General features: G+C 45.1%; 1 protein-coding gene across 8 annotated transcripts; it reads right to left on the bottom strand.

The window, feature by feature from the left end:
- Positions 1-169,650: 169,650 nt before the first annotated feature.
- Positions 169,651-509,213, bottom strand: CYRIA (CYFIP related Rac1 interactor A). Of its 8 annotated transcripts, none has more exons than XM_078647763.1 (15): positions 508,863-509,079; positions 437,733-437,800; positions 410,040-410,139; positions 324,742-324,806; positions 307,720-307,799; positions 307,448-307,527; positions 292,394-292,515; positions 275,241-275,346; positions 255,851-255,987; positions 255,677-255,754; positions 247,665-247,781; positions 247,490-247,569; positions 233,733-233,859; positions 206,942-207,012; positions 169,651-173,019 (listed from the first exon to the last, which is right to left on the bottom strand). In XM_078647763.1, the coding sequence occupies exons 6-15, from the start codon at positions 307,518-307,520 to the stop codon at positions 172,956-172,958; spliced, it is 975 nt and encodes a 324-aa protein (XP_078503889.1). In that variant the 5' UTR covers positions 307,521-307,527; positions 307,720-307,799; positions 324,742-324,806; positions 410,040-410,139; positions 437,733-437,800; positions 508,863-509,079; the 3' UTR covers positions 169,651-172,955. The 8 variants fall into 8 exon arrangements, with proteins under 8 accessions (XP_078503889.1, XP_078503895.1, XP_078503893.1 ...); XM_078647769.1 differs by lacking the exon at positions 307,448-307,527 and adding an exon at positions 455,193-455,257 and having other exon boundaries at positions 508,863-509,049; XM_078647767.1 differs by lacking the exon at positions 307,448-307,527 and having other exon boundaries at positions 508,863-509,196.
- Between the last annotated feature and the right edge of the window lie 67,503 nt (positions 509,214-576,716).

Here is a 576,716-nt window from a genome sequence, read left to right as displayed (position 1 = left end):
TGTACATTCACGAGGCTTGGTCGTAGGACTTGGGACCAGGTCAAAAAGGCCAAGTGCGGCTGGAGGGGGCTCGTCAGCTGAGGGGAAGGGTGTTCTTGGGAGGAAATGGGGGGTGAGTCAAGCAGGAGTGCTACTTCTAGAGTAGGGTCACGCAGAGGGAGAGGGTCTTGTGGCCGATGCATGAGCAGTGCGCGCGGGGAGGGGTGCCGGGAACAGATGGGCAGAGAGGCCATGGTGTCTAAAATGGCTGTTGTGTACGTGTGTGCATGGGTCTATGCTGGCGGGATAACACAGTCAGTGTTTAGTGATATCCATTCTGCTTACTACAAGGGGTACAGTGAACACAAATGAACGCCGCTTATGTACATATACATTGCCATTTTCAACAGTCGCCGCTTTTTTACATAAGCTAGTTCAGTTCTATACAGTCGATACGATAGGCGGAATGCGGTACATATGATTTTACATTTGTTGGGTTATTCATACAAGTCTAGAGATCGGCATAATACTTAGTCGGGGTCAATCAAGAAAAATGTTCCGAAACATTATAGAATCAAGTTCAGACTTTCTCTCTGGTGACATCAACATACAGAAAAAAATGCTCTGATACCTTCGGGTCTTGTCAGTGCTATGTGAGACTTCTGGAAAACTAAATACATGAGTGACCGATGAAACATTTTTGAAAGCAACACAAAATGGTTGAGGGAGGAATTCAGATCGATACAAGCAATTAGTGAAAGGGGTGGGCAGAAAGTTCAGGAAGGGGGGGGGGGTCTTTGTCACAGTGTCTTTTTAACAGAGTCCGTCTTCTTTCGTTGGCGCTGTTGAGCACCGGCGGTGGAGCTATAGGTCCAGCTCGGATTCATCCTTACGCGTTGCAGGGTGCGATCAGTCCTCTGCTGTTAGATCACAGTCCTGTTTCCTAACTGATCTTCTTAGGGGTGCCTCATGCTGGGCACCTGCGTGTCTTTCTTCTTCCGTGGCAAAACCTTATTCTATCTAAATGTTGCTCTTCTTTTCTGAGTCAAAAGTTATGCGAAAAGGGTGATGTTGTTGAATAATCGAGGGAAGAGAGGGCGGAGTGGGATCAGATCTTTGAGCACACCAAGGGACCAAAGGAGCAAAGGATGACGAGCAGGCAGGCCCATCAGTCGGGCTCAAAAGGGACGGGGACTTCAGGCACGAGTGGGTCAGCAAATCGAGGGCTTCAAGGCAGCCCTTTATTCCTTCATCTGCCGAGCTTGAGAGTGGTGCCTCGTCCTGCGTCTCGTTGCTCTGCGACTCCACCTTTGGTTGCGGTCACACGTGCTTCATGATCTGTGGCCAGGCTGTGCGTCACATCCAGCTCCTCTCCTCCGGTGATTGTATCTTTGAATGGGTACAAAACACGTTTTTTAGAAAAACTGGCAGGAGAAGACATTTATACATCTCAATTCCGTCCCCAATCCTAAGTAGGTGGGGGATATGTTCATCAGTCACAGTCAGAAGTCATCACTTATGGAGTATGTAGGAGGGTCATTTCTATTGAATTCGTAAGCCTATTTGGCGTTCATTCGTGACGTACGTGGACAGAAATCGGACTCCCATTGACAGTGTATTTTATCAAACTCGAAATCGAGTCCTTAGGTTGAGACTCGCCTTTTTTTCTCTTTAACCCAAGTACTGACAATCTTACATTTCCCTTTGGGGTCGGCTAACTCTTGCAAGCAGGGGTTATCATCATGAGAGGGGGGGCAGAGGTTACACATGCTTTCCTTGGGGAGCGACCGTTAATCAATGTCATCAATTACGCTTCGGGGGTAGCTGATATGGAGCTGGGGTTAATCGGGAGAAGCGAGGACGTTTTGGACAGGGAGCTGGGGTCAATCGGGAGAAGCGAGGACGCTTTGGGCAGGGAGTTGGGGTCAATCGGGAGAAGCGAGGACGCTTTGGACATCCGCACTTAAGTGCAGAGGGGTGAGGTAATCTGGGCATTGGGAATTGCATTTCTAATTAACTGGAAAACAGAAGACCATTGACGTTATAGTCCCCCTATAAACCGGCCAGATTAGGGGACATCAGTCGTCTTACCTGTCCTTTCCTTCATTACCAACTCGGGTTCAATCGTTTTGCAGGAAGGAGAGGTAGTAATATGGCAAGTTATAATCGTTTTAGTTTCTGTCAATTTTGCCGAACACCTTTGTGTTCGAAGAGACCCAATTAGGTTTGTGCCGGGGGGGGGGGCACAACGTTACCATCAAAGGAGGAAGGAACAGTGGGATCCTCAGAGAGAGAGGGAGAGAGAGAGAGAGAGAGAGAGAAAGTGAGAGAGAGAGAGAGAGAGAGAGTGAGAGAGTGTGAGTGAGAGTGAGAGTGAGAGAGAGAGAGAGAGAGAGAGAGAGAGAGAGAGAGAGAGAGAGAGAGAGAGAGAGAGAGTCCGCACTCTAAACGAACCATTCGGTACACGTATGACATGGAGAGAGAGAGAGAGAGAGAGAGAGAAACGTGTACAATAATGGGCCATTCAGTGTGCACACAACACAGAACAACAGGGGATAAGTAATACAGAAACACAGGCAGAGGGACGACGTAGATCCATACATTACGTACACACAAACTCAGGCGGGGGAGACAGTACACGTATTATTTACAAAAATTCAAGACAAAACATAGAACAGTGACTGGTATTATATACAAAAATTCAAGACAAAACATAGAACAGTTATTGGCCAAAATGATCTCTGCCTGTATGCTGCGCATCCTTAGCGTCCTAAGATCTTTTTACCTTTTTCTTCTCTTTTATCGTCGGCTGCCTCTACTGGTGGCTTTGGTTGTACACACTTACGCCTTTTGGCAATAGATCAAGAACTAACCTGGTCGGGCTAATGTGTTTCCAGGCTGAGGCAACAGTGGGTGTCAGTGGTGAGAACAATGGGGCAATTTTTAGTTTCATGTCTATGAGGGTGCGCAAAGGAGGTAGTAGATTTTAAACACTGGCAATACTCCCAGTCCTCCAAGCGGAGGGTACTTGGGTAAACCTCACCTCGGAATATTCCTTAAACTTTCCCTATTTAATTAAACGTAGGGATTTATTCATTGGTGCACGTCATTCTTGGTTGTATTATTCGGGGTGCCAAGCGAAGTCATATTTTATAGTTTCCGCTTCAGGCTGTCCTCCCAAGCGCTAAGTTCAGGGAGAGAAATAGCCACCGTTCGCTTGTCGTGTGTATGTATCATAATCGAACCCCTTTTCCCATTTTTGTCCGCTAGATCACCATTTTCTTTTTCGTACCTTAGTCGACGTTCCGATGTGACCTGCAGAAAGAGGGAAAAAGAAGGGGAGCAGGGGCAGCATTTTAAAAACACATCAGCGCGCATAAACTCGAAAAGGCTTTTATTTACTACATACTCGAGCTATCTTCACTGGACGCGGTCCCTGCCAACTTGGCGTTTGAGCCCAGGTGGACCGTTTAGTGTGGGAGAGATGATTATCGGAAACCTGTGGATAGCATAGGTCGCTCAAGCGTGGTATTACGGATCGTGTGCAGGGGGGGTCAGAACAAAAGGGCAGTCGGTGCAACTTGGGGGGGGGCTCGTGCTCTCCTTTGAGGAAAAGTGATAACCTACAGTGGTACGGGGTCGTTTGTCGTTCGTACCAGGGGGGGGTTAGGTGGCACTCCTTTGGGGCGACTTAGGGGCATTTTTAAAACAACTTTCCTGACACAGGTAGCATATAACGTATAGGCTAAATACCAGGATCTTTAGCGGTTGTTTTAGGCTGTGCTAAAATGCAAAACACATACAACAAAAACCTGGACCGTTCATATTTGCAATATTTCTGCGTACTATACTTTTTAACCGTTAACTAATCGAGCTGGGCCATTTCACCTGTAATTTAGTTATATCGGCATTTATTCGAAATTCACCAATTTACACGTGACAACTAAGTTTGCTTTTTCCAAAAATCTTTAATAAAAAATGTCGGTGCATAAATACGGGCCTACAACCCTGTGGGCAGGCCAGAACTGTACATGTGGGGATACTTATTAGTGGAAAACCTAATGGAGTCGGTGGTCGTTAATTTCATAATAAAAAGTGCGACAAGTACAATAAAATCATATCGAAACTTCAGTGTGAGCGAGTATCATAAGTGTTGAAATTCGAACTTTCAATAATCATGGTGCGCCACAACTCACCAACAATTCATTGTCCGAATGTTCAATCAGTACCCATCTCACTTCAATTCATTGTCCGAACACATAATCAGTACCCATCCCATATCAATTCATTGTGTTTTTAAAAATTGCATACATATTTCATGACACCAAGGCTGAGCAATCGGGGTACAACAAGGAGTTGAAAGTTTCATTTGTATCAGCGCCATTTTGGGGGCAGCCAGGCAGATCCAGGCACAGTCAAAATCTCCACCAACTCGTGGTTGGCCCAGAGCCTCTTTCGGCAGTCCAAAAGTTCCGTTAAAGGGTAACAGAAAGGATCGGCAGTATGAACCATCAGTCAAAAAGGGGGAGGGAGGCAACAATTGTTTCCTACCGGGTCATACTGGGTTTTCACCGGAACTGATCCGAACTGTAGTCTGCAGGATTTTAGTCATTCAAACTGAGGCTGGCGTCAGCATGGGAGCGTCGACGTCTCGCGGCTACATTTTCATCGTTCCGCGGGCAATCATGGCAGTCATTCCCCATCGGGGGTGTCTGCGGGGGTCGGGGGCCCCCGTGGCTCCTATAGAATCTTCATAGTCGAGGAGAACACTTATGATGTTGGGACTCGTTTCTTAATCAACAAGCAGTCGGGCCATCTCTTCACGCCGGGCCCGCTCCAGCAGGATCGACCGCCATTTTACGAGTAGGCAAACCCTCGTCGAGTGAGTGGAGCGTTGGGGGTGCCACTGGGGGCCTCCACCTGGGGAGGTGGGAGAGGCTCGTTCGTGCCACCTCTCCCTCCCAGCGCACCCCACGCCGTTTTTCTCGGCGCTATTATACATGATGGCCGGACCAGGCGATGAGAAAGGGGGGGGTCGGAGGCATAGGCAAGACATCCCCCCCCCCGGTGGCCTGCAAGGTGCCGCTTCAGGGCCGAACGGGGAGCGTCTACCAAGCCGTGGCTGGACCAGGAGATGCGAGGGGGGGGTCGGTGGCATGTGCAAGACATCCCCCCCGTGTTGTCGCAGCCATTATTGAAGAAAGAAGAGGGGACGCCCGGATCCCGTCGGCCTCGGCTCTTCTTCTGGCCCTACTTACTCGATGACCTCCGGCCGACGGCTGGCAGCAGGACCCACCCTACACCTGCCGAAGATCTCGTCTTCCGGATGGACGTAGCCGCGAACCTGTTGCACTTCGGGAGTTTCCAGAATGGGGGTAGGTATCTGTTGACTTGTATCTGTCTCATGTTACCGTTATTGGGGCGTGGCAGGCGGTGGGACAGACATGTTTGAAGCAGTGAGGGGTGGCGAAGCCTGGTTGCCTTGTGGCTGCCGTGATGTCAAGCTTGGCTTCTCTCACCATTTTCATGTTTCTTATTACGGACTTATTTCTTAACGTTTCTTATTTCTAGCGAAATCATGTGTCTCGTCGTGAGCTATTTCTAACGTTTTCTTATTTGTAGCGAAATCCAAAAACTCTTCAGTGGCCTACTGATTTTGCTTTCTTATTTCTTTCTTCCCTTTTTATTCCTAGCGTGTTTCATGCTAAAGTTTCTGTTAACAGGATACGGTGATTACTTCGTTATTGTTGCATATGTCCTTTTTATTAGGGGTGACCTCTGATCGAGCCAGATGACCTACCTCTAATAAATGGTCCGGGTGGAACTAGTTTACCAATCAGTGGGGAGTAGATAGGCCCGAGAGATTACAACGGGGGACAAAGGTTCGCATTACCTACCCTTCACTACTTGCAAAGATTTAGACAGAATATTTCTTTTCTACGTTATTTGCAAACAGAGGATACCTTAAAAGAACTATTCCTTGAACAATAAATGTCTAGACAATCAATCAATCAATGGGGAGAAAAACAGGCATGACGGATTACAACGGGGACAAAAGTCTGCATTACCTATCCTTCACTATCTGCAAAAGGGGGGCAGAATATTTCTATTCTTCCCTGTTTGTAGACAGAGAATATCTCAAAGAGCAATAATCGATAAGAATCGATAACAATCAATCAATGGGGAGAAAAATAGGCATGACGGATTACAATGGGGGACAAACGTCTGCATTACCTATCCTTAACTATTTGCAAAGAGAGGGGAACGTTCCTATTCATCGCTGTTTGCAAATAGAAAATGTCTCAAAGAGAACCAATACTTCAAGTACAATCAATCAATCAATCAGATGGATAAAGCCATCCTACCAATCGGACGTAAAGACGTCCTACTTAACCTTACCCGGACCGGACCGTGTGGGCAATTCTTCGCCTTCCCTTTTCCAGCGCCCAATCGTTCTCTTTCTCCATGTTTTTACCGCAGCATTCCTGTGGGATTCCAGTCAGGACAGTAGGTCACTTGAGAGAGGACCGTTCGGAATCGGTGAAGTTCATTCAATCGGCAGCCGGACGAGGGCCCTCTCAAGGCAGGTATACTCCAATCGTTTAGATGTTCACCCCATCGTCTGGACCTCTCTTACTGGACCTTATGTCGCTGATGGGCCCCGCGTTGGGCGCCAATTGTGGAAAAGTCAGCCCATAACACACCTGATGCCCAGGCTGCTGGCGCAGGACGCCTCTTAGTTCCCATCTTGAACAATTACCAAATAAAGAGACGGGCGCTGGAATCAGGGAAACAAGAATAGAGTTTTATTTCTCATGAGGAGAGCCTGTCATTTCGGACACTCGCATAGTGTCTTCAGGAGGTGCTCTAACAAGTTTCTCTGAGGCTTCGTCTTTTATACACATGTTTATGATGCACAAACATTCCTTATTACAATAAAGACACTATGAAGTAGGAAAAAAAACATGCTTGGAATCCCAGCTTCAGGCCTATTCCCATACCAGTCGGTCAGATGTCATCCTCCCCTCCTGAATGTAACAAGAGATTGTGATCTCTCAGCCGGACATTCCTACAGGACACGAGGGCAGGAGGGGATGATCAAATCAAAGGTTGGGCAGGCGATAGGATCGGACACTTCGGCTGGTGTATCACGGTTTTGTTATGCTGGGCAGGAAAAAAGGGGGGGTGTACATTCACGAGGCTTGGTCGTAGGACTTGGGCCCAGGTCAAAAAGGCCAAGTGCGGCTGGAGGGGGCTCGTCAGCTGAGGGGAAGGGTGTTCTTGGGAGGAAATGGGGGGTGAGTCAAGCAGGAGTGCTACTTCTAGAGTAGGGTCACGCAGAGGGAGAGGGTCTTGTGGCCGATGCATGAGCAGTGCGCGCGGGGAGGGGTGCCGGGAACAGATGGGCAGAGAGGCCATGGTGTCTAAAATGGCTGTCGTGTACGTGTGTGCATGGGTCTATGCTGGCGGGATAACACAGTCAGTGTTTAGTGATATCCATTCTGCTTACTACAAGGGGTACAGTGAACACAAATGAACGCTGCTTATGTACATATACATTGCCATTTTCAACACACCAGCATGGGTTCGTCCCCGGCAGAGACACTGCAGCTCATATCAACACAGCTATCGCAGCCCTCGACATATCTGGCAAATTAAATAAACACATAGGGATGATAATGCCGGATGCCAAGAAGGCTTTGGAGAGAGGAGCCTGGAAAGCACTTTGGCTTACCATGTCAACATTTGGTCTTGGCTCCTGGTTCATCTCTCTAGTAAAGAAGCTTTATAAAAACCCAGTAGCAACAGTCAAGCTGAACGGCATTTCATCAGCATAGTTTGCTGTCCAAAAAGGCCCGCGATAGGGCTGTCTGCTTTCTCCTTACTGTTTGACCTTTACATCTAGCACTTTATAAGACACCTGCTGCAGAACACGGAGATCCCCCAGTGTGTCTCAATGGTATAGAACTTAAGCTTATTGCATATGCAGATGACATTGCCATTTTCTCTGCTAACCCTGTCGTCGCTATAGTCTGTATTACACGAGGGGCTGAGCTTTTCAGCTCTTTCTCAGGCTACAAGCTACACCTAGACAAGACCCAGTCAATCCTAAATTTCCACCCTGATTCCCTGCCTACATCCTATGGGTCTACAAAAACAGCTACTTATCTAGGTGTCTGTCTTAGTAAATGTAAATGTAAATGTACAGGAATTTATATAGCGCAAATCACCGAGCGGTTTCTAAGCGCTTGCTTAGGGAACCCGTCCTGGTATTCCCCTGTGAGATAACCCCGGCAGGGTATCCACAAGGTGAAAGCCAGGCATCCCGCCGCGAGGGGCCGTTGTGGAGATTAAGCAAGCTATTGCCCAGAGTCGCAGAGTGTGAACCCGTGAATCGAGTAGGCACCGGAGCGAGAATTGTCGAGTCCATGGACATTTTAGGATTTAAGACCCCGCCGAGCCGGGAATTGAACCCTGGTCCCGGGCTGACCTCTGCTTCCAGGTCTGCCTCCTCTAACCAGTGAGCCACACTTCTCCACTAGTAGCCAAGTAGAGGATATTGTCACCTTGAATTATGAGCCGCTTCTTCTTAAAACAGTCTTGGCTAAATTGCGTACTTGGCATCGGCCCCCCTCAGTATATTTGGTAGGCGCAACATAATTAAAATGAATATACTGCCTAAATTCCTATATCTATACCGCTCAATTCCCTTATGAGTCCCATGGTCTTTCTTTCAGCATCTGGACAGTGTCATAGGTAGCTTCATCTGGGGGTATAGACATGCTAGGAGAGTCTTTAGGTTCATCAAATTATCTTATAAACAGGAGGGCTTTAAGCTCCCAGGTTTTAAGCTCTATTACTGGGCTGCATTTATTGGGGGGATCCAGAGCTTGCTCAATGGGCTCAAAGCTGGTCCGACTTCACTGACCTACCTGTTAGCTTGTGGACCGTCTATCGGGTACACACTATATAAGACCTCTGATCCTAATTACTGCAAGTGGGTTAGATTTAAGATAGTCAAGGATATTACTAGGATCTGGCAAGATATTTGTAAGGAATGTTCTGTGCCCCGCTGCATCAGGACACAGTGCTTTGGGGTAATAGAACACTTCCTGATATATTCCAGAATTATGTCGGAACAGTCTGGTAGCATAAGGGCATTAAGACTAGGACAACTGTATGATGGTCGGGGGGGTTCGTTCTTTCGCCAAATTAAATGATGAATTTGGGCTCCCACATAGCTCTTTCTTTAAAGACCTACAAGTAAGGGACTATTTCTTACGGGGACAGAAGCTATCAGATATGCCATGTCTGTCAGAAATACTGTCAGGAATATATGCGAGCTCCAGCAGAGGCGCTTTTAGCGCAGCCTATCAGAAATTTCCCGCAGAAGTTTACGATGATAGCCTGCAGATATCTGTTCAATTAAGTTGTCTTCTGAAAACTGACATAACAGCAGAGGAAATTCAGGAGGCAACAGGCACTTTAGATCGAATAGTAGCATCTTTCAATTTGAAATTACAGCAGCGTTTGACAATCTTCATGCTGTACCACACACCGGAGCTCATCTCTAAGTGGGCCATCCCTCAAGCTTATGCCAAATTGTACTGGCCAAAATGTCAACTTTTTGCTGCAGACTTAAGGCACATGTTTATAGCCTGCCCGAGGCTAAATCTATTTTGGAAATATGTTTCTTCAATGCTTACACTACACCTTGGCCATGACTTCCAGCCTACCGATAAGGAAATCTTTCTTGGGATGAAACTAGAGGTAGCTAGTCACGAGAGCTCATTAGCCACTATTATCATTGCATGTGCCCGTTTATGTATTGCGGGAGCCTGGATAAATACTATCAGACCACATTTTAATGAAGTAGGACTCTACTCAGACAGGTGTATGAGTCGAAATCAGCTTTAGCTAGGGCCAGAGGTCCTCGATCTTTGCTAAAATTCAGAAGATTTGGTCTAGCCTTCAATGGGACAAATTTTGTATCGTTATTGTATCCTGTGCACCTTGATGTTTTTCCTCGCAATTTAGCTGTTTTTCTCTTCTTTTCTGTTTCTTCCGCACATTTTCTCTTTTTTTGTTGTTGTTCTGTCAGTATTTTATGGTCTTGTACTTTTGTCATACTAATGTATAATAAAAGAAAAAAGAATGAAAATTAGCAAACGTAACACCGATGTGTCGCAGTACCAAGGCATATAAATATTTAATTCTTTTGGTCTTTCCAGAATAATACAAATCCAACAGTGCTTCTACACATTAAACCCGGCTTTACTGTGCTGCACACTTAGAAAGAAAAGCCACACATACCAAGAAAGACTAAGAAAAAGGTAAACGTTTAATTTTGAGATTGACTAAACTTGGCTTTTATTTTTTTTTAACATACGTCAGGAATTCAGCTGCTATTCAAGCAGTGAAACTTCAAACCCAGGCCCATGGGTGTCTGGGGGGGGCAAGGAGGGGCCCCCCTGAAGCGCCTCTCCTTGCCCCCACCCCTGCGGATGCTCATGGCGGTAATCACAGCTGATCTGACTCGCGGCACCAGAATGGGCCATTAGCCTTTTCGTGCCTCATTAACTGATGAGTTCACTTCGGGGCGCTGCGTTCACACATGACGTCACCAAAGTACAGAGTTCTCCCGAACGTGTCTGCAATGCATTCACCAACGCATCCATGGTACTTACAATGTGAAACGCTCAGATGTGCAGATCTGGACAGGACTGAAGCCCAGAAGCATGACTGAAGCACGCACCTCCACTAGCAGGGAAAAGACACGCTACAAGCCATGCAGGAACCATGAGTCTCGTCCCCCGCCACAAACGTCCTGCTCAGCCCCCATTCCAGAATAGGGATTTCTCAAGAAATCTTCTGCATGTGGTGGGCCCTTTTGTTGCCGATCTTCATTTCACATTGAAGTGACGCCTCAGCCAGGGCTTTAAATGGGCCGGGTCCCCCCACGTCACAGAGGACGTTGTAACTGGTCCTTATCGGGCTCTAACGTCATGCCCTTTAGTCTGACATAAACACTGATCAATTTCTAAATAATGAATGTAAAAAGGCAATCCAAGTCAGCGATTTAGTTCCTGTTTGTTTTTTGGCGTTTTACTTAATATTTAATTTCCTTAGAGTGTAAACGATTTCCCGGATGTTTTGTTTCTGTATTTGTTCCGTGTAGCATATTACACTTGTAAAGTGCCAACTTTGATCTGAGCCACCACCAGGTGCTAAGAACGAGCCATGGTTGAATGCTAAGCATCAGAGAAAGTGATTTTTATGACCCCTTCTGAGAGGCCGAGAACAAGCCCCAGCCAGCCCGCCTCTGAACGGTTTTAGTGACCCTACCTGCCCCCACCCTTTGTTTTCTTTTAGACTAGTGCCACCGAGGTAATATCCTTGCATGAAGGCAGCGATTTCACCTAAGCACTTGATGTGTTGTGAATGTGAGCATGGGGTGGGAGTATGTGCACAACAGGGGGAAAGGGTTTGGCCAGTACAGGTGACGCTTTTCTTTTGTATAGGAATTTCTGCTGGCATAATAGCCCAGGGTTTGCTGTCTGTGCACTTGTATAGATGTGTATTCCATACAAGTGCACAGACATCAAACCCTGGGCTATGACGCCAGCAGGAATTACTTTACAAAGGAAAAGCGTCACCTGCACTGCCATCCCTTTCCCCCTGCGTTCTGTGTACTTGTATGGAATTCACATCCACGGGGCTGCTCACCAGATGAATGGTGAACAGGGCTATGGATCTGTCGCTTTTTGCATTCAAGGGCACCAACAAAGAAGTAGATATGGCCCTGGCAAGGAGAAACCAGGAGACATTTACCCATATCTAACAATACAGTGAGACCTTCGGGAGGGGCTAGATGCCAGGACGGCAGTGCTGCTGATCAGCCTGACTCCACTGAATAGTATCAGAAGAGCAGGCAGCAGGTTTTAAGTAAGTTCCAATAACTTTAATGCATTCTACAGCACCAGCATTACCTACTAGCTGCATATCTAGGTTACTGTAAGTGAACGGTGTTCTAGACTTACATGCATGGAAACGTCAAGGAGGACAGTCCCCTCCGAATATGCAAATGTAGTGTAAGCTTGTAGTGTTCAGCTTTTGGGCTGCCAGGAGGTAACTTTAGGGTTCAGGTTGGGTGTGGGTGTTAGGGTGCCAGGGAGTAATTTTAGGGTTTTGGGTGGGTTAGGGATTGGGGTGCCAGGGGGTATTTTTAGGGGTCCGGATGGGTATGGGTTTTGGGGTGCCAGGGGGTAATTTTAGGGTTCCAGGTGGGTATGGGTTTTGTGGTGCCAGGGGGATAATTTTAGGGTTCAGAGTAGGTATGGGTTTTGGGGTACCAAGGGGGTAATTTTAGGGTTCAGGGTGTGTATGGGTTTTAAGGGGCCAGAGAGGTAATTTTAGGGTTCAGGACAGGTATGAGTTTTGGGGGGCAGAGGTAATTTTAGGGTTCAGTGTGGGTATTGGTTTTGGGGTGCCAGGGGGTACTTTTAGGGTTCATGGTGGATATGGGTTTTGGGGTACCAGAGGGTAATTTTAGGGTTGGGGTGGATATGGGTTTTGGGGTGCCATGGGGTAATTTTAGGATTACAGGGGGTAATGGGTGTTGTTGTGCCAGGGGGTAATTTTAGGGTTCAGTGTGGGTATGGGTTTTGGGGTACCAGAGGGTAATTTTAGGGTTGGGGTGTGTATGGGTTTTGGGGTGCCAGGGGGTAATTTTAGGGTTCCAGGGGGTAATGGGTGTTGTTGTGCCAGGGGGTAATTTTAGGGTTCGGTGTGGGTATGGGTTTAGGGGTGCCAGGGGGATAATTTTAGGGTTCAGGGTAGGTATGAGTTTTGGGGTACCAAGAGGGTAATTTTAGGGTTCAGGGCGGGTATGGGTTTTAAGGGGGACGGAGCCTTGAAACACCGGCAGGTCCCGGTAGCGGTGCCATAATTGTATGTGGTTAACCTGCGGACACGTAACCAATTGGCACATGGCGCATGACGAGTTGGTTGCAGGTACGAACGACACTGGCAACGACTCGAATAAGAGGTAATTCCAAGTAAAGTGAAGACTGGTGATCCCCGTAGTTTGCCCTGATGAAGTTACGCAAATTGGTAGCAATGAAACATGCTGGTGCTTTGGACATTAAACAATGGTCTGAGATGAACCATTTTTAACTGAGGATGCTCAGAGCATTGAATAAAGCTAAATCTAGCCAGTGATTAGTATCTCATTTTCAATGTTGGGAATTGTATTTCATTTCTTTTCTCACGTGGACCAGCAGGGCACTTGAGTGACATTAGCATTTACAGTCCATATTCTACTTTTCTTTCACTGTTTCTTTCCTTCACTTTTTAGAAAATTCACATTGGAACACATTTTTCTTTCATGGTGAGAAAGCAACCGATGATGATAAGTGGGTGTGCTAGCGAGTACCAACTAGCAAGCCCCCCTTGGTGTTACTACCGTGAGGTGCTTTCTCTCCATCCTCACATTTTTTCTAATCTTTTCTAATTAATTTCTTGTGGGAATTCTTTTTCTGCAGTGTAGTAACATTATGTTACAAATTGAAAATATAGACACTTGGATTAGCTGCAGTAAACCGTACCATTGGGGGAGTCGTTAGAAAATATTATTGACCCCTCTAGTGTCTGGAAGTTGAGGGTATCTGGTCATTTTGAGTCAGGTCCTTTTTGTTGATAATGTGTTGAGTGGAGGACAGACTGACTTTTTTTCTCCCCCTGTGCTCTCTTTTGTGTTGATGAGTTTTAAGGGGCCAGGGGGGTAATTTTAGGGTTCAGGATGGGTATGAGTTTTGGGGGGGCAGGGGTAATTTTAGGGTTCAGGGTGGGTATGGGTTTTGGGGTGCAAGGGGGGGACATTTTAGGGTTCAGGGCGGGTATGAGTTTTGGGGTACCAGGGGGACAATTTTAGAGGTCAGGGCAGGTATGGGTTATGGGGGGCCAGGGGGTTAATTTTAGGGATCAAGGAATGTATGAGTTTTAAAGGGCCAGGCGGGGTAATTTTAGGGTTAATGTGTGCTCTAATTGTTGTTCAGTTTCAAATCCAGAATTCTGCACTTTTTTTCTCAGCTTGGCCTGAGCATTACCCGATCCTGATCGTCTGCCATATTAGCCCTGCACATATTGATTAACATTAGCCACGCCCCTTCATTTGCCAGGTAGCACCACTGGAAAAATTTCTGCTAACGCCACATATTTGAAACAGTAGGCAATGCAAACAAGTGTTATTTTCCGATTAAACAAAACATTCAGTATATGTTGTGAAAAGGTCAAACCCATTCGTCTACGGGGAAAAGATGCAACTCTTACTTGTGACGGACTGAATCTCAGAATGAATCCAACTATAATGAAAACACCAACTGAAAGTATATTATAATAAATCCTGTGTTGTAATAATGCATGCCAACAGTCATGCCGATGTAAAAAAATGTGTAGTTAATGCTATGTGATGTAAAGACTGTTCATTGGCAGGTGCTTGTCGTGGGCAGGATGGCAAAGCAACTGGGGCTCAGCCGGCAGCCTGTCTGCAATGAGTGTAGTGTGGCAAATCCATCACAGTCCCGGGGTGTGCGGCTGCCATGTGAGGCATGTGGTCGCCAAGCGAGTTCTCAGCAGGGGCTGGGCTGGCAGGTCGGCAGGGCAGGACGTGCCTCAGCAACACCCAGGTAGCTTGTCGGGAGGATCGGTTTGGATGGCCACCAATGTCGGCAGTGCAGGGTAGCACAAGTGGGTAGGTACCCTTATTGCCAGTTTGAAAAAAAGTGTGCAAAGCCGAACTAATGTATGGCAGAGAGCTGGTATGTCTATATATACACACACAATCCAGTCCCAAAAGAAAGTGATCTGGGATGTACACATTTTTTAAGTGACAGAGAGCCAGTCGGGTGGTACTTGGCCATTGTGCACAGCCCTCATCAGTTCATGCTGGACCTATAGCTTGGCAATACAAAGTTGTGTGCCTATGTCAAAATGATTTTAATTATGTAGCACCCAGCACGGATATTGAAAATTGCCAGATCCTTTGGGACTGGATTGTGTGTGTGTGTGTGTGTGTGTGTATATGTACATATATATTCACTGAAAAAAACGTAGGTTTTACACACGTTATAGTTAGGAAGTAGCATTTACAAAACCTTTGAAATTCACTGAAAAAACCGTAGGTTTGACACATGTTATAGTTAGCTGGACATTTCAATCATATAAAACCATTGAACTTCCCCCGTTATAGTTAGTTCAGCTAACTATAACTCGCACGCCCGCAATGCACTGCTGATGACGTCACATATTACATCACTCTTGACATGGGCAGTGACATCACTCATGACATCACTGATGACATCTCAAATGACATCACTGATGACATCACTGATGAAATCATCCAGTGAATGGGTGTTTTTCTGAAAATTAAATATGTTTTATATATGTATATCTGAAGGTTGATGGAAGAAGAAATGGGTATATAAGTGTATAAAGGGCTGCTTTTTTGGTGAAAAATAGATTGTATAACTGACTGATTAAGTGTATCTTAATGAATACATGGGTTAGTGAGTAATGTTTAAATATATACATTTCTGTATCAGTCTCTCACTTTCTGTATAAGTGGCTGCATGTGTTGGTGAGTAGCTATATGAGTGATACATGAGTGTCTATATAGGTTATTGTTTGTTTGATTATCAGTAGGAGTGTCTGAGTGTTTGAGTGTCTGTATGCTTCGTTGGGAGGTCTTACGTAGTGCATAGATGCATGAATGAGTGACTTACTGCTTGTATGTGTTGAAGGCAGCATATGTGCAGGACGTTATGGGTGGATGAGTGTGTGTGGTGAGTAGCTATATAGGTAATTTTTTTTTTCTATATGGGTGGATGAGTGTATATATGGGTGTGTTAGTGAATGAGTGACTGTTTTAATAGTGTATTTGTGAGTAAGTACATATGTTTTAAACTAGTACATATGAGTTATGTGTGAGTAACTCTATGGATGAGTGTCCATGTGTAACAGGATGATCAGGATGTATCAGTGTATGAGTACATATGATGAGTGAGTACATGTATGAGTGACTCTATATGTCTGTTGATGAATGAGTGGATGTGTGTATAGATCTTGGAATTACTAAATAGGTGTGTTGTAAGTGGCATTGGTATGTCTATTGTATTGAAAATGTTATTTTCTATTTTTGAATGTGTGTAATAAAGGTTATATTAGGGTGAGAGAAGGTCTGCCACTCTTCCACAAGGATGATGTCATCAGTGATGTCATTTGAGATGTCATGAGTGATGTCACTGACCATGTCATGAGTGATGTAATTTGTGACGTCATCAGCAGTGCATTGCGGGCGCGCGAGTTATAGTTAGCTGGACTAACTATAACGGGGGAATTTCAATGGTTTTATATGAGTGAAATGTCCAGCTAACAATAACATGTGTCGAACCTACGTTTTTTTTCAGTAAATTTCAAAGGTTTTGTAAATGCTACTTCCTAACTATAACGTGTGTAAAACCTACGGTTTTTTCAGTGAATTTGCAAGGTTTTTTAAATGCTAATTCCTAACTATAACATGTGTTAAACCTATGGTTTTTTCAGTGAATTTCAAAGGTTTTTTAAATGCTAATTCCTAACTATACCGTGTGTTGTACAATTGTGGTCGAATGTGTGCATGGTTTCATCTCTCTTGATATACGATGGACGTCGGCTCTTTGATGTACAACAATCCTTTAACCCCTCCCACGCTTATAACGGAACCGTTCCGGCACGCCTGTGCGGTGCAGATTTCGCACCTGCGCTGACGTTCTGAAGAACGGGCGGGGCCATGACGGTACCGCTCCGTCACCAGCACAGCCCACCCGAGGGCCTTGATGGAGCGGTTCCATCACAAGTACAGGAGCGCCGTGCGGCTGCCCCACCCCCTTAGCGCTGCGGCAGAATTGCTGCCGCAGTAAAGGGCTTAATGAAAGTATGGTGAACTTTTTGTTAAAAATGATAATGAAAAATTAATTATTTTTAGGTGTTTCCTTACATAAATAATGGTAATATATATATTTTTGTTTTTACCACGTGCGCCCGGGTGCGCGCACCTCGCGATATCTTTTTTTTCACAATGTGTTTTTTTTATTGTCAGGGTTACTTAGGGACCTCATGAGAAGCTCTAGGGGGTCAGGGAGTGTCTACCATGCCTCCTTCTCACGTTTTGAAACTTTTATGTATATCGGGTTAAACGCCATTTTGAGACGGGGTGCGCGATCGGGTGCGCGCACACCCCGCAACTTTTTAGAAAAAAAATAAAGGTTTTTTTGGCCTTGGGGGTCCTTAATGGACCCCCTGAGAAAACCTAGGGGGTCAGGGAGTATCTACCAAGCCTCCTTCTCAGGTTTTGAAACTTTTATGTAAATCGAGTTAAACGCCATTTTGAAACGGGGTGCGCGATCGGGTGCACGCACCCCGCAACTTTTTAGAAAAAAAATAAAGGTTTTTTTGGGCCTTGGGGGTCCTTAATGGACCCCCTGAGAAAACCTAGGGGGTCAGGGAGTGTCTACCTTGCCTCCTTCTCACGTTTTGAAACTTTCATGTAAATCGGGTAAAACGCTATAAGCGACGTGCGCGCACCCGAGCGCGCACGTTAAGTCATGTGACACAAAAACAACACTTTTCATTGGTTCATAGTAGTTTCAGTTCTAGAATCTTCAGGAACCGCACCCATTTCCCTTACTATCTGTTTCAGTCTTGTAGAAGAAGGACCCTCTCCAGCTTCACTGCCAAGAACTTGAAATGGCTGCCAGACAGGATTCATCTTCATCAGAATCTGATGACCTCATCGTGTTTCTCATCGGCGAGTCAAAGAATCCTTCATTTGGCAATTTTTTCGCTATCCAGAGGACCAAAAAATGGTGAATGCGCCGAAGGTCACATGCAACCTTTGTGACAGAGTTCTTTCAAGGGGAAACCCTTCCAAAAAATATTCCTTCTCCATCCATACAATGATTAGGCATGTGAGGCAAGTTCATCCTCCACAGTTTGCGAAGGCATCCACCAGAGACCTGGCCACACAACTGCCACCAGCTGTGACCAGCACTTCTTCGGCAACACCTCCATCTCCCTCAACTGCCGAACTGGACCTGAGGCCATATTTAAAGAAGGTGCACATGAGGTGCAACAAGTGCTTCGAAATTCTCGTGTACTCAGAACAGAGCCTTGTGCTTGTTGAAAAGCGCATCATGGAGCATGTGTGCACGAAAAGGCGATAATTACAAAATAACAAAACAAAAAAAATGTTCTTTTCAGAACTAACTAATTTTTCCAAAAAGAGCTCTATTTCTTACGCACTGTGTCATCTTTCTTTTGAATGAATGTGTAGTGTATAAATGACTAACTGAAATGAATGACAAAAATGGAGTAAGGGACTGAGCAAATGAGTGAGGTAAAGGAAGTATAGTGACTGAAGAAAGTGAAGTAAAAGAGTGACTGAAACAAGGGGGCAGATGTACGTTACATGGTGCATCTCTGCAAATCAGCAGAGATGCGCCAAGTAACCTACGACAAGCAAAACCACCCGTGCGCCACCACTGATGTGCCACATTTACAATGTGGTGCACCATGGGGCAAAAACGGCACAGATGCGTGACACATCTGTGCCGTAAAGGTGTCGCATTGCTAGAGTTTCGTCGCATGCGCGATGCAGCTCCAGCAATGCTCCTTGGGGGCCCATTCAACTAAAGCTGCGTCAAGCCTTACGCCTGCTTCAAGCAAGCGCAGGGTTTTGACATAGCATTGGCCTAAAAGTGACTGAGTGAAATCTTGTAGATTTCACTCAGCCACTTTTAGCAGGCGCTCCTGTGCTGGAACGCCCCCACCGGAACGCCTCCTTAAGGCGCAGGGCTTTACAACGTGACGCATCTCCCAGATGCGCCACGTTGTAAATAGCCCGCACCATGGTGCATCTTTAGCACCCCCGCTGCGTCACAAAAAAAAAAAAAATACTTTTTGGGCCTTGGGGGTCCTTGTGGGACCCCATGAGCAGGCCTAGGGGGTCAGGGTGATTCTACCCTGCCCCCTTTTTGTGTTCTACACATTTGTTTTTCTGCTTTCTTGTGCCTCGGTCTACCGAGCACAAGATGGCTGCCAACACTTCCTGGTTTGAAGTGTTGAAAGCCAATGAGCATGCAGCTCGTGCTCGAGAAGTTTTAGAACTCAAAAAGGGGGCAGGGTAGAAGCACCCTGACCCCCTAGGCCTGCTCAGGGGTTCCCACAAGGACTCCCAAGGCAAACAAAAAAAGAAATTCGCCTTGGAGGTCCCTGTGGGACCCCCTGAGCAGGCCTAGGGGGTCAGGGTGCTTCTACCCTGCCCCCTTTTTGAGTTCTACACTTTTTTTCTGCTTTCTTGTGCCTCAGTCTACTGAGGCACAAGATGGCTGCCATCAATTTCTGTTTTGGAGTGTTGACAGACAGTGGCAGCCAATCAGCATGAAGCTGGTGCACGGCAAGGTGCGCGCACGGTGCGCGCTTATAGATATATAATTGATTTCAACTTTAATTTTCTCAGCAACTACTGGAGGGATTTACACCATTTAAACAAAAGCGTGATCTGCATACCAGACCCTGCCATTTTCCCAAATTTGGTGTAATTCCGTTCAGCGGTTCGGGCTGTAGCCGTGTCTAATCGTCCTATGGAAATGAACATGGGGAAAACACGTTTTGGGCCCCCCTTTTTTCTCGGCCCACGCTTGACGAATCTTCCCGAGACTTTCAGGGAAGGAGCGGAGCGGGCCATCTTCTTTGAGAAATTCATCAACCGGCGCCAAAGTTATTCCCAATAGAATGTTGTGGATTTCCTATGGAAACTAGGTCCTAACTGCAACTACCTACTGGCGACCGCCAGTAGGTAATATATATATATATATATATATATATATATATATTCACTGAAAAAACCATAGGTTATAGACCATATATAGTTAGGAATTAGCATTTACAAAACCTTGAAAATTCACTGAAAATACCATAGGTTATAGACCATATATAGTTAGGAATTAGCATTTAAAAAACCTTTTTTTACTCACACAAAACCATTGAAATTCCATATATAGTTAGTTGTACTAACTATATATCGCGCACCCGCAATCCACTGCTGATCATGTCACATATTACATCATTCATGACATGGTCAGTGACATCACTGATGACATCACTGATGACATCTCAAATGACATCACTGATGACATCACTGATGACATCTCAAATGACATCACTGATGACATCACTGATGACATCTCAAATGACATCACTGATAACATCTCAAATGACATCACTGATGACATCACTGATGACATCTCATTTGACATTACTGATCACATCACTGATGACATCTCATTTGACATTACTGATCACATCACTGATGACATCATTCATGTGATAATACGATGAACCTCTTCAGACTCTAATATAACCTTAGATACACTCAGTGTAAACAGACACTCACAGACTGTCACTCATCCATGGAGTTACTCACACACCTAGTCAGTCATGCAAAGAATCAATCACACCTCCATTTTCTCAACTATACAGTTATACACACCTTACTTATTCAAACATATACTAACACATATTTACTCTCTTTTACAATGCCTGATACAAGTTCACAATGGTCAATACAGCCACTCACACATTCACTGGCTCTTATGCACAGTTATTTATATATGTCAACTGTCACATGTACTGTGTTTTACATATGTACTTACTTTGACATGTAGCACTGAGATATCCATTCACTCACCAATGCACTCAGTCAACCGCCCATACAGGTGTTTCTACATGCACTTTTGAACCCATACATCTAGTGAATCAACTGCTCACACATCTATGCACAGAGTCATACACCTCCCAGCCACCCACACACACACACTCAGTCTCCCATACAAATACTTGGGCAACCAATCAATAACCCATATACTTACTCATATAGCTACTGATCAACACATGCAGCAGTTTACAGAACAACAGACATAATGATGCACAAATTAAGACAGTTTAGTCACTAACCCATGCACTCAGTGACACACATTTATTCACTCACTCATACAGTCAGTCATGCACCTACTAAATCCTTCATTCAGACACTTATACATCCACTCATTCTTCAATATGTAAGACATATTTTAACTTTACAGAAACATACAGTCACTGGATGTTGTCATCAGTGATGTCATTTGAGATGTCATCAGTGATGTCATCAGTGATGTCATTTGAGATGTCATCAGTGATGTCATCAGTGATGTCACTGACCATGTCATGAATGATGTAATATGTGACATGATCAGCAGTGGATTGCGGGTGCGCGATATATAGTTAGTACAACTAACTATATATGGAATTTCAATGGTTTTGTGTGAGTAAAAAAAGGTTTTTTAAATGCTAATTCCTAACTATATATGGTCTATAACCTATGGTTTTTTCAGTGAATTTTCAAGGTTTTGTAAATGCTAATTCCTAACTATATATGGTCTATAACCTATGGTTTTTTCAGTGAATTTCATTGGTTTTTTAAAAGCTAATATCTATAGCTGTAAAATGTATTCTTCTTTAAATCAAAAAATATATTTTATATGTTTATTAATACATTTTTTTATTATTATGTTTTGGTTCGCTCCCGGTTCGCGAACTGGGTAGCTTACCGTTAGCTCAATTTGGTGCCGCGACTCGGTACGCGAACCGGTAAACGTTCCGTTTGCGCAACTGCCGCGTTAGAAATCAACATCGTGACGCATCGCGGAAGCGCGACGTATCGCGTAATGCGTCTTATGACGCGCTGCATTAGCGCACCCGGAAGTGCTCCGGTACGCGAACCGCGGCGCGAAGCGCAGCTCCCCGGAAGCGATCCGGGGCGCGTCGCGAAAGCGCGACGTATCGCGTTGTCGCGTAATGCGTCTTATGACGCGCCGCGTTAGCGCACCTGGAAGTGCTCCGGGGCGCGTCCCGCAGCGCGTAACATAAGCGTAACAGGTCATGTGACTTGTTAATAAAACTTTTCATTGGTTCATTTCACTTTTGGTTTCCTAATGATGTAAGGCTAGGTCATGTGACCTAAAAATAACACTTTTCATTGGTTTAGAACTATTTTTTTTCAAAATGATGAAAGCCCCCACCTTTTTTCTCACTCTGACTTTCAACTTTGTGAAAGGAAGACCTATTTTGCTGAGTAGAAAATGGCTTCAGTAGTAGCTGCAGCTGGTGCACCCCCACCACCACCACCACCACCATCAAGGAAGAGAGGACCACCTCCACAGTTCCTTCCCAACACAGAGGAGGAAGAGGATGAAGAAGAGGAAGAGGAAATACAGCCAACACAGTTTTTACGTGAGGAGCCCTGGATATCTCACCACAAAAATAGTTTTATTTGGCAGTTTTTTTCTTTTCCTCAAGGACAAAAAAAAGTAAATGCTCGCTATGTGACATGCCTCATATGCAAAGAAGATTTATCTAGAGGCACAGATAAAAAGTATAGTTTCGGCAACTATACTATGCACCGTCACATGCAGAGGTGGCATCCACTGAATTACAGCAGGGCAGAGATGCGTGACCTGCAAGACAACCCACCAACTCCTGTGGCCAGGACATCGGCACAGGTAACTCTGTCGGGGCCAGAGGCACGGGAAACAGTGCCAAACATTCAAGAAAATTTTGTGCACATGAAGATAGTGTGTATATATTGCGGTAACCTACTCTCATGTGGCAATATGAGTATTAATTTGATAAACAGAGCCTATGAAAACCACAAGTGCTCTAAACGCCCCCAAAAAAAAAAATGTTTTTGCTCCTGTTAAGCCCTTTCTAATGCCTGTTTTTCGTTGTTTCCCCCCCAAAAAAACCAAAAAAACATAAAAATGTTCAAAAAATACAAAAAAAACAAAAAATGTTCAGAAACATAAAAAAAATTATAAAACAACAAAAACATTAAAAAAAAAGTTCTTTTCAGAACTACCTCCCCTTTATAAAAAAATTGCTAGAATGTTTAGCACTCTGGCAACCTCTATTTCTTTTGGTTCGCTTCCCGGTTCGCTCCCCGGTACGCGAACCGGGAGCGAACCAAAAAAATGTTTTTAAAAAAAAGAAGAGTAAGTATAAGGGAAGTGAACAGAGAGTAATGTTAAAAGAAAGACAGCTATAGGGACTAAACCAGAGATACTGTTTAATAGATTTATTTACCGAAGAAAAGATGGAAGAGGATATAATTGTGAAAAACAAAATAGATAAGGAAGTGAAAGAAAAAAAGGAGAGTAGAAGAATAACAAAGAAGAGTTTCTTAGAGAATATGAGTGAATGTTCAAAATAAGATTAAAACATGTGGAATAACAGAGAGAAAAAACAGAAAGCAGAAAAGAAGAAGTAACAGAAAAAGAATAATTGAAACAGCAAAGAAATCTAAATAACATAGGGGCATATAATCAACATAGGCAATAAAAGTTTTGCAGCTTTTATCGGCAGAAATGTGTCGCTAAAGCCGCTTTTGCGGCAGAAAACTGCTGCTAAAGCCGCTTTTGCAGCAGTTTTCTGCCGATAAAAACAGCAATAATTTTATTGGCTGTGTTCATAATATGCCCCTTATTGTTCTTCAACTACACAGAGAAAGCATAATGAACAAGTAGTGAAAGAGTGATCAGTCAGAGACACTAAGAGTAATAGAGACGGAGTGAGTGAACAAGAGTGAGGAACTATGAGAAGAGAGGGACTGAGAAAAGGAGTGGAAGTAGTAGAGTAAGTAAGTAATAGAGAAAGGAATGAGGGAAGTAGCAAAGGCAGGAAAGTGAGGGTTAAAGAAATGAAGCAGTGGAACTAATAGTAGTTAAATGTGATAGAAATGTAATGAAAAGAGTACAAAACATTTACCTTATAATTGTCGTTAACTTAGTCACTTGTTATTTTTATACTTTCAATCTGTGAAAGAGAGAACAAACATTTGAAAAATATTAAAACATGTATTTAAAAATTAGAAAAGACAAGGGAAAAGATTGAAGGACAAACAGTTTTTCTAAAACTTTGACACTTACAGAAGCTTCTGCTTCTCCAGGCCCCCTACACAGTCCTAAAGATATACATTTTAAACTAACAGTATCTTGATGCAGATGAAGTGAGGCCTATCTTGGAACATGGTGCATCTTTTGCACTGCTGTTGTCTCACAAAAGTGACGCAATGGCAGCGCAAAAGAGGTGCACAATCATCATAAAACTGTTGCTAACATTTTAAATGATTGTTTCAGGATGGCAATAAAGTGTGTCCTATCCAGACGTTTGTTTCAGGTGAGGCCTACTCAGGGTTGCAGATGAAATTTAGGCTTGTTGAAGAGTACAGAGGAGATAATACATGTGCAGGCCAACCAATAAAGTTCAGACCTCCTCTGTTTCCCTGGACAGGCCTAAACTTCATCTGCACAATGTGATTCGTAATGTTAGGAAACACAGGTAATGTATTTGAAAAACGTGCAATTTCATTTGCTCATTTCACAATCACATCACTTGTGTTTCCTTTGATTAGGTATCTCATTGTGTAGATGTAGTCCAGCATATGAAAGAGTACGCACTGCATGCAACAACTTTCACACTTACTGAAGCCTCAGCTTCTCCATGCCCCCTACACAGTCCTAATTATATACATTTTAAACTGACGGTATCTTGCTGGAAATGAACTGAGGCCTATCTTGCAACATGGTGCATCTTTTACACAAAAGTGATGGAACAGCGGCGTAAAAGAGGCACACAGCCTTCATAAAACTGCCCTTAACATTTTAAATGATTGTTTCTAGATGCTGATAAGGTGTAACCTATCCACAGATTTGTTTCAGGTAAGTCCTACTCAGGGTTGCAGATGAAATTTAGGCTTGTTGAAGAGTATAGAGGAGATAATACATGTGCAGGCCTAATAACGAAGTGAGTCATGTCCACTGCACTCTTGAACAAATGTCAGACCTCCTCTGTCTCCTGGAACAGGCCTAAACCTCATCTACACAATGTGATGTGTAATGTTAGGAAACACAGGTAATATAATTGAAAAACGTGCAATTTTTTTGCTCATTCCACAATCCCATCACCTGTGTTTCCTTTGCTTAGGTATCTCATTGTGGAAATGTAGTCTATCATATGAAAGACTATGTAGAATGTGAGCACTGTATGCAACAACTTTGACACTTACAGAAGCCTCAGCTTCTCCATGTCTACTACACATTTCTAAATGTAGATCATAAGTACAAAAAGTACAGAATTAATTATACATGTTAAATGGTTTATTTTTGCTGTTCTCAGAATTTATCAAATTTCACTAAAAATAGTGACTTGAAGGTATTCATCATATAACAGCGGGGAAAAAAAACCACAATCAAAATGATTGTGTTTAAAAAACCCATATAACATAACCAAACAGAAATCAGAACTCCTGAAAAGTAACTTACTTTCCATGACGTCGAAGGATATCCTATGAACAGCTTACACTCTGTTGTGCTGCTATTATTTTCAGCCCGCCACTTTCTGAAAGAAAAGCTCCATCGTTTTGAAAAATATGTTACATACATAAATGACTTCTCGCTCTCTACCGCACGTTTCCACAAGGCCAAATCGTGTAAGAGCCATTTATAACTCTTGGAATTCTTCTAAGCAAATCCCGTCATTTTGTATTTCTGCAACTTTCAGAAAAAAAACTTTCAAGATCACTTTCACAATCCTGGACTAGTAATATCTTACCCTTCTTGCTCACTCATGTTCTACATTTCCTATGACACTGATACTGCTTACTATGAAGCAGACTTACACTACCTCTATGACTACTACAATTATTTAATTCTCTACATCACTTTTAATCACAAAGCAATATAAAACAGTAGATAAAATTATATCAACCCCTAGAATCATTATACGCCAGTTACCTACCCTAAATTCTCTTTTCTGAAAACAGAAAGTAAGAATATTTTTAAATGAAAAGGCAACATTGTATCGTAGTCAAATGGGAATAATTTCCGAAACAGCAAATTGTTTTACATTTTCAATAAGCTGTGTAATAAGCGGATCTGTCAAATGACCATCATGCCATATAATAGCTGCAGTTACAAATGTTCTTCCTAAAATCAACGACTGTGTAGCCACAACATTTGTAATTAAAGTTGAAGACTTACTTTCATCAGGTTTAGATAGTTGGATTTTCAAAATGACATTATAATCAAATGTTTGGACCAATAATCTAGACAGCATTGCAGACTTACATTCCCTCTACTCCATGTTTTGGTTGGCTGCTTGAATTAGCTTATAAAAAGAAACAGTTTTTCTGAACTCATACAAAGTGCAGTTATTTTTCCATGACGTCAAGTGTTATGGTAAGAACACCGTTTGCTTTGGGAAATACTCTGTTGTCCTTCAACTAATCTCTGCCCACCACTTTCTGTAAGAAAATCTTCTTTTTTTCCAGGAACTATTTAAAACTCAAAAATAACTTTTGACTCTGTACTACACTTATCCTCAAGGCCAAATCGTGTAGGAGCCATTAGAACCTCTTGAAATTCCTCAGAGCAAATCCTGAGATTCCTTCCCTAAAATTTTGGTTTTAAAAACACCAGGTAAGAATTTTTAAGGTCAAAAGGCAATTTTTTAAAATAAGTTAAAACAGAATCATTGCAGAATGACCAGCCATTTCTAGACTTTAAATAAGCGGTGTAATGTCCTGATGTTATTGAAGGACCGTCATGATATATAATTGCTGCAGTTACAAAAGTCCTTCCTGATATTGACAACTGTGAAGCCACAACATTTTTAATTAAAGTTGTCAATTTTGTTCCATCAGGCCTACATCGTTGGAACATTAAAATGACATACTGGCCATATGTTCATATAAATAATGTTGACAACATTTCAGACTTACATTGGCTACACTCCATGTTGTGATCAGCTGCTTTTACTAGCTTATTAAAGGACACTGATTTACTGTCTGGCAAAGTTAAATATATAAATCTTTCTGAGTCTACACTAGTAGTACTTGATACCCTACAGTTCTCGCAGTCATGCTGCCATTGATAAGAAAGCCCAAACAGGTGATCTACATCTACACCTTCAGCATGCAATACATCAAGCATATACATTAAAAACTCCTGACAATCTTGCTGAATATTTTGAGAGAATTGTGTTTGACCTGAACATCTGTCTAACAGATTTCGAATTTCAGACACACTTTCTATTTTTGTTCTATCAGTGCTACATTTCTATAACACAGAATTTAACAAACTGCAAAATCTTTGATCAGAATTGACCACAATCTCTTCTTTTACATTTTCTAGAGAAAACAAAACATTAACCACTACATTAGCATAGCAGTTGACACCAGAACTGTTTTCAAATTGAAAACCAACAACATCTTCAACAGAATCCTTTTTCTTTCTGCTTATAATTTCAGGTTCATCGACTTTTCGTCTTTTTGCTACAACCTCCCTACTATTGGTCACATTTCTTTGTTTCCGGCCTACCACACGTTTCTCAAACAAAGGATATTGAGGCAAATGTGGCGCATACTCTCTTCTTAACCTATTGTATTCCTTAACACAATCTAGATCCGCACAAATGTTTGTGACATCACACTCAATCAAGTACAATCCCGATAAAGTTCTAACTCGTGACAATGCCACATATGCCATACCCTCCTTGAACACAGAACTGCCAATATTCACCAATGCACTGTCTACACTTAAACCTTGCGATTTATGGATTGTCACCGCATATGCCAAGCAAACAGGAAACTGCTTACGGCGAACATATAAGTCTTTTACAAGCAAAAATCTAGCAGAACAATGACCAATTAGCTGTACTTCCTCAATGCCATCAAATTTAATTTTTAAAAATTCAATTCCATCTCTATTTCTGTATTTCACAAAATCAACAACATTACCCATTGATCCATTTACCAGACCTCTTTCAACATGTAAATTCCTTCTTAAAATTATACGGCAGTTTAAGCACACATTCAGAGTCTTTTCAAAACCTGCAGTTTTAGATATAGTCTTCTCTAATGAATCCAATTTTGTTTTCAAATTCTCAGACAACATAATTGTTGATCCCATATGCTCTACTCTGTCAATAGCTTCCAGTTTCACAATCTCTTGGTTTTCTAAATGCAACATTTTGTTGTTGAAGATGGCACATTCTGCAAGAGTTGGCATCAAACATATTCCAGATTTCTTCTCAGTAATTTTCTGAAAAATATTCTCAGGCACAACGTCTTGTTCTGGATATAAATTTGACAGTAATCGTGCATGTAAAGCTTCTTTCCCATGCTCGGTCACTTTTCCAATTTTAACACCTTGTAGAATATTCTTGTAATCTTCATCCTTCGCCTGACGCATATTTTCATGCAGTTCAGCATAATTGAAGTTTAACCATATATTGACGTTGCCAATGCTCCGTAGGCACTTCCTGGTATCTTCATGCGTGAGCATTTTGAACACAGGTTGTCCTTTCACTGGTGTCAGCTGCAGAAGATCTCCGAAAACAATGATGTGTTTGCCACCAAATAACACATCATACTCTGTTTTAAGAACTTCTTGCATTCTCAAATGCACAAAGGCAAGCATGACATTAGAAACCATGCTTACTTCGTCAATGATAAGAAGTTTCATTTTCCTCAAGACTCTTGAAACTTCACAACAAGCATCTCCAGATAACTTGTGGTATTGTAATTTGTTATCATGCTTCACTGGCAGCATTAGTAGACGATGCAAAGTAATACCTTTAATGTTATGTGCTGCCAGTCCAGTTGGAGCGGGACAACACAAGACAGCGATGACTCAGTCCTTTCCTGCAAATAACATGAAATTGCTTTAATGAGGAAACTTTTTCCAGTTCCCGCTTCTCCACTCACGTACAGTCGGACAGGCTTCAACGACGTACATGAGCACTCTTTCTTCTCATGACTTAATCCATGATCAATTTGCTTGGTAACTTCGTCATATATTTTCCTCTGCTCAACGTTGAGTTGTCTTTCCAAGTCTGCTAAGTTAACCACATCCTCCTGAGCATGTGCCATGGCTCTTTCCACTTCATTCATGGCAGTGGCAGCTTCATTTTCGATAACAGGTCCTCCTAGTGGATCCTGACTCAAGGAAACAGAACTCTGACTGTCCTGAGAACTGTCTCTGGCAATCTCGGCTGCAATCGTTGCTTCCTGCTCGATTTCCGCATTCAACATTTCTAGATATTTGGGAAAATCAGGACATTCTATGGTCTCCTTGGCGGCAGTGAAAGAGTCTTCGTAACAGAGGAAATCTCCAAGCAGTTCCTCTTCTGCACGCCAAGGCTTGAAAAGTTGCAAAAGTGCTAAATAAAAAAACTCCTTTTTTTCAGGAGATTCGCCACTCAATTTTCGATGGTTTACCAAGTGGCATTTTCTTTGCTTGACCAGACATCCCTCACTTCCAATTACAGCATACACTCCTTTATCAATATCTTCTTTGATGTTCCTCTTGAATATGTAATTTTGTAGAACCTCATACAGACAAACATTCTCGAGGTGACTGCTTCGATTTGGATAATATGTATCCAACATGTTGGTCTTCAAAATATTGGTACTGTTTGGCTCCTTTTCCGCCAAATACTCAATTTCCCGCACAGGTTTCAGAACTCGATTACGCGTTGCAGCAAGACCAAGACTCGCCCAAACGATACTCCTAGATTTGGCATAGAGACTTGCTGAAGACAACCGGTCAGAACATTCGTAAGCTCCGATTTCTCGATGCGACAACATCTTCAGACTGAAACTGTACAACTTCTTACTGAGGCTCTTTTCATGGGAAATGTCCTCCCACATATCCTTCAATTCTGTCTTTTCTTTTTTGGTGATGTAAGATGTCACATACCGAGCCACAGCCATACAGTTATCAGCCACAAACTGTATATCCATGTTAGCATTCCACATGGACAAAATCACTGGGTTGTAGTCGTTGATGTACTTGGACTCTTCGTTCCTTTTCAAATTGTATGTGTTTTTAGGTGATTTCTTCATCACATTATGTCACAGCGAAGACATCAAACTGTTTACTCTTCCTTTAGAAATCACCGGTCGTGGAAAGCCGAAACGACATTTGGTGTAGAACTTGTCCTTGTTTCTGAATTTACGACGACAGTACTTTCCACAACGATGGCTTTGGAAACGTAGAACTTGTTCTCTTAGGCTTTTCTTCTCCTTTGCGTTTGGACCAGCACACGTAGAATACTGTTGTATGAAACTCATCACTAAGTCTTCTGGATCTGTTCCAAATTTAGGTGCATCCTTGATCCACAGCAGCATATGTATATGAGGAGCACCTCTTGCTTGGTACTCCTTTCTCCAGAAGAAATCCAACACCTCTCCAATAGGTGGATTCTTCTTATTCATGATGAAAGACATCATAGCTTCAAATCTATGATTGAAGTACCTGCATACATTCACTGGATCCAAAGAGCACAGTTCTCCGGGTGTCTTGAATTCGATATTTTCAATGTTTCCATTTGCCTCTCGTAGAAATTCAAGTAAGTCTTCCCAGCCATACTCGGCACAGCTCAGAGTGAGGAACCATGTGGGAGTTCCTAAGTTACTCAGCATACATTTTAAATCACCATGACGACGGTACCAGTACTCATTAGTACCACGCTGACACGCCATGAGATTAATCAGGTGACAATCCAAAATACTGTCTTGGACATTGACTTTATCCATAAAGTCACTTGCCGAGATGTTTTGCATCTGTATACCACTTTTCAAGATGTGGTTCACTGCATATGACAGTCCAGACAGATCGCTTTCAAACAGTAGATGAAACAAATAGGGAATGCATTGTCGAAACCTAGCATCTTCTGCATACAATCGTAAAGCCCGGTATTCAGAAGCAGGAATTTGATGAGGTCGCTCATCATATCTTCCTCCTTGACCTGTTGGAAATAGCTGTGGGAAACACCGAGCTTCCAAACTTTCCTCCCAAACACTAATGGGACTCCCTTTGGCTTGTTTCATTTGAAACAACTCAATAGAATTCCCCATGACTTCCTTGGAATGCAAAGGATGAACACTATAATGTTCATATATTTCTTCACTTTTAGAGGGTTCTACTTTCTCAATTTGACCAGCACACAAATCGCTATCCTCTTCCTCACTTACTTCCTCTTCTGCAACATATACATTCTTATAGTACTTATTATTTTTTTTCAAATACAATGTTGCCTTTTTGACTTTCCTAACATCCACTAAATCTTGCCATATTTTCTTATTCTTTGTCGGAACCCCATTAACTAAGATAACCAGAAGTTCCTCTTCCACTTTTTCTACTCCAATTGTGTTAATGTTTTTCTTCAAATCTAGAGGCAAATAAACAACTCTTCCCTTTAATCCTCTCTGTAAATCTCATGGAGCCAATTTCCCTGTCTTTGGCTCCATTCTTACAATAGCCTGAAAGGGATGGATACTTTGAATCAAAATAGATTCATAAGTATTTAAATCCTTCAATTCAGAAGGAATCTCAACCAATTCCAGATTATTATGAACCGCTCTAGCAGGCATCTGGTTTTGATTTAATTTGTTACAACAATAAGTACACACACGTTGATCCGATCCCAAATCAAAACAATTTTCTACCATCAAGTATGTTGCGAAATCCTTCCATTCACTATTATTTTCCCTTTTACTTTTTGCATATAAATCCACTAACTTAGTCTGATTCTTATAATAAGTGCGTCGACAACACACACAAGTGAAATTAGGCCTCTCACTTGATTTCACCTGAAACGTGGCAATTTCCTTCTGAAAATTATCTGTACTGGAAACCTGTACACTATCTTCCACATTACCCTCTTCTTCTGGGTCAATTTCAACATTCTCCTCTTTACTTCCAAAGTAACAAAACTCAATTTCTTCACAAATATTTTTCACATCTATTTCAGAACCATGCAAAAGAGCAGCGCATAATTGTTTAAGCATAATTGCTTGACTCTTAGCATAATACAACATTCTAACTAATTTCCTCACTTTATTATGATGCACTGCTAGCATCCTGAAATGATGAAAAGCACTCTGGCATACTCTCCTGGAAAGACAAGTCAGTGAATGACCATGCAAACCTGTCACTTCTCTCACTCTGCAAGGATCTAATTCTTGCAACAACATCATTTTCTGCTTCAAACTTTTCTTATTAAATGTCCGTACAAAATCACAAAGCAAATTGATGGAATCCTGTCGTACACTGCAAATACTACTATACTTCCAGGTGTACACAGGACCCTTAGGACGTCTTCCTAAAACCTCATTACCTAACACCTCTTCTGTCTCTGTTGTCACAAGTTTTTCTTTTTCAACTGGACAACCATCTTTCACCTCATAAGCTCGACCACTGGTGTCAACTGCATGCACCAAATCATTATCCTGGAAATACCTCTCCTCATTAAAAAATGCCTCACAACTTGAACTATGCATCCATTCTCCGGAAAAAACTTCACAAAAATTACTATGATTAACTATTCTCTTCCATCTACTATTTCTTTTGAAATCATAAATTGCCTTGTTTAGCTTCCTAATTCTATTGATTATCAAAATAAATAACTTTCGTTTAATTTCAAATGCCTGCTCAATAACTTTCTCAACTTTTTTTTTTCTCTTATAAAAAACCACTTTCTGTTGACCTTTCTTAATATTTTTTAAGAAATTGCCAATTATCCTGTTGCGGAACATTCGTTTACGAATGTCCCTAAACTGTTGTTTCCTTCTACTATCATGCACAGAGTTATCTCTTGCTCTAGCAGTAACATTTTTGATTGGCCTTTCCTTTCCGTTTAAATTGCTTCTCTTTTTCTGGACTAAAACATTTTCTGTAATACTACTTTTTTTTTTTACAAATGTTTCTTATGAATGATTTCGTGGTCCTACCCGGTGCTTTCTTGGTGACTTGACGATTTTTTATTGTAGAGGACTGCTGCAACAATTGATGAACCTGCTGTCTTTGACGTTTTGTAGCCTTTCTGATTCTATCCTTAGACGGCATTCTCAAAATTTGAAATGATCTGCAGTTGAATCTGTGGTAAAATATAATAAAAAATGTTATTTACCACTATTACCAAACAGTAAATCAATAATAGTCATCAAAAACTTAACACACTACTTGACATTTTTACATAGAATAATTTTTAGTGATTTGGCAAATTTAGAATACACAAATAGCAGAAAAGAAATGGAATGCTTCTACATTTTACCTGTGCTGTTTTATATGTGAATCTGATCTAATTTTATGAGCATATTTTAATATTTTATTGAAGACACTACAAATAACCTGTTTTTGAAGGTGTGTTTAATTTTAAATGAAACGGTTTACATTTTTACTTTTCATTTATTGTAAATTTTAAAAATAAATGTTTATAGTTCCATAGGCTCAAGCAGGTCAGCTTCCCACCCTATGTCATACAATTCTGACAAATCGGCATCCTCATCATGTTCTTCATCATCCTCAGGATTTAAATCATCCAAGGGATCTACTTCCACTGACGTTTCAATTACAAGTTCAATGATAAGGTCGAGATCAACTGATTGCTCATTATCACTCATGGTTGATGTTGTTGTTATCTTTAAAGAAAGAGAACAACAATGAGATGTTGCAGAGTAAGAGACAAATCTCAGAGATTATAATAGTAAAATTGTTTAACAAGAGTAACATTTTGCAGCTATTATTTAGCCATGTCCAGCGATGCTGAGGAGGTGAGGCCTATGTCCAAGTTTTCAGTGAACAGGACTCATCTCTTCTTAACCTTGGATAAGCCTCACCGGCTCTGTGTCCCCTGCTCATACTTAAATGTAAAGGGGCAGATTTATGTTAACTGGCGCATCCCCACGGATGCACCAGTTAATGTGCACCGCTGCTCTGCCACCCATGGTGTGCCGCATTTACAATGTGGAGCACCATTGAGCAAAAACAGCACAGATGCGTCACGCATCTGTGCCGCAAAAACAGCACATTGCAGGAATCACGTCGTAAGCGCGACATGTCTACTGCAATGCACAGGAGGAAGCCTCACATTGCATGGTGCATCACTTCTTATGCCTGTTTCAAACAGGCGTAAGGATTTGATTCAGCAATGCTATAAAGCTGACTCAGTGAAATCTTCTAAATTTCACTGTGTTAGTTTTACAGGGCTTTCATGCAAATAAATGCATACCCTGCAACAAAACACCTATATGAAAACTGACGCAGGTTTCATGTGGCACAGGACTTTACAGCATGACACATCTGCCTAGATGCATCAAGTTGTAAATATGTAGCCACATAGCAAATCTTTTGCACCGCCGCTGCGTCACAAAAGTGACGCACAGTGACGCAAAAGAGGCATACACCTATCATAAATCTGTCTCTAACATTTTAAATGATTGATTCAGGATGACGATAAGGTGTGGCCTATCCAGAGGTTTGTTTAAGGTGAGGCCTACTCAGGGTTGCAGATGAAATTTACGCTTGTTGAAGAGTACAGAGGAGATAATACATGTGAAAGCCTACCAATGAAGTAAGTCATGTCCACTTCACTCTTGAACAAAGGCCAGACCTCTTCTGTGTCCGTGGACAGACCTAAACCTCATCTGCACAATGTCATTCGTAAACTTAGGAAACACAGGTGATGTAATTGAAAAATGTGGAGTTTCTTTTCCTCATTTCGCAATCACATCACCTATGTTTCCTTTGCTTAGGTATCTCACAGTGCAGATGGACTCTAGCATATTAAAGAGTACACAGAAGTTGAGCAGTGTATACAACAATTTTGACATTTACCGAAGATTCAGCTTCTTATCTTGTTGGAGATGAAATGAGGCCTGTCTTGCAACATGGTGCATGTTTTGCATCACTGCTGCATCGGTTTCATGTGGCACGGGACTTTACAGCATGACACATCTGCCTAGATGCATCAAGTTGTAAATATGTCGCCACATAGCAAATCTTTTGCACCGCCGCTGCGTCACAAAAGTGACGCACAGTGACGCAAAAGAGGCATACACCTATCATAAATCTGTCCCTAACATTTTAAATGATTGATTCAGGATGACGATAAGGTGTGGCCTATCCAGAGGTTTGTTTAAGGTGAGGCCTACTCAGGGTTGCAGATGAAATTTACGCTTGTTGAAGAGTACAGAGGAGATAATACATGTGAAGGCCTACCAATGAAGTAAGTCATGTCCACTTCACTCTTGAACAAAGGCCAGACCTCTTCTGTGTCCGTGGACAGGCCTAAACCTCATCTGCACAATGTCATTCGTAAACTTAGGAAACACAGGTGATGTAATTGAAAAATGTGGAGTTTCTTTTCCTCATTTCACAATCACATCACCTGTGTTTCCTTTGCTTAGGTATCTCATAGTGCAGATGGACTCTAGCATATCAAAGAGTACACATAAGTTGAGCAGTGTATACAACAATTTTGACATTTACAGAAGATTCAGCTTCTTATCTTGTTGGAGATGAAATGAGGCCTGTCTTGCAACATGGTGCATCTTTTGCATCACTGCTGCATCGGTTTCATGTGGCATGGGACTTTACAGCATGACACATCTGCCTAGATGCATCAAGTTGTAAATATGTCGCCACATAGCAAATCTTTTGCACCGCCGCTGCGTCACAAAAGTGACGCACAGTGACGCAAAAGAGTCATACACCTATCATAAATCTGTCCCTAACATTTTAAATGATTGATTCAGGATGACGATAAGGTGTGGCCTATCCAGAGGTTTGTTTAAGGTGAGGCCTACTCAGGGTTGCAGATGAAATTTACGCTTGTTGAAGAGTACAGAGGAGATAATACATGTGAAAGCCTACCAATGAAGTAAGTCATGTCCACTTCACTCTTGAACAAAGGCCAGACCTCTTCTGTGTCCGTGGACAGACCTAAACCTCATCTGCACAATGTCATTCGTAAACTTAAAAAACACAGGTGATGTAATTGAAAAATGTGGAGTTTCTTTTCCTCATTTCACAATCACATCACCTGTGTTTCCTTTGCTTAGGTATCTCATAGTGCAGATGGAGTCTAGCATATAAAAGACTACGCAGAAGGTGAGAACTGTATGGAACATGGCTATGTAAGTCAAATAATCAAAATCTAAATTTGCCAAGCACACATGGGGGCGTATTTACAAGGACCTTGCACCACAGGGAAAGGTCTTAAATGAAAATGGGAAAAATAACATCAGAGAGACTCAAAGGCCTTATAAATATGCCCCAAGCAACCTATGAAGCTCTAGCATTACATATCAAGAAACCTAATTGATTTCAAAAATCGTTTTTAAACACATCATCTAAATCAATTATATACCTACATTCATCGGGAAGTGACTTAAAATGCCCTAAGACACATGAAAGCGTTTTTTTAAGCCCTTGCTCCATTTTTAGATCACTTTTAACATGGCTATGTAAGTAAAATAATCAAGATCTAAATTTGCCAAACACAGATGGGGGCGTATTTACAAGGACCTTGCACCACAGGGAAAGGTCTTAAATTAAAATGGGAAAAATAACATCAGAGAGACACAAAGGCCTTATAAATATGCCCCAAGCAACCTATGAAGCTCTAGCATTACATACCAAGAAACCTAATTGATTTCAAAAATCGTTTTTAAACACATCATCTAAATCAATTATATACCTACATTCATCGGGAAGTGACTTAAAATGCCCTAAGACACATGAAAGCGTTTTTTTTAAGCCCTTGCTCCATTTTTAGATCACTTTTAACATGGCTATGTAAGTCAAATAATCAAGATCTAAATTTGCCAAGCACAGATGGGGGCGTATTTACAAGGACCTTGCACCACAGGGAAAGGTCTTAAATTAAAATGGGAAAATTAACATCAGAGAGACACAAAGGCCTTATAAATATGCCCCAAGCAACCTATGAACCTCTAGCAGTACATATCAAGAAACCTAATTGTTTTCATAAATCGTTTTTAAACACATCATCTAAATCAATTATATACCTACATTCAAGGGGAAATGACTTAAAATGGCCTAAGACACATGAAAGCGTTTTTTTAAGGCCCTTGCAACATTTTTGGGTCACTTTTAACATGGCTATGTTAGTCAAAGAATTAAAATCAAAATTTGCCAAGCACAGATGGGGGCATATTTACAAGGACCTTGCACCACAGAGAAAGGTCTTAAATTAAAATGTGAAAAATAACATCAGAGAGACTCAAAGGCCTTATAAATATGCCCCAAGCAACCTATGAATCTCTAGCAGTACATATCCAGAAACCTAATTGTTTCTTAAATCGTTTTTAAACACAACATCTAAATCAATTATATACCTACATTCATGAGGAAGTGAGTTAAAATACCCTAAGACACATGAAAGCATTTTTGTAAGACCCTTGCACTATTTTTGCGTCACTTTTAACATGGCTATGTAACACAAAGAAACAAAATCTATTTGTAAAACACTTGACACAAAGCAACATTTTAAATACACAACTTTCTTCATAATGTTCTCCCTAAACCATACTATTCTCTATCTAAATTAAATGAATCTTTTCTCACCTTAGCAAATACTTTATGAGTTTCAAAACAGTCTCAGAAACACACCAAATTGTCTTTAGCAGAGCAAAAGGTATGCACTCCAGAGTCTGCAGCTATAAAAAGCACAGAAAAGCTGTAATTCATCACACATATCTCTCATGTCACCCAATCAAAACTCTTCCCTCACTTTTTTCAAATCAACACCCTTCCCCCCTCTGCCCTTTCTGCCTTTTTTGCATAGCAACCACCTCCTGAAAGACCTCTCATGTTTGCAAGTTCACACAACAATGTTTCAATTGAACTCTGAACTCTCAGTACACCTGCGTATCCAGTGCAATCTTTCATAAAATGATTTTTTCTTGACCATTCAAATTACATCTTTCAAAGAACTCATCCATGCACCCTAACTTTCTGTTTTCAGCTATCAAAATCCACCAATCACTGCTACTGCTACATTAACACAGAAACTCCACAGTTTTTTTCATTTTAAACTCTTATTTTTTCAACTGCCATTTCATTGCCACACTTCATCTGACTGCAGCAGAACCTTCTCTCACCATGTTTTCTGTCTGGATTGTTGGACATAGTTACATCTACTGGGCTCAGAGGTATGCTGATAACAGAAATTTACCTAACCTCAATTTACAAGATGTGGGAATTAAGTGGTTTGGCCACAGAGGATTAAAATGTCACCAATTGATACCATTGGTGAAAACCTTTATGCATTTGCCTAAACCTGACCTGTTAATTGTGCACTGTGGAGGAAATGACTTGAGCACTTTGACTGGGGTAGGTCTGGAAATGCTTTTAAAGGACACCTTTGAGCAATTGATGGCACTTTTTCCTCAAACTGCCTTGGTATATTCAAATATATGCCAAAGACAGAAATGGAGGTGGTCGAACCAATTTTGTCCACAAATTGAGAAATCGAGGAAGCATGTAAACAAATCTGTTTTCAGCTTACATGAGAGACCATGGAATGGGCTCCATCTACAACAATAACTTACGTTACTACATGCAAGATATCTACAGAGGAGATGGAGTTCACTTCTCAGATGAAGGGAACAGAATTTTCATTCTGAATTTAAAACTGTGCATTGGTACCTACTTATAAGTACCTAAATGTACCATAAACCCAAAAGCTCTTCTCAGAGCTACCCTACATCTGATCACTCACAATTATTATTTTACTCTAACTTTTTTCACTAATTTTCAACAAAGTACGCTCCCCGGAGCGCTACCCGGTACGCGAACCGGAAGCTAACCGCGCGAAATTAAAAAAAAAAAGATTTATTTTCACACATATGGGCCTCCTCAGCCACCCTCAGAAAACCTAGGGGGTCAAAATACGTCTACCGTGCCCCCTTCTACCCATTCTGAACATTATTTGCCCTCCATCTTGTATCTTAATTCGACCGAAACACAAAATGGTGGACTCCCGTAACGCTGCCGGTTCGCGTACCGGGGCGCTCCCCGGGAAGCGCTCCATTAAAAAAGGTGGGAAAGAAATTTACAGAAGAAACCCTGGAGACACTTTCACCAAATATAGATTAGCTCATACTACATACCAATCCCTACCATTTTCACACATTTGGTTGGAATTCCATTTAGCCATTTAGCCTGTAGACCTCTCTAAATACCCTGAGGTAAATTACTTCACAAAACACATCTGAAGTGTTGGAATTGACAACCAATTAAAATGTTACTTTCATTTTCTACTTTTTTTACCTGGCATTTGATTGGTTATGTACCTGAATATATATAAAAAAAAGAGAGAGAAACACAGCCATTTTGACTACTACTTCCTGAACTACATTGCAAGATCATTTTTACTCACAACTTAAACTTGTTTTTAAAAGGTAAGATATTATTTTATAAATTTGAAAACATTTTCAGATAGTTATATACTATCCCTCTGTAAGAGTTAGACATTGAGAAAGGCTTGTTTATTATAATTATGGATTGATTTAGGTTTCTGTGGTATTATTATGAATTTACATAGGCTTTCTCACAGGCACTTTTTAATAGTACTACTTCATGCCTCAAAAGTACCTGTCTGAACTTAAACCCAACAGTGCCCTATCTCTACTGATATATTTATTTTTTATTCAAATTTCAGCACAAAAATGCAAGGAGAACAGAACGTTTCCTTTGAAATTGTCCTAGACATGAATAATGAGGAAATAATTGAACCCATTGACTTGGAATGCATGGATGAATCACAAAACCATGAACTTCTACAATGTGTAGAATCTGTGGATTATTTACTTCATTATGATGACGGTCAAATGTGGGAAGTTATGTTCACTCAACAAGAGGACATATCGGACAGTCAAATGTTAGACGTTCTATTAAATTTTGAAAAAGAATCAGAAACATAAAATTATATTTAATATTAAAAAATTGTTTGAGTCTTTAATCATTTTTATATGTAATTCATAAACTAGTACCAAATTGATTCTAATGTAAAGTCAGACTTAAAGTATACTGTGCACAATTCCAAAAATACATTTATATTTAATAATCATTAATACTGCTACTTAAATAAAAAAATAAAAAAGAAAAAAAGAACAATCAATAAACATACAATATTTCAAAATATCATAGTCTATCATTCTTTTTTCCTTATAGTACGCTCCCCGGACCGCTTCCCGGTGCGCGTACCGGGCGCTACCCACGCAAAAAAAAACCCAAAAAAATTATTATTTTTTTGCCCCGCAGGGCCCTTTTAAAGCCTCCACATCAAACCTAGGGGGTCAGGAAGGATCTACTATGCCCCCTTATGGTCATTTCCCCCTTTGTTTTGGCCTCCTCTTGTCTCTCGATCCTACCGAGAGACAAGATGGCGGCCGCTCCGGACTGTTTAGAATGTTGACAGACACCGGAGAGCCAATCAGCTTCGCTTCGCGAAGTTCCGCTACGCGTCAGGTACGCGAACCGGGGCGCTGCCCGGAGCGCGCTTACAGATATATATATTTTTTTGAACGTTAATTTCTCAAAATCCACTGGAGCACATATATTGAGACCTAGCAAAGGCACATCGGGCTACCAGTCCCTACAATTTTGCCAAGTTTCGTGCAAATCCATTCAGCCGTTCGGGCTAAAAGTGAGGCCAACCGCCCTATGGAAATTAACATGGGAAAAACGCGTTTTGGGACCCCCCTTTTTTCTCGGCCCCCCCTTGACGAACCCCCCCCAAATTTTCAGGGGCTGCTCAGAAACAAAATGTTCAATTTTCCTGAAAATTTCAGCCAATTCCGTCCACAAACGCCAAAGTTATTAGACATAGAATTTTCAAAAATCCCATAGAGAAAAAGTCCTAACTATATATACCTACTGGCGACCGCCAGTAGGTAATATATGTATATATATATATACATACCGGCTCTCTGCTATATATTAGTTTGACTTGCCTCCAACTTTTGAAGGAGCAGGTTGGTCACTTATTTCATCCACTGAGTTTTCCAACTTTTGCATACTATTCTTCCTGGATAGACCACATTCTATTTTGGATCAAAACGCTTCTGAATCAACTATTCTGTGGACTCCATACGATTGTTATATTTTTGGTTGGATCTATTATGAATATAGATGTTTTATTGAATTGTTTTGGACACTCCTATAATCATTGTCCTGTCCTGATGATGACCATTTAATTACATTATGGTCAAAACGCCGTTGACGCATACATATGTGGCCCAAATTGAAGAGGACGCATTTTTTGCCTTGTGTTTGTTTTGTCTTCTCCTGAACGTCCTATTTTGTATAATTTCTTCCTCGGCCACTTTTTTGATTACACACTGAATTGTTTATGCTGTTGTTTGTGTACCGCGTTGAGCGCCAATGTTACTATATGTTTTGGGATTTAATTATTTATCCTTGGTTAATAAATTTTCTACAAATTAAATTCACTTATGCATGGGTACTTTATATTTGAATGTTTTTTCTTTATATTCATGATTCCTTTTTCCTTTTTCTCTGAATAGCATAATTTTTTTGATGTATGTTTTATATATTTAAGTGCTACACTTGATCCTTTGTTAGGATTCTAGTATTGATTGCCCCATGTTCCGGTTTCAGGGCTGCCCCTGTTGTTGATAACTAATAGCCGTATAGCCACCTTTATTCAACAAAATTCCATGTCACCATTACTGAAAATAGACCATTATGCTCCAGGGCCGCCATAACATCAAGCAGCACACCATATAACTAAGCACAATATCATGTCAGGTGTGGCCACAATATGCTTACTAGTGCCTAATTATGCCTACTGGCAACCACTATTATGCAAAATGAGGCCAATATGCCAGAGTCACCATGATGCTAATGGAGCAACAAATCATGCAAAATCTGTATTCATGTCAGGTGTGGCAACAATATGTCACCCAGAGCCCTAAATATTTTAGCGGTGGCCCCCTTAAATACAGAAATACTGCACCAATAGACATTCACATTCATACCGTCATTCAGGCAGGCATGCACACTGACACTGACATGCTCACTCACAGACACAGGCAAACATCCCACAGTTTGCACTGGTCCTATGCCACTCACTTAAACATACCTGGAAAATTGAGGCAGAAGCTGGTGACTAAACATATTTAAAACCAGGAATGGAAGTACCACCAGTCCACTGCACATCTCGTCCACTGGTCCCTGCGAGGGGTTTAGCAGCAAACCAGTGCCATGCCCCCCTAGGGCTTAGAAGACAAAGGTCACAACCCGGCATCGATCCTTCACTCCTTGCCCAGTGGAAAGGCGTGGGAGGCTTTTGAGGAGTCGGACATGGATAAAAAGAAACAGCAGTGAGGACAGGAGCATGGAGTTGTAGAAATGACTTACAGACACTCTCTGTTCCTCACAGCAACCTACAACCTCCACTCACTGGCTGAACCACCAGTGCAGAAAAGCCAATGAGAGGAGACAGTGGGACTTAGAGGTTGGCCCATGCTCCTGTGTGCAACCAATGTCAATCAATCAAAGTTCATAAAGCACAGCTACTCACCCGTTAGGGTCTCAAGGTGCTGGGACATGGGGGGGGTGGGAGGAGTGTAGCATGTGCAGGTGAGGTGGATCAAAAAAGCCAAGTCTTCAGTTCCTACGTGAAGCTAGGGAGGGAGGTGGTTTGTCTGATGTGGATGGGTAGGGTGTTCCAGGCGGTGGCTGCGAGGTAGGAGAAGGAGTGTCCTCCTGTTCTAGTTTTCCTGATGTGGGGTACTTCTGCGAGAGAAAGCTGGGCTGAGCCTAGGGTCCTGTGGGGTACATGGAGGTTTAGTCGCTGGTTCAGGTAGGCTGGTCCGATGTTGTGGAGGGCTTTGTGTGCTTGAGTGAGGATCTTGAAAGTGATTCTTTTTTCTATGGAGAGCCAGTGCAGTGTACGTAGGTATTGCGAAATGTGGCAGTGCAGGGGTAGGTCGAGGATCAGTCTGGCTGCGGCGTTCTGGATGTTTTGCAATTTGCGGGTGAGTTTTTTGTTGATTCCGGCATAGAGTGCGTTACCGTAGTCCAGTCTGCTGGTGATGAGGGCTTGTGTGACGGTCTTTCTATGTTCGAGGGGGATCCATTTGAAGGTCTTGCGTAGGAGGCGGAGGGTGCCGAAGCAGGTGGAGGTGACTGAGTTGATCTGATGGTTCATGCTGAGATCGGTCCAGAAGGATTCCGAAGTTGCGGGCTTGGTTGGCGGGGGTGGGCAGATTTCCGAGGGTGGGAGGCCACCAGGAGTTGCTCCATGTGATGGGTTGAGGGCCCATGATGAGTACTTCTATCTTTTCTGTGTTGATTTGAAGGTAGCTGTCTCTCATCCAGTGGGCGACTGCTTTCATGTCTTCGTGGAAGTTGTGTCTGGCCTTGTCGGATTCTTTGGAGAGGGAGAGGATGAGTTGGGTGTCGTCAGCGTAGGTGATGATGTTTATTCCGTAGCTTCTGATGGTGGCTAGCGAGGCCATGTATACGTTGAACAGCGTGAGGCTGAGGGAGGATCCACGCGGTACTCTGCAGGAGGTGGGTGTGGGATCTGCGAGGAAGGGGGCGAGTCTCACTCGTTGCGTTCTGCCCAAGAGGAAGGATTGGATCCAGTCGAGGGCCTTGTCTCTGATGCCGGCTTCATGGAGTCTTCTTATCAGGGTGTGATGTGAGACTGTGTCGAAAGCCGCCGAGAGGTCGAGTAGGGTGAGTGCCCCCGTCTCTCACTTGTCCAGTAGGGAGCGGATGTCGTCTTTTGTGGCCAGGAGGGATGGTTTGATGCTGTGGTTAGACCTGAATCTGGATTGGGAGATGTCGAGGATGTTGTGGTCTTTTAAAAACGTGGTGAGTTGTCTGTTGACTGCTTTTTCGATTACTTTCGTGGGAAATGGAAGCAGGGAGATGGGCCTAAAGTTTTTGAGGTCGGTGAGGTCTGCTTAGGGTTTTTTGAGGAGGGGGTGGATCTGGCCGTATTACCAGTCGTCTTGGAAGGTGGCGGCAGCAAGTGAGCAGTTGATGGTGAGGTGGAGCTTTGGGGCGATGGTGTCTGCAGCTCTGTTGAAGATGCAAAGGGGGCAAGGGTCCGTAGGGGCCCAGGAGTTTATGGACATCATAGTTTCCAGGGTATCTTCATGGAGACGGGTGCCCAGGAGGAGAATGTAGGTTTGTTGGTGTTGGGGTTTGGAAGGGGGGGGTTCTGCACGTGGGTTGTCCTTGTTGAAACTGTTGTAGTTATAGATGGTCTTGATTTTGTGGTGGAAGTTGGTGTTGAGTCTGTCGCATAGGTCTTGTGAGGGCAGGATGTCCGTAGTTTCACTGTTGGGTTGGGCAAACTCCTTGATAATACTGAAGAGTTTCTTGCTGTTGTGTGTTTGTGAGGAGATCCAGTCTTGGATAGACTTCTTTCTGGTGTTTTTGATGAGTTGATGGTGGCTCTTAAGTTGCTGTGGGCTACTGGGGATTTGGTGTTTCTCCAGATTTTCTTGAGGCGGCAACAGGTGCGTCTTGATTCCCGGAGTTCGGGGTGAACTAGCTGGCTTTCTTTGTGTGGGTGTTGTTGTTCTTTTTGAGGGGGGCTATGGTGTCAGTACAGTCAGTGATCCAGTTGTGGAAGGTGCGTGCTGCGGTATTTGGGTCATCGTTGCATGCAATGGTGGGGGCGGCGATGCCAAGGGGGGCGGTGAGCTGATCGTCAGTTATTCTTGTCAAGTTTCTATGCGATGGCTGGAGTTGGGGTCTGGTGATGGTGGGTGTGTTGAAGGTGAAGTAGATGCATTGCTGATCTGTCCATGGGAGTTCAGTGGTGTGGCTGAAGGTAGCGGAGGTTCCTGTAGTGAAGATGGGATCGAGGGTGTGTCCTGCGGAGTGTGTGTGGTCTCTGTCATGATCTGTCAGAGTCCTATGTTGTGGAGTTTGTCTAGGAGGGATGCGGTGTTGGGGTCTTTTAGATTCTCAAGGAGGAAGTGGATGTCTCCTAGCTGAGTGTAGTTGGTGGCTGCGATGGCTAGTGCGGAGATGCAGTCCGTGATGGAGACGGCGAATGGTGTGCGAGGTCCGGTGTGCGGACATGATTGTTCCCCTGATGGTGGATGTCGGTCTGGTGTGTAACTTGAAGTGGTGGTGTTCCACAGGTCAGAGGCTTCTTTGGAGTCTTTTGAGTGATGGTTCAGGCTCAGGTTGGACCTGTGGACTATTGCGATTCCCCCCCTCCCCAGGGCGGCTGAGGCGATTTTTCCGAGCGATCTTGTATCCCTGGGGGATGGCGATGGCGATGGCGATGTCTGGGCCTGAGGTGTTGTTGGTCCAGGTCTCGGTGAGGAATGCGACGACAGGTGTGGTGCTGTCGAGGAGGTCCCAGATTTCAGTGGCGTGTTTGTGGAGGGAGTGGACGTTGAGGAGGATGCATTTCAAGGCTTTTGGGTCCAAAGAGTTGTTGTGGGTGGGTTGTGCTGGGTCCCGGGTCTTAGTGGTGGTGTAGATTGCCAGCAGCCGAGGCAGCTGAAGGGATCGTGTGTTTTGCCTGGAGACGCTTCCTTGCAGTTGTTGCTGCGTCCTGGGTTGAGTGCGATGAGTTTTGCTGCTGTGTAGAGGCGGCAAGTGCAGGACCAGGGGCCCTGGTGTGGTCGCGGATGGGCACGCCAGCGTCACGCCCGCTGTACACAGCCGCCATTAAGTAGGATAAGGGGGAGGAGAGGACAGCTGGGAAGCGGGAGCGGAAAAACCGGAGCGAAAAAAGGGGTCGGGCCGTGGGGGCAGCAGGGGAGTGAGAGAGGGGCGAGAGCGAGAGTGAGAGAGAGAGAGAGCGGGTGGGGGTAGAAAAACAAGGAGGAGAGAGTAAAACGCAGAGAGCGAAAGACTCAAAAAGGACACAAAAGGAACACAACACGAAAGGAAAAGCACACAGAGAGTGACCAGAGGCAAGAGAGGAAAAAAGAGAAAAGAGGCATGGGACAGCCCAGTAGAAGAACAGAACTCTCCCACTAGGCACCAGGGATGAGGCGCTGGCAGAAGTCTGCAGATGGAGGAGGCCTCGAACTCTTGACAGAGGTCAGAGTTCAGGAGAACAGCAGGGCTTCACTTGCCGGTGTTAAGCCCTTCTGTTCCTCTGTGAGAAAAAAATCCCAGGTGTAGCAAGTTTTGAGAGGTTCAGCAGTGAGCCCCTGTCCTTACTTCCATACCAATTTCCCCCAAACACACAGAGGCATAAAGTAGAACTGTGAGATCCCAAGGCGAAATTGAAATCGCCACACATTTGCATACACTGCTTTGCTTCACTCCTATTTGCAGAAGTGGAAGTGAATCAGAGGACTCTGCTAATGATCTCTCCTTTCCTACTGAGTTACGTTAAGATCCCAGCAAATGAGGCCCTGTTAAAAGATGACATGATGCATATCAAAGGAGTTGAAGGTACCTTTTCGGCTTAGGAACGAACAGTGGCTTCTTTGTAATGTTTTTCTTCAGTCTTTCCACATACTAACTAGGAAGGCAATATATATCAAACTTTCCTTCCTGCCAATTTACAGACCCTCTCCCGTATTGGATAGATGTATGATTTATGACACAAATTGGTAGTAGAAGTTTGTTGTTAATTAAAACTTTCCATTCATCACTGTTGTGTATACTTTAGTTTGTTGCCCTACATGGGGTGGGTATGCCCAGGCGTGGGTCATATGCACAGGGTGCCACTATAACTAAGCTATTTCTGGTTAATGAGCCATAAAAATGGGACAAAACCGGTCCTAGGTCGCTTGTGTTTCAGTTCAAGGAGGACCGGCACTTGCACTTTAGTTAACCTCATCACTGCGGCACGAATTCCGCCGAAGTGCTGAACATTCTGATCGCAGGCGTGTTCATGACGGCTCCCGGCCATCATCAGCACATGCCCACCGTGACTCATGAAGGCCGGGAGACGTCATGAGCATGGAAGAGGTTAAATAACTAACGGGATTGCGTCAAGGTAATTTGGTTTTATATTGTGAATGTAATGATATACCTTTATCTTTTTTTTTGGGGGGAGTGGGGGGATTTGTTAAGATTTTAATTAATCATGCAATAAACTATGACTGACTGACTGACTGACAGGTCGTTATGGACTGTTCCCAGTGTAGCAGTGTCAAGACTGATTTGCATATGGCTGGATCCAAACTGTGGTGGCTTGGTGTGCAAAATAACAATGGACTGGGATGTAAGTGTTTATCAATGGCTGAGATTAATTCAAGCATTCCATCGATCACTGTTTTATATACGTCAATGCTTAACAGGTGAATCACATTACTACTGGGCTTTTCAAAACAAAGCGCGACAGGTATTAAGGTGTGAAACCCTAGTAGGAAAGTGGTTCTTTTATGAGTCTTTGAACATGCTTATGATTCAGATTATTGTGATAGGACTGAATCCAATAACCAGGGTGGTGGCAGAAATACAAATCTTGATTTCCTTGCATAAATTCCAATAACAGTCATGCAGAAGAATCTTCCAGTGCACCTTGCAACATCAATAAATGGGACAGAGATTAATGAGATCATAACAAATCTAACATGATATGCAAGTTTGGGTCCAGGCAGCTACCTTGCAGATTTCTGTTGAATATTCTGAGAGTGTTCAGGCCCTGTCTTCTTAAGCTCTAAACCGTCTTAAGGTTGACAGGACAGTCCACTTTGAAAGCCATTCTTTAGGGCCATGATCATATGCAATCCATTCCATCATCGAACTTACCACCGAATCTCTCTTATAATGTGTAACATTAAATGTAAGTAAAAGTCTTGGTCACACCATTGGATAAGATATTCCCTGACATAAACATCTAAACCAAGGCACTTACAGTAAACCTCACTTTGTGCTGGAAAACACCTGGCCACATCCCTCCTGAGTCAAGGGAAGCCTGATTCAGACCCCTTTATGCAGGGAAGACTTTTAATTCAATTCAATTCAATTCAATAATCTTTATTTCGATCGTTAAGATCATAAAAGATATACAAATAACAAGCATTGGATCGTTAAAAAGAGAAAGTGGTTCATCAATTTAAAATTTCGTAAAATCATTTTCAAGATTTCAAACTACATTTTTAGATTAGATTAAGGACTAATTGGTCGTGCCGCATCGGAGTCCCTTATAATTCTTGCGCGTAATCTCCACATTGCCGTCAAAAATTTCGCCATTACAAACACAGTTGGAGATGTAAGGTCAGTTTTAAGCACTCTATAGGCTGGGGCATAAGTTCGAAAGCCCAAGTTCCTTAAGTAGGGGACCAGCCAATAGCTCCTAATTTTACTGTATGCTTTGCAGAACAAGACCACGTGTAAGTCATTTTCCAACTTGTAATTGCACGCAGGGCAGTTGCCTGAGTCTAGGTTGCCATCCCAGGTTTTGGTGAATGACCTCAAGGGGAGAGAGCCGTATCTCCATTGGAGAAAAATCTTTCTTACGTACACTGGGGACATAGTATCTAGGACATATTCAGGACTGTAAGAGTCTTTTACTTTAGTGAATATATCTGTTAGAGAACCCTCCCGGGTTGAACTCATAGATCTTTGTAGCATAAAGCCATAAAACAATTTAGTAAGTTCTTTCCTCGGAAGCCTTGCAGACATTAGTTCAGGATTACACCACAGCTCTGGGACTCCGAGGGTCATACACATGTCCCTAATGTACTTGAGCCATGGAATTTTGGTCACTTGTATTGATCTAAGGAGCTCCTGTAATTCGCTTCTGTAGTGGCCCAAATCCTGGCTGCTCCACAACCGCCTCCAATAGGTCAAGGGTTTGAGGCTCAGTTCTTCGGTGATTGGGCACAGTGCCAAGTCCATTCTCAAAGGGAGTAGGGGAGTGCTCAAAGGAAGGGCCGTCAATTGTCTGATAAAATTGTTCTCTGCTACCTGTATAGATTGTAGCGATGTGTGTCCCCATAGTTCAGCCCCATAGGCAATGCCTCCTCATGCTTGGGCTTTATAAATGTGTATTGCAGGTGCCAGTGGACAAAGGGAGGATTTTTTAGCAATTCTTGTGATGGCACCGGCCCTCTGGATTAATTTTGTGGTTGCTTTTGTTTTGTGTGGCAACCAGGTTAAATTTTGATTGAGTGTTATGCCCAGATACTCGATCACTTGGACTCTCTCTAGGGGTGTGGTTCCCAAGCGGGGATTTGGGCAACTTTTGGCTTGTGGCTCAGGATCATGAATTTGGTCTTCGCGGGGTTTATTTCTAATCCCCTTTTATTACAAAAATCCAAGAATCCGTCCAGAACCCTCTGTAGCCCCATTGGTGTTTTTGACAACAGCAGGGTGTCATCCGCGAACATGATCATTGGCACCCTGTTGCTGTTCAATTGCGGCGCGTCAATGTTGGGGATTCTACGCAAGTGCTCTATCACCCCGTTCGTGAATAAACAAAACAGGGTCGGCGCCAACACACAGCCCTGTCTTACCCCGCGTTGGACAGGAAACCTATCTGTCAGCCTTCCGCCCTTTCCATATCTTACCCGGGCGTAGTTGTCTGTATGAAGCCTGATGAGAATTTGCAGAATATCACCAGGTACACCCATATCCCCCAGTACCGCCCACAACTTGGCCCGAGGGACCAAGTCGAAGGCGGCGCGGAGGTCCACAAAGACCGCATACAGTGACCCCCCTTCTAGATATGCTGTCTTCCAAAATAGGATATTTAATCTCAGTATTTGATCCACTGTTGACACTCCCTTCCTAAAACCCGCTTGAAGAGGGCTTAAGATTTCAGTCTCTTCCATCCAGCATTGCAGCCTATCTTGGATTAGCCTTCCAAACAACTTTTGGGTTACATCAATGAGGCTGATCGGGCGATAATTGGCGGGGAGCAGGGGCGAGCCTTTTTTGTATATCGGGACCACCTCCGCTCCCAGCCAAGTATCTGGTAACTTCATTCCCCCCAGCACTGCATTAAATAAAACCATCAAGTAGGGTGCCCAGATCCCAGGTTCCTGTCTAAAAAGGTCACCTGGCACCCCATCTAAGCCTGGGGCTTTTCCGGAAGCTAGCCCCGCTATGGCCACCTCAATATCTTTTAAAGTAAAAGGGGCAGATGTATATGTAGTGAAGCTGGTAGGTGCTGATGTTGCTAACTCATCGTTTTCAGGGGCATATAGTTTTAGGAAGTGATCCTGCCAAACATTGGCAGCAATGTTGGGTTCAATTGCAGATGGAAGATCCCCACTCCCATGATTGATTATTCTCCAGAATCTACGGGAGTCCCTTTTGGCTAGGGACTCCGATAGATTCTCCCAATGCTGTGTATCCCACTCTATTCTAGCGTTGACCATAAGTGATTTATAGACACTCCTTTTAGAGCGGATCTCCGACCTAGCGCCTCCTTCTTTTATGGTGGAAAGGAGGTCTCGTTTTGCCGAGCGGCAGGTGCTGTTGTACCAAGAGTTTGTGATTTGTCCCTGTGCTCTTGGGCGGCCTATACTGAAGAGGTCAGCTTCAAGCTTCTTAACTAGATGAGTGTGTACTTGAGCTAAATCCTCACTTCTATCTGTTGTGGAGTATGGATTCCACAGGTCAAAAGCCTCCTCAAGGATGGGAATAATCCCAGCGTAGAGAGAGACAAGCTTTTCTCCACTGGAGGCAAGCTTTTCCCATTTTATCCGCCTCCTATTATTCTCTAAAAGGTTTCCTCCTTTCGATTTTTCCTCGCCTATCACTCTCACCCAAGGGATGGTATACTCTAGTTCCAAGGCATTGTGGTCACTATCATGCCTGGGTGTTATTTTAAAATCAACCACCCTTTTCCATGCCTGCAACTGTACCAGGAAATAGTCTGTTCTGGATTGCCTCCCTGCTTTATTAAATGTACATTTGGACGGGATGTCAGACCTAGTGCGGCCGTTACAGGCTCTCAAACCATGGGTGAGATTTAGCGTGTTTATCTGTACGGCAAGGGATGTCCATGCTCTGGGAGGAGGTGCTTCAGTCCGAGGAACCTGCCAACTTGAATCCTCCTCTAGGGAGGGTCCATCAAGTAGACCAGGTAATGGCTCAAAATGTGAATTGAAGTCCCCCACTTTTAATAGGACTGGGTGGGACAACATGTTCTACACATGAGTAGTGGAGTCTGCGGAATTTTACCCGAGCACTCACTCACCAGAAATACATATGGGAAGATTTACTTCTCCCAGTGATCTTCTCGTTTTCAAGAGACAGCAGGCAAATTATGACTTGTCTGATTAATGCCCTGATTGCATTTAAAGCCCAGAATGCAGCTATTATGTATTCTCTGGGTGTTCAAAGTTCTGGGAATCTATTTTATGTACACGTATTTCTGTATTTTTGTTTATTCTTTTGAAGTTAAGATCGGGGTCCCTGGCTTCCACTGGTGAGTCATTGGGGTCCAAGGAAGTCAAAGGTTTAGGACCCATTGCTATAGCATGTAATGAACGTTTTTGCGACTGTATGCATGGCTGCAAAGCAGTGCCAGCCACTGACAGGGGCAGTCTGCCAACCTCCCTTAAAAGTAGGAAGGGTGCTTAGCTGTCGTGTGCAGCAAGCAAATCATGTGATTGACTTGACCACCACCCATGCAATACATCGTCCCCGATGCGTTAACTCGTGGCGGCCCCGCCTCTTCCTTTGCAAAGGCTTTCACTCATTGGACAGGGGTCTCTGTGGGCACACACCAATGAATGGACGACTGTTGGGGATGGTGTAAATTCCTGAATCTTCCCCACACACATAGGCCCTGAGGTAATATCCTAGCTTATAGTTGAACTTCATAAACGCTGTAAATACGTATAGATTATAAGTACTATAAAGCGGGCAGATAGATATCTCCGCGATTTGAACGCTCGCGGCTGAAACATGCAGTTATCTGTAGGTGACAAAATGGAATCCGGCAAGGTTGACTCAGACTTCCATCCTCCCAAAGACAGTGAACTGTATCGCCATGATATTGCGTAATAGCGCCACCTATTTTTTACAGTGCTTATAAATGGTGCTTTAATAAACGTTATATAAAACAGTACTCTTTTGTAGTTCAACACATTGTGTGAGGCCCTGAATTGGAGGCACGTGTGGGCTGGTGCTGGGAGATGTTCTGTTGTTTCACGCACATTCGTGCAGTTTGATCCCTGGACGTTCATGGCATGAAATGATTACAGAACCCGTTCGGAGTCTTCCGGGATGCCAGGGGTTAATGGCCATCGCAGCAGCGGCTTCAAAGCCTGCCTGCATTTTCATGCTTGAGGACAGCAGTGTGCAATAAAAAATGATGTCAAAGAAATTATATCAAGCAGCAAGGAGCGGCCAGGTCAGTCCTGGTGTGTGGCGCGAGCGAACAAGAGGCTTTTTACAGACGTGCACTTTCCCAAGCAGAAACAAAGGCCCTATTCACTGAGCAGGCAGAGCACATTAACGTTACTGTAAGTGCAGAAAGAATAGGCCCCTTCTTATAGAAAGATGTATCCGAGGTTAAATGTGCTCGGGGCTCAGGGAATGATGGATACGTCAAACTGCCAATCGAAGAAAAAGCTGCAGAAGTTGATTGGGGCCTGAGACAGGTATCACAGAAAGATGTGACATTCAGTGCTAAGAATCGTTTTATAGCGTCGTTTGAATACTCTACCGTTGAATAGATTGTTTTCTCTTCCCATCGCCTTACCACACAAACAGTCCAAGTGGCCCACATGGTGCTGTGACGTAATTTCTAGGTTTGGTGGAGGTGCTGCAAGTGAGTGAGTCAGTCACTCAGTGTGTGAGCGAGTGAGCAGGCACGCGAGTGACACAGGCAGGCAGGACGTTTGGGAGTCAGTCTGTGATCGAGTGAGCTAGCACATCTCTGGATGAGTGACTAACTGCGGAACTCACTCGCTCGTGTGATTTCTCAATTACCTGCTTAATGCCTGACTTACTAACTTAATCACTCACGGACTCATTCATTGATGTGTTAACTTGCTAAACCCAGTCTACCTGATTGACTGCCTTGGTCAGGGTGGACGTCAGGCACGAAGTGGGCGAGTTAGTGCGAGTGAGGTGATCAGTGAGGAAGTCTGCGATTAAATCAAGACAGGGATAGAGAACCAGAGGAAGGGGAAGAGGGAGTAACTAAGGGGCTGAAAATGATACCTGTCAGAATAGCTACCGTGGTCCTGTTGGAGGCGGATAGACCGTCAAAGGTGTTTTCGGGAGCAGTCCGTCCAACCGCAGGATTACCACGCATGCATTGTGGACTCCGACCAACGCTGAAAGACCGCCGACTCCGACAGCTTATCTTTGACTGCGGAGATAGCGGTCGGAGACAAACTGCATTTATAGAGGTGTTGAGGAATCTCCAACGCCATTGGGATTATGATGTGGATTTCCGATGACTAGACCCTGGCGGACTGCTCGGCTGCATTGAGTTGTCAAAAATGAAGGATTTGGGGGTGCATACTCACCCAAATCTGCTTCTCTCCAGCAGTCTCTGCCATAGATCTTTTCCTCCAGGTCCCCCCTACACCTCGGAAGCTGAACCCCGTTGATAACAATCCTGTGGGCGCCGGAGTCCAGGTAAATCCTTTTACAGTATGTATTCCCATTGACTGGACTGTGCACATTCTGCCACACTCCACCCAGTGGTCGAAGTGGGCGGGAACGGCAGGGCACGGCGTGCCCCTACTTCTTTAATTCTGTAGATGCCGTTCCCCAACTTTTTTATTATGAACATGCGTCCCTGGACGTCAGAAATATTCTGTTCGTGGACGGGCGGGGAGCAGAGAAGGAAGAGGTCTCTGTCTCTTAGTTCCTGCCCAGACAAGACAATGAAGGTGTCCGCTTCTGCTCTGCCACTGGCAGCTGCCCCCTCTTTCTTACTCCTATTCCCTCTCGTTCTATCTAACTCCTTCTCACTTTTCTGAAAATCATGAATCAAGAAATGGTTCTCACCGTCTCTTCCTGTCGTCCATTTGTACCCCTGTGAAATGGATGCAAAAAAGAAAACCACTTTTGCTGGAAATGCCGTTTTGACATTTTTCTATTCCAAAGTGCAGCCTCGGAAATAAAATGTTCAAACTCTGAAAAATAATTAAATAAAGCAAGATGGAGTGTTCTTAAAGTGGGCAGATAATTTTTTTCAAACCCCAACACATTAGCGCCACTTTACAGAGTTTGCCAGTAAAGCGCTACTTTTGTTTTCTTGTCTTTCTTTGAACAGCATTGTTCTCCTCCAGTACCACCTACCTTGAGGCAGGGCCGGCGCTAGGCTTGGGCAGTGTGGGCAGCTGCCCAGGGCCTGGCACTCTGCCTGCCAGGATGGGGCCCCCCACAATGGCAATTAACATCTCACTCGTCCTTGTGTATGTCTGCCGATCAGAGTGAAAGAAATGCTTCACAAACGGGCTCTTGGGAGGGCCCCCCCCTCCTGGGGCCTCTAAGGGATGGTGTGGGAAGGCCTAGGGGAGGATACACCCTCCCCTAGGCAGCCAGTTCAGAGACTCAGCAGGGCGCCCATTGTCAGCACTTTAGCCCACACAGGTTTAACTCAGCCCCAAAGCAATTCTCACACCTTCAGTTCGAAATGGGCTGTACAAGAGTTGCTTGGGGTGTCTGAGAAGAGGAGCTGCGGCCCAAGTGGAGTCTGCACAAAGCAGCTTTCCTGAGATCAGAAGGTGTCACTTATGTAGATTTCAGGGGCCTCCCACATTCCCTTTTGCCCAGGGCCCCGAAAATCCTAGGACCGGCCCTGACTGGAGGTACTGCAATACCTGGTTGATGGGTGGATTGGAAAACGAAATGTGTACGGCGGCTTTGTGTTCACAAATGTGGTCTTTTGAAACCATACTGCTTACGTTTTGTAAGCATATAAGCAGTGGACATTGAAATGGGTCCTCCTGGGCCCTGTAGTTATGTCCTTAACTTTTCAGGCAAAAATACTTGTTGATTTCTGAATAATGACTGTAAAAGCGTTAAGTTCACCATGTTCCTGCTTACATTTTACATGCTTTATTAAATCTTTCATTCCTTATGAGTGTTTGCTTTTTCCAGAATGGTGTTACCTTTTCTTTTAGGCAGCATATTGCTCTTGCCTAGTGTGTAATTTGAATTGAGTCGCATCCAGTTATTTATAGCAGGTCAAATTGGATTGTAGCTGAAGGCAGTATGAGTTTCTCTCAGTGGGGCAGTATGGTGTTCAGTGAGGGAGCAGATGTAGAACTGGGGGCAGAGCTGCTAAATTTAGAACTGGGGAACCAGGTTCAGCCTTCATGAACAGTCCCCCAGACCACTCTCCTGAGGGAGCACATTCCCATGCCAGACCTTTGAAGGCACCAGAAAAGCCCTGGTGTGTTAGCACCAGCAGGTGGACCCTAGCAGTGGCAAGTGTGGGTTCACCTTGAAGGCTTGCCCACCACAATCCATACTGAAGTTCACCTCCAGTCTTGTGGGCAGACCTACGAGGTAGCAGACCCTAGAGCAACAGTGACTCTGTTACTGAGGTCACAGGGCCCTTGAGAAGAGCTGACTCTAGGGCGGTGCGACTGGTGTGACCGCAACGGGCGCTGACTTTGAGCGGGGGCGTCGTATATTATGGTTTTAAAAGCACATGCTGCCTCCTTCCTGGCCGACGGCTATTTTCGGCAATAATAAAAATATCTTGATAACTCTGATGAATAAACTTCTTTCTAGAGCGAGATCGGAGATTTGTCTAGTGGAAGTTTTGACTCATGGAAAGATAGCGCAGAGGATTAATGTGCCTTCTGCAAAGAAAATTTACCAGGCCCATCACAAAGTGCACATATTGTAAATAGGTCAGTGGGTTACTGCTTTTGTCAATGAGATCCTTTTGCTACTTGCAGTTTATAAGTTAAAATCCTACCAACGAACAGTGAGCTATTAACTTTCATCTAAGGGCTGCATACAAACTGCAAGGTATGAACTATAGCGTTATGTTTTTTTCCCTAAGCCTTAGATTATCCTAATGTTGCAAAAAGTGTTATTTTTTTATACAAATCAATAATGATTTGTAAAGTGAACCCCCAATCATGGTATTAAGTTTTAAATTCTGAGTTTGTGTTTCTCCAGGCCAACCACTATTAAACTATACTGTCTACTAGTATGGTTATCATGTGACTCCTACACCTTGTAGTCCTTTTGTAACATTTCCTATACAGTCATTTACACACATAAAATTGATTGTCTCTGTGTATACTGCTGACGACAAAAACTCCATGGCTTGGAAACAAATGGCTCGTGCTACCGCTTTTAAGCATTTTTGGGACATTCTGTGATTAAAATAAATTCACAAAGTGGAATATGTTTCTAATGTCAATAGCTCATATTAATCGTTAAATAATCATGTGTATCCATTGGTTGAATTACATAACATAATAAGCTGTAACTGGTCAGTGAAATGCCACACAAATACTAAAGATTGGGATGTTTTGCGCATCCTGGCCACACCTCTAACTCCGCCCACTGATCCAATGCTCAGGTTATTCCCGCCCTCTCATTCTCCGCCCACAGTTCCCCAACTTTTTTTTCCCCACTTTGACCACTGACTCCACCAATGGGGTACAGGGCGCGCAAGGTATATCCCCACATATATTATGCACGTGTGTACATATCACATGTTTCGGTGAGTTTTGTACAACATTGCAGCCACATATTCAGGCATATGTGCTCTGCCGTAGCTGCAACAGCCGTAGAATAGTAGTAGCGGTTGCATTGTAATGCGGTGGGGGGAGCTTCCCAGACTCCGCAGTCGGAAAGGGCTCACGAAAACAGTGGTCGGACGGTTGGTCCGACCGGCATTTTAATGAGGACCTAAGTTAGTGTGGAAGTGCGCAACTGGGTGAGGAGCGTAGTGAGTTTAGCGCTCACATTATTAATAAAGTGTGCATTGATCTACTCGATGCTTCAATGAGACCAAACGAAAATAAGAGGATTAATGTGTCGCTTTATTATAGGAAACTATTTATTATGTTTTTTGCTGAGTGTTTTATATAGTTCGTACACAGCCCAAGAGCATCTTAGCGCTTTACAGATAACACAGTAAATACCGTAGAGAAGCACAGTCAATAACCTGACCAGCAAAGAAGTCTGTGCACAAATACAAAATCTACAATCTGCAATGCTTGTCCAAAATAATGTACACAAATGAAGTATGATCGACTAAAACATGGAGCATAAATGGTACATAATGGTGCATATGCCAATAAGCAAATTAGAGAAGAAAATACAGGCATGCTCAAATGTCAATGCGTGTTATGCTTCACCTTTCAAAGATGGCAAGGAGCTACAAGGTGGACTAAAGGAAGTCACAGTTTAGGAAGATTTTTTTTTTTAGCTCATTATTGATAGCAGGTAAAGAGGTAACAGTGCGAATAGCAGACAGAATGAAGTTGCAGTCTTTAGGTGCAGCAAGAGAACAACGGATTCAAGATATGTTTATATTGAAACAGGTGTTTGAAGTAAAAGGATGTCAGTGCTGCGAAGTTGGGGAGATGATGGGAGTGAGCAGATTTCAAGAGTTTGTTTATTAAACATGCTAATTTACTAATATGTCTGCCCTCAATGGGAACTCTGCTGACAGAGAGCAGGACTGGAGTCATGGAAACTTCAATTATTATGAACGTCGTGTCAATTATCCAGACAAATTCCTTCAATTTCTTTCCTGCTTCTGCTATGCACCTAGACAGGGGATTTGTGACTGATTTGGCAATATCAAGTAACATCTTAAGTCAGTTTTGGGCTGAATCAATATAAGATTTATTAGCTGCAGATCTGGCTTCTAAAATATGTTTTTTTGTATTATCATCTAGCAGCACAGTGGTATTCACGATTTGTTCTTGAAGGATGTCTGCACCTAGAACATTCAGTCATTCTGAAGAGGTTTCTTTTTTCAATACATTCTTGGTGTACAGAGGATGATACTTTTTGCTTTTAGTTCGTTTCTTCTCAAGTGGAGCAAAACTAGTGATAACCCCATTCATAATGTCATTAAAGTAGTTGGCAGCATCATCCGAATCAGCAGGGAGAAGTAAATGAAAAACATGAGGCAAGATCATTGGGGATTATATTCTTGGCATCCCTAACCCAAGTTCTCATTCCTTTAAGTCATCCACAATTGTGATTTTGGAGAAGGACTTGGGAAAGCAATTTAATAATATTCATACCACTTGACTTGGGTTAGGTTCATCACATCATAGGCAGTCCTTCGAGCAGGCCCACTGACCTGGTCAGTGTCACTGCTCTCCCACATCGCAGCATCATTTCTAACTAGGTGCCCCCTGAGTACGCTCTGACCCTTCTGGGGTGGGTGTTCAAGGCCCTTTTCCACCCTGAGGCTCCTCCCTGCGCCTCATCCCTGGTGGTCCAGTGGGAGAGCAATCATCTCTTCTGCTGCTCTGCCCTCTGTCCATCTGCCTCTTCTGTCTTTTTATTGCTCTTTCTTTTCCTTTCCTCCTACTCTTAGTGCCCTTTTTTCTCATCTTGCCTTTTTCTCTGTTCTTTTTCTTTTGCCTTTTTATTCTTGGTGCCTCTTTTTTTTGCCCTCCAGCGCTTTCCCATTTCCTGCCACTGCTGACCCCTGTGGCCCCTCGCCCTTCCAGTGTGCCATTTTTCCCGCTCATTGCTTCTCGCCTCCCAGATGACAAGCCCTCACAGCGGCTGCACCCCTTGCGTGCCTTTGTGACCAGACCGTGCCCAGTGCCATGGACCCTGGTCCACCGACTCACCACAGTTACAACACCAGCATCCTCCACGATCGCAGTCCTAGACGCAACAACAACTGCCAGATCTCGACATCGACCAACACCCACAACCTGCCCTCCTGCCTTCACTGTTACCTCGCCTTCACCCACCTCCGTACCCTGGCTCCCTCACCCAACCTACCGACCCTCACCACACCCAAGCCTCTCAAGTGCATCCTCCTCAAAATAGGATCCCTCCACAAATGTGCCACAGAGAACTGGGACCTCCTCGACGCGCCTCGCCCGAAATTGCCTTCCTGATGAAAACGTGGATGAATTCCAGTTCAGCGCCAGACATTGTCACCACCTTCCCCAACGGCTAAAAGATCATCCGCAAGGAATGTCCCATCCGGTCAGGAGGAGGCATCACCCTCATCCACAAACGTTCCCTCCGCCTGACCACCCACTCAGACAAACCAACAAGCCACATGGAACTCCTCCACTTCAACTTCCGGATCCTGACCAACCCGAAAACCATCCTCCGCGACACCCTCGTCTACAGACCACCCGGTCCCCGCACCTCTTTTCCCAATAATGCCATTGTCCACCTCATCGCAACCCAGGCCCTCGCATCCACGGACTACATCCTACTCAAGACCTCAACTTTCACCTGGACAACCAAAACAATCACAAAACCTCCTCTCTCCTTGAGAACATTGCCAACATCGGACTTAAATAGCTAGTCACCTCTCCCATGCAAACAGCAAGACATACACTTGATCCCACCTTCACTGCAGAAAAAAGCATCTCCTTCAGCCACACCACTGAACTCCTCTGGACTGACCACCAATAGATCCACTTCTCTTTCAATAAACCCACCGTACACCAGCAAGCCCACCGTTCACCCCGCAGAAGCTGGAACAGTGTCTCAAAAGATCAACTCACTACCTTCCTCAACGACACATCACGACCGACAACCTCAGACGTCAACACTACAGCAGGCAACTTCCACCAATGGATCGCAAACTGCGCTGACACCCTGGCCCCCCTCAAGAAAGCAAGCTGGTTCACCCACATGCTTCAAGTTTCCAGAAGCACCAGTAGACAGCTTGAGAAGACATAGAGGAACAACAAAAGCCTGGAAGCCCACACAGCCTTCAAAGCAGCCACCACTGCATCAAAAACACATGGAAGAAGGCCCTCCAAGACCGACTCTCCAATAACGTACACAATAGCAAAGAACTCTTCAGCATTATCAAGGAGTTTGCCAAACCCAACAGCGTGGCCACTGATGTCCCACCCTCCCAAGACCTCTGTAACAGACTCAGCACCTTCTTCTACCACAAGATCAAGACTATCTACCACAACTTCGACACCCAGGACCACGCCAGCAACCACCAGAACTGACCCCCCCGACTGACACTGTACAGCTGAACCCCAGTCACCATGGACGATGCCATAAATACCATGAAAAGCATCCACTCTGGCGCACCTTCGGACTCCTGCCCGCACCGTATTTTCCACAGGGCCGCCTCTGCCATCGCACCCGAGCTATGTCAAACCATCAACTGCTCTCTCGAGACTGCCACTATCCTCGACGACTGTAAACACGCTGAGATCAACCCCCTCCTGAAGAAATCCCCAGCGGACCTGATGGACCTCAAGAACTTCAGGTCCATCTCCCTTCTCCCATTCCCAGTCAAAGTCATCGAAAAAAGCTATCCATGCCCAGCTCGCCAACTTTATCGAAACCAACCACGTCCTGGACATCTCCCAATCTGGTTTCCGAAGCAATCATAGCACAGAGACCACCCTCCTTGCCGCCACTGATGACATCCACTCCCTCCTCGACCAGGGCAAAACTGCGGCCCTCGTCCTACTGGAACCTCTCAGCGGCCTTCAACACCGTCTCCCACCGCACCCTAGTCGCAAGACTACATGACGATGGTATCTGAGACAAGGCCCTCAACTGGATCCGCTCCTTCATCACTGGCAGAACACAATGGGTTAGACTCCCACCGAACCTCTCGAAACTGACAGAGCACCCCAGGGCTCGTCCGTCAGCCCCACCCTCTTCAACATCTACATGGCCCCCCTGGCAGCCATCGTCAAGAACCATGGGCTCAACATCGTCTCCTAAGCCGACACCCAGCTGATCCTCTACCTCACCAAAGAACCCACTGTCGCATGGATCATTCCAAGAAGGAATTAAAGCAGTTGCTGCCTGGATTAAGATCAGCTGCCTGAAGCTCAACTCGGACAAGGCAGAAGTTCTCATCCTGGGAGCCTCCCCCTCCGCTTACCCCTTAACCCCACAAACCACACACAAACCCTCTGCATCGTACTGGACTCCTCACTCACAATGGATCCCCATGATAAACATTGTTTCCTCTGCCTGTTTCAACACATTCCGCCTGCTTCGAAAAACCTTAAGATGGATCCCCACCGAATCCAGGAACACAGTCACCCATGCCCTCATCAGCAGCTGACTCGACTACGGCAATGCACTTTTTGCCAGCATCAACAATAAACTCCTCCAAATAATCCAGAATGTCCAGAATGCTGCAGCAACAATAATCCTCAATATCCACCGTCGCAGCCACATTACTCAAGACCTCCGCGATCTCCACTGGCTCCCAGACGACAGAAGAATAACCTTCAAACTCCTCACCCACGCATACAAGGCCCTTCACAACGTCAGATCCGCATACCTGAATCATCGCCTCACATTCCACGTACACAACAGACACCTCCTCTCCTCTCAGCTTTCCCTGACTACTGTCCCACGAATCCACAAAACCAGAACCATAGGAATGTCCATCTTCTACCTTGCCTCCAAGACATGGAACACTCTGCACATCCACCTGATGAAAATATAAGTTCAGTGGTGATATGATCCATGCAGTATTCAATAAAGAAGTTGTTGTCCTCTGGATAGATGATATTGATTCTGGTAGATTTGATAGCTGTTGTCAAGGGCACTAACCTTAGTACGCTGTCTTGATCTGGCAGGAGTAATACTTGTCCAGCCTTGCCCCCTAATGCATGCCAAATCCAGATAGAAACCATAAGATCTGCGATGTGCCTACAAAAAAGTGCAATGAGAAATGAGAAAACTAAAGACTTTACAGCAGGTCATCAATGTGCATGTGTCGATTTAGAACTCTCTACTATATGCAGACTAAGGTGCACAAGAAGAGCAATTATTAGAACATTTTTCCTAAATTTCCACCAAAAATTGATGTGAATAAATAATCTTCTTGTAGTTATGCCCTCCTTGGACCTGAAAAATTGATATTCTTGATCTGTTTGTAGGAGTTGGCTCAGTATCCATTTCCTTATTGGCTGCACCGAGACCTGTAACATTCCTGAAATTACATCACACTGTTACACTTTTGATTATTTTTCTTTTCTTTACAACATTTTAACTGTGAGGCATTTCACTCACCATGTCTCCTCTCTTAAAGAGGTGAAAACTCTTGCAGTTGTAGTCCTTGTAGGCCTCCCTTACCTAACAAATAAATCGTCTTGTCTTTTTACAAAAACATTTAAAAATAATAATGCATTCACTCTTTTGTGAGAGAAGGGCTGTGTTTTCTAACAGGTAGCTTTCTCAAAGGGAGACCTTGCTTCAATGTAATCAGACTGCCCAGAAATTGGCAAATGTCTGTGAATGACATCTTTGGGTTTTTTTTGGGTGCTGACTGATAATCAACTATTTCTATTTTAATTTTTTATTGAGTTGGTATACACATTAAAGAGGGCTTGGAAAAAATGTATATCACAATATTAAAATACATACACCATAGATCTGTCTTAAAAACCAAAATCAAAGAAAGTGCTTCGCAGTACAATGGATTAACAACTACAAAACAGTGCTAGTGCAAAAAATTGCATGTGCATATATATCCTAGCACCCTCATCCAAACACTCATATGACTGTGGTTTAGTAACTACCAGTACAATCTTTGAAAAAAAGAGCACGTCCCTTTTCCACTATGCTCTAATGTCATGAATATGGGGGAACAAATAGAGGTGGTAACTCACTTTTAATATATGATCCCGTATATCCTCACTCACCCAGCTAAAAATGGCTTGCAAAAGTACTCCCAAATAGCTGTATAATTCCTAAGATTGCCTACTCTTTTCGCGTATGTTTCTTCAAATTGTTGGGTCCTTAAAATTTTAATGCGCCAGTTCTGAAAGTGATGGAACCAGCTGTGTCTTTTAATTTTGTAATATTAAGCTATCGTGAATGAGATCTAGATAAAATACTGTTCATATTTGTTCAGCTCGCAAACCTTTTGGAAGTCCCAAAATAGCACTAAACTTGCCTTTGTTTCGATCCTAGACTTCAAACGTTTTCCAATCGTTCATCAAGCAGGTATTGCAGTACCTCCAAGAATGGCACACTTCCCCACTTGTGGAAAAATGCTGTTCAAAGATGAGAAAAGAAAAGTAGCGCTTCATTGGCAAACGCTGTGAAGTGCCTCTAATGTTTGGGGGGGTGAATACAATCAATCAGGCCAATTTGTGACCACTCTCTCTTGCTTTATTGAGTTATGTATTTATTGTTCAAATTATAAACAATTTGTTCTCTCCTCCAAGGCTGTATAGTAAAATACCAGAAACAGACATTTGCAGCAAAAGAGTTTCCTCTTTTTTTGGATCCATTTCGCAGGGGAACGAATGACGGAAAGCAGAGGAATGAAAAGTCACGGTTTTCAACAAGTGACATGGAGCACAACAAAAAGGTAAACAAAAAGAGAAAGAGAGGGGGTGGCTGCTAGCGGTGGAGCAGAAGAAGTGGACACTGCCCTTGACTTCTCTGGGCAAGAAGGAAAGAACAGTTCTTTTCATTCTGTGCCCGCCCGTCCTTGAACAGCCACGAACGGCCGGGCTATTTCGGCCGCCCTGGGACGCATATCTAAAATAATAAAGTAGGGGAACGGACTACATTAAATGAAAGAAGTAAGGGCACGCCGTGCCCTGCCGATCCCGCCCACTTCGACCACTGCGGCCCCGCCTCTTCCTTTGCAAAGGCTTTCACTCATTGGACAGGGGTCTCTGTGGGCACTCACCAATGGATGGACGACTGTTGGGGATGATTCTGTATTAGTTGAAGACTTCAAACTTCTATTTAGAACAGAAATTCACTCTCCCTAAAAATGTACCAGTTTTGTATACTCAAAGAATGTATGAAGTCAAGTCCCCCTCCCCCTCCGGAATGGAAGCGAAAATATTGATCTGGTAATGAGGGGAATATTGTATGCAGGGCTTGAGGTGTTTAATATGCCATCCATCGGGACTGGAATGACATCATATTAAAGTTTGCTGCTCTTAAGGATTTGTGCCCCTTTTCAACTAACAATCTCCTTTTGAAAAACGACATTGTGTTTTGTCAGCGCCTTGAGACCCTCACGGGTGAGTAGTGCGCTCTATAAATCCCTGATTGATTGATTCCTGAGCCGGGTAATAACAGAGAAGCCTAAACCAACTTATAGGAAGTTTACAACTAATTTAAGCCCGCCATGCTGGATGTTCTTCTAGGCTTGTTATTTGTACATAATTGTTGAAAAATGGATAATCTATCCAAAAATCAAGAGAAAAGCCTACTACACTGCCCCTCAAACCGTAATAAAATTTCTTCTCATGTAATATATTTACCCCTCACAAAAAAAAACGCAGCTCCCTGAAACCTTTGGTATTCTATAGTCCTATCACTCCCCTTGATCGGCTTAACCCAAATAAATTACACTCCTGCAACTTAAGGAAACCATAGCCCGCTGTCATCAAACGGTTTCTAAAAAGAAGGTGTCAGACACTATGAGGTAATGTCAATGTCCACACTCGGAGAAGCATTTGTTACAGAGGGGACCATGAGCACTTCACAGCGCACCCGCTGGAGGAGTAATTTTACAACGAGGACTCTCGATTTACTTGGAACACTCGCAGCCTTTTGCAATCTGACCAGATCACCAATATCCATGATTCAACTGCACTGTTCGCACATACGGTCCACACTCAATTTTACGATTGGAAGCCTCAGCCAGCTCGGTTGGAATTATCACCGGCAGAGCAATTACTTTCTGTCTACTTCGTATTCTGCCATGAGGAAGTCGCAGGAGTAATTCCATAGGTGACGAAACACGTGTTGGCTGGTAAGGTCCCGCCTACGCAGCACGCATGCGCTGCTTAGGAGGAGACCTTTAGGAATTGATTTGCTTTTTCGCCCAAAAACGTGCAAGCGTTGCATTGCTTTCAATGGCAACACGTGCACGTTTGGCGATTCCTTTGAGGGAGCGAGCTTTGGCGTCATCTGTTTGTAATTAACTTTCAAACAGATGGTGCCCCTGCTCGCTCCTGCAAGGGAAACGCTGTGTGTGCTCTCGGCCGCACTCCCCCTACCCCTCCCACTAGTTTAATTTGCCTCTTCCTTCTTCCCAAACACGCTTCCTTCTTCTTTTCCTTCCTCTTTGTTTTTGCTTCCATTGCATTTGCTCCTTCGGTCCCATATGTACGTCATCCCTTTCTTCCTTCATTCCTTCATCCCTTCCATTGCTTTTTGCTTCGTCTCTTTCTTCCGCCCATACTTGCTTCCTCCCAGCCTTTCTTTCATCCCTTCCCTCTAGCTATCTTCCTACCACCCCTCTTTCCTGTCCTGTCCCCTGCCATCTGTCACTAATTTTTTTAGTTTTTTTTCCTTTTCCTCCTCCGTGCCTCTTTTTCAGACTTTGTCTCTTTCCTTCTCTCTGGTGCGGGGCTTCTCGAGGCACACAGGGGGGCCTCAATGAGGGGGATGTATGCCACTTCAATCCCCAGATTACTTGTGAATGCAGAAGTGATGCTCTTTGCCCTTCACGCGCTCTTGTGACACAAACCCCCGCGAGCCCCGAAACTCATTCACACTAAGGCGTGATACAAGAGATACATCCAAGTGAGACTTGTTTCAGTAAAAAACATAAAGTGCACTAAATGGCCCAGTAATGACATGTTGGAAAGAGTCAAAAGTCCATAAACAGGTATATTTGTACCATAATTGAAATGTCCTCCATATAAAGCAGTAAACTGGCACATTTCCACCCATTTAGAAGGTGAGTGGAATAAGAAATGCCTCACAGGGGACGCTCGGAAGGGAACTGGGGGATACTTTAGGTGACATGGGGGCGGAGGGGGCGTGGGCAGAAGAATGACCGTGCAAAACTAAATGCCAGAACACTCAGGGTAATCAGTAAAATGGTGAAATACTGGATCTGTGCTCATGTTCTATCACTTGACTGAGGGCTTCAAGGTGCTTGTGGGGGATGTGCGGCAGGGTAGTGACCGGGGATGAGGGTCCATACTTGCCGGTCCCTTTGGACATACACTGCTGCGACTGAGCCCTAGAGTACCTTTGTAACTGGACACCCTAGGAGGTGGGAATATCAGTTCAAGGCCCTTGCCAACCAACACAGGCTGGGGTATGCTCGCTGGGGGGTTGGGTCCTGCAAGGCGCAAGGAGCCTGAAGGGCTATGAGGCTAATCAGCATAACCAGTCATTCAACATTTAAACATTCAAATGTTTAGGTGATTACAATTAGTCGCATACCAAAGTATTATTATTATTATTATTATTAATTGCGTTTTGTTAAGCGCAAACAACCCGGAGGCCTCGTAGCGCTATATTGTCTGACCGAAGAGGGCTAAGAGAGCCAAGTTAAATAAAGAGGAGAGTTTTCAGGTCCTTCCGAAATTTCAGCAAGTTAGATTCACTGCGAAGGGTACTAGGCAGGGAATTCCATGCCTTGGCAGCGTTCCAGGAGAAGGATCGCCCGCCCCATCTGGCACGTTTGATTTTGTTTATTGTGGCTAGGAAAGCTGTGCTAGATCTCAAGGATCTATGAGGTAGATAGGGGGTCGCCAAAGAACAAATCATAGATGGAGCGGTCTTCCACATGGCCTTGTGCATAATGCACATAGATATGAACAGTACTCTGGCCTTAATGGGAAGCCAGTGGAGTTTCTTCAAGGCTGCTGTGCCAGATTCTCGCCGGTTAAGGCCTAGCAAAAGGCGAGCTGCCGCATTTTGGGTAGTCTGGAGCTTCCTTATAGTAGAGACAGGAGCCCCCAGATATAAGGAGTTCCCGTAGTCTAGGCGAGATAGAATAATGGCTTGCACCATTATTCTGCGAGCATGGAAGGGAAGGAGTGGCAACACCTTCCTGAGCATACGCATCAGGCCGAAACAGGTGGCGGACGAGACGGTTGCTTGTTGTTTAAAGTTTAGATTTGTGTCCAGCCACATACCCAGGCTCTTTATTTGGGTTTTAGGTTGGGGCGGGTTTCCCATGCATGGGGGCCAGTCTAACAGAGGACTAGGAATAGTTGGATTGCCCAGGATCATAAGCTCCGTTTTCTCACCGTTGAGCTTCAGGTGTGAGGAGGTCATCCACTGATTGATTGCTACCAGACATTTAGTGAGGTTAGGGGGGGAGGTGTTGGACTGGTTCATTGATACAACCAGTTGCGTATCGTCGGCATAGGTTACTATGTCTAGACCAAACGAGTGCACAATGTCGGCAAGAGGTTGCAAATGAACATTAAAAAGGGTAGGGCTCAAAGAAGAGCCCTGGGGTACACCTCGATCAAGGGGCCAAATTTTTGAGTGGGTGTTGCTCTCTACTACCTCAAAGGAACGATTCTCCAGAAAGGACTGAAGCCAGTGTATGGCCTTCCCTGAGATTCCTATTTGGCGTAGGCGGTGGAGAAGAATGCTGGTGTTGACAGTGTCGAAGGCGGCACTGAGGTCAAGCAACATAATTGCTACAGTGCCGCCTCGGTCCATCTGTTTCCTGGCCACCTCAGTCACCGTCAGAAGAGCAGCTTCAGTTCCTAACTTGGGACAGAAACCTGCTTGGGAGTCATGAAGCAGAAGGTTGTTTTCCAAAAATTGTGTGATGGAGGCGTTGATATGTTTCTCCAACAATTTACTAACCCAGGGAAGAAGTGAAATCGGACGATAATTGGCCATGTTGTCTGGGTCCAAGGTAGGTTTTTTTAGTAATGCTCTAACTTGGGCGCATTTCCACGCCATAGGAACTATACCTGTAGTGATAGAGGAGTTTAAAATATTAAGGATGACAGGCCTAATAGTGTCTATGATCTTAGTTAGATAGCAGGGGGGGGGCGGGATCAGTAGGTGACCCAGATTTGATCTTCCGCATTAGGATGTCAAGTGAGTCCTCATTGAGCAGAGGGAACTCATCCAATGTGTGGGGCGTAGTATATGGTGGGATAGTTCCATTATCATGGGCCACCATAGGTGATTCAAACGTAGAAATAATGTTCTGTATTTTCTTATAAAAGTATTCCGCCTGGTTGTCACACCGTGTCTGAGCTTTGCTAGGATCAAGGGGAATGGACGGGGTATCAATAAGGAATTTTGCAATTTTAAAAATTTCATTGGGAGAATTAGAGGCAGTGGTAATTTTGTCTTCGAAGTAAGAAGCTTTTGTATTTCTAATTTCCGCTTTATATTTTTTGATTGCCTCCTGATGGTTGGATTTATCTAGATTGTTGCGGGAGACCCTCCATGTTCTTTCCAATTTCCTACAGACTCTTTTCAACTCTTTGAGTTGGGGGGAATACCATGGTGAGTCTCTTGATTTAGTCTTTTCTTTAATGTCTCTCAGGGGTGCGACAGAATCCAAGGCTGTGCACAGCCAATTGGTGTAGTTGTCGTAAAGGGACGTAGGGTCTGCTTCAACTTGGAGGGGAGCGGGGGACAAGGATTTTGTCCACCGATCAATGGAAAGTTTTGACCATTCTCTCCCCTGCAAAATAGTGCGAGGGAGGATTGGGGCCGAAATAACTGGTATCCACTGTATAGGGATCAGATAGTGGTCTGTCCAAGCAAGGGGCAGAGGCGTCCCTACCTCCAGTCTTTGGTCATTGCTGAATACCCAATCTAAAAGGTGACTTTTTTCATGAGTGGGTTGAAAACCTTTCTGTGTGATTTGGAGGGCCGCCAGATCATCTACCAGAGATCTGGCCACCGAATTGCTTGGGTCATCCAGATGGATGTTGATGTCTCCTAATAGGGAGAAATGAGGTCGTACGACCACTAGTTCTACTACTTTAGAGTGGAGTGAGTCGAGGAACTCTCCCATTTGGTTGGGGGGACGATAAATAAGGATACCAGAGAAGGTGGCGGTGGGTGCAAAATCCAAGGAAAAGTGCATGCTTTCACAATTGGATATTGTGGTCGGGCTAATCCTACAATGGTAATGGTTTTTAAAAAGAATACCTAAGCCCCCACCTCTACCCTGTGGTCTGTCCATCCTGTGAAGAACATATCCAAGTTGCATAAGGGCAGTAATGTCCGGGTCAGATGCGTCTTTAAGCCAAGTCTCTGTCAAGAATATCGCATCAGGACTGATTTCTTCTAAAAGAAGTGCCATTTGCACTGCATGTTTTATAAGAGAGCGACAATTTAGGAGAAACATTTTATAGGGTTTGGCAGTGTAAGAAATACCACTATAACTGGTGAGTATGAACTTACAGTGAGAGCAGGTGCCAGTGGTTGTATTCGGATGGATTGAGTGCCGACAAGGATCTTGTATAGTTGGCATTAGATTTTTCAGGGATAGAGAGTCATACCGTATAGGTGGTGCGCCGTCCGTTCTGAATTGACCAGGGAGGGTGGCCCGCTGCGCCCGCCCGCTGCACGGACGGGCAGTTCTGTTGTATTTATCCATAAATTAGGGTGAGGAGGGCGGGAGGGACGATAGTCTGAACCGTCTCCCTTCCCTACCCAAGATGGCGGCTCCTGTGGGTGGGGGGAGTGACCAGCGTCTATCATGAGCGGCGCTGTGTGGGCCGTTCGTGACGCTGCCTGGAGCGAAGCAGTCTCGCCCCAGGTAAGGAACAGGAGTAAAAACTGCAATTAAAATATTTACACGTTTTTAAAATAGTCCCTGATCCTACAGTACCAGAGGTACAGCGATTTCACGAACCCAGAATAGATTATGGCAATATTATTAGTAGTCAATAACACTGGTATTTAAAAAATGTAGAAGCGCAAGAGAGCGCTAAAGTCCCCGGCTTCCGCCTCAGGGAGAAATGCAAACAATACCGCTGTCAGGGTATTAGAGCCCTTAAGTAGCCTGGGAGGGCGGGAGGGACGATAGTCTGAACCATCTCCCTTCCCTACCCAAGATGGCGGCTACGGTGGGTGGGGGGAGTGACCAGCGTCTATCACGAGCGGCGCTGTGTGGGCCGTTCGTGACGCTGCCTGGAGCGAAGCAGTCTCGCCCCAGGTAAGGAACAGGAGTAAAAACTGCAATTAAAATATTTACACGTTTTTAAAATAGTCCCTGATCCTACAGTACCAGAGGTACAGCGATTTCACGAACCCAGAATAGATTATGGCAATATTATTAGTAGTCAATAACACTGGTATTTAGAAAATGTAGAAGCGCAAGAGAGTGCTAAAGTCCCCGGCTTCCGCCTCAGGGAGAAATGCAAACAATACCGCTGTCAGGGTATTAGAGCCCTTAAGTAGCCTGGGAGGGCGGGAGGGACGATAGTCTGAACCGTCTCCCTTCCCTACCCAAGATGGCGGCTCCGGTGGGTGGGGGGAGTGACCAGCGTCTATCACGAGCGGCGCTGTGTGGGCCGTTCGTGACGCTGCCTGGAGCGAAGCAGTCTCGCCCCAGGTAAGGAACAGGAGTAAAAACTGCAATTAAAATATTTACACGTTTTTAAAATAGTCCCTGATCCTACAGTACCAGAGGTACAGCGATTTCACGAACCCAGAATAGATTATGGCAATATTATTAGTAGTCAATAACACTGGTATTTAAAAAATGTAGAAGCGCAAGAGAGCGCTAAAGTCCCCGGCTTCCGCCTCAGGGAGAAATGCAAACAAGTATAAGGAACTATGACTCATGATAGTGTAGATAAGCATTTGACAGTTCCATTTTGATTGTAATCATTAGTCTTACATCACCACAGTATATCAGGAGTACCCATCTGCCTGGCGTGTTGGAATGACCTAACCCCATACCATGTGCTGTATGTCAGGAAGCCAGGCTCAGTGCATATACAAATTCACCACCAACTGAGGGTAAAGCATTCTTCCTTCTCAGGATGAAGGTTGGGGACAGCATTACTGCATCTTAAAGCAGCATTCCAAGATGAGGAAGTGCACCTCTCATCGACTTCAACACGGACACAGTTTAAATAATAATATGGCAAGCTAATCAAACTGTGTCAAAGGTATAGGACAGCATATTTAATTAGACTAAACCAGAAGAGTTGTCTCCTTACGAGCACAAAAAATAAAACAATGTCTCATGTTCTGAATTTGTGTGACCCTGGAACAAAATGTGCAGACTACATTGTGACAAAGCTTAACAAGAATAAATGCATGCAAGAGCCAATCTCTCAATAGAAACATTTATACAAACTATCATTGGAAAATGAAGCTAAGTTGAAACAACAACTAAAATGGAAGGTAAATGCAAACCGTATAACACCCTCCTTGGTCAAAAAAGGGACGACTCAAAGATAAATACCAACAATATATAAAATCTATAAAAAGATGTGCAATATTTATTTTAAAAGTCTTGCATTTCGTATAAAAACTTTAATTAAGCAAGCAGATAACAGCTTTAAAAAGGACCTATTAAAAACCACACACTAATAAAAATAAATCCTAAAACAAAAGCCTGTCAGAGAGTCTAGGAGACATCAAAATTGGAATGCAGCATCCTCAACAAGTCCAGGACACCCAGATCTGTAATGTCGTTGGGGCTCAGGACGGAACCCGCCTCGGGCAGACCCCATCAGTAGAAGTTGAACAAGATCCAAGTGGCAAAGGGAGTAATCTCCAGCCCAGTCATTAGAAGTTGAGAGTAACTGTGGTAGGAGTGCAGCCTCCGTAGAGGGACCAGAAGACAAAAGAGTATCCAACATAGGCTCATAATAAGCATCTTGCAACAAAGGGAGCAGAATCACAGGACAACACAACTGGTGCAACCGCAAAGGATGCACAAGCCGATTTATGTCCGGAAACTGGGACAATTGCATGGCAAGGCATAGGTGAATAGCACCCTTGAGATAGCACCATAAACGGTGAAATACAGGCTGCACTCTCTGAAACCAAATGGGCTGGAAGGAGGGGTGCTAGAGAGTGCGTGAGCAGCATGGCCGCACTTCTGTGAGGCTCCTGCTTCCTGGGAGCTTTATCCGGCATTTATCCTGTGCAGATGTACTTTGAATTGCAATGCGACCTCGGTAGTCGTGAGAGATAATGTCCCTACAGATCCGGTGAGAAGCCTGCAGCGATTGGAGGTCGGCTGACGCCACAGTAAACAGCAAAAGTAGTGACCGCGCCGGGCTCGGGAGCGGAAGAGCTCTGCAAGCCGGCTACCGTGGTCAGGAAACACCGCGGACTCGCATGCGGAGACTCGGCCGCACAGCTTGCGTGTACGGCCGGAGCGGAGACCATTATCAGGGAGCAACGCCCGTATACGCCTGGCCCAGTGAGTGCCGTGGGGCTGATAGCGGCGACGGGACCCCCCCCGGAGAAGTTCCGACATGCTGGCAGAGCGTGACTAAGACCAGCACGCAGAGGTGGTGGACACAGTGAGGCGCTGTCTGTAATAGCTCGGAAGATAAAGGGAGGCGGCGGAACGTCCTGCATGCTGCGGACTGTGCCCTGAGACTGGGGTATTGCTCGGGCCACACCAGGAAGCATAGGGGCGGGGGACTACTACTCAGTCGCTTTTTTGAGGCTAGAAATAGACCCGACGGGGGTGCCCCCCCCCACGCCACCAGAGGAGCATAAGGTGCGGACCCACCTGCGCATTGTAGGGGGTGAAGTACCCGGAGGAAGACACGGCATGCCACGCGGAGAGTTGATCGTAGGGCAGCATGGCGGACTTTTGATACTGCACTGGAAAGGAGGCAAGACGAGGGCCCACTCCCCCCCTGAGTCAGAGCCCCGAGCCGGTGGTGGCGGGATGGAGCACTATGTGAGAGTGAGGACGCTCCCCCCCCCTGAGACTGGTGTGGATAGGCCCCAACTACCTCACAGCACCGAAAGTGAGAGAGTCATCGCGGGGACCCCAGGACCAGAGGCGGACCAGGCCACACGTGCGGAACGGCATGAGTGGCGCGATATGACGTGATGCTGAAGATCACACTAGCGTACCAGCAATGGCTTGGTGGTGTGGGCGCCGGCTAGGCGGCAGCGACCTCCTAGTGTTTGGAGTGTGACGGAAGTGGCATCTGCAAGGAAGTTGAACATATCTTACAGCCGGTGGCGTCAAGTGGTAAAGGGGGAGCACTCCCTGATTCCCCATATCTGAGGTGTCCGAACGGAGCCCTACGCAGTAGCCGGAATAATGGGCAGGCCCGAAGCCAGACTGCCCAAATTGACTTTTGATGCGGCAAAAAAAGGAACGAAACCGGTGCAGGAAAATCCGGACCAAGAGATAGGGTTGCGAGCTAGTGGAAGTACTTCTCCGCAGACTTCAGACATCAACAACATTCTCCAAGAGATCCGGCAAGGCTTCGCCACAGTGGTGGATAAGGTAGATAGAATGTCGTCCAGGATGGACGCGATTGCGCAAAAATTAGATGTACAGGAAGATCGCATCACAGAGACGGAAAGCCGTATATCCGAGGCCGATGATGACACTGCCCAGCACACGACACAGCTTGCACGGATGGATAAGTTACTAAGCATAATCGCAGCAAAAAATTAGGACTTGGAAGTGCCTAGTCGACACAATAACATCCACGTGGTAGGAATACCGGAGTCGACAAACACTGGGCGCATGGAGGACTATACTGAGAAGCTACTGCTGGAGGCGATCGGGAAGGAAGCGTTCTCTTCGCAGTTTATCGTAGAAAGAGCGCACAGATCGCTTGGCCCGCGCCCTGCGCCCCATAATAGCAAGGTTATTAAACTATCGGGACAGGGATGTGGCTCTCAGAGCGGCAAGGCAGAAACAGACACTGTCCTATGGCAGAAACACCTTCTCTATCTACCCAGACTTTACGCCCATCGTACTGGAAGAGAGGCGTAAATTCATGGACGTAAAAAGGAAACTGAGAAATGCGCAAATCGACTATGCCCTCCTGTACCCAGCGAAGCTTAGGGTGACGCAACAAGGAAAGCAGAGTTTTTTCACAAACCCGCACCCAGTGGAGGAGTTCTTGAAATCGGTGAAACGTTCGAATAGGGGAGGTAATGCCCAGGAAGATCAGCAACGACGACAACGTGATGGAGATGATGACAGTCTGGAATAACTGCTTCGCCAGGACCAGGCTGTGGACTTACTTTTGGACTTATGAGGGCTGGTGCCCTGCAAAGACTGTATTGACTACCGTGAGGTGAGATCTTTCCAATTGCCTCATTTGCCAGTACATTATCTGCTCCCAGGCTCTGCTCCCTCCTAGCCGGGCCTGTTGTTCCATCGGAGCCGGGCTGGAGGAGAGTGGAGGAACTGCGTAGCTCTCTAGGAGGACACCCCTCAGGGTATACCCCCATTGTAGACCACACTGTATTGGGGCCAAATGTTGTTGTTGGGAAGTGGGGTGGGAGGTTGGGGATGGTATTCTGGCAAGTTTGGGTTGCTTCAGTGGGAGGAGGGAGGTAGGTTTTTGTAGATGAGTGACTTAGTTTGCATTTTGAGGGGGTGGGGGAGAGTGAGTGGAAGGTGCACCTGATCATCACACTGTTAAACTGTTTAGATTTCACAGATAAATATGGCATTGCTTTGTGGGGGAGGCAGGAGGAGCGGCGCGGGATGATAATTCTCTGTTGAAGTGCGAGGCTTGACATTTTGCAATACAGTGGTTCAGAGAGTGAAAGGGTTGTTGCCGCGTGTGACTGTGGATGCGCGGATATGAGAGTCTTTGCTATGACTGGCATCTGTTGGCCCCCCTTCACACGGCTGTACATAAAGAGTACTGGCACCCCGAATTTTCGGTTCTGCAATAGTTCTTCAGGGGTTTGCAGGAGGTGGACAACAGCTTCCAGACAAGAATGTTGTTCTATGGTATACAATAGGGATGTGGTCTGCCTGAATCATGTCATCCACTGACAACACTACACTGAATATCATGACGTGGAACATTAGGGGGCTGGGGGACCCGCGTACACATAGCAATGTTGCAAGAGACACATTTTGACCCAAGGCGCGACAATACCTTTGCCTGTGAGTGGGCAGCACATAGAATCTTCTCTTAATTTTCGTCCTATGCTAGGGGAGTGGCAATATTAGTTAAAAAGGGCACGCCATTCACGCTGGCTGGAACTACATGGGACACTCATGGGAGATACTGATTGGCCTGGGGAGGCTGGGATCGGATTCAGTCACCCTGGCCTGTTGTTATGGTCCAAATATAGATGACCCGCAGTTCTTTACGGAACTATGGGCGAAGATTGTAGATATTTGCTCCAACCATATTGTGTGGGGTGGGGATTTTAGTATTTGCGCGTAGCCCGGACATTGACAGATCACACCCTGCTACTCATCATTACACGAAAGCCCGCGCCATGCCGCAGTCCACTATCGAGGACTACAACCTGATAGATGCGTGGAGGCATACGCACCCTAGTTTCCTGGAAGTTACCCACTTTACTGCACAAGCTGCGTCATGAACGCGACTAGACTATATCTTCCTGAGCATTGAGTTGAGCCCAGCAATTCTGCAGGTACAACATTTAGCTAGGACGTCCTCGGATCATGCACCGGTCCGGCTTACACTGTCTTCCACAGACTATGGGCCTCCTAGGAATAGATGGAGACTACAACCAACAATCTTGCTGGACACTGTGTTCCAAGAGGAGCTTAGGGAGGAGATCACAGATTTCTTTTTACGTAACAAGGACTCAGTCAACAGTGTAGAGATTGTCTGGGAAGCGTTCAAAGTTACGAGGAGGGGCTTTTGTATAGCGAAAGGCGCAGGGGTACTTAAAGACATTATGACTACACTCCATAAGCTTGAAACCGAACTTAAGTCATTAGAGGGACGATTGGCCGCAGGACCGGATAGCAGCACACAATCGCAGTTTCGAGAAAAGCTCACAGCATACGTGGATGAGGCTGATAGGGAAGTTAGGTTTCGTGGGAAGTACTGGAAGGCCCACCAATACGGAGAGGGGGAGACGGTTAGGAGATCAAGGGGCTCTAATATAATCCTAGAATTGGTGGGGCTAGATACATCATGTACAGGGACACTGCGACCATACTTAAAAGGTTCACTGAACATTATGCAGCACTATATACTACCATGAGGACAGGACACTAGACCTGGATGACTTTTTGGGGGATGTATCGTTAGGTTGGCTGAGCGATGTGCCACAGACCTTTTTATGTGCGCCGTTCGAACTCAATGAGGTCCGGGAGGCCATTATGCATATGCAATCGGGTAAGGCCACAGGATCGGATGGTATTCCTGTTGAGTTTTATAAAACGTATATTGACGTAATGGCGCCCATATTGCGTGAAGTGTACGAGGATGCATTGGAAATAGGCCATCTCCCCCCTTCCATGAGGGAAGCAATCCTTATCTCCCTTTTAAAACCAGGGAAAGAGCCGCAGCATTGCAATTCATACAGACCTTTATCGCTGCTCAATTGCGATGTGAAGATACTAGCGAAGCTCATAGCAACCTATCTCGGTCTGCTTATGGAGCATCTAATACTGCCTGACCAGTCCGGTTTCGTGCCGGGGCGTGCAACGTCCCATAACTTGCAAACCCTATTTACAATCTTGAATAATGTGTCTTCAGAGTTGCCTTTGGCGGCAGTCTTCCTGGACGCCACAAAGGCCTTCGTTTCGATTGAGTGGGACTACGTGTTTGGTGTTTGGTGTGATGACCCGCATGGGATTCCCCCCCCTGTTCCTCTCCTGGATACGGTTGTTCTACTGTTCACCGGTGGCTAAAGTGGTGATTAATGGCAAAACTTCTGAGAGTTTCTCGATAACGAGGGGTACTAGGCAAGGCTGCCCGCTATCACCCCTGTTGTTCGCGATTGCTGTAGAGCCACTAGCAGCTAAACTACGAAAACACCCCCGTGAAAGGGCACTGCAATGTAATATGAGGCAGATACTAGTCTCCCTTTACGCGGATGACATTACGCTGTATATACGAGACCCCCAACAGAATCTGAATATTGTCCTCTGGGAATTTATTGTATTTGTGAGACTCTCTGGAGTCCAGATTAATTGGGGTAAATCCTGCATCTTCCCCCTAACTGACGCAACAAGTTGTTTCCCCCTGGATTTTCCAATGACCTGGTGTGACCATGAACTGAAGTATCTAGGCATCCGAGTGACGAGGGACAGAGGAGAATTGATGCGACTTAATTATGGCACCAGTATGGTGCGCATCACAGATAATATATCAAAGTGGATTACCCTCCCCCTCTCCATGGCGGGACGTGTTTCTTTGATCAAGATGATTATACTACCCCAGTTACTTTACCTTTTTCTCAATATACCCTTCCATCCGGGGGCCTTCTTCTTTAAGCAGTTGCGATCAGAGCTGACACGATTAGTGTGGGGAGGTAAAACTGCGAGATTACAATGGATTGTATTATTACGGCCGTACTCTCAGGGAGGGTTTGGAGTACCCAATTTCGAATTGTACTATTACAGCGCTCAGGCGCACTATGCCCACTTTTGGGTACATCAACCACGTTTTATGCCCCAGGTGGCGGCGGAGCACTGGCTCGCTCCTCCTATCCCCATTGAGGGGGCTCTGTACACTCCGCCCCCTACACGAGACACAACACCGACTACGGTGAGTTGCGCGGTGGCTGCCTGGGCAGCTCTGGGGAAGCTTTTGGACACGCCTGTGCTATACTCGCCACTGATGCCACTGGTGTATCACCCCACCATGCCTCTACTTCAAGAGACCCTCTTGCACAAATTTAGAAAGCGCACTGGGATGCGCACCTGGGGGGACATGTACAACGAGGGGACATTCCGCACAATAGCACATGTTTTCCAGAATGTAACGCAAACACCACTGGACACCTTTTTGGACATACGACTGAGGCAGGGGGTTCGCTATATTACTCCTGACTTTCCCTCGGAACCACCGACCTTTGCACCACTACACTCGGCACTGCAGAGTGAGAAAGCTAAACGACTGGTATCTATGATATACAAGACAGTGCACAAACACAAAATTGAGCAGGCTGCAGGGGCAAGGGAGAAATGGGACCGAGAACTGGGGACAATACTAACAGATAAGCAATGGGAATTCTGCTCAATGCAGACTGAAAGAATATCTGCTAGCAGCAGGCTCCGAATTATCCACTATAAATTTTTACACAGGCTGTACTATACTCCTGCCCGCATGTATAGATACAAATTGAGAGATAATGATGCGTGTGAGAGATGCCGAGCTAAAGACGCTGATTTTCTGCACTTAGCGTGGGACTGTCGGGCGGTGCATGAGTACTGGTTACAGATTTTTCAAGCACTGTCCACTATGATAAATGTCCAGATTGATGTGTCGCCGCTGATGGCTTTGTTGGGGTATGTGGAGAGGTTAAGAGTGGAACATCGTAGGTTTGTTGCCTTGGCACTGCTCCTAGCTAAAAGACGGGTGGCATGTCGCTGGGGGAGAGGTAGAGCGCCCAAGTTTAAGGTGTGGCTTACTGACCTAATATACTGTCAGGAGCAACTGGCGCCCTATGCGGAACTTCTGCCAGCTGCATCTAGACCCCGAGATATTTGGGCACCATTGCAATGTTATCTGTTGTCCCACCCTCAGCGCAGTCCAGTTGCGGAGAAGTGAGCCACCTGGGGAGCGAACTATGTAACACACAATAAATTTGACTGTCAACTATTGGACATACCTGCTGCTGCTATGTTGAACAGCTCTGACATGAACGAAGACCTGTGTATTTAGAACATGATTGGTTGCCGCCTCCCCCCCCCAGTAGGGGGATAGGGGATCCCCTGGTCCCTGCCCAACCTTTCTATTTCGTTGGACTATGCCTCTGCTTTCGGTTCCTACTCACTGCATATATGTCATGTCTAATGTATTGTATTGTTATAATATCATTGGCCTCTGTGAAAAGGACTATGCAACTATGTTGATGATAATTGAATGCACTATTCTGGACCAACTACAGCAATTGTGGATGTGTGACTGCATGTGTACCAAGACTGTGATGGTTTGTTTATGAAAATCAATAAAAATGGTTTAAAAAAAATAAAAAATGGGCTGGAAGGACAAAGGCCAGTTCTCATTCAGTTCCAACAAGTACTCTCCAAAATACTGTATCATGTGTTCACAACACAGAAGGATGTGTTGTAGCGATTACCATCAGGTCTTGAATGGGCAGCATGTCAACAAAAATAGAACCAAAAGAATGACCAGAAGAAACAGCACAATCTGAATGCCTCCAAACATGCTTGAAAACAATGAATGAATAAAAGATGGATTAACTCTCGGCACTCCAGCAGTGTTAGAAGCATCAAAAATATGATGTATTAGTTCAGTGAGATGCTGGGTTAATTGAGTGTAGAGCAGTGATTGTGCTTCAGCCGACGAATGGGCAACTTGGAGATCAAAGGTTTCTCGGGCAGATGTTATTGCCATTATTGTTCTCGGGCAGATGTTAATGCCACATCTTTTTGAAACTATATGGCTGTAAGTCTGTTCAATTTATCAAAGTTAATTTGTGAAAGAGGAACCGTTGACCACAAAGTAATTTCCCCTTGAGAAAGTGTAGGAGGAAATAAAACATTCATACAGCTAGTCGCAACCTTGAAAACAGTGACAACATAAGAGACACCTGGTTTCATCCGGCAACAACTCTAACCATTCAAAATGAAATAGCTGCCATTGGAAAGTAAAATAAAATTTGTATTTCTCACTGCCACGGGAACGCCCTTCAAATAACACCCACCCCCTGCAAATTTAGGACTGTCCTAAAGAAGTTCCACAGTTGTGTAGGCTAACAAAAACCTTTTTGTTCTTCTGCAGACATTTGTATTGAAAGGACAAAAACCATTACATGTAAAAAATGGGCCTACATGAAAGTGTTTTAGACATGATATGCAATGAAACGTTGAAAAAAGTAAAGAAATTAATCTGTTAATCGGTCATGTGACTGATTTAGTTTTAGCAACAGTAAAAGGCAATGTTTCTAACCTTTTTATATTAAATATCGTGTGAGTGGATTTTTTTTGCCATGATTTTCTGCATATGTGTCAAATTATAAGGCAAAACCAATTCAGTTGCATTTAAATATTTCCATGGCACTTGATTCAATTTCAGAACTTGCTATGTCCAACCTAACTGTAAAATCGATCTCAACTGACTTTGGCAATGTTGAAGTATAGCCATGACATTCTGTATAACATCAAATACAGATGAAACAATGTTATCCAATAAATAAATGCGTGTGGACAATGTGGTCATCACAATGCGCTTTCAAGATTTTCCTTATCAATTTATCTTAACCGATCAGCAGCTTCTCATTGAGAAATAGTCCAAAGTTCATCTTATGTGGTATATAACAAATGTTTAGAACGAGGAGCTCTGGGACCTGACAAAACATCTAGTATATCCATATCATCAGAGAGCAGTGTTAAGTGGCCTTTAACAGCGGACAAGGTGGAAGCTTCTAACCATTGCTGACATAACTTTCCTACGCTATAGGTAGTAATCACTCCCGAGTGTTGTGACTGAATATACCGGAGTTTGGCCCGCTTGCTGTAAACGCCCCAGAAGAGTTTAAATATTGGCATTGCAGCCATTGGTGTCAATAGGCCATGATAACCACCCACCTAAACCAGAAAGGGACAAATTACTACATTTTGCACCACCTAATTGAGCTTTGTATCTAAGGAATTAATAAACTGTTGCCGACAAAGAAAATTTTACAACAGACGGAATACTTGGCGTATTTGCATTTTCAATATTAGACAAACCATGACATGTAGTCTGTTGTACTGTTTTGTTTAGAAATATAATTTGGCATGGGATCCGACACGTCCAAAATAAGGCACCTGCCACAGTTGTGTTCCCCAAAGAGATTTATGCTCAAGATTGTCCTTCTAATATTCATAACCATATATAGCTAGTTATGAAATAAATGCATTGGAATCAATGTATTTTATTTGAGTTTGCATATTTTTCTTTGCAGGCAAAGGTGTAAACTTATAATAATAAAAAACAAGATCTGTAAGGACATGACCAGAAAAATAAGGGAACTTTTTAAAATAGTTGTTAGGACTATCCACAGGTGGTGTCAGGCAATGTTCCCACTGAATATAATTGCATGTGAAGTAGAAGTTCTTTGTAAATAGTGATGTGCATAATGATAGCAACAAAACATTTGATCATGATTTGCAGAATTCAAATGCACGTCCTCATTCTAAAATACAGTGCACAATTCTAATTTAAATAGCATTTTAGAAACAGTCATAAAATCCAATTCAACGGAAACAGAACCTGGGGAGAGAAAATCTCCCATAGCAACTTTAATATCATATGGAATGTGCAACATTTTAGTTGGACTAAAAATGTCATAGGGGACTTTATCCCAAACACTAGCCTCATGAACAGGAATTGCAGTAATGTTCCAAGTGACATGACTCTTTGGACTTTATAGGAAGATGAATGGAGATTAAGCACCTTAGCTACAAATTCTGGTGAAGCACAATCTGGAAGATAGTGTCCATTCAAAAGTAGAAAGAAAACTGTGGTAAATCCCATCCAAAGGAAAAGAAAAATGAATGAAAAAAAATCCAACTGTAGGACCACGGAGGAATCAGATAAGTCTGTTTCAGATAAAGGAAAAATGCATGTATACCACGAACATAGGTATGTGAAGAGTCAGAAGAAAAATCATCACTTTCAATAAAATAACCAAAGGTAGTTTGAGTGAAAATAGGAACCTCAGCGGTTAAAGGAGAGTAGGTAGGCTCCACCAAAGGTGGTTGATAGTATATAACTTCATTGCAAGGAGCAGCAGTGGAAAACAGCAAACATACATTAGAAACACATGCTGTGTTATCATCATTAACTGGTACGATAGAAAGTTCAGCATCTGTAGACCCAAGCTGGAGTGTAGAAAGATTTGGACTGCTTAGTGCATGTAAAGGGATTTCATGTAGGGTAGGGAGAGGTGTGATGGAACTACCCAGAAATCCCTGTGGCCTGATGTGTAGGACTGGCCACATGGTATAGCTTGATCAATTTAACTGAAACAATTCTGCTGTGTTTATACCCAGCGAGAGGTGGCAATTTCACTGTTTGAGTACCTTGACATCAAGGACAGACAACGGTGCACAGAAGGACGGGCCAAACCCTTTTTTATCTGCAATCTCCTCTCGGACCAGATCCTCAACTTTAGGAATCAAGCCAGGAACCACTGGTTACTCCTTCACTTCATCAGTGGCAGAAAGTTTAGAATTCAAATTAGAGTGCTCATCTTGAAGTCTTGTTATTCCTGGAAGACAGAAAAGCATCATTTATGTCAAAGGGCGCAGCTCCAGCTACTGTGCCAGAGTTATCAAGATCTGGAATATATATCGGAACCACAAAGAGAAGTTTGTAGGGATCCCAATCATCCAAAGACCTTCTAGGCAGATCTAATGCTCTCTGGACTCTAGAGAGGTGATGGATACAACTACGACCTGAACCAAATACTCTAGCTGTTAAGAACTGCTTTAAGTCATTGTTCTGCCGTTCCACTATCATAGGGTTCTCCAAAGTTGATTCTGGAGGGCCAGATTCATGCCAGATTTTTAGCATATCCCCATTTAGATGAATGTAGTTGTTTTAAAAAATCTGGCATGGATCCAGCCCTTCAGGACTGACTTTGGAGGAATCTGCACTATCAAATTTCCCTCAGGAGGAAAGGATGCAGAATAATGCACAGCAACACCCAAGGGTCAGACAAAGACTTACACATCTTTAATAACAGTTTGAGTATCAGATGATTGCTGTGGCCAAACCCATAGAAATCGAGTCCAAAAATCATCAGCCAAGATGTATTTTAAGGCATCATCCAAATTGAGGTGTCCGCAATTGTCTTAATAAACATATTGTAAGGGCTTGTTGGAAACTTAAAGGTGTCTGCAGTGGGTGTGCAGCAGTGGAGGTTTTAATTTGCTGACAAATGTCACAACTTAGGACATAATGTTTAGTCTGTTTGTAAAGACCCTGTCACCAGTAGCGTTTTTTGTAGTTAAGAAACTGTAGCTGCCACTCCAGCATCGGCAAATGCTAACCCCTCATGAGTAGCTATTATTAACTTTAACCTGTGGTGAGTGTTGGGTACCACTCGATCACCTTCACCAGGAATACAGCCTAAGGGGATATTTTGAGGACTAAATAGACTGGAGTATTTTACTGAACAGCCTTTAGGCAAGGGCTCACCACTAGCCGAAGCAGTGACCCCAGCATTATGTCAACATCAATCCTCAATTGTGAACGAGTAATCGCAGCTACTAAAACTGTCTGCACTGCCACCGTGGCAGCTTAATCAACTAATGGATTCTCTGCAATGTGTATGCTAACACGTTGATGACTCAATGTATGAATAATATGAGCCACTGGCAAAGCATCCTTAAATGCCACCACCTTGTCTCAAAGTAATTTATGCTTGATAGCCTTTTCTTTAGAATCAGTGAATCCATTGAAGCGGTAATAAGGTCAATTATCATAAAAGGCTTGGATGCAGTAATAGGAGCCACACACAATCACTGTGGGGAATTCAGGTTCTGTATTCTGCAATGCCAAAACCAAAACGTTCAATTCAGCCAGCTGAGTGGTACAGTCACCTAAAGTTTCTGTATATGTTTTTTGTGCTTGAAATACACCATCTTTCATGACACCCTTCACCGCAGCGCACGCTGCTGAATATTTATCATTAGTAAAAACCGCTGGCTTGGCTGAACCTTCAGTATGGATTATAAAATCATTTTGATCTAGAGGCAACATTTCACTAGACACTGGGCATTCTTGCTCATACTGGAGTTATTCCTGTTTGCATGATAGACTCAAAAACATAATCTACATCAGTAGCTATCAAGGAAGTTACTCACTGGTTTACTCTTGGATATAAGGTTTTGCATTAGGAACACTAGCCTTGGTGACAGCCTCTAGGGCTGGGACAGGAGATACCACAATTATGTGTTTCCCCTGAGCCAATGGACGTTCATTTAGGACAGGTGTTTGAAAAGCAGTCAACATTTTTTCTTTCAATGCAAAACACATTTCGGCATTGGAATCTAAATATGATTTATAGGCAATCGCCACTGTTTCACCTTCATTGAATAAGACATATGTGCATCCAGTGGAAACTGGATTTATGTGGACTACCAAGTTGGTGGTGTTTAACAAAAGTGTGTAAATATTTAGTATCAAGCATGTTAGTCTGTAAGTTTCTGAGAATAGTATTGTGTTCAGTTGTTCAATGTTTATTAGAAAACTTTGGGCAAATTCAATCATACAACAGTTTCACCCGTTGTGCATAATTTGGCATGTGTGTTCTACTAAAGCTTAGAAAGCCCAAAAGAGATTGAAATTCTGTACTTGGTGTTTGTAAGAGAGCCCATTTCTCTAAGAAATGTGGTGCTAGGCTTTTGCCTTTATTTGACAACTCATATCCAAAAATCAGGACACTGAGAAAGGCAATTTTAGACTTGGGAAAATTGAGTTTATAGCCACGTCCAGCAAATCCCAATATTATGAGATCCACCATGGCAAAATGTGTGTTTAGATGATCATCTGTGAGGTAAAAGTGAACAAAGTATGACAACACTTCTGTGTCAATTTCTTGTAAAATTGAAGTTACTCAGGCAGCACACATACCTGAACTGTTCTTATACCCTTGTGGGAGTCACATAATCTTATCTGGGTCTGAAAACCTGTGAAGGCAGTTAAATCACAGCTTTTAGGCACTATAATTTGACAGAAAAAACATTGGATATATCCAAAGTGGTTTTGTATTTTTTAGAAACAATATTGTTTATTATGTCTGTGCTATGTGCATTTTGAACCACAAAAGTGCATGTGTGACTGTTTAACTGTCTGTAGTTTAAGACTATACAATAGGAATGTACTGGTTTCAGCACTGGAAACTGTGGATTATTCCTGGGGAAGACACTAGGCTCAATCATATCTTGATATTCTAATTGTGATAGAATCTCCCTAACAGGGGGCCTTATAACGAAGAAAGTGACACAGCGCGGCATCGCAAGCCCTTTGGCTGCACTACCCTGCAGCACTTTCAAAGCACAGGGATGTGTCATATTTACAACAATATTACACATCCCTATGCGTTCCCTTGCGATGACGCACAGTTGGCTGCCATGCGCCACGAAGGCACCCTTGCGCCATGATGCAAGTGTCCCTGCATTGCGGGGAGATTCGTTTTGTGCAGGAAGGGATACCTTCCTGTACAAAAACAATCACAAGAGGTGATTTTCTCTTCCTATGTGTGCTGCAGAACGTAAACATTTCTCCTCGTTGCGCCTTGCTACCCCTCCCCAGGGGTTACATAGCATACTGACACATTTCCAGGTTTATGAATTCTCGTAAATCTGGAAATGCGGCAGAATACATGGGTGTTGTATGGGAACACCCACAGCAACACCCATGTAACGCCCCTTTCATGCAAAGTGTGGCGCGAGAAGGGGCCATATTTACAAGGACACGAAAAGCCACGCAGGGTAGCTTTACGTGTCCTTGTAAATATGGGGCAGTAGGTTGTGCCACCGGTTCATCACAAAAAGTGACGAAGCAGTGGCGCAAGGGGCTTGTAAATAAGCCCCAGGGTGTTTAGCCTCATATTTAATAGGGTATCACAATTGTACCTGCAGGCTGGACCGTATAGATATATTATGATATGTGAAATTCGTAATCCCATCTTGTCGTCCGTATGCGATATAATGCTGAGGCTTGAGCAAGAGCCCATTCTGTAGCATATGCTGTTTTACTGTTTTCAGGTTTAATCACAAAAAGGAGCACCAGGGCGTAAGTAATCAGGTCGCCCCCTACTCAACAACAATATATCTCAACAAGCCCTGACATACTAGGAACAGTATATTATAGTTCAAAGGACCAGGGGTACATATTCTTCAAAACGCTACCCTGACACGACAGTACAATAGTTACTTGCCTGTACGTCCCACTGTTCACAGTTTTCACTACACATCGTCATGTACCACAGTAAACAAGCATTTGCAATGCAATGGGTCTCGCATTTGCGAGAGTTTGAGCTATTGGAATTGTAAATGACAATGCCTTTTATTTATCTGTTTTGAAAACCAATACATAAATAAAAGGCATTGTCATTTACAAATCCAATAGCTCAAAATCTCTCTAATGCATGACCTATTGCATTGCAAATGCTTGTTTTAAAATAAGAACTTTGCTCTCCTTTGAGGTATGCTAAATGTCCTACTGGACAAGGTTGCTGCTTAGCTATTTACAAACACTGCCCTGTCCAGGTGAGTACTGCAGTGAGCCCAAATACAATGTCCCCACTCCAGTGGTTAATTTGTAAAAATAATAAGTGTCAGGGCTTGCGTCAGGAGGCCACTGCAGCTTGCACCACACATAAACCTGCCGTGCTGCCAATGATAGTAACAGCACAAGAACTAACCATCACATAAAAGTGTGACAATTCGGACCATTCCAGGTACCCAAAGAATGTTTTCGGTTGCAAGTATGAGCCACTTTAATGTATGTAAAATGAATAATTAACTTTTTGTGGCCATCTCCAAATTGGCCAGGCAGCATCACCTTGTGGCCGACTGTCACAAGCGCAGGTGTTTACGATTAAGTGCTGGTGCTGAGCACCGGAAACCACCGGCTCAAATTAAGCTTTGCCCTACTACGTTTACATACTTAGAACAGTGCTGTATTAAAGCATATAGTGACCACCATTGTTTATAAGGGTGACATCAGGCTGCTCTCTTTTCTCATGATGTCACCGAAGGACAGCTAGGATTGTCAAATCAACACAGCGTGCCCAGCTGTCACCTTCCAATCGACTTATGACATACCCCAAGGGAGAAAGTGGGAATCGTAAGGTGTATTCCAAATCTCGGGAAGCTGACACAATGCTTCATAAAATGGCAGGATTGGTAAGAGCGACTGTTATTATTTTTTCTGCCTACTGAAGGGTGACTGTGCCAGCATTCTCTGTGCCAATGCCACGACGTACATCGCAATGACACAGGTGTTACTTAGTTCAGCAGCTTGGAAGGTTACCTGTTATTACCCCTGCAACACCATCCAAAACCGGCCCTGCAGCGATTCCTCCCAGCCCTTCACGTTTCTAATTATCTGCAAGGAATTATTTTTTCGAACTGTACATTTGTTAGAAAAATTCCACATGCCAGTTGGAAAACGCCACCTGCAACTTCTTGAAGGGGTGTTCCCTTCAACATTCTGAATTAACTTTTTCATAATTTAACACTACAATAAAGGGTCGATCTAGCGATGTGCTCTGTAGCAGTAAGACACTGACTGACCTTTATATATATGGCAACACTAATACAGAGATCTCAAGCAACCCTGTGTCAGGTGTGAGGATTTTCAGTTAGTAACGGTAATAAATGTAGTCCTGTATTCCTAAAGGGAATATCAAGACAACATGTACCAGAATGCACAGCCAAAGCCAAAGCCAAAACATGATGCGTTATTAGATCTGACAAGGAGCCATGGGAGATCTCTTAGCATGGATACTAGAATTACAAACGACTCTCTCCTGTCAATCGGAAGGGTTGAGAAAGGGAGGCATGCAAATAATGCCTTCATAAACTATCTGTATGCAGAAGTATCTTTCCTCTGAGCCAGCCCAACGTGTCCCTCTCTCTCTTGGCTTCACAGCTGAATACAGGGGATATATACACAGATCAACAGTACCTCCCTTACTATGCAGTTAAGGCACGTTCGAGTGGAAGAAAAGGAATGACTGCAAGTGAGACTAAAAAAACAAGTATTTATTCACTCCTTTTACCATCTGGTTCAAAACGTGCTCTTTTTAGATGACAGTGAAGGAGATGCATCAACGTAGCCTTTTGCTATTCCTAAATAACGATTTTTAAGGAATCGCTATTTAGGAATAGCAAAAGCCTATGCATGTAGGAATCGCTATTAAAATAGCGGTTCCTAAATATTCCTTAATTGCTACTCGCAAATTGATAGTCGCAATTAAGGAATGCTGTCCCATTCATTCCTATGAGCCTACAGGCCCATAGGAATGAATTGGAGATTGCATGAGCAATTTGCGAGTACCAGTAGGTACTCGCAAATTGCTCATGCAATTTCAAGGGCGCAAGGGTGTCAAAATGACACCCTGTTGCACCCCTGAAATTGATCGTTGCACACACACATGCCCTAAGGGCATGTGTGTGCGCAACATGAAACTTTGAAAAATGCACAAAAGTGCTTTTTTCAAAGTTTTAGCAAATTACCATGAAGTTCAACTTCATGGTAATTTGCTACTCCTATTAGCGAATTTGCTATTTTTTTTTACTTTCATGCATTGCATTTAAGGAATATCAGTTTGTATATCTAAGTCATAGAGTCAAGAGGGCTAACCTGCTGATCTAGAATTTCTAGAACCAAAAACTCATGAAGAGTCTGGTGAACTCTGCTGCACTGTCGAGCAGGGTCCTCAACAACGCCTTGTTAAGAAGAAGAGTTCTGAGTTTTGTGGCATATACAGAGGAAATTACGGCCTCTTTCTTCTTTTTAAATTGTGATTTATGTTGTGGAACTTTCTCTTCCTTTTGTATCATGACATCAGAAGAGTGGTGTGAGTTAATTTTTGGTTTCACATACTGCTCCTGTCTGCGGTTGTCTCGTCACCCTCTCTCTGAACGCCTGTCTGCAGAGTCCTGAAAAAAACAAGAAGGATGGTTATTAGAATACTGATAGCTATCAGACTGTTTAAGTGTATCCCAGTTACGTAAATTGTAACTTTTTTTTGTAGACTCTGGGTGCGGAGATCCACTCTGGGCTTTTGCTTTATTTTTATCCCAGGATGTTTTTTTAAGACTCTGGTGTCTGGTTGGTAATTTTGCCATTAGATTTGCTTTTAAGTTGAGACGTATTAGGCCTAGTTCCCACACTGTCATGACCTAGAGAGGTATAGGTGGCAGAAATAATTTTCGGATGCTTGAGTTCCTAGTCTGCTACTGGAGCTGTAGTAAGCCGCTAACGCATCACCAAGGCAGCTGCCTCTCCCTTAATTTTACTTTAAACAATTAAGGACACTGTGGAAAAGTTGCCAATAATTTTCATCCCCAAGTTGAGGGCAGGGGCCGCTCCATGTTCAGCCTGAATCTGTTTAAGGACTTCAGGTAAAACAGCAATGGACGGAGTACCGTGGGTGGTGGTATATACAGCTACAAAAACAGTAGCCCACGGATTACACCCCTTCACAGGCAGACCCATACAAGTAGAAGACACATGTGAGAATTTGGAATTCATTATGAGGTCCCATATGGGGAAACAATGACTCAAGATGATTGGTTTTTGTGCAATCCAAAACCAAATGTTCTCCTATTTGGTAGAAATGTTACCCACAGTGGAATTATTAGGTATAGAAATAATTGCAGGCATAGTCAATTGTGCCTGTCCAGCTTGAAGAGCCCTTGCTGGAGCAATTGTGATTGTACGCTGAACATACTGCATTTCATGTCGATATAGTCTAACTAAACAGTTTAAAAGAGAAATCCTGTCAGCCTGTTGCAATTGTTGTGCATTAGGATACGGTGTATGGCCTGCTAAGGCTGGCCAGGTCGACCCATCCTTACTGAGAGGACCCAGTCTGACATTAAATACTGTGTGTGGGAGTGCACAATGGAACCAATTATGATGTTCTTGGTATGTTAAAGGAATTTCTAAATGTTCATAAGCTATATATGCAGATTCATTGTATATGTGAACTCTGTGTGTATTGGCATCGCTTGCAGGAAAATCAATTCAGAAATAAAAACCTTCACATTTGTATGCTTTGTGTGCCTCAACCACGAAGATAGCTTCCCGAACTGTGTTGGAGAGCCAATGTGTTGTTAAATTTGCCTTGATACTCTCACAGGTGACAAGTTTTGCTCTCTACAAATCAAGTTACATTACATTATGGCTTGACTGCAATTTACAGGAATAACTGGTTGTGCCATATTTAATGAATGGATATCAAAGAAAGGAAAAGCACTATAGGGGCAATCTTTTTAAAGAATTAATCTGGATTAATCTGCAGCCATAAATACGTGCATCCTAGTAAGCTGAACAAGGATAAAATCCTTATCACCACTGACATCTTCATATAGAGGTAGTAAAGGAGATTTGGGGACATAAAGTAAACTACTCAGGAGACCCATTAAATAGGTACCAGACCAGAATGTTGGTGGTGCCATGTAATATGGGTCCTACTAATCCAGTAGGACTGTGCATTTAGAACAACAAAACATCATAATACAGAGACTGAGTCATCTTATATAATCAGTAAATGTTGGTCGGAATGGCTAGCTCACAGTTTCGCATCTAAACTCCTAAACCTCTATTGTTATAGATGTTGCCAGTAACCTAGAACAATGCCAGAAACTGGTCCCCGGAAGCTTGTTTCCTTTCCAGTAAAGAATTGGCTTGGTAGTTTGGTCTGCCCTGTTCCCATGATGCACTGGGCCAGGGACAGACTAATTTGCATGTAGCCAGGTTCTGAACTGGGATGGTGCAGTGAGCTAAAAAACGGTGATGGATCAAGCCCTGATCGTTTGACTGGGTATGAGTGTTCTGCTTAATTCAGATGCTCTGTCCATCACCACCCCCTTTTCTGAATCGTTTTGGCCACTATAGGAGTGGAAGGGTATGCTCAGACATGAGCCCCTTGCTCACTGCACCATCAGGATTCAAGCAAGCCGGGCCGAAGACGGCTGCAATGCCAGAAACCGGTCCCCGGAAGCTTGTTTCCTTTCCAGTAAAGAATTGGCTTGGTAGTTTGGTCTGCCCTGTTCCCATGATGCACTGGGCCAGGGACAGACTAATTTGCATGTAGCCAGGTTCTGAACTGGGATGGTGCAGTGAGCTAAACAACGGTGATGGATCAAGCCCTGATCTTTTGACTAGGTATGAGTGTTCTGCTTAATTCAGATGCTCTGTCCATCACCACCCCCTTTTCTGAATCAGTGGACCGTAGCTGGCGGGTGGGCGTGTAGAAGGTCAGGCGGTCGTTGAGGTACTTGGGGCCCAGGTCGTGGAGAGACTTGTGTGCGTGGGTGAGGAGCCGGAACGTGATCCTCTTGTCGACGGGGAGCCAGTGCAGGTTCCTCAGGTGGCTGGAGATGTGGCTGTGTCGGGGGATATCCAGGATGAGTCGGGCGGAGGCGTTCTGGATGCGCTGGAGTTTTTTCTGTAGTTTGGCTGGGGTTCGGGCGTAGAGGGCGTTTCCGTAGTCCAGTCGGCTGGTGACGAGTGCCTGGGTGACAGTCTTCCTGGTCTCGGTCGGGATCCAGCGGAAGATCTTGTGAAGCATACGCAGGGTGTTGAAGCATGATGAGGAGACGGCGTTGACTTGTCTGGTCATCGAGAGGGAGGGGTCCAGGATGAAGCCCAGGTTGCGTGCGTGGTCGGTTGGCTTGGGTGCGGTGCCCAGGGCTGGGGGCCACCAGGAGTCGTCCCAGGCTGAGAGCGAAGATCCCAGGATGAGGACTTCCGTCTTGTCCGAGTTCAGTTTCAGGCGGCTGTCCTTCATCCACTCGGCGACGTCTTTCATCCCTTCGTGTAGGCAGGTTCTGGCGGTGTCGGGGTCTCTGGTGAGGGAGAGGATCAGCTGGGTGTCGTCGGCGTAAGAGATGATGTTGAGGTTGTGCTGGCGTGCGATGGCTGCGAGAGGTTTCATGTAGATGTTGAAGAGGGTGGGGCTGAGTGAAGATCCTTGCGGGACGCCGCAGATGACTTCGGTGGCCTCGGAGCGAAACGGGGGGAGGCGGACTCTTTGTGTTCTTCCGGCGAGGAACGAGATGATCCACTCCAGTGCCTTCTCTTGGATACCGATGTTGCTGAGGCGCTGGACTAGGGTGCGGTGGCAGACCGTGTCGAACGCAGCGGAGAGGTCCAGGAGGATGAGGGCCACTGTTTCCCCCTTGTCGAGCAGGGTCCGGATGTCGTCGGTGGCTGCGATGAGGGCGGTCTCGGTGCTGTGGTTGGCTCTGAAGCCGGACTGCGAGGGGTCGAGGGATCCGTTCGTCTCGAGGAAGGCGGTCAGCTGTCTGTTGACGATCTTCTCGATGACTTTAGCAGGAAAAGGGAGGAGCGAGATGGGGCGGAAGTTTTTGAGATCGGTGGGGTCCGCTGTTGGTTTCTTCAGGAGGGCGCTGATCTCGGCGTGCTTCCAGCTCTCCGGGAAGGTGGCGGTGTTGAAGGAGGCATTGATGATGTTCCGGAGTTGGGGTGCGATGGTGGAGTCGGCCTTGTTGAAGACGTGGTGTGGGCAGGGGTTGGTCGGTGATCCGGAGTGGATGGTGTTCATCGTGCGGGCTGTGTCTTCAGTGGTCACCGTGGTCCAGGTGCGAAGGGTGGTGGTGGGGGGCGTTGGTTCGACGGTTGGGAGCGTGGGTGGGGCGCCGAAGCTGTTGTGGATGTCGGCGATCTTGCGGTGGAAGAACGAGGCGAGGGAGTCGCAGAGGTCTTGTGACGGAGTGATGTCGTTGGTGCCGGTGCTGGGGTTGGAGAACTCTTTGACGATAGTGAAGAGCTCTTTGCTGTCGTGGGCGTTGTTGTCCAGTCGTTCCTTCAGGGATTTCTTCTTGGTGGTGCGGATGAGCTGGTGGTGCTTGCGGGTAGCGTGTTTGAGGGCGGTCATGTTGTCGGTGGTCCGGTCGAGGAGCCAGGCTTTCTCGAGGGTGCGGCAGATCTTCTTGGAATCCTTGAGGTCGTCGGTGAGCCAGGATGCCTTCTTGCTTCTGGGTCTGATGGGAGGGTTCTTTAGTGGCGCGAGGTCGTCGGCGCAGGCGGTCAGCCACTGTGTGAAGTTGCGGGCTGCTTCGTTGGGGTCCGTTGTGTTGGCGGGTGGGCTCTGGCTGAGAGAGGTGGTGAGCTGGTCTGCGGTGATCTTGCTCCAATTCCTGTGAGGTACCTGTTGCGGGTGGTGGTGGGTCGTGGATCTTTTGAAGCTGAAGTGGACGCAGCTGTGGTCGGTCCAGTGGAGTCCGGTGGCGTGGCTGAAGGTGATGTACTTGCTGGAAGAGAAGACGGGATCAAGCGTGTGGCCGGCGTAGTGGGTGGGGGTGTTGACCAGTTGCTTGAGTCCGAGGTTGGCGAGGTTTTCCAGCAGGGCGGTGGTGTTGCGGTCCTTGTTGTTCTCCAGGTGGAAGTTGAGGTCCCCGAGGAGGATGTAGTCAGTGGTGGGGAGGGCGTGCGGGCTGATGAAGTTTGTGAGGTCTTCGCTGAATTGTGTGCGTGGTCTGTAGACGAGGGTGCCTCTGAGGGTCGTCTTAGGGTCGGTGTGAATCTGGAAGTGGAGATGTTCGGCTGCGGCGAAGGAGTCGTTGGCATCGGTCGTGATGCGGATGGTGTTCCTGTGGACGATGGTGATGCCACCTCCGGTCTGGTTGATGCGGTCCCTCCTGATGATCTTGTACCCGTCCGGGATGGCGATGTCGGGTGCAGAGGAGGCGTTCATCCAGGTTTCCGTGAGGAAGGCGACGTCCGGTGATGTAGCGTCGAGGAGGTTCCAGAGTTCCACGGCGTGTCTGTGGACGGAGCGGGTGTTGATCAGGATGCACTTGAGGTGGTTGCTGCTGGTGTTTGTCTTGGCGGGTGCGGGGCAGGTTCGGAGGCAGGTGAACTTGCAGGTGCAGCAGGTGAAGGGTCCGTGGGTGCGTCTCGGGGTGGCTCGGCAGCAGGCGTGGGTCCGGCCGGCATTGAGTGCGTTGAGAGTGGCGGCGTCGTAGGTCAGTCGGGTCGTCTTGCCTCGGCGGGGAGGGCCAGGGGTCCTGGCGGTGGGCGCGGGCCAGGCGCGGACGGGCGCAGACGGGCTTACCTTTGGCGCACCATGCAAACAGTAAATCCCTTTGCCATGCCAGCCGGGCCTTCGTGAACTGGTACTCCCTAAGAGACATCGCGATTTTGTAAAGATTGGTCAGTAGTTTGCGAGGGGTCTCAGTCTTCACTATATATGAGAGTTCAGGGACCTCCGGTGGTTCCGCCAGGTCGTCCCAAAGCAGTCCTAGAAGGGCTCCCAGTACTCTATGGTACTGGAAGCGTAGAAGCAAGGTGTCTTCCTCCCCGCCCCCAGCCACCTGATCCCAGGATTTAACCTGCTCTTCCTGGAAGAGGTCTCCCGCGAGCTTGATGTTTAGCTTGTGCAAAGCATGTATCACCCCTTTATCTCTGATGTGAGAAAGCCATTGGGCCCATTCCACCGGCATGTTGGGCGAGTAAAGCAGAGCCCCTCCCTGTAGCTGCAGGAGGCTGTGCCATGCAAGATTTGTGGCTGTGATGGAATCCAAAATCCCATTCCTACGATCCGCCGGTTGGAAGATCGTAGCCGGGAGTGGAAGTGGGTCAGCGAATAATCTTTCCATACGAACATGGGGAATGCTCATGTCTCCATGTACCCAGGTGTGCAAGTGTGACGCCTGAGCTACCCTGTTGTAAAGCTCTAGGTCTGGAGCGCCTAGGCCTCCCATGCTGTATGGCAGCGAAAGAAGTTTCCACTGCGCTCTAGGCTGCTTACCTGCCCACGCTAGTTTAATCATATGCTGCGTCAGTCTCTGAAAAAAAACTTTGGCAACACCATCGGGATGGTAGCAAACAGAAACAATAATCTAGGGAGCACCACCATCTTCATGATCGTGATTCGACCCAGGAGCGAGAGCGGAAGCCTACACCAGGCCTCCACATCATCTTCCAATTTGCTGAAAGCTACCCCATAGTTCTCCCTGAACAAAATCTCAGAGTCGGTGTGCAGCCGCACGCCAAATATCTGATCGAGTCCGTGGTCCACTGCAACGGGTACTAAATATCAAATTCCAGAGTTACCGGGGTGAGGGGAAAGGCCAACGACTTCGTCCAGTTCACCTTCAGACCAGAGAGGGCCCCAAAGTGCACCACCTCTCTAAGCATCAATGATAAATTATTTTCTGGGTCACTGACATACAGCAAGGTGTCATCTGCATACATTGAGACCACGATCCTGTATGTTGGGAAACCTATGCCCTCGTTGCCATGGTATTCTCGCAAGGCACTCGCTAGCGGCTCTGCCACCAGGGCATACAGTAGAGGCGGATTGGGAAGGAGTCTGTGACCAGATCACCGAGCCGTATTCTGGCCCTTGGTTTGTTGTATAGGGAGCCTATCATTTGCAGGAATGGTAATCACAGTCCCATCCGAGTTAACACTCGTTGCATAAAAGGCCACTCCACCGAGTCGAAGGCCTTTTCCATGTCCAAGAACACGGCAATTGCCCTGGTGTCATGCTTTATGTGTTGCATAGTGCCAAGTACCGTACGAATATTATAAGTTAGATTTCTACACGGGATGAAGCCCGCCTGTTCAGGTGCGACCAGCAACGGAGCTAGGAGCGCCAGGTGATTCGCCAACACCTTGGCAAAAATGTTTGTGTCGACATTCAGCAGGGAGAGGGGCCTATATGAGCTGCACTCATCGAGTACTTTACCCGGCTAAAGAATAGTCACCATGAGCACCTCTCTCATTGATTGCGGCATGCAACCCTCCACGCAGATATCATCGAACAACGTCGACAGGTGCGGGAGCAGTAGGTTCTGGAATGCTTTGTAAAAGCCCACCGTGAGCCCATCCGCTCCGGGAGCACTGCCCGACCGCATGCCCTCAAGAGCCTCCACAATTTCATCTTTCTCTATTGGAAGCATCAGGAATTCCCTGTGCGTGTTGGTGAGCGTAGGCAGCTCTATATGTTCCATATAATCAATAATTTCATCATCAAGATCCCCGCTTTTGGAGGAGTACAGGTCTGTGTAGTAGCTTCTAAACATCTGGGGTATGTCCATCTCATCCATGAGGACAGCGCCCTCCTCAGTCCTTATTTCCGTTACCTGTGGTCTCCCCTTCTTCTGAATGCATGTGAAGGTAGCCGTTGCACACCTGTTTGTCATAATTATTTCACGTTTATTATTTTGTTCCTTATTTCGCGTGCAGTCTGGGACCGTGCCTCGCCTCATTGCACGGATAGTAATAGATTCAAAAGAATGCAACATAACTGTGTCGCAAACCCATTCGCACTGCATCAGAAAAATATAGTTACCAACTTTTCAACTGTAAATTCATTTTATTTGGAAATGTTCATAGTTTATCCATCTTGACTTGATTAATCACGAAAAAGCTGTCCAAATATCCATACGCTTCACACAAAATAATTGTGCCCATCCAGGTCTCTTATTACATTGCGTCAGGACATTTTAAATTCATGAATGGCAGCAAAAGACTTATTCCCAATGCATTTCGAGCACCTTTCTTGCTCTTCGTCAGGGGAAGCTGTTTAAATAAAGTAAAACCCATGTTAATCCTCCAGTTTTCTACTCCGACATATCTATCTAACCTTGCATACTATAAACATAACCTGCATTCTCTGCCCTGTTAAACAAATGGATAATTTACACACAAATTGACCCACAATACCTTTCTACCAAAGTGCAAAGTTTACTCAACGCAGTAACCTCCCCCTCTCCAACCTCGTTGTCAAACCTGCCAAACTTGCACCTGCGTTTACATAAACAGTACACATCCCCAGTGAATTAAACGTATCCTAAATATCTCAAAAACAACTCTCTACTCCTGGTTTTCCATGCCTGCATTCCCATCCAGTTTAAATGGACAGAAATACCCTCCCTGATGTCGTGCCTTCAAAGTTACCTGCTTCAGGACGTTGATCGTTTCTATTCAATACCATCTCTCTGCTCAAACTTCCCTGTAGTCATTGTGCGCTGTTTAAACTCTTACTTCTGCGCAGATCACACCTATGACGTAACCTTCACCTTCACCTGCACCCCATCCTAGATAAACAATCCTTTAACCCCTTCATGAATTTAAAATGTCCTGACGCAATGTAATAAGAGGCCTGGATGGGCACAATTATTTTGTGTGAAGCTTATGGATATTTGGAAAGCTTTTTCGTGATTAATCAAGTCAAGATGGATAAACTATGAACATTTCCAAATAAAATGAATTTACAGTTGAAAAGTTGGTAACTATATTTTTCTGATGCAGTGCGAATGGGTTTGCGACACAGTTATGTTGCATTGTCTCCCCTCCTTCCCCCTCAATACCCTCGCAAGAACTGAGCTAGGTCTCTCTCCCTCACCGTACGTGCGAGCGGCCGCATACTTTCCCATATATTTGACCTCTCTGTCTGCTTCCTCATGATATTCAGACAAAAGCGACTTAATCTCTTCGTCTACTGCTGTGTCTCGGGTTCTCTGCTGCCGCTCCTCTAACTGTGCTAACTGCCGCTCCAACTCTGTCAGTCTTTGCCTGATGAATCTGAGGATACCCGAATGCTTAGTCATAGCGATCCCCCTTATGTAGACTCCCACACTGATTGAAAGCTGTCCACTGAGCCTATTTTAGTCTCAAAGAATACATCTATCGCCTCCGCTAGCTCCCCTCTGAACACTGGATCAAGTAGCGAGTATGGCGGAAATCGCCATGTAAACGGCGGAATTGTTTAATTAGGGGTATCTAGCACTAAGAGTAGTGGTGAGTGGTCAGACAGGGTACGTGGGAGGACTGTACAGTCACGTTTCAGTCCCAGTACAGAGGAAGACGCCAGCCAATAATCTATTCTGGTGTGTATGTCATGGTAGGCTGAGTAGTGAGTGTATCCCCTCTGTGCTGTGTGCCGCATCCTCCACACATCCTCTAGGTCTAGACTAGTGATCACGCTATGTAGCATTTGTGCTGCTGCAGAGGGCCTATGGGATGGACCTGTGGATCTATCCAGCGTCGGGTCTAGTACTAAGTTGAAATCCCCACCCCACAGGAACTTGGCTGCCTTATAGTCACGGGCTATCGTTGCCAATGACATGTGGAAGTCCGGGGAATCATAGTTTGGGCCATAAACATTAAATACTACTAAGTCCAACCCCAGTCCTATACATCGCGATATAACAAAACGGCCCGGCGGGTCTGCCCTCAAGGGTGCCAATGTAAGTTTCGATTTGGGGTTTACCCAGGTCATCACTCCCCTGGCATGTGACGTGAAGCCCGCTGTGGTGATGTTCCCCTCAAAACCTCTACTGCGCAGCATCCTGCTCGTTTGTGGCAGGTGTGTCTCCTGTAGGAGTGCCACGTCCACATGGTGTCGCTGTAAGTAGCTCTACAAAAGATCTTTTTACTGGGTGTGAGTGTTTGATTGGTTCAGATGCTCCGTCCATCACCACCCCCTTTTGTACCGCTGTAAGTAGCTCATCACCTTCCGAAACTCCCGGTAATCATTAAGACCCCTAACGTTCCATGTGAGCGCCCTTATCGTGTCAGCAGGTCTAGGGTTCTCTGGTTCAGCCGTACTCGCCATTGCTCTCTATTCTGAACTTCGTGCGTGTGTGTTCACGGTGTGAGTTTGCATTCAGCTATATGTTAAAAAACCAAAACAATCCTCCCCCTCTCCTCAACAACCACCCCAAACACTCAAACATCTCCACCCCCCTCCCACAGCAGACCGCCCCCAACCTGGCCTTGCAGAATCTTCCACCTCCCACCCTCCCCCATCCCCACTTCCCATACTGTATGACCCTCTGGGAGTCATTAGAGTGCATTGCACGCGGTGGCCAAGGTTGCCACACAGCCCGCTTGCAGTGCTTCTGCACGACATACTAAACGTTCCCCTCCGAACTCTAGTTGTACCATATCTCATGCATCAGTAAGGTTTAAGTTATACATGCCCTTAATCAGAACTGAAATCCCTGTAAGCATTCCAGTGTTTGAAGATTCCCCCCTCCCATTCCTGGTATGCCACCCAGCAAGCATTAGTCATCTGTGCATGCCTCCAAAGTGATTGCCCACTATTAACCGGCAGTGTGTGTGCCAATAGTAACATCTCTGTACCACACTCTAGAGGTAACAATCTGGGCAACCAGGCCCTCTTACCCACTCCCCGCCCTCAACCGTCAATAGTCCAGGCCAACCTCCAGAGTGCTCCCAGGACCCAGTTCTCACCACATACCATGCCCCATACCCCTTCAGTCATTGTGAAGCTTGAAGGAGGGGAGGTCACTCCTGCTCGTCCAACTGGCTGCTCCTCTCCTCGCCATCAGATGGCCTGTGTGCGTCCTTGCGATGTTCCCTCGTCCATCCTTTCAACACCTGCTGCAGGGCTCTTGGATCTGTGAACAGGTGAGATTGCCCCTGCCGGTTGACGCGCAATTTTGCCGGGTACAACATTGCATAATCCAGGCCCATGTCTCTAAGCTGTCTTTTAAACGGGGCAAAGTGCTTGCGGGCCTCCTGTACTCTGGCCGTAAAGTCTGGATAAAGCAAAATCTCTGAGCACTCGAATTGTAGCGACTTTTTGTCTCTAGCCAGTCGTAACGCAGCATCTCTGTCCCTATAATTAAGCAACTTAGCGATGATGGGGCGCGGCGGCACTCCAGGGCGTGGGCGGGGGCCCAGCGAGTGATGCGCCCGCTCCACCACAAACATTGGAGAGAATACCCCCTCTCCAAGGAGGGTCACCAGGAGCTTTTCAACAAACAACTCCATGTTGCCCGTCTGAGTCGTTTCTGGAAGGCCCGTGATACGCAGATTGCAGCGACACGAGTGGGCCTCCAAATATTCCGTTTTATCTTGCAAGGACTGCATAAGCTTCTCGATCTTCTTATGATCTGTGTCCAGCTCCATTTGCGCCTCCTCCACCTCAGTTATCCTTCTTTCGGACATGTCGAGCCTTTCTGCGTGTTTGTCGATCCGCTCCGCCATTCTGTCCATTCTGTAGGTGAGGGCGCCTATCTTAGAACCTAGGGGCGTCATACTGCTTTGGAGGCCTTTTTCCAGAGCAAGAAGCATGTTTTAAATATCTGTGTCTACCGCGACATCCTTTCCTGCTGTGTGTTGATTCCGTCATTGCCCGTCACGTCCTGTGACTTTGAGCGCCGTTGGTCAAATGACAGTTTGCTCTGTGTCTTGTTACCTCTACCCATGCTGCCAAGTGTACTAGGTGCTATGGACACCGTGAGTTGCTTATTGCGATTTCCTCCAGCGAATTCGGACTGGTCTGGTCCCCTAACACACCAGCTAAGTTGCCAGGTTTTGCTCCAGCGTAGCCGGGCACCCACACCACCAAAGACTGCGATCGCTCGCCGGACTCTGCGTCGTCACAAAGCGCCTCCAGTCTCACAGGGTCGCACTTTGAGGTAGCCTTACCCTCGGTCTTCTTAGCGTCGCTCTCGTGCTCAACTCTGGATCTGCCTCGCGCCCTTCAATTCGCTGCCTTTGTGGCTGTGGCTCTCAGTTCCAACACAGCGCTCCAGCGGTATCTAGGCTCCCACTACAGGGGGGGGGAATCACAGAAACCCCTCCAGGTGAAAGTGGGGCTGTAGCGCACTTCAGATCAGACTCTCTCAGTGGCCCCAGACTGTCGAAATTCACCACAAAATGGTTTCCGATGTCAGCCCCCTGGCAGGTGCTGTGTAAACTCTGCCTCTGCTCTGTTTAGCACATTCCCAGCTTAGGCCTGGCGTCTGACTGTACCCAGCTCTGTCCGTGGCTCAGCCCCGCAACTCACGGGCCGCTCTTGGCCCCTTCCCGCAGTCGCCGCTACTTTCGCTCCCTAGGGGCCACAATCAGCTGTAGCGGCTCTTCCGCCGTCTCCCCCTCTGCAGGGCTCCACTGCGCTGTTTCGCCCGTCCTCTGGGTGCCGGCCGCCGCCTCAGTTCTCTACACTGGTGCCTTGACTGCAGTGGGCAGACCTCACCTCTGCCTCGTAGTGGTAGGCGAGGGGGGGGGAGAGCGCCGCGAAGCCTCTCACCTCCCCAGTCTGCTCGAGCCGTAAGGGCGCGTACTTCTCAAGGCCTCCTGGGTCCGCCTCTGAGACAGCTCCCAGTCCCCTTCCAGTCCGCACGCACTGTGACGCTGCACGGCCCCAGGCGGCACTTCAGGTCACGGCTGCGAGGCCCACCGCACCACAAAACGTCCGCAACCAAAATCGTCAGGCGCAGGGCTCCAAATCCTGATCACCAGACACCGCTGCTATCTCCGGCTGTCCTTTGTCTCGGGGGGTGATTCAGCAGCGGCTAATCTACGTGCTGATGCAGGATAATGTAGGATATTTCAGTCAACGAGACAGAGCTTAAGGCTCAAGCAGCCATCGCGGTCGCTGGCAAGCTCCGCCCCATTCTCTGGGTCTTGTAGTGGCAGAAACGAGACTTGATATATTTAGGGCCAGTTGATTTAAATGTTCTAAAGACTAACAGTAGTATCAAATAAAATTCTGTTGTAATCTTTCCCTCTTTCATTTTACCTTTATCCAAACAAACAAATTCCATTTTACCTTTCCTCACCTGCCACCTCCTCCTTTCACCTCTAGCATTTGTATTCCCCATTTAGAACCTTGAGTGGGAGATTGAGTTAGAATGTTGAAACGGCTTTGCCAGTGGGGAGCCTGGGAACACTGTGTGTACATTAATAAACTGGATCTCTTATACTTGTGATTTGTAAATTGTGATTTCTCTACATTTTGGCGACAAGCATGGGATCCTCTGCAGGGAACAGTGCAGTGTCTCCAACCATGTTATGCATTCTCACCTAATGCCGCTTCTGAAACAGTTGTCGTGGATCGTAGAGCTGAAGTACGATGAGAGCTGCGGTCCATTCAGTCTTCAATCCAGGGACAGGTTCTGATATTGCTGCTCTGTGGACATCTCTTCAAGAATTGTCTTTGGCGCCGCAGATTCCGCCAGGAACCAGGATAGCCTTCTTGGGTTCCCTACTAACCTACACCGTTCTTTGGAGGTTTCCTTTCTGCGTAAGGCGGTGCTGAGGATTTCCCGCCTCATTTCCCGTCTTCTGAGGGTGTGTCCCCACCTCACTCTGTTGATGTTGGAAGGAAGGGGTGATAGCCATTAGCTGGGATGGAAGAGATCCTTCTCTTTTCTCCGCCTAATCGGAGAGCTAAAGCAGGATATTCTCTGCTCATGAAGTAAAGAACAACCTGTATCCCTGCCTCCTCATCGCCGGACTGAAGAAGCCTTTTGCCTTTCTGTGGAAGTTCACCTGATGATTAAGTTATTCTTAACCGCACTTATCACCTGCAGCTGAGAAGATTTTGTCGGTCCTTCGCCTGCACACTCTCCGCGCTGTTGAGGGGGATTTTTTTGACTCTTCACCTGCAAGTTACTATGAACTGTTCTCAGAGTTTCAGCAATTGGAACCTCCACGTGAAGTATCTGATGTATTTTAGGACTGTGAGGAGGTTATTTCCTGCAGTAGTGAGTAAAAGAGTAAAAGTTAAGACTGGATTAAGTTTTAGGTTCCATTTGGTGCTGATGTAAGGTGACTTGGGGCAATACCTGTGTTCTGTGGGAGCCTTTTAGGGAGGGAAGTACATATATGTTACATGTTTTGGTATTTCTTGACCAATATTGGGGTTAACATTTACTAAATCACTCTGTATTGTAAGTGTATGTTTTGGGGAGAATTGTATTCTCTATTTTCAATGCTTATAAGAACTGACATTTGGTAGAACTATATTTGCCCTTCAATTTATTAATTTATATAACCCCAGCTTCAAACTTCTCAGTGCTACATACACTATGGCTGTAGCGAGCATGAATCAGCCTCCACCATTTCTAAATCATATCAGGGAATCAGAGCTGCATTGGCCCAGATGGCTCAACATTTGTAAATGTTATTTAATTTCCTAAGGGGTAGGAGAACATGCCCATAAGCAGCACATATTATTACATAATCTGGTAGTGTATGGAAGGAAAGTTTAGGAGGACATTCTAGAAAATATCTCTGAGGAAGCTAGTGGAGAAGATGAAAAAGAAGATGACGCAGATGTTTATCAAACCACATTAGAAAAGTTAGAAAGCCACTTCAAAGAAGCAACTAATGTGGTGCTAGAGAGGCACACATTATTTAATAGGTCTCAAGTAAAAAATGAAAAGGTTGCCATGTATATAGCAGTCCTGAAGAGGCTTTCTGCAACTTGCAAATGTGGCACCCTCACAGATTCTCTTAGAAGAGACCAAGTAGTTTGGTGTTCCAATGACCATAAGGTACTGGAAAACTGTTATTGTTAAATCCTAGTCTAACCAAAACCATCAATTTAGCAAAAGGTATTGAACATACTGCTTTATGTGTAAAAGAAATGAAATTAACCCTTGATCCACAGAAAACTAATTGAGATATGAACATCCTGAAGGAAGTTGAAGAAGTATGAAAGGCAAAAGATGAACAGTTGCAACACAACAAGAACAAAAACAGCGGAAGCTAAATTGTTTTAGGTGTGGGAGCAATAATCATTTAGCTAATAGCCCCATATTTCCTGCACAAGTGCCATATGTAGATAATGTAACAAAAGGGGTTGCATTGCCAAATCTTGGAGAGAAGGTGAAAAGATTGTTAATGTTATAAGACCAGATGAAAATGAATGTGGGGAAAGTAAGAGATTTATTTTTCAAGTGAATCCGCCTGAAATTGATGGGAAAACCATTTACTCCATATGTGACATACTGTTGGATGGTGTTAAGATGAATGTGTTGGCTGACTCTTGTTCCACATACACCCTAATTGACAGTAATACTTTCCACAAAAGAATGGAAGGAAAGGACTTTGTCTTAGCACCTTCAGACATCTATCCAGGGGGATATAATCGGGACCCTAAACCATTGGAGGGCATGGTGAAAATGAGGATATCCTTCACAGACAGACACACAGAGGGGAAGGTTTCCCTAACTAAACAAGGTTCAATACTTGCTAGGGTGGAAACACCAGAAAGACTTCGGCATGAAACTGGACCACAACAATGAGGAACAAGTTTTACTACTTGACAGAACAGTAGTAGGGAAAGAGATTTGTGATGAATTCCCGTCTTTTTTTTACAGAGAAGTTGGGTTTCCTTAAAAAAGTTGCTCACAAAATTAAGTTGAACCCAACAGCTAAACCAGTCGTGCATAAAACTAGGCCAGATCCATTAATGATAAAGCACCTTTAAAGAGGGAATGGGATAACTAATAGGGCAAGGAGTCATAGAAGAGATTGATTGCACTGAATGGCTTTCCCCTAAAGTTTTGACTTCCAAGAGTGGAGGTAAAGAAACACGCGTATGCATAGATCTGAGAGACTTAACTCTAATATATGCATAGACAGGTAACACCCTGCCAAGAATAAATGAAATGCTTACTCTCATACTGTGGAAATCTGAAATAATTTTCATTAGCATAAGGTGAAGCCATTTTGGTTGTGGCATCCATTTTGTTAGCTATGTAATTCTTCCATCTTCACTGTTGCTTGCCCTTCTATTCTGCTTGAGTCATCAGCTTTAGTTAATTCCTTCTGTACTGAGCCAAAGCAATGTATGTGCTGAACAAAGGCCTGTAGCTGCTGAAATGCACCTGGTTAAAGATGTAACTGTCAACTATTTTCTGCTGTTGTAAACAGTTCTGTTCCCCCTCCCACTTTGCTGACTAAGTGATCACCCATCTGCCCATGTTTGTCAGTAACTATTTCTGTGTAGGCCTGCACCTTATATTTGTATCTACATGCTTACTCTGCAACAAAGTGAGTGTATATAAGCACCATGGTCTGTGTATTCAATGTACTACCTCCTGCAACACTTCAGGGTGTTGTAATGACGTGGTCCCACTGATGAGTGATTAATAAACTTGTTATTTGAATTCCAGCTTCATTGCCAATCTCTATTTTGTTGGTCTACGGACCTGTAGATAAGATATGGGTGACCCCTGCACTTGTGTACTCATTAAAAGGCACATTTCCACAGTACATGATGCAAAATACTTTAGTGTGCTAGACTTGTCACAGGTATATAAACAGGTCGCATTCCCCCCTAGAACCCTAAACCTTAACCTCATTTACTACACCATTTGGTACGTACAAATTCTTTAGGATGCCCTTTGGGTCAGCCTCTGCGGCTGCTGCTTTTCAAAGAATTATGTAGCACAGAATGCGGGAGACCAATAAAGTTATGTGCAATCAGGATAATATTTTTACCTATGGGTCCACTGAGGAAGAACAAACCACAAACTTATGCAGTGTTTTAGCATGTCTTAACAAGGCAGGACTTTGTTGGGATTACTGCAGTAGAATACTTAGGACATACTATCTCCGGTGAGGGAATCAAGCCCAAACTAAATCTGGTAGAAGCAATACAGATTGCACCCATTCCCTCAAATAAGGATGAAATTAAATCATTTATAGGATTGCAGAAATATATGTCCAAGTATGTATACTATTTTGCAGATCAAGTAGAACCTGTGAGAGCTCTATTAAACAAAGGTACTAACTTTGAAGGGAAAGAGGAACACAGTGAATCTTTTGAAAGAATCAAACAAACCATTACCAATGATCCTAGTATAGGAATCTTTATTGTTTATAAGAAAACAGTGCTGACCACGAATGTCAGTAACAAAGGAATAGGTGCCACCTTATCCCAAGTAGATGAAAGCTCAGAAAGAATTATCACATTTGCCTCACGAACATTAAGAAATGCAGAACTCAACTACTCTACTGTGCAAAAAGAGGCTGTTGCCTGTTTTGGGGCTCACCATATTTCACAAGAGAACAGACCATAAATTTCTAATTTCAGTTTTTTCCTCAAAGGAAATGGAGAAAAGTACACCCAGTATTTCTAAATGGATTTTTGATCTGCAGGGTTTCCACTTTAAAATGGAGTATGTCCCTAGGGAGACAAATGTGGCAGCAGACTACTTAGCTAGCATGCCCATAAACCAGGAGAAAGGGTAATTTTTTAATCAAAGTAAAGCTATATTAGCCATTCATGTTCCAGCCATAATGAAAAATGAATGGAAGGATTACAAGCTAAAAGAAAAAAACATGGATGGTGTGAAATAGAAAATAGTGAATGGATGGCCACAGAATGCAATACCCTACCCACAGAATTGCAGCCTTTATGAATATAAGAAATGAGTTATCAATGGATGGTGATCTAGTTCTCAAGTCTAGAAAATTGATACCTCCATCAGGACTAAGAGAACATATTACTGACGTGGCCCATAAAGGCCACCTAGGGAGGAGTTGAACTAAGAATAGAGTCAGATCTAACTACTGGTTCCCTTGCATGGATTCGATGGTGGAGAGCAAAGTAAGGGCTTGCCATGCATGCAGCATAAGTGACAAGTTCAAATGTGTGCATAAACCTCCTCTTCATCCTGTCAGTGTGCTTCCCTGACTGTGGGACAAATTGGGACGGGTGTACATGACAAATACGTATTAGTTTTAGTTTAATATTATCACTGGATCTCATTAAGGTTTGTCAATAACATCAATATAAAAAGTCTTAGATCATTTTTGTCAGAGACCTTTACCATAGAAGGGATTTCTAATACCCTCATCATGGATAATGGGGTCCAGTTCTGCTCAGTTGAAATTATGAAACTCAATTGAATTCAATTTCTTTATTTGGATAAGTGCATATCCATGAAAGCACAAATCGTATTTCAGCCCATAAAGAAAGAATACATCATAATAACAAGTATATTAAATCAGGTAGATTAAAAACAGTATTCATAAAGTGCACATAGTTTTACGAGCTCGCACAGCACTTTCCAAAAAGACGCCTACTCGAAAGGCCAGTTTGTCATCTTTCAGGAAATGGATCTGTGTGCAGATTCCAGATGAATTGGAGTGCTGTTTTTAAAATAGGGTATTCAAAACCATTTAGCATATTTGTTATAAAACTTGCAGAAGAATAAAAGGTGTAATATGGATTGCCTGCTCTCGCCATCGCACAGGCATGGCAAGAAGTCAAGGTTAGTATGGAATCCGAGAGGGAAACAAAGTAAAAATTTCACGGTGCCTGCTCTTAGGCGAAAAAGGAGTCCCATCTCCCACCGGCCAATAGGATTTGTAAGATAACTAGCCAGCTGGTAAGAGGTATTCTCAATTGACAAAAAAGCAGTTACAGTTGGTTTCTTTTCCTCCCTGTTTTGCCTTGCTATAATGTGTGTAGTGTGGTGTGTACATCTCTTTTGTTCAGGGTATGTGCCTCATTTGGGTTTGTAAAAATATGCTCATAGTTAACCTTACTTAGGCGCACCTCTGCTAGCCATGAAATATCCATTTACTTTTCCCATTCAAGGCAATCTTCTATGATCTCCTGTGTAAGGGTTGCTGCTTGATCTTTCCAGATAGCTAGCTAAATCAAGGCAGGGCGAGCCTGTATATAATCTTCGATATAATGGAGATTCGATTCACTATGGCAGACATATTGTTGTGTAGAAATAGGGGCACCCAGAAGTTTCCAACATAACCTGTTTTGTTTGCACTGGATACTGCTGCCCTTAAAGGTTCCCCAGATGTCCGCGCCATAAGTGGCTGTGGGAATACACTAAAGTTTTAAAAAAATGGCTTTTGTGAACTTGCTCCTGCAGAAGGCCATGTGGTCAGTCCAGGATCCATTAGCAGCGAAGATAAGCCCTAAGTAGGGGAAAGTGCTAGTGCGTTGTAAGCACTGTTTGCCCACAGAGATGGCGTTTAAAAGGCACTTCCTTGGTCCACAGGCCATTATAAAAGATTTATTTTAATTGGTGCATAAGTCTAGGGTAGCCACAAAATTGACAAACCCCCATACTAAAATGCGGAGGGCATTAGGTGTACGAGCCATTAAAAACCGTGTTGTCAGTGTATAACAATGCAAGGAGTATGTTGCCATTGACGCTGGGGACGTCACTAGTTAACTCAATCAATATTTTATGTAAATTATTGATGTATATGATGAAAATCAAGAGAGCCAGGACGCACCCCTGTCTGACTCCTCTGCCTACCTTGATGTCATTAGAAACCTCGCCCACGATGTTAATCCTAACTCGTGCTCTCAGGTCCTCATGAAGATGTGCTAATAAATGGACCAAGGCCTTGTCTAACCCATAGTCTAACAGAGTTAACCACAGCCGTGACCGATTTACATAGTCAAAGGCTGAAGTCAAGTCCATAAAAGGCAGGTAAATGGGTGACTTCTGTGCGATGATTTATTTCCCTATTATTAAATTTAGGTGAGGCATTGCTCAATAGTGTCCATGCTGCTCCTGAAGCCCATTTGACAGGGTTGTAAGATGAAATTGTCTTCAGACCAGGTTTTGATCTTATTATATAAGACCCTCCCTAAGATTTTAAGAGCTTTTTCAATTAGGGAGATTGGTCTGTAACAGCAGGGCTGCGAGCGGTCACCTTCTTTAAAAATTGGGACAATTGTACTAATTGACCAAGTACCAGGCAATGGGGCACAAGATAAGTTGTTAAAATCATTTAAAAGCGGGGGAGCCCAGAATTCAGGTTTATATTTGATGAGATCAATTGGTAGCCTGTCAGGACCAGGTGCCTTATTAGTCAGACTCTGGTGTATGGCTTCCTCAACTTTAGATAAGGATATTGAGATCCCAATGGGGATTTGGGGCCTGCAGAGGACTTCCTCGTATAAGAGGGCAGCATAGATCTTCAAAAAATGAGTTGCCCAAGCCACACTCGTTATTTTGCAACTAATTGGTGTTGGTGATAGCCCTATTGATCTCATGTCCTCAACAGCAGCCCAAAGGGTTTTCCCATTCCTTAATGTGGCGGAAATTGGTGAGACCGGCCCATTGATCTAATAACACTTCCTCCATCCTGTGCGATAAGGCAAGCTTTTTTCCTATTATCTTGATTAAGAGAGGGCACCTCGGCTCAGTTAATAGGGACTTTCATAGTTGTCTATTGGTCGCTGAACACACGTCATTGAACTATCTAGGGGCTTGCTGCGAGGCGCAGAGTGGTTTTAAAAGTGCAAACTTAACAGACTCACAGAGTTTACTGAATGCGCTAATCACCTTGGGGTTGGATTCTTGTTCGGACAAGCCGGAGTTTATAAGTTCTGGGTTATCCCGGACTATTGTGTGGAACAGGTCCACGTTATTAACACCTCGCCATACAAGTATTAGGTTATCATTTGACACTACCAAATCCCTTGCACCACATTCTAATTTGGGTGTCGGCCTCGAAGACAGTTTAAACACAACTTGAATCGGGATGTGATCACCATGATGTGTAGGAATAACTACTGCTTTCACTAAAATATCTTCAAGGGCAGGAGAGATGAAAATATTATCTATAGTACTTGAACAACCCCTCCCTCTAAATGTTGGTTCTGGCGGGTTGTTGTCATTGGTTACGAGTGCTATATCCATGACATTACTTAGAGCGTGGTTCTGTAGATATTCTTTTAATTCCATACCCCTATGGCAAGTTTGTCCTCTATTCCCTGACCTTGGGGCTATAATGTTTTCACTGGGGAGTTTTGCGCTAAAATCACCACCCAGGCAGATGCCGGCTCTTGTGTCCAGACCGTTTCTGTTTTCTAAAGTGGTTACGAAATCAAATAGATTGGACAAGTTTATGTTGGGTGAGTTATAAAAACCATTATTATAAAAACTACGTTTGTATAAAGATGCCCTCCTTTTACATAACAATGCTTGGAATTTATTGCTATCAGTATGTATGACCTTAATGGTTCACCTGGCTTTGTTGTTCACCCAAATAGGCGGCCTAATTTGGGGATTGGGGCCAAAACATTGAAACAGACAAACCCATCAAGATAGATATCTTTGGTAGCCCGGGTTTCTTGAAACATCAGGATATCTTGCTTTCTAACCAGTTCCAGCCAATCTGCCAAGTTTATTTTTGATTCTAAGCAGGCAACGTTCCAGCTAAGTATGTGTAAATCAGTGTGTGGTGACCTTGGGAATTAGTGTGACAGCATGATCCCATGACACTGGTGATTCAAGTGGCATCAAAACGTGAGTAGATATAAGACCATCACCAGTTATTGCTGGAGATGATTTTGGTCATTCCTGAGAATCCATATCTGACAATGCCAAACATTTTTTTTGTATGGCTAAAAAAGCATTTTTGTATGAAGTACCACTAGGGATAGGTGTATAAAAAAAAGCCCAGTGGTAATGACCAGATGGATGAAGGATTGGGAGTTGTAATCTACTGACAGTTCAGCAGTGACTTTAATTTCTGATCTGTCCATTCAACATGCTAAAACTCCATTATATTGCCTCTAAGACAATGGCCTAGTGGAACGTTTCAAAAGAATATTGAAAGCCTTGGCTTTTCTGGCAGGAAAACCCCTGGTATAGACAGTCAAAGACATGCTGTGTTCCTATCACACCACTCCCAACAGTGTGATTGGGTTATATCCTTTCGAAATGCTGAGAGGGATGAAACCAGGCACTAAGCTGACCCCAAAATGGTTGTTTAGTGATAAAGGAGTGGAAGAGGACCAGGGGAGCATAAAAGGTGAACTTACTATTCACCAAGACATGTACAAGAGGTGGAATGATGGCAAAGGGGGTGTGAGAAGCAAGGAATGGAAGTAAGGGCAATCGGTACTTGTCATAAGACCAGTCAATAGTCAGACAAAATTCCTAAAGCATTACAAACCGGAAAGGCTCAAGCAAGTGAAAAGGAATGTGGTCGTTTTGGAGAGTGGACGTATGTGGAGTATGGATAGATTGGTCAACTGTCCCCCAATGCTCATACCGCAACGGTCTCTTGCCTCCCATAGAAAGGATGGCAGCTTGTTGCACAGTGTGGAGGAGAAAAGAAAAATATGTCCTTCCACTTGGCAGAAAGGCTATGTAATGCACTAAATAGTGTTTCTGGTTACCCCACAGTAGGACTGGTTATGGACTCTTAAGTAATAAACTTTAATGTTATACTTTTAATGTTTTAATCTTCTTGACTATTTAATGCACCAAATAGAGTTTTGGCACCCCACATTGGGACTAGGTATGGACTTCTATGTAAAGATCTTTAATTTTACACTTACCTTGCTTTACTGTTCATTAAGAAGGGAGATGTGTTATATTTCCCTCTTCAGTTTTACCTTTCCTCACCTGCCCCTTCCACCTCCAGACTTGGCATGTCCCATTTAGAACCCTGAGTGGGAGCCTGAGTTAGAACTTCGGATATGACTCTGTCAGTGGCGAGCCTACATTAATTAACTGGATTTCCTATACTTATGATTTGTACATTGCAATATCTCTACACATTATTTTGTGGATGGGTAACCAGTGGACATGTTTTAGGGTGGCCAATGCAGCACTCCACTTAGGAAGTTGCAGCACCAATCTAGCTGTGGCATGTTGCACCATCTGAAGCCTATGAGTTAGCTATTTGGAGCAACCTGCATAAAGACTATTGCAATAATCAAGTTTTGACTTGATTAGGGCAAAGGCTTTGTTTTTTCTGGTGGCAAGAGGGAGAAAGTGAAAGAATGGTTTTAGGAATTTAACCGGATTGAGACACATGCTTGCCGAGGCTTGTGGATGAAAGGAGAGATTGGTGTTAGATTTGGCCCCCAGATTCTTTACTACCTCTACAGTGGCAGGGGTAGATTTTGGCCACCACTGTGCATGGGAGAATGCATTCAATTTGCCAAAAAGTCAAATTGTGATTATTTCTGAGTTGCATTTGAGGTGGTTGAATAGCCTCTAAAGGATAATGTTGGAGATAGTTTTGAACATTGAGGCCAGATGTGAATGACCTTTTATCTAGAGAAAGGATCAGCTGTGTATCATCCGCATATGAAGTGGTGGCAATTCCGTAATAAGTATCAGGGAAATGAGGGGGCCATATAGATGTTATGTTATGTTATGTTAATAGCTTTTTATATAGCGCACGTACACCCAGAGGTTTCATGGCGCTGACTAGCAGGGACCCAGGTGGAAAGGGGGGTTGTGCCTAGGCCAAAGGAAACAGCCAGGTCTTGAGCTGTTTCCTAAACATTAAGAGGTCGGTACAGGAGCGAATCCCCAAAGGAAGAGAACTCCAGAGTCTGGAGGCAAGGATAGCAAACCTGCGTCCTCCCTGACGTTGTAGTTTAAAAGTGGGAATAACCAAAAGATGAAGATTAGCAGATCGGAGATTACGGGAAAGGATGTACCCGAGCAGGAGAGTGTTAATAAATTGGGGACTACGAGCATGGAGAGATTTGAAAACGATACATGCTGTTTTGAATTCTACTCGTTGAGAGATAGGGAGCCAATGAAGTTGTTTTAGCAGCGGCCTGGCGGACTGCCAACGGGGTTGACGGTGAATCTATCTGGCTGCCTGATTCTGCACCAGTTGAAGGCGTTTACTGAGAAAAAGAGGGAGGCCCAGATAGATGGAATTGGCATAATCCAGGTGTGACAGTACTAACACTATCAGCACCTGGATCAAAGCCGACTGGGTCAGCATCCGACTGATTTTCCTAATTCTGCGAAGCTGGTAAAAGCAGGAGGATACCACCGCGCCTACTTGGGTTTTCAGGGGGAGGGCCAATAGTGTGGGCCCCAAAATATTTGGCTTTTGCCATTAAGAATTAATTTGGTCTTGCCGGGATTCAATTTTAAATGATTAGAGTCCATCGAATGGCGAATATGCAGCATGGTGTCCTGGAACTCCCTGATAAAATCGGGAGAATTGTCAATGTAAAAATAAGTTGAAGGTCGTCTGCATAATTAAATGTGACGGCCTCGAACCTTTTCAGTGACTGAATCAGAGGGACAAGGTACAGGTTAAACAAAAGGGGGGACAACGAAGAACCCTGAGGAACCCCACAGGGGGTCCGGAGTTTGGGGGCAGTGAAGGGGGCAAGACGGACCGCTTGCGTGCGGTCGCTAAGGAAGGACCTAATCCAACTGTAGGCTGGGTTGAGGATGCCGGCCTGTTCGACACGATCCAATAAGATGGCATGGTCGACCATGTTGAACGCGGCCGAGAAATCCAATAGAACCAAAGCCTGAGGTATTCCCTCATCTGCATTGTCACGGAGAGAGTCCACGACAGCGGTGATAACAGTCTCGGTGGAATGAGCGGGGCGAAACCCCGCTTGATGAGAATCCAAGTGGTTAGAATATTCAATAAAATTAGAGAGATGGGTGGTTACATGGGCTTCAAGGACTTTAGCCAGGTAAGGGAGAAGAGAAATTGGCCTATAGTCAAGTCAAAAAGGTTTATTGCATAATTAATTAAAATTATTATAAAATTCACATGATAAAATAACAATGCAAAAGTTAATACATTTTCTGGACTCTAAAAAATAAAGGACAATACGGTTTATAAAAACTTCGTCAGGCACTGCTCCGTCCGACTCAGGGTCTCTGTTTATAATTTCCGTGTGAGTCCCTGGAATTAGGGTGGCCCTGATGGCCCACCACCTCAGTATTCCCCCTGCTCAAATTGTCCTAGGCATTTTCTCGCCTCTGCCAGGAATTTAACTCCACGGCAAGCCAAGATTATGGAGGAACCTCCCAGCCAGCCTGTGACTGCGTGTCTGCAGGAACGGATGTTTAGCTCATTACAAATGGATTTCAAATAGCGTTGCCTCTCTGCCGGGAGTGCCGGACATACACAGAGAAGATGGACTAGGGTTTCAGTGTTATACCCACAGAGTCGACATTGCTCCGTCTGATGGGAGTATTTCCAGGATGGTAGTAAGTCCTTCGAGACGTGCATACCCATCCGATAATCTATAAATGTTTTTTTTAGGTAACCGCTAAAGTGAGATGAAAGGTATGCAAGAGGTTTTGATGTTGTGAAGGAGTTAATGATGGTCCAACCGTGCCGACGTTTTGCAAGTGTGTGTTTATCCTCTAAAACGGATTTCCTTTTTGCTGCCGCGTTGGCTAATCTGCTTAGGCATGCTTTGTCTGTCCCGGATTTCCAGGCTGAATCCAGCTCCAACTCCAGCTCTTTCAAACAGATTTTCAGATACTTTCCCCAGGTGTTCGGGGTTTTGATGTCCGCCCGGTTTTTTATTTCTTCCGAGCTCAGACGGTCCATTGTATCTGGGTCTGCAGATCAAAGTTTATGACACAGTTTCACGAAGCCGCTCATGCTCCGGAATTTCTGATTTTGCAGTCCAAATTCAAGCCTGACTTGTGACACTGAGGCGGATTTTGGGAGATTGAAGACGGCTTTGTAGATTTTGATCTGTAGGTCATTTAATAGATCGGCCTCCTTGCCACACCAAGTAACTAGACCGTAAGATAAGGTGGGCATAACTTGGGCTGCCATAACTTTTAATAGGTGCTTATAATTAGGGCAATCCATTTTTGCTTTTAATGAACGGTACGCAAAGATTAAAGATTGGACTTTTGCTTGTGTTGCTGCTTTATGCTCCTTGTGTTTCGCTCCTTTTGATATTATTATTCCCAGGTACTTGTATGACCTTTGTTCTTCCACCGTTGCCCCATTCGCCGTCCATTTATACTTTAGCTTTTGTGGATCTATCTACTAGACGAACCACTTTTGTTTTTTCTTTATTTAGTTCCAGCCTTTCCCGTTCCAAGTAAGATGTTAATTTGTTTATTGCTCTTTGTAGGCCGATTGGTGTTTTGCTCAGCAATACTATGTCATCTGCATATTGTAAAAAGTATATTGGGTTGTTGGCCAGTGATGGTGGATGACTTTCAGCCAATTCCAGCACGCTTGTGAGGTCAGAGAGGAAAAGGTTAAAAAGAGTAGGGGCTAATACGCAACCTTGTTTTAGGCCTTGGTGCGTTGGGATACTCGTGGTTGTGCTGCCTCCGTTACCCGTTTCACTCTTGCCCAAGTATTCTGATGTAGGACTTTTATAGCTTTTAAAAGTTGGTATGGCAAGCCCCAGCTCTTTAATTTTCCCCACAAGCGCTCTCTGTTCACCCGGTCAAAAGCAGACTTTATATCGATAAAACAGGCATACAGCCGGGCCCCCTTGGCTACCGCTATATCCATTAGGAGTGACAGACAAGTTACGTTTTTTATCGTTCCCATTCCTTGCCTGAATCCTGTTTGAAACTTGGGAATTATCTTTGTAACTCCTACCCAAGCTAGTAGCTCAAGTAGAATACAAGAGGCTTAGAGCTTGGCCTCCATGTCTATTAAGGATATCAGCCTATAGTTTGCGGGATTGCGATGGTCTCCGTGCTTGAATATCGGGTGAATAATATTACCTTTCCAGGAGGCAGGGAGCTCTACTTGTTTATATATGTGGTTAAATAGAGGCGGTAGGGTCTCTGACCACAAGTCCGGATCGTACTTAAAAATCGCGTTTGGCAGCCCGTTCTGGCCTGCTGCTCCTTCTGACTTCAATCTTGATATAATCATTCTCAGTTTATTTTTGGTGGTTAAATCAACCAGTTCAGTGGGCCCCTTTAGATCTTCCTCACTCTCGGATACTTTATTTTCCTTACTCTTAACTCCATTTATTTCCTCCTCATTTACCTGTATCGCCCGTAAACCGTTAGCGGGGCCTGAGTCTGTATGTTATGTTATGTTACGATTTTGTTGAAGCGCGACAGCTGCCCCAGCAACGGGGCGTCCCGGCGCTGAGAAATCATAGCATAACCAGTTGAGAGGGTTTGCACATGGAGGGTCCAAGTTTCTGCTCCGACCCCTGCTTCCTGTTGGAGTTTTGCCCCTTTATTTAGGTCATTTATGATTCCCCAGAAGTCTCGACTATTAGGGTTTTTTCCCGCAATTAGAAGTCTGTTCCAGATCGTTTCTTTGTACGAGGACTTCGCGACCCTCAGTGATTTCCTATAGATGCTCCTGGCTTCCTTCAGGTTGGATTTGTTTATCACTGACCCCGATTTTCTTTGGCTAGCAAGTGCTCGGACCTCCTTGGCGACCTTTCTTTTTTTTTGATCTTAGGTCCATGTTGAACCAAGGCTCCTTCTTGATGTTAATGTTACTCTGATTCCCTGGCCTTGCTGGAAACTTTTGCAATAGGTCCAGAATCATTTGCTCCCAGTTGGGTACACGTTCCTCCTCTTTTTGGGTCCCTAGGTTGGCCATATGAGCTTTAACAGTCTCCTCAATTTTGCCCAACCCTTCTCCGCGCCATTTTAATTTTTTTAGATTAAACTTTGATGCGTGGTGTAGGAGAGAGGTCATTCTTGGCGCCGTGGTGGGCGCGATATTCAGACTTGTTATTTGGGGGAAGTGATCACTTTCTACACGATGTTCAATTTGAAATGATTCAATGCCGGGAATTTACTCATCACTTACAATAGTGTAGTCGATTGTTGAATGGGCCCTGCCGCTCAGGTATGTAACTCCTGCCGGCCTGTCCCCCTTTGTGTTGCCATTCAAAAATTGACAGTCCTAATTCTTTTAAGCTAGACGCTAACTTTTTTCCACCACTATTTGATGTCGTCTTCGCCTTCGCCGTGTTTTTTCCAATAAGATCGTAGTTGAAGTCCCCGGAGATGAACAGTGGGCATTGCGAGTAGGTTCTTTGCATTACTTTGATCAATGATAATAGGCTTGCATGTTTTTCTTTTTGTGACTTCCTGTCAGGATGAATATAGACATTGATTATTAAAAGTTGCCACTGATGAATCCCGGGTGGCGGGGTTTCGGTGATTCTGATCACTTGAGCCCAATTGAAACCCACGTCCAGATCTTCTGATACCCAATTATATTTTTGGGCTACATAGGTTGATAATCCACTGCGGGGATGCCCAAAAGTTGAAAAACTTTCGGCGAATATGTGGTGTTCATTGAATCCTGGGATTGAGGTGGGTTTTAATTTCCATGACTCCTGGATCAAGATTACGTCTTGTTGTTGGAAGAAAACTTGCGTTTCGTGGTCGTGCGCCATTTCTTGGAAGCCATGCACGTTCCATGAGCAAAATGAAACACTTGGAGGCTTTTTTAAATTCTGAGGGTGCTTCCTGTTATACATTGCCCTGAAGAAATTTGGGTCTGGGTTAGGTAGGTTTGGTACTCAGTACCATGGGTATCCAAGACCAATCCATTCTGTCCACGTCATGATGACCAATTGTTTGCGGGTTATCTGAGGGGGGGGGAGCCCTATTCCTTACGGTTAATGCTGCTGGCGAGGAAGCCCGAGCGCCTTGCAGATAGATGGTTTGACATCCTCTATTTCCATTTCCCTTTTTTTGGTAAAATGTACTGTTTTGTAAAGGATAGGGATACCTTGGACGCATGTGTCGTGTAATGGAAATGCCCCATATTTCAAACTGAGGTCTTGCGGAATATATCTTTTCTACCAGGTCCTTTGAGGCCCAAGTTGTAACGGTTTCCTCGATGTCCACATTGTTTCCGTTTGGTTGAAATTAGACGGAAAAAAGGTCCTGGGAAGTTATCTCTTTTAGAGCTGATGTTTCGTTAAACAATTTTAGCAGGTAACCTCGGTTGAGAATGTCCTGCGTCCCCTTTGTTGGATATTCGAGGATAAAAGTTAATTTTAGCTCGAAAGGCTCTGGATGATGGATGGACTCCTTTTGTGTTAAGTCTGCTTTGGAAGGTAACGAGTTGTGGAATTGAATGCTATCGCGCGTTGTATAGGTCACTTGTTGTACTTGCTCTTCCTGTACTGCCTCAATTGTATTTCTTATTTTCTGTGTTGGTCCTGTTTTGATTAACTTTGTTGGAACAGTGATTGTTTCACTTTGCATTAGCGAACATTTACGTTCTTTTTCAAAAACTGCGACTCGCATGGGGGTTGGTTCGGTTTTGATTTCTGGTACTGCTATTTCTCCATGGATTTTGTTTGGGTTTTTTCCAAATGTTGTGGATGTGGGCTGCGTGGTATTAGCTTTTGTGCCCTGGTTGGTTTCCTCTTTGGGTGTACTTTTTGTACCCATACTTTTTTTTGCCGGGGCTAGTGTAGGTTCGGTTTGCTCGCAGCCGCCGTAACCAGCCACTTGTGTGGGCTTCGTTTTTTCTTGTCGCAGCTCTTGCGCTTTTGTTTGCAGGTCCGATCTTGTTTCCCTTTGATAGTTGTGACCTGTGATTAGGGATGGACTCATGTTTCTGTGTAGTTGAGTGGGGATGTTTATAGCTCCTAAACTGGAGCCTCCTTCCCTAGAAGAGTTTGGTAGAGTTGTCTTGTCTGATGAATCAGTGAATTTCTCCTCTCCCTCTGGTGAGCTATTCGGTGATTTTGTTTTCTTGGGGAATATTCGTTTTAAATATGGGAAATATGTTGCCAAGATCTGTATTTGGTTATTTTTTGTACTTTAGCCTGGCCTTCCTGGCCCTTTTCCTTTGCCTCTTTGTAGGCTTGTCCTCAATAACTGATTTTTGGGTGAGCTGAGTTTCTCCCGTATCTAAGGCTGATCTTTCTAAACCAACTTCCTTTGAAATTTGTTCTTGATCCGTTATTGGTTTACTTCTTGTGGGACCATATGTGTGCTTTCTCTTGACTATTTGCGACGTATCCAGGGTAAGTTCGATTTCTTTCGCCTGAATGTGGCTGCGGGGTTGTTTTACCTCCCCTAAAATATCCATCAGGATAGCCGGGAGGCTTGCTAACTTTTCAATTATACTACCGCATCCACAATTACACTGTTGTTTACTGAAGCTAGTTTTGCATTTATACCCGAAATGTGGCCAGCCACTAAAGTAATGAGGTCAATCTGAACCTCCATTTTGTTTGATTGGTAATTCAGCACCCTTATTGCTTGATCTAGGATGCTTAACAAGGATTGAGTCCATGACGTAGATGGCTGATCTTTTTGGAGTTCGCTCGAATCCTTGAACACTGAGTCCAACGTGCACCCCGATGAGATTGTGATCGGCGCAGAATGGTTAGGATGAAGTTGGTTTATTGGCGTAATGATGCTATCATTTATGGATATTTTTTGTTGGTCTCATTTTGCCGCGGGGCAGCGAGGGGTTGAAACCACCATGCCAGGACTCGAATGGCGATCCTTAAAACCATGTTCTTTTCTCGGGGCTCTCCCTTGGGAATCTATATACTTAGTTATTCTCTCGGTAAGTTCCTCAAGTTGGGAATCGTTTGATAGAAAAAGGGGTTTTAACAATGGGTCCCCTTCTTGACAAGATGAGTTAGATAAGTTACTATGTCTTGAGATTCCCTCCTTTGAGCCGTTGATTGCCTTTGTGTAGTCATTTGCTTCAACTAACTCCGAGGTTGTAGCATTTTTGCTCGGGATCAAACAGTTATCCTTTGCAAGGGGATTGGCTATGATGTCCTTTACAACTCCACCTCCTATGTTTTCTTTTATGGCTGGGGGAGTGTTGGGGTGGTGCACTTGGGCGGTCACTAACGCCAATTTTCCCTGAGGTGAGGGACCCAGACGCGGTGGAGAGGGTAGAGACCCTAGTTGGACGCTGTTCATATTCCGCGGGCTTTTGGCCCGTGGGGAAAGTGCGTTCAGTGGCGCAATGGGACTTGGCAATTTGCAAGCCTCGGCTGTTGGTGCGTAAATCGCCGCAATTGGATCCTGTAGGTAGAAAAATTTTAAAAGACCGGTTTTCCGTCTGGTGTCCGATGTTGGTTCGGGGGTTGGTGCTGAAACCAACCTCTCCCTAGAATTTGACCGAATCCCTGTTTCCAATGGCGATTTAGCTTCCGCGGTTAGCTTCCTCGATTTTTTTTTAGTTTTTTTGCTTTCCACGGGTTGACGCATTTTCCCTGATCTCATTTCCTGAGTCGGGTCCTTGCGTTCCTTTTGGTCCTTCTTAAGAATCTGTCCGTAAAGGTTGAATGGGGGATTTTTTATTTTTTTTATTTCTTGTCTCTTGATTAATGAATACGGATCCTGCCACTTGCTGGTGGCCGTGGGCAGGCCTTTCAATTCTCTGGAGCTTATGTTGCTCCTTACTGCGAGTCTGGTTTGTAGATTAAGAAGCGGGAGCAGGAGGGATGCGGGGCCCGGTGCCTATGATTCGCACTACGACGCATCTGCTGCCTCTGCCCCCGCTACCGCTTCCGCCTCTGCTGCCTCTACTGTCGCTTCTCATGCGGCTTCTGCCGGCTCCCGGTTTCTCCCGGCTTCTCCTGCCCTGTTTGAAGTTATCTTGGGCAGAAACTGGCTTAGACTGGAGCCGAGATTTTGGCAGTAGCTCCGGTAGACAATGGCCGGACGGGCCGGCCGGCTAGGGGTGCAGGGGGTGCAGTCAGCAATGCAAGCCGGCCCCGGTGGTTATCTAGCGCTGGTTTCTCCCACACCTCCACTGACACTGGCTCCTGTCCACCTTACCGCTCTCAGTAGCAGCCGTCCGCCGTCAGCCTTGCTCAGCGCTCACTCTGCTCCGCTCTGCCGTGAGCCTCTCACTTTGCTGCTCTGCTGCGTGTAAGGTCCGGACTGGATCACGGCCTCACTTGCTCGCAAACTCGAAACATGAGAAGGTCCCAAAAGCGACGGCCGCTTTGATGTGTGGTGTCAGCGGCTCCTGCCGCTTTGGTGCTTTGATGTTTTTTTTTTTTATTAAGCGGCTCCTGCCGCGTTTGGTTTTACAGCAGTTTTACTGCGGCTCCTGCTGCGTTTGGTTTCAGCAGCTCCTGCCACATTTATTCCGCAAGCGTCCGCTAATGATGATTAGTGCGGGCAGCTCCTACCGCGTTTGATTTCACCGCGATCTTACAGCGGCTCCACAGGCGTTCCACGGCGGCAACTGCCGCATTGAAGGCCACTTTGATGATTAGGATAAGCAGCTCCTGCCGCGATCGCTGTGACAACGACCGCTACGGGGGTCCAGGCAACAGCGGAAATGGCGGCTCCTGCCGCGTTCTAGTTTCTCGGCGGCCCCAGCAGCTCCAGCGGCTTACTTGGCTGCCTTGACCGCCTGAAGTTTTCGATCGCTGGCGGCTCCAGCAAAGCAAAACTTAGCTAGGATCTGCATCTGACTCTCAGACTCATAGGGGTTGGTTTTACAGGTCAATAGGAATTACCATCTACACAACCACATTTTGCTCCCTGCAGGCTAATAATTGGCCTATAATTGGAGAGGATTGAGGGATCCGCACCCGGCTTTTTTAAGAGGGGTACGATTACTGCCTCTTTAGAGGCTTTAGGAACCATGCCCTATGACAAGGAGGCATTAGGAAAGGTCAAAATGGGGGCAGAGAGGGACGAAAAGATTTCCTTTAGGATATAAGGGGGGCAGCAGTCCCTGGGGGAACCGGATTTTAACCTTATTAAAAGGGCCTGTAGGGAATCTGCATTGAGAGGTGGAAACTGATCGAAAGAGTGGTTGCTGGAGATCTGTGGGGAGGGGTTCGGTTTAGGGGCGGTAGCTGAAATACTGGCTATGATAGTAATAATTTTATCAAGGAAATATTGGTTAAGGGAGTTGCACAGATTTTGAGTCACAGTCGGTTTTAGAAGAACTCTCTCCATGTTTGACAATTGCAAAAATGTCTTTGGATTTATTTTCGGAATGAGTAATAATGTATGAGAAATACGAGGCCTTGGCTTGGATAATAGCTTGCTTATAGGCTGTACGGGCAGCCAAATAAAGGGATTTTACGTGCAGATCATAGTTTCTCCTCCATTTTCGTTCCTTTTGACGGATATCTAGTTTTTGGGCCCTTAAGTCATGGGAGAACCACTTCTGGGCTTCCGGATAGCGGGCGGTTTTAAATTTTTTCAAAGGGGCATGTATATTGCTCGCTGCTAGCAACCAATGAGAGATATTCGTTTCGGCCTGCTCAAGGTCCACATTGTCAGCTGGAATGGAGCTAGCTAAGCTGTCAAAAAAGGCTTGTTTGTCGAGAGTGCTCCATTTTCTGATAAGGCCTCCTTCCATTGTCGGGGGCTTACTATCGATCGAAATAGAGATAGTAAATTTGATCCGAAAATGATTAGACCATATGCAAGGGCATATGGTGGGAGTGGAGATAGTAAGATTATTACTCCACACCTGGTCGAGAATATGTCCCTTAATGTGCGTGGCGGAAGTGATATGGTGGCAAAAATTGAGATCAGAAAGAAGTTCCATGAATTCACTGGCCTGGGGGCCGCCTGACTCATCATTACACCAGTAATTGAAATCTCCGAGTAAGAGAATTTTCGCATAGTCTGTAACCACAGCAGCAAGTTGTTCGCACAGGGAGAGAGGGAATAAGGGCATATGTTGGGGTGGTCTACAGATTAAAACGCAAATTAGTGGACCAACCTTAGATTCGAGTTTGATGATTAGGTTGTCTGCTGCAGGGAGATTCAAAGCGGACAAAGAGGTTAAAAAATGGTCTTTCTTAATAATGGCTGCTACTCCATCCCCATCTTTGCTGGAGCCCGATCGGCATGTAGGATATAATATGAATCCGGAAGGGCTGCCAAAATGTCCGGGGAGGAGTCAGCAGTAAACCATGTTTCAGTAATAAAAAAAGACATCCGGCTTGTCGGAAATAAAAAGATATCCAATTGGTGCTGGACCAAGGAACGGGTATTAAGATAGGAAATGTGAAGTTTTAAATTAGTAACTGGGGCTGAAATGAGCATCCAGCTCTGGCAGGGAATAGTGGGCAGGGATTCAGATGCATTTGTGTTTGGGGGTTCCCGGAAGATATCGAGATGTTTCAAATAATCAAGAGTGGTGGGACAGGGGGGCATGGCTTGCGCGTCGGCCAAGATGGCGGCGTGACTCGGGAGCTCCGCACTCGATCTCCGCACCTTTCCACATAACGGCGGACTCCAGGCTTCTTTGGACACAAGAATGCTTCCTTTGCTTTCTGGAACATGAGGTGAGCTCAGCGCCCTCATTGCATTTCAGTTCAGCGCCGTACTTCGGATGTTTGCTGCCGCGACTCGGCACTTTCAGCTCCGGCCGACATTTTGCGATTGCATCGCGCATTTGTCGTCGAGCTTCCTTTTAATACCTGCAGTTGTCAGCATCTTCTTCGGACCTATTGGCCTGCCTTTTCCTAATAAGGTGAGCCCTGTTTCTGCAATGGGTGACCAGTTTCTCAGTTTTGGAGCCGTTTTTTTGTTTCATCTCCTCAGCATAATGTAACTCTCCTCAGCCCCAGCTGCCATTTTGTACCTCTGGTGTGCTTGTGCCCCCGGATACTCTGTTTCCTCACTGCACACATAACTTTTCATTATATATGGCGCTGGCATACTTTTTGGTCATGGGGTGCTCCCACCACCCCCATTACTTTTCGGTGGCTGCAGTTTTTTCCATGAAATGCCGCAAGTATTATTTCTAAAGCTGGCTACTATCTTGTGTCCTACAAAAGATTCTCCGATAACTTTTGTAACATTACTCCTTGTTTCTACGACAGCCTTTTGACCTGCAGCTGATTCTACCTTGAATACGTTTTTCTTCAGTCTCATCTCTCTCTTCAAGCCTTCTCTATAGGTTTCTTGAGTGGTTTGTATAGCCATTAGTGACAGACGCTTATCCACAAATATTTTCACTGCATACTTCATGGGGAAGCTCCGCAACTTAAAACTGTCTACATCCTCTAAAGTAACTACGGGTTCGGACTCGGATTCTTCTCCTCAGGCTATCTGATACTACGCCTGGTGCCATTCCTAAATCACATAATGGTGGCAAGTTACCATCCACTCTAACCCCCATTAAACGCCTCAAAAAAACTCCCCCCTCTCCAGAGAGTCCTTCATCCTCTTCAAACACAGATCTCATCTTAGAGGAATTACGTGCTCTCAAGCCCTTTATGGAGGCCACTACCAAGACTTTGCAGACCATGTACGATAAATGGATGTCCTTGGACTCACGTGTTCTCATTTTGGAACAATCAGCTGACTCTCTTACATCCCATGCAGGCTGAAATACTTCTCCTCAAAAAACAGACGGAGGATTTGGAAAATAGAAATCGTAGGAACAACCTTCGCCTATATGGTCTTCCTGAACTTACAGAAGCGTCTAATCCTACTACATTCTTCCAATCTTTCCTCCCGAAGATCCTGGATGCTCCAGCATTAGCTTCTGTCAATATCCAGAGGGCACATCGTCTTGGGCCTAAAGTATCTACTAAACCTAGAGGTGTCATAATGCTGTTCCTACAGTATACGGATCTCCTGCAGGTTCTTTCAGCCGCCATACTCAAAAAACAAATTACGTGGGAAGGTCATCGACTTTACCTGTCACAAGATGTCTCCAAGGCTACCGCTGATCGTCGGAAACAATTCCTGGACATGCGTCCACAGCTGCGATCCCTCAATGCTAGATATGGACTTCTACATCCGTATCTTTTCAAGGTTACCTACAAGGACAAAACTACCACTTATGAAGATCCTGCGGCTCTACAAGCGTTCCTGCGTCTACCCAAAACAGATGTTATGGATGTTTCCAGTCATGTCTAAATGGTCCTGATAATATCTTGATTATGCTGAACCTGTCCTTTTCTCGTTACCCCAATTATTGTGGATGTCTTACCCTTTTATATTTACCCTCTGTTTAGTTTTTATTCGTCTTCATGATTTCTCCATTATCTCAATAACCTTCATTTAATCTCTCCCTATCTTACACCCTATACCCATCTTCCTGGTGTCTCATAATGTTTCTGTATAGTGCCTTTTGGACTTTTGGTGGCGGAGGTCTGGTGCCCGCTCTTGCTGTTGTCGCCGTCGTCTCTTGATGCCACCACCCTCGTTCTCGTGTTGCGTTTTGTAAGTATGTCTCTCAGTCGTCTGTTTCGGACATGTACTGTCTCTTTGTTCTTTATCTGTTTCTATCTTTATTCTTTCTTTTTCTTCTCGTGTATCCCTCTCTCCTGGTCTCCTTTTACTCTTCATCCTCTTTATATGGTTCTTTCTCTCTTCTCTTTTCATTCCTCTTCATCACTTTTTCTCCTTTTTCTTTCTTTACATTTAGTAAGCATAATGTTGCTAGTTGTTCTTTCTTGTTGTTCCATTCCGTGTTACAACTTGGAATGTTAAAGGATTAAATAATCCAATTAAAAGGCAACAGGTATTATCCCATCTTGCCAGACTCAAAACTGATGTTGCTCTACTTCAGGAATCTCACCTCTCAGAAGCAGAGGCTTTAAAACTTAAACGTTGTTGGGTTGGTCATGTTTTCTGCTCTCCCTCTGTCGAAAAGAAAAATGGGGTTTTGATTTTATTTCACAAAAAATTGAATGTTTCTTCATTTTCTCATGAATGTGATGTTAATGGTCGTTGGGTTATTGTTCGCTTGCTTATAGATAATATTCCTCTTGTTTTCTTTATTATTTATGCTCCCACCGGAATTGATAAATCCTTCTGGCCCTCCATATCTGACAAGTTAGCCTCCCTTTCTGATGATTACATTATTTTTGGAGGTGATTGCAATCAAATTGTGGACCCCTTTCTTGACCGTCATTCGAAAGTTACGTTTGTGCCCTCTAAAATGCAGTCCCAATTTACTAAATCACTTCAAAACAATGCTCTAGTTGACATCTGGAGATTATGTAATCCTGATCTCAGAGAATATAGTTTTTTCTCTCCTTGCCACCATTCCCAATCCTGCATTGACCACATTTTCCTCAGTAATCCTTTGTCCCAACATGCCATCCGTTCTGATATAGGCTCTATTTTAATTTCTGACCACGCCCCTGTCCTGGTTGACATTGATCTCCTCCCATTTTCCCCTCACTCTGGCAGATGGAGATTCAATAACACTCTCCTTCTTGACCCCACTTTCTGTTCTGAATTCACTACTTTTGCTAAAGAATTTTTCCTACTTAATCAGACTCCTGACTCACCTTTTGTTATGGTTTGGGACTCTTTCAAGGCAGCTTCTAGGGGCTTTATCATAAATTTCGTAGCGCGAGGGAAGAAACTTAGAGAGGCCAAATCAGCTCAATTACTTGCTGATATTAAGCTCCTGGAACTCGCTTATCATTCATCCAACTCAGAATCCTCCCATAAAGAACTTATTGAGGCCAAAATGTCTTTTAATAAATTTACAACTGATGCAGCCTCTAACCTCCTCTTAAAATGTAACTCTCGATATTATGGTGGTAGGAATAAAATGGGGAAGCTTCTTGCTAATTATTTGAAATTTAGGAAAGAATGTACCAAGATTGAATTCATTAAGACCGCCTCTGGGGAATCTCGCTTTAAAGATAAGGATATACTTAATGAATTCGTCTCTTTTTACGAAACCCTCTACACCACGGAAAATGTCCCTACTTCAAATGACCTTCTTTCTTATTTTCACTCTCTCCCTTCTCCTCCCTCATTCCATGTAAATTTTACTTATTTAGATTTAGACATATCACTCTCTGAAATTTCCCTTGCTGTCTCTAAATTGCGCGCGTAAAGCTCCGGGTCCAGATGGATTCACTATCGAATTTTTCAGTCATTTTGCCTCTCTTCTCTTGCCAAAACTCTTACTCTTATTTCAATCTTTTATAGACGCTGGTTCGTCAAGTGGCTCTTTTCAACAGGCTCTAATTTGCTTAATTCCTGTAGGAGATAAGGATAATTCTTTATGTAAGAATTATCATCCTATCTCTTTGGTTAACACGGATTATAAAATACTGGCCAAGATTTTAGCTTTACGGATGGACCCTCTTTAACTAGACTTAATTGGCTCTGAACAATCGGGTTTTGTCAAGGGTCGTCTTTCTTCGGATAACTCTTGAGTTCTTTTTAATATTCTCAGTAAGGCATCGTCTCTGGACCTTCCCTGTGCTGCTATTTCCCTTGATGCTGAGAAAGCATTCGATAGGGTTAATTGGGACTTTATGTTCCAGGCTCTTCTTTGGGCGGGTCTCCCCTATAAATTCATTTCTATCATCTCACTACTTTATTCGAGCCCCCAAGCATCCATTTTTGTTAACGGTATGACCTCGGATTATTTTACCCTTCAAAGAGGTGTTCGACAAGGATGCCCGCTATCCCCTTTATTGTTTGTTTTGGCTTTGGAACCCATTCTTACTAAAATCCGTCAAGGTGATAACATATCTGGTTTTCACTTTGGTTCTCGTCAGGTTAAGCTCTCAGTATATGCTGATGACATCCTCTTCTACTGCTCTGACCCTCTATCTTCTCTTCCTTCTTTCCTTCAACAAGTCTCCTCTTTTTCTGTGGTTTCTGGTTACTGTCTCAATGCCGATAAATGTGAAATCCTTCCCTTGAATCCTTTATGCCAAAAACATCTCTTCTCCCAATCTGGCTTTTCTTGGCAACCTACTAAAATTAAATACCTGGGCGTTTGGTTCGCTCCCCTCTTATCCGACACTCTTAAAATTAATTTTTATTATATTTCCAAGAAACTGGATACGTCCATCACCCGTTGGTACCCGCTCTTTTTGTCCTGGTGGGGCCGTTTGAGTTCTATTAAAATGATGCTTTCTCCTATCCTCCTTTATACTATCTCTATGTTTCCAATACGCATTCCATATTTTTATTTTAAAAGAATTGACTCTTTATTATTAAAAATTTTATGGAGTGGTAAACGTTCCCGTATAGCTATTGCCTCCTTACGGAAAGACAAATCTCAGGCTGCTGTCCGTTTTCCCGATTTTAGAGCTTATCACCGTGCTTTTTCTTTGAAACAATCAACCCGCTGGCTATCATCTGATCTCCCTTTACATCCTCCCATCTGGTTGCACATGGAATCTTCTTTCATCTTTCCTTTCAATTTTCGTGAAATTTTATTTTTCACGTGCAATCAGACTCGTTTTCATAATCCTATTATTTCTCATTCTCATAAACTCCTCTTTCCTTTCTTGTCTTCATCTTATCCTTCCCGTCTTTCGACACGTGACAACCTATCTGGTATTATACGCAACTTAAAATTCGTAATCGTACCTTTTACTGGAAAACCTGGCATTCTCGTGGATTATGATGGATCTCTCAACTTCTTTCTCATGACAATCTTCTTTCCTTCTCTGGTCTTCAATCCCAATTCTTTTTACCCTCCAGCGCCCACTCACAATATAATTTATTGTTTCCTGTTCTCACTCTTTATCTTCAATCGTTACCTCTTTCCCATGACGTCCCTCCGACTCACAGACCCACTTCCTCCATATTGGAGTCCTCTCCTTCTGCATCCTCCCTTTATAATTCTTTTCGTTTTATTGCTGACAGACCGAAAACTAAACTTGAACTTGCTTGGGAATCCGATCTATCTCAAGTTTGGCAGACTCTTCTCTGGGATAAAATCCGGGCTAAAATTCATAAGGCCTCTAGAGCTGCTCATACCACCCAAACTCTTTATTTTATTTATAACAGAATTTTATTTACCCCACTTGCTTTATCAAAATTCTCTCCTTACACCTCTCCTTCTTGCTGGTCATGTCCCTGCCCTTCTGCAGACTTAAAACACATGTTGTTTGAATGTCCTCCTGTCTTCCGGTTTTGGAACTCAGTTTGGAATCAAATCCAAAAGATCTTTCACCTTCAGATACCCTTTTCCCCTTCTCACATTTTCCTAGGTTCTCTCTCCCCTGAACTTCCCCAATCTCATCTTCACTACCTACTCATTGACCTCTTGCTAGCTGTTGCTTTTCACACTATTACCTCTAACTGGAAACTTGCCGCCAATGTTGCTCTTGGTGGAATGCAGTCTGTTTTCACCATCGATTAGACACTAATTATGTTTCTTCCATATCCCTGGCAATCAAACGAGACCTGCTTTGGCTCCTCTTGGTGGATTACCTTTCATCATCTGCTCCCTCAATCCTCTCCCCGGATCCTGACTCAGTTGAAGTACGTAAGCCATCTTGATTTTCCCAATGCCTTTTTCTCCAATGTTTATTCTTTAATGTTATTTTTAATATGTATTTGCTATTTTAGTTACTTACTGTGCTCTGAAATTTATTATGCTTGCTATATTTCCACTTTATGTGATTTTACTTGCATTGTTTAATCTTCTTCACTGTACATTTCGTACTTGCAATTGTTTTTCTACTTATGATGTATATTATTGCCATACCCAATTTCCTGTTTCTTCTTTTCTTCCTCTCTAAGCTTTTATTTCTTCAATAAGCCAAACTTAAAAAAAAAATAAAAACACCAGTTCAAACTGAAAAAAAGAGTGGTGGGACAGGGCAAAAATGTTGCCTGATATAGTGTTCCTAAATCTTCCGAGGAGTATGTGGTCATTTGGACACAAGGACTGACCCCTAGACCCGTCCTGGCGCGGACGGGCGCAGACGGGCTTGCCTTTGGCGTGCCATCGGCGCGCCCGCTGCGCGTCTGGGTGGGTGCGGCCATTTTATCGTCACGAGGGCGGGAGGGCCGAGTAACTGGTCCGACAACCCAAATCCTCCCCTAAGATGGCGGCTGAAGAGAACCCCCCGACAGCACCTAATCGGCTGAGGTGGGAATGTAACAATGCAGGTCAGAGGCAAAAAAGAATTTAATAAAAAGACAATTTTTAAAAGCATACCCCTAAGCTACATTCCCGGCTTCCGCCTCAGGAATGAACTCTGCTAATCTGCGCGTGTGAGCAGGGGCGCGTCTTTTATCCTCACGAGGTCGGGAGGGCCGAGCAACTGGTCAGACAACCCAAATCCTCCCCTAAGATGGCGGCTGAAGAGAACCCCCCGACAGCACTTAATCGGCTGAGGTGGGAAGGTAACAATGCAGGTCAGTGGCAAAAAAGAATTTAATAAAAAGACAATTTTTAAAAGCGTACTGCTAAGCTACATTCCCGGCTTCCGCCTCAGGAATGAACTCTGCTAATCTGCACGCGTGAGCAGGTGCACGTCTTTTATCCTCACGAGGGCGGGAGGGCCGAGCAACTGGTCTGACAACCCAAATCCTCCCCATAGATGGCGGCTGAAGAGAACCCCCCCGACAGCACCTAATCGGCTGAGGTGGGAAGGTCAATGCAGGTCAGTGGCAAAAAAATATTTAATAAAAAGACAACCCAAATCCTCCCCTAAGATGGCGCAGGTCTAAGGGATGCACCCTGAGGTACCCCCACAGTGACTGCTCTCTCTGTTGATGAGAAATTTAGTAGGACAACTACTTGTCTGCTATCTGTCAGGAATTATTTGATCCAAGATGGGGCCTTGTGAAAGAGCCCTGTGTCCTCGAACTGCTGGAGAAGGATAGCGTGTGAGATGGTATCGAATGCTGAGGAGAGATCCAACCATGTCAGCATTACATTGTTTTTGGCATTTAGGGGCATATTTTTATGGTTTAGGAGACCTCAAGTGGGGCAGATTTTGTGAAATGTTTGTGTATGAAACCTGATTGCAGGATGTGAAGTGAATTGGAGTTTTCTAGGAAGGTGATGAGTTGGTGGTTTACCATTTTTTTCCAGTATTTTGGTTAAGACAGGTTGAAGGGAAACTGGCCTGAGGTTGGACTGAGTGGTGGGATCTGCTAGTGGCTTTTTTGTAAAATGTTTACCACTGCCAGTTTCCAGTATGAGGGGACTTCTGCTGTGGTTAGGGAAGTATTAAGAAGCTGATTATTGAGCGGGTTGACAACATCTATGGCCTCATGCTATATGGCTGGCGGGTACATATCATGGGGGAACCGTACTTGCAGGAGAGAATTGTTTGGTGTGATTGGGTTAAAGAGAATTCCTCGAATGCAGTCAATACCTCATTTGTAGTGATGTGGGAATTGTGTGAGGGGGAGTGGTTATGAAGTCGATTGCAGGGGTGAACCCCTGTTGGATGGCCTGGATCTTGTCTTAAAAAAGGCTGAGACCTGGTGGCAGAGTGCCAGAGATGGATGACATTCTCTTTAAAGGGCTTCAGGCTGAAGCAAAGCTTTGGAGATGTTAAAAATGGTTTTTGGATCATGATGTGTCTCTTCGATTTTGGTGGTGAAATAATATTTTGTGGTGTCCTTGATCAATTTGTGACAAGATTTCTGGGCCTCTGTAAAGAGGCAGGTATTCTGGTTTGTAGGCCTGGCACTATTTGCGTTCAAGCTTTTTACAGTAGCCCTTTGGTTATGCTAGGACCAGGGTGAACTACTGTGCAGACTATATTGGCCGACAATTGTTGGGCTGATAATAGGTGCTAGTACATTGGCTGTGTCAGTAATCCAGGTGTTGATGAAATTCAGGTTTTCGACTAGCCTTACAATGAGAGTTAGGGCAGTGTTTTACAGTCGAGTGCTGAGGTTAAGGTTTGATTTCATTGTTTCCCATTGGTGCAGGGTGGTGGGAGTGAGGTCTTTATTGTGCTGAAGGGGATCCTGGGTCTTGATAAATAGATTAAAGGGCACTGGACAGTGATCATAGGACATTTATTACCATCAAGACAAAAGTGAATATCTGCCCAAGATAGGACTGAGGTGCAAACTCCTTAACTGCCAGGGGAGAACGTGAAGGGGTTTTTAATGGGATAAATATTCTCTACATAGAGAAGGAATAAAAATAAGCATTTTCAACTGTATGTGAGCATTACATTTATGCACGCACCTATTTGTACTTGCTACATTAATGCACTGGAAAATGCTTTCACATTAAGTAATTATAATTCACAAAAATTCCAGAGATACTGAAAAGAATCTGTAATTAACCAAGCTTCACATAAGTATTCCTGGAATGAATTCTCTGAACTCCAGAAGAAGTCAGACATTTACTCTAAATGATACATAACCAAACAAAGGTACAATTTACGTGAAGTCCGAAAGCTCCCATTATGCTTTCTTGCTTGCTTTTAAGAGTTAATTATAACAGTACTTATTAGTAATGAAAAATCTACAAGATGTCCAGGGGGGTGGTAAATAAGGGCACCGGAAAATGAGCAGTTTACAGTGATCTTACCTGGCAATATTAAACCTGCTTCGAGGGCTTCATCTATTTTGCTAATTCAAAATTCAAACCCTATGTGAAAAATCAAAGTGACTTCGCTGCCTTTATGACTTTGAAGGTCAACATGCATAATAGAACAGTCTACAGGGATCACTATCTCTATAATTGGCAATGATAGTCTTATATTGCCTTATGCTCACTTCCACAATTTTCTTGCACACTCCTACTCCTCTAACCACATCACAACCCCATTCTTCAGCTCCTCACTTACCTCCCCTTCTCAGATAACCTTTAGCACTTTCCCAAGCCCACGTCCTCTGGAATGTTTTCCTCACACATCTAACCCTACACATTCTAGCACCCTTAACCTTCTCTCAAATGTGTTTTCATTACTCTAATTACCTACCCATCTGACATCCCTCTCTCCATCACTCCAACTCATCTTTCATTACATGCAACGTGCTGAGCCCTTCCCGCCACTAACTCACCCTTAAGTGGAGCTTCAATTCACAAGAACCAACTAAACCACTTTGAAATGGTCTTAAACTAGAAACCACACCTACGCTATGACAATAAAACATAGATGGGAGGCAAAGACTCATCTACACTGCATGAGGCAATCCCTCCAGATATTGAATCTATACACAAAACTAGCAAGGAAAGGTCAGAGGAGTTCATATAAACCCAACTGGCACACACACACACTGGTTAATTTGCATATTCAGTTTGTAATCAGAATACATTCTTCAGTTGATGTGTTCTTTCAGGTCTTGGACTCCACAAGTCATTTATTTTGTTTGCTCAAAATTGATTCTTCACAGCAGCCAGTAGTCAACAAGTGTTTTGTTGAGAATATCGACTTCGGCAGGGCTCATTATCTAGTAGGAATCATGCTAACAGCACAGCCGTGCTATCATTGAAAAAAGCCACTGGTCCACCCTACAATGCTGAAGAAAAATTTGTTCACTGTGTGGTTGGTCCAAAGTTAGAAAACCTATAACTATTGTGATGATCACCCGTGACAGATACGCGACGGTTGTGATTCACAATTTGCGTATCTGCCACCTTTCCACATCCACGCAGGTGCACCTCAAGGCTTGGTCATCTTACCACTCCTCTTCAATGTCTACATGAGCCTAATATCATAGCTAGGCTATCTGGTTTTAGGTGTAAACCTATAATAACTGATAAAACCCCACCAAAAGGAAAATAGCCATCCCCAGTGTAAACATATAAACACTGAAAAATCACCTTCACAACCACAAACTTAGGCCCCCATTAGGATGGCGGGCGGATTGCCCCCCCAGGCCGGCGGTAGCCATCGCCGGCCTGGCGGGGGCAATCCGCCCGCCATCCGTGCCGGAATGACCCCCCGCCATATTAGCATGGCTGGGGGGGAACGCGGCGGACGGAAAGACCGTCCGACGCTTTTCCGCCCCGGTCGCCTTTCGACCGGGCGGAAAAGGGTTCTCCATGGTGGCAGTGTCTATCAGACATAGCCAGACATATTACAATGGGCATTTTCCAATGCCTTTCCGTGGCGGCATTGCCTCCACGGAAAGGCATGCGGAGTCTGCTTGGGGGCCCGTTGCGGGCCCCCAGGGACTCCAGGGGGGTGGGGGGTGCACATGGGGGGTACCTATGGTACTCCCCATCATTTCAAAGTACAACGTGTCAGGCACCGAGAGGTGCCTGTCACGTTGTGCTGTGAAATGCACAACAGGTATTTTTACCATTGCGGCGGGCGGTGCTTTCCGCACCGCCTGTCACAATGTTAAAAATACAGGATGCGCCCGCCTCTGTGGCAGGCGCATCCTAATTTCCCCCACGGGACCCCCGCCCCTATGCACTGGTTCGGTATGCCCATGAACTAAAATGCAAATATTTCTCATTTTGTGCTTTGTGGAGCATCAAAGAAAGAGTCATCCTAACTTTCTCATTTAGCCGGTGGTTCTCAGTCCTAGAGGCTGTGAATGCTATATTATCCATGTGGCACCCGTGTACAGAATTTTTGCTTAGTAATGATGCCAAAGGCAAGAAATGTGATGATCGTTGGTCACATATTGATAGTGATGTGAAAAAAGTACATTCTACTGTATGCTTAGGTTTTTACAGGAACACGTGACAGATATAGTGGACATAATCAAAATACTAGAGTCTAAAAACACCTTTGTCTACAAAATGTTCAGCATAATTGGTGTAGATCTGAAACATCTCCTTGAGAGTAGGCTGGGTGACACTTTTTTTTCCTTTGGCACTGCAACATGCTGCATGTTAGAAATCTTGCCACTTGTTAAGCAAAGAAATGTTGCGGAGCAATACAGGAAATGTTGTTTTGCAGTCTAAGGGAAATGGCTTGTAATGATGCATAGAAATGTCCCTTCACCAACCATGGCATTTGAAGTTAATGAAGCCTTACTGAGGTACTCTGCACAAGTTCTAGATCCCTTCTGAATTTTCTGCAGACTTTGAAAAGTACTGCTTCATTTTTGACTGCATCAACAACTTAGGGCATATGTGCCCAATTCAACACATATGTTGCAGAACATGTCCCGGAGAATCACAATCTTCAGGTGTACCAGTACTGGCATGGAAAGCTATGTCATTGGCCAGAGTTAGCAAACTGTGTACTGGCTGTTTTGGCACTGTCCGTATCTAGTGCCAATGTTGAGAGGGCCTTTTCACAGATAAACATTTACCTAGGAAGGAAAGAGCGAGCACGCATGACCACAGACTCACTACTGAAGTATTGTATGGTGTACTAAAATAAGTTTGATTTGTAAAAATGTATTTTGACCTCATATACCCTGTACACACGTTGTTTATACACATGCACGATTAGTGTAGAAAGCAAGCAATAGTTAAAAGGAAAACATTCCATAAACACCAGAAAAACACTGTTTCCATTGTTTTAAATGGTGTGAAAATGTGTAACCACTGATAACCACTGTTTTTAAGGTATTGACAACACTGGAAAAACCCCACCAGAATTGACCAAAAATAGAAACTGAAAACAGGAAAGCCTAACCATAGCTCATCAAATTATTCAACTTGATATGTCACAACTACGCCAAAGACATTCAGACCATCTTAACACTAGAAACCCTGGAGGAGCCCTATACCTTAGGACAAGACCACTGCCTCTGAGACATTGAACTTAACTCTAAAACTGAAATGTGTAAATTGAAAGAGCTACCAGCTTATCACTATCTGAAGAATCCTTGATACAATCATGGACTCTTGCCTCACCCTGGACCTCCAAGAGTACCAAGTCACAAATAGCACTTTCTACATACTATACATGACATTTCCCTACATTTGGACTTCCCACAGAAACCACAGTTCAACATAGCCTTCATCCTCCCACATCTGGACTATGCAAATGGTGGCTAGGTGGGAATCCCGCTCTGTTTGCTTCAAAAACTGCAAAGAATCTATAACACTGTAGCAAGACACTCCTACAAGTCCATCACATTCCCACTCCACATTGACCAGACAGAAGCATGAGCCATCACTGTACGGAAAAGTACAGGATGATGCTCATCCAAACCTCCTACAAATCACCAAATGGATGTTTGGCACAACCACAGGGTGCTGCTATCTCTCACTCTTATTTGCTTCAGTGACACCGGATGAGCAGCCTGCCAATCACCAAAGACTTCCCAAGTAGGCCTCATTCCATTCATGAATTTATCTCCATCCATAGACTACTGATGTATGGACCTGAGTGACCTATCCTTCACTCCTTTTGCTTCACTACACCCAATGGGAAAGAAACAAAACTAGGACAAGAACACAGATCTGGTGTTCACATAAGACATCCAAACAATAGCCTAGCCAGCTATAGAGGAGATCGCCTCTGGGTCACCCCTTGACCGTCACCTACCCAGCTGGACTTTGGACACAGTTATCCTCGTCTCTACCCCTACCATTGAATCTGTTAACTTGCCATCGACCGTTAAGACCTTACACTCAGGCCTATGTCCGGTGGAGCTACCTTGATATCTATAGAGGAGATGGGTTGTGGGCTTCCCCCTCGACCGTCACCTACCCAGCCAGACTTTGGGCAGACTCTCCTTCGTCTCTCCGCAGTATCTCCCTCTTACCCTTTTACTTTACTCCCCTACCCTTCTACGCTCCATTATCTTGTTTTCTATGCTTTTTAAATGTTTTCTTTCAACAGATGTAACTTTGTAACAATGTGGAACCTCATGTAAAGCGCTCTGATACCTCCGGGTCTAGCCAGAGCTATATAAAACTCAAATAAATAAATAAACATCCTCCATTTTCATGGAGTAGCGTGCTACCTGCTGTTATATGCACGGCGGAGTTTTGTCAGTGTTATGAAGGGAATGCATCTGCAATCTAATTCAATACATTGCAAGCAAGATAGGAGTCATTCACGCCAGACATTGATTGGCAAAACATACATGCAATCACACGAACACTAGTCAATACACCGGCTACATGCAACAACCAGCAGACTGGAAGCCCTTTGTAGTCACATTTGACGAATATAAAATGGATGAATGGACAAGTCAGAAAGCCATGTAACCGGAGGACGGTTATATAAGACAGGTTCAAAGTGCAGAAGGCCGACATTCGCTATTTCAAATGAATGAACAGATGCCACGAAAACTGACGAGCATGGGGATTAATGGCCTTTGACCTCGGAGGTCATTCTCGTTCTGCTGACCTCATAAGCTAAATGGTTGGCAAAGAGGATGATCACGAGGTCATGTTCTCTCGGGAAGAATAGAGAGGTCAGGTTGGTCAGATAAGGAAAGAAAGACTTCACTGGCTCACAACCCCTCACGTCAGAAAAATAGACTTTTTAATACTCTGCCAGAATGTGCTTGGCAATCCTGCAGGCAGAACTCGCGCGCTCCGCTTTGAACTTCGTGTAAATAAAAGCAACATTGAATGAATGCAGAACAAAGGCAACAGCAACATCAGTCTCACTCTACCACACACTATTGTGTGCTCGGGTATTGCCGTGGCGCAGCACAAGTTACCCCCGAAGGCGTTGTTACAGCTCAAATGTCACAGTGCGTTATTAGTGGGGTACCATTTCAGCATCGATCAGCGTAAAGTTATGCGCTGTTTGCCTGACTTTTTTTCTGTTAGGATGGTTGTCGTTTTTTGATCTTTTATTCCTCAGAATCTGTTTATTAAGTTTGGTTAGAATACACAAACGCCAGTCATATAACACACTATGCGAGGCTCACATGGAGCTGTACAGTGGTAAAGGCATACACAATGAGCATAGCAATAATTGTTTGTGAATCAATCATAAAGGGAAACAGAGTAAACAAACAGTAAGCACACAACAAAGCCATGTAGCAGCATTAGATCAGGAGTCACACAGTGCTGTCATCTTTTAGCAACACTACGACTGAAAACTAAAAAAATTTGAAAAGTGCGTCACAACAAACACCGTTTTCAGTCGGTGTGCACAAATCATTAGCCACGTTTCACACAGGGAGAACTAGGAGTAGTTTCGAAAAACATAATTTCCCACGGTTTAGGGTTTGTGAATCACGGAAGACATGAACATCTTTACTAATTTAAATTACCAAACAGGAAAAGTAGGCCCCACTCCTTTTCACGGTCCCACGACAACGGATCAAAAAAATACTGATTTGATCTTGAAAGAAAATTACAATCAAGCTTTTTTAAATTGTTTTCAAAAGATAGAAAATAATAAATCACCTCAAAAAAACGAAAACCTTACATTGAAGGCTCTATAGAGAAAATACTGCATTAATGTACCCATTCACAACTTTAAGTACATACACCAGAGGTATAAGTTTCATTGAACAGTTTGTCTCTTAAAAGCTCATCTTCTAGCAGCTGTGAGTTTGTAAAAAAAAATCTGGTGCAAACTATGTACATGTATTGCACAGTAGTGATGGTCATCTCCATGTAGCGGCCGAGGTGCACATTACTTAGTTCAATGTTATCCCACCAGAGAGCGCACACGAGAAACCTCCAGAAACAAAGCTTTCTGCAAGTTGCAAGTCAGTGTCAGGAGTCCGACTCCAGACCCTAGTAGAATATTCATGAGTGGAATCATTGTTAATGTTTTGTTTTGTGTAATAAAATCGTTATATTTAAATTGTTGGTTTGTAAAATAAAAAACGAATTATAAGATACTTTGCGAGGAGGGCCTGAAATTCCAACTGCCATGGGGCAACCACAGGGTTTAATCTGGCATTGATCTTTACCTATCACAGGCAGAAAGAAGCCTGCCATGTATAGATTCAGAAATGGGTAAATGTGCCTTCAAGGGATTTATTTAGTTAAATAGTTAGATTATTTTATGGTAGTATTTGTAAGCAAGATTAGTTATATGCTTGCTGGTTGATTTCTTTCAGGAAACGTAGGGGCACATGCATCATTCATAGGTTTTGTGCTTCTTAATTTGCGAAAATTACCGAATCGCAAATTAAGAATTGTAAAATGCTATGCATCATTTTTTTCGCTATTTATTTGTGAATCGGTAAAAATCACAATTTTTACCGAATCTCAAATAAATAGCGAATTCCTAAGTGCATTTTCGCAATTCCCATTGATTCCTATGGGCCAAAAGGCCCATAGGAGTCAATGGGAAGGCATTTACGAATTCGCAATTTGTTGATGCATTCCAAGGCAGCAGGGGGGGTCCAAAGGACCCCCCCCTGCACCCCTGAAATGTATTTGGAAGTGCATGTTTCAAACACACATGTCCTAAGGACATGTGTGTCTGTAACATGACAGTGTAAAATATGCATTTTTTTGCATTTTGAAAGATTTTCGCAAATTAACACGAGGGTCAACCTCGTGTTAATTTGCACTTCCAATTTCAAAATTCGCATTTTTTTAAAAATGGATGCATTGCATTTAAGGAATCGCACAAATGCGATTCCTTAAATGCATTTGCATTTTTAAGAAATGCAAAAAAATGCGAATTTTGAAAAGGTGTTTGATGCATCCCAAAAACGTATTTAGGAAGTGCAAACGGCCGAATTTACCGATTCGCACCGTTTGCACTTCCTAAATAGGTTGATGCATGTGCCCCTTAGTTCTTAACGCAATTTCTTCAAATGGGTAAAACACCATTTAAGACAAAACAATAATACATAATATATATGACAAAAGGTGTACAAAGCAAACAGAAACGGGTGTATATATGCAAATATTCTCTTTTTATATTGTAGAAATGTTTGCATTTTTAAAAGGGTACTTGTATACAATACATGCAATGAGACAAGAAGGTTATTATTCAGCACTTGTAAACCTTCACTGTGACAGATGCTAACACTTTTTCACGGAATAAACCACAAATAAATATCAAGGAAAAAAGGGCGTAGGTCGACGTTTCGGTCTCTAGTTTTGCATTAATGAGACCATCTTCAGAACTGTATAGTATTTAAAGTTGTAGGCCCCTGTTACAATGTAGAACAAAAGAAAATGACTATTTATTCTAGCATATACATATAAGAACAATATTTCAATAACACCTGTGTAAATGTAACACCATTATACTATTATTTCAAAGAGGAAAACAAATTTGTTTAAAAATTATACACAATTGAATGTACATTAGCTCTACTGATAGCAGGGACACCTACCGTGTGCAGCAGTGAGAGTCCGCAGGCGCCCTGTTCCACCCAGCCTCAGCCTTCCCGGACTGTTCTGCCACCAGCGACCACGCCACACCATTGCCGGACTACATCTCCCGGCAGTACTCGCGGCGTGCACGCCGCCACCGCGACCCTTAGCGCCGGGAGGTGCTAAAAGGGAGGAGTGAGCTCCGGTGGAGCGGGAGCTCTACTGATAGCGGGGACACCTACTGTGTGCAGCAGTGAAAGTCCGCAAGCGCCCTGTTCCACACAGCCTCAGCCTGCCCTGACTGTTCTGCCACCATCAACCACTCCACGCCGTTGCCGGACTACATCTCCCGGCAGTACTCGCAGCGCGCACGCCGCCACCGCGACCCTTAGCGCCGGGAGGCGCCAAAAGGGAGGAGTGAGCTCCCGCGTCACGGGACGCGGGCGGGCGGCGCCGGGCAAAGCGCAGGCCATGGGTGTGCCCGTCTGTGCCAGTCAGGGGCAGGAAGTGGCAGGGCAGGGCCACCCCCCTTGGGTGTATTCTTCGGGGGCTGTTCTTTGAGGCGTGGGTAAGAACATTACTGACTTAAACACTGTACTACCGTCTTACTGAGGAGTGCAGCTCCCTTAATCATTTGTAAAGTGTGTTTCCCAATTTGTAAGTTACCATATTTTTAACTTCCAAAGAAGATTTTTAGTCTGTTTAATATTTGTAACATTCTTTCTTGGGATCAATCACTGGAAAATGTTTAGTACAACCCTCTAGTCAAATACTTTCTATCTCCCATTGTACCCGGTCTATTTCCCCCTAACTAGAGGCATCTAAAGAAGAACAGCAGAAAGTTCTCATGCATGTACTTAGACCCCAGGGTTTCCTTTGATACACCCCTCTCCTGGACGAATGGTTCTTTACCTATTATACCTCAATTACCTTGGTCCACCTATTAACCTTTGATATTGGTGGAAATACTGTCAGCAAAATTAATAAAGATGAAGAAACGTAAGAGCACAGTAGGCACCTTAGATGCCTTCCTGATTAGAGCTGAATCGCTTCTTACTCATGAGATCCAGCTAACAGAAAGGTGGCTCTCACTCGACTCGACTCCACTCCACTCCACTCCACTCCACTCCACTCAGTTTCCATTGACCAGGGAAGAAGGTTCTAACATACCCCTATCAACAAAAATTATCATCCAATCCAATGATAGTAACACCTCCCTGGCTAAACAACCCTTACATCCACTGAACCAAGAAAGGGATATTGATAATAGCTTATCATTAGGGACAAGACCTCAAACCCGGAAACAAACTAAACTGTCCAAAGGGAATGTAGCGAGAACTAGACAGAAGGGTGCAAAGGGGGGTAAAGATTGTAGCAACATAGGAGCCCCTGGTTCTGGTCCTCAAGTACTTGCTCAAGTAGAAACACAAACAGATGCAACTTCAAAATCTTTTGGCACTCAGGTAGAAGCACCTATTTCCAACACCAATGAGCTTCCCTTAGGTATTCAGGTAGCCTTTGAAGATTTTGTTAGAGGGTTGTTAGAATCAAAGATCAGTTCGATGATGCTCCAGATAAGCACTCTCATCGAAGAAAGATTTGGACGTGTGGAGGAAAAAATTGAGCAGCTGACAGAGGTTGTAGGGAGAATTAGTAATTCATTGGATAAAACAGTACCCTGCTATGGCACAAAGGGAACCACCCCCCCTCATACGGAGGGACCTCGGCCCTCCAATCAGGAGAAAATGTGCGGCAGACCTAGAGAACTACAAACAGCCATTTTACCTTCACGTGTAGTGGAGGATGCTGAACTCAAGAATCCCATCAGGGAGGGAGATGAGAGTAGACCAGGGCTAGATAGACGAAATAATCTTCAAAAAACGTCTGAGCACCCTAGTCCAGGAATATTAGATTTACCACCCGCTTCCTGCCCATATGTAATAATTCTAACTGGGGCTCCGGCACTAAAACAGGGACAGAGCGAATCTTGGACTACTCTCTGTAACAAAGCAGCGGACTGGTTGATCAAATTTAAGAATTTTAGTCCCCAGCATCTTAACGAAATTCTGATGGTCTGAAGAGTCGGGTGGGTTGGCGCCTCAGCAAAAACCATCCCTGGTAACTGCATTGTTATAAATTTTCGAGGCCCCCGAATGGTTCGATCTCTTAATGCACAAGGAGGAATTCTCCTCTCAAATCCCAAGCATCACTGCTCTCTCCCTGGGTTTCTTCTATAAACCAACTCTTAGTCCCAAAGGAGCAGGGACCACCTCTATTTTAACACCAAATATGTTTCAGGCACTATCCCCTCTAGACGCAGTGCACTGACAATCAACCTACCTTGCTAGAAAGATGCATAGCTTGAAGAAAAGACCTAGTGAGATTCATTAAAAAAATTCCCCTAGTTTGTCTCAAATGGGGGAGGAGCGGGTATCAATATTATCAATTTCTACTTTGAATCCCATTATGGTCTCAGCAGAGATGGAACAAGTATCTACTTTAGTCACTCCCGGCAATAATTTTGTGCCAAAGAGTTTGGGCTCTATACATAATGTATGTTTAAGTCCTGGTATTAGTGCAGATGTTATCTCTCCAGTTCAAGCAGGAGGTTCTGTTATATCTATTCCCCACGAAGGAAACACCCTGAGAGGAATGCCACTCAGTATCCTTTTTTGTAACATTGCTGGCCTTCGCTCCAAGGTCAATTACGATGAATGGCTTACCTTCTTGCGGACCTATTGCATTCTCTGTTTTCAAGAAACGTGGGCTGTATCACCTATTCATTTAAATGGCTATAAAACCTACTTTTCGCCCGCGATTCCGTCTTTATCAGGGCGTGCAAAAGGAGGTCTGTCGGTTTACATTGCCAATTTATTTTCAGCACGGGAAATTACTGCCTTAAAACTGGAGGCTAACTTTCAAATAATCATCCTTGATATTAATAAATCTGACATTTTTTTTAGTTAACTTTTATAACAACTTACAGCGATCCCAGCTAATTGACACCCTTAAAGAGATTCGCTATATCCTTCTGGAACTTAAAAAAAAACAATCAAAGGAAAAGAGATTCTATTATTTGGGGTGGCGACTTTAACCTATCCCTGTGTGTCCATAATGATAATATAACTTGTGGCTTACAAGAAGAGAGAGATAACAACCTGACTCATTTCACACACACTCAGAGCGGGGCCTGTTTAAATGAGACTATATTTATCCTTCAACTGGTTTTTGCTAACGAATCAACGTCACCTTTAGTTCCTCTTATCCCAACCTTTAATGGTAGAAGAGCCTCTAGTTGCATAGATTTTATCTCTCTCTCCCGATGGGGCGAGGTAAGACCAATCAAATGAGATCACATGGTGAGGAAAATCTGGCCTGGATTAGATGAAATGGTTACTCGCTCAAGTGGGAATATGCTGATCCGGTCAAGATCACAGAGGAAGTTATTAAGAATTCTATGAAAGCCATCAATATCTGTTTGGATGACTCCTCTATTCCTCAGGAGATCTTAGATAACTTTATGGTTGTAACTAAATCTGTTAAGGAAGCCCTATGCGTTAAATCTAAAGGGAATAAGAGAAAGAAGGTCGGCTGGTTTAATAGTACTTGTGCTAAAGCACATTCGAACTTGAAAACCGCCCTTCATAACCCAGTAAGAAATAAGCAAGAAATAATTAATCTTAGAAAAATCTATCATTCTGCAATTCGATTAAGGAAAACTGAATTGAAACAGGAGCTAAGGGCTGAACTCCATAAGAGTTGCATAACAAAAGATAGAGCTGCTTTTTGGAAAGTAATTAAATCCCCATTTGTTCCAGACCTAGGGATACCAGTAAAATAGAAATAGCGATTGATGAATCATCCTGGGTGGAACATTTTTCCCAGAAGTTCGGACAAAGTACTAGTGCATCTATAGCCCAGAACCAACCAGGGATGTATAGTGTGTGCACTAAATCTCCATTCACTCCTCTCGTCTTAGATTTTACGGAGGCTGAAGTTGAAATTGCCTTAATGGCAAGCAAAGGGGGTAAGGCGCCAGGCCCTGACGGGGTTCCGGTTGACCTTTACAAATTTAATATGGACCTTTGGGCGCCAATCCTGCTTATAGTTTTGGAAGCAACTTGTAAAGTCGGACTGTTAGACTCATGGTCACTCTCCGTCCTGGTCCCTGTATTTAAAAGGGAGATCGTCAAAGCCCATCTTGCTATCGTCCAATTTCATTACTGGATTCTTTGCGAAAAGTTGTTGCGCACATTATATTAGAGCGCCTACAACATTGGGCCGATGACAAAAAAATCTAATCGGATCTCCAATACGGATTCAGGGATGGTATGTGTACCACTGAGCAAGTTTTAAATCTAACTTTACTCACGGGCACATATGTAAATGTGAAAGGTGGGAAATTGCATATGGCCTATGTAGATTTAACATCAGCCTTCGATTGCGTACGCCATTCGAAACTGTGGGGCATTTTAATAGAAATGGGTGTCGACCTCTCTTTAGTTAATTTCCTACGTGAAATGTACTCTAATGCAACGGCCAGAGTGAGATTTGGTATAGGAGGAGAGCGGACAGCCCCGTTTAGGGTTGAGCGGGGTGTCAGGCAGGGTTGTGTCCTGGCCCCCTACCTTTTTACTCTTTACACTAATGGCCTAGAAGAAGCCATGCTGGAGGGGTGCCAGGACCTACCTCTACTTCAAAAGCATCCGATACCCGCTCTCCTCTATGCGGACGACGCTGTGATTATCGCCCTCACTCCCCTGGAACTCCAACACTCACTCAACAGATATAACACCTTCATGTCTAATCTTGATTTAAAAATCAACATCAAAAAAACTTTTATAATGAACGTAGGGCCTAGGCATAAAAAAAGGAGACATTTTTATCAACAATTCCAGGGTGGAGAACACAACTACATACCCTTATCTTGGAATTTTAATAGATGATAAAGGCTTGTGGAGAAAAGCTATAGAGGCTAGAAAGTTGTTGTTTTTAAGGTCAACCATGGCGTTAGTAAGTTTTATTCAGAAGTTAGGAAAAAGACCTCCGATTGAGATGATCCGTATATACCAGGCAAAATGTATTAGCACTGCTATCTGCGGAGCAGGGGTGTGGGGCTACGTACAGGCGGAAGCCCTCCAAAAAGTGGAGATCAGTTTCTTGAGGTTTCTCCTCGCTGTTCCGCAAGGCACGTCAACCTTTGGCGGCCATTTAGAATTAGGCTTGCCCTATATTACTGACATCATTAAGATGCAGCCAAACCTGTTATGGCATCGCCATTGGTCATCTACCAAATTAGTTTTCACCCAAAGTCTCCTGAAGGACTGCCTTGCACTTGAAAACTCTGTCAAGATTGGTTGGCTCCGATATGTTAAGAAGTTCCTGCACGATTTGGGCCTAGAAAAATATTACCATAATCCCCCACTAATTGCAGAGCTGTCAAGAAAAAGAAGTTAAAAACCCTGTGCCTGTGTCATCTAGCGGCTCTGCGTCTGGCCTCTGAAGACAACAAAACCTCGGCTCAACACTCTTTGTTGATTCAATCTTCTGTGGCCATTCAGCCCTATTTAACCTGGAATTTGAACGGTTATGATAGGTTTTTGTTGACTCGTTTTAGGTTTAAGATTTTCCATCGATTGGTCACTTTTCCAAAAATTAATGACTGGTCGAAGCTGTTATCTCTTTGCCCCTGTGACGACGTCTCAACCCAATCCTTAATACATTTGACCCTTTTTTGTAAATTTTATGCAGAACCAAGAAAGCGTTGGCTAGTTCCAATTTTAAAAAGTCTAGGTTTACACCAATGTCGTCCTGCCCTCATGGTCCTTCAACTTATGGATTCTGATTGTTTGGCACTAAATATTGTTAAATTCACAAAATTTTGTATTCGTCATAAGAATAACTTATAACAGAAGATCGACGCACCTTCAACCCTGCTCTGTTGTATATATTTTCTGGTTTTTAGTATTCAGTATTTTAAGCTATTTGTACTGGAATTGATCTATCTTTTTAAAAATGTTGTATTAATTGTCATAAATGTAATTAGCTCATATGTATGCACTTTTATGGTTTTCACCTAACTGAAACCGAATAAAGTAAATTTTGATTTTTAAATGTACAGTATCCTAATTTATGTTCTGTACTGTTTGCTTTTCTTAAAGTATCTTCATCTAGCGTAGTTCAAGATATTGAAAAACATTCCTAAACAGAATCAGTGTCCACATAGAATTATGGTGACCAATCATCTCTTTATCAGTACGTGACATTCTAACTGGAAATATAGCTTTGTACCACGACTTAGCATATGAGATTTAGAAATTTCAGCGTGTGCGAAAGGGATTACATTTTAGTTCAAACACTTGTGCCCATAGCGTAAAAGGTCAAATCAAGAAAAAAATCTTTTAGTTGTGGCAGGCTAACCGAATCTCAAACATTGGATCCTGGAACTCCCATACAAAATGTTACCAATAACACAGACATGACATAAATTATATTGGCGTTTGTTTCGAAAACCTTGCGGATATTCTTGAGCATGTCTTGCCCTAACTAGATTGTTCATGGAAGATGTAATTACATTTCATTTATCATTCTGATGAATGCAGATTAAGAACATACCTCTCTGGCGCAGCAATAGAGAGAGCCACAGAGGCGGATGCGTTAGCAGCTTCAACGTGTTAAAAGGCGCTGCTTGAATTTAGCCGCGGGATCAAAGTCTGCCCGCAATATGCACTGCGCGCGACGGTATTAAAGATAGAGGCAGCGTAGGAAATTATTCTACAGTGCAAGATACGCATAGAAAGCAGTTGTTTACACCACGGCGCTTCACTGAATGAATGTTTTCAAAGCTTAGATCCCTGGAGAAATTTCGACTTTTGGCAAGAGCAAAAGTGCGTCTCTAGTCCTGATGAGAACCCCGGAAATATGTGGGTTCGAAACGTGGAGACCCTCGTTTTTTCACCAAACAATGGTTTGTTTAATTTAGGATGGTCGTGTTGTGCATTTGTAAATACTTTTTGTAAAGAATTGTGAATATTTAAAGAGGAGAAAGGTTGCACAAACAATTAGGATATCAACTATTACTTTTTTTTGGTTTCACCATCTGGGTCCACCAGTTTTTGATTAAATACAGGGACCCAAGGGGAGGACATAATTTTTTGTGTTCAGTTTGAGAGGTGTGGGTGAATGAGGACTGTGGTATTAATGAGTGAGTTTGACTGAGAGTGAATTGAATTGGTGATTGCGTTGGAAAATTATCATTTTCTCTTCTTTCTTTGTTTGGCATTTTTGTTGTGGTTATTTTGAGAAGAAACATATGTATATGAAGTACTATTGTGTCTTTTTATAAATGATAAATTAAAAAGAACATGTGCTATTGAAATAAAAGCTATTGATTAGCATACAGGTGCATTGATTCATTGATCTTGCACCAGGGAATTAAGATCTAGAAATGTTTATCAGTACTGGCAGTTGGTTTGTTTTAAGCATTCCAAAGCAGAGTCCGCCTTCCCACCAAATAGGTGGGACACATCAAAGCATGTGTTCATCAGTGAAGGCTGCGCATTACCAGAGAACTGACTGGGCCTAATTCAGGCATGCCATAAAGAATGATACTGGTACCATCTGTGCAGCCAAGGCAATCAGAGGTATTCAAGATTGCACCTATGGCATATATGGTTGTGTCTTGCCCATCATGTATCATTAAGGCCAAGGAGGTACAAAGATCTTTCGGGATTGCTGGCAAGATCTTCCTGACACTGTCCCAAATCACAAGGGTGTCGCGGACTCAACAGACAGAATGTATTTACAGATGACATTGCTAGACTGGCTGAAGACAACATACATTTACCAAAAGCGTCAGTCCTTTTAGATTCTCTATCTGTAGAAGTGGTGAGAAATGAATTATGATTTACTTCACTGGCCAAGGTCTGCACAATAAAACGCTCTGGAGTGGGGTACTTGATGAGAAAACCTGTGACACCGGGAGCCGGTCTAAGACATCTGGCCATCTGCTTGTTCACAGGTGGGCAAGAACATGGTTGTGACCAGGTAGTCATTAGAGAATCTCTAAGGGCATGGTTAAATAGAAGGGCTCAGATGTTGCTGGCCCGGCTGCAGAATTTCCGTCATAACATTTGTTTTAGTCTCAACAGAGGGTAGCTGTAACTCTAGCACCTCAGCTACCCTCTGAACAATCACTGTGAATGAGGTACTCCCTTCCATTTGATGCATATCTGGTGGGTCAAGCCCATTAGCATACTGTAAATCAAGGTATTAGGCATCATCATTATAATTAGGGGCAAGCAAGTCATCTCTCTCACCATCATCAACACCCAGGGGTGATCTGCTCTGGCACGGGGGTTGAGTTGGAAAAAAAAACAATGAAGCCTCTGCTAATAGCTGTGATGCAGTAGAGGCACAGGGTTAGTCAGGCTTCATGACAACTGGTTGTGCTTTTGTAATTTCGTAGTCTGATGTTGGTCGAACTCAGGCCAAAGTTGGTTCAGGTGACAATATGGGCATCGGCAACAGGTCATTCTCTGGTGCAGTCAATAATGTCAGAGCGGCAGGAACTGGCGCCTAAAGTGGGGCCTGAGTGAAAGTTTGTACTGGTGTTACTACAGCCAGGTAACAAGTCCCAAGGGGACAGACAGCACAGTGAGAGACTCGCAGGTGGTAACCCTACAGGAAGCCCCTGTGGGACACAAAGGCACACCACATGGAGTCATTAATTATTTATTATTTAAGTTAATAAAAACCATAAAAATATTCAAATAAAAACTGTAGGAATAAGAACAATAGTATTATAACAAAGAATTTCATCGTCCTTGGATATTAAGTTGGTAATATGACCAGTTGATTTTGAGCTTTGTTAATCAATTACGGCATCCTAAAATAGTACTGTACTTACATATGAAGGTTAATTATATAAATGATATCCAAAAATACGCTAAAAGTAAATAGTGCAATGACAAAGTGCTACAGTTATGTTTTTTTCTAAATGGCTCAGGGAGTCGGAAGCACACTGAATATTTGCATGGCTTGCTTGAAGCCCTCGATCGGCTGTGGTTCAGCGACAGTCAACGGACAAGTTAAGGAATCTTCGTAGTGATCGGTGACATTGACGGAATGTTACTTGCATTTTGATGCCCTTGAGCCTTCTCCTTGGAGTCAGAGTGGTGGGATGTGGTAGAGACCTGGTACACTTTTTAGGTCTTGCCTACGCAACGCGCGTGCGCTGCATAGGAAAAAGACCTCTTGTAATCGACTCCGTTTTGCAGTCAAAAACGTGCACGCGTTGCATTGCTTTGAATAGCAACGCATGCACGTTTGGCGATTCCCTTGTGGTAGCGAACTTACAGATGGTTCTTGCTTGCTCCCGCAATGGAAACAGGCGCAGGCCTCCTCTCCTCGTCAGCACGAGGCGTGCACTTGTTTTTTAAGCAAAATCTCCCAAACTACAAATAACACAAGCGTGCTCGCACGCTGTGGAGTAAATAAAGCACCAGAGCGCTCCTCTCCTGAGCTCCAGCCTCTTCAGGTGCAGACTGTGTGACCCTGTGGGGAGGGCACAAGGAGGCGGCAGATGTCAGGCCCTCTTGTGGCGTACTGTTGGAATACGAGCCTGTGCTGCAGTGCCGGTGCACAGCCAGCCCTCTGCGGCGTGCACAGGTCCGGTCTCTGGAGGAGCGCTATGCTATGCATGCTCACAGACCGCACAGTGTGAAGGACCACTTTCTGAGAAAGTTCTGTGCCCAGAGTCTGCAGTGTGCACGCGGTCGGCCTCTGAATCAGAGCTGTGCAGAAGTACTCGATCAGTCTGAGAGAATTCTGTCTCTGGAAAAGAGCTGCACGTCACTCTCAAGCTGCGGGTTGAACAGTACCTTTCCAGACTGCATGAGGGCGGAACTGCACTCACAGACTCCAGCTTGCACGGGGTGAGGACACTCAGCACAGGGTTGTACGCACAGTCTGTGAGCAAAGAACTTGTCTATGAAGAAAATCTCTACTTGACACAGAGGCTGCAGTGTGCGCAGGACTGCCCTGGTGGAGAGCTGCATTGTATCTCCGGCTGAAGCGTTCACCGGACCTCTCTCTCTCCAGACCTGTGCAGCACACAGCAGTGTGAATGAGACTTGTCCGGGGTAGAGCTAAGCAGCATGCAGCAGCAAGCACAGGAGCTGTACAGCAGGCTGTTGAGTGCACAGGATCTGTTTCAGGGGAGAGCTTTGCAGCAGGCGTGGCAGCGTGCACAGGAGTCATCCTGACAGAGAGCTATGCATCAGGCAGCAGCGTGCTCTGGACCCGTCCCGGGGAAGAGCTGTGCAGTAGACATCCTGGAAGCTGTCTCGGGGATAAGCTGTACAGCAGAGCACTGGCAGGTTCCACTCAGACTACTGCTGGCCATAGACAATGCTGCATCACCCAGCTTGGACTGACGGTAAGGGTACTGAGCCAGTGGCCGCTTTGAAAGTTGTCTCCAAGCCTATCCCACTTCTTGGTGTCTCTGTCCACTGGTCTTTTTGTTACTGTTCCTCCTCCCAGCAGTTAGTTAGTTAGTTTTGTTAGAGGTCTTTTTGCACCGAAAGCCCTGTCCACGTATGGACTTTTGAGCCTGAAACATGTTGACTACTATCATCCACCACACCAAAGCGGTTTAAATCGATACCGCTGGTGCACAGTTTTTTAATCCTGGCAGTGGGCATTTCTGAGTTAAAGATAGTTTCATGCTCATTAGTCAGTTTTATTTTTTTACTTCCTTCACTTTGTTTTTTCATTTGCGCTGCGCCCTCACTCACACTATTGCTCTACATATGTGGGTTTAGAACACCCTTCATACTCCTAAAACACCCCAGAGCTCCTCCCTCTCAGAGAGGGGGTTTTAGCCCTCAAAGGAACTATAGGTTTCCTTTGGGAGGAGATTCCTATATGATGAAGCATGTCACCTCTGGTGAGTCAGGGAATTCGTAAGGTAAAGGGATCTGCCCACAGTTAGTTCTGTGAGCATTAGTCAATGGTTCTGTGTTGATTTAATTAGTCACTACATTTGAGTGGTATGCACTACATATTCTTTACATTACTATCTTGAGTTCAGACCCTAGGATTTCCCACGATTTTGGATCTAGTTGATTGGGGATATAATCCTATGTGGTCTTTAATTTTTCCCTAAAACCCTCCGTTTTGAGCTTTCCTGTTTATTTCCTGTTTATTGGCCATTGGCATTCTTGCCATACCACTGTACGCGCTCATGTTCAGATAACTAATTTCCATTTCTATAGCTCACAATATACTGTGTTCTAACAACGCACGCACATCCTGGCTTCAGCTATGCATCAGAACTGCAATATGTACTGCTAACAGATTAAAGCTCTATTAAAAGTAAATTTAGTTAAAGGTGTTTCACTGTAGAATTGAACAGTATCCATGTTTATTGTAAGATTGCTGGATTGGCCAATGCACCTGCAGATGAGATCTATATAATGACATATCGTCAATATGAGTTGTTTAATAGACCCCCCTGTTCCACTCAGTGCTGAAATGAGAATTTTTGATTTAAGATATAATATCTTTTTTAACTCCTCAAGATAATCACATTTTCTATCCTATATGCGTACTTGTATTCTGTGTCATCTGTTTACATTTTCATGAGTTGAGCGCATATCTTGATCCTTCAGAATTGGAAGTCAACTCGAGTTCCCACCTATCAAGACTGGCTCAATAAAATGATCCGATCAAAACAGTTTGAAGAGGCATTTGCGAAAAGAGTGGGGGTATTAAAAGCTTTGCTGCCTCGTGACAGTTTATGGAGGCAATAGAAGATGCCAATAGATTAGGGGAGTTGTCAATGTTATGTTTTGTGGGCAAGGATTGATGTTACAATACATAACCAACTAAGGAATGCCCACAAAACATAACATTGACAACTCCCCTAATCTATTACTGTCCACAAAATACCACTCAATGCTACATACTTACACGCCACATATTTACACTATACTCAATGCAACATAAATACACTCCATATACCACTCAGTACCACATAGTTACACAACACATAATTACACTCTACTCAATACAATATAAATACACTTCACATAATTCCATTTAGTGCAACATAATTACATGCGTACAAAAAAAAACAGCAATACATTATATTGTATATAATGTCTTGGTTTGTATAAAGGTAACACAAATGATCAACACTTTTAATTAAAACTTTTCAGCATAATACACAGCAAACACAATACTCTACAACATAGCCAAAAGTTGTGGCTAAACATATACCGTCCCGAAGGCGAGACCTATTGGCTATGCCAATGCTGGTTTATGCTTGCATGTGAGCTAGACTTACTGAAAGACTTTAAGCGGTAGGTGGAATCGACACAGGACCCCTGACTTTGAGATACAGCAGGATCTTTGCAAAGGTTGAAACTTCTTTTTGTGCTGAGTCACATACACCTTTGGTACCTGGTCTTGAATCGCCTTCAGGTGCATGAAGATACACTTATCACAAACCTCAGAATTTTGCCCCGAGCCAAGGTACCAAAGACACATCTTGTGCGGATCAGTGACGGACATCTGCTTTCTGCAATCACAGTATGGCTTTAATCCTGTTATTTTATGTGGGGATAGCCTTCTTTTGCACACTGTGAAAAGTTTGGAAGTCGTCTGAAACCCAACAAATTCAGGAGCACGAGAAATGTGAATAACACAATAACAGGATGAAGTGGACTTGCTGAAAACCCTTATAAGTATATTATACACATAATTTTAGTAAGATCTAAAAAGGACTGCATGTAAAATAATTAGGCAGTATTTCAAGTTAATATATAAAAAGCTTGCAATCATTCAGATGTAAACACTATGCACAGGATCTGTACAGCCACTGAAAGCGAACATAGCCAATAGGTAAAGTGGGATCAGATGAGGAGAAACGGCCACTACAACGCGGCCGTGGTTACCACGAATAGCCTTTACCACGCATACCTTTACTACGAGATACATAGTAAAGGCATGTGTGCTAAAGGTAAAAAAAATTCAAAGCGTGGGTTTAAAAAAGGGGGCTCGGTGCCCCCCCTCCCCCCCAAAAAAACAACTGTTTCCGACGTTTTCAGTTAAAGAAGAAAAAAGATGTGGAGGCAATCGGCGTCGTTAGAGGAAACGGAAAGACACTTCCGCTTTACGACATGAAACGAAAATCGGAAGTGCTTGGAGTGGAGAGGTAAGGGGGAATTAGGGGGTGGTGTCGCGCAGGGGTAAATTTTAAGGGTACATTTTTAGGGTTAATTTGTAGGGTCGGAGATATCCTTTAACATGAAAATGCCATTAACATGCATAGTTTAACAACGAAAATCGTTGTAAAAGTATGCGTGTTAAAGGCATTTTCGTGGTAAAGGATATGCGTAGTGATGGCATTCGCGTTGTAACGCATGCGTTGCAACGGAATGCGTTGTAACGTCATACAACCCTATATGATCACTGCCCCATGATGTATGCTGTGGAGGGTGGAAGCAAATTGTGAACGGCAACTATGTGTGTAACTTATGTTTGATTTCTGGAGAAAAGCTATTAGTTAGATGAGACAATTAAAGCGGTCACTAAAGGAAGACTTAAAAATAAAGCAGTTGAAAGTTTGGAACCAATCATTAGATGTAAAAGGTCAGGCTTGCCAAGCTCCCACTTAATATTGATTATGCATACCGTAAAAAGAAGTGGTATAAAGACAAAGCAATAAAACTGGGTTCCCATCAAATTCCAACAAACCACACTCTTCTGCCTAGCATGATGCCAAAATCAGTTTTCTGCACACATCGTAATGATGCCCTTCTAATGGAAGTACTACCTTGTTGTGTAAAGACTTTCTCGGCAGTAGTCACTGAAAAACTAGTAAAAGTTACTTCTTTCTTAGCAATTCTACAAACCTAAAAAAATTAAAACCCCATGTGCCATTAAAATTTTAGGTAAATTTCATCTACACGATAATCACTTTGCATTATGCTCCTGTGCAATTTCACGTAGATCACTTTTCTTTTGCGTCAATGTCTGAGTCCCTTCTTCCATTTTAGATAATCCAACTCCAAAAAACAACAAATACATTGAAAATGAATAAAATTACACATGGTCTTTAACAGGCTTACTAACGCTATAGGTGTTACTGCATAAATGTCAGACCAGGTACAGAGAGAAGTGCAACTTAAGATGCCACATCCAAACCCACAAAACCCTGCATTTGCGTATCCTCGTCACCCAACATCAACTGAAGGCCCTACAAGTTCCTTGCTCATCGTGGTTAGCCAGCACAGACAAGAGTTATCTCTCGCGTTTTGCAGGCTTTTGCCTATGGTGCTGAATACCTAACGGGGTGAATTGGGTGCCAACTCCACGTAGTGTGGCAGGTCACCACCCAGTGCCCAGATGTAGAATAGGAGTATAGGGAGCTACCTGGAAGCGTGAATATATCCCTCTGCAATGGCTGCTCATAGTCAGGCGCTTACACGCCTCGCTATATTCATCCACATCGGCTACTCTACATTGCAGCGAGACCTCAGTCTGACTCTCGCACACCACATAAGCAAGGTTCCTATGTCAGGCTCACAGCACAGGCATCCTATCCTGCTTCTCTGCAGATACAAGTATGATCAAGCTCAGGTGACTCCCACAGTCAGTGAGTAAAATTACTTCCCATTTTGTGTTGGTCTTGGATGTTTGCAGCCTGTTTTTCTTCGAAGATGTCTTTCGAGTGACATGGTACGGTGACTCTTCCCTCAGCTGGCAATGTACATGTGCACCAACTCCATGTTAGATTGCTTTCCGCACAGCGGGTGAGAGTAGTATGGAATAGCAAGTAAACCCTGTATGATGCAAATGTGCTTTGCAAGGAGAAGATAATGAGTGAAAAAAGTATAGAGATCTGTGATCAAAGCCACACACGTCTTAGGAGGATGCTTAAAGGGTAAGTTACATTTTTTTTCAATGCATATGTTGCTGTAGCTACACATGCACTCCAAAGTCTGAAAAGCAGAGCACCCTATACGCAATTGCTAGCGCGTGGATGTCTGGAATAATGTTCTCAGGTCTCTCTGAGCAACCATTGCTTGTTGTCTAGCTAGAACATTCACACAATAGTGTTTAGTAAATGATTGGCCTGTCCATTAAGCGAATGCTCGCTTTCTAGGATCATCTCAAGGTTTTTGATCTTCTACTGGAGCAGGGAGCATGCCTAAAGTGTTGGGCCACCAGTTATCATTCCAAATCCAAGCTTGCATACCAAAGAGCAACACATCTGTCTTGTCCCTATTAAGTTTAAGGAAATTCCTTTACATCCAGCCTGCAACTGCAGGCATACATGAGAAAAATTATCTGAGGTAGCTGCCCAGTTCTTAGGTATCGACTCAATGATCTGTGTCGTCAGCGTAAGATATCGCATGCAGCCCATAAAAACGGATAATGGTTGCCAGTGGAGGTAAATAAAAATGTAATATAGAGCTCAAAGATGAGCCCCAAGGTACTCCACATGGAAAAAGAAGCATTTGTAATGTAATGGGTCTTGCATTAGTGAATGTTCGAGCTTTTGGCTTGGCAAATGTTAATGGCTGTTAGGTTTTTTTTGTCAAAAAATATACTACCAGTAGCATAAGTAATAAATGAAAAGGCTTGAAACAACAAAAGGGTGCAGTACCATAGGTTGTTACTAGGTGTCCCTGTGGAGATGTAAAGGCACCTCTATTGTAATTATAAAGAGAAAGATTGCATTAAGGCTGCAGTACCTTATGCGTCTAACAGAGGTCCCTTTACAACTCCACAGGGACACCTAGTAGCAGCCCCGTTGTGCACTACAACTTGGCGTGACCAAAAAAAAAAAAGCATTGGAAACCAGACATGCGGCGTTGGTGAAGCAAGAATAGTGCTGTTGTAAAAAAAAAAAAAGCTGTGTGGGATCCAGAAACCTGTAGCTCCATGGTGGGACCAAATAAATGGATATTGAACAAGCGCGGTGTGCCACGCTGCATACAAAATAAAATTTAAAAAAAGGATTTGGGCAAGCCTCGCTATAAGAAAGGCGCACAGCCGCCATTGTTCAATCATGCCAGTCTGCTTCCAAAAGTTTGTCAAGCTGTGCATTAGAAAAATAAAAACACGCGTCCGCCAGTGTAAAAGGTGAAGCACGACGTGAAACGCTGCTTTGCACTGAAAGTAATTACAAAAATAGTGCACACAAACTGTAAATAACTGATCCTGAGTAACAACACATGTAACGGGCTGTCGTTATGGGAAAGTCTCCAGGGGAAAAGGCGGTACTAAGGAGAGACTAGTAAATATATTAACCAAGGAAACAAAAGCATTTAGAGAAGACAGTCAAAGGAGCCAATAAAAAACATGGGCAGCTTGGGCGGAGCTTAATGCCCATATCCTGAACACAGTATGTCTTGAAGAGACAGCGCAAGCGCTGCCTAGGAAAGACCTAACCATCACAGTAGTACTGATTTAGCATCATCCTCAGAGAATGATCCTTAAGAAAGGAGGGCAGCAGAGCACTATCCGTAATGCTTATTTCTTGTAGGTGTTCACTCAGCAGAGAAGGGAAGATAGTATCGAAGACCGCGGACAAGTCGAACAGAATCAGAGCCGCGCCTTGCCCTTTATCCACTAACCGCTTAATGCAATCTGTCGGAAGCCAAACTGAGAAGTGTCCAGCCATCCTTGATCTTCCACAAACTTTATTCAGTAGCCATTTAGATGTCTCTCAAGGATCTTGGCATGAAGCAGGAGTAACTAGATCGGACGGCAATTTTCCGATCTTTATTATAAAGATTAGGCTTTTTAAGAAGAGGCCTGATCACACCTCCTTTCAAATTTGCAGAAAGCAGTCAGAGGAGATAGCGTTATTTATTAAGGATGCAAGAGCGCATGTAACAGTACCAGCCCCCAGATTAAATTTTGTTGGTACTGTATAAGGAGTTCTCCTTTATGAGATCTAGTTTATCATCTCTAATCCTGCTCCTACGAGAGGCTTTATCATGCTCCTCATAATTATTCCTTTATACTTGCTCTTGAGGGCGACAAGCCTGCCTAATAGCTCTCAGCCTCTTATTAAACCAGGGGGCCGAAGGTGAAGTCCTCTACAGCTTAACTTCCTGCACAGTGGCTACTATATTGGTGGCTGCCCCCAGCCAGGCAGCCACGTTTTCTGACCCATTGTCCACATGCTCCGGTATCTTGACAGGCGTGCTACCTAGCTGACTACATATGTCAGTTAGGGGAATGTTCCCTAAGGGGGCCATAAATGTGGCCTTCTTGTTCATAGTGAGCCCTGGGTGTAAAATGGAGGGCTGTTTTGTTTGTAGGATAGCAAGTTTGGATACACTGAACTATCCACTTTGCAATCCCAGCTTTGGAAATGGGTTGTTCTTTATGGGGTTTTGCAAAGGCAACAGACAGTTGATCTCACTTGCTGAACGGTTTGGCTCTGACAATGTAGTGCATGAGAGTATGTTTTAAATACAGCACCCACTCCGCTACCGAATGAGGTTGTGGGAAGAAGACTGGGAGCTCTATAGTCTGATTAAGGTGGAGTGGAGCAACAACCTTATGGAGGAACTTAGGCTTTGTCCTGAACTCTACCGTTTTCTCATGGGCTTGTATAAATGGTTCCTGCAGTGTGAAGACCTGTAACTCACTAATGAGGTGTATAGAGGTTACAGCAACAAGGAAGGCTACTTTTCAGGAAACGTACTGAAGCAGGCAAAAATGTAGGGCTTCAAAGGCAGGAACTGTGAGTCTGGTAAGTACAATATTAAGGCTTCATACAGGTGCCGGTAGAACCCAAGGGGTGATGACTCCTCCATGTACGCCTAACCTACAGGGATGCAAAAGACTCTCTAGCTTGCCTTTATGCAGTTATAGCTGCTAAGTGGAGGCGTATAGATGTATAATCTAGGCAAGACTTTGAGGTGGAGCAGGTAGATGAGGGCTTTGACAGGTCTCAGACTATTTATCTTATTAGCGATGCAGTAGTGGTCAAAGTTTTTCCACTCTACGGCATAGCACACTCATGTGGTAACCCTACAAGACACAGGATGTCCATGTATTACTAGGGGAGGCCAAGTAACCAAATTCTAAGACCAAAGATGCCAGATCACTATCGTGAGAAGGCCCAGCCTGTTGGAGAGTTTCTCGTGAAGACTGATGGACATCCCTATTAGGGACAAATACCAGGACTGGCTGACACAGGTGAGAGCTATCAGGATGAGTCTGCGATGTTTGCAGCATCTTACACCCCACCAGTGTAAGGAGTGGGTGAGGTGGAAGAGCATAGGCCAATATACTTGTTCAGCTGATTCAAACTGCAAAGCCCATTGACCGAAGCTAAGGTTACTTGAAGAGGAAGTTAAAACATTTTACTTTCTTGCGGGTGGCGAACAGGTGATTTTGGGAGTGCTCCAGTGCGGGGAGAACTGGTAGGACCTGCAGGTGGAGTTCCTATTTGTGGACTTGCTGATGCATCCTGCTTAACAGGTAAAGAAAGTTAGTCGTCCACACCCAGGAGGCACTTGGCTATTAGGTGTATGCAGTGGTGAAATCTGAGCGAACAGTTAAAAGGGAGTGCGAGTGGGGGCACTCCTGCTTATGAAGGTGGTAGTTATGTTGTCGGTCCAGACCAGGACTACCTTGCCTCGAATAAGTGGTAGGAAGGCTTTGAGGGCAAGGTAATTGCTGGTAGTTCCAGATAATTGATATAGTGCCTTGGCTGACCTAGAGTACACACACCTTGTAGTGTGTTGTGGTCGAGGTGCGCTCCCCACCCAGCATGGGAGGCATCCTTGGAAATGACGACTTGTGGAAAGAGGTCTAGAAAGGCCTACCTTGCAACAGGCTGTTGCTGTTCCACCACTGCAGTGAGAAATGGGCGCTAGCTATTGCCAACACTAGATCTTCCATCTGATCCCCAGTTATTGGCCAATGTGCGGAAAGGCACCGTTGCAACACGAGTGTGTAGCCCGGTCATGATGTGACTGAAAAAGAGGGAGAAGCTGGTCAAAGGCCACGACCCTTGCAGATGACTGAATTTGAAACCGCTCCAAGAAAAGGTTGGATTTGGAGGGGTTGGACAAAAAACTTGAGCACATTTATGGTAAACCCAAGACTGTGAAGTAGTGAAATGGCTGTTTTTAATTGAAGGGTTTTTATTCAAGGCATAACAAGAGGAACAAAAATACAAAGAAATAAAAAAAAACAGGCCGGGCACTACATAATCAAGTCATGCAGAGAGTTGATGTGCTACAGCACAAGCTTACCAGTAATCATTGGGTGCAATACAGCAGGTTTATGATTCATCAAATCGTGTGTGCAGGGGAGAACAGGGGCCAGTGCATGTATCTCTATGACCAGCAGGTAGTGTGACTGCTGGAGAAGAAGCCCCAGCTAGCAATCGGTTGATTGCACTCTTTATCAGCCAATCATTGATGTAGGGGAAAACATGGATACACGTGAACCTTAAGTGGGCGGCAACCACTGCCACGCACTTGGTGAAGACTATTGGGGCAATGATGACAACGAAAGAGAGTACCTTGTAATGAAAACCCCGGTACCTTAAAATAAACCAGAGGCAGCGTCAATGGGTGGGGTGGAGAGGGACGTGGAGGTAGGCGTCCTTAAGGTAGAACACCACCATATAGTCACCCTGCTGGATTAGAGATCTGATACCCTGCAGCGTCACTATGTGGAAATGTTCAGAGAGAACATATCAGTTGAGGGGATGAAGTCCACAAAGGGTCTGAGAGAGCTCCGCTTTTTGGTGATAAGGAAGTAAAGTGAGTAAACGCATTTGCCCCACTGACGGTCAGACACTTGCTCAATGGTGCCCTTTTGAAGGAGTGCTTGGACCTCTTCCTCTAACAGACGCAGATGCTCACTGCTGAGATGGTGTTTGATGCCGGGATGTTGGGTATGTTGAGAGAAGTTCTAGACAATAGCCATGCTGAAGTATGCCTAATATCTACTTGTCTTGTGCAATTTCCTGCCAGCGGAGAACACCCTGGAGCCTTCCCCCAACAGGTGTTTTGTGATTAGGGGGGGAAGGGAGGGAGAGTCATCGTTTGGCGGCAGAGGATCCTTTTCCAGATTCTCCTTTGCCCCTACCTCTGTTATTTCAGTACAGCCTCGAAAGAAACCCTTTGAAGACTGCTGTTGGTAGGCCTGTTGCTGTCTCTGATATGAGGAAGGGGTATATGAGGAAGGGGTGTCTGAGGAGGTGGTCTTACTGCCTGTTCTATACTGTTGCCTCCGAACCAACCCCCACAGAGGGGGTGTTTTGAAGGCACCTGTAGTCTTGGATGTGTCAATGTCTTTCTTCAGTTTTTCTGGCATTTTCTCAACCTGTGGAATGAAGAGTTGTTCGACATCAAAGGGCAAGTCGAGCAAATGCTCTTTAAAATCAGAAACACGTATACTGGTATTGATTCCATGAGCTGTGGTGTTGGCACCATCCAGGTCGCAAGGATGGTGGCATTGGAAATGGTTTTTCCCTTTACCACAAACTCTTCAACCACTGCTTATATTCCTCGTGGAGATGCTTAAACAAATCCTACATTTTGTCCCAGTGTGCCCAATCGTACAAGGAGAGCAAGCCAAATAGAGTTAGCAATGCTCCAGTCTGTAGTCGTCTGCACTGCTATTATCTTCCCTGCCCCATCTATCTTTTTGGTCTAGCTGGAGGAGGGGGGTTGGTGAGGAAGAGCGTGGAAATGAGGTGAAGGAGAAGGAGAAGGAAAAGGAGGAGGAGGTGGTCGTGGGGGTGAGGGGGACAATGGAGAAGGCTGGTGACATTATGCTTGTGCTTTTTTGAACTTAGGAAGTGGGGGAGGCTCCAAACCCAAATTCCTCCTCAAATGCGAGATTCCTCTTCCGAGATAAAGCCTCTGTCAGCATAAACAGAAGATTTGTAGATATTTTATGCTGGAGGATGGGTTGTGCTGAGTCCCCAAAGCCTGCTGTCAGCAGTGGTTTAGGTTCCGAGTGGGCTCTTGAAGTCAACTGCAGTTTCGACTGTCGAGGACGACTGCAGTACTGAATCAGGTTAAGGTGCCGGCACCAAAGGTAATTTCTGCTTTGATGGTCTGTTCAAGATCTTCAGGCTTGAAGGACGTGTTGGTTCGGTGTCTGAAGGAAAGAGGGTTGTCAACCATGGCCCAAACAGGGCAATGGTGGCCGAGCTGACTATATATAAAATGTACGGGCTTCAGCGCCCTATCCGTTCTGATGTTCAGCCTTGGCTTGGGGAACTGTGCAGGCTTGAGCTATGTTTCGGAGACCACGGTACTCACTGTTGGCGTCTTAATGTGTGCTTTGAAGCACCTGTGACCTGCTCCTCTTCCTCCCCGTCCCAGAGGAAAAGACTTCCTTTGGGCTCTGAGACAACTGGACCAGCTGTGCTCCTGTAGTTCCGGCTTCTCCCTCTTATGCCTTGATGATATGTTCCCAAAAAATAATGGTGGTGTCTTCGGACTCCTGCCGCGGTGTTCTCTGATTGGCCCACTTTCACTTGTGTTGGTACCAAAGTGTCTTTATGGACTGGAAGGTCAGGCAGGCCACAGACTTTGAATTGTCATGGCCAGGAGAGGCAGACATTGCAAACCGGATGATGATCATCGAACACAGAGCTCAGTCAGTACACATCATGACTTGAAAGATTTCTGTGAAGTAAAACAAGTTAACACAATGAGATGAAGGACGGAGCACTGAAACTTTTCAGACACTCACTCCCAGTCACAGATCTGGGTTGAATCCATCATCGTTCTTTATCTCACTTCGCCACCCCAGTTCAGACACAGCTATATGCAAATCAGTCTTGACCTTGTGCCTCATGGGAACAGTCCTTCCCGAACTACCAAGCCATGTCTTCCCTGGACCGGAAACAAGCATCTTGGGACCGGTTTCGGGGTAACAGCCCTCATTAACCAGGCTAACTTGAATCCAGTGGCAAAGTGCGCAAGGGACCCACATCTGGGCATACCCTGCCAACTTAGGGCAAACAAAGCAAACACAAGGAGATGAAGGACGGAGCACTGAAACCTTTCAGACACTCAGCCCAGTCGCAGATCTGGGTTGAATCCATCATCGTTCTTTAGCTCACTTCGCCATTCCAGTTCAGACACAGCTACAGGCAAATCAGTCTTGACCCTGTGTCTCATGGGAACAGTCCAGATCCATCTCCTTGTGTTTGCTAAGTAAAACAAGTTTCAAATATCTGAGCGCAATACTCGATGGCAGGAGTATGCTGAGCATGTTTATCTACAGCAACCTATGTTGCTACGAATAAACAGTTTCCCAAAAGTCTCTATAATCTTTAATTCACAATCATGGGGTGAGAAGGGAAAGGCATTTCAGTTGTATCGCTGGTAGATGCCTGTACCGCAAAGGCTCTCTGGAGTTGGTTGCATAGTAAGAAAAGCAGGTTGGCCTGGTGCAGGATGATGGTGATGAGTGACCTGCTTATCAACAGGTGGACATGAGCATTGTTTTGACCAAGTGTCTAAAAGGGTACCTGTCAAGGCATTATTAAACGGAATCAGGTGCTCCTGATTGCCTGCTGGTCAAAGCACGGCGCGATCACTGCAGAGATAGATTTTTCTCAGAGTTTCTACATCATCTTCTGGCCCCAGCGAGGGGGTCTATGCAAAAGGATCCGGTAGAGGAGATGGCGTCAGAAGCTAAATAAGCACCAGAGACGGTGCTATACTTAAGTCCTAGGGTCCGAAATCACACCAGAGGAAACCAGTAAAGTGGAAACTATGTGCATAACCTCCTATTTAAAAGCTTCTAATTGCTGCTACGTCACACATAGATCTGGGAATTCAGTGTGCGCCAGGACCAAACACTGTATAAGGTCTGATGGAGATTGGAAGAAAGATTGGTGGGCACATTGACAGCCTTGTGCCTTCTCTGGAGCCTGAAAGTGGCAGGAAGGAGCGGATTTCTGCTTCAACTTCCTCTGATTTTTCTTGGACATTCCCAAAGACTTTAATCACAATGATCTGCTGCGGCAATAACTTCGGAAGCAAGAACGGGACTGTCCTGATTTTGAATGATCGCAGTCTTCTCTGATTCAAACTTCATTGTCTTTCTAGAGTTTTGCAATATAACAGATGGCTCTGCCATCAAAAATGGATTGCAAGTACCTCATGCTATCACTGTAAAGTTTACTGACCCAGGTTATTTGGAAGGTATTGATTGGTCTCTTTTATGAGGACCGCTTAAAGCTCTGTGTTTAGAAACTTGCTAAGTGTTAAGCTACCACATTCTTATGTTAAGATGGGTGAATACGATGTCAATGCATGATATGTGCAAGCCCATCGGCAATACCAATAAATGCAACAAACTTATGCCTGTAGAAGAATGTCAATACCCATTAATGCAATGTCAGTGTATGCCATAATCTATGCCCGCACAAGTGTTGATACTGGTAGAAACAATGTTAATGTATGCCATAGTCCATGCATGCATAACAATGTCAATATCCGTAAAGGCAATGTCTATGTATGCTATGACAACTGTACTCACAATATTGAGAACGTCGGTCAAAATGATATCAATGATCACCACATTATTTGTACAAGTGCCAACAAACTGGCATCATTGCTGTCAGATTCACCCAAGGTGACCTCCCCATCAACCCCGAGTCAGGGATACGTGGTCAGGCAGGCCTTGCAACCCCAAATCACGCTCATTGAGAAACAGGTCAAAAATTGGGCCCCACTTAGCCCAGAGACATGCGCACACTGACCCCACAAATAGACAGTTGCACCACAAACAGGTCAGATGAAAAAATAGCACTAATCTAGAGGCCACATGTAGATAGAAACACACAGCCAATCAGGACACTACATGCACATCACACATAGTGATCATGAGCTCTCCACACCAGACATCTGGACACATACACACTGGCCTACACTAGCTCCCCTTGAGGTCAAGAGCCATTTGCGACCCTTATCTGATGCCCACATGTGTTTTTTACAACTAAGATGCCTTTTCAAGAATGCAGAAATGCTTTATTGTACCTCACAAGATCTATATATTGTCGGCCGAAACTTTGCACAAGAGACTTTCTTCAAACGCACTCTGTTGATACTCTCCCGGACGCTGCACTTAATTAAACCAATTTGTTCCTGTGTTTGCCAAATACCTCTTGTCTCATTTCCTTAAGGTAAATTTATATCCGAGCAACACCTAGATGTCAGATATAGTACTCCGTGATCATCAAGCTCACTCTAGGATGATCCGTGAGCACTCCTGTATACTCCCCCAAACTTCCACTATTTGAAACAACTTGTTTCCAAAGTAGTATCATCATCCCGCTCAAATCTGGAGAAACCTGCATGTATTACTTGCCCAAAACCATATTGCATCAAATAATAGCAATTCCCCTCCCTCAAGTGAGTTTCTTGACGTCAGGGGCGTATCTTTTCGTCACCTTCATCACTGCACCACCTGTTGACCTTCTTCGGATGCCTATTGTGGTGGAGCATGGCTATATCACCATTTTTCTAGATTCACCTCTATAGTTAAAGGTACTTCTTGCTGTAGTTAAAAAGGACAAGTTACTTACCTTTGGTAACACCCTATCTTTTAGTGATAGAATCTAGCCGCAGATTGCTTATCTTAAAATGCTGGCCAGGCGCCAGGCTGGATCCGGAAATGTTCTCAGCAGTACCTCAGCACATAGGTAGAGGGCGGCGAGTGACTCCACTGCGACGTAGTTTCAGGAATGTGATGTCAACAAATTCAATATAAACCTAACTCCGACTTGCTGAAGACTGTTTCTTAGTGATTATTTCCACGCCAATATGCAGAGCCACGTAGAGAAGCAGTCTCAGGATACAGTGTGCCAAAAAGGAAAACATATTGTATCAACAAATACCGATCAAAAGAACAGAAGTAGAATGCAAAGAGGAGATTTAGGAGACCTCACGCCCTTAGTTTGCAGAGCGGGTCGATAAGGAATCTGCAGCTAGATCCTGTCTCTATCAGGCAAGGCGTTACATAAGGTAAGTAACTTGTCCATCTGATGGAGGCATCTAGCCACATATTCCTGATCTTAAAATCAGATACCCAAGCAATACCATCCCTTGATGGGCTGCAATACGACCTCACCAAAGATGAGAAGCTGATCCAAAAGATAGAAGGGACCAGACTATCTGAAAAATGCTAAGTGAGGTAAGCTGTTCACCGAAGGACTGATCTCCAAGAAGAATAATGGAAAGCCATGTAGGAAGTAGAAAGCAACAAGGCCATGAGAAATATGGTATAGAACCAGCAAGAGAGGCAGCCACAAAAAGGAATGCAATCTACGATCAGGGGATAAAAAGGGGCTGAGGACAATAGTCCATAAAGTCCAGCCTCAAAAGCAATGGAAGGAGCATACACATTTAGCATTGCTGCAGCGAACACATACAACAATAAAGAGCACCCACCGATCGTCAAGGAAACTAGCCTCAGAAGCAGATTTCAGAAAAAGGGGGCCTTTAAGCAAAGATAATGGACAAAAAAAAAAAAAATAGAACAAAGAATGCTGAAGAGCATCGCTAGAAAAACAAAAATGGTGAAAATAAACATTTCCAACACTAAGAACCTTGATACATAGATCAGACACCCTCCGGAAAAAATGTAACAGAGGTTCTCATTGAAGAGAAGGAAGGAAACAGACAAGGACAACCAAGAAGGTTGAACCAGCACACCAAAAAGGTTTAGGTAAAACGCAGCGACATACACCATATGGAAGGCCAGACGACCATATGTGCAATCACACACATAGATATACCTAAAGTAAAAGACATCTACAAGAGATCCATTCAAGAGACAGGCATATAAATGTAGAGACATCCAAAAATAAATGTATACAAGGAAAAATTTGCATATAAAAACACAGATATTTCCGTAGACACAAGTCATTCAGGGTACAGCAAAAGCATATCCACTCTTCCAAAGGTAACCCACATACTCTGCCAGTGAGCAGGAGGCCGAGAAGTGGAGGAATGGGGAACACTCCAAGAACAGGAGTAACCAAGGTAGGACAGAAAGAATACATCTTACAGTCTTAATGAAGAGGTTACAATAGTAACTGAGGTGGAGACAGAAAAACAAGCTGGGAAACAGCAACCCAATGCCACATAGCAGTAGAAAGCACAAGGCATCGCCCACTACAGGAATACAAGGTCAACTATCCAAGAACCAATGCCACTGACTGAGGAAGGATGCCATCAGTCAGTAGCAGGAGAAGCAAATAATTATCAGCATGCTGAAAGTCCAACCTTTAAACAGACAAAGAAGGAGAAAAAGAAGAAGACCATCCATTTGGTGAAACAAAGGGCTGGTGGAAACAAGGGCCAACAGGTAGTCGATTATGGCAATCACACATGGTCCAACTTACGGAAGGAGAAACGGGTAAGAAACTTGACCAAAGCTTCATGGAAACGTGAGAATAGATGAGATATGCGCCCCCCCCCTCTCCCAAAGGGGAAGAAATACCCCCAACCAAAGAAGAGGGGTAAAAGGTAACCTCTCCCATAGAACAAGCATTAGCAATACAATCGGTCTTGCCTTTGGGTCCTTATATGTATTTAGCTATGCAGCACATTAGCCTGAGTGCTGAAACAACTACTGTTCTTTAACATGGAGGGAAAGTAAGCACCAAACTGCGTGACATGCCAGGTATGGGAACACATGGAGAGAAATACTGCCTTTCAGCGGGACATGGTATAGTCCAAAGCTCTGGTTTTAATATAAAATCAGGGGCTTCAGTGGACCATTTCTGTGGACTGGAATCTAGAGAATGCTAAAGTGATTCTGGAATTTTACTGACCTCTGCTGGTCTTTTTCTATCAAGAAAGTTAAATAGAGGCAGTTGCCAGAAAATTTTAAAAAAAAGTCCCTCAGCAGAAAGCAATTCTGGTATTTTACTGACCTCTACTGGTCGTTTTCTATTAAGACAGTTAAATGGAGGCAGGTGAACAGAAAAGAAAGTCACTAAGCGGAAGCAGACAAGTCCTAGGGCTGATCTCCAGAGACCACAAAGTACATACACATATAAGTATATACTAAAATATATACAAGAGGTCTCGAATGCTCGACCTAAAAAGGGATGCAACGAAGGCAGGAGTGGAGGAAAGATGCAGGAAAGAAAGGGGAACCCAGCCTCTTGTGAAATAAAGATACCAGGAATGGATCCAAACAATCAAGGTGTCCCAGGTGAAGAGGACTGAAAAAACAGCAGACAACAGCTACCCCACAGGTACGATGGCCGGTATGTATAAAACATGCACAAGAATGCCAGACTGCTGGAGACAAACGGTCACAGGTGCACAGCAAGACTGGAGTTGTGGAACCCAGGCCTGAACTAATAGAAACACAATAGGAGCAATCCATGCAGTTCAGAGAATAAAACAAAGCAAAGAGAATGGCCACACCGAAAAGGGTCAAAGATGGAAATGAAAACAAATGAGGACACAGAGAAAAGAAGAAGGCGAAGTCCCTACAAGGGGTACTAAGTGCATAAGTAGCTCAAAAAAATATCCCCAAGGCATCCAAAATACTGTCCCAGAAAACAGGGAACAAGGTTATAGTGCAACCACACAACACAAACAGAATACCTACCACAGAGTGAGTACGGGGGTAGGAAAATTCTAGCATTAAAAGAACTGACTCCCAGGAAATAGCAAAGTTCCAGATGGCTGGAAACTAAACCTGTCACCGACAATATAAATTAGACAAAAATTACCTGCAGAAAGCAGAAACACCACACTGGGTGTATCCCTGGAGGGTAGAGAAGAACTGTGTCCTATGAAGGTAGAAAAAAGTCAAAACAAGGGGAAACAACTGTCTCCGACGACCTAAGTACAGCAACAGAGGTAAGACTCCTTACCACATTGACTAAACCTGAACCGGCATAAAGCAGTCAGCGTGCGCACCAAAAAGGGAGGTGACATCAAAAGGCATGTCAATCAAAGCAATTTGCGCAGCCTCTTAAAACATGCAAGTACGCAATCATGTGCGCCGATGTAGAACAATGGAAGAGGCCATAGCTCGACCAACACAATCTGTAGTATCCATACCACAGCTTGCTGCCCATCTTGTACCAGGGAGGGCAAGAGACACTCCACAGAGTCCCACAAGGCATGGGAGTAGCGGGCGAGAACACAAGAAATGTTACAAAAGCGCAGAGCAGCGCAAGAAGAAGAGAAAATATGCCTACCACAAGTGCCAAGTTTCCTGGCCTCCCTATCCGGAGGGACAGGGGGAAGAATATCAATATTTTGAGAGGCTAAAGTAGTCTGAACCACTAAAATTATAGTAGAGGGAGGTTGGAGTAGACAGAAGGGATCCTCTGAGGCTGGGCAATCCCTGTGAGAAACCGAGCGATCCACAGGGAACCCTGTTTCAGATTTAGTCCAAGCACCCAACAGGATATCGAAAAGATAGTCACTATAAGGCATGTATATATACATTAGACTGGGCAGGGTGTATAACACCAATTGAGGGGTCTGTGGATAATTCCACTGAAAGAAGGTGCAAATCTAGGTCAACAAAACTCAATTGGGTATGTCGGCCAGGGCAGAACTCACCTCCGTAGCCAAACCAGGAGGAGGCAGGAGGCTGGCGAAGACTCTAAGCCACTGGCGTCATCAAAATAAAAAGCAGCTATAGTAAAGGGGGTGGTACCGTGTCAGAAACTGGAGGCGGGGGACAACCCCGTCTGCAGTAATCCATAGCCATGGTCCTCTGAGGGGGAAAACTAGATTAGAAAAATCTGGGACAGGCGGCTCCATCAGCACCGCATTGGACACCGTGACTAAAGCCGGTCGATGCAGAGAAAGAGAAGGCCTTAACGTCGGAAGGAACGCCGAGAGCACCACTATAGGACATTGGAGTTGGTAGACCAGAAGCAGGAGCCGCGATGGGCTGTGCACCGGCGCTGTTGAGGGGTCAGACACAGGAGGCCGTCCTGAAGCAGAGGAAGAATCTGTTGACGAAATCACCGGCACAACCTCATACATTTCCTTGGGGTCCAAGAAGAGATTGAGAATATTATCTGATCTGAGCCAAAGTTGCCCTGGCCCCAGGATAGGGGGGTAGACGCAGGGTGGCCTCATACCTCAGTACTTCAACAGAAGAGTGGGTATCAGCAGTAGGCGATGAAAGAGACTTCGGCAGCCGGTGCAAAGACTTACCTCTGGATCCGAGTAGTTACACCATCCCCCCAGTCTGAAGGCAACACAGAGGTGGGAAGTGGTGCGCCTCATTTAAATTAATGTTTTCTCTTCTACTTCTATTGCTATCACTTTCCATAAATGGCATGACCCTCCCTTAAGGGGGTGCCACTTGTGAACAGACAACACTTAAATTATTATCCCCAACCATATTCCTTCCAACCTCTTGGTGGAAACAGTGTTCTATCCTTCCCAGGGACTTGTGTCAGTCTTACTAGTTTTAGGTTACCACCTAAGAACACATATCTATTATGGTAAATTTTGTACAGTGTTCTCGTTTTTGTTGCAGTACATCTCAGTGGTCTGTCATTGCAGGTCAGGTGCTGTGACCTTCCATGTGGGAAGTGACCCAGTGTCAGTCCATGTCTAAGTGACTGTAGGAGTGTTATTGGACAGCAGCAGGGTCAGTGTTGATTATCTTGGATTGTTATCAAATGGACCTTTCCCTCTGCTCCTTAGGTCTCTTCCACTCCAGCCGTCACGAGTTCTGTTGTCAGGATTGGCTGTATGCCGTTTTTAAGGTCTTCTTTTTATCTTCCCAGTCCCAGGCTAGTTCGGAGTTTTCAATGAAAAAGCCTTCCTCTGGAGCATTATTACGTTCGTCAGGGCCAAACAGCTTTCGTTTGAGGCCCTTCGCCCAAAACATTTTATTAAACTGTTCGATGATTTGTGCTGTTTCTGCACTCCTTGATGGTCTGGAAATATCATGGTTCTTCTTACACTTGCAGAGGATGCTCTAGTAATTTCCTTCGGCCTATAGGAAGCATTCTTGGTCTCAGTAATTCAGAATGAGGGCTATAAGGGGCTGTGCTCCGGTGCCGGGCAGGGAGTTGGGGGGTCAGCACCAGGTGGGCCACATCAACTACGATTCAGGTGGAAAGCTTAACCTCAAGGAGTATCTGTTGGTGCAACTACAAGGTGGGTGCTTTCCACATTTTCTGGGAAGCCTAAATCTCTTAAGTGAAGAGCGTCCACCATTAGCCTCCGGGCCTACACCCCTCAGCATTCACATTGTAATACTATCTTTTTCACAAATGAAAACTGCATCCATTGAGAGGCGTTTTTCAATAACCAAATGATAGAGAATCTAGTTTAAAGAAAAAGTCTATGGCAATGTCTTAACTATCCTAAACGCATCTACTGACACAAATCTAGGTGTATTTTAAAAGTAAATAAAGTAAGTGAAATATGCTAACATTAAGCACACTTTCAACACACTCATCCGTTTAGCCCACATGTTTATCGACATTTATGAATCACACATCCTTTAAATAATTGTTTCAGGCTTGAATCTGGTTCATGATTCTATAAAGCTTTGTGAATCAAGCTTAAGGCAAGCAAACAGATAAAAGTTGTTTTACAAGTGAAAAGGAGTTCACAGAAGAAACATTGTCACTAAGAAATAAAGTGAGCACTTGAAAACAGTATAGATAATTTATTCATTTGATAACTGATATTAAATGTTAATGAAAACACAATTAAAGCAAACTTTATTTTGTTTACGGTCACAATATTTTAGTGTGAATAAATACAATTTGAATACAGTGGTTTTGTACCAAACTTCATTTATTTTCATCTCACACAAACTTCTGTACAAAGAAATGCAAACCAGCAAAACAAATGCACCAACCCCTCAAACTACACAATGACTTTTAAAACACCGTTCAACTTTACACAATATTTTCATTAAAGATAGTTAGCTTAAGTTCCCCAAATATTTGGTTCTCAAAAAGAGGATTCTTTTGAAAACACGCCTGGCATGCTAGGCCTCAAACTATTTGTTTATTGGCTTGGTTGGCCCATTGATAAGCTGCCTGCACATTTGGCATTAAAATGTGACGTTATGTGTTTACAGTGGATTGTAATGGCAGGTACTGTGGTGTAGAGCCCCAGGAACTGGTACAAGCTAAAGTATGCTTAAAGAGACTACACTCTGTTTTAACAAGAGAATACCGGTATTGCTAGGACCAGTACATTTATTGTAGTGTATAAAGTCTTGTTTCCAAATGATGAACGTTTGGGCAGCTGCTTGGTTTCAGTACACATTCATGGCTGTAAAAGTACAAGTATTGGCCCATACTCTTCCCGATTTGAATGCGTATCGGAGCATGAGCGCAACCCTCACAAGTCTAGTTTGTGTGTTTTCCTCTTGAAGCACTTCAAGAGGCCGGTGTGGCAGAATAGCGGCAATGTTAGGTTTTCTTAGAATGAGAGAATTGTGACGCCACAATGGCTGACACTAAAGAGGAAAAGTATTTGTACATGGATTCCCTTTGGGGGGATTTCTACCACCCCTTTATAAATACAAAAGGGCATAAAGCCTAGAATGGGAGATGGAAGCCTATTATCCTGACAGGACAAATGCCTCTGAATCTTTCCAATGTTTGCTATTAGCCCATCCACCTACTCTGGAATTTATACTCCCCTGGCACTGTAAAACGAAAGCTGGTTCTAAAATGCCTCTGAAATACTGATGCTGATCAGCTTGATGAGGATCCAATAACAAATACAGAACTAACCAAATTGGACAGAAACACGTTAAGACCAGGCACACCAGGTTAGCACAATGTTGGAGTTTTTGTATTTTTCTCATTTTTGAAACACTGAATGTAAAACACCCTCCTTCCGCAATAATTTTCACCCTGCTCTTTCAATGTTAAATAAACCTTATATTTTATAATTTTAATCTGCTTCCTCTGCCCTGCAGCAATATCACATCGTTTTTATAATAACCTCTGAATATGTGGCCATAGCCCATTGGGCAAGGATTAAAACACTCTGAGGTAACACGTCACTTTCTTAGGAGTTCACAACGCCTACAGATAACTATAGTGCAATTCTTCTCAGTCCCTAAATCTTGCACTTCTAGGGTTGCCTAAAAACAAAGCAAATGCTTTTATCCTAATGTGCACTTTAATGTGGACAAGGACATATAACTGGTGAGTAAGGCCGGTCACGGCACAATACAGTTTCCAGGCAGAGGGGGGGGGGGGGGGGGCTACAAACACTAAAGCATAGTTTGAGCTACACACTTTATTTGTAGGCTTCATTTTGTACAATGAGACATCTTGGACGCCATTAGATTTTTCTGCAATATAATATACTCTGTTATTGTGCTTTAAATGTGACGAACAATCATAATACTACGCAAGTGGTTTCAGGCGTTTAAATAGAATGTGCTGTAAACAGAAAATGACATTCAAACCCAATCAACTCCAAATTGGGTAGAAATTCAGTCCTTCTGTGCTTATATGCAGCATTTCTATGCTTTTGAAATAATCCACAAGCCTATAAGGGGGATGTGCTAATCCAACATCTAAACACAGAAGGGTAAATTCATAAACGTCTGCGACAGCGCAAATGCAGAATGTGTCGTTTTAACAGTGAGACACAGCGCAAATTCACGCATCACTGGCCCTGAGCAAACAGGTCATGGAGCAACGATATTCATCATCATTGTGCTTGCCAAACATGCCTCCTGAAGCAGGACTTTAGCTTACATTTACTTTGGATAGGCACACATTGAAAGGCCATTCACACAGAGATCATACATTTCTAAACCCTCATCTTTAGTGGTCCTACTCAGACTGAATGTGAAGGGTAGTGGTAATGTAGTTCTTTTATAAAGTTTTTCCACACTGTAGAATATGTACAAGAGGATTTGCCCTTGTAAGGACCAACTTACTATACAATGAAATTACTGGGCCAGGTGCAAAGTCCTGCTGTTCCTGTGGGCTTTGATACCAGACACACAGTATACACAGCTGGCCATTCGGACTAGGCATGGCCCCCATTTGTGCATGAGAGGGAAGGGTGAGCATTTTAGCAATCTAGCCAACCCCCAGGTGAACAGCCAGTCCAGTTTGCTTCGTTTACAAATATCTATATGCCACTAGTTGTGTTCCAAAAACTTGCAAAAATCTGAAACGAATCCAGTCCAGATTTTAGTTTGTTATATTCAGGCAGATATCTGGAACATTTTGTGCATCAAATTTACTTCATTATTTTCATGTGTGTGTTCATGTACTACAGGCACTGACATCCACAATCATTCAAGCTTGCCAAATATATACAGCTAACTACCAGAAGAGGTACAGGTAGCACTACAGATCGGGGACTACAGCTAATGACCAATGAAATAAATATTTGAATGAAGGATGTATATGCCCAGAAAAGGCATGATGCATAGTCTCTAAAACAGGGAAAGATGCCATCCCCTTCTACGCGTCACACACATATATTAGCAGCTGTCCAAGAAGTAGCACACAACTAGGCCGCTTTTCCAAATTGAGAGCTTTTTGGATAAACTGGCCATTATGAGAAAGACAAAACAAGACAACGAACCAGAGAAACACGGGAAACTATAACGTGTTAATTACTGATAAGCTTTGTAGAAAACACTGAACAGTAATGAAAGTTAATTTTGCACTCATTTACAGTTTAGCCACTTTGAGCTCGAGCCCAGAGTGACCTATGAAGCTCATCACCTTATATTTAACCTGAGACTAACAATTTTACAATAATGTTAAAAATTAGATCTCCTGGAAAAAGCACTTTAAAAAAAAGTGCCATAAAAAAATAAAACAAAACTCATAAAACAATCATTAGACAGTTATAAATATGTTTAAGTACTTCAACAAAAAAAACATTGCTTTGCATTTGACATAAGGCTATTGTAAAATGTGCTGTGCTATGGACCACGAATCAGGTTACGCCTACAGGACTATACATTTCAGTGACACCAAGGGGGTGGTTAGGTAAATACGCACAAGTATTAACATCAATCTGTATTACATTATGTAAACATATACATCTTCTGAGGTCAGTAAGCAGATCCTCTTCTCTCGCGGGTATTATTGAAGCATAGCTCTGATCTGTTTTGAAGTTGATTCATCGTTTAGGTGTTTTGTGGTGAACCTAAGTTGAAAAAAATACCAACATGAGCTAGTCATTTATTTTAAGTATCCTTTAGAACAAAAGCCGTGATGTTCGCTTTTTCTTCATACACTGACCACACTTTATGAAAATGCAAACATAAATTAAGAAACGTAAATAAAATATATGAAAGAAAGCTTTAAATGTCAGGTGAACCAGTATACTTTTATATGTAAAATTAGTCCCTCATGTACTCCAAAGCAAGGACTCCATAAGAGGTGGAATGAGGTACCAAACACCCAATAAGATAACGTAAGAGAATATGCGTTTGGGCCATGCTAAACCTCAATCCATGTTTAAATAAAACTTGCAACAATAGGCCTCAAAATAGCTGTGATGTGTCAAACAAGACGTAAAAACTACAGTGACTTAGGCTTACACATCAAAATGTAAGAGCAGGAAGATTTCCTTGCAATTTCCTTGAGACATCTGAATTACCGGAAAGTCTGTAAGCAGTGAGAGGTGTAGGAGGAAATCTCAGGCTCAAAGAGTGCAACTTTCTTTAACGACATGAGTAAAGCAGCATGGCCAGCGCTGCAGAGAAGCCAAACATATTTCATGAACACTAAACTGAACGGACTCAAAATGCTTTGTGACATATCTGATTGAAGATTACAAGAGAGGAGATTTTCATTCAACTACATTGCTAGGAGACCTTGTAAACAGCATGTGTTGCACTGTACAAAATAACATGAGACTCAAAGACACTTGCGGGCTATTCACAAAGGAAACTTACACTTGCAGTTTGGATTCCGGAGTAGTGTGCTACCCTCCAAAAAGCCCTTCAACACCTCATCAGGGATAGCAAGCGCTATAGAAATCAGACGCTTCCCTCTTCTATCCCTCCGCTATCTTTTTCAATCCAAATACCCGACTAAGTTGTCCACTGCTCAAATGAATTCATATTTCCCTATAGTTTATTTATTTATTATTAATTCAAGAGTTTTATATAGCGCTGGCTAGACACGGAGGTATCAGAGCGCTTTAAATGAGGTTCCACAAAAATTACATTACAAGATTACGTCAGTTCAATTTACAACAATTGCTAGACAAATAAATGCAAGAGCATAGAAGACGGGATGATTGAAGTGTAATGGGGAAGGGGGTAAGGGTAAAGGGATAGTAGGGAGATAACGGCAGAGAGACAAAAGGAAAGTCTGTCCGAAGTCCGGCTGGGTAGGTGACGGGTCGAGGGGAAGTTCCAAAACCGATCTCCTCTATAGCTATCAGGTAGCTCCACCGGGCGTTGGCCAAATAGCTCGGTCTCGATGTGAAAAACAATTTTTAAAAAAACATGGAGGGCAAGATAAATGGAGCATAGAGGGGAGGGGGCATGGAAGGAGAGAAAGGGGGGATAGGGGAAGAGACAACAGGGAGAGACGAAATGAAGTCTGTCTAACAGCCGACTGGGTAGGCGACGACCAAGGAGGGAGTCCATGGCCCATCTCCCCTATAGCTAAACCAGGTAGCTCCATCTGGCATTCGACAAAATAGTTCAGTCTCAATACATTGAGAGAGGAGAGAAGGAGAGACAAAGATAGAGGGAGTAAGCGGGAAGAGACGACAGGAGAGACGAAAGGAAGTCTGGCTGATGACCGAGGAGGGAATCACCGACCTGTCTCCCCTATAGCTAAACCAGGTAGCTCCATCGGGCATCAGACAAAATAGCTAGATCTCACATGACGAGGGAAAATTCACAGATAGACAGGGTGGGGACTAAGGGCCAGGACAGGTGAAGGCAGAGGTCAGCAGCAGGAAAGTGAAGAGGAGTAGAGCGAGGAGATAAACAGAGTGGGAACTAGGGCCAGGATAGGTGATGGCAGAGGTCAATATCAGGAAAGTGGAGAGGAGTAGAGCGAGGAGGGTAGGCGGAAGGTAGTTCGGCCAGAAGTTTCCATGGATCTGGTGGGCTATAGTTGCCAGCTTAGCCAATGTGCGGGTACTCGGCTGATTCTCTGGTGCAGTCTTGGGTACAGTCAGGTTCTGCATGATTTTTGGTATCCCCATTGTGTAGGCTGGAGTGGATCTTTGCGTGCGGGGTGTTGTCAGTGTCCGGGACATGTGTGGCAGAGCCTCCGTCTATATTTATTTGTGTATTTTATAAAGCGTGCAGCTACCCCAACGGGGTGTCCCGGCGCTAGGCTCAGACAGCTAGGTAATGCAAGGGGGCGGTGTCCTATCAGAAGAGGAAGGTTTTCAGGGATCTACGAAATGCACGCTCCGATTGGGACAAGCGAAGGGAGATAGGGAGTTTATTCCAGCGGTTGGAGGTGCACACTTGGAATGTTTTGCCTCCCATGCGAGCTTTTTTGAATCTCGGGACGACTAGTAGCAGTTTAGAGTTTGATCGGAGGGCTCGAAAGTTGCAGTAAGGGCGAAGGCTTGATATAAGATAGGCTGATCCAAGTCCTTTTGTGCTCCGGAAAGCCAGGGTCATGGCTTTAAATTCAATCCTTTTATGGACAGGAAGCCAATGTAATTTTCGCAAGTATGGGGAAATATGTTTTCTAAGTGAGATGCCACAGACTAGCCGAGCTGCGGCATTTTGCACTATCTGAAGTCTGTGGCACAATCCCGCTGTTAGGCCGAGGTACAGTCCATTAGCGTAGTCCAGGTGCGATGTTGTAAGAGCTTGGACTACTGTTTTTCTAGTATTGCTGGGCAAGTAATTGATGAATTTTTTTATCATCTTTATTTTACAAAAGCAGGCTGCCAAAACAGTTTGGATTTGATTATGAGAAGACAGACACTTATCCCAACTGACGCCCAGATTTCGGACTGAGTCTTGGGGGGGGGGGCGGGCTCAAGTCAACCGGCCACCAGAGGTTCGAGTCCAGAGGGGAAGGTTGATTAAAGAAAAGGACCTCGGTCTTACCCGCGTTGAGTCTCAAAAAGTTAAGATCCATCCACTTCGCAATATCCCTGAGACAATTTTTTAAAGGATCAAAGGTGGTCGGGGAAGGGTCATCATAAGAGAAGAGAAGCTGAATATCATCAGCATAGGATGTCATCTTAATTCCCGTCAGAGATATTAATTCGGCCAAAGGGGAGAAGTAGACATTGAAAAGAAGCGGGCTCAACGAGGAGCCCTGCGAGACACCCCACTTAAGTGGCCTGCTGAGAGAAGTGAAGGGAAGAGTATGAACTTGTCGTTTGCGGTCAGACAAGAAAGAAGCAATCCAATTGAGGACCGTGCCTTGAATGCCTATAGTTCTAAGACGATTCAGGAGGATCGGATGAGAGACGGTGTCGAATGCCACCGAAAGATCCAGCACCAACAACACCGCCCTCGATCCCCGGTCCTGTGTCCACCGCACGGAGTCGGCCATTTCAATCAAGGCCGACTCCGTGCTGTAGCCCGGACGAAATCCATGTTGAGAATTATGTAACAGGCCATTTGATTCAATAAAGTTGGCAAGCTGTTTATGAGCAAGCCTTTCGAGAATCTTGGCCGGAGCAGGGAGAACGGAGATGGGCCTATAATTGCCCGGATTCTCTGGGTCCGCATTGGCCTTTTTAAAAATTGGAACCAGAAGGGCATCTTTCCACGCTTCTGGAGAAATGCCTGAGCTCAGGGAAGCATTCCAAATGAGATTAAGATGGGGGTTTAGGAGAACTGCTAAGGTTTTATATTGTTTAGCCGGCCATGGATCTTTGGGAGATCCTGATTTACATTTAAGTAATTCCTGGAGGGAGCGGTCTTCCGGAATTTCCAAGGAATCTGCAAAGACAGGTGTCATGGCCGGGTTGGCTGGCAGATCTTCCTGAATATTAGGGCAATCGGTTGTGGGAAAGGAAGCGTAAATAAGAGCGATTTTCTCTTCGAAGAACTCGGAGAGAAATGTACAGAGGGACTGAGATACTGGCGGTCGATGATTGAGAGCCTGTGGGTCCGTAAAAGATTTAACCGTGTTAAATATTCCTCTTGAAGAATTGTGAGCTTTGTTAATTCTTTCAGATAGGTAGCTTCTTTTATGGGTTATGATCAATTTCCGATATTCTTTGAGGGTCGTCCGGTACTTCAAATTACTTTCTGCCGAAAAAGTCACTCTCCAGCAGCGTTATAAGGATTTACAGGCGGACTTTTTTTGCCTCAGGTCATCTGAATACCAGGGGGCCGCAGGGGTAGATCTGTACGTTTTAATGGCCCGAAGAGGGGCCACTAGATCAATGGCTGTAGTCACCCATTTGTTGAGAAAGGAAATACGCAGGTCCAGGTCGGGGGCCCAAGGGGGGGTTAGGAGTAGCAAGATGATCATGCAAAAGTTCTGGGGAGATCTTACTCCAATTTCTGCCATATTCCTTAGCCGGAACAATAGGTCTATCATGGTGGAGCATTTGGATGACAAAAGGAATAAGATAATGATCTGACCATATGACTGGTCTGAGTTCCTTGACCGAGATATCAGGAAGATTCGAACAGATAAGGTCTAACATATGGCCGGCTTTGTGGGTGGGATGGGTGACTAGTTGATTCAGACCACAGCTTGCCAAAGTAGATAAAAAGTTAGTGCTAAGAGGGCAGGTATCATCTTCCGCATGGAGATTCAAGTCTCCTAGTAATGTAAAATTGGCATACTGTGTACTCGCTTGCAGAATATAATTCGTGAGGGTAGGTAAATGCGATGGACTAGATTTAGGGGTACGATATACCAAAAGGCCAGAGCAAGAAGTGGATGCGGATAATTTGATGCAAAAAGGAAGGGCCTCAATATTGTCAATTAGCTCGTAATGGAATGAAATGATTGACCATTTATATTTATAAATAATGGCGATACCACCTCCGAGTTTGCCATTCTGACGGTCGGCACATAGAATGCTATAGCCAACAAGAATGGCCAGGGTCAGAGCGGGATTAGTTTGCTCGCCTAGCCAGGTTTCAGTCAAAAATAATAAGTCCCAGTCATTGTCGCTAAGAGACTGGGAGATTTCGAGTGAGTGTTTTACCAAGGACCGACAATTTATTAGGCCGACGGTGAGGGCTAGTAGCACTACGGGTGCAAGGGGCGGCAAGGGAACAGGCGGCAGAAATTGTGCCTGCCTAGCGCGGGAGTTGTCCCACGAGAAACCACAGGCCTTACATGAGTAGTTCTTAATTAAGGATTCAGGAGAATATAGCTGAGAATAGGAACATCTAGTTGGTCTGAGGGACAGCAGTTCTAGCCGGCTGTAGGTGATCATGCTAAGGATGTTAAAACGGGCAGCATCGTTAGCCCTGGCCGCGGGAAGGTCGCGGACGGGCGCAGACGGGCTCGCCTTTGGCGCAGCCGAGCTATGACGGCCATATTAAGCAGGTGAGGGTGGGAGGGGCCAGGCTACTGCGCTGCAACCCGAATGCTGCCCCCAAGATGGCGGCTGAGATGGAGTGTAACCCCGCGGGTCTATATGGTGCCCCGGTATTGTTCACGGCCGTCTAATGGGCACGCCCGGTTCCTTTTCAGGGCCATTCGGGCAGCTACAAGCAGCCATAGATCCAAATAGGTATGAAAGAGGAATCTGCGGGAGCCATGCAGGTGAACACAACCACTAACCTCATGTGCAAGTACTGTAATTCACCGCTAATCCTTTTTGGGTTCCAGAGTAGCGTACTACTGGCAGAAAAAGCGCTTTGCTGCCTCGTAAGGGGTAGTATGCGCTATATAAAAGTAATTACAATTACATGTAAGTTTACTCCTACACTTTTGGTTAACTTAACTACTTTTGGCTATTTCGCCATTTACAAGTGTAAAGTTACTCAAAAGCAAAGACTTTCATGTCTCTGCCCCCTAAAACAAGGGGCAGAGACAAATTTACTACTGCAAGTCACCACAGCCACCCACTGAGACTGCAACACCCTCAGAAAATAATGGAGACAGACTTAAAATGGAGCCTCGTAAGAAAATTAAAATAATTTATTTCGAGTTAGTAAACATTTATAAATTAAATGTCACAAAAATGTTTTTCAAATAACTACTTTAATTAAATGTTTTTAATTTAAAGATAAATGAAACTTTTTTTCATTTAAATTAATTCTATCCAGAACTTTTATAATAAACTAGCAGCCCGTCCCGACGTTGTCCGGGTATGAAATAGAATGTGTGTAATGTGTGTATTTGGCAAGGCAATTTATTTCAAAATCTCGCGGTAGACAACATTTTTTGTTTCATTAGAATAGGGACGGAGAAGGCCCAGCTGCAGCCCTGGTTGATGTTATCAGGCACGTGTAATTAGTGTACTGATCCGCCACTTGAGCCCGGCTAGAGCCCTGGTTGATGGTAGCAGGCACTTGTAATTTCGTTGAATGAGAGAGTTCAGTAACAGCGCGTAAGAGAGGCTGCAGTAACGTTACTTACCAGGCATCCAGGTGAACGCGTTTGTCACGCCCCCAGCACACGGCCACAGCAGACGATCTTCTGATTAATGTACGACCCACATGGCATGAAGGGCGGAACGTAGCACACGCCCCCCAGTGTGCCCCTTGATGCGGCGCAATTGCGTTCACATGGCATGAATGCCGGACACACGCCCCCAGCGTTTCTCACGCCCCCAGTGTGCCCTTTGATGCTGCGCAGCAACGTAATTGGCGCTTGTATGTACGACTCACATGGCATGAAGGGCGGACACACGCCCCCAGCGTTTGTTACGCCCCCAGCACACAGCCCACGATGTGATGGTCGTACCACACACCCCTAGCGTTAGTCACGCCCCCAGCCCACGCCCACAGCACAACGCAGACACGCCCACAAGGGACTACTTTGCTGGCACAGTTCTTTTACCTTTTAAATGTATAGAGGAGTTGGCCTAACGGCTAAGGCGCTCAACCTCGGACCTGGGGATCTGGGTTCGAGTCTTGGTAACGGCGCCAAAGATCCTGCGATTCTGGGCAAATCACTTAATCTCCCCGTGCCTAACAAAAATGAATGTGTCTCCTCATGTAACGTAACTGGTGCTATGTAAAGCGCTCTGATACCCGATTCAGTTGGGGTCAAGTTCGCGCTATATAAAACTCTGCAAAAAAAAAATATATATATGGTGGCCGTCTGCATAGCCTATGTCCTTCTGCGGCAACTGTCCTTTCCAACGCTGTATTGGGTGTTGTGATTGGTGCTGTGGTTACTGAGATTACCTACCTCAAAGGTTTGGGCTCTCTCTTTATAATATTAGTATGGATATGGATATAAACATATTACTTTATATGGGATTTTAGTATAAAATATCTTTCAAATTAGTTTTTAATTTAATATATTGAAATCAGTTAAATAGTTAATTCAAAAGGCAATAGTGCTGTAACATTTCATTAACTTTGCTCCTCATTAAACATCAACATATTACATTAATTTACATTAATATTCAACAATATTTTTTTACACATTTTTAGCTTAACCTAATAAACTGTTTATATTTCCCTCCACTTTACCACAGGAAGATCTCTGCCCTGGATAGCAGAGATCTCTCTGTGGTAAAGTATAGGGAAAAGTAAAAAAAAGTTAATTAAACTTGAAAAAAATAATATTTGGTTTTAAAATTTTACATAGCAATGCAAAGTAAGTTAATATATTTTCAATGCCAAAAATGCTACAGCACCATTACCTTCAAATTCAAATGTATTTATTGTTGCAGCTCACAAATGTAAATTCTACAATATAAATTCCATTATATTATTATCTATCAGATTTTATAGGAGTTCCATGTTGTTAAAGTATAAAAACGATCGCATACTGTAACTTAATAAATATACTTCAATTACTTCCTACCACTCCTGCAGAAACCAGGATTTAAAAAAACAGGGCGAATATACTTAAATTAATCAAGTTCCTACCAGGGTACGGCTTCATTTTGTTGAGTGACCTATTCCTTGGGCAATATCTGGATCCTAGTCCGAATGAAGACAGTTATTGAAGATGCTGTGGGCCAAACACAGCCTGCTAGATTCAAATTTGATGCATCACAACACACTAGTGAAATGGATTTGTTTTAATTAGATCTTTATTTGCATTTAAAGTTTTAGTTTTCAACCAGGAAGCAGAGTTTATGTGCCGGGTACAGTGAGATAGGAACTGTATCAATTTATTTATATCCCTCTCCCTGTATAGACACTAGTGAAATGGGGAACAACTTTTGAAGCAAGGGATGATCCAAAGATCTTACAAGACACGAAAGAGGGACACCTAAAACATTTAATGCACAGCCCTCAAATTTCCTTCAGATCAGCATGCAGCCAATATAAAATTATCTCAAACACAGATACCTACAACATTTTAAAATCAAGATCCACCAAATCGAGGTCAGGGGATAATCCATACATGTTGAACAAACACAATTCCATATCTAAGCACTAAGTCAAATGAACGGTGAAAATTGGTGTGGCTAACTGCAACATTTTCGGGACACTCAAATTGTAACCCTTACGATACATCTCCAATTAAATATTCTAATCCTTATACTATATCCAGCTGGAACACATACAGGCTTAAAGAAAAAAACAAAATGGACAAAGATCAGGCCACAATATATAATATATGCTGCTTCTAAAAAACCTAGGCTATGGAAACCGTTCATCTGCACGGATATACCATGCACAGCATTAAAGCTATAAACAAAGTACGGGAAGACCAAAAGGGGGCCTAACTATTTAGGTTTCAACATGCCTATCAGTAAAAACATAATCAAGCAAAAACATTAACAATATGCAACACCTAAGATTAATAAAAATGGATGGTTGCTTGACATTATTAATGTTTACCTTCTGCCAGGGAACATTAACATTAGACAGACCTTGCTAAAAGACCTAGAGTTATGTATTATAAACACAAGACAGGAACTGGCAACACAAGAGTTTGAAAAAAGAAGGAGAATTAGAACCAGAGCTATAATGGTCTACGGAGACCTCAACATTAAACTCCACCCCATGATGCAAGAACTAGTGCAACAATGTGTTTTTATAGAGTATCCCCACTCTTACAATAAAGGAGCAAGGGAAAATGAATCCTGGCCAAAAACGGACCCGTCTGCTGGCATCTAGAGCTCTACATTCACTCAATGGCTGATCTCCAATCAACAAGACTGAAAATAAAAAGCTTCAGGTGTGGTAATCAGGTGAGCCTGCATTTGCTTATCGCATTAGACCCACTAATGGTGAAAAGTTCCTTGCTTAATAGCAAAATCTGTAGGCCCAAAACAGAGTGCTATCTAGAGCCCAACAATGTGGCCCTCAAGCAAAATTTAAAAAATGGCATCCGGGGATGCAAGTTCCACAAACCATGCCATCATGAGGCAAGCAAATGCTGTAAAGGCGAATATGATGACCTAATAAAAATGAAAGCTACATTTAATAAAGGTACAATCCGGGGCTTGGAGACTTTATTAAATTTAACTTCAAATAATCATGCTGAAGAAGGCAAATGCCCCTCGTGGCCAAGACTTGGACAACTTACGCAGAGTGATATATGTAGCTTACGTGCACCGCACTTTGTGAGGTCACGACGCGTGAAATCTGTTCACCCCCCCGGAGCAAGACAGGAAACATTAAAGGATTAAAGAGAGGGTTAATGTCTCTCAGGAAAGCCCTTGACATCTGAGACTGACCCGGTTTTGAAAGACTGTGGATTGCTTCGGAGCTGGGCACAAATACGACCGCATACAGCCAAGTAGTGCAAATGGGGAGCCTGATTGTTTGTTTTTTAAAGACATTGAATCGAACTGTAAGCATTTTAAAGGGGTGCCGCATATGTACATTAGTGAACATTTGAGCACAAAGCACTTTGACATTTGCATGGTTCCCGCTCTTGAACATTTCTGACACTTGTCGTTATACCTTTAAATATTCAAACAGGGAACTGGGGCCTCAAAAACAAACACATGGTTTTAATTAGAGCTCCTGCATGCATACAAATTGAACCACAGTGCGCCCTTCAGTTGATAAAGGCTTGACATTGAAGCTGAAACGCGTCCTGAATGTTGTTGACTTGCCTAATAAAAACGGATTAATTTTTCCCCCCATTTGTCTTTATCTTAGAGGATATAGTGGTCTCTTGTTGCACAAAGAAGAAACTGCTTTGTGCTGGCTAAAGCCTCTAAAAGCCCTTCCTTTACCTCTTTACAGCCCCTGTTTCCCTCTCTGTATCCTCTGCACCATGCTTTTTAGGTCAAGCCTAGAGCAGCGCGCATGCGCTGCTCCGGGAAAACGACCTCATGGAATCACTCTGGACTTTCGTGTGTGTGTTTTTTTCTGTATTATTTCAATTGGTCTTTGCATGTGTCTTTCTAAAAAGACGGTACGCAATTGGGCAAAGGCGGCTGCATGTCCCACCTTTCCTAGTAAATGTATCCGCCCACGGCCTACGGCTTGCGGTTACGAGCAGGGGCGCCATCTGTTCGGGGTCATGTCACCATCTGTTTTTAATTAGGGGGTTCGCCACGCTGCCGTGCTCAGTCGCCCCCGCTTCTCTCTCACGCCATTCTTTTTAACCAACCCTCCCTTCACATGCCAGATACACAGCCCTGCCAATGCTCTGTTTGCTATGAAAAACTTGTGAATTCGCAGTCATGCTAGGCCCATTGATGTTGACTTGTAGAAGGAGGAAGGCAATCTTAACTTTGAGGCAAGCACCCTATTAATCCTTTGTTTGACCTCACAACCGCAGGTGTGAACCCCAGCGCGCCAGCTCAGCCTTTCATCCTACTAGAGGCTGAGAAACTAATTAACATTCATTTGGTTGGCAATAAAAATCTGTTACTCAGCGCCAAGATGCAGTATACTCTAGCCCCACCTTCACTTGCACACTGGGATAATTCACTTTCGCCTCCTTTCAATTCGGCTCCTGATTTTCTCTACTGTGCTTGCTTTCTGATTTGGTAGTGGCCTTATATAATAGGAGCCAGCAACAGCCGCATGCAGGCTGCCATCTGTTTTGGCCAGGTTTCATTTCCAGACCTTGCCGCTTTCATTAGAAGGTGCATTCCCTCCAGCCCACCTCCACAAGAGCACGCTTTTTATTTTCTCTAAAACACAAAGGAACAGAAACAAAATCAATTACGGTGACATCTTTCTTTTCAGTGGAATCGTCAGCACCGTCTAATGAGTGGGCCTTGGCCAACAAGCCTACCCTGGAAGGCAACAAGCAGCTGCTACAGTAGTTAAAGCTCCTTAAAGGCCACTCGTGTCTTGGGGAGGAAGGGAACGATCCTATAGGGTTTCAGTAAATAGCTACATTGTGGTGCTTAACCATTTGTTGACTGGATGATCATGCTTCTGGTTAAACAAAACAGAAGAACGTTAGCAATCAGCATTTTACCCTAACTGTTGTGGAGAAAACACAAACATCTACAGCAGGTAGGCACAGCATAACTCTACAGAGTGCATCTTTCTGCTCCCCCACCTCAGAAATCTGCAAGCACTTCTCCTTTCATTCCTTTTTATATTTTGCATTATGTAGCACGAATGAAGGTATCAAAGCACTTTACATAAGTACTAGTTCCATTACATAAATCTGTCTGGTGGGTGATAATGTGCTGCATGGCTAAACACTTATAAGGTCCCAAAGATGAGACCTATAGGCTATGCCGATACTAGTTTCTCTCCCTTTCTCTCTCCCTCTGTACTCTTCCCTGTGTGATCTTGAACTGGCCCCTTCACCCCCTAATATAAACTCCATATACTGGCTCTGTTGATCGTTTTTGTGTGCTTTCCCCCTTTACAGCCTGTCCCAACCCCCTCCTCCAGTTCTCTCGGTGCCATTTCTTTTTCCTCTTACAGGCACCTGCTGATGGCTTGAGTTGTGCTCCTCAGCCCAAGAGTTGTGTACTCTTTAGACTAAAATACAAGTGTCTTTTTAGAGCTATAGTGCAACATATGTGGTGATAAGCTGTGCTTGTGTAAATGGTAAAAGTTTGTGAATTTGTGCAATTCTGCCCGCCATTAACCAACATTTTACTGCTGCTAGACCCCGTTTTCCTCCTCCATTTCTCTCTCTACCTGCTCCAATTCCTCAAAGTGCACTCATTTGCTAGTTGCTTGGCAACCACTTGGCTGGGTCGGCAGCTGAGCCTAAGGGGTCGAAAAATGGTCAGGTGAGCTCCCCACCAGCATTTACAGGCTTCATGACCTCCATGCAAAAAATACGTCAATCGCTCAATCCACAAACCTACAAAAACACTTATGTCTATCATCCATTGCTGGATTCAGAGCCATAAAAACATGTACCTCATGCTCCACCACAAACCCTCACTCGTACACCTTCAACATACGTTAAAGAAAGCAACTCAACACTCTGCGTAACCTCGCTTCCCCATGTCTATCACAAAACAAGCCTACCTTTCACACACAACTACACAGCCCAACCTCTCAATTTCAACTAGACTCATCACCACATACACAACAGGACCCACAACATTTCTTCCAAGCCTTTTGGAAGAAGATAATGATAAATAAAATCATCACTTTCTCTGTCCAACAGTAAACCCTATCAACAATAGCAAAACACTCACAATGATAATACTGTCCTGCATTATAAATAAAACTCACATCACCCCTAAATTAGATTATTTAGACAGTCTACTGATAGATGATCATTCCATTTCAAACAATTAGTACTGCGTACTCGACCTACTGAAACAGAACACAACTTAATTTTCATGACAATCATGGAAGGGGGAAGATATAGCACGGGTATTGAATGAAGCTATTAAACTATGACACAAAATCACTTAAGCAAAAGAGGAAGCTAAACGTAATTTAAAAATAACGCAAATCTCCCAAACCTAAGGATGTTTATTTACAAGGTTGTGAGGCCCTCCTAGCCAGATGAAACCCTACCCCACCCTTTTCAGGTTACTTTCTCTACAGTTCACCATCTACCAATGAAACATTCCCCAGCACAATTCTAGACACCATCTCTACATTTCTTACAATATACTCACATGTATACATCCTTGGAGACCTCAACATATGATTTGAAAAACCAAATATATCACACTGTAAAACCAACCTCACTGGCCTATACACACATTCTACAACACATCATTTAAAATTCCACATAAATAGTTGGACACGTTAGATATCATCTTTGCCAACTCAGTCCTAGCCACATTCTAAAGTATTACTCAGGTCACGTGGTCTGACATTATCTTGTTGCCTTCCAACACAAGAAACCACAAATTTCCTCTATTCAAATCATCTCCAACTCCATATCGACCATGGAACAATTTGAATTTGGAGGAACTAGAAAACCTGCTTTCCACCACCACAGCTCTGTACACAATAAATACTGTACAAACATGCTACAGATGGCTCCAGAAAGCTTTTGATCTTTTAATTGCCAGAAAACATGCCCCTTGGATGAATGCATAATTTAATAAGATCAAAACACAAATTGCTAAGCAACTGGCTCAAAACAAAAGAACCTTAAGACAAGATATTCCGACAACGAAATATACAAGTCAACAATGAAATACAATTCCAGCCGAATCCACAATGCAAAATGCACCAATAATTTTTTTAAGAAAAAATACTTTCAGAATTCCGAAGGCTAAAATGCACAGAAACTACCAATCCCATTTCTCAAGAATGTTGTGACAAAGTGGCAGATCAGAACACAACTAAAGCAAACAAGTAGAATTCTATTTAACCAACAAAGAAAACTAACAGCCTCAACCCATTTGCAACAAAACCCTCCAGGGCAAGGCAAACACAGTTTCTATGCTCCATCAAAGCATTAAAATTGGCTACATTTCTGGATTTAACTGAATCGAATTTGGCATTTGTAAACGCCTGCTGTCACTCCCAAGGGAGCATCCTGGTGCTAGGCGGTGTAGCACAGTCAGAGGTTGTACTAGTGAATGAACAAATAATTTGAGACTATATGTCAATGAAATGGCATTCCAGGGTTCATCAAATTGAACAGTGACAAATTGGTCTGCAGTTGTTTCAGGAAGAGGGGTTCTGAGACAATGAGTCTCAACTTTGTGGGGAGCCGGTTCCAGGCCTTCGTCCCCAAAAAGCCTAAAAGATCTGCCTCCTTTAGTCTTGAGTCTGAAATTAGGAGGTTTAAGGAGATTCGCAGCTGAAGATCTCAGAGACCTGGGGCAGTGTAATGGCTGAATCTAGCCGTAACATACGTAGGACCTACTGCTATGTAGGCTCTAAAAGTAAGCAGGATGATTTTAAAGAAGACTCTCTTGTGAATTGTTAGTCAATGGAGAGCTTTCAAGGGTGCTGAGGCAGAAGAATGGCTCGACTGTTTTAGCACTAACCTGGTGGCTGCATATTCCTCTCCCTACAGTTCATGAAGGGCTTGTTATTTGGTCCCTGCATACAGGCTATTACAGTAGAGGAATCTGTACATAACCAATGCAACTGCCACTTATTTTCTAGCTGAAATAGGAAGGTAGTCAACATTTTTTGTGTGATTTATTACATTGAAGCACATTCCTGCCTCAGTCAGACCATGAGGGCAGAAGGGCAAAAATGTGTCAAATTTAATGGCCACATTTTTCACTACCTCTACAGTGTTTTGGGAGGGGGGGGGGCGGAATTGAGCCCCCATGTCTTAGTATCAAATGTGTTGTGCTTGCCTTAAAGCACGTTCTGTTGGTGTTGCACTTCAGGTAGTTAGTTTGCATCCAAAGAATGACCTTAGGTTAACATCTTTTGAAATTTGTTTCCGATCCAATAAATGTTTTATCCAGGGCAAGTATAAGCTGTGTATCGTCAGCATATGACATGGTTTCAATTCCAATAGAGGAGATCAATGATATTAGGAGGGTCATATATATGTTAAATAAAATGCAGAGCTGAGAGACGAGCCCTGCGGAACTCTGTTTGCCTATGGCCAGCCATGCTTGGGCCAAATGTGAAATGGCACACTGAAGATTTGATGGATCTGCTAGTTGTTTTTTTCTGAAGGGGTTTAATGGCAGCAAGTTTCCAATCTTTTGGGACTTTTGCAGTAGACAGTGAAAAATTTAAGATCTCAATCACTCGGTTTACAATATCTATCATTGTATGCAGGATGTATGGCGGGGCAAGGGTAAAAGGGGGATCCTGATTTACACGATATGATAGCTTTTTGGGACTAAAACTAGGCTAAAACTCTGAAATGCTTGAAGGGAGGCTCCTGTCGAACAGGGTTGTTCTTCTAAATCAGCATTTACCGGGGAGGGGGATTGGGAAATCTAAATTCACAGAGGATCTTGAATCTTGAGAATGTTTTATTCAAGTTTATGCTAGCTTAATCTGCCCAGGATAAATGTATAGAGCTTTTTTTTAAATGAATTAAATAGTCAGCCTTATACACTCTCCTCCAATTTTGCTTCAATGTTTGCAGCAGAGATGATAATCACCTAGGGGCTGGGTATCCTGTTTCTGCTTTACAAATCTTTCTGGGGCTAATTTATCACTGACATGGGAAATACAGGTCTTACATGCTAGGTCTTCCTCCGTTACCTGTGGGTTTCAAAGCTGATGCACAGCTAGATAGCTTCAGATCAGATAAGAGTTTGGCCTATTTATGGGCTTTAGTTGGTACTGAGTTCAAATGGGATGTTAGGTTATGTTATGTTAACTTTATTTTATATAGCGCGCGGCTACTCCAACGGAGTGTCCCGGCGCTTTGTCGTGGCAGCTCATGAAAAACAAACACAGATATTCAGAAAACAACAAGACCACACGACTAGAGAGTAAAAAGCCAGGTTTTTAGGCCTCTCCTAAAAGACAGCAGATTGGAGGTGCAACGTAAGGCCAATGGCAGAGTGTTCCAGAGCTGGGGCGCCCTCAAACCAAAGGAACGCCCACCCATCCGGGCCTTCCTGACTCGAGGCACCACCGCCAGAGACAAAGAGTTAGAGCGTAATGCTCTGGCAGGACAATAAAAAGCAAGCCTACGTTGGAGATATTTAGCTCCCAGACCGAAGAGCGCTTTATGGGCCAGGGTCAGTGCCTTAAAAATTATCCGCTTACGGATAGGCAGCCAATGGAGTGACTGTAAAAGACCGGACGCTCTGGCCCGCCTGTGAAGGCCAAAAATGGCACGCGCCGCGGAATTCTGCACGACCTGTAGTCGCTGAAATAGATAATCCGGGAGACCCAGATAAAGCACGTTGGCATAATCCAATCTGGAGCCAATCAGAGCTTGCACCGTTATCTTCCTATGCTCTTCAGAGAGCAGAGGAAGGAACTTCCGGAGCATCCTAAGGATGCCGAAACATGAGCCTGTGAGGCCGAGAATCTGAGATCGCATAGTCAGATTGTTGTCGATCTTAACTCCCAGGTTTTTAGCCACCTGGGATGCCTGAGCTGGGGGGAACATATCTGTCGACCACCATGCCTGCCAATCAGGATCCGCGGCACAACCAAAAAACAGCACCTCCGACTTGTCAGAGTTACATTTAAGGCTGCTCCGCTGGAACCAGTTGAACACCGCCCGAGACAATCCCGAATGCTCACTTCATCAAAATCATCCCCTTTCCTACATGTGAAGAGAAGCTGGGTGTCATCGGCGTAAGAAACGATCTGGGCCCCATAAGTCTCCGCCAGTGCCGCCAAGGGGGTCATAAAGATGTTAAAAAGAGTCGGGCTCAACACAGAACTCTGCGGAACTCCGACTCCCAGTGGCGGCATCTCAGCAGAACCCGGGGGGACCCAGACCGTTTGTCGACGGCCAGCTAGGAAAGATGTAAACCAGCTGAGCACTGTCCCCCTCAGACCGATGTTATAGAGTCTGGCGAGGAGCCCCTTGTGGGGGTCGGGAGCTGCTTAGATGACTGCAGATGTATACTAAAAGGGATCAACATATGATCAGACTAAGCCTGTTGGATAGGGGATTCCACAATGATATCTGGCAGGTTGGAACAGATTCCATCTAGGGTGTGGTCTCCAGAGTGCATTGATTGGGTCGCTAACTGATGGAGCCCAAGTGTATTTAACATATCCATGAAGTTGACAACATATGGGTCATTTTTACATTCCAAATGAAGATTGAAATATGCGACAATAGTGAAATTGGATTACTGTAGGACCAAGGGGCCTAGTGTTTCCCCTAGGGATTTTAAGAAGCTGCTGCTTGGCCCAGGGGTACGGTAGATGAGCCCTCCTGCTATTCACAGGGAGGAGCTAAGTTTCAAACAGAATCCAATACATTCTGCCCTTTCAAATGGTCTAAATCAAATGTCTAGCATTGGAGGGAGTTCTGGAAGTTAATTGTTAGCCCACCACCCGAAAGATCATCCTATCCTGTCTAAGAATGGAGTATCCAGACACTAAAACCTAAGGAATGTCTGGATTGCACCATTCCTTTAGCCATGTTTAGGTGCTAAAAGGAAAATCCAAACCATGATCAAGGAGTAGGTCATGGATTTCTTGAAAATGTTTGCATAAAGAGCGAGCATTAGCATTAACAAGGCCACCACAGAACGATTTCCTGCTTATGTTTTTTGCAAGAAGGGATGTGGAGTCAGGACTGGTTCCAATAGGCATTTTGCATTTAAGATATGCCAGTGGGCCATTTATTTTGCTGTTTGCTGGGGGACATCCTCGAGTCACAAAACACAGCAGTATCATTTAATGATCTTAAAAATACGGAGGACATTTTTGTACATGGCTGTAAACATGTAGCATAGCTGGTGCTGGTCGTGTGCTGGACAGGCGCAAGCGGGCTTAACTTTTGCACCCATGCAGTGTGAGTCCCATTAAGTACCCTTAGGCAAGAGCCACTCTAGCGCCAAAAACCAACACGATGGCCGCTCTATGAGGAGAACTGAAAGAATAGGAAGTGCAAATGTAATTAAGTGTAGGTAAGAAGAGGTATTCCATAGACGACTGAATTAAAAGAGCCCCTTGCGATTACTACACCGGATGTTACAATGGCAGAAACAATTCCTTTTTCAAGTCCCTTCCCCTTATATTCAGAAACAGTTTCATCCCGTCAAAGAGGGCAATCCACCTTCTTGCCCTGGACCCTTGTGGACCTCGAATCCTCAAGAACATTCCATCAACTTCAGTGGCCATCCCAGTCAGAACACTCATCAACAACTCCTTCAAAGGAGTTTTCCTAGCAGACTTGAAAAAGGCATGCATATCCTAGTTATTAAAAAACCTAACATTGACAATCAAAACTCAGACAACTACAGACCTAAAGCAAACCGACCCTTTCTGGTCAAAACTAAGAGAGGGCAGCCTTTACCCAGATGCCAAACTTCATTGTAGACAATTCTATACTTTCGGACTTGCAAACTGCATTCCGCCGAGGAAGAGGCACAGAATCAGCACTAATCTCTATCTGGGATGACCTTAAAACATTGTAGACCAGAACGGTGTTGCTGCCCTTCTTCTCTTAAACCTTTTAGTGGCCTTCGACACAGTGGATCAGCTTTGATTTAGTTTGCAAAGCGTAATGCAAGCCCTAGGGCGTCGTGACACAACCTGCAATGTGAAACCGGAGACCAGGATATAGGGTCCACAGAGGAAAAGTAAACAGCCAAGTTTAATTGACTTTCCGAAAGCTAGAAAGTTGGGGGTATTTGATTCCAAAGACGGGATGTCATGTGGGAAAAGCTTCTACCTCCCCAAGAGGCTTTGTGAATGCGGAAAACAGACAGCTTCCTGGATGCAGATGATCGCAGTAATCTGTTTGGGTGTACCACAAAACTTGTTTCTTAGAGATTCAGGACCTTGAAGGTACAATACTTTGTGGGCAATACCAAGAGCTTTAAATGCAATTCTTTTTTTGACGGTCAACCAGTGGAGTTCTTCCCTAGCTTTAGTCACAGGCTTAAACTTATTGATTTTCTTTAGGACCACACCTGCTGCATTTTGAAGTCTCTGAAGTCTACCCAGCAGCAGCTGCCCCTGGCCAGGGCGTTGACCCTCTGCCACTACTGTTGGCATATTTCAGCTTTTATGTAAAAACAAACAATCTCACAGAACGTTTGTTTGCATGTAAATGCTGTAATGTCAGGCTGGCAGCAGGAGAGGGCTCCAGTACCGGTTTTGCGCATATGTCAGATGGGAGCTGGTACAGCCCAGCCTAACACATACATATCTGACATGCAGCACTAGCGTCACGCAGCGCCGCATGTTTGCTAATGGAGTTTCGGGGCTTGACAATCACACGCCCCTTTTGCTTAATCAGAATATGGAATAGAGAAAAAGGTCTACCTCAGTAGACTCAGCCCTATTCCTGCTTCCGATTGGGTGGAAGCTTGTGGGTCTGCCTCTGGCTTCTGTAGAGAAATGGGAGTGTCGGAAAGCATGCCTCAGGTAAGTTTTTCAGAATTTAGTATGTTTGTTTGCCTGTGTGACGGGGATTACAGGTGTATGCATTTATGAATGTATTTGTGTGCTTGCCTAAAACTCTGTGTGTATGTATGCATGCCTGCTTGTGTGTGAAGTAAATGTCTGCCCCGGGGTTTGGCAAGGCCCGAGGCAGAGTGCTGGATCGTGCTTTTGGACACTATCACTTCCATAATGCACCAGCCGCCTCTGAGAATAAGCAAACACTGCTGGGCTTTAACATCGAGGGAATTGCAATAATCTAGCTTTGATAGAGCTAGCGAAGTGACCACTGTTTTCTTTAAGTCTGATGGCAGAAAAGGAAGAATTTTCCTCAGAATTTTTAGTGTTTGAAACCATGAGGACGTTAGGTGATTAGTTTGGTCAATTAAAAGAAAGATTTGTATTAAAGATTATTCCGAGATTCCTTATTTTACTAACTGGGAATGGAAGAGAGCCCAGGGCTGGCAGGCACCAAGACGTATTCCAGAAAGAGGTATCCCGCCTGAAGGAGAACCATTGTCTTTCCTGAGTTTAGTTTAAGGCAATGAGAGCTCATCCAGTTGAAAATGGCACTCATGCATTTGTTAAAATGAGAAGCCACCTCTTCATTGTTGTTGTTTATGGGGACAATAATTTGAGTGTCGTTCGCATCCGAAATTGTAGCGACACCGCACGACCTCATCAAGCACATAAGAGGGGCCACATAGATACTGAACAAGGTGGGACTTAATGAGGAGCCCTGCGGGAACACCACAAGGTAAGGAGAAAGACTTTGACCTAAAGTCTCCCATATTAACTGTTCGTTCCCTTTTATCCAGGAAGGAACAAAGTAACTTGAGAGCAGCGCCTTGGACACCAATCTTTAGCAAACGCGGTTTCAAAATCTCGTGGCTCACTGTGCACCTAAATTGGGATTTGTGCAGAGTACCGTTTTGATCCAGAAAAGTTGAGACAGATGTTGAGATGTCTTTCTAGCCTTTTAGTTAGGATGGGAAGTCTCAATATTAAGCGGTAGTTTTCTTCAGCAGGGTCAAGAAATTGTTTCTTTAGAAGTGACAAAATGGAGGACATTTTCCATTCTGTGGGGAAGGTCCCAGTTTTAAAAATATTATTAAACAGCGAAGAGAGTGGAAGTGCAATAAAGTCTGCTATGTTATATAGCACTCTAGTAGGACAAAGGTCAGAGGGAGCGTTCGTGAGAGATGGCTGCAAACTCACAAAAAGCCAGTTGGCTTTGATCTGATTGAGTGATAGCTTGTACTGAGTGGTTAGTTCCATTGTTGAGCATGAGGTACTTGAATACCTCCTAAGCTTTGTTCTTGAAGTAAGTCGGTAGGTTGTCAGAAAGCTGTTGTGGGTGTGTATTTTGGGTGAAACAGAAGGAGTAGAGAGGCTGGATACCGTTTGAAACAGCTTCCCAGAGATGAGTTAGCAGCAGATCTGATTTTTGAAAAAGCAAGTTTTTTTCAGAGATGATCAATCTCTTATGTTCTTGAATCTGTAGTTCATATCTCTGTTTTTCCTGTGGGGCGTAGTTACTTCTCCAGATCTTTTCCTGATGACGACAATTTATTTTTTTGCTTGAGTTTCTCAGAATATCAGGATGGCTGATGGGCATGCTCTATGGTTAATGACTTTCTTGTAAGGGGCCGATTTATTTGCTGCTTCATGTATCCAGTTAAAAGAACATTGTATTGTATTGTAATTGCATTTATAAAGGGCTTACTATCCCTGATGAAGCGTTGAAGCACAAGTTACTTACCTTCGGTAACAATATATCTGTAAGAAACATTAGTAGCGATAGATTGCTTACCTTAAAATTACCCCCAGGCGTTAGGCTGGATCCGGAAAGTTTTTGTCAGCAGTACCCCTGTGTGTCAGTAGGTGTCATTGTGCAGCTTCTCGTGCGTCATTGGCACTGGGATGATGTCGCGGGAGCTACTTAGACGCGCCCACACACGCTGACGTCCGTTCTGTACACGACTTTCCGCGCCAGGAACGCAGAGCCATGCAAGAAACTGACTACTGGTGCCATGAAACTAGGGCCCTGAAAGGGATGACCTTAACCCTAGAAATCAGTTCGCAGAACGGGGAGGATGGATGGGCGGTAAGGAATCTATCACTACTAACGTTTCTTACAGATATATCGTTACCGAAGAGAAGTAACTTGTGTGTCTGAAACAAACACGTAGTGATAGATTCCTTACCTTAGAATAGATACCCCAGCAATACAAACCACGGTGGTGGGTCTGCGAACCAAGAGGACACCAGAAAGTCCTGGAGAACAGAACGGCCAAAAAAGCAGTCTCTTCGGACTTGGCTGTCCAGGGAGTAATGCTTGGTAAATGTCTGCAGCGAAGCCCATGTAGCTGCCTGACAGATGTCATGCAAGGGAACTCCCCGTCCCAAAGCAGTAGTGGCTGCTGTCGTCCTGGTAGAATGGGCGCGTAGCCCCACCGGAGGCTCCTTTTTATCCAAAGAATAACAAGCGTTAATGCACAGAACGACCCATTGAGAGATGGTCCTCTTGTGCACGGCCGACCTTTCTTGGCACCCACATACCCAACAAAGAGTTGGTCATCCACCCGGAACTCTTTTGCGTGCGGTTGAGGTAGAACGAGAGAGCACGTCTTGGGTCCAGACGGTGGAGCATCTCTTCCTCTTGAGGGATGCAGAGGGGGGAAAGAAGGTGGGCAAAGAGATGGTCTGCCCGATGTGAAATGCTGTGACAACCTTTGGCAGAAAAGATGGACGAGTCCGCAGAACAACTTTATCCGGATGGACTGAGACAAAATGGAGGCTTAGAAGAAAGAGCCTGGAGCTCACTCACTCTTCTGGCAGAGGTGATGGCCACCAGGAAAGCAGTCTTTAAAGTGAGAAGACGAAGGGGACAGTTGTGAAGTGGCTCAAAGGGAGTACACATCAGATAAGTTAGAATGAGGTTCAAGTCCCACTGAGGCATTATGAAAGGAATAGGAGGGAAAAGATGAGTAATGCCTTTTAAGAATCTATTTACAACAGGGGACTTGAAAAGAAAAGGCTGATCTGGAAGCCGTAAAAAGAGATAGCCCTTAATAGTGCCCACTTCTGGGCCAAAGAAAGTAGAAAAAGGAGGACCTCTGAAAGAGGGGAAGAAAGGGGATCGACAGCCTTTGCTGTGCACCATGCCACAAAAGTATTCCACCTGCAGGCGTATACTGTTTTAGTGGAGGGACGCCTGGTTGCCAAGATAACATCACAAACTTCGAGAGGCAGGTCAAAAGACGTAAACTGCCACCGCTCAATCTCCACACAAGGAGGGGGAGGCTGGACAGGTTTGGGTGGAGAACATTCCCCTGCTGCTGCGACAGAAGATCCTCCCGAAGAGGCAGTTGGAGCGGGGGAATGATCGACTTGCTGAGTAGCTCGGGATACCATATTCTTCGAGCCAAGTCCGGAGCCACAAGAATGACTTGAGGTCGGTCGCGCTTGATTTTCTTCAGCACTCTGGGTAGAAGTGGTATAGGCGGAGAGACGTATAGTAGACCGCAACTCCAATCGCGACGAAAAGCGTTGCCTAGCGAGTGCCGCCTTGGAATTTCCAACGCGCAGAACTGATGACATTGCGCGTTCTCTTCGGTGTGAATAGATCTAACCAAGGCTCTCCCCACTGCTGAAAGAGACCTTGCGCCACGTCAGAGTTCAGACGCCATTCGTGATCCACCATGCACCGGTGGCTGAGTTTGGCCGCCCTGGCGTTCAGAGAACCTGCCAGGTGTTGAACCATCAAGGAAATGCCCTGATGTTCCAGCCATGTCCAGAGGCGCAGAGCCTCTAGACATAGGGACCACAAACCCACCCCCGCCCTGATTGTTGCAGTACCACATGGCGGTGGTGATGTCTGAACACCTGCACTACTCTACCCATGACAGAGGGAAGGAATGCCTTCTGTGCAAGTTGGATTGCCCGAAGCTTTAAGAAGGTTGATAAGGAGTTGGGACTCCGCCGGAGACCAGAGGCCTCTGATCTCTGCCTCTACCATGTGGCCACCCCATCCCAGGAGGGATGCATCCGTCACCACTGTGTGCTCGGTGAGTACGGTAAACTGAAAGTGCTTGTGGCCTACCGTGAACCGCAGGCAACGCTGGTGGGCCGGCAGGACAGGGATGTGGAAATAAGCATCCTGTAAGTCCAACGCTACCATCCAGTCTCGAGAGCAGACAAGACCTGAGCAAGCGTCAACATCTTGAACTTCTCCTTCCGGAGGAAGCCGTTGACGTCCCTGAGGCCCAAGATAGGACTCAGGCCCTTGTCCTTCTTGGGGGCCAGAAAGTAGTGGGAATAGCAACCAAGACCTACTTCGGGCCCAGGAACGTGCTCGATGGACCCCTTGGCCAAGAGGACCGTAACTTCCTGCTGGATGAGCGCAAGATGCAGTGGTACCGAGGTGGCATGGCTGGAGGAGTAGTCTTGAAGGGGAGGGAGTAGCCCTTTCGGACTATTTGCAGCACCCACTTTTCTGAAGTGATGTTGCGCCAGTGGGGGAGATGGTGGCGTATTCTCCCGCCCACTGGTGTTTGATGGGCCTGAAATCTCGGACTAGGAAGGCTTTGAAGCGGATGCTGCGGGGGTGGAAGCGGACTGACCCGCCCGCTGGCCGCCAGAACCGCCTTGGCAGTTCCCACGTCCGCGATGAGGTTGTTGCTGCACCAGCCTGTGGCCCTGGAATGAATGTGTTGGGGCACCCCTTCCGTGGCCACAAAAGGAGCGAAAAGCAGAAGGCGGAGGAGGTCGAGTGGCCGCTAGGCCCAAGGACTTGGCTGTAGCCCGTGAATCCTAACTGCTTTGTCGCCAAAAAGGCGAATGCCATCAAAGGGCATGTCCATCAAGATATTTTGGACATCCCCCAAAAAGCCAGTCGTCCTCAGCCAGGCGTGGCACCAAAGTGCCACCGTCGTGGAAATCGCCCTGCCCAGCGAGTCGGTGGTATCAAGCCCACAACGGATGGTGAACTTTGCTGCGTCTCTGCAATAGCCTGGGAGAGTACTGTCTGGGCATCCTCCGGACAGTTGGGCAGCAACTGCGCAACCGTGTCCCACACCGAGTGGGAGTAACGGCCCAAGAGGCATGCAGTGTTCACCAACTGCAACCCTAAGCTGGCAGATGAAAACAGCTTCTTGTATTCCCTATCCGGGGTAGCGGAAGGGAATGCGCTCTGGGGTGCAGAGGCTTGGACAACCAAGATCTCAAGGGTCAGGTGTTGTAAGTGAAAGAGGGGGTCGCCCGGGCGAGGGCATCGGGCCACGTTCCTGTCCACATGAGCCCCTGTGTTGGGCCTGGACCAAGTGTCAAAATGAAGGTCAGATAGTGCATCAATAAAAGGCAGGAAGGGCTCTGAAGAGGTTGCCGCCGGATGTTTTTGCGCCGTCTTATACTACTTGTTACCTGGATGTATATTGGTATGTTCTCTGTACACTACTGTTTTCCTATTATGTTTAGTGACTATTATACTGTTCCCATTAGTTCTGTTCAGTCCTGTTGCCCCTACCCCTGTCTCTGTGAAGCGCTCTGATATCTGTAAAGATCTTGTTCGCGCTATATAAAACTTTGAATAAATAAATAAAATGAAGCACTTCTGTCAGGAGGTTAGTCCTGAAGGCCACTGTATGGAGTTCGAGGTGGAGAGACTTGGCCGCACTACGTAACATCACTGTGTAACTTGCTCCCTCCTCCCTAGACACGGAAGGAGGAGACAGCATGTCATGGTCAGGCGAGGTGTCGAGACCACTGGCATCCCCCAAATCCTCTGTTCAGTACGGGTCATCACCGCACTGTTGTGCGAGAGGGTCCTCAGACCCCTCCCAGTCTTCCCCTTCCTTTAAAGTCTGTGAAACAGGCTGAAAATAAGGAGGAGGGCGGACGTAGGGGTAGAAAGGCACCATCGGCGTCAGAATCGGCGTCGATCGACACTGTTCCGGCGCCACGTCCGGTTTAGGGCTGAAACAAGGGACGACGACGCCGGTGGTACCGGACGACGTCGGTGGAGGTGTAATCAGGTCAGGCTGGAAAGAGGGTACAGCTCTCACTTGGAGCCTGGATCCAGGGAGGTCCTGAGGCGCCGAAGCCTGAGCCAACGGCGGCGCTGGGGTTGGAACCAACGGCGTCGGAAGGGCAGGACTCACAGTCGGGCCCACGGGGGCCGAAGGTGATCCAGCGGGCCAGACGGCCCAAAGAGTGGGGGCGTGGCAGCAAGAAATGTTTGCACCTGTGCAGGCGTCGCCTACGAACCCGGGAAGGACGGGTAGGCCGGGGGCGACGTCACAGGCTTCGCCGGAGCCGTGGGGGTGGCAGCATCCGCACCCTCAGCCACAACGGGCGAGGGGAAGTCGAAGAGCGACGATGCTTCTTAGACTTCTTTTTGGAATGCTTCGACTTACCTGACTCAGAGTGCGAAGACTTAGATCCAGAAGAATGATGGCTCTGCGACCGGTCCCTCGACCTCCCGTGGGACCGGGACCTTGAGCGGAGCGGGGCCGACTACTGGACTTCCAGCAACTTTCGGGACCGCTCCCGCAAAGTTTTCGGCGCCATGGCCCGGCAGTCGGGGCACAACTTGGAGTCGTGGTCACGCCCCAGGCAGTAGAGACACACGCGGTGTGGGTCAGTCACCGTCATCATGCAGTGACAGTCCGCACAGTTCCTGAAACTGGGCATCCCTGCGACACCAGGAGTCGATCGACTCAAAGAAATGAGGTAAAAGGCCTTGAAAAAAACACAGTCAAAAAGTGACTGGGGGTTCTTGCTCTTCCCGGATCTGCCCTTGCTGGCGCGGAAAAAGAAAGAACTGACGTCAGCGTGCATGGGCTCATCTAAGTAGCTCCAGCGACGTTATCCCTGCGCCATCGACGCCAGTGGAGCCGCACGACGCCGCCTACCGACGCACAGGGGTACTGCTGATAAAAACTTTACGGATCCAGTCTGACGCCTGGGGGTAACTCTAAGGTAAGGAATCTATCACTACGTGTTTCTTTCAGATGTGCTTTTTCGGCAAGTAGAACGCTACTCCAGAACCCATAAAGGATTAGTGGTGAATTATTATAGTGAAAAACAAAAGTAATTTGAGTGGTGGATATGTTAGTCAGTTATTTGGATTGAGAAGAATAGTGGAGAGATAGAAGAGGGAAAAGGTTTGCATTTATATAGCGCTTACTATCCCTTATGAGGCATTAAATCGCTTTTTCAGCGAGTAGCACGCTACTCCGGAACCTATAAAGGATTAGTGGTGAATTAATATAGTGAAATATGAAAGTAATTTGAGTGGTGGACATGTTAGTCTGTTATTTGGATTGAAAAGGATAGAGCAGGGATGTTTTGGAGCTCTTAGCAGCAGGAGGAGGCTTGAGATGAGTAAAAGGGATTTGGAGGGGGAAGAGTAAAAGGGATTTGGAGGGGGAAGAGTAAGAGGGAAGAGTTTAGAAAGACTTGTTTTGTGGGATCGGAATAGTAAAAGAGGTACAAGATGATGCAAGGAGGGGTAGAGCAGGAAAGTGTCTAGAAAGGGTTATTTTGGGGATCATAGTAGTGATAAGGGGTTTGGGATGAATGAGTGGAGGTAGAGGATATTTTGATAAGAGGTATAGGGTGCAAAATAGGATAGTGCATTGGAAAGAGGTTTGAGAAAAGTCAGATAATTGAGGTAGAGGATATATTGAGAGCTACAATGTCTGGGGCTTTGGGAGGGTTGGGAGGACTCCAAGTTCCTGATTAGGTCCAATTCCTTTCCTTTGTTCCATGGCCTGACCAGTTTTGATCACGACACACAAATCCAAAGAGTTGAGGAAGCTGGAAAGAGGGTACAGCTCTCACTTGGAGTACATCATATCTACAAGACAGAATTAATAAAACTTTGTTCTCTTATAAACCATACAACATTAGAGCAGTCCTCAAGGCTCAATGATCTTACCTATGCTTTTCAAACACTACATTAAATCATTACCAGATCTGATCAATGGTTTTAACTACAACAGCTAAACTAAGCAAATGTAACCAAGATACTTCTGAGATTGGAAAGCCCTAAGGATATAAGAACATTAAAAATCTTCAGTTGCTGCCTGACCAATAGATGCCATGGAGCTACTTCAAATTGAATGCCTCCAAAACAGAAATACTCACCGGTGATGGCTGGAAAAACTATAACCCTCTCTGCCCCAATGGTCTGATGATCTAGGACCATTGCCAAAAATATCTAAGGAGGTAAGAAGCCTCGGAATTACTAAGGGTGCCAAGCTATCAATGAATGGACAAGTGGATAAGGTAACCAAATCAAGCCTTCTCATAATGAAAACACTGCAACGCATTTACCAGCACCTAGGATTCCCCAAAAAGGTTCAAGCTGCCATCTTTCTTGTCCTATCAAAAGTGAATTACCCTAATGGTCTATATCATGGTTCACCTTTGTCAAGTATGAAAAGCAGAGAAGTCACAAGAAAACAAACCAATTGTAAGCAGTAGGCTGACCCGACGGACACTAAGTATTGGTATTGTCCACAAAAGGCCTAACATATCTTGAGACACAAGACAAGTGATTATTACTCTAGCATGATGGCAATGAGAAAATAAAACTATTCAACAAAAACACCCTATAAAGTATGAAAGAGCGTAATGTAAAGTAAGTAAAGTAACTCCCTTTGGAGTTAAGTTGTATTTTAGCCACCTCCCAGTTTCTGAAGACATGGCTTTTTAATCAGACTTAATGGTTTGACCTCTCTACCAGTCTACAAGTCAGGTGCATAGCGCCAGGACACTCCATAGAGTAACAGACCGCCTTACAAGGAAAATGCTACTTACCAGTATGCATCTGCTCTTGGCATGTAGAGCTGCAGAGTTGCACACTGTGCATAGGTCGCCAGCTAGTGTTGGGCCCAGATGTTTGCAGTTTGTTGTTGTCCTGAAAAGTTCTTTGGAAGTCACGAGATAGGAGACTCCTCCTTTGGACCACATTGCGCATGGGCATCGGTTCCATCCTCAGATTGTTTTTCGCCATTAGGGAAATAATGGAGCTTTGCAAGAAAAGGAAGGATGCCCATGTAAGATGTATCTAATTAAGATAGTACTGGAACAGACAAGGGTAGCCGGGGAGGCGGGTGGGCGTGTGTAACTCTGCAGCTCTACATGCCAAGAACAGATGCATACTGGTAAGTAGCATTTTCCGTTCGAGGCATATGAGCTGCAGATTACACACTGTGCATAGATTGTATAGCAGTACCCACTCTTAGCGGCGACCACCCCAATCCGTTGCAGTAGTTTGAAATAATGTTTTGAGAACAGCCTGGCCCACATTAGCTTGTTGTTTGGTTTGCACATCTACACAATAGTGTTTTGTGAATGTGTGCGGTGTAGACCATGTAGCTTCTCTGCAGATGTTATCTAGGGGAATGTTCCCTAAAAATGCCATTGAAGCCCCTATTTTCCTTGTAGAGTAGGCTTTAGAGGGAACAGATAACGTACGTTTAGCTTTATGTTAACAAATCTGTATGCATTTGACAAGCCATCTAGCTATCCCAGATTTTGAAATGGGATTACCCTTGTGTGGTGGTGAGAAAGACACAAAAAGTTGTTTGATCTTACGAAAGGGTTGTGTTCTCTCAATGCTCTTTTGACATCTAGGGTATGAAGAGCTCTTTCTGCTACTGTCTGTGGCTGCGAGAAGAAAACGGGCAGTTCCACAGATTGATTGAGGTGGAAGGGAGAAATGATTATGGGCAGGAATTTTGGATTAGTACGTAGAACGACCTTATTATGCTGCGTTTGCAAGAAGGTTTCTTGAATGGTTAGTGCTTGTAGTTCAAGTAATAGCTACTAGGAACGCAACATTCCATGTTAAAAATTGTAGTTCACATTTATGTAAGGGTTCGAAGGGTGGTCCCATTAGCCGTGTGAGAACAATGTTTAAATTCCACACAGGTGAAAGTGGTACTCTGGGAGGAATTATTCTCTTAAGGCCTTCCATAAAGGCTTTAATAGCAGGCACTCTGAACAGAGATAGATGCAGTCTGTTTTGCAGATATGCTGCCATTGCAGCAAGATGCAGTCTAATAGACGTGTATGCTAAGTTACATCTTTGGAGGTGCAGTAAGTATCCTATGATGTGTTGGATAGTTACGTCTAAGGGATTAATATTATTGTTGTGACAATATATTACAAAGCGTTTCCACTTAGCTGCATAACATGCTCTAGTAGTTGGTTGTCTAGCTTCTTTTATGACATTCATACAGTCTGGAGGAAGGTTAAGATATCCAAATTCTAAGACCTCTGGAGCCAAATCGCTATGTTGAGCTGAGCTGGGTCTGGGTGCCTGATCTCTCCATGGTTCTGTGTTAAAAGGCGTGGAGACAGGTATAATTTTTGGTGCGGTACTACAGACAGTTGTAGCAGTGTGGTGTACAACGGCTGTCTGGCCCACGTTGGAGAACCTAGGATGAGGGTCAGAGAATGCTGCTGTAGTTTGCGTACTACTAGTGGCATGAGTGGTAGAGGTGGAAAAGCGTATACAAATATGTTTGACCAGTTCCTCCATATCGCATTGCCTTTGGACAGTGGGTGTGGATATCTGGCGGCGAAGCTTGGGCATTTGGCGTTTTCGTGCGTGGCAAAGAGGTCTATCTGAGGTTGTCCCCACATCTGTAAGAATAGTTGAAGAACTTGCGTATGAAGTTCCCATTCGTGGGTCTATTGTGTCTGATGACTTAACAGATCTGCTATGGTATTTTGTACTCCTGGAACATGCTGGGCTAAAAGGAATAGGTGTTGAGGTATAGCCCACCGCCATATGTCCTGAGCTAGTTGAGAGAGTTTCAGGGAGTGTGTTCCGCCCTGTTTTTGTATGTAATACATGGCTGTCATGTTGTCCCTGCGGACTAACACAGCTTTGTTTGATACAAGCTTTAGGAAAGCTTTCAGTGCTAGGAATATAGCTAGTAACTCCAGGTGGTTGATATGGAGCAACTTTTGTTGTGGTGCCACCTGCCTTGCATGGCGTGTTGCAGTTGTTGGGCTCCCCAGCCAGAGAGCGATGCGTCCGCTATCAAGACTATTTGGGGAACTGGCTCTAGGAACAGTCGCACTTTGGAAATGTTTTTGGTGTTCTACCACTGCAGAGAGCAATGAGTCAGACCGTCTACCAACACTAGGTCTGTTAATTGACCTTGTGCCTGGTTCCATTGACGTGCTAAGCACTCTTGTAGAGGACGCATTTGAAGTCTTGCATGGGGTACTATGAAAATGCAAGAGGCCATCATCCCTATAAACTGCATGAACACTCGTGCTGGAAGGGAGTGTTGTGGCTGAAACTTTGTGAGAAGAGTTTGCATGCTGGCTATCCTTGCTGGAGTGGGATAAGCTAGCGCTGTTGAGGTGCTTATTGTGGCACCGAGGTATGGTTGTACCTTGGATGGTTGCAGATGAGACTTGGTGTGGTTTATTGTAAAGCCCAAGTTGTGGAGCAGTTGGATCGTGGTGTGAGTGTGTTCCACACACTGGTTGTATGAGCTGGCTTTTATGAGCCAGTCGTCTAGGTACGGGAAGGCGTGGTTGTGCTGTCTTCGTAAATATGCTGCCACTACTGCTAGGCACTTGGTGAATACTCTTGGTGCTGTTGTGACCCCGAATGGGAATACTTTGAATTGATAGTGCTGCCCGTCTATTACAAATCTGAGATACTTCCTGTGAACTTTGTGAATGGGAATGTGGAAGTATGCGTCCTTGAGGTCTAGAGTAGCAAGGAAGTCGTTTTGTAACAGAAGAGGAAGGACTTGTTGGAGTGTGACCATGTGAAAGTGGTCTGACTGTATGTATATGTTTAGCGGTCTGAGGTCTAGAATAGGCATTAGATAGCCGTCCTTCTTTGGGATAAGAAAGTATAGGGAGTAAACCCCCTTGTTTTGTTGGAATGTTGGAGGGGAAGGGGAGGAAAGTCATTGGGTAGGGGTGGAGGCAGAGCAGGAGTTGTTGGTTATGCCTCTGCCTTTGTTGTTGTTACCCCTGTAACCCCCTCTTTGGTAGTCCCTAGTGAATGTAGATTGGCTAGGGGTTTTGTAGGAAGTGGAGGGGCTGTCTGAGGAGTAGTCTCTTGTGTTGCCTCTATATGATGAGCGACGAAAGGAACGTCTGGGAGCTTGCTACTGCAAGGCTCCCATAGATTTAGCTGTGTCGGTGTCTTTTTTCATTTTTTCTAAAGACACATCGACATTAGGGCCAAATAAATGTGTCTCATCAAATGGCTGATTAAGGATGGAATTTTGTACCTCAGGTTTAAAAGCTGAAATACGTAGCCAGGCATGTCTACGCAAAAGGGTACTGGTATTGATTGCCCTTGAGGCAGTATCTGCAGCATCTAGGGCACAACGAATGGAAGTATTAGTAGTATTTTTACCTTCTTGTAGGAGTTCATTGGCCCCATTTTATACTTGTCTGGTAGATGCTGCATTATGGACTCCAGTTCATCATAATGTGCCCTGTCATATCTTGCCAACAGCGCTTGGGTATTGGCAATGCGCAAAATGTTAGCTGCCTGTGACGTTGTTCGTTTACCGGAGGCATCAAGGAGCTTAGATTCTTTATCTGGTGGTGAGGCCTCACCTGATGTTTGTGAATTAGCACGTTTACTGCATTAGATAATACTAAAGAATCTAGTGGTGCTGGACCTCTAATGTAAACTGGATCTGTAGGGGCAGCTTTGTATTTTTTCTCAATGCGAGGGTTGAGGACCCGAGCCCTGACAGGATCTTTAAAAACCTCTGTTGCGTGCTTGATGATACCTTTAAGCATTGGCAAAATGGCAGTAGACCTTTGTGTATTATCAAAAGTGTCTAATAGGAAATCTTCCTCCACAGTATCGGTGTGCAAGTCAACCCCATGGTACTGGGCAGCTCTTTGGACTAGTAGGTTAAAACCTATAGTGTCGTCTGGTGGAGAAAGTCTGGAAGGATATACATCGTCTTGTGGGACTTAAGGCACATCAGGGGTGTTATAATGATCCCATGGATTAGGTGACTGAGGGGGACTATTGGTCCCAGCTGGGTCATATGTACCCCCACCTGTGTCATCAGAGTCTGTATCCACATCATCATCTGGATTAGTGGATGGTGTAGGGGAATGATGTGGTGGAGGGGGTGTAGGAGGAGGAATAGAATGGGGGGTGGTGGTGAAGGGACCCTTAATGGAGAGGTTGCAATGTCTCTTCTTTGGAGGAGGAGGTGGTGCAGGCTCCTCTAGTGGTCTCTTCTTGGAGCCAAGAGCTAGTTGGCCAGTCTTAGGATCCTTTACAGGAGTTTTTTAGTAGAATCTGGTGTAAAAGGTTCTTCTGTGTAGGGCAGATCCTTTGACGTCGAAGTTTTCGGTTCCAGAGGTTTTTTCGGCACCGAGTCGGTAGCTGGTCTAGGGTCTTTTGGCTTAGAAGTGTGACCTTTTGAAATGTCTTTTACTGGAATGTGTTTTTTCGGTTCCGGGTGTTTTTTCGGCTCCGAAGCGTGTGAGTCGGGACCTTTAGGCAGTTTTTTACTCTGCTCAGAGTGCGGTTTTGGCATCGATGAGCCGCTGACAGTCTTCGGCGCCGAGTGCTTAGGTGTCGGAGCAGCAGTTGGCATGGTTGAGGAAGATGGCTTCTTCTTCGGTGTCGGTGTGGGATTGGCACCGGAAATCGTCTGACTTGAGCCCGAGCCATCTGAAGGCTTAGTGGGCTTCTTTGCCGGGCCCGAAGGTGGGGCGTGGGAAGCAGTCTCTCGGTGTGCACCCGGGCCCGAATGTGAGGGTGTGACCGAAGCCTTTTTTGAGGGTGTCGAGGAAGGGTTGGGGGTCGACGGTCTTACTTACGAGCTGGAGTGATGTCCTTGACGTCTGAGTCTTCGGCATCAGAGGAGCTGGCACTTTCTTCGGCATGCTGGTGTTCTGGCACGTCGACGCCCTCTTCAAAGATGTCGTTGGGAATCGAAGCGGACGAGCGAGCCATTGTTCTTCGAGCTCGTCGGTCCCGAATCGTCTCTTTGGAGCAAAAGAGGCACAAGCGGAACGGTCTTTGGACTCTTGCTCCGGTGAGAGGCAAAGGTTGCACACCTCATGTAGATCTGTGTGGGGAAACTTCGACCCACATCGAGGACCTTTCTTGAATGGCGTCCTTTCCATGAGCCAGAGAGTAAGGCCAAGGTAGGCCCGAAGGCCTTCGTCGACGACGGGAATCGAAGACTTCGAAGTGGTGAAGAATCGCGTCGATGTGGAGCGCGATCGAAACAATACCGTCGAACTGGGTGAGGATTGCGCACCGAAGGAAATTCGGTTCCACACCGGAGCGCAGGAAACACATCCGAGCCCGATGGCGGAAAAAAACTATCTGAGGATAGAGCCGATGCCCATGCGCAATGTGGTCCAAAGGAGGAGTCACCTATCTCGTGACTTCCAAAGAACTTTTCAGGACAACAACAAACTGCAAACATCCGGGCCCAACACTAGGTGGCGATCTATGCACAGTTTGCATAATATGCAGCTCATATGCCTCGAACATGCCCTTTTACTTTACTTGCGGACGTTGGATTAAGATTTTAAAAGGTTTTCTCCTTTCTGTAATAAAACTGTACAGGTACAAATATTCAAATTACTGAGATTAAATAAATACAAATTCATGCTTACTTCAGTGCATTTAAAAGGCCTTCCACCGAATCTGGAGGTTGCTCCTTTAAAACCTTTATGCAACCCTTCATCTTGGGAGAAAAGAACAAAATAAAAACGCATTACATCTCTATGTACAATCAACAAATATATTTGCAAATACATAAATCATTTAACATAAGCTACACATACAAATGTTAGTTCAATTTATTTGCAAGTTACGATGTTGATCATATAAGACCAGTGTATGTTTCCCATAGCCAGAAACGTTTTTGTAAACAGCACACACTTTTTACAGTTCTTAGATTGGTTTGCCAGTGCTTAAAAATACCACCACTTGCTTTGCCAGTGCTTAAAAATACCACCACTTGCATGAAAGGTTGATACACTGTCATACTGGCTGTATTTCTACATAGAATACCCTCAACACGACACTGTTTTGCTCACATCCTCTTCACCTTTCATGAAACAACTGAAGACTCTCCCCCCGGCAAGATCTCACCTCCTACTCCCCAGCCAAGAAAGTCACTCTTCTACTTCATACAGAGTGAAGAAAGGTAAAAGCTTTTGCAGCAAAGTGGTGCAGATTTGGAAACTTCATTTGTAAAGTTTTCATATTTTCACTGCCTTCCCAATATGAAGTTTCTTCATTCACAAGCCCAACGGGAAACCCCGCTGCAGTAAAGGGCTGCCAAAACTCATTTTTTAAATTAACTTTGCACATACCTGCTTCACACCTGCATCTTTCTTCCACCCAAATGCAAGTAATTTTGCAATGACTATAATTGTTCCAGCCTATTCTATAATTTATTTGCAACAAACACATCAAGAGAGGTCTCCCCGTAACAAAAAAAACATCCAAATGTAAAGATAAAAAGGTACACCATCCTTAAATAAACATGGTCAATGCCAAAATGTCTCGCCTATTTGAGTGGTTTTTTCTTTGCGAATATTTTATTGAGTCAGCAAATAAGAGTGACAATGAAGCTAAAGAATAGTAAGCAATGGGCGTGCTCCAAGCCCATGATTACACAGCATACTCCTTGCAGCAACAGGGTGAGACATTATCATAAGCCACTGCTATTTGACACTGGTTTTGAGGTCATTGCTGTAGGCACAATTATAGCATTAACGCATGATGACCAAGAAATTATAGTTCAGGATCTCCTTTGAAGCGCTTCCAAATATCTTAAATGTCCCCGAAATACAGGTAAACGTGAAGAAAGACATATGTATTCTGAAGAAGTACGCAAAATATTTTAATTTTATTTTTACAGTACTATATACAGTGTGAGTTCAGCCCAGGAGGCATTAGAGTGCTTTGAGCACTAGTTACATTATATAAGGACAGCCTCCTTTACATTTTTTTTAAAATAAAATAGTACATGGTGTTAAGTGTTGACTGCAGAATTCTGCTTTGAATCCAACCGTCACAAAGACCTGTGGATGAAAACTTACTTTACTGAAGCGTGGGAGAAAAGTGAGTGTTTCATTTTCTTTTCTTTTTTAGTCGAGCCTGTGCAGCGCATTCGCTGCTGCAAGTCATGCAGTATTGGAGTATGGCTTTGAAGCCCTGTCCACTATCCGCCATATTTTTAATTGGCTTGTGTCACTGTCCTTCCTAAACACTGGCGTCAGAGTTGTTATTAGGTTTGTTAGTCCCTCCTTGGTACCACCTTGTCTGCATTGGTCACCTCCCATAACGACTGGACCTTTTACTTGTCTTGTTACACTTTCTGCTTTATCTTGGCTGTGAGCACTATTTTGTTAAATGATTTGCCCCATACGACCCACTACATTGTAGCACGCCGCCTGCTTTTATTTTTATTATAATTACTAATGGCGGTCAGCTTTAACTATAGTGGCCGCTTTTCTTTCTTTCTTTATTTTAGCAGCACGGTTCGCTTTAAGTATAGTGGCCACGGGTACTTATTTTTTGCTTTGGTTTTCTTTACTAGCGCTGATGCGGCGCTTTCAAATTCATGGAGGCCGCGCCCCTTACTTTAAACACGGCTTGTCTAAAGAAAGGGGCGCAGCCTCCATGAATGTGAAAGCTACGAATGGGCGCTAGTAATTTGCAATGCAATAGGTCTCGCATTTGAGAGAGTTTAAGATATTGCATTGCCAATAGCTCAAACTCTCGTAAATGCGAGACCTATTTAATTGCAAATGCTTGTTTTTCAAAGGTGTGGCCCTTCAATAAGGACACGTGTGAGTCCATATTTAAGTTCAGAAGTGAAACTACATATTCCCCAATAGAAAGCAGTCCTCGTCTATTGGGCCACAGATAACATGGGGCTACGTAACAGCAAAGGTCAAGTGTTCAATCACAGCAGGGATGAGTCAGGCGTTCATCTTCCTTGCTTAAATTGAGTTATGTAATATCAACGTAACGCCACCAACAGACATTTCTGTGCATTACACAAGTTCAGTATCGTAACTCACCGAATCTCCACGGATCACCTGTCCCCTCCCTTCAACACTGCAGCCTGCAGCGGCCTGAAAGCCCTCAGGGATGGGTGGTGGACGCCCATTTATCACTGCATCCCACTTCAGAGCTCTCTTTAATAATGCCGCTGTCCTGGGTCTATCCAAACACTCAAAGGTCTTATAAGGGCTTTTCAGTTAGAAGAACCCCCTTTTAGCAACACAGTTGTGGTCTCAGAGTGAAAGAGAAAGTCGAAAAAGAGAGACAGAGAGAGAGAGAAGGAGATGGAAAGAATGAGTGAAGAGAGAGAAGAGGGACAGGGGCGAAGAGAGAAAGAGAAGAGGGACAGGGGAAAGGACAAACTTGAGTGACAGACTGTACATAAAGGTTCACCCCTCATGCACCAAGCAACAGTCTGGTGTGCTGCAAAGAAACTGTTATATCTTAGATTAGTTATGTGGCACTTGTCAGCATGGTTAGGCATGCATTAGAATCGTAGGATTCCAATTCAGTAATGTTAAGATGTTGTAGTTCAGAATGTTATCGTTTGAGTGGGTGACAGTTTACTTGTGCCAGAAGTGGAGGAGCTCCTGTGCATCCCCCTCTGCCGCCAAAGCAGCTCTATACCTACATAAATTACTCTTCAAGTGAAACCAAATTCTCAAGCACTTACTACAATATTATTGGCGACAAGTGAGCTACACGGCCGGGCATTTTTTGTGTGCTGTTGGATTCTTCCAGGTCATTACAGACATACTTTGACCTGTATTGCCTGATTCAGCCAGGTTTGAGCAACTTCCTGCATATGGATGTACACAATCCTCTCCCTTGATGAGTCGCGCTACTTGGTGTTTATAAAATCTCCCAGATTTCTCGTGCAGTGCACAGTCTGTTTCGTGCTTTATACATATTTCCAAAGCCGCCATCTTAAGCATAGACGCCCATGCTGCCAGATCTTCACTTGTTATTACGTTGGCTACCATTTTAAGGCGTCTCAATTCTGGTTAGTGTTTATGCGTTCCATGTACACTGGCAACCCTGGTGGCCATATTGTTGTCATTTTGCCAGCTTCGACTAAGACTGGAAGCAAACTTCATCGGAAGCCAGTTAAATGATTACTTAACAGCGTGTACACGACGGTCGTGACACGCACACCTGCATTTCTGATATCCTTGTGCGTTCACCATCAGTGATGCGCACACTATCAGTGATGCGCACACCATCCAAAGCTTCTGTCAGCTGATATCTTCGTATCGTGCACCACACAACGGTGGTGCGCACACTTGCCACTGCTGGTGAGGGAGAGTGATTATTATTTTTTTTTAACTGCGTTAACCACAAGTAAAGCTCGCACCAAGATAGGAAAAGAAAAAAATAACACTTGTGATAACATAGAGCTTGGCAAATGGCGAGTTTGATAAGAGAACGGCGATATGCACACCTGTGAAAGTATGCTTTTGACAAGACAATGGGGACAGGCATCCCTGTAAATGTTGGTTGCGTGTTTTCGGGTGCGCTCACCATTGGTGATGGACACACCATGTAAATGGTACGCATAGCAATCAGTCATTCAGTTATTTTATTTTGACTATGCTGGTCAATGAATAATTAGAGTTTAGCATCCGTAATTAGTATAGAGCTTCGCTGTGATGGTTAGTGTACAGGGCATCATTATATTCTATTTTTCCACACTGCTGATTTTACGATTATAGATCCACCACGCAAGCAGTTGCACACCCCACCATAATTTTTGGATGTATCTGGCGAACCACTTGTCAGGTGGGAGGTGTGGTTCGATGCTTTTGAAACATATTTGGGGCAATAGGAGCCTCCCGATTTAGAGTGGAAAGGAAACAAGCATTAAAAATGCAATAGGTCTCACTTTTCATTAAGTTAAAGCCATTTGCTTTGCTATACAATACCATTAGCAAAGCAAATAGCTTTAACTTAATCAAAGGCGAGACCTATTGAATTGTCAATGCTTGTTCTAGTTGTGTAACTCTCCCATGTCCTCTCCCCCTACAATCCATGCCAAACATCCCTTCTACCTGCACCTGCAACAATCCTTGGTGGGGGCCGAGCAGCCTTAAACTGCTCTGTAAAGCCTCGTCCACCCGGTAGCACCCCTTGTTGTCCATCTGCTCTACAGAGCTAGTTGTTTCTTTACATCAGAGCTCTTGCCTCCTCCTACTCCACTTCTTTTAGTTTCAACCACCTTCTTATGCCCTGCCCGCGTGACTCCGCTTTGGGATCAAATGGATTTCGTCCTTGTCTTTCATGTACCTGTCTAATGTTCCTCCTATCGTAGCTGTGCTGGCAGCTTCTTTCACCCACCTCCTTGCCCTGACTCCTTCAGATGACGTGGGTCTGTGCTGTGCATGCCCACCTTTTCCAAATTTGGCTGCACTGAATTCTGCCTTAATCACTCGGGCGCACAGCTGTGGTGTGTCAGCAGTGGTGTGTCAGCAGCGGCGTGTCAGCAGCGGTGTGTCAGCATTTATTTGAATTTACTCTGAACTGTGTTGTGCAATTGCCAAAGGATTTAGGACAGCTATTTTTTTTCACACAGTTGCATTTTCCTCCTGATCCATTCAGAAACTGAGAGCCACTGGTTTGATAGACACCGTTTCCTCCCCCTTTGACCAAGTGCCATAGGTTTTCTAGAAAGAACATACAATATTATAGCAGAACCTAGTGAAGAATTGAGAGTAACTAATCTCACATATCTGAAAGGAGAAAGAAAAACAACGAAAGCTAAATTGATCACAAGCTGGACAAGGTTGCTACTTTTAAACAAAAGATATCTTGCTACCATGGCAATGAGTTTTATCCCTATGTGCACTCTGGCCATGTTATCCTCCTGAGCAGTGAACAGCAGTCAGTCGATAGCGCTAATTAAATGAAGTGACGACACAAAGCGCTAGTGAGCCGATATTCTGTACTAAAAATCAGATCAGAGTCCCTTTATCAGCCGGTAGGTCCTAGATTTGTTGATGACGCTCTGTGGCTGTTCATGTTTTCAGTTGGCATCGAGTGCTATTGACAGGATAAATAGTGCAATTAAGTGCTACACATCACCCCTGTTAGAAGTGAATGACAGGGAAAAGCTGGCTGAAAATAGTTCCAGCCTTTAAAGTTAACATAGCATCTCTTGAAAACATTGTTATATTTAAGCCTGAGGGATAAAAATCCAATTCCTCCTATATTAGCAGTATTAGTCATATCTATATATTGTATTAGCATGATGTATCTATATACTATTTGCGTTCTATATGCATAATGCCTAACCTTTATTTGTTTTAGCTAGTTGACAGGGGTATATGCTGTTCGTGTGTTCTGTTTACATCGAGCAGGCCGAGAACCATACAGACGCCATCTTTTATCTGCCTGTGCCAGGTCCGAGCAGTGATCATGTGTTACTCTCCAATAGTTGTCAGGCCCCAGTTCAGCTAAGCTACTGAAAGCAGCTGAATGCACACCATCCTTCCTCTGTCCTGGGACTCAAGGTCGCATCTGGCTTTGGGTGCGATAAGCGCATTCCTGAAGGCGCCGTGCCTGCACTCCCGGGAACCGGGACGAAAGGGAGTCACCCCTCCTGACCTCCCCAATAATAACTAAGCAGAGCTTTGAACTAATCATGTGTGCCATATATGGTCCTTCCTCGAGGCCCAAGAGCCAAGTAGTGTTTTTCCATTTACGGTGACTTCATGTACTGTGCTGAAAGTATATATGTGCCAGCAGTCTTCTCCGCGCACCTGATGGGTGAGGGTTGGAGAGGCTCCTCTATAGAGTATTTTGCATAATAAACAATTGAACTTTCTTCACTGCCAACTGACTCGTTATTTGGTAAATGGTATTGGGGCTATTGGTAGGTATAGCTCCTTATGTTGATTTTTTATGGTACGTCAGTTGGCGACTTTGGTGGGACTCCGCGTTGGGGTCGTCCTCCCGTAACCAGGTAGAAAGGACAAAGAAAGGGGAGCCCTGGTCGAGTGGGTGGACTGACCAGAGATTCTGACTTACTCCGCTCTCGCGATCAGGGAGCCCCAGCTGCTAGTGACCCTTCGCCGGAGTCCTACGGGCGTAACCCAGGAGCTGACCGTGTTGGTCTTCAGGAGTTGGCAGTGGAGAATACGCATTTGTACCTGCGTGCACCAGGTGAGTGAATTGTTATTGGTGTTTTTGGGAACGCGCTGTTGAGCAGTGCTTTCAAGCAGTTAACTGTATTGGATTTGGTGGTCGGTGTACCACTGAGAACTTTGGGGGTCTGACGGGGCAGCATTGTGGCTGCACGGGCAGATGGTCCATGGACTTGTTTGGTGAATAATAGAGATACCGATCAGATGCCTTGGTGTGGTTTGTGTGGTTCACACCCTGCCGGACTGCTCTCGGAAAAGCCTGTGGTTGTACCTGTGTAGCCTTTGGGACACATCTGAAGCGAAGCTAAGGCAGCGGGCTTAGTCAGAATAGTCCTAAGGGTGAACCAGGAGGAATGCGGGATGGTCTGTAGGACGGTCTGTGGTTAACCTCTGTCCGACGGTCTCTTGGTAGTCTCTGGACTGCCTGATTTTGGTATCTGTTGGTCTGGAAAATCTGAATTGATTAGTTCTCCATGAACGGGAGTCGACGGGCTCCATTCTTCTGTTTTGGAAAGAGATATGTGGATTTGAAACTTTCTTTTTGAATATACTTATGTATGTATTGTCTTGTCTGTATTTTTGATTTCTAATGGTGAATGGAATGTTGAGAATGCATGAACATGGCCATGTTTGAAAGATCGTTTTTCTGAATGAGATTGAACTGTCAGTGAATAAGGATGCCGTGTTTTAGTAAATTATGTTTTGGATGTTGTTGCTGCCGAAAAGGCAGGCGATTGGATGAAAGTCAGAATTCCCCGCCAGAGGGTAGCCCAAGCTATGATATGTATGTTAAACATGGTATTTCACCTATTTTGTTTAATGCGCTGTGGCATAAATACACTAAAGACAATGTGGAACTGCAATGGCCCTGAACCGGGACTTTTGATGAGAAAAAGATGCATTACTTGCAGGATCGATTATTTTCCAAACTTAGTCGACAGGCAATGTTCTTTAAATATGTGGCAAAAAGAAGCAAAACGTAGACACATTAGGGAGGAGAAGTTATGTAAGATGAAAGGAGGTCAGACAATTACACAGAAAGCTAGAGCTTATGATAAAGATCAGACTGAGAAAAATATTGATTGCACGACTTGACAATTCAGGTTGCAGGTGGATAAAAGCTATGTAGCTAGGACTGACCCAGAGGATGAAATAGAGGATTTATTAGATGTGCGTCCGCCTCCCAATTATGCCCCCCAACGCATATATCCTGCGGTCCCTTTGACTCCAGCCTCGGCTCCAATGGCTTCGGCACCCGTTGTATCCTCTTCCCCCACCCCTTTGGGAACTTCTTCTGTTTTGTCTCCCCCAGCATTTGGATCGGCTACCATAATGCCCGATGCGTTGTCCTCTCCCACCATGCTACAGCAAGTTATATGGGACGAGGCAGAGACAGAGGCGGTAGAGGGTCCGTCTCGAGGGGGGCGGGAACAGGACGAGGCAGAGGTCCAGCTGTTGCTTTGGGAATAAACCAATGCGCTTACTGTAAACAGGAAGGGCATTGGCGAGCTCAGTGTCCATTGTTGCTGGCTCAGAATGGGGCAGCAAGAGGGAGAGGCCGAGGTGGTGTGGATCAAAATGATATGCGAAGAGAAGAAGCAACGCATGGTGAGTCAGAAAAGAATTACTTTGATAATCCGAGAGGAAGGCAGTATTACAATGAAGATTGTGTGATTGAGGGGGCCGATAGGTATGTTTACACATAGGACAGCCACGGACAGAGTGGGGGCCAGGTGTCAGTACCTGTTGATCAGCAAGGCCTTATGTGAGAGGGCAATTGATGGGGACTTCTGAAAACTTTCTAGTTGATACGGGTGCAATGAATAGCTCTATTGCTCGCTCTCTGGTCCCAGGGGCTGCTCTCTCCGGGCAGAATAATATTTTGTGGGATTTTCTGGAATCCCGGTGGTGAGCCCCATTTCTAAACCTATCCCGTTTACAATTGGTCCGGTCACAGTGGACTCTCCATTTTTGTTAACTTCGCATTGCGGAGAAACTACCAGGGTTGGATTTGCTAAAGAAACTGCATGCAAGGATTCATTGTTCCCCTGATGGTGTTTATTTGACCATACAATGTAAATGTAAATGTAAATGTACAGGAATTTATATAGCGCAAATCACCAAGCGGTTTCTAAGCGCTTGCTTAGGGAACCCGTCCTGGTATTCCCCTGTGAGATAACCCCGGCATGGTATCCGCAAGGTGAAAGCCAGGCATCCCGCCGCGAGGGGCCGTTGTGGAGATTAAGCAAGCTATTGCCCAGAGTCGCAGAGTGTGAACCCGTGAATCGAGTAGGCACCAGAGCGAGAATTGTCGAGTCCATGGACATTTTAGGACTCAGACCCCGCCGACTCCTGGTAACATACACTGCAATGCTTCGCTAAAAATTAACCCCTCCCTCCGGAGCTCGCTGCTATCCCATCGACCCTGTGGGCGACTGGGGATACGGATGTTGGTCTATTGAAAATTTCGCCTGTTTCTATTACTCTGAAACCAAAAGTTGGTTTACCACGTATACCTCAGTACAAAATTTCACGGGCTGGTGAAAGGGCTCTGCTCGCTATTATCCAGGAGCTGATTGATAAGGGTGTAGTGGAAGAAACGGCTGCCAATGTATGTAATAGTCCTATATTGCCGATTTTGAAAAAGGCCCCTGTTGGAAGTGATCCCGACCATGTTGATACTTACCGTTTTGTAATTGACCTGCGAGAAATTAATAAAATAGTGGTGCCGCAGTACCCTGTGGTTTCTGACATCACCACTATTCTCACTATGATTCCTTCCACTGCCAAGTATTTCTCAGTAATCGATCTAAAGAATGCTTTATTTAGCATTCCGATTCATCCTGATAGCCGTCATATTTTCGCCTTCTCCTTATCTGAGTGCAGCTTCCGGTTTTGTCGCGCTCCCCAGGGGTACACTGAGAGTTCTAGCATTCATAGGCAAGCTTTGAAAGCAGTATTGGATAATTTGACCCTGCCCCCTAGTAATGTGCTCCTCCAGTATGAAGACAATCTGTTGGTGGCTTCTGATACTGGGGAAAGTTGTAAGGAAGCCACTGTTAAATTGATGTCTCACTTGGCAGCCAGTGGTAATAAGGTATCCCTCTCCAAATTCCAATATTGTCGACAGGAGGGGACTTATATCTACTGTCGAAAGAGGGGAGGAGACTAACCCCTGAACGTGTGACTACCATCTCTAGCATGTCTGTACCTCGTACTCAGAGTGATGTTGCTGCATTTCTTGGTATAACCTCTTACTGTCACCAATGGATTCCTAATTTTTTTCTTCTGACTAAACCTTTCTTGTACTTAACCACTAAATATGTGCATGAACCTCTACCCTGGACTGATGAATGTCAGGAAGCTTTTGACTCTTTAAAATCTGCGCTTTGTTCTGCACCCGTCTTGGGTACTCCGGACTACCGAAAACCTTTTGTGCTTTATGTACACGAGGTGGACGGTTGTTCGCTTCCTGTGTTAACACAAGGATATGGTGTAAAGCAAAGACCTTGTGCTTATTTCTCGGCGGTGTTGGATAACGTCGCCAGAGCGCTTCCTAGCTGTTTAAGGGCTGTTGCTGCAGTCGCCGTGGCCATTCGACAGTCGGAAGGGCTCGTTCTGCATACTGACCTCACAGTGACGGTACCACTCGCTGTGGATACATTATTGAACAAAACGAAGACCCAGCACCTTACGAATGCGCGTCTTACTGGATACAAATTGACTTTGTTTGCTCCCCATATTACAATTAAGCGGTGTGCCACTCTGAATCCTGCCACGTTACTACCCCTCCCTTCGGTAGAGAAAAATAATGATGTACATGATTGTATATTTCGGACCGAAGAAGAGACGAAGGGACGGGTAGATCTCACAGACATTCATCTATCTGACCCCCAAGGGGAATTGTATGTGGATGGCTCTTGTTTCAAGTTACCAGATGGCATGACAACAGCTGCATATGCAATTACGACCCTCCGCACTGTAGTTGAGGCTTCCCGAGTACCCTATCAGTCAGCTGAGTTAGTAGCATTGCTGCGGGCCTGTGAGTTGAGTGAAGGATTGAGAGTAAACATTTACACAGATACCCAATACGCCTTTGGCGTGGCTCATAGTTTCGTCCGGCAGTGGGCGGAAAGGGGTTTTCTCCCTTTCCATGGTCAAAGAATACAACATGGCCCTTTGATTTTACGATTACTAACAGCATTGACATTACCAGAGAAGGTGGCTGTAGTTAAATGCAGTGCACATAAGGCAGTAGTAGATGCAGTAGGTGAGGGAAATGCTTTTGCCGATCAGGTAGCAAAGGAAACTGCCAAATCCAAAATGTCTTTGATGTTTGTAACTACCTCGGATAGGTGGGTTGCGGAAACAGAGATGTTTGACAACACTATGGAGAGTGTCCGAGAGATACAGAAAGAAGCTACTCCTGTTGAACTGGCTCACTGGGAAAAGGAAGTGGGGAGATTAGATGGAAACGATTGTTGGGTTGATCTGACGGAAAAACAGAGATGGTTGTTGCCCAATGCATTGGTTAATGCTGTAGTAAGTATGGCACACGGTTCAGCACACATCGGGGCAAAAGGCATTTGTGCACTTTTGGATCCTATGTGGAATAATCCTAATATCCCAAAGACGGCTGCCCATTTGGTTCAATATTGCATGGTTTGTTTACGACACAATCCTGGAGGCAGGGAACCTGTTCTCAGTGGGAACTTTGCACCACCATCTTTGCCTTTTGAGGTGCTCCAAATGGATTATATCCAACTGGAGCGTGTGAATAATCTGAAGTATGTCCTGGTCGTGGTGTGCGCCTTTAGTAAATGGGTTGAGGCCTAACCGACCAAAGAAAACACTGCTCTGGCAACAGCAAAAGCTTTGATAAAGGAGTTCTTCCCACGTTATGGATTACCTCGGGTGATCTGGACAGATAACGGGGACACTATAATGCAGATCTTATCAGTCATGTTTGTAATGGGTTGCAAATTAAGCAGAAGTTTCATGCTGCACGACACCCCCAGTCAGCTGGACTGGTTGAGAAGTATAATGGAATACTGAAATTGAAACTGGCCAAAATTCAAGAGGGTACTGGGCTGAAGTGGCCCGATGCCCTACCATTAGCATTGATGTCTTTACGAGTTACCCTACATTCCCGATCTGGCTTGTCACCGTATGAGGTCATCTTTGGACGACCAGCCAATGTTTGGGGTGTCCGAGACCCAGAACATTTCGTGATATTGATTATCCTATGATGACAGATTATCTGTGTGCTTTGACTAAAGATCTCCGTTCCATTCATCAACAGATATCAGCAGTGTTACAGCCTCTGCAGGAGGGTCCCGGACTACGTTGGGAGCCAGGACAGTGGATCCTGGTCCGCAACTATCCGTGAAAATCCAGCGAAAATCCAGCTTGGACCCTCGGTGGTCCAAGCCTCACCAGATTCTTTTGGCCACGCGGACGGCAGTGAAGATGGACGGCAAGAGACATTGGATCCATGTCTCCCACGTTAAAAAGTTGCCTCTCCCGCTTCCTTATGATCAACGGAACCAGGAAGGAATTTTGACCCAGGAGAGCGAACGAGCCCCTCGCTTTGTCCCTTTTTCTGATGCCCTAGAAGTCGGAGAAGGGAAAAAAGTCAGAAGGGCAAGGAGCAGGAGCAGTGGGCTCGGAAGGGGCTTCGTCATCTGCACCAGTAATTGCCCCGGATTCTGTTGCCCCTACAGTTGAACGAAAGGTTCATGATATTCCTGTTGCAACAGATGTATCCTCCTCTGTTTTGTTCTCTGAACAGGAAACGCCTGGCCTTGTTCGATTCAATCTGCGGCCCAGGAAACAACACGGTACCCCAGAAGAAGCTGGAAGGAGATAAGGAAAGACTTGAGTAATAGGGTTTATCAAACACCTTCCTGGGGTACTGAGCGAGACACTGGACTGAACACGCTGAGAGCCTGGAACATTTTGTTTGCTCTGTTCAGAAAGAAAGACTGAATTTCCTGAAAAAGGGGCCCAAGTTGTGCTTTCTTCAAAAGTTATGTGAAAACCTAAATCCAACGTGAGGATCTGTTTTGGTTTTCTTTGTGATGAACGATAGGAGACTGACTGTGAGGCTCTTGACGGACACAGGAAAGAAGAACTCTCTGGCAGGTTGGACTGCATTGCCCGAGTTTAGTTTTGGACTTTTAGCTAGCATGTACCCTTTTGCCCGTTTTGTTCCCGAAGAGGAATGCCCTCTTGCACCTACATATATGCCGATTTTTTCTAGTTGGACCATGCGTGCCAAAGAGACCTTTGTGGTCACAATAGCGATTTTGTTAATAATAATAATGTGTGTTTGTATATTTGGAATTTCGTCATCCTATGCATACTGTCTTGGGAACAACTACCCCGCCTCCAGAACATCTATTTTATACTTTAGCCCCGCATAAAGAAAGGCACCGTCAGATTTATACTAAAAATGTATTTGTTGAAATGTTTCATCAAACGCATAGTGCTACGAATACAACAAACTGTTGGGTTTGCGGCCTTCTGCCCTCTGTAATGCACAAACATGATTTATTTATCTCTCTGCCATTATCATATTTAGGAAGTTGTGAAGCTTGGTTTAAGTTGTTATCTATGGTGTGCATGCTTTATACTGTAGATACTAAACGATATTCAGAAAAAGACTAGGAGATGATCCTAGCATACATAGAAGTACATCAAGGTTTTGACCCGAAGGGAAATGAAGGGGAAGGGTCATTTGATCCAAATGCCTGTATGAATTTATTTACCAAACATGAAAATGTTACCTGGTTGAAAAATGAAATACTCGACTTTGAAGAGTTTAATTTTACCCAGTATTTTCAGCAATTTCAGGAAAGAAATGTTACAGATGACAAAGCAGTCCCAGTGACCATATTAAACAGTGCTTCAGCATTCTGTGTTCAGGGAGCAGGATACATTTCAGTAGGAGAAAGTCGATGTAAATATACCTATCGGCTGCGCACCTTCAGTAGTCCTCCATTGTTGACTCCCCCCTAATGTATATTTCGTCTGTGGAGAAAATGCATATACAGGGCTTACCAGTGGTTGGGTTGGCCGTTATTTGTCCTTTTTGTATCCTCCAGTATACATAGCCCCTTCTAATTATCATAAGGATCATCGATTAGATAAACGGAGTCTGCCACTTGTCAGAGATAAGAGAGAGATTGATACCACCAACATAGATCAGACAGATACTCCTGAGCAGCATTTTATTGACATTGAGAAGGGGGTGTTTCCTATTTGGGGTCCCATCATTATCAGTAAGGAAGTGAGGCGGCTGTCTAGAGTAGTCAAAAGGGTGATCAATACCACTGCAGGTATATTGACCAATCTAACCGTAGAGCTTCAAGCAACAAGACTCGTCTCGCTTCAGAATCGAATGGTTTTAGATGTCATCCTGGCCGACCGAGGATGAGCATGCCGTGTGATCGGCAGCTCCTGTTGTGTATATATCCTCGACTCCACCCCCTCTGCTCATCTAGCCATTCTAAAATTACACCGTTTGGCCTCTGAAGTACATGCAGATACTGGTACCTGGCCCTTATCTGGTTGTTTTTGGGGTCTGTTGTCCATCTGAGGATGGAAAATTGATGGTACTAGCGGGTATAGCTGGTATCATACTCACCTGCTGTCTCTGCAAACATTGTGGGCCTGCTTGTTGCTCTTAGTGTGCTGCTAAGCTCGCCTCTTCTGTGACTCGTCCTTCTCCAGCAGCAGTAAAAGCTCAATTAGTTCAGCAGGAAATAAAGGATATCATGCAGATTGATGAAGGGATTTTTGAAGACTGACTTCCCTTTTAATTAGCTACATCATGCTAAAAGGGCGGTTCTGAGGGATAAAAATCCAATTCCCCCTATATTAGCAGTATTAGTCATATCTATATATTGTGTTAGCATGATGTATCTATATACTATTTGCGTTCTATATGCATAATGCCTAACCTATATCTGTTTTAGCAAGTTGATAAGGGTATATGCTGTTCGTGTGTTCTGTTTACATCGAGTAGGCCAAGAACCATACAGACGCCATATTTTCTCTGCCTGTGACAGGCCCGAGCAGTGATCATGTGTTACTCTCCAATAGTTGTCAGGCCCCAGTTCAGTTCAGTTACTGAGAGCAGCTGAATGCACACAATTCTTCCTCTGTCCTGGGACTTAAGGTCGCATCTGACTTTGGGTGTGATAAGCGCATTCCTGAAGGCGCCGTGCCTGCACTCCCAGGCACCGGGACGAAATGGAGTCACCCCCCCTGATCTCCCCAATAATAACTAAGCAGAGCTTTGAACTAATCATGTGTGCATATATGGTCCTTCCTCGAGGCCCAAGAGCCAAGTAGTGTTTTTCCATTTACGGTGACTTCATGTACTGTGCTAAAAGTATACATGTGCTGTTTTGAAAGCAAGCCAGCGGTCTTCTCCGTGCACCTGATGGGTGAGGGTTGGAGAGGCTCCTCTATAGAGTATTTTGCATAATAAACGATTGAACTTTCTTCACTGCCAACTGACTGGTTATTTGGTAATTGGGGCTATTGGTAGGTATAGCTCCTTATGTTATTTTTTATGGTACGTCAATCCTAGAAAAATATTTAAAATTACACAAATTATTTAACCAGTAGAACTGAGCAAAACAAGGGGTGTAAGGAATAACAGGCTGTCGCCATTACACACACAGCAGCTTTTTATTTTAGCATTGCGCTTTCACTTTAAGTGAAAGTGAAAGCACGATGCAAAAATGAACATGCTGCTGCCTCGCTCCGTGCCTGTCCAGAGTAAACAATCCTCTATTACAGAACCACAGATGGCCCCTATAATGATAAGGAATTGCTACAAGACAGCCGTGAAGCAGGCGATCGAGTCTGGATGGGCCGGACAAAAAGGCGAAAGGGCTACAATCAAAAAGCCTCTATTTCAATCGGCGGCCACAGTTTTACATAAACAGTGACGCCGGCCAATGAAGTTGAGGGGCGGGGCTTTAAGGACCCTTCTGAAATCTACTTGCTCACCAGACGTCTCGCAGAGCGTTGCGACGCTACGAGAGACCTAAAAATAACTACTTCTCCATTTTCTAGGATTTGAGGGAAGGACAATCTTTAAGAACCTGCCAGAGTTAACGCTGGGGGGAGAAGAGCTTGATGAATACCAGGATGCAGTAAAAAAAAAAGCAAAGTGAGGTTTGACAAACCACTGAGCCAGATTGTGTTAAGTCATACATTCTTCAAGCAGAAACAGAGTACAGATGAAGATGTTGACACTTACGCTTCTGTTTTGCGCACATTGATCTCTGAATGTCTGTTTGACCTACTTATCAGGGATACATTTTTAGGCCACGGCAAAGACAAACGCTGTTAGCTATGGGTAATCTTTCACTTGAGTCCATAAGAGTAGTGAAAAGCATAGAAATCTCACAAATTTCAGTGAGAGAATTGAATGAGAAACCAGTTGAGGCGGTGAATGCTGTAACTTCTGGAAAATCATGTCAAGTGGCTAATATCAGTAAGAGGACAGGGAGTTTTAAATCTGTGAAAGGGGCAAATTCATCTACTACTATTGATACATTTTGTTTCAGCTGTGGTAATGCCCTTGCACTGTAGGAGTAGGTCCTGCAGCTAATGTCACTTCCAACCATTGCAAATAAAAATTGGCCCTTTGTGAAGGTTTGCCAGTGAAGGAAGTATTCTAAGAAGACTGTGGCACATGTTGCAGAATATGATAATGAATTCGATTCTGAAGTGGGAGGTCTACATGATTTGGTCTAGTGAAAGATGAGGATTAGGTTTAATGACACAAAACTGTTCATTGAAACTTGGGGAAACAGAGACCTAATTACATCGGACCTCCCCCTCCCTCTCTCGTATGAAGGTTGCAAGATAGAACATATAGGATATTTTTAAGGCGGTCTTGGAGTTCAAAGGGAGAAGGATCAAAGGAAAAATATATATAGCATTTAAAGGACTCAACATTCTGGGTTGGTTTCATCAGGGCCTGTTAGGCATGTTTTTAACCCTTACGGTGCTCATGACGGAATGGTTCCGTCATGAGCACCAGTGCTCCTGTGCTCATGACGGAACCATTCCGTCATGAGGACAGGGGCAGGAAATCCCTCTGCTGTAAACCTCCCCAACCTCCCGAGGCCAATCCCTGATTTTCAAAGTAATGAAGATCGCTCGCAGGGCGCACTTTGTCATTACATTGAAAACAAAACTGAAACTGAGTTTCAGTGCTCGTGGGGCTGCTCGTGGGGCTATCTCAGCCCCGAGCACCTAAACACTTGGGAGAGGTATCGTTGGAAAGGGGAGAATCTCCCCTTTCCAAAGGTACCCTTCATCCCCAAGCAGGGATCCACCCACTAGCGCCAGGGAGGGGGGGGGGGAGCGGCCCCTTGGGCCTTTGCTCTCCCCATTGTGTTTTGGGCATACCAGTCCTTCTGCCCCCCCTGGGGGGGCAGAACGCCCACTAGCGCCAGGGATTTTTTTCTCAAAAATGTACTTAGAGTGGGGGCTGCCCAAAACGGGCATGCCAATGCCCCCAACCCCCTCACCAAAAGTACAGCCTTTCTGCCCCCACCCCCCCAAAAAAAATTACAGCCTTTCTGCCCTCACCCCCCCAAAAAAATGACAGTCTTTCTGCCCCCCTGGGGGGCAAATGGGGGCAGTGGCCCCCAATTTGTCCGCCCGGAGGGGCAGAAAGCCCACTAGTGGCAAGGATTTTTTCCTCGCAAATTTACTTAGGGTGGGGCCTACCAAACCCCCACCCCTACCCCACCAAAATTACAGGCTTTTAGCCTCCAATCTGCCCCGCCCGGGGGGGGGGGGAAGCCCACTAGACACCAGGGATTTATTTTGGGCAAGTGAAATTAGGTTAGGGGCTGCCCAAAACGGCGTGTCAATGCCCCCACCACTCCAATAAAAAAATGCAGTCTTTCTGCCCCCCCCCTAGGGAGCAGATGGAGGCTGTAGCCCCCAATCTGCCCCTCGGGGCAGAAAGCCCACTAGATGGCAGGGATTATTTTTGGGCAATTGTACGTTGCGTGGGGGCTGCCCAAAACGGACATGCCAATGCCCCCACCCCACACCTAAACTACAGCCTTTCTGCCCCCCCTGGGAGGCAGATGAGGGCAGTAGCCCCCAATATGGCCCCCTGAGGGGAGGGTCAAAAAGTCCACTAGACACCAGGGATTTATTTTGGGCAATTGAAATTAGAGAGGGGGTTGCCCAAAACGGGCATGTCAATGGCCCCACAGCCCCCAAAAAAGAGTCTTTCTGTCCCCCCTGGGGCAGACAGACCACTAGAAACCAGGGATTTGTTTTATGTATTCATATAGGGGTGAGGGCTGCCCAAAATAGGCATGACAATACCCCCACAGCCCTAGAGAAATTCTAGTCTTTCTGCCCCCACGGTCTGGCGGGGGGTCAGAAAGCCCACTAGGCACCTGCGATTACGCTGGCTTTTTTTATGCGTGGGGGGTGGGCCCACTAGCACCAGGGATTTGTTTCTCAAAAATGTACTTAGGGTGGAGGCTGCCCAAAATGGGCATGCCAATGCCCCCATCCGCCTCAGCAAAAGTACAGCCTTTATGCCCCGAGGTGGAGGGGCAAAAAGCCTAGATTTTCTTTTAGACAAATGAATTTAGGGTGGGGGCTGCCCAAAATCGGAACACCAATGCCCCTACACCCCAATCGGGCAAAAACCCCAACCCCCGGTTCTCCCCAGGGTGGCAGAAAGCCCACAAGGCACAGACCTATTTTTAGCAATGTGCCTAGCTGTGGACTTTGGGCCCTAGCTCTGCCGGCACCTAGGGAAACCTAGCAAACCTTTACATTTTTGAAAACTAGACACCAAGGGGAATCCAAGATGGGGCGACTTGTCTGGCTCTCACCAGGTTTTAACCCAGAATCCCTTGCAAACCTCACAATTTGTCAAAAAAACACCTTTTTTCTCACATTTCTGTGGTGGAAAGTTCTGAAATCTGTGTGGATCCACAAAATTCCACCAGGCCGCATTCCCCAAAGTCTTCCGAGAAAAATGGTACCTCACTTAAGTGGGTGGGTCAAGTATCCACAACAGGCAAGGGCCCAAAACCTAGTGAGGCGACATCAAAATTACCTATCACAAACCAACCTGCTTTTCAAGGGTGGTCCCATGAGTTTTTGGCCCTGGGCTCGGCGGCCATCTAGGGAAACCTACCAAAGCCACACATTTCTGAAAACTAGACACCCAGGGGATTCCAGGGAGGTATGGCTTGCGTGGATCTCCCAACAGTTTCTTACCCAGAATCCCCTGCAAACCTCAAACGTAGCTGAAAAAAAAATCACCTTTTCCACACATTTTTGTGTGGGAAAGTTGTGGCATCACCGGGCAGACACAAATTTCCTACCACCCAGCGTTCCCCCAGGTCTCCTGATAAAAATGGTGCCTCACTCATTTGGGAAGCCCAAATACCCGCGACAGCCAAGGGCCCAAAACGTATTGAGGCAACATCAAGATTGCCAATCACAAAACGACCTGGTTTTGCAAGGGGGGTAACCTGGGTTTTTGGCCCCATGGTCGGCGGCCAGCTAGGGAAACCTACCAAACCCACATATTTCTGAAAACTAGACACCCAAGGGATTCCAGGAAGGTATGGCTTGAGTGGATCCCCCAACTTTTTCTTACCCAGCAAACCTCAAATGTAGCTGAAAAATCACTTTTCCCACACATTTTACTGTGGGAAAGTTGTGGCATCACCGGGCTGACACAAATTTCCTACCTCCCAGCTTTCCCAGGTCTCCCAATAAAAATGGTGCCTCACTCGTGTGGGAGGCCCAAGAACCCGCGATAGGCAAGGGCCCAAAACGTATTGAGGCGACATCAAAATGGTCTATCACAAAAGGATCTGGTTTTGCAAGGGGGGGGGGGGTCACCTGGGTTTTTGGCCCCCTGGTAGGAGGCCAGCTAGGGAAGCCTACCAAACCCACACATTTCTGAAAACTAGACACCTGGGGGATTCCAGGTAGGTATAGCTTGCGTGGATCCCCCAACGTTTTCTTACCTAGAATCCCCTGCAAACCTCAAATTTACCTGAAAAAAAAACACTTTTTCCACACATTTGTGAGTGGGAAAGTTGTGGCATCACCGGGCTGACACAAATTTCCTACTACCCAGCTTACCCCAGGTCTCCCTGGGAACATGTGTTGAAGTACTTTTGACCCACCTGAGCTTCCTTTGTCATCTGCATATCCACACAATAATGCTGGGTAAAGGTGTGTGGAGATGCCCATGTTGCAGCTGGACATGGCACTTTGGCCATAAATGATAGGGTTGCACTTTTTTCCTTGTCGAGTGAGCTCTTGGTCAAGTGGTTAATGTTTTCCCCGCTGAGGAATAGCATACCTGAATTGCTGCTACAATCCAACGTGCAATTGTCCCCTTTGTCACAGGTGCACCTTTACTAGACTTAGTGTAAGAGACAAACACTTTATTCCCTTTACGGAATGGTTTTGACTCATTTAGATAGTATGGTAAGGTTCTGCTTACATCCAGGGTATGAAGGCTTCTTACTAGTCGCGTTTGTGGGTTTTCTCAAGAAAACTGGAAGCTGAATGCTTTGATTCATGTGGAATTTGCTTACCTCCTTGGGAAGGAAGAGATGGTTGGTCCTTAGGATAATCCGGCCTTTATGGATTTGCATGTAGGGTTCCTCAATAGTTCATGCTTGTAGTTCACTTACTCTCCGTAGTGATGTTACTGCAATTAAAAAAGCAGTATTTTATTTTGATAGATTGGAGTTCTGCCTTGTGCATGGGTTTGAACGGTTCTGTCATCAGCTGTGTTAGAACTGTGTTTAAGGTCCACATAAGGGCTGGAGCCTTCCTTGGAGGTGCAATTCTTTTGGAACCTTCTAGGAACCTTTTGATGGCTGGTGATGTAAAAAAACACTTTTACATGATGCTCCCCTAGTGTAAGCTACAATTGCTGCCAAGTGCACCTTGAGGCCTGGGTAGTTGATTTTACTGTCTGGTAAGAGGGTAAGGTATATTATCATTGTTGCCTGGGTAGATATTGAATTTAGGGTATTGCTCTCCGTACGCCAAAAGATGTACCGTTTCCACTTGGCTGCATAGCAAGGTCTTGTGGTTGGTTTCCAAGCTTCCCTTAGTATCTCCATTATTCTTTGTGGTAAGTTAAATGTTAAATGTCCAAACTATAGGTACTCAGGCACCATGCCGCTAGGCTGACTGTTGCTGGTTCCAGGTTGAATATCTTACCCCTCTGCATTGTCAGAAGGCCCTTTTCTAACTTAAATGTGATCATCTGCCCCTTAGACAGTTTGAATAGGCTTGAGTACTAGGTTTGCTTTGCCCATTGAGGGGCTTTGGAAATTAGGTTTGTTACCGGGTGTCAGGCCTTCTCCAGTACCTTTTGTAGTAGGGCGATAGGAGAAATAGTGTATGCCAATGTCCCTGACCAGTTTAGCGACAGGGCACTCCCCTTGGATAGGTGTTATTGAAACCTGGAGGGAAAGAATTGGCATTTTCTTTTCACTGCTGTTGCAAATAGTTCTATCCTTGGTGTCCCCCAGAGGTTGAACAACTTTTGCAGACTCCTTTATTTCCCATTCATGTGAACTGCTGTCCTGTCTGATGAGCTGATCTGCTTTTGTGCGGTCCTTTCCTTGGCAGGTGAATTGTCTGTGAAAGCATGAGTTTTGCACTTAACTTCTCACCCACAATGACCTTCTCTGGTCTGCTACTCTATCGACCTCCTGGACAGATGGGCCAGTTTCTTGACTCCCTCCCCTCCTACGTCGCCGAGTTAGCTCTATCCCCGGCAAATTTCACAGTTCTTGGAGATCTAAACATTCATCTAGATGACCCCGCTGATCACCAAACTAAGGTTCTTCTGTCCAACTTAGCAGCTCTTCAAATTATACAGAAGGGCTACGAACCCACACATATCAAGGGCCATCTGTTAGACGCTGTGCTCAGTAACGATCAAAAGCTCCACATGGGCCTCCAAATTCCCCTCCCTTGTACCGATCACCTGCTTGTGCCATTAGACTGGGAAAATATGATTCCTCCCCCGGTTCAAACCCCAGCCCCGCTGATGGGGAGGAACTGGTCGAATCTCTACGCTAGCCAGTGGGCACGTTCCCTGACCGCCACTCCCCCGTGGACGGGTGAAGACCGTATATGTCTAATAGGAACTTCAACGCCTGGATACAGACCTCGCTGGACTCTGTAGCCCCCCTGAAAAGCCTACACACAAAACTAAGTCTAAAGAAGCACCATGCTTACTCCTAAACTGAGAGAGCTGAAACAAAAGTGCAGGAAGCTAGAGAGGGAATGGAGACAGGCATCAAGGGTGGAAAGTAAAATCAGCTATAGAGAAGCGATCAGGAAGTATAAGGCAGATATAATAACGGCGCAATCCTCATTCTATGAGCAAAAGATAAGGACTGAAGCCAACTCCCCGAGGGAAATTTTCCAGATCGCTAAAACACTCTTTAATATCCCTCAAAATCCCCCTGACCACCAAGAGGCCCAAAACTGATGCGACAAGCAGGCGGAATATTTTCATCAAAAAAACTCAGCTCATCTCCCTCTCTTTTACCTTAACAAGGAGCGAATCCAATTCCCCTGGGGTCGAGGACATCCCCGCAACTACACACTGCCCTTTAACAGAATTCCCCCTGCTTGACGAGGATTCACTGAACACTCTAATGCTAAAAGTATCATCTGGCTCTCCTACTGACTCAGCCCCTCCGCGCCATCTGTTGCTAGTCGCTGATATAATCAGACCAGTAATTCTGAACGTTTTAAATGCCTCTATCACCGCAGGAACATTGCCGCTGGCATGGAAATGCGCCCAAGTCGGAGCACTACTGAAAAAACCCAACCTCGATCCTGCAATCATTGTTAACTACCGCCTGATCTCCCTCCTGCCATGGTTGGGCAAGATGCTAGAGAAGCATATCAATTCCACTCTGGTCAACCATTCGGAGTTTAACAACCTACTCCACGACTCTCAAGCAGGCTTCCCCCCGAAGCTCGGGACGGTAGTTGCCCTTTTGGCAGTGACAGAATCAGCTCGGAGGTACCTGGACCAAGGCGGCACTACAGCAATTATTTTGCTGGATCTTAGTGCCGCCTTCGACACAGTGGATCATAACATCCTGCTCTCACGCATAAGACACCTCGGAGTCACGGGGCTAGCTCTCACCTGGCTGCAATCCTTCTTGAAAGAACGGGTGTTCCAGGTCTCGGAGGGTGCCACTCAATCCAAACCATGGCCCCTCAACTGCTGGGTCCCTCAGGGTTCTTCCCGAAGTCCCACCCTTTTTAAAATTTATATGGAGCTCTTAGCGGAGATAGTGCGCCCCTTCCGCATCGAAATTGTCACCTATGCAGACGACACCCAACTGGTGGTTGCTTTCAACCATCCAGAGGGCTCGTCTAGCACTCTGGGAAGCTGCCTGGAAGCAGTAGCCGATTGGATGGCACTCTCCCATCTAAAATTAAATGGGGACAAGACGGAACTGATGTTCCTTGGTAAGACCCCATCACCCAGAGCAGCCATTGACTGGCCGACCTGTATGGGCACTTTACCAGAACCCAAAGACCAGATCAAAAGTCTTGGAGTATGGCTAGACAGCACCTTAGGTTTCAACCACCAAGCCACCAAGCTCTCTGCCACTTGCTTCGGCCTGATGAGGATGCTGAGGAAAATTCTGCCTCTCCTCCCCTTTCAGGCTTGGAGGATCATGGTGCAGGCTATTATCCTATCCCGCCTCGACTACGGGAATGCCCTGTAATTGGGCGCTCCGGCGAGCTCCATCAAAAAACTTCAGGTCACTCAGAACTCTGCAGCACGCCTATTGCTGGGACTGCCTCGGAGACACTCAGGGTCAGCCACCTTGGAAAAACTCCATTGGCTGCCTATACAGGCCAGGATCCAATTCAAGGCGATGTGCATAGCCCATAAAGCTATGTGGCACGCAGGCCCTGCATTGATCTGCTCCCTAGTCACCCCCTACCACCCCCCCCCCACCCACCCCCCTCCCCCAAGAACTCTACGCTCCAGTACCACCTTCCTGGCAGTAACTCTGAAAATTAAATGAGCTAGATGGGGGGCCGTTCGTTCTCATGGAACGCCGCCTCCTGTTGGAACTCCATGCCCCTTACCAACGTAGCGAACCAGACCTACTCAAGTTTCGCAAACTTCTGAAAACCTTCCTCTTCCATTAACTGCGCAGTCTGATGGCTGCCTCCACCCACCCGTCCTAAGCGCTACGAGGCCTCAGGGTAGAAATGCACTCTATAAAACCCCATTTCATTACATTTCATTTCTGCAGACTGATTCCTATAGCCCATTGCCATATCTCCTGAGCTAGTTAGCTTAAGGACAATTATTTTGTTCCTCTCCATTTGTTGAGGTAAAGCGTTGTTGAATTGTTCGTCTGGAACAATACAGTCTTACCTGCAAATGTGGGCTTGGAATGCTGTCAGTGCCAGCAACACAGTCTTCATTTCTAGAAAGTTGATATGTTTTATTGAATTGATCTTGTTCCACTGACCCCGTATTTTTAGGTTTCCTGAGTGCACTTCCTAACTCCTGTGGGACACATCTGTTGTGATGGTGACTGATGGAGTTGGTGATTGGAATGGTCTGCCTAGTGTTATGCCGACCACTGTATCTCCTTCTGTACACTCTGTTACAACCACTAGATCCTTCCAACTCCCTATCAAACTGTTGCAAAGCCATTCCTGTAGAGGGTGCATGTGTAAACGAGAATCGGTAATGAGGAGGATGCATGATGCCATCATGCCCTTTAGTTTTGTAACTGTCCTCAATGTCAAGATACTGTCCCTTCTGGTAAAGGTGAGTTTGCTCTTTGATTGCCTGTATCCTCCTTTGGTTCAGGTATGCCGGTCTCATTCTGGAGTTCACGATCTTGTTCCTAGGAATACCCTTTCCTGTTCTGGTTTTGCGGAGGATTTTATGTAGTTTATGGAGAAACCTAATCTTTGTAGCATTGTAATCACCTGCTGAATGTGTGTGTGTGGCATCTTTGTTTTGAATCTGCCTTCACCAACCAGTCTTCTAGATAGGGATAGACGTGGATTCTCCTCCTCCTTAGGGATGTTGCTACTGCTGCTAAGCACTTTGGGAAAACCCTTGATGCATATTTTATTCCAAAAGGCAAAACCTTGAATTGGTAGTGCATCTCCTTGTGGATGAACCTGGGGTATCTCTTGTGCTCCTTGATTTCCAGGGACATGAAGAAAGGCATCCATTACTTCTATTGTTGCCATGTAGTCCCCTTCTCGCAGCTGCAGGATTACTTCTTGTAGGGTTGTCATTTTGAAGTGCTGCATTTAAATGCATTACGAGGAATCTACAAGACGATTTTCAAGCTACAAGAATGCAAAGGTGGGGTCCCAAGACCCTGGTAGGGACCACCTGAAATTCCATGCTGGGGCAGGGAAGACTATGGGAGAGATGACCACTTGAGGCCCTCCATGAAGGCTTTGTTTACTGGGATATGAAAGAGGGAGGAGTGCTCTGTGTTTTTTATCTATGCTGCCACTGCAGCTAGATTGCATACCATATAGTATAGGAGAGTTTGAACAGTTGTAGTCTGAGAAGATACAAATAGTGTGCTGGAAACTGGGTTTAAGTCCAGGTGATTGGAGATGCAATAGTTGGCAAAATGCTTCAATTTTTGCAGCATTTAAGGCCCGTGTCCTAGGCTTGCTGGGTTAGAGTAGAATATTTGTGCATTCCTGCGGGAGGAACAAGTAACTCAAGACCGAGGGTGCCAGATTGTGTGGCCTGGGTGGCTGATCTTGCTTTAGCTGTGTGTGAGAAAGTCTGGCCTCTTATGGCGCGTGGTCTGGTGGCTGATGGACAGCTCGAGGAGTGTTGAGTACAGCATCTATCTGGCCCATGTGGAGCCACCAGAATGAGTGTTGGAGATGGTTGCCTCATTTCCGTACTTCATATAAAGTGGGAGAGGCAGAAGAGCGTAGGCAAAGATCCCAGACCAGTTCATGCACAGTGCATTGCCCATGGACTTGGGGAATGAGTTTGGGAATTTTGTATTTTCAGAGTCTATCTGTTGGGTATCCCACCACTGGGAGTAGGACTTGTGGGTGGAATTCCAAATTAAGGATTTGTTGATGCACCCTGCTGAGTAGGTCTGCCAGGGAGTTTTCACTCCCGGAAGGTACTCCACCAGAAGGTACCAGTTCAAACTCACTAGCTCATACAGAGGGAGAGAGCACATGCCATTCAGTGCCAGTTCTCCTTCGCTAGCTCAGAGAGAGGGGGATAGCGCGTGACTCCCTGCATCTGAAGGACATACATGGTGGTCATGTCTGTCTTGATAAGGACTACGTTGCCCAAATTGACTTGAAGAAAGACCTTGAGAGCCAGGCGTATGGCCAGCAGCCTGAGGTGTACCACACCTGGGGAAGGGGTAAAAGGGGGAACCACACACCACCTGTATTGTCTCATGTCTGTAAATGAAACTAAACCCAAATTTAGATATAGTTGATCATATGGAATCTGATCCCTTTTTTTCAGGTTTCGTTCAGAGTGGCACAGCAAGAACAATTTAACATAAACATCTGAAATTAGGCCAGATTTCAAACGGATGAAGGATATTAAGCAAATATTTTAAACCAAAATAATATGCTATATACGGTAACAAGTTTCTACCAGCAAGATGGAACCTGTATACAAGGAACACAGTGGCAAGTGTGTAGAAGTACTTGATATATGTAATGCAAATCAATTGTGAGAATAGCAATGCTTCTGTTTAATTTGATGAAAATGTGCCTTCAACCCACTGAACCAGTCAATTAATAAATATAGGCTTTTTTAGATATACCGCTCTATACTACAGTTTTCTGCTTTTTTAAGTACTGCACACAACAAGTAATGCTACCGGTGTTTGGATTGTGTTGATGAAAGATAAAGATAGCAGGTTTTCCAAATCTAGCAGAACAGCAGACAGATCAACACAATACAGATTTATTTGCATAAATGACCATCAAGTCCACATTAAGTCGTTTGAACAGTTTTTTCCTCATTATAAAAGGCACTGATTGGGTCCACTGAGCACAAGTCAAACATGGCTAGTGAGAAGCCTGCTGGCAACAATTTCTAATGACGAACGCATGAAACAAAACCCCTTAAAACAGAAAAGAAGCAGAAAAGGTGTCAAGCATAATAGTATCTTACATCCATCTTGGAAGTCTTACAGAAGGCTCCAACAGGATGCACGTGGTCATAGAGAATAATGACCCCAACCATTACTCTCATACAGAACATAAGGGTCTCTTCACTGGTGAATCTACTCCTGTATTCCCTACAAAAAGAAGACGTATTCATTTGTTAACAAAAAATCTTTAAAGAGATATGCATACATACATTGCTAACATATTACGGTAACCAGCCCAAATGAAATATTCAGCATTAATTTATTGATTTACTTTGATGTTTCAAAGCATCAACGTAATGTTGTCTAACAACTTTGAGGACATACCTCAAAGTGTACGATGATAGGAATATGTGGGTTTCAATCTCCAGCATGTTCTAGCTAATGTAGTTCAGGTATTTACTTGGCTATTACAGGCATTTTGGGGAGTGTGTGCTGTTACGGGTTGGCGGATGTAAAATGTTTCTGGTGCAATACATGAAAACACTAAGATATATATTTAATCTTAAATGAGGTTGAGGTGACATAGTGGCATTAAAATAAATGCGATCAGTAAGTAATCACACAATTTACTGCCAACTACCGGAAGAATTAGTGAGCTAATTTGTATAAACAGGACAGAAGAAACTACATGTTGCAAACACTAGAGTAAGAAAACCTGAACATGAAACACAAAAAGTATGTGCGTTTCTTCAGCCCTGGAGTTTTAAGGATCTAATGTAATCTCCATGTAGACTAAAATGGTAGAATTATCTCAGATGTTTAGACTTGTAAAAGCATCATGTTTGCTATTGGTGGAGACATTTAACTTGACCACTTCATTTGCAACCTGGAAGATTCAAGAAACTAAAATCTATTTTTGCACTGGGCTCCAACAATGGTAACCCCTCTCATACTTATAAATGTTAAAATTCTGAGGAAGGTATGTTCTTACAAAAGAAAACATGGACAACACCAAAGAGAAAAATAGGGGGGTTTGAAGTCCAAATTTGAGTACCCAAAAGTAGTACTTAATGATACATACATACATACATACATACATATATATAGCGTATTCCGTAGGAGCTTTATAAAAGGTCTTAACAACTCATCTAGTCTCTGGAGTACACATCCTGCCTGCTCTGAAGTAATGGGGCCCCTTGTGATGTTAGAGATTGTTATAGGTTTATATTTTTGTGCATGTGGATTATTCATTTAAATATACATTTATATTTATTGCCTGATATAATATGACTGTTTTTTTAAACAAATTTCCTATGACATGTAGAAGGGTGTTTTTCTAATGTATAATAATTAGTTATGACACATTTATGTGTAAATCACCATCTTGTCTAGGATGGAAGCTGTTTCCGTCACTTCCCCCCTGTACATCTTCAACCAACAAGTTCTGCAGAACAAAGTCAAGCTAAAATGTGCTGATTCTATTACAGCTCTGATGGTCCCCACCCAGGCCCTCCATCCCTAAGTGGCTGGAAGACCACTTCTTCTGTGAGATGATTAGGGCTTAGATAACCCAGTATTTTACTGATAACACGGATACGGCATCCTCCCCCAGGTGGAATGGGACTACTTTAAGGCTTTGATGCGTGAATACTGAATAACGGAATCGAAAGGGGCTCAACACTCACTATTTGGAGACGTTGAAACTGCTGGGGAACTCCTCAGAGATGTGGCAACCCGGCGACTGGGCCGCCCGGAGCTCCAGCCCAACCTCTTGGCGGCCAGAGAAGCTGTGGCGGCACAGGTAGAACAATTACGATGCTTTGACTACAAGCAGTACACTGACAAATTACATGCAGAGTGGGATAAATCCTGTTCACTATTGGTGTGGATGGCTAACCCAGATAAACGTGGATTGGCGGCTCGACAAAAGGGAAATTAGAAGAAGAGGAAGGCATCGGAGAAGACATCACTTCGCAGGAGATCGTACCTGCCCTTAAGAATAAGGTGCGCAACAACACCCTAGGTATGGACGGACTTCCGATCGAGTTCTATGTGGCCTCCTCTGTGAAGCCGACGGCTCAGCTGGTAGCCCTGTATTCAGCGGCCAAGGAGGCCGGCCTTTTGCAGGACACTAGCAGAGAAGCCGCAATAGTCCCAATTTCAAACCAGGTAAACCCACACATGACAGGTTGGCCTACCGCCCGTTGTCGATGCTTAATATAGACTACAGAATCCGGAGTAAGATTTTGGCCACCCTTCTTTTGCCCGTCATGACTAAAATGATACACATACAGCAGGCAAGATTTATCCCGGGCCTGACACGGCGGGGAATATTCGGCAATTACTAGCCATCATAGAGGCAGGACAGACTGATCAGGGGAATGCAGCAATCTTCACGGTGGACATAGTAAAAGCATTTGATAGTCTGGAGTGGGGTTACTTATATGAAGTTATGGGACCGGGCGGTGGATTCATCGAGTGGACCCGGTCACTTTATGCTAGACCTACTGCTAGAGTGTGCACGCGGAGGACTATTTCTGGGAGATGGGTAGTGGAACGGGGAACCAGTGAGGGATGCCCTCTCTCCCACTGCTCTTCCCTATTGCTACGGAGCTATAGGCGACTGCAGCCAGGTCTGGACGGGAAACATCCTTTACGACGCAACTTTTACCACGCAGTGCCTTTACAACACAGGTTTTTCAACGCAGTCATTACAACGAATTGTGCTGGGGGGCGCTCTAGGATAGGTAATAGTTTAATTTACTATCCAACACCTTCCCTACTATCCACGGGGACTGGAGTTGGAATAGTAAATTAAACTATTCACTATCCAGCACCCCCCAACGCAAGTCGTTGTAACGACTTGCGTTGAAAAACCTGCGTTGTAAAAGCATGCGTGGTAAAAGCATGCGTTGTAACAACGTACATCCGGTCTGGACAATGTTACAGGGGGTTGAGCAAAAGTTCGTATTGAGCATCGAATTGTGCTATACGCTGTCAATTTGCTACTCTTCCTGAATGATGGGGAGGAAAACCTGAGGGAAGCCCGCTCCCTGCTAAAGGAGTTTGGTTCCGTCTCTGGACTGAAGGTGAGCTGGCTGCATTCAAGTGAGTTGAAAGTACAAGCTAGGTGCTGGGTGCTGACGCCGAGGGTTACAGAAAATGAGAGTTAGAACTCCTTATTCCCCTGAATTACCGCTAGACATGCTTACAGCGCTTCCTCAAGGGGGTAATTGGAAGGATCTGGATGTCTGGGTTGAGGCTGGGGCTACAACGATGGGTGATACTTACAGGAATACATAATTACTGCCCTTTGAGTAATTTTGTGAGGAGTTTGACCTACCTCGTGGGCACTTCTTACTACATAGAGCACTCATGACAGCAAAGCACAAGCACTGGCACACGGGGACTGTTGAGCCCCCATCGCAGCAGAGCTGCTATTACATGGCTCTCTCTGTGGACACTGTGAAAGCCGTCTCTTGCCTGTATTGAGCACTAAAGGCAGACCAGCAATGCCCATTGGAGAAGATACGTTCCTAATTGGGAGGCGGAGCTGGACACCCGATCACAATAAAGGACTGGGACAACATATCAGCTAGAGCTTCTAAAGTTTAAAGAAATGCCCGCTTCACACTCATTAACTATTATGTCCTGCGTAGCTCCTACCTGACCCCGGAGCACATAGGCAGATATTTTTTGATAGCTGATGCAGCCGTCCCTTGCTGTGGTGAGAGAAGGGCACACATGCTTCATATGTTTTGGGCCTGTCTGAGACTCAATGAGTTTTGGGAAGGTATTCTCCATGCAGTCGAGAGTACTATCGCGAGGGAGATTTCACGTACCTCTGGCCACTGTTTACTGGGATGGTTTCCACACACATGTAAGACTAAAGTAACAAGCTGATTTTAAGATCTGGCGTTTGTCCTTGCTAAACGCGAGACAGCGCGAAATTGGGAGTCACTGGGGGGGTCCCTCCCTACATGCCTGGAGAAGGGAAATGCTGAAGTGGGCAGGTTGTAAGGGGCGAATATTGCTGTGGGAGGCCAAGAGGGGTTGGGCACAGAGGTGGCCGAGCCTAGGAAGATGTGGTAAAGGGCCTGGCCAGCCCTAAACAAGACGTGCCTGAGAGATTGCAAAGAGGGTCCTTGCAAACACCCCCTAGAGAGCAAAGTCCCTTGTTATGTAGACCTGACATATACCGATTTTAAAGCCCCGCATGCAGATAGGTTTCAGTGTGCCTGCCCAACCCTTTCCAAGCATAAAGGAGATATGTGGATAACACCGGAAATGAGGTTTGCTCATACTATATGGTACTGGCTCATGGGGGAGGGAAGGAAAGAGCTATCAGTTCGAATTTAAGTTTGTACCGCTGTCATGCCTGTATCATCTTTCTGCATGACGTAGCATGATTTATTAGTAGTGCATCGCTATGCATTTTGAGAGGATTTCAATACAGCAATAGTCACCATGTAGTGTTTGGACAGTATGGTCTGTATATTGGATGAGTTGTTTCCTGGCCTTGGAACCCAACAACTGAGGATGCGCTCCTCCATCTGACACGGCGGGGCTCTTGATTGATGCAGAGCAGCGTAGATTTGCAATTCCAAGAGACTGCAAGTGTCAGCCTGATAGAAGGCAAAAGCAAGACCCGACTTGGATCCACACCTCTAAACAGGAGCCGTAAGAAATGAGTTGGTCCCTAGTGAGTCCCATGCTGACATGAGTCGTTGACCGGAGCGGCTGTTCCGGAAGTTTTTACAGTCCGCAGCTAGACGCTATCCTTATCCGCGTCCTGATGAGACCCAAATCAAGGGGTCAAAACGCGTAGACCACTGTAAAGGAGGAACCCAGTGGCATAGACTAATTAATTGTTGTGTACAGAACTAAAACTAATGTGTTTAGGTGGAACAGTTTCTTCATCTGTACATTACGGTTACCTCACAGTGGACCACAACAGATTTGTGATATATGGCCACTGGTTGTGTAAAGAATTGGGGTTTAGGAAACGAGTTGGATTATCAATTTGTGTATTTTGTATATTGTATTTTGTATATAGAAATTGTGTGTTGAATGTGTGTGAAAAGAGTAATAGTCCCAACCAGTTTCCGAAATAAGAAATACATTACGGTTGAGACATGGGATGAATTGAATGTGATTTTTTTGTAATAATCAATATTGGATGGGGATTAGGACCCATACTTTGGAGTAACTAAATGTACTCTGTCGTAATTAATTGGTAATATCTGTTCCTCCACCTCATGTTCGTTTGTCGAACTTGATCTGTCTGATCACGGTCCTTGCTCTGGAGGCTGTCCATCACATGATCTTTAGGTGTCCTTGCAGGTGGATAAGCATACATTGGGGGCAAGTCTTTGCTCCTAGAGATTGGATATGACATCACCTTAAGCTTCACACCAGTGAGACAAAATGTGTTCTGTTTACTTTCCAGTTTTGAATAGGTCCTCTGCAGCTGTGGCTCTAGGTTGTAGCTGTGTTTAGAATTGCACCAAATGTTGTCCTCCCCAGCGTACTATTAAAGCGTGCACTAACTAGACGTTTGCCAGTTTGTACAATTTCTGCTCTTTCCCATGAAGGTGGGAAGAGAGTTACATTTGAATCGATCAGTTTTTGGTGATTATCGCACATTTCTGTCCGAGATTGAAAGTTCCAGCATTCCATTTACAAATAACCCTGGTTACCCTGCTTATCCACAACTCATCCTCCTGTAAATTAGGTCATTTTAAAAGCTATAACTCTTCCGGGTTGAGCATATTTCTTGTGAATACTCTGCCATACTGTAATTGAGTTCCATACTCTTTGCCACCTCTTGGAGTAAGCCTCGACTGCTCCATATTTCCACTTTTGGGAGAGAAGTTTACAAAATGAGTTACTGTTCTACAAATGGATGAAATAGTCTTAAAACCCGAAAAAGTAATTGCACACGTCAGTATCCACTGTAGATACTGTCCAATAACCACCTACAGCCACCAACCAAAAGGAAAGTTCATAGTCTTATGTCTTTCTCCTATTATATGAAAATATTGGGGGAGTTTAGAAGCAGGCTCAGTGCAGGTAGCAATTTGCTTCAAATAAATCTCGACTATACCCCTAACAAGCCCTAACATGGCAATGTAAATGGCAATGCCATTTATTTATCTGTTTTCAAAACCAACACATAAATACAAATTTTGTCATTTATAATGCCAATAGCTCTAACTTTTCCAAAGGCGAAACCATTGCATTGTAAATGCTTGTTAACATAGGTTAACCACTTGATTTTGTGGGCGTTGTCAAGTAAAAGACAGTCTTTCAAAATGGCCTGGTTTAAAGATAGTTCATTATGAAGCCAAATTTTAAGCCACATAATTAAAGGGGCCACTCAAATTTTGTCTGCTATAAAATCGGCCCCCAGTTCAGAATGAACCGAATAAGATGGTGTAGACTGAGGTACAGACAAGACTGATCTAAAAAATTTGTTTTCAGAAGCCTGAAGACAGTCTATCGATCCATATCCCCATAATGAACAGCCATAGGTTGCAACAGACACGCACTTAGCGTTGTAGATAGTCATAAGGGCTGGGACTGGCCTGGTCCCCAGCCTTCTGCTGAAACTCAAAATGGCAGAAGATGTTCTTACTAGGGCACTATTTCTGTTTCTTATTTGGGGGCCCCAACTCCCCTTATCTTCAAACATGACTCCTAAATACGGGAATGTCGATACTCTTTGCATTTCTGCTTTACTACAATAGAAAGTTTTAGCTTTCTTGCAGCGTGAGCCTTTACCCACCATCATATTTTGTGACTTTTTGGCATTTATTTTAATATCTAATGAAGTCATAAAAAAGCCAAAGGCATCTAGTAACCGCTGAAGTCCCAGCCCTGTGCGGGACAAAAGCACCGCATCATCCGCGTACAGGAGGACAGGAACACAATTCTCCCCTATACGCGGTATGTCCGGTGTTGCTGTCTTTAACTCGGATTCAAGGGCATTGATATAAACTGTGAAGAGCAGGGGTGCCAAAATGCACCCCTGTCTCACCCCTCTTTTGGACTTAAAACGACTAGTACGTCGCCCCCCCGAATCAACCCTGACGGAAGCCTGGAGGTCTGAATGGAGATCGGCTAGAAGGTTTACAAGTGCCCGATCAAGACCCAAATCGGCAAGGATGTGCCACAATTTAGTACGGTTCACGAGGTCAAAGGCCGAAGATAAGTCCATGAACCCTAAATATAACGACCCATCTTTTGCCCTGGTGTATTTATCCACTAACATCTGCAGATTAAGGCACTGGTCCATGGTACCCCGTTTAGTTCTGAAACTGTACTGCAGGTTAGATAAGACCCCTCTATCATCAAGCCATGCCTGGAGTCTAAGTAGGATGACCCTGCCCATAATTTTTACTGATGAGTCGATAAGAGATATCGGGCGATAACATGCTGGGTCTACCCTACTTCCCTTCTTAAAGACGGGAATAATTACAGACTCCTTCCAGGATGCTGGAATACTGTGTCTAGTTATGGCATTAAAAACACCGCACAACACCCTCGACCAAAGCTTTGTATCCGTTTTAAAGAAGTCAGCAGGGACTCCATCCGGCCCGTGGGCCTTATTTTTTAAGGTCTGATCGATGGCCTTTTCCACTTCAGAGGCCTCAAAAACAACACCCTGCACCTCCTGAGAAAAAGAGAGACCGTCTGACAGATCATCAACTAAATTACTCGAATATATTGCCTCAAAATGATCGATCCAATCACCATCCGGGATATTTAATTCAAGGGAAGCTTGATCCTTATCTGAAAAGAAGGGCTGATTGACTACCCACCAAAAGTCAGCACTATTTTTAACAATCTCAGGGTCAGACAGTTGTGACCAGGCAGATTCCCTGATCTCCTTCTTCCTATTTTCTAAGGCTTTTTTATATAAAGATCTTAATGTGGTTATTAGTGGGCGGTCTTAGGGACAGCTTTAAGGGCCTTAAGCAGAACAGTGTGAGCTTTTGAACACGCATGATCAAACCATTTTTTCTCCCTAAGCTTAGACTTTTTTTTCTTATTTGTCAGGCTGATGTCAATGGTTTTACAGATATTACCAAAGGCAGACATTACTTGGGGATTTGATGCCCTTGTATCTAAACATGTTAACACATCATTTTCAGTGCTATCAAGGACGGCGTGAAGAACGTCCTCGGGGACAACGGAAGACCACTTCAATCTGCGACCCTGGTCCTTTAACACCACATCTTGACTTCTATTCCCACCTAACCCGCACTGATTCAAAAAGACAGTTGACAACACCTCCGCTACTACAGGGTTATGGTCGCTAAATACTGAGACCGTAGTACCATAGTGAACCACCCTCTCTAAAATCTGACAAGACATAAATATATAGTCAATTACAGTACCGTTGCCATTACCTATAAAAGGTAGTTCTACTATCAAAATCCCCACAACTAGATTCATACAGATTCCAAGCATTCAAATAAGATTCAAGGGTCTCCCCCCTAGTAGAATGCTCAAAGTGTATTAATGATGAGTGCGGAGGCCCCTCTTCTGAGGGACCTATGCATGACTGATTGCAGGGATGAATATTAAAATCACCTAAGAGAATAACTTCAAACTCTTTTACCTTGGTTCTATAGACTGACAAGAAAGATTCAATGATATCCAAATTCTGCCTAGTGTCATCATTAGGACTAGAATTATAGAAATTAATAAACAAAATGTTTGAAAAAGAGGAAGGGTTAAGTTCAACAATCAAACAGTTTTGGGAACCGGAATTGTGTTGTGTTAACACCCCTTTTAAAGACGATTTAAACAAAATTAACAAACCCCCCCTTGGTCTGCCTGCCCCACCTCTAGTAGCAGGTACGGAAAAATGTGTGTAACCATCCAAAGAGAAACTGTTCATTAAGTCCCAGGTTTCCTGGAATGCAAGAATGTCGAAGGTCTTCAGCAGTTTAATCCATTCATCAATCCCTACCTTGGCCCTAATACCGGCAATGTTCCAAGTCATTATTCGATAATGTTCATTTGAGGAACCCTCGTTGGTGGACAGTCAATCATTTTCACTTAAAGATGATAGAGGGGCGAACCGGTTAGACAAGGGCAAAATTGGAAGTGATTGTGGGTAAAGTCTACACAAATTATAGCAATATGAGTCCATATTCACAAGCGGTTGGTGTTCTTGGGGCATCCCAGGAAAAAAGGCCTGCCTGTTTGAGGGGTAGGTAGGAGTCTGATGACCAACATAAGAATTAGGAGTCGGAGTCATGCTCAGATGGTTATAAAAATACCCCAACGGGCGCACACTTATATTGTCCTCGGTGACCGGTAAGGAGGCCGCCCTTAACAATACAGTTGCGACGTGCTGCGGGTGTCTTAAATTCACAATGACACAGTCGCCTCTGCATGATTTTCTTGAGGTGCCAATCCAGTCAACCCTGCGCACTGACACTATGTCATTACAGAAAGCGGTGGGAAACCCACAGTATTTATTTAGCCAAGCAATGACTTTATTGCCTAGAGAACTGGTCAACTCTTCCCGTGCTTCAAAAGAGTTTGGGTCTACTGTCGGGACATTTGTTAAGACCACTGTGTATGGTGCACAATCAGGGGGTAAATTGACTACGGGTTTTTTCCTCCCCATTAACCCCCTCAGGTTATTATCGCCGGTCTTATTGGCAACTATTTTCTTCTGTAGGGGAGGAGCTATGGTATCAGGCTTTGACAGAGGTTGGGCAGAACTTACAGGGATAACAGGTGGCCCCGTGGATGTACCTTTGACCCCCTTGCTGCTATTTGAACCAGAGGCCGCTGCTGTAGCAGCTATACCTGGCCCAATGATCTGGGGCGGTTTAGTCCGTGACAAATGTGTGGACAAGAGGCACCCAAGTCTAGAAACCTCCTTTGAGACTTGATCTAATTTGTAATCAACCCCCTTCCCATTTGCTACAGCGCCCTCAGAGGTATCACTCTGATTTACATTTATGCTTTTTTTAGGGATTGCTTGAGCTGGAGGGGATAAGAGTGTGCTTAATCTGGCTACCTCTTTTGTCACCATATCTACTTTTACCATTAGGGGTTTAATCATTAACTCCAATTTAGTGGTCAACATATCTGCAAATAGCTGAAGATGGTCACTATTAACAGCTTCGTTACCCCCCTCAATACTATTATCATTCGTTACCTCCGCCCGAACAGGCTGAGAGGTTACAATTTTCTTGGTTTTACGTTGCCCCCCACGCTTATTAATCAGTCTTCTACAAGCCCTAACTGGGCGGCGGATCAAGGATGGAACAGCAATGGGAGAAGATGACAGTACATCATTGCTATCAGGAATATCCGCCGAAGTAGAAGCAGTGTCAAAATCGGACACTACAAGGGGAGGAACAAATAGAGCTCCCTCATTCACATTCTCAGTGTTATCTAAGACAAGAAGGTTGACTGTAGGCGAGGCGGGGGGGCTAATCCGGCTGAGCGACAGACGACGATCAGAATTTATCTTTGTGACCATCTTAACCATGTAATTGTCCAATGTCCCGACTAGGGCTGGAGTTTTAGCAGAGCGCAGGTTTGCCATTTACTCGATAGATAGAATCAATATAAAGATTGAATAAACAAGATGTTAGGCACTCACTACAAGATGATTGAGTCCAGAGGTCAAACTGCCAGGGGTCGTGGCCCTGCCCTGCCTCTGCCTGCCCCGGACGGCCACAGATGGCCCCGCCCTTGTCCCGGGCTTCTCCCTGGCGCCTCCCGCGCGCGACTCGCGGGGCGAGAGGGCACGTCTGCTTTTCAAGCGCCTCCGTGCGCTTGCCTTGCGTCACGGGCGCCCCTTAGGCTGCTGGGGGTTGTAGTCTTCGGGAGGGAATCTCCCGGCACTCCCTTTCTGCCACAATACTGCCGTTTCCCTCACGGCTCCGCCCAATGGCGTTCCCTGCTTCCACGCACAGGGACTGGGACCGGCACAGGCACAAGTGTCTCACACTCCCCCGGGGTTCTCGGCCGCGTCTGCTTTTCAAGCCCCTCCGTGCGCTTGCCTTGCGTCACGGGCGCCCCTTAGGCTGCTGGGGGTTGTAGTCTTCGGGAGGAAATCTCCCGGCGCTCCCTTTCTGCCACAATACTGCCGTTTCCCTCACGGCTCCGCCCGATGGCGTTCCCTGCTTCCACGCACAGGGACTGGGACCGGCACAGGCACAAGTGTCTCACACTGCCTGAGGATATTATAGCCTTCAGGTGTGGCTATCAGGAGATCAGGTTTGGACGAAGGATTAGTCCAGGTTTCTGTTAGAAACAATATGTCCAATTTTTGGGTACAGATAAAATCAGCGATTTCCTCTTTGTGTTTACTTAAAGATCTGGCATTTATTAATGTGGCTTTGATGAGTTTGGTACTCGTTTTTGGAGAAGAATGGGAGTATGATTGCGTTAGTTGAGGGGCCTCCAATTTGTATCCGCAGTGTGTACAGGAATTGAGATGATAAAGAGGCTTGTGAAGGTTGTGAATGGGATCAGGGCATTTCATCAGAGGACGCAAGTTGAGAAGGGCCTGTCGGTGAAAGGTGGGGCTGAGGCCGGTGAACCAGGGTTTGTGGCCCTGGGTGGGGTCCAGGCGCGGACGGGCACAGACGGGCTTGCCTTTGGCGTGACGCCGGCGCGCCCGCTGCGCGCGTCCGCTGCGCTTGCGCTTGCTCTCTGCCCTATGTAGTCTGGGGCCGTCGAGAGACTGGAGCGCAACTTTCGGCATCCGCCGGAAGTGAGGGTCTTTCTGTATCTCCCGGTGTAGCCCTCCAATCAAACGGCACAAGCCGTGTTGGAACGGGGCTTCGGGCCAGAGAACAAGGATTGCAGGTAATAGGCTGAATGTGCAACAAGTAATGCTTTTAGTGCAAGCGAGTGAAATTTTAAAAGTAATTAAAACAACAAAAGAGCGGCACCTCGTGAATTCAGGCTGCTCTTATCAATGTATAATGAAATGTCTGAGGAATTGGCCTACATGGCTTCACTGTATTGACGTGCTACAGAGTATATAAAAAGAATAAAATCTATTTACAAAAAATAAAAACCGGTAAAATGTGCGGAGTTATTCTTCAATGATTATATTATTGGTCTGTTCTTGATGAACCTTACCCAGTTCAGCTGTAACAGACCACACATATTTCTTTCCACTGGTTATTAAATGAAATTGTTTCATTCACATAACATTTTATTGTTGATGTAATATTTTTGTTCTAGCAACTCCAGATGACATTAGCATAGAGGGGACTAGATATTATTAATGACATGGGATAGATGTGCTTATGCGTTACAGCAGTATGATGATTATCTTTCATGTGCTCTGATTTACTGAAGAAATTTGACATTTGTTCACTCCACGATTAATCTGCAGAAACGTTACTTTAGTATTGAAGAATAATGTATAAAAATCCCTGGATTTTGGGGGGAGAGTCAGATTTTCAGGAGCTTTCCTGAATTCTGTTTTTCTATTGATTTTGCTGCCTATTTGGACGTGGAAGTTTTGTTCCTGATTTTTACCTACTTACATCTGAGAGCCTTAGAGGTATGAACTCTGTACCACAAATTTTTGAATTTTGTAAATAAACCCCTTTAACCTTTCATTAATCTAGAACTCAGTTATTGGATAGGCCTAATCAATTTCAAATTGAATGTATTTCTTATGTCTTGTATTTCTCTGGATTTTGGAATTATGGGAAGTTTCTTAATGCAGGGACACATTGACTCATGAAATTGAGGTTTAACACCATCTCCAATCCATTAAATATGGGAACATTATTCAAGGTAAAACCTTTCGGGTGTCTTGATTTTGTGTACAGTGATTTTGCTACCACTGTGACCTTTACAGTGATAGGTGTTTTAGAGTTTCGTTACTTTTACTCAGTTTGCGCTCAGCGGGTTTAACTTTGAATAAAGGTACATTTGCAAAACCCTTGTTCTAGGAACACATATATCCTTACTATAGAAGTATATAGCGCTCTGCAAGACTCAGCCTACCAACACAGCAGTAAAATCGGAACAAGGGTGAAATTCTTCTATTGGCTACAGGTGCATTTGAGTAAACTGTCAAGCTTGTGAATCCCTGCAAATACTTGGATCGAATGTACATACATTTGCCGCTTATAAACAATAATACGTTTACAGCAGTAACTTCAAAAAACATAAAAGACACACACGATTGTATGCACCATTTAAAGTACTTGAAATTAATTATCTCACAGGAGACTTGAAGCCAATACCCTAGGCCCCCATGTAGCCCTCAATCAAATGTCCCATCTAGCAGAAGGCAAGAGACTAGATCGGAGTGCTCTGGAGAGCGGATCCTGGGGATTTCACACTGGAATACCCATAACATTTGGCTGCATTGTTCGATTTTTTTAAACAAGATCCCTTTTTCGCATTGCTCCTATTTTACAAGCATCAATTCATTTTATGACCAAAGGACCTTGCACTAATCACAAGTATTTTGTCTCTTTACCACTCTGTTTAAGTGCACAGTATCTTCTCATTTCTGCCCCAAAAAATGATTAATCAAGTTGAGAGTTTAAGTTTGAGAGAACGGGTACTTTACAGTGCAGTTTCCCGGGACAAGTGGATATAAAAATGGCAGTTCAACTTATTTTTTAGTAACAATTTTATTTATTACAAAATATTGCTGAAAAAATACATGGCACTTTATTAAGAAATCATATAAAGCTAAACAACTCACTCCGTGAAAGAATATACAAACATTTTAAATAAAATCTTAAAGTTATGAACTAAACTTATTTCTGTTTTTATTAAAAAGCAACTATAACCAACTGCTTAAGGAATGTTTACTTACGGCGTCTCCAACATGACTTTACAGACGCTGGCCATGGTGCTAAGACAATCAGTTGTATTCTCAATAGGTAAAGTTTTGTTCTGAAACACACAAGAGGCATGGATGGGCATTACTAAATACAGCTGGTGTGAAAATGGGCAGCATTTGTCGGTTTATCCTTCTTGCGAATACTCACTTCAGACACAAAGCTTGTTGTGGCATTAGAAAGTGTCTTAAGCATTGGCGTAGCTTCTGCATAGAACAAGGACATTCGATTGGCCATTTCGTTATTTACTTCATTTTCTATGTCTAGCTGTATGACCAAGACAAAAGAAATGAAAATAAACTAAATACTCAAAATCAGAATAGATTACTTTAGCATTTTTTTTTAAAAACAAAGTTTTTTATTGTACTTTGCAACAATGCACTTTCCATACTCTATTCTTTGAACAGTGTGATATGCATACATGTGCAGTAATCAATAATTATTCAAAGAATATACGTTTATTCATAAAAGCAACATATAACCGCTATCACCTTTTAAAATAACATGTAACAGCATCAAACACGTTTAACGTCTTGCAGAGTAAAATAAATGGGGGGGCACCATGATTATGTCTACACCATAGAGCCCCTTCTCAGCGTTGGATCGAGTGATTTTAGCCTATAATTTCATCACAAAGGAAGAATTTGTAGACCTAAACAATTTACTTGCTTATTAATCTGCTCTGCTCTGCTCACAGCTCCAACATGTACTCTGCCACCTTTTGGCTGGACATAAAACACTTATTGTAATACTTAGAAATGGACTGTGGTAGTCAGACATCATGATGACACTCACAGGGGCTCTTTATATCAGATCCAAAGCAGAGCCAGCCATAGAGATTGGCAAAGCACTTCGAAAGCCACTCCTAAGCTCATAAAAAGGTTGAGTGGAATGTGTCTGTATTATTAGGTAATACTAATCTATAAAAGATACTACAGGTAAACTGGTATATGGAATATATGTTCAACAAATGCACATTTGTACAAATCAGCACATCATATACAACTAGCAGCGAGGCAAAGGAAAAGTGACGTGCTTGAGGCTATGTGTTGACATAACATCTGTAGAAATAGCTAGTCGAAGTGTAATATTCATATTGACAATTTTAGCGATCTAATGCAACAGATCAAGAATGCTGTAACATACCCATGTTTCAGAAAAATGGTGAACCCAATATACCCTTGTAGGCTTGGGCAATAAATAGAATCAAAGTGAAAATGTCTACAAGGGATTTCACTGGATATATAGCATCGTTTTGGTGAATTAACACAACTCAGGAGTCTGTTAGACCATTAGGATCAAACGTGTCCTACTGGACAAACAAGGGCAAATCAATTGCAAGAGTAAGAACAGAGAAGGAAGGGGGGAGGAGGAAGAGACAAAAATAATAGAAAAAAATACAATAAACACGGAGGGTTCTAGTTCTAGAAATTGAGTTTTATCTGGTTTTGACCAACACTTAAAAGATTGTAAAGGGTACAATTTAGACACAGTTGATATCAGCAACGATAGTTATGACAAAGATGTACATCTACATTAAAGCATACAGTGCATAACTCAAACATCAGCTCCAAAAATTCACTAAGCAAATATTATCTTCAGACTTAACAATTATTGCTTAAAAAAGTGACTTTTTCCATGGAGTTGACGAGACTGTCGAAGTTTCGGTCTCTCTCGTTTCAATCCATGAGACCATCTTCAGGACAATTGGTTTTATGCAGGATATAGAACCCTAAACAAATATAACAATATGTTTAACACATCACATACCATTATTATAAAATTTATTAAAACACTTAGTTAACACTAGACCAGACCAAGACAAAAGTGGGACAGAGAAACAGGGGGGAAAAAAAGGGAAGTAATGCTCTATTTAGGTACACAAATTGGTACATCGTTTTGGATGAATCCCTCACATTCCTTCAAGGTGACTTCAGATCTTCTAGATTTAATCAAGTTGAATGGGGAACAACAAATAGAATTGTGTGTGACTTACTTCTGTTTAGAACACAGAACGCAATGATTCGATCTTGAAACAATCGTCGTGTTATGGACAACCAGCAAAATAGTCACTGTCAACATAAATGAAAGGGAGACTACATTTATTACACTTTTCTACCATGTATTAGATGTAGAAAGACATCATAATACCAATGCCTACCTCATTGGATTGCGTGGACATAAGTAGAAGAGAGAAACCCACATCTGGTCTTCCTCTGTTCTCTGAAGGTATTAAAAATACTTCTGTGTCTAAAGAGACATGTAAAAAAATCATGTCAAGAACTAAACGGGCGACTACAACTCACTGTGGCATACACTGTTAAAATATTGTATTCAGTGACACAAAGCACTCGACTATGATTGTTAGCCAAACTTGGGGCTGGTCTTGAAGATCAAACGCCACACTGAGCAAACAGGGCAAATGTATGGTTTATCAAAGTATATCTAGAAGTGCATGGTATGCTCAATACCAGCATGCATTATATATTTAACTCCCAGATTGAGGGGGAGTTGTCAATAAATGTAGCAGAGCAGCAGATTGACTTGTAGCAGAGCAGCAGATTTACTTGTATACCCGGTACTGGAACGAACCATTCTGCCATGTCCACTAACGAACAGAGTTGTCAGCATTATGTACAGTTGCTCAAAATTAAGCACATATTCCGAATGACTCATACATGTTAAATTTTAACATACTTAAAATTATCTCTAGCTGTATGCAAAAAACAAAGGTGACCGGTACCGGCAATTACGATCACATCAGAGTTGTCTTGGGAATCATCGCCTATATTTACAAGTAAAAGACTTCGATGGGCGACTTAGAAATAAGATCTCATGCTGCAACTAGGCAAACCTTAAGGGTAGAGAAGCAATCATGCTACTATCTATTCAAAGAAACCACACTTGAAACAAGCAGGGCACATTGGGAACGGAGCATGGAGCGTCTAGATTAACAGTCTAAAGCAGTACTTACATTTGTCTGGACAGCAACACGTGCAGTAACTAATACGACCATGGCGCAGCAAGGCATGGAGCAACTGGTGTTGGCTCTGCCGCTTATAAAGGGCCTTCACCCGGAACTGTTTCAATGGGCAACACCTGTGTGCTATTACAACATAGACGGGCACGCCGAAAATGCCGCGGCCATCTTGAAGGGCCAAAAACGGTAGTTAAAGTTAACCTGTAGCCTGCTTCGGCCCGTGTGGTTAAGTTTTGAGTAACTGTACATAATGCTGACAACTCTGTTCATTAGTGGACATGGCAGAATGGTTCGTTCTAGTACCGGGTATACAAGTAAATCTGCTGCTCTGCTACAAGTAAATCTGCTGCTCTGCTACATTTATTGACAACTCCCCCTCAATCTGGGAGTTAAATATAAAATGCATGCTGGTATTGAGCATACCATGCACTTCTAGATATACTTTGATAAACCATACATTTGCCCTGTTTGCTCAGTGTGGCGTTTGATCTTCAAGACCAGCCCCAAGTTTGGCTAACAATCATAGTCGAGTGCTTTGTGTCACTGAATACAATATTTTAACAGTGTATGCCACAGTGAGTTGTAGTCGCCCGTTTAGTTCTTGACATGATTTTTTTACATGTCTCTTTAGACACAGAAGTGTTTTTAATACCTTCAGAGAACAGAGGAAGACCAGATGTGGGTTTCTCTCTTCTACTTATGTCCACGCAATCCAATGAGGTAGGCATTGATTTATTTATGTCTTTCTACAACTAATACATGGTAGAAAAGTGTAATAAATGTAGTCTCCCTTTCATTTATGTTGACAGTGACTATTTTGCTGGTTGTCCATAACACGACGATTGTTTCAAGATCGAATCATTGCGTTCTGTGTTCTAAACAGACGTAAGTCACACACAATTCTATTTGTTGTTCCCCATTCAACTTGATTAAATCTAGAAGATCCGAAGTCACCTTGAAGGAATGTGAGGGATTCATCCAAAACGATGTACCAATTTGTGTACCTAAATAGAGCATTACTTCCCTTTTTTTCCCCCCTGTTTCTCTGTCCCACTTTTGTCTTGGTCTGGTCTAGTGTTAACTAAGTGTTTTAATAAATTTTATAATAATGATATGTGATGTGTTAAACATATTGTTATATTTGTTTAGGTTTCTATATCCTGCATAAAACCAATTGTCCTCAAGATGGTCTCATGGATTGAAACGAGAGACCGAAACGTCAACAGTCTCGTCAACTCCATGAAAAAAATCACTTTTTTAAGCAATAATTGTTAAGTCTGAAGATAATATTTGCTTAGTGAATTTTTGGAGCTGATGTTCGAGTTATGCACTGTATGCTTTATTTTAGATGTACATCTTTGTCATAACTAGTGTTGCTGATATCAACTGTGTCTAAATTGTACCCTTTACAATCTTTTAAGTGCTGGTCAAAACCAGATAAAACTCAATTTCTAGAACTAGAACCCTCCGTGTTTATTGTATTTTTTCAATTATTTTTTTCTCTTCCTCCTCCCCCCCTTCCTTCTCTGTTCTTACTCTTGCAATTGATTTGCCCTTGTTTGTCCAGTAGGACACGTTTGAGCCTGATTGGTCTAACAGACTCCTGAGTTGTGCTAATTCACCAAAACGATGCTATATATCCAGTAACATACCCATGCCAGAGCATTCAGGAGACATGCTGCTCTTACTTTGGTCAATTAAATAACCAGCAACAACGATGACTGATTGAAGTGAACCTAAAAAATAACTTGGCTCTAAATGTGGGATCTGTCATACTTATAATGGATACTCTACTGTTGAAAGAAGCAACGCGTTAACCTTGTGATCACACGTAAAAGTTACCATGAATATCCCCATATTAATAATTATGTCACCTATGCACAGACTTAAATTCAACATGCATACCGTTTATAAAATAACTTAAATGAATGATGTAAACGTCACAAGAGAATTTCTGCAAAATGAATTCTCAAAGGAAAAACACTCATTAGCATGAGAGTGCAGCAAAGTGAAAAATATACAAAAAAGCCCTCTGTCAATCTATCAAAAGAACATGCTAAACTAGGCCTTCAAATAAAATGGATGGAGCATCTTTATATTTTGATTCTTCTTTAACAGACAAAATATAGGTGAACCAATCTTTTGGAAAATATTCTAGAATTTTTACACAACACCCGTTCATCAGGCTCTGAAAGAATCCTTTTTCATCTTTCACATTTTTTCACTTTCCAAGAAGTTCTAATAGTAGACAAACGTGCTTCCAAATGACCCATAAACCCAGACATGGCCACTTTTCATTTTATTTTAGTGATACACTAGTAATACAACTCTCCCGGATTCAGATTCTGTACATCACCCCAAAAATGTCAGTCTAAATGTGAATTGTTGTGCAGTTCTTCACAGCACCACTTGCACGGTACATTGAGGGATCACAATCACGGTGACCAAATTGCTAAAAGTTTTATAGTTAGCCTTAACATTGATAGGTGAAACAGTATCCCTTTATAAAGTTTCTCCTGATCCCACCAGTACAATAAGCTTGCTATCACTCGGAAACGTGATCCTGCTGGTTCCTTGAGCCTGTGGCCCTTAATATTCAGACCACTCTTGCAGTGTACCATTGTGGCCCATTAGGGTCACAAAACTGTTCCTTGTTGCAGATTTATACTGCTAAATTATTCATTTTACTTAATGAACTATTAATGCACATTTTCATTGGGCTCGATGTCTTGTTCTCGTTACGGAAAAGGTAAAAACGTTTGGTACTGACTTAACTCCTTAGGGGCCAGATGTATGAAGCCGTTTGCGATTCGCAAACACCGGAATTCGCAGAATTCCAGCATTTGCGAATCGCATACTGTGTTTTGGTATGTATGTGCACAATCGCAAAATAAGGAATCGCAATAATTGTGATTCCATATTTTGCTCAAGCATTTAAGGAATCGCAATTTTGCGATTCCTTAAATGCTATGCATCAAGCATTTTTTTTTGCGAATCCTCCTTAAGAAATCGCAAATTACCACCAACTTGAAGTTGGTGGCAATATGCGAATTCTTTCACAAATGCACTTTTTTTGTATTTGTGAAGGTGGCATGTGGCGCACATACATGCCCTTAGGGCATGTATGTACGCCATATGTGCACACATTTCAATTTCCGGGGGTGCAGCAGGGTGTCCAACAGACACCCTTGCACCCTTGAAATTATTCTCAATTTGCGATTAGCAAATTGTGAATCGCAAATTGAGAATAATTTCACAATCATTCCTATGGGCCTCCGGGCCCATAGAAATCAATGGGAAATTATTCCTTAATTGAGATTAGCAATTTGCTAATCGCAATTAAGGAATTTTAAGAAATCGCTAAAAAATAGCGAATTTCTACATACATACCATTTTGCAATTCTCAAATAGCGATTCCTTAAAAATCGCTATTTGAGAATCGCAAAAGGGTATCTTGATACATCTGGCCGTAGGTGAATAAGGTGTGACTTGTTGGCACGCCAAAGGGGAAGAATTAGAGATGGGTCACATTGTATACACCATTACTTGAATGTCCAAAGTAGCACATCACCCTCTGACAAGAGTGCGGTAGTTGGGACATAGTGAGGGCAATTCACTTAGATCTGACAGGAGTTCCTGCAAGTAGAATACTGAATTCGCCTTTTCAATTTTTGCTATTCTGTGCTGCTGCTATCAATAGGGCTATTCTGCTAGACAAAACATTGTATGCATTATGGCTAAGACAGCTGGCCGCACTGTTGTTTTGGATAAGAACATCATTGCTGCATATTCAACATGGATTTTCTGGATCCCATTGGAGCTTTTATTTTTCCACTGTTTCTTTTCCATGGCTTCGCCTCACAATATAAGTAGTAAACTGAAGTTTATTTAGAGCCTCACCTCATCAGCCCCAACGCCAAGAAATTCCTTTTTAGTATTTGCCGGAAGGATTCGGAATTCAAATAAAGCAAACTGACACAAAGACACTGATATTCTTTGTCCAGAAGGTCTGCACTGAATGGTCAAATTTCTACTAGTACCCTTTGACACAGGGTTTCTAAACCTCGGGGACCAACAGGCATTGCAGCAATCTGGTCCACAGCTAATTGAGGCAGGCGTGTTCTCTCGTAACAAGCATGTTATATTATACCGCTACATTAAACCGCTAATACCAAGCGTAAATCAGCAATCTCCCCACAACAGGAATACCTGACAGTTGACCACAAAGAGAAAGCCACACAAAGTCCATGATTTGAAACCTGCATTCTATCTACTGCCCAATAGGTCGGCTGGCAAGTAGGGCAGCAACGAAGGAAATCCACGTTACTTTGTCTTGAGCAAGTTTACAAGATTTAGAGGATTTTGCTACTGTTTCTGCAACAATTTAATTTTTTTTGTTTTACTGGGACAAGGTTATTAGCCTTGTACCTAACCATAAACCTGGAGGACCAGCAGATAGTGCTTCCTCTGGTCTCACCCATTTGATCTTTCCAGCTTGGGTGACCCTCACAGGAGACTAAGCGCTCACCAGCACAGCTCTCCAGGTCACCTAGACACACAAACTTCTCAATACCGCTTCAACGTGGCGACCCTCCAAGAGTCTAGATTGGCAGTAGATTATCCAAAATTCCTTTGGAGGAGAACCCCATATCTTCAACACCTACCAAATTTCTTGCATCCTATATTATGCCTTCAATATGTAGCTATAGCGACACACACTTATAGTATACTTGTAAATTAAGCACACAATCTGAAATTAAAGCACACAAAAAAGAACCATAAAGAGCAATCTAGCTAATACACTCACTAACATTTAAACTAGGATTTCAATGACATTACAAGGTCTAACATTTGGTTTGAGGTGCAAACTTTTGGCTCATGTTTGGCTCTTGTTCACTTCCGAGTTTACCTGCAATATACTTTGAAATCACTAAATACTAAGTTAGTTTTGTTTCACGTTTCCCATTCATTTATAAATCTTAGTCCAACACAGTTTAGCCGTCAGAGCAATTATTCATACTTTATTCATCACACAGGGCAATTGTGCTATCTGTATAGAAACCCAACATTTTTTGTATTTTCTTATTTTCACAAGTCTGTGCCAGTCACAAATATTTTTCATAGACGTTCCATTTATTAATATTTTACTTTGTTTTGCTTTTGAACAGCTCCATGTACTCACATGCATGTTGTTTATCCTGTTACGACTTATTGTCCGCCTGTAGTAACTAAAGTCATTTTGAATCGCTGGGTTCCTCATCTAAAGGGGTACAAGAAAATAATCGCAATTCTTAAGGTATCAAACACCATTTTGTCTTGTGATGTTATTGATTGCCATTTTAATTATCTCACAAACCTTCAGTTCATCGAATCGGAGGGTGAAATGTAGAATTTCTGCAAATTCCTTGGCTAGCGCTTGTTCGCGCTCTAGGTGCTGAGTTGGAGTATAAGGAGGGCAAGTCAAAGATTCCAGTAAACTCTGCAGCGCTTTCTCTACAAAAAGAAAGTAAAACAAATATTAAAATTGATTTCTTGGCTTGATTAAATAAAAATGTTTAAGATGAATATGTTATCGGTTCAATTAAAAAGTTACCTAAATTGCAATGTGAGATTTGGCTTCAAACACATCCCTGTAATCAGATCCCAGATTTAACTAAAAAAACAACATAACCATATCCGCCTTACAAGGAGGGGCTGAATTCACAAACAAAGGAAGTGCTATGCCCACAAATTTGTCCATATTTACTCCTTTGTGAATGTTAACAAAATTCAAAATAAGTTTTGGAAGCTTAGGCCTGTATGTTTATGTATACTCTTCCTCCTCCACACTTACTCCAGCAGTTTATCCACAGTATAGATAATCTGCAGACAAAACGAGCACTTGCAGATTACCCTTTTTTAGTCTGGCTTGATGGGATATTCGTCGTCAGACGTAACATGATTAACAGAAAAAGATCTATCAGAAGCATTACTGAGAGAAGGGCTTTGGCCACAATCAAATGTTGATTCCCTTCAGTACACCATTTGATTTAGCAAACATTGTGTCATTCCATTAAAGAACAGTTCTTGCATTGCACTTTTGGGCTTCTGGGAAACCTTATGCTGAATACAGCAGGATGGTGACAAGCCAAGGATCATAAATATAGGCCTGATTTGTGGATTGTAAAATGTTATGACAAAGTTAGGATATCTGATCTATTCAGTTTCAAAAGCATATTTTAAAGGCAAAAGGCCATTATGGATGGGTTATTAGACTGTGCTAAAAACTGTAGGTAGGTTCCTTGTAATATGGAATCTCCCTTGTAATATGGAATCTCAGATGACTAGTGGTCAATGGTTTTGGAGTTGGTTACCCACCCAACAAAACCTGGTACAAGATGATTTTAACTTAGTTAAGCCTTTGCTATAAGGGACTCCAAGACCAGATGTGATTGCACTTCAGTTTAATCCAAAATAAGACACCCATAACCAGGAGCGTCCGGCATCTGCGAGTTACAGCAAGCAGAGATACCATTTGACTCCAGAACCAACAATCCTCTTTGAGCATATACAATAAACTTGTGGATGAGCATGTACTCGATGCCCTAACCTTGTGCATGGACGCATGCTTAATACAAACACACTACACCCCCCCCCCCTTTTTTTTACATACGTACTTAAATACATTGCAGTCAGGAAAACTAAAGAATCCCCAATAAAATCCCTTAAACACTAAGCTGTGAATGAAAACAATGTTACATTGTAGCTCAAATATGAAATACCATGAACAAGAAGGAGAATGTTACTTACCCTGTAAGCATCTGTTCTTGGCATGTAGTTCTGTAGATTTACATGCTTTGCATAAGTCTGCCATCTAGTGTTGGGCTTGGATAATTACAAGTTGTTCTTTGTTCCAAGACGTTTTCTTGGAGTAATGAGGCTGAGTGACAACTCCTCTTGGTATTACTGCACATGGTCATCAACGCAGTCTTCAGATTGTTTTGCCATGGGCGTGAGAATGTAAGAATGCTGTGTATGTAAGCAATGAGATGCTCATGAGTTATTATGAAATAAAGTGTATGAACTGCAACCCTACACAAGATTTTTGGGGGAGGAGGGTTGGTGCATGTGACTCTACAGCACTACATGCCAAGAACAGATGCTTAAAGGGTAAGTAACATAATCCGTTCGAGGCATGTGTGCTGTAGATACACATGCTTTGCATAGACTGTAAAGCAGTCCCTCTCCTAAGCAGTGGATAACTTGTGGGGGTTGCAGTTGTTTGAAAAAAAGTTTTCAAGTACTGCTTGACTAACATTGGCTTGTTGGCGTGCACACAAACCCATACAATAATGTTTTGTGAAAAGTGTTTGAGGTAGACCATGTTGCTGCTTTACAAATACCAGCAATAGGAATGTTCCCTAAGAAAGCCATAGAAGCTCCAATCATTCTAGTGGAGTGAGCTTTTGGGGGAACAGGTAAAAGTTGTGTAGCTTTTGCATCGCATGTTTGGATACATTTAACTATCCGTCTTGTAATTGCAGTGGAACGCAGTTATGAATCCTCCCCTCCACTAATGCCGACGCGTCGGCCACACACAGCCCAGGCTAACACTGTAACAAGAGCAAAACTCTAAATGCCTGAAGCACCACGGTCCAGGGAGCTCCAACCCCGGAACAGGTGAAAGACGAACAGATCCAAGCACTGTCAACTGTGATCACGTTGTGGGTGGATCAAAGGTCTCTGCAGCCATAGACTCAGAATGAAGGCGCATCAGACAATGAGTCCAGCCATTACACAAACAGCACATCATTGATGATACTCCCAGATGTGTTGTTACAGACAGCGGATGCTTTAATGTGAAATGTCACGGGGAGCGCAGGTTTGAATTGTATCTGGAGTGCATGGCATATGGCGGGAGCCTGGGGCAGGCGATGCAGAGACGGCCTAAGAACAAATTTGTATTCGGACACTTTCTGAGAAGAAATGAGCCGCCCACCCCCCCAAATAAACATGTCACAAGCGAGACGTGCAGTCTGCCAAGATGTGGTGAGGACATCTGACAGTCTGGCTACTCCCTCGCCCTGCACTGCGGCATTCACAGTGTTCACTTGCACTCAGTTAGGAGCACCTCATCAACTATGGGAAAGTGTATTCAATGTTTGGGCAATGATGAGATCTGGGACTGTCCTTGGAAAGGGAATTGAGGGTTCTAGTTGTACAGTTTATTGAGCCATGTAGTGTGCTATTATCTTATTCTACGCAATATGTACCCTCTGAGGGTGGGCATGTGGGGACGGCTACGCAATTCACTGTTCTCTTTTGTGTCCACCCCATGGTAGCAACAACAAAATTGCAAGAGTTAGCATATTAATGTGGAACATTCGTGGTATTTGCGCGGCGCAGATAAGACATGCAGTGCAACAATATATTAGAAGGAGAGACACTCAGATTGCGCTGTTGCAGGAGACTCGCACTGAATGCAAGGGGTGCGAGGGGGGGGTAGATACCTGGTTGCAAAAGTGCTGGGAGGGTCAATATTACTTCACTACGTACTCAGGGTTCGGCCCGGAGTCCCTTTCCGTTATAAGACAGCAAAGATAGACCCAGAGGGCAGTTACGCTTTAACTGAAGGACAATTAGGTTGTAGACCGGTCCTGTTGGGGAGCTTATACTCTCCAAATGTACTACTGCACTGCTGGTGATCGCTCCACCCAGACTCTAGATGACTTGCCCTCCCATGATTTGCATGTGAAGCTAGACCGGATACTCTGTGACATGACCACATGACTACTGGCTGTGGGGATGGAGTACTTGGGAAAGACCTTCTATGATCATAACCCCTTACAGTTTCAGTTAGAGTTGGGGGGTGCCAAGGCCACCGGTCCCCACATGGTGATTACAGCCCACTATGCCAGAAGACCAGGTCTTCCGAGATGCAACCAGAAAGAAGTTATAACATTACTGAACAGAGAATTGGGGCACTGCCTCCTTCAAACAAAGACTGGGAGGCACTAAAGGTGGTCCTCAGGGATCATTGCACCCGTTCTGTGATAGGGGCCGCAGCAGATCTGCAGAAGAACTTACTGAGCATTGAAGCGTCATTGGCGCTTTAGAGATAGCAGCCCAAGTCAACCATACGAGGCACGGCGAACTGACTAAGGTAGTATGCACAGTTAATAGAACGGCAAAGTTGCTTAGACCGTGAGCGTACCAAGCAAAGGTGCATACAGAGGGGGACAAGTCAGGTCGTCTACTGGCATGGAACCTAAGCAGCGCTAAACCAATTACACCCACCACTATGATTAGGATAACCCCGACACAAGTAGTCACAAACCAAATGGATATCCAAAGCATTCACTACCTACTACCAATCCCTTTATGACTCTCCTTTCACTGATCGTCAGCTGGCTATACCACCCTTTTTTGGCACAGTTACACTAACTTCCATCGAGCCCATGGACAGAGAGGAGCCAACCACACTGCAGGAAATCTGGGAGACTTTACAGGGGCTGCCACGCATAATTTATTTAGTTATAAAGTTTTATATAGCGCGAACTTGACCCAGAAGGGTATCAGAGCGCTTTAAATTTAGTATTGTTGTGTTAAAATTTATATCAGATACAATAGCATAGTAAGATACAGTACACAAACAATGTATCAAGAATTCATAAGAGGGAGGAGAGGAAGGAGTAATAGCAGGGAGACGAGGAGGAACTGTGCCCAATGTCCGGCTGGGTAGGTGACGGTCAAGGGGGAAACCAAGGACAATCTCCTCATTAGCTGTCTAGCAACTCCATTGGTCATCAGCCATGTTGCTCAGGTCTCAGCGTTCAGGGAAACCAGTTTTTAGTTTATTTGATTTGGGAAGGTTATATAGCGCTGTCTAGACCACCCGGAGGTATCATCACGCTTAACCAGAGGATCGTTGCATTACAGGGTACATCAAAAAGGATTAAATAGCGCTGGCTAGACCCGGAGGTATCAGAGCGCCACAACAGAGGAACATTGTGTTACAAATTACATCAGTTACAATAGCGTAGTAAGGTACAGTAAATAAACAATGAGGTTGAGAGAATTTGTAGGAAAGGAGGGGAAGAAGGAGCCACAACAGCGAGACGAGGAAGAACTGTGTCCAATGTCAGGCTGGGTAGGTGACGGTCGAGGGGGAAATCAGGGCCAATCTCCTCATTAGTTGTCTAGCAACTCCACTGGTTATCAGTCATGTTGCTCAGGTCTCAACGTTCGGTAAAAACAGATTTGAAAAGATACATAGGCTATGAGTGTTGAGGTAAAAGAAAGAGGTGGGGGAGGGAGTAAAAACAAGTCAGAGAGAGAGAGAGAGCTGGGGCTACCATATAGGCCGATGGGGGATGTGATCAAGGTCTGGTCGGAGTCCGGTAATAGGGAAAACTGTGGCAGCCATCTTGGGGTCAGGCAAGGGATTCTGACCTTGGAGTTAGAGACATCCAGTAACCATTTGCTGGTGACTCTCAAAGTGCAGGGGGGGCCCACCACATATATGTTCAATTCAATTGGCCCTATCAACTTGCTGGAGCTATATGATGTAAGGTGCCCTAGTGATGTGGAGATCGGGTGCCACTCCTCCCCAGGTGCAGTTCTGTACCTGTAAGAGAGGCTCCAGTGCCCATACGAGTCATGGCGCCTGCCGCGGGCGCCAGGTTGAAGTCAGGCAATCGCTGAATTTACTGACTCTCAGGTGGTTGCAATGCTGTGCCGTCCGGGCCGCGAGGGGACCCCATCCAGCAAGGTGTGGTGCCCTCCGCCTCTATCAGGTGACCGCCTCTCCTCCGCTGAGCCTCAATCTTCCTCGACGGATCGCTTCGCGCCCCCAGGAAATAGCGCCCATCGCATCTGCTGCCCAGCGCCGCAATCACTCAGTAGGTCGCCACAAGCAGGGGGTCCCAGCAGGCTTCGAGGCACGGTCCGTGTCCAGGAGCCGCGCCGCCAGACCCACGAAGTCCACTCCACACCTCCGGTCCCGCACCGCCGGCAGCTACGGGCGGATCTCTGGCAGAAACGGCAGCCTCTTGTCTGACCCTCTAACGCTTGTCCACCAGCGCTCCATAACTTCATCATACGCGCTGCAGAAAAGACCGGAACAGTCTCTACCTCAATACAGGTGCACTTCCACTCATTTAATGTCCTTAGGTTGGTGGTGTCGATAAGTAGACTTAATATGACAACGGAGCCGTTTTGGCTCTCGTCCACACCATTCTGGCTTATCAAACGATATAATTTAACAATGTCCACCTAGATACTGGAATGAGTGGGAGGGTCCATGGGCAGAATTATGGTGAAAACACGTCACTCATTAGGTTGCTTACCCTCCTCCACTACCTGGTTCTCGTCACAGAATCATAACATCAGATACATCAAATTGCAAGTATTAACCAACAATAACAGTGGAGCCTATTCATGCTTGGCAGACATGGAGGTGCTGTTACCCAATATATCCCACTTGGGTTTCACCCCAAATAGTATTCTAGACAACAATGCTTAAAAAATGTGAAAAGATTAGATCAGGCACCAACTCTCCTGATCGGTATTTTTCAGATTCAACAAAAAAAAGCTGGTCTCGTCCGAGCGAATTGGAAGAAGAAAGGATATTTGAAGAGGGTATTTTTAGACTCATTTTAAGCATTTTGGTTAATAAATATATCCGAAGGCTATCACTGTTACTATGGTCACTATATAAAATTACAGTAAGATCTCATGGAGGCTGTCTTGCTCAAATCCAATCCTACTTGTGGTAGTAGATTTGGAACTTTTCCTTTGGACGATAAGCATTATTGGTCTACGAGGAGTCTGTTCTTTGAACAGCCATAATAGGGAGCAGACTACATTGAAGTAACACAAGAAAGAACCAACAAAGAAATTAAAACATTTTCAATAAGAAATCATCCACATCTTAATTTCATTGGAGGCAATAGACACTGTATGCCCCGTTCCTCTCCCAAAGGAAAATTTGTTTCTAAGCTATAAATGAGACATTCAAAACTTTCCTGATAGCCAGGGCAGTGGAATATTTGAAAGAGGCCACCACTGTAATCTTCTCTTGCAATGTATATATGTAGGCTGTGGGGTTTTAGGTTTAAACCTATAATAACTGATAAAACCCCACTGAAAGAAAAATAGCCCTCACCGGTGAAAACATATAAACACTGAAAAAACACCTGCACAACCACAAACTAAATGCCATTCAAAGAAAGGAAAAAGAAAGTGAAAGAGTCATTTTGTTCTTACTGAAGGGGTCAATAAAATGTAACTTTGTTATACAAGCTAGCAGTAAGAAAGACTGGCTAACATTATTCTGCTTGAGTTTTGTTCTTTAGGGATGCCACTAAAATAATGTTTCTTCTTCCTTTTACTTTTTTCAGTTTTATGGCCTTTGGTCTAAAGATGCAGGGTTTAGTTTCACGTTTTACGTTTAGTTTATTTATTTTATAAACTGTAGAGAATCAGGACATATCAAACTCACATTTGATATTTTGGCTGCATTTGATTCTTTTACTGATAGGTAAAAGGGCTAGTTTCATAAAAATCTTTCCTAATATGTGTCATCACATTTGCCCACAGAGAATGGGTAATACCCCTTAATACATCAGACCATAGTTTCTAGTGGGTCAGTATTGATAGTAGGTGAGTTGCCAATACCTCAGGCTTTAAACATTAAATTCAAGGTATAGTGACAAGTATATATATATATCACCGAACATCTGGTATAGTAGTGAAAACGTGACACCAGACTTTTGGAAAACATGGAACGCAGTGTCACTTGTTATGCTCTGCTAAAAAGGTTCTTTCTAAGTTCAACAAAGATTGGCGTGATATTGTTTGTATTTGTAGTGATTCAGCTACGTATATAAAAAATGTGTGTGATGACCTGTATAATTGATACCCGAGCTGAAGTGATTCCCTGTAGGAGATCCTTGCCACTTGTTAGATTGTATGCTGGAAGCATCTTTACAATCTTCAGAGTTAATGAGGGATGCTATTGACTTTTTAGTCCATTCTGGTGCACTGTTTTCTTATACCCAGGAACTAAAACGCAAATATTTATCATTTTGTGCTTTATGTGGCATCAAAGAAAGAATCATCCCAAATGTGCCGCTTAGCTGACGGTTCTCAGCCCAAGGGGCTATAAATGCTGAGAGGGCCTTTTCATAGAAGTTTACATGGGAAGGAAAGCGTGAGCACACATGACCAAAGACTCAGTGAAGAAGTATTGTATGGTGTACTACAATAAGATTAATTTCCTAAAATCTCTTTGGACCTCATATACACTATACGTACACTGTCTATATACCATGTTCTTTCAGTGCAGAAAGCAAGCAATGATAAAAGCTAAACGTTCCATAAACACCGGAAAAACACTTTTTCTGTTGATTTTAGTGGCGTGAAAATGTGTAACCACTGATAACAACTGTTTTTTAAGATATTTAAAACACTGAAAAAACCCCACCAGAATTTACCAAAAATAGAAACTGAAAACAGGACAGCCTATATATATGCAATGTATATACCACAACAGTTGCAGGAATAGCTTTTCTTACCCGCTCTATATTTCCCCTGAGTTTAGTTCCTGCTACCAATAATGGGCTACTTTCACCAACTTGATGTGCTATAAGTTGGATGTTCATACTCCTGTTTATGCTCAAGTTGGTTCAGCATTTTCTATAGGTATTTTTTCAGATGCAACAAAAAAAAAGTTTGTCTCGTCCGAGCGAATTGGAAGAAGAAATGATATTTGAAGAGGGTATTTTTAGACTCATTTTAAGCATTTTTGTTAATAAATATATCCGAAGGCTATCACTGTCACTATGGTCACTATATAAAATTACAGAAAGATCCCATGGAGGCTGTCTTGCTCAAATCCAATCCTACTTGTGGTAGTAGGTTTGGAACCTCTGAAGTAAGACAAGACAGAACCAACAAAGAAATTAAAACACATTCAATAAGAAATCATCCACATCTTAATTTCATTGGAGGTCATAAACACTATTTGCCCCTTTCCTCTCCCAAGGGAAAATTAATGAATTATACCAACTTTTAACAATATAATGAGCATGACAACGTTTCAAAAAGAACGAACCTGCAGAAGTAACCAAAGAGGATTGCTCAAATATAATAACAGACCCATAAACACACCTTTCATCGTCTCCTATTTGAAACAATGTTATCTTCACAGAACCCCTTGACTCCCAGACCCCAATCGATATCTATAAGGCGTGTGAGCATCTGTTGGCTCCAAAGCTACCAGAAGGCCGGATCCAGCCATCACTGAGGGAATCTTGGTATCTCTCCCAAACCCGGAAAAAGACCACTCGGAACTATCCTTGTAACACCCATTATATATGCTCTGGTTGGATAAGATTTTAGTACACTTACAGCGGGTCTACTAAATTAGCATATACCAAGGCTGGTACACCCTGACCAGAACAGTTTAGTCCCACGAAGATCTACCACTCTCAATATCCAGAGCTTACATAGAGCGATGGAGCTCTCTCTGGTGCAGTGGCCCTTTTGAAACAGTGGACTGGGGTTATCTGTTCTTGATTCTGACCTCGTTTGGAAACACGGGAGGACTGCGGAAGTTCATTCACCTGCTATACTCCAAGCCCATCGCCAGAGTGAAGATTAGCCAATGCATTTCCTCACCATTTCATGTGAGCAGAGGAATGCAGCAGGGCTGACAGCTGTCCCCACTGCTCTTCGCCCTGGCTATGGAGCCCCTCGCGCAGAGTACGACAAAGAGGACAGGCTTGGGACATCCCACTACATGGGGAGACCCATGTTGTCTTGCTGTATGGGGATGACGTGTTAATTTAGATCTGTGAAATCCTGGAAGGAACAGCAGACAATCAGTACATCTTACAAGAATTCCAAGCTGCCACAGGTTTGGGAGTGAGTTGGGACCAAATCCTGCTTGTTCCAACTACATCCCAATTATCCTCAACAGCAACTAATGGTGGACCTGCAGCCTTTACTGCGGGAGCCCCACACATTATGATATCTGGGTATATGGGTATACAAGTTTACCATGAGACACAGGACCTCACAGATGGCAATCTCACCAAAGCCATCACATCTCTTTCCGTCCCAAATGGCGTTTTGAAGCAAAAATGGTGATGTTCCTCCGCCTTCTCTACTATTTTCACAACCTTCCGGTACATATCCCTAGATCAACATTTCACACAGTGCATTCAGCCCTGGGGAGCTTCATCTGGAAGAAGGGGAGGCACCACGTTGAACTCCATAAGTTATAATTACCCATAGACAAAGGGGGTCTAGCAGCCCAAACTTTGAGCACTATTTCTTAGCGACACAGCTACACTGTCCTGTGCGCTGGTTGGCGGGATGGCTTACAGAGGAACTGGGACTCCCTATTTCTACACATATGCAACATATGGTCCGGCAGACCAGGTAGCCTGTGACAGCTTTCATCACAGCCTGCGACTTATGCTGCCAATCCCTCAGTATTCTCCCGATACCCCAATAGGCTCCATCACAGTTTTAGCGACTTGATAGGAAGGGAAAGGGAAGCCTCAGGAGGGAGCACATTGGGGGCCCTGTTTCAAGATGGCACACTTCTGCCCTTTCACAAACTCCAGGAGGAAAACGAACTCCTGGCGGGTCACTTCCTAGCACATGGCCACCTGTTAACTGAATGAGATCGACTATTGCACACCACAGACACAGGGCCAGAAAAGCACCCACTGATACAGGCACTCCACATCATGGATGGTGGTCGTTGACTTATCACATGGCTTTTCCGTGCCCTGGCACACCCCATGCATGAACCATTGTCTGTGACTCGTAGGGGCTTGGAGGTTGACCGGCGGTGCATTAATGAAGGAAGAATGGTCGAGGGCGCTTATATATCCAAGGCAACAGTCATGGAACGTTAAGTTCTAGTATATCCATCAGAACATCCTGCACAATCAATCAAGCTTGTGCAGCGTGGCTACTCACCCATGAGGGTCTCAAGGTACTGGGGGCAGGAGGGCTGCCAGTCGGACTTGGCAGAGGATCATTCAAAGATCCAGTTCTTGGGGTCCCTTCTTGAATCGGGTCAGTGACCCCATCTCAAGCCAGCAACTCTCCACCAGATGTTTGAGTCCCCTGCCAATTGTCCTGGGTGCCATCACACAGGGGCAGACAAGGCATATATGTTCTGGAGCTGTCCAGAGGCTGTAGCATTATGGGCTGGTAATTTCATTAGCAGAGGTGACCGGCCACACCAATGTATGCACGATAGAGACTTCTTTATTGGGGTTATTTTAGTGCTTGAAAACGGCAAAGCCGTAAATCGTTTCCTTGATTTAATTTGTGGCATTGCTTATGGTCCGTAGGCTTATTGTGCACAGAAAAGCCCAGATATTGCCAGATGTTGTCCACTGGTGTGTGGTGACGCAGTGGCATTGAAGCGAGAGGAGGCCCGCAGATTACACAAGATCCCTATTGTAGCAGACTGGGAGGTGCTGTTACTGGACTTACAAACTAATAAAGAGGAGCTTAATGGCTGAGCCCCTGCTCAGACCGGCACATGGTCTCGGGCTCTTCATGCTCGGAGTGGTACGACCCTTCTTCTCCTTCTCTCTCGCATCAGACGTCCTCCAATCCCTCCACTGAGACTATAGTGCACCCCCCTCATATGCTTATGCATATGCCAATTATCGTTTTGCACATCTTAATACTGAATTGTATGCCTCTCTCGCGTTGTATGTTGTAACGTTAGAGTGAAATAGAAATATCAGGAGTAATTAGTGCATGTTCAGAGAAAAATCAGTCTGTATCGCCCGCGACTGCCCCCGCAAATGGTCCAAAATTTGGGACCATTGGAACACCTATAGGGGGGATATCTGTAGCCTGCCCGTGGAATTGATTGTGATGTTGCCTCCACCCCATGGCGTCCATTATATAGATGTATTTGTTGATGATCACTGTTTGTTCTCAATATCAGCATGATTGTTAATAAAAAAAGATTTATATTAAAAAATAGAAATGTCAGGAGTAGATGGAAAACACACCAAGCATTCAGAGAAACTAAAAATGTGAGGACAGCACTGAATGACCTGTTATCTACTATTTAAATATTCAGAAAAAGGACCATCGGCTCCTGTCAGTAATATTGCGTCGTATTGCAAGTATAAGGCATGGGAAGAGTACACTGCCTCTGTAATTGGCATAAAGATACTGATGTGATATCCATGTGTATGACAATGTTGAAACTCAATAAATTGGTTAAAAAAACAGTGACTTTAATCTGAACGTCATCACACCTTCAGTAAAAGCAACAATTTCAACTTTTAATTTACACCTTACTAAAATGATAAACATTCCCACACTTGCCACAGATTTGAGCTAAGACTAGACACAGCTTTGAATGGGCAAAATGCACGGATAATCCACATTTAAAGCGTAAATCCTGAGCACCTTCGTTCTGGACTTGGTTTGGTCCGATACTGTTGTTCAGCTGTTACTTGTGAGCAGCCAGCTGCACCTTGCCTGCTCCCCTGTGACCCACTGCCTTCTTACAAGTCTAAAGTCTTTTTTTGCATTTCCTTGGCGTATCATCTTGCCACCAACCGGTCGTTAAATCAGATGCAAAACAAAACCTTCAAATTCACTACTCATGGTTATCACTAAGTGCTGTGACAAAAGCGAAAAACAGGATTTGTTCTTGGGATAAAAGCAGTGTTCGTATACTACTAAATATTTCTGTCTCTCGAAAAACTTTTGTATTGTTTGAGAATTAGAAATTCATCTAATTATACTTTACCTTTTGCTCCATAAGGTGGTAGCGGAATAAATACCTTTAGTCCTTGAACAATAACACAGTATATTTTCCCGGATGGATCTATATTTAAACCATCAATGTCAGCTAAATCCGAATTGAAGACTCTAAATCAATTGCTTCATTTCTTCGGAGGACTGCCGGGACATTCCACAAAAGATAAAGGAGGTGTGACGCAGTAAGTGTTGGAAGACCCCAACCAAAAAATACATAAGGTTGCAAAACTGAAATAGTATGATAATACAGTTTCAAAATGGCCAAATACAGTAATGTCTTCAAATTACATTGAGAACTTCTTTCTGTACATGAGGTGTGCTAATCTCAGACTACCAGCTGAGGGCCTTCAATTCAAAAATGAATTTCCAGTATGAATTGTGACAGCTTGAGGTGCAAGTACCATGCGGTTCAGATTGTGTCCTGGGAAGAGAAAATTGCAATGCCATCCTAAAGTCACTCACTACTCAATGGCACACTTGAGCTGTCCTTTGATTAAGTGCAATGTCTTCCAATGCTGTGCACGTCACAGCCTGGAGAACTCACAAACGGAGGCTCTACGTTTAGTTCTTTTGAAACATGTGATCTAACATGATGTGGCAGTTGAGCAGGGTGCCATTTACAGCCAATGGCTGCAGGCCGCTGTCTGGCTGCTAAGGATGCTGGCTGACAACGCAGAGTGGTGAAAAAGACAGAGGCAGATGCGGGTCGACCAAGTGTGAGATAACTCACCTGCGGGCGTAGAACTGGGGCAATAACTGACATGTGAGGAAGATTAGTGAGCTGGAGCTCCGACTGCAAGTGCATGCTCCCTTTGGGCAGATAACTTGCACCGCAGATGAAGGGTTAGTGCAAGCTGAAAATGTTGGAGAGGCATGGTCACAATGGTTGTGAAAGACACTAAAAGGGATTGAAGATATGGGCCCATATGTACCAATACATTTTCCAATCAACATAAAATGGGGACAATCCTTAGATACATCAGGCCCATCATTCTCAGACGGGGCAATGATGCAAATGGCGCGCTCACCTCCTTAATCAACACATCCGCTGAGGCAGGGATATCCAGATACCGGGATTCGGTTCCTGACTCAAACTCTAGTTATGTTGTGCTGGCCCCCTCTACATTCGAACTCACCAAACTGGGAGAAGGGGTCAGAAGCCAGGTGAAGCAGAAACAAGGAAGTTTAACAGGGGCACAGAAGGAAGATTACACCCTGTCTCCACAACCTGACAGTCCAACTGACAATATGGAATCTGGTTAACACCTACCGAGTGGCGATACGGTATGCTATGACAAAGGAAAAGTGCTATAGACAAAACATAGACGGCAGTAGCAAAGGCTACACAAAAAAACAAGTTAAGCATTCTTGGCCTAAACAATATGCAACCAGGCAGTATTGCCCTAGACTGAAAGATGTTAATGCCAGAGAATCAGGCATCACAAATCTTATTTAGCGACAGGCCAGGGACCACTGATTGCAGCTAGTCCATTAATGCCGGAGAAAGTCATTCATATAGGAAGTTTAACACAAGCCTTAAATCATGAATCATAGAAGGGGTTCCTCTGAAGATTGACATTTTAATATTGCTGTGTTTTTTTCATATAAAGTAATAAACTGCAAGAAATCTAGCTGATAACGCGGTAAGGCCTGCCCAATTTGCTAAACCTTGGGGTGGGAAAAAATCAAAACCATCAGCCAATGTTTAAAAAGGCAGGAATATAAGACGTTTCCAGTTACCATGGAAGATGGAAGTAACGCAGAGATGCCAGAAAGTTACTTTTAATTTCAACATGGTTTAACAATAACTTTCTGGAACATTAAATATTTAAAGATTAAAAATCCATGCAGGTTCAGTGATGAAAACTTAAAGGATTTTGAAAACCTCCTTAAGGTAGTCAACAGAGAAGCAGTGAAGCCCTTCAGTACTAGAAAATACGCTCTTCTATATTCTGTAAAGACCCAAACACAAACAAATATGGTAATGGAGGTGGTCGGTAGAATTCACTTAACTATTTAAACATTTTATTTTCATAGTAAAAAAACAACTGTTGTAAGGGTAAGTTACATATAATAGAGCATCAGGAAAAATAAAAACATGCACTAAATAGAATTAAAATGCCACACAAGCAAATACATCTAATAAATAGCTAAAGAATGCAATAAATAGAATAGAAATGTCATACCCAATAAACAGCTGTAAAATACAATTAATAGATTTAAAAAGGACCAGCAAGCCAGAATATGAAGTAAGTGGCAGCACTAATTCGTAAAAGATGTAAGTAAACAAATACATCCTATAACATATCCATCACAAATGTGTAGCTCGCAAAAAAATGCAGTAAATTGGTTAAAAGAAGCAAGCAAGTAAATACGTCTTATGAATAGGTAGATGTTTTTGTGCATATGTGCACAAACAACACTTATTAAAGTATGGAAACTAGCTGTAGGTGTCCCAAACTTGAATAATGGCTATTGTGTTAAAAGACATTGGCAGGCCTGGGCGCACACACACCTAGTAGGCGCCAGGATACCCTCGCGGGTGATCGTGCGCTTTACAAATACACATACCTGACAAAATGGAGTCTGAAAAAATCCTGTCAAAATGCAAATCTGGTACCAGTTGAGACCTTGAATGACTAACTGTGTAAACTGTTCTTTATACAATGACAGAAGGGCAAATAAACATCAGTAATAAACTGGTAAAAGCTATGATTGGCCCCAGTTAAAAAATGTTAACAAAGAGAGAAAAATAAAAACTACTCTGACAAACTAGTACTAAATAGGTGTGAAATGATAAGCACTGTCAAAGAAAAGTAGCGCTCAAAGTAAGAACAGAGCATTGAAGATTAGAACAAACCTGCTGAAGTCACAGAATAATTCCAAGCCTTACAAAAGGAAACTGCTAGAAGCTGGGTGGCAGTGATATCTTAATCAGAACAAGGAAAATCTATGAACTTTATAACACGCAAGAGACCATAATATTAGGAGTCTTCCCTTAAGGCTTACATATACATAGATGATTGCGCAGATAAGGATTTCTGGCAAGTAGGAAAAACAGTAGACAGCGGCCTGGAAAAAACATCTGGATAAGTGTACGACAGGGACTGGGTAAGCATGGTGCAACTATTGAGGGAAACATATCAGAAGACCAGTTCACAGTCACTTTTAGTCAAAAAGGTTCCAGACCTAAAAAGATGCTAGAAAAGCAAGCCAGGCTTAAAAAACTGAAAATCTTATAAATGAAGCTCAATTACATTTAACAGTCCCGCATTAACTATTTCAAAGCTATGATGCTAGCAAATGTTATCTCCAAAAACGCATTAAATACATTCTGCATTATCCCATTATTTCCTTCATTCTAGGATTAACAGCCTGATCATTTCAATCTAAAAGGGTCAGACATGTAAAGTCCGCTCACACCATCCTAAAATCTAAAGCAACAGACAGTAAGCTCTTCTTCCAGGTTCTACTATGATATTTGACCAAATGGCTTGAAGACGAAAACATGTTGACACCAACTCAAGGGATCTAGAGGGCCAGAGTATTTGAAGAGTTAGTAAAGCCCTTCTACAAAGACTTGCATATCATTTTGTCTCATCTCAAGAGTTTCACTTCTTGGCTCACTGAATTCTTTTCAGTTACATGCCCAAATAAAAGTTAATATTATATATAGAGCCAGGTGTATCGAACATGTTGGGCCTGTTTGCGTTACACATGGATAAAGAATTTACTAGTGTCATGATTTAAAAAATGAGCAGAGGTGAGTTACAAAATTACAATGAGCAATCAGTAACATGCTTCCGATAAATCTAATTTCGTTCTCAATCGCAGAACGGTTTAAAAACCTTATTTGAAACGCCTCAGGTTCCATTTCGCCTAAAAGGAGTACCAGACTAAGTTGCCACAAAATGAACATTTTGGAGTTTTGATTACACTCTGCTACAATAGCTAAATCCAAAACATCTTATTTGGGGCAAAGAAGATTATAGGATGGGGTCACCTCATCTCCATACCAGGCAGAATCAAGGAGGGCATTATCACTCTGATCATATGTCTATCAGTGGTCTGGTGGAGAGAAGAACGCTTCATCATATTTCGCAAGCCATCTGTGGAGGACTCTTTCAGCAACCAATTACTGCTGAGTGCTGGGTAGGAAGCGGCTGTGGACTGGCTAGGAAATCTAAGGTGAGCAAAAAATGCATACATTCTGGGCCAAGTGGGGAACTGTGAAAGCGCTTCCTGACCTCATCAGTCGAGTACGGCCAGGCAGCTGTGTTGGTACTTCAGCTAAATGAGAATGGTCAAAAATATATATAGGCCCTGCGCTGAACTCCCCACGTCCGCCCGGTCGTGACTGACAGGGAGTTGGTCGCAGGGCCAAGCCTATGGCCATGCCCTGCAATCCATAAAGCATATGGGGATGTGGACATGGGCCTCCCTACCTGGGCAAATTTTGGCCCCAGGGAACTCATCCTATGGGGCCCAGCCATATTCTCCTGGGGCCCATCCCGTCAAAAATGAAGGGGAGAGGACATATATGCCCTCCCCAAGTCAATTTTGCCCTGCGGACCCCATCTCCTGGGGCTCTGTGCCATTTTAAATTGGGAGGGGGCAGCACCCACATCCGTCCCTGGGCCAATATCCCCCCGAGAATCCCCTCCCCAGTGCCCACCCAGTCAATGTTCGATTCCTGGTCCCACCGAGGGGGTCTTAGTGTCTACTGGTTGGGTGCCCCCAATGCCCGAGGTCCCAGGCAGCTTTCCGCCTCCAGCGGGAGTCTGCATTACTCCTGCACGCAAGGAACAGCCAAAAAAGCTGCTTTGTATGTGCAGGAACAATTTTTAGGTCTCTAGTCAAGACAGTGCATGCGCTGTCTGAAAGAGACATGTTGTATATACTTTGAGGGCTTCAGCCTGCCCCTAGGCTTTTCCTAATCATTTTCCCCATTGTCCATGGCATGCATGGTTATGCCTCTTCCTGTGTTTAGCCCTCCCCAAGAGCATGGACTGATTACTACTATCCATCCACTCATCCTATTTAATGACCATTTTAGGAACTTTTTTTCTTTGTTCAACCTCAAGAACGGTTGTGTTTTCCCCTGCTCCAAGCGAAGTGCCAATTCTGTAAACAGACTTGTAAATCATGTTCTTGTCTCACTTCTTGTCCCATCCCTCAATCACCTTTCTCCCGTAGTTGCTTTCTCTATCCTGTGACCCAATGTCAGCTTGCGCTGTGCTTCTCCGCCCATCGTGAAATTGCTTGCATCAACTCCGCATATTTTCCTATCCCGTCCCCCAACCACCCTCCTCCCGCTGTCACTTACTCCCTCCCGTGCCTCTGTGGCTCCTTACCCTGTACTTCTCCGACCGTAATGGAAACGTCCTGTAATTTATGTTCTTATCTTGTTTATCAAGCCACAGCATGTTTTTTAAATTACAAGGAGAGCACTCGCAGGGAGAGAGCGAGAAAGTAAAAAATCCCCTCCTTGGTCTCCATTGCTTTGCAACGTCATGTGACCGCTTCGTTTAAGTTGCCCTTCACTCATTCATTCATTCTCACCTCCCTCCCCACCCCTGAGATATTTACAAAAACAGGAACATATCATAAAAGGGCCAACTTTTACTAATAAAACAGACTGCAGGAAGGTCTTGTTTCAATTCACTGGATGATCATTGTAAAGCGTCACATACCACCAATAGCGCTCCTAGGTACTGAAGTGCATCTGTATAGCAAGCGTTTTGTGGTTTACAGTACTTCAGCAATCCCCTCCATGGTCTCGATTGCCTTGCAAGGTCACAGCTGAAGTGACTGACGTACTAGTTTTGAAAATTCTGCGAAGATTCAACAAATGGCATCAAAGTTATTAGCAAAAAAAAAAGCGTTATCTATGAAAACTAGGTCCTAACTAGAACTACCTACTGGCGACCACCAGTAGGATATATATATATATATATATTACTATTATAAAGGAAGAACTTTGAACCTTTGAGGCGGGTAAACTCGGGACCCACAGCGCCAATCCACACACCCGATACATCGTTGTAATCGTCAGGGTGTGCAGATGGACATAGGCTATATAAACATAATAAATATACGTTATTTAAAAAATTTACAGAAAAAAAAAAAGTCCCTTGGAAGAAGCGCCGGCCGCGACATGCGTGCCCGACGTGAGGAGCGCGGGCAGAAGCGGCGTCCAGGAGCGTGGAGGAGGACCGGCAGACATGGCGCGGGGAGGAGCGGTGAGGAGCGGCAGACAGGCGGTGAGGAGCGGCGGACAGGCAGTGAGGAGCGGCGGACAGGCGGGGAGGAGCAGTGAGCGGCGGATGAGGTAGGTTATTTATTTAGGAGCGGTGAGCGGCGGCAAAATTAAGCAAAAATGAAAATCGTGAGCAAGAGGAAACAAACAGAGCATTACAAAAGTGAGCCAAACGGTGCATTACTGGAGGAAAAAGTTATGTGTGCAGGTTACAAAAGCGTACATCGTGAGCAAGAGGAAGCAAATGGAGCATTACAAAAGTGAGCCAAACGGTGCATTACAGGAGGAAAAAGTTACGTGTGCAGGTTACAAAAGCGTAGAAAGTAAACAGAGGTATAGGAGGAAAAAGTGACGTGTGCAGGTAGCAAGAGGAAGCAAACGGAGCATTAAAAAAGTGAGCCAAACGGTGCATTACAGGAGGAAAAAGTTACGTGTGCAGGTTACAAAAGTGTACAAAGTAAACAGAGGTATAATAATGCAATATATGGAGGAAGGCTCCGGGGGACCCACGGACAACGTCGGGGCGGGCGGGGGCCCTGAAGCCTAATTGCTCCCGGACAACGTCGGGACGGGCTGCTAGTATATATATATATATATATATATATATATATATATATATATATACATACACACACACACACACATACACACACACACATTAAATTCTGCATAGGACAAAGTCAACACTTACCAAGTCTTAACGAAAATTCATAAAATCGCTTCAGCCTCACAACAAGTGGACACACTGAATTCCATGCTTTTTCTTGCAGGTGAATATCACTTGGATTTTGAATTGCCTGCACAATAAGAAATGAGTGGCATTTAGTAATACAGACTACAGTAAAAAAAAAAAAAAAAAGAAGATTATATATCAAATTGTACTTCTTGTGTGTAGCATACAAGACACCCATAGAGGTGCACACAGACGTGCTTAATTCTAAAAACTATATATTTTTCAATTATATTTATGAATGAATCTATCAATAGCTTTAACACTGGCAGACAGTATCAGGTGTTCACTTGGGCTAAAATCTGTACAAAGGGTTTAAACTCTTAAACAAAGAAAGGAAAAGGGGGAGTAGTAGGAGAGTACACTAGCACAGGCAGAAAGGTACCGCCTTCAAAATGAAAACAATCCCATGAAAATATATTAGAAGTGAGCCAAATCATTATGATTGATATATCAGACAACATTTAGGATACTAACGCAGCTTAGATCTCTATAGACCTGATATACAACTCAGTTCTAGCAATTTTAAATAGGTGTACCAATACCTTTGCTGGTGTAAGTCAGTGAATTAAGAGGGCTCAACTTCCTTAAGCATAAATAATTTACGCATTCTTAAGTTTTCTCTTATGTTATAGTTCTAAAGTCCCCAAAGGTGTTTCAGGGGAGTGGCTAAGGAACTGCCCACACAAATGGTGAACTTGACATACACACACTTAAGTTACATTTGGAAGATCTAAATGCATTTGCAGAAAGTATGGAAAAGAGCACCAATCATCCCAAATGTTACATGAGACATCAAGCAAGAAAAGATATCTTAGGGAAAAATATTTTTATTGCGAGAAGAAAGGTTTACCAAGGCTGGTGTATGGGACAAAACTAAGGGAGGGGAGCAAGATGGCAGACACTTGATTTGGCCATGCACGTCTCTCTGCTCTGGTGTCAGGAGGTAACCACAGGAGATAATGTTGTGGCAAGATGCTCGACACTGAGGGGAATAAGGCGGCTGCGAGACTGAGGCAAGGCCGCATCAGTTGGACCGACACAGGGGAGATGTAGCACCAATGGTACTGGTAGTCAATGAGCGATACTTTCCCTAGCTCTGGAGAGCACCCAGGCGCCTGGCAGACCGGACTCTAGGATGCCAGGAATCTCAGCATGAGAGCTGATAATCAGTGTGGCTCGTTCGGGGTCGCAGGCTCCAAGTAAGGATGGAGCCAAAACTGGTAAAGCCAGCACATCCATGTGATGGTGCAACAGAAGCCCCCAAGACTGGAAATGAGGTAATAGCTGTAGCCAAGACAATGGGCGCCACCTACGCGGAGGAGGAGGGAGTGGGAGATTTAAATGCAGCCAACTGTATAGAGGCAATTGATCTGAACTAAGCAGTGGAGATGGCTGGACTCATGAAAGATAGGAAGGCAGTGATGGGTGTATGAAGACCTGGCCACAATTGGACAAGGAGGCAGGCCAGAAACACTGTCCTTGTAAAGGTATGTGTGGTGAAATGGTTTCCAAACGTCCGACGAAATTGGAGAACATTTCATTCTCAGCGTTCGTGGCTAGAGACACTTGCTCTTCTGTGGGCCTAAGGACTGGCAGCATTCAGTATACTATTAAGGACATGAAAAGCTAATATGATCCGACAGCAGGCAGAACAGAGTGAGGAACAGAAAAACTTTCAGCTACTATATTTCTGACTGTGACCAGCATTAAGTCCGCCACAAACCCGGCAGTAAAGTTGGCTGTGCGGGGGCCAGCAATAGCATCCGAGAGGCTAGGTACAAGCCAGGGATAACAAAGCATAGAGAGAGCCGGGTGATGGCAGAGATGGACCCTCCAAGGATACTATATTAGTTCAACAAGATATGGTAGATAAGGAGCTGGTGCTTCATGACTATTGCTGAATTAAAGGTCAGTGGCAATAATGTGCAGGCTTAAGCCACAAGGGGAACAGTTACTGAGGCTGGTTCACTTACTTTTATCAGGCTCAGAGATCTTGACATTTACAACAAGAAGCTTTAGAGGGAAAATTATTGCCAGATCACCCTCCACCCATCAATTATTTCAACACAAAAATCTGGCTTTAGAGGGCAAGCTACGTATTCAAACATAGGACTGGTGTTGGGGGGGGGGGGTATCCACCTTAACCAAACAGCTGTTTCCACATGTACACAGTCTAATTCAATCCTAACTGCCCAATCTAATTAATCCTAACACTCTAACCCTTAGTTAACAGCACCTCCGTTGCCTCGAATTTACCGTGTTCATGCGACTGTCGGGCGTTATCTCGTATGAATACGCCAGGACGAGAATGCCAGACGGTCGCATGAACGAGGTAAATTCGAGGTAAATTCGAGGCAACGGAGGTGCTGTTAACTAAGGGTTAGAGTGTATGGAATACACACCCTTTGGCATGGTGGGATCTGGTACATGGGAAGTGGTGGTGTGGCACACCTTGAAGTTTAGAGCGTAATCCGATGGGTAAAACGAAAAAAGATTTTTATTACTTTTTTGGGCGCCTCAAGAATGTCTTATTCTCTACCAGCCGGAAGAGATGCAAACACGTCGATAGCTCAAGCAACCAGGAGCAAAACCAACTTGTCATAAATATATCATGAACGGAACTATCAACCAACCAGATGAAGGTGTTACAAAAAGGGACCTCTTTCGTCCCCATACATCATTCCAACGAACTAGAGACTGAAATCAGCTTCTATAAGTTCATGCGAAATCTACTATTACGCCATTTCTTCACGAACGTGAATCCTCCCACTGGTCCAAGCATTCAACACGCTTGTAAAGATTTGAAATGTAAGAGCCATTTTGTGGCCCCAGTTAGTCACAAAATATTGGACTCATATGAAACAATAACCCTCAAGGCTCTACAAGATCACCACAAAAAGACTCCACCCAAGATCAAAAACTTCAGTTCCAAAGACTACAGGGCTCTACGTGAAATTACCAACAATCAGAACATCACTTGTTGTAGAGCAGACAAAGGGGGAGCCTTAGTGATTTTGGACCATGACTACTATCACCTCAGTGTAACAGCTCACGTAAGTGATGAACAACTATACATGAAATTGATCTCAGACCCCACAGAAGCGTTCGTCAAAATTTTGAAAACCATCCTAGACAAAGCTCTACTCATGGGAACTCTTTCTCAAAAAGACTTGAAATACTTGATTCAACTTAACCCGAAATGTCCCAGCATTCACATGCTGCCCAAAATTCACAAGAATCTACAACAACCCCCATTCAGACCTATTGTCTCGACCAAAACATCGATCCATGAACCCATCGGGAAATTCGTGGACATGTACCTCCAACCCATCGTCAAAGAGATGTCCACTTGCATAGGCGACTCTACGGATTTCTTGAACAAAGTGAACAAAGTGATCTTGAATCCAAACATCAAATACACTCTAGTTACGATTGATGTATGCGCATTATATACATCCATACCTCATAACAGAGGCATTGACGCGTTGGAATCATTTTTACTATCCCGCCCAATCGACGAAGATCTCAAAGTTCTCATTTTGGAACTGATGCATTTCATGCTATATCACAGTTATTTTTGTTTGAACAACGAGTTCCTTCTTCAAATAGTTGGAACAGCGATGGGAAATTGCGCAGCGCCCAGCTACGCGAATCTGTTTATGCATCGGCTAGAAATTGATAACATCTTGGAAAACCCTCAATGGTGCAGCAAAATTTTGACCTACTGGAGATATATAGACGATATTATTTTTAATTTGGTCTGGTTCCTCAGAAGAGATCCTTGAGTTTCTGACCTACCTTAACCAGGTAGACGATCACATACGGTTTACTCACCACATTGATCCCAACAGTTTGCCATTTTTAGACATTCAGGTTACCATTAACAACGGCAATTTGAAAACCAGTTTGTACATCAAAGAAACGGACCGCAACAATGCCTTGTTGTATACCAGCTGTCATCCAACTTCTTTGAAGAAACATTTACCGTATTCCCAATTACTACGGGCCAAAAGAATCTGTTCAGATCCAGACGACTATCTCAAATTTGAAACCAACATCATACACAAATACAGAGACAGAAAATACCCTGACACAATTCTATCTGCTGCTCAAGAACGTGTAAAGATGAAAACCAGAGATGAACTTCTAACGTTGAGTACTCGTCAGAAAAAACTTGAGAGACTCGTATTTGTGTCTAAATATTCTTCAAACAGCCCAAACATCAAAAAGATTCTTTTACACAACTGGTCAATGGTACAATTAGAACCTGATTTCCAGGGAATTTTCAACAGTACTCCCTTGTTTGCCTACCAAAGAGCGAAGAATTTGAAAAACATGCTAGAATATACTTCACCTCATAGAGCTGAAACCTTTTCCGGAACTAAACCATGTCACAATTGCAGTCACTGCCATAACATAATCAGAGGCAATTCCATCAATCATCCCCGTACCGGCAAAATAATACACCTTAGAACTAATGCTACATGTGACTCCATGAATTTGGTGTATTTATTAAAATGCCCATGTGGTTTACCATACGTGGGAAAGACCGAGAGAAAACTGAAAATCCGTTTAACGGAACACAAAAGTACTATCAGAACCAAGAACTTGAAATCTCCTTTAGCTGCACATTTCACATCAGCTTTGCACAACATCAGTCAGCTGAGATTCCTTGCACTGGAGGTTGTCCCCATGAGACCGGGGGTAGATAATCACAAGAGATTATTGCAACGTGAACTAATATGGATGAAAATACTGGACTCCTGCCAACCTACTGGACTGAATGACCGTACAGAATATAGTTGTTTCTTATAAACAGATTTTTTTCTGTGTCTATCATGCTCTTCTTTATCCTAACTGAATCTCGAACACTCATATCACCCTTTTTTCTAACATTTTTTCTAAGACTTTTTTTCAATACCTTCTTACATTCCACCCTTTCCACTTTTTTCTTCTCTTTTATTGTGGTTCCTCATCTGATCCTATTATTGGGGTTCATCATCTGATCTCTTTTCATTGTTGTTCTTTATTCGATTTTCCTCATATCACCACTGTTTATTCACCTTTTTTAGTTCTCTTCATCCCAGTTTATATTTCAATCTTACTTCATCATATTTGTTGACATATCATCTTTACTGTTTTATTTCATTCTTTCATTTATGTGTCCTTACTACACTTGTAATTAGAATTGACTTATGGTTGAGCCTTTTGTTTATGTTTATTAGGACGAATGTTTCCCGTGAGTCCGTTTTTTACGCTATCATTTTGAGTCCTTCGTTTATGTTGGGTGCACGAACTTCCCTCGTGAGTCCGTTTTTTATGTTATTACCCGCCTTGCATGCCGCTGTATTCCACTATGCACTTTGAAAGCGGAAACGCCAGATCACTTGCAGAACGCTCGGTTTCGGGTGAGTTTTTACCAGGAATTCCGCACCAGATTCTATGTACGACCTGAACTATTTGCACTTTAGTGGGTCTCTTATCTCTTCACTTTCAGCATATTCATATCCACTTAACACGCATGTCACTGATTTATTAAATGTCAGCACCATTACATGTCGGTTCTCACTAACGCTAGGTTACTTCACCAGCTCACTCGTCTCCCATGATTCCATCTTCACGTTATCCGTTGACTTTTCTAATGGTCAGTCACATCGCTCAGCCGTTTATTTTACATCATCAGCATGCTCGTAATTTTTCTATCTTCACGTTTTCCGCGGACTTTTACTAATGGTCAGTCACATCACTTAGTCGGCTATTTTGCATAATCAGCATGCTCACAATGTTTTACCCGAAATTTGAGTTACAGTCTTTCCACGTTTTTTGACCTGCGGAGTCACTTGCCATGTCATAATGGGATGGAACTTACTTTCCCCTTTGCATATGAATGTTGAGATGAGATTCCCTCCCTTGCCCCCCCTCTAATACGATGTTTATCTCCTCTTAGATCCCCTGATGAAGGGACGCTATGTCCCGAAATGCATTGGGATTAATTACGGGATCAACCACAGTTCGAAACTTAAATGTGGACACCAATGATAAATCCACGGATGTTTATATGACTTAATATATAACTACTTGGACCCAATTGGATCAATAAAAATTCAGATTCTAACCTGAGTAAAGTTTGATATTTTTAAGGCCAGGACCTTAAGGTGCTCCTCAAGATCCAGCGTGGGACTTCCCACGCCCCCTATGTTATAGTATCTGGTACATGGGCCCATGGCTGCCACCTGCCACTCGATGTATAAAGTTAGGTGTCCAGTGTGGTGACTGCTGACCTCGAAGCCCTGACGAAATTGCCACAATGAGGTACAGGCAATGAAACAAGTTGGCCTACTTTGAAATCGTATACAACATGCTGTGTGGGCTATAAGGCTATATTATAAGACTGTACAGGAGAAACATGCCGCAAAACTATGCTTTCAAGTATGCAACATTTTCCTTCTCCAGCATGACTCTTGAGGATCCCCGAGATCCTATAGTCTAGGTTGATGTGGAAAGAGAGGTATGAAAGTCTTATGAACTCTCTTTCCCAGTGGTATCTCTGGCCTGAAAGGCTCATCTACATAATAAATGTTTGTGAATGGGTGAAGAGAAGTTCAATAGCTAAACAAAGTATATCAGTGGAACATTGCTTAGAAATGCTAGTCACCATGGCCTTTTAAAAACTTGTTTACTGGTGTTGTGAAAAATCTGTTCTATTCAACTAACAATCCAATAGACCACAACTAATTTCAAGATTACATTGCCACTATGGTTAGCTTGGTGGTATCTTAGCACTCTCGTATCCAGAAAACAATTGGACTGGAGAAGTGCCTGGATGGTTTGGCTGTGGAAGCAAGCACCATCAGATGTTCTTCCGTGGGCTAAGGAATATGCTACTTACCAGTATGCATCTGTTCTTGGCATGTAGGGCTGCTGACATTCATATCTGTGCATAGATCTCCGCCTAGTGTTGGGTCCGGATGATTGCACATTGTTGTCCTGGAAGAGTCTTCGAAGTATCACAAGATAGGTGGCTCCTCCCTCGGACTACAGTGCGCATGGGCACCCTCTCCATCCCCAGATTGTTTTTCGCCATTGTGGCAGAGATGGAGTATAGTACAGTAAGAGATGTCCATGCAAAGAGTGAATGCTGCAGCTGCGATAGGCACCGGGGAGGCGGGTGGGCGATATGAATGTCAGCAGCCCTACATGCCAAGAACAGATGCATACTGGTAAGTAGCATATTCCGTTCGAGGCATGTGGGCTGCTGAATTCATATCTGTGCATAGAATGTATAGCAGTATCTCCCCTAGCGGTGGCTACCTGTGCCAGCTGCAGCAGTCTGGAAAAGAGTTTTGAGAACAGCCTGTCCTACAGCAGCTTGCTGTTTTGAATGTATATCTACACAATAGTGTTTTGTAAATGTATGTGTAGTTGACCATGTGGCTGCTCTGCATATTTCGTGTAAAGGAATATTTCCCAGGAAAGCCATGGACGCCCCTAGCTTACGTGTTTAATGCGCTCTAGGGGGACTGTTAAGGTGCGTTTTGCCTTCAAATAACATATTTGTATGCACTTAACTATCCATCTGGCTATACCTGATTTTGAAATAGGGTTACCCTTGTGGTGATAAGGCAACGAACAATTGCTTTGTCTTGCGAAATGTTTTAGTTCTGTCTATATAGTATAGCAGAGCTCTTTTGACATCAAGGGTATGCAAGGCCCTTTCAGCTACTGTTTGTGGGTTCTGAAAGAACACTGGCAGGTCTATAGTCTGATTTATATGAAATTGGGATACCACCTTTGGCATGAACTTAGGGTTTGTTCTAAGAACTACTCTATTTGCATGTACTTGGATGAATGGCTCTTGAATAGTTAGGGCTTGCAGCTCACTAACTCTTCGAAGCGAAGTAATGGCAACAAGGAAAGCCACTTTCCAAGTAAGAAATTGCAGTTCACATGAGTGCAATGGCTCAAAGGGTGGTCCCATTAGTGTGGTTAAAACAACGTTTAGATTCCAGACTGGTGAAGGTGGGTGTCTTGGGGAAATTACGCGTTTGAGTCCTTCCATAAATGCTTTAATTGCTGGCACCCTAAATAGTGAAAGGTGTTGCCTGTTTTGCAGATATGCTGCTAACGCAGCTAGGTGGATTCTGATGGAAGAAAAAGCTAAATTGCAGCGGTGGAGGTGCAATAGGTAGCAGATGATGTTTTGAGTGGAAGCATCAAGAGGGTTAATGTCATTGTTATTACAGTAAATGACGAACCGTTTCATTTGCCGCATAGCATGCTCTGGTAGTGGGTTTTCTTGCCTCTTTGATAATATTCATGCAGTCTGGAGGCAAGTTGAGGTATCCAAATTCTAGGATTTCAGGAGCCAGATCGCTAGGTTCAGCTGTTGCGGATCTGGGTGTTGGATTTCGCCATGGTTCTGCGTTAGAAGACTGGGTGATAGTCGCAGTCTTTGATGAGGCACCACTGACAGTTCTAGGAACGTTGTGTACCATGGTTACCTCGCCCACGTGGGAGCAACTAGGATTAGCGTCAGCGAATGTTGACGCATTTTGCGTGCCACCAGCGGTATTAGTGGAGCTGGGGGGAAAGCGTACGCAAATTTGCCGGACCAGTTCATCCATATCGCATTGCCTTGCGACTGTGGATGTGGGAACCTGGCGGCAAAGTACTGGCATTTTGCGTTTTCGCTTGTTGCAAACAGATCTATTTCCGGGTGTCCCCACTTCCGGAAGAATGGTTGGAGCACTTTGGGGTGAAGTTCCCATTCGTGCATCTGTTGGCTGTGCCTGCTGAGCAGGTCGGCAACCTGGTTGTCCTTGCCTGGGAGGTGTTCTGCCATGAGAAACATGTTCCTCTGAATGGCCCATTTCCACATTGCTTGAGCTAGGTGCGACAGCTGTGGCGAGTGTGTCCCCCCCTGTTTTTGAATGTAATACATAGCTGTCATGTTGTCCGTCCGGATCAACACAGCTTTGTTGCGTAAGTGTGTTGCGAAAGCTTTTAGGGCTAGAAAGATGGCCATCAACTCTAGGAGGTTGATATGCATTTTCTTTTGCTGTACAGTCCAGAGTCCCTGCACTGTGTAGTGTAGGACATGGGCTCCCCATCCTAGTAGGGATGCGTCCGCTGTTAACACTATTTGTGGGACAGGCTCTTGGAACAGTCGACCTTTGCAAAGGTTTTGTGGATTCCACCAATGCAGAGAGTTGTATGCCCGACTGGTCACCAACACTAGGTCCTTTAATTGCCCGTGAGCCTGGTTCCACTGCCTTGCTAGGCATTCTTGTAGCGGGCGCATATGTAGTCTGGCATGAGGGACTATGAATATGCAGGAGGCCATCATGCCTATTAGCTGCATAAACACTCGAGCTGGTAGTGAGTGTTGGGGTCTGAACTTTTGTATCAGGGTTTGCATTCCCTGGACTCGTGCTGTGTTGGGATATGCTTTTGCTGACAGTGTATCTATTGTCGCTCCCAGGTACTGTTGGACGTGGGAGGGTTGTAGGTGTGATTTTGGGTAGTTTAGTGAGAAGCCTAAACTGTGCAGTAGGTGTATGGTCTTTGACATGTTGTTTGCACATTGCTGGGCTGTTGGCGCATGTATTAGCCAGTCGTCCAGATAAGGGTACACATGTATGTGTTGTCTTCTGAGATGTGCTGCTACTGTAGCTAGGCATTTGGTGAACACTCTTGGAGCTGTTGTCACCCCAAATGGCAGGACCTTGAATTGGTAGTGTTGCCCTTGAATGGTGAACTTCAAATACTTTCTGTGAGCAGGGTGTATTGGGATATGAAAGTATGCGTCCTTGAGGTCTAATGTTGCTAAGAAGTCTCCCTGGCGAAGCAATGGTAAGACTTGTTGGAGAGTGAGCATGTGAAAATGCTCTGACAGAATGTAAAGGTTGAGGGGCCTGAGGTCTAATATTGGTCTGAGATAGCCGTCCTTCTTTGGAATTAGGAAGTATAGTGAGTATACTCCTGTTCCCTGGTGTTGCAGTGGGACTGGTTCTATGGCCCCCTTTTGCAGCATACTGATGACTTCTTGCTGAAGTAACGTTATATGTTCCTGTGACATAGGACGGTGCATGGGTGGTATGTTGGGTGGAGTTAAGGTGAGCTCTAGGCAATAGCCATGTTGGATAATTTGCCTGACCCACTTGTTTGTGGTGATATTTAACCAGACTTGTTGAAATTGTTGTATTCTTCCCCCGACTGGTGTTACATGGTCTGGGGGAGTGTCAAGAAGTCACTGCTTTGTGTTAGTGGAGGATCTATTTGCATTGCCTCCACGACCTCTGCCCTTGGTATTGATTCCTCTATAACCACCCCTGCTGTTGTTTTTGTTACATGTGGTTTGCGTGTTACTTTTGTAGTTGGAGGAGTGCTGCAATGTTCCTCGCGCTCCTCCCCTATAACTGGAGCGACGAAAGGAGCCCCGGTGTTGTTAGGACTGAAGAGCTCCCATGGATTTTGCAGTTTCGGCATCCTTTTTCATTTTGTCCAGAATTGAATCAACTGCTGGACCAAACAAAAAGTCTGGGTTGATTGGCTGATTAAGAATTGTAGATTGTACCTCATTCTTAAAGCCTGATATACGAAGCCAGGCGTGTCACCTTATGAGCACACTGGCATTGATGGATCTGGCAGCTGTGTCTGCCGCGTCTAGTGCACACTTAATGGATGCATTGGTGATGAGCTTTCCCTCTTGTATAAGTTCATCTGCCTGTTTGTAGGGATCAGGTAAGTGTTGGATAAGTTCTTCCAAACTGTCGTAGTGCGCCCTATCATATCTGGCTAGCAAGGCCTGTGTATTGGCTATGCGCCAGGAGTTTGCTGCCTGAGCCGCCACTCTTTTGCCGGATGCCTCAAATATTTTAGATTCCTTGTCCGGAGGTGCAGCCTCACTAGTAGTCTGAGTTTGCACGCTTACGTGCGTTTTATACCACTAAGGAATCTAGGGGAAGCTGTCCTTTGATGTATGTAGGATCTATAGGCGCAGCTCTGTATTTTTTCTGTATTCTAGGGTGTATGACCCGGGCTCTAACAGTGTCCTTAAAAATGTCACCTGCGTGTTTCAACACCCCTTTTAACATTGGGAGTGTTTAATATGTCTTTCAGATGTTGTGAGTGTATCAAAGAGGAAGTCTTCCTCAATAGCATCAGGGTGCATCTCTACATTGTGGTAGGTAGCTGCTCTATCCAACAGAGAATTAAATGCAACTGTATCCTCTTTGGGTGATGGCTTAGTAGGGTATACTGCAGGTTCTGTAATAGGCAGAATCCCTTCATTGTCTGGTTCCCCTACTCCGCCCCATGGCTGTGAATCTGGCTCTGTATGTGGGTTTTGTGGATAACCAAACCCTACATCTGCGTCCTGATCCTCATCAGGGTTGTAGTCAGAGTGTGTTGGTGAGGTTGGGATATAAGGAGTGGTAGGCATAGCAGGAGTGATAGGTTCAAAGAGTATAGGAGAGGTAGCACAGTCTCTTCTTCTTTAGGGGGATCCTGGGAAGGTCTTCTGTAGGTAGAGGCCTTTTCTTTTTAGTGTAGACAGTCACTTTACCAGTGTTTGGATCAATATAGATTTTTGACTGGTTGTCTGTTGAGGGATCTGGGTGAAGAAGCTCCTCTTCCACAGTCCTTGGTCTAGGTGTTACAACCTTTGTTTTCTGTTTGTTCGGGTCGATGGGTTTTGGTGCCTCGACCGCTTTTGGTGGTTGTATCACTTTCGGTTGTTTTTCAACAGGTTTTGTTTGTTGAACGTCTTTTGCTGGCTTCACAACTTTTTTCGGACCGAGCGGGTTTGTTGGTTCGATGGTGTCTGTGTGTTGTCTTGGAGCCTGCTGTTTCGGGTCGACGCTCGTTTTCGATTCGATGGCCTTTGGTTCGACTGTTTTTTTCTCGTCTACCTTCGGTTTCGTTTTCTCCTCGACAGCAGTTTTGGGCGTAGGCCTTGATCTGTCGTCGACTGGTTTCTTCCCCTTGTCGATACCTGAGGCAGATTTGCTCGCTTCGACGTGCTTTTTGGGGGGCGATTCAACGTGCTTTTGTTTTGGTGTCGAATCGACGTGTTTTGGCTTCGAGGTGGACTCGACGGCCTTTGACTTGGAGCTCGACTCAACTGCTCTTGTCTTGGATGTCGACTCGACGGTCTTCGGTTTCGAAGGTTGCAGTGGCGCTGTGGCCTTCGGGTCGACGCCTTTCGGCTTTGATACTTTCGGGTCGACGTACTTCGGTCCGAAGACAGTATTGTCGGCAAGTTTCGGTGGAACCGATGTTGTGTGACGTGTCTCAGAGGGCTCTCTCGATATGTTCTTAACCGGGCGTGATGGCGGGGCTGTAGAACGAGGTTGTTGGTCTCGGCTAAGGCCTGCTGGCGATGCCTCGACCTGAGTCTCTGATAAAGGTGTAGTGTCTATACGGGGCGGTGTACTCACGGTTCGCCCCTCGCCGTTATCGGAGTCGTCTTCAACTGCTAAGATGTCCTGATCATATTCTTCGAGATCGACTATCAGTTCTCCCTCTTCGGGGTAATATTCGGAGCCGTGCTCCGAGTATTGTCCGTCGTCTCGATCTGAGTCCTCGGCGCTCGCTAGATTTTCCTCATCCCCGAAGATGTTATCGGGCTCTGGCGCCGCTCGTCGCATTTCTTGCCTCGCCGCCCGTCGATTCCGAATAGTCTTTTTGGATCAGAATTGGGCACAGGCTAGGCAACTATCTTCATTGTGGTCTGGAGATAGGCATTTGTTGCACACTGGATGCTTGTCTGTGTGCAGGAATTTCGAGTTGCACTGAGGGCAGTACTTGAATGGACTTCGTTCCATCGACGGTCGGTCCACGTGGTGTCGAGAAGGCCTCACGGCCCTAGTCGACGATTGGAGTGCAACAGAGTTGTAGAAGATGTATCGGCACCGAGCGCTTGAACAATACAGACAGTTCCGAAGGCCTTTTGGCCTTTTGAGAAGTTTTCTAGACTCCGAACTTGGAGAGTAGGAAAATACATCCGAACCCAATGGCGGAGAAAAACAATCTGGGGATGGAGAGGATGCCCATGCGCACTGTAGTCCGAGGGAGGAGCCACCTATCTCGTGATAGTTCGAAGACTCTTCCAGGACAACAATGTGCAATCATCCGGACCCAACATTAGGCGGCGATCTATGCCCAGATATTAATTCAGCAGCCCACATGCCTCGAACATAGTTGATAACATTGAAAATAATGGTGAAGGCAGGGTTTGCCAATACAAAGATGTCCACCACTCTCTAGAGCTCCCCACACGTGTTGCCTACTCACTGCCGTTCAATGTCTTGGGTGATGCTATGGACCTACAATGAAGGATGGTGAGAGGGGAGACTCCACTGCACAGTACGTACTGTTTCGAAGTCAGACAGACCTCCTTTAGGTGCAAAGGGAAGATCAGCACACCACCCCCCGCCCTGATCCACATTCTGCCTCCAAATCGGCCTCCTCATTGGTAGAAGGATGGACATGCAGCAGCTTCCATTGTAAAGTGGCTAAGGGGTTCTCCACCTCAGTCCCGATGGTTCATTTGGCACAATGCCTGTGATTGGTGGTGGAGGTCGCATTAGAGTCAACCTTATAAGAGCCCACGTCCTATAAGGTATCAGTGACAGCAATTCAAGAGAATACCGCCCCCACAAAGGTTGAATTTAATCAATAGGGCATATTTCTTATTCGAGACCAGGGCTGAACTCAGTGGAGGAAAAGTTGCATTGTATCAACAGAAAGCCAGACTGGGGTCAAGACCTTGCAACATTAGCAACAGAAACTCTGGGAGGTAATATATAAGGACCTCTGGGGTCCCGGAAGTGGCTTAGGGCAATGATCTGCTCACCTTCTTTTCTTTTTTGTTTTTGTGGTTTTATAAATCAGAAACGCTTCACATAAGTGCCAGTTGCATTACAGATGAACACATTTTTTGGGAGTATGAGATTAAGTGATTTGCCCGAATCACAGAATGTTTGAGCCTCCTGCCAGACTCAACCCTGGTTCCCCAGCTTCAAAGTTTGCCGACCTAGCCATGAACTTTTGAACATGATTTTTTCAACCATGCTGGAGTTTCAAAAGGCCCACAGCGTCCACTTAAAGTGCCTGCCGAAGACTGGCGCTCATTAGCCGCTCTTGGCCTTACTTTTGCACAACACAAAAACTAGGCAAATAATTGCAGCCAAAAAACAGAAAAAGGACACTTCATCTACCAGAACAACAATATTTTCACTGGAAGATTTCTCCCAGGAATGCAAAGTTAAGTGAAAAACATCCACACTCTTCAGCCACAACTCGGGAACTGAGATTAGGTAATCGGCTACTACGCTGAGCATGGATAATGGTCAAAATAAATTAATTCTACGAACTGGAAGACCAAGAGAGATCTTTAGATCTGGACGTTAGGGCCACTAACGCACCCAAAGTCTCTGATTTCAGCGAGCGCATACAACCCTAAGGGAAGCCTCACACTGTAAGATAGGAAGATGGGAAACAGAATGGGCTGCAGAGAGGGAGCGATAGAGGTTTCTCATCTCCTATTAAGTGTGATTGAAATAAATTAATCTTTTCTTTTGTTGTTTCTGGTCCCAAGAAGGTAGCATGGAGGTAGGACTTCAGTGTTTAGCTCAGCTGTTTAAAGTTAAAGTTTGGTATAGCGATTTAGGCAATTGGTATTTTTTGCTTGCTGGCACCTCTTGCCCTTTAATTCTGAGGTTCCGCTTTACCTTCTCTACTGCATTTGTATATTGTCAATTGGCATTTCCCATCTGCCATTCCACAAGTCCTCTTCCATCCCCAAACCCTTTGCCCCAATTCTAGAGGACATGAGCGTCACCCTGACAGCTGGCCGCACCATCATCACTTGTGTATTCAAACTCCCTTGGTGCCTCGTGACTTTAAACTACATGGCGGGGTTGCTCACACTTTGCTTCCTGAAACTTGTTGACGCACTGCTGACCTTACAACCCCTTCAGGTATGGCATATGGTATGGTTTCCGCTCCATCCAGCCTCAGGTATGGTATGGTTTCCTCTCCATCCTGTGCATGTACTGCATCCCCTCCTCAAATGAGAAGGACCACGCATAAGGCACCTTAATATTTTCTTGAACAATAAGCTCAAGAAGATATTTTTTTTATCCGGTAAAACAACCAACAAAGTGATTTTTCATGAAACACATTATTTCCCTTTCAAGACTACAAATGGAAGAGGGAGTTGATGGGCAAAGTGCAGCGTGCTAGTAATGAATTTGCTTATGGACAGGCCTCTTTGGGCATTATACTTACATGTGAGGAAAGGCTGCTAGCCTGTTTAGACAGACACCACCAGTGATGGTATAGAAAACCTGACAAGATGCTGAAGATCCATAAATGTTTTCTAAGATTTCCATAACGGAGTAAATATTGATCATGGGTTCTGTGCATGCACGCAAGAGAACAAACGCATTTCATCCAGGTTGTCTTGACCCTTGATGGAGTTTCTGAGGCAAAGGGTGATTCCAGGACAAAGATTGGAGTTTGACTTTTAACCCTCTACTGAATAGGTCAGGTAGACCAGACACGAATCGCCCTAGAAACATGGGGAGTTGAATAACCTGATAGAGAACCATGTGCTACCAGACTTTTGCAACCCAGTGACAGGAATCATCTTGTCCTGTTAGAAGTCCCTGGGAATTGTACATGCATTGACTTTTTCTCACCTAGCCGAATGTCTTATCGAGTACTATTGTCCATGATGCAGTGTTGGACAATAGTCTAGTCCAACTACTGCTGGACCTGAACTTACCTACTCTGTGACACTGGAGCATGAACCTTTACAGGTATATGTTACCTGAGGAAAACAATTCTGCACTGTCACCTGGCAGACTTCCTCTTAAACAATGAGGGTTCACCTGCCTCTGACCAAACCGTATGGGCCTCTCGCAAAGATTATACACAGGGTCTTATGATGTAACACTCTTCAATGAGTAAATGTTTGGGACATGACCAAGAAATGTAATCATGGTCACACTGACATTGTACTATGCCACCTTATTAGGATTATAGGTTTATATGTGCCCTTAATTCATTCTTCAATTTTCAGGCACAATATGCTTTACTCCGGCTGAAGACACAACACTATGAACACAGAGAGAAAGTGGATAGGCTTGTAGCATTCTAGACTAGGCAGGATATATCCGCTATCCAGGAGCTACATGCAAAGACTGCCTTTGTATCGGGCAGACCCCTTAAGGACAATAGGAGAACCCAACCACAACTCGTATGGCAGGTACAGAACAAGAGATGTGAAAGTGGGCATATCCCTGGACACCGAGAAGGCCTTTGAATGAGAGGAGTGGAGCTACCTCTTCTGTACTCATGATTGGGAGCTGATTTTTTGGGAGTATGTGGTGACTCTACTACAAACTAACTGCATAGATCGCGTGCAATGGCCTCATCTCCGACGCGTTCATTGTTAAGAAGGGGAATCAATCATCGAGGATGTCCATTATCACCTCTGCTGTTCATCCTTGCATTAGAACTACTGGTGACCAAGATATGATAAACTGCTGCTCATGATGGAATCATGATCCCCAGGACGGCCTCAAAAACTGCTGCTGTATGAGGATGACTACTTGTTAACTCTCATGTCCCTGATTAAGAACAAAACGTTTTTTTATATTGTGTCAACTAGACAATGAGAAATGCTCTCAATATCATGTAAAAATCCAACACTTTTCTCTGGGCAGACTGGCTTTGTTGAGTTACTTGGTTATGTCTTACCGATAAGGCCGCACTGGGATTCTCATATAGGACCTGTGTCACTAATGTCCACGCACCCCCCGCGACAATAAATAAATAAATAAATAATGGAGGGGAAAAATCGTTGGATGGGGCAGGGGATTATAATGGGGTAATTTCTTATGGCTCAGATTTCAGATATTTTATGTACGATCTCAATGCACAGAATAACAAAATGCTATGATTATTAATGGTAAAGGATAAAACAATGTGCCTGTTACAGATATATGGCTGATGTTTTCCACAATAAACCTTCCTTGATATGTTTACATTGTACAGTCGGACGTTGTGAAACTGGCAATAAAGTATTATTCTTAGCATACATCTCTTATTTCTTGTCCCGCTCCTTTGTAAGCCTGCAGGGCTGTAAGTATGCTTTCTGAGTCTTGTAAAACAGCATTGACCTGGTTCCACACTTCTCGCTCTCCATCAGTTGGCTGTGCATCTGAGCAATTGAACAGGAAAAGCACAAATAATTGAATACCTTGTCAAATGCAGTAACAGTTACACATTTCAATATACAATAACAAACTTTAATCGCCCCTGCAGATTTACAAAATTGATGTAAATCGGTAGCATCACCTTTCAATACTCTAGTTTTCTGGAGTCTGAGTAGGCTGGACTTAGGAAATCTTAGCTGGCACTTTAAACGTGTACAAATCACTTGTACACGGTTTTCAGTTTATTTTTCGAATATAAAAACACTCTTTGCCTGCTAGGAGTAGGGACTCTCCTCCCTTTTTATGACGTTATTAATAAAAGCTGCTCTATGCAGCCTTTGGACTTCATGTCATAATTCGGAGTAGAGAACGAGATTCACTGCGATTTCAGACATGTACATTTGGGGATAAATTTGCTTTAAGAAAAAAAGATTCTTAAAGGAAATCACACCCTTGATTAATTACTAATACTGTAAGACCAGCTAGAAAGGAAACAATTTCTCCAAACAGAATCTTAACAAAAGAGGAGCAGGTGTGGCCAGAGGGCGAACTTCAAACTGCTTTTCCTATCAGGGTTTTTTTTCCTTGAAGTAATTGGAAAGTGGTAACTACGGTATCTGTTTTTAAAGCTCAGGCTAACTTAATGAACTTTGTACTTCAAGCGGCTGAAAACATAATTTAAGGTAGCATAGGCACTTAAAGATGAGCTGTGTATTAATATGATACTGTTAAATAGTATACATACCTCTATAACTAAAAACGTTGTCTGTAGTGAGAAAGCTAGACTTTTAAAAGTAAGATTTAATAGTCTCAATTGTAGAAATGCAGATGGTAAAACTGTGTCTGGAGCTTGCTCACTATGCACCAGCCGGTTAAAGAGACCTTTCTAATAGAACGTAAAGCACTGAAACCATCCGCCACACAATACTGGTCACAGTTGAACGAAACTAATAAGACTGTAAACTGAAATTCTCTACCGCCAGGTCTCTATGGTCATCTGAAGCTGTGACAGATCATGACCCTCTAATATTCTTGTTTATTAAAAATGGATTTTATACAGTTTATTACCGCCGCCACTGCTGTGACAGCCATAGGAAGAATATACCATTTTGAATGCTATCTGAACATCTCTGCTCCTTCTGTGATTGGGCCTCCTACAGAGACATCAGTTTCCAAGTCATATGTGAATCAGCAACACAAGCATGAATTCGGGGACATCGAGCTTCTAGTCTGGTACTTTGAGCAGAGAAGCATCTTCACTACATCTCCAGTGTTAAGAATGTCCAAGAATACAGACTGAATCAGGAATTTTCATGCTCATTTCCCTCAGGCTGTAGCTCTTTCGCCATATTGGTCAGGGGTCCGGTTTGCTACCTACTTTGACTCTAGACTTGCTACTTCCTTCCAGATTTCTGCTTCAGGTCTTAGGATCAGTTCACTTGACTGGTGGACTCCTGCCCTCTGTGGCCACCCATCTGCTTTTCCATGTTGCCCTTCTATTAGCAGGGTCTTCGGAAAGGTAATGATTTAGAATACACTAGTAGTGACAATGCTACACTATCTGACTGATAAGAAGGGGTTACCCATGCTACAAAACATTCACTGGTTCCCCAGTTATCTCTCAGATTGCCCCTTCGTTGGTATCAGACTAATACCCAACCGGAGATGAGATCAATGGTAATGGAACAGCTCAGCCTACAGCCAGAAAATTTGTAATGGGAGGGAGATTGTGCATTATAACACAAATGACGTGGCTGTTTCCCAATCAGAATGCTGCAAGAATTTCCGATCAGCATCATGAAATTCACTTAAGATTAATCGCAATACTTGATACGTGTGGAAGATTCTACATTGAGAGGCAGGGCTGGCCAGCATCTAAAACATCACTGCTCCGTTCTTATTGCTTGCTTAAAGGACTTGAGTGGCATGATCTAGCACCTACACATACTTTTCTCAACTTTCACAGATGCCTTGGAACCATTGCCTCGGAAGCAGTGGAACATGTGTACTGATAGACAAACTAAATTTGAGAATTGTTGTGATGCTAAATGAATTACAGTAACATCTGCTCATCATCAGTTAGAAGAGCTGGAGGGTCTTTGATGGAAAGACCCACTTGTGAGACTCTTCCTGAGGGGGCTCGTTCTGCTATTTCCAGAGTAGGTCCCCAAAGTTATTTCCACCTGAATTAGGGCATCAAACTTAAAGGTCCCTGCTATTCATCTTTTGCTATTAACAACAATAGTCTGCACTTCTTGCAAGATGAAAGGGAGTTCTGGCTCAATCTAAAAGGTCCAACCTTATTAGGACAGCATGAATGATTGCTGTTGTTTTCGAGTCCTTATCACAAGGAAATTAAACCTACTAAGCAACATTAAGTAGCCAGGTTCATTTGTCGTTATCCCTGTCTAAGAAAATGTAGGGACACAGCAGCAAAGACATATGTAATGTTGGTCCACTAGGGCTATAAGGATTCTGATGGTGGAGTGATTAGGAACATACAAGGCAGTTTACATGAACAGATTCTTGAGCTTCTTCCAGCACATTTCTTTTCAGTGTTCAGATGTATGTGGGGAAATTCTGGGCATACTCCGTTTTAAGATGCAACGGTCAGTGATCATATCCTGTAGGTACTGATTTAAGGACATGTGTTGCAGTAGATGAACTCGATATTAATTGAATGTGTTGTCTCTTATTTGGCTATCCTGTGTAGGAGGGACAAAGTGGTAATGAAATAACTAGGTACTGGTAACTTCGATTACATTGAGTCCTACTGTCCCTCATCTCTTCATGACCTATGTACCACTCCTGGAAATGGTAAGCAAGCGGTGATTTAGTATAATTGCTCTGGAAAGAGACGAGAATTCTGCTTGAAAGGGAAGGGCTGGAAAGGCAACAGATCCTGTAGTTTTGTATCGCAATAAGAAAAAGTAGGAGTAAATGTAATGAAAATCATCAGCAAGTTTTCTGGGCATTCAGAAGGTGTATCAGTATGTACGCTATAGACCAAAGTGAAGAAAAATAGAACGCCATATGGGCCTGCCAGAGTTGCCTTTGCTTGAATCTTAACTCCAGGCAGCACTGGAAGAAAGGACTCAAGCGCTGACAGTACGACTGGAGACTGCAGCATCACCCATCAGGTGCACAACTGCGTTTCATTGAAAAACACGAATTGGTTGGTCATATAAACTGGCTTGGTAATTCAAACTAAGATGGACATTTATTTTACTTATAACACGGACTAACTAGGACATCAAAATCAAATACGATGCAAGGTGTGGACACTGTAATCACATCAGCGTCTGACAGAACACAAAAGAAACAGAATATTCCCCAGAGACGAAGGACCGTGAGTGAAAGAAGCAAACAAAGATATTCTTAACAACATTCCCTTGTTTTGTATTTAAGTTAGTAGAGAGATCAAAGCACACAATATTGGGAGCATGCAGAACATGCAGGCTTAAATTTTTATTAATCAAACATTCGCTTTTATAAAATTCAACATGAGAAATAAAGTAACTGCTGAGGCTAAAGGAAAGAGGGAAACTGTGTTAAGAATTCACGACTGAAGAATGGGAAAGTTAACATTCTCTGCTGTTTAGATTAATTTGCAGGTATATTAAGTGCGGTATGATGCCAACAATAACACATAATTGAAACCAAAGGGAAGAAATAAGTGACTTCAGGAGACACACATTCTGCACAATTTAAGATTTCTATTGTTTTCCATTTTTTTTTCTCCATTTAACACCTGGTATAACGGTGTGATTAATTCAGTAGTGCATGGATGAAAAATAATTTTCATGGTGATAAGGTACTCTTGCTCATTGAAATTAGTCGGATACAATGCAAAAAAAAATCTTTGACAGGGGGTCCACCTCACTTTTCTTGCCCGGACCGGTCTCCCAGAGAACGTTCTCAATTGTTCCAGTACAGTTCAAGCAACTTTCACACTGTGTTGCAGCATGAGTAGTAGAGACAGCAGAGAGGTTGTGAATGGATGGCAATCAGGAGAAAGAGGACGACTTACTATGGATGTATTTTCCAATTGTTCTGCTATCCTCATCTCAACTTACCATCTGGCTCAGTCATATATGACACTGTTTGGCGGCGACAGCATATGCTCAATCAAGAAATCAGCATATATAAGAAGCATTATCCCTGGATGATATGACTGTACACCAAGGTCGGCAAAACGGGCGAGCCCATATGGCTGCCATGCAGATTTACCATTACCAGATCGTCTTTGAAAAGCCACAGATGCTATCTTTGCTCAGGTTGAATGAGGGTGAAGGTTGTATGGAACATGAATACGTCACACAAATCCACCACAGGAAAAAAGATGATCTGAAATCATCAGCATGGTTTTCAACATTATTAGTCTTGAAGGAAAGTAAGATTGAGTAGTTTTGGAGGATGATTCCATTGAAAATAATTGAGATTATATATTTTTGGAGAGTGATGAAGGTTTTGGGGATGGAGAATCCCAATGGTGGCATTTCATCTGTTTGGATGAAGATGATGAGCCCAATGAGGAAACCCTCCCAATGAGGGTGATTTGAGAGCGATGCCTAAAGCTCCTGGTAGTTTGAGAGGTAAACTGATCAAGAAATATAAGATGTGCTGTCTCATTAAAGGGAAAAATGATATTTATGGACAGAAAAAGAACCATTTTTGGCTCAGTTAAAACTCAATACACTTTAAGAGAAATAAAAGAACAGTATGATAATGTATATTTGAATTTTGAATCTCACAAACTGGTATAACGAAATAAAAAGGTTTTTCAAGAAGGACAGGCAGGATCACATGAGGCAACAGCATCAGAAACCAGACTCAGATGCTGCAGTGATGAGGACTCATATATATTGGAATGCAAGTGTATAAATTGTTAGAAATTCAATTGGAGACTCTTTCTAAATAAACCGAGAATTAGAGATTTCAAGGTAGGCAGCAATAGTTTAGAGAGATCTATCATATTTTCCAGCATGTTGGTTTAGTCCATAAAATATGGCAATAACAAAAGGGAAGAAGCTTTGTGAGAAATAAACTCTGCAAAACTAGAAGGTTCACTTATAATCTGTTTGGTAAAATGTAGGAGTCTGAGCATTTTAGTTCAGAACCAAGACAATGGATTTCTTTTTAAAGTATTTGAACGTGAACCACGTACAGTTGGTGGCCCGTGTCCAGCGGCTGGGAGTTACTGGGACAGTCCTCCAATGGATTATTTCCTTTCTGGAGGATCGGTCTCAAAAGGTCCGACTAAGGGAGTATAGATCTAGGCCTGGAGCTTTGTTATGTGGGGTTCCCGCAGGGCTCCATATTGTCCCCCATGCTGTTCAATATCTACCTTCAACCACTGGTGGAAGCAATGGCTAAACTGGATTGTCAGGTGTTCAATTACGCCGATGACACTCAACTAATCGTGCGTATTGACAATTCCACACAGGCACAGTATCCTCCGGTTTACTAAGAATTTGATGACCTCCAATTCACTTAAGGTAAACCCCGATAAGACAGTTGTTTTGGCCCTCACCACAGGGACTAATCCATGGTCCAGTCTCTTTTGGCCACAAGAGTGTGGTACCACTCCGACACCAGTGCCAGCTGTGAAAAGCTTGGGCATTAGGTTAGACACCAAATTAACCATGAACAGTCAGGTAATTGCAGTAGTGGGGAGTTGCGTGGGTTTGATAAGTCAACTCCGGAAACTTGCACCTCTGCTATCGTTTTTCACCATGCGCACGGTTGTGTCGGCATTAATTTGGTCACGCCTGGATTATGGCAATGCAGTTTAGATAGGGCTTCCTGAGAAACCTTTGGGGAAACTACAGGTGGTTTTAAACGATGCGTCCAGATTGATTATCAAAGTACCTTGAAGAACATGCGCCACACCATTGGCTCCCTATTAAGCAGAGGGTTAGGTTCAAAGGTCTGTGCATTGCACACAAAGCCCAGTTTAGAGCAGCGCGTCGCTACATTAAAGACCGTCTGAAATCTTACGTGCCCGGTCGTTCTCTCGGTTCTTCTGAGACAAACTAGCTGGCCTGCCCGCGCTTCAATAGACAATTTAGGAGGGCGTGCCTTCTCGGTTGTGATCCCCCAGCTCTGGAACAAGCTACTGGAGAGTCTAAGTGGGGAAGCCAGGCTACTCCCTTTTAGGAAGAAACTTAAAACAATCCTGTTTTCTGAGTTCTTCGGATAAACCTCCTCCACTCTGTGTGATTCCGGGGTTTTGGGTTAATACCCTTAGAGACCATTGGTGATATGGCGCTTTACAAATGCAAATTAACAATAACTACTATTCTTCAGGGACCAGAGGACAATCTGGAACCACAAAGATTGTGCATCTTTCTACAAAACTGGCGATGTAAATTTTCAAGGTCATTAGTAATGGTAAAGGCCTGCCGTAGCCAAGTATTTAATCACTGCAGATGCCATTAACAAAATTGTGTGCAATGGATCATAATGATTTGGGGTGAGTGATGTATTCCAAAATCATTGCACAGCATCAGGAGGCTGGAGAGATTTATACGTTCTAAACATGCCATTACCTACTGTGTTATAGGGTATGCAAACACTGAAAGTGTAAAGTACATATGCAACAGTAATACTGGTTCATTCAATTGCTTGAGGAATTTCTATAGGTTTTCCTTGACTGGTAGGTTAAAGAATGCACCCTATAGATGGACTGACCACATGCATTAGCCTCTTTGTAATCAAACTAAGATTTGAGAAAGTCATCATTAGAAAGGCTGATTATCATTATTATTATTATTAGTTTATATAGCGCTGAATCACCCCAAAGGGGTATCTCTGCACTTAAGACTGAGTGCATCAGCCAGCCCTAAGGGAATCAGAAAAGATGAGTTTTCAGAAGCTTCCTGGACTGAGAGAGGCTCTGGCAGTCGCGAATCTGGAGGGGCAGCTCGTTCAGAGAGCAGGAGCAAGATGAGTAAAGGCTTTGCCACCCTTGCGTGCCTTTGTATTTCTAGGGCTGCAGAGGAGGAGCTTGGACACAGATCGAAGAGGCCGTGAGGGGATATATTTGATGAGTTTAGCAGATAAATAGGAAGGCCCCTGCTCATTAAGGGCTTTAAAAACAGTGCAGCCTATCTTAAATTTCACCCGCTTTCTCACAGGTAGACAGTGGAGTTTTTTCAGAAGAGGGAGTAGAAGCCGTTCTGGTTGGAGCGTTTGTTACCAGACGGGCAGCCGTGTTCTGTACAACTTGTAGCTTGGTGAGGGAGGCTTCGTTGGCCGATGCCAACCGTGTGTTACAATAGTCCAAGCTACTTAGTACTAGGGCTTACATCAATGTTTTTTTGGGAGAGGAAGTTAACAGGTGGAAGATTCTTCTAAGTAAACTGAGTGTGTAGAAGCAGGTGCCGGCAATAGTAGTGGTGTGAGCATAGAGAGTGAGGTTCTGGTCAATCCTGATTCCCAGATTCTTGACCACTTCCTTAGGAGAGGGGGCATTGCCCAGTTCCTCTGGCCACCATCTGGGAGTCCAGTTTATAGCTGCACCGCCAAACAGCATGATCTCTGATTTCTCGGCGTTCAATTGGAGGAAGTTAGTGCTCATCCAGGCAGCAATGGTCTTCATGCCTTCAGAGAAGATGACATGTATATCAGGTCGTTTTTTTTCAATGGTGAGGAGGAGCTGGGTATCATCTGCGGTACCACCTTGGTAACTTTGGTGGTATTAGATCTAAAGGTCCCCAAGGTAACCGTCTGGGTTCTATCAGTAAGAAAATCTGCCAACCACTGTAGTGCAAGCCCCTGTACTCCAAAGCCCCGAAGTCTCTCCAGTAGAATCTGGTGCGAGATGGTATCAAATACGGCCGATAGGTCAAGCAGCACCAGTAGTGCCGCCTGACCATTACCCAGGGCCATTCTGATATTATCCGTTACCTCAACCAGAGCGGATTCTGTAATGTGCTTGGTCCGGAAGCCTGACTGGGAGACATCAAGGCAGTGAGAGGTTTCAACAAAGTTAGACGAATGTCTGTTTATGTGTTTTTCAATAAGCTTGCTCTGAAGGGGCCAACCGTATACAACCGCGCCTTAATGTGGAGAAGTGTGGCTCAGGGGTTAGAGGCAGCAGACCCGGAAGCTGAGATCGGTCCTGGACCAGGGTTCAATTCCCCACCTCGGCGGGTCTTGGGCTAAAAATTCCACGGACTCGATAATTCTCGCCCCGGTGCCTCCTCGACTCACGGGTTCACACTCTGCGACTCTGGGCAATAGCTTGCTTAATCTCCACAATGGCCCCTCGCGGCGGGATGCCTGACTTTCACCTTGTGGATACCCTGCTATCTCACAGGGGAATACCAGGAAGGGTTCCCTAAGCAAGCGCCGGGAAACCCACTGCGGGTAGCTGTGCGCTATATAAGCTCAACTACATTTACATTTACATATTCGCAACGATCAGTGCGGCTTCCTCTCTAACCGCAGCACCTCCCTGAACACCAGACGGCTACATGCGGTAATGGCGGCCACTCCGAGAACTTACCGCCATGCAGTTGCATTGCGCTGGACCTTAGACAGGCATTTGATTCCCTTTCTTGGGATTTCACGTTTGCGACATTGCAACGATTTGGGTTCCCCAATATATACCTTAAATGGGTCCGCTTATTATATACATCGCCTACAGCTAGGGCCCGTACAGGCAATTATATCTCCGACCAATATAAAATTTACAGGGGCACACGGCAGGGGTGCCCTTTATCACCCCTATTAGTATTGGCGTTGGAACCCCTGGCGCTGGCTCTTCGGAGATCGGCAGACCAGCTTGGCATCCGCTTAGACGGGGTAGATCACCTAATAACTATTTATGCTGATGATATACTCCTATATTTAAAGGACTTGACTGCAGATAATGCCCCCCTCCCGGGTATATTCACCACCTTTGAACGCCTTTCTGGACGGGCCATAAACCCGGAGATATCGGTTGGCTATTTCTTCCAAGAAATGCCACACATAACCCGCCTACAATTTGGCACTTATGACCTACCAGTGGCCCCCACTAGCTTTAAAAACATAGGTATCTGGATATATAGATCACAAGAGGACCAGATAGAGGGCAATATATTACGGGCCGTAAGGGGACTCCGCGCTAGTGTTGGGTTTTGGACTTCCCTGCCCTTATCATTAATGGGGAGGATCGCCATCTCAAAAATGGTAATGTTACCTAGACTCTTATATTATTTTGTGAACCTGCCCATACTCCTCCCACAATCCATTTTTAATACGCTGAACACTGTATTGTCCACTTTTATTTGGGGCGTGGGTCGGAGGTGCATAGGGTCTTCGAAAGCTCCAGTTGCCGAAAGTGGCGGTCTGGATATGTTCGAGGGTGAGACCACCACTCCAGTGCCACCTTGATGCGGGGCGTGAGAAGGATCCTGTCGTTGGACACTGAAATCTGCTTCCACTGCTTGTCTAGTTCTTCTTGTACAACCCTCATATGTAGCCTGCAGTAGGGGATCAACTGTATGCACGAGAAAGCCATGCCCAGGAATGATTTCAACATCCGGACTGAAACGTACAGTTTTGACTGCAGGAATCGTACCATCTTGAGCATACGGTCCTGTCTTTCCTGAGAGACGAAAACCTTTGCCAGCCGAGAATCTAGTGAGGCTCCTAGAAAATCTCGCCGCTGAGACGGATGAAAGTGTGACTTCTGGCAATTGATGGAAAGGCCCAAGTTTCAAAAAAGAGAAAGACAAACCGGAGTGTGCTGATTTGCCATCTGGAGGGTCGGGGCCTTTATAAGACAGTCGTCCAGGTATGGATAAAATTGAATGCCTTGTAGGCGGAGAAAATCAGTTACCGGGGCCATGATCTTGGTAAAGACCCTCGGTGGTGAGCGTAGGCAAAACGGCAGAACTCTGAATTGAAAGTGTAGGTGTCCGACTGTAAAACGGAGGTACTTTCTGTGCCTGGGGTGAATCGGCACGTGAAAGTATGCGTCCTGGAGGTCGATCGTGGAGAAGAACTCTCCGGGGTTGAGATAATTTAAAATTTGAAGCAAGGTCAACATTTGAAATATTTTTGATGTGAAGAATTTTTTCAGGGCCTCGTAAGTCCAAAATGGGGCGCCACTCCCCTGACTTTTTCTTGACTAAAAAGAAACGGGAGTAAAATCCTTTGCCTTGCTGGCCTTGTGGTACCACGTCGATAGCACCTTTTCTGATCATTAATTTGACTTGAGCCAATAGTTCCTCGAAATGGTGAGGGGGGGACCAGTAGGAGGGCGATTGGGAGGAAATTTGGTAAATTCCAGGGTATGTCCTTTTGAAATCACATCTAGGACCCATTGATCGGAGGTGATGTTGGACCAATTGAAGATGTAGTTTGAGATTCGTCCTCCAATTTTTACAGTTGGTGGAAGGTTGACGCTGGGACCGTCACTGTTTCTTTGCATTTGAACCACCTCTGTATGTGGTTTTCCTCTGGTATGGTCTGGAGGAGGTCTGTCGATTTTGGGACTGGTAAGTATTCCTTTGACGGTTTTCATTGTAAGAGCGATATTGGTTTGATCCACGAAAAGTTGAAAAATTGCCGCCTCTACCACGTGCACCTCGAAATGGCAGTTTTCTATACTGGAGGGTTGCTAAAGCCTTGGCCGTATCTGTATCCTTTTTTATCGATTCGAGGACATCGTTGACATGTTTGCTGAAGAGCGAATCACCGTCATATGGTAGATCGAGTACTCTAGCCTGAACCTCCGGGCGAAATGCTGTCGATTTTAACCAGCCTTGACGCCTCAAAACAGCAGCCCCAGCCAATTGCCTGAACCCCGTAGAGGAGATATCAAGAGCACAGTCAATGATCTCCGAGGAAATCTTTTCTCCCTACTGAATGATGGCTTGTGCTTCCGCGCGGATGGCATCCGGTAATTGTGGAATTAATGCTGCAATTTCGGACCACATTTGGCGGTCATACCGCCCAAATATAGCCAAGGAATTAGCCGCCCTTACAGTCGTGGCTGCCATGGTGGTAAACTTTTTCCCTATGGAGTCCAGCTTGCGGCCTTCCTGATCAGGGGGAGATGTGAGAGGCGTGGCAGGATTGCGGGACCTTTTTTGAGCTGCCTGAGTAATGACTAAATCCGCCTTAGGCTGTGACACTAGGCATGCCGGAGAATCAGCTGGCGCTTTATATTTTTTATCAAGCCTTGGTAAGACAGCTGGGATCGAATTTGGTCGCTCCATCAATTTGAGACCTTCCTTCCATATATGGTCGATTATCGGAATAGTGTGAGTTTGCCTTTGAGGCAAATCTTTGAAGTCATATAGAAAACAATCAGTCTGTTGGACTTCTAAAGTGAGGTGAAACCTCTTAGCTGCGCGGACCATCAAGTTATGAAAACTGCCAATGTCCACAGGAGGCAAAGCTAATGGCGACGTTGGTGGGGTGGAAGGTGTTTGAGCCCTGTAATCGTCCCACTCTTGAAGGCCGTTATCATCATCATCATCCTGATCTGTGTTGTGAGGGTCTTGGTCCTCATTATCCGCATCCTGCTGGTCACGCACTGGTGACCTGGGTGGAACTGGTGCAGGAATTTGAGGCTGTGGAGGAGGTTGCGGCACTGGAGAAATAGGCCTAGACGGTGGGAATCTACGATTATAATCGTCCAGCATGTGTTGCAGATTCATTACCAAAGACAGTGGCGTCTGTGTCATCTGTTCCGCCATAGGTGCCTCTGAGTTGTCTACAGGAAATAGATCTGTCCCATCTTCGACGTCCTCTTCCTCCTCTTCATCAAAATCTTGGCACTTAATGTGAAGCTCGGATGGGCTAGACGCTTGTCTAAAGGCATTCTCCACCTCTGAACCATCATTGGAATCCTCCTTCGCAGACTGAAACAAATGGTCTGGAAGAGTAGAACCACTCTTTATAGGACTCAACTGTATAAGAGGCACCCTTTTAAGCATGGAAGCAGTGACCACTGTGAAGGTGGTAGCCGTGGCTAAAGGATGGTGCGACGTCGACGAGCCCTTCGACGTGGTGGTGGAAGATCCAAAAGCAGGTTGAGGTGTCTGTGCCGTGTCCACAGACAACGAATCCGTAACTGTAGACAGATGTGACTTCGCCTTCGTCGACGAAAAATTTTTCGCCGTCGACGAGGGTGAAGTCTTGCTTGTGGATGAAGATGGTCCCGTCGACGAAGGCTGGGCCGTCGACGGAGTGCCAACCGTCGTCGAAGCGGTCGTTGACGAAGTTGTCGTCGACGATGAGGGTCCCGTCGACGGACGGCGGCCCGTTGACGAAGTTGTCTTGGTCGACGACGAGGAGCGCGCCGACGAATGACGCGTCGACGGCGGCTTCTCCGTCGCCGGTGTTGATTTGACAGTCGTCAACGAGATCTTTAGGATAGAGGTAATGGGTCTCACCTCATGGGTCGTCGTCGACTTAGTTCTGGAAGACATTGAGCATGTCGTCGTCGACGTGGAGACAGCATCCACGGATTTCGTCATCGCAGATGTCGTCGACGGACGCGTCGACGAGCCTGTCGACGAGCCAGTGCCCGTTTTTGAGGATGATGGCATGGCTTTGGACAGTGACGCCAGAGAGCCAGGTCCCGTAGGCGTAATTGGAGGTAAATCCTGTGGGGAGACATCCTTAGAGATTTCCACAAGTCTACTTTTCTTGAGAAAAGGAGAAGGCATCTCCGTCTCCGACCCATGCTTCTGAGAGGCGTTTGACTGGAAAGAAGAGACACTCTCAACCTCCGAGACCACAGTGTCAGTTGTCTTCAACTTCTGTAGCCACAGAAGGAGACGGGCCTCTCTGTCCCTTAAAGTTTTAGGTGGAAAAGTACGGCAGTACTTACAGTTCTTCACTACATGGTCCGGGTAGAGAGAGTAAATACATTTACTGTGAGGATCTTCATGAAAGAGACGCAATTTTCCACATGATGGACATGGTTTGAACAAAGATTTCCTTGAGGAAGACATCTGAGAAGAAAAAAAAAAAGCTAAGTAAGAAGAAAAAACTGAGCAGAGCTCAGGGAGACTCCCTTCACACGACGTGTGGTAGACAATCTGAGGACTTGGGCTTCTGAGGAGAAGGTTCTAGAGGGAGCTACAGCCTGATTGGCTAGAATGTGGACCAATACATAATGACACTGATGTGCTACTAAAGTGAGTTCTCCCTTAGGCTTTCTATGGGCCTATTCTGTTCTATGGTACTTTTAAACTTTAAGTATTTTACTGCATTACATGTATATATATATGTAATTATGGTATTTTTCATGTATATATGCATATATTACTGCTATTCTATGTACCGTGGGACTCCCACTTCGACGACAGGGAATATTCAAGCATTTGAATCTATGAAAGACACCCCTAATACTGGAGAAGCTTTGAACCAGTATAAAACCTGAGTCTCGGCTGAACTGCACGGGTGATGGTCATGTTTACAAGTGGCTGGTGAAATGCTGCCTTCACCATGGCCATTTCAAGAGCACGGATCTCCACAGACCCGCCTTTGAGAGGCCTTTTTCAGGTTAACAGTCACTGGGCGTCCGGACTGAACCTTGTAGATGATTGAGCAAAAACAAAGTGCATTCCCAATTTGCAGTGTTCCTACCCTGTGGTTCTGTTTATGATACTTCTCACATGGAATCTCTTTATCAAAGACACAAATGGGGTGAAGGAAGAGAGTCTGGCGCGTTGAATCTTCCTTACTTGTGTTTTTAACTGAACTTTACATGTTTCATCTGATTATCCTTATTTACTATATCTTTGGGTATGCAACACTCAAAGAACCTAACTGTTCTCAAGGCACACCAGCTGTATTAAAAAGGTGAGAATCAAACAGCTGGCTATAACACTTAAGTGTCTGTTGTACATGGCACCTGTACCTTGGGTTTATGCCTAATATGAATTAATGCTTAACAAGACCTTGCAGGTATCCTTAGTTTATGACCGTTTCTTGGGTGACCTTTTCCAGTAAAGGGGTGGGAGGTTATTGGGTGGTATGTACCACAGGTAAGGGAATGTATACTTTCTATAATACAATACAGCAGGGATTATATCACCATATCTATAACTTGCCATACATACTCATTCATTAGGTAAGATATTGACAGTACACTAACCAGTTACAACTGTGTTAAAGTCTAATTTCCTTTAAATATTGGTGAGACTTCTGTCTTTGCTCCCAGTCATGTTTTTAAAGAGACACTGTCGCCGGAAAATGCCAAGGTCAAAGTAATTTGCTTAGACTTTTTTTATCCTAGAAAGGTAGCATCATGGTGTGCAAATGTGCATATATGCCCAAACCTTCTGGATTCTGGGGTGAAGGGGCTGCTGTGGACGGTGTGTGCATTGGCACGATAAATGTATACTTTTGACGACATTCTTGGCATGGCAAATGGTCCCTGTGCACGCAGTTCCAGTTAAAACTGCAGCAGTGGAAAGAGGCTCCAACATACACTCTATCAATCCCAACCAGCACACAAGGGGCATACGAGTCATGAAAAATGTCAAACAAGCAAATGATTAAATGTTAATAAAATAAGCAAACGACTATAGGAAATTAGTCTGACCTGGGCATGCACCTATATAGGATCTGCAAACTAAGCCATATTGCCAAGGTATACATCAGTTCGTAGGATTTTAAGCAATAAAATAAATATGTTGCAAAAGGAAATTAGTTTAACTGTCTCCAAAACATTTATCGGAAACTTTGGCACACAAGTCTCCACATCTGTCAATTTTTTTATTTATCAATTATACTTTTCCAAATAAAACAATATCGGTTTAGTTATAATGCTGTGCAATAAAAATCAGGCATCATCAATCCGGTAATTAAAATATTAGTCACTACTTGAAATCAGCTTGTTTGCAAATCGTATTAGTAACATAACGTTTAGTGCATGCAAACATTAGTAAGGAGTATAAGCCAGGCAAGAGTTGTGCTCACTTTCAAAGTCAAGGAAAAAGTTTGGCCCCTGATCAAGTTCTGTGCAAGTGAGAACTTTTAAAAGATTTCCCATTTGGCTCCTGAAAAATAGAAAAGGAAGAGACAAGGAGAGAAGAGGTGCTGAGTGCCGTTATTTCAGAAACATGCAACCCCACAGACATGCTTAGTGAACGGCCCTACTGTCTATACCTCTAAGTTCAAATTCTGCATCAACCAGCGGCTAGATCAAGAGAAACGTTTGCTTACATCCTTGTACTTCTGTTTTAACTTACTTTCAAAATCCAGGAAAAAATGTGGATAGTTCTCAATTTCCCTGGTAAGCACCTTAAGAAGATTACCCATCCTAGCAAACCTAGTGGATGTAATACAACATAATTAACAGTCATCAACTCAACATTTGGTTTACTTAAAACAAACAACGCAACATGTGTCGCTGCAGGCCAGGCAGTTTCTGAAGCCTAGCATGCTTGGTACAAGAGCTGGACATGCCTACTTGATGAATTCTATTTTATTTCATTTTTTTAAGTGATCATCCAGACCAAACAAAATATATTTCTCAACTGTCTTATACAGAAGGGAAAAGTGCGTTTGCAGCATCAGAGTAATTACAAATAGCAGTTTAGATGAATAAAACAAACATATTCAACACTGCTAGAGAAGTATTTAGTTCATGCAAAGCCTTTGGCATCCATACAAAGCGTCTGCTGTGCTTAGAGGCTGTCTTTTCATGGACTGCTTCATTCCCTCTTCCCTGCGCCATTGCTAAAGCCTATTAAAACTTTGTCTAAGAGTACAGATCACAAATTACTGGTCTGTGCTAATTTAACAATTTTTTCAACAGAGATGTTCTTTGAAATATGATCATTAGTTTCTTCTGCATAGTCACATCGATGTACATTAAGTTCTGATCGGTTTCTGTTGGTTTACCATAGAGCCTTACAGTAGCAATGTGCAGTATAACTTCAGTGTAGAACTTGCCAAACAATTATGTGAGCATCACTAAAGAGGGGATTTGGCTCCGCCAATGTGAGGAGCCAGGAATACTTGTTTTGATTGGCAGAAGTTGTACACATCCACACAAAAAGTGCTCGCCTTCCACACAGCTGTGATCATTTTATTTATCCAGCTGGTTGAGATTGAACTTTCTAGTGCACACACCTGTGTTTGTCATTCTCTAGAAGCAGCAGAGATGGGAGGAGGGCAGTCATTAACCTACATGAATGTTTAGGTCTGACTTGACAGTGGAACTGTCACCTGTAATTGTCCTCTACACCCAATGTTATTCTACAGTTCTTTCCTTCCACACATACATATTAATTTCCATGCCAATTACTTGTAATGCTTCACATTACCATACATTATTCCTTAAAAGCCACACCAGTTGGCACTGCCAAGGATTGTTTTTGGTTTGAGTAGGACAACTGATTGACCTTCAACAATGCATTAACAAAGCGAACATATTTTGCCTTTAAATTATGAAAATGACTATCTTCAGCTTCATTATTTACACACGGAAGAGGCATAGCAAGGGCAGCAGTATAAGAAATTTTACAGCAGCACCAATTTTCTTCACACACAACAGACACAAAATGGGTAAGAGAAAATAACCTACAAAGGGAAAATCCAGACAACATCATTGCAAGTTCTCTAACTCACACACACGTATAGACCCCCAAAAAACAGGAGCCAGCCTCTCTCTCTCTCTCTCTCTCTCACACACACACACACACACACACACACACACACACACACACACACACACACCATATCTCCAGCAAATGAGGAGCTAGAAGATCAATGTTGTCCTGGTAAAAATTACCTTAAAGTCCATCACTAGCTGTTGCTTTCCCATTATTGAGGTTAGTTACAAGTTTTATACCTTCGATTGGAATTGAGAAACAGAATCTTTTTCTCCGTTTCTAGTCATGCTAGAGTAACAGTTTACAAATATTAATGTAAATCTTACATCTGTGCTTCATATTAAGAATGCTCATAGTATTTTGGGAACTCAGTCATGATTTCAATTGACTGACATACTTTGATTCAGCCTTTATTCATGATTTTGACAAGATGAGCTGTAGTCCATTTGGATTTGATAAATGCTGCTAAAGTATGGCACAGCCGCTCTCCTTCCCCATATTTCCTGGCCGCTCAATACTTATCCAAGTCATTTACGTCTGTCTGCCTCATTGCAGAATGTTCATAGCTTGTGTTGGATTTGCTCCCTTGTGTCAGGTTTATGTGTCCTGATATAATGCACCTCTAGCTGCTCCAACATGTCAAGTTTCCCTCTGTTAGACTTCAGTATACCATGACCGTTCGAAATACATTCTTCCCTAATCAAGGCTTTGAATGCCTCTCACACAATATTATGCTCATCAACTGAGCCCTGATTACGCTATTATGGCCTGCTTAATTTCTTCTCTGTAACCATATCCACTAACATGGTAGGATGAAATCTCTACAATGCTGTACACCCACACTGCCCAGTATGCACACAGTTAGAATTACGGGTGAGTGGTCAGATTGTGTTCAGGGCATATGTTGATGTCTCTAGTCCACCCCACCCTATCTCTAATTCACAACCAGAAACCATGTCTTGGTGGTGAACCAAGCACTGCCGAGTAATATGTGTATAACCGCTTAGAGTGCTCTCTGACTCTCCAAATGTCCATTAAGTCTTGTTGGTGCTTTATTATCGAGTAAGACGGAGCATGCCCCTCCAGGTTGCTGCTCACTAGTAGTAGTAGTAGTATCTAAACTACTGTGGAGGGTAACATAGTCCCCACCTCATAACAGCGTACAAGGCTGTAGCTTATTGCGCTATGCATGACAGCATGAAAGTATCGAGGGTCGTAATAATTGTGGCTCCGCATGTTCATTTTTTTTTAAACAGACTTTATTGATGACCTCATTATCGTATACACTGCAGTAAAATTATACAGAGGCTGTCTTTTTCCTGCTCCACATGTTCATTATATGACCCTGAACAATCCAATATTTTCCCTCTAGGTTCACCTCTGTGTCAAGAAAAATTCCAGCCCTCTTCTAATAAATGCTGAAACCCCTTTGGAGTAACTGAAATAGTTGGCAAAAAAATCTATGTGATCGCCAGCCTTTTGCTAAATTGCAGCCCCTCCCTTCTGTGAGGTGTTTCCTGCAACAGATGGATATCTATACATGCCTTGTTGGCATACGTTAGTACGGGTCAGGTTTTCTGTGGATCATTTAGGCCCTTGTGTTCCATGTCATGAACTCAATAAGTGAGGGATTGTTTTCCCTACTCATGGCCTTTTTAACTATGGTCTGATTATGGCATGCGGGGCGTCGCTACTGTTACCTGCGTGGCTAGCATTCAATTTGCGAATCTATTTTTATTTTAACACTCTTCTCCCCTCCCATGCTGAATATGAACTTTACAGTGGAACAACTATGCCTACCCTCCTTCCAAAACTCAATCTTCCCCTCAACTTTTGTGTGTAACATTCTACCTGGCATGTATGCCTGGGCCAACCTACATGAGCCATCCTTGTTTCTGCTATGCCTGCCATTGTTTGCCGTATATCCATTTTTAATAACGCTATAGCCGAGGGTCTTTGGCAGCGGCTATGGCGTGCCACATAATATATTATTAGCTGGTGTTTTCCAGCTGCTTTATATGCAGTACATTTCTCAAAATCATTTTGTTAGCAACCTTAATTGTAACGCTAACATTAGAAGATAGTGAATATTATTCACTGTTTCATTCTACCAGAATCGCTGAGACACCCATCATGAGGTCTGTACAAAGCTCTCTTCAGTCAGCACTTTATCTGTCAAACATATCCTTTGGATTTCAATACCGGCTTGCTGTCTTTCCATCATCATTACGATTCCTTTTTTTAATTTTTTTTTTACAGTTCTTGTTTACATTGTACCCTCCACACTAGACTGCTCAATCCGTAATGTAGGGAACCTCGGAGTTGTCCTCCTTTTTGGCCTGGGGTTAGTGGTGCTAGCCGCCTCCGTGGCTAAGTGGATTTCCTCCCAAGCAGCGACCTTCTGCTCGTACGGTCTGTTGCACGAGACTGCTACCAGCCACTCCAATCTTTAGTTCAACACCAGGAAGGGCCGACACAGCAGGCCGATCTTTCTCTAGCCTCGCTCTGGGTGTCACTGGGTTTTCGGGGCAGGAGCAGCGGCATCAGGACAATCACTCTGTTACTGTGAATCTCTTCATCTGCAAGGTTTCAGTGATTCTTAACCTGTGGTCCGGGGACCCCTGAGGGTACACAAAGTCTAATAAGGGGCTCCGAGAACGCTTAGAATATTTAATCATATTAACAGATTAACAAAGTGCATCTAAAGAAGCAAATTGAAAATATTTAAGATGTTCTGTTAAAGTAAAGGAATTTGAAATTGAAGGCTAAAAGTGCATCAAACAGAATATAGTATGGACGATGAGTGACCTCCACAGATTTAGGAAATCTCCAACCTTCCCATTAAAATAAAAAATAAAAATTGTTTATTAATTAAATTAAATATTTCATCATTTGTGTACATGTTTAATGAATGATGGTTTCTTTATTTTTTTGTAATGGTTTTGCTGTTCAAATCAACGAAAATGCTTAGGTTGGGGTCCCTGGCTTCTAGTAATGACTCTCTGGGGGTTCCCCGGATTCCAATAACTATTCACTGGGACTCCCTGTGCTCCAGTAACAATTAAGTGGGGGCCCACGGAAGTCAAAAGGTTAAGAAACAGGTGAATCATGGCAGCTACCCAGTGTGTTTATATAGATTTCAAGCATAGGGCTGCCGGAACAATCTTAAACAGCTGCCACCTACCAATCAAAACTTACTTACAATGTCAATTTACTCATCAGTACACTGCATTAATCAGTTTAACTAACAGTTACGTAGAGTAATATAAAATGTACTGAAATATAGAATACAGAGGGGAAAGTTGATGTTTCAACACTAGTGCAATGAGAACTGTTTAGTCTCACATATGGGCTTGTGTTAATTAGAAACACCCTCTTTGCAAAAGGACAGCGAGATGAAAAGAATATATTTTTTGGAGTCCAAAACATGAAGAGTTGGCACTTTTCCCCCCTCGCATTTATCCTTCCTTGTCACCGTCCCTGCCGCGCGACCCCACATTTGCATGCGAGTGACGTAGGTACCCTTCCCTCTTGCTATTGTCCCTTGCATGTTCCCGTCCCTGCCGCGCGACCCTATTAGCATACATTACGTCAGATGGCGTGTTGCCTTATCTGACAGTTAGTCTAGTTGATAAGGACAGTTGCAGCTGTCAATGAGATTGAGCTGGTGACCGGAGCGCTGCCCGGTGTGTCGTATTTACAACAAATAATGTAACACCTTCAAGCATACCGTGTGTCTACTTTACAATTTTGGCGACGAGGACGGCACACCGGAGAACCCACAAATTGAGGACTATTTTAAGACGATGAGACAAGGAGTGTAACGTCATCATGAAGCGTGTATCTTCATACACGAAGAATTATTGAGATAAAGAAACTGAGCAGCATCCGTGTATACCGGCAAGTTTAATTTATGAGTGAAATTGATAAATTGAGCCTTGGAATTTAAGCGGATTAATTTTGACCGGTGCATACTGATTGAACTTTGGGCGTTCTTGTGAAAATGAAATATTAAAGAAAAGTAAGACCCGAAGTAGGTGGACACTGGAATCTGCGTAAGTTCATGAGGTGAGCCTTGGTGGCTGGGTGCAGGCGATGTGAGCGGAGCAGAGAACAAAGTTAAAAAATGTCTTAAACCGCGTTTGATATTGATTTAAGCTGCGTGTGAAGTGTGATTCTCCTAATATCTACAGCGCAAACCCAAGAGCAAACGTGATAACGTACAGCAAGCGGAGGAATAAAACGTGGCAGCGATAACAAAAATTTGTATAAATTTCGAAGTGAGGAGGAAAATAAAGAATGAACAACTAAAAAGATTGAGCAGTGAAAAGGAATCGGCGAGATGAATGTGGTGATATTGACGAATATTTGAAACAGCGTTACCTCAGTTGTGCTGATTTAGGGACATTGACGAGTAAAGTGAAATTCTCCACAGCGTCGATGCTTGAATTTATGTATCTCTAAAGAATGGAGCAGCGCATGACAATTTAGCCGAGTTTTAAGTTAAAGTGAGGCGCATTTAGAGCGACATAATCCCTCGGATGTATAAACTGCCTGAATGAAAAGGTGTGACTCATCAGCGCGAAGCGAAGAAACTTAACTACACCATAGTAGTAAATCAGCATCAGCGAGTGTCGACTGTCCTTGTAACACTTCTACTGAATGATTCTAAAGGAATGATTAGCTTACCTTGAGGCAGCAGGTTCAGGAACGTGAGGTAGATACGGCTGGCAGTTTCCGGCGGCGCTCAACGAGCGTAGCACTTTCCTCAGCGTTGTGGCGCGAAAGGGAGAGCGACGCACATCACGTAGTGGCACCACCTTACTGTTTAATGCCACAAATGCATCTTCACACAAGAATTCCTGGCAATAATTAAATCTAGTGGTACAGCAAAGAAATTCCATTTAAAGCGTATTTAGAGAAAATAAAAGTGAATAAGAGAAGTACCCCTTTGGTGGAATGTACGAGCAGCACTTAAGGAAAATGTTTTGGGAAAAGTTTACTTGGTACACAAAAATGGCAGATAGAAGGAAACTTTAAGAAAAATATACCCAAGTTTAGTGAAAAGTCTGAACACCCACTTCTAAGTAAAATTTTTGAGGAAAATATACTAAATGAGCTATGTGAGAAGAATGTGAACTTTGCTTCACAGCGTGAGAAGGAACAACTGAACTAAGCGCATCATCTATAGCGTGTCACACAGGAAAAAAAATTCTCTTTGGAGCAGATTCTACAGGAAGAGTACAAAGACTGTATCCTTTGAGTTGAACATATATAAAACAGGAAGAAATAACTGTACTGTTAAAATAAAATAAAAAATAAGTTGAGATTGTTTGCGATATTAACATGGATAAAAACATAATGCATGATTTACCGCCACCTGAGCCATTTATGGAAGGAGATGGTGCTAATATTGCAGAATGGGAAGAGTGGAAAGAATATTTTTACAATTATATATCCATTTTTGACGAGGAACCATTAAAACCAGAGGAAAAGGTAGAAATATTGTTACACAGTTTAGGAGCCGGTGGACAGAAAGTGTACTATAACATAGAAAAGAAAATCTATAAGGGAACAGACAGGAATGTATTTGAGAATGTCATGCATGTTTTAGATGAACATTATAAGCAAGTAAGGAATGGCGATGCACAAAGGAACAGAATATACAGAAAAGGTGGAGATATCAAAATGGTAATGAACAATAGTCAAACTAAACATGAGTATACCATCAATATTGGTGGAGTAGATATTGACATTAACGTTGACTCAGGGTCACATTGTACAGTAGTAAGTAAAAGAATATGGAAGAGTAAATTGGCAGTAACACTAGGGAAAGTATTAGCGGAAGCAGACACATCCCTGGAAACATACACTGGAAAAAATATTATCTTTATTGGATGTAGAGAGATGAAATTGAGTTACAGGAAGAGAAGTACATGGAGCAAAGTTTATATTTCAGAAGAAGAGTTCTCTGTACTAGGATGGGACGAACAAATGAAATTAAGATTAACGCAAAATCCCAAAAGTACAGACCCCATGAGTAGGCTGACAATAGACAACAGTAGACAAATTACAAAGTTGGAGATGTTAAGGGTGAGAACACCACCATCTATGGTCTATGTCGGATGGACAAGGGCTGTTGGGAGGAATGAGTGGATAAGAGAAGCAGCAGTTGACAAATTCAAAAGAAATCAAAAAACATCCTTGGGAAAAGATGTTGAAGAAAATATAAGTAATGGTTTCGGTGAAAAGATCAGTGTGGATGATGTTGTGGAAAAAAAAGAACTGGTTTATAAGGGAACAGGTGTGGAAACACTAACCACGAGGGCAGAGGAGGACCTTTGTAAGTCTACCCGCCTCAAAGATGAGAAAGCGTGGCGCTCTACTGCACTGGCTGAGTCCAAACCTATGACAAGGGAGAAATGTGCTGATGACATTAACCTAGTAGGAGTAGATGGTCAGAGTCTGATTGAATCAAAGTGTAACAAGCAAGGAGAGTACTTGGACTGGTTATATAGTGAAGTGTCTGATATGGAAAGTGAGGAGGCGCACAATAACGTACGATGTTCACATTTCAAAGTTCCGTTAGGAAGGAACAGGTTGCTTATAGAAGGCAGGAGAGAATATGTGTTCAGAGACACAGAAGACAACCACATTCTCCAGTAGAACTCGCTTGAAGGAATCGGAAGAAAGACTGGTCTTTGATGAGGCATGTACCGTAGGATTTACAAGTGGCTCTGGTACAGAGTACAACAAGAGAACTGATGTTAGACCCAACGCTGATCATGATGATGAGAAGGAAACCGGTCGTATGAGTAGGTGTAGACGCAGCGTAACATGGTCCAGGAAATTTCCCAAGAAAAAGGATCCCAAGGCTGTTGCCACACACCTAGGTGGAGAAGTGGAACAAGTAATTGTGGACTAGAGCACAATAGTGAAACGGATTGTAGTGGCTAGTGGCACTCTGAGGAATTAGAGGAAGAGAATAAGAAGGCATCCAAACCCATACAATGCCCACACCTTGAAGGATACTTAGGGAGTGACTTGTTGCATTTTGGAATTGCGCGTGAGCACAAGTTCAGGTTATCAGTTGACTCAACCGCATCCTTTTGTGAAGTTCATTCATCCACGTTGGGGAATGGACTAAACTTGGTATTGGCCCACACGGAACAAAACGAACCCCGTTTACAGTAACAACTACTCGTGAATTGGGAATTGGTGAGAACTATATGTTTGTGTTTGGACTAAACGCAGATTATGACTATGTGGAATGTAACCATTTATCCGTGACGACATGGCCGCTTTATTAACAGACTCTTGTAGTACAAGAACCTCAGGTTACAATTGTTATATGTGTTTCTAATTTTTCTTCCTTCTCTTCCTACGGAAGGAGATGTGTTACGGTGCCACTTTCCCCCCCTCGCATTTATCCTTCCTTGTCCCCGTCCCTGCTGCGCGACCCCACATTTGCATGCGAGTGACGTAGGTACCCTTCCCTCTTGCTATTGTCCCTTGCATGTTCCAGTCCCTGCCGCGCGACCCTATTAGCATACATTACGTCAGATGGCGTGTTGCCTTATCTGACAGTTAGTCTAGTTGATAAGGACAGTTGCAGCTGTCAATGAGATTGAGCTGGTGACCGGAGCGCTGCCCGGTGTGTCGTGTTTACAACAAATAAAGTAACACCTTCAAGCATACCGTGTGTCTACTTTACAGAAACTCTTTTTATAAAGAGCAATGTAGGAGCACAACATTCAAGAATAGTCAGTGCAGAGAGCCCAAGACCCGCGGCACGTGAGCCAAAGACCCATGGCACGTGAGCCCAAGACCCGCGGCACGTGAGCCCAAGACCCGCGGCACGTGAGCCCAAGACCCGCGGCACGTGAGCCCAAGACCCGCGGCACGTGAGTCCAAGACCCACAGCACGTGAGCCCAAGACCCACAGCACGTGAGCCCAAGACCCACGACACGTGAGCCCAAGACCCGCGGCACGTGAGCCCAAGACCCGCGGCACGTGAGCCCAAGACCCGCGGCACGTGAGCCCAAGACCCGCGGCACGTGAGCCCAAGACCCGCGGCACGTGAGCCCAAGACCTGCGGCACGTGAGCCCAAGACCCGCAGCACGTGAGCCCAAGACCCGCGGCACGTGAGCCCAAGACCCGCGGCACGTGAGCCCAAAGTCAGGCACACGTGGTTGCCTCCTGCAGCATCTGCGATGCCGATATCTGAAGGCTCGGCAATGGTAGCTCTGAAATTTAAAAGCCATTTCATAGTGAATGAAAAATGCCCGCGCTACATACATTGACGACCTCTGACTGCAGCCATTGTAAGGTGAGAACCAACAGCTAGAAATCATAAACGTGAAGCCCCAGAGTGGGGAATAGTGCGGAGGCTGCACTCAACACTAGAATGCAGATGGTGCACTAATCCAACGAGAGCATTGAAAGAGTAGAGCGAGAGGTATAACTGAGTCTACAACCTCATGAAACATTTTTGCAACGTAAGCAGAAGATGCATAAAGTAAGCCTCTCCTTTATTTTATCTTTTGTTATAAACAAATCAGCCCTAAAATCAAGCCAACAGACAGCCAAACCCTCCCCCCCCACCAAAAAAATTCTATCCGACACCAGACAAATACAGGCTGGAAGCGCATCGCCTATGAACGTCCTCTCTCCTCTCGTAGTATGGTGTCGCTCAGAGAAGCAACCCTTTCAGATAGCGCAATGCATGCAACATTTACAAGCTTTAGACTATCCCAGCAGTTTAGTAAAAATGTACAGTCGAAGCTCAGAGAACATGCTTTTTCGAAAAGGTTTTCTAAACTGCACATTAAACAGCGATTCAAAGCCCTGAATAGGGGTATAAATTATAAATTGAATAAAAGGTGTACATTCATAATCCGTGGTTTATCACCCATGAGGCTATCCAGGCGCTATACATGGGCACGGGTACATTAAGTGATTTGCCCAGAAACACAGGATGTTGAGCCGACGACGAGTAAGTATGAATCATGCTCAGCAAATGCTGTATATGGTAGATATGTATCATGATTCGAAGGGTTTCATCGCAAATATTTAAAAGCGGGGTGCTGAAATAGCACCTGGGCTAACTCTTGCACGAGTGAGTACCAAAATACATCTCACAACGTAACTGTACAGTTAAGTCTACTTACAGACGCATCTATAGAATTATTCATACGCTCCTTTCTGGCCTATGGTCCAGGGTGAGGCTCATCTTGCTCAAGAACCGGTTCCTGGAAGCCACTCTGGATTCCTCTGCAGCACTGCTGAGCTCGTCATGAGCGCGGAAGGGGTTAAAACAGAAACACATTTTCCATGGAACACTGGGAATGGTAAAAAGTCAAACAATGGACAAAAAGTCCCATAGTCTAACAGTGTCCAATCACAAGTCAGCATCGTCATTATAGTCCTTCTCTGTCCCCAAATCCTCTTTCTTTGCTGTTGGCAGCCCAGATAAGAGGCTTTCCTTTTTTTTCTACTGAGTTATGCATATTGTACGTGGTTTTTTAATGCCTGTCTGAGTGTTTAAACAGCTTGTTTCCTAGGGTTTGGATCACTCAGAACGTGAGGCTCTATCCACTATTGACCCGCTGGGCCCCCAGCACCAAAATTGGTAGCGCTTCGCGCCGAGCCTCTCCTTCTTGGAGCTTCAGGTAGCGCTGCGCTTAGGTGTACATTTGCGACAATTCCGCTGCCTCTGCCTGCCATATCCTACTCCTGTCTGGCTAGTGGCCATGGAAGACTAGGGTGATGTCCAATATGAAGAGGATCCCTTGGCTGCCCACAAATGGGATGAAGATTCCCTGTAACGCTGTTGGTGCCTTGATCTATTGGGCAGTGGAAGAAGCAACTGCTCCCATTGAGCAGCGTTTATCGCAGCATATCATCCGCAAATGTGAGAAACAGGCCAATTCCCAGGGTGCTGCAGCCCCTGACCCCCACTCCTCCAACCCAGACTCTTGATAATTATCCTGTGCCAGCCAAACGTCCCAGTGAGGCAGGGGTCGACCACAACACCTTTTTGCACACCTCAGGGAAGCATTCCCGTTTCCGGCCCAGCCTGCCCCAGTGCCATGGAGCTCCGCAAAGGGGGCAACAGACACTGACCACTCCCCCCCTCCCACCCCGGATGATGAAGCCCACAGGGACACGGCTGACGATGCCGGCACCCACCCCTTATGCCCCCAGCCACTGGTCCACCAACCCTGCTGATCGGTCAGACATGCTCGGCCCGGAGTAACTCCTCCATCCCCATTCCTCTGAGTAGGCTCGCTCTACAAAGGTCGCAAATTATGTGGTGGGGCGGAGCAGAACCCTGTTGGGGAAAGAGGCAAGTAACTGCCTCAAAGCCGAATGCCCTCGCCCATCTTCAGACGTGAAGATAGCCCAGGAACCAGAACTGGATCCCAGAAAAGATACCTTTTTGACCAAGGTAATTAAGGATAACAAAAAGAGAATCTGCAGGTCCTGGCAGGCATGCCAGGATAAACTCCTGGATGCCCTTGGCCCCTTAACGAAGATCCTAGACATGGCAGATGACACGGCAGAGGACGCCATGACTTTGGGATCTCTCATATACCCGGAGTTTATTTCCAGTTGAGCACAGCGTGCGCTAGCCTTTATGGGGAATGTCGACTGAATTGTACACCAAACAGCACCGCTCCTTGATTAAAGTAGACCCCAAGTTGGCCGACCTGCCTGATTCCATGGTGGGAGATGTAGCGCAAGGAGGCTCTTCGGGAGCCTTTTATTAAAGTACTGGGGAAGTTTGTTAATACAGTTACTTCCCTGGACAGGACCCAGTCCTCCATGAAAAGGGTCTTCTCTCGCTGGGTTTTCCGTAGGGTGGGTCAAGGCAGGCATCACTTGGCCTGCCAATCCTCTGCCCAGTATCGTTCTAGAGGGCAAGGCGCCAGGTGTGGGCAATACCAAGATCAAACTCTCTTCGGCAACTTCTAATAGACTCATAGCAGGAGCTTCAGAGGACAGGGACACAAGGGGTCGACACGGAATCTAGTTCCAGTGACTGTTCACCTTTTTTCCCCTCGCAAGAGTAAGGGGGTCATCTGGCAAATTTTTTCCAGGTTTGGCAGTTTCTGGGCCCTGCAGGCCGTTCAGGGGTTTCATATCTACTTCTTTGGATCCCTGCACAAGATTAAACAGCCACGGTCGCTGCAAACTCTGCAACAAGAGGCAGCACTGGTGGATGCAGAGGCAGACTCACTCCTCGAAAAGTGAGCTTTTGTCCCTCCGCCCCCCACCCACATAGCTTCATAAGCAACCTTTTCATTGTAGACAAGGCCCATGGCGGGTAGAGACCGGTTCTCAACTTGTGCCAATTCATGAATGTCTGGTTTACTGCCACTTCAAAATGTAGGGGATCCACCTCCTTCGTGCTGTTTTAAGCCCTGAGTATTGGATTGTCCGCCTAGACCTGAAGGATGCTTATTTAGCTATACCAATCTTTCCTCCATACAGGCGTTTCCTCCAGTCACTCTGGTGGCATCAGACGTTTCAATTTACAACCTTGCCCATCGCCTCTCCCGTGCCCTGTGGTGCTTCACAAAGGTACTCAAACCAGTTGTGGAAAACTGGGGATCTGCCTCATCATTTACCAGGACGACATGCTACTCAACGGCATGTCACCCTGCTTGAAAGCCTCTGCTTTGTCATAAACTAGAAGAAATCCCTTGGGACTCCAATGCAAAAAGTGTTTTTTCTGCTTTTCATCACATACTCCACAGAGGATACTCTAAGTCTTCCCTCACGGAAAGTGGCCAAGATCAGGCATGAGCTTCGGAGAATGCTCACCAGAAAAAGAGTGTCCATGCGGCAGGTTGCTCGCCTGGTGGGTCTCCTCGTCATCCACCTAAGCAATTTTTCTTAAGGCCCTTCAACAATTGACAGCGGCACACCTGCAGAAGGGACTCTTATTCCCAGTTGGTTGTCCTTTCAGAGGACGCATGAGAGGAGATTCTCTGGTGGCTTTCGCATATGGAAGCATGGAACGAGAGACCTATTTTGGCTAAAATTCAGATCTCGTTATAGAGTCCGCCACCAGCAGTTCACTCTGGGGCGAATAGTGTGGAGACTTTTAAACACGCAAAATATCAATGGGGAGGGAAATAGAAGCGATGATCCACTCGGCTTCCAATGGTTAATGTAAAAATCAAGTAGGGGGAAAGTGGACCACTTGTCCTGTGTCACCAGGGTCTCAACTAACGTGGCAGACCACCGTTGTAAAAAACCCCTCATATACGGACACAGGCGTTGGGCGGTATATGTTGATTCTCCGCCTTTGTGTACAATAACAGCATTATCATTGGGTCTTTTATTCGTGCATTATGCTGACCTCCACCTGGAGGAAGACCAACTGGATTTGCAGTAGTGGTCAGAGATCAAAAGAACGTGCGTGCTCTTAAAAAAGTGGCATTAAAATCCCTTAATTCAAGACTCATGTGTTTTATTCTTGAGACATATGAACTAGGAAGCTTAAAAACAGTGGTGTGCGTGTTTAGACTCAGTTATTGGTCTATTGCACTGATGATCACGAAATCTAATACCAGAGTTGTAGAATATCCAGTGTCTCCGGAATCCAGTGCCTTAAAGGCTATGAGGAGATGTCCATGAACTTCTGGCTCCCGGTTGAGAACCCACCCTAATCGCCCTCAGGAAGCCACACAAAGCGGTGTCCTCCCAAACCATACCCTGTTGGGTATTGTGGGCCATGCAGGAGACTGGAGTGGATCTTAAAATCTTTGATGCACACTCCACTTGTGGAGCAATGGCCTCTAAGGCGTTCAGTTTGGGTGCCCACCTGGAATATACATCATGAACGCAGCCGATTGGTCCTCTGATTCTACCTATAAGAGGTTCTACTTTAAGCCAGTGTTAGATATGGCTCATTTGGTGGCAAATAAACGTTAAACTAGCATAATCTTCGCCTCCAGTCCAGACATAGCATGAAAAATGTCCTAGCTATTGTAACAGAAAGTTTCAGTTCTATTAAGAACTCGGAGGCAAGGATTATCCCACCCACGAAGTAATCAACCAGGAAACCCTCCCTGTGACTAGTAACTAACAATTTGTGCCCTCCTGCTGTAAAGTCTGTGCAGTGACAGTGATTCAGTAGACGTTTACTGAGCATATACTGTGTAGACATACTGTGTATAATGGTGTAGTCATAGGAACTGTTTAGGCATATGTTACTTACTGTGAGGACTAGTCGGCTGATATCCTCTTGGTAATTTAATCTCTTTTTCCAGGAATGGAGAATGGAAAACAGGATTCGTAAGAAAAGAGCTATGGTGTAACTTGCGCAATAAAAGTGGATTTGGGGACAGAGGAGAAGGACTATGATTGTTACACTGGCCTGTGATTAAACACCTGCTGGACTATGGGACTGTTAGTCCATGGTTTGTTTTTACCATTCCCAATATTCCCTGGAAAATGTGGTTCTGTTTAATAAATGAAAAGGGCCGCTGTTAAAATGAAGTGCAGAAAGCAAAAGCATAATCCTATCATGTTATAGTAATGTATAAGGAAGGAATTTTGTACGGTATGCAATGTTTGTCTTTTTAAATTGTTAGTCTGTTTTTGTGGACCTCCGTCGGAGTTCCAAAACAAAATAAATAAATTGAATAATCCTCTCCTCTGAGACCTTAGCAGAATTGAAACTTTCCGTTACAATAGCTAGGAAATGTTTCATTGTGAATACCTTTCTCTTGGACAGAGAAACAAAACGTAGGAATAATAATTAAGAGTCACAGCTGTACAAAAGTGCGTGGTACCTCATTTGCTTTTCAACTCTGGTAAACCGGTTTCAGCTGTTCTCTTGCTGGACTGACCAATTCTTAGCGCAACAGCTCAAAGAAACTTTTTTTCTCTCTCGGAGTCTTAAATAATGACCACCCCTTCATGCAAGAACTCACTCAGGAAAAAAAGATAGAAATGATGACTGCACGGTTTATGGTGAACATGCATGGAGACAAAGATGTTGCACCAGTAGTCGTTTGGCAAACCTGATCACCCCTCCCTCCTACATTGGTGACACACACCTACCGTAAGTCATTAAGCTCCTGTTTGCCAGAGGTTCCATTACAACCAAATTGGAGAGGAGAGCACCGCATTGGTTGATGGTAAACTCAGAAGTACGGAGGTACTCTTGTGGCCTCTGGCCTTGAACACCACACTTTAGATCCTTCCTGGAAACAGAAGGTGAAGAGCGCTGTCTTGAGAAGACATCCTGAAGCAGAGCCTACCAATGACAGGGTTTAGTGTTTGCTTTAGTCCAGCTTTATCTAGGTTAATTTGTATCATCACTCAGCTCTCATTTGGTTAACATCTCAGAGGTACTGCTGCTCTGTTGTACATGAACAAGCAATGCACATCAACAGTAGGTAGGTTTCTAGGGCTGGTGCCTTCACAGCATTGAAGGCTATGTGATGTAGGCAAGAGTGGTATCTTGACAAGGTGCCTTCACACTGCATCCCTCTACCCTAGCCCCTCTTTGCAAGCCAGTGTGGCCTCTCCAGACCTGGTGTGCTCTTGTGCATCTTTTGCCACAACTATGCTCTAGTGTCTACAGTGCCCCCTGCTAGTATTTGAAATGTGGGAGGAGAGGAGAGCACATGTTCTACAGATGGGTGAATAAAGCTTGACTAGCTCCAACCAGTCTCGTTCCAAGGGTCAGCTTGCAATCTTGACAAGCTGGTGGAGAGGCCAGGGAAACCAAAGAGAAGGAACGTCCACATACTTTATTTTATTCACATTTACTCCAACCCTATAGCAAAGCTGCTGACCATCAGCACAGCACCCTTGATGGCAGATCACCCACACTGATATTTGCATAGTTTTCCTCATTGTCTTTTGATGCTTGTATACAATCCACTACGAGATGCCTGAGCTGCAAACACAATGCAAGTCACCCTTTCCTTGCCAATCTAAGCTACACTGCTTTGTCAGAGGGTGTCTGACTCTGAAATCTCAAATTGGAGATCTCTACATTTACTCCTGCTTCTTGTCCTATTCGTTGAACTAGAGTTTAATCAAGTGTGCCTCATCGGTTATCTTATTTAAGTATGCAGCTGGGACCTGCAAACGTTTGCCCAGCTAGTACTGGGCAAAAGAAAGAGATCAGGTGTCACTTCAGAGTTCAAATACAGGGAAGCAATCATCTGGGTTAGTGGACAAATGTCTGGGCATTCCAATTACAACATACTTTATCTTTTCCCCTCACCTCCTCCTTCACCTTTCTCAATCGGAGATTGGACTCCATGGAAACATTCTGATATCTTGAAGTATTTTTCATCATTTGAGAGGGTTTCTAAATCGTACTTCCATGATAAATGTTACATCAGCCACAACATTTGCAACCTCTACCTTTTTATACCAGTAACCACTGATATTATGATTACAGATTTGTATTTTAACTGCTTAAAAAGGCAAATATATCAGCCTGGCCTAATAACATTTTCTGGAAAACTTATCAGGAAACGACACATTCTACAAAATCTACTTCTTGCTCATGGATTTATATAACCAAACAAAAACAAACTTCGGGCTAAACTAGACAAATGCTGCCACTGTTGTGACAGATTACATGAAGTTTATAAATAGCAATTGTAAACCTTACCTGAATACTCAGGTGTTGCAAATTCGGGTCCCAGTGCACCAATCCAATAAAAGAGGATAGATCTTCTGCAAAAAGGGAGATAGTAAGATAAATAATTAATTCACTTCTAAGCCTCTTAATAGTTTCTTCAATGTAAACAAGTCGGGCTATTGATGTAATCTCCCAACAAAAAAAGGCCAATTTGACTGTCGGATTTATTTTCAATCATATCCTGCCTTTCACTCACATGTTCTATACAGAGTTAAACCAGCTGTCTTTCTGCAGCAGCTTATCGAACAAGCATTGGCAAGGCCACCGTCTCGGCAATGCGAGAGCTACTAGCGTTGTCAATCTGAATGTCTTTTAGCCGTGTTGTATAGCAGAACATCTGCTGTTCAGCTTGGCTGAAAGACATGGAAAAAAGTGACCACACTGGCCAGGGCATAGCTCTTTTTAGGTCTCATCTAGGCAGCGCTTGCGATTTCTCTGCGAGACACTCTGTATTCAGGATAGGCTTTAAAAGCTCTGCCCCTTTTCAAGGACTGCCCCTGTTACATGTGGTGTTAGTCAGAGCTTGTGAGCACTATTTCTTTCTTTGGAGCGCACAAGACCAGTGCTCTTTACAGAGCTCTGTTGTAAACAGGGCTGTAAATCTTGTTCTTATCTTTCCACAATTGCTGTGCATTTAAAGATTGAGGTCTGTTTTAGCTGCAGCTGCCTCCTCCTTCCTCCTGCTTTTGAAATGCACTGCCTGCCGTCACAGTGCCTGCCTTCCTACGGCTGGTGCTGCCTCAGTCTCAGAGCTCACCAAGCATTTGCAATGCAGTAGGTCACACATTTGCGAGAGTTTGAGCTATTGGCATTGTAAATGGCAATGCCTTTTATTTATGTGTTTTGAAAACCTGAAAACGGTGCATAAACATGCACTTTGTACTTATAGTCGTTGCTTATGAGAAGCAAGGCTGGCAGTAACTGCACCTCTTTTACTGCCAGCCTTGCATCTTGTAAGCAAGAGCTACAAGTAAAAAGTGTGAGTTTACGCACTGCTTGCAGGTACTCAAAACATATAAAAATAAAAGGCATTTACAATGCCAATAGCTCCTTGCATTGCAAATGTTTGGTTGTGTGGCAGGAGGGGCAGAGATGCGATTGAGGGAGGATTGGTAAAGAAGAAACATATGGGGGTGGGAGGTGAGTGGGGGAAAAAGCAACTGGGATGTCAAACATACACCCCAGTACAGAGATCTGGGTATAAAGCCATCATTTTTTTTGCACACCATGCCTTTCCAGTTTAGATTCAGCAATATGCAAATCAGTCTTCACCCTGCTCCCCATGGGAACATTCCAGCACGAACTGCCAGGCTAGGTCCTCCCTGGACTGGAAACTAGCATCCTGGGACCGGTCTCAGGATATCACCCCTCATCAGCCAGGCTAGCTTGACTCCAGTCGCATGTAAACCACAGGAGCCACAGCTGGGCATAGCCTTGCCACTTAGGACGACAAATGCAAAAAGAACAATTGAGGGACGGAATACTGAACAATGTCAAACATTCACCCTCAGTACAGAGATCTGGGCCTAAATCAAATGTGTTTGCTATGTTCGCATAAGTGACCAAGGGTATGCCCAGATGTGGGTCCCTTGCTCGCTGTGCCACAGCATTCAAGCTAGCCTGGCAGATGAGGGGTGATATGCCAAAACCAGTGCAAGATGCTTGTTTCCAGTCCAGGCAGGACCTGGCCTTGCAGTTTGGGCTGGACTGTTCCCATGAGGCACAGGGTCAAGACTGGTTTGCATATTGCTGGGACCAAATGGATTAAACCCAGATCTCTTGACTGGGGGTGAGTGGATGAAAAGTTTCAACACTTGGAACCAATGTCAGTGGATATGTTTGCTAAATCACTGATCTTAAATGACAAAGTGCTGAAATGTGAAACCCAGGCTGTGTGCACACTGTGGCACGGTGTGACTGTCACATACATGCAAACTTCTGCACAACTGAGACGGCATAGACCAATGTATTTATATATGGGTTTATAGCACGCTGCATGTCATCTACCAGATACATGTGGTACAGGTCAATATGCATGTGCGAGAATAATGCATTGAGGTCATACAGGGCATGACCCCAATGCAATATTCCTTACTGCCAAATCTATGACCTAATCAATGGCCAGTCAGAATTGCTCTGCGTTTATCAGTTACCTAATGAGGAGATTTTTGAGTTTTGCCCTCAAGGTCCGGTTTGAATTTTTATAATTTCAGAACTATGGGCCTTCAACTCCAGGAGATCTGTTTTCGTTCTTGTGTGTCTCAAGTGGTAAATCTAGCTCAGTGGTTTTTAAGCTTTCACTTCTGTGGACCCCAACGTAATCACTACTGGAAGCCAGGAACGCTAGCCTAAGCAATTTCGACGATTTGCACTGCAAAACAATATACAAAAATACTGAAACAAGCATTCATCAAACAAATACACAGGCGATTAAATATTTTACTTAATTCAGAAACAATCTATATTATAATGGGAACGTTGGGGACTTTCTAAATTCAATTGAGGTCACAAATTGTCCTTGCATTCAATCTCAGGATACCAAGTTGTCCTCTGGTTAGCTGCTTAGTTCTGCCATCTTCGAAAATGTTCCGTCACTGTCAGTATTTTGAAAGTCCAGTTATATATGACTGCGCTGCAATGGCTTGACAAAGTGGAAACACAGTGGATGGCTCTTCATACATGTGTGTGTTACATTGATCTTCATGGAACAGTGGACTTCACCTACAACACAGGATCACCATACTGAGCTTGTACTGAACAACTATGTGCATGCAAGGCAAGTAACCCAAGCTGTTGCAGCTTCTTTGTTTCACAGACTGCAGGTCCGTGCAAAGACGGGTAGAGTCATCAAGTGATAGCTCTGCCTGAGGTAGCTGGTATTGAAAGAAAAATGGCTTGCTCTGTGTATACAAGGCGTGGATGGGATAAAGAATGAAATGTATGATGAGTTGACTTTTCAGATGCAACCTAGTCCTCTGTGCATTCTAATGGTGGTAGAAGGATACATCCAAACAGCCACTAGACACAAGGTGCAACTAAAACACTCTTCGGCTGGTCTAATACTTCACTGTCAATGGCTCAAATCAATGCCTGAAGGCTCTTGAAACAAATAAGCCAATGTCTAGAGGAGGCTGATCCAATATCCCAAAGAGTATGTATAAAATTCAATATGCTTGCCATGAATCGTTTATGGGTCTGTTGACATCAAGTCTAAACACGGAGAATACTGAAGTTGGAAGAGCAGGTAATTCCTTTAATTTCACCTCTTGCTCACAGCGTCTGCTGCAGTCACATGTATTCCGTAAATGATCTCTCTGCACTTCCCTTCCTGGTTTATATAGGGCATTCATGTTCCCTTTCCACAGTTCTACTTATGGTAATCATTGATTCCAGGACTAGGCTTAGGAGGTTAAATTATTTGGGTTGTAAAAGTTCAGATGGGTTAAAAGTAGTCAATTTAAATTTACCATACCCATATGCACACAATTTTGAATCAAAGCCATTGAATTGCCTACGACGTTTACAAACTGATGAGACACCCTAAAGGGAGCAACCTCCAACATTGCATCCCAGCAGAACGAACAAACAGCAGTCTTTCTGCACTTGCATCCACAAACATGCTGCACACAGATCCAAACTAGAACCTAGCTGCCTACTATCCAAAACAATGCAAAACTAAACAATACACACATCTATTCTTCTTATGTTGGCCTCTAACAAACAGGATTCACCCTCTAAAAATGCAAGCCAGAACCAAGCAAGGTTTTTGCAGACCACTTGGACTCCTGTCAATGAGAATCTCAGCACATAAAGGGATCCCTGGCTCCAAAAGAGCTTTAGGACCATAAAGGAATGGTAGAAAGTGGGAGATAGTCTAATCTAACTATTATGTTTCATCCACACTGGTAGACTAAGGGTTCTGTACACCTTATATGGCCCTGTGAATGGGACTTCCACAAAGTTTATGACAACAGACCAAGATCATTGTCAGCAAGATTATAAACCCATCCGTTAAATACAAGACTGCTCATACAAAGCAAAAGAATGACAGCGAGTAAGGGGTTAAAGAAGGGGTCGTTGCTAGATAAACACACTTTAACACTCAAGGTTAGGTAATCAAAGAAATTAAGAAAGCAATAAACAGGCCTCTACACTACCCAAATAATAGCTTTTAATATAGCACTTGCTACTGCACCATTGCCATTTCTAAGAGCGATAAATTGCAAATGTTTCTATTATACAGATTAATAGTATTGAACTTCCCAATCACGGGCAGCTGAGCCAGTCTTACCAGAGTGCAGACTTGTAACCTTCATATCACTGCATGTTTCAGTGGTGAGCGTTAAACTAACGTATCCATCCTCGCGGCAGAGGCTGGCAACCGCTCAGCTGAACCCCTCGGGGCACTCAGAATACACATTCAACCAACTAGTTTTTGCTTGAATGTGTTTTACATGAGCGTTCCTAGGAGAGGGGACCGGGCGGCCATTGGAAAGCCTGAGGCTACACGCAAGTGTATCATTTTGTAGGTATTCACAGGGCTTTAAGAGGGACGAAAAAACTGGGGGGTCTCTCCTAGGGGCGTGGGCGATGTAATTGAGGGAGTGGCTTAAAACACTTAAGCTAAAAATCTAGCATAGTGTGCTGCCCAAGTGGTATTTTGCTACTTCTGTCCATTCATCCAGATACATAACACAAGTGACATTACGCCAATAACAAGCCAGGACTATTGGCTTTGTCCATGGTTGTAAACTGAATAAGATCAATAAGCAACTATGACGTTCTAAAGCACTGAACTGATAGAGGTCGACTCGCCAGTCGACACAGTGTCAGGTGTCAGAGGAGGAGCAAGAGAGCAGGCAGGCAGCAGCAGCGGAGGCGGTGGAGGCGAAGCAAAGGCAGCGGATTTTTGCCGGCAGCCACCTGGGGTTTCTTTCCACGATTCCGGCGATTCCGGCGCCCTTAGCCAGGGTGAAGAGGAGATCGCACCCCCCATGCACACCTGCCTGTCTGACCGGTAGAAGTGACAAACGGAGGCAAACGGAGGTGAGGTCGCGCAAAACCGCCCAAAGCGTGGGCGACAGACGCGAGCGCGGCTGCCGGTAGAGGCGGCCGCGAAGTAAGAGCCCGGGGAGCTGACCGAAAGGCAGACTGTCTAGGTCCGATTTGCCCGCGGTCACCCCCATGAGTTCCGCTCGCAGCTCGCCCCTTCGCAAGCTCCACTGCCAGTGAAGACCCAGAGGCTTAGAGCTTAGAGCTCATAATTAACTAGCTCCATCTCTAGCTCCATCTCGCCCCAGCACGCCCCACCTTGCCCCACTTTGCTCCGGTAGTCTGCAGGAGTCATAGAACACCACAGAAAAATCAATCGTGAGTAACCGGCGGCAAGGCTTGAGGTGGGAGTGACCGGGATCAGGATTGCAGCGCAGCTGTGGCATAAGGGGATCCTGCGGGGTGAGCCTCGTGAGGTGCGGGGCACACCAACTGCGGCACACTAAACCTCCCCAGGTCAAAAAACATCCGATACCCAACACTGGGATTATTTTTTATGCATCCCACATCCCGTATCCCGCATCACTGACATCAGAACCTCACCATACCACAGAGCATCAAACAGCTCTCGGGAGTCGCCCCTGAGAGCGCCGCCAGTACAACACAGCAAATACTGCGAGCCTGGCTGCACACACAGTGGATAACAGCGCAAACCCAGCAAAACTGCATTCCAAGGGAGCTGAAGCAACCGCAACTCTCGCTAAATAGGATTTGCGCCTTGGGTTAGACGCAAGAAGGTGCAATTCGGACCCCTCCTGGAACCTGATCTCTGGGTGGAAATACAGTGATGAGAACAAGAAATTCTACTCTCCTACAGCGCCAAGAGAAACCTCGCCCCCATAAGACAGCAAAGCGCCTTAAGGAAAAAATGCTTTACCCCCCTAGCGGAGGGGTCTCTAACATGGGGCCAGATTATAGAGAAGAGTCAGCGGAAGAGGAGGCGGAGGCAGAGGGGAACTAGAATAGAGACATCCTAAGAGCACAACACCATGGAAACAAGCCCCAACAAGATCAGACTACACCTCCACACGGGTCAACGTCAGCGTCAGCGCCAGACAAGGGCTCACCTTTAAGTAGCCATAGAAAAACAACAATCAACATTGCTAGTATTAGAGACATACGGGATTTCTTCCCCCATAAAATCTCACACTCCTGCACGTAGACCAAGAGAGCGTTGTAGCTAACTCGGACACAGCCGTTAACCCCTCAGGAGACCACATTCTTTTGAGCCCAGCGACCCCGCTATCGCCAAAAATAATTATTGTTCCGGGTGGCCTACTAGCTCATACAAAAACTACTCCGACTTTGCCTAATAACAAAGCCGGCCTAGTTAGCCCCCACGCTTTAGCAATTCAAGCAATTCAAGCAACTCAACAAACCGGGGACACCAAGGGCTTTACCAGCCGACTGCGTAATTATAGTACACCAGGCAACAGGGCTGACGGACACCATAGGGGCCAGCAAAATCAGTACTTCAGCACTCAGTGCACACGCTGAGCCATTTAAAATCCCTGCAACACCCCACTCACCCCTAGCTAGCCCTGGATTGGATCATAATGGCACTAGATACAATCAACAAGACCAGGGGGCGGACCATACAATGGAGAGGCAGCCGGCTAAACTGGACCATCACCTTGTACTGATCAACGACGTCTTGTCCTCAATGGTAAACGCAGCTATAATGCACGCCGACAAGCTAGACGTCTAAACACAGTCGCCGGCCTGATATCAGGCATAGACTCCAAACTTGAAGCCTTGAACTCTTTAATTCAACGCGCTCAGGCAAATACCACAGTCACACCCAAGCCACAGGACTGTGGATGTAGCCCGGTGTTGCTATGCCTGGAAAAACTGCCAGTAATAATGAACACACTGATCGAAGATCTAAAAACAGAATCCAGCAGGCATAGGAGCAACGAAACTTTGAAGCCGTCAAATACTGACAGCATCCCACTTGGGACACAGATGTCCGCCGACTTCAATGGCAAAGAACCACAGCAGGACTTCACAAAGACGTCGGCAGCTGAACCAAGCAGGATATCACAATCAATTACAGACGAATGCAGCACCACGGCAAAAGAACAAGCAAACTCAAACAGCTTGCAGACGACAAGCCTTGATACTGGCCATTTATCCCGGAAAAATAAGAAAAAATTTAAAAAGCTAAACAAACAAAGAAAAAGCAATCATAACCAAAATGGCTCAATGAGGCTGTGGCTATTACCAGAAACCAAAGAAATTCCCACGCATAGTAAGAACGACGTTGCGTCTATCACGCATCAAATTCCATCAACCCCAGACGGAAAAGTTATTTGGCCGAATAACCCAGGTAAACTTAACCTTGATTCAATCCCTGGTATTACATACGAAGGTGCAGGTCAACACCCAAAAAACTGGGAAGGAAGAGCCGCAATATTCAGCGGGCATCCCAATGTACATGAGGATCAAACAACTCGGTCAGGCAGTCAGGCTCCGCCAGAACTTCAGGTACCACATCGAGACAGCCCCCCGCTGGTCACCGCGACGGATAAAGCCTTATATAGCAAAACCAGAATTTCAGCAAAGGAAGCCAACCAGAGAATATGCTGGAAGGACTCCCACAAACCCAACAAGATAGTAGTAAATGAAACAAACGAGGTTTTGCTGCCGACAACAAGAACGGGCACTACAACCCATGTAAACGATGAAGCCAATGCTGTGGCATTGAAAACCCGACAGGATTTAATGAGTCAAGACCCATCCACAATAGGGACATATAACACCCAGACCCCCCACACACAGGATGATTTGAGACTATGTCTTTACCCAGAATACGCCTCACAGGGCAAATGGGACATACTCAATCGCAGCAACCTACTAAAACTTTTTGCGAACATCCCAGGCCTGGAAAATATAAAGTCATCTGACATCGACACTGTCTCCTTTTTTATGCAAGGACCAGATGACATTAATGAATCCACAGAACTGGTTTTTTCGAACCCAGATATAGTCCATATACTAAAAAGAAACAATCAATCTCTGGAAGACTGGGGCATAAAAATCACGAGCCGCCCGACAACAAAATACCCTACGCCGTTGAAACATGCCCACTTGAAGAATCAAAATGGTTCTAGAACACTGGATACACAAAGAGAGACCCCGACAGTAGAGCTACCACTCCCACCCTTAAAAACACTCTCCATATTCCATGGGAGCGACAGTAGAACAAACAAAAAATTGATAAGTGATGGGATAATCAAGGTCACTACAAACCTGAGCAAAGGCATCCGGAGTTGCTCAATTCAAAACAACTCTACTGAAGATTGGTCTTGGGTGCCACGAGCCTTAGCTCATAATTCCTAAACTGCGTACTGCTGCAATTAAGACCACAGCACAGCATTGGCAGGCAGATTTACCAGGCATAAAGCAGAAAAAGGCGACAGTCGGCAATCAGAACTTATCTATTATGTCTTGGAACGTAGCTGGGATACTAAAACTAATACAATATCCCGCAACACCCCTGTTTTATGCAGGAATGGATATAATCTGCATGCAAGAAACGTGGGCTATCAAACCAGTCTCTATCAGGGGATTTGCGGATTATCACAAACCAGCTGTTAAGGAGAACATCTTTGGCAGACCGTCTGGAGGTATCTCCATATATATCAGGCTCTCCCGGTAGATACAATTTAGGGAAATTATAACAACGTCAAACTTGTACATGGTCGGCATTCTGAAATGCCTATCAAGTAAGGGCACATTGTCTATACTGCTGATCAACGTTTACTATAACCCTAATGGACGGGGAACAAAGGAAAAGCTCTCCGAGTTATTAGCAGACATTGAAAACCTCCTCTTACAATATGCCCACATGGACTCAATTCTTGGGGATTTCAATATACACAACGTTGGAGATAAATCAGCAGAAAGCCACAGTTCGCCCGCGACGGAAGCATTCAATGCCCTCTTGCACGCCTATCAGCTGGCTTTAGCCCACTCCTTATTCTTAAAGGAGTCTCCAGGAAATCTCTGCCCGCCAACATACAACAATCTTACTACAATTGACTATATTTTTTTAAGTACCCGGCTACATAGCCTAATGACAGGGTACAAAGTTGAACAGCGGAAGGAAAGCGACCATGCGGCCTTAATAACAACTTTAGACTTGACAGCAGATAACCACTACATACTAAAACAACTGGGATCAACAACTTGCATTGAACACCATACATTGGTAAGAAGGATTAAATGGGGTGCAGGCCCTATGCACAAGTTTGAGGAATGGAAAAAGCTTGGGCGGATGGCACATTAAAGGACACAAACAGGGACATAATCAAAGATTGGGACCAGCTTGCCCATAATCTAGTAATACATCTACAAGGAGGGAAAACCAGCAAAACTAACTCTTACCCTAGGCATAACCTTGGTGATATCCTTGCAATCCGTGAAAGCGCGAAACTAGTGCGCACTAAACGAAGGTCTTACCTGAAAACCGGTTCAACCAAAGACAAGAAACTCCTGCAGGAAACAGCAAAACTACACTCAAAACAAGTTTGGGCGGAAAAACGGTAACAAACGGAGGCAAAGTGGTTAAAGATCTTTGGATTGCTGAGCCCCAGTAAAACGCAAGAGTTCTGGCAATACCTCGATACTCTAAATCAAGGGAGTACGCAGAGAGAGAACTCAATTGACTCACACACCTGGATAGCCCATGTGACTTCTCTATATTAGGAGGAAGGCATCTTAAATCATTCACTCACAGAACTAGACAATGTATCAAAACTAACTAACCCGAAAAATTTAAATACAGTAGAAAAAAAGTTAGTCAACACAATATTAAAGAAAATCAGACCCAATGGAGCGCCAGGACTCAACGGCCTGCCGGGCTCCCTCTTCAGGCAAGACACAGACTTTTGGACCGAAAATTTGTCCGTGCTATACGCCGAATGTCGATTGGCAGGGAACGTACCGGATTCTTGGCGAGGGTCGCTACTGCATCCCATCTACAAGAAAGGGCCAAAATCAAATCCACAAAACTACCGCATGATTGCTCTCCTTGACATCGAGGGAAAGGCTTATGCAAGTACCCTATTAATGGAGCTTTCAAGCTGGGTCAGTAAGGAGGGCCTCCTGCCATTTTACCAAACTGGGTTCAGACCAGGAGCCTCAACAGTGGATAACATCATAGCGCTCTCATACCTAACACACAAGGCAGTGGCACGTAACTCTCTTCCTATCTTTGCCTGCTTCATTGACTATACTGCGGCCTTTGATGGTGTCGACCGTTCCATTCTTTGGCAGAAACTGGAAACCTGGAACATCGACCCACATTTATTAAAAGCAATTATATCTCTATATACAAACACGTGGGTCAGAATTAAACTGTCAAATACGTCAGCTTCAGAGAAAATTGACACCAATCGCGGCTTGAAGCAAGGATGCGTACTAGCCCCGTTGTTATTCAACCTATACACCGCAGACATGGGCAAAGCCTTGATGGGAGCATCATTAGCAACCCCCCGCCTTGGGCATACCAAGATTCAATTACTGCAGTACGCAGACGATCTGGTATTATTAGACCACACCAAAATTGGGCTTCAAAAAGCCTTAACGGCCTTGGACATTTATAATGCAAAAAATAAACTGATTGTGAATGCAGCCAAATCAAAAATAATAATATTTGGACCTTATCCGAAAAAAAAAACCGATAAAATGGAGGATAGGACAGTTGACTTTGAACTGTACACGACAATACAACTATTTGGGAGTCTGGCTTTGTGAGACAGGGCGCCCAGGAGTACATCTTGATAAAATACGGGCAAAAGGGAAAAGCATCTCATACGCCCTGGGGAAGCTGCACGCAACTCTATATAGCCCTACGATAACAGCAATTCAAAGAGTATTAAGGGCGAAGTTAATACCATCATTAAATTATGCTCAGCAGGCCTTCCCAGGCAAACTATCAAACACCCTGGATAAAATCCATTGTTCGGCCTATAAAAAACTATTCCATCTACCCTCCAGCACCAGAAACACGCTAGTGCGACTCGAATTCGGCTTGACACAACAAAAACTTGAGCAACTGGCTGCAATTAGTAAATATTTTTATCTTACAACCGCGGCTCCAGAAAACTCGTTGAAATTCAGTATAAAGAAAATTTTCCTGGAAGAAAAGAATCCGTGGTCAAATATTCTGTCCCTTGCTAAAGATACTCTGAACCTTGCTGTGGACAACTGGGACCCCGAGCTAATCAATTATGCAGCCATTAAAAGTGCAACAAAACGTCAAGTTCGGCTTTGCTCACGCATTACTGACCTGGAAGCATTGGAACTAAGAGGCTTCCATGAGTCCCTAATACTCCCGCAGCTGGCACAGACCTCGAAATTGCACCTTACCCAAGCAGTGGGCAAGGTGGCAGTTAACAGGATTCTAGCGCTCCGACTGCACCCTCTGCCTTCTCAAAGAGCTTTACCCCACGAGGAGACTTGAGATAATGCACTCTGAGTGCCGCTTATGCAAGTATAAACAAGAGAGCTTCGCCCACACCCTGTTTTGCTGCCCGGGGTTGTCTGGTGAGCCTAATGGCTATTTAAAGCCAATTTTACTCAGACAAGGAATTAGAACGATAAAGGAGGCGGTCCACTATCTATTCACAATGGAAACAGTGAAAGATATGGCGATGTTAGGCAAATTCATCGAACAGGCACGCCGGAAGCTGATGGTCCCGCATGACTAGGCCAGCGGCAGCTAACTGCAAAATTAATGAGATATATTGGCCCACGAAGAATTGGACTAATGAATTTAGTTTTTAATCATGCTCTCACTTATTTTTAAGGTTTTTCTTTTTTTCTTTTTTCTTTTCTTTTCTTTCATTTTACCTCTGACATGATAAAAATGTTTATTTTAAAGTGTGATGTTTCTTTTAATGGTTTTGAGTAACCAAAAATAAAGTTTTATTCATTCATTCAGTCGACACAGCTGCCATGTAATGAGATGGAAACCTGCTCGCTGCAGGGGGTTCTAGCTCACTGTGATATCGGCTCTTGACAAAAGAACAGTGTTAAGTGACGATTTCGTGTGCCATCTTAGGTGGTAGTCCTGAAAAGAGCATTTTAATGAGAAGCACAGATAATATTTATTTAAAATAGCACAATACAGAGTGCACGATCAAATGACAGTGCAAACACATGATACCTGGGAAAACTCAAACTAACGCTTCGCTCACGCACCGACTATCCTAAATGTGGCCTCTCACTAAAATTATGTGATGCGCACACTACCGTTCACAACGAGTTTGACAATTTGACACTCGTGAAAACTTCAAACCAACATAATCGTAAAGCTCTATTTTACAATGAAAACAGTATTCTTGAGTAGGGCCAGGAAAGCGAGATACATGCACAAGAGGTACATTGTGCGGTTGTTTTGACAAACTTACAATGGTACTCCACGGATTTCCTAAAAAGGAGACGGTTTGATCTCACGACTTGGAAATAGACAATCTACTCGTTCAATACAAGAAAAGGAATTGAAAGGCAGGCTAGCTCAGCATATAGCTCAAAAGTGAATGTGGACTGCCATCTGGTGAGCAAAAAATATATTGCTTAGGAAAAGGAATGGGCTGTTTTGGTTCACAATTACAAGCCTGATCTGGAAATGTGTTTTATTGCTGCAGAAAAACAGTTGTCAACGTGTGCAGTGCATTAATTTGGGAGTCTTTTCGTATTTGTTTTAGAGCTTAAGGTGGTAAAGTTTTCCAAAAGCTCTCCAAATGCATTTGAAATTTGGTAAGTAATTGAGAATCTGTGCACAATAATCCCATTCTAAATGGAGTTTGGAGGACTGCTCACCCCACAGTTGCACAGGTTGTGGGCGGACGATTCTAATATTTGGGTGAATGTATAGACATGAGAGAATGTTCAAGTTTATTAAAACAGGACTTCGGCTTTTTGCCATAAAGGTCTAATATAAAAAAAATATTTTCTTATTACTAAAGTGAGAAAAAGAGGAAATCAATAACTACAACCAAATACAATATTAAAAATCGTGTTCTTATAAACAGATGAAAAATCATACAAACTTAAACAATTTCTTATTAAAGATTTTTTACAACTACTGTAGAGTATTTTGTCCGCCCTTTCTGACCTTATTACAAGCCACGGCCTCGGATCTGGCCTACATAAGACTTTCAGTTCTGGGCGCATACAAAATACAATATTTACACTTTGCAATCAACAACTGCAGCACCAAGGGCATCTTTCTTGGTAAATTATCCCATGTACTTTGAAACTAACACGTACTCGAAATAGTTCATGGCCCAGAAAAAAATACTTTCTTCTATTGGGGAAAATACAATATTGCAGGCACATGTACTCCGCTCAAAAATGGAAAGAACAGCTATACAATCTGGACTATTTCACACTGTGTGATATAGAATTCTACTTTTTCTGTCACTGTCTTTAATTTATAAATGTTTCAATAGACATGAAATGAAGAGCGCAAAGAAAGCAGCTATAACAAAGGATATGTCAAAAGTTCTGGAACGCATCAATACAGCAGCCATCGGGAAACAAATATTGCTATATAAAACGTTGAACTGATGCTCGATAATCAATAGCCACATAATACAGGTGACAACACGTTTTCCTCGAGAAGAGTGTTAAGGTATTTCTATATCACGGTGTGTTTTTTTTTTTAATAAGTACATTAAATGATGCGTTTTAGTCCTTTTGTGACTTTATTTGGTATTGTAACCAGTCTACAAGCGTTTAAACCGTAACTTCAATGGAAACATTTTTCCCAGTTAACCCTTCGCTGCTTCTGCTGTCGCGCACTACCTCCGTAGGGCTGTGCACACCCGTTGGCCATCGCGGCTCCGCCCACTGCGCTAAACCACCGCAGTTAAGCGGCTATCAAAAACTAAACTGTGTTCTATGTAGTGCTTACTACATCACAATTCGCAATTTTAGAGCACTACAAATAACAAATATTCCGACAAGTCAACTCTATCGTGTGTGCGCGTGTGTAGGTATCGATAACCAGAGTCAGTCTGTAAATAAATGTATGGATCACATTATTGACATTCGCTCATGCACACATCAGATCTGTTTATACCATGCCTCCCATCACGTTGACACGGAGGATGAATGCCTTGAAGTTCTGAACCCTATGAAGTCAAATTATACACATCAATTCAGGCCGGTGGCAAGTGTTCGCTTAGAGAGGTCCATGGTGCTAATTCTAATGGCACAGATGATTCTTCCATGTACGTGTGGGTAGGGTTGGGGCACCTCTAATGGATTCTTGCAGGAAAATGTGAAATGTTTTCCTTGGTCACTGAAGGTTTCCGATTGAAATTTCAGTGACTGTCCTCCACAGTATGGGGTTTACACAACAGGAACAAGCCCTGAAGGGTTTCGATCTGTCCTCCACAGTATGGCCTTTACACAACAAGCAGGCACTGAAGGTTCCCAATAATATTTAAGTGACTGTCCTCGACAGTATGGTCTTTACACAACAGATACAGGCACTGAAGGTTTCAGATTATATTTCAATGACCGTCCTCAACAGTATAGGTTTAAGACAACAGGAGCAGGCGCTGAAGGTATCAGATGGTATTTCAGTGACCGTCCTTGACAGTATGGTCTTTATACAACAGAAGCAGGCAAAGACATGAAATGTAAGTGTACGGACAGCATCTGGTGCCTCCAAGCCATGTCGGTGCTGTAGAAAAAGCAATTGGAATATTTCAGCAAAATATCTCAATAATTGGTGCCGTTATTTAAGTACTATATTAAATATAGTTCATCTACATATATGCAGACCTTGTCATCTCTGCCTGGTTGTTCGGGGTCTGTGGGCCAGTGATTCAGTGACTCCTGAAAGGTTTCTGAGTGCCTTATGCGCTTGGGTTTCGGTTTGAATAATAATGACTCACAGGGGTGGTTGTTGTGCAAATGGCGGTTTACTTCCCACTGGACCATATATTAGAAGTTCTGGTTCCTTAAAGGAGGCATCATCTCCTTTGTCCACACTTTTAATTAAATCCATTCTTTTGTGTTCGACGGCACGGGTCTCAATTTAAAATTAATTGTAATCGTTCACCATTTTTCTTTATATTTTGAGGAACTCGCTATGTAGTAAACCAGTATAAATTCAGACGTTATGTGGAAATGCATAGCTTGTAATGTGCGATTTCAAAGGGAGAATTTCTGTCTTTGATTGATTTACATTTGTCACTAAAAGATTATAATCCTGAGGTAATTGGTACCTTCTCTAGACTTTGTGAGGGCATCAAACTCCGTTGTGGAAGCACCACCTGGGCCAAGATGGTTTAACAGAGACTGCTCCTTAGCTAACAGAGAGCTCCGCATGGCACTCTTAGCGAATCTCAATGATCCTGCTCTTATTAAAATCACTAAGGAAAACGTATAAGGCAGTTACCATGCTAAGGAAGGAAAAAATAGTAAAAGAGCATTGGGACAACCTTGCATGTGCCGCTATATCAAAGAACAGGAATGGGTTCTGGGTAGCAGTTAAAGAGATGAAGTTCATGGGACACTCGATAAGCTGTAACATAACCAGCGAGGCGTGGGAAACACACTTCTCTAAGATTTACTTCGCCCCACCTCAAAACAAAGACTCTGGCGAATATCAAGCCCCCACTGGGATTCAGCTATCCTTGACTGAAGTGGTGGATGCTATTCAACAGAGCCTGGGCAACAAAGCTCCTGGACCCAATGGGTTGCCCATTGATCTTAATAAACATCAATCGGAGTGCTGGGCGCCCCTTTTATTAAATATTTTTTAATAATTTAACTAATGACTTAATTCCAGGCACATGGTCTACTAGCATTATCGTACCAATTTAAAAAAATGGTGACCAATCTAACCCAAGTTGTTATAGACCAATCTCCCTGATAGACAATACATTGAAAATCTTAGGGAGGATCCTGTATAACAAGATTAGGTTATGGGCCGAGGAAGACCACATCTTACGACCATGCCAGTTAGGGTTCAGAAGTAAAATAGGCACAATAGAACAGTATCTAAACCGTAATCTGATTATTGGTAAATACACTGTAGCTCAAAAATCTCCTATTTATTTGGCTTTTATGGCTCTTACCTCAGCCTTTGATTATGTTAACAGATCACGTTTATGGTCTATTCTTTTAAAATACGGTTTGGATGACGTTTTAGTTAACTTTTTAGCTCACCTGCACAAGGATCCGAATGCTAGGGTGAGGATTAGGAAAAGCGGCCAGGTATCTAAAGACAAAGTTGGCAGAGGGGACAGGCAGGGTTGTGTCCTGGCCCCTCTACTCTTTATCTTGTGTATTGATTTACATATATCACAGGTTACACTTTCTAATGATGTCCCAAAAATCAATGGTAACACACTGCCCGCCGTTTTGTACGCCGATGATGCGGTTTTAATGGGCCGCACACCGAATACACTATGCATCTTAGTGCAGGGTTTTGTCGATTTTATGGCCAGTTTAGATTTATGTACCAACTTAAAACAATCATTTTTAAAGGCGTGTGTGCCGAAAAAGTACCCAATAAATACTATTATTGAAGACTCACAAAGTTTACACTGCACTTGCGCTTATTTAGGGCTGGTATTTGCAGCTAATGATTCCTGGGTTGACAACGTGGTGTATAGCAGGAACAAATTTTATAAAGCTATCAATTCAATTTTTGGTCTCCCGCAACCTAAAAAGACAGAGGTGGTTTTAGCTATCACTAAGATTTTTAAATCACAATGTATCCCCACTGCAACATATGGCGCAGAGGTCTGGGGTTTAACAAAGTTTAAAGTGTACAGGGCGAAGAAAATAGATTTTGTCGAAAAATCCTGGGAGCCCCGATCTTTACATCACAGTACGTCTTCCACAGTGAATTAAAATTGCCTTATGTGGAAGATTATATTAAAGCTCGCCCGGCAATATTTTGGCTTGCAATTTGGAAGAATCTGGCAGCGACCCTCACTAGGGATATAATATTAGATTGCCTTAAGTGTGAGCGGGGCAGGGAGATATCATGGCTTGCCGCTGTTAGGGAAAGTTTGAGCAGTGTGAACCTTGCGCACATTTTTCAAAATCCCACTGACTCGGAGGGTATACATAAAAAAGCCCTGCAGGAGGCCCTATATTTACAGTATAGCAAAGCAAGACATGAAAAGGAGGCTTAGAAAACCTCCATTGCTAAGTACATGTCCATAGAGGCTGCCTCTCATCTGTCACCAAGCTACCTCTTAGAACCGATGGGACGCTGGGAGAGATGATTGCTCTTTTGTTTAAGAGCAGGCACACTGAAATTTTTACATGGCTTTTGTCTGGGGTACAATGCCAATCTCGACCAACTGTCTTGTCCTTGTGACGATCATAGCAGACAATGTTATACTTTTTATTCTATTGTAATTTTTATGTAAAATATACAAAAGGTTTTTTGATACCTTTTATAAAAGAAATCTCACCTGTTCATTATAAAGCAGCTTACATGAAAATACTAAAATTGGAAGAGGAAGAATTAATCTTTCGTGTAGGCTTGTTCCTGAAAGCTGCAGTACATGTTCGTAACACTATGTGCACTCGGTTAAGCCAGTGTGTTACGATTTTATAATATGATATTTTAATCAGGACCTTCGCTAATTAATTCTCATTCAATTTTTACTGTGTATTAATTGAAAGGCCAATGACTGAAACTGTTGTCTTATGATGTTTTATTTTAACTGATTTTATTCTTATTGACTTGTGTACCATCATGCTGCTATTTTGACCTGTGCTTTTATGGATATATTTGTATCCGAATAAAGCTTTTGGAGTGACTGATTGAAAAAAAAAAATCCTGTCAAGAAAGTGCATGTAAATAACGTTTTCAGAATATGTTGGGCAATTATACTATTGCTGTAAATTAGAAACCCCGCAGATTTCTCGTGCAGTGTCACAAATAACAAGGATACTAGTGACTATTTATATGACTCATATCGCAAACGTATTAATTTGCACAATCTGGTTTTATGGGTAGCATGACCAAACTAGATAGTGCTCCATTTCTCAGGTTAGAAGGTTGAAATCTTGCATAGCCCGGCAACTGGCAGGGTCTCGGGATTGGCTCTCGGCTCGTCGATCTTGGGAGGCAAATAAATCTTCTAACTGACTTGATTTAAAAAATTTTTTTTTACAGAGAATCCATAATTAATGCTAGTTCTTCTGTTCAGCTACAAACTGTACATTACTGCTGCACTCTGGCTTAGCTCTGCGTGTGACTTACATCCTGAAAGGCACCATTTGTGTGATCACGAACATAAATGAAAAGCTGACAAGTTATCAAAAATACATATCCCGGTCTCAAATATCGAACACATAAACGTGCGTGAGATCTAAGCAGGCAACCCCATAGAAGCCTTTTAGGGTGAGGAATAGTCTTTCTGTGCTTGTGACACACATTTACAAATCTGAAGTTTTACTGACAGAGCAGCTGGTAAGAAGAGTAGAAGTCACCTGAGATTAGTGGGTTACACCCCCACGGTATACTCCAGAAGCATGCTGTTTTCAGGAAGTGTTTCTTTCTTTGCCGATCTACCCTTTTTTTGCTGGTTACTGTGCCAGAGTTATAGAACTTGAATGGACTTCTTTACCGTAAGTGGTTCGATACTTTTTAGGTCGAGGCCATATAGTGGCTTATCAAGAACACAGAGCAGCTTGGGGTCTACCCATTGCTTACCATTGGTTGGCTTTTGTTATCAATCATTTACCTGCTTCTTATTTGTGTACCAGCTTGTCAATCTTGTGTTTGTCCTTGCCACCGCAAAACTGCATCCTTACATCTCTTGATTGGATGCCTTCGCAGGTTCCACTGCTTGCTTTTCAAGAACTTCTTTTTTCTTTTGTGGTAAGCACTCCTGAGAGTGCAGGTCTTTTTGAGTTGCCTCCTTCGTTTACTACTCTCCACCTGCACGCGTGTTGCTCTTTCAAACTTATGCTTCTCATGGTCCTCTCCATATTGTGTTAGCCAGTGTGCTTCTCCCCTTTGATTTCCTCCCTCTGTGTTGCTTCCACCCAACCGTCTTCCTTCTCTCTTCCTTGTTGCTGCTTCTCCACCCATGACCTCATGTTGCCCCCCCAAACACCAACGTTGCTTTCACTCCCACCAACTCTCCCCAGTGTTTCTTCTGCTCGCCATCGGGATGCTGTGCAGCGTGGCAATTGGCAAAGCCAAAAGGTCACAAAGGCGAGAACTATTGGCTTTTTCAATGTTTGCTTATAATGGAATAAATAGGAATACCTAACCGCAACGCAAATGCACAGAAATTGTATTGATCAGTATAAATACTTGTGCATAGAATCTGGAAACTTGATTGTTCTGTAGTATAAGTGTTGCCCATACATTGTGTCACTGTTAGAGCCAGAAAGAACCCTGAAAAATCATTTTAAAAGGCTGAAAGAAGATTCAAAATCATGCACTGGTTCGGAGACTGGTGTAGCCCAATATCAACACATATCCCACACTCATCTATCTGTACAATTGTTCTACATTAGATTCACGATTAGGTTTCAGGGTATCGTGTATGCACATAAGACATTAGATCAGGTAGGGCTGGTGCAAGAGATCACCTGTTTCAGCTGCTTTATTCCCAGTAGAGACTGTCCAAGCATTTCTTGGTTGGATTGGGGGGCTGCACACAGACACTAACTTGGGACGGAAGTTATGGTGGGTGAGGGGTTAAGAAGGACCAGTCTTAGCCAGGGTATTAGGTGCTACTATATTCAAAGCAAACTTCAGAAATCAAACTTTCCAGTTGGAGAGCTTACACCACCTCTACCACACCTCCCAGCTAACCAGATGATGCAAGCATTTTGACTGGATTCGGTTTAGGCATGGCATAAATTAACTTAATTGGATTCAAGAATATAGCTGAAATTGCTTTTGTGGAGGGGGAGGCGCTGTGATAACATGGTGGTTCCCTAACTGAGCACCGTGGCATCCTGGTGTGCCGTTAGAAGTAGCCAAGGGCGCTACGCACAGCTTAGGAAAGTGGAAAAGATAGCAGGTTAAAGTTTGTAGATTGTCTTTGTGGCGCCGAATAACCCATTTGGGACTGTCGTGGGGGAGTTAAGAAAGCCCCCTGTCAGCATCTCACTCACACACAACTCTGGTGCGTCCACCTCCCAGCAGGCACTAATGAGCTATGAGTGAGTGTGAAAAGCACAGCACCGTGTCCCATTCACACACAAACAATGCAGCTCTACGGGGGCTGCCTCCCAGCAGGCTTACACTGCACCACCCACCCTCCCCAGCCCTCTCATAATATAACATAGCTGCCCATGGACAAGAGCTCAAGCATGGATGGGCCTGCATTCACTACTGATGTGCTTTACCATGAAGAGCACCGACTAGTGCCCCCCCAGGACCCGCCTCACAGATTCCCTGTGCGAGCCACAGTGCTCCTGAATGCCGGATACTTTCTGCCCCATAGAAGTGCACCACAGTCTAAAACCTCCCCCGCACCTCCAGGCCTGAGGCCCCCTGTGTTGTCCCCAGTCCCACTAGCTGCGGCAGTCCAGTTTAAAGTGTCAGAGAGGCTACAGCTGAGCCATGTGTTTGGGAGCCACTGCCGTCTGAACTTCACTTGAGAGGGACCGAGTGAGTTCTCCTCTCTTCTGTGCCATGTCTGCCAACCCCCCATGTCAGCTCCTACATTGGGGGCATTTGCTTGGCAGTGATCGCAATGCTGGAGAGAGTCCTCGATGGAGGCCCAGCATCATTGAGTAACAAAGTTGCTAAATTACCAAATTCACTGTGGTAATTGTGCAGATGTCCCTGTCGCCTTCGTGTTGTGCACAGTACCATATACCATGTACTTGGAGTGCAGGTTGCTGCTACTTGTACGTTTATGGCATGGCTTCGTGATTTCTGCGATATGGGGGACTTATGGCGATATAGATATGGTTATGCTTTTGGTAATTCTTCTGTGTTATGCATTACCTAACTGCTTCGTATTTATGCCCTGATGTGTGATATATGTTGTTTTCCTCACATTTCCAGTGAGAGAGGGTCTCACATATGAAAGGAGCATACAGGAAGGGGATATCTTAAATGTAGAAGTAGTGCACGGGGGGGGTTGTCAAAGCTGGTAGTGACACAGAGAGGAAGGGTACCTCTGACTTCAGGGCTAAGGGTGCATTTGAGCACTTTCAGGGACTCGGACTAGGATGTGCATCAAAGCACCTACAGAGTAGCCATGTATTCAAGCCATTTCAAATCAACAACAGTGAGTACCTTTGACCATTTCCTTATGGGCCATGTTGGTGCATCTAAGCATCTTTAGAGATAAAACTGAGCATCTAGGCGCCTTTACAACAGTGATGGGCCCTAAGCATAAACCAAAAGGTACAAAGCAGTAGACCAAGGTTCAGCACATCAACTTATTCTGTTTCTCAAATTGGTCCGGTGCAACAGCTCTCACTATCCACTGCCAGGGATATCTGTTATCAACAAAGTTTATACGAGAATTTCAAGAGGTGCACACAATGAAGTCAGGAATACCAAAGAAGTTCAAAGTTATTCGAAAATCCTCTGTTTTTTCTTTAATAGATTCTTTATTTTCTCTTTAGAGATATGCAGGCACAGCCAACGCGTTTCATTCCCTATTACTGCCTTGGGAATTTCATCAGGGCTGCAAAAAGATTATTTAAAATACATAAGTATTCTGTTGCCTTATTTTTAAATACAACATAGTGACATATTTACAAAACATACAAAATGTACAAAAGTTAAAAAGACATAGAAAGATACAACAATACACTAAGGTCTTAGGATCTAAAAAACAGTTTTTGTTTGTGCACAGCGGCACCTTTGTTACTATATTCTAAAAAGCAAGTACACCCTCACTGGTATCCTGCTTTTATGTCTATAAAAACATGTCACATTTAAGAACAATGTTGGATCATACTGTAGTGCAAGAGGTGATGCCACCACCACGTGCCAAAGTGGGGAAAACAGAGGCACCCAAATTTTGAAAGATTTCATTCAATCACCTAACGTATAATCTATACCCATAGCCAAAGTTAGATAGAGAAAAGCGTGCGAGTAGATCATCAACAGTGACGATCAGAATTTATAGAAGTTGGTGTTTCCATAAGTAGTAGAACAACTCATACGACTTTGTTATTAACCTAATTTTTACTCAAAATTGTCAGGATGTAGAATTTTTATGATATGCTCACCATTGAGAAGGATCATCCAAATACGATGGCCCAGAATGTAGTCGCACTTACGATGTGAATACTAAAAAGGTGTTTTGTCAATAATATTGACCTTCGTTTTCCTAAGAATAAATTGTGAAAGAAAAGAAAGATTCTCACCACTCATAAATACCTAACCACAGGATCATAGTAGTATCGTCATGATGTCAACAGATTGAGCAAAAATTGCGACCATTATCACCAAAGGACTGCCTGGTCAGGGTCCCGCACTATAATTTAAACTTGTAGCCTCTCCATATCGGTACTGGATTATGCTATATTTGATCACGAGTGATGACCCGCATATGAATGCATACATGTGATGGTATCAGTGACCATAATTAGATAGTACATCATGTTGGTATAGAGTCTAAGTAATTCTGAGAATCTTAATCGGCAGTATCCTATTCATGACGAGTGTTATAGATGCAAAGTATAAAATTTGGTGTCGAGTTAAGTTACAGATATTAGATGTTATTCCAATTAGTGTTATCCGTTCTCCTTGCCCAGTGTCTAAGCAAATAATAATATCTAACATGGATATGTAAAAGATGAAGTTAGCAGTCACAGCGAAGTCTCTAGTCCCGACTACTATATCTATAGTAAGACATTTAAATTGAAAATTTACCGTTAATGAACAGTCCGGTGTGAAAACGGGTTCTGTGTTGTTAAAAGGATGGTCTGGAAAAATCATCAGCCAGCATCCATCGGCGGCGTCGTGATAAACTCGAAAAACGGAGCCTATAATGTATAAGTAGCCCAAACTTAGTAGTGATATAGTCGCATCACAAATGGCGGCGTTAAAGCCATTTTTAGTAAAGTAACGTACCTCTGATAAGGTCTCCACAGTCCGCTGCTCCTCCACACGGATTGACCGAAGCAAAAATTGCCGATCATCCGCCATTTTTAAAAACCGAGGCAGGCAGACTCTATCCCAGGTCACATGTCCCACCTCCATCTGAAAGGGTCGATGTGAAGGGCAGCTAGAGAGTCGGCCATATTTGAGTGGTGAGTAAGTATCCAGCGTCTGGTACAAGGAAGTTCGTAATACAGATGTCACGAAATTAGTGCCAGTATAATTTTGTTTTATTATGATTAGGTATAACCTATAACAGTATAAATAATATTATCATCCAATTACTATGAATCCTTTCAAATATATTACGATATCGATCATGTCGCTAATTATAATACAGAGGAGGATCCGTTCGATTGGATGATCCCTTTCAAAAAGAAAATGTTTTTACTAGAGTTATGATATTCCCAGGTTTCAGTTATTGCTTGGCAGCCAATATATTGTATAATAACATAGTGGCGAAATGAACGCGGCCATACTTACGAATGGGGCCCGCGTAGCAGAAATATCTGAATCTTATAGTAGGAGACAAATATATCGTCTCCCCTGGCTCAACATCTAATCGATATAGTTGAAAATTTATAGAAAATCATATTATAATGTGGAAAATCGTATTATAATGGGCCCTAAGCATGTTCAGGGACATTGAACTGAATCAAAACATCTTAGGCATGAGGGCAAGTCCACACTTCAGAGCTCCATTGTGCTCCAGCTAGGTCTCTGCTCCAAAAATACCAACACATACGTACAAACAGAGAGATGCACCAAAACACATGGAGGGAAAAGGAGGTGAATAGAAGCACTAACAGAGTCAAGAAGATCACGGCACAGGCACAGTGAGATTGTAGTGTAGTTCCTATCATCCCAATAGGCTCTGCGCATTGGAATAATACCTACAGCAGTAAAGGCCTAGGCCAGACGTTAACTAGGTCTACTACTGTCGATACTAGACTTAAAGTTTTGGGTTTGCCAGCTTAGCTCAGAGTTCACTAGAAACTTTCTCGAATGTTCAGGAAAGAATTAACTCCCCTGATTAGACAAGAAGGGATTTAGTTTCTGACAACCATAGAACATGACAACTTTGCTCTCCCCTAATCAAGAGTATATCTCGAGAGTCGTGTGAACAAAAGGCAATTTATTTTACTCAGTCAGTACGTGCATTCTTAGTCTCATCAGAATGTAGAGAAAAGGAAGAGACGGGCGTGTTCAATAAAAAGGTGTTATTTATTGATCAGTCTCTTTTCTCATACAAGAGAAATGGATCGATATTATTGCAATACTTATAGCTAAGTAAAGTGCATACATTAAAAGCAATAGTATAAAATAATACTGTAAAAACATTGATATGGTTTCTAAGCCATAAGATGTTTTAAAATGAATAAAATATATTACATACACATATACATTTGACTAAACGTACTCAACTGGTGTTTATAGATACGCCTACCCCGTGTACCTGACCTAAGTCTAATACGTGGGCGGGAATAGAAAGTTACAGTTTAAGTTAAGTTTGTTTTTGCCAAGTGACTGACTAAAGAATTCTCTGCGAGGGGTTATTCAGTTCTGTACCTGGAATTAAGGACGAATGAGGGATGGTATCTCTCTCTCTGGTCTCGATATTCCAGGCTGCCTGCGAGGGCTACCCAGAAGCGCTGGTGCTGGATTTCTCGGCAGGAGAAAGCAGCGCGTCTCTCAGCGCGTCAGGAAGGCGGGGCTGCTGCCAGCGGGGTCTGCTCTGCTCTTGGCTTCGGCAAGTATGGCTGCTCCGTCTCGTCACCACGCGTGTGTTTGCATAGGGCAAGATCGGTAATATTTATACCTTTAAGGTGCCGAGATTGACGTAAGGATGGACATAGATACGTCAATAAGGATGTCATACGACTTGCTCGTTAGCACATTCTTTTACTGAAGTTCTCGGTGAAATCAAAACAATGGCCGCAGGGTTTTGCCCAGGTTGTCATAGGTTTGATTTGTTATGAGAACTCCGTATGCCTTATCAGGGGCTGGAGGAATATCGCTTGTCTAATTAGATCGCAAGCGTTATGACCTAATCAGATAACACGTTCCTGTGCCGTAGTGTGACTGCGTCAGATAACGGTATCTGCATCATGGGGGTTTTCTGCCTCATGGGCTGACTGCTAGTTAACTTGTTGGTTTGTTTAACTAGAATAGGGTCAGGAATAGGGGGATCGATTCAGAACCTATAGGAATACATGACACCCACTCCACGCTAACTATGGACATATTTACTAATCTAGGCATAGTATAACATAGTACAACATACTATAGAGTAGTGTGTATACCTTACCACCCCAAAATACATAAATGCATTTTGAAATTCTTCAAATATACGGAAAATTTGCAGACATATATATTGTATGCACTCAAGCTATGGAATAATGCTAAAGTAATCACGCATTTGTATACATTATTGCTTATTTGGTATATGAGAATTACACATGAAATGGTTTCTTAAATACAGAAAAAAGTTACGAGACCATTCCATCACAGAATAAAATATTTGTGAACATACCAGCGGGCAGCTAAAGTCTATAAAGTATCTAAAAATAGAAATCTTAGTTCTTTAGGAATAGTTTCTTACTTTAAGCAGAAGATAAGTGTCCCGAAAAACCGAAAAAATGAATTGGGGCTTCTGAAAGAGTTGCTGTCCGTGAACTGGAGTGAAAAATAGTTCATGTGACTTTATTATTTAAAGTTGAAGGCCGAATTCAGGGAACGCCGTGTGCGAGCTTGCTCAAAAGTCTCTATTTCTGTTCGGGTGAGAACATCATATCATTTAGGCTTTCGAAAAAACTGTCAACAGCTTCCTGGGAAAGTTCCACTAACTCGGAAATAGGTGTAATCATGCATTCTTGTGCATGATTGTCTCCATTGACATTCTGATTCGCATTGCTGACAGAAGGTCGTACCTGTTCGATGCTGCTTTCATCTTGAACTTCACTACCCATCAATCGTAGTGGTGAAGCTTCCACGAATGCCGTCATCAGGATTGGTAGCCTTTGAGGGCAGCACAAAGCATGAACCTTGATCGGGCTCAACAATGTTTCTGCATCCATCGGCGCATCCGATTGTAGCGTCAGACAGGTGTCTAACACGCATTCTTCTCCGCATAGCAGACACCTTAATACAGGTAAAACACATCTTTGCCACATTGGTCGAAATGATAGAAACCAAGTCATGTTCAGGTCTCTAAGCCGGGAGAGTCCCAGGATTTTTGATATCCGGTCCCGGTATCCAATGGCTAGGATTGTTTCTTCCCTTGTCGCAAGAGTTTTGTCTGTGACATGGGTTGCCATAACGAAAAATAAGGACTAAGAATAGGATTCCTGCAATTAGTCCCAAGATCAGGGGAAGTCCGCCAAAAATCGAATGGACGAAATCTGGAAAAATACCCAGTATGGCTTTGAATGGTGTTAATGCCATCGAAAATACTGTCTTAAATACCTTTGAGACCCCATTGGTATCAGAAATATTTAAGATTTCATTCAGGATTTCCGCGAAATGTACGGGGGAATTAGTTGATAATAATGTATGTATCTCTGCAGTCGTCCTTGCGACTTGTAGATCATACGTTTCTTTTGATGACGAGAGCCAGGTAGGCGTCTGAAGAAGCACTGTTTTCATTCTGCTTAAAGTATCTATTCGAATAGAAGTAATTTTCAAATCGGGCCATGCCCTTGCCTCCCTGTCTGGGAAGGAGCTGGGAAACAACGAGCGTCCACAGCACTTGACCTTCGCAGTAGTAGTTACTAGATAAGGAGTCACGGGCATAAGACTACAACATCTGCGGTCTACAATAAGAATGTAACTCCCTTTATAGAGTCTTTGAAAGAATGGTTCTATTTCCGTTGCAGGTGCGCCTTGCTGGTGACATGAAAGGTTGTATGAATTCCCTTCACAGGCTCCATGCAAACTAATTCCGTTACACAGAAGTGTGCCACTTAGTGACATCGCACAATTGTTGCCACTAAGAAACACTTTCTGTCCTTTATTACTGACACATGCATGTGAATAGGGCAGGTTCCATGTTGTTTTAAGGTACCCCTTTCCCAATTTCTCGTACATGCCAGCCTGTATATATTTTTGGCAGTATTGAAACCTGAAGGTTGAGATTGGAATATTTATTATCCCATGTATTATCCATTCACTGACAGGTCGTTCTGACATTGTCACTGGTAATCTTTCGAGTTTTTCAATGCTCAAGATTGTATAATCAGCACCCTTTTGTGCCATACTGATTTGTCTATCAGTAAGGTTAAAGATTTGGAATAATGACGTTGTGTTGATTAGACGCCAAGGCACATAGCCTGAACGCAGATTTTGTAACGTCCAGCCAAGCTGTACAATAGAACGCAATTGTGACTGACCGTGTTGTAATAACAGTAAGTCTTGCGATAATATATCGATTGCTGAAGACACAATGCTGTCCAAAGAAAAAATTCTGGAGGACAGAGTCATTAACCCATTGTCCACTACAGAAAGTGATTTTTCCAAATTAATACGGTCAATTTCCCGTATTCTCTCTGCTGTTTCAATTTGAGTAACCTTCCAGGCCTCATTGTATGCTGCATATACAGAGGCTGCTATGAAACGCTTTTGACGCTGTTTGCGTGGTCCCATAGTGAAATCACGCAAGTCAGCACCATCAGTAAGTAAAGTTAGGTGTTGCTTAATTTCTGCCAGTGTGGAAGTTTGTAGCCATTGCAGGCATAATTTGCCCACACTGTAGGTGGTTATTATCCCTGGGTGATGTCTTTGGGGATATCTAGGGTCTGGCCTGGTCATTTTGAACCCCTGCGTTTTGTTCAGGAATCTGTCTTGACAGTTATTAGTATCTGTGGGCCAGATCAACCACTGTTTCCAATCAGGATGTGTTCTGTTTTGGTTTAATATATGGTTTACGTCTATCTCTTCATCTGTATCAGAGTTATTGCTAAACATTGTTGGCTTTGGAATAGACGGTTTATTTAAATCTTTGATTTTGGCTAAGCCAAGACAGGTGGTCTGTTGAACAGTGTCATTTAAAAATATCATTTGTTCTGGGATCATGCAGGCTCTAAACAAAGCTTCTATACCCTGTACTTGCCATTCTTTTGTACCCCAAACACTTTTCAATTCAACATTTTTGTCCCAATAATCAAATCCAAAGGTATTCATTTTTTCAAAGAATGAGTCTGAATATAACAATTTTGTGTTGGTTATCATGGTCTTGGTCCCTGTCTTGTTTGACAATTTAAAATAAAATGCTTCAGCATTACTTGTGTTAAAACCTGAAAAATATGAATATTTGTCGTAAACGGTTCTTGAGCTCCCTTTTGGAGGTGTTGCACAATGTTCCCATTGATTATAATTTAAAACATTTCTAGGTTGTGCAGATCTATGTAAAAAATGGTTACCATAGTGGTTATAACAGTACATACTATCATAATTGGTAGAACCCTGCAAATAATCATGTTTGGTAAATTTAGCAGACATTACTAAATCAGACATCATATTATTAATGCTTTCGAAGTCCCAATCATCAGCAAATGAGTTTGGTTTTACAAAGTCACTCAAGGAGATCTTAATTTGGTGTGGATATTTCAGGATCTCGACCGGACCATAAATTTCATAGTCAGTGTTGTCCCAGGCTACCCCACCAGGTATCGGATTGGCTGTGAAGTTGGCTGAAGAAAGTTCTCTTTTCTCGACGTGTGAAGATGTGTGTGGTTTGAGGATCAAGTTGATTTTCTGACTTGCTGTGTCCATTTTAGCATATTTTCCCTCAATGAAGCGTCCCAAAGTAAGTACCATGATGAGCCAAAGTATGAGGATAAATGCACCAAAACCCACCCAAAATTCAATCCATGGAGAAATCAGATATGTTTCTTTCAGTTGTTTCAAAAGTTCTTTAGCTTTATCTTTAAAGGTTTTTGATGATGGCTGTGTCTTTGATTCAGTGAAGCCTTCAGAGGAATCATCGAAGTTTATGAAGTAGCCGGAAGCAGTTCTGTCAATTGTTCCAATTGGTTCATTGGTTGCATTTTCACTTGGTACTTCATTATAGATTGGTGTGTCTCTGCTAAATGTTTTTATTTGGGTTTTCAGAGGTCTGAGTTCTATTGCATTGCTGCATAGTCCTTGTTGTTCTTCTGTAGGCGTTTCGAATGTGATGAGCCTCTTCGTAAGAACCTCTGTACTGGTAGCAAACCTTGGTGTTCTGCTACTTATTGGGAGTCCACTTGGCCTACTGTTTGTTATCGGCCACATGTTGTGGTTTTACCAGGTCGATGGATACAACTCGGTTCTCCTTTTTACCAGCAAGTGGCGGTAGTACAACTGATCTTGTCCCGTTGACAGACAAGACAGGAACTGCTTTTCTGTAAGAAGGCCCAAATTCCTTCTTTACCGCGATCTTCTCCCTGACTAGATCCCCGACTTTAGGAATCCAGACAGGTCTTGCTGGGACAGGTGGTGGTTCTTCAGTGGTTGTTGGCTGTTGTTTCAACTTTATGTTGCTCAGGTCTTTTCTTGTTTTGTTTAAGTCCTGCAAAATAGCCAAACGGTCTTTGATATCAAAGCTTTTTTCTTTCACCACTGAAGTCTGACTGTCAAGGTCAGAGATAATCATCCTAGTTCCGAATAATAATTTGTACGGACTGAATCCCTTCAGAGAATTTCTTGGCAAGTTATTGAGACTACGTTGGACACTTATTAGATGTTTGACCCACCCAGCTCCCGTACCTAATATCCTTTCCGTTATAGATTGCTTTATGCCTTGGTTTTTTCTTTACACCATCCCGTACCCTCAGGAAGGAAGTGAGAAGATTCCCGCTGGGCTATGCTCATTTGGCCATGTTTCCCCCCATGCTTGAGGGCTAGAGTGGAGACAATGGTCAAACATAGCATGCTCTTAGCGTATATGCCATTTAGACTCGCAAATCTTTGTATAACAGTCCGGACGTCAGCCGAGTGCTGGTGATCTACATTATAAGTGGAACTAGCCTGTATAAGTTAATCGCAACCCTTCCTTTTTACTCCTGATTTTTCCTGGAGTAAACCGACGAGGTATTAAACTGTTTCTCTCCCCACTGCGATCTCTGTTGCAGTTTGGGCAGTTTTTTACAAACATGGTGTGACGCAGACTCATGCCTGGCCACCAGTACCTTGATTGTAATTCTTCCAGAGAATCTTTTAGTTTGAGGTGTCTGAGACCCTCGCCCATATGTGCGTCTGCGATTAACAAGTTTCTCCTGTCCATGTTTGGAATCACTCTATCCCCCACTCCAGGGATTCGAGCAAAAGGGACGGAGTTTGCATCGATTATGTATGTATAATTGAGTGGATAGTTGATCGGTAACGCTGAGCAGTCGCCTTTTGATGACGTTTTCACTGCCAGCACTGTTTCACCGTCAATGTATTTTAATGTACGCTTTTTTCGATCTACGGGAGCCGATTTAGTGGCTGCCGCTGTGGCTGTCTCAGCCAATGAATTCCCTGCAACGTGAACGCCATCACGCTGATGACTCAGTGAGTGTGTCACGTGAGTCTTTGGTAGTTCTTTCTGTAAAAGAGCTATTTGTTCCCAGAGCAGTTTCTGCTTTATTGGTGCATCTGTGTCATCTTTGTAACCGTTTTGAATCCATGTCTGCAAATCCTTGTTATATGATTTGACGCAGTAATATGAATCTGACACTATAAGTGTCGGGAATTCGCGATCCGCATTATCTAGCGCCATTTTCAATGCTATTATTTCAGTTTGTTTTTCTGAATTAGTTTCTACTGAGTGTGATTTTGTTAATAGATGTTTTAGTTTACCTCCGCGCCACACTTCTTTAGTAATCTCACATGTGGGGTTGTATGCCTGTTCTCCCCAACGGGGGGTTGAGCATGTCCGTCTGTATAGATTACACAGGCGTAATGTCGTAAAGGCAGAATGTCGATTGGCAGAGGGTATGTTTTTTCATATTCTAGATTTTTTAATTCTTCTAGTTCTGGATCAAAGTAGTAGTACACTTTGTCCGTTGTGATTGAATTCACCCATTGTATCCATTCCGGATTCAATGTTGTTGTTGGTAAATTACACGGTGTTGTTAGTGCCTCAAAGGCTGATTCTGCTGTTCTGACTGTGATATGTCTTCCGTCAGCTTGATCTTTTTCTGTAGCTATTGCGGTTTGAACTGCATGAACAATTTTTTCTTTGTTGCTGAATTTCTGTTCAGCTTCTGTGTACAAGTGTGATTTGAATGCAATTGGTACCTTTTCTCCCTCATTAGAGGTCAGGTATGTGAATCCGCATCTCCCTGGGATGACTCGAATCACAAGATTGCGTGTGTTATCACGTGTTTCTAATTTTGTTTTAATTAGCATGTCTGTTTGTAGGGATCTCAAAATTTCTGTGTGTATTTGAGTCCAATTAGATTTTTTGAATTCAAGTTTTATCAGATCATAAAGGGGTTTGACCCTTTCTGCGTAATTTGCAATGTATGTTCTTCCGAAATTTAGGAAGCCTAGAATCGACTGTAAGTTTTTTAGTGTTCTAGGTGCTTGGAGTACGGCACATTTTTCTAGGAAAATGTCAGCCAGGCTTTTGCCTTCACTTGATAACTCATATCCTAAGAATAGGACTGTCAGATGGGCAATTCTGGATTTTTTAAAGTTGAATTTGTAACCCTCTGCTGCGAACCCAAGTATTATGGTGTTCACTCTCTTCAAGTGAGTCTCCAAGTTGTCATCTGTTAAGTAGATGTCATCGACATAAGATAATGCTTCATCATCATATAGTTGTAGTAATTCTGTTACTCTCGCTGAGAATACCCCCGGGCTGTTCTTGTACCCCTGGGCTAACCGACAGAATTGTTTTTGAGTGCCATTTACTGAGAATGCAGTTAAATATCTGCTCTCTGGTGCTATGTTTTGACAAAAGAATCCATTAGAGATGTCCAAGGTTGTTTTGTATTTTTTGCGCACTATGTTATTCATTAATGCAGCACTGTGTGAGTTTTGCACTGCAAAAGTTTTGCAACATGTGTTAAGGTGTCGGTAATCCAAAACTAGACGATATGAATTGTCTGGTTTGGAGACCGGAAACAAAGGGTTGTTCATTTGTGAGGTGCAAGTTTCAATCACCCCCTGGTATTCTAGCTGATCTAGTATTTCATTTACCTGTTTTTTAGGTTCTTGCTTAATTGGGTACTGCCTTTGTGCAGTTGGTTGTGATTTTAACTGGATTTTGTGAGGAGGAGAGTCCTCATCCCATCCCACGTGATTTTTATATAAAGCAGGAGCTAGAGACACTGCCCACTTTCTAGCAAGTGTGTATTTTTTATGAATCGGGATATGATTCGAGAAGGCAGGCATAATTATTTCTTCGCCATGAGGGCACTCCCTAACAAACTCTGGTGGCCAGTCTTTTTCAGCTAGAAGGATGTCATAGCCCTCGGATAGGTTATCCCAAAATAGTCCCCTTATTTTCCTAGTCTTATCTCCCTCTATACGTAATGTTATCTCGTATATCTTGTGAGGTTTGCTAACTCTGGTGTCCGCAGTTTCCACTTGAAGATATTCATTCGTGTCCACTGTCTCCAATTGAGTCATAAGGACTTTGCGAGCTATGCTCATTTCTGCTGCACTGTCTAGCATTGTCTGAGCCCACTCTCCGTTTTTCAGTTGTGTCCTCAGTATTCTCGGCATTGTTAACTACCTTGATACTGGCTACCTTCTTTTTTGGAAATTGTAATTTCTTTTTTAGCTGAGCAGGTTCCTTGTCTTTGGACTTGGCATGCTCTTCTCTTTGTTCTGATCGTCCTCTTCTTTCCGATTTCTGCGAGGAAGTCTGAAAAGATTGAGAGGGACGGGTATCAAAGTCTTGATATCTATCAGGCTTTTTTATATTATCCCTATTTCTAAGGTTATATCTTTTCCCAGAGGGGTCACTCTGGGGTGACCTGTGTCTTTGGTTCGGAGATTTCTCTCTTCGCCTAGGAGTCCTTCCTCTGGACTGGAATTTCTTTTCTTTAGGATTGGATTGTTTGTTTCCATCCCAGTTCTTTTTTGGTGAATTATTATTAAAAAATATTTTTTCTGGACTTTCAGTCAGTTGTGGTTTTACTGGTATTCCACCTAAACTATCTCTACCTAGTTCCTCATAGGATTTTTCTATGATTCTGGCAATTTCAGCTGGTTGGTCTGCTATATCTGTCTCTTTTAACCTCTGGCGGATCGCCACGTTTGCTGCTTCTCCCTTTATGTTGGCTAATAATATAGCCGAGACCTGCTTGAAGTCTTTTAGTAATTTCATACCAAGAGTTAAAGCGGGTTCAGGACCATATTCATCTTGAATTTGTTTTAGCACATCTACCGTGCGTTTTTGTGTAGATGGAAGCAAAGACTGTACCCCAAGTGTCACAGTCCTCTATGTGTGGTGCGATTCCCATTGGGAGACAGATAGTCAGAATCCTGTGCTTTTCTAGCGGGGTGGTGTCAGGAAACACCGCCTCTATTTGGGTAATTTTCTGTGCCAACCAGAATGGTATTTGTTCCCGTTTAGCCGGTACTTTACCTAGGCAGGATTGGATGTTCTGTGGTGTAATTTTATTTGTGTTCCCCTGGTGAGGGGTCAGCTGTGGAAGTTTAATCGCTGGCTGAATTGTTGATGTCCGCATCACATACTGAACTAATTGTCTATGAATTTTTATTAATTGTTTTAGCTGTGTTAAAAGGTTTGGTGCAGACATCCCATCGATGTCTGGATGCGGTGTGTATCCGGCTAGGACCGGCCACGTTGCTCCTGGTCTACCTAAAGGACCGAGCCTGGTGATGTGATTGTTATGTTTTAGGGCGCCATCAAATAAGAGCAAATGCTCTTGAAATTTGAGTGGTACTTCCACCTCCTCGAAAGGAGTGTACTCATTAGGAGGTTCCTCTATTTTGTAATAGTGGAAGTACTTTGTTACAGCATTTGCTGCTGGAAAATGTATCCATGAATAGTATACCTCTGTCTGACGATATTCGTGTGCCTCAATTACGAATATGACTGTGCCACCTTTAGGTGTCAGTCCATTTTCTATAAGTTTCAGGGTTATAGATCTCCTTTTGATGACCGGGATGAGTATTATATCCCCATCCGCATCTAGTGCTGCAGCATCAGCCGCTGCGAGTTCAGCTGCTAATCTAACTGCCTCTCTTTCTTCTTCATTGTCTGACATTTTACTGTCCTGAAGGTTATTTCTTTTGTTTGCAGATCAGGTTTCTTATGGAAACAAAGATTAGATGCACAATATTTTGGAACAGTGTATCCTTCAACGTTGACTATACCAAGAACCATACATAGGAGTTCCCTCCTGCGAGGTCTGGCGGATATAACCTTTCACCCACTCCAGACGTCTTTGGAGTATTTGGGAAAAGGGGTCTGAGTGAGAAAGCACGACTGAGTTACTCTAAATGTCTTACGTTAGTTTTATCGCCCTTTCCAAACGCGTTGGGCGCCATGTAGTGTAGTTCCTATTATCCCAATAGGCTCTGCGCATTGGAATAATACCTACAGCAGTAAAGGCCTAGGCCAGACGTTAACTAGGTCTACTACTGTCGATACTAGACTTAAAGTTTTGGGTTTGCCGGCTTAGCTCAGAGTTCACTAGAAACTTTCTCGAATGTTCAGGAAAGAATTAACTCCCCTGATTAGACAAGAAGGGATTTAGTTTCTGACAACCATAGAACATGACAACTTTGCTCTCCCCTAATCAAGAGTATATCTCGAGAGTCGTGTGAACAAAAGGCAATTTATTTTACTCAGTCAGTACGTGCATTCTTAGTCTCATCAGAATGTAGAGAAAAGGAAGAGACGGGCGTGTTCAATAAAAAGGTGTTATTTATTGATCAGTCTCTTTTCTCATACAAGAGAAATGGATCGATATTATTGCAATACTTATAGCTAAGTAAAGTGCATACATTAAAAGCAATAGTATAAAATAATACTGTAAAAACATTGATATGGTTTCTAAGCCATAAGATGTTTTAAAATGAATAAAATATATTACATACACATATACATTTGACTAAACGTACTCAACTGGTGTTTCTAGATACGCCTACCCCGTGTACCTGACCTAAGTCTAATACGTGGGCGGGAATAGAAAGTTACAGTTTAAGTTAAGTTTGTTTTTGCCAAGTGACTGACTAAAGAATTCTCTGCGAGGGGTTATTCAGTTCTGTACCTGGAATTAAGGATGAATGAGGGATGGTATCTCTCACTCTGGTCTCGATATTCCAGGCTGCCTGCGAGGGCTACCCAGAAGCGCCGGTGCTGGATTTCTCGGCAGGAGAAAGCAGCGCGTCTCTCAGCGCGTCAGGAAGGCGGGGCTGCTGCCAGCGGGGTCTGCTCTGCTCTTGGCTTCGGCAAGTATGGCTGCTCCGTCTCGTCACCACGCGTGTGTTTGCATAGGGCAAGATCGGTAATATTTATACCTTTAAGGTGCCGAGATTGACGTAAGGATGGACATAGATACGTCAATAAGGATGTCATACGACTTGCTCGTTAGCACATTCTTTTACTGAAGTTCTCGGTGAAATCAAAACAATGGCCGCAGGGTTTTGCCCAGGTTGTCATAGGTTTGATTTGTTATGAGAACTCCGTATGCCTTATCAGGGGCTGGAGGAATATCGCTTGTCTAATTAGATCGCAAGCGTTATGACCTAATCAGATAACACGTTCCTGTGCCGTAGTGTGACTGCGTCAGATAACGGTATCTGCATCATGGGGGTTTTCTGCCTCATGGGCTGACTGCTAGTTAACTTGTTGGTTTGTTTAACTAGAATAGGGTCAGGAATAGGGGGATCGATTCAGAACCTATAGGAATACATGACAAGATTAACCCAGGCACCTGAAGACATAGGAATGTTTCTATGCACTTACAGTCACTTGCATCAAGGTAAATTGCATTCGCAAACGGTGCGAATCGCAAAATTCGGCCGTTTGCAAATGCAATTTCCTTTTTTGGGATGCATAATTTTTTTTATTTTTTCGAAATTTAAGGATTCGCAATTATGTTGCGATTTCTTAAATTGCGATTGCATTTAAGAAATCGCAATTTGTGATTTCTTAAATGTAATGCATGAACATTTTGTTTTTTGCGAATTCGCAAATAGGAAGAGGTAAATTACCATGAAGTTGAACTTCATGGTAATTTGCGAAAACTTTAAAAAATGCACAAAAGTGCATTTTTGAAAGTTTTATTTTAAACACACACATGCCCTTGGGGCATGTGTGTTTGAAAAATGAACTCAAAGTTAAATTTCAGGGGTGCAGGGGGGGTCCAAAGGCCCCCCCCCCCTGCACCCTTGAAATAGCATTCTCATTTTGCGATTCCTTAATTGCGAATCGCAAAATGAGAATGGCTTCCCATTCATTCCTATGGGCCTTTAGGCCCATAGGAATCAATAGGAAGGGATTCCGGGCTTACATCCCCCCACCCGAAAAAAGTTACATAATGGGAAGCCGCGGCCAATAGGTCAAGGGAGCCGCAGGACAAAAAAGTTTGGGAACCACTGTGATAACATGTGCTGCGGACTTCTTAACATCCAAGGCACTTTAAGTAGAAGTCGTCTTTGCTGGATATAATTCAAGTTGAGCCATTAAGCGGAGAGAGGAGGCCCAAGGTCCAAGTAATGCATTCAAGAAAAACAAGCATTTGCAATGCAATAGGTCTCGCATTAGGACGTTTTGAGTTATTGGTTTTGTAAATAATATTTGTATCTATTTTTTTTGTTGAGAAATAGGTAAGTTAATAGCTTCGTTATTTACAACTGCAATAGTTATAATTTTGGCAAATGTTACACTTATAGCATTTGTAATGTAACTTTTTGTAACATTGAGGCAATATATTTGAACTAGTGATGATGTTGTGGTGTTGAGTGAGGCAACTCTTCGACTTTTAATTTAAACGTAGTTCCTAAAATATTTTTTCATGATGAGCCCAGTTGGGGCATGTTAGCAAATAAGCAAGCGTGCTAAATGAAAGGTAGCCTTCGGAGTAATGATTGTAGCTGGCTAAACCACAGCAAGACTCAGGACCACCACAGTATCACTAAGCACCGCCTCAGTATCCCTCAGCACCACATCAGCACAGCATCAATATCAGTGCAGCACTATATCAGCATCATTGCAGCACCACAGCACCATCTAAGCATCACCTCATCAGTGCCCCACCACCAGCGCAGCCTCAACTCTGCAATTCAGCAGCACTTCAGCATCAGTGGAGCAGCACCTCAGCATTAGTGCATCACCTGAGCAAAACCACAGCACCAGTGCAGCATCACTGAGCACCACCTGAGAACCAGCGTGCACAACCTGAGCACCATCTCAGCATAAGCACACCACCACCGCGCCACCTCAGCATCAGCGCAGCACCACCTCAGCATCAGTACAGAACCACCTCAGCATCAGCGCAGCACCACCACAGAACATTTTAGCATCAGCACAATACCACCTCATCAGTACACCAGTGCTGTACCAACTTCGGATCAGCGCAGAACGATCTCAGCACCAGCGTACCACCTCAACATCAGCACAGCACCACCACCGCATCAGTGCCCCACCGCCAGCGCCACCCGAACCCAGCCGCAATTCAGCATCACTTCAGCATCAGCGGAGCAGCACCTTCACATCAGTGCATATCCTCAGCACAGCACCGGCTCAGCCCCACCCGAGCACTGGCTCAGCATCAGCACAGCACCACCTCATCATCATCATCATCATCATCAATGAACTGAGCACCGGCTCAGCATCAGTACCACACCAACTCAGCACCAGTGCAGCAGCACCTCAACGTTAGCACAGCACCATCTCAGCATCAGCACAGAACTGCCTCCACATCAGTGCACCACCAGCAGCAGCAGCACAGCCCACCTCAGCACCAGCACACCCTCACCTCAGCACCACCCCACCTCAGCATCACCACAGCATCAGTGCACCACCATCTTAACACCAGCTCAGCACACCTGAGCACCTCAGCATGACTCAGGACCCCCTTAGAATGACTCCGCATCACCACAGCATCACCACATCAGCTCAGCACAGCTGCCTCATCAGTGCACCACCAGTGCAGCACCAATTCAGCACCAGCGCAGCACCAGTACAGCACCACCTCAGCACCAGTGCAGCACCACCAGCACAGCTCCACCTCCGCAACAGCACAGCCCAAACGCAGCAATAATTCAGCATCAACACAGCACAAGATCAGCATCAGCACACAATCTCCTTAGTGCAGCATCACCACCTCAGCATGAATCAGAACCACCTGAGTATCATTCAGCATCACCTTCGTACCAGCACACCTCCATCTCAGCACCACCTCAGTCTGCCCTTGGAATCTGGCATCTGTTGATTCTCCCCTAGTGTCCGTCCGCTGCTCGTATTCAGGTACTGTTTTCCAACCTCCACCTTTCAGTTTTTTATTCCTCCCCCCAACAAACAAGCATTTGCAATGCAATAGGTCTCGCATTAGGAAAGTTTGAGCTATTGGTATTGTAAATGACACATTTTTTATTTATGTGCTTGTTTTGAAAATAGCGAAATTAATAGCTTTATCATTTACAATGCCAATAGTTTTATCTTTCGCAAATGTGACACCTATAACATTTGTAACACAATATGTGTTGTAGCACTGAGTGGTATTTGGAGTGTATGTTGCATTGAGCGTAGTGTAATTATGTGGCGTGTAATTATGTGGCACTGAGTGGGATTTGGAGTATGTTGCATTGAGTTTAGTGTAATTATGTGGTGTGTAATTATGTGGCACTGAGTGGGATTTGGAGTATGTTGCATTGAGTTTAGTGTAATTATGTGGTGTGTAATTATGTGGCACTGAGTGGCATTTGAAGTGTATGTTGCATTGAGCGCAGTGTAATTATGTGGTGTGTAATTCTATGGCACTGAGTGGTATTTGTAGTGTATGTTGCATTGAGCGTAGTGTAATTATGTGGCGTGTAATTATGTGGCACTGAGTGGTATTTGGAGTGTATGTTGCATTGAGTGCAGTGTAATTATGTGGCGTGTAATTATGTGGCACTGAGTGGGATTTGGAGTGTATGTTGCATTGAGTGCAGTGTAATTATGTGGCGTGCAATTATGTGGCACTAAGTGGTATTTGGAGTGTATGTTGCATTGAGTGCAGTGTAATTATGTGGATTGTAATTATGTGGCACTGAGTGGGATTTGGAGTGTATGCTGCATTGAGTGCTGTGTAATTATGTGGGGTGTAATTATGTGGCACTGAGTGGGATTTGGAGTGTATGTTGCATTGTGCGCAGTGTAATTATGTGGAGTGTAATTATGTGGTCCCCCCAAAACAGTATCCATAGCGATGTAATTCTCTTCCCAATGAATATTGCAGTGAAGTCATAAGCAATACATTCGTTAATTTATACATATATGCGAAACTGTAACTTTAAAAAAGAGAGTGCATATATTTTACGCAATAGATATAAATAAACAACTGGTTTTAACATGACAGTTATCACCTATTCATTTAGAAGGATCAACCGACTGTATGTTTACATAATCAAACTCAATATACAAGGCATATCAAGAAAAAAAAAATTGGGATAAACACAGAGGAGGTGGTAACAGAATGGGTGGTGGAGGGAGAGCCACAGAGAGCTAAAGAAGAGAGCGAGGTATAGAGGAGGGTACAGAGATATAGAAAAGAGCTGAGTGAGGAGGTAAACGAGTGTGGGTGAGGGGGGACCCAAGGATAGACGCAAATAAAGGCAAAAATTGAGGAGGGAATGGTACAAAAAGTGGAGGAGTGAGAGGGGAAGGTCCAACGGGAGATGAAGGAAGTGGGGACGGTAAGTGGTCGGGAGGAGTGAGTTAAGAGACAATGGAAACATTATTGAAAGGGGAGGAATGGTAAAAACTGAGGAGAGAAAAAAAGTGAGAGGAGCAAAGAAACAGAGATAACAAAAGACAGGTGCATGTAAAGAAATCAGGAGGGAGCTAAATTGGTTAAGGGGGCAGATGGGAGGAAGAGAAAAGGGGAAGAATGAAAATAAAATGGGAGAGAAAAAATTCGGCTGAATCTACCCCTGAATGCGAGTGTCCAAAAGAGGAGGGAGCCGACGCCTAGACTTGAACCGGTTTCCCAGTTCCAAAGTCGGCAGCTTTTGCCGTTATGCCACATTCTGACTCAAGTAATAGGGCCTGAACACAAACACGAACATTATTGATCAAAATATTCTCTGAAAAGTTGAGTTCTGTTATTTACAGCTCTGCGCTATGTCTGGGTTTAAGAACACGGGAGCTGGAAGACAATTGCCTGTTTCAGACCGACGCCCGTAAGCATCTTCGTTCATGGAGGGGTCGCGAGCTGAGTGGCGGGAGACTAAAGTGCGAGGACGATGACGGCATCTAAAGAGAGGAGGAGCGCCATGTGGGTCGGCGAGGGAGGATGAATGAGCTAAAAATAAAATGCTGTGGGGTTTGAGCGGCACATGACCCGGCCCTGGCATTTCTCCACACACCTGCCCACAGAAGCATTCTGGCCTTTCTAATGTTATTTCTCTGTAATACTGACCAGTTCCTCGCTCGTCAAGTTGCCAGAGCGCAGGGTTCTCAAGCCCTGCCGCCATGTGGCTCTATCCATTTCGGCTCATGAGATGGGGTTGTTAGACCACTCTAACACTATAGTAATTTAAGGCAAACAGACCCTGGAAAATGAAGAATACGAGGCTATTAAAAGAAGCACTGGTAAAGAGAACAGGTCTTGTTTTTATGTGCTAACACATACAGCAGTAGCGCTTTCAAGTGAGGCACACAGCAGGGAGTCCGCAGGAGCGGACAAACGGGGCTGTAGCTGAAGTTTAATTGTAAGGTAGGAGCGGAGGGCTACCACTAAATATCATTAGGCGATAGGCGAGAGATAAATAATGAGGCCGAGCTAAGACGTGATTAACAAAGTCTCAAACTACTGGCGGAAGAAGGCTCGTGGAAGCAATCCGATGGAGGCAAGGGGCAAAAGTAAATAAAAATAAAAAATAGGAAAAGTTGAGTCAGTGCCCTGGCACAGCTCTGCGTCTCCGAGTGTTCATGTGTTTTTGCAGTTTTATATAGCATGAACTCGACGCGATGGTATAGGAGCGCTTTTTACACGAGCACAAGTTGCATTACACAAGAACACATTTTTGTTAGCAACGGAGATTAAGTGATTTGCCCAGAATCACAACAGGATGTTGAGCCGACGCCTAGACTCGAACCCTGTTTCCCAGTTCCAAAGTCGGCAGCTTTTGCCGTTATGCCACATTCTGACTCAAGTAATAGGGCCTGAAGACAAACACGAACATTATTGATCAAAATATTCTCTGAAAAGTTGAGTTCTGTTATTTACAGCTCTGCGCTATGTCCGGGTTTAAGAACACGGGAGCTGGAAGACAATTGCCTGTTTCAGACCGACGCCCGTAAACATCTTCGTTCATAGAGGGGGCGCGAGCTGAGTGGCGGGAGACTGAAGTGCGAGGAGGATGACGGCATCTAAAGAGAGGAGGAGCGCCATGCATGTGGGTCAGCCAGGGAGGATGAATGAGATAACAAGAATGTGGCGTAATGCCCAGAGCTGCAAGCGAAAAGCTAGAAAGCCAGGTACAAGTTAGAATGTCAGCTCACTATACTGTGACTGTGGGAGAATTAGTTAATGTTCCTGCGGCTTTAAGAAGGCAATGTGTTCTTGTACTATGCAACTAGCTCTCATGTAAAAGTGGTGCCGAAGGGTGTGAAGGATGGGGGTGGGCGGGGAGCGTAGGGGTGGCTCGGGGCCGAAGTAATGACAAAGGGTGTGAAGGATGGGGGTGGGCGGGGAGCGTAGGGACGGCTCAGAGGCCTGAGGCAGAGCGCACCATATGGAGAGGGAGGGGGGTGGCAGTGGGAGGGTGATTGATGGGCGGGGCAGTGCTGGGGAAGCCTTTGATGTGGCCTGGCGGCCGTGGAAGCCGGGCCTTTGAAGTGAAGCTAAGCTTCACTTCAAAGGTGTCGGAGGAATGCGGGCGGCTGTGCACGCGCTTTTAAGCTCAATGCGCATGCGCATTGAGCTTAAAAGTCACGGGCACTGCAAGGAATCGCCACGATTCCTTGCAAGTTAGATAAAGAGTCGATGAGCCCCTATAGTCTCGCTTGCTCGATGCGCATGCGCATCGACAGGCGAGACCTAAAAAAGCTGCAACGAACAAGCATTAGAACACGCATGAATAATTTGCCAGCATTGCAAGGACAAAAAAACTAGAAGACATTTTTTATGCTAATTCAAATTTGAGTAGGGTTGTTCAGATGTACATAATGTCCTCTTGGTTATATACAAGGTAACAAAAATGCTTATAACACTTTTTTATCATAACATGTGCACAAAAGCCACACTGCTCTACAACATAAATTAAAGACATTGGCAAAGCCAAAAGCTCTGGCTAAACACCAAAGGCGAGACCTATTGGCTGTGCCAGTGCTTGTTCTGTCTGCATATATGAAGGTAAGAAGGTAAGAAAAACAGGGAATTGGCTCTGATTTGGGCAAGTTAAAAACAGGTGCCTTGTTCACAAATCTTACAGGAAATCGAAATTCAGACACCTTTTAACCACCAGCAAATGCAGGATTTTGAAAGGCTCCTAGCCGGTGGATACCTACCCACAAGATTCATAGTTTGTAACGGAGACAAGCCTCATTGCATATTCACCTCACATATCACTATGCCTTCTAGCAATAAAAGCTGCCTGTGAACATCACAGCATTCTGAGAAAAACTAGAACATTCGCCAGCCCTCACAAAGTGATCATGCACTGGCAGACATTGATTAAGAATCATTCACTTTCCTCTTCAGAAGGCTGAATAGGTTATTACAATGTTTATTTCTTCTGCTGACAGTTCTAGGAATAAACGAGCACCCAAAAAAGCATTTCTTTCCATTTGTTTGTATTGTGTATTTCTGATGTTCAGAGTCTATTAAAATGATGCATATAAAATTGCCATTATTTTTTTCATTGGGTTTTAAAATGGGAGCCTTCATTTTCTGTTAGAATTAGGTTACTTATTTTAAAACATGTCTTAACTAATCAACCTTAAATGTGGCTGTTTATTATAAAGACCAATGTTTCTATATAGACCAGAAACTACTGTATACTACAGCCCGCTACAAGACTTTTTACAGCCCGGCATGTAGAGTTAGCCTGACTGCACGATTGTATGCGCACAGTGATATCTGATAACTGCTTCACCTGCAATAAAAATAACAAGCATTTGCAATGCAATAGGTCTTGCATGTACGCAAGTAAAATGCCTTTTATCTACGTTTTGGTTTTTAAAACAAATAAAAGACACTGCATTGTCATTTAAAATGCTAATAGCTTAAACCCTCTCAAATGCGAGACCTATTACACTGCAAATGCTTGCTTAAAAGAGGGGTGGGCGGGGTGCATGAATCTTCAAGTAACCCTTCTGGGTCCGAACAAATAATGAAACTGCCCTGTGTGCTCGCTCGGATCGTCTGTGTACTGTGCTATCTGTCAAAGGGAGAGAAGGGGGCTGCGGCGGGCAAGGGGGGACGCGGGCAAAGTGAAAAGGAAAGACAATGGGTGGAGAGTTGGGCAGAGTGAGTCGCAACAAAGAAATTGTAAATTAAAATAAATGCGAATGACAGATGAGAGACGGAAGCAGAGAGGATATGAAAGCTAACGCCATGCTTAAATTTGCTTTGCTCGCCCTAAGTTGGCAGGGTATGCCCAGACATGGGTCCCTTGCTCACTTTGCCACTGGATTTAAGCTAGCCTGGCTGATGACGGCTGATTAGCCAGAAACCGGTCCCAGGATGCTTGTTTCCGGTCCAGGGAAGACATGGCTTGGCAGTTTGGGCTGGACTGTTCCCATGAGGCACAGGGTCAGACTGATTTGCATATGGCGTCTGAACTGGGGTGGCGGAGTGAGCTAAAGAATGATGATGGATTAAACCCAGATCAGTTGACTGGGGGTGAGTGCTTGCAATGTTAAACACTCCGTCCATCATCCCCTTTAGTTTTGCGAAATGTAAAGAGTGGCATCTGTGCAGATAATAGTTATGTGCATGGCGGTCCGTGAAGTGGGCACCATGCGCTAATTAAAAAAAACAATAAAAGCGGGCGCTTGCTAACATATTAGGTGTGTTGCCGTTTTGTTAATATTAAAGCGGGTGCCGTGCTGAAATGTTAAGTGTGGCGCCCTGGGGGTGGGACGGGGATGAGGGGCTGCGAGCCCCGCTTGCACCATGGTTTAGTGAGTGTTAATTGATCCGGTTGAGCTGTGCAATACAAAATAAATGTGAGGCCGCCGTAAATGTGCCTCGCCTTTGAAAAAAAGTATGTGAAGAGGGGCTTAGAACCGTGGTGCTTTAATAGCGCGGCCCCCACTCTTGAAACAAAACCATAAGCAAAGATAAAGCGCTGCCACGATGCTATAAAAAAAAAAGCGGTTGCAATTGCATGCCAGCGTGTCCTTTTTGCAGGCAGGAGAAAAGCAGTTAAAAAACAGTGCTCAGAGGCTGTAATTTAAGCCTACCGAGCGACAACACATGTAACAAGGGGTGTCCTCTTGGAAGGTTACAAATGAAGACCAGGAAGTTCTAAGGAGGGACTCACCAGCCTTTACCGAATCAGAAGCCAGCATTTACCAAGGACAACGACACAAGCCAATGAAAAATATGGGCGGGGAGTGGGCAGGCCTTCAAGTACATACCTGAACACAGCATGCCTCAAAGAGCAGCGCATGCGCTGCTAAGGCTTGACCTAACACACAAACTGACTTTTATACTGGAAAAGTGTTTGTATTTTCTTTAATGCAGGAAGCCAAGGAGGAAAACAGAAACAGCAGAAGAACAGGGGAAAGGTCGTGGCCTGCAGAGGAATGCCGGTCAAGCTGAGGAACTAGGCTCGTGAGCTGCAAGCCTCTTGTTCAATCTGTGGGAGTGGAGGAGCAATTATCCATTTCCAGCAGCTGAATGATAGGCCCAAAAACAGGCTACTTTCCTAGGCCCAAAAACACATCAAAGTTGCATATAGAAATTAGAACCAAAACACAACTTTGCATGCATCGATTTTCTTCAAATCATTTTCAAACAAAACTACAAATGCTCAGCGCCTTCCGTGCACAACCAGCAGGAGCATCCTCCAATTTCAGCCCAAAAATATGCAAAATCAAAAAATGTAATCACATTCACGAACTTCGCCAAAGACAAACCTTCCCGTGGATGGCTTACCTTCAAATAAACTACTAACAAATTTTAAATTCCCAGCTATCTGGAACAGTAGCCAAATCAACCAGTAACCAGCCAAAACACACTAGAAATCCATGACAAGAACATGCAAAATCGGGCCTATTAAATTACATTGAAACGGGCACTTCAGAAATGGGCCTTTTTCAACCACTTACAGTTGATCGACCCCCATGAAACTCAAAGGGCACAACTCCCATTACTCCCCAACTCACATCAGCAGCCACAACCTTCGGCAACAACATACTTATTTCCATCTCAAACACATCCCACCAGACCAACCCTAACCAAGCCATATCCAGCCGAAAACGCATGCTGGGCTGATCATGTTCTTCTGAGAGCAGCATCCATCCTTCATTTGATCAGTTAATAGGTCATTTGTTGGCAGTAAGATGTTTAAGGCTTGATGCTGCATACTTGTGTGGTTGAAGTTCTGACCAACAAGTTCTGCTTGCTGGGTCAGGCACGATTTTACAGTTATGTGTTGAAAACATCGCTTTACCAAGCAGATAACTTTGAAGCCAAGATGTGCTCATGAAGGAGTAACATCGAAGACTTAATGAGTACGTAGAAAGATTAACATTTTGCCCGATGTAATCATACAGGGCACCTTTCCCAAAAACCAGTATGATCCAAGAAATTTTAACTGTTGATGGTAGCTCTCATATGGAATTGCTCGGCGGTGGTGCATTATACCTGGGCTATTCTATGGCAACATATTTTGAATTATGGTATTAAATGTATTATTAGAATATGTGAATGTACTTTTAGTACTAGTGCTTTGATTTGCATAAAGTTGTAAAATGAGGAGATGAAGACCTGAAGGCGGGATGTGGGGCGAGTACTTCTACAGTCAGAACTCCTTTGTGTATTTACTAGTGATTATTTCCCTCTACTGATAATTGAGGAGATTGTAGAATTAACCTAAGAGTATTCTCTCTAATTTACGTCCTGATACCTTAGTTTTAAGGTGTATATTGCTTTCTTTCTTTTCATTTCATCAGTATATATACAGAGATACAAAAGGATCTCCGAGGACAAAGAAAGAGACAACAGTTTAACCCAGCGAAGAAGCCTTAAATAAAAGAAGGGAAACTCTTTTGTGTGACAGAGACATTGTGCCATGCGCCGCTTGCCTACACCCTATATATGCAGCTTCAGTTATGGAAGGACAAAGGAAAAGAAAAGAAGACAAAAGAAAAGAAGACTGCGAATGCCACCGGTTTAATGGAGTGTAACGTACTTGTTTGTACAAGCAGGTGATAAAGCTTTGTGTCCCGCATGCAACAAAGCGGTTGCAGTTTTGAAGGAGTACAATGTGCGTCTGCAGGGAAACAGCCGTTACATCGCAACTTTTACAACGCACTTCTATTACAACGCAACTTTTACAACGCTGGATCCATTACATCGCATGCCTTTACAACGCATGACATTACATAGCAGATGCTATTACAACGCATGCCATTACAACGTAAGTATAGGTAAGTATATAATTTTATTTTATATTTTATTTAACATTATTTAATTATTTTATTTAATATTAAAAATAAATAAATATATTGGGTTTGGGTTTTGGGGTACAGGGGTATTTTTAGGTTTCAGGGTTGGGTTTGGGTTTTGGGGTACATGGGTATTTTTAGGTTTCAGGGTTGGGTTTGGGTTTTGGGGTACAGGGGTATTTTTAGGTTTCAGGGTTGGGTTTGGGGTATTTTTAGGTTTCAGGGTTTGGGTTGGGTTTTGGGGTACAGGGGTATTTTTAGGTTTCAGGGTTGGGTTTGGGTTTTAGGGTACAGGGGTATTTTTAGGTTTCAGGGTTGGGTTTGGGTTTTGGGGTACAGGGGTATTTTTAGGTTTCAGGTTTGGGTTTGGGTTTTGGGGTACAGGGGTATTTTTAGGTTTCAGGGCTGGGTTTGAGTTTTGGGGTACAGAGGTATTTTTAGGTTTCAGGGCTGGGTTTGGGTTTTGGGGAACAAGGGTATTTTTAGGTTTCAGGGTTGGGTTTGGGTTTTGGGGTACAGGAGTATTTTTAGGTTTCAGGGTTGGGTTTGGGTTTTGGGGTACAGGGGTATTTTAAGGTTTCAGGGCTGGGTTTGGGTTTTGGGGTACAGGGGTATTTTTAGGTTTCAGGGCTGGGTTTGGGTTTTGGGGTAAAGGGGTATTTTTAGGTTTCAGGGCTGGGTTTGGGTTTTGGGGTACAGGGGTATTTTTAGGGTTCAGGGCTGGGTTTGGGTTACAGGTTTTTTTTAGGGTTTAGTTTTAAAATACAATCTTTTATTTTAATTAAAAAAATTAATTTTAATAATTTTATTATTTATTAAAAATAGTTCTTTATTATTAAAAGTTCTTTTAAAAATAAACTTAAAGTAATATATGTACTAAATAATTATTTAAAAACAATTTAATTTATTTAATTAATTAAATTTAAATTACTTACATTTAAAAAAAAAAATAATATACTTACCTATACTTACATTGTAATGGCATGCGTTGTAATAGCATCTGCTATGTAATGTCATGCGTTGTAAAGGCATGCGATGTAATGGATCCTGCGTTGTAAAAAATGCGTTGTAACGGAGTGCGTTGTAATATATCGCGTTGTAACGTCATACATCCGCGTCTGCACTATGGGACCAAACATGAGCAAAATGATTCTCAATTCACAGGAACAAAGCGTTCGGAAAAATTTGAGTCAAAGCAATGCAGTTTCCTTTCCCCAAAAACTTTTTTATGTAGAAGAGAAGTGAAAGGAATATGCTACTTACCAGTATGCATCTGTTCTTGGCATGTAGGGCTGCTGACATTTGTATCTATGCATAGATCGCCGCCTAGTGTTGGGTCTGGATGATTGCACATTGTTGTCCTGGAAGAGTCTTCGAAGTATCACGAGATAGGTGGCTCCTCCCCTGGACTACAGTGCGCATGGGCATCCTCTCCATGCTCAGATTGTTTTTCGCCATTGTGGCAGAGATGGAGTATGATACAGTAAGTGATGACCATGCTTGAGAATAATTCTGAGTGCTACAGCTGCGACAGGCACCGTGGAGTAGGGTGGGCAATATAAATGTCAGCAGCCCTACATGCCAAGAACAGATGCATACTGGTAAGTAGCATATTCCGTTCGAGGCATGTGGGCTGCTGAATTTATATCTATGCACAGAATAAATAGTAGTACCTTCCCTAGCGGTGGTTGCCCGTGCCAGCTGCAGCAGTCTGAAAAAAAGTTCTGAGAACAGCTTGACCTACAGCAGCTTGCTGTTTTGAGTGTACATTCACGCAGTAGTGTTTGGTGAATGTGTGTATGGTGGTCCATGTGGCTGCTCTACATATATCCTCTAGAGGAATGTTACCTAGGAAAGCCATCGATGCCCCTAACTTGTGTGTGGAATGCGCTCCTGGGGGAACTGTTAATGTGCGTTTAGCCTTTTGATAACAGATCTGTATGCACTTAACAATCCATCTGGCTATACCTGATTTTGAAATTGGGTTGCTCTTGTGCTGTGGAGAGAAGGCAACAAACAGTTGTTTAGTTTTCCTGAAATCTTTAGTCCTGTCTATGTAATACAGGAGAGCCCTTTTAACATCTAGTGTGTGTAGTGCTCTGTCCGCTACTGAATCAGGATTTGGGAAGAATACTGGTAGTTCAATAGTTTGGTTAATGTGGAACTGTGACACTACCTTGGGCATAAATTTAGGGTTGGTACGCAGCACTACCCTATTAGCATGAATTTGAATGAAAGGCTCTTGAATAGTGAGGGCTTGCAGCTCACTAACCCGTCTGAGCGACGTGATTGCCACCAGAAAAGCCACTTTCCATGTGAGAAATTGTATCACAAGAGTGAAGAGGTTCAAATGGTGGACCCATGAGCCTGGTGAGGACTATGTTGAGGTTCCAGACAGGCGAAGGCGGGTGTCTTGGAGGAATGACCCTTTTGAGTCCCTACATAAAAGCTTTAATGGCCGGCACTCTGAAAAGGGAGAGGTGCTGTCTATTTTGAAGATAAGCGGCCATTGTAGCTAAATATATCCTGATGGAGCTATACGCTAGATTGCATCTGTATAGGTGCAGCAAGTAACATATGATGTTTTGCGTGGAAGCATCCAGTGGATTAATGTCATTATTGGAACAATAGATGACAAAATGCTTCCATTTGGGCGCATAGCATGCCCTGGTGGTAGGTCGTCTAGCCTCCTTGATGATGTCCATACAGTTAGGGGGCAGGTTTAGGTAGCCAAACTATGACCTCAGGAGCCATATTGCAAGGCTTAACTGTTGCGGATCTGGGTGCTGAATGTCTCCATGGCTCTGAGTGAGGAGACTGGGTGTGAGTTTTAGTCGCTGGTGGGGCACCACTGAAAGTTCTAGGAACGTGGTGTACCAGGCTTGCCTCGCCCACGTTGGAGCAACCAGGATGAGTGTCATGGAGTGCTGCCTCAGTTTGCGCGCCACCAGCGGTATGAGTGGTGCCGGAGGAAAAGCGTACGCAAATCTGTTTGACCAGTTCATCCATATCGCATTTCCCTGAGACTGCGGGTGTGGGATCCTGGCAGCGAAGGTGTGGCATTTTGCGTTTTCTTGTGTGGCGAATAGGTCTATATCTGGATGACCCCACAACTGGAAATATGGTTGGAGCACCGAGGGATGTATCTCCCACTTGTGCATCTGATGGCTGTGTCTGCTGAGCAGGTCCGCCATCTGGTTGTCCTTGCCTGGGAGGCTTTCCGCCATGAGGAACATGTTCCTCTGAATGGCCCACTTCCACATGCACTGTGCTAGGTGTGACAATTGTGGAGAGTGTGTCCCTCCCTGCTTTTGAATGTAATACATTGCAGTCATGTTGTCCGTCCGGATAAGCACGACTTTGTTGCAGAGATGCAACTTGAATGCCTTCATCGCCATGAAGATTGCCATCAATTCCAGGAGGTTGATGTGCCACAGTTTCTGCTGTGTGGTCCACAGTCCCTGCACAGTATAATGGAGGACATGAGCTCCCCAGCCCTGGAGAGATGCGTCTGCTGTCAGCACCACCTGTGGTACAGGCTCCTGGAACGGTCGTCCCCTGCAAAGGTTTTGTGTGTTCCACCAATGCAGAGAGTTGTATGCACGACCGGTTACCAACACTAGGTCTTTCAGCTGTCCGTGAGCCTGGTTCCACTGGCGTGCTAAGCATTCCTGAAGCGGACGCATGTGTAGCCTCGCGTGAGGGACTATACAGATGCAGGAGGCCATCATGCCTATTAGTTGCATGAACACATGCGCTGGGAGTGAGTGTTGTGGCCTGAATTTTCGAATCAGCACCTGCATGCTGTTGACTCTCGCTGAGTTCGGTTGCGCTGTGGCAGTGAGAGTGTTTATTTCTGCGCCTAGGTACTGTTGTACAGGGGCGGGTTGAAGATGAGACTTTGGGTAATTGAGTGAAAATCCTAGACTGTGTAGGAGGTGAATTGTGCGGGACATGTGGCTGGCACACTGCTGGGCCGATTTTGCTTGGATAAGCCAGTCGTCTAGATACGGATAGACATGGAGGTGTTGTCTCCGAAGATGCGCGGTCACTGTCGCCAAGCATTTGGTAAACACCCTGGGGGCAGTAGTGACCTCTAAAGGTAGGACCGTGAACTGGTAATGCTGGTTGTTGATGGTGAACCTGAGATATTTCCTGTGACTGGGGTGAATGGGAATGTGGAAATAGGCATCCTTCAGATCTAGGGTTGCTAGGAAATCTCCCTGACTGAGCAGGGGCAGAACTTGCTGTAAAGGGAGCATGTGAAAGTGTTCTGATAGGATGAATTGGTTTAGGGCTCTGAGGTCTAGAATGGGCCTGAGAGACCCGTCTTTTTTTGGGATTAAGAATTACAGTGAATACACCCCTGTACCCTGTTGTTCTAAAGGCACAAGTTCTATGGCCCCTTTTTGCAGCATGGAGATGACTTCTTGCTGCAATAAGTGCATGTGCTCTGCGGACATAGGACGGTGCCTTGGGGGTATGTTGGGTGGAGTGGATGTTAATTCCAGACAATAGCCGTGATGTATAAGTTGTCTCACCCACCTGTCTGTGGTAATGCTTTCCCAGACTGGCAGGAAATGCTGAAGCCTTCCCCCGACCGGTGTGGTATGGTCGGGGGGCAGTGACAAGACGTCACTGTTTGTTAGTGGCGGAGGATCTGGCATTATTATTTCCACGTCCTCTGCCTTTGGTGCGGTTTCCTCGGTATCCACCCCTATTGTTCTTGTTATAGGTGGATTGTGTGCCTCCCTTGGTGTATTGGGCTTGTTGCGACGCTTGACCTCTAGAAGCTCCCCTGTTACCGGAGCGACGAAAGGAACTGCCCCTGAACTGTTGAGACTGCAGAGCTCCCATGGATTTTGCAGTTTCAGTGTCTTTCTTAATCTTTTCTAGAGTGGTGTCTACCTCGGGACCAAACAGGAAGTCAGGGTTAACTGGCTGATTAAGTAGAGTAGTTTGGATTTCCGACTTGAAACCAGAGATGCGGAGCCAGGCATGCCGTCTGAGCATTACGCTAGTGTTTATGGCCCTAGCCGCTGTGTCAGCTGCATTGTACGCACACTTAATGGACGCGTTGGAGATCATCTTCCCTTCCTGTATAAGCATTTCTACTCCCCCCTTATAAGCATCTGGCAGGTGTTGCAGTAGCTGCTCTAACGTGTCATAGTGGGCCCTGTCATATCTTGCTAACATTGTTTGTGTATTGGAGATCCTCCAAATATTAGCTGCTTGAGCCGCTACACGCTTCCCAGAAGCTTCTAAGATCTTGGATTCTTTATCCGGAGGAGGAGCATCACCAGTGGTTTGAGAGTTTGCTCTTTTACGAGCATTAGCCACCACTAAGGAGTCCAAGGGGAGTTGGCCCTTGATATACGTAGGGTCCATTGGCGCAGGCCGGTACTTCCTTTCAATTCTGGGGTTCACCACCCTCGCTTAAGTGGGCTCTTTAAAAATGTTGCGAGCATGTTTGAGAACGTATCAAAGAGAAAGTCTTCCTCCACAGGGTCAGCTTGCATGTCGACATTATGGTTGAGGGCTGCCCTTTCAATTAGTGCGTTAAACGCAGCAGTATCTTCAGTAGGCGAAGTTTTGACGGTGTATGATTGAGTGTCAGGGGTGGTGTGTGGTTCATCAGGGTCAACAGTGTCAGCCCATGGCTGGGACTCATCCTGATCTGTGTCAATGGGATAGTTAAACTGGTCCTCATTGTCCCCTTCCTCCACATCCTCAGTGACAGGTGTGGGAGAGTAGTTATAGTCTTGCCCATATGGCTGTAAGAGTCCATCGGAGTTTCAGGCCTGATTTTTCGTTTATAAACGGTGAGTCGACCTGATTCTGAGTCGATGTATAATTTCGTCTGTTCGTCGTAGGACGGTGGTTGGAACAGAATGTTTTCCGTCCGAGTCTGAGTGGGTGCAGCTACAGTCGGTGACTTGAATGAGTTGGTAGCCTTTGGGAGTTGGACAGTTTTAGGCCGTGCCGTGGGGGGGCAGGCCATATTTTATCGGCGCCGTAAGCATCGGTGATGGACCTACTTGCTTTGAAGACTTTGTCTTCGATCCGACCGACTCCGACAGGTCCGTGTGCTTGTGGCTCTTTGTCGACTCGAGCCGTTGCTGCGAAGCAGGTACGCTCGTGTGCTTCGACGAGGTCTGTTCCTTTGGGCCGAGCTTGGATTTCGGCTCGAAGGCTTTGACTGACTGCGGCTTCTGAATCTTCGGATTGATGGCTATTTGTGCCTTGAGTCCCTTGGAAGAGTCGCCATCTTTGGAGCCGGACGTCGACGTCGACGTGAGCGTGATGGGTTTAACTGTAGACACGGGCTTCGTCGCTCCGATCTTCGGGTCGACGCCCCCTGTCGACCCCGAGGGAACGAGCACACGTTTTGACTTGGTAGGTTTTGAAGTCGTCGAGCCGATGGTAGTTTTCACCACTTTCGGTTTCGATTTAGTGTCTGTATGTTTCGCTTTCGGTTGCTCCACTGATTGTGGCCGTTCGACCGCTGGCTCATTAGAAATGTTCTTAGTCGGGCCTCGAAGCGGGACTAGAGAACGTGGATGAAGATCTCGGCTAAGGCCTTCCGGCGATGCCTCGACCTGAGCCGTGGAAGAGTCTGTATGGGGCCCCGCTACTGCGGTTGGGCCTAGCTCCTCGCTTGAGTCGTCGTCGACGGCTCCGAGAGGTTGTGTGTCGTCTCCTACCTTGACGATGTCTTCATCATGGACGTAGAGTTCTTCCTCGTCCTCATTGTAGTGGGAGTCTTGCTCCGATGCGGGATCCAAGTGCTGAGCAGGATCCTCCTCTTGTACACCCTCCTCGCCGTCACCCCCGAAGATGTTTTCTGGATCGGGTGCAGACTCCCGCGCCGACTGTCGTGCAGCGCACCGAAGACAGAGTTTTTTCCGATCTGAATTTTGAACAGGTCATGCAGCTGGCCTCGTTGTGGTCCGGTGAGAGACATTTATTGCACACCGGGTGCACATCGATGTGAGGGTATTTTGAGTTGCAAACGGGGCAGCGCTTGAACGGACTCCGTTCCATCGTCGATCGTCGATGGGGCCTTTGGTGTCTAAAGGCAATCTGTCTTCGACGACGTGTTCCAAGAACTGGAAACAAGTATAAGGCACCGAACGAAAGACAATACCGACGCCCCGAAGGCCTTTTGGCCTTGAGAAAGAGTATTTATATATATTCCGAACTTGAGTTAAGAAAGTACATCCGAACCCAATGGCGGAAAAAAACAGTCTGAGCATGGAGAGGATGCCCATGCGCTATGTAGTCCAGGGGAGGAGCCACCTATCTCGTGATACTTCGAAGACTCTTCCAGGACAACAATGTGCAATCATCCGGACCCAACACTAGGCGGCGATCTATGCATAGATATAAATTCAGCAGCCCACATGCCTCGAACCTGAAGCTTCAAAACAGTGCCGGTTACAGGTGTTGCCAAGCCGGCAACAAAGATGTCCACACGGCATAGAAACTTCGGAGGCTTTGCCAATGTATTGCGGTCTTGGACACATTCTCACCACTGCAAAGCCTTTGATATGTGGGGCCGCAGTGTTTGAGATCACCCCAGTGTGCTGCGGAGGCCGCTGCATTGCCTGCTGCTGCCTGGGCACACCGTAGCAGCCTGATGCGGCCCTCTGAGGCCTCGTGGTGACAGGGTCTGAGGGTGAGCCTGAGGGCACTGCCATGGGGACTGTGGCGCAGCTAACTGTTGCTGTGGGGTCGCTCCCCGCCTGCTGCACCATATTAGCAGAGGCGCTTTTGGCAAGCCTAGCTGTTTTTTGCAGCCTCTACCGTCCATTCCTCCTTTGGGCTCCCCGTGCCTGCCTCTACTCACCAGCCGCAGGGGGGCGGGAGGGGTGGTGTGCCGGGCCTGTTGTGGTTGTTTAATGTCCCGCACTCACTTGGCATGGATGTCGGCCGCTTTATCACACCTGCTTAGACCTCGGCGGTAAGTGGCATGATTGCCCTCATTAGCTTTCGTTAATTAATGGCCGCTTCTTCGGCTTAGACAGGCTCCCGTGTGCTGGATCATCCGAGTCCCTGAGACACGTGGCTGCATCCCAGCGCCTCTCCAGCAGGGCCCTGCACTCGCCCTCCAAGTCATCTGTGGCACTGCGGAACCCCATGATTTATACCGCAGTGCTTTGGGCCCGCTACCACCGTCCATTGCGGTTGCATTATTTGGGACTTTACCATAGCCCAAGGGGCCCCTGTCACTCCAGTGTATCTGGGTGCCTCCTTGGAAGAGGAGCACTTTCGATGCTAGAGTTTCACCTGTACCGGGCCTGATTGATTCCCCACCACCGCATCCCCCACGGCTGAATTGTGCTACGACGGTGGCCATCATTGGTTCTGGTGACTCTACACAGAAGCAGCTAACTTTTGAAACCTCGAGGACCCCACAACGACAGCATTCTCCCCTTGGTGGTGGAGGGCCTTCTCTTGCCCCGATTCGGACCCCCCTCTTGGGGGTACTGCCGCCATTATGGCAGAATAAAGTGCTGGCTTCCAAGCAACAGAAACTAGAGACGACACACCGACTACCCCCTTAACCACATGAATGAACGTCTTGATCTGCACACTACCAGACTAGATGGGGCAGGATCTCCGAGATAGAGGACGGCAATGTTGATAAGCTGAAGCACCTGGTACAGTGGCTTCTGAAAACCACTGCTGCAAAAAATTAAGACTTGGGGGTGCAGTCACGCCGAAAAAATCTGCACATAGCGGGGACAGCAGAGACTATGAAAACTGGGCGGATGGACATTTTTGTGGAAAACCTTCTTGTCGGAACTGTTTGGTAGGGAAGTCGTCACCTACACCTTAGTAGTGGAGAGGGCATATAGGTCCATCGGACTGCATTCCATAGCTGGAGCACCGCCATGTTTGATCCTTGCGTGGCTACTGAATTTCAGAGATCAGGACAAAAGGCTCGTGAAAAAGGACCACTATAATACCAGGGCGCTGCAATATCTCTATTCCTCTGATTCACCCAAGCGGTCCAGAAGGCGCACCATAAGATAGCCAATGTAAAGTATCCCTTTCAGAAACAAGGCCTCAGGTATGGCACGCTTTATCTAGCGCAACTGCGGGTGGAGTTTGAAAGCCATAGTCATGTTTTTAGTTCCCCTGCGGATGCTGTCAAGTTCTGCAAGCAACTTCAGATCCTTGAGCCCTCTTCTAGACTTGTGCTGACCTCTGAATCTCCCACTGCTGAGGCTACTGGCTACAAGTTCGACCCACCATCCTGAATACCCACACATGTGCCTGGGATGCTTTACTTTGCAGTGGTAGGCCTCGAGGGGCTCTGCTCTTTCGCTCTTTATACTGCTTCACACTACAATATTATCCACTCATTATGAAACTAGACAACTACTATTTTTACAAATTCATTGTACAGTCGCTTCTACCTGCACTCAGGAAATCCCGTACTTCACTCTTACTCGCCACTCCCAGCAGGTAGGCACATTCTGCCCCGCTGCCTCGGTCCACCAAAGGCTTGCCCAATTGCGTGGAGGGAGGTGGTGGCACTCAAAGTTCCTAAACTTCCGGTTCAAGAGCGGGGGGCGGAGCTTCTAGGTCAGCAGTCTAGTTGCTGTACCTATTTAATCTCAATGCCGTACACGACGTGCAGCGGACGCGCCAAAGGCGCACCAAAGGCAAGTCCGTCTGCGCCTGGAGCCAGAACCCCTGTTAGTTTTCCCCACAAAACAAAGTCTATGTCTTACACAAGGGATAGGGAGATGGGGAGAGGAGTTGGCCTAACAGCTACAGCGCTCGACCTCGGACCTGGGGATCTGGGTTCGAGTCTCGGTAACGACGCCAAAAACCTCCTGTGATTCTGGGCAAATCACTTAATCTCCCCGTGCCTAAATTTAATGTGTGTCCTCATGTAACGTAACTGGTGCTATGTAAAGCGCTCTGATACCTGATTCAGTTCGGGTCTAGTTTGCGCTATATAAAACTCTGAAAAGAAAAAAAAAGGATGAACTACTTGGACTGAATACAAACTGCAGTGACATTAGTTGCCCTCAAATAAACTTTCAAAAGGAGCCCAAGCAGTGTCCACACTGTAAATTACAGCTGAGCTTCTGCAAAGTTAAGGCTCTTGAACGTCTACAAAAACCATTACACAAAAAAATATCCAAAACCTTTCGGGCTATGCTGAAACCTGGGCGGATGAGTTATCAGACCCTGATCTGGCATTAGCACTTCCAGCAGGATATACTATCATCAGAGCAGATAGAGTTAAGAAACAGGGGGTGGGTGGGGTGTGGATTAGCTATCATCCTTAGAGAAGACTTACCAGCGACGGGATCCCCAGCCAGAACTTCACAAGACTTGGAAATGTTAACATTTCAGATCTCTTTGAATAACAATTACACATTAAAAAGGCCTACTTCTATATAGGCCATCAGGAGCACGGACCTCCTTCTTGGATACTATCAGTCCCTTCCTCGAAACCAGTCTAGAGGTATCCGATTTCACGATACTAGGAGACTTAAATTATCACCTAGAATAATTGGCTGAGCAGGTCACAGCTTTATTAGTCGACTCAGACTAATTTTTCATTAACACAAATCGTCAAACACGACACCCATGCTGCTGGACATACCCTAGATGGGATTTTCACCTCAAATTCGTTGTTTAAAATAATAGAAGTGGTTCCAGTTCCCTGGTATGACCATAAAGCAATATTGTTTACTTTAAATGCAGATCAGAATTCACCAATAAACTCAAACACACCGGTTTTGGAAACCCATTGACACTGGGCCAATATTGACCCTCCAATCCTGCAAACGCTATTGTCAAGCACTACCCCAGACCTTTCAGCAGATATTAACACCTCTGTTCATAGGCTATCCTCTTGGATTAAATCAGCAGTGGACGCCTTAGCACCCACAAAGAGTTGCCGCTCTTGGCACAAAAGTCCCTCTGAAGCGTGGTTCACAGATATTCTCAGAGCACAAAAACAAGTATGTAGGAGGCTGGAAAGGAAATGGAGAGAACACTACGATCGGGAGGAGAAAGCCAAGTATTCGCAAGCTTTGGCAGCCTGAAGAAAATGACTTTAGAGGAAAAAATGTAAATACTTTACGGCTAAGATCCGTGAGGCAGGGGACTCCAGCAGGGAGCTTTTTTCCATAGCCAAGAACTTAGCCAAACTACCGGTAGCAGCTTAGACAGAGAGCAGTGCCAAATTCTGCAATATATAGGGTCAGGCACTTATAGACAAGGTCAAGACGGTGTAGAACTTAAGGACAGTGCCAGCTGAGTCCCTATGACTGATCTGAAAGCCTTCGATCTTACAGCCACCATTACATCTTTTTCCTTCTCCCACCCCCCACCAGAACAAATCAGTCAGGTGCTGAAGAACACTAGACCAGGAGCTGCAACAGACCACTGCCCTCCGAAAGTATTTAATTTGGTTTCGGATCAACTAAGCAAATCCCTAAGTTTGGTGTTTTGGTAGTTTAGGTGAAATCTGGCGGTTTTGGCCATCGCGTTGATATGGCCCCGCATGTTCAGGTTGCAGTCTAAGGTTATTCCCAGGGATTTAGCAGAGTCCACAAAGGTAGGAGAGCAGGTTAGCGATGTGATAGCCTTGGTCCAAACTTGAATGTCTGTATTGGCGTTGGGTGGCGAGATTAAGAGGAACTCTGTTTTTTTGGCGTTGAGTTTAAGCTGGTTGGATGTGAGCCAAGGAACAGTTAGTTTCAAGGCCTCATTCAGGGAACGGATATAATCTGGAGAAGAGATATTGATGTAGAGCTGTGTGTCGTCGGCATACATGTGTGGTAGGAGATATTGGCAGCGCGCAGCACCTCTGAGAGCGGTTCGAGGTACAGATTGAAGAGGGTAGGGGATAAGGTTGATCCTTGGGGGACTCCAACTGTGATCGGAGAGGAGGCGGATAGGTTGCCGTTGACCAGGACGCTCTGCAAGCGGTTCTGGAGGAAGGATCGGAACCAACCCAAAACGGTGCCATCTAGGGCCATCCTAAGTTTGAGGCGATTCAGGAGAATTTCGTGGTGAACCGTGTCAAAAGCCGAGGATAGGTCAAGGAGGATCAAGAGACAGGTTTTGCCTTGGTCAAGGGCTTGAAGGGCATCATCAACAATGTGGTGGAGTGTGGTTTCCGTGCTGAGCCCAGGTCTGAAACCAGATTGCAAGTCATCTAGAAGGTGGAAGTTGGAGATGTGTTGGCTTAGCTGTACACATTTTTCCGGCACTTTAGCTTGGAGAGGGATGTTAGAGATAGGTCTGTAATTGTCAGGAGAGGCAGGATCTAAAGTGGGTTTTTTTTAGAATGGGGACCACCTGGCCAGCTTTGAGAGAGTCAGGAATTGATCCATGTAGGAGAGAGGAGTTGATTATAGTTGTCCAAGAAGGGATGATAGCCTGAGAAACCGAGGCAAGGCAGTTTGAAGGGAGAGGGTCATTGAAGTGATTGTTGGGGCTTAAGGAGGAAAGAGTTTTTGAGATCAAGAGTTCATCATAGACTTTGAAGTTGGACCATGACGCTTGGTTTTTGGGGGAGGTCTGGGAGGGCAGCGCTGAGTGCGGATGAAGAGCAGGAGGGGTTTGGGTGTAGGTAGCAGATAGGAGTTCCTTTCCTAGGGCAGAGATTTTACCACAGAAGAAGGAGGAGGAGGAGGAGAATTGCTCGCATGGGATTGTAGAAATGGGGGGTTCTTTGGATGATTTAGCAAGTTTGTTTGATTGATGTTTGACCAACTCGAATAATTTGCAAGGTCTATTCTTAGCGTTATCCAGTTCAGCTCTGAAGAATTCTTTTTTTGAAAAGATTATTTTTTGTTGTAGGCGCTTCTGGCCAGACGGAGAAGTTTAAAATGGTCGGCGGTAGGGTGCTTTTTCCAGTTCCGTTCTGTTTGTCGGAGGGACCTCCTCTCATTGTTAAGGGATCCGTTGAACCATGGGTTCCTGTCTTTGATCTGTGTTCGTTTCAGTTTTAGCGGGGCAAGGTCATCGATTATATTGGCTATCGTTGTGGAATAATGTTCAGTGAGGTTGTCGACCGTGGTGATATGGGGGGGGGGGGGGGGGGAGCTCAGTTGCACAGTGGGCAGCTAATGTCTTGTGATCCAGGTTCTTGGTGTCCCTGATCCATCTTTTGGGGATCACCGGTTGCGGTGTCCATGTCTTGTGAATGCCAGGAAGACAAAAGGTGATAGCGTGGTGGTCAGACCAGTCGCAGGGATCTATGGAAATGAGTTTGACCGCAGATTTCCTGTAGATGATCCAGTCTAAAGTGGCCGCTTTTGAGTGAGTAGGGATGGGAGCAGGCTTGGGTAAGGGCTTGGTCGGCCAGGAAGTCTCTGATGGCGTTGACCTGCGGGCCCTTGGGGTCGTTCCAGTGCAAGGGAACCAGCTCCCCACTTCCATAAAGAGCAGCCCATCACTCTGGTCTTTCAGAAAGGCACTGAAAACCTGGCTCTTTAACAACTGAGCTTCATCTTCCTGGTTTCCCATTAAAACCTGGCAAACTACCGTTGTTAGACCTGGCACCATTGGCGTGGGTCTCCCTTCCATTTTTCGCTTTTGTCTCCTCTGTTTTTGCTGGTGTTAGAAGTTCTGGGCGCTGTGCCACTGCCATTCAATGCCACAGCGCGATTGCTCCCTGTGTAAATATGTCTATGGGAATTGGTATGTCCATGATTGACTCATTTGGTTTTGCCTGTTAGTCCCTAGTAGCGTGGCCTGTGTGTGCCCAGGGCTGGTAAACCAAATACACAGAAGCAGCTGTAAAGCATGTCTCAGACCTGCCACTGCGGAGTCGGCGCGCAGTCCAGAACTGCCATCTTGGCTGTGAAGTGCACACACTTCCCAGCCCCTGAACCTTCCCTTGGCATCATGTAAGTCACCCCTATGGTAGGGTGTAGTGTACGTGTAAGGTAGGACATGCCTTGGTGTGTGTAGCATGTCCTGGTAGTGAATTACATCCAATTTCGTTTTTCACTACTGTAAGGCTACCTCTTCTCCATAGGCCAGAATGGGCAGTTTGACTATTACATTCTATAATCCTAACTGACCCAAGGAACATGGTAGAAAAACGAATTTAGTATGCCTGAGCTCAGAATATTAAAATACATCTTTTAGTAAAGTTTATTTTTCTATTCTGTGTTTGAAAATACCACTTTTAGAAAGTAGGTATTTTCTTGCCTAAGCCTTCCAGTGTGCTCTGCTGTTTTGTGTATTGGCGGTCTGGTTTTGGAGGGACAGGCAGGCTGAGTCAGACCCGGGTTGAATAGAGAGATCTGCATTTGGAGTATGGGGAGGGGTAGATCCTTGACCTGAATAGGGCTGTGCCTGGCAAGGTGAATGCTGGCTCCTACTCAGACTGTGTCTGATGGCAGACCCCCTCTCTCTGAAAGGAAGGATGCAGCATGGTAAACAAAGTGCTCCAGCACTGAGCAGAACTGGTTCTGGCTGGGTTCAGTGACTTGTGACTCTTTAGAACAAAGACTTTTGGGGTATAAATACCTGTGCCCAAACCCCTACAATTGGTATTGCTCCTGGATGTCAAGACGAACCTCTGTCCGTGTAACTAAGGAATCTGCAGGGGTTGGACTGCCCTTGTGCTTGTGTGATGTTTCTTGGGTTGATCTGCAGTGGTTACAAGTGGACTTGGAAGAAGAGGGGAAAGGACTTTGGAGAAAACTTTCACAGATCTTGCAAAGCAATCACCCAAGGGCTAGAAGAGAGCTAGCCTCCTGTTGAAGTCTCAGGCCCATCAGACTCCGTCAACAGCCTCCTGATTCCTCCCAGCGAGGATTTCTATCTGCAGGTGAGGCTCCTGTGAGTTCAAGGACCTCTAGTTTTACTACAGAGAAGAGAGTGCTGAAATCATCGCTAAAGCACGTTTCGAGCCGCGGCAGCCGAGAGTGCCGTTTTGGGAATCGCGCTGCTGCCCCAGAGTGCCCACAACATTGAGATCATCGCTAACGCACACTTGCGGGCCGCAGCAGCTGAAAGTACCACCAAGGATCATCACGCTGCTGCCGCTGAGTGCTCGCAGTATCAGTTCTATCGCATCGAACCAGGATCGTCGCTCACCAGCAGAGCGCCATTTCTTCGCATCGCAACCTACTCGCACATGCAACAAGATCGTCGCCTCGTCTCCTCCCTCTCGGCAAGGATTCATCACATCCACGGCCTAGCATGAAAAAGTTGTCGCCTCGTCTCCGCACACATCAGCAGATTGCCGCATCATCTCCTCCCTCGCGCAAGGATTCATCGCATCACCGGCCTCACGTGCAGAAAATCATCGCTACCACTTTATTGCGACATTTTGTTAGCGTTGCTCCGAAATCCAGGTACTTTGTAAGTAAGGGTCGCAGAGACCACTGCTTTTAACTGAACTCCTTTTGCGGCATTTCAAGAATAATCCTATTTTACAGTATTGTGGCTTTTTACAGTTATTGGTCTTGCGTTAAGTCTATATATAAAGATACTTCTTTTTTATAACTACTTGTGTGGTGTCCCTTTGTAGTGTTCTTCACTGTGTTACTGTGTATTGTCATAAATGCTTCACACACTGCCTCTGAGATAAGCCTAGCTGCTCGTGCTACGTTACCACAGGGTTGAGCAGGGGTTATCAAACCCTTACTCTGACTTTGGAAGAAGGGTCCCTACTTGGACAGTGGCCAGCCATTGCCAACTGGAGACCCCCGCTTCTAACAACCGTCCTAGCGCCAAGACGCCAACGGGCATTCGCTGTGATATACAAATACATAAATCAAATCAATCGATGCATCCTTGAGTGTAGTCCCCTCCCCCCCCCCTCCTCCAAGGTGTATACAGACATGACTGTTTTGCTGCCTTGTTTGGGGTTCATTGGGATCCGCCAGTTGCTGTAGTTACTGGATGGACTGGGTGGTGGGGGTTGGGATTTTGCTAATTTGTTTTTATTCAATTAGAGATGCTACACCATTGTGTTACAACATGACACTCCATTACCCTACATCTCCTGGACATATCAGCCATGGGTACCACACACCTTCATGACAGATTCACACTCATGCAGGAGTTTCGGAACCTCGCTGCGCTGGAAGTGGCTTATCTGTACAAGTATGAAAGAGCAGGCAAATATGGCGAAGGTGAGAGGCCGGGACGTTCACTGGCTCTGCTCCTGCCCTCCCCATTACCATACCACATATGTGATGGGTCACCAGCAGGCCGATGGCATGGTCACTACCTACAACGTTACTATTATAGACAAGTTTACCGCACATTACAAACAGCTGTACACTTCCTGGGTATGCAATGATGACTCCGCCCTGGATGACTACTTAATCCGAGATAGCCATGGTCTGGCTTGAATCAGGCCGACAGAATTTCCTCACTTCCCCCCCTTAACCTGTGAGGAAATATCACAGAAGACTGCCCCTAGATTGTGTTCCTAAAGGTATCTACAGAGTTAGGGGGAGATGCGTTGCCTATGGGGGCATCTCATAAAAAGTTACGGATTGGCCTCACACACCGCCCGGTGTCATGCTTCATCATCGGCTGTCCTGGCCCTTTAAAAACTTGGTTTGGTAGAGGACGGCCGTACACCTGGAGACAGGGATGCACTTCTAAATCTAAGTGATGGTCGTGGGGGGAATGAAAAAGTGTATTAAAAACCATTACCCATGCCCATATCCTAAGTTTTATCAGGGATCAAAGGTATGGTAGTTAAAAGAAGTGGTCGGTGATATGGGACATTAATTTCCCTTCACCGTGATTTTAAGGGTCGACATGTTTCTGCTAAAATGTCCCCAAAGGGTACGCAGTATTCTTCAGGACCAAAAGGGAGGTTATTACCTAGAGGTCCACTTCCCAGCACCTAGTGTCAGAAAAATGGACCTGCTACTAATGTGTGAAGGGGCTGTGAATTACAAGTATCCATCGACGTGGAGACCGAGAGGACGCCTAAGGAAAAGCTGCTGGAAGCACTGAAGACAGACAAAAGTCTCAGTAGGTCCTTCCACCTCTGCCCTCCCATTATGCAAATAGGCTAGATTATAGGAGTCACTCAATAGGTTACTACACCAAGAGGGGTACTTGTAATTCACAGCCCCTTCACACATTAGTAGCAGGTCCATTTTTCTGACATTAGGTGCTGGGAAGTGGACCTCTAGGTAATAACCTCCCCTTTGGTCCTGAAGAATGCTGCATACCTTTCGGGGACACTTTAGCAGAAACATGTCGACCCATTATAACACGGTGAAGGGAGATTAATGTCCCATATCACCAACCACTTCTTTTAACCACCATACCTTTGATCCCTGAACAAACTTAGGATATGGGCAAGGGTAATGGTTTTTAATACACTTTCTTACTCCCCCCACGGCCATCACTTAGATTTAGAAGTGCATCCCTGTCTCAAGGTGTATGCCCGCCCTCTATCACTCCAAGTTTTTACAGGGCGAGGACAGCCGATGATGAAGCATGACACCGGGCGGTGTGTGAGGCCAGTCCGTAACTTTTTATGAGATGCCCCATTGGCAACGCATCTCCCCCCAACTTAGTAGAAACCTTTAGGAATACAATCTAGGGGCAGTCTTCTTTTATGGATTCATAGTAGAGTGGAGGCTGGCTTGCCCCTTAGACCCGAGCCTCTGGTTCCCACCCTTGGCATCCACTGAGGTTAGTGTGTATGTAGTGTAGGAAATATCACAGGCCATTGATGCCCTAAAAGGTTTGAAGGCCCTTGGGTTGGATGGGTTCACAGGAAACATCTACAAAAATGTATAAGAACATTTTGGTCCCACACCTATTGGAGGTTTGTGCTGAAACTCTAAACCTATTTTGAAAAAGACAAGTGCTGACCTAACAGATAAGTGATCTCCTTCTTTGGAGAGACAAAATAGAGAGAAAAATTTCAGAATTTGTCTGGTATTATTTATTTTATACCTTCTTACTTTCTGTTTTGTTTTTTGATTTAGAAATTCATTTTTTCCGAAAAAGATATACCATACACAATTAACATACATTTAGTCAAAGACACATATACAAAATACATTAGATATAAACAACAGAACATCAATCTTAATGTTTCATATGTACATTTGCACAAATGTTTGTGCAACACCAAAAACATTCAATATTTACACTCTCTTCCTTCAAACAAAGTGAATAAACACTCAATTAAGGAAGAAATCAAATGGAGAAAAACGATAAATGTTCAAAGCAATATAGCAGGGGACTGAAGGACTAAATCCAAATCTCAGTCAAGCAAGAAACCACTCATTGCTAGCTGTTTTTAGGTACTTGTCTCCATTATGCCGACGCGTTTCGAACTCGCTTTTGACTTTGCGCGTTCTCGTCAGGGCTTTATGATTTTATCCTTATAATAATCGTCACCGGTTGAGCCCACAATCCACGCTAGCGAGCACGAAGTGCAGGTAGGATCGTGGGACATGAGGGGCGTCCATGACTAAACGGCGTATGTCATCCCTGGAGTGATTAACAACACGAATAACACTTGAATAAGAAATTGCGACGGGGACCTCCGCAGTTAATCTTTTGAACCCCATCAACCGGTGACGATTATTCTCCATTTGATTTCTTCCTTAATTGAGTGTTTATTCACTTTGTTTGAAGGAAGAGAGTGTAAATATTGAATGTTTTTGGTGTTGCACAAACATTTGTGCAAATGTACATATGAAACATTAAGATTGATGTTCTGTTTATATCTAATGTATTTTGTATATGTGTCTTTGACTAAATGTATGTTAATTGTGTATGGTGTATCTTTCGGAAAAAATGAATTTCTAAATCAAAAAACAAAACAGAAAGTAAGAAGGTATAAAATAAATAATACCAGACAAATTCTGAAATTTTTCTCTCAATTTTGTCTCTCCAAAGAAGGAGATCACTTATCTGTTAGGTCAGCACTTGTCTTTTTCAAAATATTATATATGGTCCAGCTGACCTGACGTCCCAGGACCTATCTCCCCGTGTTACGAAACTCTAAACCTAGTCATACCCCCCTACAATGCACAGAGCAGTTATTATTTTGCTACTTAAGCCCAACAAATCTACAAAACTATGCGCCTCCTATAGACCATTTTCACTTTTAAACCATGACAATAAAATTCTGGTAAAAGTCATAGCCATACGCCTTTCGCAATTAATGGACTATATAATTTCTCCCATGCAATCTGTGTTTGTTCCTCAACGCTCCACCTCAATTAATCCCTGCAAACTCTTTGCTGTAATCAATCAGATCTCACCCACTATTTCTGCTGGACACTGAAAAAGCGTTCGATTCCATTGAATGGTCGTTCCTCCATGCCAATTTATAGGGCCCAATGCCTTACAGAGTTTTATGTTATTTTTTAAGACTCCAGTTGCGCACCTCAAAGTCAATAGTGCCCTTTCTGAACCACTCATTATCGAGAGGTACCCGGCATGGCTGTCTGCTCTCCCCTCTCCTATTTATTATTAAAATGGACCCCTTAGTCCGTCATCTACAAAATAAAACTCTTGGAGAAGGGCCTCCGCTTTTGCCATGGGCTACTATTGGCCTCCTTTTATACCAATGATGTACTGTTATTTGAACGCGATGAACAAGTTACTTACCTTCGGTAACGATATATCTGTAAGAAACAGTAGTTAGTATTAGATTCCTTACCTTAGAATATCCCCAGGCGTCAGTCTGGATCCGGAAACTTTTGCGTAGCAGTACCCCTGCGCGTCGGTAGGCGTCGTCTGCAGGCGTCCCCTGCGGCTCCGCGTCGTCGGCGTCGTGCGCCGTGATGACGTCGCTGGAGTATATAGACGCCGCCTCCGCGCGCTGACGTCAGTTCTTTGCACACAGCTTTTCCGCGCCAGAACACGCAGAGCCATGTGAGAACCAACACTGGTGCCATTTGAAACTAGGGCCCTGAAAGGGATGTCCTTAACCCTAGGTATCAGTTCGCAGAACGGGGAGGATGGGCGGGGCGGTAAGGAATCTAATACTAACTACTGTTTCTTACAGATATATCGTTACCGAAGGTAAGTAACTTGTTCATCTGAAAGAAACAGGTTAGTATTAGATTCCTTACCTTAGAATAGATACCCCAGCAATACCAACCCCGGTGGTGGGTCTGCGAACCAATACAACCTACACCAGAAAGTCCTGGAGGACCGAACGGCCAAAGAAGCCATCCCTCCGGACTTGACTGTCCAGGCAGTAGTGCCTCGCAAAGGTGTGCAGCGAGGCCCACGTGGCCGCCTGGCAAATGTCCTGCAAAGGGACTCCCCGGCCCAGGGCAGTAGTAGCCGCCGTGGCCCGAGTGGAATGGGCCCTCAGCCCAACAGGAGGCTCCTTCCGAGCCAAAGAGTAGCATGCTTTGATGCACAGGACGACCCACCGAGAGATGGTCCGTTTCTGTACCGCCCTTCCCTTCTTCTCACCCACGTAGCCAACAAACAGTTGGTCATCCACCCGGAACTGGCGTGTGCGATCCATATAGAATGAAAGCGCACGTTTTGGGTCCAGACGATGGAGCCGCTCTTCATCCTTTGAAGGATGCGGAGGCGGGAAGAAAGAGGGCAAGGTGATGGACTGCCCAATGTGAAAAGCAGAGACTACCTTGGGCAGGAAAGAAGGTCTAGTCCGAAGAACCACCTTATCAGGATGAACAGACAAGAAAGGAGGTTGAATAGAAAGAGCCTGGAGCTCACTCACTCTCCTGGCAGAGGTGATGGCTACCAGGAAGGCCGTCTTTAAGGTGAGAAGACGGAGAGGACAGGAATGAAGGGGCTCAAAGGGAGCGCACATCAGGAAAGTCAAAACCAGGTTCAAGTCCCACTGAGGCATCACGAACGGAGTTGGAGGATACATGTGCGTGATGCCCTTCAAGAATCTCAACACAATAGGGGACTTGAACAAAGATGGCTGATCAGGTAGCCTCAAGAAGGCGGAAAGGGCAGAAAGATAGCCCTTGATAGTGCCCAGAGCAGAGCCCTGCTGGGCAAGGGAAAGGAGGAAGAGGAGAACCTCAGACAGAGGGGCAGAAAGGGGATCCACAGCCTTCGCTGTGCACCATGCCACAAATCTGTTCCACCGGCAGGCGTATACCGACTTTGTGGAGGGACGCCTGGCTGCCAGAATGACATCACAGACTTCAGGAGGCAAGTCAAATGGCCTCAACTGTCGCCGCTCAATCTCCACGCATGGAGGTGGAGACTGGACAGGTTCGGGTGGAGGACCGTCCCCTGCTGCTGCGACAGAAGGTCCTCCTGAAGGGGCAGGCGGATCGAGGGACCGACTGTCATGCTGAGTAGCTCGGGATACCAGTACCTTCGAGCCCAGTCCGGAGCCACAAGGATAACTTGGGCCCGGTCGCGCCTGATCTTCTTCAGCACTCTGGGCAGAAGTGGTATAGGCGGAAAGGCGTACAACAGACCGCAACTCCACTCGCGCCGAAAGGCGTCGCCGAGCGAGTGCCGTCTTGGAAACTCCAACGCGCAGAACTGATGACATTGCGCGTTCTCTTCTGTGGCGAATAGATCTAACCAAGGCTCTCCCCATTGCTGAAAGAGGCCTCTCGCCACATCCGAGTTCAGACGCCATTCGTGATCCACCGAGCACCGACGGCTGAGTTCGTCCGCCCTGGCGTTCAGAGAACCTGCCAGGTGTTGAACCGTCAGAGTCACGCCCTGACGTTCCAGCCATTGCCAGAGGCGCAGAGCCTCTTGGCAAAGGGTCCACGACCCCACACCGCCCTGTTTGTTGCAGTACCACATGGCGGTGGTGTTGTCCGTGAACACCTGCACTACACTCCCGTTGACAAAGGGGAGGAATGCCTTCAGTGCTAGGCGAATCGCCCGCAGCTCCAACATGTTGATATGGAGCCGGGACTCCGCCGGAGACCAGAGGCCTCTGATCTCCGCCTCTCCCAAGTGGCCACCCCAGCCTTGGAGGGACGCGTCCGTCACAACCACGTGCTCCGGTTGGGGAAGGGAGAGGGATCTGCCCCTGACCCAATCGCGGTCCGTAAGCCACCACTGCAACTGTCTCGCAGTGCCCTCCGAGATCAGGACATGGTCGGATAGGTTGCCCTGATGCTGGGCCCACTGAAACTTCAGGTCCCACTGCAGAGCCCGCATCCGCCATCTGGCGTGATGCACCAGAAGGATGCAGGAGGCCATCAGCCCCAGAAGCCGCAGCGTCAACCTGACCGAAACCCGGGATAACGGCTGAAAGATGGGAATCAGAGCCTGAATATCCCGGACCCGCCGTTCCGGAGGATAAACCCGAAACTGCGCCGAGTCGAGAACCGCTCCGATGAAAAGGAGCTTTTGAGAGGGACACAGGTGTGATTTCGGCACATTGATGGAAAACCCCAGCTCGTGCAGGAGGTCTGCCGTCATCTGAAGGTGGTGGACGACTGTCTGGGGCGAGCCCGCCTTCAACAGCCAGTCGTCGAGGTAGGGGAAGACTGAAACCCCTAACCGGCGCAGATGAGCTGCGACCACCGCCATCACTTTCGTGAACACCCGTGGGGCGCTGGTAAGGCCGAATGGGAGCACGATAAACTGAAAGTGCTCGTGGCCTACCGTGAACCGCAGGTAACGCCGGTGGGCCGGCAGGACGGGGATGTGAAAGTACGCATCCTGCAAGTCCAACGCTACCATCCAGTCTTGTGGGTCTAGAGCAGCCAAGACCTGAGCCAAAGTCAACATCTTGAACTTCTCCTTCCGGAGGAAGCCGTTGACGTTCCGTAGATCCAAGATAGGACGCAGGCCTCCCTTGTCCTTCTTGGGTACCAGAAAGTAGTGGGAGTAGCAACCACACCCTACTTCTGGCCCAGGAACGCGCTCGATGGCCCCCTTGGCCAAGAGGGCCGTAACTTCCTCCTGCAGAAGTGTCAAGTGGTCCCCCGACACACGGTGGTTCTGCGGTGGCATGGCTGGAGGAGTGGACTCGAAGGGGAGGGCATAGCCCCTTCGGACAAGCTGCAGCACCCACCTGTCCGATGTTATCGCGCGCCAGCGGGAGTGGTGATGGCGAACCCTGCCACCCACTGGCGTCACGTGAGCCCGAAAGCTCGGACTAGGAAGGCTTGGATGCCGCAGCGGAGGGAGGCGTGGACTGACCACGACGCTGGCCTCTACCGCCACCACGGCGGAAACCACGGGCGCCACCGCGCTGGGGAGCGCTCTGCGCCGCGTGGCTGGCAGCACGTGTGGGACCTCCCCTCCCTTGGCCACGAAAGGGCCGAAACGAACCCGTCTGCTGGCGCTGGGTCGAGAGACCCAAGGACTTGGCCGTGACCCTGGAGTCCTTGAAGCGCTCCAGCGCGTGGTCCGCTTTGTCACCAAATAGGCGACTGCCATCAAATGGCATGTCCATAAGTGTATTTTGGACGTCTGGTGAGAAGTTGGCAGATCTCAGCCAGGCATGGCGACGAATCGCCACCGTAGTGGACATGGCCCGTCCCAGTGAGTCCGTGGTGTCCAGACCACAACGGATCGAGTACCGCGCCGCATCCCGGCCTTCAACCAAGGCCCGGGTGAGCTTGTCCCGCACTTCCTGGGGGCATTGCGGCAAACACTCCTCGACCGTATCCCACAGGGAGTGGGTGTAGCGGCCCAAGAGGCACGCGGTGTTACAAGACCGCAGTCCAGCGCTCAAAGAGGAAAACACTTTTTTTCCAAATTGGTCGTACCTCTTTGATTCCCGGTCGGGCGGAGCCGACGGAAATGCGGACTGTGAAGTGGAGGCCTGGATCACCAGACTCTCCGGGGAGGGATGGGTGGACAGGAAGGCAGGGTCGTCCGAGCAGGGACGGTGACGCCTGGCAACGTTCCGGTCAACCGGCGCACCAGAAGCGGGCCTGGACCAGGTGCCCAGAAGGACATCCGTCAGGGCCTCATTAAACGGCAGCAGAGGCTCCTGGGGGCATGACTGCGGTTTAAAAACTTCCGTCAGAATATTCGGTTTGACCTTCGCGACGGGGAGCTCAAGGTGTAAGGCCTTGGCAGCCCTCATCAGGACCACCGAATAGGCAGCACCCGCCTCGGACGCCACAGGGGACGGAGAGACAAACCCAGGGTTGGGCGACTCGTCCAGGCCACTGGCATCACCCAGATCACCTACCCAGTCCACATCGTACTGGCAGGCACGGGATAGAGGGTCCTCAGACCCCTCCCAACCCTCTCCATACTCCTCCTCGTCATACCCATAGTCTGGGTCGACGATATAGACATCGGGGTCAACGGGCCCCATCGGCGTCGGGTCCGGCGTCGGCCGACGCCGGTCCGGCTCCGAGTCCGGAGTCGGGGAGGAAAGGGGGGTGGCGCCGCGCGGCGTCGGTGCCGGGGACCCGACGCCGGCCGGAGCCGACGGCGGAGTCGCTGCACCACGCGGGGGCGGTACCACGGGTTGGCCCACAGGAACCGACGCCGGAGAGGCCGGGAGACCAGCCGGCGACGAACCAGAGGGAACCAGCGGCGCCGGGGCCGGAGCCACCGGCGGCGCCGGGGCAGGAGCACCCGAACCGCTCGGGCCCCCAGACGGGACCGACGGGCCCGCAGGCGCCGAAGGCCCCGCCGGAGAAGACCTCGCCCTCATAGCAATGAGGAAGGCCTCGATCTCCTCACGCGACGCGCCTTCCCCAGGGACCGACAGGTGTGGGGTAGACGGCGTCGGCGACCCATGCGGGACCGCGGGGGTGGGGTCACCCGAGCCCCCGGCCGCAGCACGCGGGCGTCGGGGGGAGTCGGGGGTGCGATGGCGACGCCCCGACTTCTTGTGCTTACCTGACGAGCCGGAGGAATGGTGGCGACTCCCGGAGCGCCCATGGCGGCTCCGCGACCGTTCCCTCGACCGCTCCCTCGACCTCCGACCGGACCGGGACCGCTCTCGACGCGGGGCCGACAACCGGAGCTCGAGAAGCTTGCGGGACCGCTCCCGCCTAGCTTTTCCAGTCAAGGCCCGACAGTCGACGCAGGACTCCACGTCGTGGTCCGCGCCCAGACACCGGAGGCAGAGTCGATGGTGGTCGGTGACCGACATCAGGCGGTCGCACTCGTCACAACTCTTGAAACCGGGCATCCTACCGGCACCGTAAAGATCAATCAGTTAACAAAAAACTTGGTCAAAAGACCGGAGTACTGCTCTTCGGATCTGCGCTAACTGGCGCGGAAAAAAGAAGAACTGACGTCAGCGCGCGGAGGCGGCGTCTATATACTCCAGCGACGTCATCACGGCGCACGACGCCGACGACGCGGAGCCGCAGGGGACGCCTGCAGACGACGCCTACCGACGCGCAGGGGTACTGCTACGCAAAAGTTTCCGGATCCAGACTGACGCCTGGGGATATTCTAAGGTAAGGAATCTAATACTAACCTGTTTCTTTCAGATCTGGATACCAACCTTTCCCCCCCCCATACTCGAGAGGTAGTAGGCTTTGGGACATTTTCTGCTGGTCAATCAATTGGAATAAAACAGAGCGGTTCCCTCTTACAGGCACCACTATGCTGTGCAACCTTGAATACCCATTGCAATGGTGCACGGACTCCCCCACATATTTAGGCTTTTTTCTCCCACAGGGATAGCTGAAGTGATACAGCATAACTACGGCCCTGCTATTGACAGGTTCACAACACAGACAGAATGCTGTATTAAATTGCCACTGGCAATGGCCGGGCGCATTGCTATCATTAAAATTGTGGTGCTTCCAAGGTTATTTTATATTTTAAAATACCTGCATTGCCGTAACCAATAGTTTTTTTTGCTAGGCAATGGCGGTTGCTAACACAGCTTACCTGGGCGGGTCACTGGCTTCGTATTCAGTGGGACACACTGACTCTGCCCTACGATCGTGGTGGTTTCGGAGTTTCCGATCTCCAACTATACTACTTAGTAGCCCAATCACACTTTATTGGTACTACCCTGATGCCAGATTACCTTATCTCAAACCTGAAAGGGCTCAGGCATCTGAACTTCCTCTATACACCTGCAGAGTCTTCCTTGGAACAATGAGATGCAGACCCTATCCACCACCTGCTGGGCCTGGTACTTTTACGATATTTGGGTGGTGACACTTTTTACTCTCCACATATGCCACTTGTAAACCATCCATGGCTTCTACTTACTCAAGAACACTTGGTGCTCCGCTCCATGTTGCACCTCAGCTACGTGTTGTGGGCAATCTATTTGACAATGGGACCCTTAATACCAGCTCTACTCTGGCAGATGGGGGAGGTTCAACTCATATGGATAATTTTCTTTTCCACCGCTTACACAGCTTGCTCCAGGATACCCTGCCTGCTTATCTTAAAAAGCCTAAGGACTTTCCCCCCTCTTACACTAGTCATCTCCACTTCAGATTGAAATCTAGGTTCTTTCACATCTCTTTGCAACTGTGGCCAGCTGGGGCTGTGAAATTGAGAGCTGTCTGGTAGCGCAACTAAGGATATTGCATTCCTGACACAACCTGGGGTTATTGCTGTACGCCAACTAAACTGGTCTCTAATAACCATCATCACAAATTGCTTCACTGCAAATGTCTTCATTGGGCATACACGACCCCGAAGACACTGGCCGGGTTGACAACACTAGACCGCACCACTGCCCAAAGTGTAAAGCAGAGCAAGCAGATTTTGCACATTTATCCTGCAATTGCGCAGTGATCCAACCCTATTGGGGGGGGGGGGGTTACTCTATATTGTCTCTCATGACAGACCAACCACTTAACCCAGATCCACTGATGGCCTTACTGATTTAAGATAAACTAATACCACTTGCAGTATGGCACTGCACTGCCATTGTGCTAGTTCTGACAAAAAGGCAAGTGTCGTTACATTGGTTCAGTAGTATCCTCCCACCATATCCGCCTCCCTGAATGATATATCATACTGTGACACCATTAGCAAATTCTACGCATCTCCACAGCCATCACTTCCAGATATATGCACATATGGCAGCCGTTTAGAGATTATTGGAGATTATTTATCTCATAACAATGGATCAAGATGAGGAACATGAAGAAGTGGTTGGAATCTTTCCTTCCGTAACTGGAGCTATGGACACTGTGCACGCCGTTCCTAGTCTGTATTGCGTCGCTCTGACGTGATGTGTTTATTTATCGTCCCTTGCTTTTCTAGGAGTATTTTCCCCCCTGTTATTTCATTTCCTTCTTTGTACTTTAAGCCCTCTATTGCCTTTACTTATTGTTTTTAGAGTGTGAAGTATTATTTCTTTCTTGCAATGTGTAGCTTTAGTGCAAAGAATTAACAGGATGATCAAAGTATGCATACAACTACCCTGTGTCAATTACCTCCTTGTTGAGAGAGCTATACAAGACATTCTCTCGGCATACTACACTTCTCCTAACCAGGTCACTGGAATATCCCAATTCTCTTCTCTCAAAAGAAGGAAGTCAAGCACAAAGTTCTTTCTGAATTGGATGGGGGAGGTGAAAGGGTGGAAAACAACTTAATTGCTACAAAAAACAAAGCTACTTCCCATCAAAACAAATACAAAAAGTCATACGACCACAAACATAGCACCAAAAAACAAAATTGGGAAGTAGGTGACTGTCTACGTCAAGACGCCTGCAGAGGGGGCGTGGCCATGGAGGCGACCGCGATGGCCGCCTTTGAATGAAGCTCCGCCGGCCGGGTCAGCTAATCCCGTCTTAGCTCGATGTAGGAGCTTTGTTATTCTTGCGGACGCCATCCTGCAGGTGCCGGACGATGAGGGGGACACTCTGATGCCCATGATCAGCTGCAGTGTAGCCCGAGGCTGGTGCAGGACGGGCCGGCGCGGAGACCTGGCGCGGCCCTCCGGCCTTCCCCGGCGGGGGAGAGGACGTCTACGGGTGCGGTGAGTTGGGCCCTGGCGGGTGTCTGGCGCTGCTCTGGGCTCCCCCATGCTCCATTCTGTGGGCTCTCCCCCCCGCCCCTCCTGCTGCGCCTTGATCCGAGTCCCGCGGCTTACGGGGCATCCCGGGACCTCCAGCCTTGTGGGCGGGGCCAAGTCGGGACCTCGTGTAGCAGTGGGAGGCGAGGTGGGCTTGCTGGGAGGCCCCAGTGCCCAGACTCGGAGGTGGAGCTGCGCTGGGCCTTGTCGGGTGCTACTACTTCCCCCCGAGCCCCCCTTGACGAGTAGCGGCCCGGAAGTGCGGTGGCTTACCCTGGGAGTATTTGGGAATTGGGGACTCAAATACGGCACGCTGTATCCTGCGAGGTTGAGGGTGGATGTAGATGGTAACTCGCATATTTGATACGCCGACAAAGGCACAGGAATTTTGCCAGACATACAGGAAGAATCGATCTTGAAACACTGATGTGCCACACTCCGTTTCCCCCTCTCTGGCGGGCTCACAGGACCAACCCGGGACTGGTTAAATGATTGTTACATTTGCCATTGTGTTCTCCAATGTTATTTTCTATACACATTTTGCTCCTCTTCGTGACAATATTGTAATGTTTGATGCCCGGCCGGTGTGGCGTTGCCACGCCCTATGGTGAATACCAAGGTATTTTTGTATAATGTGTTCTCTTTACGATGTATGTTTTGGTATCCTACTGTTATGACGCTGATCTCATTATGCCATCTTTTGGCTAGTACACAAGGGATCTGCCTCTTAGGGGTTAGAAGGAGGCTGGGTGGTGGGGTTATTTGCGCAGTTTCAATGATAGTTGTGGTATTGCTGTTCAAGTTGCTAGTGTACAGTGCGGATATGACATGCGTTGCGGTGCGTTTGAGGTGATGATGTTCCAATGGTCAAGCTAGGACAACAGCCCGGTCCTTAGGGGCTCTCTTTGATGCCATGGAATGTTAGAGGTTTAAATAATACCAGAAAGCGAAAGCAAGTTCTCAACTATATTGTCAGTCATCACATTGACACTGTGTTCATGCAGAAGACACATCTGTCCAACTCCGACTCCACTCCTGTCGCGATGAGTTGGGGTTCCCATAGATATTTTTCCAATTACAGTCGATATGCCAGGAGTGTTGTCATTTTCATTCACAAACGTGTCCCCTTCTCGCTTCACAACACTTGGATTGATGCGGAGGGTAGAATCCTTATTGTCACTGGCTCTCTGATGGGACACAGGATTTCCTTGGTCGGGATTTATGGTCCTAATGTAGACTTCCCAAATTTCTTTCAACAGCTCCAGGTTCGTCTTCTGTCACTTGACCTCGGGCTACTGATACTTGGGGGTGTTTTAATTTGTTATTGGATCCATCCAGGGACAGCACTTCCACGTCCCCTGACACAAAGCCTCGTTCCCGTCAGGCCCTTAAAGAAATATGCATTCACTTTTCTTTGATAGAAGTCGAACATACACTCTGCCCGCATCTTCCGGACTTCACGCACTATTCGGGGTTTCATAACAGGTGAATTAAGATAGATTATTGGCTTACCTCCCCGAGAATTGCTGGCTGGGTGGTTTACTCACACTTCCCCGTACGCTATCAGATCATTCTCCGGTGGTGCTCCAATTGAGCATCCTTAGACCGGGGGGCTACGAAAGACAATGGCGCTTTCTGGGAAGTGCGCTTCTTGACCAGGTTTTTAACGAGGAGGTGCGACAGGCGATTGAGGATTACTTTGACATTAATACTAGGTCGGTTGACACTTCGGCGGTTCTTTGGGAGGGGTTCAAGGTATATATCAGAGGAGTTTGTATCGCAAAATATTCTGGAGTCCTACGGGATCTCCGTTCTACTCTGAATCGCACTGAAACGGATATAGCTGCCCTGGACCAAGAATTATTGGTCACGACCTCCAGTACTGTGGAAGCTAAGAGGCTGGCTTTGTTGCTTGACTTTCGCGAGGCGGCCGAGCGAGAGCTACTGTTCCTTAATAGGCGACACGTCGCTAGGCGGGATGGTGAGGGCGAGAGGCCGGGTAAATTATTGGCGCACACTCTGCCGCCTCCCCCCTGCCGATTTTTATAAAGCCTATAAAGACATCTTGGTCTCGCGGCTGGTGGAGGTCTACCCGGAGGCACTGGAGGTGGGCGCCCTTCCTTCATTATTTAGAGAGGCAGTCATCATTCTCCTGCTCAAGCCTGGCAAAGACCTTAAACTCTGTGGCTCCTATAGGCCGCTATCATTATTGAATCTGGACTATAAAATTCTGGCTAAGGTAATAGCCATTCGTTTATCTCTGTTAATGGAGTCCATTATTTCGCCGGCTCAATCTGGCTTTGTACCGTATAGGTCCACTTCACTCAACTTGCGGACCCTGTTCACTGTATTGCACAGAATCAACCCCGCTACTCTGGCTGCCGCCGTCGTCCTGGATGCTGAAAAAGCGTTTCATTCCCTTGAGTGGCCCTTCTTCCTGACGGTCATGCGACGCATGGGTTTGCCGGAATGTGGCGCTTCTATACACCAAACCTACTGCTAGATTGCATCTGAATGGCACCTTATCCGACCCTTTTCTGCTATCTCACGGTACGAGACAGGGTTGTCCCTTGTCCCCACTCCTTTTCATTTTGGATATGGACCCTCTAGTGCGCCATTTTCAGGAACGACATCTGCACCGTGGCCTCCAGTTTCGCACTGGCCCCCTCTTGATCTCGCTCTATGCGGATGACACTATTTTATATGTCAGGATGCCCCATCTCAACTTGGAACCTTTGATCTTGGAAATTATCCGATTCTGCAGGTTTTCCGGGCTCAGTATCAACTGGCATAAGTCAGTTATTTTTCCGCTAACATCCAGCACGACTGCTTGGACTTGCGAGTTCCCACTTGAGTGGTGCAACGACGCGGTGAAATATTTGGGGGTTTATGACCACCTTGACACCGCCACTATGATCAGGCTCAATTATGGCAGGGCAATCGACTCCCTGGAATCGCAGATCACGAAATGGCTACGACTGCCGTGGTCAATGGCTGGGAGAGTGGCCATCATTAAAATGGTGATCCTCCCCCGATTTCTGTATCTTTTCAATAACGTCCCCGTCTATCTTACAAAAATCTTTTTTGCGCAACTGCGTACATTGTTATTGCGCCTTGTTTGGGGTGATAAGACACCTCAGGTTTGCTGGTAGATCTTGACCCTGTCGTACGAGTGAGGGGGATTTGGGGTCCCAGATTTTTACTTGTATTATCTCATAACGCAATGCTGCTATGCGCATGTCTGGTTTCACCCTGATGCCCGCGTCCCATATTTAAAACCGGAGGCGGACCTGGTGCTCCCGCGACACCTCTCCACTATCCTGCCTACGGGATTCCCTCATGACCCCCAAGATGTCCAGACGGTTTCCACCACATGTTGGGCATGGGACAGATTGCGTAGAGCGCTGGGATTGGAACTGATCTATTCTCTGGAGTTGCCCATACCTAATCCTTCATGGTTTCCAATTACGGGGGAGGTTTTGGTTCAGCGTACACTGGAGAAATTTCACATCCACACCATTGGTGACCTTTTCCCAGAGGGTCACGCCTTCTCTGTAGCTGAGGAGGTCCGTTTCACAGAACGCTCCTTTATGGACACCTTTGACATGACACAGATACACTCCATGCTTCGGGCTGCATTCCCTTCATTCCCCTCGGCTCCTGAACCGGGCCCGCCACTGACACTGCTGCTGCAGAGCCCTACTGGCGCACACTTGGTCTCTAAGCTGTATAAGCAATGTGGGATGATCAGACCTGTATCTAACGCCAAGGTGCATGCAGCTTGGGAGGTGGACCTAGGTAGACCCATCACTGACTGACTGGTGCTAGGGGATTTCAACCTTTGGCCAGAGGGACCGACGAATTCAGCTTTTGTAGAGCTGGTCCAAGCCTGCCGTAACATTGAGTTACAACAGCTCGTACTCACCCAAACTCACTCAAAGGCCACACTCTGGATCTGCTTTTCGCCGACGTATAACAAACGTCTCTGCGGGACATCCTACCTCAGTGTTGGACTGACCATGCTCTCGTCCTTTCCTCTCTCTCACGTACAGCCGCTTTAGCAAAGAAAGGTAGTGTGGGTGGTACTAGGATGGGTAGACAATGGTCTGGACTCCTTAAACTATCTACCCTGCCTACTTTGCCTCCGGACGGCTTTATATTGGGAGTTAGTGTGGACGTGAGCTACGAGACTCTGTCAGCGAATCTTGGCTTCTTTAGACTCCTTGGCTCCGATGCGTACAATTAGAGCCAGGACTAATCTTGCTATGCCATGGTACTCAGAAGAACTCCGGCAGCTTAAGCTTCAGTGTAAACAGGCTGAGCGTGCCTGGAGGAAACAGTATCTGGAATCACATAGAATCCTCTTTAAACAGGCATTAGCGACCTATAAAGCCCAGATCAAGCTTGCTAAAGCCAGATTTCTAGAAGAATCATTGAAGGCAGCTGCGAACAAGTCCCAGGCTCTATTTAAGATCGTTAAAGACCTAGCCCATCCAGCTTGTACTATAAATGACATCCCGGCCTATCAAGCCCTTTGCGACTTGCTGGCACAAGCTTTCGAGGACAAGATTGCTACCATCTTAAATAACCTCGCCTCGTCTTCTGGCCATGTGGTGCACAATTCCACTACGATTGAGACCATGAAGGAGGGCGCTAAGCCAGCCGGACTGGACAATTTTCCATTACCATCCTTTGAGGACTTTTGCGCTTTGGCTGATGGTGTGCCCTCTGGCTCTCCATCTGATCCTCTTCCACCTAAATTTTGGAAACTGTTTCGGGAAGAGCTTTTTTTCCCCCACTTTTTTCGATTTGCTGCCAGTCCCTTGGATCAGCACAGGTCCCAGACTGTTGGAAACAGGCTGTGGTCTCTCCATTGCTGAAGAAGGTACATCTGGATCCTACCTGTCCAGCTAACTACAGGCCGATTTCCCTGCTGCCATTTCCAATCAAAATCCTTGAGAAACTGGCCACAAAACATCTTTCCAACTTTCTTGAGACCACCGATTGTTTGGATGTGGCCCAGTTTGGGTTAAGGCCAGCACATGGGACTGAGTCGGCATTGGTGACTGTTCTTGACGACCTTCGGACGCGTGCCGACCAGGGTCGAGCAGCCTTTTTAGTGCTGCTCGATATGTCGGCCGCGTTCGATACGGTCAGCCACGCAATCCTGATCAGGAGACTGGCGGAGGTTGGGGTGTCTGGCTTGGCCCTTGAGTGGCTGGTGTCGTATCTCGATCATAGGCACCAGGTGGTGGCCCTGCCACCCTTTAAATCCGACATCAGGAGGGTTGGACAGGGCGTACCCCAGGGGTCGGCCATCAGCCCCATTCTATTCAATCTCTACCTCCGCCCCCTGATCATGTTGATAAAATCCTTTGGCATAGCAGTCACCAACTACGCCAACGACACCCAACTTATCTTCTCGTTTGAGGGTAAGGAGGCGGTGTCACAGGAGGTCTTCCATTGTTGCATGAGCACCACGGCAGAATGGCTAAGCAATAACTCCCTGCAATTCAACAGCTCAAAAGCCGAGGTGCTGCACTGCTCCATGGATCGTACCCCTAGGCGTCTCCCACAGGATTTTTGGCCTCCTGATTTCTAAGGGACAAGTTTGCCTGCTGAATCTGTTCGAAATCTGGGGGTGATGTTCAGTTCCAGTTTACAGCTAGATGTATCAGTGAACAGAACGGTAGCCACTTGCATGGCACTGCTCTGCTCGCTGCGAAAGATCTTACCCTTGCTCCCTGTACAGGCTAGACCAGAGGTAGTGCGGAGCATAATTTTAAGTCGACTTGACTATTGCAACGCACTGCTTCTGGGGGCACCTGCCACTTTGCTGGGGTAATTGCAACGAGTACAGAATTTCGCCGCCAAATTGGCACGATCGCGTCGACGCCTGGACTCTTCTGCCAAGGCACTTAGGGACCTTCACTGGTTGCCAATCTCTCAACGAATTGATTTTAAAGCTCTGTGCTTGGTATTTAGGGCTCTTCACGGACAAGGTCCGTCCCCTCTGCAGGACCTTTTCTCTTGGTACACTCCGTGTAGATCACTCCGGTCAGCCTCAGCCTATTTGGCAGTAGTACCCAAGATTTTGAGGACAGCAAATGCGCTATACAAGAATGCCTATACATACATACATACTGACGACCAATGGGAACAATGCTATAAAGTTACCAAGGAAGTCTCATTAAACAGCAGGCATGAACTGCTTCATTTTAAATTCCTCCGGAGGATGTATCACACTACCGCCCGTTCTCATGGGATAGATCACATCAGACCCCACCATTGCCGGAAGTGCTTGATTCCGTTTGCTGACTTTGCTCACCTTGCCTGCACCTGCCCCAAGATAAATCAGTACTGGTCCCTCGTCCACTCCACACTGGGGGACATACTGTCCATGCAATTGGTTCCCACCCCCGAGATTGCACTGCTGGGCTACGTGGTCAATTTGCCTCGAAGGGTCAGGAAATTGGAAGCTCTGGGCTTTCTGTTGGCCAAACGGGAGATTGCTTTATTGTGGGGGAGCAAGAGGTTCCCATCCCTGCAGGCTTGGCTCAGGAGTTTGAAATTTTGCAATTTGAACTGCGAAGAGTATTCCGCCCTGATCCCTAGCTCGTCACGTCCAGTGGATATCAGGGGCCCGTACAAAGCTTACATTGCCAAACATGAACTTGTCAATGGATCGCAGATGGTTAGCGGTATTGTTCCAGAGGGGATTGGTTAGACGCTGGTTCTGTGGGGGAGTGTTGTATGAATGGCCTATTTTATCCCTGCTGCTGATGTCAATATGCCGTTAATATGCCACCATTGTGGGAGGACGCCGGATTCACGGCCAGGCGGAATAGAAGGTCCTGATACTTTCGGACGACAATTGTGAAAATAACGAGGTTATTTTGGATTCACGGCGATTCTTACGAAACGGAGTGTCAAGCATAACTGCACTAGACATTGAAATTAAAGGAGGTTCCTGTTCCGCAGAGTTTACGTAGACAGCTCAGACATATGTGGAGAAGTGTGGCTCAGTGGTTAGAGGCGGCAGACCCGGAAGCTGAGATCAGCCGTGGACCAGGGTTTGATTCCCCGCCTCGGCGGGTCTCGGGCTCAAAAATTCCACGGACTCGACAATTCTCGCTCCGGTGCCTACTTGACTCACGGGGTCACACTCTGCGACTCTGGGCAATAGCTTGCTTAATCTCCACTACGGCCCCTCGCGGCGGGATGCCTGGCTTTCACCTTGTGAATACCCTGCTGGGGTATCTCTCACAGGGGAATACCAGGACGGGTTCCCTAAGCAAGCGCCTTGAGACCCCTGGGTGAATCGTGCGCTATATAAATCGAAATACATTTACATTTACATATGCTTTAATTTTTTCTTACAGGCGAATTTCTCAAACAACACAGTACTCAACGATACCCTTACCGGGTTGGAAATGTGTTTGTTTTAATATTGTTTCTTTTTTAAAAGATGCAGTAAGGAAGAGAGCTATATTGGGTTTTTAATTACGGTTGATATTTTATGCATGTTCTTTTATGGTTTTAATATAAACAGAAATAAAAATTGTGATGATGATAACCAACTTAACCGCCGCATTCAGTCTGTGTGAATTACTACAACTTCTGGCAATGAATGACTGTACACCTCATGGGCATTGGTGCACCCTCCCTTCCTGGTTTTCTGTTGTGTTTATCACATATTTTTTCATTCGCCCTGGAGGACTCTTTGAGGATCATCTCTGCACACGTTAATTTTTATTCCTCTGGCTCACAACAATTTTGACTGACTTAAAATTTCAACTGCCCTCGGGCAAGTTTTTCTAGTATGACTGTTATTTGGATCGATCAGCCTACTACAATGCCGATCAATGTAGCATATTAGCGACAACTGGATCTCAAGTGTTCATGATTACATCTGCACAAAGATACTTCTCTTTTAGACTAATTCACATTAGGGCCTCTTGAGGTAGAAAGCACTGTATTACTGCACACTTAGCTTTTCTTTTGGTCTCGACCTCCTCAAATGTTTGTGCCGTTATACGACGCTGTGATTTGCTTAGTCTCATGAAGCATTGGTGCAGAAAAATGCCTTTTTCCCATGGGGACTCCCACTTTTTTGTTCGATTTTTCGGCAGGTTTGTTGGACTCTGCAAACTGGGACACTGCTGTTCAGTGCCTAGTGTATGTGTTTGGACCCCTGAAAACATGGCAACTTGGTAACCACCTAGTTAGCATGTTGGACGTGCTTACAAGCCAATAATATACGTGACCAAGTGTACCCAGGCCCCCCACCCCCTCCCAAAGTAGTGGGCTGCAGCACTCATTTTGACACCACTGACAGTGGAAACCATGACTGCATGCCTACTACTGTAGCCTGTCTATTCAGTTTAAAAAATGCCAGATCCACCTGTCAAAATAACCTTTTAAACATGCCTAACTCCTCCTAAAATATTAATTAGCCAACCCCAAGTCAGTGTTAAGTGCCCATAAGGCAGAGTGCATGATATATAAAAGGACAAGTAAACATTGAATGTTAAACATATCCTCAGTGTCCATGCCCTAAAAGCTAGTTTCACTGTAGAAGAGTTAGCTGTTCCATAGGAAAGTGTTAGGATACTTTATTAAAGTTCACTTCATGGACTTGTTAAACTATTTATTACAAGTCAAATTCATTGATAAAGTCAGATTTGCAACAAGTATTTAAAAGGTTACCTTTAGCCTGGCTAAAGCCTCTAGAAGCCTATTTGCCTGAGCTTCCAACTGTCACACAGGAGCCTTGATTAGGTGTGAATTGACTCCCGAAGAGGATGACAAAGGGGTGTGGCGAGGAGTCTTGTTCTGACAGAACAGTATCTGTATTGCTCAGGAACTTAATTATCTTCAAAGAGGCCTGCCTTGCCACAGGCAGATGAAGCTCACACACGGGCCTGTCTCCTCATTTGTCCTTCAAGTCAGCCAGGCACCAATCCTAGTGGGAGAGGAGCTGCCCCCAGAATAGATTGTGAGTACCCACAGGGTATGTTTTTCTCATTTTCATGGCCACACCTGTAGGGTGGGCACATGAGCTCTGCAAACGGAAGAAAGGTTTTCTGCCATTTTAGTTTTAGGCAGAGAGGGGCACTGTGGGATTGTTTGCAGTAGGGTACACAGGAACTGCAGCAAAAGTGAGTTGGGTTATCCATGGGAACGGTTTCTAGGAAGGGGAAAGGAGTCACAAACAGGAGTCACAAACAGGCTAGTGCCAGGTATAAATGTGGCACTACTGGCCTGACTCTTCAGAACACTGCTGACAAGTGGAAGACAGAAAAATAACTGCATCTGCCGTTGAGGCTTGTAAGGAGAAAACGAAGGGCTGGACCTGCTCCCACTTGTACCCAGAACAAAGAAGTGGACTACAAAGGTCAGTTTGGCTGCCCCCTGTTAAGCCACAGGGACACAAAAGCTGCAAGAAGTCCACTTTCCTGAAAAGAACCCAGTTGACTAGTTTCAACTGAACCTGCTCTGAACCATGCTGGTTGCTTTTGTTTGGAGTGAGCCCTGACAACCAAGTGCTATTTTCAGGGTCCTGGCACCTTTGGTTGTTGTTAGAGTATACTTCTCTTTCCCAAACTGCAAAAGCTGTGACTTAAAAACATTTTGCCAACTTTCTGCCTGGAGAAAAGTCAGAGACCGGGATCATGGTCAAAGACACAGCAGTCGAATTGCCAGTAGCCCCAGCTTGCTGGTTTACCCTGCTGAACGAAATCAGGCTTCCAGAAAGGTTTCCAAGATCAACGTAGGTTTTTTTTTTTCTGGGACAGGCGCCGCACTGCATCTGACAGATGTTGAGGCCTTGCTTAGAACAGACTTTGCCTGTATGCAGCTTTCTTGCCTTCGTCAATCACCACTCTGTGACCCTGCTCTTCAACAACCCACTGTCATTGAATCCCATTTCATATCCAGCTTGTAGGTAACCCCGCCTACGACCGGTCGACAATCATTTTTTATTTATAAAAGTTTCAAAGTCAGATGCAAAATTTTATACCAGGACGAACCTGTATCCTACCGGCATGCCATGGTGATCGGACTTAAATTTTGGCTTTGACTCAGTCTAGCATGAACAGTGGCCCCCATGTGGCATTTTGCATTTTTTTACAATGTCTGTGCTGCACTCAAAATTTGAAACATTGCCATTCTTTAAAATACCGTTTTTGTGATACCACAGTTGTTATGTTACTCAACATTTACTGTGTATCCATCCTGCAGTACTCTAAATTTAACCACTGTGATATGAACACACACTCAATAAAAATCTATTCTGCGACACACCACGTTTAGTACATTGAATTAGTCTGTGTACAATCACATTTTCGGAAGGTGCTAAAAGTATCTATACTAAGTTATCAATCCTGATTGCACTGCTCTTATTATTGGTATACGGATACTATTTTAGGTACACTATTGTATACATTTTAAAATAACCGCCAATCACCCACCTCTAAAATTTCGCCAAGATAAAGGAGAGACACGTCTTCAGGTGGAGAAGGAAAGAGGAGTTTTTCACTTATATAAAGGCCAATGAAGGAGGTAAATGGTCTGTTGAAAAATGCAAACACATTTTACTACATTGTTTAGATTTTGATGCACCAGTTGTTTCTAGAACTCTTCATTAAATCGTTGTTCAAGAGGAACAAGTTGACATTGGCGATGCATTTAGAAAGCACATTTAAGAAAAGTTCAAGTTCAGCTTTAGATAGATATATACGTTTTAAACTAGGGCTCAAAAAGAGAATTAAAGTTTGGATCCATTTTTAACTACTTTGTTTATTTTCTTATAATTGCAATTTTGGACAGATGGAAGATGAGCAGATCAGGGATTAGACCGTAGTGAATACTGACAGCAAGAAGATACCACTACAATTATTTGAGGGGGTTCAAATCTCAGAGAGACTGTTTCAACAACCTAGGATATTCAACAGTCCAAAAGAAGGATGAAAGCTGTTAGTAATAAGAAAAGTTGTGAAGTGTGCGCTTTTGGTGATCATGTGAAGGAAGAGGATGCCAATCAAAGAAAAGCATTTTATTTGTTTTGGTGTGGGCGTCAATTTCATGTTCCTTCTTACAAAGCTGTCCAAATAGTGAAAAATGTGTGTAAAATCTGGACCCTTTGCTAGGTTGTATAAGAGTGGAACGAAAACTGTCCAGATCAAAGGGAATTTATTTTTTATCTTAATGCTGATCAGGGTAGTTGTTAGCACACACAAGGAGATAATGGATGGAGCGCTGAAAATTTTCAGACACTCGCCCCCAGTCACAGATCTGGGTTGAATCCATCATTATTCTTTAGCTCACTTCGCCACCCAAGTTTAGACCCAGAAATATGATACTCAGTCTTGACGCTGTGCCTCATGGGAACAGTCCAGCCCGAACTGCCAAGCCATGTCCTACATGGACCGGAAGCAAGCATCCTGGGACCGGTTTCGGGGTAACACCTCATCAGCCAAGATAGCTACAATCCAGTAAAAAGTAAGCAAGGGACCTACTTATGGGCATACCCTGCCAACTAGGGTAGTTGTTAGCCTAAAGAATAGGACTTCGAGAATTTAGAAAATTGTGGACTGTTGTTGGCCCACCAAGATAGTTCTGGTCCGGGTGAAAGCAGAAAACCACCTGTAAGTGAAGTACAAGTTTTAGGGAAGAGGTTTAATCTCATGATCGATTCTGGCTATCAGTGGACTAAATGATTTTTAAGGAGCAAATTAAGTGTGTTTGACTGAATCAGATCTTGAACAAACTGATATTGTGACAATCATTTGATGGGAGTAGGATAGATTTCGTGGGCTTCGCAAGAGTGAACTTGACTTTCAAAAGGACTCACTTTGAAAGAAGTAAAGTGCAAGCTGCTTTGTGAGAAAGTTGGTTACCTGGATCACACCACTTCTGGTGATGCAGTCATAAAATGTTTTTACTTTGGTGGATGTCATTTCAAAAGCTTCACCATCTGATAAAGATAAGTTGCTTTCTTTTGCTGGGTTGTGTGAATACTATAGTAATTAAGTTTGCAACTTTGCAGAAAAAAATGGCACCACTGAGGAAGCTGGTGTGTAATGAGTCTGACTTTTTGGTGGCCTTCAGAACAAAGTTTTTTAGACATAATCAAAGGAGCCAGTGTTAATGCTCCAACTTCGAAACCAAACAGAATGGGGTAAAGTATGTGTAATTACAGCTGATGAAATTATGTATGGAGTTGGTGCAGTATTTTCTCAGATGGCAGGAAAGGAAGTCTGGACTATTGTATTCATCTTAAGAACTTTTGTCAGCGACAGAATACCGATATTTTGTGATTGAGAGAGAATTGTTAGTTTGTGTGTAGGAAACTGGACACTATCTTGGAAAACTAGGTGCACTGTTTAAATGGTCACTGGTCAACATTCTTTCTCCTGGGAAACGGGGAATGGTACTGCATGTATAGCTAGATTGAGGTCACGTTTGCAGGGGTACAATTTTGATTTTCAAAATGTGTCTGGGAATAGGAGTATTACTGCAGACTTTTTTTTAATCTAAGTTTACCATTTAAAAGAGTGAAAATGTTGATGGGACTGAAGAGGACTGTATTTCCACAGTTTCAAGTGTGGTCTGTGGTGTTTTTCCAGGTATATCTTAATCAGAATGGTCAGAAGGAGTTGACTGGCCTAAACGCAAAAATATTCTTGGTGAGTGCCTTTTATTTTTCTCTTTTGTTGATAAGCTACATGTAGAACAAGCATTGGAAATGCAATAGGTCTCGCATTAGGAAAGTTTGAGCGATTGGTATTATAAATGACACTTTTTTTATTTGTGTTGGTTTTGAAAATAGCAAAATTAATAGCTTTGTCAGTTACAATGTCAATAGTTTTAACTTTTGCAAATGTGACACCTATAGCATTTGTAATGCAATGTGTGTTGTATTTACGTGACTTAGATGTATTGATATCACAAATACCAATGGCTTTTAATTTTGTAAATAATGTGGTGGTGGATGCGGTGGTGGTGCATGTGGTGGATGCGGTGGTGGTGGTGGATGCGGTGGTGGTGGATGTGGTGGTGGATGTTGCGGTGGATGTCATTGTGGAGGTGGTGGTGGATGTGGTGGTGGATGTGGTGGTGGATGCGGTGGTGGTGGTGGATGCGGTGGTGATGGTGGATGCGGTGGTGATGGTGGATGCGGTGGTGATGGTGGATGCGGTGGTGATGGTGGATGCGGTGGTGATGGTGGATGCGGTGGTGATGGTGGATGCGGTGGTGATGGTGGATGCGGTGGTGATGGTGGATGCGGTGGTGGATGCGGTGGTGGTGGTGGATGCGGTGGTGGTAGTGGATGGGGTGGGTGTGGTGGATGTGGTGGTGGTGGGTGTGGTGGGTGTGGTGGATGTGGTGGTGGATGTGACGGTGGATGTGGCGGTGGATGTGGCGGTGGATGTGGCGGTGGATGTGGCGGTGGATGTGGCGGTGATGGTGGAGGTGATGGTGGATGTGGTGGTGGATGTGGAGGTGATGGTGGATGTGGTGGTGGTGGTGGATGCGGTGGTGGTGGATGTGGTAGTGGAAGTGGTGGTGGATGTGGTGGTGGTGGTGGATGTGGTGGTGGTGGATGCGGTGGATGTGGTGATGGATGTGGTGGTGGTTGATGTGGTGGTGGATGCGGTGGTGGATGCGGTGGTGGATGCGGTGGTGGATGCGGTGGATGTGGTGGATCTGGTTAATGTGGTGGTGGTAGATGTGGTTGATGTGGTGGTGGTGGATGTGGCGGTGGATGTCATGGTGGATATGGAGGTGATGGTGGATGTGGTGGTGGATGCGGTGGATGTGGTGGTGGATGCGGTGGATGTGGTGGTGGTGGATGCGGTGGTGGTGGTGGTGGATGCGGTGGTGGTGGAAGTGGTGGTGGATGTGGTGGTGGATGTGGTGGTGGAGGTGATGGTGGATGTGGCGGTGGATGTGGCGGTGGATGTGGCGGTGGATGTGGCGGTGATGGTGGAGGTGATGGTGGATGTGGTGGTGGATGTGGAGGTGATGGTGGATGTGGTGGTGGTGGTGGATGCGGTGGTGGTGGATGTGGTAGTGGAAGTGGTGGTGGATGTGGTGGTGGTGGATGCGGTGAATGTGGTGGTGGTGGATGCGGTGGATGTGGTGATGGATGTGGTGGTGGTTGATGTGGTGGTGGATGCGGTGGTGGATGCGGTGGTGGATGCGGTGGTGGATGCGGTGGATGTGGTGGATCTGGTGGATGTGGTTAATGTGGTGGTGGTAGATGTGGTTGATGTGGTGGTGGTGGATGTGGCGGTGGATGTCATGGTGGATATGGAGGTGATGGTGGATGTGGTGGTGGATGCGGTGGATGTGGTGGTGGATGCGGTGGATGTGGTGGTGGATGCGGTGGATGCGGTGGTGGTGGTGGTGGATGCGGTGGTGGTGGAAGTGGTGGTGGATGTGGTGGTGGATGTGGTGGTGGAGGTGATGGTGGATGTGGAGGTGATGGTGGATGTGGATGTGGAGGTGATGGTGGATGTGGTGGTGGTGGTGGATGCGGTGGTGGTGGATGTGGTAGTGGAAGTGGTGGTGGATGTGGTGGTGGATGTGGTGGTGGATGCGGTGGATGTGGTGGTGGTGGATGCGGTGGATGTGGTGGTGGATGTGGTGGTGGATGTGGTGGTGGATGTGGTGGTGGTTGCGGTGGTGGATGTGGTGGTGGTTGCGGTGGTGGATGCGGTGGTGGATGCGGTGGTGGATGCGGTGGATGTGGTGGTGGATGTGGTTGATGTGGTGGTGGTGGATGTGGTGGATCTGGTGGATGCGGTGATGGATGTAGTTGATGTGGTGGTGGTGGATGTGGATGTGGCGGTGGATGTCATGGTGGATGTGGAGGTGATGGTGGATGTGGTGGTGGATGCGGTGGATGTGGAAGTGGTGGTGGAAGTGGTGGTGGATGTGGTGGTGAATGTGGTGGTGAATGTGGTGGTGAATGTGGTGGTGAATGTGGTGGTGAATGTGGTGGTGAATGTGGTGGTGAATGTGGTGGTGAATGTGGTGGTGAATGTGGTGGTGAATGTGGTGGTGAATGTGGTGGTGAATGTGGTGGTGGATGTGGTGGTGGATGTGGTGGTGATGGTGGAGGTGATGGTGGAGGTGGTGGTGGTGGATGTGGTGGATGTGGTGGTGGTGGTGGATGTGGTGGATGTGGTTGTGATGATGGTGGATGTGGTGGATGTGGTGGATGTGGTGGTGGTGGTGGTGGATGTGGTGGATGTGGTTGTGATGATGGTGGATGTGGTGGATGTGGTGGTGGATGTGGTGATGGATGTGGTGGTGGTGGATGTGGTGGTGGATGTGGTGGAGGTGGATGTGGTTGATGTGGTGGATGTGGCGGTGGATGTCATGGTGGATGTGGAGGTGGAGGTGGTGGATGCGGTGGATGTGGTGGTGGTGGATGCGGTGGATGCGGTGGTGGTGGATGCGGTGGTGGTGGTGGATGCGGTGGTGGTGGAAGTGGTGGTGGATGTGGTGGTGGATGTGGTGGTGGATGTGGTGGTGGATGTGGTGGTGGATGTGGTGGTGGATGTGGTGGTGGATGTGGTGGTGGATGTGGTGGTGGATGTGGTGGTGAATGTGGTGGTGAATGTGGTGGTGAATGTGGTGGTGAATGTGGTGGTGAATGTGGTGGTGAATGTGGTGGTGAATGTGGTGGTGGATGTGGTGGTGATGGTGGAGGTGATGGTTGAGGTGGTGGTGGTGGATGTGGTGGTGGTGGTGGTGGATGTGGTGGTGGTGGATGTGGTGGATGTGGTTGTGATGATGGTGGATGTGGTGGATGTGGTGGTGGATGTGGTGGTGGTGGATGCGGTGGATGTGGTGGTGGTGGATGCGGTGGATGTGGTGATGGATGTGGTGGTGGTGGATGTGGTGGTGGATGTGGTGGAGGTGGATGTGGTTGATGTGGTGGTGGTGGATGTGGCGGTGGATGTCATGGTGGATGTGGAGGTGGTGGATGCGGTGGATGTGGTGGTGGTGGATGCGGTGGATGCGGTGGTGGTGGATGCAGTGGTGGTGGTGGATGCGGTGGTGGTGGAAGTGGTGGTGGATGTGGTGGTGGATGTGGTGGTGGATGTGGTGGTGGATGTGGTGGTGGATGTGATGGTGGATGTGATGGTGGATGTGGTGGTGGATGCGGTGATGGATGTGGTTAATGTGGTGGTGGTAGATGTGGTGGTGGTGGATGTGGCGGTGGATGTCATGGTGGATATGGAGGTGATGGTGGATGTGGTGGTGGATGCGGTGGATGTGGTGGTGGATGCGGTGGATGTGGTGGTGGTGGATGCGGTGGTGGTGGAAGTGGTGGTGGAAGTGGTGGTGGATGTGGTGGTGGATGTGGTGGTGGATGTGGTGGTGGATGTGGTGGTGGTGGAGGTGATGGTGGATGTGGAGGTGATGGTGGATGTGGTGGTGGTGGTGGATGCGGTGGATGTGGTGGTGGTGGATGCGGTGGATGTGGTGGTGGATGTGGTGGATCTGGTGGATCTGGTGGATGCGGTGATGGATGTGGTGGATGTGGTGGATGTGGTGGATGTGGTGGATGTGGTGGATCTGGTGGATGCGGTGATGGATGTGGTTGATGTGGTGGTGGTGGATGTGGATGTGGCGGTGGATGTCATGGTGGATGTGGAGGTGATGGTGGATGTGGTGGTGGATGCGGTGGATGTGGTGGTGGTGGATGCAGTGGTGGATGCGGTGGATGTGGTGGTGGTGGATGCGGCGGTGGATGTGGTGGTGGTGAATGCGGTGGTGGTGGAAGTGGTGGTGGATGTGGTGGTGGATGTGGTGGTGGATGTGGTGGTGGATGTGGTGGTGGATGTGGTGGTGGATGTGGTGGTGGATGTGGTGGTGGATGTGGAGGTGATGGTGGAGGTGATGGTGGAGGTGATGGTGGAGGTGGTGGTGGTGGATGTGGTGGTGGTGGTGGTGGATGTGGTGGTGGTGGATGTGGTGGATGTGGTTGTGATGGTGGTGGATGTGGTGGTGGATGTGGTGGATGTGGTGGTGGATGTGGTTGATGTGGTGGTGGTGGATGTGGCGGTGGATGTCATGGTGGATGTGGAGGTGGTGGATGCGGTGGATGTGGTGGTGGTGGATGCGGTGGATGTGGTGGTGGTGGATGTGGTGGTGGTGGATGCGGTGGTGGTGGATGTGGTGGTGGTGGTGGATGTGGTGGTGGATGTGGTGGTGGATGTGGTGGTGGATGTGGTGGTGGATGTGGTGGTGGAGGTGATGGTGGAGGTGATGGTGGAGGTGATGGTGGAGGTGATGGTGGAGGTGATGGTGGAGGTGATGGTGGATGTGGTGGTGGTGGATGTGGTGGTGGTGGATGTGGTGGTGGTGGATGTGGTGGTTGTGGATGTGGTGGTGGTGGATGTGGTGGATGTGGTGGATTTGGTGGATGTGGTGGATATGGTTGTGGATGTGGTGGTGGTGGATGTGGTGGATGTGGTGGTGGTGGGTGTGGTGGTGGTGGTGGATGCGGTGGTGGTGGATGCGGTGGTGGTGGATGCGGTGGTGGTGGATGCGGTGGTGGTGGATGCGGTGGTGGTGGAAGTGGTGGTGGTGGAAGTGGTGGATGTGGTGGTGGATGTGGTGGTGGATGTGGTGGTGGTGGATGTGGTTGATGTGGTGGTGGATGTGGTGGTGGATGTGGCGGTGGATGTGGAGGTGGTGGATGTGGTGGTGGATGCGGTGGATGTGGTGGTGGATGCGGTGAATGCGGTGGTGGTGGATGCGGTGGTGGTGGTGGATGCGGTGGTGGTGGAAGTAGTGGTAGATGTGGTGGTGGATGTGGTGGTGGAGGTGATGGTGGATGTGGTGGTGGAGGTGATGGTGGAGGTGATGGTGGATGTGATGGTGGATGTGATGGTGGAGGTGATGGTGGAGGTGATGCTGGTGGATGTGGTGGATGTGGTGGATGTGGTGGTGATGGTGGATATGGTGGTGGATATGGTGGTGGATATGGTGGTGGATGTGGTGGATGTGGTGGTGGTGGATGTGGTGGATGTGGTGGTGATGGTGGATGTGGTGGATATGGTGGTGGTGGATGTGGTGGATGATGTGGTGGATGTGGTGGATGTGGTGGTGGTGGATGTGGTGGATGTGGTGGTGGTGGATGTGGTGGATGTGGTGGTGGTGGATGTGGTGGATGTGGTGGTGGTGGATGTGGTGGATGTGGTGGTGGTGGATGTGGTGGTGGATGTGGTGGTGGATGTGGTGGTGGATGTGGTGGTGGTGGATGTGGTGGTGGATATGGTGGTGGATATGGTGGTGGATGTGGTGGATGTGGTGGTGGTGGATGTGGTGGATGTGGTGGTGATGGTGGATGTGGTGGATATGGTGGTGGTGGATGTGGTGGATGATGTGGTGGATGTGGTGGATGTGGTGGTGGTGGATGTGGTGGATGTGGTGGTGGTGGATGTGGTGGATGTGGTGGTGGTGGATGTGGTGGTGGTGGATGTGGTGGATGTGGTGGTGGTGGATGTGGTGGTGGATGTGGTGGTGGATGTGGTGGTGGATGTGGTGGTGGTGGATGCGGTGGTGGATGCGGTGGTGGAGGTGATGGTGGAGGTGATGGTGGAGGTGATGGTGGATGCGGTGGTGGAGGTGATGGTGGATGTGGTGGTGGTGGATGTGGTGGATATGGTGGTGGATGTGGTGGATATGGTGGTGGATGTGGTGGATGTGGTGGATATGGTGTATGTGGTGGTGGTGGATGTGGTGGATGTGGTGGTGGTGGATGTGGTGGATGTGGTGGTGGTGGATGTGGTGGATGTGGTGGTGGTGGATGTGGTGGAGGATGTGGTGGTGGATGTGGTGGTGGATGTGGTGGTGGATGCGGTGGTGGATGCGGTGGTGGATGCGGTGGTGGATGCGGTGGTGGATGCGGTGGTGGATGCGGTGGTGGATGCGGTGGTGGTGCATGTGGTGGATGCGGTGGATGTGGTGGATGTGGTGGTGGATGTGGCGGTGGATGTCATGGTGGATGTGGAGGTGATGGTGGATGTGGTGGTGGATGTGGTGGTGGATGCGGTGGATGTGGTGGTGGTGGATGTGGTGGATGTGGTGGTGGATGTGGCGGTGGATGTCATGGTGGATGTGGATGTGGTGGTGGATGTGGTGGATGTGGTGGTGGTGGATGTGGTGGTGGTGGATGCGGTGGTGGTGGTGGATGGGGTGGTGGATGTAGTGGTGGATGTGGTGGCGGTGGATGTGGCGGTGGATGGGGCGGTGGATGTAGTGGTGGTGGGTGTGGTGGTGGGTGTGGCGGTGGGTGTGGCGGTGGGTGTGGCGGTGGGTGTGGCGGTGGATGTGGCGGTGGATGTGGCGGTGGATGTGGCGGTGGATGTGGCGGTGGATGTGGCGGTGGATGTGGCAGTGGATGTGGCAGTGGATGCGGCGGTGGATGTGGCGGTGGATGCGGTGGTGGATGCCGTGGTGGATGCCGTGGTGGATGCGGTGGTGGATGCGGTGGATGTGGTGGATGTGGTGGTGGTGGATGCGGTGGTGGTGGATGCGGTGGTGGTGGTGGTGGATGCGGTGGTGGTGGTGGTGGATGCGGTGGTGGTGGTGGATGTAGTGGTGGTGGGTGTGGTGGATGTGGTGGATGTGGCGGTGGATGTGGTGGTGGATGCGGTGGATGTGGTGGTGGATGTGGTGGTGATGGTGGATGTGGTGGTGGATGCGGTGGTGGTGGATGTGAAGACCGAAGCTATGTGCATAGAACAGACTGTCAGGAAGGAGGCTGCATGAGGGGGGTAAGCAGTACACAAACAGTAGGCTGTGCGTTGAAAGCAAACTGCGTAGACCTAGGAAAGATGAAGGCTGAACATGGAGCAAGACTGTCTGCAAAGAGCACATGAAGACATGGAGGTAGTGCAGGAAGAGTGAGGGTGTGTGCAGAGAGTACATGGGGGATATAAACTGAACATGAACAGTGAGCCTGTGTGTACGAGTAGGCAAATGCACAAGTCAAAATGCGTGGTGAAAAAACGTGAAAGATATGGGGTCTGAACACGGAGTAAGGCTGTGTGCCCAGAGCGCATGTGGGCATGCAGGCAGTACAGAACGAATGAGGCTGTGTGTACAAAGCACATGGGGGTATGGGGGCTGACAGGAAGAGTGAGGCTGTGTGCATGAGAGGCCAACTGCATGCAGAAAACACCTGGAATAAATAAAGGCAGGACAGGGAGTCAGGCTGTGTGCACAGAATGTATGGAGACAGTACAAGAAGAGTTAGGCTTCGTGCACAAACCACATGATGGCCTGGGGGTGTACACGAAGACCGAAGCTATGTGCATAGAACAGACTGTCAGGAAGGAGGCTGAACTTGATCAGTGATCCTTAATGGAGAGCGATGCCATTAAACACATGTTGATAAAGCAGACAACAGTAGGATAATGCGCCTAATAAAAAGTAATGTAGAGGGATGTTATTCCCAAAATATAATAAACACTGGCAGTGAAAGTAAAATGTAGCACGCCCCTTAAAATAACTAGAAGCATGGAAGAAAAGGGAAGTATGGCAGAGGAAGAGTGGAATGCTGATGTAAGAGTGGCATAGACTGAAAATAAAGAATAAAAAAATACGTGCTCTTTGGTGAGGGGGAGGAAGTTAAGGCACGGCAGGACTGTTCATGCACAAAAAAAGACGGTGCACAAAGTAGGAATAACAAGCAGCTCAGGGAAGGACGGAGAGGTGACAGGCAGAGGCCACGCGCGGCGGACATCAAAGGAAGGGTGGGGGGGGGGGGGGGGGGACAAGACTGAGGGCATTGCTGTGGGGAGGAGAAATGCGACGCGGAGCAGGGAGAGCGGCGAGTGTGAAGCAGCAGGGGCCTTTGAAGTGAAGCTAAGCTTCACTTCAAAGGAGTGGGAGAAGTGCTGCTGGGGAACAGATGGCGATTTGATGATGTGCACGTGCATTTTAGGTCAATGCGCTTGCGCATTGACCTAAAAGCGCACGGGCACAGCACCAAATCGCCCAGTTGGGTAAAGTCTGTTTAAGTCGCTATAGTCTCGCTCTGCTCAATGCGCATGCGCATTGACAGGCGAGACCTAACAAAAACTTGTTCAGGAAAGGGAAGTATGTTCCCCCTTTCAGTGCTTTAGATCAAATTCTCAAGGATTCTCATGAATGTTATTCAGGAATTCAATGAAATAGTTAAGACTACATTTGTGGTGGCCTGGTCTGGATAGAAAGGTATACATGTGGGTGTGTGACTGCCCCCAGAGTAGCATATGGGAAGAAATGTGCAAGGTTAAGTCAGGTCCTTTCGTTTCTGTTCACTGTCCTTAAAATCTGTAGGGAAAAGTAAGGTTTTATATTTTAGATCTAAAACTCCTTCACAATTCTGTCACACGATTCCAAATTTGCTTTGATTTTGATGGATTTTCACTGCAAATGACCAGGGGTCAAGTGTACAGAAGCAATATGAATGCCACACCGGAGTTCCTAAAAAAAATTGTTTGCCAGGGAAGGTACTCCCCCCCCCCCTCCCCCTCCCCCCCACCATTGTCACAGTTATGGAGGTCAGTTCAAAGTCGCGTTTGTAGAGCCCTCGTGTGTAGAATTCTTCTTTATGCAGGATATTAAACATGTAACCACTGCCCTGGATAATCCCCAATGCAACAGACAAGAGTAAAGATTCAACTGGGCTATTAAAGAAAAGTGTGACCTGGGCAAGGGTGAATAGTCCAGTTTGGAAATCATTTCTTAGATCTAAATTATGAAGTATCACATCACTCTTCGTAGTAAGACTGAGAACAATCCTTTCAAATTACTAAAAGGTAGTTTAATACATGGTGGTTTAGCAAGAAGATCAAGAGTAAAGGAGATAAAAAACCGTGTACAGGGAAATGTAGCTGATAAATTGGCTTCTGAATAGCAAAACATTAAAGAGGTATGATAAATAGAAGTTTAACTTTGCCCATGTTCAGTTGTTTCTAAAGTCAAACATTGCTTGTGATTACATGCCTTCTGTTAATCTAGGAGAATTAGTATGTCATGATTTTTCTACTTTTGACATAATATGTTTCACTCATAATAGGATTAATAATTTTATTTTATTTTGAATGGAAGGTATGTACGGTTTCTACCTTCCTGTGTGATGTCTTAGCACGAGATGCACCCTGAACTGTCCATCATATAGGTTATATGTGCTTCCTGTGCTTGTCCATGCTCTGCGGATTTTGTGTGTTATTGACAATTTCTAAGCTGCCACGGAGAGGAGCACTGTGAGGAATAAACAGCTTAACCTTCACATGTTGTATATGTAAATTACTACGCACCTATTTGTTAGTCTTTGATCATGCGTTCTTTCTTCTGCTGATTACATTGAGAAGTGCTGTAAGGCCCAGACAAATCTGTTGCTGGAGAAATGCGAAATCACCTCATGGGCTTGCCAGTACTTGTCACAGAGAACAGCTCCTAGCCCCTTAGCTGCCACCCCTAACCCAGGACTAGAGGGTTTATAGTTTAGAGACATCTTCACTCTAGATCAATGTGAGAAAACACCTGACAGAGGAACTGAAACACCAAAGGTTATGGGAGTAACGTTGGCACATCCCCCAACAATCACTCTGGTTAGCATTATAACACACCATTTGTAGGGGGCGGAGCTTGCCACGGCCGATGGCGGACACGTGATCAAGACGCTCCGCACTAACGCCCTAATTATCCGACAAAATATCCTGCTGGTGAGGGCCTAAACGGGTTTCGGAGGTGGCCGAACACGACCGGAGGTCTCCGCTGCCGGAACCCAGAGGAGCGGAGCCGCTGCGAGCCGCAGTGGCCTACGCAGCGGGTGAGAGAGTGCTCGCATCCTAGGCGCTCGTCCCCGTCCTAAAGTTACCGTGGCGGCTGCTGTGCGTGCTAGGGCGTGCGGCCAGCCACAGTGACGCCGGCCCGGTGGGGGGCGGAGAGCCGCGAAAGGCGGAGAAGGCATCGCAGCCCCCCTGCGGAGAGGCGGGAAGCGACAACACGGCCTGCACGATCGCTTACCTGTTGGCAGAACCCCCAACTGACCCATTCCTGGAACGTTATTTTGGGGCCCTGGGGTCCGACTTCACAGAGTCCCTGCAGCTGCCACTTGCACAGAGGGACCCAACTGAAATAAGCCTGAAGTGCCCCAGCCTACAATACCAAGCACGAGGAGAGAGGCTTTGGGGCCCCCTGGAACCCGCATACTTGTGGCGACTTGGGACGCCCTCCCGGTGCGGTCACTGCCGTGGCATTGCGGTGTGCACCTACAGCGACGCATACTTACGAGCGGTGAGTGGACCCTACCTTCACAATTGGTAGTGGCCAGCGCTGTTGCTGACCAAGTGGCGTGACGGGGCTGGCAGTGCGGCGCTTGCAGCCTGGACGGCCCGGGGAGGAAGATCGTCCTATACCCTTCGCTCAGGAGCCGGTGCTGGTGTTTGGGTCCCGGATTGCGGCGGCTGGGTGCTGGGAGAGCGGACAGCATATTCTCATCGCACTACATCACCAAGATATAGCAAAAGTGCGTGGAGGGAGCCACCCGGAGACCTGGAAGCAGAATGGGCAAGGGCGACAAGACCCAAACCAAGTTACCATTCGAACAGAGGCGCGCCAGAGCCCCGGAGGCGCAGATGCTGGAGTCTGACCCACAGGCGAAAGGAGCTGAAGGCACGTTCTACGCAGACATTAAAACGTTGTTGGTATCGATGGAAAAGGGCCTCCAAGAGAGCATAGCGTCGTTAGGCTCCAAAATAGATGCCTTGTCTTACCGCATGGACCGCATGACCGAGAGAGTTGACAAGCATGCAGAGAGAATAGACATGGTGGAGAGGCGCATAACTGAGGTCGAAGAGGCACAAAAGGAACAAGATAAATTTCAAAAGCAGCACGACAGAATTCTGCAAGTCATACAAGACAAGTCGGAAGACTTGGAGGCCCGCTCTCGAAGATCGAACATACGGATCACGGGAGTGCCGGAGACCACGCAAACAGGTAAAATGGAGCTCTTCGTCGAGAAACTGCTGACCAACACTGCTGGGAGCAGAGGTGTTCTCGCCGATGTTCATATTGGAATGAGCACACCGCACGCTGGGCCCGAAGCCGGGAGCACCCCCGAGGCCAATCATAGCCAAACTACTAAATTACAGAGATAGAGACACGGCCTTGCGGTTAGCCCAGGAGAAAGGGACTCTGCACTACGAGGGCTCCGACATCTCTCTGTACCCGGACTTTACCGCGAAGGTGCAAGAAGAACGCAGACGATTTGCCCCGTATAAGAGACAACTCCGTGAACTAGGCTTGGACTACGCTATGCTTTATCCTGCGAAATTAAGAATCAATCGACAAGGTCACTCTCACGTTTTCACGGATACTAAAGACCTACACAAGGCATTGAAAGTTTGGACAAAGGAACGCAAGGGCAGTCCTAGGAGTCAGAACGACGAGGAGGACACAGGCGATCAGCTGGACAAACAAGACTAGAATGACTGCACCGACCAGTGGTTTTGCTGCTTATGGGTTCCCTGGATGCCGGCGGTGTGCTGCGCCGCAACCTGGAGCCCTGGCACGGCCATATGGAACACTCTGACTCTTGGGTATTTCCTGCCTACACCTCTGTGAACAGTGCTGAGGAAGAATCCTGAGGTTTCAAGATATTGGTGAGACTGTTTTGATTAGCATGTTCCCACTGGGCTTAGAGCTTACAGGTCTAATTGCTATCGTATGTGAGCAGGGATCCAGGGCGCCACTGGACTTGACCCGAACTTGATACCTTTTTGTTGGGGGGAGCGCGGGTCTGTACGCATGTTATAGCGACCCATCTGTGCCCTAATGGCTCGCACCGGCGCCACCTTTTATGGGTGTCAGCGGCAGGGGTGGCACCTGAGTAGTCACTGCCGGGAGTAACGGCCGTCCCATCTGGCAACCTTGGCCCCTGCGGTGTGTGCTCTGTTGATCCCACTACGGGATTGTTTGAGAGTTATTGGGAAGAATTGGGAGTGGGACGTTAACATGCTGGGCCAATGTGGGGTTGGTCTGCTGTGGGAGGGGAGTGGTGGGGTTATGGGGAACTCTTTAGCAGTGATATTGCATTTTGCAGAAGTTAGTGCTGTTATGTTGGGGGAATTGCATGATCTGACTTTGCACAATATGACCATGTTTTACACAGCTATTCATACACTCGCTTACTATTCACCACTAAGGAGTAATGGCGGACACCAGTATAGATGGGAATCCAACACACACACCTAAACTGACTGTTCTTACCTGGAATGTCCGCGGTCTGAACGACCACCGCAAAGTCAGAAAGGTCGTTAGCTATCTGCAACGCCAGCATGTCGACGTAGCTTTGCTACAGGATATACACCTCCCGACACATGACCGCATGCTCCGTTGCAGAGGGTTGGAGGGCAACATTTCAGTAGCGGGGTTCAACACTAGCGCTAGAGGGATCTTGACATGGGTTAATCCAAAATCCAAACTGCAGATCCATACTCTGGAGGCGGACCCTGATGGGAGATTTGTTATATCTAGATGCTTTGGCCCAGTTACGGACATGATAGTAGTCAATACATATGGCCCTAATTTTGACTCACCAGACTTTTACAAGACTCTCACGGTCAAGATCAGACGATTAAACCATGGGAGTCCACTGTTGTGGGGGGGCGATTTCAATCTCACTATGGACCAGATTTTAGACAGATCCTTCGGCCCTCCCCGCCGACCTGCGGCTGCTGCCCTGGAGCTGCAGAGAGCAATCACCTGCCTCGATCTGGGAGATGTGTGGCGGTCCAGGAATCCGCAACAGGGAGGGTACACACACTTTTCCGCATTTCATAATATCCACACTAGGGTAGATTACCTACTGGCTTCCTCCTCCCTACTAAACCGAGTGAGGGACTGCAGGGTCTTGCCTAGAACCCTGTCTGATCATTCACCGGTCCTCATGGAAATTCGCATACCAGGCAAACTCATACCACCATTTACCTGGAGATTCCCACCAAACTCATTGCTAGATCCGGTGTTTAAGGGAGAACTAGCCGAGGCCATAGACTTGTTTTTTGAAAAGTACATAGGCTCAGTCGAGAGCTTCCAGGTGGTGTGGGAGGCCTTTAAGGTTTATATTCGAGAAGTAGCAATGTCAAAGCACTCGGGCATTCTTAAAGCAATCAGACAGAGACTGGCAGACCTAAAGGGACAGCTAGAAGAATTGGAGCGCAGACAGTGCCTCTTCACAGATGACGCAGTGAGCGCTGCAATTAAGACACTACTAGCGGAGTATCATGAGGAAGCGGACAGAGCAAATACTCCACGGCTCGGGTGTATGGGGAAGGGGAGCGCCCGAGCGCGGTATTGGCCAACATTATGAAGGGGACGCGACGGCGCCAACACATTCCTATGGTTCACACCGCTGCGGAAACTCCTACTACAGATGAGAGAGAAATAGCTGAGACTTTCAAACCTTACTATTCTGATTTGTACTCCTCGAAAGTGGAGGGTATGGAAGAGGAAATTGAGGACTATCTCAGTCATATAGACATTCCTTCGCTGGCCGACCATGACAGGGAATTCCTTATGCAACCGATTGAGAAGGACGAGATATTAGACGCGCTAGCCAGTATGAAATCGGGCAGCGCACCAGGAGCTGACGGCCTAACGGCGGGCTTCTACAAAGCCTTCAAGGACCAACTATTACCACACCTATCGGCCCTCTTTGACGACATTTGCTTGGAGGGCAACATGCCGCACTCAATGAAAGAGGAACTTCTGGTTACCATCTTGAAGCCGGGAAAACCCCAAGAAGAGTGCAGTTTGTATAGGCCCCTGTCGTTGCTTAACGTCAATACCAAGCTGTTCGCCAAGGTACTGGCCACTTGCTTGGCCCTGCTTGTGGACAGACTGGTTGCCCCAGAACAGGCGGGGTTTGTCCCTGGCAGAAACTTAGTTTATAACATACGTACGGTTTTGGGAGAGATTCAACATGTCCGACCGGAAGTGAAAGCACTGGCTGTCTTCCTCGATATGGAGAAAGCTTTTGACTCCGTGGAATGGCCCTTCATGCGTATGGTACTGCAACGTATGGGCTTGGGACAGCCTTTTTGCAAATGCTGGGGGCACTGTATCATGGACCGAGAGCGAGGCTCCGCATAGGGGACCTGGTTACGGACCCATTTCTCGTTAGCAGAGGCACCAGACAGGGATGCCCTCTCTCGCTCCTCCTATATGCCCTGGTGGCTGAACCGCTAGCCTGCGCGCTGCGGGAATACCACGGAAACGTAGGCATAGGCTTTCCGGGCTACAGGATAATAGTTTCGATGTACGCTGATGACACCTTGCTGTACATCCGTGACCCAGACAACATCTTATCATCAGTGCTTTGGGGGTGGTGCGATTTGGGGCGCTCTCAGGGCTTCGGGTCAACTGGACCAAGTCGCTCGCCTTTCCGCTCACGCAACAAACACAAATGGAGTACCCCCTCCATTGGACCACAGATATGATTCGATATTTGGGGATACATCTGCACACAGATTCGGAAATTCTACTATGGCACTGCGGTGAGTAGATTGGAGGATGATGTGGTGCAGTGGAGAAAACTTCCACTATCACTGATGGGCCGCATATCTTTAATGAAAATGGTCGTGCTCCCGAGATTCTTGTTCCTGTTCCTTACCTTACCAATAGTCCTCCCCAAATCATTTTTGCACGACTACAACAACAGATGATGAAGCTAGCTTGGGCGGGCGGCCAGCCACGCGTCAGATGGAAGACACTTATTATGCCTTATGCGATGGGTGGGCTGGGAGCCCCAGACATGGAAGTGTACTACAGAGCAGCACAGGCGTCACACTTACACACATGGCTGCACTGAGACAGGAACATACCTCATGTACGCATGGAGACCATTTTTGCACGACCAGATACACTCCCTCACACTGTTTTCAGGGCTACTGATCGTAGAACAGGCATACTTGACTCCTTGACAGCTACCAACCATGCATGGCACAGCCTCTTGCGGATGCAGGTCGGGGCACTGCTATACTCACCGATTATGCCGATTGATTGGGCTAGGTGGCTCCCACCGCTCATGGAGAAGGGAGTAATTGCAGCTCTGCACACCCTGAACATACGCACGGCGGGAGACTTGTTTGCAGATGGAGTGGTTAAGACATGGGAGCAGGTCTTGGGCTCCAGTGCTCCGTCTCCGCTGCTGACGCGCTTTCAGTTCCACAGGGTGCGCAGCGCCTTGGGTGACCTATTAGGCAGGGACATGGCGGAACCCCCAGAGGTCCCAGAGCTTACGCATGTACTCAAAACCACAACACCCAAACACCCAAAGGGCTGCTGTCTAGCCTATACAAACTCACACAAACGCCTACCCGGTACCCATACACCAAGGCGCGACTGGCATGGCAGACTGACCTGGGCCTAGCACTAGATGATGACACATGGCGCTACTGCTGCACAGTCACTAAGGTGGTCTCACTAAATGGCAGACACAGATTAATTCACTTCAAGTTCTTAAACAGAGTGTACTACACCCCTGCGCGACTCTTCAGGTATGACCTGCGGGATTCGGCAGGTTGTGAAAGGTGCAGTGCCCCCTGAAGCGAATTTCCTGCACCTCGCTTGGCAATGTCCTGGAGTCTGGGGATTCTGGGAGAAAATCTTCGCTGAAATAAGTGAACTAACGGAGGTTGAGATTACACCGAATCCCCTGATGGCTATATTGGGCTACACTAAAAAATTACCTAGAGCAATTAGGCGACTGGTTGATATGGGCCTTCTGATGGCCCGCAGAGTGCTGGCTTGCTGCTGGATGAGAGGTCCATTACCAACGCTAAAACGCTGGGCGCACGACATGATCTATTGCTGTACTCCATCCGAAAATTATAGCTAACTACAGCCCCCCACCAGTAGGCCCAAAAATTTCTGGAGTCTCTACCACACATACTTGATGAGCAAGAGAGATGATGACGCACCCGCACCACCACAGGGAGAGGGGTGATGTGTTGTGTGGAAGGGCTGGGACAGATCTAGCAGTCACTATCGTGTTATAATTGCACGCATATTACGGTGTCTCCTACCAACCATGAGATAAATAATTGTGGAGAAGCGCCGCCTGCCCTCTCTAAGGGTTGCTGGCTGTTTGGCTGTGTATACTAACAAACTATCTAATGTTATAGTGCTAAATGTATGACAGTTATTGGCTATAGTCGGATGGGGGGAGGGGGATCTTCGTTGGGGATTGAGATTGCAAATTGATGTACTTTCACTTGAAATGCAATAAAGAATTTAAAAAAAAACACACACCATTTGCGTTTGGATTTGGAGGTACCTAGCCTTGCAGTTCGGGCTGGACTGTTCCTATTGGAGCAGACCAAGGTTGATTTGCATATGGCTGGGCTATACCCGAGGTCGCAAGCTGATCTATAAAAAAAAAAAAAACGAGGTACTGAGATGCGGCCTCAAATAATAATAGGAGGCTGAGGTTAATTCAAGCATTCCACCTTCAATTTTTTATATTCCTAAGAGGTGATGAGACAATTGCGCCAGCTTTTATATTGTTTTTCTGTGCACTAAGGTATAGTTTTAGCCCAGACAAAGAACTGGCGCAGGACTGTGGTGGCTTGTACCAGGGCACCAGAGGCTGTGGGTATCAGGTGCCCAGAAATGAGTTCCACAGGTCACGCAAAATTTAAAAACACACTACTGCTAGCAGTGCCATTTGTGCTACAGTCAGTCCAGAAAATCCAGGTGGAAAATCTCGTATAAAAATGTTAAATTGAAGGCCCTCTTCTGCAAGAGAAAGTACCATGTATCAACCATTCTCCTTGGTTGGAAAAAAGGAAGGAATTGGCGAGTGAGTCTGAACAAGCGTATGCCAGTCAGAGTAGGCGTACAAGGGGCTTTTTTTTAACCTTAGTTTTAAGGGATGTTCTAAGGTCTCACACAAAGATAGAAAGGAATCACGAGTATGAAGCAGGGTCGGCTCCAAAGATTTTAGGCTGGAATATGAAGCCTTCTGCGAGGCAGTCATCTATTTCACGCATGACTAGCCATCAGATGGGTAGTCATGACCAATTCTGGGCAAGAGTGTTCATTTACATTCTCACTCAAAGCGCCAAACACACTGGCAGGTCATCCTCTAGGTGCTCAATGAGACAGGTTAAGAAAGTAAACGTAACGCCAAAATAATGGCCACTGGTTGCTTCACGTACAATACAAAATGCAGCCTCGAATACATTTATTTTTTTAAATAATGTGGAAATTCCAATTAAAAGGCTCGTAATGATGTTGCTTTAAATACATAGTTTCCTTACAAAGCTGCAAGTGCTTAAAAAAAAATAAGAATTTGAAAAAATACAACAAATCGATCCAAGAATTATCTTTTGATTGGTGTTTGATCATGTGCAGGAATAGTTTCAATCTAACCCGACAAGTGTGGTATGTGAGCAGGGAAGGAAAGGGTGGAGCAGATACTGTTGGAAGAAGATGATGGATGCGACAGACAAGGAAAAGATGACACACAAAAACAAGCTGGCCACTCAGCTGGCTTTCTGGCCAAGATTACATGTTTACACGAGTGTCATGAATTTGCCACTTGCACGACGTGTGCTGGGTGAGGCACAGAAAATAAACTAATCTCGCTGTGCTAGCACTCTAAGCACATTCTTTCGCCCGTTTCAAATATACAGCACTGTGTCCTGAGCACCTGGCCAGGTTTAGAATTCAGAGTCAGAGAAAACAAGATTAAAACCCTTAAAATGTGCATTCAATGCAAGTCAACAAGGTTAGGCTGAATGTATGACAGGACTTTAATGCCAGAAGCTGCAATACACAGAACCCAGATGCCCGTTTCAATAAGGACTACAGTGTAAGATACAATGAATAGGCAAATGTATTCACAGCGCTCTCAAACGTATCAACAATTTCACACTCTTTCCCCCCTCCTCCTCCGTCAAGAATTGTAAACATTACAATAATATCAGCTTGTGTTTCAAGTAACAATAATATGGTTTAAAACCAAACCACGTTTAAGCTAAAATGGCACGGAAACAAAAATCCTCTACTCTCCCATGAAATAAACCCCACCAGGGACGTGCCACCTTATGCAAGATAAGTGCCCCGGGTGAAACTACATTTCGCTCCCTGCTGGGGACCTGCCTGTTAACACACATTTGCCCCTTGAGAGTAGACCTCGCCTTAATCACTTATTCAGTTGGGCAACGGAGAAGGGGGACGGGGTAGCTAATCGGAAGGAGGCTACCGAAAAAAAAAAAAAAAGATATCTAGCCTGCACTCCGGAGATAATGAACAGAACCAGCACCCTGGAATAAAAGCATTATTCGAAGCAACTCAAGGGGTGAGCTACATGTGAGCACCTCAACTGTAGGTGGCCTGGGCCCAGCTCACACGTACCAAGAGCCGCCCCTGACTAAGCCACTGCTTGAGAGAAAGCAAAAAAGAACCACAAACCCCTTTGGGAACATGGCTAGCTAGCGGCCAGGCCCACCAGAGAGGGAAATGAAGGATGTCTACTCCAGGCTGACGTACAGTCAGCTAGTATAATTCATAACCCCCTTACCAGTGAATTGGGAAACAATGAATATCTGTGATCCATCAGTAGTGCCAACAGATATTTTGTGGCTGGATTGTGCTCTCTATTTATTTATTTATAAGGTTTTATAGAAGTCCATGTAAAGTAATATTTGCGCTGGTGCCAATGGGTCCCTGTAGGAAGGTAGTACCCTTCTAGCATGGTTCCCCCACTTTTTTGCCTGGTGTTACTGTGTTTTTGACTGGTCTGATTGGGATCCTACTAACCAGGACCCCAGTCGACGTGTTTCCTCCCTAAATTGGACAGTGGCAAGTACTTTCGTATGTTCCCAACTAGCTACTGGTGTATTCTTACAAGTCCCTAGTATATATTACTAAGGTACCCAGGGCATAGGTACACCAGGGGTCTCCCATGGGCTGCATCATTTATTGTGCCACCCATGAGAGACCACTCAAACTGTGACTACAGCCTGCCATTGCAACCAGTGAAACGTGGTGCTAGCACCACTTACGACAGATATAAGTTTTCTATAAGTCACCCCTAATGTAGGCCTTTCAATCCAGAAGGCAGGCTGCTAGGTTAGAAGTGTGAGGGTGCCCTGCATGATCAGGACACCCACTACAAACCCTGGAGTCTATTCTCCAGGCTTTGTAAGTGTGGTCAGCCATTTTGATACATATAGAGGCCATGGGTCATTACACAATGGGTAACTATATATTGGCTGTGCCGAACTTGGGTGTGTTTGGTATCAAACATGTTGAAATCATACCCCAAAACTGTTACAGATGTACGAGGTATGATTCCATGCTCCTGGGGGCTCCTCCAGGAAGCCCCCAGTGCTCCTGGTAACTGCCTTTCAGGGTCTGGCAGCAAGCTAGTGCTACTGCCGACCCCAGACACTATTCTGGTCTCCTGCTGCTGAGCTGAGCTCAAGCATTGGAAGGTAGAACAATAGGTTTCCTGTCACAGAGAGGTGTGACCACATACCAGCCAGGACTTAGTAAATTGGGCTGGGGGAGTTTGCCAGCGCCACGAGACTGCTTTGAAGAGAAAATTTGGTGCCTTCCTTGCATACTCCATTTTGAGCCAGTTCAGGGAGCCATTTGCTCCCAAACTCTGGCAAAACTGGACAAATGACATGGGAGTATCCTCCTCTCTGTCCAGCCTCTCCTCTGGAAGGGCCCCCTGAATCGTTCTAACCCTTTCCCTAGGGTACTGAAGGGCTTAACTGTGGGCCTTCAAATTCGTCATTGGGCAAGATTCAAACCCGAACCCACCTCAACTTCGACCTTCTTCTTCGCCTGGAACCAAAACTGCATCAAGTAAGATGCCTACTGCTCCTGGTCGTGCTGTTCTGCAAGTCTTCTTCATCGTCTTTACTTCATCCAGGTTCCTCTCCAGGCCTGTGGGCATAAAGGACACATGAAGGAATCTACCTAGGAGTGAAGAAGTCATTCCCCTGCATCTGCAGGCACCACAACGAAACCGACCAGTCTACTGCTCCTAGCATCCTATGGATTCCGAAAGGCTCAGCAACACAGGTGGTGTTTCCGCAACTCTCTCGAGGACTGACTTGTCCTCTCAGCAAGTTTGAGGCCAGTATCTCGTCGGCTGAAACAGAATCCCTGTGCACCTTGCAGATTTGCCATTGCCAAGGCTTGTTGGCTCTGTCCTCCAGAGATCTTTGGGCTACAAGAAGCTCCAGCCTTCAGCATCGCCTCCTGCCAAGCTCTTCGTCCTCACCACACACTCCGCACCGTGGACCAGCATCTTTGATGAGCACCTCAAGGTCCTCTGGTGACTCCTGTGCCTTTGGCCTGTGGGTCCTCTGGATTGTCTTCTTTGGCTTCAGTAGGCTCCCCTACTTGCTCTGGGCATGTTCTGACTCTCCTGCATGTGGTGATTCCCTTGTACCTTGCTGGTCCCAACACTGTACCTTCTTAGTTTACCCTGTCTGGTGCTGCTGCCAAGGCTTGTTGGTGCTCCGGCCAGACACCGATCCCCTGATTCTAGACTTCCGACATAGGACAGCCCGTAAGCGGCTCCGGGTCTTACACGGCGTCACCTGGTCCTCACAGACAAGATCACTGTCATCGGTGGTCATTGTTCTTTCGTGTCTCCTGGTCACTTACGAGTGGCATAGACTCTGTTCCCTCTGCGTGCAGGTACTACCCTTCAAGAATTCATCCTTGGATTCCACCGAGCTCTTTCACCTCATTCGCCAGCAGCATTTTTCCTGAAGTCCTCCATTGTGGTCTACAATGGTTTCCAACATCATTTTGCACCCGGCTTCCCTGGTGTAGGTATCCTGGTTCCTGGGGTATCAATAGGTGGGGTGACTCTCCAACTTTCTGCCTTCCACTGTGTTTCCTCAGGGTCAACGGGGGAGGGTCCTTCTTGAAAACTGCAACTGTGAGTTTCCCAATGACTTGCATGAAGTACACAGCTGTGTTTCTACTCAGCACACAGCGTCCGTGGGGTTTCTGGGTACTTACCTCAGGTGGTTCCTTGTGTCCCCAGCTTTGCGGAGTCTTCTGGTCCAAGTCCCGACTTTGGTCACAGTTCGCATTCCAGTTCGTTAGTATATCGTTTGGTCTCCCCCTGGAGACCACTGTGTATTTGTGCTTACTTACCTGTTTACATTTGGAATATTCTGTGTATTGTGCTGATATCCCGAGATAGGAGATATATTTATTATCCACGCTCACTAACACATTTGTATAACTTTTTATAACTACACTGTGTGATTCTTTTTTGGTTTAACCTACCATACATGGTTAGTTTTGGTAAAACAAGCTGCTTAACACTCCTTCTGGACTAAGCCTGAAGGGTGCTCTCCACAGCTACCACTTACAAAGCTTCTATGGTTGTCTAAGACCATTAAAATAACCATAAGTGTTGTCTGGATTTGTGCAAGGTGCTTCACTTAAATAAGTGTGCACCATATACTAAGCCGTACAAAAGGGGGTGGTGATGGACGGAGCATCTGAACCAATCAAACACTCACACCCAGTCAAAAGATCTGGGTTTGATCCATCACCGTTCTTTAGCCCACTCTGCCACCCCAGTTCAGACATGGCTATATGCAAATCAGTCTGACCCTGTGCCTCATGGGAACAGTCCAGCCAGAACTGCCAAGCCATGCCTTCCCTGGACCGGAAACAAGCTTCCGAGGACCGGTTTCTGGCATTCCAGCCGTCTTCAGCCCAGCTTGCTTGAATCCAGTAGCAAAGTGAGCAAGGGACTCACGTCTGAGCATACCCTGCCACACTTATGGCAGCCAAAGCGGTACAAAAGGGGGTGGTGATGGACGGAGCATCTGAACCAATCAAACACTCACACCCAGTCAAAAGATCTGGGTTTGATCCATCACCATCCTTTAGCCCACTCTGCCACCCCAGTTCAGACATGGCTATATGCAAATCAGTCTGACCCTGTGCCTCATGGGAACAGTCCAGCCCGAACTGCCAAGCCAGGCCTTCCCTGGACCGGAAACAAGCTTCCGAGGACCGGTTTCTGGCATTCCAGCCATCTTCAGCCCGGCTTGCTTGAATCCAGTGGCAAAGTGAGCAAGGGACTCACGTCTGAGCATACCCTGCCACACTTATGGCGGCCAACGCGGTACAAAAGGGGGTGGTGATGGACGGAGCATCTGAACCAATTAAAGACTCACACCCAGTCAAAAGATCTGGGTTTGATCCATCACCGTTCTTTAGCCCACTCTGCCACCCCAGTTCAGACATGGCTATATGCAAATCAGTCTGACCCTGTGCCTCATGGGAACAGTCCAGCCCGAACTGCCAAGCCATGCCTTCCCTGGACCGGAAACAAGCTTCCGAGGACCGGTTTCTGGCATTCCAGCCGTCTTCAGCCCGGCTTGCTTGAATCCAGTGGCAAAGTGAGCAAGGGACTCACGTCTGAGCATACCCTGCCACACTTATGGCGGCCAAAGCGGTACAAAAGGGGGGCAGAAACCAGTCCTTGGATGCTTGATTCCGGTCTGGAAAAGACATGGCTTGGTAGTTCGGACTGGACTGTTCCCATGAGGCACAGGGTCAGAGCTGATTTGCATATAGCCAGTGTCTAACCCAGGGTGGTGTGGAGTGCAAAAAAACGATGGATTTAGGCCCAGATCCTTGTACTGGGGTGAATGTATGACATTGTTATACATTCTGTCCATCAACTGTGTTTTTTGCAATTTTCACCCCGAGTGGGCTGGGTATGCTCAGACGTGAGTCCCAGGCTCTCCACACCACTGGAGTCAAGCTATCCAGGCTGATGAAGGCTGATAGCCAGAAACCGGTCCTTGGATGCTTGATTCCGGTCTGGGAAAGACATGGCTTGGTAGTTCGGACTGGACTGTTCCCATGAGGCACAGGGTCAGAGCTGATTTGCATATAGCCAGTGTCTAACCCAGGGTGGTGTGGAGTGCAAAAAAACGATGGATTTAGGCCTAGATCCTTGTAGTGGGGTGAATGTATGACATTGTTCTACATTCTGTCCATCAACTGTGTTTTTTGCAATTTTCACCCCGAGTGGGCTGGGTATGCTCAGACGTGAGTCCCAGGCTCTCCACACCACTGGAGTCAAGCTATTCAGGCTGATGAAGGCTGATAGCCAGAAACCGGTCCTTGGATGCTTGATTCCGGTCTGGGAAAGACATGGCTTGGTAGTTCGGACTGGACTGTTCCCATGAGGCACAGGGTCAGAGCTGATTTGCATATAGCCAGTGTCTAACCCAGGGTGGTGTGGAGTGCAAAAAAACGATGGATTTAGGCCCAGATCCTTGTACTGGGGTGAATGTATGACATTGTTCTACATTCTGTCCATCAACTGTGTTTTTTGCCATATACTAAGCCAGCCTTCCACTCCCGGTTAAAAATATATATTAATAAAACATGCACTATAATTTTGCTTAGCACACAGGACCTGTGTTTGCATTGTAGAAGTAGTTATTTACAGAGTTTCCAACTTATTAGCCTCACTACTTCATTTTATCGGGTTGGTGTAAAAACTTGAGTTATGAGAGCAAAATTTACCAACTTATAATCACAGTACTCAATCATGGGAAATGTTATCAAATAATTGGAAACCTTAAGAATTATCCTTAAGTGGTATCATCATCACCTCAATCTCAATTGTACCATATTAAAAAACAAAAAGGAGAGGTTATAATTTCATACCACAGCCGTGCAAGTATGGTATGATGCAGGACCACACACATCAGGTCTGTAATTCGGGATAGAGTTACTGTTTGAAGGGTAGGACGTCCATCAGTTTGGGCTGGACACGCTCTAGTGATGGGACTACTGGGCCCAAGACTCATTTGCATATTGTTGGTCTCGATCTGCAATGGCACAGATCACTACAAAAACCTGAATGCAGCCACAAATAAGTGGTTCATAGTGATCTATGCATTTCAATCCATATCTTTCCTGCTGACTGGAAGAGGCACCCTAAGTGGAACAGGTATAGCTAAACCTTGGTCCCAAGTTCGCTGTGCCTTAGGGACGCAAGCTACACTTCACTGGTGAGGCCCACAAGAGCGACGATACACTCTGCTGACTTAAACATATTAATCACACTCAAGACCTACATCCTCCCATGCAGCCATTTCAAGACTGTCTAGTACTCTGAAGATGTAACAACAATAAAGGAACAATAAAAAACTCAGGATCGCAAAAGAATAGGGAAAAAGCACAATTCAAATTACAGGCATTGCTTCCAACGTAGCTGTATCATGTATATATAAAGCCACAGAAATGCTTAACATTACAAATACGCTCAGAATGGAGTATTAGGTTCTGACCCACAGTTTGGTTAAAAAAATAAAAATAAATAATAAATAAAGGTTACTGGTAAAGGCATTATGCCCAGAATATATCGTACATGCATTTGTGTGAAATTTAAACTGTAATAGATGCACTTTTCTGGTCCCACCATTAGGTAGAAAAGTACCCATATCGTGAGTGGTAAAGAATCAGAATGTAAGAATACTAAATTACTATACTTGAAATCTGTCAGTAATGTGCGTGCACTTCATTTTTACACTGCTACTGTCCTTTTATTCTTCACATGTATTTACTCTGGAAAAAAATCATTTTGCACTATAATTTGCACAACTAAATATAATACCTCGAATTAAGCGACTATGCTATGTAGACACAGGAACTGCTGGTCTTCAATATATTTAGTTACCACTATACAAGGTTCCCTGCATTATATAAGGATATATGCCAGGCTATCTTCATGTTCGTGAATTATCACTAAACAAAAACAACGAAATCGTATTAAATCAAAAATTCCAAAAATGTATTATAATTTAGCACAAAAATAATGCAACTCCCCCAAAAATAAAAATCTAGATTTCCCAACTAATGGCAAAAGTAAGTTCCGGCTTCAAACTGGAGGACTAAAGGGTCAAAGCAGAGAATGTAGAAAACAGCAGAAAGCAAAATTCACATTTCGCTAAAATGGCTCTGCAGTGAACATGGAGAACCACACGGCCTCAGGAAAAATCACAACATACATCAAAGGAAGCTCAGTTTCAAGTAATGGCAGTAGAAGAAAATTGAAATACCTTTAAAATGGTGCTCAATACCGCTTTCACTACAGTTTCTTTCCTCTCAAATCATTTGTTCTGATTATCTAGAGAAGAAATGGGGAAAAGAACAACAAACATGGTATAAACAATTTCTCCATGAGGAACAGTACACATGTTTGAGATTTGAACGCTGAATGGATAATGCAGGATTTATTAAGAGGTAAGAATGCTGGGAACAAACATGAAACAAGCAACAAACCACGTAAGGAGTATTACAAAACAATTATCAACACAAAAAGTAATGTTGAGAGCCTACAACAGCTATGAAAAAAAAAAGCCAACTGGATAAGGTCCATTTCTCCACACTTTAAAGGAGTTTCAGTACACGCACTTGTTCACACCTGTCAAATGTAACACCGAATCCCAAGTTACAACACTTAGCATCCATTAGCTTGGGTTGCTAAAGGTTATCTAGTGACAGAAATATGATCACAATTCAAAGCGCTTGTCAAACACTGTTACCATATACGGCTGCGAAATCGCTCTGCATGCAGGAGAGAACACATTGCGCGCTCTCATTAGTTGGCTGTTAAATTAATGCAATTAACTTCACCCCCTACACTAACCCTCCCCGCCTACCCTCACACTACAAACCAGCCACGACCAACGAATAAAAATATACCTGCAGTTTCTGCATCCTTAGGTCTAGCTAAAAGACAGAATTAGGAGGCTACCAGAGCTTATCTTTAAACACAAAAATCATATGCAGGGAGAGCATGCTTTGGCTCGACCACCATGAGCCACAGATTTGTTTGGGTAAAGGACCTTTTGCACAAAGAAAGTGCAATCATGTTTTGGATCAGTCCAGATAAATATTTCAGCCTCGCTTTAAAGTATATTAGTTCCTAAAACGTGCTCCTACTGCAGCGCATGGACGGTGTCCATGCACTTTGAAATGTAAATGTATACACAAATGTGTCTTTTAGCCCCTAAACGTTTTCCACTCTTGTCGATGTTGCATCAGGTGTGAATTTGCGACTCAATGGGTGGTCATCACAATATCAAGTCAGCGATGCACATCTTTTGCACATAATGTGGCATTGTACTACTTCATTAACTGGACAGCGTCCCTCCCTTCCTCCTAACTGTGTTTCTGCCCCTGAACGTGTCCCCACGCTTTTGCTGGGCACTGTGTGTGGATTTTCTGTCTCAACATGGTTTTGCACTTACGGTTTTTAGTCCTCGTAATTATGATCAGTGCTCCAAGACAGTTTCAATACTACCATAAGCTTTGCACAAAAATTATTTTTGCGCCCAAATATGTTTCTGCACCTAATGTGATATTTGCTCCCATAAAACAATCCAAACTTCTGAAAAATTGACATGCTGCATGATTTTGCATCTAAATGTGAATTGGCTCCTTCATATGCCACTAAAATCCCTAATAGTTTTCACACTCGTGTTAATATGGGGGGGGGGGGGGAATTCTGCACCTCAATGTGCAGTCTACAAAATATGAGGTCATACCTTTAAAACCCACGGTCACATCTTATTACTGCAAGTTCTCTCTTTACTGAGTAATATCCCGTTCATCACCGGGTGCACAAGCAGAAAACCTGGGTAATACAGTTGCTAGTATCATCAAAACACTAACCATACTTTTAAAGTTATACAATTAAAAAAAAATACATGAATTTACTCCCAACTTAACAGTCCACTAAGACAGGACTTCAACCTCCCCCCTTAGACAACCAAGTATCAAGAATAACTTTTATTCAACAATGTCAAATGTTTTCATGTATGCAGAGATACGTAAACAGATGATCAGTCTTGCAGTTTATCCCATACATTCACAAGCTGGTTATGAAATGAGGGCAAGCATTATTTAGCTGTCCCGATACCTCTGTCAACGTATTTTTCTTAACAGTTAAACCAGCATACTACGGAGTCCAATTAGTAACTTACTAACAATCTAATATTTCCTCTCACACAAGAAAAGCAAAAACAATCATACAGCCAACACGTTTCGCTCAATTACTCTGAGGAACTATGAGCTTCTTCCGGACTTCAATCCTTGTATATGTTGACCTGAATCATCTTTTTATCTTTCAGTCATTCGTCATTGCACCAATTTTAACTTTACGCCTATCTTATGGAGTATACTTTACGCAGGTAAGCATTAGGAGGGGAGGGCAAGAGACGCACAAGAGGAGAGAACCAGAATACTCATACACAGTAATGGTGTGCTTAACCAAAACCCAAAAAATTGTTCCTTAAAAGTGATCAGTGGAAAGGCACAATTAAAAGGACGGTAAGACGTTATGCTACAGGGGAGTACATACAAAAGGAGAAGAAAGAAAGATAGCGCAAGGCAGCGAACAAGATGCAAGCAAAAGAGAGTGAGTGACAATGAAGTCAAACAATGGTAAAAAGTGGGCAGACTCAAAGTCCACTGTAAGTTCTTCATAAGCCCACAATTTCAAAACAATTGGAAAGGAGGAGGAGTTTACAAGGATAGTTGAAAAGGACATCACAAAGTTTCTCTCAAAGAGGTTTTGCCAACCTGTGAGTAGTGAGAGTCAGTCTCATCAGAATTAAAAATGTGGGGTCTGGAAATCCAAAACGTACGAGTTACTCACCTTTTACAGCATTCCTTGTGATCAATACTGTATCGCTCCATATTCAAAATGACAGGCTTTTCCCCAGGCTTCAGAGAAGATGCTGACATTTTCAGTAATACCAGATCAGCAACTTTTGGCAGCACAGTTAAGGTACCCAGTGTAAATGTGCAAGATAATGTTGCCAGATAAGATGAGAGGTCCATGAAGTCTACCTTTTTCCTTCAATCTGTTTGTATAGAGAAGTTACCCAGCTACCCTAGATGCTTCAGAAGGTATAGGGAGGGAACTGCCTGGGGTATTGAAGGTGACTGCCCTGGGACAATGTATGAGCCCAGAGGCAACTTTCTTCTTCATCCTGCAAAGTACTGATAACCCCATTCTTTGGATCTAGGTGTATGTCTTTGTTGCAACAAGGCTGGCATGCACTGCAGGTCACATATAAGATAGCACCTGACCTTCACATCCATGCTACAGCATAAACTACTTACTAGCATTCCGATATCAGGGTTAATCTCTGGTCACAGTCTTCAAATAAAATTCCAACTTAAATGGCGTGACGGACTTCCCGCTAATGCTACTTATGTCATGCAACACATGAAAGCAACAGCATTTCTGGCTTGCAGTTTATGAAGTCTATAGCTATTACACTACAATGGGCTTCATGGCTTGCATGTGCTCTTGGGAGCAGGACTTGGCCTACTACAAGTCTGGTTGAGTACGCAAAAGTCTTGGTACAGTATGTGTTTCTGCTCATCTCTAATGTGCCCAACTCAAGCAAGTCTCTTACTGTCCTCACATGGGTCTTTGTCTCATTCAAACCTCATTGTTCACAGGGTTGAGTTCTGAGCATCACCAACCCACAAAACGTTCTGGTCCACAACATGATTTTGCGGTGCAGCATAGGCCGAAGCAGTTCTTTCATCTGGGAAGCAGCACTTGGTCAACCTTTATGTGTTAAACACAGATATTATAGGCTTTAATAACGGTGGCATTCCCATTTGTAGTGCAGCTAGTCACTGCCAAATCACTAACAGTGAATGACCCTGCAGATTTACTTCAGGCACTTCCTCATTTTAAGCGACTGCATTGGGCTAGTTCCAATCTTATAAGGATTTAATGTTTCATACTGGTACCTGTACAAGACGTGCAATCTGGAACAGCTCATAAATAAATTGCAAAACTTCAGACTTGGGACAAAAACAGTAATTCACTTTTCACTTGAGAAATCACTTACCCCTTGCACCCAACAACTACAAATGAGCATACACTGGAACCCTTAACCTAAAGAAATGATAAACACTGGACCTCAACTTTAAGTGGACTACCACCCAGGTTGAAAAAAAAAACCTCTGCCACAACAGGTGAACTAAAAACCTCTCAGGGATTATCTGATTAGAAGAAACTATTGGGACCATGGTTATTTGAAAATAGTACTTACATTCTGATTTCTTGCAATGGTAAGCTTTCTAATGTTACGAGCTCTAAAATGTTTGACATACTGTAAACTGTTTCTCAATGTCCTACTTCACAGATGATCTCAAACTACATGGGTGTGGAGGGATTCCAGGGAAGCTATTAGAGTTCAGCCCATCTTGATGAGATGATCACATTTTCTAGTACCAGAGATCGGTCAAGCAGCAGAGTGCTGAACAGTCAAAAGGGGGATGGCGGAGGGGAAGAGGATAGCGGCGTCTCCTAAAATGTCTGGTGAATAAGACTTTTCCATATTCAATATGAGGTATAGCTGTTTGAACAATGCTCTTCACACCCAATTTTAGGAGGAAGTGCCTGGTTGGTTTTTTTTTTTAGGATTCCCAACTTGTGGTTTGCAGCTTTCACTATGGGTTTAATATTCGCTTCAAAGAGGAGATTAAAAATCAAGGGCAACAGCACAAAGCCAGATTTTAGTAACTATGTTTGGACACTGCGTATGCTCTTCAAAGTGCCCGTCACTTTAGTTGAGTATCAAATTTAGGAGACAGGATCAGAAACTCGATTCGTTTGCAATTTTAACTTTTTTTTTTATCGTTCATGGCTGGACATCAGGCATGCATGTGGATAGAATACGGGTCTTTGAGAAGTCCAACGTCAAGTACAGCTGAGTGTGTTCTGCTTATTTGCTGTAATATATTCCAAGGTTGTGTAGTAATTAATTTAAAAGTTGAATATAAATATTGCCTACTGGCGGAGATAGTAATTATAAACTACAGACTATCTCCTCGGGTCTTATCAACGCACCATAGGCCTATGCTGGACTGCAAAATGCGGTCTATATCCAAACTCTCTCTCTATCGGAAATTACATTAGATGACAAAAAGTAATGACAGTAAGGGGGAATTTATCCCTTAAGGACTAGAACCCTCACTCAAAAGTGGGTGACATGCTTCATAATATGGCTGCCTCCTTACCAGTAGGAAAACCTAGTCCTACTGGGAGCTATGACTTCTTCACTGTGATAAAGGAGCTCAGAGATGTTTTCTTTAGTTTATTGCTACAGGGGAAGGATGCTAAATCCCTTATGTGAGCCTCAAGGAGTAGCGAGGGTGCAGCGCAAGAGAGAAATAATTTGATAAATAATGTGATAAACTAATGTGGAAGGTGAAATTTTAAAACTGCCTAGGTTGATGCACAACCACAATTTTATTCACGTGCTCTCCCTGACAGGATTAAAAAGCAATGCAAATAAGTAGTAAAATTTAGAACTACGATTGGTACAAGGTCGACATGTTTCAGCCATATGATCAGTATCCTGTATCGGTGGCTTTCTTCAGGACCAACAAGAATAGACAATTGTGTTTGCTGCTGCTGATACATATAGTGTTAGTAAAGAAAAAATAGTGATACAAAACCAGTATTCCTGCGACATAATGTCAGGTAATACATGGGATATCCTCAATAGTATAATATTAAAGCCTCACCTCAACCTGGCAGGCAGCTCAGAGAAGGAGGCCCGCTCTGTCCGTCGGTACCTCGCGGCAAGCGGTTTGCTTTTGCTTTTCCTCAACACTTGCCTCACATATCTTTATTTAGAGGGTCTGACAAAGCATCTTGATTAACCCCTTCGACGCTCATGACGAGCTGGGCTCGTCATGAGGTAGCCTCCTCGCACGCTCATGACGAGCCCAGCTCGTCATGAAACATGGGAATGAGTAAATCCCAGCGTACGGGCGGAATTTCGCCCGCACTAAAGAGGTTAAGATAGGCATCTATAATGTTGAATCAAAAAATGCCTAGACATACATGAACGTATCAGCAAGATGATTGGATACTTGGTCGTCCACACAATGTGATAGGGTTTGATTTCAGCTGCCACTTTCCTGATAAGACAGTTATTTGTGTGAAAACAAGGCAATTGTATGGTTTGCCATAGTTGGCTGTGAGTGTGTGAGAAGCTTAACGTAGGCAACAATATTGTTCCTGAGTGTCAGTAATAATGTGAGAGAAGCATTTGGAAGATTCCTCACAACTAAATTCATAAAACTGGACTTCATGTTTCATGGATTAGCCATTTAGTATAAAAACATGCTTTCTCTGTGCAAATTGTGGCTTAGTCAACTCTTTTGTTAAAGGATGAGGTTTTCACAGTGTAAAAATGCGAGTTCTGCTTTTTCGAAGGGGTCTTTCCACCATGTTCCATCAGCAGGCCTCACAAATTTTCCTCTGACTGTTAACTGAAGCGTTAAGACTACTGCAGAGAATTCATAGTTGACTTTAGCCGACTGTGAAATTAGTCAAATGTGCCTTTAAACAAACATCGAAAAATCCTTAACAAACTGAGCACTTTAAATCATTAAGTAGAAGCCAGATCGGAGACACGTTCAATAAAAATACTATATCACCTGCATAGGAAAGATGGCAGAAAACAAACAGGGCGAGTTGTCTCAAACAGCAGGTGCGGGCAATCTATCTACGTCCTTTCACATTCAACTCCCGACACTGTGAAAAGTTCATTTAGTGCTGCGACAAACAAACCTCCCCTCCTCGAGAGTCCGCTTGCTAGGAATATGAAAGAGAATATTTATTTTTAGGTCAACCACACACTAGAGATGCCTTGGAAAATCATTCATGCTGAGCTTGGGCAGCAGAAAGAAGCAAATAAGAAAAGAGTGGCATGCCACCTAATCACAGGCCTAACGCGGGGTCTTTTTTTGCAGAAGTAGCGTCAAGAATAGGCTGTTCGGAGCATTACAAAGACTTTACTGAAGAATCAAGCTTTATTTTATGAGGGCCGAGACATCCAGCTTTCCTATTGGTGGAGGATAAATGCCTCTGGGCTGCAATCTCTCCACACATAGTCTTAATTTCCCAATCACCATAGCAACATATCTCTGCACTTTGAACACTGTAAAGTACGCAGAGGGAAGCAAAAAAAGTGTTTGCAGATTAATATAGAAAAAAAGACAAGCAGTATCATGTATTTAACATTTGCTGTCGTCCACGTGCGGCACTGACAAAACCCGACTGGCCACGTGAATTATAAAAATCAAATGTATTTAACAAAAAAAAAATTCCTCCTTTGAGGACTTCTGGAACGTGAACAAAATGTTCAGAACTGAAATCAAGGTAATCACACAGTTTTTTCAATTCATCAGTACAACACCACATAAAAAAAGACCAATCATTTATTATTTCCTTTCCGCATGTTCACCCGAAGGGAAACACCAGCGGTTTGCAACACGCCTGCAGAGCTTCGACTTCTGTCAAAAAGAGCGTGAGAAAGAAAACCACCTGGGATTTCCCCAGGTGTACATTACACTATATAGAAGCGTCTTGAGAAGGCAAGCGCTTGTTTTTCATAACAAAAAAACTCTGAACGATTACAACATGGCAAATATGAGGAACAGTTAACAAAGGCCCTTGTCAGGCTTTCTCTGAACATAACCTGTATCTTAAGGTTTACTTACCAAAAGGTCGTAAGGCTGAATATCAATTTCAAATAATTTCACCTGGTGGTGAGGTGCTGGCTAAAATTACGGAGTCAGCAATTTTAGTCCGAAAGCATGCACGGCAACATTTTCCATGAGGGAAGTGGGAGATGTAAATAAAAAAAAAAAACTAGCAGAATGTATTTTCCCCACTGACTTTTATTGAGGCAGTGGTGTAATGCAACGCCCCCCTCCCCCCAATGCAGAATGGGCTCAATGGGGGCCACCTTGTGGGACCTGCTCGGTAAAAGCAGAGTGGCTTTACCGAGCGTTTAACTATTTCTTATTCCATGACATTGCACGCAAGTTCGCGCTATATAAAAATGTATAAATAAATAAATAAATGCAATCGCATCTCTTAGAGGTGAATGGGGCCCCACTAAAAACACAAGAAACTCTGTTTAGCCCCAAAGCAGAGGCAATCTCCCTGAATTGGTGGGTCAATTGGTATGTGAGGTGACAGACAATTAGCATTTCATTTTTGTCAGTTTAATAATATGGTGCAAACAAAAACAGAGTTCTAAACTCTTGTTTTTGCTTGTGCTATTTAAAACTGCCAAAATTAAAATGTCCAGGCCTGCCGCATGCTCTAATTTCCCCCTCCAAGAATGAAGAACAAATCATTAACCTTTGATGTCTGAGGTAATTCTTGGAGTTGGAGATTGGAGACTGAAGCATGTGCGACAGGCATCAACATTTTATTTTTGGCAGTTTTACAAAACTCTGAATCAGGTTTCTGCATGCAGGAATCAGTAGGCGGTTGACTAGCTTTGAAATCGGTAGTCTCCTCTCTGAATCAGGAGGGTTAGCATGAAAGTGAAAGACTTTTCTGATTCAGAGTTAATAAACTCTTGGCTAGTACCAAAGGATGTGGTAGGTACACGTGAGGTCATGGTCTCTCAACCTGGTGCCTGGGAACAGCACCAGGCAATTCAGTCTCTTGAGTTATAAGGGGCCATTCTAACACCACAGCCGAGCAGAAGATCACAGTGGTTGGGAACGAACTGTCAACATGAGGGTCAGCGAGTTGAAAGAAGTTGTTTCTGTGCTCAGAAAGTAGAACTCCAGGGGCTTCATCGATTGCTTTGCAGCACTTGGTTGATGCTTTCACTTGGCTGGAGTGCTCACTCGCCACTCAGTACCATCTCTCACTAGATGGATTCGTGAAGATGGTGCTGCCAATCACAAAGCTGTGCTTCCAGTGTTCAAACCGAAACTGCCTCACAGGCTTCTAGGCATTTGGATAAGCAGGGGATCTATCTACTGTTTTTTTGTATTCAAACATTCTCCAATCAGAACACAGTGCATCATTTTTTCAAAGCACCACTTCTACTAAGCTTGGCAGACCATAGTGTACACTGATAAGCAACACAACTGAATGGGGTGTGAGCCAGATTTATTAGGGACACATACTCGGCATTCCCAAAAGTAGACAAGATAAAAGCCGGTCACGCAGTGGAAGGACATTTGCTGCATATTCATACCAGAGGCAAAACGTTAGCTAAACCAGATTTCAGAGTTCAAAGAAAATATAGATGCATTGTGATATTTATTAAGCACAAACAAGCCAAAAAGCAGCAGAGCAGGTAGAGAGTCGATGGTGATTGGAGAGGGAGCACTGTGCATCATGAGGTATTGCTTTTTAAAGAAATGCATCTTCATGTATGTTCTAATTTGCAGAAGGGATGGGTGGCCCTGATGAATACATGGATGTTGTTCCAGAGTTCTACTACTATTATCCTTCTAAATGTTTTCTTAAGCACTCCATACCACCGATTAACGGCTTCTGAGCAATACGTTTGGCGTTGCGGGAGAGTAGAGAGACAAGTATAGCATTGGCATGAACCCCATGCTAAATTCTTTCCCACAGTCCTACTACAGAATAATTACAGATGACAAAGCTTTGGATATGATGTAGTCCATGGCACAAAAGAGGCAAACCAGCCTTGCATCTGACTGGTAGGACTAACAAGTCAAATCAAATCCTGAAGTTTAGAACTCTACATGCAGCACTCTGAAAAGGTAACTTTTTCAGTGGGATAAACCTGGTCCATGTATGCGGCCCACACTCTATCGCAATCGGTCTGAACTTGTGATTTTGTCTTGGCCTAGCGCAACCAGATACGCACAATTAGCTTTCTGCTTCTTGGTGCTTTTTTTTTTACTTAAACCTTTAAAACTTGTTGTCGCTGGGTTTTAGTGATTGGATTTTTGTTGTTTTGGTCTCATGAGATTTATATAAAAAATAATAATAAAGAAATCTTTTTGATTTTCAGATAATACAGACAAAAACATTTTGTAAGGAGTCCTTTTGCAGAATTTCAACAACTCCCAATTCCACATCTTCCCTCAGGGAAAGGATTAAGAAATATCACGCATAAGGGAAGTACAAAGGACAATCAAAGAAATAGATGCAGGACAGCAACGCTGGATTTGCATTAGAGAAGTCTTAAAGAGGATGATATCATCTTATAAAATCATAGATCACAGCAGATCATAGATCACCCAAAATATATCGGTACAGTAGAAATAAAGAAACACAATTTACAGTCTGCGTATCTCTTAACTGAATATAAAAACAATACAATACCCTAATAGGGCACTACCATTAGGTCCTGGTGGCTCTACATCTGCTAACCGTTGCCAATAACTGCAGTTTCCCACATAAATACATCTGGACGTAAGAACATTGACCACGCAGTCACATTACACTAATCAAACACCATCAATAACTCTCTCGCAGCGCAGAAATCTTAGCCGAACAGGTGGTCGAATCATCCTCCAATTTTTCATCACTTTGTATAGGTTACATCCAGACCCCCGCTGCAGTCACCCGCTCACAGATATCCCTCATCCATGGCAATGGATGGGGGCATGGAACTGAGCCATACTATGGCGATGTGTCTTTTTACTAGGACTAACCCAAGGAAAACACATTTTCTGCGTTAACTTTCATGTCCCGGGGGACAGGAACAATACCAGTAGTACTTCATTGTTTTCCAGCGGGATATCACAGCCCGTAGACACACCCAGCTGAGAAGTAAAGGATGACCAGTAGGAGCTCAGGGAGAGGCAGGACCAGACAACATATAAAAAAATAAAATAATCAGCCACCGGAGTCCGGCAACGTGTACAATTATACGGGCGAGTACCATAAACAGCTTGCAACGTCAGCAGAGTGAGGAAAGTCTGATGTATGATATTATATTGTAGCAACTTGAAATGTGAATTAGAGCGGACTTTCAGAGCTGCCTCATGGACCATCACCTATTCCTGCAGCTCCCACACCAATAAGGTTTTACAAAAACCATGCCAAAACAAGTCACACATTGACAAAACGAAAACGATGACCACCAATTTCAGACCTACTGGCTTTGCTAATGCTAGTTCATTTTTGGTTCTCATAATCTTATTGAAACTGGTTACACCGATTGTCCATTATGAATATTTTTGGGAAATACTAGCATTCATGCATCAACACGTTACTAAATGATGCTGCAAAGATATGGTACCTGAAATTTTACAGTAGTTTAGCAAAATGTTTTTTTCCTCCTTTCATTTTTTTAAGAACATTTTTTTTTTAAAGCAAACACTCATCAATATTGCTTTAAAGCTTCTGGAAATATCTGCATGAAATCAGAGAACATTCTGGGAGCATTATACATAGCCTCATATCGCTACATTTTTAAAAAGTGTGTACACATTTTTATACAGGAACCAGAGTCAGTAGTGCAGTCGGATCTTACAACATTTACTTAGAGCACTCACCCTAATAATAATGTTTTTCAATTAATGAACCATAAATACAAGTTTGAACAGCATTAACATATGGACAAAAATAATACCTTAACTGCAGACAGTGCCCTTCCCTGATCCTTAATGTGTTACTGCAAACTGGCAGCCAAAGGATTTGTGTTGCAGGGGGTTGGGCCTAATTGTTCCAAGGACAAAATGCACATGAAAATATGGTGCCCTTGACCCCAAACATTATGTCCTGGTCATCGGGCAGGAGGGCTGGTAAGGACTGTTAGGAGTAGTTTCTCCCAATTATTGGCGTCATTAAGCCAATGAACTGAGGGTTGTAGTTGGGCTACAATATAACATAATTCCAAATGAGGGAACTTAAGTCTCCCCGGACACCAAGGTCTCTGTAAACTAGCCAATTTTACCCCTTCTATGTTTAGATCCCCTTAGGAGATCTACAATTAAACTTTCCAGGGGACGAACGTAATGTCTGGGAATCGCATATAAAGTATTCTTTGGGCATACAGACAGGGCAGAAAACTTTTCATTTTAACAATTGCGATCCTGCCAATAAGGGATAAGAACAAGTCCTACCAAAATCTAAATCGAGCAGAGTATCCCCTCAATCACTTTATCAATATGGAGAGCAAGAAATGTCTGGGCAGTGTAGGCCAGCCGAACCCCCAAGTAACAAACATCAGAATTCACCCAAGGAAACCCCACCCTCGGCACTTCATACACTAGATTCCTGATCAGCTTCCCCAGGGGAGACAGTTTGGATTTATCAGGACTAATATAGAGACCTGCGATTTCCCCGAACATCTACATTATCCTTAGCAGAATGGGCGCCAATTTTATTGGTTGGCGAAGATAGATCAGGGCTTCATCGGCGTATAGGGAAACTGCGTGATTAGTGTCTCCCAGTGATATACCCCATGGACACATCTTGCACTGCAAGGTCTCGGCTAGTGGCTCCATGGGCACTGCACATGAGAGCGGTGACAGGGGACATTCCTGACGAGTGCCTCTATACAAACGAAATGGTTCGGAGACTACTCCTACCGATCGCACCCTAGCACAGGGCACAGAGTACAGCAAGAGAACCCATTGGATGAAGCCCTCTTTTCATAAGTACTTGCCACAATTAAGACCAGTTCACAGAGGTAAAGGCTTGCTCTATATCCAGGAGCGGCAAAGCAAAATCGTCCATCAAAAGCGGTGGAGCACGCACACATGGGTCTGGTGCCGTAAATTATGACCGTGCTACGCTTCAGAATAAATCCAGGATAGTCCGAATGGATAATGCGGGAAAGAGGGGGAAGACGAAGCGCCACCAATACACCGCTTAGAATCTTCATATCAATATTAATAAGAGTTATTGGTCTATACGAAGAAGCATATATGTCTCTTGGGTATCAAGAGCATGAGAGCCTCCCGCTTAGAGGCTGGCAAAGAACCAATGTCCGAGCTTCATTATATACCTCCAGTAGCTTGTCAGCCAGCATTCCCACAAATTTATGATAAAATCCCGCTGGTAATCTATCCGTATCCAGAGATTTTGTGGGTTTTAAGTGGGGGATTCCAGAAATAATCTAATCTTTAGAGACCGGAGCATCTAACCTTTTTGCCATGTCTGAATCAAGGACCGAAAGTTCAACAGCTGCTATAAACTCTTGTATCCTGATGAGCTGAGAGAGCAGTTGTTCCGTGTATACATTACTAAGGTGGGTACAGAATATTCCATGAATCCCTTGTATCCGTACCTAACTGTAGGATGGGGGTCTCAGGTGCTTTGCGTCAAATCAATCATGCTAATAAGCACTTTCTTTCCTCTTCCTTATGCAGTCATTGCCTGTAGGCAGTATAGATATGCCTTTCCAGCCTGCGCCAATTAGCTAGAAGTGCCTCTTGTACTTCACACCATTCCGACAATTTATGGGGAGAAGAGGGAAGCTCCTTTTCCACTTTACATTCTAGAACTTGGATGTTCAGCTGCTTAGGAACCCCATATGTTGTTTTTATGCATACGCCCCTTAATATGAATTTCATGGCTTCCCAATCAAGCAACTGATTCAACGCAGATCCCCAATTTTCCTTAAAGTAACGATCCAACGTATCCAAGACCATCGCCACAAATGGGGGGTTCCAGCAGGGCCTCTGCACGAGGCCACCACAGAGGGATCGCCAGGCGATCAGGCATACTATTGAAACTCATCATGATCAGCGAGTGATCAAAAGATATCAGGTAACAGCTGCAACCCTGGACAGCATGCCCACGAGACTGAACCATAAACTTTTCGGCTAAATGTACTCTTCGCTAGAGTATGGCAAGAAACTTGGCGTGGTTGAGGGTGTTGTTCCTGCCACACGTCACGAAGGCTAACAGTCCATCCAACACACAGTTAGAGTCCCCTGCTAACACTACCATAGTGCCCGTATAGCAGGCAGCCGCCATAGACAACCCAGCAAAGAAGTTCTGACAATCGGGGTAAGGAGCATAGACATTAATTAAACAGACCTCTTGCCCCTCCAGCATCCCATGTAAAATGACATATCACCTATCGGAATCCTCCACACGATTAAAGTGTTTTATAAGAACCCCAGGGGCAACCCAGATAAGCGTCCCCCGTGCAGATCAAGTGTAGTAAGTAGCATAAATCTGCCCTTGCCACCTTTTTCACAGGCATGGGATTCAATTGCCTCAGATATACCTTTTCAAATAAGCGAACACTCACCTGCACTTCTCAAAGTTAGCTATTCCACGAACATTCCAGGAAATCAATTTTGCCATGGAGGCACTCATACCTTCCACAGCATCCATTCATCTCCTCCTGCAGGCCTAATATGTTCACATCCATACCACCCTTCAAGGGACCAAGGCAACACAGCTAGTGAGGCGTCCAGACATGAAAGCAAACCCAACAACCCCAAATCAACCACATACAGAAAAATATCCCCTTCCTCCAATTCCTCCCACTGCTTGGGTAATACAACCAACTTCGGAGTCAGTGATCTGCGAAACTGGGAATTAGTGACTACCGCCCAATAATGCAAAAGTGCAAAGCATTACTCATCCAAAGCGTAGCTTCCAAAATCACATGACTATAAAAGACACTAAACCATCTGCCTGTAATCAAGGGCACTGTAATTATGCAGCAATGAAGGATCAAAATGCATGGGAAAGTTGACTGAATTATCTGGCAAGCGAAGACAAATTATGTTCCATTCTTCTCCATTAAGAAAAACATAGTAGATTTCTGATTTAGTATGTACTTGTCTCAGTATACTTTAAGCTTCAACTCGTAACCCTATAAAGAAATTTAATATTTTTGTGATAGTTCTAAAGTCTGAGCACCCTTTTAATATAACTGCAGCTTTGAGAAAAGTGTCTGTGATATGATCATGAATTTGAGTTAATAGTCAAATAAAATCGGACCAAAAAGGAATCATTACATCTACCGTGTCTGAATCACATTTAAGTATTTAAGGTGCTTCTTTCCTGCTGCAAACAAATGAATTCCCAATGTCCAATCAACTGCTGATGCACCACTGTAACTGCTTTAAAAGCACACTTTCAGCAATGGACAAATAGGTGACCAGTTTATTTCATTATGGGTCTACAGTCGAATCACACTTCATTAGCAACAATTATCATATATTTTGATTATTTTTCAGATATTATGTAATTTTTTTAATGTACCAAAATGCATGATAGATTGTGCAGCAGATTCACGGAGTTCATATTCATGTTGGAAGTGCAGCAGCCGCATAATTCAGTTTTTCCATTGGCCAGGTCTATAATCTGCATCTCCGTTGGTGTTACAATCAGTCATCGAAATCATGCATTTTTTTTTAACTTATTTTTTATTTATTTTTATAATTTTCGAAAATAGAACTTGAGCAAAGTTCACATGAGCAACTAACTCCCTATACATGCATTTACTTCCAACTTCAGTTGTCGTGACCCAGACCTCACAGCTCTGTCATGTAGTTAGGGCTACCAGAATAAATTATTAACGATACTTATACATGCAAATACAATGCAAGATTGCTGTCAGCAGGTGCTATTTCAAAGCTAGGTTCTGAACAATGTTGGCCTTCACACTAATAGCATCCCCACACCAAATGACAATAGACATCCGACTGACTCGATGTCATCAATACCGAGAGTGAGCTTTCATATTTGCACATTCATGAATTACAAATAGGGCTCCCAGTTTTATGGTATTTATTTTTTGACATTTCCCTCTGTATTTATCCATATTTCTTTTTTGTCAACTTTAACTGTATTTATCCAGATTTATAATGGGTTTTGTGAAAAAAATAAAGCTGAAACTGGTATATTTCCAAATATATTCAACCAATAAATATGCAGTCATGCTCGAATGCCTGCCAGGTTTCAGTGATATGTACACCCGCAGAAGATAAATCAATGCACTTAAATGAAAATATGCACATTTCAGTATCAGCTTTGTGCATGTCTACTGCTGTTTAAGCTTATTTACTAAATGTCCTTTTTTAGGTCGAGCTCTCTCGACCTATTGTCGTGGAGTTGGCTCTGAAGGGAGACAGCAGGGCACGCGCGGCGTTTCTTGTCTGTGGACGCGCTTATGCAGGCCAGCTGAAGACACGCGCACACGCATACACACAAACACAGACAGACGCACGCACACACACACACACACACACACACACACACACACACAGACACACATACACACACACACCGCCCCCCCACTATGCCCCACTTACCGCATCAGCGGCCTTAGCCGCCACTCCTGACTTCTGCTGCCACCGCTCCCGCCTCAAGACAGCCGTGCGCGTGCACATCCAGAAACCGGAAGTTCGGGAGCGTGCACACTCACGGCTTGTTCTCCTTCCATAGGTATCTGCCCCTTTACTTTCCAAACTTTCTTGTTCCTTTGCCACCCCCCCTTCCCTCCCGCAGTCTGTAACTTCTCTGTCCACCACCACTCCCTCCCCCCACTCCCAATCATGCCTTCTACGACGCCCGTACTTTTGTTTATTATGGAATAGGTCTCGCTTAATACGCGTCCTTTTGCCTTTTTAAATGCTTGTTTGCACCAGGGATTGGCTGGCTGAGTCACGCACTTTATTTTGCCTGACCTGTCCAGATGGCTATGTTGCGCATGCGTCCAGCAGTCGCTATACAGACGTTCCTGCGCATAATCTCTCGAGTCTGGTTTTTGGTTTGCGGAGTGTCATAGAAATGAAAGCACAGACTTTCAGTGACTGTTTTTGAAATGTTATATTTATTTCAATCCATTGACATGACTATGCTTTTGTCCGTGCCTGTTAATCTTCAGCAACCGCCCGTGTCGCCCCTTCCCCATCGCTTTGTTATTGTTGTCTGCAAAGCAGAGCAACCGGATCCCAGCTGAGCCGAAACCTCAGTAGGATGCAATACGCCACGTTAAGGGAGTTGAAATTTCAAGTTAGTTTTAGTTTGGTTTCAAGTTCAGTTTTCAGTTTGGTATAACATTTTTGTTGTTCGTAATAATGTGCTTTATTTTTTAATCTGCAGAACCGAACCCCTGACCCACAAGTGACACATCCTGGCATCGTGCTGTTAGCTCATTAATCACGTTAAAACTTCAGAGCTAGTTAGTTACCTCTGCAGAACACATTTAACAATCACGGCTCGGGCGATTTGGTGGCGGTGATAGTGCTATGGAATCATATTTTGGGTGGTGTGAAAAGGCGGCGTCGGCTCTTTGGACCTAGAGAAATGGGTCTGCGCATCATGTCATGCTTTGATATGACGTGAAGTGCTGAAACCATTCAATTAAACATATGGAAGAGGTGTGGCGCCGCGGCCAGGGCGACTGACTCCGGAATATGGGGATCACGGTTCGATCCCCGGCACCGGCGGCAGGTTAGCCCAGCACCATGTGACTCTGGGTAATAGCTTGCTTAATCTTCCCGACGGCCCCCAGCGCCTAGAGACCCTAACGGGTGATTGTGCGCTTTACAAATGTGGATATTATTATTATTATTATTATTATAACATATGCCCCAGAAAGTAAAAGACTTTTACATGCTGCCACTCGGCACACAAAAAGCTAAAAACGGGCGAGTTTTCAAAATACATTGAACAAACTAGCTTTTTACGAGGGCTCAAAGAAAAAACAATGCATACAAGCAGAGGAGGACGTCATGAGCGCCACTCCCAGCTTCTACTGTACCTCATGTGGCAGCAATTTATAGCGCTGTTATTTATCCTGTTTCCAAACACTTCCAGCCTGAGCCGCTATGAACAAAAGAAAAATACACACAATTAAAACTTTAATAAATGATAATATTACGGGGTGGCTTATAAGAAAGGCATGGCGGGACTTCCAAACCACCGAATGGATCATTTTGGATACAGAGCTGGGTTCGTATCTCAGCTTCACTTGAACGTCTTGTGGTTCTGCGCACATTTCCTAATCTTTTGTGATACCAGTTACCTCCTTCGAGGGAGAAGTGCAACAAGGTGACAATTTGTTGTTAATTTTAATACCAAGAGGAGTCAACCAGCTAAGCAATGCTGCTGACCTCCTTGTGATCGGCAGTTGCAATTCTGAATTCAGGTAATGTCAGCTGTTCATTCTTCCGATGTAAGTATAACGTAATAGTAACTCCTGTTGTCTAGAACTCTTAGCAGGCAGGCACAGGGGCCTTGCTGCTAAGAACAACGGCAAATGCGTCAGTCAACTTCAGTCATAGGTTTCTCATGCCCTGAGAGTGTAGGACATTTGCCTCATCAAATGTGTCTAAAAGAAGCCGCTCTGGTGAATGAATTATTTATTTTGTCAGTGCACTCAGGGAATCCAGTGTGACAGTGGAATCAAGTGCAGCCGGGATATGTATGGTGTAGTGAGGGAATCCAGCTGTTGGTGCAGGCAGGGAAAACAGGACGCTCAGGTGTTTCATCTCAAAAGTGAGGCAATCCAGATGTCCAAAGTAATTAATGCAGGTTTGCAGCGCAACAAGGGAGCCCAGCAGTCCGGTGCAGTTAGGAGATCCAGCGCTGTTCAATAACCCAGCCATGCCACAGACTCAGGAATTAAGTTGCTGGCAGTAATTAAGCGAAGGCGCTTTGCAGTGCAGCTCGGGAAGCCAGCCTTGCAGTGTAGCCAGGGAATCCGACTGTGCAGTGCAGCCAAATAATCCTGGTGTGCACTGCCACCAGAATACTCAGACATTGCAAATTGGGGGCGCAGCCATGCCTTGAAACTGAGAGATCCGTCCACGCAGTGCTCTCAATATGACCACTGAAGGCCCTGATTTTAAATTTAAAAAAGAGCTTTGAACTATTCCATTTCCCGCTGATAGGCAATATTTCTGTCCATGTGTTCCCATACCTACTGTGTCACGTAGTTTGGTGCTCATTTTCCCTCCATGTTAAAGAACCGTAGATGTTTCAGCACCCAGGCTAATGTGCTGCATAGCTAAATACCTATACTCAGTGCCCCGCTATCCGATGTTGGTACAAAGTTTATCCTGTTATTTAGCTGTGTCTTGGTCATTTAACTACTGACTGTATATATGTTTATATGCTATACTGAAGTGTGAAACAGTAATGACTGGTTTTGTCCTCTAATGTTCTGGTTTTATCCACTAATGTACTCGTTTTGCTGAAACTCTACTGTAAAGCGCTCTGATACCCTACACTGGGTCATGTTCGCGCTATAGAAAACACTAAATAAATAAATAAATAAATAAATATAAGGCCCCAAAGGCGAGACCGATTGCATTGCAAATGCTTGTTAACCCCCTTACCAATCAATCTACAGTTATTGACCTAGCAGTCATGGCAAAGTGTATTTAGAATCACTGAAAAAGCACCCAATTTCCGTTTTTATCCACATTTAAAAATGAATACAGACAAGAACATACGGAAAACAGGGAGCCTTAATAACAAATCACATCAGGGAAGTGAGCATAACAGCAAACGTGTAAGGTGCAGCTTTTCACTATTCACTCATAAATAGCATTTGAATAAGATATGTAGTGCAACTTGTATAATTAAAGCCTGTACTTCAATCACACTGGGACAGATTTTGAATCGTGCAAGTACAGTAGCCTAGGAAACAATTTTAAGCAAATAGGCGTTACTCCACCGGCTGCAGTTTAAGAACAGGCCGCACGAGTAATGCACGAATGCATCAGTACTTTATGTGTAGTCCAGAGATGATTACTCTGAAGCTAATATCCAATTTCGTCTACCAGTAGTGAAGTAGTACAACAGGAGGCTTTCACTTATTTATGTGCCTTTGTCAGTCAGCCCCTGTGGTGTTAGTAAACTAGTTTAGTAGAGTCAATGACAGTCCCGTGATCTGGCAGAGTGGACAGCCCTTCATCCTTTATTTCGATACAATGAGTAACACCGAGTTAGGTAACCAAGACTGCTCAAGAACATGGAGACAATTATTATATGTACATTTCTTTTAATTATTTATTTAGAAGAGAAAGGGGAAAACTGGGGAGCCCATATAGGAGGTCATAATTCAGCTCCAAAATCATTTATCCTGAAGCTAACTAGGAATTGAAAGAAGAAGTTTTGACTTAAGTTCAATGACTTGGCAATAGTGTAAAATGGCGTTGCAATAAAAAAAAATTGGATATTATCAATTTATAGCTTGAAGTCAAGGATAGGCTTTCTACCACTTCCCGCACCGTAAATAGAAGTTTTAGAAAGGCCTAGGTTGCAAATAAGAAAACAGTAATCAATTAGGATATCGTTTCTATTCCCAACGCCAACAAAAAAGGGGGGAAATGGGGTTGTGATGCAGAGATTCCTGAGTAACATCTGTACTGTTATTACACTATTAGTTGTTCGGTTAGGTTCCTTAACTAGTCATGTTTGAGGTCACCCCAAAACACATCAGTAGCACAGAAAGTGCTGAGAAAGGGCGGAATGACTTTGTTCTGCTCCTCAACACTAACTCATGTTATAATCAAGTAGTCCTATATCCCTGCCTGCTGTGACCACAGCCCTTGCACAAATTCTGGCTCACATTTCTTTTTAAACAATATTTTTTACCCGATTTAATAGCTGCATTGGGGTGCATGAACCTCAATTTCTGACACTGTTTTTATGGTCTTGCGGTTTGCAGTGATGGGGCAGCACTCAAGCAAACCTCGGCCGAAACACACCTTCCAATGGGCAATTTGGGGTGAGGCTACTACCCATCTAGCATCAGTATAGCCCACTACATTGACCTTCTACAACACTACTGTATAGCCAACATGGCCTGTACATTCTCTCTCTGAAATAATACTGTGTGTAATAAGTGGGTTCTCTCTACCTTGCCCCTCTCCAATAACATTGTACGGTCAGTGTGTGTATGCTGCAATGCACACTCAATAATTCTGTCCAGTCAATATGGGCTGCTGCTTTACCACTCTGCAGTAATAATGTAGAGTCAGTGTGTGCCCACTGCCTTGCACCTCTCCCATAATATTGCAGTCAGTGTGCCTGCCTCATTTCCATAGTGCGATAATACTGTGCAGTCAGAGTGTGACTATTGCATTGCCACTCACCAATAACACCATACAGTCAGTATGGTCCACTGCATTGCCTCTCTGCATCTCTGTGTAACCGCTGCATTGCCCCTCTGCAATCATACTATACAGTTTGCCTGCTGCATTGCCTCTCTGTGCAGTGTTATAGAAGATCTTCCAAACCGACTACCCAGTATTTTTACAGAGTGTCCCTGTTGCATTGCCGATTGCAATAATACTGTAAATTCAGATTGTGATGCTGCATTGCCCCTCTTCAATAACGCCGAGCGGCCAGTGTGTAACCGCTGCATTACCCGTTTGCAAGCATAGGGTACAGTCAGCATGTGCTTGGTACATTGCCCCTCTACAAAAACACTGAGGTCACTGTATATCTGTGGCATTGTCCATCTGCAATGCTACTGTACAGGTCAGTGTGTGACCGCTGCATTCCACCTCTTCAATAATATTGCAGTGTCAGTGCATGCCACCTGAAGGGCCATAATGCAATACTACTATACACTCAGTGTGTGCCTGTGAAATACTACTGAGCAGTGAGTATGTGCCCGCAACACTACCCGCTGTAATAAGACATAACAGCATTATGCGTCTGCTGCAGTCCCTATCTGCAAAAATGCTGAACAGAGTGTGACCGTTGTACTGCCACACAACATTAACACTACACAGTTAATGTTACCTTACGTTAATTTAAATATGTATGCCACAGCAATCACATGAAAGTCTCTTGGCACACAAGAAAAGGAGTTCAACAAGGTGGAAGATTACAGAGAGAAACTAAGGGGCAGATTTATAAGCCCCGTATGCCACATTTGCGCCGCCGATGCGTCGTGACGCAGCGGCGGCGCAAAGCCAGCGCCATGCGGTGGGGTATTTACAACGTGACGCATCTAGGGAGATGCGTCACGTTGTAAAGCCCTGCGCCACATGTGGGCGTTCCGGTGCAGGGGGCGGGGGGGCGTTCCGGCGCAGGAACACCTACTAAAAGTGGCCGAGTGAAATCTACAAGATTTCACTCAGTCACTTTTACGACCATGCTGCGTCAAAACCCTGCGCCTGCGTGAAGCAGGCGTAAGGATTGAAGCAGCATGTTAGGCATCGGGGCACCCCGAACCTTGCTGGTGGGGCAAGAGGTGTCTGCCGTTACGCAAAATACTGGCGCATCCCTGCTGATATGCAGGGATGCGCCAGTTATTGTAAATCTGGCCCTAAGTTTTAAGTCTTTTCCTGAAGGCACAGTAAGCACCCGAATCTTTTATGATAGTAGAACGTTTAATCCACAGTTTGGTGGCCAGTACAACAATGGAGCTCCCTTCCAATGTAGGGTTTCTTAAAATGCACAACCGCCAAATGATTAATATTAGAGGACTGTAAAAGTCTGTTGGGAACATATTCCTTATACCTTGTGCTTCCATGACATTAGCCCCTTGAGACATTTTAAACATATGCACATAGCCTTGAAATCAATTATCTTCTGAAACAAAAATCATGTAACTTCTGAAGTGTCAGGGAAGTTGAGGAAAATCTGTCAGAAAATAAAATCAGTCTAGCAGCTTGGTTCTGAATAATTTTGAAGTCAGTGGATTTTGCCTTTAGATGCCCATGGACTGAATTGCAATTATCGAATGTGGATCCAACTATTGGCACAGACGGCCTCTCGTCTACCTTCCTCTAAAAGTAATTAACCATTTGGTCTCACATTACAAAAATATAATGAACTGGCAGTGACCAATGCTGAAATGTGTTTCTCTGATTTTAGATCAGAGTATCTAATTTGACTCAAAGTGACTACTACTACCTCGGCAGAGAGGAACGAACCTAAAGAATTGTGCCAAAAGGACGGAGACTAAAGCATAGGGCTTTACCATACTGTCATTAACTTTGTTTGTTCCATGTTTATTTTTAACCAATTTTGGTCCATTCACATTTTAACGTTCATAGGCAGCTCAACAATGTTTCAATACAAGTCTTATTCACTTGGCTGAAAAATCAATTGTCCTCTGCATTCGTATAGAACTAACACCCAAACTTCCTAATAAGTAGAGCAATAGTCTATACATACGTATTAATGAGCAGAGGTTAAGGAATGTATCCTTAAGGGACTTCATGTTCATGGGGCGTGGCTAAGCACGCAATGGCAGCAGACGTGCCTGGGTAGAGCTCCGTGCTGAGCTCCCCTTACGCAGGCAATTTCTCAGTTAAATTTCCCTGCATATGGTCCCCGTTGACAGCGAGGCTGCAGGTGACAGTTCCCTACACTCTGGTGAAGTTTAGAGCTGGCTACTTCTGTGGAGGCGTGAAGCACCAGCCCCTCCCACAGGCCCTCGGCGCCGGTATCTGCATCCACGCGAGCACGAGGCTGGGCGCTGTGAAGCGGGCCGGATGTGATAGCCAGGCGGACGCCGGACCCGGCAGACACCAGAATCCTGCCCGTACTCCCCCGGCTGTCGGCGGGGATTGGACGGGTAGGGATACGGACCCCCCTGCTGGCTATGCTCAATCGGGGAGCGACTCACCATCTTGGAGGCGGCGGACAGGGGTGGCCATCTTGACGAGCTGGTCCCGACCAAGCCTGGGAGGGATCGGACCCGGGCACAGTGAGACGGCCCCGGCCGGGATCGACGAAACCCCCTAGGGCCGCGCCTGTGTCCCCTCCCACCCGCTGGTGGCGGCGGGGAGCTGCAACGAGGAGTGCCAAACTCCCTGGCCCCCTGATTTCCAGTTACACAACCGGTGCGGCCGCCTTGGTGGGCCTTCCCGGATCGGCGCGCGTTCAGGAACCTGCGACCCTGCCTGAGGCGGCCGCTTGAGGTGTCACTAAATGGACATTGCCCTCATCGGCTTCGGTGGGCAGCGGAACGTCCAGAGCCCCACGAACATGGCGACAAATTTAGTGGCATTGCGGACCTGACCCGAGAAACCTGATCCATCTGCCCCCCCCTCCTAATCGGCGGAGAGCCCTGGCCCGAGGCTGAGCCCGGCTGACGCACGGAGGCATGTGCTTGCAGGTAAAGACACAGACTTTCCTGTGGGGAGAAGCGGACGTGGCCGGGGGGCAGCGTCCGTATGGAGTGATGATTCCTGGAACTCTTATCCAAGACACTTCTCCACCCTCTGGCCCGGACTATACGTGCTGCTACTTGCGGGCTGAGGTCCTCTCTTACTGGCGAGACACACGGCGCGCTGACCGGCGCGGACCTCCCTCTTGCCCTGCACGCACGCAGTGAGGAGGGTGTTACCGTCGGCTGGGTTGGAAGCCTGAGCTAGCCCGCCCTATTACCAGGAACCTTACTCACCTTGGGGAACCGATGGTGGTCGCTGAGACCGTTTACTGACTACACAACCATCCAGTGCCCATCGCTGACACCCGTCGGAGAGACCGGGCCCAGCTAGACGTCCGAACACCTGAGTGGGCTGTCCTGGTGCAAGCTAAGAGTGGTATTCATTATCTGTGCTGGGCCTACCCTTGTGGAGAATCGCTTGTCGCCCGAAGGACTTGACCTAAGGAAGGTGAAGTGATCTAAATATCACATAGTGCCCACCTGATGGCAAACTTCCCCCCTGTCGTGTGACACGGTCGCCGGGGTACCCGGAGGGCGCTGCTGTTCTGTTGCTCCGTTTGGGCAGCACTCCTCTGTGGCTACTGGTGTCGGAACATTCACTACGTCACGGAGGGTCTTCTTTAAGAGCGGTTGCACATAGACCTATACCACATTGCCCATGTCTGAAGGACCTAAGACGAGGGCTGGTACTGGCGGCGCACTAGTGAAGGCAAGGATGGCGAAACCGGCGGACCAGGATAAAACCGCCTCCAAGCTGGACACAATGCTGGCGGCAATGGAGCGCTTGGAGGAATCCCTACAACTCACTTGCACGTCCCTGGAGAAGAAAATTGATAGCGTAGCCATTGACCTCACGCACCTCAGAGCGGACCATAAGAAACTCTCTGAACGCACAGCTGCCCTTGAAGCGACCGTGGCGGATGTCGCACCCAAAGTCACACAAACGGACAAACATGTCCAGGATCTCCTCAACCGGGTAGAGTTCCTCGAAGACCTCGCTGAGGATGCGGAAGGGAGGGCACGGAGAAATAACGTCCGTATCGTAGGACTGCCGGAAAAATGTGAGGGCAGAGACCCGGAAATCCGAATGGAGAAGTGGCTCATGGACCTCCTTCCTGAAGGATCCCTTTCTCCGCACTTTGTAGTGGAGCGAGCTCATAGTGTGCCGGCAAGACCCCCCCTGAGGGCTCCAACCCGAGGCCCATGTTCATCCGAATATTGAATTACCGGGATCGTGATGCTGTGTTGCGAGAGACGAGGAAGCTATCTGAGGTCAGGGTTGAGAACGCAAAGATAATGCTCTTTCCTGATTACACGATACAGGTACAGCGCCAGAGACACTCTTTCTGGCAGTGAAACAGCGTCTCCGCAGCCTGGCACTGAAATATTCTTTGCTTTTCCCGGCGCGGCTATGTGTGGTAGCCCATGACAAAACTCATTTCTTTGACACCCCGGAGGCGGTAGAGGCCTGGCTGGACTCGGGCACGGATGTGGCGCCCGGCACTATGCCCGCCGGGTCAACTATGCGACGCAACCGAGGTCCCCAACGTCGCCGTAAGCAGAAGTTTTCGCCCTCCGGGAGAGCACAGCTGGAAACGGATATAGGCCCCCCGGCTGAACTCCTGCACAGCGAGCAGCATGAGGCCCTGCGGATGGTAGCGGAGATCAGCAGCTCGCAAGAAGAGGGCTCACCCCTGGCGACTAGTCCCCGTGACCTTCCCAGCGATGATGAGTGCATATATGGCCTGCCGGACTCGCAGGTATCAGCAGACCTACCTAACGTCACACCGCAAACAGCGGACTTCATTCATTAAAGTTTTGATTTGCATCTTGTTTAGTTCCAGTTTTCTTGAGTGTGGTTTGGATTAATTATTCCCAGTTTGGGATATTGCACGTTGCATCAGTTATGACTCCTCCCTGGGCTACATGTGGAGACCGCTAGCGCGGATTGCAATACGCAGACACATCGGGATTCCCAGAGGTGGGAGTGCACTATTTGGTTGAGAAGCGGATGGCATGATTTCATGTGCTGGGATATTTCACTAGAATAGCTGCGCCCTGACACTGAGGAGCACACTCAATGTTCCGAACAGCATATGACCTGGTGTATCTATTACTCGAAACAATACCTGTTAATAGTGAAAAGCCAATATCACCTGGCTGGAGAGGTACCTACTGGCTAGTATAAACCTTGCCCAGCGTCTGTACTATATGATCATGATGTGGTATGTTTTATTTAGCTTCTTTACCTCACAGGACATGTGCGGTGCTACTGACTGCGGCACTGGACTGCTGTTGTGTATGGATACCCTAGCGAAAATTACAGGATGCTTATGTATTATTGCATTCTCCTTTTGTTTGGACCCCAGCAATATGTATAACAAGTGGTGCATGTACTAGACTGAATGCTGTTGTATTTTATCCTGCTCGTCACATCCATGTAACCTTATATCAAAAATGCAATAATGATAATAAAAATATTCAAACAAAAAAGGGACTTCATGTTCATACCAACTACTGCTGAACAGAATATTTCATCACTTTTGTAGATTTATTAAAAGTAAAGATTTATGTCACTAAGGGCAAGTCCTTTAACTTTACATTCTAGCAGTTTTGCTAATAAAATGTGATATATGGTGTAGGGCATTGGCAAAACTATGGTCTGCTATAGTTTTAAGATATTAAAGCACTGCCAGGAGTGAGGTCTCCATATTGCGATTTGACATCAATCCTACCTGAGCATCATCTATTAAACACATTTTCTCTAGAAAATTAGTAAAGTTGGTTTGCCACAATAAACTCTTTTTGTCTATTACTGTAAGAAAGTTAACGGTATAATTGGATGCCTGGTTGGATGCATTCTTGCATCAGCTGCAGTGAAGGGTTTTGACATTGTTCAAGGGAGATGGGTAAATTGGTTTCTTAACACTTTATGGATTTGTGGTCTGCCTAGATACAGGCAGAATCAGTCATGGAACCGGAATCTTTAGGTCTTACCTGGCCAAAGCAGCGCGTGCGCTGCTCTCGCCAGAGAGGACCTTTTGCAATCGATTCCCCCAAAGCCTTACATGCACGCATAGGGATGGACAAAGATGGCTGCTCTCGCCATTTGTCCAAACCTAACAGCATGCGCGTGCACGTAAGGACAGGGGACAGTCTACCTCCATCTTGTTAAACACGGCGTGCATTCTGAAAGCACTCCGCCATGCACGCATGCACTGCGCGCCAGCCTGGCCGACCTCCCTTGTTTAAAGGTTGCTTTCCGTAGTTACTGCTTCCGCACTTCCAGCACCCTTCCAGATCAAGTGTGTTTGCCTTACTCAGACGGCAAATGAGCAAGGACGAAGTAGCCTCGTTTTATGGGCGAGTCCCTTGTTTTGTAATTGTACTTATATAGCGCTTATTATCCCCGACAAGGCGTTTAAGCGTTTTTGTTGGCGAGTGAAGAGATCACACATAATTAACTGAAAGGAGACATTTGCTCAAGAGTAACTACTGTACTTGCAGCGCTTTGCCCTTCATGAAATCAGGATTCACGGGCATGCAGCTGTAATGAACATTGCTTTTACACCGGCTGTTAACTTGTGCCGGTGGTTGCACGTAGTCTGCACCAGCGCTCATTTTCGGGGACCAGGATGTTTTTCATAATCTGAGTTAGGCAGATGTAGGGAGAGTCACTAATAAATTCTGGGAGTGAAGAGATGTGGCTTTAGACATGAAAACCAGGTAACCTGGGGTCTAACGCTTGACCAAAATTGTGTGATCCTGGGCAGATCACACCACATTCCTAGGTGTCAGTTTCCTTATCTGCAGAGTGCTTGTAAAGCCCAACATTCAAAGAAGAGGGGGATCATTTAGTACTGCTGAGCGGCAAAAGTCCCCTCACACGTTCTGCCCCCTCCATACACTTAGAAGGGCTCCCCAACCCCACAGGCTTCATGACATCCATGGGATACCCTCCATACTAGGAATGCTTACATCATGGACCCTCTGGGAGACAGAGGGCAGTGTAGTGTAGCACTTAACCCACACTCGCACAACTTGTGCACTTTCTATAAACTTTCCTCTAATGTGAGCTCGCACCCCCACCACCTTCGAGGCAGTACTGTCCTTGACCCTACAACACATGTAAAAGGGAGGTTTGGGGACAGTGAGATTACAGAGCGCCAGGGGCATGGGACTGGCACTGACTTGAACACAGGGGGAGTTAAACGCAGCACTTTCATTGCCCAAGGTCACATGCTTGGAGAGCTTTTCAATGACGACCAGGGCTTGAAAGAAGTCTGTTGGTACATCTGAAAGGACAGGGGTCCCGACAATGGAGCACTGACGAAAGACACATCCACTCAGCCACAAAGCCACGAGTGGCTGGAGAGTAAAGGCCCCATCAGGCAAAAGGCGAGAAGAAAATGAAAATTAACAGTGAGGAAAGGCTGGTTCTGTCAGCGCCACCTTCTTGAGGCAGCGCAGAATACTGTGGAGAACCAGGGCATGCTGGGAGGGAGAGACTAAATGCCATGGGGGATTCTCTTCATGCAGGACCATACCTGCCTAGCAGCGACAATGATTTCTTAATGATACTCATCATGCATTTAAGACACCGCATAGCGAGCCCTTTACAAGCGCTGCAAAAACAAGTGTTATTCCTCCACTCACTTTATTGGACTTGGGATTTGAACCCACAACCACAGCCTCCTCTCGGTAGCTGGTGTATTGTACTGTTGTATTTGACTCGCTCATTGTCAACGGCGATGGCTTTGTACATGTTTATTACCAAAGCGGTTGCTACCCTGACTTGGTCGCCAAATAACTCTCACCGAGACACAACTTTTCCAGTCCTGGGAATCCCAGTGACAAATCCTAATTTTCAGGTGTCTTAGTCCAATTATTTACATTTAATCCAATCAGGACTACAACTCCCAGAATGCACTGTTTTGTTCAAAGTTAGCATGCCTGTTAACCCTAGGGTGATGTTTATCTAGGGCCTCTGCCATGGTCTTCCACCACTCCCCGAGGTCTCCACAGACCTGAGAGAAGGCAGGATACGACTCCTGCGGCGGAACACAGCTCATCGCCAAGATGAGACCTCGAGAAAGGCACACAGGCAGGTGCACACGACATGCACTTGCACCCGCGAGGCGGTAACAAGGTGCGCTTCTTCCCACTCTTTGCTACAAGTGGAAGACAAGGACAGGGCTGCCGCTCGACTTGTCTAGGCTATCACTGGAACCGCCCTGGCCTCGAGAACACCACGAAGCCACATTAAATATGCTGTTTTTATTAACCATTCACTACTCTCTTTAAAATATAGTTTTCAATGCAGCACTTATCTCCACTGCTAATTCAGCCAGAAAGCTCTCCAGATTTTATCCGGTAATCCACTTACACCTGACAACATCTGGTCAACAAAGTTTCCACCTCCATGTATACAGATTTAGAATTTTGCCAGGGTGGTGTCGAAAATCCACCCTCTCAAGGGTCGTCCACCACGGCAGCGGAGGCTTTTCCACTTACCCATCAGGGGAAGAGCCACCTTGACGGAGAACCACGTCAGCGGAATATGCACCAATATCTGATAGTTGTCGTTGTGATCTATGAAACACTGTGAAAGTTAGTCACAAAACTCCTCAGAGGCCAGCGAGGCTAAGATCACAGGAGGGCAAAACAATTTCATTTATGATCTTAAATGTTCGCTTTTATATAATCGAGGCTGCCTTAAGTTAAATAGTACAGGAATTTTCATTTCTGAATCGCTCTTCTATAGCTTAGCAGTTTCTTTTTTTATACTGATCAGGTTTCGGGAGAGGGTGTTTGATTGCCGGTTCAAGATTGGCAAGCTCAGCAGAAAACTAAGGACTATTTAATTATTTTTTACCTGATGATGAGGAGAGCTATAATATAAGAAGATACCTATTTCATCTAATCTCTGCAACATGGGACAGTTACACTTTCGGCATGAGGATAAGAACTCGCATAGTATTTCTTCATAGATGTGGCAATGCAAGACCGCATATTGTGTTTTTGTGTTGGATTTATTATAAACAACAGTAAAGAATGATCAGTCCATATTTGGGGACCAAAGCGGAGGGAGAGATCTTGTCTGGAAAAGCCCAAACCCCATCTAAGATGGGATCTGCTTTGTGTGTAGCAAATCCTTCATGTTGCTCAAGACCAAGATAATTATAATGAGGCGCTTGGGGATTTACTCAGATTATCAAGATTAAGGTTTAAATCTCCTAGAATGACACAGAGCATGACTCGCACAAAATGCTGTGATCTTTTCCATAAGCTCTGACAAGAGAAGGGAGGGAGATGGGGGCCGATAGAATAACAGGACGCCTTTTGCCCAGGTAGGGGAGACACTAGCTAAAGCAATCAATATATCTGCCTCGTGTTTGCAAGCAACGCTGTACAGTTAGTGTATGCCCGCTGCAAGAACCCTCTGCAATATTACTGCACAGTCAATTTGTTCAATTTGTAGCTGCTCCATTGCCCTTCCGCAATAAAACTGTACTATATGCACTCGACCACCTAATCTTCCCACTGCAGTAATTTTGCAAAATCGGCATGTGCCCACTACACCCATCTTCTGCAGTAACACGATACTTAATATGTGACTAATTAATCGCTCATCAGCAATAACAGTGTGGGATAAATGCACTTCCCTAGTACATTAGCACTGTAATCATCGTGACCCTTCCTTAGCTCTATAACATGTTCTCACTGCCCCTCTGCAATAAACTGGTCATCAACCTTTACAAACGTACTTGTGAGTAGGCCACCCCAACCTGGCATAAAGCTTTAGTCACTGGCTGGCATCATCTGTTAATTTGTTGTCAGATTTGCAGGTCAGTATCATGCAAATTTATATTCAGGTCTGCGCCACTGAACAGGAACGTACAAGTTAGTCGCCCTGGTGACTCATTCTCCCTTCCTAGACACTTCCTGCCCTCTACACAGGTGGGACAACCTCCATGGCAGTAGTGAGAGGACGCAGAATTTTCACAGCAAGGAAATAATAGGCTTGGGAAGCCAGAGCGCAGACAAGGTGTCTCCCAAGTGGTTTCAATAGAGGTGGATCCATGCAAAACATTCAAGATAATCATTGCTGATGCAAATAAATTATATTTGAATTACTTGTATGAAAAAATATCTTGCGGAGATACTGTGAAAATATGGCGTGGGTCCAGCCCTCCTTGACGTATAGTGAACAAGCATAGTGGAGAAACAGCCTTCACAGTCTCTACACATTCACTCTGAAGTCCTTCAGTTCAATTCCATGTCCCAGTCTACACCATTTTGTAATATGAATAATAGACGATTCTCATAGACCACACCGCAAAGTGACAAAACATTTACCAAATCAGTTTCTGAAATGATATTTGATCTGTCAGATCACTGACCTTGTCAGGTTGGTTCAAATATGCTTAATTGAGTACAGCTTTGGCTCTAGTAAGGAATGAAGTTCATCCAAGAGGATCAAGGATGAAATTGAATAGGTTTTTGCATCTTGAACGGATGAGGAACGCTACCGTTTTCTGTTTCCAACTACTCCTATAAAGTATGTTCTAATGATTTTGTGTAACTCCTCAATACTGTTACTTATTGCATCAGAAATGCCTGTGACTGAGGTGAGGCACTTAGAAGTCTTTTTGGCATTTTGCGTGCCAATATATAGATTATACAAACATGCATAAGAACGATTACTTGATACTTAACAGAGACCTTTTATCAACCAAAACAACAGAGATAATTTTATCAACCTTGGCACAAGAAAAAACTAAGCTAGCCCTGCAAAAAATGTAATCATATGCCATGGAGTTTCAGGGAAGGGGCACAGAGCATGGCGGGTCCACAATTAAGAGGAAAGAGAAACCAAGGTTACTACAATGAGGATTCTCAAAATATTTTCAAGGTGATTGAATAACTGGTAAGACAGTCTTTAAAGTCATATGCAAATTCTCTTGCTCCTAGGTAAGCGTGCATCACACTAAAACCCGCAGTCCAACAGCATTCAAACAAACTGAACACCAGAGCATGCTTCAACACTGTTTATCCGGTTAAACTCCTCTCTTCACAACGGGTCTGCACCGCTCACTCGCGTATTCAGCAAGTTCAGGTGATGTGTTCAGCAAAGCAAGGACCATTTCTGAATTGCGTGGTTCAAACCACCGGAGATACAATGCCCCTAACGTAATGGCTTCGCTCATACAAAATAAGTAGTTTAGGTCAGTGCTTCCCAAACCTTTTACAACCACGACCCAATTTTTAGAATGACCAACCTCCGAAACCCACCTAGATATGGACATGAAGTGGGTGATTTTTTAATGCAACTAAAGCATTGTGTGGTAGTTTCTGTTGAAATGGTACTCAATTTACACAGACACTATATTACAGACAAATGATTATGTGTGAAAATAGGGTTTCAGTGAATATTTACCCTTTATCCATTATCCAGTAAAGTGTCTTGATTGGTTTTGATCTTATTAAAATCTCTGTTTCCATCATACATCAGAATTCAACACATGTGCATCAATTTTGCTTTTCTAAGTGCTGCATGTGTATAGTTAATTTACATGTATATACATTTTGTCGTGTTACAAAAAATGACAACCTACAACTTTCCTTTCACACTCCCTGTACCACAGCAAGATTTTGCACATAGTTCACTTTACTTTTCTGTCTCCAACTTAAAAGTTAGAGTTTGTAAACACCACCCCATGTTAAAAAAAATAAGCAGCTATTTCTCAAAAGACTTTTGACTTCTATCTTTGAAGCACAGCAAACGTAGGAAATTACAGAATTTAAAAGCATCTTTTTTTCCTTCTTGAACTTTAGTGACCCATCAAAAATCAAGTTGAAACCCCCAGTGGGTCATGAGCCACAGTTTGTAAAAATCTGGTTTAGAGTAAAAGGTTGAATTTGTAGACAAAAAATGCAATGCCAAACGTTGAGCAAAAACCTCAGTACAATTTGAAGGCATGTATGAGAAAATTATTATGCGGTTTGAGTATTTACTCACCCCTTTCATTTTTAGGTCTAGCTTTAACCAGGTCCCTTGGATTTTACTAAAATTGTATATATTTGTTTACAGGGGCTTTCAGTCATCCATCTTCATCCATTGGACTGTTGTTGTGTCATTCACATTTTTCTTCTGTCCACTACAGCATTCATCATGGGGCAGTGGATCAGCCAACTGTAGCCACTGGCTAGAATTGTTCGCTTTCACAGGGAACACATCACAAACAAAGTAGTTACACTTCAGGGCTAGGTACTACTACTACTAATACTACTGTATTGTGCGCCTTTGAGACCAAAATCGATTATACTATTTTTGCTTTTAGACAGTTTATTTTTATTTTCACATAGATGAGGAGACAGTCATTTTCCCAGCAATTAAGCTTGGCAAAAACCAAACAAAAAAAATACTGACAAAGACTGTACCCTGATGCCAGATCTACTGGCTTTGCCAATGCATGTTTTATATTTAGAAGTCCAAAAACACATTAGAGTCTGATGTATCCTGTTAAAGCCAGAAGCTTATGCCTCTCACTGCAATCCCTCCCTACAAGAGCAAGCCTAGCCGGACTATATAAGGTACTGTGAACAAGTTAGTAGGTAATCCATTTTAGGACAATCTGTCCACTTGCTTAGATTCAGTTATGGAAACCATAAAGCATACAAAAATAACGTAGCAGAACCCTTTTCTCCTGTAGCTCTACTTAGGAAAATGTAATCAAAACTAAAATTGAAATTTACGCATCATTTGGTCTCACAATGTCAATTCTGCAATCATATTTAGGTTAATATTGGAGTATATGAGAATTTAAAGAAATTTAAAGAAATTGTCTAATGCATACCCAACAGGTATTGCTGACTGTAAACCCAGGTTACTGATTCAGTGTTAACATTGTGCTGTATTACTGTAATCTGCGAAATGCCAATAAAGAAAAAAGTGTTAACTGAGAGGTAGTGCTAAAGAAGGTGAAGATAGTGCTAGAACTGTTATTTACAATTGGCTTGCCCGTGGTCATCACAGCGCATCAATTCAGACGCAGACTACAGTTTTGCAAGAAGAATTCTCTATTATGTTGGGGTCTCAGTCATCACCAAATTATTTGATGGTGTGCAGTATCAAAAGGATGAACACAAAAAAAGGCATTTATCTGTCCAAATATTCAACAAGTGATGCTGGAAACTATGATCCTCACTGCAAAGAATGCATTATACATCATTTTAATGATCAATTAACTTAACAAGGACGTTTGAAGAACTTCGATTGAACAAATTGAGATTTTTTTTTTTAAACAAAAACCAAAATATTTCCATGAGGAAAAAAGCTTTAAAAAGTGCTTAGTGCTCAAAAATCCTGTTAGCAGGAGCCAGAGAGAATAACCAAGCGAAGTAACGGCCACCTACAGAGCATGATGGGGCACTGGAAGTCCAACTGCCCTTAAAGTCGCAGTGTCTTTTTCACTTTTACATAGGGCTACACTGCCTTGACCTTCCCTCTCACTCACTTTAATAGAAAATAAAAAGGGTTTGTGAGGGATGTTTTTAAAATGTCACTTTGCTTCCTTTGAGTGACTACGGTTTTACATATTATTCCCAGCTCTATAATGGAATAGGCAAAATAACTTTTTTCGGTTGCCATATTATTCAATTGTGTCACATATGCTTCCGGGCCTTCCTGAAGTAAGTAATTTGACTTTTGGAAAAAGGGTTCTGGGATCTCCACTGTGGGCAGGACTCTCAGTGTTTATGATTATCAACGGAGATCCCCAAAAGGAGAACTAAGTCCCCTGTACAAAGATTGCTCTGTATAGGATTTTAATTAACAATTCAGACATAAGAAGAGTTTGGTGCCCCGCCCAGGTCAATTGCTACAGCCAGTAAATGTGCCAGCATGTTGAAAGACAAATATCCAACAACAAAAGTAAAGGAAAAATGTCTGGAGCACTAATAGGCATCTAACTCCTATGGGGAATAGGGGCACTAGCAAACTGCCAAAAACTTAAAATGTGCTTCTAGAACAGAGGTCAACTTAGACCAGGTGTCTCCAACTAGTCGATCACAAGCTACCAGCAGCTCACAGACACCTTCGGAGTAGCTCACAGCGTTGAGTTCATTCTTCAATCAGCGCACAGTCATATTTCCTTTTAGTTTACATTTGTATCTTAAGGCTGCAGCAAGCAGGGCCTGATCATGAGCAGTGCTGGTGCCAGATTTATGGCCCAGGGCAAAGAGGTAAAGAATTGAAGTACTGAGGTATTTCACTTTTAAAGAAAAGTCTTTGTCAGCTCAATATTTGAGCAGGAGGACAAAATTATGTTTCTGAAAGCGTTTAAATAGGAGATAATTAAAAAGAAGTTAATTTAATGATTATGTTAACTCTTCATTTTAATTTTATCCCACTTTAAAGCGTTGAATTACAAAACTGCAGGCGTCTTGCTCCCAGTGGCCAGAAAACACCCCATATTTCGAACAGAAAAATAGTCTTTTTTTTCAAATGTTAAAGTGGCTAAAAATATTTCTATGAAACAATGAGTCAGTGCTTTTCTCCTCAAATTAAGCCAGTTGCAGCTTAATATTTTATGAAGCTTGTTTCTACACTTTAAATTCCTCCTATTTAAACAAAGGGCTGTATTTTCCCATAGTAAATATGGCACAATGTGCACAGGACATTTACAGACAGAAGGCATCTTGCTCCCAGTGGCTGATACACAATGTCATACTTATAACTGAAAAACACAGTCGTTTTCTGAAGCAGTAGAATTTTAAAGTGCAGAAAATGTTCCATATTATGAAAAGTTTTTGCAGAACATTTTTCTGCACTTTCAATTTCTCCCATAAAAAATGGTTTTAGGTTTGTTTTATACATGTCAAAGGGCCACATGTGAGGAAAAGTATGTCCTGTGCCTCAAGTACATATGAACGACTCATTCACCCATACGAATCTATCCCCTTCATACACACACGTTCATACATCCCCAAAGACCACACTTTCACTGACACACATGGCAGCCCTGTGAGAGTGGCCTAGTCAAAGTAATTTGTTCAAACTATAGTCTTTGTGGACATCAGGCGTAATCAATTATGCTGGCCTTGGGGGTGTCGGGTGACATTGCGCAAATAGGTAGGCCTTCAGTATCCCACAATGACTGTCACTGATCAGAAGTAGTTCCCACTACAGAAGAGGTTGGAGGCCCCTGACTTAGACAACCAGAAACCTCCTGGAGTCAATTGAGGCTACACACTGTTACTTCGCAGGGAAGAGGATGCAAACCAGCCTACTGTAAATGACGGCAGACAGGCCAAATAAGGGAATGCTTAACAATTTGTGGGGAAGCTGTTCAAAATGAAAAACCCCGTCCTCTCACTCTTTCTAGAAATAGGCATAATATAATGGGGCAGAAAGCTGCTATGAGAGCATAGTCACCGCTCTATAGTCAAACAATTATGCTTTCAAATCTATAAAACTTTGCTTTAAATAAAACGAAATGAACATAATTATCGTAAACCTCGTGGATGTCAGGAAAAAACACCCCTTAAGCCAAAAGTACACCACTGCCTTCGGAGGTAGAGAAGCTTAACACGAAATCGGGAAACAGGCAAGTAAGTACCAACGAGAAGTATGAAACAAACCGGTTAACGCAAAAAAATGCACTTTGAGAAGACTCCGACAGTAGCAGTCTACAGGGTACTCCTAGTGATAAACCTTCATATTAAAGGCTCAAACAAAGAAAATACGTGGCCCACAACAGAAGTGAGCCTTAAGCTCTCTGAGCATAATTCGCTTCGTCCAGAAAATAGATGTGGTAAATAACAAGTATACAGTTACCACTTATGTGAAGATAATGATCTGTTTTACAGCGCACTCATAAGTGTCAGGTCAGCAAAACTGAGGATTACCACATGCCTGGCCTACACAAAAGTAAACTTTCACATAGGTAAGAGTTCAGTCAAGGACACAAAAGTAAATGCAGCCCAGGTGTGCTATCCAAAGAGAACCTGTTGTGCTAGACCAACTCAATAATGCTTAGTGATCATGAAAATAAGATCTCGTTCAATGGTTCGATTTCTACCGAAAACAGCAATTTTACAAAACCACTCAAGTGCACCACGTCAACCACACATACAATCACCCAAAAACACCAACTTATTTAGATCGCAGACGAGCCACACATACATTCACCCAAAAACACCAACTTATTTAGATCACAGACGAGAAATTAAGTGAGGCAGTAGGAGATGGAACAGAACGATGGGAGGGTCAGTGTTCAGGCACATAGCACAGCCTACAGAGTAGAAAGGTCCCACAATAAAATAAGTTACAATAACTGGAAATCCTTATTTTTGGGTTGTATTTTCTGCCCCCATGGGATCATTACTAAGAGCCTCTGGTTTATCAGGCTTCCCCTAGTTCATCTGCTTCTACCAGGAGAGACGCCTGACCTTCCTGATAGGTCGCTCCCCCTCCACGCAGCTCCGACTGTGTGCCCCTGCTGCCGCTGCCAACTCGCTGGTAAGTGCCCTCTGGCTTCTGGGCCACTGCTCCCCCTCTCTGTGACCCATTTTTGTGCTCGGTGCCTCTTGTTTTTCCCCCCTCTTTCTCACCCCTTTTGCCTGTGTGCCCAGTTTTGTGCTCTGTGCCACTTTCTTTCTCCCCCCTTTTCTGCCACTCTGCCTGTGTACCCCATTTTTGTGCTCTGTGCCACTCTTTCCCCCCCCTGTTGTGCCGCTTTTGCCTTCTGTACAACTCTTTTGTCCCCTCTTGTGCCCCATTTTGCTTCTGTTCCACTGCTTCCCTGCCGCTGTGACCCCTGCGGCCCGCCCCCTGCCCACTCGCTGCTCCCGCCTCCCAGCTGCTCCTCCGTCCCACCTCCCCATATATGCCGGACGCTGCACGGACGTGCAGCGGATGTGCGCAGCTGGCGCGCCTAACGCAAGCCCGACTGCGCCCGTCCGCGCCCAGCGCCAGAACCCCTGGACCCCGCGAACGCCACGACACCAGACTCCGCTACGACGCCAGCACTCAACGCCGCACTCAACACCGGCCGAAATCACACCTGCTTCCAGGCCACCCCTAAACGGACCCTTCTCCTGCCGCACCTGCAGCTTCACCTGCAACAGAGCCACCAAACCTTCAAGGACTGGACCCAACCACCTACGCTGCATACTCCTCAACACCCGCTCCGCACGCAACCACGCTGTCGAGCTCTGGGATCTGCTCGACACCTCCGCCCCAGATGTAGCCTTCCTGATCAAGACCTGGTGGAACGACTTCTCGGCGCCCGACATCGCCATAGCCATCCCGGACGGCTACAAGATCACACGCAGGGATCGCGCCAACGGAATCAGAGGAGGAATAGCCATCGTCCACAAGTCCTCCCTCAAGGTCACCACCCACGCAGACGACACCCTCAACACCGCTGAACACCTGCACTTTCGGATCCACACCGACCCCAACACCACCCTCAGAGGAACACTCGTCTACACCCCCGGGCCCAGTTCAGCGACTCCATCGCCGACCTCGCCAGCACCCACGCACTCGCCTCCACGGACTACATCCTCCTCGGGGGCCTGAACTTCCATCTCGAGAACAACGTCAACGCCAACTCCGCCACCCTGATCGACAACCTCGGCCTCAGAAAACTCGTAACCGCACCCACCCACGCCGCAGGCCACACGCTGGACCCAGTCTTCTCCACAGGCACTCACGTCGCCTTCAACCACACCACCGAACTCCACTTGACTGACTACCGCTGCATCCATTTCACCTTCAAGAAACCACCGCACTCAACAGCTGCCTCGCCGCTGCTGGAGCAAAGTCACCGAAGACCAGCTGATCATCACCCTCGCCCATAACCCACCCACCGACCCCACCAACCTAGACGCCGCAGACCGCACCCTCAAACAGTGGATCGACAACTGCGCCAACACCCTCGCCCCGTTCAAGAAACCATCCAATAAACACGCCAGCAAGAGAGCCACCTGGTTCACCAACGAGCTCCCGACCTCCAAACGTGCATTCCGGAAACTGGAGAAGAAATGGCTCCACGAACGCACACCAGACAACCACGCAGCCCACAAGGACGCCACCCGCAGACATCACCACCTCACCAGATTAGCCAAGAGATCCTCCTTCAAAGACCGCCTGGACAACAACGCACACAACAGCAAAGAGCTCTTCAGCATCGTAAAGGAACTCTCCAACCCCAGCGCCAACGACATCCCGCCCTCACAAGAACTGTGCGACTCGCTAGCCACCTTCTTCCACCGCAAGATCGCGGACATCCACAACAGCTTCCACTCCACAACCGCCCCCACTACACCAGACTCCACCTCCCCCACGAACACCAACCGCCTGACCTCCTGGCCCAACGTCAACAACGACGAGACACGCAAGGTCATGAACTCCATTCACTCAGGATCTCCGTCAGACCCGTGCCCACACAACGTATTCAACAAAGCAGACGCAGCCATCACCCCCGACTACGGAAGGTCATCAACATCTCCTTCGAAACAGCGCCATTCCCGGAAAGCTGGACGCACGCCGAAAACAACGCCCTCCTCAAGATGCCCAAGGTGGTCCCCAAGGACCTCAAGAATTTCCGGCCCATCTCCCTGCTCCCTTTCCTGGCGAAGGTCATCGAGAAAATCGTCAACATACAATTGGCCCGCCACCTCAAAGACAACAACATCTTGGACCCGTCCCAGTCCGGATTCAGACGAAACCACAGCACCGAGACAGTCCTCATCGCCGCCACAGACGACATCAGGCGCCAACTAGACAACTGCGTAATATCAGCCCTCATCCTCCTGGACCGGTCAGCCTCCTTCAACACGGTCTGCCTTCGCACCCTAAAGACACGCCTCCAAGAAGCCAGAATCCAAGAGAAGGCCCTCGACTGGACCACGTCTTTCCTCTCTGGCAGAACCCAGAGCGTCCGCCTCCCACCCTTCCGATCCGAAGCCACCGACCTCATCTGCTGCGTCCCCCAGGGCTCATCCCTCAGCCGGACGCTATTCAACGTCTACATGGCCCCCTCGCACAAGTGGCCCGCCATCACGACCTCAACATCATCTCCTACACCGACGACACCCAGCTCATCCTCTCCCTCACCAAGAACCCACACACCGCCAAAACCAACCTCCATGAGGAAATGAAGCCCGTCGCCGACTGGATGAGGAGCAGCCGTCTGAAGCTGAACTCAGACAAGACTGAGGTCCTCATCCTCGGACCCACCCCCTCAACCTGGGACGACTCCTGGTGGCCGACCACACTGGGAACAGCACAGACACCAACCGGCCAGGTACGCAACCTAGGATTCATCCTCGACTCCTCCCTCTCCATGTCTAAACAGGTCAGCGCCGTCTCCTCCTCCTGCTACAACACCGTCCGCATGCTACGCAGGATCTACAAGTGAATCCTGACTGAAACAAGAACGGTGACACAGGCCCTCGTCAGCAGCAGACTGGACTACGGCAACGCACTCTATGCAGGAATCCCAGCCAAACACCTATGACGCCTACAACACATCCAAAACGCCTTTGCCCGACTGATCTTCAACGTCCCCCGCCGCAGCCACATCAACCCCACCTGAGAGACCTACACTGGCTCCCCGTCAACAAGAGGATCACCTTCAAGCTCCTCACCCACGCACACAAAGCACTCCACAACGCCGGACCAGCCTACCTGAACAGCAGACTCAGCTTCTACACCCCCACCCGCCAGCTCCGCTCCGCCAGCCTTGCCCTCGCCGCTGTACCCCACATCCAACGAATGACCTCCGGCGGCAGATCATTCACCTACGTCGCCGCCAAGACCTGGAACACCCTCCCTGCCCACCTACGGCAGACCCAAGACCTACTCGCCTTCAGAAGATTCCTCAAGACCTGGCTCTTTGAGCAGTAGCAGCACCCCCTCCCCTCAGCGCTTGGAGACCCTCACTGGTAAGTAGCGCGCTTTACAAGTACTCTGATTGATTAATTGATAAATCAGCTATCTTTGATGCAGATTTTCTTGTTCATGTATTTTCAACTTTCAATACATCTTGTGCTTCAGGCCTAGCACTTGGTCGCTCAAAAAGGTAGAATAATATTTCTCTTGCATGTCACTCGCGACAGTCACATTAATGCTTAAGCTTTTTCAATGATCTGAGCTACAGATAGCACACCATAACAAAGTGGGCCACCAAGTCTCACATATTAACATTATATGTGCTATAGCCTTGTATCACTGGCAAAAAACTATTTCTTTCCACTCTTAAGACGCTCACGTCATCTACGTCGGAAAATATAGATGAAATGCTTCAATTCAGTGTATTGAATCAGGTTTATTCAGAGATTACAAGGGTAAAAGGATGCATGTTTCTTCATTTGTAACAGACAACGCTCCAGCAAATTGCTTGCATGAACCTTTATCCCGAGCAGAAGTCTGGATTCGGTATTTATTTCAGCATTATCATGTCACCTGCGCCAGGGGCGCTGTATGGCATCAGACCTGGGAGTCATGCGGACCCCCTTCGTCAGAGTTACCGAAAACACACAGGCAAGCCACCACAAACGTCAGTGACGTCACTTCAATTATTTCCTCGCGTTTTAAAACCTGGGGTTGGCTGAGCTTTAACTTCTCAGTCATTTTCCCCCTTATTTGAAGTATCCTATTTCACAAATTCTTTCAGACATTAAGGATTGAGTGACGGCTTCAGGCTTCCACCTGTACCACAAAGAAACGGTCTCCGGTATCTTTGCCTGTCGCACAAACATTTGTAAAATGATTTGTGAAACCAAATTCACCCAAAGGACATTTAGAGAGACAAGCAAACTCACTCATGCATCTCCCGAAGGCACAGGTTCCTCTGAAGTCCTACTCCAGAAGCTGATCTTCCAAAAGGCATTCCTAAAATCCCTCTCTCGAACTGTGTCGCAAGAAACAAAACGCAGGAACACTGCTCTTTGTCCTCTGACAAGAAGATGAAACCCAGGAGGTTGAGCTAACGATCTAGGGAGAGGTCGGCACCTTTTCTAGGGCGCCTTTCCTGCAGCGTCTGAAAGTAGGTTTTTCCTACGCAGAATCCTCTCCCACACAGAATGAGGCTTTTTTTAAAGACAGTTTGGATATATTCTGTCAGAAACCATCTTCTTGCACTCCCAGTGTCACTGGCTTAGACCTTTCTTTGAGGACTGTGACCTCTGCTTCCACTGAGAAGCCAAAGAAACAAACAATGGACGGAATGCTGGCAATGCAAACATTCACCCCCAGCCACAAGGATCTGGGTTTAAGCCATCATTCTTTTGCTCACCACACCACCCCAGTTTGCATCCACCAAGAAGCTAACAGCTTTGATTAGTACCCCGGAGACTTTGCAAATGACAGAGTAGACATAAAGCGGTGTCTTTGTCCCCCTTCTGTATCATGTAACACTTCAATAGCAGCACTGGATTCTACCGTGTTCGCATCAACTCTGCCAGTGTTCGTCCAGAGGACAAGCTTCATTAGCAGCACCACCCAGAAAAGTATCTGACAGTGTTCGAGATCCCTCAAATCCAAAACATTTATCTCGCAATTACACATCTCACCATAAGTGCAATTTCCCAAGTCTGACGTACCAACCTCTGTAGAGGAAGACCACTTCTTGGCTGTTTCAATTCAGTGTATTGAATAAGGTTTATTCAGGGATAACAAGGGTGAAAGGAAGCATGTTTCTTCATTTGTAACAGACAACGTGCCAGCAAATTGCTTGCATGAACCTTTAAACGGATCGTAAGACTGGATTTCGAATTTATTTCAGCATTATCATGTCAACTGCGCCAGGTGCACTGTACGGCATCAGACTTGGGAGTCATGCGACCCCCTTTATCAGAGTTGCAGAAAACACACACATAAGTCACCACAAATGTCAGTGACGTCACTTCATTTATTTCCTCGCATTTAAAAACTTCATTAGCAGCACCACCCAGAAAAGGTCAAGTACCTGACCGCGTTAGAGGTCCCTAGAATCCAAAACATTTATCTTGCGATTCCACATCTCGCCAGAAGTGCAATTTCTCAAGTATGATGGACCAACCTTTGTAGAGGAAGACCACTTCTTGGCTGTTATCCAGCTGGCAGTGGAAGTCCATGCACACAAAATAGCCCTAATTAACCCATAGATCCTGGAGGGCAATACAACTTCATAAACTATATTGCCACTTCAAGAGCCAATGCTATTGTATTGTATATTAAATAGGCAAGGGAAGAAGTATGCTCTTCTCCGGAGAAATGTAAATTTGCAGTAAAGAAGCAGAGACCAGAGCCTTCAGACCCATTGTTTTGGCACTCTAGCCAATTCCAGAGAGTTGTACCGACTTCTTCAGACAAATTCCAGAAGACTACCTTTTGCAAGTCTCTCCTGAAAAGGTCGTCACAGAGGCTGGACGCATTTGATAGGAAGGAGTTCGGTTCAGAGAGTACACTTCTGCAAGCCATTAGAGCTCATTCCTTGCTAATGCACAGTACATGTGGCCCTTGAATAAGGCTCCTTTGGTAGTTCCTAATCTGCGTAATTCATTCCAATCCCCAAACCAAGATGGCATGGATCTGCAAAGCAAACAAACAAATTGGACAGGATATGGGATTGACAAATCCTAACACACCTGATGTCCATCAAGTTTGCGGAGGATGTGAAGGTACAATCATTGGACATTCAAGCCAGCATCTCTAGAGAAAACGCGGACACCTCTCTTTTATGCACTAAACAAAGAAAAGCAGGCACCAGAGGACTGGGACTTCATTACCCAGTGAAGAATTTGGTACCATCAGTACAGGACATTTTGGGAGTTCTGTCACCAGGCCCATTGGGCAGCATCCGCAGCCAGTTCCATAGCGTCTGCATTTTCATTTCGCCCCTATAGGAGCCAAGGGTCCAACAGAGGTTATAAAGAACTAATCCTCCTCTTCTGCTTAATGACCCTATAAAACTTACTTAAAGAAAAAGGTTTGATTTTTACGTAAAGCAACTAGCTCTTAACATCAATATAACTTTATTAACACACCACTCGCGAAGGCACTTTCTCAAAACATAATCTGTAGTCCGATAAAAGACATTAAACTACGTTCTCAAAGACTACAGCATTACTTCTACATGACAGAATGCTGACCACCAACACCAAACAACACAATTCTAACTGTGTGAGAACTAGGACATACTGAAAGAATCACACAAAGCGGATAATTAGCAGTGCAAATTAGACCTGAACATCATTTAACACCACAATGCAATTCTATTAAAGACAAATATTAATATCAGTCTGTGCTACTGACCACCTAGCTCACAGAATCAATTCCAACTTTAGATTTTATTTCTATACTTTTGCTACATCTGGTGCCATAATAGTGTTTGTGTAAATACACCTCCCGACCAAAAAGGCACCTCCCACATTGAATCTATTCCAGTTATTTTGTTCGCCTTCATGGACTATTTTCTGTCCTTCATTCCAACTCTTCCCCCTCTCAAATGCTTTGAGGTGAACCAATGGTTGACTGAAGGCTAAACAAGTAAGAGACATATTATATTTTTCTTAAATGAATGTATTCCAACAAACATACATTTCATCATCACAGGAAATAAATACATTTAGCAGTTCAACATATAGCCTCTTTATAGCCATAAAAATTAATTGTGGGAACGTTCCCATCAAGATTTTTCACATCTGCGCAGAAGAACAGCAAGCTCAAGCACTACACTAGCTGGGTAAATCCTCCAGCCACAATTGTGAGAACATTAAAGCTTTTTGCAACGGTGACAACATTAAAGCTATTTCCCAGTGCTCCTCTAGGGTGGAATCCAGTCGGACTTCTAGAATTATCACAATAAATACGTAAAAGAGCACATTGCAACATCTGATCTTTTTATGAAGTAATGTCTGAAAGTTGCACAAATATTCAACTGAAACATGAAGACATAAGAACAGGACAATATGGCCAAGACCAACCACTAACCAGACCTTCCTAATCACAATAATCCCATTCCCATACTCAAGCCCACTCAACCTCATCTAAATCAGAGACACGGAAGAGTGATACAGCTCACACTTCAACGACTGCATATTCACAAAAGAATAATCCCAACATCACTCAAATAAACCACAAAAGGACACGCTATCCCAAGGTGCAAATACATTTGTCAATCACCCCATTATTTATAAGTTCCCAGAAAAACCAGAGAAAGCCCAAGTACGAACAAATCTAACCGTCTTTTAAATAAATATATCTATATCAGGCTTTATATCCTCAAAGTGGCAGAGGATGATGAGGATTACCATGTAATACCACTCAACCAAACAGACCTCAACAAAATTCAGTATACAACCCCGCTCCATTAAATTCCCGGAGACACAAGTTATTCCTTCCCTATTCCTTTCATGTGGTTTCTTGCTAACTGCTATTTACAACTGAACACATTTTTATATGTAGCAACGCATGGCCACTCGAGTATTCCCACCTGAAGGCATTAAAGGTGGTGAAAACTGCTAAATACATGTCACGCAACAGGATGAAAATGGCTACTCGAGTATTCCCACCTGAATGCATTTAACGTGGTGAAAACTGCTAAATATATGTCACACAACAGGATGAAAATAGACTGTGTAAAAGAGGGGCCTGAATAAAAAGTATACAAAAGATTAGTTATAGCGAGTAACCAAGCAGCCTTAAGACAAATAAAATGTGCAACACAGAGAGGCACCATGAAGCGTAACCCTAAACCTGTGTAAGAACTTGACAATGAGTCCATCGCAGACGAATTTTAAGCAGATAAGGCCATACGTCATGTGGCACAAATCTATAAGTGATGGTATCTCGCATGACATTGGTTCACTTGAATAACCAGCATGAATATAAATCTACTAGTTTTCAAACCATAACATTGCTCAATCAATCTTAAAAAGTCTAGATGACTTTCAAACTAGTTGCAAAGCACATTTCTTTATTAAGAGATAGCAACTTGTCCTATCATATAGCACACATCAGGAGCAATAATCCAAATGCCTCTGACCTCAACTTTACTGGCACTGTAGTTCTTAAATTAAAATCATCTCTTCTGCTGCTTTTTGTTATTTTTTTTCACCATAAACCTAAAACGTTGCTTCATCGCTTTTGCTTGCATGACTATAAGACACATTAAACCGGAGGACTTCTGGCATTGGGAAGTTTGCCGGCGTAGGATTAAAAATAGCAGGTGTTGGGCTGACTTTATGTTATGTATACTTGATAAGCATGCATCTCACCCATGAGCATATCCCAGTACTGATGAGAAGGGGAGGGGCGTTGCCCTAACTGATGCCTATCTGAAGATCCAAGTTTTCAGTTTCTTTTGGAATTCTAGGACTGAGATGGTGGCCCCAATGTGAAGGGAGAGTTTTTTCCAGGCTTTAGGAGCCAGGTAGGCGAAATTGCAGCTGCCTGCACTGTCTGTTAGGATGCGAGGGATGGTTGATTGGAGGTGCCTGGAAGCTGATCAAGCTGTTTGGGTAAGTGGAACTGGGGGTGGGGGGAGGGGGTGTTTTGAGCAGAGGCACTTGTGGATGGGGAGCCAGAGGAGGGTCTTTAAGGTGCGTGGATATCTGGGTGCGAGGTTGTGTGAGAGTCTTGCTGCTACGTTCTGAATGATCTGGAGTCTATTGGCGAGTTGACTGGTGATAAGGGCCTAGCTGATTATTCGTCTTGGATTAAGAGGAAGCCCACTAACTATCATGACTGAGGGTGTGGAAGCATGAATAGGTCATCAAGGAGACTTGACTGGACTTCCATAGTTGGTGGTCAACCTTGATCCCCAGAGTTGTGGCCTGGCGGGAGAGCGTACCAAGTTGGACGGACACCAGGCCTAGGATTAGAATGTCATGTCTGTCACCCATAGCTAAACAAGAGAGGAAAGAAGAACAGTTAGGGACTGCCATGATCAATATCTTCAGTGCTTAATTTTTGCTGTGGTTTCCGGTGCTCGGCACTAAATTGTCCGCAGTGGCTCTAATGACGGTCCACTAAACAGTGGCAGTGTCTTTTTCATTTTGATGAATAATGATGAAAATGATTAATACTAGCCTCTCATGCCATTATTATAGCTTTGTGTGGTCTAAAATAGCCTGAATTGTCACACTTGAAGGAGTTACAATGGTTAGGTGTTATGCTAGTACTGCCATGGGATGGCTGGCACGATATGGGTGGTGCAGGCTGCAGTGGCCTTCCGAGAAGGGCCCTGGCACTTAATTTTGTTTCACAAATTAAGCACTGATTATCTCTGGGACAGAAAACTTGCAGCAGTTCCAACGTGACCGTTCTAAAAAAATAATTTTGCAACTAATAATGACAAACGAAAACCAATTAAGCAGAACCAGTTTTCATTTATGCAGGTGGGAAAAAATCATGATCTTTCCATGAAATAAATGACAAAGTAGAGCAAACTAGCAAAGGCTGCAATAATAATCATTCTAACATAGGACAAATCTATTTTAATAAGTTAAGAGGACTAGGATATTTATTAACATACCATTGTCTGGCAAGGTAAATAATAGAGATGACTGGCTGTGCACGAAGGCTGGCAAACCTTAACTCAAAATAAAATGTATTTTCAGTTTAAAACCACTACTGTTAAAATGGTTGCGCTTTCAAAATAACACAAAATCCTAAATTGAATCAGCAAAGGTTTCGAACTGTAAAAATATAGGCCATCAGATAGGTCTAAAATGCTGGAAAGTGTAGTTTCATAAGGATCAATGAAATGCTGCCGTCTTCTCAAGTAGTCATTTATAAACACCAACTTTCTATAAACATTCAACGTAAATTCCTAAAAATATTGCGGTAATAAATAATGCAAAAATAATTATTTTACTTTACTAAGGGATTAACATAAGGGTGTTATCACAGGCAAAGAGCAAAATCTACGGCCAGATATAACTCTCTATCGTCTTAGCTCTCTTTTCTTTCCCTATTCCAGGTATATGGCCTTCAGCGTAGGTGCCAGTAGCCTTATGATCAGTGGCCTCTCAAAGAAACCCAACGCAGGACGCATGACTTCAGCCTCAGCAGTCTAGAAGATCAAACTGCAGAGTGGGAGTTAGAAGCACTGCTGCCCAGAGGTGGTCTGCAACAAGTGCTGACCTCTAGTCTTTTCAACAGTTATCAGTGTATGATCCACCACTGAGAACGAGGTAAGGCATCCGTCAATGGCTTAAAGCTCCTTTTCCAAGCATACAACGCAAGGACACCCTTAAATTACGTTTCGCAAGGTGGTCCGAGCGTGCACCTAGTTAAAACATATCTTAGATATCAGTAACTTTTGTAGCACCCTGCCCAAAATTCTTGAATTCTGCAAACTTGCCAACCCTACTGATTTAGGCAGTAGTCCACTACTATTTTCAACAGCACTACAGACTACAAATTCAACAGGATCATCCCACAGCATTTCAGCTTTGGATTGAAACAGTTAACTTTGAAGAGAATTAACAAGAACATTGTACAAACATGTGGCGTAACTAACCTCAATGCAAGGTATGGGTATGTTTGCTAATAAGATGTGTTTCGAGGTCAAGAAAGTACACAGTGATCCAGGGACCCTTTTTTAAGACAGGTTATTTATTTCTCGTGTTGTGGGTGAGACCAGAAGCAAAAGTCATTTGATCTGATCTGGGTCCTAATCTACGAAAGTTTCTCTGATGTCATCTTATAGGTGAAAGATCACTGAATGTTAACTCCTGTCATCATTATCTTCTTTAGAGGTTTTAATATCTAAAACAAAGGCTACTCCTTTAATCAGAGACACTTGGCGAACCAGCTTGTGAAGTTGATTGCCAAGTCCCTCTCGATTCAAATAGTTTTGTGATGACTACTACCTAAAATTAAGTATGTTCAGCCGACCAGCATGAGAATTAAGTCTTATTAAAAAGTGTTGTGCTATACTGTGCCCATTTCCAGGCCGAGCTGGAAATGGGTTACGTTCTGCCCAACAGCTTACAAAACAAGCATTTGCTAATGGGAAGCTAAATCCTAGTGTTACTAGAGGTATGAGCAAAGTGTTGTACCCACTGCCAATATATGAAGGATCCACTGACACATTTTTTAACTTCTCAGAATTCAGTAAAACTAAAGTTGTAGTAGGTTTAGCACCATCCATGCACAGCCCCTTTCATCCCCCAGAATCAAATCTTACTGGAGATATGATTTGTGCTGTATACCATCTGAGCAAAAGAATCGTTAGGTGTTCTTCCTAACCTCAAACAAATTAAAAACTGCTTATGATGTATTTCAGTCAGCTCTGCCCAAATTAAAGTGTTCCAGTTATGTGCTGCTGATATCCTTCAGTTAATAATTATTGTCAAGTGGCGAGCTCAACCAATATAAAGTCATGCAATCTTATTGTCTTGTATAATAATTTTTGTTATTTAGATGTACATTCGGAATCCGTTTCAGACAAATAACGCGAGGAGGGTGCAAACACATACAGATGCTTGCCATACCGAGATTTATATGACGAGGAACCTATGAATAATCAAATACAGTGCACCATTGAACCCTCGCATAGAGCAGGGCAACATTTTGTACCTCAGCAGAGGAACATATACTCTACATTACAACTCAGCCCATCGAATTAAGTCATTACAATCTGCCTGGCATTGGATCTTATTGAGAGGCACAGTAGGAATATCAAGGAACTTCCATATACCCCTTTGTTATGCCACCAATTCCGATTAGTTACCCTTGGTGGTCCTGATGAAGGTGGACGTTCACTAGAGTTCCTACCGAAACATACATAGACTGGAGCAAATTATCCAACCAACAACAAAGCAAGGGTTGAAAAAAAGAAAAAGATAGTACATTTTCCGTTGTGTTTGGACAGTGATTGTATTTTTAGGGTGGGAAAGGTGTGAATTAGTATCAAGATTGTGTGAGCATGTATTTATGTATGAGGAGAGAGTGGAGTTGAATGCATGGGTGTATGAAATTAATATGATGTATTGATTTTGTGTATTTATTGTGCAACAATTTCTGCTGCCTTGTGTTTTTTGAGGTGCATATTTTTGCAAGATCGTTTCCAAACAGGAAATGACAAAAACGAACTAAAAGATAATATACCAGATCAAATTGTGCAGATGTATATATGTATTGTATGTATTTAAGTTACATGTCTTTTATTGAATATCAAAGGAGCACATTGTACAGCACTGTACATATAGTATTTTTTCACTCATTGTTTTAGTTAGAATTCATTTGTGAAAAGTAAATTGCATAAAAAGATGATAAGTCAAAGAAATGACTATCTAAACAAAAAAATAAACTAAACTAAGAACAACATGAGAACTATACAAGGTTGAGTTTAATCATATTTGGCCACTCGTGAGCTAGTTGTAGCCCTGGTAGAAGCAGCATAGGTATCCCAGGACAACTCATTAAAATTTCATTCTGAATCAGTTTCCACTGGAATGACTCGAGGTGAATTTAAACTCACAGAAGACATCCAAGACTGGGGTTTATTTATTCTAGGATATATGGAAAGGAAATCTCAGAGAGATTTTTCCAGTCGTAAGACAGCAATTTCATAACCTTACTAAGTGGAAGTGAGGTCAAGGCATGTCAGACATGATCAGTCCTAGCAATTTACTACCAGGCAGGACAACTACTAAATCAATGTTTTGGCCAGTATTTGTTAATAATTAAATCAGGACATAGAATGGGCGAGGTGAGTCATGAACTTACCAAACAGAGACTACAGGAACACGAAGTGAAAGTAATATAGGTCCGTAAGCAATTGCAGAGGACGGCGCCTGAGAGCAAGTTCTTTTGAGGGTGGAGATAGGAAAACCAGAACGTTGGAAGGATTTTCATACTGAGAACAGCCCTTCACAGTCGTCAGCATGATAATGTTCAGAAAAGCATGACAATAAAAGCTAGGCATAATGTCCCAAGAGGACAACAAAATGATGTACATCAGCCTCCTCAGGAGGGCATCCTACCAATTGTCATCCACTAAAAGAGTCGCAGTGGTAGAAACAGTTCTACCAATCTAACAAGTCTGTTAACATTTTGAGAACTACCCATTTAAAACAAGCATTGACAAAGCCAATAGGTTTCACCTTTGTAAGAGCTATTGGCTTTGCCAATGTGTTTTAGCCATGTTGTACACAGCATGGCTGCTGTTCAGCATTGATAAAAGTTAGTGGTGTGGAGGAGAGTGGTGTGGAGTGTCACAGCCTAGAATGGCGAAGAGTGGAGTTGATTGGAGTGGCAGAGTGCGCCGTGTATTGGAGTGGCATAGTGTTGAGTTATGTAGAGTGGTGCACAGCCGGAGTGGCGTAGAGCGTTGCAGAGTATAGGGCATTGAGTGCTGAGGCATTGAATTCAGCATTGTACAATGTGCAGAGTGGAGTGGCATATGGGAAGTGGAGTAACGTGGAGTGATGTAGAAAGGAGTAGAGTTCAGTGGCGGAGAGTGCAGTGTTGCAGAGTAGAGTGTCAAAGTGCAGTGGTGTAGAGTGGAGTACAGTAGAGTGGCATTGAACACAATGGCGTAGAGTACAGTGATGCAGAATATAGTGTGTGCTGTAGAGTGCAGTGATAAGAGTGCAGCTGTGTAGAGAGCAGTGGCGCATACTGCAGTGGTTAAGAATAGAGGGGCCTACAGTGCAGTGGCGTGGAGTTGTGTAGAGTGGCATAGAGTGGAGTGGTGTAGAGTAGATTGTTTTCAGAGTAGAGTGAAGGGGCGCAGAGTGGAGTGGTGCAGGGTAGGATGGAGTTGCATAAAGTTTAATGACGTCGAGTAAAGTGCTGGAGAGTGCAGTGGCAGAGTGCAGTGGTGCAGGCTAGATTATAGTGATGTACAGTGAATTGGCGTAAAGCGCAGGGCCAGAGAGTTGAGTGTTACAGAGTAAAGTGCATTGGCGTAGAGTGTATAGACAGAGTGCAGTGTCGCAGAGTGGAGTTGTGCAGAGCAGATTGGTGTGGTCTAGACTAGAGTGGTGTAGAGTACAGTGGTGAAGAGTACAGTGGTGAAGAGTACAGTGGTGAAGAGTACAGTGGTGAAGAGTACAGTGGTGAAGAGTACAGTGGTGAAGAGTACAGTGGTGAAGAGTACAGTGGTGAAGAGTACAGTGGTGAAGAGTACAGTGGTGAAGAGTGGCGAATGGTTCATTGGCAGAGTGGTACATAGTAGAATAAAGAGGCATAGCGTGAAGTGGAGTAAAGTGCAGTGGTGTGACATGGTGTAAAGTGGAGAGTATAGTGTGTGGAGTGCAGAGTGGAGTAGAGTGCAGTAGCGTGCTGTAAAGTGAAGTGGTGCAGAGTAGAGTGAATTGCCGTACAGTGGAGTATGCATGGTGTGGTAGCACACTGCCATTACAGACAACAAATTTTCAAATGAAATGACCATTACATTTGAACAGACATACAGTTTTACTAACAAAACTATATAGTGCACAGACTAATATGTGTGAAATTGTGTCACTTCATTGTAATGATTTATTTTGATCATAATAAAGTATTTGTTCCAACACACCCCTAAAATAAGAAAAATGTCCTTCATTTGTGTTCCTAATTCTGATATATTCTGAAATACTTACACAGTGCATTTAAATGTTGTGTGCTAGAAAAAAACTCTTTCCTACCCACTAGTATCCGGCAAGATTGTCACCTAAAACCTCTCACTTTGAAGTTTGAGAAAGAATAGTAAACAAGCACCCTCGGAAGACCGTACCTTACATTTGATCTCGGTCTTTGAATGCTCAGCAAACGCGATGAGATAAGAAAAAGATTTAAAGAGCCGTTTACAGTTAAATAATTAGTGGAGGAATACCGTAAACACAGTTTAGGGAATGGGAGGGACAAACTGAACCTGGATAGCCTGAAGCAAATAAAGCCAGCAAACGGAAAGCAAGAAAACGTGAGTTACAAACCAAAAAACTAAGAGCAAACAACGGGTGGAATGCATTCTTAGGTCAACTTTCCCAAATCTATAGGCAAGTGTTTAGATCTAGGAATCACTGAGTACGTTTTTAGAAAATTGTATTGGTGTATCAATGGATTCAAATATGGTACTCTGTATTTTACAGTGAGTGATGAAAGGTGTATGATGAGGTGTATCCGATTGTCACGTGGATGATGTCATCAGTGATGTCACTGACCAGGTCATGAATGATGTAATGTGTGACATCATCAGCAGTGGATTGCGGGCGCGCGAGTTATACTTAGTACAACTAACCATAACGGAGGAATTTCAATGGTTTTGTTTGAGTGAAATGTCCAGCTAACTATAACACCCCTGAAACCTATGGTTTTTTCAGTGAATTTCTAAGGTTTTTTAAATGATAGATCCTAACTATAACCTGCCTGAAACCTATGGTTTTTTCAGTGAATTTCAAAGGTTTTCTTAAAAGATAATTCCTTAGTATAACTTAATAATTGTATGTGTGTTTACCAATATATATTTCGAGTTTTGTAAAAAAAAGGAATCTGAAATAAGTATATTTCCACATTTATTTTACTGATAAATATGCACTCATGGCTGAAAGACTGACCGTTCTCACTCATGTAAACACTCTTAGATGATAAACTATACACAACCTTCATATTAAAATGTACAAGTTTTCTTATACAAGGATATATATTGCTCTAAGGCTCTTTACTAAAAGTCTTTAATTGTTTTTACACTTTTACTTTTAGAACGACAGACCGATTGTCCTACTACTCATCATTGACAGCATTTACACACACTTAAAAAATAACCCAATTTCAGTATTTATCCACACTTTAAAATAAATACAGAGAGGAAAATACTTTTCTGTCTGTATTTATCTGAAAAAAATCAATAAAACATAAAATCAAGGAGCCCTACTTATAATTTAAGAATATTTTCAACTTAATTAGCAGTAATTAACATATAAGTGTGGTAAAAGTATGACGCAGCACCGTCAATACCTCACTTTCAAGAACAGCGTTCACAGTTCGATTCCAAACTCCATCAGCATCTTAGCCCACCACTATCTAACGCCCCAAACGCTGGCACACCTTTCCGGGGGTAGCTTTATGCTTTACAAATGCTGGCATTTTTTTTTATTAAAAAGCATAGTGATAATAAATATTAATACTTTCTTTATTTTCTTCTATTGTAAACGATATTTTTTTTATATCTTCTATTTAGATGTTTTTAATCATGAGAATGCAAAGGACACAGTTTACCGGGTAACACTTTTTAAACTCTCCAACGTATGTAGATAAGAAGGTAAAACAGTTAAAACGTGAGCACGTGTAAACTGTAAAAACGGGACAACTACATAGGCGCAGCCGAATCTTCCTTCCATAGACTACTAAACAACCAAAAACTATATAAACCACACCTATTGTGCGCTTAGTTTAGTTTTCGCAAGTTATTTCTGCATCGCCAATCTTGCTTTGAGTCAACAAACATATTCCGGAGTTGTAAGTTGTTTCATTATGGCATAGAGATAGTTATAATTTGTGGCTATTTGTCAATATTTAAACATTTGTATCTAGAAAAAAGTGTTATTGCAAGTTTTTCCCCTTTTACTCTGTAACGTAAGCAGCTTGTTTCAGAAACAGATAGATTACAACAAGCATTGCTCCTTTTCTGCCTCCTTTCACCTTATATATTGTGACTTTCTATAATATTATATTGTCACTGTACTTTGCTTCAGAGGTGTTGGTGACCCGTCGGCGCAAACCCTAAACATTTACAATCAACGTCACCACCTTCCAGTTGTTAGTGTGTTTTCCCCTAGGGATTATATACTGCTAATATGTATATTATAATATTAACAGTTATGTTAATCTCAGTGGACTTCATGACCCGTCACAAAGAGTAGAGATATATAAGCAACGTCACCAGCTTCTGGTTTTTAGTCTGTTCCCCCCTTTTGATCACATACTGAGAAGATATATATTATAATTTTCACAGTCATGATCTCAGATGAGTTTATAACCAGTCTCCACGAATATCACACTTTTTGACCTCCCGGAGAAAAGAAGCTCAGAAAATATTTACCACTCGAAAGTACTTTGTTATGGATCTTCTGTTAAATAGATAACTTTATTTTCCGTTTCTTTTTACTGTAATAATGGTATCAACCGTTATATTGTAATAGATTGTCCTATTGTTACATAAGAGGAATAGGAGATTTTTCGGGGCCTTGTGTAATACAGCTTAGAAAACATTACAACGTACTTTATCAGATATTTTTTTCAGGGAGCACATTTTACGAAATTGCAGAATAAAAAATATAGCTTTCATACATACTTTGTTACTTTAAATATTTGATAAACCCTACATTTCTAAATGTTGTTTTCTAATTTCTATTCTTCTCATTTGCGGTTCCTATTGACCTTCTCCCTAAAGCATATATAGGACCAGTTCTGTATATTATAATAGTACTATCCTATATATTCTTAAGTGAGTATGTGATTTGTTAGCGGAACAGTGTGCGACCTCTAAGCACTACGACAGAATGTTCCCGAATTCTACAGAATACAAATTTGAAAAATAATAATGCATACATTTCTATGTAATATGAAGTCACTTGTATTTAACTGTTTTTTACTTGTTCTCCTGACCTCAGATAATGTAGTGCGGGAGTGTTTGTTGTAGTACTTCTATTCTACTTTATCTAAAAGTAACTGATGCCCTCTTACATTATCAACAATATGGGGCAACACTTTTACAAACTATAGCAGAAAAAAAGGAGGGTATGGCCACGCTTAACTGATATTTTATGAAATTGCATTATTAATTGTAATCCCTTTCATGTATACAGCGTCAGTTTCTGAAGAAAATGTATTTCTATTTGCTAAATAAAAACTGTTTCAAACCTAGACTGAATTTTTTTCTGCGCAACCACACATTCCCATCAGAAAAGTAAACACCACATTATAAGTAAATAGTGCTCCTGGGAAGAATCCCACCCACAAACTTGATTAAAAAAAACGTCGCAAGACACTCATTTTTCCGCCGTGATTTGTACACCACACAGCAATTATATAAATGGCCCTTAAAACATATAAAAACAATTTTTACCTTCATAATCCCTGCCCACCACCTTGTGACTACTATACAGAGTTAATAGTGTCCCTAACCTCCCCTCTACTACTTTCTCTTCCCATACTCCTTTGCAAGTGTGTCACAAAATCACTAACAGTGAACCGTTCCCACCCAATAAGGAGCATACTTGTGCTCGAAACACTTTAGCCAATAAAATATCCATGTTATTCCCCAGAGGAGGAAGGAATGACTGCTAAAACTTCTACTTTTAATGCTTCATAGCCAATGAACATTAAGCTTTGTAAGGTCCCGCTTGGAACACCCAATTAAATGTCCCTAATACTCCGCGAAGAGGGAAGGAATTGCTGACAACACTTATACTTTCAACAGTTTACAGCCAATCAACATTAAGCTTGGGAAAGTCCTTCTTGGAGCACGTCAGCAAATCAGATGTCTCTCCTACTCCGCAGAGCAGAAGTGAATGGCTGGCAACACTTCTACTTTCATTAGTTCGCAACCAACCAACATAAAGCTCAGGAAAGTCCTCCTTACAACATGTGAGCCAATTAGATGTCCTAGCTACACTCCGGAGCAGAAGTCAATTGCAGAAAACACTTCTACTTGTTGTGGCAACACGTTAGCCAATTAAACGTTAAATTTGTTCCACGCACACATACAGAACACGCCGTCTTACATATTAATAAATTTCCTGTAACAAAGTGACTATCCGTAACAAAAGTGAACACTGCCTAATAAATAAACATTATTCCACATTATATTAAAGAAAAGCCACAATAAGCCGCATTGTTATTTTCCCAATATAATTTACACAGCCTACTGCACCCCCCTCCCAACATGAGTGAAGCCCCGGGAATGTGGGGGCCCCAGCGAACCCCGGCTATTATTTTTATTATATTTTCCACTGACTTCTTCTATGGCTAACGGTTCCTATGGAAAACTTTTAAAACTCCAGCACACTAACTGTTTCTATTAGCAACATAGTGTGGTGAACTTCTAACCTCTGTGCTCACTTAAGTGTTCCTTGAACTGTTACTATGGTAACAGGCAGTAAGACCTTTGGGGGTAGGGTTGAAATGTACTGGCTGTACAGAAACCGTTATATTTACCCAGGATCCTCTACATTACAGAAAGGAAAGCAAAGTAAGACAGAACACTGTGTACCAGATTTACAATCCCCTTGCGCCACTTTCGTGTCACTTTTCCCATCTTAAAAGTGATGCAATAGTAACGCAATGAACTTGTAAATCTGCCCCTCTGCACATTACGAGCAAAACAAGTACACAACTCTTTCAATTCTTTATCGATCACAATTACACAGTGTTGCTTCACGATTCACAATGCACTTCAATAAATACTTCATGCCTATTTAAATGGGAGACGAGATTGTCGACATTACAAAACTTGGTGGCATATTTACAAAGACTGAGTTAAAATTGTCGCCGCTTTAACGGCTGCAACCTACAACAATAACGCCAAAAATGGACTTCAAAACTTTGTTATCTTATTGAAAGATTTTCTCAACATTGCTGTTTACTATGCAGCAGTGAGAGCCACTCCCCAGAGCCATAAAATAAATGGTTGGAGTGGGCTGCAAGGCCCCACCCCCTGCAAAATTAGAAGTGGAAGGGCCTCAATGACCCCTCTCAAGCCCCAGGAACCACCACCCCCAGGGGCTTTGTGTATTGTGGGAGGGAGGCTGCGAGGCCCTCTGCCTGGAGCCCTTGCGGGCCCTGGGGACCACCATGCCCCAGGGCCGGCTCCTGCAGTGTCCCGGGGTGTCTACCCCCGAGACACTGCTGTTTGCCATCAGAGGGCGGGAGTCTCGCAACTTCCGCCCTCTCATAGCAAACTTGGTTTGCATTTTGAAAAACAGAACAGTGAAATCCAAACCAGATTGCTTTTCCACATGCATGTTAGCAGCTCCCCATGTGGAAAAGCAATTCCGTCTCCCGAAGGACGCGGGGAGCCGGCGGGACCGTGGGGGCATTGTGGCTCCCCCCACAGTCCCCAACATTTCATATAAGCCCCAGGGGATGGGGTTCCCGGGAATATTAGATATTACTCATAGGAGCTATTTTTATATTGTAAAATTAGAAGTCGTACACCCAGCACGGCGCTCAGTGCAGCCCCCTGGCGCGCACGCGCTGGGTGCACGACTCAATCTGTAGGCTGCGCGACTCCAGCGCCTTTGGTGCACAACTTCTACACGTTTGGGAGCCGGCATTGCTTTTCCACATGAAGAGCTACTAACATGCAGCTCCCCATGTGGAAAAGCAATCTGATTTAGATTTTGAAAGAGAGAACAGATTTCCTTGCTATGGGAGGGTGGGATAGACACCCCGGGACACTGCAAGAGCCGGCCCTCCCACAATACATAAAGCCCCGGGGAGTGGTGGTCCACGGGACTTCGGAGACCTTGCAGCCCCCCACTCAACCATTTTTTTTGTAGCTCCGGGTGCTCCAGGAGGGGGGGCCACACAGTCCTCCTCCCACAATACATAAAGGGTGGTGGTCTCCGCTGATTTGGGGACCTTGGACCCCTCCCCCCCACCATTTTTTTCTTTTTAGCCCCCGGGGGTGACGATTCCCGAGACTTGGGGGCTCCTCTGGGGCCCCCATAAAATTTTATAATTTTGGCCCCAGTATTTAACCAGGACTAATTATAAAAAAAACTCGGTTTTATTTTATTTATTTTATGGCAGAGTCCGCGCACCCTACACGCACCTGCCGGGTTTAAAAAATTAAAATAAATTGTGGACCCGGAGGGTCCTTCTGGTGCCCCCTAAGCAGGCCTAGAGGGTAAAATTAGTTCTACCCTGCCCCCTTTCTCTGTTTTGCACACATATTCCACTGACTTCCTCAGCCTCGCTTCTACCGAGGCACAAAATGGCTGCCAACAGTTCCTGGTTTCGATTGTTGACAACCACTTGTCAGCCAATTAGCATTCGGCGCGTGATCGGAAGGGTGCGCTTATGGTACAGTGACGATCCTCACACAATCCACGGATCCACCACGCCCATAGATATATAAATGACTTTAACTGTCATTTTCTCAGGAACTACTGAACAGATTGAAGTGTGGCTCAACGGTCAGAGGCGGCAGACCCGGAGGCTGAGGTCGGCCCGGGACCAGGGTTCAATTCCCGACGCGGCCGGGTGCAGGACCAATGTCAGCGGGTCCGATAAATCTCGCCTCTGTGCAACTCTAACCATGGGGTTCCACGCTGCAACTATGGGCAATAGCTTGCTTAATCTCCACTCCGGCCCCACCACCGCCGGGGATGCCTGGCTTCACCTTGGGGATGCCCAGTAAAGGGACCATCTCACAGGGAAAGCCAGGACGGGTTCCCCAGTGGTACAGCGCTGGGACGTTCCAGGGTAACCACGCGCTCTATAAATCCAACATTTATTCATTCATTGACACCATTTAAGCGGGAGGCACAAGTCTGAACTGAGGACCACCTCTTTGCCAAATTTGGTGTCATTCCGTTCTGCCGTTCGGGCTGTGGCTAAAGGACCTACAGGAAATGCATGGGGGAAACACGTTTTGGGACCCCCTTTTTTTGTCGGCCCCCACTTGACGAATCACGCCGAAACTTTCAGGATAGGAGCGGACCAGAGCTGGCCAAAAGTTTGGAGAATTTCGCAAAGATTCATCAATCGGTGTCAAAGTTATTGGGAATACAATGTTGCGGATTTCAAATGCATAATAGATCCTAACTATAACTACCTACTGGCGACTGCCAGTAGGTAAAAAAAAAAAAAAAAATTATGTGTATATATATATATATATATATACACATACATACACACACATACATATACATATATACACACGCATATACACTCACACACACATACATTTACATATGCAGGGATGTGAAATTCCTATAGCCCGACGCCCAGGACATACTGTTTTGGGTCAAGGGCAACACGTTTTCATGTGTATTTTGTCCGTGGGACCGATAGGCCCCCCTGCAGCTCAAACCATTTGGCTGCCAGACTGCAGTACCGCATTATGTATCAGGAAAGGGCACTGTCTGCAGTTAAGGTAATATTTTTTGTCCATATGTTAATGCTGTTCAAACTTGTATTATGGTTCATTAATTGAAAGGCTCTATTATTAGGGTTACCTGGGGGAACGAGTTATATTTTCTCGAGATGAGTAACTAACCGTTGAATTTCTATGGTTTTGTGCATGTAAAATTCAAACCTCACTAAAATGTTCCTTTAACCATTGTTTTTTTCCAGTGAATCTCAATGTTGTTTTTTTATATCTAAAGAAAAACTTATCTTTTTATCACACCGAACTAGTTACTTTAACCGTTCCTTTTTTCAGTACATTTCTAGTTTTTCTTTTTTAAACAAATATTTTATTACCTTACGAAAATTTGGACCTAACAATAACTAAACACTGGCCATCATGTGTGTGTGTGTGTGTGTGTGTGTGTGTGTGAATAATAAATATTGCAAAATACAAGATTGAAATTTTTTAAATGGCGGGTAAATATAAAGGAATTTGAAACTGGAGGCTAAAATTAAATTGGTATCCTTAGCTTGCTCGTGGGTGCAGCGCATGTAGAGCACATAGAATCTACTATGGATGACTAGTTGCCTCAGTTGAAGCACTCAGATGCGCCGACAAAAAGACTGCAAGTATTAGGAAACAAAAGATTGTGATACTCTAAAGTCTAGCATATTGCTTCATATTTTAGAAATGAAACCACATTTTTTAAAAGCTGCAACCTTCCCACTAAAATGCTGTTGTATATTTTTGTTTGAGAATTCAATGCCCATGCTCTGAGCCCTAAAAAGTAACCCGACCCCTAGCCCTAAAATGTACCCCGACCCCCCCAACTGAGCCCTAAAAACTACCTCGACCACCCTTGAGCCCTAAAAACTTCCAGACCCCAGCCCCGAGCCCCGAAAATAACTCAGACCTCCTCAGCCCATAAAACGAGCCCATCCCATAAAGCTACACCAACCCTTAATAAAAACAACCCTCCGCCCCTCCCCCCCCAAAACCTGGCCCCAGGTCCACTACCTTACTGCGTCCTCTCCCAAATCCTTCCTGTTCCTGGGCCCGCCCATTCCAGCATCCAGACTGTACATATGCCTTAACCACGCATATGCCTGGTTTCCGCCAGAGTGGCTGCGCTTGCGGGAAAGCAGCACGCATGGCAGTTTCCCGCACAAACGGATGTAAATACAAACAGGAACACCTACATCACGTCTACAATTTAATATGTATAATAGACCTCATGTATTATAGGTGATGTACAAATGTATTCTCATGTATTCTCATGTAAAGCACTTAAGCAGCCTTTGGGATGAAGTACAAATCCCACAATACACAAATCTAAAGAAATGGACCCTATCATATCCTTTAGATGCCTTAAACTGTTTATCAGCCTTAGGTTTGTATCCCCTCAGACTCTGTTCTAAGGCTTAACTACCACTCACCATCATAAATGGTTGATAAATTCCATCAATTAATATAACATTACAGACAAATTGACTGCTAATATCAAGAACCTCGAGCTATTCCTCCACTAACTTGTACCATATACAAACTACTCTGGGGTGACAGCAAGGTGATTTGTAGCACTTTACAAAAACCTGACCAAAAACATAAAAAATGTATATCTTTTTTTTTTTTTTATCATCCCAAAAGGTATTTGTTGAACCACGTGTTATTTGCACGGGTGGCCGGGTATGCTCAGACGCGAGTCCATTGCTCTCCATGCCATTGGAATCAAGCTATCCTGGCTGATGACGGCTGATAGCCAGAAACCGGTCCTAAGATGCTTGATTCCGGTCCAGGAAAGACATGGCTCAGCAGTTCAGGCTGGACTGTTCCCATGAGGGACAGGGTCAAGACTGTTTTGCATATGGCCATGTCTGAACTTGGGTGGTGTGGTGAGCAAAATAACGATGGATTAAACCCAGATCTGTGACTGGGGGTGAATGTTTTGCCATTGTGCAACATTCCGTCCATCAATTGTTGTTTTTGCATTTGCACGGGTGGCAGCACTGTGTTTCTATAGTATGCGCAACCATGACCAGATCAAAGCTGTGCTTGAGGTACCAATAGAGCACAACGCAAAGGGGCTGGCGTCACAGGAATCCTGCTTTGTTAATATTTATGAGGCAGGATTTAATTTGTGACTTCTTGCAAACAGAAGTCAATGCAAAGACGGCGGCCTGAAAGGGACAGCATAGGTTCATTAATGCATCATTTCTGTCATGTGCCTATATTGAAATCACTGTTGCTTAAAGGAACTAATGTTAAAATGTCTAAATAAATAATAGACGGTTACAGGTATGTGGGCGTTGGGTACATAAATCAGCCTGTGATAATGATACCCGCTTCGACTGATGCTAGCAGCTGCCCATTTCACAGAGAAAGCTGCTCACAAAATACACATTTCCAACTTATAACGTGTTATCAAAGCCTTGCAACCGCAGGAGCGAGTGGGCAAAAACCAGATACCTTTACTTGTGAGTCGGAAGGATGATGAACATTTATTTACCATCCATTTTCCTTGTTGTGTGCAGTGTTGACAAAAAAAAAAATGTCATTTGCCGGGCCTTTTTTTTTTTTTTTTTTTTTTTAACAATGCAATTTTGGATTTTGCGTACACCAGCGAAATTCCAACGTAAACAACAATTGGCAAAGCCACAAGGTCTTGCTTATTGACTTTCCAATTTTGTTCTAAGTCATTTGGCACGGTATCCCAGCGCAGTTCTTTACGGTTAAAGAATGTAAGGATTTTGCCGGGGTTTTTTTTAGTAACTGATACAAGTTGAATTAGTAAAAAAAAAATTGAAAAGGCACAATAGTGTTATTTTAAAGTGCTTGGGGTTGGCGGTCAAGAAACAAACCCTGGGTCATCAACACAGGAGGGCGGGTCGTAGAAGCAACAAGGGGGGTGACACGTAGAAGTAACAAATTGAAAGCGGCCCGGGCAAGCAGCGCAGTTGGGGGAGGGGGGGGACAGCCTGGGAAGAAGCGCAGTCGGGGGGGCGTCAGCCGGGGATGCAGCGCAGTCGGGGGGGGGGGGGCGTCAGCCGGGGAAGCAGCGCAGTCGGGGGGGGGCGTCAGCCGGGGAAGCAGCGCAGTCGGGGGGGGGCGTCAGCCGGGGAAGCAGCACAGTCGGGGGGCCTTCAGCCGGGGAAGCAGCGCTTGCACCAAACTCTTGAGAAAAACCTAAAAAGGTTCCAGTGCCTCAGGAAGCACTGCAAGTTCAAAGTGCACAATTTCACAGTTCAAGGAATAAAACATGGTAAAGGCGCACCAAGACGACATGGGTACTGAGACTATTGAGTGGGGAAACATTACGCCCGCGTGTTGAAGCGGTAGCGCGCGTCCTCGTAGGTAGCCTCTCCTCTCACCCTGTGCATGGCATCAATGAGCTATTGATGGTGCTAAAGACCTAAGGAGTCAGCGGAGATCACGGAATATTCTTTTCTCTTCGAATTACTTTTCATTTCATCGAAGGACCGCGGCGGATGTGTGCCAGCGGCGCTGTACGATCTCCACACCCCTCCCTCCTGCCGCACTGGTCGAAAGCCACCGTGGAGTTGAGACGCGGCGGCCCGCGGTCTCCTCCGGGACAGCGTGGGCGGCGTCAGAACTGGCTCCAGAGTCAGCGCTAGTGCTAGCAAATCTAGCAACGGTAGAATCAGCGCTTTCTTTCTGCCAGTGGACGGGCAGCCCGACGGTTCTGCCGGAGTCTCCAAACAGGTACAGGACGACCTGGGGGGATGCAGGGAGGACGGTGAGAGCGCAGCTCTTTTTGAAGCTAAGACGGGGGATATAGCGCTGTTGGAGGAGTGTGATAAGATTGGCCTTGCCGCTTTAAAAAATCCCCCGACTAAGAAAGTGGGCAAAAAGAAATCTAGACGAGGCAAGGGCACATGAATTTCACAGGCAACACTGGAGGCTGATACTGGAGGTGCTGTAGGGGTTGTGTGTGCTGATAGTGCTCTAGGGGGTGCTTTGGCTAGTGGTACAGGTACAGGTTCGCAGAAAGGGGCCAGCTTGAGCCAGGAGTCCCAAGTAAAGGGGGCAGCTACGAAGGCGGACAGAAATAAAGATCTTATAAAAGCACAGAGAGAGAAGCGGTAAAAAACAGCGCTGCACGTATTACACTCTCCTTGCGCTCGTTTTTTAAGGTTCTGCCCCAGGTATTGAATATCCACTCCATTGACTCCACATGTTATTCGGACTTTTCCTCCCTTAACACGTCCCCCTCAGCATCCAAGGGCACTCCAGCTATACCCACCGATACTCTTAGTAAATTTGGTCGAACCCACAGGGCAGATGGAAGTTCCTGTTGCACCAGCTGCATTAGCTAGGAAACCCAACCATCCAGTCGCCTTAGACAGCATCAGCCACCCCGAGAAGGCATTGTCACATGCTGTGGGGGGTCCTTTCTTCCCCATCGGTGTCTTCCCGGGTAGAGGAAGAGGATTGCGGCTTAGGTGGGGTGGAGGGCTCGCCTAGGCTCTCCATAGAGGGCCTTCTTACATCTATGAAGGCAGACATAAAAAATGGTATCCTGGTCTCAGCTGAGAATCAATCAGAGATAAGGGCAGCCTGTGAGGTCCTCGAGAAAAAGGTTGACCTACTCAATAAAAGAACTGAAACGTTGGAGGATTCAGTGGAGGAGCTCAAAGCAAACTTGGGGTCTGTTGAAGTAAAAATCCAAGCCCTACGCAGAGATGGCGATGCCATGCGGGAGAGAGTGGAAAGCTTAGAGAACTACTCCCGGAGGAATAATCTTCGACTACTGAAGGTGCCGGAAGGAAAGGAAGGGAGTGAAATCAAGTCCTTCGTGGTAAAAATATTAAAATATTCTCTAAATCTCGAGGAACCGTCCGATCTCTTGGAGAAAGACATGCAGAGGGTGCACAGAGACCCTTTCCGTTTAAATCCCGGTAGGGTGAAACCTAGAAAAATGTTAATTTCCTTACATACACGTTAAAAGAAAAGATTTTGAGTTTGGCACTAAAAGCGAAATCACTAAAGGGTCCAGATTTTCTAGTCGAGGTTTGTTCAGATCTATCTAAAACTACACTGGATCGACAATGGGAATTAGGCCAAAGGATGGAGAAATTTAGATCGCTCGGTGCTACCGTGCAAATGAGATTCCCTGCCTTTTTGCGGATCATGTACAACAACAAAATGTATAATATTAGATCCCCCCCTTGAGGCTGACGAGCTGCTGGAATCCTTAAGGGATGTTTCACGAGGGAGAGGGGGTAGTCCGACCTGAAGATACCCGGATGTTAGATAAAAGCGCAGGTACTAAAGGGGGAAAATAGCGAGTCAAAAGGGAAAGGGAAATTAAACAGGGAAAATAAAAAAATTAATAAAACAAGAGTAAGGTTGGGAAAATATAAAATATAATATATATATATATATATATATATACATATATACACACATACATCGATACATACATATACACCAAAAAAGAAAATAGGGGAAAGAGGAATTGGGAAATAAATAAAAATAAGGAAAAAAGAGAGGAAAGAATTGAATAAGGAAAGGGAAAGGGTATGATTCTTTATTTGTTCCCCAATTTCCTTAGCACCACCACATAGTATTAGGGGGTAAAGTAGAAAGGGACAGCCAGAGGGCGCAAATACTGGTCATACATCTGGCCAGTGTAAGTAGGGATGGGTTTCCCAAGGGGTGGGGGGGGCACGGGCACAGGGGGCGGTGGGGGTGAAATTTTAAAAATATCTCATTTGCTGGTACCCTTTTGGTATCATTCAATCTTTAATTGCATCCAAATCTTTTGTCATGGAGTTCAGAAGTCTCCTCTGGTCAGGCCAGAGATGTATCGAGGGCTTCTTAATAAGTGGTCTACGGGGAGGATGGAGGTGGTGGCTGAGGTGGAGGTTGGGATCCCATGATGTCGCTCCAGTTCTTATCCTGGAATGTCAATGGCCTGGGTACGAAGGATAGAAGAGACAGAATACTCCAATATCTGAGAGATTCCTCGGCGCAGGTCATTGCCATACAGGAAACTCATCTTCTCAAATCCGAGACTACAGCTCTATTGAAAAATCAGAGATGGATTGACACTTTTGTATGTACGGACCAAACTGCTAATATTAGAGGGATTTGGTGGTATTTAAAAAACAAGCCAAGGCTCAAATAGTCGAATGTAGGGAAGACCATAGTGGATGATGGCTTTTACTAAGAGTCTCTTTGGGAGATGTGCTGTTCTCCCTGGTGGGATATTAGGGCCCAAACCGGGATGACCCCACTTATCTAGATACCATCCGCTGCCACCTATCGGACTTTCAAGACCCGGTAATTTGGGTAGGGGATTTAATATTGTATTAAACCGCAAGCTTGATAAATCACCCAACCCTAGAGCCTGTGTCCCTGTTAAATCCAGGCAATCTCTTTTGCTAATTATGGCTCAGCTAGGGTTGGCAGATATATGGAGGGAAAGGGTGGGTGAACAATTGGGGGTTTCCTTTAAGAACTTAAAGTACAAGCACAAGTCTAGAATAGATTATGCATGGTTCAGTCACAGTCTTAGAGAATCAGTTGAAGATATAGAATATATGCCATCTCACCTTTCGGATCATTTGGCAATCTCTTTTAGCCTAACTCCTGTCCAACAAAATCGGCACAGTTCATGGTCCTTCGATCGCACCATTTTATTAGTGGAGGATGAAATTAATTTCTTTCAGGCTGAGACCAAATACTTCCTTGAGGTAAATCTAAATTCAGCAAACATCTCCATGGTTTGGGATGCCTGAAAGCCTTCTGGAGAGGATGTATCACCAGCAGAGCCTCCTATAGAAGAAGGTTATTTAGGGACACCATCAAGGGTCTACAGGTAGAAATGAATACTATAGAGCTTAAACTAGGGGCCCATATAGGCTCAAGGGAGGATCAAGGAAAACTAGTCTCTCTTAAAAACCAACTTGAAACTATTCTCCAAGATAGGGTTGCCAGAAGGTGGGAGGCGAGTAAAATCTCTCACTTCGAATTTGGGGAGGCAGCAGGCAAGATACTCGCTTGGAAAATAAAAACAGACCAAGCGCGAAATCATATTAGAGAGATTAGGGTCGGGGGAGAGTCAGCTTCTCGCCTTTCGAACTCAGAAATTGGGAGTGCATTTCAGGAATTTTTTCAGACCATATATAGGGAAGATATTAGGGAAGACTGTGCAGATAAAAACATCTGGCTTGAAGGGGTCTCTTTGCCCAGACTTTCAAACGATCAAAGACTGGGTTTGGAGGTGAAATCTCTGAGGAAGAAGTAAGGAAGGCCATTGCTCAGTCTAAACGAGGGAAGGCGGCTGGCCCAGATGGATTGCCAGGGGAGCTGTACCGAACTTTTAGTGAGGCCATCATTCCAACTTTGGCGAAAGTCTTTAATAGTATTCTCCTGAAGGGAGAGAACCCCCCAATTTCATGGAGTGAGGCGACGGTAGTTTTGATCCTTAAACCAGGGAAAGACCCGACTGAGTGTGGATCCTACCGCCGATCTCACTCCTTAATAAGGATTATAAACCAAGATCAAAAGGGCTTTGCAAAAGGGCGCCAATTAGCGGACCTCGCATACGATCTAGTGGAGGCTATTGATATCGCATCCGCCTTTTCTCTCCCCTTGGCCGCTCTTACCCTGGATGCGACCAAAGCCTTTAATAGGGTGAACTGGGCCTATCTGGCCGCGGTAATAAAAAAATTTAATTTAGGTGACAGATTCTGTCGAGTGATAGAACTCTTATATAAGGCACCAACAGCTAGACTCCTTGTTAATAGCGCACTGATTGAGGCTTTTAAGATTACAAGGGGTACAAGGCAGGGTTGCCAGCTTTCCCCCCTCCTCTTTAATCTATATATTGAACCCTTCGCTCAGGTCCTTAGAGAGGACCCCAATATTACTTCTTTTAAATTTGCGGGGTGGGAAAGGCGGGTGGCCTTATATGCAGACGACATCCTCATATTGACTGCTGATCCCGACCTTGCTTTCCCAACAGTTATCAAGAGGGCGGAGGAGTTCGGCAAGGTTTCGGGATATGAAAAACGCAAATAAAACCGAAATAATGGCCTGGAACATTAGTAACACACAATTGAATGTCGCCTCCATCTTGCGTTATCTAGGGATCAGTATTATACAGGAGCTAGGGAAAATCCCTGAATACAATCTTGATCGGGTGTTTAAAACATGTCAGAAGCAGCTAAAGGCTTGCGCTTACCTCCCCTTATCCATCTTGGGGAGGACAAATTTAGTGAAGATGTCCATCCTGCCCAAATTCACATTCCTCTTCAATTCCATCCCTTTGGCTTTTGACACCAAGCAATTAGATAAGTGTCAACGTGAGATTAACTCTTTTATTTGGAAATACAGAGCCACCAGATTGGCGTGGAAAAAGCTCAGGCAGAGGAGGGAAAAAGGAGGGTTGGCATTACCCAACCTTCATTACTATGCATGGGCTTTTCAGTTCTCGCATTCAAGAATGCTTTTTAAAAAAAAAACTCTATTACACCAGGAGGTGAAATGTTTCGGGCCATGTTAGAAGGGGCTGATTTACCAGCTGAGGGCTTCTTGTTTAAATTTGGGGACCAAAAATTCTTCAAAAAAGTCAAATTAAAAATTCTTCAATCTTTGGCTAGAAGCTGGGTAACAATTAGAAAGAAAACAGGACTTAGCTATTTTTCTAATCTTGCACCACTGTGGGAATCACCAGGTACTCCATCTTGCCTACAGGATATCTTGGCTACTCCCCTGAAGGATTCTGGAATTATGAAGTGGAGAGGATTGTTGGTAGGGGGTGCACTGCAGTCTTCGGAAGAGCTACTGGGGAGAGTGGGCTCCAGCTTATCCCGATTTAAATATATGCAGTTGAATAGTTGGGCGCAGGCACAGCTCAGACAGGGGGTCCCCTTAGGGAAAGACAGAAATTTGGAAGAATTACTGGTGGCAAGGCCAGGGGGTAGTAAAGAAGTCTCACTTTGGTATTGGGCAATTTTGGAGGAGGTCGATGGCGATTTTAAACTCGTCGATGAGTTATGGGGAACTGAGCTAGATATTCAGTGCGAGCAGGTGTTGATAGATTCATTCTCTCTCCTGCATAAATTAGTGAAACCTGCATGGTTGAAGAGAAACCACCTCTTCACAGCTCATTGAGCGTATCTCTCTCCTTTAAGGCTATCAAAGTTCCAACCAGGGAAAATATGTAACAAATGCGGTTTGTCAGAAGCATCTGATGTGCATGTTTTTTGGGAGGAAGTGAAGGTGACGCTGGGTTCTATTCTCAATGCCGCTCTGAGCATCATTCTCCCACTAATCATTTTTGGTAGCGATGACAACATCTCCGGCCGTGCAAGATCTTTTCTTTTCTATGCTATCCTTTTGGCAAGAAGACAAATTTGTAAGTTCTGGGTAGACGCCGCCGCACCAACAAACTCCGGCTGGCTGACGTCCCTGTATGAAACATCTAGAGTCGATCTGGCTAGATCCTGTAGCAGGAAAAAACTCACATTTTGGTACCTATTGGTACAGTGGAGATAGGACTTCCGGGTTGTTGTTTTTTTCCCCCAGGGTCCTTTTTTTTTTTCCCGGGTCCTATGATTATGCCTTCCCTGCTCCATGGATCATTGTTACGGGTCGCCCAGGTAGATAATATGGTCCAACAGGTTGAAAGTTACCTTGGTGGAGTTAATCAATCACTCCTCTAAACCTGGATGCTTCTTCCGCCAATAACTATTTTGTGTCTCGGTGTGAGATCCAAAATGATCTTAAAAAGATCGCTTGAACTCGCCCAGGTAAGACACACAAGTTGGTCGGTGTTTCCTAAATAGGGGTTAAGGCAAATGAGGACAAAAAAAAAAAAATAATACAATTTAAAAAAAAAAATTGACATGGGTACTGAGATTTGAACATGATTTCAGATACAACACAGCTCTTCAAACCATCATCCTTTTGCTCAAAAAAAGGAAAGCATTAAAGATATCCCCCTTAAGTGCTATGGCACACATTTATTCTCATTCATTCACAGCACTCGCTGGTATTCTGAGCTAACGTCAATACCAGCGAGGAAAAACAAATACTCCAGCAGGGTAATATGGCAGAAGACAAGCATTAAAAGTACACAACAATTATCAGTTACTAAAAATCATAGGGTATCCAGCAAGTAGTCATACAGTAGACTGTTTTGTGCTGGAGGGGGTGGACAACACAGGCTACAGCAATGCAGTCATATGTATAGCCTGGCATGTTCACACTTGAGATTTGCACCAGTCAGGCAGTCAAAAGAGTGCAATCTATATATACCATTTGAGCCCTGAAGCAGATGATGTACAGAGCACACTAAAGTCACATGCAGTTGAGGGTTAGCACCTAGAAAACACCTCGGTAATCGTACAGCAACGCCACAGAGGGAAGCAAAATGAGTTGGGAATCTATACAGCGCCCTCGATAATCTCAATATAGGTATATACATAGAACACCATCAAGCTGCCACACCATTAAGCATCCCACCTTAAAGGGCAACACGCTACTTCTACCAGCAAAGGAGAATTGAAAACATAATGTTCCACCAACACCCTCTGACGGAAGAGTCCATGTACAGAAACCTAACATGGGGGGCGGAGGGGGGGGGGCGACAGATCACCCCTTAGCAACATGAGCATAGGAAACAAAGCTCCCTCCGGTAACATGAGCAGGGAAGGCCGACAGTACCAGGCAGCAAGTGCTGAAAACATACACCAGCGAGCAGCATGAGCAAGCAGAACACACAACACTCTGCAGTGAAGCCAGAGCACCTACCAGTAACAGGAAACAATACTGGAAAAAATGGTAAATGCAACCCAGCCACTACAGCGCTTTAGTGTGAAGCAGTATATAAAGCAACAAACACCACTGCACCCCTAGTTCCGGGTAATGCAGTACTGCTGCATCTCTAGTGCCAACGTCTTTGCCAACGAGACCAGCAGCAAGCTGCACTTACAGCAAACAATCCCATTACAACAACGGGAACCAACAGCAAAAGCTGTGGGCAGGGACAAGGCACTGAATGAGGGTGATGCATGCCCCGGGGAGGGACCGGGAGAATAAACGCGTCCTCTCGGGCTGCTGGGGGTGGGGAGGGTGGGTCACTGCAGCTGTCTGCGGGGGAGGGGGGGATCACACTCATCCGTTCCGCATCACACTTGACGCAGGTGGAAGAGAGGGGCGGAAGGGATCCTCTGGCCGGACTCATACTCACTGGGGAGGCTTGGCGGCGCAGCGGACCAGCGGTTCCGTCCCTCTTCGTGTTTCACAGCCCAGCTCTTACCGGGCGCGCGCCTGCCTGGGCGGGGCCGCGGACGTCGCGCAACTAGGTGGGAGACGAATGAGCGCGCGCGACTCTCTCGCGCACCCGCAGCTCAGCAGTCCCCTAGCGACAGGCTCCTACTGCGAACGCGAGCCAAGCAGAGAAGAGTGGAAGGGAAGGGGGGTCGAGTCCGAAACGAGGGGTGACTGGGCGTGGCAGTGGGCGGAGCCTCAAGCCGCGAGCGACGCGCACCCTGCCCTTTTCTCGCACGCTTCTTTACGCGTGTGGCAGCGCGGTGACAATAGGCAGCGGGAGGGGACCAGGGCAGGGGACGAGGACGGGGGATGGGAACCGTCTCCGTTTAGCCTGCTTGGGGTTTCTCTCTTGCGGGCAATGCGGGCCTGTACTTACAGCCTCTTCTCCTTTCCAATAGAATTAGTGACCCGTCAAAACTAAATTGACTTTGATTAAGAGACTAGAGTGGTTTTCACATGCAGACGTATTTTTTATTATACTGCGACAGTCGAAATTATAACATCTTTTCTGTGGCTGGTGCGAGGTACTCTAATGTATATGACAGAGTTTATATTTTAAAGGCTCTGAGCTGTCAGCAACTCAGGGCTCTGAATTCTGTTTTGATGTGACTTTTCTGACTTCCTGTTCCTGAACATCAAGGAACCTTTGGAGTCAGTGTTTGTCCCAGTTTGACTGAAAACTGTCGCTCCCTGTACATTGTTCACTGAAATGCATTGGATCAATGCTTCCCAAACTTTCTAGAGTCACAACACAATTTTTTCTTCGCAACCCTCTTAGCTTGAAGGGACGTGAGACTGGCAAGTTTTTAAATTTCACTAAAGCATCGTGTGGTAATACACAGTAATTTACGGACAGCACGTTTTCCATTGAAATGGCCACTACTTGTGCACATCTATACAGTTTTACTGATAAAACTATATCAGACACCAATGATAGAGTGTGGAAATAAGGTTTCAGTGAATATTTATCATTTGTGCATCACTAAGTAAAGTGTTGTGATTTGTTTTGATTCCCATTAAAATCTTTGTACCCAATGTAGTAAGTTAGCATTGTAACTCAAACACCCAGGGTTTGCCTGATATGTCGTACCCACACGCTCGGGCCATGCTTGCGCCGAGGCGGATAAATAAAATGGGGAGGGGTCGCACAAAGCCCTCCATTTGCCCATACAAGTGCATCCAGTGTTAGTGTCCCTATTATTTCTGTGTACCAGTGATTGTACCACGGGGGACGTCATGGGTATCCAGCAGTATAACAGGCTAAGACCCTGGCCCAAACTCACACCGTTTTAAAACAAAGATCTTCGCATACTGAGGTAATTCACCCCTGGCCCTACGAGGGAAGATGACGGTGCTGATCCGGTCAGAAGATAACAAAATCGTGACAACTGTCCACATCCTTGACCAAGAGGCAGACATGCTACTCAGCAGCCATGCCACTGAGGCCTAGTGACATTTACGAGAAGCGTACGGGTGAATCAGGCCGAAGAGCTGCTGAACCAATTTGCTGACATTTTTAAAGGACTAGGACGCATGAGGGCCCTAACAAAGCTCCATTTCGACCCAACAGTGGCCACGACTAACCCTGGGCGTAGTGGGGCTCCGCGGAGCTACGCGGAGTGGGCGAGAAGCTACGCCCACTCCCGCACTCTGCGTAGCCCCACTACGCACCTCCCTCCCGCTCTCCTCTACATACATTATTTAAGCAAACTACCCTTAATAAAACAATTTTAAAGCACTTACCGTGTCCGGGGCTCGTCCGGGGCTCCCTCTTGGAATCGCGTCGTCATGGATACCAATGCGCATGCGCGGGCGGCCGCGCATGCGCATTTCTCCCGAGAAATGCGCATGCGCGGGCGGCCACGCATGCGCATTGGTATCTAGGAAGGGACGCTATTCCAAGAGGGAGCCCCGGACGAGCCCCGGACACGGTAAGTGCTTTAAAATTGTTTTATTAAGGGTAGTTTGCTTAAATAATGTATGTAGGGGAGGGCGGGAGGGAGGCGGGTGGCGGCCGACTCGGCTACGCACACGGAGTGGGCGTAGTGTTGCCGGCTACGCTGTCTACGCAAAATGCGTAGGAGGCAACACTACGCCTACTCCGTGGGCGTAGCCGATTCGGACGCCCAGGCTTAGCCACGACAGACTTTCGACACTGGCGAATCCATTTCCACCTTAGGAAGACCAGGGAGTGATCGAGAGAGTATCCGGCCCAACCCCATGGGTGTCCCCCATGGTCATAGCGGAAAAGCCACGACAACCTGGGAAGCTCAGATTATGTATAGATATGCGCCTCCTCAATAAAGCAATCCAGCGGGAGCGCCACATCACACCAACAATGGACGACATAGTAGCTGACGTCAACTGGTCCCAATGGTTCTCAAAACTGGATCTGAACGCAGGGTACCACCAGTTGGTCCTGGCCAAAGAAAGCAGATATATCAGAACATTCAGCACCATATGCGATTGCGATGCTACAAGCGCCTCAGCTTCGGGATATCCTTGGCGGCGGAGGTATTCCAGGACACAGTGCGGGAGATCCTAACAGTCTTCCTAGGTGCGCTGAACGTGAGTGATGGTTAGGCAACAATGGGGTAACCCTGTGTCCCTCAGAACCTGGGTATATGTAAATAAACAAGATGCAGTCAGACTGTATGCAGCGGCACAACTTGACTATGGCTCGTCTGCCCTTGCCATCCCCTGATTGAATCTACTTAGACTCAAGAGCAATCATCGCTTGGGCCTGCTTTGAGCCTACCTCCAGTGGTCTTCCACCTCGGCCAGGACTTTGTCCGGCCCCTAAAGGGCTGTCGCCCTCCCAACCCCCCGCTCTGTCCTGATGAAGACCCTACGTGACTTCCAAATGGGGCACACAATGGGTTGAAATGTCGACGATTACTCCAGGCCCAGACTGACCAAGGCTCTACAACATAAAACAACATTATCATTGAAAAGAGTCATTGGTGTTAAAGCATTATCTGGCCTATTCCCCACATGTATATAATAACTTTAACCACCTTGTATATATTGTACACCTTTTGAGCACTGAGCACCTGTGTCACATGATCAACTGTTTATGTAAACATTTACTCTATGTTGACAGCCTCCGACTGGTGTGATTATCTATGAATGAATTAATTCTGATAAACAAAAGCAGTACAAAGCATCCAGATTTTTGTTTCAAATTCTTTACTGAATAAGTGTTCTTCTTTCCCGGTGTTTGAGATAAGGTTGCTATCCAATTCGAATTAGGGCATTCAGCGCACCACTAAGAAAGCGATCTACCCGACAGAACGTGAGTGATGACATTCTCATCCATTCCACCACCGCTGATGAACACTACCGGCACCTAAGGGCCACACTAAAACGACTCCAGGAACATGGCGTGACCCTGCCAAAAAGTGCTTCTTTCAGAAAGAGATAAAGTTCTTCCTTTACCTCTTCAACCAGGAGGGAATCCAGGTAGACCCACGGAAGTCCCAGGCCATCAAGGATGCCCCACCCCTCTCAACAGTTTTGGAGGTGTGAAGTTTCCTTGGGATAGCCACATACTGTGGCTGATTCATCCCGGATCTAGTTACAATTGTTGAACCCCTCCGAAACCTAACTCGAGCAGATGCCACGTGGAAGTAGGGACAGTAAGAAGAGGAGGCGGCGTTCCAGAGTGTCAAGAATGCCCTTCTCGACCACACCACTTTGGTATATTTTGACTCTGCCAAACGTACGGAACTCCTTGTCGATGCCAGCCCAGCAGGCCTAGGGGCTGTGCTCACGTAGGAGCAAGAACCCGGAAGCTGAGCCGCGTTAGTCTATGCCAGCAAGTCTCTGTCCCTTACCGAAACGAGCTATGCACAGAACCCAGCGGGAGGCTCTAGCCTTTCGATGGGCCTGCCGGCACTTCCACCTATACATCTGCGGCCAGCCATTCAGGATAGTCACGGACCACCAGCCGCTAGTGCCACTCTTCAAAGGGTCGACGCCTCACCCCCCTCAGAGGATCGAGCGGTGGGGTATCAGACTGCAGCAGTACGAGATGGAGGTCGTATATCAGCCAGGCGCGAAGAACCCTGCCAATTTTCTCTCTTGACACCCTACCCCAAGAGAACAACCAGCGGAGGCACAGGAAGTCGAGGCACTCCAAGCCCACATAAACATGATCTCAACAATCACATGCCCTAAAGCGCTGACCCTGGCAGACATCGCAGTGGCAGCGGAAGGTGACACAGTCCAAGGAGGCAACTGGCATCGGTTCTTGCAGACGGCCAACAACTGGTTAGGACTGGAAAGAGAGTACCTCACTAAAATATGGATGATCCGGAATGAACTAAGTGTGACCCAGGTGGTAATTCTGTTACGAGGGCCCGCATGTGACCCAACTGGCTCACAGAGGAAACCAAGGCATCGAAGAAATTAAGGCCAGGATGCGAGGCAAAATCTGGTTTACAGGGTGGTTTACAGGGCTAGAGTGCCAGGTGGAGGAGGCCGTGAAAAAAAAATGGCATGCCAGCTCACAAGTGCACCAGAATGACCAGCACCAATCCAGGCAGAGGAGCATTGGAAGGCCCAGTGGGAGAAAGTGAGTATAGACTTCTGGAGTTTTCCTGACAGCCGGGTGACGCTAGTCATGGTAGACAGCTATTCCAAATACCCCGTAGTGGAGGTCGTCAGCTCCACTGTGTGCTCCCGGATTGCCTCAAAGCTCAAAAAAACATTTGTAATGTTTGGATGCCCGGGAGAGCTCTAGAGGAACATTGGGCCCCTGTTCAATGGGAGGAGTTCCGTGACTTCATGCAAATCCATGCCCTACAGCATTGCCGAATCACCCTTCAATGGCCACAGGCCAATGGAGAAATTGAAAGGTTCAGGAGGACCCTCAACAAGGTCCTGCGCATCGCCGTGGCCGGGAATGCAGACCCTGCAGGCCACCTACAGTTATTCATATGAGAATACAGAAGCACGCCGCACAGTACCATTCACCAATCCCCATGGGCGTCGATGTTTAACATCCCATGCTGAGACACCATTGCCGTCTGCCCTGGGTGGACCCCACCGCAATACAATGACAATGAGGCCCTGGAGCGGAGAGAGAAGCAAAATCTAGATGCCAGCCACAAGAGAAGAGCCAGACTCCGTGAACTTCAACCAGGAGACCGAGTACTAATGAAGGACCGGAGGCCGGGAGGGAAGTTCAGGACTCCCTATGAGCCAGGCCACTGGACGGTAACCGACTTCAAAGAGACTATGGTCACCGCGGAGAAGGAAGGCGAGCGAGTCACCAGGAACATCTCATGGTTCAAGGAATAGATGGTACACCCCCAACCACCGGGGGAGAGGTACCCAGGAGCAGAAGGAGACAGAGAAGCAGGAACAGAGAGGGAACATACTGGCTCTCCACAGAATAACCATCTGGGGGTGCCAAGGCAGGTCAAACAAGAGACTGGCACAATGCCCTCAAGCCCAGGAGCTCAACCTAAAACACCCTCGAGACCGAGACTGATTATGAGTGTGCACCATGACCTAGGCCTGACTCATGGTAGTGCAGTCTTGTTAGGCTGGGCGGGGCACACCTAGCGCTACCCTCATAGTGGTAGAGAGCTACTCCTCTTCCCTGGAGTTGTGATATGAGTGCCCAAACGTGGGTCCCTTGCTCACTTTGCCACTGGATTCAAGCTCGCCTGGCTGATGACGACTGTTAGCCAGAAACCGGTCCCAGGATGCTTGTTTCCGGTCCAGGGGAAGACATGGCTTGGCAGATCGGGCTGGACTGTTCCCATGAGGCATAGGGTCAAGACTGGGTTTTGCATATAGCTGTGTCTGAACTGGGGTGGCAAAGTGAGCTAATGAACGCCGATAGATTCAACCCAGATCTGTGACTGGGGGTGAGTGTCTGAAAAGTTTCAGCGCTCCATCCATCATCTCCTTGTGTTTGCTGTGTAATGTCACAGCCAGAATTCTTGTTTACGGTCTCCACCTTTCAAGCCTGAATTTTCGTATGCACTTCTGCATGATCACTGAAGTCATCAATTCAGTTTTTCTAGAGCATTGGTACACGGAAACATTTTACCAGCGGCCAAAAAGTTTGGTCTGTAGTGTGACCGAGGGCCGCACTGATGCCAGCAGGGTGTGAGGATGTAAGGTGGGTGGGTGGGTGTAGGGGAAGTGAAGCATGCACATCTAGTAGCTGAATTGAATTGCACAATGTGGATCTAAAAAATCTGGCATCAAACCTGGCTTCCCAACTTGACCAAACTGTGTGATCTTAGTCAATAGATTTGTTCCCCTCCTTTTTCTTCATTATCGTGTATAAGAGGACCTCAAAATACATGACTTCAGGATGTACGCTGTATAAAGCCTCCTGTGTTCGGTTTAATGGACTATTGTTCTGCTCAAATGTGATAGGAACCATGGCCACCCAAAGGGTGCACATAACAACTGACCTACCTCTTAGTTCACCGGTCCCAGGATGCTTGTTTCCGGTCCAGGGAAGACATGGCTTGGCAGTTCGGGCTGGACTGTTCCCATGAGGCACAGGGTCAGACTGATTTGCATATAGCCATGTCTGAACTGGGGTGGCCGAGTGAGCTAAAGAATGGTGATGGATTAAACCCAGATCAGTTGACTGGGGGTGAGTGTTTGATTTGCTCAAACGCTCCGTCCATCATCCCCTTTTGTATCTCTTAGTTCACTATAGGCATTGTTTTCAGGGTGGGGGAGAAGCACGAATGGTTCACTTTAAAAATAATACTTCTCAATTCATTGAAACAGTTTTGCATGTGAATAAAATACACTTTTGAATTTTGAGAGACCTAATCAATATTTTAACAAGTTTGCTGCAAAATGTTTTTAAATGTGAACGTCTTCCTAAAGTTAAGCGGTGCAGGAGAACTTAGTTACTTTTTTTTTCCTGCAATTAACCATGAAAAAAATGTTCACCCGTTTATTTAACATCTTTTTAATGTTAAAGCTGAGTCGAGTAAACAGAAGCCCGTGCTGCTGTTGACCAAGGGGCTCCATGTAAAGCCAGGAGGGCCGCATGCTCGCTGTTCTAGATTGTTGCTTTATCTCAATAGACCATGTTGAAAAGATTCAGACTGACATCCTTCTGAAGTCCTCAGATGAATCAATACTTTGTCAGCAAATTAGCTGAATTTAGAGTGTTGTACTAGGTGGCAGAGTCCAATGGTATATTTACCCATTGACTCCCCTGTATCTAGGGTTGCTACATCGAATGTGTATTGCTCTGAGTACAAAGTCTTTTTGGACATAAACTTAGCCTATTGCACATCTCACACTTTTCGTTCGCTTGTGGAGTCCCTTGTGGCAGTTCTTTGAGTATCCGTGCCTACCAGTTTTCTCATTGTTATTAACCTGTGTGTCGTCCTTTTCCCTTGAGGCTTCAATAAAATTATCAAATGTGTTAAGCCATTCTATACACTTTAGGCTCAATGCTGCTTCCCAGGGTTATTGTGAGGTGTTTTGGGGTACACAGACAAGAGGGTGAGACTTTCTTTGGTTTTGTATTTGTGAATTTGATGGGGAAGGTCATTTATTTCTTCACCTTTGTTGCCTTTTCCTTTCTTTCATTTCTTATTCACATGTTTATGTTTTTATACGTCTGTTTATATTCTCTTTGTAATGTCTCAAGTTTCCCGTTGGTTCTTTTTTTAGCTTTGGTTAATTTTTCCCAACTCTTTTGTCTCTCTTTAGTGGTAGTCCTATTTATTTCTGTGGTGCGCTAGACCCCAAAAAGGCAGCTTATTAGATTTCAGTGGACACACCTGCTCTTGTGATGGCTGTACTATGCTTTTGTATGCCCCCTTCTGATCCACAAAATTGCCACTTTGGGTCTCGTTTCACTATAATTGCTTTGAATATCTGTGATCTCTATTTCCAGTGCAACGCTTATGTCTGTAACGTCGATGCTCGCTGAACTGACTCCTTTTCTGCAGCGTCCTGTCTTATCTTGTCCGCTGCGTGGAGATAGGCAAGTATTTAAGGAGGTACGCACATCTCTTGGGGACTGTTCTTGGCAAGAGTCGAATTTTCAATCAGTGATTTTTCTTTCTTGTGCTTAGTGACAATAGTGTCACCTGTAGCCACAGTCACCGTGATATTCTTGCATTGTTTGAACTTCAGTTAATGAGGTTCTAAGAAAGCTCAATTTACTTCTTAAGTGTACATCTTTGACCAATATCTGGCCACCAAGTTAAGTTCAGATGTCTAGGCACCTTGATGTCAACAGCTTTTTCTCATTATTCTGCTTTATTTGTTTCTGTCATTCTGAAGGGTCACACATTCCATGGGTCCTCATTGCATTCCAGGGCATGGGTTCAGGTCCTGGGTCGAACTAATATCATAGTAGCAAAAGGATCATAAATTACAGAATACACAATGCTTCTGCATTCTCTCAGGAACAGAAGTAGGGACTATTCCATTCCATCATTTGGGCTTATGCAATTCAGGGAATTTTCTTCACAATGTGGACGAACTGCTCCTCTTCTCCATTGGTCTGTGGGTAGATGGGTATAATATAGCAATGGTGAATGCAGCCAGTCTCTCGAACTCTGAAATTCATTTTGGGAGCTACTGACTTACTGCTTTTTATTTGTTTCCACTTTCCTGTTTTTCTCATACTTACACTTTGAACATTTATTTCCTGCTCAAACTCTCTTGCCTTAGCTTCTATTTTTTAATTCACCCTAAGTATCTCCAGCTTGAGATCACATAATCTGCAGCAGTTGTGAAGTGAATAGGATAAGGAGCTGAAGAGTAGGGGCTGCAGGAGTGTTGTCTACTGGGGGAGCTTAATTTCCGCACTGCTTGATCACAAATGTGAGGTCTTTTCTTCCAGTTGTGTAGAATCCATTGCTTTTTGGGCTATGTAGTGTATAGCTGGCGTTTTAGGGAATCGTACTTTAAGATATACTTGACTGTTGAAGGAAAGAAGTGAAGAGTTACTTCAGCAGGTAATAGAAGGTTTGATACTCCAATAGTCTATCAGCTAAGTGACTACACACAATAAGCGTTTAGCTTACAATTAGAAAAGCAGAAGTTAAAGTAAGGACTACCTAAAAAAACAAAGGTCCCAATACCTTCTGGCACCAAGATACAAACGCAAGTACAATTATCATTCTCTCTCAGTAAGATGCTGTAGTACAAATAATATTATATAAACAACAATTTACCTTGCCATCACTTGAGTTGCTGCTTTTAATTTAAACAGACTCAGGCCACTCTACCATTTAAATGGTCTGTAGTATTTATTTACTTATCATTTTGTATTTTTGGAGAACATTCAACTCAGATAGGCATAATTTATATATACAAAACTGCAAACCACAGGGGACACCCTTGAAACTCGTGGGGGCAGACTTTTATATCACGCTGCTACCTACGAGTAAGTATGAGTCAATTTAAGTGTTTACCCTGGTGGAAATAACGGCTGACGCGTTTCGAGCCTCGTGACTATTCTAGGGGTTCTCTTCAGGGCTTAGACTGGATATGATCTGTAATAAAGGCCAAAAATGTATTAATTAATTTCTAAACTCTCCATAATTCTTTTTTTAAATATCTTACAATTTTAACTTGCTGATTAAACTATGTGGGGTACCTGTTGTGGAGTGACGTTTCCCTTTGCCGTCAGAGTCTTTAGCCAAGGACGTGTTTTCCCTTAAGTATTAAATTCTTCGTCTAGAATATGGGAACTTAAGAGATGTTTTAGTCCTATGTCTTGGACTAGGATATACGTTTAATTATCAACTGTGCAAGCTCGAGACTTACTTTCCCAAACTGTTATCAACTTTGTAACCGATCCCCGTAGACAATAATTTAGGTCACTCTTTGATATGCTCAAATCACTGTTGTTTTTGGGCGATTACTTGTAGCCTTGTAGACATATTTCTCAATTAGTTGCGATGCCACGAGGGCTACTTGTCATTTTCTTGCGCTCTAAATTTAATAGAGCACACAAAATGAGGATTCTGAAATACAGGAACTAACGTTAATAAATCAAAGCGGCGCTCTTGTTTGCCTCTCGCTCACGTACTTTCTCGAGCTCTTTCCAGACTTTCTACATTTGTTGCATCCAACCGGCTTAGTCTGGGGCTTCCGGTTTCACAGACATTTGAACTCGCATCCTCATGATTTTTGGAGAATTGCATTCTGGGGGATGTAGTGCGTGTGACATGCTTCCGATTTAACGTTTTTTCCCATAATTAGTGACTAGATCCTTATTTATTAGAACTACGGAGATAGAAGATATTATTGATGTCTCCTTAGTTGAGTAAGTTCTGCCTATTTCCGACATCTCGTTCAGGCCATTCACTGTACTGTTAAATTTAAGTAATAAGTGTGCTTCTTTTCGCAACAATATCGCCTCAGTGTCAATTCCTCTTGGATTAGGTTTTATAACACAAAGAACAGTCCATTTAAAATCCTTCTAACTGTGATTTATTTCAATGAAATAGCTAACCATCAGAGCAGTAGCTACCTTTGTTTTCATCCTTGAATGGTATTGAACGATTCGTTGTTTTATTTCTTGATTTGTCTTTCCGATATATAGTTTTTACATGGGCAGAAAATGGCATATATCTCGTTTTTTGTTTTGCAGTTCGAAAATTCTTTCTGCGTCCACCTAAGGTTATGACCTATACATTCTTTTCCTTCTATTATTGTTTCACATACTGAACAATTTCCCCACTTATGGTGGTCCACTATTGGTTTCAGGTTCCACAAGGACTTTTGCTACTCCGGAAATTTTGGCCAAAATGAAGTCTTTATGTCCCCTCTGGAAGATGGGGACAATGGCCCCCAATCTGCACCCATCCACCCCCAGGGTGCAGAAAGCACACTGGGCACCAGGGATTTATTTCATTTATGTATATAGGTGTGGGAGCTGCCCAAATTGGGCATGCCAATGCTCCCACCCCCCAAACAAATGACAGAGTCTCCTCCCCCCCCCAGGTAGCAGATGGGGGCAATAGCCCCAACTCTGCCCCCTGGAGGGAGCAGAAAGCCCACTAGGCACCAGGATTATGCTTTTTTATACATAGGGGTAGGGACTGCCCAGCAATGCACATGCAAACACCTCACCCAAAAACGAAATTGCTACAGTCTTTCTGCCTCCCCAGGAGGCAGATGGGGCAATAGTCCCTTATCTGCCCCCGGGAAGGAGGCATAAAGCCCTCTAGCCACCAGGGATTGTGTTTTTTTTTATTATACGTAGGGTTATGGCTGCCCAGAATGGACATGCCAATGCCCCCACCCCCTAAAAATATTAGCCACAGTCTTTCTGCCTCTCCCGGGAGGCAGATGGGGGCAATAGCCCCTGATCCGCCTCAGCAGAAAGCCCATTAGGCACCAGGGATTATGTTGTGTTTTTTTAAATAGGGGTGGGGGCTGCCCAGAATGGGCATGCTAATGCCCCTCCCACAAAATAAATTTGACATAGTCTTTCAGCCCCCCCAAAGAGGTAAATTGGGGCAATAACCCCTTATCTGCCACCTGGAGGGGGGCAGAAGGCCCACTAGGCACCAAGGATATGTTTATGAGCATGTCAGGGAGAAGCCCCATAGGCAAGTGTCACTCACCTCTTTTTAGGCTCACATTGTGGCTGTTTCAGTCATATTTCTAGTCTTATCTGCCCCCAAGCGGGGCAGAAAACCACGAGAAACCAGGGAAAGTTTGTGTGTGTGTGTGAACTGGAGTTTGGCTGACGATCTGCGTGTACTGATCTTTGGCTGGCATTTTGCCGGCCGTGTGTGTGGACTTGCACTTGGCTAATGATGTGTGTGCACTCACGCTTGATGACTGATGATGGTGTGTGCAGATTGGTGCTTTCCTGGTGGTGTGCGTGGAGTGGCTCTTGGCGGGCAGTGTACATGGACTGGCGCTTGGCTGACAGTGTGCATGGATGGTGCTTAGCTGGCGGTGTGCGTGGATGTTGGTGTGCATGGACTGTCGCTTGGCTGATGGTGTGCGTGGGCTGTCACTTGGCTAGCATTGTGACATGCATGTATCCCCCAGCCTTTTCTTACCCAGAATCCCCTGCAACCTCAAATTTACTACAAAGTAATTTATTCCTCACATTTCTGTGTGGGAAAGTTGTAGGATCACCCCGCAGGCACAAATTTGCTACCACCCTAGTGTTCCCCTTGGTGTCCTGTGAAAAATGATACCTCACTTGTGTGGGTTCCCAAATTAGCAACAGCCTAAAAACTTATAAGGAAACTGCCCTTTTGGACCCGCTTTGGTTCCCCCTCAATCTCTACACATTATTGGCCCTTCTATGTCACAGGCACTTGGCCCATCCACACAAGTGAGATATCATTTTTATCGGGAGACTGAGGGGAACACTGAGTGGTAGGAAATTTGTGCCAAGCAGTGATCCCACAACTTTCCCACACAGAAATTAGAAGAAAATATGGCTTTTTAGCTAAATTTGAGGTTTGCATCGGATTCTGTGTAAGAGCATGTAGAGTGATCCATTTAAGCCACACCTCCCTGGACTCACATGGGGGTTTCATTTTTAGAAATGCCTGTTTTTGTTTTTAGGTTTCTCTAGATAGCTGCAAGCCTGAGACCATAAACAGAGGTGCCCACCTATTCATCACAAAACAACCTGATTTTTCAATAAATTTGGGCCATTCATGCAGTTGTGAATGCATGTGACATGTACAAAGGAATTCTATTATCCCTGTGCAAAATTCTACATAGCATTTTTATTTCCTTAAGAGAATACTTTTTCCCTGGGAGAAAACTATTTCCCTGCATCCCAAGCAAATCAGTGGATTATCTATTCCTCTTCCTATTTTGGAATTGAAGATACTGCAACCCATGGCTGGAGTAAATCTTTAACATTTCCACTGTAGAAAGAGATAACACAGTGACTCAGATATGCTTAAAAACCTTCCTTCCTTGTTCAATTCTTTTGGAGTCTCTATTGTCTTAGCTGTAATTTGTGAGCAGCAGTGGTGGCAAGGCTCTTGTAAATTGGTAGAATCAATGGCATCTTGCCACTTTTGCAGTGGGCGAGGCCCGAGATAAGAGGATCCTTTCTGGGCTTGTCATGTTTCAAAGCAATCTTGATCACTTTGGTCGATTTCCTTTGGTTTCGAAGCAGCACAGGTATACCAACATGCCCTTTGGAGCAGATAAAGTTGACAGTTGTGCCACAAACCGTTTCCATAGCTGACGTAGAAAAGTATCCATGTTAAGAAAGGACAAACCTGCCACAGAAGTGCATGTTAAAATTGTGCTCATCCTTTCCCCTGTATCAACACGTACACATAATACATCACAACTAATGAAGCCAAACTGGTAAGGAGTATATGTGAAGCAACAGAAGCAAAAATATCATATTTAAGTGGCAGTGGAGAAAATAAAGAATGTAAATGTTATGAAAAATCTACAACATTATTTGTAGTTCTTATTCCTACAAAGCACCTGCTACTAATCATTAGTCTGCCATTGTGAGAAGTGGAATACATAAATGGTGTACCTGATACCAAGGGCTAGCAGTACCCACAGTATGTGGCCGGTCATGCTCGGCTAGATGCCCTACTCTCTCTGCCTGAAACAGAGCATGGCATCCGGTTTGTAGGACATCTGCACCAGGACCATAAGGTGTCCTCACAATGCTGATGTATGTTGAAAGAGCATCATGAGAATTTGTATAGCCTTACTCACTTGCTTATATGCAAAGAAAATGTTTGCCTCAATAAAATAATATTAGACTTCAATTATATATTTCATGTCATAGTGACCACAAGTGAGAGGCCCAACACTACCTAATATGGTGCATACAAACAGCAAAGTGAGTTTATTACCAGACCTGGGTCTGTAGCATTTTGACTGACTAACAGGCGATGTGATATCTCTGATATGCTTTGGTTCCAGCAACCTACAGTGGAGCCTGTCTTTCCTGTCTAGAGTGAAAGAAACCAGGATGTTACTTAATACAAATGAAGTTTTCTGCTTATTGCAAAGGAATCCTATTGCCCACGATGGCCCCACAGAAGTTGTCACAGTTTGAACTCTAGTTGCTAGGTTCATTAAGGAAATTGTAGTAAATGCAATCTCAATATTGCTGGGGGTTAATCTTACCAACAACAGTCAGGGAATTCCAGGTCCCTTTTAGCTGCTATCTAAAAAATACTCCTTTGATTGGGAAGTTTCATTTTTTTTTATGGAGCAAATGCATTTCAGCCAACACTTACATCATGAGCTCCACAGTGCAAGGATGTGTAGCCCATCAGTTTCAAGCTATCTCCAATGCCTGATTAACTTCTGGGTGCCCCGGTAAATGAGCAAAAGGAAAATAAATAGGAGAAGGTTCAAAATGAACCTTTCACTTTGAATTCTAAGCAAGAGGTCTGTATTGCCTATCCATCCCCTTGGAGAATTTTTCAAATAAAGTCTTCAGCTTTATTCCCCTGAACAGTATTTGTTCCACTGCACATTCTAAATCTGAAGATAAAATCCCTGAACAGCCCTAGTGCCAAGCACAGTTGACCATCTGCACTTGTGCGCCAGTCTAAGTGAATTTTTAGAGCCCACTCAGATGCAATCTTCTTAGATTTCTACCACTATCTATTGACTTACATTAAAAATATGTATTTCTTGGCTGCAGTAGGCACACCTATTGTTTCCAATACATTACATGTACTTAGACTGGGATTTGGAACAGCCCCTTAGACATAGTTGGAAGTCTTTATTGTTTATCTCACTTCCCTCCTCCTTATTCAGTGGCAATGGCATTTGCCATCATCCATCAACACAGGAATGGACATCACATCATTACCCATTATCCATCTGCAGACAAAGATATATCATTGAATTTTCTATCATCAGTATGCACTGGAAGTGGTATCACTGGTTTCCTGCCATAACCACCTTTAAAAGAAGAAGCCAGACAAGAGGACTTCATGACCCCCTCTCTCCCAGTCTGCCCAAGGTGCCCCCTCCATTCTGGGAGCACTGATTTGGCTCTGTGTGATGGAGAGTAGTGAAGAGGCAAGTCCACCACAGCAGCAGGAGTTGGGAAAAAAGGTAATTATGTGTGTATGTGCCTCCTTGTGTGTGTGTGTGGATTGCTGTATTTTTGTGTGTGTGCTTATATGTCTGTGTGTCTGAGAGCGCATCTCTGTGTTTATGTGTATGCATGTGAATGTTCTAGTGTGCAGGCGAGTTTCAACTGTTTTGTCACTGCCCCCACCTGTGAAATGCTCATCCTGGTACAATGGTGGTAATTCCTGGCAATCTGATGGCCCTGGTACATTAGTGATAGTCCTTGGCAACATGCTGACCATGGTACAATGGTTTTAAGTTCTGATCAAATTCTGAACCTGGTACATTGGTGGTTACCCCTAGCAAAATGCTTGACTTACCACAATGGTAATAATCCCTGTAAAATGCCAAAGAACGTGAGTGGTGATGTAGCTAAAAAAAAAGTGGAAATAGCCACATGAGTTTGTGAATGATATTCAGCACACATGCTAAGGTGTGCTGTGCATGTGGTGGATCCAGTGAAGACCACAGTAGGTTGTTAGGATGGGTGGTCATCCTTGATGAATGTTTGAGACCCCCTCTTCATGGATCCATTTGATCTTTTAACCTTTCACAAATGGTATTCCTACCAGTTGGTGAGTCTGGAAGTACGGCTACACCACCACATGCACAGCACACCTTAGAGTGTGTGCTGAATATCATTCACAAACTCACGTGGCTATTTCCAATTTTGTAGCCACATCACCACTCACGTTCTTTGGTCCTGAAGAAAGCCTCATTATTAACAGGGAGGCTGAAACATGTTGACCAGTATTTAAGAGATACAGAAGACCCATTTTTCATCTTCATTATAGCCCACCTTGTTTTTAACGTGTCCTTGTACCCTATGAATAAATTATTTCCCGGTTGGGAATCCTAGAGACATTTTTGAACCTCACCACTTTTTCAGCACATTTCGCACTGACAAACCCCAAAAAACTTGCTCCGCTGTAATCTAGGCATCAAAGCACAGCTGGGTTGCACTCAGCAGCCCAGCTGGGAACCCAGTGATGAAGCATGCCCCAACCAGGTTGGTGGGTGAGGGCTCTTATTACAAATCCATTGGATTCTTGTGCTTCAGTGCTTGACACTGAGTCGGAAAAAACTAAGGATACATTTACAGGTCCGTCCACATTGTTGGACGTATTATCAATTAGGGGAAGAGGACGCATTCCTTTGGTCTTCCTCGCTCTCAGTTTGTTCCTCCTAGAATGATAAGCTGAACCATGGTTTCAAATAATGCTAGTAATCTGTTCCTTCTATATCGGGTTCTAGGAAGCAATGACATCCCAGATGATCTCTTGTGTGTAAAATTATTGTACTAAAGTGTATAACCAATGATCTGCTCATTACAAATGCAAGAAAACATAAATACCATCACTGATGTAGCACCTTTATGTCTTTCCCCACTTTACTCAAGAACCAAATGATCACCTCCCATGCCAAGCAGAAATAAAGGCTACAAATGAACCAGTCAAGTGGTACCCTTTATGAAAACATAATGTTAACGTCCTTGAATAGCTTTATCCATCAAGTAACATTGCTTACAATATCATTCCCACACCAATATGAGGGATTTCCAAATAAGAAACTATAGATCACTAAACTAGAAATATAACTATTGACTAGGGAAGAGGAGCTACTGAAATGGTTCTCTTTGCCAAAGTATTCAGCTCACATCTAGTTTGTGGTCTTTTTCACCTATAACTTTCTAGATGGACTGCTACAAGGCTAATTCGAGACAAGAAATTAGATTCATGGGACACTCTGCCAACAAGCCCAATGCGATGTGTACTTCCCTCTAATGGATATGACCAGCAATTGCTTCCCAGATGAAAGCAATGGAATATAGTAGATGTTTGGAGTTAAGAAAATAACAAGGGTACCTCGTCAGCCTTTTAAAAAAAAATGTTTATTTGCATTTGAACACACAATAAACAACAAATCAGCTTCAAACTGTATTGTAGGATATAGTCATCACAGTTTGTTAGCACGCCAATCTCAGATTGATCCACAGAAAAGCATAATGAACATGTTCTATGTACCAAAGGTATCATGACCAGTTCTAATGGGTTAAGATAATCTTCATAATTAGAAGCAGGTTGTCTCCAGTGGGACCAAGTTTGTTTGTTTTTTGCAAGACACCTCCTTAATATTTAAAAATCCTCTTCTGCTAGGGCACACCTCTCCATTTCCCCACACCATTTAGTAATTGAGGGCGGTTTGGCATACTTCCATTTTTGGGCAATGGCACATTTTGCTATGAAATATCCTAGGCCCACCAGGAAAAGAGTGCTTAGGTTCACAACCCAATCCATAATTCCCAATTGGGGTCTAAGGGAAATGCAAACACTAAAACTCCCTCCAGAATGGTGTGTATCCTCAAACAGTATTGGGCAATAATCATGCACCCCCTACATGCATGAAAGAGCCCTCACTGTCGTTGCATCACCAACATACTGCCGAGGAGTACCGACACATTCACCACAGCCTAGACGAAGGGTAATAAAACCTATTTAGATACTTAAATTGAATGAGTTGAAGGCAAGAGAAGATCTTCAGCATTCTTGGTAACATTTTTGCTTTGATCCACTCCTCGTCCTCCAGAACTTCAAGGTAATTCCGCCTATTTCTCTCTGAGACGTAGTCCCAAGGAGTTAATAAGGAGGGCTCTGTATACATGTGAGATACTTTTTCCCCCGGTTGTTTCATCATTATTTTTGCATCTAGGAAGAGGAACTCTAGAAGTGTCTCAAGTCTGCTTGTTATTCCACTGCATGTTGTAGTAGGAGATATCTGAAGAATGAACTCTTATGGAGTTCACATTCAGATGTTGATTGCTTCTCAGGTTTCACCAAGCCTGGAGATGCCAACCAGGTCCAAGCATGGAAGTCCCGGATATTCCACCACCTACCACAACAACTTTCCATTCTACAACCACTGTAAGAAATCAATCCACTCACCAGAAGCAGGCAGTGTGTTATTGCCCCATCTGGGGAAAGAGATCTCAAACACCATCACTGAAACCCCAGATCCCACACACACAGAGGAATCTTGTTAGTGCTTGCATGTGCGATTACAACTCCAACAGAGTTTGGAGGCATGTCTCATAACCTTCCTCTTCCTTGTCACATTCCTTACAGTGAGCACTCTGTGTTCAGTAAACAGAATTCACCAGAAGAAAAAACAAACAATTTTCATACCCTATTTTTTTCTTCTATGCATAAGGATATTCACCCATAAGAAGTAAATAAAATTCTTAAGTTATATCATATGTATTAAATGATTTGTACTGTTACTGTTATAACTGTGCTACAGCGGCCGCCGCTTTTTCATTTTGCTATTAAGAATAAGCTGCCTCCCCCCTAAGAGATTTGGAGGCAGCAGCCATTCTTCTTTATCAGGCCTCCTTAGAAGAGACAGTTCTTCCCTATTCAGAGCCTTGTTTGGAGCGCTCAGTCTGCCTCTTCCAGCGGCATGACCAGAAGGCAGCCGATTTCGCTACAGTGCAACAGTTCCTTGTTTAGAGGATCTAACGCCATTACCAAGATTGCGACGGTTCCTTGTTTCTTTTCAGCAACCTGCCCCGGTTGCTGGGCACTCGCTAGATGCACAAAGTGGTCACAAATTTAGGGAAACTCACTTTCTTCTTCCTGATGGGGAGTGTGTGATGCGCCATGAAGGGGAAGTGAGCTGCAACGCAGAAAAGTGTTTCTGAGTCAGGCTCAGGTGAGGATCCTACTAATGCATCAATCTCCCAGCAGGCCTCTGTAGCTAAAAAAAAAGTGGAAATAGCCACATGAGTTTGTGAATGATATTCAGCACACATGCTAAGGTGTGCTGTGCATGTGGTGGATCCAGTGAAGACCACAGTAGGTTGTTAGGATGGGTGGTCATCCTTGATGAATGTTTGAGACCCCCTCTTCATGGATCCATTTGATCTTTTAACCTTTCACAAATGGTATTCCTACCAGTTGGTGAGTCTGGAAGTACGGCTACACCACCACATGCACAGCACACCTTAGAGTGTGTGCTGAATATCATTCACAAACTCACGTGGCTATTTCCAATTTTGTAGCCACATCACCACTCACGTTCTTTGGTCCTGAAGAAAGCCTCATTATTAACAGGGAGGCTGAAACATGTTGACCAGTATTTAAGAGATACAGAAGACCCATTTTTCATCTTCATTATAGCCCACCTTGTTTTTAACGTGTCCTTGTACCCTATGAATAAATTATTTCCCGGTTGGGAATCCTAGAGACATTTTTGAACCTCACCACTTTTTCAGCACATTTCGCACTGACAAACCCCTAAAAACTTGCTCCGCTGTAATCTAGGCATCAAAGCACAGCTGGGTTGCACTCAGCAGCCCAGCTGGGAACCCAGTGATGAAGCATGCCCCAACCAGGTTGGTGGGTGAGGGCTCTTATTACAAATCCATTGGATTCTTGTGCTTCAGTGCTTGACACTGAGTCGGAAAAAACTAAGGATACATTTACAGGTCCGTCCACATTGTTGGACGTATTATCAATTAGGGGAAGAGGACGCATTCCTTTGGTCTTCCTCGCTCTCAGTTTGTTCCTCCTAGAATGATAAGCTGAACCATGGTTTCAAATAATGCTAGTAATCTGTTCCTTCTATATCGGGTTCTAGGAAGCAATGACATCCCAGATGATCTCTTGTGTGTAAAATTATTGTACTAAAGTGTATAACCAATGATCTGCTCATTACAAATGCAAGAAAACATAAATACCATCACTGATGTAGCACCTTTATGTCTTTCCCCACTTTACTCAAGAACCAAATGATCACCTCCCATGCCAAGCAGAAATAAAGGCTACAAATGAACCAGTCAAGTGGGTACCCTTTATGAAAACATAATGTTAACGTCCTTGAATAGCTTTATCCATCAAGTAACATTGCTTACAATATCATTCCCACACCAATATGAGGGATTTCCAAATAAGAAACTATAGATCACTAAACTAGAAATATAACTATTGACTAGGGAAGAGGAGCTACTGAAATGGTTCTCTTTGCCAAAGTATTCAGCTCACATCTAGTTTGTGGTCTTTTTGCCGAGGAGTACCGACACATTCACCACAGCCTAGACGAAGGGTAATAAAACCTATTTAGATACTTAAATTGAATGAGTTGAAGGCAAGAGAAGATCTTCAGCATTCTTGGTAACATTTTTGCTTTGATCCACTCCTCGTCCTCCAGAACTTCAAGGTAATTCCGCCTATTTCTCTCTGAGACGTAGTCCCAGGGAGTTAATAAGGAGGGCTCTGTATACATGTGAGATACTTTTTCCCCCGGTTGTTTCATCATTATTTTTGCATCTAGGAAGAGGAACTCTAGAAGTGTCTCAAGTCTGCTTGTTATTCCACTGCATGTTGTAGTAGGAGATATCTGAAGAATGAACTCTTATGGAGTTCACATTCAGATGTTGATTGCTTCTCAGGTTTCACCAAGCCTGGAGATGCCAACCAGGTCCAAGCATGGAAGTCCCGGATATTCCACCACCTACCACAACAACTTTCCATTCTACAACCACTGTAAGACATCAATCCACTCACCAGAAGCAGGCAGTGTGTTATTGCCCCATCTGGGGAAAGAGATCTCAAACACCATCACTGAAACCCCAGATCCCACACACACAGAGGAATCTTGTTAGTGCTTGCATGTGCGATTACAACTCCAACAGAGTTTGGAGGCATGTCTCATAACCTTCCTCTTCCTTGTCACATTCCTTACAGTGAGCACTCTGTGTTCAGTAAACAGAATTCACCAGAAGAAAAAACAAACAATTTTCATACCCTATTTTTTTCTTCTATGCATAAGGATATTCACCCATAAGAAGTAAATAAAATTCTTAAGTTATATCATATGTATTAAATGATTTGTACTGTTACTGTTATAGCTGTGCTACAGCGGCCGCCGCTTTATCATTTTGCTATTAAGAATAAGCTGCCTCCCCCCTAAGAGATTTGGAGGCAGCAGCCATTCTTCTTTATCAGGCCTCCTTAGAAGAGACAGTTCTTCCCTATTCAGAGCCTTGTTTGGAGCGCTCAGTCTGCCTCTTCCAGCGGCATGACCAGAAGGCAGCCGATTTCGCTACAGTGCAACAGTTCCTTGTTTAGAGGATCTAACGCCATTACCAAGATTGCGACGGTTCCTTGTTTCTTTTCAGCAACCTGCCCCGGTTGCTGGGCACTCGCTAGATGCACAAAGTGGTCACAAATTTAGGGAAACTCACTTTCTTCTTCCTGATGGGGAGTGTGTGATGCGCCATGAAGGGGAAGTGAGCTGCAACGCAGAAAAGTTTTTCTGAGTCAGGCTCAGGTGAGGATCCTACTAATGCATCAATCTCCCAGCAGGCCTCTGTAGCGGACTTGGATTTACTGCTGAGCATTATTAATAAGGAGGTTGTAGGAAGGTGGAATCTGACTGCATGGTTACCCCCACTTTTTTCCTGGTGTTTTGCTGGTTTTGACTAGTCTGACTGGGATCCTGCTATCCAGGACCCCGGTCTATCTGCTTTCTCCCTTAAATTGCAATGCATGTACTTGAGGTACACTCCAGATAGGATGCTGGAGTACCCTTATCAGTCCCCAGTATATGGTACACCATGTACCCAGGGCATAGGTATCCCAGAGGCCTCCCAGGGGCTGAAGCATTTATTGTGCCACCCCTGAGAGACCTTTCAAAATGGCACCACAGGTCTGCTACTGCAGCCTGGTTATGGTGGTGCATGCACCCCTTATTTAGATATAGGTTACATATATCTATTCTAAATCTTTGCACATTTAAACCCACCAGTCACCCCTATGGCAGGCCTTTTCAATCCTGAAGGCAGGTTGCTGGGTTTTGTGTGAGAGGGTGCCCCTCCATGAGCAGAGACCCTCTGGGCTCTGTGATGCAGCCAAACCATATATATTTAAGTGCATTATAATCTCGCAGTGAATGCTAACTTTAAAACGTTGTGTTTGGTGTCAAACACCTTGGAGTCATACCTCCGCTCCACTAACTGGTGTGGGAGGTACGATTCCTCCCTTCTAGGACCACTACTGTGGGTCACCGGTCTACCCGGTACCAGCTTTGCCGATCTGGGCAGCACAAAATGGATGCTGCCAGCCACAGACACAAGTCTGCCCTCCTGCTGCTGAGCCAAGCTTGAACAGGGGAAGGCCTTGTAGAATAAAAAGCCTGTTTAGGGGCTCACTGTTGCACTGGTCATTAAACCAGCAAAGAAGAAATTGGCACGGAAGCTGTAATATCAAGAGAATACATTTATTAACCTCATATGAGAGAGTCTGCATCAATAAGGTACCCTCAGGCCATTGTATGAGGCAGTCCAAGAAGTACAGAAACCATGGGCCTTTTATGGCCAGTTTATTGCTGAGTTAGCATGGAAACTCAAAAAGAGGCAGTACAAGTGTACACACAAATACATATAAGGATACATAAGAATCGCTTAGTCAACAGAGTGGGAGGAGTTACAATATTGCTGACATTAGTTAAAATAGCCTGACAGTTACATAAAGAGCAGGTGCATTCTGGCAGCTACAGGCCTTTCTGAGCATGTGCAGTGCTTGGCTCAATGCTGAAGGAGTTATCTGTAACTGATGACTCAAGCAGAATACAAGGGCAGGCAACGGTGAAGAGGGAGAAAGCACATGGCGAGCACATGGCTAACTAAAATGGCTGCCAAAATTAAAATGGCTTCAGCTGATGCTAACAGCGATTTCAGCTAGTTTCCACAGCACATGGGTGTAACCATGCCTCTGTCCTGTCCCTTCCCTAGGAGGGGCCCCAGAGTTTGTCCAACCCCTTCATTGGGTATAAAGTAGGAAACCTGACTACAGGACTTTGGATTTTACCTGGACTAAACTCTGCAAGCAGAAACCAAGGACTTCGATAGTCTAGACTTCGCTGGAGGACAGAAGAATCTCCCTTGGAGTAAAGGAGTTACTCCCCTGCAGCAGCAGGTACCTCAACACATCTGACTGGTTTGCACCTCCCCAGCTCCTGAGGACTCCGAAGATTTCTGCTACACAGGAGGTGGGTTCCCGAGCGTTGCTGAGGGCGATCTGCTCTCTCAGCAATCCTGAGACCAGTATCCCTCATGTGCACCGTGCAACCCGAACCCCTCTGCACCGTGTACTTTTGCAGCAGCATATGCTTTTTGGCGATCCCTGAGGCTGTGCATTGGGCTATGTGTAATCCTGACCCCGAGCAGTATTTCCACTGCAGATTTTCGGCCTCCACTCCACGAGTGCTCTGTGGACTGGTACTTCGTGATTCAGCTCAAGGGCCCTTCCCGATCCCTGGCCCGTTGACCTGTGGGTCCCTTTGATTTCCCATGGGCTTTCCTGGTTTCTCTAGACGTGCCCTGATTCCCTATATCTTGGAGAGTGTCCTGGACCTTGCTGGTCCTCACCGTAACTTGTTTCCTCTGCTCGAGTGGGTTGCATCTGCCAAGACTTGTTGGTGTTCAATACAGACACTTACCCCCTCAGCACTCAACATCCTTCATGGGGCAGCTTACCTCTGGACTTTGGTCATCGTCAACATCTCCTGGTCCCCGTGGCTGCAGAGTCAAGCATCCTATCTTCACACCTGAAGCACCCGACATCGGTGGGCATTCGTCTACCGAGCCCCTGTGTTATATTTCATATCGGTACCCTGATATAGGTCTAGGGAACGTCGTACACTTTCCCTACATCATCTCCCCATCATTTCATATGAAAGAGCCTTATAAGGACATAACTCCAAATAAGGACAGACTGCCATGTATGGACATAACACCTTATAAGAACAGTAGCCTTTTATGGACTACACCTTTCACCTAGTTCCATGCCGAGGGTGGGTTCTTCCCAATCGATATTGCTAAGACGTCATCCTTGCAAAAAGAACAATTGACGGACAGAATGCAGAACAATGTCATACATTCACCCCAGTACAGAGATCTGGGCCTAAATCCATTGTTTTTTTTCTCACCATGCCATTCTAGTTTAGACCCAGCCATATGCAAATCAGTCTTGACCCTGCGCCCAATGGGAATAGTCCAGCCCGAACTGCCAGGCCAGGTCCTCCCTGGACTGGAACCAAGCATCATAGGACCGGTTTCGGGCTTTCAGCTCTCATCAGCCAGGATAGCTTGACTCCAGTGGCATGGAGAGCACAGGACCCATGTCTGGGCATACCCATCCCACTCGGGGTGACAAATGCAAAAAGAACAATTGATGGACAGAATGCAGAACAATGTCATACATTCACCCCAGTACAGAGATATGGGCCAAAATCCATCGTTTTTTTGTTCACCATGCCATTCCAGTTTGGATCCAGCCATATGCAAATCAATCTTGACCTGACCTGGCAGTTCGGTCTGGACTGTTCCCATGGGGCACAGAGTCAAGATTGATTTGCATATGGCTGGGTCCAAACTGGGGTGGCGTATTGGGCAAAAGAACACTGGATTTAACCCAGGTCTTTTGACTGGGGGAGAATGTGTGCATTGTCAGAATTCCATCCATCATTTGTTTGCTGTAACACTTTTTGCCCTAAGTGGGGTGGATATGCCCAGACGTGGGTCCCTTGCCCACTGTGCCACTGGATTCAAGCTAGCCTGGCTGAAGAAGGGTGACATACCCTGAAACCGGTCCCAGGATGCTTGTTTCCGGTCCAGGGAGGACCTGGCCTGACTGTTCTGTCTGGACTGTTCCCATGGGGCACAAGGGTCAAGACTGGTTTGCATATGGCTGGGTCCATGATTATATCACGGTGGAAACACCAGACATCAGGGTGAGAGCCCCACACAAGTTATATGAGATAATACTCAGGCTGGAGAGGACAAGCCCAGGAAAGTAAAAGCTCTTTTTTGGAAGAACTTCTTATCTGGTTATGACATCCTGTTAGCAGAACAAGATTGGCCGCCTGCATTTGTTATGGAGTGCCACAGGGGAGAAAGTATTAATTTTCCTGTATTTTCCAATTACGTTCCCGTTCACCTTAAACATACATATGCGCAGGAGTGGGCAGTAGCCCAAGCTCCGGCATTGTACAAAATTCATGCAGGGTGGGATGAGAACTCAACCTACCCCATGATCCCATTAAAAGTTTCACCTAATGCTCAGAGGCAATATCCAATAAAGCAAGAAGCTAAAAAACAAGTCAAGGAGATCTTAGATCAACTTGAATACCAGGGGGTAATTGAAAAATGTACCTCTCCAATGAACAATCCTTTGTTTCCTGTCTCTAAACCAGACAATACATATCGTCTAGTTTTAGATTACAGACATTTAAATTCATGCACAAAGACATTTGCTGTAAAAAATGCACATAGTGCCGCATTAATGAATAACATTGTGCGCAAAAATTACAAAACCACTCCTGATATCTCAAATAGATTTTTCTGCCAAAATATAGCTCCTGAAAGCAGGTATCTAATCGCATTCAGTGTGTTAGGGTCCCAACGACAATTTTGTGGTCTAGCACAAGGGTAAAAAAACAGCCCGGTGTATTTTCAGCAAGAGTAACAGAGGGGCCAATTACGATGGCGGTGAATCCGCGACCGCCGGGCCGGCGGTGAGGCCCGCCGGCCCGGCGGTCGCGGATTCACCGCCATCGACCATAAAATTCCCACGCCATATTAGGTTGGCAGTGGGAAGGGAAAAGGTACCGCGGCGGGCGGAAAGACCATCCGCCGTAGTCCCACAAGGCGGGCCTGTTCCGGCCGCCTTGTGGGACCAGGTACAGGGTGTTAATGGAGGCGGTGCCGTGCAGGCACCGCCGCGGGTATTAGAATGCCTGTCTTTTGCGGCGGAGTTTCTGCCGCAAAAAGACAGGCAGAAAATGCCTTTGGGGGCCCGTTGCGGGCCCCCAGGGGGGTGGGGGGTGGGGTGCTGTACATGGGGGGTACCTATGGTACCCTCCTACATTTGCATGTACAAGGTGGCAGGCACCGCACGGTTCCTGCCACGTTGTGCATTCAAATGTAAAACATGTGTTTTTACATTGTGGCGGGTGCTGCCACCCGCCACAATGTAAACATACAGGATGTGCCCGCCAGTGTGACGGACGCATCCTAATTTGTCGTGCAGGACCGCCGCACCTATGGCGGTCGGTCCCGCTTACACCACGATGGCGGGTGGACTTTGTCCGCCCGCCATCGTAATCGGCTCCCGGGTTACTTCAAAAATTTGATGAAGAAGATTTGACCTATGTGGATGATATTTATCTAACAGACGACGACTTAGAGAGGCACTTGACCAGGGTAAAAACCATTATTGTGGGATTTGCAGCAGAAGGCTAAAAATTCAACTTTAAAAAATCAAAAATAGCCCACCTCAATGTCCTATTTTTGGGATACGAGCTGTCAAGTGAAGGCAAAGTCTGGCAGCTGACTTTTTAGAAAAGTGTGCGCTACTCCAGCCTCCAAAATCTTAATTTTTTTTTTACAATCAATACTTGGATTCCTAAATTTGTGCATGACATACATTTTAGGTCACGCACAAAGTGTAAAACCTTTCTATGACTTAATAAAACCTGACTTTTCAGCCAGAGATTGGACACAAAACGTACTAATATTCTTCATTTACTCCAGGAAGACATGATTGCTTCCAAACACTTACAAACACGTGTAAACGTGCGCCACTTAGTGATCCAAATAATCTCGGGTCAATGCGGGTACACTTATTTGACCTTTAATGAAAGAGAAACTGTACCAATCGCTTACAAATCACACCTGTACACAAATGCAGAAATGTGTTTCACTTCAACAGAAAAAATCCTGACGGAAGTTCAGACTGATGTAGTTAGAGAAAGAGCACTAACTCAGGGGAAACACATTATTGTGGTAACTCCGGTACCACAATGTGTCATAGTCTGATGAACCCTCTAACATTTCATTATTAGAAAATGCAGCGGTTTTCTCTAAATCAGACACCATGCTATTTACTGTTTCAGTGTCCCAATCATCAGAAAATGTACTGGAGGTAATGAAATCACTTAATGAGATTTTAAAAACATGATTAATTTTTAAAAGTTCGTTTGGTCCGAATATGTTGAAATCAACCTTGTCCCATACTATACCATTGGGTATAGGAACAGCTGTGATGTTCACTGATGACAAGTTTCTTTGTTCACAATGTGATGATGGATATGGCTTCAGTAGGATGTTGACCTTTTGGGCTGTTGAACCTTGTTGAAGTTAGTGTCCATTGATAAGCATACTAAAAGTCAATACTAAGCTTAGCCAAAAAAGAAAAAACATTATCCCAGAAATTACCCTGAGTTCAATCTAAGGTGATACCAGGTATGCCTTTTAAAGAAAGAGTGGAAAGTTCTTTATTTCTTGCTTGAATGGTGTTTTGGCTGGAGTCGTTTCCGGCTCAGTTGGATCCGGGGAAAACGTATCAAAGTTAATAAAATAGCCAGAAGCAGTTCGAGCAATTGTGGGAATTGCATCGGGATTAGTTGCAATGTTATTTTCCTCTCGATGAGGCATGTTGATGTAGACGTCTGTATTTGGTCTAATTGCAACTTGTGAATTATTCAGATTTTCATTTAGTATTTGAATGTCTGGTTCAAGTGGAACAAGTTCCATAGCATTGTTGCTTAGTTCTTCATTCCTTACAGGTGGCTCCTCAAACGTGATGAGTCTTTCTGTTTGAACTTCTTGAATTGTAGCTGGAGGAGGACATCTGCTACCGCGTAGTCCAATAGGCCTACTGTTTAGTATCGACCACATAGTGTGGTTTGATGAAGTCAATTGAGACAAACTTTTCTCTCTTTTCTCCTTTTTTCCGGCAAGAGGCGGGAGCAGCATAGTTCTTGTTCTGTATACTGCAAGAACTGGTACAGGTTTTCTGTAAGAGGGTTCAAATTCCTTTTTGTCTGCTCTTTTCTCTCTGACAAGATCCCCGACTTTTGGTATCCAGACAGGTCTTGCCGTGACTAACTTGACTTCTTCAGTGGCTGTCTGCCTTAGATGGACATTGCTTTGTTTTGTCCTGAATTCATTTAGATCCTGTAAAACAGCCAAACGAACTCGGATATTAAATATCAGTACGCTTACAGTAGTTCAACATGTGTGATCGAACTCATTTAGAACTGTGATTTGTGGAACTTTACTACAAATGTCATGCTTTCACCAAAAACATTTATTTCCTCGTTTTTAAACTGTTTTAAAATTTAATTTTTATATTTCTAGAAACATTTTAAATGACTGCTTGATAATTTTATGCACTGACACCGTTATAAATGTGTATCTCAAATGTGTAATATCATTGTTAAGTATAAGGTGGAGTGGGTGTTATATTTCATATCGGTACCCTGATATAGGTCTAGGGAACATCGTACATTTTCCCTACATCATCTCCCCGTCATTTCATATGAACGAGCCTTATAAGGAGATAACTCCAAATAAGGACACACTTCCTTGTATGGACATAATGCCTTAAAAGGACTGTAGCATTTTATGGACTAAACCCTTCACCTAGTTCCAATGCCGACGGTGGGTTTTTCCCTATCGATATTGGTAAGACGTCATCCTTAGCGCATATGAATAATTCATGAGTACACTTTACAGGAGGTCCACCTCACCTCTCCCATCGATGCACAAGGTTTAATCCCCAACGTCATCCTCATACTGAATAATGGGGAACCTACGAACATGGACTGTATAAATACAGCACCTCTTGCTATCAGTAGGCAGGAGGGAACCAAGACTTCGAGGCCGATACACTGACCAGAGATGCTGCAGCTCCAGCATGCCATCGCTCCAGCTGACAGTGGTCTGACGATCCCTTGCAGGGTGACGAAGTCCCACACTCTCACTATTCAGGTATGGGGGTTCGACTAAATCCTAATGGGATTCTTGGCTCTTAAGACTTAGGCTCTTAGACTTAGGTTTTAGACTTTGGCTTCATAGCACCTAATCACATGCTAGGTACACTTAGGTACATCTAGACAGGCATCTTAGGAGTATGCACTTTTTTTATAAATGCATTTCATATTCATGTATGTGTTCATGACTATTGCAAAATGGCAGAACAATATTATTTCTTTTTATTCACTGTACTCCTGGTTCTATATCTCTACTACTGTGTTACAGTTATAGCAGTGCACTTATTTTACATGGAAGAACAACAGTACAATACATTCTTATTGTAAACACGCTCAACTGTTTCTTCTGTGTATCTCTCTGAGAGCAAAACAAGCAAGCACAAGTGACTGGGTGAAAATTATTATATTGTTTTCCACGCAACTGAGGTTATTATGTTCTGAAGTTGCAAAAACTAATCTTTATGATAACAGGAGATTCTAGTAGCACTGCGAGCTACCTAATGCGAAAACATAGGCTGACATATTCAGTGGGGGTGTACCGACTCAGTTTGCCACCAAGCCCACGGTATATGTTATACGTAAACAGCATAGGTCCTGCATGAAAGGGTACTATTGGAAGTACACTACACCTGGTCAACCTGAAGTGACCCAGACTCTGTCCACTCTGCTTTCAGGTTCGTCTCACCTCAGATCCAGTTCCACTGGACACTTTTAATCTTCCCGACAGCAGCACTTTATCGCATCACCCCATTGAAAATGACGAGGGTTTCCAACACCAGTTGACCCCTATGCACCCGGCTCCTCTGGGATAGGTAACACGGGTACCTCGGTACTCCCTTGCTCACTTTGCCACTGTATTCAAGATAGTCTGGCTGATGAGGGTTATGAACCCAAAACCGGTCCCAGGATGCTTGTTTCCGGTCCAGGGAAGACATGGCTTGGCAGTTTGGGCTGGACTGGGCCCATGAGGCACAGGGTCAGACTGATTTGCATATGACCATATTGTAACTAGGGTGGTGGATTGAGCTAAAGAATGATGATGGATTAAACCCAGATCAGTTTACTGGTCGTGAGTGTTTGATTTGCTCAAGCGCTCCGTCCATCATCCCCTTTGGTAGTGCTTTGTTTGCCCCAAGTTGGCAGGGTATTCCCAGACGTGGGTCCCTTGCTCACTTTGCCACTGTATTCAAGATAACCTGGCTGATGAGGGTTATGAACCCGAAACCGGTCCCAGGATGCTTGTTTCCGGTCCAGGGAAGACATGGCTTGGCAGTTCGGGCTGGACTGTTCCCATGAGGCACAGGGTCAGACTGATTTGCATATGGCCATGTCTGAACTGGGGTGGTGGAGTGAGCTAAAGAATGATGATGTATTAAACCCAGATCAGTTGAGTGGGGTGAGTGTGTGATTTGCTAAAACACTGCGTCCATCATCCCCTTTGGTATTGCTTTGTTCGCCCCAAGTTGGCAGGGTATGCCCAGACATGGGTCCCTTGCTCACTTTGCCACTGTATTCAAGATAACCTGGCTGATGAGGGTTATGAACCCGAAACTGGTCCCAGGATGCTGGTTTCCGGTCCAGGGAAGACATGGCTTGGCAGTTCGGGTTGGACTGTTCCCATGAGGAACAGGGTCAGACTGATTTGCATATGGCAATGTCTGAACTGGGGTGGTGGAGTGAGCTAAAGAATGATGATGGATTAAGCCCAGATCAGTTGACTGGGGGTGGGTGTTTTATTTGCTCAAGCGCTCCGTCCATCATCCCCTTTGGTATTACTGTAACTAGTGGACAGTATATACCAGGCCAACTTCTCACATTGGTGTGCAGCGGTTGGGATTCAAGCTTGCATGTGTTTTACCAGATAAAAGTCATTGAGTAATTATTATTTTTTTTTTTCTTTTTTTTTGTTCAAAAACCTTTATTGGAGCAAGCATAGAAAAGTACAAGAATGGGCCTACAACCTCACGGGCTGGCCGCTAATAACAAGACACAATGCATGAAATAGAAATGTACATCCGTGGTCAGGCACAGCTCGAGATCAAAGCATTACTCTACATATATCACAGAGCAATTTGAATTTTTTATTTTACGAAAAGAAAAACAAACACTAAAAGGCGAATGCACGATAATTAAGGTCAGCCCAAAGGACGGAGGGGACGGTCCACGATCAGGAGAACAGACCCAGAGCCCAGAGGTTCCAATCAAGTCGGGAGGGGGGGAGGGGAGCAGCGGGGAGAACCGGAAATATAGAAAAAAACCCGTATGGAAAGGTTCCGGGAACGCTCGCCTAGGGAGATAGAACAATCTCAGCAGTGCCTACAAGGGGAGGGGTGCAAATATCCCCACGATAATCATTCCACTGGCCCCAAACCTTCGTCCACGCCCTGGGTCTGCCCCTGGCCACATAAACCGTCCTCTCACGAAACATGGACCAGTCCATGTTGTCTTCCCACTTCGAGACCTCAGGGGGCCTGGAAGCGCCCCAGAGTTGCGCAACATCCCGCTTCGCAATCATGTAACCCAGGGTAGCCCACCTGGTCTGGGCCACAGAGTAGTCAGTGGGCTCCCACACATTCAACAGACATCGTCGAGGCTCCGGCCGCAGGGCCACACCCGTCACAGCAGTCATCACCTCAAGCACAGCAGTCCAGTAAGCCGCTACAACCGGGCACTCCCAAAGGATATGTAAAAAGTTCGCACTCAAACCACAACCACGCTTACATAGCCCATCCGAAGAAAAGCCCATCGCTACCAGACGCGGACCCGTGACATAAACTCGATGAAGAATCTTAAGTTGAACCAAACGGAGACGGGCAGGAATGGCCACCTCCTTGGGTGAAGAGAGTGCCGACTGCCAATCCTCGTCGTCCAGTTCCAACCCATCGCCAACCCAAGCCTCCCGAAGTCAGACCAATAAGTCCGTCCGATTATTGATCAATTTCTTGTAAATCAGAGAAATAGTACTATCGGGAAGATGCCCATCAAGGACACGGTCCTCGAGGGGGGAAGATTCAGGCAGGGCCTCATCAGGAATCAAGACTGAGGCGAGGGCGTGCCGGACCTGCAGGTAGCGAAAAAATTCCCTACCACTCAAACCATATTCCGCCTGGAGGGCCTGGAACGACTTCACACAACCGTTCGAGCACACATCACCCACCTTACAAATCCCAATCACATCCCAGCGGTCGAAACCCTTGGTAGACCAAAGTCCGCCCAAACGTTCCGAGGCATAAAGCGGCGTGGCCAACGTCAGGCGATCCTCCCACCCCAAACTCACATTCGCAGCTCGCCATACAGTTACTGCGATCTTGGATGGGCCCACAAGATGGCGCCCGGCCGATCGAGAATAAAGCGCTCTAGTAAAGTCCCCGCCCGGAAGCTGGAGTCTATCCATCTCGAATGCAGGATTACGACCCGGGGAAAACATCACGTGATTAATGGCAGACAACTGGGAAGCCCAGTAATATCGCTTGATATCGGGGAGCGCCATGCCCCCGTCATACCAAGGGATGGTGAGCTTTGCGAGTGCGATACGCGGACGCCCATCCCATATCAATTGCCGTTGAAGACTCTCAATCTCTTGGAAATAGGTCTTAGGAATAGCGTCATAGGAGTTCTGGAGCGCGTAAAGGAATCGCGGCAAGGACATCATTTTAAACAGGGCCGCCCTGCCCAGAGGAGTCAAAGGAAGCTTACGCCAACGGGCCACATCCAAGCGCAATCTAAGCAACGGTGGTAGGAGATTACGCTCAAAGCGGAGCGTCGGGTCCAACGTAATAAAAATCCCTAAATACTTGAAACCCGATTGGACCACCTGAATAGGAAGTCTGCTCGGCAAGGGGGGCAAAACACCCGAAAGAACATATACACAGGACTTGGTCCAGTTAATAACAAGGCCCGAGTTGGCTCCAAAGGAAGCAAGAACGTCAAACAGAACAGACAGAGATTTACGCGGGGAGGTGCGATATAAAAGGATATCGTCCGCGTAAAGCGAAACGCGGTCCTCAAAGTCCAGAGACCAGCGGATCCCCTTGAGGGAAGGTTCCCACCGAAGCCAAGCAGCCAATGGTTCCAAGGCGAGAGCAAACAGTAACGGAGACAAGGGGCATCCCTGACGGGTACCCCTACCAAGGGTGAAAGGAGCCGAGACCCCACCATTCACCACTACTTGCGCCAGAGGTTCCGCGTACAGTAACTGGACCCAACCAATAAACTCAGGCCCAAAACCAAATTTCTCAAGAGCCGCCCAAAGATAAGGCCACTCCACCGTGTCGAAGGCCATGGATGCATCCAACGATGCCAAAATGGCCGGCTCCGTCAGAAGCCCCGCCCTCGCGACCGCGCCGTGAAGACGACGTAGGTTCAGAGCCGTGTTGCGATGCGGGATAAATCCAGATTGATCCGGATGTACCAAGTCACTAATGACCGTCAAGAGACGGGATGCCAGGAGTTTCGCCAATACCTTGGGTTCAACATTTAGCAGGGATATGGGCCTATAGGAGGAACAAAGATCACGTGGTTTACCCTCCTTGGGGATGACAACTATTTTGGCCAGTCTCTGATCATAAGGGAGAATACCCCGTTCCCGGGACTCCAGAAACATGGCGCGAAGATACGGAGCCACTCTATCGGGACGCAACTTGTACAATTCGATTGGCAACCCGTTCGGGCCCAATGCTTTGCCCGAACGGAGGGAACGGATGGCAGTAGCTATCTCGTCAACCGTAAAGGGGGAGTCCAACGCCACACGGTCTAAATCGGAAACAATGGGCAGGGCTATATCACGCAACAAAAGGCGAGAGTCAACCACATCCCTCACAGACACAGGGGTATACACCACACGGAAGTAGTCGGCAAACCGGTCAACTATTCCAATCGGGTCCGTTACACTCACACCACATGCAGACTGAATCACGGGTACCACACGATTAGCTCTCTCCTTCTTATCCAGCCATGCCAGCAATTTACCCGCTTTGTCACCCACATCATACAAACGTCCCTGTTGCTCCCGAAACATCACTTTGGCGGCATCTGTGACCATGGACTTATAGGCAAATTGTTTCAGACCCAGGGCATGGAGCTTCTCAGGCGTGACACCAGATTCCAAACCCTCCTCCAATGCAGAAATCTCCCCCTCGAGATCAACAACCTCTCTATTCCTCGCTCTCTTAGCCTCAACAATAAGGGAGAGGGCCTGCCCACGAATCACGGTCTTAAAGGCCTCCCATAGGGACACAGCAGAGGAAACCGACCCCTCGTTATCCAGAAAATACGAGTCCAAGGACTTAAGCAAAAGGGTGCGGGTCTCGGGGGAGGTAAGGTACCACGGATTAATGGGGGCCACCCGGCCCACTGCCTCCACCCCAACCTCAAAACGAAGCCAGAGCGGAGAGTGGTCAGAGATACCCCTGGGCAGGTGCACAATCTCACGCACCGCTGGGGACTGAGCCGCAGGCATCAGGAAATAATCCAGCCGAGACAGACTCCCATGGGCCCCAGAGTGAAAGGTGTACTGAAGCTGCGTAGGATGCAAAAGCCTCCAGCAATCCACCAGGCCAAAGGTATCCAAAAATCCACCCAACCACTGCTGAGCCGCCGGGGTATCCCTAGGGGGGTGGCGATCGTGGAGGCCGGAGACTACCGAATTAAAATCACCAGCCAGAAAGAGAGTACTATCAGGGAGGTCCAACAAGACACGGCCCAAATCTGAAAAGGTAGAAGTCTGCAAGCCGGGGGGCACATAAACAGTTAATAAGGAGAGGGCACGGCCTTCATATCGACCCACAAGAACAGCATACCGCCCCCGGTCATCCCGAATAACATCATCAATAGCCAGGGGGAGGGAAGCCCGGATAAGGATACCCACACCCCTGGAACCCGAGGTAAACCCCGAATGTGCTACGAGGCGATAGCCCCACCTATTCATTGCATGACAAGCATTGCCCATCAAATGAGTCTCCTGCAGGAAAACAATGTCAGGAGACAAACGTCGTATACATTTCAACACCACACTTCGTTTGATACGATCTCCCAGACCGTTAACGTTCCACGAAACAAATCTCAACCCGCTACCCCCCATCCCACCCGAAAAAGCCCAAACCCCCCACCAATGAGCATGACCACAAAAAGCAGTACAAATACAGAATGAAGTCGCCTTGAACACAGAACACACAAACAACGAACTTCCCAACCACCCACCCCCAAAATAACAAGAAAACACCCCCCACCCTGCACCCCTGCAAAAAGCTAAAAAGCCACCCCAACCTGCAGTGTGCCTGTCGCCCAAGAACCCCTATTCTACACAAAGACCCCGGAGGAGGAAAGGCTCCGTCCCACCCGCCCCCCGATCAAACCAATGACGAGAAAAAGAACATACATCAAAACACATGTGAGGTAGAGGAACATAAGCTTACATCCCTGGAGAAGTTATACAAAACAAGGCATCAGTCAAAGATGAAATGTTCAGCTCTCTACACCACCTTCAGCACCGCCCGGGTGGGCTTCGGACTCAGTCTCAGGAGGTCGATTAGGCAGGGAGTCTAGCCAGTCATTCACAGCCTCTGGCCGATCAAAGAAGAAAGTGCGATCATTATACTCCACCCGCAGCCTGGTCGGAAAGAGCATTGCGTAACGCATCCCCATGTCCCTAAGACGCTTCTTGGCACCACGAAATCCCATACGCTGCTTCTGGACCTGTTGGGAAAAGTCCGGATAAAAGTTCACCGTGGCATTCTCAAAGGCCACCGGGCCCTTCACCCGCGAGGCCTGCAGGATAGCGTCCCGATCTCTATAGTGGAAAAGCTTTGCAACAATAGGTCTCGGCGGGGCGCCTGGCTTGCCCTGGCCCCCCGGAACACGATGTGCGCGCTCCACTGTGAAAAATTTACTAAGGCCAGACGGAGAAAGGTGGTTCTGGATGAGGTCTTCAACCAGGAGATCAACCGAGTGGGGTTCTGGATTCTCCGGCACACCCACCACGCGAACATTACAGCGACGTGTCCTGTTCTCAAAATCCTCCAAGCGCCGGGACATGAAATCGTTCACCCTACGGAGATTGCCAATCTCCGTCTGAATATCAGAGACGTCCGTCGTGAGGCTGGATGATTTGATATCCAGCGACTTCACCTTTTCGTTCGTCTTGGAGAGATCGGCTCGAATCAAATTCACCTCAATTGCCACAGTGTCAAGTTTGTGGGCCAAGGTTTCGTACTGTTGGCCTATGGATTCCCTCATGCCAGAAATGGCGCCCATGATGTCCTGCAAGGAGGGCTCCGTCGACGCATCCACTACTTGGTCGGACGCAACGGGACCGGGCAGGGCAGCTCCGGGGGACCCCTTAGAGTGGGTATAACGATCCATAACATTAGATTGAACCGGACCCCCGCGCAGAGGTGTCTTCGTCTTGCGCGTCTCTCGGTCCCCTCTGCCCGCCATTTTGAAGATGCGTCACGAGGAAAGTCACCAGAGTCGACGGACCGGGCACCAGAAATGGAGGCACCGGGACCAAAGGGATACAAGAGGGGTATCACCAGGAGAGAGGCAGCCCACTCCAGGAACAGTGCAGCCAAGGGCCAGACAACCTACTCGTGTCCCGGCCGCAGCTCTGGCCCGACCCTCTCACCAATGTCCCAGTCTGAGGCAGAAACGAAACCGAAACTTAAGAAGGGGGACACACAAGACCAATCCCCCTGCCGTTGTTGTTCAACTCCAAGACGGCCATAGAACCTCACCCAGTCCCGGGCGCACTTCGAGGGCGGAGCCCAAAAGTTCAATTGAACATAATTCAGGCACCCGATGTCCAAATCAGTTTCTGAAAGGTCCAGGTAGATCAGCCCAACGTCCTCTATATGAATCCTCGCAAAAAATCAGGATTAAAGCAGGATATTAAGCCGGGAGCGGCGGGGGTCCGGGGAGCGCTGTGCTCACGCGGCCATCGCGGATGCCCGCCAAGCTCCTCCAAGTCATTGAGTAATTAACTGAAAATCACTAAACGTATTTAGGTACATATAATACATCAAGATTGAATAATTAAGTTCTACTGAACTTGGAGTTGGGTAAGTCAAGGGTCTAGCACACCCTTTCTCCAACTAAAGAGAGTTTAGTCTCCACTAGATTAGGTAGGTGCCTACACCACATAACACTAGTATGTGTTCTGGAGAAGAAGCCAGTGGCTATTTGTCAACTAGATATGATAGTCTCTCATTTCAAGAATTGAGAAGCATGTGCACATCTAGGAAACTGAAGACAGTTAGAAGTGCCAGCACTCAACGCGTCATAGAGATATTGATTCTAGATGACCTCAGAAAGACCCCAGGGTCTGATGAGGTACGTAGAGGGGCTGGGACAGGTGATGAGGACAGAGCAGGAAGTGAACACTTCTTTGATCTGGAATCAAACGCTGGCCAGGTAGATCAAGATGATTCCAACCTAGAAAATCCAACTCTTCCCTTAGGTGGGGGAGAAGGCCCCAGTGGCCCTTTCTTTTTTCCACCTGGAAGGGTACAGAGTTTGCCTAGAAGATCAAGAACTACCTCTGTGGAGTCTAATCATTCAGGTACTTCTGTAGGGACCTCTGCTTCTCATAGGAGAAAATCCTCTTATGATAAGAAGTGCAGATTACTAGAGATTGAGATAATCTAGCTCAGGCTCAAGAAAGAGCAATTGGCCTTAGACAGAAAATCCCTAGAGATCCAGAGAGCTTCCAGAAGGTTGGGACTAGAGTCCCATGGTGACAGCAACAGTGTTCCTAGAACTAGAGAGTATTCTCATGATCATAGGAACCTGAACAGGATAGTCCCTCCCTATCAGAGGGGGGGTGACATCTACAAATAGATGACTGCACTAGAGAGGGCCTGTATAGTACAGAGGGTCCCTCAAGAGCAGTGGGCAGCTATTTTGTGGCTCTCCGTTGCTGACAAAGGTAGGGATAAGCTCCTCGCTGTAAGAGAAGAGGATGCTGACAATTACTCAGTCTTGAAAAGTGCTCTCATAGATGGGTTTGGCTTAACCACTAAACAGTACAGGATTACGTTCAGAGACAGCCAGAAGGCACAGACCCAGGACTGGTTTGACTTTGTAGATTGTGCTACTAAGGCTCTGGAAGGTTGGATACATGGCAGCAATGTGCATGAATTTTTAGGATTGGACAATTTGATTATGAGGGAGCATATCCTTAAAAATTGCCAAAGCCAGCTTTTACACCAGTACCTGGTGGACCCAGATTTGACTTCTTCCCAAGAATTGGGAAAGAAGTCAGATAAATGGGTCAGGACCAGGGTGAAGCCAAAGAATCAGGGTGGTGACCAGAAGAAAGAAGCTTCCGAAGAACCAAGAGAAAGGTGGTGATAAATCAAAAGATAAATCCACATCAGGGCCTCAAAAGTCTTCTTCTGGGGGTGGGTCCCAAACTCCTTCCTCGCCTGAAAAGAAATGTTATTGCTTTGTCCGTAAAAACCAGGCCACTTGAAAAATGATCCCAATTGTCCAAAGGTCAGCAATAAGGAAAATGTTCCTCCCAGCACTACTACCACTCCTCCTGGTACTACAAGTAGTAATCACCCAGGTGGTGGCAGTCCCCCCAGAAAGTTAGGTGGGTTCTCTTGGGGAACTGAGGTGGACCCTAGGTTAGAAAGGTCCCCCTCACAGGCCTCCTCAGTCAGTGATGGTGGCATGGAATTTGCTACTTTTACTGTCAGTCCTAATTCTTTGGGTAGGTACAGACAGGAGCCAGTAATAAATGGTCAGAAAGCTGTGGCCTTTAGGGACAGAGGGACTAGTGTCACCATGGTGATAGGGAACCTAGTACCCCCTCAACAGATGTTACCTGAGTTTAAGTACCAGGTGACCAACATTAATGGTAGCAGGGCAGATCATCCCATGGCTACAGGCAATCTCAGCTGGGGGAGGGTCACTGGCCCAAATAGCGTGGCAGTGCCCCCAAACTTGCCTGTAGATTGCCTGTTGGGTAATGATCTAGAAATTTCAGTCTGGACTGAAGTTGAATACCAGGCCCATTTAAAAATGTTGGGCCTCCCTGAGAAAGTTGGTGGGACCCTTAGGGCCTCAGCCCAACTCCAGGGAAATGTTGGAGGAGTGGAGCCTGAAAGAATGACCCACTCTACTCCACCAGAGAGCAAAGGGATTGAAGAGAAGTCTTCTTTCCCCAGACTATAGGTAAGGGTCAGCTTCCTCAGTGAACCGATCCTACCCCTTGTGGAGGAGCTGCCCCAGAGGTGGTTAGGCCTGTCCTGGCAACACCCCTGATGGCAGGGGACCCTTCCAAGGTGATACCCAGCCTGGAGCAGGTATCCTGCCCCTCTCTACCCTAACTCAATCAGCCTAGGGCTACAGAGGTCAGGGAGGTCAGTGCACCCCTAAGGGCTCACTGTCCAGAGGAACCCCCTCATCAAGAGATTAGGGACACCCAGTCTAGTAGTACTAGCCAAGTGAAAATTCCTCAACACACTGAGGGATTCCCCTTACCCTTAGGTAGTGACATCCCCCAGATGGACTCTGTTGGGTAAAGGCAAACCTGGGGCCAAATGGTTCCAAACCTTCCATGTCCCTCCAGTGTTCCAACCAAAGGGACTCAACTCCCAGCTGTAGGCAGCCAGAGGATGACCCCTAGGGCCAGATATAACTCAGTCATGGAAAGAACGGCCTCCATGGTAACCAGTGCTCCGAGGAAGCTGAGACCAACTTATTTAGGGCCTCACTTTTCCACTCAGATACCCCACCAGCTGTTTTCTTTGCAAAAAACACCCTACAGGTAGTAATCCCCAATTTTGTAGAAAAACTAATACCCTTAGGGGTAGGGATTCCTTAGTGGATCATCTGACATGGGGTATCCATGCTAGTGCATGATCTTTATTATATTGCCACTTAGTCAATAAAGTCTCAACTGGGCAAGGTTAGCCTTATCTCCTTTCGTTTGGGGGGGGGGGGGTTATTTAGGAAGATGGAATCTGGCTGCATTGTTACCCCCACTTTTGTCCTGGTGTTTTGCTGGTTTTAGACTAGTCTGACTGGGATCCTGCTATCCAGGACCCAGTCTATCTGCTTTCTCCCTTAAATTTCAATATATGTACTTTAGGTATACTCCAGATTAGATACTGGGGTACCTTTATCAGTCCCTAGTATATGGTACACCATGTAACCAGGGCATAGATACCCCAGAGCCCTCCCAGGGGCTGAAGCATGTATTGTGCCACCCCTGAGAGACCATTCAAAAAGCACCACAGACCTGCTACTGCGGCCTGTGTAAGGTGGTGCATGCGCCCCTTACTTAGATATAGGTTACCTATATCTATTCTAAATCACTGCACATATAAACCTATTAATTACCCCTATGGCAGACCTTATCAATCCTGAAGGCAGGGTGCTGGGTTTTGTGTGAGAGGGTGCCCTTGCATGAACAGAGCCCCTCTGCAGCCTTCGGAACCTATTCTCTAGGGTTGTCTGTGATGCAGCCAAACCATATATATTTAAGTGCATTATAACATTGCGGTAAATGGTAATTTTAAAATAGCTACTTAGAAACATGTCATGTTTGGTGTCAAACACCTTGGAATCATACCTCCACACCAGTAACTGGTGTGGGAGGTATGATTCCTCCCTTTTAGAACCACTACTGTGGGTCACCGGTCTACCCGGTACCAGCTTTCTCGACCTGGGCAGCACAAAATGGATGCTGCCAGCCACAGACACGAGTCTGCCCTCCTGCTGCAGAGGCAAGCTCGAGCAGGGGAAGGCCTGACAATAGGTTTCCTGTCACAAGGAGTTGTGACCACCTCCCCGACAGGCTTTAATGTATCGGGGCTGGGTGGGTGCACTCTGAGAGTGCCAGAAAGTCTGCACTGGGGGCACATTTGGTGTCCCTGTGCATAGTCCAGCTCAAATCGGTTGCAGGAGCCATTTGCTCCTGCTCTGGTGAGAACCTGGACAAAGGACATGGGTGTAACCTTGCCTCTGTCCTGTCCCTCCCCTAGGAGGGGCCCCAGAGTTTGTCCAACCCCTTCCTTGGGTATAAAGAAGGAAACCTGACTGCAGGACTTTGGATTTTACCTGGACTAAACTCTGCAAGAAGGAACCAAGTACTTCGACAGTCTACACTGGACGACAAAAGAATCTCCCTTGGAGTAGAGGAGTTACTCCCCTGCAGCAGCAGGCACCTTAATGCATCTGACTGGTTTGCATCTCCCGAGCTCCTGAGGACTCCGTAGGTTTCTGCAACAAGGAGGTGGGTTCCCGAGCATTTCTGAGGTCGATCTGCTCTCTCAGCAACCCTGAGACCAGTATCCCTCGTGAGGACCGTGCAACCCGAACCCCTGTGCACTGTGTACTTTTGCAGCAGCATATGCTTTTGAGGCTGTGCATTGTGCTATGTGTAGTCCTGACCCCGAGCAGTATTTCCACTGAAGATTTCTGGTCTCCACCCCACGAGTGCTCCGTGGGCTGGTACTTCATGATTCAGCTCGAGGTCCCTTCTCAATCCCTGGTCCGATGGCCTGTAGGCCCCTACGAGGGTAACTTTGATTTCCAGTGGGCTTCCCTGGTCGCTCCAGACGTGCCCTGATTCCTCATAGCTTGGAGAGTCTCCTGGACCTTGCTGGTCCCCACCGTAACTTGTTTCCTCTGCCAGCGTGGGTTGCATTTGCCAAGGCTTGTTGGTGTTCAATCCGGACACTGATCCCTCAGCACTCAACATCCTTCATGGGACAGCTCACCTCTGACTTTGGTTGTTGTCGACGTCTCCTGGTCCCCGTGGCTGCTGAGTCAAGCTTCCTATCTTCACACCTGAAGCACCCGACATCAGTGGGCATTCGTCTACTGAGCCCCTGGTCACCCTGAAGTGACCCAGACTCTGTCCCCTCTGCTTTCAGGTTCTTCTCACCTTGGATCAAGGCTTGAATTCCATCGGGCACTTTTCATCTTCCCGGCAGCAGCACTTCTTCTCATCACACCATTAAAAACTACAAGGGTTTCCGACACCATTTGACCCCTATGCACCCGGCTCCTCTTGGATAGGTAACACTGGTACCTCGGTACTCACAAGGGTGCTGGCTTTAGAGCCTTCTATGTTCCAAAGGGTTTGCTTGGAGCCTTCTCCGAAGTGTCCTTAAACTGTAATTTTCCAACCGTAACTTTCCCATAGAGTTGTACGGAACACACAACTGTGTTCTCACACTGCACCCATCCTCTGTGGGCTCACTGTGTCACTCCTTTGGGTGGTTCCTTGGGGTCCTAGCGATTCAACATGCTCTAAGCACTGTGTCTAGTGAACTTGTTGTTGTTATACCATTTTTTCAGTATATGGTTCGGTCTCCCCCTGGAGCCCGCTGTGTATTGTGCTATTTACTGTTGTTCTATTGATTGTGTGCCTTGTGCTCTAATCTCATAAAGAGGTTAGTAGAGAGTGTTTAGTAATAAATACATATATTTTTATAACACTTGTGTGGTTGTTCTTTAATTTGAATTTTCAGAAGGTTCTGATCTGGTAAAACAAGCTGCTTTACATTCCTTCAAGAATTAGCCTGAAGGCTGCTCTCCATAGCTACCACTTGGATAGCTTTCATAAAGGTTACCTTTAACCTAATCACCATAAGGGTTGTTTGGACTGGTACAGGGTGCCCACTTTACCTAGTGGACAGCATATACCAGGCCATATTCTCACTGGGGTAGAATCTGCTTTTTCGGCCAGAGAAAGCCTGCACTTTGCAAAAATCCCTAAACTTTCCCCGGATCCAGACTTCAATGCATCAGAGGACCAAAGAAAGAAGGGAAACGTTCATAACAGCTGAAGAAGTTTTTTTTACAATACATTTTATTGAGTGTTGAATGTAACAACAAAAAGCACCATTCAGAGCTACATTATACACTGTCAGAATAGGGAAAACACACATCACAGTGACATCCAGGCTACACATGTAAAACCAATAATGACATATCAACTGAAGAAGGTTTAACTCACCTTAGAGACACTTTGTCCTTTCCTGTGTCTGTTTCCCTCTTCTCCCTGTATAGGAAGAAAGAACCAGATGCTCCTTTTGTTCAGAAGGCTGTCTGTAGTCTCTTACTTAGGGAATGGGCAAATGTTGAAAAATCCTCTCTTGAATTTCCTGGAAGAATTTCCTTCCACCAGCAAGGTAGACTCTTTAATGGTTGTATTTGCATTTCTCGAAACAAATCCTTCATTAACTTTTACTAACCAATAAAAGTTGTAAGATGAGACAAAACTAATTTACACCAAACACCAACACATGGGGAGAAAGTTTTATGCATGCTTAATTAATGTGGAATAAAGTGCAACGCGACTAAAATCGCTTTAATTTGGAAAAAATGCTTTACGCATGTGCAAGTTGGAATTACGAAGAGATAACGTGACTAACTCACTTTTGGAGGGAAATCTTTGTGCATGCACACAAAGGACTTATATGTGGTCTTGCGGAACCCCATGCCCGGCATATGCTTGCCTGAACTAAAAAAGAAAGCTGCTTACGTTAATGCTTTTGCCCAGAAAAATAATGATAGCATGGGATAGAGTAGAAGTGGGTGGTGAACAGTGAGAATGATATATTTGAGAAAATAACAACTGTTTATGATTCTTTTATCGATAGTGTACACTTAAGCCTGTTTCACATATGAATGGGCGAGAAAATGGAGTTGAATGACGATGAGATTGCACATGCTCAGTAGACTCGAAATATGAACCGATGACTGAAGAAGTGAAGTGCTGTCAAATATCAAGGACAGAAGACGTGGGAAAGTGAAGACATGTATGCCTCGTCTATGGAGTGTGCAGTGAAATTGTTAATAAAATTTGCAACAAGGGGGGCGTGGCCAAGATGGCAGCGGAGTAGGACGTGTACCCAAGTCCCTCCGTCGCCACGACCTGCATAGCATTGAGAAGCACCCTCTTGGGCCGTCTTTCACCCGTACGGCCGTCCGGGTTGACTCCACGCTGCCGCGGGTGTCCCGCTGGTGGCTTTCTCGTCGCTCCCGGTACCCGGAGTGCTGAGATCGGCGGCGCGGCCTGCCCAGTAGTCGGAGGTCTGGACTGCCCTTGGGCGCGAAAAGAGACGGGTGCGATCTCCGAACCGGGATTGCCTCCCGGAGCACTGCCACCCGTTTGCTGGCTGCCGGAACACCACCGCTTGCTGCGACTTGTGGCGGAAGGGGACGGGAGCCACAGTGTCCGCACCTGGAGTGGTCCACGAGAGGAGAGCGCGCTGGCCCCGGGACCGAGGAAGGGCTGTGGCGGGAGCTAACAGAGGCCGCGGCTTCAGGGCCTACGAGGTGCGGCCGGAGGTAGAGCTGTGCCCCCCCGCTAGGAACTGACGAGCGAGCAGAGTGCAGAGCGGGAGCCCCGATCCACCCTGAGTGCCTGCTGAAGGGATCTGCCTGAAGGGGGCCGCGAGACAACTGGGGCCTGAACACGCCTGAGGCCTAGCACAGTCGGTGGGCTGAGTGAGCTGTCCCCATGCGGCCTACCTAGACGAGGGTCCATAGGTGAGCAGCTGAGTGAAGCATAGCACGGGTGGCCTACAGGGAGGTACAGCGGTCCCCAGGTGCACTGGAATAATCCCTGTGACAGTGGAGCATCGGCGATCGGTGGGTTAGGCCCCACTAAAGCCCAGTTTGGCGTCCTGACACTGCGAAGCACCATTGCTTGGAGGAACGGGCCGCGCAGTCTGGGAAGGCGCGGAGCGGCAGGCCGGCGTGGAGAACAGGGGAGAGCAGAAGAGCGGTGGGACCTAGGCGACTTGGGCTGAGGCACCGACGCAGAGCCTGAGCTGTGGTAGGCCGGAGAAGACATTGACTAGGTCATAGAGAGACAAGGCCGGGAAGAGGGGTACTGCGAAGCCTTGCCGAGATCGCAGAGGCCCTGGGGTTGCTAACATGACGGGCAGACCGTGTAAGGACAAACCCGGCAAGGAGGGCCTGCCCAAAGGAGCTCCGCCGACGACGCCACCTGGGCCCAGCAAGTCGCCCCCTCGAGGAGATGATGACGCACCGGCTACCAAGGCCTTCATGGTCGAACTGTTCAAGGCCATTAAGGAGGACATATATCGGAGCTCCGCTCGCAGCTGACGGCAGATCTGCATGAGGTGAGGAAAGATATGGACGAAGTGGGAGAACGCGTGGCGACGCTAGAGGAACACGACATGGGAATGGCAGAGGACGTTCATCGTCTGCAACAAGATGTCCTCCGACTCACAGAGCAGAACCTAGACCTCCAGGCCCATGCCGAGGACCTGGAAAACTGGTCGTGCTGCAACAACATTAGAATTCGGGCGGTGCCTTGGGCCGGAGAAGGCAAGGACCTGAGGGGGTATGTGGAGGCCCTCTTTAAACACGTTCTGGGCGAGGAAGAACTTCAAGAGATACGCATGGACAGGGTCCACCGAGTGGGGCTGCCGCAGGGCTCGAAGGCACCTCCCCAGACATTGGTCTGCGTCCATGATTTCCAACTGAAAGAACGCATACTCAGGAAGGCGCGAGAAGCCGCCCCCCTGCAGTTTCGAGACCATCGTCCTCAGTTATTCCAAGACCTAGCAGCTTCGACTCTGCAAAAACGAAGGGAGTTCCGGCCAGTCACCAGTTTCCTACATGACCAGAATGTGGCCTACTCTTGGGGCCACCCCTTTGGCATCATCTTTCGCTGGGAGAACAAACTGGTCCAAGTCAGATCCCTAACTGCGGCCATGGAGATCCTCGGCCTAGAAGAGTCTGCTGCAGCACCTACAGACACACGCTCCCCTGAGAGACGACGACAGCGCTCTCCGGCCTGGCAGAGGGTGGGCCGGAACACGGCATCGAAGAGGCCGGACCCGTCTACAAGCTTTCATAAGAGGGGGGCGGCAGTGGCCTCCGTGGCACTGGTGACTAAGGCGACAAAGCAAGATAATCCCCCTGCTGATTGAACCCCTGGGAGGGGATACCGCTGGCGCCGGAGGGTCGCGACCCCACCCGATCTCACAGGTACTCTATGCCCTCCCCAGATGAGGGACCCCATGGCGGGATATGGGAGGACATTGACTACATCCATAAACTTCGACCCTTACGGTCGCACTCGGATCCCCCTTTTGGGGGTCCTTCTGTTGGCTTTATTTGCTTTTTCTGGCTAAGCCTGAGTTTTTGTGGGAGTTGGGGGGGAAGGGGAGGGGAGGGTGGTTGAGGGGGAGGGTTGGGGGAGGGGGGGCAGTGGTGGTAGCGAAGGGTTGTTTACAAGCACGCCTCGAGGACTAGCTGGGAATGTGTGCGGAGCGATTCGGTTTGGCTGATGAGGGGGCTGAAAACTTGCCGGCATGGGGCACGCACACTGGGGGGAGGCATGACTGGAGTGGGGCGAGACTGGTCCGCGCATATGAGGAGAGCTAGAGCACGCCCCAATGCTGAGCATGACCTGGTATTTTGTCTCTGATGTCGATCACACTGGGGTCCTGGAAAGTGAAAGGGTTGAACTCCCCCCATAAATGTCAGAAGGTCTGGAAATACATACTCGACCACCACCTAGACATAGTTTGTTTGCAGGAGACTCATCTCACAAGATCGGATGAGTCACGCCTTAAACATAAGCAATTTCCCCTTATTTACAAGTCCTCAGCCACTACAAAACACAAGGGAGTTGCCCTACTGTTCCACTCAACCCTACAATTCCAGCCTCTTGAGGTTTGGGGGGATAAAGAGGGGCGTTGGCTCATGGTTAAAGGCAAGCTAAGGGGCAAGGTGTGCACATTCCTGGTTTTGTATGCTCCCAATGTGGGTCAAAATGGATTTCTCCAGGAACTGTGGAGGACGGTGTTAGACTTTGTCGAGGGGCCACTGATAGCGATGGGAGATTTCAACCTGGTATGGAATAAGGATATTGATTGTACTCCTCACCAGAGATCCGACGCAGGCATGTTTTCCGCTGATACATGGCAGATAATGACAGATATGGGGCTAGTAGATGGTTGGCGCTCTGTCTATCCACACTCGCTCACAAAAACTATACCTTTTTCTCCCACGTCCACCATTCTTACTCGCGCCTAGATCATTTTTTCCTGAGCCAATCTCTTATAGGAGACCTGCGTGAGGCCAGGATCTTTCCCTTGTCGGTCTCTGACCACAGTTTGCTTGCTATCTGCCTACGATGGGAGATAGCCTCCACCGTCCACCGTAAAGGGTACTTTCCGGCCCCTTTGGTCCGGGACAGGGCCTCCTGCGTCGAGCTCCGAATGGCCATAACCGAATTCTTCGACCTAAATCCCACCGGCGATACCTTAACACATGGGACGCCTTCAAGGCTTCCATACGGGGCAGCTGTATAGCGCTTAATGCAGCCCTTAACAAACTACGGAGACAAGACAGGGAGAGATTGGAAGAGGAGCTTTCTACTCTTGAGCAGGTTCATAAGCAAACCCCCTCCAGGCTGACCACGCGGCAACTGACGGCAGTGCGGGGTAAACTCAGGGCTCACTACAACAATAGAGCGGAATGCTCACTACTGAAATTACGGCGCCTCTCTTACTCCCAAGGGAACAAGGTAGGGAAACACTTGGCCCGGCAGCTCTGAGAAAAAAGGGAGAAGGAATATATCGGGGGAATAAAGAACACAGACGGGGTCCTAACGCACAATGATGAAGTCAAAGCGGGTCTCTTTGGCGGTTTCTACGAGGCACTGTACGCGGGAGACACCCTGAATTACGAAACGCAAGGGAACTACTTGTCCACGTTACCGCTGCCCCAGGTATCAAAGGAGTGGAACGAGATGCTCACTGCCCCCTTCACTAGAGAGGAGGTCCTTGCTGCGATTAAGGCCTTGAAACCCCACAAAGCCCCCGGGGCGGATGGCTATACAGCCATATTTTACAAGACCTTCGCCTATGAACTGGTTGGCTTTCTGACGCAACTATTTAATAGCATGGCGGAGGAAGGAGTGACCTCGGTTTCCATGGCAGAGGCTACCATATCGGTCAAAGCCCGGGAAAGACCCCTCTAAATGCTCCTCGTACAGGCCAATTGCCCTCCTCAATCTCGACGCTAAACTCTACTCGTCCATCCTCCCCACCAGGCTCCACGATTTAATGCCGGTGCTTATACACCCGGACCAATCCGGGTTTATAAAGGGTAGACAGCCACACGACAACACCAGAAGAATAGTACACCTGATTGAGAAGGCCAACAAATTAAAAATCCCTGCAGTACTCGCAGGCCTAGATGCCGAGAAGGCATTCGATAGGGTGGACTGGGGGTTCCTGTTCCAAACCTTAACTACATTCGGCTTCTCGACCAAATTTTTGACGATGCTCAAAGCCAACTACAGCTCCCTCCGGTCCAGAGTAGCTGTCAATGGACATTTCTCGGCTTTCTTTCCGCACTCCCGGGGTACGCGACAGGGCTGCCCCCTCTCCCCCTTGCTTTTCGCCCTGAGCATTGAGCCGCTAGCTGTGGCAATAAGGGAGGACCCGGCTATTAAGGGGATCCCCTTCACTGGAGAGGAGCACAAAGTCACCTTATTTGCGGACGACGTCTTGCTTTCGCTTGCGGACCCTGCTTGCTCTCTTCCTCGAATACAGACGACACTGGAACGATTCGAGGGGGTGGCGGGCTTTAAGGTCAACTATGAGAAATCTTTTGTCCTTAATCTTACTCTTCCCCTGGCTGACGTCGCCCGCCTCCACCCACTCACGCCCCTTCCGTGGTCCATTTCTTCCATAAAGTACTTGGGAATCCAGTTGACCCCCACGGTGGGCAAACTTTACTCTGCGAATTTCCCCCCGCTGCTCGCCGAAATTCAACGGTCCCTGGCCTGCTGGAAGCCAATGTTCATCTCTTGGCTAGGCCGGATTCACGCAATCAAGATGACCCTACTACCCAAGCTACTAACCTTTTTCAGGCTTTACCCATCACCCTTGAAGGGGATTTTTTTCGGCGAGTTAAAACGATGATGCTCCGCTTCATTTGGCAAGGGGGTCGAGCGCGGTTCTCCTTTGCCACATTGCGACGTCCGAGGAAAGAGGGCAGGGTAGGCTTACCTGACATGCATCTATAGTATAAGGCGGCTCAACTTCGAGTCTTAGTAGAATGGACCCAGCACACCTTGGAAAAACACTGGCTACACATGGACAGGAGCGTGACAGGGAGGTCAATCTGGGACTTAGTATGGAAGCCCAAAGGGACAGGCACAAGAACGCCTACATTAGTACCCCCACTAGCACAACCCTGAGAGTCTGGGACTCGATTTCGGGAGACGACCGATGGACAACATTCCCTTCCCCTTTTACACCTATACAATTTAACCCTGCTTTCACACCGGCGGCGCTTGAGGGCCCCTTCGATGCTTGGAGGGAGGGAGGCTGCCTAGCGCTTACGCACTTATTTTATGGCTCTGCCACACTCACTTTGATAATTGTATGAGAGACTATGGGGTACAGAGGACGGAACGATACCACCATACCCAGCTCCTACACTGGGTTTTGTCCCCTTCGGTGAGAGACTTAGCTACTAGGCCCCCCACGCACTTTGAATCCTTCTTATCAAAGACCTCTGAGATGCGAGGAGTCATCTTCTTTATCTATGGTCTCCTCTTGTCTACTGCCATATCCCCTAGACCTCGCTACATGTCCCTGTGGGAGGGGCTACTGGGCCGAGATATCACTGACTCTTAATGGTCCCACCTGTGGTCTGATATAGCCAAACACAACCACTCGGTGGAACTCCGGGAGGCCCATCTCAAAACAATGATGGACTGGTACATGTACCCAGCCAAGCTACAGCGGATCTTCTCTGGTTCTACCGACAGGTGCTGGAGGGGTTGCGGCCTACTGGGGGACTTCTGTCACATTTGGTGGGACTGCCCTGTTATCCATCCATACTGGGATGAGATATTATCTCACATCAAAGAGATCCTGGGATACCCGATAGAGGATTCATTGGCTCATATCCTGCTGGGCCTTAGAGACCCAACCCTTGAGTTCCAGACAAAAGCGGATAAGAAGATAATGTGGCTCTGTATAGGAGCAGCCAAGACAACCCTGGCTGCGGCTTGGAAATGGAAAGAGGCCCTGGCGATCTCCCTTTGGCATGCGAGACTCTGGCGCTTTTTGAGTATGGAGAGAATGGCTGACATCTTTCTAGATGATTTTAAAAACTTTGAATTTCGCTGGGGCCCTCTGGTTCGGTTTCTTTCCTCCGGGCTACCGTCTGCGGTGTGCCCACCCACTGCTCGATCTCTTCATTTGTTCCAACTGTGATTAGTGCTCTATCCAGACGAGATCTTACCCATAGATGTGCTACCACCCCTGGGGGGAGGCAGGGGGTAGTTTGGGGGTTACGCGGGAGGGGGGGGAGTCTTTCTAAATTATGTTTTACTGGCGTTCCTTCACTCTGCTGAGATGGCTCTATGTTAGCGTGGGGGCAAGACAGACCAGGCCTCATGGGACTACTGCTCAGAGACGACCCACGTTTCTAATGGGACTTAAACTCTACTGATTGCCTGATCGGAGATGGGCCCATGCCATGCTCCGTGGATTCTTCTGCGTCACGGCCGCCACTGGCCTTGTTCAATGTTACCCCCCAGAGGTCCTGGACTATACACTGTTTGGATTCCTCATCTGCCCCCTGCGTGGGAAGCTGTGCGGGATTGTCGCATGTTTTTTGAGTTCTAAAAATGCTAATAAACACACCTTTGACAAAAATTTGCAACAATATATGAATGTGAAAAGAAGCATGAATGAGATAAAGGGGAAGGGTTTGCGAAACAATGATACCTTAATAAAAATGAATATGTCAGCATAGTGTGATGAAAACTCCCCCAGTCCTGTCCAATCATATTCTGTATTTTATTAATATTTGCAACTTATGAGGGTGCAGAAATGAAGACTATAACTAGAGTGACTTTAGAATGTTATTTAGTGGTTGGAGGGAAGTTGGTGACGCGATTGCTAAGCCAAGAAAAGCTTGCTGCTGCTGGGTCAAGAGAGAGAAGCTGACTCAAGCAAGAACAAGAAAATGAGAAGAGAGCAGTCTGGGAAGATTCAGATCTGAATGACAGCCTGATTAGACTCAAAGATTCCGGAAAAACATTGAGGAGGGAGAGAGTGTAAGAGAGGGATGTGCCGTGGTACGTGGAAGGTATAGAGAAGTCTAGTCAGTATCTGTCCTGTCCTGATCCTGTCCTTTGGCCATTCCTTTGGCCAGAGGGGTGGTTTTCAGTATTTCAAATAGGTAAATATCATTCTGAATCATAATTTGCATATTTCTTTGCAAATGTATTTTTGCCTCTGAACCCCTTTTTATCTTCATCTATCCACTCCTTTGCATTGATTTATTGAATGAGTTTGTGTCATTGATTGTATTTGCTAAATGATTTATCTCTCCCATGTGAAAATGATGGCGTTTGCACTGTGAGTTTGTGGTTATTTCACTAAGATATATGAATTAGTTAGAAAACTGTTAATATCACCATCAACTAACTCAACTAATGATCCATCGACCAAAGGAAAGAGTATTGATCAGTGAAAGATTAATTTAGGTTATATATTTTGTTTTGGAAATTTTAAGACTAAAGGAAATTAACTAATCGACATCTGAGTGAATTATAAAATTTGATCCCCAGTGGGTACCGGGGAAAAGAGATGAAATTTTGGGTAAATGTGTATGGGCCTTGTTGAATTGTATGGAATATTTAGCCCTGGTTCACCCGCTGGATCAACATCATTTCTGAGGAGGCTAACCCTAATGATAAAATGGATACAAAAGTGGAGACAGAAGTGCCTATTCAGCATCCAATTTTGCCATTCTGGCACGACCTCATACTACTTAGACTGTGCAGTCTCTGCTCCATGATTTCCGTGATTTATTGGAAGAGCTGCAGCAGGGTGAATATGTCAATGGTAGACTATCAATCATGAAACAGCAGATGTGTTTCCTCTTCGATATCACCTTTGATTCTTTATCAACAGCTGCTGCAGTTCCTGGTACAATCATATTGACAAGACACCATATCTGAAGTCATACATGGAGAGCTGATAACTCTCAGAAGGCTTTCTTCAGTCATTTGCCTTTTAACAGTTCAAGATTCTTTGGTCCTCAAATAGAGAAACGTTTGAAGAAATGTTTAGAATATCTTAAACTTCTGATGCCCATGAAGCCTGCTTCTGAAGGTAGAGGGCTTCCCTTCAAGTGGGCTGTTGAGTTATCTTTGGTTGTGAAAGAGCAGCTCTTTTGTAGGAGGGGACATTGCTGTGGCACTCCCTCCAATGCAAGTCCCGAAAGCAACCTTGCAATCCCTTATTTTCCTCAATTACAGCCCAGTCCTGGAGAAGGAAATGTGTCTTGGCTGCTGCTAGTTCAAGATCTGAGGCTTAAAATATATTGGTTCTGGACCACTCATCACAGATACACAGGTTCACTAACCCATCAGGCTTATGATGGCACCAATATGACTCTCTGTGTACTTACTTTTGTAATGCCTTCTTATTTGAACACCTCATATTCATAAGTTAGACAGAGTGGACATCGACTTGAAATATTGCCTATAGACAATCTTTGTGACATTCTAGTAGACCTACAGCTTTGAAAAAGTAATTTTTGACGTAACACACGACGGCTGCCTGTGACTTGTAGTTTAGTTCTCAATCACCGCCTTATAAAAATTGATTAACTTTAAGAAGATGTTAATAAACATTGGAAACATTTGACATTGTCTACGACCCACAGAATTACATATTGTATTCACCACATGATGGATCTATGCTTTGTTATATTCACTTTGGTTCCTGCTTCGGTTCTGGTCATCGAAAAACTACAGTGGTGGCTTCCAGGTTCAAATCTGAGCACAGAGGTCACTTTGGAGGCGCCAATTACTTTGACTACGGATGCCATTCTCTGGAGTTGGGGAGGAACTCTTGATTATCATCCAACCCAAGATTTCTGCACAGCTGCAGAGGCCATGATGACTGAATTGGAAATAACTGGTGGCTGTCTACAAAGCTTTGTGTCAGGAAATAAAGCCCCGATAGACCCTTCCAGGTCCAGAACATGCGCAGAACAATGGGCCTGATGCATGAAATGGTTTTTCCCATTCTGTGTCTATGGCAAATGTGTTCGTTTATATGGGCAAATATCCTTTAGCACACCAGTGGGATATTCCTGTTTCAATGTACTGTGTGTCATTGTGCATGTTTATTAGTATATGTTTCCTAGCTAAGTTTTCAGATTGCTTAAGTGTGACATTTTCATAATTTCAGTGTAATTATGAGTGACATTCAAGGACTATGAATGACACTCTCTTGCAAGCAAAATCAAGCAATTAAGACGAGGGAAACACATAAATATCAGAAATTACATACATTTGAGATATCCCCAACATATGGGGAGTGTCCCCAATCCGCACTCAAAATTCCAAATTTCGAAAACATTTCAAAACGTATTTCAAGTTATTCCAAGAAATTTCTTTCCACTATTAAAGTTGTTTGCACTTAGAAGTGTCCATCATCATTTATGATTCATTTTTATTCAAACTCATATACCCTTCAAATTAATATGTGCAATGCATTTCGGACTGCGACCCTCGTCAGGGGCTAAGACCTATAAAATTAGAAGAAGCTTGAGCTTAGTGCAAATCTATACAATTTTAACATTCTGAAAAGTGCAAAATGTGATTTAGACCGTAAGTGAACACAAATCAAACAAGCATTGGCATATTCAATAGGTCTTGCCTTTGGGACCTTATAAGTGGTTAGCCAGAGGTTTTGGTTTTGCCTTTGTTTCTAAGCTATGTCGTAGAGAAGTGTGGCTGAAGTGTAGCATGTTGAAAAACTATAATATAGAAGACTGACCACATTATTGTGTAGGGACGTGCATACATTACCGTGTCAAATGTACTTTTATTTTTATGTAGATTTACGTAGCGCAAATGCAACCCAAAGGTATTGGAGCGCTTTAGATGAGCACTGGTTACGTTACACAAGGACACATTAATTTTTCTTGGTAGGCACGGGGAGATTAAGTGATTTGCCCAGAATCACAGGATGTGGAGCCGACCCGAGGCTCAAACCTTTGTTTACCAGCTCCAAAGTCAGCAGCCTAGCCGTGAGACCACTTTCTTTCCCCAGAGACGCATGATACAAAAAGGAATGCAATAGCTTTCGCATTTGCTTGAGTTAGAGCTACTGGCGTTGTAAATGATAATGTCTTTTACCTATGTGTTATGGAGTGTATGTATGTGGTGTGTAGTGGAATTATGTGAGTTGGATTGGAATTGTTAGATAAGGAGTTGGGTGGCGTGGAATTGTGTGGTGTGAAGTGGATTTGTGTAGGGAATTAATGTGGCATTGTACATATTTGAAATATGTGGATAGTAATTACATGGTATTGAGCGTATTGGAATTATGTGGAGAGGGACTGGGTGTGATGGAGTGTAATTATTTGCAAAGGTATTTTGTGGTGTGGAGTTGTATGTAGTGGATTTTAATTATGTGGTGTACTGTTCAATTTTGTAGCATGATGTGGAATTATGTGGTTTGGATTGGGTGTATGTGGTGTTATGTAATTGTATTGAGTAGAAATATGGGGTTTGTTAGTGAATTATGTGGTGTGGAATGGAAATGTGTGGAGTGGAATTGTGTGACATGGGACTGTGTGAGTGTGACGAGTGAAGGAGCAATGTGATAGAGAGATAAGGGAAGGATGGGAAGAAAGGGGGGAGGAATTAAGAGAAGGGAGGGAAGATGGCAAGGAATGAGGAAGGGAGAGAGGGACGAAGTGAGGGAGAGAAAGAGTAAAAAGGATAGGAGATAAAGCAAAAAGAACAACGAAAGGACTTAGTGAAAGGCGAAAAGGCAAGATATGAGTGACTGGAATAAGTGAAGTTGAAATTAGGGTTTAGGAAATAAGGTGAGGGTATAGGATTAAGGAGTGAAAAGAGGGATTGAGAAGGGCAAGAAAGAGGAAAGGAGGTAATGAAGAAAGATGGGGTGGTAGAGAGGAAGATAGGCAGATGGGACAGTGGAAGTACATAGGAAGGAAGAGTTTGAGGGAAGGAGGAATCGAGGAAGGGGAAGAGATCATTGGAGTAATGAAAGGTGGGAAAAGGAAGGAGGGTTAGGAACAAAGGAAGGTACACAAGGTAGGAAGGAAAAAACGAAGTAAGAGGGATTAAGGAGGCCAATAAGGAAGAGAGGAACAAGGGAATAAGGAAGAGAGAGAAAAAGGAAGGAGGGGTGGGTCTGAACGAATTATATAGGGAGGATGGGTGGAAGAAATGTTGAAAGAGAGTAAAAGGTAGGAGATTAGGTTGGGTTTGAGGGAAAGAGATCAACAAATGTACATGATTGGTACTTGTTTAATCGGGTTAAGCTGCCAACCGTAAAAGGAGAATGTTATACCATATGATATAAATGAGAAAATTGTTCGGGAGTACTGAACATACCTATAGTTTATAGATGATGGTGAGAATTTTTGTAGTCTGCATGCAGTTTGTAGAGGTGGTGGAGTTGCCTGGTAGATAGGGGACAATTGTTGGGGATTCCAAGGACATTGTGTTTGGTATATTGGTGAATGTTTTGGTTGTGTGTTTGGTTCAGCCTGCACGAGAGAGAGTGCATGTTTACATATGTATAAAGTGGGAAGTTAACCAGAGGGTATTGGAGCGCTATGTATGAGCAGCAGTTACATATTTACACAAGGACACAGTGCTGCTTTTACCTACAGCGTCCCCGACCCGACTGAATGTGCCCCACCACTCAACCGAACTCCTTCTCACACATTCAAGAAAATGACAGAAACAGAGCCAGAGGTGCAGCCCTCTTGTACACCACTCCTAAAACATGGGTAGAATGGCCTCACACCACATCAGAGCACTGCATGTATGTATTGTAATGAGCAGAATTGTATTACTCAGTAAGATGGGTTTTGAAAATATTTCTTAGCAGAAACCTTATTGAGCATTACTAGGCGAAGTAATAGCTTTCTCACACCTTTTAACTGAACTCACATAAGAGGAGATTTTGTTACACATGCCGCAGCCGTGGTGCTGATAGTTAAACACCAGAAAAACACTCTCCCTTTTACTTACTTTCCTTTGAAGTAGCTGGGGTTGGTGCAGAACTCCAGTGCCCAAAGCAAACAAATGTTTGTGAATCAGAAAGAGCTGGGTCAGCCACAAACTGCTGACTACTGGGGGCCAGATCTCATTTCCAACACATGTGGAGTCAGGCGGTAGGAGGCCTCCTTCGTTAATTAGAGTGGTGAGTGGTGGTCGCAGAAGTTGCAGTCAGGTAAAAAGAAGGAAGCAGGGGGGTGAGCCTGAAACAATTAAGGGCAAAAAGGTTTGGGGCAGGGCTTTACAAGTACTGGCATGCCCAACCAGTGAGGTATGCATCTGAGCACAATTGGGTCAAAGGAACGAAGGGGAGTCCTGCAGGTTTATGGGGGCAGGCCAACGGTCAATGCAAGAACAGCAACACCCTTATAAGAAGGAATTGCTTGTTTATCAAAGGATGTGTGTTTGCGGTGTTACTGTGGAGAGGCAGACAGGGTAAAAGGGGCGTGGTGAAGCACCCCGAGGCTGCGAAATGGCTACGAGGCCCAATTCTGTGAATCGGACATACACTGCGTGGATTGTATCCCAAAATCTGGCTGTCGTCCCAACTTGATTTTGCCTTGCACAATTAAGTTAGGGAAATATTGCGGAATTGTGGGAGATGTAGCCCAATATGGCAAATTTGCTGCAAAATGGGCACGAGGTGCGGAGGGGGAGGAGAGATGGTGGGGTGTAGAGGCCTCGGAGCACTAGTGTGCGGTTTGGGGGAGCGGTAGCACAGGGAGAGGGGAGGAAACATGCTATGGGAGCCTGAGCTTTCCCATGGTCGGTTGTTTGAAAAGCGCAGAAAGTAATGTATATTATTGCTAGCTGGACGGTAGTTGGCGTGCTGCAGAGTGGTTCACCCCTGCTGTTAGGCGTCTCTGTACTGGCACTGCTTAGCAGCGGCAGTGCATTGTTGGGGAACCGTGTCGTGGCTCCAGGTTCTCCTCGGAATCAGGGTGAAGCTTAAATGGGTCCACCTCTCGACAGCCCCAAGTCCAGATGGAATAAATCCTCTCGGACTAGTGGGATGGTCAAGCGAGGAAAGGAAAGGGTAGGAACAGCAAGGAGGGAGATCTATGAACAAACAAAGAGATAACCAAGCATTAATGAGGGGTATGGTTTTCACTATCTCAGCAATACATAGTAGGGCCACCTTATAGTCATATCAGTAACCATAACAACCTGTAAAGGAAAATAAGGTGGGCTGTGATGGAGGGGAAGATCGAGGGGGAAAGTCACCAGGAAACAGCCCTAATCTAATGCAAGGAGATGGGAAATCAGTTTTCAGAAACAACACAAGAAAACATTTTTCTACATTCTTTTCTCTTCAACATATCTAAATCCATACCTGAAAAGAGACTCAGGCTTGTCTCTTACTAAACGATAACCGTTTAGCCTAGGAGCCCCCCAAACGATCTCCCCTAAGATAAAAGATAACACAGTACTGAATTACCAAGTATTCCACGGAAGTGTCAATTAATAATAAATGTACTGATAGAAAAGACTCCACTTCACGAGTCGTATGTAATAGTCACACACTATTGCTTCATAATGTGCAGTACTGAATCGCCTGTTTTAACAGGTTTAAACACAGGTGATGTACAAAGAGTCAATTCTCATAGTTCACCACACTACGAGAAAAAAGGTATTGTAGTAGACACCAATGTCTTTCTCCTGCATGAGACTGCCTTGGGACTGCACATCTCGCCAACAGAAGAAAGAAAGAAGTACCCAACAAGTTAGTCCTTCACCCCGCAAGAGACCGCTAAGGAAAATGCGCGTCTCACCAACGGAAGAAGGAGGGAATAGAGCAGGCTGCCATTCTCTTCACCCCGCAAGAGACCGCTAAAGAAAATGCACGTCTCTCCAACGGGGGGGAAGGGAAACAATGTAAGCTGGATAGTTCTCTTGCGGATTATAGATTCACTGGGGAGTACAACAATGATGAACACAGGATGGTGCTACCGCACCCTTACCGTCCGGATACCTCTATGACCCCGAATAGGCAGGAATAATCGGCGTCCTCGTCCGGGCGCCATCTTGCCTTATACTCTGCTATGCCATAACGCTAGAGGCATGTTGTCGTCAGTGCGTCTTTGACAAACGTGCGCACTGCATGATGGGAGATGTAGTCTTTACCGCCCCCGTTACACTCCATGCGGCTTGCCACGTTATTTCCCCTGATGGGCCCTGACAAACTGTTACCAAATTGAGAGGTGGGGCATGCATGTTTCCGAGGACCAGAGCTGCAGAGGAGCTTGTGCTGTGCTGCCTGCAGTTCTCCTGAAGAGTGTTTTACTGCAGGGTTTCCTCTCCGTCCGTCACTTGAATGGCGCGGAATGACGATTAAAGATCACTATTTTTGGGGATTAAAGCAAAGTGCCGACGGGGTGCGCTGCTACAAATCAGGTAGTGAGTGAGGTTCAGAACCGAGAGCGAGGGAGGGCAGAAAGAGGGAAAGGGCAGGCACAGAAAGGAGGTTTCAGACGGGGCGAGACTCGTCCAGCGTTTACCTTGCGGGAGCAAGCAGCGGCACCATCTGTTTTGAAAGAACGAGGGCGATAATTGCAAACAGATGGCACCGCTGCTGGCTCCTGCAAGGTAAGCGCAAAACATGCACGAGTGCTCATTGGAAACAGTGCAGAACATGAACAAGTTTTCACAAAAGCCCGGAGTGATTCCAAGAGGTCACTCTAAAGCAGCGCTTGCGTGCTGCGTATGCGAGACCTAGAAACGTTATGAAAAATGTTATAGGAAGTGTAACGACAACTAAATTGAAATTGTAGATTTATAGTCTTTACAAAGCAAATTTTTTCACTGAAATCTCTAAAGGCTGCTCAAAACATCCCAGTGTGAGCAAATGACTGCCTGTGTACAATAAAGTTATATCTTTGAAAGAACATCCAGATCTAAGCGTGTGTCTGCCTGTGTGTAATAAAGTTATATCCTTGAAAAAAACACTGAGTATAATTGTTTACATACTAAACCTTGAAAATACTAGACCTGGGCGGTAAATTCCGTTTCGCTCACGGAATTTGTGGCATTTGGGTAATTTCGCGTTCCACGGAAAACACGGAATTGCTAAAAATTCCGCAATCCATGTTCGCGAACAGGAAAAAAGCATCGCGAATGGGCGCAACAAGCGATTTCATGTGCTCGCGGAACTCTGCGTGTTCGCGGAGATTTTTTACCATCTTGCGGAGCTTTGCGTTGCGCGTCTACACAAATTCTGCCGACCCCTAGAAAATACAACTCTGCATAAATGTAATAATGAAAAATTACAATATTGAAACAGATCTTCATGTTAAAATCATCCTATGTAAACTGTGGCACTATATGCATGTTATCCAGAAAATTGATAACATTTAGAAAATTCAAACTATGATCACCATACTGATGGGGGCGTGGCTGAGCACGAGATGGCGGCGGACGTGCCTGGGTGGAGCTCCGTGAGGGACTCCCCTACCGCAGACCATTTATCCGTCACCTTTGCCCGTTTACTCCTTAAACTGTCAGCGAGTGTGCGTAGAGCACCCCTCCACTGCCTGCCGAAGTTTGGAGCGGCTGGTCCACTCTGGGCTGCCCCGGTGGAGACGACCACTGTCTACCCGACCTCCGACCATCGCGGGCCGGCGTGGAGAGTCAGCCGAGGCCGGGGATCCGGCCGTCCGACTAGGCCTTGTGTCGCAGATTGCTACCCTGCACCTTCCGGCGACTCCTGAGCACCGCCGGAACTCAATCCGGAGGAGACGAGGTGAGATCGGCCCCCACCTGACTGCAGAGCGGAGGGACTCGGGGCACGGACTGCTACCGGAGCACACCTCTGGTGCTGCGATTGCTGTGATCGCCTGTGGAATCCCCCCGAGGCGCCGTGCGGCGTACCTTCTTGGCCGGCCGGGGACCGGCTCATGCTGCATGCCTCTCTCTGCACCCCTGAGATCCGGCTGCGACACTCCTGTCTGGGAGCCCTGCTGTCGGCCGCTTGAGAGCACCCGTGGCCAGAGGCCCGGCCTACGTCCTTGGCCCCGCAGAGACGCGGAGTACCGAACACTGCTGACAGCAGCGACGCCCTATCTAGGACCCCACATGGTGCCACTCTCAGCGACAACGAGCCGCTAACTACTGTGCTACAGCGGCCGCCCGGGGACCGGATTGGACAAGGCGAGGTGCATAGAGAGTCGCACCTGGAAGAAGAACTTTCCCCCCCCCACTGATTATCTGAATACAGGGCGCAGAGACGGTTCCCTGTGTGTGCTGCCGCTGCGGAGGGGGTCAACTTTGGGGGACTTGACGATTTGCCCTCTCATCTGATGTGGGAGCGCTCTTAACCACGATCCTCCGCTACAGGCCTGGACAACTGCCGCGGCCCCGCCCTGTGTTTTACACGCTTATCACCGCCACATACCACCTTGGAACAATAGTGGCGGCCCTTGGGGCCACTTCGCCACAACAAGATCACTTGCACTTCCACACAGCGACCTTCTCTGTGGCGTTACCATTGAGACGCCTACACACGGGCGTGAATGTGAGCCACCAGAGACCACCGGCGAAAGCCCCGCGATCCTCGTGGGGGCGGCAAGGGCCTGCGGACTACCCTGTCTGAATTACTAGGTGCTGATCTGCACTCTCCTGACAGTGGGTCTCTTCTTGAATGTGCCATTGCGAGGCCCTTTGAACCACGCCTATAACTGAACACGTTGTTGTCACCCATGTCGGTGGGACCTAAAACGAGAGCTGTGACAAGCAACACTCTGGTGAAGGGGAAAATGGCGAAGCAGGCGGAGACAGACCAAACCGCCTCCCAGCTAGATACGATGTTGGCAGCTGTAGAACGGCTTGAGGAATCAATGCAGCTGACCCGCGCCTCCTTAGAGACCAAAATCGATAGCGTGGCCATAGATATGACGCACCTCCGAGCTGACCACAAAAAACTCTCTGAGAGGACGTCTACTCTGGAGACTGCGGTGACGGAGCTGACTCCCAAGATCTCCCAGATGGATAAACATGTGCAAGATCTCCTTAACAGAGTGGAGTTTTTGGAGGATCGTGCGGAGGATGCGGAAGGGCGGGCGCGACAGAACAACATTCGCATCGTAGGCCTGCCGGAGCGATGGGAACCCAGAGAAGCACCGGAACACGTGGAGCAGTGGCTCTGGGACATTCTCCCGGAAGGCACCCTCTCGCAGCACTTTGTGGTGGAGCGCGCCCATCGCGTTCCAACTAAACCTCCCCCTGAGGGCTCCAACCCTAGGCCCATGCTCTTTCGGGTATTGAACTACCGCGACCGAGACGCTATACTGCGAGAGGTCAGAAAGCTGTCGGAGGTCAGGATTGATAATGCAACGATTATGTTTTTCCCAGACTACACAATACAAGTGCAGCATCAAAGGCACTCCTTTCTGGAGGTCAAGCAGCGCCTCCGCCGCCTAGCGCTCAAGTATTCACTACTGTTCCCTGCTCGCCTACGGGCCGTTGCCCAAGACAAAACACACTTCTTCAATACATCGGAGGCCGCTGAAGCTTGGCTTGACTCGGGCGTTGTTACTGAACCGGGTGGCCTACCCCCGAGGCCGCGCCGTGGTGGAGGAGCCCATAGGCGTCGACGCAGGAGGCACTCGGTGGCGAGTTCGGTGCACCAAGAGACGACGGTGGGCCCTACCCCTGAACACCGCCATGAAGAGCAGCAGGAGGCTATCTGCAGAGTAGCGGAGATCAGCGGTTCGCAAACGGAGATCCCAGCCCCGGGAGTTGGCCCTGAGGAACTGGTGAGCGATGATGAGTATATATATGGATTGCCGGATTCTCAGGTGTCAACTGAACTCCCTGATGTCACACCGCAGACGGCTGATTTGCTTCACTGACTTTGCTATGGACTCACTGGCTGCTAGTGAGAAGCACGCATCACCCGTCTGCGGCCTCTGTGCTCCTGCAGTCCTGTTGACCGGGGGAGTTGCTGAAAGTGCTTTGCAGGTACCGTAAAGGGGTCTGGACTCAAGAGCTCTGACTCTGGACGCCGAGTCTGATGTTGGCGCCTTGCTACAGACGGTCCTGTTACTGGTGAGTCTCTCCGGGGGGCGCGGATGTGCCATCCCCCGGTGGTGAGTACTAGCCCACGATCTGTACGATGTGGTTGTGGGTCAACTGCCGCTTAGACTGCACCTGATACCGAGTACTATTGCTGCAGAAGGGCAGTGCGCAACTGGATGCCTGTGGTGGGGGAAGTACACCCACGTCATGCCTGCATGAACTGATTGTACATTTAGTACACGAGCTCAGCGAACCCCCCCTTGAACTTACGAACAGTTAGTGCTCCTTAGAGCGTTTGGACGACGGCATGTTTCGCAGTCGACCTTATGGTATTATTGTTCTGTATTTCATAGTTATGAGTCTGGTGCTTATTTCCCTTCCCTTTGACGTGTGTTGGCGAGGTGGTGTGATTATATGGTCCACATGCTGTGCATTTTGTAGCGATCTGAACTGTTGAGCTATCGATTGTGGGGCGGTGGGTGGGTGGAGGATCTGGGTGGCGGGGAAGCAATGTCGACATGTCTGCGATTAAATTTTGCACCTGGAACGTGCGTGGCATGCACACCCCATCACGCTGTTATCAGGTGTACTCGTATCTCAAGCGTCACCAGGTGCAGATAGCGCTGTTACAAGAGACACACCTGACAGACACGGAGGTACATACCTTGTGCCGCAGATGGAGGGGGCAATTATACGCTACAGGCTACTCGGCATACGCGTGTGGGGCTCTGATATGGATTCGACCGGGGTCCCCTTCGCGCTCACACACAGCAACATTGACGAGGAAGGCAGATATGCGCTACTTGAAGGTAGGCTAGATGGTCGGCACATAGTTATAGCATCTATCTATGCTCCCAACACCGACCAAGGGAGATTCCTTGCTCAATTGTCGACAGCGATAGCGTCCTGGCCAGGAGTACCACTATTGCTTGGGGTGACTATAATTGTGTCCTTGATGTTACATTAGACAGGTCCTTCCCCCCTTTGGCGAATGCGGCGATGCATGGCACATCGAGGGCATTTGCTGACTGGGCGGTGCTATGGGATCTCATTGACGCCGGGCGTGTCCGCAACCCCAACACGAGGACTTATTCATACTACTCGGGCGCTCATGCGTTACATGTCCGACTCGACAGATTCATGCTCACTAGTGACCTACTACCCTTAGTCACTGGCTCTTGCTACCTGGGTCGCACCCAGTCCGATCACAATCCACACACACTTGACACTGGGTACGCCCACACCCACCGATTCCCACGTGGCGCCTTCAGCCGGATGTTTTGTTAGATGCCCCATTCCGGGAACTGCTTTCGGCTTGTATATTACAATATTTTGAGGATAACACTGATACCGCATCCACCCCACAGGTTGAGTGGGACGCTTTCAAGGTGGTCGCGAGAGGACATTGTCTGGGAGTGCAGGCAGGACTGAGGCGCCAGGTGGACAGGGAACTGACGCAGGTAGAGGCAGAGTTTCTAGCAAGCGAGCGGGAGGCAGGCGAGGGTGACGATTCGAGACTGCTGGACGCTCGCAGGAAGCATACACAGCTTCTTGACAGATTAAAGAACTTAAATTACGCAGCACACTCGGCACGCACACATCACGCTGGAGATAAACCTGGCAGGTTGTTGACCTGGCTGATAAGGAGAGACTCTCAAACTCTACCGGTGATGTCGATCCGTACCACGCACGGCGCTGTGGTATACACCCAGAGGGCTATACATGAGGCATTCACGAGTCATTACGAGAGCTTGTATTGTTCCCGTTTGAGAGCCACTGGAGATGACATCGCTGAGTACTTACTAGACCTGCCGCTACCGACGATCACTAACGCACAGTGTGAGGAACTGGGCGCACAGTTCACAGCGGAAGAAATCCGTGCTGTTATATTCTCTCTTTCAAACGGTAAGACCCCAGGCCCCGACGGCCTGCCGGCGGAGTTTTATAAGGCATACTCTACCATTCTCATCCCTGAACTATTGCGGGTGTACGTGGCAGCGGTACAAGATGCTACCCTCCCGCTGTCTCTGAATGAGGCCAATGTGATCTCCCTCTTGAAGCCCGGTAAAGACGCTCTAAACATGGGGTCTTACAGACCTCTTGCCCTTCTTAACACAGACTATAAAATCCTAGCATCCGCACTGGCCCAGAGGTTGGCGCCTCTGGTTCCTACGCTAGTACCTGCGGACCAAAACGGATTTGTCCCTACCCGCAGAACATCTTATAATATCAGATGGCTGTTTCGGGTGCAGAGTCTGGCTGTGTCCCGGTGGCCCCGCTCGGGATGCGTAGTTCTCGATCTCGAGAAAGCGTTTGACTCGGTGGAGTGGCCCTACCTAGTGCTGGTGCTGGAGAAGTTTGGCCTGGGTGCAACCTACCTTCGTATGGTGGAACTACTTTACTCCGTACCCGTAGTGCGTGTGCGAACGAACAGGCTTTTCTCTGACCCGATCCGTGTCCGCAGAGGCACGAGACAGGGGTGTCCCCTCTCCCCCCTCATCTTCGCGCTAATGATGGAGCCACTGGCGGCGCAGCTGCGTGCTTCTGGCGAGGATTGGGGTATTCCATTGCCTGACGGAATGCACTCGGTATCACTATATGCCGATGATCTACTGATCTATGTCAGGGACCTAACTTGCTTTCCGCGCGTGCTTACGGACATATTCAGTACCTTTGGCGAAATGTCGGGGTTGCGTGTCAACTGGGCGAAGTCGGGTGTGTACTCTTTTGCTGCGAATACCCCTGAGTGCGAGATCACAGTGATGGGTGAACGGCTCCTATGATATCCAACGGCTTTTCAATACCTGGGAATCCATATTTACCGTGACCCTGCCGATATGCTGGAAGGCAATCTCACAAGAGCAATATCATCGCTTATGGCTCAAGTATCCTTTTGGAATACTCTCCCGCTAAATGTGCCCAGTCGCATTGCGCTGGCAAAAGCGATCGCTCTGCCCAGGTTGCTTTATTTCTATGCGAATCTACCGGTGTACGTCCCGGTCCTCATCTTTCGCGAACTGGATTCCCTAACAAGGCGATTGATCTGGAACAAGGGGCGCCCCAGAGTGGCGTTGAAAACCCTTTATGCTGCGACGGAGAGTGGTGGGCTATCGGTCCCTAACCACGAGCTTTATTACCTGGCTGCGCAGTTGCAATGGGTTGCTTACTGGTTGAGTGGGAGGAACTTGGGGGATGCGGCCACGGCAGAGACAATCATGACAGTCCCGCAGATACATGCGCTGTTTCATCCCTTGACTAAGACCCACACTCCGAGCCAGCTACACCTTGCGGTGGCAAGAAATTGCTACCTGAGAAGTTTGAAACTCACCGCAGCGACCATCCCGTATGCACCTAACCTGTCGCTGCTGGGTACGCCTTGGGGTTATCGGGTGCTCACGACGCCCGAGCTTGACGGTTGGGAAGCGGCCGGACTGGAAAGTCTGGGCGACTTGTTCGTGGAGGGAGCATTGCTCCCCTTTGCGACACTAACGGACACTACGGGACTACCGGCTGGACAATTCCTGACTCATGCAAGGCTTCTGCGTACGCTAATACGGGCCTGGGGACCATTAGCAGAGGAACCGCCTACACACCTGTTCATCCAATACCTGCATGTGATGGGAAATGGTTCCCATATAATCCACTGGCTTGCTCAAGCACTACACACACACACACACACACACACAGTTCTCCCCTCAGCGCCTGCGAGATAAATGAACGACTGACAAAGGCCGGGACTGGACTGACAGAGAATGGGCGCAAATACTAGCAATGCACGCTTCAAGACCATACAGTATTACATTATACATCGGGCGTATCTGTCTCCAGACAAAATTAACAGTTACTTTGGGCTTACTACATCAGCGTGTCCCAGGTGCGGACTTGTGGATGCGCAGTTTCTACATGTCCTCTGGGCATGCCCTTCACTGCAGACTTACTGGACCGCAGTATCAACTGTCCTGGCAAAAGCGACAGGGGGCACCTTACCGAACACTTGGGAAGCTTGCCTATTGGGCTTATTTAGAAGGACGAAACACACGAAAGTCCAAGCGAGATTCTGGGATCTGGGGCTGATCACAGCGAAGCGCCTCATTACTAGACGCTTGAAGCACAATGTGCCTCCTCGGGCGATACAGTGGCGTAACTCACTGGATAATTGGGCGAGAGCGGAGAGTGTGGCGCTGCATAGGGAAGAGACGGCAGGACTCCGGAAGTACCCCATAGCGCTGGACTGGGATTGTGCCCTGACGACCTACCATCAGGTGTGCCTGCAGACTGGCATTATGTAATCATTCACGCCTCTCTCTACCTTACCGCTCCTAATAAAGAATTCCCCCCCCCTCTCGCCCCCTCCCTAGCGGAACACCCCCCACACTTTCCCACACATATGATGTAGCCTGCGAATTGCCCCTCACTACTGCCACGTGGCGCTATGGACCTGCTCCCCACCCGCCTCGATGATTCCACACATACACACACGATTGTTGTTAATCACCACCCAGACTTTAATTTTCTGTATATTTTGGACTGTTCATTATATTTGATTGTTTTAAAACGATGCTTTGGATATGTGATATACTGTCAATGTGATACACTCCTTTGGTTCTACTGCCATGGCATGGCCTATGCTCTGAATTGAACAAGTCTAGGATGTGCAATCATACCACAGATTTTGCTTTCTCCGTTGCGGAACACTGCCACTATTAAACATTATTCTTTTACACATATGCTGGTAATATACGAATCTGTCATGCTACTCAATTGTGTTATTTTTCCTTTTGCTGCTTGCTACCATGCCTTCAAATGAGTGTGTTTGACCGCAACGGCTTCTGGACAATATTTTCCACTACAGCATAATTTATCATTCCTGTATGCATATGTGTAATGTTGTACAATGTCAAAATGCAATAAACATATTCAAACAAAAAATGATCACCATACTGATCATAACATTGGTGAATATTGGCCATATAAATATTTGTCAACCTTGCAATGACAGTGTGTGATGTGAATAAGAAACATTTGAAAAAAATTGCATATGCCCATGAAAAACATGAATAAACATAACATGCATAATCAAATGGAGCTACTATCTTCCCCATTGTTCCATGGTGAACTTCAACTACTTGGACTGAATAGATTAACCGGAGTACATGTGGATCTATAGAAAGCAGCTGACATCCATTTGTTCATTGAGGCCCTTAGGGTTAACTGTATCCAGGTGGTTAATCCAATAGATTTCTCTTTGCAGTAACATTTTTGTATTGTCCCTGCCAGCTGTGATCGGAACTTGTTCAAGGATCAGGAACCTTAGTTGACTTATGGTGTGATTGTTAAGATCAAAATGTCCCGAACAGCGGATTTTAAGTTTTTCGTACATATGTTACTTTTATGTTCATTAAGGTGTGTCTTAATTTTTTTCTCTGTTTTTCCCACGTATGCGTGTCCCCATGGTAATTTCAACATGTAAATTACATTGCTGGTGTCACACGTAGCTGTAACTTTTAGTTTGATGGTAGTGCCTCGGGTTGGGTGTAACAGTGTATTACCTTTTATGATGGAATTACAATTCCCACTATTCATACATGGCAATGTTCCTCAATAGTTTTGAAGGTCTTGATTATGTATTTTGTGCAGAATTTTTTTACATTTTTGGTACGCAAATTGGCAAATCTGGGTTGATTGTCAAACAGTCCTTTAAAGTCTTTTTCCATTCTTAGCATTGGCCAATTCAGTATGGTGTTTTTAATCCTGTAACTACGAGTAGAGAAT

This window comes from Lissotriton helveticus, chromosome 6 (assembly GCF_964261635.1).
Source record: "Lissotriton helveticus chromosome 6, aLisHel1.1, whole genome shotgun sequence".
Taxonomy (NCBI): Eukaryota; Metazoa; Chordata; class Amphibia; order Caudata; family Salamandridae; genus Lissotriton; species Lissotriton helveticus.
The sequence above is the reverse complement of the archived record's forward strand: the minus strand, read 5'-3'. Positions and strand labels throughout refer to the sequence as shown.

Coding starts and splice junctions, on each gene's coding strand:
- CYRIA (XM_078647763.1), bottom strand. CDS start 307,520: ATGGGAAATCTTTTAAAAGTTCTCACTTGCACAGAACTTGATCAGGGG. Junction 255,988..275,240: donor TGAATTTTCGTTAAGACTTG/GTAAGTGTTGAC, acceptor TTCTTTTTGTAG/AGAAAGCGCTGCAGAGTTTA. Junction 207,013..233,732: donor GTAAGACTTCCAAGATGGAT/GTAAGATACTAT, acceptor TTTTCTCCCAAG/ATGAAGGGTTGCATAAAGGT.